This window comes from Thunnus maccoyii, chromosome 21 (genome assembly GCF_910596095.1).
Source record: "Thunnus maccoyii chromosome 21, fThuMac1.1, whole genome shotgun sequence".
Classification (NCBI taxonomy): domain Eukaryota; kingdom Metazoa; phylum Chordata; class Actinopteri; order Scombriformes; family Scombridae; genus Thunnus; species Thunnus maccoyii.
In genome coordinates, this window is record NC_056553.1 from 13,348,568 (window position 1) to 13,925,283 (window position 576,716).

Here is a 576,716-nt window from a genome sequence, read left to right on the forward strand (position 1 = left end):
TAGGATGGTGAAGTCATGACCTGCCCTTCTCTGCCTCTGATTGGCTGACCCTGAGCTTGTTACCCTAATCCTGACCAATCGTATTCCTCATACCTAAACCTAACCAATCCGACCACCGAAGGCAACGAGTACTAGCCAATCAGAGGCAAAGTAGGGTGGGTCATGAGTTGACTGTCCTAGGAAAAAAAAAAAATCGGCGACCCGGATGTAATTTCTTGTGTTTTTCCGTTTCACCACACGTGGGTACCGGATATTTAACAGTACTATCATGGCAGCGTGCAATGTTGAGGCGCTGTTGGCCAAAGCTGAGCAAGATGAGGCAGAAAAGCTAAAAAGTATATCCGTCCAGAAAGAGCTGGACCTGGAGTTTGACATCGGCAACCTGCTAGCTTGTGACAGAAACCGCGTTGAGACCCGGGACTTGAGAGAGCAGAAAGAGGACTTCCTCCGCGCATTGGCCCGCGACAACACGCAGCTGCTGGTCAATGAAATCTGGAAACAGCCCACGGAGAGAGTCGAGGAGGCGATCGTGGTCAAACTACCGGACCCGGCGACCCCGCTGCCCAGAGAGAAACCTCCACCGAAGGCCAAACCTCCCACAAAATGGGAAGAGTTCGCCAAGCTGAAGGGCATACAGAAGAAGAAGAAGACCAACCTGGTTTGGGATGAAACGGCGAAGGAGTGGAGGCGCCGCTGGGGCTACAAGAGGGCCAAAGATGACACCAAAGAGTGGCTGATCGAGGTGCCGGAGACCGCAGACCCGAATGAGGACCAGTTCGCCAAACGCGTCAAAGCCAAGAAGGAGAGAGTGGCCAAGAATGAGTTCAACCGGCTGAAGAACATCGCCAGAGCGCAGAAGATCAAAGTGCCAGGTGTGGGGCTCACCCCCGTAGCCCAGCAGTCTAAAGACGAGCTGGCCAGAGCTGTGAGTGTGGCCCGGAGCTCCACAGCCTCCGCCGGAAAGTTCCAGGACCGCCTGCCCAAAGAAAAACCACCGAGGAACACAGGCAAGAAGAGGAAGTTTCAGCCCCTCATCGGTGACTTTTCCAGTGAGAAGCAGAAGCAGCTGGAGCTTCTGAAAATCATGGACAGCAAGAAGCCCAAGTTGGACATCACCAAGGCTGTCAACAAGCAGATGAGAGAGGAAGACAGGGAGGAGGCCGCGGCCAAATACAAGAAAGGAGGAGCAGGGAAGAGGGGACGCAAAGGCAACATGCCAGGAAAAGGCAAAGGGAAGGGTATGAGAGGGAAAGGAGGGAAAGCAGCAGGAGGAGGAGGAGGTGGTGGTGGGAAGAAGAGAGGCAAACCTGGGAAGCACTGAGACCTGGAGCCTCCTGTGTCCTGCTGCTTCTGTTTGTGCCTTGGCTTCAAAGCACTGAACTGGACTTACATGATGCAATATGAAATGACTGTGTGATAGCTGAGAAGCTGTGACTGTCCACGATTCCTGTCTCTTTTTCAAATGCATCTTTTAAGTGTCACACATTGTGTAAATACTGGCCATTTGACATGTTTAATATGTGTAATATTAATGGAGAACACTTGGATAAAAAGTTTACTAAAGCAAAAATTAAAGGCAGATGATTGTTTCCTTTCTTTTTTTGATTGAATGCACATTTTTTTATAGTCATCACAACTGTGAGGCATCATATTCACTGCTGATATTTTGGTTTGTAACAACAGGGAAAGCATAGATGTAACTAATACCATTAATTAATGATGAGTCTATTACTCTTACAGCATGCAGCTTATGCATCAAGTTTATAAGAGCGTCAAAACATTGTGCTCAATACTGGATTTTAACAATTTTTTTAATAGAATTTTTGCAAGTAGCAGTCATGCTGTCCTCAAAGATTAAAATACAAGTAGAAAAATGTGCACTTGCATACAGAAGCATTTGAAATGGTGTACAGTAAATATGATCATCCAAAATACAGTATGTGAAACTTAAAATATCTTACATTTTGACAGTTAAAAGGATGCAGCAATATAGTGCAGTTGTGGTGAAATGGTCAATATACAGATAAATGCCTGAAAACTGTATGACCAGTGATAAACATAAACTTTAATAATGTAAGTTGGTTGTATTCTCAGGATTGAATGTGCAGTTTTAATGTTTGTGAGCACAGAATTTAAAACTTAGCAAGTCACATTGGCTCTTTGCATCAAGAGTTCTGCATCTAAAAATTGAACAAAAGCAAAAATAATGTAAATGTCCCAGTTGGCTTTTCTGGTAAACAGGCTGGACTGGAGTTCCTAACTGGTTTGCTGCTGTCATTATCAATATGTAATTTTATATTCCTATGTCAATATATGTCATTATTTAGTACATTTTCTGAAAAAGCAGTTGAGAAAATGTTTATGTATAAAGTAAACTGAGACTGTAGCAATCTGTTATTGGCTAATCTGAAATGAAATACCTGACAAATCAAAGTACTTCATCACACTGATGCCAAAATAACAAATCGTTGCCAAAAGTCCTGACTAGCAGTAAATATTGTCATATCAAACTACTTATCAACTCTACTATCAAAGGTCAGACGGCTTCATTGTAACAAACACTTGACACAAACTCAAGTCAGTAAAGCATGTCAACAACAGATTAGATGTATTAGTAACGGAGCAGTGATGGTTGATGTAGCTGATGTCGCCATTATATGACCTGCATCTCTGCTGATGTCCAAACTAAGCCTTGGATGCACAACATACTTTCTTTTTATTGCACATATTTTTTTAATAACTGCCCTAAATTGTCTTAAACAATAAATGCTCAACCGTGGAGCCGCTCGGTGCACATATGTTTTCTTCTAACTAGAAGTAAACAAGAGCTCACTTTTTCTAAGCAGCTTAGCTTTCGGTTATGTAAAAGCTTTTCTTCGGCCCTTGCGTCTAGACTTGGAGACATCACACTGAATTAGGAGCAGTGAGAAGAGTTGCAGATGGATCACAAAGCACATATTTGCACCTTTGGTATATTTGGGAACATTTCAAAAGCTGCCAATAACAAAACAAAAGAAAAAACAGTTTTAATTGATGATGTTTGGGTCTATACAATTTATAGACCCAAGGCAGCACATGTAATTTCATGTGCTGCCTGTTTTAAAAGAAGAGTCTTCCTCTAGATCGAGAGGGGATGCAGCACACTTGTGTTTTGCAGGACTACTGAGGCTAAAGATAATGAGGTTAATGAGTAGTCTCATCCATTTACAAGCGTTTCCTCTTTCAGAGAAACCCACTTCTTGCTCAAGCTAATCCACAGCCCTCTTGACAGGATTTCAAACCTATATCCTGTTGACATTGATTATAATTAATTGGGAAAATAAAATGCACCAATTTCCCATGCAGATTTGTTATTGGTAATAATTCATAAATGCATTTATCAACACCACATAAAGTTCATTGTGTAAATGTTGCTGGTTTGCAGCAAACTTCCAATACTCAGAGTGAGTGAGTGATCTCTCACGTTATTGATGGATGCTTTTTAATCGCTGACACAAGCTCACAGCCAAGCTCCATCACACCGGAGCGGGAGAGCAGAGGTGGGGAGGTGGGGAGGTGGGGAGGTGGGAGGTGGGAGAGGGGGGGTTCAATCACCATCTGTTGAGCAGTCCGCCACCCTGTCCCAAGCCCATTCATCTTTGTCCCTGCTCACCCAGGCCACTGGAAAATGGGACACAGTCAATAACCCTAAATCAATCAAGCAGCTCCTGGTGAGGTAAAATTATGAATTCTCATCCACGTCAGGCGAGCCGTGGCCTCGAAACTTCTCACAGTCATGTGTGACCAGATGGTCAAAGAACAATAGGCACTGGCATGAAGATGAGTTGGTCAAGCATCATCTCTGAGATGGACGCTGCCTTTTATTCCACCGCTGAGCTGAAAAATATTGAAAACAGATCTGTGTCTGGTGATATTTAACCTTGAAAATGAAGAAAATCCAAACTATTAGTCTCATAAACTAACATTTTTCTTGTTCTCAGTCATGTGCTGCTAATGCTTGTGTGTTGCAACTGTGTTGTTGCTTGTGTCCAGCTCCAGTCAGTGCTGCGGTGGATTAGTCAGCTGCATTTATTTAAAGGTAGTGCAGAGAGAGAGAGAGAGAGAGAGAGAGAGAGAGAGCGCATGAGCCTCCGTCAGTGTGCAAGTGTCAGATCTTCAAGATGCAGCGCATCTACATGCACAGCAATGAACACTTTGAAGTCTTCACCACTGTCCTTGCCCCACAAGGTGAGTGGAATCATATCTGCAGTGAAGTGTGGCATAGCATGACATTATTATTGTTAATGAGAGCGAGATGGTGTGTCACTGTACAGAGGATAAATAAATGATGGGCTAGATCTCTCCCTCTAAGGACTCTTCATTTGCTGAAGGATGTTGTTGCAAAAATACTCAAGTGCATGCATTTTTGTAGAGATGCTCTCGTGCATATTTGCAGCTATGAAAAAAATCACAACCTTTTTGCTGATTCATGTCCACTCTCAATGGTTAACAGGGAGGTATCGATACAGAGCAGAAGCTGAAAAGGCAAGTCAAACATTCTTCTTCATTAAAATATCATCAAGTATGCACTGATAGAAAAACTGATCTCTGGCTGCAGGTTTCGCTTCATGTATGCCTTAAGCAGCAGAAATAGAAAACAAAACTCATAATCTCGTATGATCTTAGTCTTACGTACGCTGGACGTTGATTGATATGAGTTTGACATTGATGTTATTATATAAAGTCAATCACTTTCCTCCGTCTCCATTATGTGTTTCATTTCTCTAATTCCTCTGACAAACATGGACCATATTTAGGAGGAACAGATAATGAAGAGTAGACCCAGATTTAGAGTCTCTATTTCACTGCACAGCAGTTAATCTCTGAGTCTTGACACATAATCCTCTCCATTCACAGCGTCAGACCTATAGACTGCAAAGAGTTTTTAACTGCTGCTTTAATCAGTGCAACAAAAGGGAATGTCTCAAAATGCAAATCATTTAGATTTAGCATCATATTTATCAGTGCAGTGAAGTACATATTTCTGGGTACAAATGGCTACAAAGCTCAGGCTGTGACTCTCACTCTATCCATTAGATGGTAGTGGTGCACAGCTACAGACCCCACTGGCCAGATGAACTGGTGCTGTCTCCGGGTGACGTCATCCTGGTGCTGTCCAAACACGAGGAGGAGAGGTGGTTTGGGCGGCTGCAGGACGGCCAGCAGGGCTACTTCCCCGCCTCCTGTGTGATGGAGCTGAGCCAGGTTGGTTGGCTGCCTGTATGCGTTCAGCAATGCAGCATTACAGGATTGTACTGCTGCTGCTGCTTACTGTCTGAGGGCAGACTATGCTTCTATTCTACTTTGTTTCTCCATAACTGTGTAGGTTTTAAAAGCCCTGAAAAACTATTTCTCAATCTGCTCCTTACTACTTTCCTTACTGCTTGCTATGAGCAACAAGATCCTACATAAAAACATTATTTTTGACAAAATCTTAACAGATTTGGTTGTTTCTATCTGTGCTGTTTGGTTGAGGGTTTTTTTTGTAAATCATACCAAAGGATACTTTTTTTACACAAACTCAAACTTTGTGTATTGTTCATTTTGTCATTAATATTTAAAGGGGCACCGATGTTACACATGAAATTCAGGCTGTAAGGACAGTTTTATAATGTCCTCTGTAGCTCTGGAGGAGCTTTCCAAAGTTTGAAAGACAGCATATCAATGTATAGATGATTATTTTGGTTCGGGCTTGAGATTCAAAATACAGGAAACCTGCAGTACAGACTGGAGTCGTGTAGTTTGAAAGAAGTGGACATTTACTAATGAAATTTATTGTTGCATTATAGGAAGTGTAGGATCCAGAGTTTTTGGAATGTAACCCATACTAATGACTAAAAATCTGGATATCTTGACCTCTGCTTCTTCAATTTTGACCCCTCTTTATTTAATTTGCACCATGTGTGTTCTCCATCTTTATGGAAGTAAAATACTAAATCTCTTGAGTGCTCCTGTAAGGTTTTAGAGAAATAATTACAATCTGAAACCTTTTTTAACAGCAGAGCTCTACAACTTCCTTATTAATGTCCACTTTAAATTAAATGAGAATGTTTTTCTGTATAAATAGACTTGATATAATATATAAAGTTCGTTTTTGACAAAGATACTTTATTTGGGGGTTTTTATAGCAAGAAGAGATGATATAGTGTTCAATTCTTGGATCAAACAGTGCAAATACACTTACATTTTCCACTAATGTCTAAGTAAAGAAATAAATGAAAGTAAAATAAAATATAAGGACTTTGAACTGTCTACTGTGTTTTAAGGTGAAAAAAACAAATTAGAGGGAAGGATTAGCCCAGATAAGAGAAGACGGCTGAGGCAGATGCAGGTTATTTCAGGATACCAGTAAGACAGTTTTACCTCAAACACACACGACTCTTTTCATTCTCAGGCGAATCTGCCTCCCAAAGGCCTTCGTAGGAGTGTATCTCTGAGAATCTCTGCCTGGGACAGTGATGTAAGTCTGCGCGGTAAATGTGGAAGGTAAGTGTAAACCTCATATAGCAGCAACAACAACAAACTACCCCCCTCAACAAGTGCATGCATACACATCATGCACACACACACACATACACACACACACACACACACACACATACACACACACACACACACACACAGCAGCTGTTCCACCATCACACATCCCCCCATCCCCAAATCCCATCCCACTGCTCTCCGCCCAGCGCCCCTAAACAGGTGGCCCCTCTCGTCCCTCATCAGTTGACAAAGCACACTGATTACTAACCCCCATACACACACACACACACACACACACACACATACATGCAATCCCCTCTCACTGCATTGCATCTCATTAAGGTCAGAGAGGAGCGGGAGGATGCCAGAAAGACTTTGTAGTTTTTCACCTAAGAGGAAATGAAAACGCATGATAGCACAAGCAAAATTTTACTCTTTTTTATGGTAAATTATCAGCTATAAAATAACTTTTTATCAAAGCAATACATTCATTTTTGCACCATAAGTTGTCTGATATGATACTGTATCTCTCGCAGTTTATTTGACAGTAGGGGGCATTTACATTTGACAGCCTGCCACTGAAATTCACTCACACACACACACACCACACAGAGCCCTCTGTACAGCTCCGTGCCTGTCTTGTCTGCTTGCAGTGGAATTTGGGTCATGAGGAATAAACAGGGCCTTTGTGTTTGTTATTTCCTCTTTGTCCCCCAGTGGACACATTCTGCAGGCGCTCAAGAGGGGGAGCAGAGGAGGAGGTGGAGGTGGAGGTGGAGGAGGAGAGGTGGGACTGGATGGGTGCCAGGGTGATAGCGAGGGCCCCGTCCCGGTGCGGAGGCCCCAGATCCCTTTGCCTCAGCCTGTGGCCTCCCAACCCCAGACGCACAGATCCCCGGGTCTGCTCCACAGGATCTTGTCCAAGTGCCGGAAAAAGAGTGAATGCCAGGGAGCCACCAACGGGGCCTTCGAGGGCGACTAAGAGGCCCTCGTTTTTGTCCTGGGTGGCTGAGTTGAGTTCACTTCTGTAGGTGGGGGGGGGGGGTGAGCGGAGGAACTTCTGAAATATGCAAAACAGGTCTTGAATATCCTGATTTGAGCAGGAACTTGTTGCCATATCAGGTATTCTTGACTTGGCTACATTTCCAGAAGCAAGAGGTTAACAGGTGTGACTGTACACATCCAAATCAGTGATGTCACAAAAGGTGTATCACCCGTACACACATATGGTTGACAACGCTTGCTGTGACATCACGGAAGGGGGCGTGACCAGAAAAGAAACATGCCTGTGAGTTTGAATGTCCAGATGCAGTTTTCTTCTCTGTCGCAGTATGTTAAAACCTAATGCCAGGCCTTTGCTTTGTATAATATATAATTACATTCACTGCAATCATACAGTATGTGTAACTATAAATGCAGCACATAGAAATTAGTGGCAGCCAGTGAAGCAATAAGTGATGCTTCAGTGCTCAAATTTAACCTTTTTCTTCAACTTTGATGCAGTAAGAGAAATGTTATTTCCATTGTCTGTGTGCATTTTGTCCCCTGTGTGTCAGTGTCAGTCTGTTGATATGTATGTATATATTTGGCTATATAATATGCAAGCTATTATTATTTTTATGATTATAAAACCAGCAAACTCTCACTGGCTAACATCTTTTTATTTCAGTGGAAACATGCCTCAACGTATTACCTCATACTTCAGCTCCTGTTCATTTTCCTTTGAACACACTGGGCCTCCCTCCTATTTACCAATGCCGGAGGGGGAAAAAAAAAAAACTCTCTCAAGCGAAAGGAAGTGTGATTGAGGCCTGCTGAAAGCCTCGCCAAAAGACCAGGGATTGTGCCGGTTGCCCCGGAAACGCCAAAGCAGCTCTCAGAAGTTGCATGTCGTCTTCTTCCTCCGCAGTGCCTCCCAGCATGTCCCAGTAGTGGGATCTCTATAGGGTGGGATGTAGATTACCTCCTTCCAGAGGACGCAAACACCAAACCTAATCCTAACCTTGGCCTTGACCTCCGTGGGGGGAAATGCACCCCTTTCCCTCCCCTCCCCTCCCTCTGGTTTGATTTGCTCTGTGGTATAATCCTTTGTAATAAAGGCTGTAGGAGGCAGTCACTCTGGGGCCAGTGTTTGGGAGGCATGTCTCGCGTAGGGAAGGGAGTAAATGTTACAAAGAGAGACAGCGCCACTGGTCCTCTGATTCATGAGGAGAATATTTGAGTGGGCCTTTCCGCTGCTACTGTTGCAGCTTATCTCAAGCTTGTGACTCTCACTTTCATGCAGAGGGAAAGAACATCTTGCACGAAATTTGACCTTTGAGCAATGACACCATATACCCTCACTGAGTATAAAAGGTGTACACTTTCCTTAATGAGATACACAGTATGTTTGTGCATGAATGGGAAGTATGTGAAAGGAGAAATGTCACTGACAGCTATGTAGAGGCGTCCTCTTTCACCTGTTAGTGTAAGAAGTGGTTCAGCACTCACTTATAAGTTCTTGGCAGCGATACATTTGAATTCAGATAAGGTCACAAACTGTGGAGATGCTGTTTTAATTCATACTTAACACCAAATCATGCACTGTAGGCGTCATTTCAAAACTCTGCAAATCCTCAGTCAAATGAGAGCCGGATTTATCTCACACGGCGCTGACACATACAAGTGGAAACAGTGACCTATATAGGGCGGAAAGGCCAGGGTCCAAATTTGACACACACACACACACACACAGACACACACTCAGGGCTGTGGACTCTCCCGCCTAAAGTGTGCTATCCCTGCTGTGTTGTGCTGGGTGTCTTTGGGGGGATGGGGGAGGAGGGGTAACAGGGTGCCTGCCAGATGACTGCTCTGTCAGCCCTATAATGGGTTGCCATCTGCTGTCTAGCATACACAAAGGCAAACAGTGTGTGTGTGTGTGTGTGTGAGAGAGTTTGTGCACTCGCTCATGGGTGTGTGCTCAAGAGGAAGAAGGCAGGGGAGATCTGGTCGGACGCCCGCAGGCTCTGTTTCATGTCTTCGGTGTTCAAGGAAAAAAACACACAACTCACCTAGAGAAACACTCTTGCACTTATGGGCTCACTCAGCGAGCAGAAATAAAGAGGGGAGAAGGCCTGTAATGGAGAAACTGAAGCGGTGCACACGATGGTATGTTAAGTTTTACAAGATATTCAAATAGAAATGATGGAAAATATAATAAATCCCACAATATGAGCTGTGTAATAAGTCTAGTCTGTAGCGGATTTGTGTCTACGTGTCAGTAAGTCACTTTAAGGATTGTTTCCCTTAAATACATGCAGGAACCATAAGGTGGAAGGGCTGCTGCCAATAACCAATTAAGAGGGAAAAAGGTCTCTGACATCTTTCAACTCTTAGTGTGGGTCACGCAAGAACAAAAGACCCTCTTGTACGAGAACGACAGAGAAGAGAGACAGATTGATTAAGTGGACATGGCGTGCATGCAGCGCCTGTGTGTTTATGCGCGCATTGTTTTGTATGCATGTGCGCTGCTGCTCCTTAAGCATAAGGCAAGTCGTCACGTCCTTTGCCTCCCTCATTTGGTGGGCAATTGAGTGAATGGGTCTGTAAAACCAACAGCCCCGAGGACAAAGGAGCCCGGGGGCATTAAGTCATGGGTGAGTGGGCCCCTTTAGGGCCAGCAGCTGACCCTGTGGAGAGGCCTCTTGTTCTGGTGGAGGGGGCTCGTGTCCCTTGGACCCCAGGCCAAGTTGACGGCATCCCAACATATACATACACACATGACAAGGAGATTCCACTTAAAACCACTCAATCAGTGTCAGTCGAACCCCGGGGCCTCCCCAGTTCACCTGCCACATCCACCTGAGGACGATTACGGTTATATGTGAAGGATCTGACTTTCTGTTTTTACCCCCAAAGAAGAAAAAAAAGCTCTCAAGGAATCACTTGTTGGCAAGAGCTCAAGATGTTGCTATGCCTGCTGTGAACATGTCAGAAAAACTAAAGGATCACCAGAAATCTTTATTACGTGGGAAACGCCATGTAACGTATACTAATTTGTAGCAGGGGCAGCTGGCAGAGAAAGAAGGCTCCCATCAATTTCAAAAACATGGAAAAAAAAACATAGACACAGGAAGTTCATGTCATGCAACAAAGGCATTTATTTTTCCAAATTAAGTACACGGTTACAAGACAGTCGGCAGGATTTCTATGGTACCTTGGTTATGATTTCAAATGCTACAAAATACTGTGTGAGTGTTACATCTGTGATTCACCATATAAATTAAAGCAGAGTCCAGCATTATGTGTGTTGCTCATGCATAACTACAGTAGTATGACAGCTGCTTCTATCATGTATATGTACTTAATTCCCTCAAAACCTATGATGTTACATGGCCAAGTGTTGTTAACGTACAAATATATTAACTTGGACTCACAAATGGAATGTACAAACACAAATCAAACCAACAAACATACAACATATAAACACAAATATATACAGATTAGACACATCTCAGCCACCAGATTTTAAAATACAAATATGTTGATGTTAGTTTACTTTCTGTTTTAGAGTTGTGTGCTGTATACTCCTGATCTTTCCACTTGATCTCCCTGACAAGATTCCCTTCTTAGTCTCACTCAAATGCTTAATGCTGGATAATCCAGATTATTACTAATACTGGATCCACTAATGCCAATAATACAAAGAAGACCATTTATAGCTGTAGTGTTGCCTCACCGGTCCGAGATATAGTAGATTACAGAGTGTTTGTGTCAAGATGGTTAAAAAAAAAAAACAAGTGTCATGAGTCAGCCTGTTAACATGGAAGCACAGTGTGGTACATTTCTTCAACATCACACTCAAATTTGTGCGTTTTTACATTACATTTTAAGCATTTTGTTCTTATGTAAGGTGTTAAATGATGAGTGAGCAGGTAGGGGGTTGTGGTTTTGCTCAAGGGGCATTTCAGCAGGGTACAAGCTTGTTGAGTCACAACTTTGGGTCCTGCAGTGATCAAATTTAGACCTTCTTATAATAGGACGGTCTCTGATTGTAAAGGATTAGCTGTGTTTTTGCCCGGAGTTCTCTTTTTTTTTTAAAAAATGTTAGCTGCAAAGGCTTTGATGTAGTGTATTTAAGTACACATTTCTGCAGCAAAGCAGGATAAAAATATTAAAAAATCAAGCAGCATGATCTTAACGTCAGCATTCAATTAAAAGAAAAAAAAACAAACTGAGACATCCATCTAACACACAAACAAAAAAAACAAAATAAAAATAAGGACAAGAGCTACATCATCAGAATGAACAAACACACATTTAAAATTAAATGATGAGTAAAAAAGTGCAATTTGTCTATGATTAGAGGTCGGAGATGGCGTCCTGCTAGCTAATTAGAGAACATCTGAATAAAAAAGGAAAAAAAAAAAAAAAAAAGTCCTAAAAACCTATTTGTTACAAGATCACAGATACAACTACACAATGATTATTTGCTAGATCTTGCCTGGTGAGGGAAAAAAAAAAAAAAGAGAGATTAACATGTTAAATTAGTGGCAGTGCATGTTCTTCTAACTTGGAGTAATGAAACTGAATGAATGGTAGCCCAATCCTGATTTTGAAAGAGAAAAGACAATAAAATTCTTCAATAATTCCTCTTAAAATGTTTTTTTTTTAGAAATAAATAAATTAGTAGACATTAAATAAATAAAAACCTACAGCCTTCATATAAAAAGTAAATCCTTCTCGACCAATATGCTTGTTGTAGAACACTGTTGATATGAAAACTCTGGTCAGTACCAACCGTGAAACGCCTGACCGAAGCAATGGTGACCATTCATTTTTTATCACAGAGAGAGAACTGCTTTAGAGAAAGTGAGGGTTTTTAGGCTGTTTTGTCAGCAAAGTTAAACTTCTTTAAAAAAAAAAAAAACTCATGGTGTCCGATTTATATTAATATCTAGGCTTTAGAGCAGTCAGATAATAAATAAAACAAACAGAAATAAACATTAAGGTACCCTTCTATCTTTTGAGGTTCTTACACATGTACATTGCAATGAAATACATTCAACCGATGTCTCGACGGACACTATGGCCTTGGAAAGGAAACGTTGTGTTGTTACAAAAAAAAAGAAAAGAAAAAAAAAAGATACCATCGCAAGTGCTATCCAGTTTGCCCTTAAAAACACTGCTCCTTTCTCAGCAGCAAAATCAACTCAGTAGTGCAATACTGACAGCTTCCTACTGTATTTCCATCCTCAAAAAACTTCACATCACCATGGATTCTCAGCAATGTAACACCGCTGTCTCAAAAAAAAAAAAACCACGCAGCTGCATTTTTCTCTAATTTGAAAGCGGTGATTAACGCGCATGCGTGTGTCTGTGTGTGTCATGACCCTTTAGTCCATTAAAACCCATTTTAAAAGTACAATACAAATTCTTGTGTGCATGTACGTGTTTGTTTTTTTTATCTGATAACAGCAATGGGGCAGTTTAGCAAAAACGAGCTAGAGGAGATACACAATGTATGTACACAATGCGTTACATCATAAAATGTTTTTCTTGTCATTTAAACAATATATTAACAATATAAAACTCGGAAGCAGCCACTGCTAGTAATAAACACTCTATTTCTACAGCCTATACTGTATGTGCAGGTTGTTTCAACATTACTGACTAGTGCAGGAAAAAAAATCTAGCCTCTTCATATCTGTACAAAACTGCACATGTAGCCAGGTTTTGTGTGTGTTCGTAAGAAAATATAGGCCAAAGAGAGAACGCCTTTAAACAAGAAACTACTTGGGCAGTGACCTAGAAACGTGTTGAAAACAATACGAGCAGCCATGCCTTTTTTTGTGCACGTCCTTGGCAGTGCATTTCTGCTTTGAAAGAAAAGAAAACACTTCGTCTTCACTGGATTGTCTCTTACAAGATTCAGTGGAGGTTTTTTAGTTGTTGGGCAGGTGTAGTGTTGCCTGTGCAGTGAGGGGGACGGCTTTAAAGCACAAGGGCCCTTGAGGTAGAGCCAGATGATGGGTAAGGGTTCAGGTACTGACGGGCCTGTTCTGTCATGATCAGCTGGTCCTCTGTCTTCCCATAAACCACTGCTTCCCACTCACTCACCTGCGGAGAAGCGACCAAAGGTTACCAATGGTAATGCACCCTTTCTTACGCAGTACAACACTGGTCACAACAACACTTATCTACTCACTGTACATTCTCATTTACATATTTTACCCTTTATTATTTAATAAAAGGTAAATGAAAACCATGAGCATACTTCCTAAGGACTAGAAAACATTTTATGCAGGGTTGGTTTGGTTTCAACATACCTGTACAATGGCGTGTTTTGGTGCTTTGTGGGAGGCAGGGAGCTTCTTCACCCTGGGGCTAGTGAAGCGATGGGGATGCACGGGGACTAAAGGGGGCTCCTCTGCCCCAGAAGTCAAAGGGCGGCTACACTCCTCTTGCTCAGGGGTTGGGGTGATCAGAGAGGAGCTCGTCAGTAGACTATCATCTGGCACCTGCAATATGATGTTTAGTGAATGGAGGAGCTTATGATGTCGTAGTAGATTGACAATTTAAGTAATGATGTTGCATGAGTATGCATGCTTTTTCGGCAATGCCAGATACTTCACTATTGATAGCTACTGGGCTGCTCTACCTGCCTATAATCAAGTGCATATCAGTAGTAGTCACTGGGTCAAGATAAGACTTACTGATCCCCTGGGTAAGCTTTCTTATCAAGTGTCCTCGGAGTGACTTACTTGTGCGTTGTTGAGCTGCTCTTGGAAGAGTTGGACACTGAGGCAGTCTTTCCCCCAGGGGTCAAGCACAAGAGACTTGCGCACTTTTCGAGCTGGACCATCCATCTGAAATCAAAGGGCCACGATATGAATAATAGTAAATGCTCTAGTTCCATCAGTACTACCATTTAACTCATTAAAATTCTAAAATTTGTGTATCAGTAAGTATTTGCTTCTTCAGATAACAGAGCAGGTTAGTAAGTTGGTTGTAATGGACGATTTGCATCCTAATGCTACACATACATTATGTTTCCATGCTCTGTAGTCTGGCTGGAAGTCTGTTCTGTTGAAGATGTCTGCTCCAGTCTCCTGCTTCAGAACTTCTCGAATGTCCTCCTCTAGAAATGCCAAAGGCTGCGGCTGAAAAACACAAAGAGACTAGTATCACCACAAGGACAGGTGACTGCGTATACTGTTTGTGAAGAACGTTTATTATAAATACAGATGAATGAAAAGCATACAGTGTGCAGACACTTACCTCCATCTTTAGTGGCCCGTGCATTTTCTCCTGGGCAGCCAAAGCGTTTTTGAAGGGAGTCGGTGTCCTCGGGGTTGGAATCATGACAGTTTTATGGAATTTAGGAGTCCTGGAACTGGAAAATTGAAAAAAAATGTTTTTAATTAATCTTGTCTTAACAATCAGATGGAAAATTTCCTCAATGCATATCATGATTGAGCTCTTCTCTTGGGATCTGTATGTATCTTTATTGCCTTTTTTCCCCTGTTTATTTATATTTATTTACCCATCGTTCTCTTTCTGGTGCTTGGGTGTGGTTTCTTTGTGAAGCGGCGTATTGAGGAGACATCTTTGGGCGCACACAGGAGTCGAGGTGAGGGCTGGGTTATCCAAATTCAGATGCTCTGCCCCTGATATATTGCAGAACTGGGGAAAACAGACAAGTCATGTCAGCCACACGACCAGAGCAACCTCAGTATATCTACTCTGTAATAATGCAATCAGACGAGGGGAGGAGGGCTGTGATGTGTGAAGAAAAGAAAACAGATTTCATTTACTCGTGATGGAGTGAATGGCAGTGACTTTGTGGGCGTTTTCTTGGGCGAATTTGAGACATTTTCCAAAAAGGAGGAGCAGGTCCTGTCGCACAAAGGAGATGGTTCCCCCCTCTCTCTTCTCCTCCTCCTCCCAATAGATGCCTGGGTGGGTTTGGATGAGTTGATGGGCGTCAGGGAGGTGACAGGGCCCATACCAAGCGGATCACAGTTCTTGTCACAGCCTGAGATGGCGGTTGGAGTGTTGACTATGAAGCCCATCGAATTGTCAATCGTCCTCTCTTGCAGGAGAGAGGTGTAGCCTGCCTGGTTGTGCCTGGGTGGTGTCGCTGCCTCTGACAAGTCAAAGCTGGCCACATCGCTCCATGCCACAGGGTCCTGCAGAGCAAAACACATCTGCAGTAGATCTTTAATACATTCAGGACTATTTCAACAAATTCATACTGAGATATTTTAGTTCTCTGTTGTGCTCTTTGTGTTACTTACTGAGTCAATGAGCTCCATGGTCTCTGCAAATTCCGGTATGGTCTGCAGGGTGGAGAGCACAGTGCTCGCCTCTACGGCCAGGAACTTGCTGGGCGAGACAGGAAGTTGTGCTGGAGGTCCCCGGGGGATCTCAGGGCCCCTCCAGGGCCTCCTTTCCGCCTGCTCCTCCAGGCTGCTGCTACTCGTGGTCAACGTGTCATCTGACACACTGTCCGACCAGGCCGAGTACTGCTCCAAGTTCTGAAGGGCAGGAGTGAGAGAATCTGATCAGGCGGTGCAGGAAAATTATTCTAAATTTGTGTGTGTTTTGAATTGATATGTGATACTGCAACAAATCAGCCCAATCTTGACCACTCAATCATTCAATATTACATCACTGACTGTGAAGAATGAGGTATTACATGAATGGAGTGAATGAAATGTGAAAACAGTGCAAGGGAGGGACAGAACAGGAACAGGAGAGACAGAGGAGAGTGCGCTTGTTTCAAAAACAAACTGTTGGCGGAGCATGGGGGTGTGAAGACTGGAGGGGATGACAGAGCGGGTTCATGTTTGGTAATGATGGTAATGGGGGGCGGAGGGGAGGGGGGTAGGGCGGCTACCAAGCACAGCTTCAGGCCAGTCTGAATGAGTAGCGATGGGAAGCTAGTTACTATAGCAACACTACAGCAAATCAGGCTACAGGCACGCATACATGTGCGCCATTCTTGTTTTCACATGGATACACTGCAAAAAGTCCATTGCGCAATGTCTTGAAATCTTCTTTTCCTTAAAGTAAGGAAAAAAATTCACCAAGCAGATGGGATTTGGGAATTTTCTTGAAACAAGTGTCAGTATTTTTTTTTAAATCAAGTGATATTAAGGCCTAAAGAATAACACCTGGTTCGAGAAAATTCATAAGATTCTGACTTTGATTTCATTTCAAGACTCAAAGCTCGGTTAAATAATATTTTTAATATTAAAATGACCCTTTTACAGTGTATGTAAGCTACAAACACACGCAGGCTATGCTGACTAAGATTGCTAACACACATTTGGAGTGTGTTCTTACACATGGACCTCTGCACTGCACTTGTCGTTGGACTTCATTTTCTGCTGACATAAGCAGCAGCTCAAGCTCCTTAATTCTTTGCTCTCTGTCGGGATCATCCAGGCAGGATGGCTGAAATAAACAAACGTCAGGGAGGAGAGGTTGAGAGGAAAGGAGGAAAGGAAGAAGTTAAGAAAAACAGGAGAAAAAGACACAAAAAACAACAGATTTACACATAAAATACTATGGGAGCATTTGAGATTTACCCCCTTATATCTGTTATTGAATGTTAGGTGAAAATAACGGGACATTCAAGTATTTGATTTGAAGTCCAGAGTTAGCGATCACAAAGAAAATCATAGAAAGTCTAGAAAATAAAGATGTGGCAAGTGATTTTCAGTAGCATGCACAGAATCATACAAAGACTCACCGGTATGAAGCCTGAACTATCAGAGAGACTGTCCATCATGTGTCTACTGTGAGGATCATAATTATATCCCCCCATCTGAATCACAGAGAATCACATTTAAGTTCAAATCAATAAAGACAACAAATAGAAGAAATCAAAACAGTATTTAGACCAGAAAGAAAGTAGACCTGGTTGGGTCCCGTCATGGGCAGGGGGCTGCGGTCACAGTGCTGGGGCTCTGTTGGTGTTGGAGGACACTGTCTGTGATGGCGTCTCTTCCCTCCGGTTTGAGAGGAAGTGAAAGTCTTGCAGCCATCTTGTAGGTAGCCCTCGTGCTCCACCTTCCTCCTCATGGTGGAGTTCCAGTGGTTCTTGATGGAGTTGTCAGTCCTGTTGAGAAGAGGATCAGCCATTTTAAGCAAATTGCCTGTTTCAATGCTCAAACTGGAAATAGATACAGTATGTGTGAGATGATATTACCGTCCAGGAAGGAGCTTGGAGATCTCTGCCCAGCGGTTGCCCAGTCGTTTGTGGGCCTCATAGATGATTCGATCCTCTTCCTGAGTCCATGAAGATTTCTTTACTTCTGGGTTAAGGTGGTTGTGCCACCGTTCACGGCACTGCTTCCCAATTCTTCCCTGGAGGTGCTTTGCGATAACCGACCAGCGCTTGGGGCCATACTTGTGAACCAGGTCAATAACCTGCACAAACACCATCAGAAGAAATATATATAAGACATAGTTTTGATTCCTTAATCAGAAAATTATCATTTAAACATTGCTGCATCTTCCTATAATGCTCTCTGTCATCTTTCATTTTATGTACGATGGGGCCCATATTGCATTCTCCAAATTACAAGCTTTATAAAGAGACAAACTGTCTTCCTTCTTTTTCTTATTTATAGCCAACAGCAGCTCTGGTGTTTGGAAAGCTCTCACTGCAGCAGCAGCAGAGCTTGTTTGGCTGTTTCTGTCACAGTTGAAAAATGTTGTGACGTCGTTGTTGGCAACCCAGGCTATTATTGATATTGTAGGTTTGTGTTTCTGATATGATGCCAAGGTTTTGGAGGAATGAGACACCATTCTTAACATTCTTGAAGAATCCTGATCCATGTAAGGGATGCATTATTCATCTTAGAGCTTGGGCTGATATTAGAGCTCTACTGTGTACAAAGAAGGGCTCGGCTCTACACGAGTGACGTGTAAAGTCTGTGTTTTATTAGGGATGATGTAGTGGAGCATTTATTTAGCAAAAAGAAAAAGAAAAAAAAAAGAAGCTAAGGCAAAGAAAGTTTTCGGCGGGAAATAAGCTGGCGCCTGTGCACAGCCCTGTTAGCTTGGTGGTAAAAGACACATTGCATATTGTGGCATTTGTGTTTGTATTCTTGCACTTAGACTAAACTATTCTCGACACTCCTCACGGCCTCCTTCTGTCTCCCCTATCATTTAACTATTTTGTCATCCCTCTTTCTGTCTAGAACAGGACACTCCCGGCTCCTCTTACCTTTTGATCCTCTTCTTTTGTCCAGGGTCCTTTCACCAGCTCTGGGTTGAGTACCTTCTGCCAGCGGTGCTGACACTGGCCATCTGTCCTCCCCTGTGACAGAGCAGCACAAAGCTCAACACCTCATTACACCACACCACTACCTCACAGTTACACCTTCTCCTGACAGCTGTAAATGAATCAGTCCAGTCACTGAATGCATGACTATCACTGTTAAAAACATTGGAACGATGTTAATTTACTGAATGGTGTGTATAGTTATAAACTGTTAAAATGGAAAGAGATGGACCAATGCCATAAAGCACTTAACAAAATTTGTTTTTGTTACACAATGCAGGCACATCACATTATATACTTACTAGAAAATAGTTTGCTATTAATTTCCAGGAGTCAGTTCCATGCTGTTCCACAAGCTTTTTCAGCTTTTCATCCTTAAAACAAATAGAAACAGAGTGAGTAAAGACACTATTCCTTCATCTACATTACCATACTGTCCTATTTAATTGTACAATTGAATAAAATAACAGCAGTGACTCCACTAAAACGTGTGGAAAACGCCGTCTTATTTGCAAAGATAAAAATAAAAATCTCATGCAGCAGAAAGTCCCCATCTCACTCTGCCAAATAACCTGCAAAACCCCCCCTACAGTCCAGACCTCCCTCGTACTTCTGATAAACTTACCTCATCACGGGACCACTTCACTTTGCACAGCACTTTTTTGTCTTTGCTCTTCTCTTTACTCTCTGGATCTGTGGAGTGTAGCTCTTCATCCTCATCATTGCTAAAAGTACACAGGACAAATGTGGAAAAGGAGTAAAAGAAGAGCAGGTTTTATTAATGGAGCCAAAATTTCTTTATAAGGTCAATGACTGTAAGCAGGACGTGATATGTGATATGAGTATGGCATTGCATGGAAGTTGCTAATACTGGCTCCTGTATCAGTATCTTAGTACCTATCAGTACCTAATACATTTTGGATAGTCAAACTTATGCAAATGCATACATGTAAGTCTCTCCACTTGTAAAGGATATCCTGTCATTGCACAAGCTCCCAGGGGAAAGGTGCAAGAGGTTACACAAAGCTCAGCTTTTAGTAGATTTCTTTAAACCAGGTTGACTCATTCCTTGCTGTATTGCAGGCTAAAAGAAGTTTGGACAAAGATGTGGCAACTGAAGACTAATCACCAGTGACCAGTAATTGATAGATTGAATGGAAACAGGTAAGGATCACTGGGGTGGTCTAAATACGAGTATATAATAACACTGTATGAGTACAACTAAACTGTCACTGGCCTTATTTAGAGCCAGAATTTTTGACAAACCTTGTCAGAATAAAAAAAAGTAAGAGAGAAGCAACTTGCATACATGCCAGCATACAACAACACAAAATTCCTCTCCTCTGAGTCTGACACAAGACGTTGGCAGGTAGTTCTGTACTTCTGTGTTCCCATAATACTTGCTGCTGCTGCTGGGCAACACTTTCTTTGTGGTAGTGGAGCAGACTTTAATAAATGGAGTAGAAATTAAGTTAGCCATTACCAAGATCCATTACCATACAGAAGACCTTTACAATCATACACACTGACACAAGGGGAAAACAGTGCTTTCCTCCAGGTCTCGTGTCAGAATGTGGAGTGAAAGGTTTACTTCAGTGTGGAAACTTGAACATGGCACTTGAATTTTGGTGTGGCCTGATTCCCTCACTGGAGCAAAAAGAAGTGTGGAAGTGAGTCTGGACCTATGGCTGAACAGGAAGGAGGGGCATAATGGGGGCCGAAGGAAAGGGGCAATCCCACATCAACAGGCTCTTTCACCTCCAGAGGTGTGTGAGTGTGTGAGTGTGTGTGTGTGTCATTTTTGATGGAGGAGGCGGTGCGCTGGGGTGTGGTCAAGGGAATGGCAGAGCCCTAACGGTCCAGTTGTTCAAAAAGTTTCAAAAAACAGGCAGGCTTATATAACTCCTTCACATTTTATTTAACACATTATTTACCTTAATATAATACAAATATGATATTAAAATGTGTTTCAAAAGTTGTAAAATGAACAACCGGAGTATCAGTAGTATCAAACATTCATCGTCAGAGTTTCCTGCATTTTCATAAACAGTTAAGAGGATATTGCAAGATACAGGATGTGCGCGCCCTGCATCAAATCCTGAGCTGGTCTAATTGCAAAATCCCACCCATCTTTCCCCAGATGTGAACACAAGGAGGCGGTTCATGGTGGTGATAACACATAGCTGAAGTTACATAATTGCCTTGTTTGTGTTTTTAGAGTTTTATATGATCAGAATCATCAGTAAGGCTGCAACCAAAAATTATTTTCATTGTTGATTGTTTTTTTTCAATAAATTGTTTACTTTAGTCTATAAAATGTCAGAAAATAGTGAAAAAATGCCCATCACAATTTCCCACAGCCTAAGGCTGAACCTTCAAAATGCTTGTTTTGTCCGACCAACAGTCTAAAAACCTAAAGGTGTTAAATTTATGATGATAAAAATCAAAGAAAAACATCAAATCCTCATATATGAGCAACTGGAACCAGCAAATGAATGGCATTTTTGCTTGATAAACTACTAAAATGATCAATCAATAGTCAAAATTAGCAATTAAAATTATGTTGGTGAGCCAATCAATTAATCAATAATCGTTTCAGCAATAATTGTCTGTTTTTAACATGAATAATTATGACACATGACAACACTTGAATGCAAATATTCTTAGTTTTATGCAACCAGCTGTTTTTGGATGCCAATGCTCTGCCTGCTTTGGTCACTATAATTAAACAGGAAAATAAATTTAACTTGTCATGTCTAAGCACAAACACACACAACTTTCTGTCTCTTGGGTACTTTTTGAAAAACAAAGAATGACTTTAGGCTATGCAAGTTTCCAATATGAGCAAAACATTTAACACCAATATGAGCAAAACATTTCATTCAAAACATCTCATTTTGTAGCTTTTTATCGGTTTTGTGTCCTCATCCAGACAAACAGAATCTAACTTGTAAAAAGGTTTTATATGCTACAATTAAGCTGACTGACCTGTCACTTTCAAGGATGCTACTGTTACATAACTACTCTTTGACAATGAGCTGCGCGCCTCCCATACATAGCAGTCTAAATTATTCCAACAATATTTAAAAAAAAAAACACGTTAAAAACATACTAGATATAACTCTCATCTTAAAATAATATCCACATTTTACACTATCCAGACTAACGTTACTTTTAAGGCAACTGTGAGAGGTCGGTTATTAACCATCAGTTACTATGTATGCATAAGGCACTCTCCATTAACTAGCAGTCATTAACAATGCAGGTGGAGCTCGTTACAGTGTGTCTGTGCAGGTGCAGGTGCAATGCAAGTTGCATAATGCTGTCAAAAATGAAACTTAAAGCAGCGTGGCTTTTTACGTTTCATTTTCAGGACACCGTAGCAACACCCAGCTTAAATAAAGGTGCACAGAGACACCGGTGAAGGTGACAAACAGATCCTAGCGACCTGGATAATGAAACAACACTGTATTATTGTTGGCACCCACCTGCGTGATTTCACGTTGTCCATGACAGTCGGTAGGATGATTGAACCTTTTCAGCGACGAACCTGTGTTTGGCAGCTCTGTAAAATCCCACATTAATAGATGTTTATCCATAGAAATCGTTGTCATTCGGCTAACGTTAGCCAGCGAGCTAACTTAATGTACAGTTCATAATATTACGCTGTCTCTGTAAAAGCCGCGTTCATGGTCGATAACATCTTTCCAGAGAAACGCGGTGCTCCGTCCTCCTTTAAGACTTTTACAGGACAAAAACACAAGATAAAACGCCGATATTAACCTAAAAAGACGGACATATTACTTTCATTACTCGCAGTCCGAGTGCTTCTATCTCACTCATCTTATTTCCATTTGGCGTTATGATTTTTGTCCATCCCGCCGATTCTCGCGCCCAGCCCTCTGCGCAGGCGGCCTCGCCCCTGATTGGTCAGAAATATGGCTCTTAAAAAAAAAGGAGTCGATACTCGAAACCGATTGGTCAAACAGTTGGAGGAGAGGCTCGCGTGTGATTGGCTAAAAGTGGGATGTGGTTTTGTTTGATTGGGCGACAACGCGAGGAGGCGGGAATTAAGTAAGACGACTGTGCTGTCACCTTTCTGGAGAATGGGTCTTTTCATGAAGGCGGTGGTGGCTCAAAGTGGGGTGCGGGGACTTTCAGGGGCCCTTGATGGAGTTTCAGGGGGCTTCCCAACCACATAATTAATTTCACTGGTGACAAGCGCGATGAAAATATCACTACTAGCCTTCAGTGACTCCACTTTTATCCTCTTACACAGTGCTGAGAGTAATTTTGTGTTCATGTGTAACCAAACGTATTCCTAGAAGCTGACAGCTCTACTTGAATGAATATAGCCCATTTTTATGCAATAGGGCAAGTCTTTATTGGAGTGCAAGACAGCAGTGTTTATGCCACCTATTGCTGTTGTTTCACAATGTAAGGTCAATTAATCGCGAACTCAAAATTGTGGTTTCCTGCAAGGAATTATGATGGTTGTAGGACTTGAGATTCGTTCCACTTTGATGCAGAATATTTGCAGAAAACTCTGATAAACATATAGATGCATAGATAAACATTTCCTTTCACTTTGACAGGCAGCAATTGTATATCCACAGCACACACTGCAGCTACTTTAAACTGTGTTTTGCTGACACCTTGTGGACGTAACTTTTGCATCCTCACTATGCATATAAAGCTATAAATATAGTATTTAACATGAAAATGAGTTGGATCACATTTCTGCAGATTTCACTATGAATTTTAATTGGTCATAATATCATATGTGCTCATCAGTTCCAATCGTGTAGGTCTACTTGGGACATACTCTTGATGGATGGGGTAAGTGGTGCAATGCGTCTGTATGGATTTTGACAGCTACTTACTCGGAAACATTTATTCAAAATGATGACCTTGAAATAGAATGTAATAGTATGAAATAGACGCATTTCACTATGTATGTTGTAAACTGTATCATGATTCTGAGATATTATAATTCACAGTTATGAATTTATGTTGCATAATTAGTGTATCATCATTTTTACACAGTCATATTTATGAGATATCGATTATTTTTCTATTACTCCTTGATCTTTTTCCATTAATCTATTTTTCTGGCGATTATGGGCCAGAAATCTATTGTTCCTCCATATAGAATTAGGATGTGTATGATTTTATGGATACCTAATAGGCATGTCCCTCCTTTCTACCTGTAGGTGACACTGTTTAACTGTTTGACGTCTAACATGTTGTCATTCTTGAGTGTGAGTGTAAGACAGAGTAGATATGTGAAGTTAGCCAGGAAACCACAAGATGACCGGAAATGACTCATTATGCGTCCAAAAATAACAGCATGAAAGCTGTCACTTTGGAAATAATGCATTTTGTGCAAAAATGCATTTAAAGTTTATCTGAAGCTTTTATGAGGCTTCAGCAGTCTGAGTTAGTCATATCAAGTGGATATCTGCCATATTTACAGTGTTTTTAGTATAAAATTCCCTATTTGTGTTTCCTTGTTGTACTACAGTGGAAGTATAGTAACAAAAAGAGAGACTTTGGCGCTAAAAAGACTGTAACATTGAAAGATATGATTTGACTAATTTGGATGGCTGAAGCTTCATATTAGCTTCAGATAAACTTTTAAATACATTTTTTCACAGAAGGAGGACTTACATTTTAAGCACATTATGAAGGGATCTTCTAATGGCCAGTATAAAAAAGAGAAATGATTATGGCAAGAAAAAATTTGGGCCCCTTACTTTTGTTTTAACACAGACTTGAAAAATTGTGAACCTGTCCTTTAATGTGTTTACTTTGAGGTGACAGGATATGCAGGCCACAGAAGATACAGAGAGATGTGGTTTTTAAAAAACAGCCATAAGAACTGTAAGCAAAACTAATTATCAAAGACTTGGTAGCTCTTCAAACATATCAAAACAAATGTAGTATATCAATGTATGTCAGTTTAAGGGGTGAATTTATTGAAGAGTTGTAAAGAAGAACTGAAAATACATAACACACTTTGTACGTTTAAAACATGTCTAAAAATAATTTAATGAATAATCATATTAGCATGGTAGGGACACAGATGTTACATTTTGACATCAAAAAATGTCAGCTATATTGTATTATTTTCTAAAATTGCCTGCAGAAATAGCTTTTTTTGTTTCGTTTTTTTTTCTTTCATTATTCCAAATTGGTTTTTATCATTATTTACAGAACAGAATACATATAGAGTTGTTAATAGGGTCCTAACGCCTATTTCGTGGCCCAGGGCACCTAAACGGGTTAATCCAGTATTAACGATTATTAAGAAGTCCCATTTCCCTGGTTTTATTTAAACCTGTAGTACCGGAACTTCAATGTGTACTCTGCATCGCTTTATCAGTACACCAATTTTTTTTTTCCTAGGACGGCGATATCATGACCCGCCCTCCTCTGCCTCTGATTGGCTAAAACTCGTTGCTTTCTTTGGTTGGATTGGTTGGGTTTAAGCATGAAGAATAAGATTGGTAAAGTTAAGAGAAAGAACATCAGTCTCAGCCAATTAGAGATAGAGTAGGGCGGGTCATGACTTCGCCATACTAGGAAAACAAAATATTGCGTCCCGTGACAAATTTCATTGGAACTTTTTACGGCCAGGAAACACTGATGTTTCCTCCTTCTCGGACCTGACAGACGACTATAGGTAGTCAGAAACTATACCTTCAGCTTGAGGGGCTTTGGGGTTTTTTTTGTCACGACTAAACACGAGATAAATGTTGGGTTAAGTGACAGTTTAAGTGGCGTAAGCGAGCGAAATATCCCCGGCTGGAACTAAGAAAACAGATGAACACCGCATGAAAACACTGTAAGGTACGTGATGTTCATGTCACTAAAACGTTAACTTGTTTTCGTTTTGCTAACGTAGCATTGCCTAGCTGTTGAATAATATCTACTTAACATAGGCACTAGTATCATTTAGGGTAACATAACGTTGTATGTAAGTAATAGTTGAGTTACTGCTATTGCATAACAAGAACTTTTTTCGACTGAAAAAAAAAGACTAACAGAGGCTTAACCGATGCTAAATAGCATAAACAGCTACTTTGCTGTTTAGCATACATGATAGGCTGAGAAATGTACAATTATGAGCTTTTACAGTGCTGTTTATACTTTGTATTACACACGGGAGCCTGTAAGAGCATGTAAAACCTTTCATTTCGTGTGTGTGTCTGTGTATTTGTGTATATTCAGCTCCTCCCTTCTCTGGCTCCTTTTTTTCTCCTCCTCTCCTCGGCTGGAGAAGGTTTGCTTTTTTTCCTGTAATACACGTGATCTGTGCTGAGATTTTTAAAAAGTTGTACCTGTGTTAGTACACATGCAGCCTCAGGTGAGAAGTATTTAAAAGCTTGCCAAATTGCTCAGCCAAATTCAGAGAGGAGTAGGCAAGGCATTTTTAGTGCTCTGTTTCTGTGGAAATGTCATATAATTGTACTTTGCACTGTTTAAATTATGCGTCAGACATCAGAGGCTATCAAAATGAGTCCCCACCTTGCATGTTGATATGCTGTGTGGTGTTGCCAGTGGCATGCAACCCCTTTCTTAGTTGGATGATGTGCTTGTGAATATTTTTCCTCCTGTGATGGGTATTAACAAATTTGCAGTGACAAGAAGGATGCTTTGCATGATAATCCTCCTCATTATCCTTTCTACCGACTATATTTCAACTCTGTTATCTGGAAATCTCCTTACTTTATGTTTGTTATGAGTTGATGAGGTTCACAGCTGGTTCCCTGATGTAACAGGTGGCTTTGAAGAACATGTTTTGTATAACAAGACAAGGTTTCAAGTTATTAAAGATGGTTAGATAGATTTGGTTTACACATAATGTGAGAGCACTACATCTGTGATAACTGTGTTGTGGGGGTTTAAAAACACCATCCGTACATTAGTTCAAATCTCGCATGTAGACCTGATGTGCATGTCTTTCTACATGTCATTTAGTCTGCACGCTTGCTGATTCAGACCTGTTTGTAAAAGGAAGTGGGAGCCACAGTTTGCAGACCATGAGCTGTCTGGACGGTCAGGTTAAGTCAGGAATTTGTCCAGATGCTGAGGTCGATTGCACGTACAGGGGTTGACTGAGTTCAAGCCCCTCACACTTCTCCAGCTGCACTTCCTCAATCAGAATGAGGTCGCCTCTGTTGCATTTTAATGAGACGATATATCTAAACTGGAATAAAGTTTATGTTCTTCAGATGTATCCCACGCTTACAGATATCATTTACATTTGTCCAAACTTTACAGGTGTATTGTCAAACTGTAAACATTTTGAATAAACCCTAAACAGATTTTAAAAAGTGAATTTGTACAAGTACCTGGTCATAATAAAGCTTATAATTGACATTTTTTCTGAAATAGTCTTCTGGTTCATACACTGAATATGATCACAACAGGTCTTTGTGTAGTTTTTCTTCTCTAAACATTTCAGTTTGTGTGGCTCCATGTTGCTGTTTATCAGTGAATGCATGGCTGATTGAGCTTTCACATCGCATTTACCATTTCTAGGGTGACTTCTGCTTTGTTTTCTTGTGAAGTGACACACACACAAACAGACACACACACACACACACACACGCACAGAAAAGAAAATATGGTCAACATCCTCATAGGATATCCACAGGCGAGGATGTGTGTTTGAGCTAAGCAGGAAGAATTCTATTTTTGATCCCCCTGTAGTAGCCCCGGCATATTTGTGCCTGTCAGCACAAGTTAATTCATGTTGTGGCGTGAATGCGGGGCATGCTGCGCTTCAACTGCGGCGAGGGGATGTGCTTATTTAACATGAATCTTGTTCCTTTTCACACTTGTCGTGCCCTCCGAGCCTTTGTTTTCAATCCTTACTATAAACTTGACAAGGTCTGTTAGTGGGTGTGGTGAGCTGCAGCAGCATACCATATGAACGCAGTAGCAGTGTCAGCTGAAAATCGAAGTTTTACCAGACAGTTATAGGTTATTCCCCCCGTGAACAAAAATCTCTCTGGAATGTTAAAAAGCGGGGCCTACCCAGCTACCCAGAGTCAGTTAACCATGAAAACAGGCACAGATGTGAGGCAGCTCAGGGAGGTTGCCTGCAATTTTTGTTTTACCAGCCACGAGTTGCACAAAACACAAAAGAATGTGTGACTGTTTCCCACCAGAGTGGCTGGTAGGTGAGGCAAACTGGGTTGTTGTGGCTCAAATGTATCATCTACATGTATTTGGTGTTGATTTCTCACAATGATAGTGTCTTTAAGATCCGGTTTCAACTAGAGCTCATATTATAAGTGAAAGAAAATTCATTTGCAACTGTTTAGATTTAATCGTTTCTGTATCTTCATGCTTTCTCTGCTTCTAGCTTCTCAAACGTGAAGATCGTTCTTTAAAAATCTGTTTTATATCATTTTAAACTGAATATCTTTGGGTTTTAGACGGTTGATCAGACAAAACAAAACAATTTAAGATGTCACTTTGGAGTCGGAGAAATTGTGATGAGCACTTTTTGACAATTTTTGACACTAGAATCAGAAAAGAGAAATGAAAATAATAAAAATCAAAAACCAAAGTCTAAATAGTTTAAGCATAGGAATAAAAACAAATTGTGAAAGAGGAAAATGATGCATGCTTCTCTTTGCGGTTTGTCTAAATAATAGTGAGATATGGTGAAATTAAAAGAAAGTTTTATGCAGGAACAAAAGAGAAAGAAGGGTTAGTGATGAAGAGGGCATGAAGGTCCCTCTGACTGCACACATGCATTTTAAAGAGGGCCCGTTCTTTTGCTGTCCCCCCACCCCCCCCACCCCCCCCAACGTGAGCAGAATGAGATATCCTGTCAGGATGCGTTCAGGATCAATACGCAGACGGAGAAAGTTAACCAAAAGCAGGTTTTTCTGTGTGTGGTGAGCAAACAAGGGTGAGAGGAGCAACGATTGTGGATAGAAAGACAAAAACTACTGAACAAACGAGGCTGACCTCACCAACATCAGACAATGGACAAAGTCAGATCAGCAAACAAAGAGCTTTGTTGCAAAAAGAAACAGACGTGACATAACTCACAGTGAAGGAAAAGAGATATCCCCCGCTGTGTGTGACCTAGTCTGATTACACAGATTTTAGTGTTGACCCTGCACAAAATAGTTTAACATCAAGCCCTCAGTTTAATCATCAATGAATACAGGAGATGGAGTTCGCCTCCCTCACCATCGGAGAACTAAGATCTTGAACTTGTGTTACTACAGTTGTCAGGGGAAGGAGTCTATTACACCACAGCAGTGAGATTTATTTCCCTCTATAAAATTGTGGGGGAATTACAACTCTGGGGGTCTTATTCTAAACCCATTGTGTAACTCAAGCTTCAAAGACCCATGGAAGGTTATTTAAAAATACCTTTCCACTGACTGAAACAAGCCAGAATGTCACAGTCCCAGCAGGTGTGTAAGAGCGTGGGCTTGTGTGCGTTGACATATTAGAGAGGGTGTGCGCCGACGGACGAGGCTGCGCAGACAGAGACTCTTGATTCTCATGTGAGTGGTAAAGATTACATCATAAGTAGTAAAACAAAAAGTCGATCTAGAGAGTAATTGACTATTATGTGCTGTAGTGAGTTTTTTTTTTTTCATAATCAACAGTCAGATGAGAGGGAGGATGGGATGTTCGCGCTCAGAGGAAGGAGTGAGTTAACTGGCTTCTGAGGGGGAGGGAGCCCACCTGCTGTCATGTTGCAGCTCACTGACCCTCCTGTTGTTGCTTGTGCACTCTTGCTACACAAGAATAAACACAAGAGCTACAGAACCCATGGTCAAGGTTGCAACAGAAATGCCTTTAACAGCAAAAAAACCTCACTAATTGTTGACATTTTTGCCCAAATTTGTTAGTAAGCATTGACAAACAGGTGTAAAAACACATCTGCAAGAGTATTTAGACCAACATGCAACATTAAATTATGTTGAAAGTGATACTAATAAAACAGTAACAACAAATTATAAATAACTTGTACTGCTGTTAAGGACATTTAAAGTAAAGGGGTTTCAGTTGAAGGTAGCGACAAATAACTGTTCAAAAATATATTTTTGACGGGGGAAATAAGTATATATTTTAGAAATATACATATAGCAACAGCACCAGGACTAGTGACATCAGTCCTTGTAGCTCAGACAGACCAAAGAAAAAGGCAGCATTGTTTAATTAAAAATCAAGAGGCAATGTTACTACACCAGGAAATACCTTTCAAAAGATTACCGAACAATCAAATTAATCAATAAAAAAAACATTGATGTAGCTGTAGTTGGGAACAAACATGTATCTTGTTAGGTGTAAACAACATAGTCACTGTGGACAGAAATGTTTTGAGAGCATGACACCAGTTTCACTTCCTGGATAACAGAGCGGTCTGTTCTCTTTTCTCCTCTGTAGCAGTGGCCCAGACTGAGGATGGGCCTGTTGTATACTTGAAGTCTCATCCCTGGAGGATCCATTACTTTATAACCTTGCGCCTTTGAACGCCGACAGCCCCCCAAGATGGACGAGCAATCCAGTCACCCCAGTGTTAGCATACCCTGCCACAACGAGCAGAGGGACAAGAAAAAGCGATACACAGTACGTGCAAAAATTCTGCTTGTTGTTGAATTAGCATTTTTGAGCAGCAATAATTCTTCAAACTGTTTGGTTGTCAAAAACTGAACGCTTAAAAATGTTATGTTGCTGTGAAATGAGCTCAAACGTATGTTAATGCAACACATGTTCTTCCTGCCTCTTTGTAGGTTTACAAAGTGATAGTCAATGTTGGACAGCAGGAATGGTTTGTCTTCAGGCGATACGCAGAGTTCGATAAACTTTACAACACAGTGAGTGATGTCATTTTGATTTTTACAACATATTAACATATTTCTGTTCTGTTCACGAGTCTTTGATGACGTCTTTTTTTAATTTTGCTCTCATATCTTTTAACGCAGTTAAGGAAACAGTTTCCATCAATGAACTTGAAAATTCCTGCCAAAAGGATATTTGGGGATAATTTTGACCCCGGTAAGTGTTCCCACGTGGCTCATGTTAGGTTATGTGATGTAAATATGCTTAAAATATTCTTCACAGCATAATCCAACACATATATTCAGATAAAAGCCCAGTTCCAGATGTTGAATACTGTCAATCCTAATATCCTGGTGGAACGCTGGAACTTTTGATTTACAGCAATGTTTTTCTTGATACATGTTTTTTTTATTTGATAAAATCAAAACCGTATGCATCCATCCGGTAGAGTTCATCAGGCAAAGAAGAGCAGGGCTGCATGAGTTCATCAAGCGACTTGTGTCTCATCCTCAGCTTTGCAACCAGTAAGTGTCGGGCTTCTCACTGTCATTACATTACATTACATCACTGCCTGTATTAAGACGGATGGTTTCAGTTATCTGAATCCACCGTTCTAATAAGATACAATTTGATTCGCCATGGTTTACACTTGACATAAATGAGATTAAAAAGATGGAGAGTTCTGCTTTGTCATGTGTACTGCTGTTGAACTTCTCTTATGTAACTGCTTGGTCCCTCTTTAACTTTACAGTCCAGATGTGAGGGCTTTTCTACTGATGGACAAAATGCAAAACTTTTCAGATGCATCTGAGGATGAAGATGATAAAGTAAGTAACCGATCAACTTATTCCAGTTTTGATTCATTTACTGTTTTTTGTTGTTTTATATGTTGCTAACCCCAAAATAAGACTATGTCTTGTCAGTTGTTGCTTGGGATTGTCAAGAGATAGTACAGGTTAGCCACTGATTGTCTATGTATACTCAAAATAAAAAAAAGATTGTAAACAAACTCCCTTAGGTTGTTCTTGGAGCACAGATAAAGGAGTGAATTCTCGGATCCAAGAACTGTCCTTGGCAGTGACTCAGTGTTGAGTGTGTGTCTCTGTTTTAGCCTTTGGTTACATCTTAGCAGCTACTCTAGATAATATTTCTTCTTCTGTTTAACAGAGTAACTCTACCTCGAGAAACATTAACCTGGGACCCTCTGGAAATCCACAGTATGTTTCATACACTTTTAAGAAAATCTAATGTTATAGCACCAAGTGGGCTGCCTTTCTCTTTGCCTTTAATAGCCATTTCACACTTTGGAGTTGTGTAATGACATACAGTACATTTTTACATTAGTGAAATGAATGTCATAATTTCTGTTTCAGTGCCAAGCCCACAGACTTTGACTTTCTAAAAGTCATAGGAAAAGGGAGTTTTGGGAAGGTATGTGAACAATGCAATACTGGAAGATACATTTGGTTTCTGTTTATCTCAGAGTGATAATTTACAGGAGAACAAACCAAATTTATGGATGTATTTAGATAAAATATTGTCGTTAATGCAGTAGTGTCATCACATGGAAAGCAGTTTCATTCATAACTCAACTTTTTATGTGCTACTTTTGAAATGTTTGTGTGTTGTTTTTCTTTTGGGGTAGCACTGAGTTTTAGTTCTGCTCTGTCGGTCTTTCCATATAAGAAGTGAGAATCAGATTGGGAGTTATACTGGTTTACACTGTTGATGCAATGTTCCACATGCTGTTTCTTCCTTGTGATGCAGGTCTTCCTTGCCAAACGGAAACATGACGCTAAGTATTACGCAGTCAAGGTCCTACAGAAAAAGGTCATTCTCAACAGAAAAGAGGTAACTTTACAGTCGGATGTGATCCATATGTCAGCCATGTTTATTTAATCTATTGTTCTCCTACTAAATTACTCCTCCTTCAAATTAGCAAAAACACATCATGGCAGAACGCAACGTGCTGCTGAAGAATGTGAAACACCCTTTTCTGGTCGGGCTTCATTACTCCTTTCAGACCACAGACAAGTTATACTTCGTCTTGGACTTCATCAATGGAGGAGAAGTGAGTTGTTTCAGCTTTGTGAATAATGCGCTCACACAGAAATGAGTCACAAAGTCAAGAAAAGCTGAGGATGGCAGTAATTCAGGAAATTAGTTTTTAACGACTTTAATGGCATTCCTCAGAGCTGTACTGTCACTAGTCAACACACTTCCACGTGTGAAATTCTTATCAGAGATCACAGTGTTACCAAGAATAAGGAACAGCTTGGAGTGTGACTTCCTCTGTTGACCTCCTTCAAATGTGATCAGCCTTTTTAAAGCCGCCATGTGTGACTGACTGTGTTAGAGTGACTAAGTACAATCTGTGCCCAAGTTAATCTGCCTCTTGCCCTTCTGAACATGATGACTACAAAAACCTGTTGGATATAAATGAAATCAGATCAGTATTTTCATTTTCCAGTCAATGTACTCCAGTATTAAGATAAAAAAAGCATTTTCAGACAAAGGCGTATTGTATTTAATTAAAGATATTAAGGCATTGTGAAAATATTAACAGCTGTGTAAAGCTTTCCAATCATCATGGCTCATTAGGTTTTTTTTAATTCAGCGATATCTTTGTGATATAATGGTTATAATGGCTTTGAAGTGATACAGCATGCTCCTATAATGTCTCTGCCGAGTAATATTAATACATCCCAATAATCGAGTGGAACCTTTTCATTTCAGCTTTTCTTCCATCTTCAAAAAGAGCGGACCTTTCCAGAGCCCAGGGCAAAATTCTATATTGCTGAAATGGCAAGTGCACTGGGATATCTGCACTCGCTCAACATTGTTTACAGGTATGTTGAGGGAGGCCTTTAATTTGTCAATATGATTCAACCAAAGTTCTTGTCAGATGGTCGAACAGCGTTTGAACCCCTTACCCCAACACCTGTCTGATATCGGAATTCAGGGGCCGCGTCTGACAAATTCAGTAACTTTCTGAAACCATTAACCTGAAAAGCATGCCCTCTTGACACAGTGATTGGCCAGACTCTCCTTTTACCCTTTTCACACAAGTTCTCATCATTTTTCATATGTATAAATGCAACACTACAAACACATTTGAGGAAAGATTGTCAGAAAGTGCACAATGTTATTCCCACTTGAACAATCATCATGTCTTGCCCTTCTCTATGATGGCAGGCTGTTTGCCTTTGAATAGGGGTGTTTGGAACAGCTATAAAAACACTTTCCTTCAGACGTGGTCGGGCTCCCCGCCATAGTTTGTTTGGAGCTTACTGACACCTTTAATTGAACACATGCTGTAAAGTAAAATATGTCTTGTCAATTAACCAGATAGCTGAAATCTAGAAAATTTAACCGGTTGCTATAAACTTATACATCTAAACTTGAAGATGAATTTACTTTAACATATTTTATGATATGATATTTAGGATAATAATTGATTTCTAAACTATCTTCATGTTCATTTCTTACAGAGACTTGAAGCCAGAAAATATCCTTCTTGACCATGAAGTAAGCATTCCTGTTTTTCAATCAAACTCACTGCTGTCCAGTTAACATCAGCTTAACAACATTTACAGTAAATACTCTATACCTGGATGGGACTGGAACCAATTTTCACTATGTTTAATATTACATGTACAGAACTACAAAATGTCATCCTTTTCCAGCCATATTTCCACCACCAGTGTCATTTCCAGTCTGGGCTGTACAGAATGCATGTGATTGGATTAGGTCTTACTAATGATTTTCCTGCCTAGCCTTATAGAGAAAGTGAGGGTGCGATGAATGGGACTGACTGAGCTACACTGCAGCCAACATTCCTGGGCAACAATAGAATCCTCAGTCCGGGGGATAATGAGCTGCTTGTGTGGCACATGTTGTCTAAAAACGTCCCTGTGTCCTTTCTTTAAAGGGGCATATCGTTTTGACGGACTTTGGATTGTGCAAGGAAGGCATTTCACAGACAGATACCACCACTACGTTCTGTGGAACACCTGAGGTACGGCAGCATTGAGTTGGAAACTTACTGCTAATTGTGTGCCAGGGTTGAACAATGAAGCCTCACCCTCAGTGTCAAAAAGTAATAATTATTAACAGACTTTTGGTAATTTTGTGTAGTTAATGATTTTGAAAGAATGACTGTACCCTTTTTGGGGCCATTATGCTGTATATCTACTGTAGGTTTATGAGTCACATTTTCCAGAGGCTTTTTTTGAACAAAAATAGTAGTTGATATACATTTAGTTGGTCTATTTTAATGTTGTTTGCTTCTTCTTACCAGTACTTAGCTCCAGAGGTCCTGAGGAAGCAGCCATATGATAACACAGTAGACTGGTGGTGTCTGGGTTCAGTGCTGTATGAAATGCTCTTCGGCCTGGTGAGTTTTTACTTTGAGCCTCATAACCCACATATAGAAATGTGTTTTGGTGGCAAATATTAAAGCACCTCATTGTACTGTCACACCCACTACGTCTTTTTTCATTTCCTAGCCACCATTCTACAGCAGGGACACACATGAGATGTATGACAACATCCTCCATAAGCCGCTGGCGATGCGTCCTGGTGCGTCCAGCACAGCCTGGTCTCTCCTCCAAGGCCTGCTGGAGAAAGATGGCACACACAGACTCGGGTCCAGGAATGACTTTGTGAGTGAACTTATATCATAAAGATACTATACAGCGGACTTCCCAATTTGTGGGCTCCCTCTAGTGGACATGGTGTACTCACCATCACACTGTTGCAGATATCTTATATAAACTTTAAAAATGATAATAAACTTTATTTATAAAGCACCTTTCATACTCAAAATGCAGTTTAAAGTACTTTCTATGAATCCAAAGTTATATTTTTGTTGATATTTATACTTCGTTTTTATTTTCAGAGTGAGATCAAAGCACACAACTTCTTCTCCTCCATCAACTGGGATGACCTTGAACAGAAGAAGATCCCGCCCCCATTTTTGCCTCATGTGGTAAATATTTTGTCTTGCCCATTAATCAGAACTTTAGAGGTGTTTTATAGTGACTTGCTTTTTGACGTCTGCACTCAACACTTGCATACACCATTTTAACAAAGAAAGCATCTGTGGATGCTGGCTCTTTGTCACTCTCTCATAGCTTTAGGGCACTTGAATAAAATGGAGTTGTTATTAATGTTATTAGTAACACCTGTGCTTTTTCTACTCTGACGAGTCAAAATGTATGCTGTGAAAGAGGTCCATTAGTGGCCTCTTAAAGGGGGGATTTATTGCAGGGCTATTGTATTTTTTGCACAGGTGTTTCTAATTAACAGTGGAGGTTGTCTAATTAAGTACCCTCTTTGAACCCACCTCATAAAATGCATTTTTATTGGCTTAACTTCATGTAATGTTTTAGAGTTTTCTATTTTTAGTCTTGCGTTTGTTGATTTTTGGCTAACACCTTTTGTTTTTAATGTTTTAATTGTTTTACATGTACTTGTAGTTTAATTGTTGCATATTGTTGCACCCAGATAAGTGCTATAACTTCCATGATTGTATTTTATGTCATCAAATTAAGTTCCTTTTACTGAAAAACATGCATTGTGTCTAGTATTTGCTAACACATAAAGAATGGTAATAAGACATATGTTAATGTTTCCTTTTCCACCATGTTTTTTACAGAGCTCTTTCTCTGATATCTCAAACTTCGATCCTGAGTTTACGGATGAGATGGTCCCCAACTCCATCTGTTGGTCTCAAGAACATTCCATAGTCAACGCCAGTGTAATGGAGGCCGATGATGCCTTTGTGGGCTTCTCTTACGCCCCGCCATCTGATGACTCTTTCCTATGAAACATTCCCAACGAGGTCTTGAATTGCCTTAACCTTCATAACTTCTTTTGACTAAAGGGAATAAATTTATACCATGGATGAACTTGTTCTACAAAGCCAAAGCAAGCAGCTGACAAGAAACAGCACTTAAAACTGATTGTTTGCCAGAAAAGTCTTTATTTTTTACCAATTTGTATTTATATAAATATATATACATAACAGATGATATTTTAAGAATTATGGACAGCCATTCTCTATTAATGTAATTCCTGGTGGTTTCTAAAGTGAGCCATTATAAAGCCTTAATTTTCTCCCTTAAATGAAATCAAGAAGCAGTTTTCTGAAAAACTTGAACAGTCCACTGGACTTAATATAACACCATTTGACTGTCAGATGGAGGCACGTTTGTCCATGTAATTACTGTAAAAAAAAAACCTTATGTATCATATTAATGGTAACTAAGCTGGAAATAGGGATTACTTGAGATACCGCTGAATAAAGCTGGTTTATAGGTCACATTTGTAAAAAAACAAACAAAAAAAAAAAACTTCAGTTACTTTTCAGTTTGTCTTTGCAGATACTGAGTGAATTGTTTTTTTTTATTGGATTATTTGTTAATTTTTTTTTTTGCTGTTCTCTGCCTTAACACATTTATTCTTAATGTCAAATAATAGAAATCCACAATGCTTTGCTTCGCCTGGCAGTTAATTAGGCCTATACTCCTGCACATTAATAATAAAAAAAAGAAATATAGTCTGTGAGTTTCTGTGTGTTTTGTAGTGAGTGGAAAGTTTCTCTGCTCACTGAAAATCATGAGTTTAACAGGTGTACCTATTATACTTGATTTATGACATCACAGCTAGTTGGGAGCCAATCATGGTCCAGTATGCCACTGACACAAGTGTGTCATGGTGTGATGTAAAAACTTGAAGCCATCTTGTGTTCAACGAAATGAAATAGAAAAATATTTGCAAATTTATAGATTCTGAACTGTTCAAAGAGGGAGGAGTAGATGTCATTTTAGGGATTTTTTATACAGTATACCGTAAAACATGTCTGGAGGGGATCTTTAAGTAAAAGTATCACTACTACAGTGCAAAAATACTCTGTTATAAGTAAACGTTCTGCATTATCAGCAAAATATATAAAGTATCACAAACGAAAGTGCTCATAGATGTACAATGCCCTCTGTCAGTGTTACAGTTTTATACACTGTAATGTTTAATTATTATTGTTGATGCATTAATGTGTATGCTGGCCAAATTGGAGGAAACTATAATTATACATACTCATATTTTATAAGTAACTGGTAGTCGTCAGATACATGTAGTGGAGTAAAAGAACAATATTTTCCTCTGAAGTGTGCTGGAGTAGTATAAAATAACACAACTGGAAAAACTCAAATTTTTTGGTTCTCAAAATTGTACTCAACTACTCAAGCACAGTACTTGTGTAAGATGTATTTACATGTACATCTTTTTAAAAGCATTTTTCAGACTTTAATGCTTTATTGAACAATACATTTACATATAACAAGGCAAGGTGTTAAAAACCTGTGCATGTATCTGAGTAAGAGAAAACAAACAAAAAAGAAATCAAAAAATCATAAAATAAATAAACAATACAATAAAACTATTTAAAATGAGAAAATAAATTTTAAAAAGATATATATCGTAAATAATACAACATAAATAAAACAATAAATAATGTTTTTTAAAAAAGATCAATTAACTGTCCATCACTGGTTGTATGTAAATACGTCACTCACTTGCTCAGAGTGGTCACTATGGCAACGCGGTCGACTAGCGCCAAATCAGTTCGTAGGTTAGCTAAAGATTGTATTGGTTTGTGCTGACTAGATGTGTTGATGTCTTGCTATTAAATGAAAATGGCTGACATCTTGTCGTTAAGAGAATCAGTTCTGGTTTATTTAGACAGAAGTGGTGGCCTTCAGAAACTTGCCGCAGACTGCATACCATTTAACGGTAGGCCTACTGTTAGTTAAATATAAAACTAGCTAACCGAATTTGAGCTGTGTAACGTTAAACTTCAGAGTCACGTTCAATATACCTTAAGCTAAGTTAACTATTAAATGTGCCCCTTCATTTCCAGACCCACAACAAATTGAGGCAGTGTACAGGTTTTGTATCAGCGTGAATCCCTCTGATGTGATAGAGGTGGATCCTGTATTGGGTGACTATGTATTACATGATCCCCTAAGAGCAACATCTTTGTTTCAGTCTGTAAGTGAAGTGACTGTAACATTAGCATTAAGTCTACTGTAACATGAGCTTCATTTGCCCAATTCCTCTTTCAGGTTTGCTTCCTGGCTATAAAGACTCTTTCACTTGTTGAAAAAATACACACAGAGAGTCAGGTATGAATACACTGTCTGGCTGTTTTCTCCTTTTGAACACTGACAACAATATATTTACCATAAACCTATTTGAAAAAGGTAACTGAATGATCAAATCAATCCAGTAACAATGTATTTATCTGGTTGTTTCTTTTGAGGTGAATATAATTTTGAAGTTGACACACCTGCCTCCATTCCCTGAGTACACCTTGGACCTTTGTAGTTTTCCACGTGGACATGGTCCCATGAGACCTGTGGTCATGGAGGGCCTAGTCACTGCCATTACAAGGGTCACAAAATATACTCAGGGGGCCAGGTTCCTCTGCACTAATGATGACTGCCCTTGTTCTACAGGTACTACACATACTACTATGTTTCCAATAAGGTGTACGAGTACTAACTGTAAACACAAACCACAGTGAAGTAGGTTTGTTCAGAAACCATTGTATGTTTCTCATCAATTACCATACAAGTAGCTAATCTTCATGGACTGCAAAAATGTTTCACATCTCCCTAATGCTGGCTCTAGGATTCCACCACATCCGGGTCCATGCACCTGGAGCCACAGAGTCAGCTACTGTGAGAAACGACTTCAGCTGCATGATCTGCAGCTCCCAGCTGAGAGAGGATGTGAAGTTCAGAGTGTTGGGAGGTGAGAATGATGCCTTATGAATGTCAGACGCGTAGGACGTTATGTAAATTGCTTAATGGTTACAAAAGGTTTACAGAAAATGTGCATTTTGCATTGTTATGCTCTGTATGTATACATATGTGTCTTTGTGGAAACAGATAAACAGCTGGTGGAGCTGATCCATGTCAAAGCACTTAATGTTCTCAGTGCCCATCAGCAAAGTGCACTCAGATACCAGTCTGTCACCTTGTTTCTCAGAGGTAGGTCTACACCATAAATTGCTCAAACACAGGACCAATCTATAATTGTTTCCCTGATTACATATTTGATAATTGCAACCATTAGAAGCAACATAAATGCTAGAGTGAACGAAGCTAATAGCCAGTTGAAAGAGGCAAGGACTACTAGCAGCATGTATTACAGCGCATAATCAAAAACAATAACAGCATTACTTCTCATCTACTTTCTCAAACAGGACTTGAATCTATTTGTGTTTCTTGGCATCTTTGAGTATTTATTCTAGCTGCAGAACAAAAGAGTGACTCCTTTCTTATGTAACTTGTAAGCTATACGGCACAAAATAAGTAGATGTCCCTCTGGTGGAGTATAAATAGGTATCCCTTTCATGTTTAAAAGAGTCCCTGGGATATTTTTAGACATTAACACTTTCCAACTGTTATGCATGCTTCACTCTGTATTTAAGTGAGTACATGACTGCTAGAAAATGCAGAGGAATGGCATGGGAGTATGGAGACTGATGGCGACTGTCCTTTAACCAGGGAGCTGGTTCAAGCCAGTGAGCTGAGGTGTCCTTGACCTTGTCCTTCAGTGTTTGCATAGCGTAGAGCAAGTCAGCGCTTTGATTTTTATTAAGTTAAATGGCTCATTTTTCATTTGCAAATCAATATCTTAAAGGTAAAGGTAAAAATGCTGTAAATCTTTAAATAAATATCCTCAACATTTAAAAGGGTATTATTTGTTTGTAAAATCTTATTCTCATACATTATGTTCACTCCCAGTCCTGAATAATGTGGTTGTAATAGCTTATATTTACACTCAGTCAGATGTGTTGAGGTTTGTCATTAATATTCTCCCCCTTTCTAAATGAGACTCACTTTGGAACACAAACTTTGTGGGGGAGAGTTCAAATAAATAAAATTTTGTGTAGCCAGCCGCGCACTGTGCCTCATGGTGGGATATTAAGTGTTTCTGTCCCCTCTCATAACATTGTTCTGCCAGTACCCCTGAGATCTTAGCAAATCTCAGCACCAGGATTAACATATTCTGTTGACCCAGTCCTGTGGAGGAATTCAATACACCGGGTTCCTGTTACTAAACATATATGTTAATAAGTGCAAGGAACACTCATTAGCTGGCTGTGTGATTTGCTCACAGAGAAATCTTTGTTCTGAAGGCCTCACTGTGTTTCTCTTGGCAGTGGTTTGTAGGTGGCATGCGTGTTTCTTCAATAATCACCAGGCAGCGGAGAACAACCCCTTTGAGTGTTATTGCTTTGTTTCCCTTATTTCACACAGATGAGCTGTGTAACTCGATGAGAATTGGTCGTCTCTACAGGGTGTTAGGCATTCCTGCGCATGTGCACCAGTGGCCAAATATTACCTGGAGTGTTGAGGCAAATAGCATCCAACCGTGGGAGCCAGAGTGTAAGGCAATAATTTGTCTTCTAACACTGCTTCAAACTGCTCCCAACCACAAGCATACTGTGTACACTCTCAAAGACCAGAACATTTATATTTTTCATATGCAGCATTGTGCATCATAATTGTGCTGAAACACCTAATATATTCCAAAACTCTACCTACAGATCCACATAAAATCAATGCCAACTTCCAGAAGCTGTTGAAGGTCACATCCGGTTCTCCATGGAGGTTCTCTGCCATTGTAGCTCACTGCTTCGGGTTGGACATAACTCCTCCAGGCCTCTATAGCACTTTAAAACTGTGCTTGTTGCTCAGCTTGGTGCAAACCAGAGCGGACGCAAAAGACACTTTTCACAGCTTGGATCTCCTCGTTGTCACCACTGACACGCTCATATTAGACAGGTAGAGTGATCTGAATCACACAGCTTCACATGGACACACTGGGTACCAGGGGGATTTGATCCTCATTACTCTGAATTGACCAACTTTTTAAAAAATGTATTTGTGTGCCAGACTATTATCGTACAGCTTGAGCTTGGCGTGTCGTGGGGTCAGGCATCAGGCCTCGGGGGAGATGTTTGCATCTCTGTCCCGGGACGAGCATGGAGCAGGCACTGCTAACATCCATGCTGGCTCTGCCCTGCTAGCTACCGGTGGCATTTGCATGTTGGGAGATCTCAGTTGTTACAAAAAGGACAAGCTGGATGCCATTCAGTCAGGTAGAGCACCAGAGAGAATAATACATAAGTTATGGCATTGTGTAGTATGCTGTCAGCTATGCGAATGATTATATTAGACACAATGTTGATGTACTTTCCTCCCCTGAATTTTTATCAGTTCTGGAAAACCGCACAGCGTCTGTGTTCATCCCAGGGAAGAAGTACAGTGAGGACGCTGATCAGCAGCTTTCCTTCCCAGTCCAGTGCAGCTTCTGGGCCCTCACAGACTCCACAGATAGCTCCCGACGGTCTGGGAGGGCAGACTGTGTTGTATTGGGAACAGCAGTGAGTTCAATCACAACATGGTGTTAAATTACTGTTGTAAAGCTCACTTAAAATGTGGTCTGGATGTGCACTAGAAGGTCTGAATTGATTTTTTTTTTTTAAATGAATTACGTTAGAAGAACTTAAGCCAGTGTGGTACATTGACTACAAGAAATGTAATTTCATGTAACTCAAGATGTTGTTTGCAGATAAATCTGGCAAAACAGGAAATTGAGACAATTTGGTGTTCTTGAAGGAAGTGCCCTGCCCAAGCAAATGTACAGTGGGACCCTTGAGAATAATCAATGCTTTGTTTTTAGTTTTTGGAAGGTGGACAATGAACTGTATAAGCAGTAACCAGCACTTTAGATCTCAGGTTAAAAATAAAATGGTCTCACTCATTTTAGAAAGGTGAAAAAAAACAGCACAGTAGACAGTTTTCTGATGCTCAGACTCTTCTTCATGAGCAGGAAATGGGTCCGGTACCATTTCAGTTGGCAGATGCCTTTGGCCTGGTCATTCAGTGTCGGGATAATGTGGGAGAGCAGGCCCTGCTTGCCCAGACTGTCCACACCCTCCAGCAGGCAGTACAGCCTGGAAAACCCCACTACCCATCCTGTGTGGAGCTTTCTACCCAAGACTACCGTGAGGTTAGCAAACATTCTGATTTTAACTGGATTGCATCAGTTTGGTTTTTTTTATAAAACACTGCTTTGATTTTAATATTAATACGTTAACCTTATATTGCACTTGCTGTTCTAAATTCTGTCTTCCAGCTGGTAGCCCACGCACAAAGCTTGCAAGTGGAGCTTAGTCCTGGAGCAGAGAAGATAATCCATGGCTACTACATGGCCAACCGTAGAGTCCGATCACAGAGTCAGGGTGTCAAGATGTCTGTGACTTCTGTCAAACTACTGTAAGCAAAGCAATACTGCAAAAGCTGGATGAATCAGAACAGTTGTAATGTTGTTTCCTATGTCATGACCCTGGACTGTGTATAACAAGATGAGGATGTCTGTGTCCTGTTATGTCATTATCATCCACTAGGTGGAGAACGTTCATCTATGTTGAGCCATATCCTTGGATGACAATTTTTCACCTACTTATGACAAATGTTTACAAATCTTTTTCAGTGTGGTGACATATTTAATGTTGAACTAAAACTATGAAAATAAATCTGTTTTCACTGAGAGTGTAGGACAAAAGTCACATTCTGCTCACTCTCAATTTTACAGATTACTTGTTTTTCAGCAAATTAAAAAAAAACTACTACTACTACTCTGGCAGTCTTCCACTTATAAATGATCCTTTTCATGTTTATTTTTGTCACAGGATTTCTTTGGCTGAGGCCCACTGCAAGTTGTGCCTCAGAACACAAGTACTGGAGGAGGACGCTGTGATCGCTGTGCTCCTTTGTGAAAACTCAGTCACGCTGAAGCACGGTACAATTTTCTTTTTCTTTCTTTTTTTTTTAAAATCAACCCCCCTTCATTTATACCACAAATACAAATACACTACTTCCATTCATAGAATTAAATCATATCCTAGTACAAATGTACTTGTATGCTATTACACTTAATCTACATGTAATCCAATGTATTGCTATTGTCTTACATTATGTCCTCTTTATGAGCAGATCGATATAAAACACCTGAGTCAATACTGTACATACACAGCATTACAGTCAAATATTTCTTTATTGTATGTTTGATCCTTGCCCTGGGTATTAGTTATTTAGGAGCACTATAACACTATAAAGGGTTCTATGTAGGCCAACAGCAGCTCCCTTTTTCAAGGGTTGCCTGCCTCTTCCAACAGGGGCATCTGCTCTCGTTATTCCACCTGACACAGTGTTTCCTTGTGACCTGGGAGATGTGGATGGTTTGCAAAGGAGAGACATGACCCTGGATGATCTCCACCAGAATATCCTACGCTTCATCTACGCCTACGCACCAGGAGCAGACACATACATCACAGAGGAGTAGGGACCTCTATACGATTAAAAAAAAAAAAAAAATACAGGTAAGAAGCAGGATCCTACTGCCCATATACCCCCTTTTGATAATGATCCTATGCCTGATGTTTGTGTCCCTTCATAGTTCTAGACACACTGAATCAATAGACAGGCAAAAACCCTTGAATTTATTGCAAAGTGATAATTTAGGGATGTTGCCAGTATTATCTGACCAATATCTTGTTACTTTTTGGGGGGTAAATAATCTAAAATATATATAAACAGACAAAGATATGCAGGGTAACAGATTTGTTCAAAAAATGAAGTTGAGGTGTTTTCATAGCAAACAAGTTTTATTAATGATGAATGAGACTTTGATCACGCAGATGTGGCAAAGCCTCCAAATCTTGGTCTAACGCCTCGATGAACACTGTAACACAAAACACACATTGGGATCACTCATACACTTGTACAGACTGTAACAGGACAACATGCAGCTAAAGTCAGTGTCTGTATTCCATTTGTAGTAATATAGGTTAACAGCTAAAACATGAACTCCTCGATATAACAGTATAGACGTCATCCAAGTTGACTGGGGTAGGGGCGATACTTACTGGTCAAACGAGGCTTTCCTGAATTCCCGAGCCATGCAGACCAGTGAACTGGCTACTGGTCCAATCCCTGCCAATAAATAAACAGAAATATAATCAGTTTGCATGAAATTTCAGTGATTTGAGATTTTACAAGTCTGACTTTTAGTTCAGTTAGTCACAATCTCAGCAGCCCATTTTGGTCTGATGGGTAAACGGCGAAAATGTGAGCTCATCATTACTATTTCAAATAGGAGATAAATCAGGCCAGATGTAATGCAAAACAGTGAACGTATTGGTTTAGTAGTGGCTTTACTCACCAGAGATAAGAGAATGCAGACACTCATGTCTCTCCATTACTGCTGCTGGTGCTCCTTATCTGCAGAATATGGAAATTTTATTTGTCACTGCAGCTCCATCTGTACTATAACAATGTGGCATGTCAAGATGACAACTGTTGTCTACATGTGAAACCATGTAGTAGTTGGGAAAGTTGCAGCAAGTAATTCAGTAGTCACAGTCTCACCACTTTATTGTCTGATGGGTAAACGGCGAAAAGGTGGACTCATCATTATTACTTATAAAGAAGATAAACCAGGCCACACAGAATTCAAAACAGTGAATACATTAGTTTAGTGCCGGCTTTACTTACCAGAGATGAGACAACGCTGACACTAATGCTTTTCTCCATCACTGCTGTTTATCTGTAGAACATGGGAAATTGATTTGTCACTTTTATCCACTGCAAATCCATCTGTATCATTACATGGCGGCATGGCAAGACGACAATTCAACATGAAACTTTTGTAATGGTAAATAGATGCATAGTCTAGTAGTTGGCAAAACTATAGTTGCAGCTAGTAATTCAGTAGTCACAGTCTCACCACTCTATTGTCTGATGGGTAAACGGCGAAAAGGTGAACTCATCACTATTCTAGCTGCAAGAGTTGCCAGTGCTCAAAGTTTAGAAAATTATCTAAGACTTTGCACATCAGATATATTATTTCTGACCGCTCTGCCACACAGCGAGTTGATGAAATTTAAAGAAATAACCAGATTTGGGGAAATATTTCTTAACCAGGTTGGACTAGTTGGGCAATGACTTTACCAAAATCACTTTTGTCCAGTTTACATCGAGACAACTTTAACAATTATTTTGAGAAGCTCTGTATTATTTTTGGCAGTCTGACCACTCAGTATGTCTGATGGGTAAACTGAAAATATGACAAGTGTACAGCAGCACAAAGAGAGAAAACACTGTAATAAGAAACCAACCTCCTCCAGCACAGGAGACAAAAGATTAAACGTGGTGCATCTCCAGTGACCACAGCAGGACATCTGGGGAATGAAGGAAAAAAAAACCAAGAATAAATAAATCTTTCAAAAAAAAAAATCAAAATGCCATTATCTATACCAAATACTCTCTTATCAAACCAGTACTGCTTGATGTTATGCTGGTAATTCAGTTAGTCACAGTTTCACCATCTTATTGTCTGATGGGTAAACGGCAAAAATGTTAACTCATCACTATTCCAGCAGCAGGACTCCCCTATAGCCTAAAGAACAGCACAACCAAACTCCAGCACTCACCTTAACGTCCATACAGGGAGGACTGCCATGTGACGATCTGTAGTTTACAGTGGTGACCTGACATCTGCAGAAGAAAACAAAAAGACCACTGAGTGACTCGATTCAACATGTATAGTCCTTCCCAGGCTCATTTACTATTTGACTGATCATTAAATTGTTTGATTACTCATATAAACCTTCTAAAAACTTACCTCATCAGGTGTACCAGTCATAGTTAGAATCAGCCATCTTCATCAGCACTTCTAAAAAAAAGACAAAAGCCACATGATTAAATAGGTTAATACGTGTTCAGTCTTAATTCATAATCACCACTTCAGACAGCAATGATTTTTTACCCCCCCCCCCCCCCCTGATCCGTGCAAGTCTGTCACAGCAACTTAATTACTCTCAAGTGTGAACTATTGATTTGTAGCTTGCATGAATAAGATGTACTGAAGGAATAGTCGATATGGAGGGGACACATGACTGATCACCTGAAGGTCAAAGGGTACAATGTAACACAGCTTGGGAGCACGACTAACATCGCAGGTCTGAGGACGGGTTCAACAGCAGGTCACGACCTCTGCCATGACCTTACGTCCTCAGAGGGGGCCGTGAAGCCTTTCCCCAGTGAAATAATGGGGGGGAGAGGGCAGCAGCTCTTCTGCTGACCCCTGGACAAAACCAGCTATGATCAGTGACGTAGAGGGCGTTTTTTTTTTTTTTTTTACTCTTTCAGCTGTCTGAAACGATGATTTATTGCATTACTTCAGGGATAAGACCTATCTACAGAGAGAAACAGAAAGGCTGACCTATCTATGCGTTACATTTCTACATTGAGTTCACGTTACACTTTTTTAAGGTTGTTCTGGTGCTTCATAATTTGCAGGACGTGTTTCAAACTTTAGCACAGACGTGAGAACTTAATAGACAGTAAGACCTGCATTGAAGTCAAACTCAAATTCATCTGCGTGCACGTTGCACCGCCTGCCTTCATAATTGAAGTGTAATTGACATAAGATGCTAAACTGTAAGCAATCAATGCTCATTATACTATACGATTACTGTTTGAATCATGATACACACAAATCAAGTGGCACGCTGCGCTCTTTTCTCCCACGTGGCCGAGATGCTAACGTTAGCTTTAAGCTAACTAGCCATGACTATGTTTAAAGCGCTAACTCTAGCCTACAAACAAGACGACAATATGCAAGTAAAATGATCTCACCATTGCCCACAAAGGTTGTGAAGATTAATCGTGAAGAAGTGTTCATTCTGTTGAGATGTCAAGAGGAGCAGGGAGGCTTGCATTGCTCCTGCTTGTCTCTCTCCAAGACCAAAGGAAGGATATCCGGTCAGACCTGCAGTCACTGTCAGCGCCACAGAGCTGCGCACTGCGGCTCATCCACTGCGCAGCTGGGCAATAATTTAGTTGTCAGCATCAACCTCACTGAATTGCGTTGACGCTCATATTTAAGTTACAGTGATGGTAGGTGAATACATTCACTCGCTTTTCACTACAGAAAAGCACCAGGTTTTTGACGAATTAGTGTGGAAATTCAAGGTTATCTTTCTTTTCTTCAGCTCATTAAAACAGATACAGATTTTTAACCCATGACTTTAAAAAAAAAAAAAAAAAATAACCACCCTCATTTCCATCAAACTGGCAATAATAAACATATACCTGTCCTCTTAAAAATGATGGCATTTGTTCACGTATGCCTCAACATACAGAACATACATCATATAATTACACCAGTTAGACTAACAAAGTTAAGTAAATTTAGACCTAATTATTGTCGAAAAGACATCTTACAACTTTTGCTTCCACTCAAATGTTTCGCCTTTACAATGCCTGATGTTAAGAGGAGAATTGCTTATTAAAATGTACCCCTGTAATCTGTGAAAATAGAGGTAGGTTTTCTTTACTTTCTTTTTTAAACATGTTGACACTATAAACACAGCTGAAACACCATTTTATACACACAATTTTATATTTTAAATATCTAATATTAGGCCTATGTATTAAACCTAATTATTAGGCTATTTCTATTAATATATAAATATATTTCTGTATTTCTGTAAAGCTACATAGCCCCACCGTATTTTGCAGTCAGATGCAGTAATTTTGCTGAAATTAAATGTGGTGACCTGTTAAAATCAAATCCTGTATTTAGCCCATCGAGCGCCACAGCTGTATTTAATTGATTTGATTGAATGCTGCTAATTGTCATAGAAGAGGAGAGACTGTCCGATGACCACGAACAATGATAAAAAGCCAGCAAATACATACCGTCAAGTGGTAAATAAGTAAAGTAACAGTAACTCAGTTTATTTATTATATTACATTTAATTATGTCATAATCTCTACGTTCAATTATTTTTCGTTTTCACTTTTCTTAAACCGATTCTCGATTATTTTTTAAAACTTTATGAGACATGTCTTCTTTCACTGAAGTCATTTATTCACAAACACATTTACAACCATGCATGTAAAAATAAGAAGGAACATGAGATGAGGAGCCACCATTGTTGACTCTCTGACAGACCACTTCACATGACAGATGTTAAGTTATTCACACATGCATTTAGTGCAAATGTTTCAACTGAAAGTGCACACTTCAAGCATGACGGACTCATTACCCCACGGAATTTCTACAAATATCATACCTGGGACATGTATGGAACTGCACAACGCAGGATAAGCCAAAATAACAACAACAGAGAAACATAATGTATGCTTTCTCATACATTAAAATTCACGTAATATATTAATTTACAATGTCCACATGGAGCGGGCTCAGTGGAAGTAAAATCAGTTTAATTTGTTCTACACTCATGCTGCTGCTGCCAGAATAAACAGCAACACTCATGCAAATATGAAACAGTTTCATACAGATGATTTAAGCCTGTTCCTTGGATTTGGACGATGATGGGCCTTGATTCTCTGAATCTGAAGGATGTGTGGTGTTCAGGAACTGTCCCGTAGCTCCGACGTACAGTCTGGATCGCATCGGCCATTTCTGTAAAGACATTTAATCTGTTATTAAATTAATGTAAAAGCCACCATGGGTGCACTATTTCAAATTATGTAACATTTGCTTTAAAATATATAAGTACCCGAACAATGGATATATACAGTAAGAAGTTTCATTCAGTCAATTTATCAAAACAATTTAATAATATAGCCTACTGATACAATAGATCAACAGCTACCAGACCTTTATTATCATTACTATTATTATTAATAATATTAGTATTATTATTATTTACTATTATTATTATTACTGACCTTAACTGGGTGCAGGTAGCCATCACCTTTTAATGAGTGTAACGCATCTGTTTGTTTTGTGCTCTCTCCCTCCTCCGTGCCTTCCTCTTGTAGTGTTCGAGTCAAATGGGCAATGTAGGTGGTGGCCAGTATCAACACGTCGAGTTTGGACAGCTTGGTGTCCGGCGGAACGGACGGCAAAGTCCTTTGTAGCTCCAGGAACGCGGTTCTCAGAGTTTGCACTCGACTCCTCTCCCGCGCTGCGTTAGCTGCCGCCGGGCGTCCTCTGCCGCCGAGCCCGCCGGCCTGAAGCACCCTGGCCCGCTGGAGCTCCCGACGACGACCGTCTGGACTGGGACTGGAACTTGGACTGGATGGAGGACTGTCATCCACCACAGTCCCGGAGCACTGACCGCTGTGCATTCCGAGAGTCTGTCTTCCAACCATCGGGGTGCACTTACAAACCTGAAGAATTACAGATGAATTATCAAAACACCATGTCACTTTTAGTGGTTTATCCGGCCCGTTATATTGCACATTTGATTTGAACTCAAGTTACATTTGACTAACTTATTTTAGACATAACTTATTAATTATTTATTGTAGTCTAGTAGCCCTGTGTTCTCTGTTTAACTTAACTTTTAACTTATATTATAATTCATAAATATTTAAGATATTGTCATTGTTTTTTTATTAATTAAACCATAACTTATGTTCTCTGGTCTGCAGTCACTTATTGAAAATGTCTGTTGACAAATTGCACATTAGACAGACAACACACCCAGTAATAAACAAAACTTTAAAAAGCCAAATTATACACAACTGTCCAATGTTGCTCTAAAGACACATGAATTAGTTCTGATTACACGGTGACATGTGAAAGACATGCAAGTGAAGCCCCTACCAGGCATATTGCCAGTGTACAAACTCATGAGAGCAGTTTCTGGTTGGTGGTCTGATATGGAATTTACCTCTGGTATTTCTCCAAGGCGCTGTCTTGAAAAACGACATGAACGCAATCCAAAGACGGCTTCTATAGGATACAGAATTTGCTCCTCAATGTAGAATTGTCCCACTCCACGTCCAGCTTATCCTTATAAAGTGGCGCGTCTGCAGAAAGGGTGCGCAGCGGTTCCTGTACGCGCATCCAACACTTCACCTGTGTGCGTAAAAGTCTCAGGAGCCCTTAATTTATTGGATACACAAAGCGGTAGACAAGTATTTCACTCCAACGTAATTAATCACTCGCCCCATAACACTCCCTCGCAGTGGAGAAGACTGCTCTTTCCCCTCTCTAACTTGTTTCTGTCTGAGGGCAGTAGAGGCTCGTTTTCAACGCCAGAGGCTGGACTCTCTTTTCCTTCAACTCTGATATGTGGTGGGCCATATCCCATTCTAATTGGCTGCGAATCCGACACTGTATTTTCTTTATAAGCCTATCAAAAAGTGGCAAAAAGGAAAGAAATGTAGTCAAAATTACCTCCAAAATATGCTTTCCATGGTTAGAAATAAAGACTAGTCTATCAAAACGTTATTTGCAGTTGACCATGAAGAGAAACTGACAAGTGTAAGGTGATATGCAAAACATTTGACTAATTGCCAGTGTGTCTTGAATTGCAAGCTCATTGGAACAGCTAATAAATAAAGTCCAGCACTGCAATCAACAGGCAGGCATTGAGGAAATTCTTGTGAGACTCATAAATTAATCACTCTGATTTTCAGGGCTCCAAACGGAGATGTCGGCAAATTAATGAAAGGAATTATTCATAATATGTATATCCTCGGACTGTTCTTAATAAACATTGTTTTTGTAAGGATGGAGTAACAGTATTGCTCCGGGCCACTAATTATAAGGCGAAGCAAAAGGAAGGTTAAGTAAGCTTGTGTCTCTAATTACCCCGCATCTTTCAGGGGTTACACACCCACGTGGCTCCTAAAAACCCATTCAAATATTTAGTAACAATGCTGACAATAAATACATCCGTGTTGTTACTGTATTTGATATAAATAAGGGTTGCATCATTTATCACAGTTGATTGAATAGAAGCATGGGTTATGTTATTAACTTTGGATAATGTAAAGCCTTGTTATGATAAGGCAGATTGATCATTTAGATTATGCCACTCCTATTTGCTAAAATCCATGAAAAAGTACACACGCCCTAGAAAATGTAGGACTGGCAGCAAAGTACAGTTTGAGTTAGACAAATTATTTCTATCCTCAGACCCAAAATTGTAATTAGAAATAAAGCAGCTGTTGAAGCAAGGCAAATAAATGTGAACAAACCTTTCATTCACTGTTTTACTGTTAAATTTTTTAACAACAGCAGACAATTTCCAGACCTTTTAACTAATTTACAGCAGTGTAGATTAAGTGACAGAGAAAGATAAAATCAAAACATTTGAACATAGTTTTTTGACAGTAAAAATGTTAATCTTATAAACCAGACCAACTATTTCATCCACTGCGTCAAGAATATTGCAGTAACTCAGAAGAGACTGCAGCTATGGACATCACACAGTTTTCTGTCCTGTCAAATATAAAAGGATAAAAGATTCACTGCTATTATGATGACCAAGATGCTTAAACAAAGCAGTAGCACCAGTCTTGTGCTGCGGTTAAATTGTGTGTGTGTGAAGAGTAGGTGGAGAGTTTGTCTCAAGCATCCACAGGACTGCAGATGGCTGATGACACAGCCATATGGTTGAGTAGTCTACTCATAGGAATCTTTAATTTTTGTGCCCTATAAGAGAAAGAAGAATGTATGAAAAAGCAAATGTTACTGGATCATGCATCAACTAACAGAGAAATCTTCCCTTAAAATTACTTTGTAGCAATAAATTTAGTAAATATCCTTTTTTAATTTCAACACAGCTAGACAGTACTATGGTAATCTTTTTATTTATCCAAATAAACCCATAACGTCAATCGAAGTGTCGCCAAATAAACATGATTACAAATTAACTGAACTTAAACTTAATAATGTTTGTCACATGGATTTTGAGGGGAGCTATACGACGGAACAGGATGTGGGGTGAGTTCAAACCTATTAGCAGATGTCATCACACATAATTTGTATGTTTCATCAAAGGCATATAAATTCTGCGCGACCGCTGGTTGTATAGTTTTAAAGATAAAACACTGAGGATTGAATTTCTAGAGTTTAATAATTTAGTAAAAAAAAAAATAGAGTCAGTGAAAAACGTGTACTCTCGTGCTTCATCTGAGTGAACTATGATACTGGACCTGAGAGACTGGTGCGGCTGCCATCTCTGCACGTTAGCGTTGCTGTAGATGTGACCAGGATGTGGACCCTGACCCACGTTAAAGTCATCTGGGATATAAACAAAGTCAAAGCAAAACACACAAATTCAAATGTGTACAAACCTTCACAGCATAATGAAGTAAAGAATGATAAATATGTTTACAGGAATAAATATGTGAGGCTTTTAAACAAGTTACCATATAATTCAGTTAACACATTTTTTGTGGTTTCCACATTTTGCTGAAAATTACAATATCTTTTTAGTTTTTTAGTATTGTGGCTATACAGACTATTACATTTCTAATACACTTTAAAAATCCTTACATGTAACTGAAGCAAAGATATGACCAAAAAAAACACGCAAAAACAAACTAAAGTGAATAAATATTAGGAAGATTAAAATTACTGTAAGACATTTATGGGCCAATTTTCTTAAAACATACTTGATTTCATAAATTGTAATTAAGAATAATTGTGATTATGTGGGCAAAGATGTTACAGTAGATTTTTAAAAAGTGCAGAATTTAGTGTCTTACTTGTTAAGGGATGGGGGACCAGCGGTCCAGTCAGCATGTGTTTGTTGTTTTTTTTCTTCTTGGCCTCTTTGGATGCTTTCCAGTTAATAAGAAACTGTCTGGTCAACTCATTAATTTCCCGGCCATCGAGAATCTCTATAAAAATAAATACAGAAATAATACAAACAAAAAATGTAAACAAATAATCACATTCTTCATTAGTATGTTTGTAGAGTGAACAGATTTTAGTGTTTACATTTTATCATAAAGTGGCGCCTTAATGTCAAAGCAATAAAGAGCACAAAATAGGTCGTCAATCAAGGAGAAGGTGAGTAATACTTCACCGAGTCTTTTGCACACGGTTATCAGGCGGTCTCTGTACTTCGTTTTTTTACACGCAGGATTTCCACTCAAATCCATTTGAAGTAGCCGAGGCCAGTGGCTGAACACATACTCCAACTCCTGAAAATGCACAAAAAAAACTTCACCTATCATGTGTTTTTGTTTCTTCCACCAATGACTCAAATGGCAATTCTGCATCACCACAACTATGCTCAGTGACTAAACAAATATGACGCATAGTTATAATATGATTACAGATCAGAGAAACACATCGGGAAAACTTTTAAAGATGTGGTATAAGTGAATGGTAATGTGAAGCACAAGGGCCAATGGAAAGTGCATAAACAACACATCAGTCTATTTTAATAAACAGTGTCGCCGGTGTCATGTAACTACAAGTTTTCTCCTGGGGCAATGTGAGGTTGGCTCCTCCAGCGAGTTGCCTGCAGTTGTATGTTTATCTAAAGGCACATTAATCCAAGCCTGGAAATATGAATACTCTCTGGACACGCTCTGATTGTTCATTGCCTTCCTGTCTCGGCCAAAGCGCTTCCACTTTTCCAGCCCGTGCTGCAATCAGTTCAGAGGGGACCCCTGAGCACCGCGCGCTCCCAAGCTTTGATAAATGATCGTGTCAGGGCCGTCACTCAGAAGGCCCTCACTGAAGAGCAGCCCAGCGCCAAATTGCCCCCCACGCGGGGGCGTGGAGAACAGCAAAGGCTTGCAACTCACTAAGCTTGGCTGACTCTCTCGCCTGGACTAATGATGGGCCAGTTATGAACCTGTATTTGACCAGGGCTTCGATTCCCCTGTCCTCTCTGCCCTGCACACGGCTAACGGCCTCCAAAGATGCTCCCCATTTGTCACCCTGGCTGACTGCCTGTCATAATCTATTTTAAAAATCCATAATGTTTCCTCTGGATTCTGACCAAATGGTGCAGAAGGAGGGATTGATCCTTCGGAGCGCTGTCTTTGAGGAATCAATAGTGGCAGACGGGTTGTATAAATTATAGGAGATATCTGCTAAAAAATGACACGTGTACAGCAATTACCTGCATCAATGTTCTCAAAAGAAAATCACTTGTGTTAAGAAAGTAGCTTTAGCAATATAGTCAATTATAAAGTGCTTTCAATGTGTCACACTGGTGTTCAATGCCAGTAAGAAAGAATGATTAAACCCTTTTCAATTCAGCCAATAAGCTTTTCAGTTAATGTCAGTTCAAGAAGAAAAATGAATGCCGTCCAGAGAGTGGGTCTCAAAAGCAAGCATAATGCCAGTGAGCATAAATCATATCTGTTTCAGATGAATCTCCCATACAGTTAAGTACTGGTGGTTTAAAGTATCAGACACAGGATTCTAAGGCAGAGAGGAAAAATCAGCCTCCCCAGGAAAGAGAGAAACTTGTGCTTGTTTAAAGCTGTCAGCGGGGAAATTCTCCAGGGAATGGCTTGCTGATTTGTTGAATAATTCTGACCCTGTGCGAGTCATGGAGACTGGGAACGTATGGCGGGATTTGCAGGATTTGGTTCTTTAGAACCCTGTTCTCCATATCATTTCACACATCACTGCAGAAAGCTACGGAACAATGTTAATGCTAACCCAATCACCCTAATATGATGGTATGTATGATTTTAATGTGCCGTGTCATGCGTAGTTGCTGTGATGTGGTACTGTTTACTTGGACTGCACAGTGCAAAGCATGCAGTCAGTTTCTACTTGTGTAATTCTGCAGAAAAATGGAAAAAGTCTTGAAAGGTTAGTTTAAAAAAAAAGGCTATATTTACCTCCATATTGTGAAATTTATTGTCAGCAGCAGAAAAATGCTGGATTTCCTTCAGCACTGCCAGGTCCCGGATTTCATCAATGTTGTTGTTGTTGATATTCAAGACACAGAGAGATTCCTGTGCAAAGAATTCATATTCATGAAAAGAGAAGGGTTAATTTTATGGTAAATATAACAGAATATTTGAAATAAATATGTATATATATTATACATATAACACTTAAGGAGAAAACCCAGCACAATTCAACAAAAGATATGATTTGTGTTGACATTACACCTATCGAACAGAAAAAGGCTAAAATCACAGAGTACATTAACACAAATTTACACACACTGAAACAGCTTTATTTGAGTGTTTCCTTATGATGACAGCTTCTTAGCAGAAGCACTTTGCAGTACTGTTGTGAGCCCAAAATAAATCTGCAATGAACTGTATTTTTTATATCTGTTCTCTTGGCCTGCAACATTTCTTCCCTTCGCATGTCTGAACTACTAGGATCGGGTCCAAATCAGACTCTAGATAGTGCTGTTTCTAAATATTCACCTTGGTTTGAAGTTCTATAATGGCACATTTATAAAAAGCTGGAACTCTTTAAATTTGCACAGCAATTTCTTTAATTATCCAAACAAACAAGAAGCTGAGACTTTTGGTGTGTTTATCCATGGCCTGGGCAGTAAACGAAGTAAACAGACCTAACTGATTTGTCAGACCAGAGAGAGCAACAGAGGTCTCTTTGACATCATCAAACCCAGCACAATACTGCTTTTACATGGATCACTGGCCTGTGAGAAATCTGAGAAATCTTTACCTATGGATGTGATAACCTACCAGGTGGATACACCGCACATATCCTTGTGTGGTAAGGAGAGAAAATAAGGCGACCATCTGATCTTTTAATTACTTGGAAAATTTAATTTTAAATGAAGAGAGAGCCCAATAAATTACACAGGGAGTGTGGATCATCATCATCATTTTTCATACTATCTTTGTACTGAACAGAGTAAAAATAGGTCATACAGCGAGAGAACGGAGAGTCCTGGGGTCAAGGAGCAACTTTTCCCCTGGTGCCAGCCTCTGATTCTCCAGATGAAGCTCCTTAAGCTCACTGAGCTGCTCTAAGCCCTCCACCACTGCAATCCTGTTTCCACCAAGATACCTACAGAGCAGAAAAGCAACACACATGTTCATACACACCTAAGACTCTGAATGATTGTCACAGCATAGGACATAAATCAGTTAAACATGTCTACTTACAGCTTGGAGAGCTTCTGAAGGTTAGAGAGATTATCTATTTGTGAGATGTTGTTGTTCTGCATATACAGATGGGTGAGGTTGTAAGCAAAGCCGAGGTTGCAGATATGTGTGATCTGATTGTCATACAGGTAGAGAACAGTGAGGTTTCTACACATGGACAGATCACCCTGAAAACAGAATGACAACGTGAGGCACATGAGAGGAAGAAAAGCACAGAATCAAAAGCGCCAGCGTTAATATTGGCTACTCACAATATCCTCGATATTCTTGCTGAAAAAGTGGAGGTGGGTAAGTGTCTTGAGGTACTCCGGCAAGGAGAGGCCCCTTTTCTTTTTGAAGTGGTTTCTAGATTTAGCGATCAGATCTATGGTCAGGCGTACCATGGTGGCTTGTCACATTCGCTGCTTCAGTGAGGATCCTTTTCAGCTTCAGCCAAGCGTTCAGCCCACAGCAGTGACTGGAGCTGTCTGTCTGTCTGAGGGAGAAAAATAGACACATGTGAGCTGAAATAGATCTTAGCAGGCAAACAAATGTTCCTCTGAATTGCCTATTTACACATTGCCACATTAGTTCTGTATTTGTAACCACAAATGACAGGCAAAGATTAACCCCTACGCAGAACTTTAAACGGGCTAAAATCCAGTTGTCAATTCACAATTAGGGATAATTTATGACCAAAAAAGGAGAGAAAAAAGAAACTACTCTCCAGGAAACTTGCTGAGAGGCCAAAGGTTGGGTGACCACTCAATTTATGTTGTAATTAAGTGTGGTCAATTCCCCAAACAGACTGAGCAGAGGGTCCAGTACTTCATGTTATTTAGCACCCATGGGGCTTGTTTGACTGCTTGACCTAACATTGAAATATGACAATTTGCACTTTGCTTTTACTTCATTTAAAAGTGCTTCATGATACATCCCCTCCTGCTAATCATACAGCAGCCAGTGTTTGTGTATAGAGAGAGAAAATGTGGTGGTGAGGAGAGAAAGACAAAGCTCTTAAATTAATACAGATAGCTAGCGAAAGGCCCAGAAAACTTCCAGTAGGATGTTATGAATTCAACCGGACTGTGTAGCCTAGACAGCTATGGCTAACGTTAACATTCATAGCTAGCTTAAAAGCTACCCTGACACAGCAGTAGCTATTTCGTGTCACTCCTTTATATTTCTGGTGAATTTTAACGTATATAACACATAAAGTAAACTCTCCTACCTTGCGAGGTCTGCAGCGAGTTATATTCGAGGTTACAGAGAAGTTGTGAAGCAAAGGGCGAAGTTTTTTTGGCTGCTTTGTTTGGGGATACCAAACTGTTGCTATGGAAACCAAGGCAGCGGTGAGTCAGTGTGATGGTTCAGATTTTGGCAAAGATGATACGTCTGCATATTATGGCTTTTGTATTATTTGGGTTACAACCAAGCATTCATAATATAATAATACATTAATTTAGAGTTAATTTAATTGCATTTTAATTGTATAGTTGCAAATAAAAACAAAACTAAATATATATAGATATGTTTGACAAAACCACAGGTAGCCACAGTGCAGTTGCACCATTTGCACCTTTCACACAAAACCACAACCATTTTACAACATATAGACAAATTCTGACCTTTTATTCTGTAATGCAAATGCAGTAAGGTATTTAAACAGGAATGGTTCAAACTATTCTGTGCTGAAGTCAAAATATGGGATTTTTACAAATAAAAAACTCAAGGAACTCGATGTACACTAAATTTATGTGTTCATACTCTCTGACTTTCTCTTTTTTTGCAGCCAAGATGACATTTCTCCAATCAAATAGTGTCTATCTGTCCTGGCAACACATGCCAAGTCACAACCACTCGCAGTGACCCCTGCATTGTTAATCTATATGATGTCAAGACCTAGGTTTCCTGTGAGGGAGTGACTTACCTCCACTTATGCAGAAGCACATGGCAGAGAGGAAGTGTGGCACCTCCAGCTCTCTGAGCTGGGTTCAACTCCTTCACACACGGCACCACATTCGCTTGTGGGGTGAATTCCTCTGAGAGGCAAACTAAACATAACATCTACAGACCTTAGTGGGGTCATTAACTCTATAAGGGCCTTAATACTGTAGCTACCCATAGCTATTAATCATGAGCCTTATCAATCTGCTGCTCTCATATCAGCCGGTGTCGAATCACTGAATTGCTCATACCATTAAACCACTTTATTTTGGTGTGGACAGCAAAAGGAGGAGGCATTCCTGTGCAATCTGTGAAAACCTTTTTTTATAGTAATGGGGAACATATTTTGGAATTAGAAAGTTGCTAAATGCTAAAAGAGTAAGGTAAAAATACATGTGTAATGGATTTTTGGCTGCCCACAATTTGACTTGATTAGAATTTACATAAATTTTCTTATTCCACCTTTAGTCATGCATACAAATGTCCATCTGGTGATAATCACAATATTTATATGTCCAATGAGTTCAACATGTTTTACCGATTCTGAAATCACCATGAAAGACCAAACATTAGGTGAAAGCGTTTAAGAAGTGCATTCTTTAAATACTTTCTCAGCACTGTGACAGTCATCCATGTAATACATTTAAATATCTGGCAAAAACATGAGCTATTCACTAGACCATGTGTGCAGAGGACCTATTCAAAAATTGCGAATTCCTAAATTACATTAAACATAATCTAATAAGTTTCTTCTTCCTAAACCGCTATACTGAACACCCTCCATTTTTAAAACATGGCTTAAATAATGGTAAAAGAAAATCATTATAAGATGTGGTGCCAAAGCTCATATATACATGAGAAAAAACAGACACCTCCACTGTCCCACTGGGATTTTCTTCTCAGTGATACATGACATCAAAAATATACATTCAGCCATTACAATACGATAAAAAAAAAAGACATGACACAAACCCAGGCCAATGCGTCTGTCTTTAAAAAAAGGCAGACTTGGTGAGTGCCTGCTTCGATGGAGAGCAGACACTTTGGGTGAATAGACTCCAGTGTGTACGGCTTCTGTTTCTGCGCTGCATCACTGCCACACCACAACTTGACGAGCTGGCCACTCCGCCGGACTGTGTACCACTGAAAGCCAAACTGTGCTGGGAGTGACTCCGCAGAGACATCCCACACATGCCAGCCGATTCCCTTTGAGCCTACGCAGAAGCTTGAGTTTGTTGTTCCATTATGTAATGCTATGACAGGCTGCACTTGAATGACGGACCAGTGTTAGGTTAGGTTGTGTGTTAAATGCAACCATGGTGTGTGTTTAAATGTTGTGCTGCAAGAGAGTTTTTTAGCAACAGCCAGAGCATGAAGTGACACAATGCCACTTGCCTCACGCCTTAAGAATACTGTACTATATCTATAAATGTCCACATTAATACACCAGTGAAACATCAATTTACCAGCTACAAAAAACTTTATGTTGCACAATTTTGATTGGAATAAAATCACATCAGATTGTTTAAAAAGTATAAAATACCCAGATACAGTTTTTGCACTTTTTATGTTTTATTTTTGCATGTTTCCTGACTGGATTTCTTGGCCATTATTAGGACAAAAGAAAGAAATGAATTAAAAAAAGCCCAAAGAGAAAAAAACCAAACAGCTAATACTACCCTTAGAAGTAAAACATAAACCATAAACCAGTAAGTGCTAGACATGCACAAGAAAACATTTCCGGGTGAAATCCAAATCGGCTCGTGGTTCAGGTCTAATTGCCGGATGTGTTGATTTGATTGAAGAGTTTGTCCTTAATGACTTGAGACATCAGACCATGAATTGCTTCTATGGTTGTCTTGCAGCTAAAATAAACCACGGTGAAAAATGGAGATTAGTTCAAATACCCAGAAAAACATGATGTTTCTAAGTCTCTATCTTCAGCCTCTTTTATCGGCTCTTAATCATTCAATGTGTTGCATAAACAAAATAAAACAATGGAAAATGTTCTTCCTTTGTTTTTTATCAAACTACTTGTAAATTTAAATACTACATATCAGTAACATATTTAACAAAAACTTAAAATTTAAACTGGCATTAAAAAAAAAACACACATTTCTATTACTTATACATACCAGTACATAATTCCCAATTAAATAAATAAAAATTTAATTCTGGGATGTGATAATGAAGTTATTAGTTGAAATGTGACAAAAACAACACGTATTACATGAGATTACGAGTTATTAACATTAGAATAAGGATGTATTATTAACAAACAAGTTGAGTAAGCAAACACTGAATATCAACATAGTAACAAAAAATAAGCATTAACCCACTCTCTTGTTAGGATATAATTTAAGCAATGAGGGAGCAGGAGTTAACACTATAGTAATAGTGCCCAAAATAATTAGTTCATATAATAAGTTCATGTTTAAGTATACAACCTCTCTTTTCAAAGTGCAAGGTTTACCTATCTCGTGTTGCTTTGGCCAGTTTGTCCTCAGACTTCCTGTCATGTGTGTCCAACCCAAGCATAAAGCTGCCTCTCCCCAGCTGGGCCTCTGACTGCTCCAGCTTCTCCGACAGGTCAAACACCTGGCCTGTGGTGTAGTCCGAGTTCTGACCATCCAACACACACACACACACACACAAACAAACACAGGCACACAGAAACCAATTCATGCACAATTTCCCAACAAAAGCCAGATAACAGATTTTCCACAAAGAACAAGAATTTTGCAGGATGGCAACAAATCCGTCTAACAAGCTGCGGAGACACTTTGTGCTCTGTGGTGAATGAAAAGAAGTCAGTGAAACGTTTGCTTAAGGTGAGGCCATGTTTTTAGTGGAAAAGGTAATTAAAACACAATGACGTAGGGGCCCCTGACTTGGCGCGACAGTGTAGCAACTGACAAAGCCTGTCACCCATGGAGCAGCTCGTTCCTGACATCTAGTCAATTCATCTTCATCCAGAATGCAAAGAGCTAACTGTTTGGATAAGCCTGATGCCTATTTACACTGTTTAGTCAAGCTCGGGACAGAGTGACTGGATCAACAATGGGAATTCACATGAGGGGCTTTCAATCTTTAGACTGACCCGAAGTGGGAGGGGGGGGGATGATCCATGACAGCATCTGTATCACTGGAGTTGGATGCAATTTTAATACTCATCTCCCTTGTCACAAAGTTCACATTAACCTTATTACTAACATCAATAAACAAAGACTCCTGGCTAATAGGCGGCAATAAATCACAACATCACAAGCTGGTGACCACATGTCTCAATGAGTTATAGTGTAATAATTAACCATAAATCAAAATGTCAAATTAATTAGCAAACATTTTGATTTTTAAAGTTGCATACATACCGTAAGGAGACTTGAAGAACTTAAGGTATTGACCCAATATTTATTCCAAAGGAGTTCCAGGAGCTTTCTATCGAGGGAGGACTTAAAGTAAGTTACCTCCAAGGCGTAATACCTAAAAAAGATAGATCAAAGAAAAACCATGAGGCACAATTATTGTGTCATACAGTAAAGATAAAGAGACTAAAGGTACATATTTAAAAATAGGATTTGTACAATACATATATTTTAGAGGTATTCTTTTAAATATCTCTAATATGGTGAAAAAAATGTGATTTATATGAACACTCACTGTTTACAGTGTACACCGAAGTCTTCAATCTTGTTCAGGGGGATTGTTTGATACTCTGAGGGTCCTTCATCAGGCGGTTTGTAACCCTGAAAATCCAGAGAGGACATGCTGAGAAATAATAATACCAGTAATAGCTTTTCACATTTTCAGAATTTCTGTAATATAACCAGATAATAACTACTTAGTCATGAGATAGGTGTTTACAAAATAGTTCATTTCTAGCCTGTACAGTATAACTATACAGCTGCAAAACCCCAAATTGAAAAAACTACAAACACAAACAAAAAACACACATGCCCAAGCTTCATTAATAGCAAATAATTTTATTACTTTTGAGCTTATAAACAGTATTTGTTTTACCTTTGGGTATGTCCTGAAGGCGCCAAGGTTGACTTTCCCTGCAGAAATAGTCCGAGTGGGGTCGATCTGTAGGAAGCAAGATACAGTAGAACAGGAAAACAAAGTCAGAGGTCACACAAACCTCCGGGGACCACTCAAATCTGGCCACCAGGAGCCTTCTACCATGGCTGTCAGTGTGCTGAAAATCCACACTTAATTATACGACGCCCATGGCATTCAAGCACTGCTAAACTAAATGAAGTGTAAATAGTGTATATGGTTGCAATAGCAAAATATTCATCTGTACTACATGGAAACCCACAACTCATACATCAACAATCTCAGCCCTTCTCAGTTACACCCACATTAACTTGTATTAGAAGGAAAAGATCTTACTTCCCTGAATTTAACATTGCACACTTAGAACTGAACGTTGACTTGAAATAAAAATGGTTACTATTTCCTGTCTTACCACAACGGCCACAAAAGGCTCCTGAAACTGCTGGTTGAGCATCTGAGTGCTGACATCTATGCCCGAGAGCCAGCATCCATAGCCGGGGTGACTGTGGTACCAGCCAATAGCATTCTCCAGCCGTCCAACCTGAGGGATGAGAGATTCGATGTGAGCCGTTATTCGAGGCACAAAGCCGGTACAATTTTAAAACGCTCCGACATACAGAAATACTGCAGATTTAAAAAAAAACAAAAAAAAACAATAAAATGAAAATATTGATTACATTATATCTGTAGGGTATATGTAGAACTGACATTCTTGTTATATTTTTTTAATGAATATGCCACCTAAAACAAATGTCAATTTAGCAAGAGAATAAAGGTATGATGGACTTGTTTGAAGAAACAAAACCCACATCTACCTTAATGCAGCCATGTTCAAAGGCATACAGTGTTAAGCACTATCACTTGAAACATGAATAACAGTATCGGACCATACGGGTGATATAAGGGTGGATGATGCAGATAAAAATCTGGGTATGCGTAATTTCATTTTGCAATATTGATATAAAGGATAGTGATTCAGTACACTTAATGGAAAAGACAGTGAGAAACATTTTAGGGATAAAATAACCAGACATTAATGTTTTTGACAATATTCATCTTTTCATTCAATAAAACTGTAAATACCTCACAGTGCAAGGTGCTTTATCATATTGATGCAAATCCCTTATAAAAAAATCCTATATTACCATACAGTAGTCCCGCTAATTGCTATGTAACATCACCTAAAATGGCCAAATACAATCAGAGATAATAAAGTAACAGCTGCCACAGTATGAGTGGTATGGTAAAATTTCCAATGGATGAAAAATATGTGTTTTTTTAATGGTATTAATTAATGGTCATATTGCCCAATTTTAGGTTGAGAATACCCACTGCACCTACAAACAAGGCTGTATATACTGTACACAACTACCTACTATCTATCTATCTATCTATCTATCTATCTATCTACATATATACAAACACACACACACATATATATATATATATATATATATATATATATACACATATGTATAATGTAACATGTCTTTTAATATTTATCTCAGCACTCCTTGCACTCTTCACGTCTTTGCACTATTTGTATCTAGTTAACAGAAACATTTTCACCTGTATTTAGTCATTCCATGTGTATATTTCTCAAGATTGTTGTGTTGTTATTCTGTGTAAGTACATTGAGAGCCAGGTCACAAAATTAGCGCCAACCACCAGCCAAATGCTGGTAAAATATGCAAGTGGCTAGTAGATTTGCTTCACTCACCAGCCAAAAAACCAATGGTAATCTATTGAGTGGTGTTACATCCTGTTTTATTTTGGTGTTTCCTGTTGATCTAGTAGTAATCTAGTAGTTTGAACATTCATCAGCCATTTGGCCGATGGACAAAAAAGTTAATTTTGCACCCTGTTAAGAGCCCCTAAACCAGAGTCAAATTCATTGTATGCATAAACATACTCGGCCAATAAAAATAATGATGATTCTGAGAGTATCCACTTTCAGTACTGGCGTCTATAAAGTCATATTGGTTCATGTCTGTCCACATGTCCCGAAATAAACAATGACTGCACATTAATTACATAATTACATGTAAAGAACGTGGTGAACTATACATTTACATTATGGAACTGAATAGAGTGTATGCACAGCTTGGTTCATTCTTTCTCAATCATGAAATCCATGAGCTGCCCTTTAATGGAAGTCAGTGACCGACCTGTTTGGCATTTTCAATGTAGGCAGCCATGTATTCATATGCTGCAGCCTGGGCGTTAACTCGGGTCTCTGTGCCTTCCACAGGCAAGGCAAAGCTGTCCATAATGATCATGGTTTCACCGTCCACCTTGCCCAGCATGAGGCCCATCACCTCCAGGTTTCCTCCAGACCTGGCATGCATCACCATCTTCAGCAGTGCCAACGCTGAGATCTTGCAGTACTTGAAGTAGTGGTGGCTATTCATCAAGTAGAGATAACATATTAAATAGTAAACGTATTAAGAATGATGTTATGGGGTGGATAAAGCTGCAAATACACATTAGCAAACAGTTTGCTCTGCTGCTGTTGACAAACAAACCAATGCTAGCTTTGTAGCAAAGCTACCAAGGGTATCCTAACAAGAAACCACAGTGACACAACAACTAACACCAGAAGATAAGCTCATCAATCGCTTAAACACTCAAATTGAAAACCCAAATACCACTTTACTATTTTGAACTTACTCTTTTGTCCATGGCTTCGCAGCGAGGATTTCTTGTTGTTGCTTTTTGTCGTATTTGTAAATTTCATCAATGCTCTGAACTTCCTGCATGCTGTTAGTTAGCTCCCATGTTTTCTGAGCCGTGCTGCTCCCCGCCATGATGAACTATCTAAGCACAAAAACGAGCCGTTAAACCCCCTTTTTCTGATAAGTAAGTGGAAAAATGTTGTATTTCTTCAAGATTTTTGATACCGTAAAGGGGCCACTTGCTCAGGGAGCCATGACAGTGAATGATACCAATATAACAAAATGCAATCGCCGGGGGGGAGGGGGGCTTTGTCTTATTATTACACAAGTAAGATATTGATGTGATTTTATGATACTTTATATTTTTAAACATTGCAACATACTTATATATAACAATATCATTCCACCTGAAGCGATTCTTACCGTATTTATCACTTATATTAAAACATAAACACCCCTCTGACGGATTGCATGGTTTGGTCCTGGGAAGACGTCAACTAACGGACAGGAACGCGCTGACATCTAGCGGCGCTTTTCAGAACAGCAGGTACGTTTGTGAGGGCTTTTGCTCTCAAAGTCTTTGGGACTGTACTTTAGTGAGGGCTGAAGTTTTGGACGAAAGGACAAAACTGCAGCTAATGCTCATTTATGAGGCTAAATTCAAGACTCATAGGGCTACTAGTAAGAGCTAATGCTAGTTGGTATTTCATTACTAGCGTTAACCCGCCAGTAAACTTGTTTTCCACCGCGGTTTGTAATGTTAAATCAGCCAACGTCCTAAAAAAAAGCCAGTATAATCGACTAATATAACAACTTTTAGACACCGGGTGTGACGGGTCTCCTGAATATTGTCCTCAATTTTCCGCACTGTGTTAGTAAACTTAGTTAGCCTCTCCTAGGAGAACCTTTTGTGTCATGGTTGCCCCTAGCAACGGAAAGATGCTTTGCGCCTCGCTGTTAATCTTAACAACAGCATTTCTCAGGTTTTGGTCAGTGAAGAAAAATAATATAAATATTAATTATATGGTGTATTATAATATTGTGTATGGCTTCCATAGCCAGAGTCGTAGCTGAGCATTGAAACAGGGCTAATTCTTTAGCCATATACAGGTTCAGTGATTAACTTCCACTTGGATACGTGCGTCGAGGAACATGAAGAGGAAACACCCAAAGATATATCATCACTGACGTGTGACACATCATTCATGTATGCTAATCGAGGTATGTGAAATATCAACGCTTTGATGATAGTTAACGAGAAAATACACTTCATGTATTCATGTTTTAACATCATGTGTGTTCTCTACAGTCAAGGGCATGTAACATAAACACTGTGGATATGCCTCCAGCATCAGCAGCACAAGGAATAACATTTAATCCAGACAGAGGTATTGTGCAAGTTTTTAACAGTGGAAACATTGCATTCTTTGAGTAGAGTGTTACATCATACAATCCCTGGCTATATGTTGTGTATTTTACAGGTTTGGGCTTAGGTTTGGTGCTGGGAACAGACTATGAGAGGAAGAAGCAGAAGCTTCAGCAGGAGCTTCAGCTGGACTACAAAAATTATGTTGCCAAGGTCTGATTATGTCTCAGAATAGTAAATAATCACCAAAACCTTTTTTGTTTCACTTAGTAGTCTCTCTATCACATTTTACTGACTCTCTGTGCTGTCCTTCTTTTTCATATTCTTCCTCCAGAAAAAGGATCTGAAAACTACTGAAGCTCGTCCACAACCCCAGGGTCTCTCCCTACCTATTGATGAGAGGGTATCAGTTAAAGTGAGTGACTGAGTGACTCTGTGTTCCTGTGTACTTGGATGGGTACATAGGTGAATATGTGCCCCTGAGTGTGACTTGGCAGGAAGCAGATAACTCCTCATGGTCATCAAAGTGGGACTTTTCCTCATGACATGATGTGACATGCTCACAACAACACTGATGGAGTTAATATACTGCAACCTACTGTGCTTTGTGTCTTATGCCAACTGTTTTTGTCTACAAGTGCCGTCAAATTTGTTAGAGGTTACAAGTTATAAAAAGGTATAGTGGCCCAGTGGCCTAATGGATAAGGCATCAGCCTCCGGAGCTGGGGATTGTGGGTTCAAGTCCCACCTGGGTCGATTGAGTCTCACCTGCATTGTACAGAGCTTTCAACTCTTTCCATGGTGACATGCAGTGCAGTCTTTCTTTAACATTAAAATAGATGCAATAACATCTATAGTATGATCAGGCTGTCATGAGTGAAGTAGTCCAGTGATAGTCAACCAGTTAGTCAACTGTTAATTTCAGGGGTGGTGGTTCAATCTCCAGCTCCGTCCACAAGAAAGGGAAGTCCATACTTTGGACAAAAGCGTCTGCCTTTCACATCTTCCTGAATGATTTGATTAGGGTGTAAGAAATCCTACTGCATATAAGCAGTTAGTGTAAACTGTGATATAGGAAAGGTACATTAGGTTGTCTAATTTTCAAATACTACTGAGTGTTGATGCTTTTAAAGATATTTTTCATTTATTAATTAGAAATCAACAGAGAATTAAATGAACAATGATAAGATTCAAACATTGCATAGGATCTGTAGATGTTGCCCAAGATGAGTAAGATGGCTGCTTCATAGACATGAAGTGTGAATTTCTGAATTTCTTTCTCTTACAGGAAAAACTGAGAGAGGAGAGAAAGAAAGAATACAACCTCTTCCTACAGGGACAAGCTCACACCAGACGGTTAAAGAGGGGAACATCTCCTGTCACTTGTAAAGTAAGGACAAGGATAAATAAACTAACAAGTACAGATTATGTGCAATGCAACAGTGCATTTGGTGCAATTGTAAATATTTTTAATGAATAGAATTGCTTTTACCAAGTTGACACAGCTCACTAAACAAAGATTTTCACTTTCAGCCTGGACATGGTCAAGCCTCAGATGCTGTGTGCATTTCTTCTCCAGCTTCTCCTCTGCCTTTGCCCATCCTCAACAGCCACACAAACATACACCATCCTCAAAGGGAGCACGCTGCATCCACAAGAGATGCTGCCACTCTGACTGAGGCAGGGGATAATGGAAAAAATGGAAAAAGCACAGAGACTTGGGGTCCGGGACATCAGGAGCGAAGGCGTTGGCACCTCTATAGGCCAAAGGAGCTCTACAGCTCTGAGGAGGAGCTGAACATAGACAAAGATAAGGAGTTGGATCTCAGACACAGGAGGTGGCAAGACACACACACTCCAAAGCCTGAGTACAAAGAAGAGAGGAGAACGTGGGAACGCAGAACTAAGAGGTGTAGCTTTTTCTGTGTTGTGATTTTGAGCTACTGATGTTTTAATCTATTAGCATTGAGTAAAGGTCAGGTATGGTAATATAGTTCCTCTTCATCTGTCTTGTCTGTTTCTATGGCAGAGCCCCTCAGGACATAAAGGAGATGGAGGCCCCTGGTGTTCATGATCAGAACAACGAGTCAGAGTAAGCGTGACCAGGTTCTATGTACAGTTCTGGGCGATTTGTCTTGCAGCAATGGGATTTGTAAAGCTGCAACAGAATGATTCTAAATAGCAACAGAATTTACATACAACCAATTACATCATCCTGGAAAATCACATACGTTTTCCCAATTGATAAAGTACTCTCATTAAGCAAACTAACACAGCACAAGACAGTTATGGAAATTTTTTTCGATACTCATTTATTGCTCTATAGCACTTCTCTTACATGCAATTGCATTCCATTGTTTGCCCTCAAGCTGAGCTACTGTCAGTAAGCTGTTAACTCCATCCACAACAGTGATGGAGGGTGAGCCTCGGCCCAGCTCCAGGCAAGCAATTACTCACCCCAGTTCTATCAGAGGAGCTGAATTGATTAGAGATTTAGGCTTCACTCCGCATCTGTGACCATAAAGCTCTGCGGACAAACTGTGAGGGAGTGTATGATGTAACATGGTCATTGGGTGGGGCTCAGAGGGGAACTGATTGCTGAGCTGTTACCTTCATATGTTGTTTGTGATTGGCTTACTCTGTGTCTGAGACTGTCTGTGTGTTCAGTAGCCTGCAAATGCCAGACAGGATGACTACAACTACAAGATCTAGACCTGCTACCAGCAAGGATAAAGCCAAGTTTGCAACTGGACTCATGATTGGTGAATACCTTTCTTACTGCATAATGCACATACAGTATTTGGACACATATTAACTTGTGGGATTATTGACAGAAATGGTCACTGGAAAATCCTATTTCAGCATCATAGGGGACAGAATTTGTATGTTTGTGATGCTCTGTTGTCACGCAGGAGCAACAGAAGAGCAGATGGCCTCTCAGTTGAGGAAAGAACAGTACAAGCAGGAGCTGCTGAAACAAATTGCTGAACAGCAGAGAAACAAGAAGAGGTGAGTGTTTACTCACTAAATCAAAATTTTGTACTTTTTAAATTTTTTGCTGTCTGAGCTGGCTACATCCCTGTGAACCAACAAGACATTAAGGTTTGGGTGATCTACTTTCAGGGAGAAGGAACTTGAGCTGAAGGTGGCTGCGACTGGAGCCACAGACCCTGAGAAAAAGGTAAAACAAAATTGCTGTTACTTGATAATATTTTGACGTGATGGCATAACACTGCCCTGAGAAAAACCCTATCTTGAGGTTTTTCCAATATTTGTTGTCTAATTTCCTGATCATCTTTGTATCTCTGTTATGTGATGTATCCTCTCTTTCAGCCTGACCGAATTAAGCAGTTTGGGGCTGTAAATCGTCATTATGACAGCTGGAGACGGGATGTTCCCTACAAGCCTGGAATAGGTGTGGGGGTCATAGGGAAGGACCCAGATCCAACACCTGAGGCTGACAAACCCATAGAGGCCACAGAACAGAGGGTCCCCCCAGGAAAGTCCCGGGTAGCCTTTCCCTCTCCGACCATGGACAACAATACAGCTCTCAATAAGCTGCCTGGGTCCAGATCAGGCGCAGCACAAGGTGGCCCCTTTCTGGACTATTTTAATGAGGACTACCAAAGGGGCTTCTCAGACATGCTAGGAGAGGTGACCATACCAAGGTAGTTCACTATTGCTTTGTGACCCTACACATGAATAACAATTTTACTGTTAATTCATTGTAGTTTCTATGATTTTGTTTTCTCAGAGTGGCTGGTGTTCCTCCTCCTAAACCTCCCGCTGTAGCCAATACCTACAAGACTCCATATGACGAAGCCTATTACTACTACGGAACCAGGAATCCATTAGATCCTAATCATCCCAACAATCAAAGTATAGTATTACAGTGGTTTTTTTTTAGTTTAAATTTTATAGAAATGTTTTTCTTCCTTTGCCTTTTACTATATGTATACTTTGCATTATTTGTAGCCATTTAAAAGCATGCTGAAATTTGTTTTTAACTGGTTTCTATTAATTTTGCTATGGTAAGAAAATCTACTTACAGACTGTCAAAGTTAGACTGTCATTCATTGCTTGGCAATGCAGATGTACAGTTTCATTTCTCTGTAAAATAATTTTCATATCATACAGAAATGAGTGTAAAGCTGTGGCTGCTTAGAGTTAGGGAAATACATCTAAAATACTACATTATGCTTTGGGAAATGGTCAGAAATTTCAAGTAAACACTGGAACGCTACACAGTCATTGGGAGTAATTCACATTACCTTACATAAACTCCCAGACCTCTGTCTGTAGAGAACTATTACCATTTATTATGGAACCATTTTATCACCATATCAATGGCCAAGAGGACTTGGCATGGCAATTCATAAATCTCCTTTTACAACAGAACTGATTTTATTGCTAAGGGGATATACAGTTTATTGGATATGAGTTCAGCAGATCCAGATGGATCTCTCTTCATCCAGCTGGTCCATTTGGTTACATTTATTTTCTTTCCATTTTTAGTTTGCTGCCAATTTTTATGTTGGAAAAAAAGCTGACAGATTATGGCAGCAGATAGCTGATGAAACTGTTAAATCAGCATGTATTAATTGTCTTGTGTCTTTGTTTTGTTCTTCATTAGATGGTTTGCCTGGGGGAGTGCAGCTGTCTGGGAATTTCCACAACCCCTCTCCGAGACCACCTTCTGTCAGACACAGTCGTCGCACAGAGTCAGTGCCCATCGTACCACCTTGATTTCTGCAACAGGCATTTATTTATTCAGATGATGACTTCAGTGTACACAATTTAAACCAATTTCAAGACATGTGCAACAGCTATTCTTTACACTGAAATCAGTTTTAAGATTTTTTTCTCTCTCTTCCAGAAGAGGGCCCTCACTGCAAACTAACTGTGTGTCTGTATGTACCTTCTCATCATCATTTGTCACATTGTATGTCTGCTTCTAGAGCAACTGATCATCATAGAGCATCACCGCTGGTCTTTGGAGAGCTTTCTGCAGACAACTCCAAGCAGAGGAGAGAGAGTGCAATGAACTACCAAGAAGCACTCAAACAACAGGTACACGTTCAGGTCTCTATGACTTCCTGAATTAATGATCAAGTCCATGTGGCAAGTCAATCTCATTTGTAGTTTTTGCAGTTTGTGGCCAAGAAGCAGGCTCACTTTACTTCCAAATGTGTTTTGGACTGTGTATTTTTGTGCCCACCATCGTGGTCTGCTAGTGGGTAGTTGATGGATTTTGTGAGGGTTAAATGAGGCAACAACCCATTGACATGCTAGTGATTGCTGTGACAGACTTCCTCCCAACTGATGCCAGATGAAACTTTAGACAATGACTCATTTTAGGGACAGACCTCAATATTTTGACAGACCAGATCATGTTGGGGTCAGCATTTTCCCCATGGTTAAAGACATGAACTGTGGCAAGACCAGCACTCCACTACTTGCAGCTGTAGTTGAGGACATACAGTAAAAAAACAAAGTCAGTCCCTGCTTCAAGGGTCAGAGATGCATGAACTTTTAACACCCTACCTGCCTTGTGTCTAGATCAAAGAAAGAGAGGAGCGTAAAAGAAGAGAGAAAGAAGAGAAGGAACGATATGATGCCAAGATAAACGCTGAAATGATGGCCTACAACCCCTGGGGGAGGAGTGGGGGAGGTGCTCCAATTAAAGACCAAAGAGGCAACCTTGTTAGTAAGTTGGCTCTCACTCCCTCTTTTAATGAGGTTTGCTAAACCTAAGATACATTTATGATGGATGGATTATGTTTCTCTGTACTGTGTTTCAGGTGATCTGAATCACATGCACAGGATCAATGAGGAGTCATATAGGAACCCAACCAATGATGAACAGATTCTTAATGGACACACTCCTAGAGCTGAAGCCAGGTCACCTCTCTCCCATCGAATATCAGGTAGTGCTCTCTCTGTCTTCATTGGTCCTTTCATCCAGTGTATCTAAGTGTATTATACATTTGTGTGCATATTTTGTGTTCTGCATACATGCCTTTTCTTCATTGATGGATTCCTCTCTGTCTCACTTGTCCTTGCAGGTTTCACTGATCCATCACCTCCGCAGCAGCTACACATGCACGACACTTACAAAGAAGCCCTGAAACAGCAGGTAGGTCCTCGAACACAGCTCACTATCTCATCTATGCAGGTAACTCAACTCTGCCTTGATGCTACATTGATCAAACAGAAGGTGATTTTCTTCAGTGTGTGCATAGTGTCTACAACCACTTTGGTGTTCCTGAGCAGCTTTGAAGAGGTTGTAAATAAATTCTAAATATAAGTTAACATTACACACAGATAGAAGAAAACAGGCGAAAGCAGTCAGAGGAAAGAGAACGAATGAGGATTGAGGAGGAGAAAGAAGAGAAGAGGCTGGCGGAGCAGAGGGCTCACATACAGCGGGAATATGAGGAGGAGCAAAGGAAGCAAAAGAAGATTGGGGTGAGGAGTTCATCGCTTTGATGAAGAGCACTTCATCTTTCCTTGTTCCTTGCAGTCAGGGGCTTCTCCTTACACCAGGCTTCCCTCTGAACCCTAACCTTAACTTGTTTCTTTACTCTCTCTGCAGCATAGGCTGGAGAACCAAGGTTGGATCCATGAATGTAAAACACATCGCCCGATGGAGGAAAAGACACTGAGGGAAGAACAGGAGATCGAAAAGAAGGTACCTAAGAGCAACAAGGACAGAGAGGAGGAACAGGCGCCAGTGGTGAATGAGGTACAGTGAACTCCAAAAGACAGTAGTTCTGTAGATTGCAGTTTTTTCTTTGTTAAGAAAAGATTCTTCTCATGAATTTGCAGAGAGATCCATCTCCTCCCATCCCAACCTTGCAGAAGAAACAGACAGACCTCGTGGCCTCCAGACCTTCTTCTGCTCTGAGCCAACTTTCCTCCAGGACTGTAAGCTACTTAGTAACAGATGCATTTTTTCACATCACAGCTGTTTTGATGTAAATCTAAAATAAACAACAGCCACAATTTCCACAACAGGAGCGCATTGCTTCAGCTCCGCACCTCCGACCAGTCCCTGGAAGAATAAACCAGCTACAAGGTGAGATTTTCTTGACTTATCAGTTCTCCAGGCCCCCCCAAAAAATGAATGTGTCTCTTCTAAATTGCCTCTTAAACATGTCTCTGTCTCTCCCCACTAACTCTGCTTGCTCCAGATGGTACACAGGAAGTGATGAGAGAACTGTCAGCCCTCCGTAGGTACCTGAGAGAAAAGCAGAGACAACTGGAGGTTCAGCTGGGACAGACAGATCAACAGGAGACACACTACACTCCCCCCAACAGGTATTACAGTCAGACACCCATGAGCAGCAGGGGTAATGTGCGTAGACATAGTGTGCTCAGAATAAGTAAGATTTTATCATTTTCTTCCTGGCTATAAAAAGAAAATGAGCCATTTAGAGGAGCTATTAGAGGTGCTGTACCCCTTCAGGTACAATTTCATCTAATACACCCCAGACGCACTGAGTTGAAGACACAATGCTAATTATATCTCATTAAAGGGGCAATTTTGATTTGCTCTTCTTTTTTAAAGCAGGCATTCTTGTGCTCTGAACTAACGAATGTGACTTGAGTCAAATTGGCTATCTTCTAATTTCCATTTTGATTTGTTTCAGAGACTCATTACTGCGGTACTGTAACAGTATGATCCCAAAAGGGAAATTCTCTTTTCATCTGTCTTCACCTTGCGAGATCAGCGGTGTCAGCTGCATTGCAGTATCCAATAGAGTTTCAGTGTCTTGCTGAAGGGCACCTCAGCAGCACTTGTGGCTGCCTCTCCAGCCACCCTGTATATAAAAATATATGTTTGGATTGGGATGTATAACAATCTATTTGTAAAGTCTGTGCTTATATTCAAATGAGTTTATTGCAAATCACTGTAGAACTGCTTTGAACTGGTGCCAGTTTCACAGCTTTCCTTTGGTTACAGTATAAGTTGCTTAGACAGAAAACTCTTTGCTTTAGGCCTTCTAAAAGAATTGAAAAGCATACACACACATCAGGTGTTATGTCATTACTATTTTAAAACAACACACATTTAATTCCTTTTGAAACTTTCCTAACTTATCAAGTGGAAGTGATTGTTGTAGTCATTGTGTACAACTGAAAATCATTTAAGATATGTGTGTTATTAGAGGCAGTTGCTCTGTTCAAAGTGAGGTTTTCCCTCTTTGCTCAGGCCCAGAGGACGACGAGTGGATGCCTCTGAACCGGCGAACAAACAAGATGTCCAGCCAGCAACCAGTAGTCCCTCCTCCAGTGCTGCATGTGTTAACATGCAAAACATCCGGGAGTTCAACAAGCTTAAATACAGGGGTAATGGAAGGAAACGCCACTGATAAATTGGACACAGATTTCATCATGTGAAGCATTTTAAAACTTTTTTTAAACATTTTAACAAGATTGCCTTCAAAAAATTAATTCAAAGTTTAGGTCCCTGCAAGAAAAAGACCACTCTTAGATGGTTTTCTGTGCAATCTATGTGCCTCAAATGTGTCTTGGACTGCAGAATCATGAGCAGTGACTCTCTGCCTGCCAGCACCAGTTCATTTCTTGTATATGACCTGGAGGTAGTGAGCAGTCACATGACTGCAGTAGAGGTCATACGATACTTCCTAACTGCACAAAGACTATTCATACACATTGATTGATTGTTACTTTTTTAGTAGCTTAACAATTTCTTCTCCTGTTACTGTTTTCATTTCTATACAGGAAAGGATAAAATTTAAGTTCAAGTATAGGATTTGTTGACATTACTATATAATACTCAAAGTGAGTTAATGCTTTATCTCATTTCTATCACTCCAATTACTTTGGTGAACTGATCAAACATCTAATGATTACAAATGAATTTATCCTTCTGAAATGAGAGCAGTTCAGCATTGCTTACTTTTCTTCTGTACTGTGAACCAACATCTTTTTACAACTTTGAGGAAGTCATTGAAGAACCCTCTTCAAATTGCCTTGGTCATAGTGTTGATGTAAGGATGAGGGAGCAGGATCACTGCAGTCTTACGCCAGCTGGGCATTGCCAGATGGTTTAGACTTTCCAGAGCCTCATCAGTCCTCTGTCTCCCTCTGGCCACACTGAAACTTTAATCTCATGAGGTCATGGGAGGCGTCCATCAATGACAGTCAGTTTGGCAGTGTAAACAGAGAATGTAATGCAAGCGACCAAGGAAATGGCTTTGGACGGGTTCCCAGACCGAGTTAATGCGGGGGTCTGACAGACATTCAGAGCTGCAGCTTGTAAAACCAGCAAAATAGGAGGAAATGCTAGTTCATGACGAACTGAATGAATCACTTATCAAACCTCCACATATGAATTATGGATTTATGCCAACCTTATGTCTGAAAGCTGCATCAGATCCATTATGCACAGTCAAACCTGATATGGTGTAGTGTGTAAGATGTAGCCAGGCTGTGGAGCTGCTGAGTCACTGCCAAGCTGCTGTTTTGGAGAGTGGAAGAAGAGGGAGGCTGCAGATAAAGTGAGCAAGGCAGCACTTAGACGCTACCCCATCAAATATGTAAAGTGCTGATTTCTCTTTTAATGTCTAGTATTTGTGTTTCCTGGACTTATGTTTCTTATTCTTTAGTAGCCACCTGAATACATCTATAACACACATATATGACAATACCTCAAATAGGGGCTAAGCTCCCTCTTCTCGTCTTTGTGTTTTTCAGATACAGCATCTCGTGAGGAGGTCCGTCACATGTTCCCTGACCCTCCCACTGACGCACAAAGTCTGGATATCCAACAACAGGCTCTTCTTCGAGAACAACAGCGCAAAATCAGGCTTATGAAGAGAGAGGAAGAACATGGTCAGCAAGCAGACACAGATATCTCCTCAAACTGTTGTTCTCTTTAACTCATTGCTCTGTCTTCCTACAGATTATTTGGACCAGCAACTGAGCCACCATCATCCTGTGAGTGGTCATCAGTTATGCGTTTTACATCTAGATAGGTAGATGCTTGGCTTGCTCTTCTTAAGAGGAGGTGTTTTATTGTTTCATGTGTGTGTATTTTCTCAGAGGAACAGACCTGGGCACCGCATCCACAGAGACTCCATTTTGCCATCTGAGACTACCTTTATTGGTAAGCCTGGCTAAATATAGATTTTTGTAAAGAGTGTCCCTGTTCTTTTTTACTACTTCTTCTTTTATGTATGAAGACAGGGCGCACTGATATAAATGACAGGGACAAGCTTCACTTTTCTTTTTCTAAGGCCCCAGACATTTTCCATAAAGGTGAGAGAGCTCGGGAGGTCAGCTACATACACCCTCACAACACCACAATACAACAGTCAGGCTAATTTAGCTCTTTGTCTCTGTGCCAGACTAATTGTGGCACATGCCAACTCACGTCTCTGTGTTGCAGCTGGAGCAAGAGCTGAGTGCAAGGCACCCGTGCCAGCTGCAGGGTGGTGATAGCACAGTGCCAGGCATTGGGAATGGGGGCAGTTGACAAATTGTTTAAAGCTTGATGCAGGAAAGAAGGCTTTTCCAATCCTTTCCTTAATACTCTTTTCCATCTTGCCTCATTTCTCTGAAAAGTTTGGCTGAATGGACCAAGTTCTCTGTTTTCCTATGACATAGTCTGGACTGAATGAACTTTAAGGTCCCTAATTTCTGTCCAAGAGGTTTGTGTGTAATGATGAATGGCTTTTGGACTTTGTCAGATGTTTACAGTGGTGATCCATCCAGAGACCTGGTTCATCAGCAGAGATCCCTTCAGCCCTCACCAGCACACCAGGAGAGGACAGCCCTGCAGAGGAGACACGACTATGATGTATGATGCTGATCAGTAAATAGATCCTTTCGTTTACCTCAGGTCAAAATGATCCACATCACTACAGTACCAGAGCTGTATCCCATGCTGATGCTTTCAGTACTTTATAACACAAGTTTGTTTAGTTTTCTTATTTTACAACATTGACATGACAATCAGAGTCCATACTGACCAGCTGATCCCTTTTTTCATGTTTCATTGATCAGAGGGAGCGTGACATCCAGCCAGCCCAGTCACCGCAGTCAGCGACCAGTCTGAACCTTGAATCTGAAGTCAGGGCTCGCAACCAACAGCCCAGCACGAGACACGACTCTTGCATTGATGACCACAAGGGCAGATCAGGTAAGACGAAACGATTTACATTAGAAATAATCAAATAAATGAAATGCTAATAAAACTAAAGTCTAGAAAGTGTAGGCACAGAGGAGTGTTGGTACACTGAAAGACTTCAGAAGAGGTGGCATTAATATCCTTCTTGGTCTCACCTTCAAGGATAGGTTCACAATTTTTTTTAACAATCAGGTGTCCATGTGAACACTGAAAGAGGTTTTCCTCACTGTAAAAGATCCCCTTCAAATGTGCTTTCAATGTAGGTGATGGGGGACCAAATCCAGTGTGTCCACACAGTCATTTTGTGCAAAAATACTTTAAAAGTTTATCTGATGCTTAACTTGCTTTTTGAGAGATCTCTCCCACATATGCTTCAGAAAAATATGTATATATGCCAATTTTTCAGCATCCTTTAATCTCTGATTTCATAAAGAAGTGTGTGACGGATAAGCTTCTGTGCTCCTCAGAGGGGCTGTCTGGTGATGAAGTGGATGTCTTGTCTCTGCGTTCTGCCCTGGGGAGGCGTGTCTCCGTGGAGACTGTTGCCACAGAAGCCTGGCTGCGTCCCGGCACGTCGGATGCTGTGAAACGCTCTGGCTGTAAAGAGAGGCCAGGCAGCAGGAGGGATGCTCCACCCTGGCTGACACATCGCGTCGCATAGCTTCCATTAGCTGGTCTCCACTGATGGGAAACTGCACTGAGTGAGGCTTTAGTCCGTCACCAATTCCCCTTTCCTTTAGATGCGGGTGGTGGTTTCTCTAAGGATTAACCGAAGTGAGAACAACTAAAAATACTTTCCATTGACTAACATGGTAATTGTGGTTTTGATTAGATTACATAGCTTCAGAGACCACAGTTTGCCAGTAAAAACATCTATTCATGTCTGTCAGCTTGGACAAGAACCAGCTTACACAAGACTCACTTTGGCCAATTTCTCTCTGCAGGAAAAGAGCAGTTTTAAAGCTGCAATACAGAATTGAAGGATTAGATTTAGTCCATAAAAGTAACTGTATTGTAAGGTGCATATTGTACATGATAATGTAGTTATTTTATTAATGCTATAAATATACACTGGAGAGTTTATTTTATAATAAAATGTTATCATTCTAATGGTGTCCTGACTTCTCATTCATGTAGAAAAACAGACAGCTAGCTGCTATGTAATTTAAAATCAGTCATTCAACATTTCAAATCAACCAAGTTCAAAAACTTTATTGACCTAGAACCTGATTAGAATGCCAGATGATGTATCGTACAGAAAGTTGTACATAATCTTTTTTGCAACATAGAAAACTTTACATTGCTGTATCATATACATTTTGTTTTCTACATCCATGAGCAGGAATACATCCCATTCATACTTAAAGCACAGCTAACGTTTTTCATTTTCTCTATACATATTACTTTCCCCCAAACCAAAGAAAAAAAAAACATTAAATATATTATTAACTTTTGATTTTGTACACAAGAGTGAAAACTAAACTCAAAAACATGAAAACAGACTAGTGACTCAAAAGCAGCTAGCATCAGGTTTCTCTCTCATCTTCCAGTTTCATAAGCACAGTTATCATCTGTCTCTGTTAAAAACCTAACATATAAAATGGAATAATTTAACCCTTCACTTTCCGCGGTCTTGTTCAATTACAAATCGTACTCGTATAGGACAATCTGCAGGAGATGTTACAGTCAAATAAATTATCACAAAAGTAAAATCTCCAGTGCATTCAAAAAAGAGATCAAGTGCAGCAAATCCAGAGGAGGAAAAAAAAAATAAACAAAAATAAATGAAATCTAGTGTTATAAGATTATATTACATAGCGGCAGATCTGTACAACTAGTTTCATCCAAGAGGCTATCAATACTAATGTTAGCCATCTGCGGTGCAGACAGAAAGATCATTACTATCAATGTGTGACAAATGTCACATTTCATAGTTAGTGAATATGTCTTTTTGCATGTTGTTGAAATCATTCATTCTTTACTTTTTTAAATATACAGTAAGAAGCACACGTTTTTTTGAAATATATTCCTTCTGAGCAGATCAGAGATACGGGTAACTGTCAGTTTTTTATCAGTAGTTTTATCCAGTGGAGGAATCGCTACACCTTGTACAAGACATGACTGTTTTCATCGTGATATCAAGTACACCATCTAGGCATGTTTCTCTCTCTCTCTCTCTGTGCGTGTGTGTGTGTGTGTGTGTGTGTGTGTGTGTGTGTGTGTGTGTGTGTGTGTGTGTGTGTGTGTGTGGTGACGGGGGTTAAGGGTGCGGGCGGGTGGTAGCAGACAGCTGATTGGTGATCAGCCGTTTAAGTCAAGTGTTCAGCATAAAACCACATGGAGGGCCCTGAGGTGACATAGAGCTGCAGCACAGTCGCACAGATCTGAGGTGGAGGCCACGGTTAGAGCTCTATGTTTCCAGGCTGTTTGTGGTGCAGCATCACTGGGCCTCCTCCCCGGCCTCCTCTCCCACCTCCGTGTCTGTCTCCTGCTCAACACTTGCCGGCTGAGGGTCCGGCTCAGGCTCAGGCAGCTGCGCGATGTGAAACACAAGGCCGATACGCAGGTAAAACTTTCTTAGGACGGCCCGGAGCTCAGGGATCAGGTCGAACTGCATGATCTCACACAGCAGAGGGTAGTATCTGGACGCATGAGCCTTAAACTGGAGGTGAGAGAGTGACACGAAGACAGAGAAACAGAAAAACTGTTCAGCGCCCCACAGAATAAAGTCACACTTAGACAACTAGCAAAGCTCCAGCTCTCAAGACGCTCTTGTTGTACTCTGTAAGACTCAGATGATACATAACATTCAATATTGTGTGAAACTGTAACTGCCCCAGTGAGGTATTTTAAAAGGAGTAAGCCATCAATTCAGTATTGCACTTCCATAACACTGGGGGACTCATAAAAGTCAAAATCGATCCTCCCTTTTAGTTCCTAGCATGGCTCAAGCTCCAAAAACACTTACCCTTTCATCGCTGATCTTTAGCACCTTGGTGAGGAAGAGGAGCAGCAGGTTGGTCCAGGCCTCTCTGTGGCTCTCCGAGGTCAAAGCCAAGAAGTACGCTACAGCCTCACTGCACACACTGCAGCAGACAGAGAAACACAAAAGAAAAGAAACGGTTTAGAAATAGATGTTAACACAGTGGGAGAACAATGAATAGAAAGAAGCTGCTATCTGAATAAATTTCACACAGTCTGGTCAGGATTTTATGAAAGAAAACAATAAAATAACAACCCTTCAGAGCTGTGTTGTTCTGTAACGTATTGTGGTAAGAAAGCATTCGCTTCTCTGTCTTGTTCCTTACATGAACGATTGCCGAGATGAGGATGATTAAGATTGTTTTCGCTCAGTTGCTGCTAATTAAAGCCATTGACTGAGGCTATTATGCAAACAATTAGACATTTCTATTCACAGTTTAAGCTTGAGGAAAAACTGACGCGACCTCTGACCTTTCTTCTCTGACCCTGCGGCACTCTTCTGACATCAACGCCTCTTCCTCTTTCACAGCTCCCTTGCACTCAAAATCTCTGCGACCTAATTGCCTCCCGAATGTGCTTTGCACCCTGCACTATTCAACTGTGTGTGTGTACGTGGCCTCTGGTGAGCAGATAACAGGGTGAGGTGTGTGCGAAAAAGAAGGAAGGAACACAAAATATAGACATGATGACACATAGCAGCGTCTCAATGAATTAGGATTTCAGAGCCGCTCTCACGTGCAGGCACCACCCTTCCTCCTCCTCCTCCTCTTCCTCTTTCTTATCTTCTCTTTTTTAACGAATGCAAGTAAGAGATACAAGCGATGATTCTTAATATCATCGTCAACACGAGAGTGAGGCTGGGAGAGGAAAGAGGTGATGGCTGTTTGCTGAATAAAGATGAAGCGATGACAGCAGCGCTGACTGAACAATGAAACATCACTGTGCTAAATTCCTTTGGATCTATACAGCACACGGCATCCGTTTCAGAGACCTGCAGAGATGTGTGCACGCTGTGCCTTTGCCACGAGTAACTGACTGGAGATAAGTGACATCAAAACAACCCATCCTCCTCTCAGGGCCTACGTCTTTTGATTTCTCCTTCCTCTGAGGTAGCTATTGACGTTTCTGCCCGGAGAAGTGTGATTTCTTTATTGCCACCATGGAGCTTGTGAAGGTGAATTTGTGAGAGACTCGCAGTCAGCTATATCTAAGACAACATTTACATATACTCACACGCAAACACAGACAAGGGGTGGAGCGGTCCGATTGCTATCAGTCCGTATTAATATTTCACAGATGTGTTGGCAAACACATCCCTGATATGGCGCCAATGGATTCTATACAAATGATGGTAAAAGGAGCCTTAAAGATCAGGAGCATTTTAAATAACTAGAAACTTCCCTCGAGACTTCCTGTCTTTTTAAAATAACATTTTTTTTGGAATCATTATTTTTCAGGATGTACAAAAGTACAAATAAGAAAAAAAGAAAGAACTAACTTTGAAAATCAGACCAAAAAATCTCCATATTGGCTTATTCCATCTATGCACCTCATACATTTACTACAGCTGTTTATTTAAGCAGAGTATTTGCAGAAAGATGGCTGTGCATTTTATAATTACACACCAACTATTTCCACTAATTTCCATTGCAACCTACCATCAACAAACGTACCAATTAGTTTCTGAATTCTGTCAAATTGAGGCATACTGTCTATTGCTCCAGCTGTGACGGAACATACTGTATGTTTAGCAGGAGCCTTGTGCTCTGTAGAAAATGATGTGGGATTGTCAAGGAATGCAAACAGCATCATTAGCGGGATGGAAATGAACAGAGCAACAACAGAGACCATTACAAAGATCAGTAGTGCAGCCTGTTTAGGGAGTCAACACTGCTTCGCTTGCCAATGTGATGATCACTGAGAAATGCATCTACAGTCGTTATCTGTGTGCAGCTGGCGGTACAGTTGCCGTGGGACTGAAGGTTAACTGCAATAACGAGTGTCAGGACAATATTAGAAGAGTGTTGCAACTACTTAGTAATCATATTAAACATCAATGAATGTAGCTGAATGAGTGTCATTCTCAGTAGACGCAGTGGTGCTGGATGCATGTTGGGTTTCTTACTTGAGCAGTCGTCTCTGGACCTCCTCCCAGGCGTCCTGGCGGCTCTCATCTGTGTACATACGAAACAGGATACGCAGGCCGCACGCCAGGCTGCTGGTCTCCTGCTTCAACAGGTTGGGCTTCGACTTTCCTTTGAAACCTTCGACACACACACACACACACACACAGAGTCAGACAGCCATTTTAAATCAGTATTTTTCTATCATGATCCATCATTCCCAAACAGCCCCAAGAGGCAACAAAGAACCTCTATAAACAGCTTTGCAGTGCACCTGAGATAAACCGCTTATCACAGTCTACCTCAGTGACAAGAACAAAAGCAACAACATGCAGACGGTGGTTTGTTGCCCTACCTGCTTTCCACAGTAAAGTCCTCTGCTCGTTGTTAGAGTTGAAAGCCTTGGCAAAGCAGTGCGACTCCAGCAGGCAGTCCAGAAGCTTGAAGAGCTGTTCAGAGGTCAGGTAGCGATACATACCCTGGTTCTGAGTCTCCACGGGGACGTCCGCTGCATACAGAGCGTCTCGCTTCAAAAAGACAAAGAGGAGACAGATTATTACAGGCTTAAATCACAAATGACAAAACACTTAAAGAAGAGGAAAGCTTTAAAACCTCTTAAAGGGAAACTTCTGGATTTTTCAATCTGGACTGTATTTTCCCATCATTTTGTGTCTAAGTGAATAATGGGGGCAACAATTTTTGAAATTGGTCCAGTATTGAGCGAGAGCGCTTCAGCTGGCAGCCGCAAAATGGGCTGCAATGTAATCCTTTGGGGCAATAGCGTTCCATTAATGTATGTCCTCTTAAGTGCTTGTTTTTACCACTGAAAGGCCCAGATGGTTATTATAGGTGTCTGACAACATTATGGAAAGGATCCATACAGAGAAAACCTTTTTCTTTTCCTTTCACTTGATCCGGTCTGTTTGTTATTGTGTCTAACCAAGTCTCACTCAAGGAGAAGTTTCACTCTGAAGTCTCGTGAGAGTTGAGTGTAGCTTAGTGTTACCTATAAGATCTTCAAAGTCATGGCTGATTATTTAGCTCATCGTTTAACTGTCTTCCTGCAACAACGCAACTCTGGCAAACACTTTTAATGGATGTACATCGACGGGTTGCTATTGCCCCAAAGGACTGCAGTTTCGTGGCTGCCAGCTGAAGTGCTCTTGTTCAATACTGGACCAATTTCAAAAATTGTTGACGCCATTAGTCACTTAGACACAAAATGATGGGAAAATAGGGTCCAGGTTTAAAAATCCTTAAGTTTCCCTTTAAGAGACTGCTAATCAGTGATCATGATTATCAGTTGACCACAGCTGCTTGTACCTGAGCAGCTGCAAAGTTCTCAGCATCTTCCTTCTTACTGGTGGCAGGAAAAAAGACGATGTTATCAATAGTCTGGATCAGCTCCAGCTGCACGACGCACTTTATCAGCAAAGCCGAGAATAAGCGCTGCTCCTGGACCTCTGTGAAACATACGGGTGCACATTCATCAGTACACACACACACAGCCAGACGAAAAGACATTCAGATCCTCAGTCAGTCTTTGAGTAAAGCAACAGACTTACTTGTTGGGGTCCTGCTCCTGGAGCCATCCTCATACATGCCTGAGCCTGAATTGTACTGACTCTGCCGACGGCTCTCCACGGAAACCCTATCAGCGCTAGTGATGGAATGCTGGTCATCAGAGCGGGACTGGATGTCCACTGACTTCTGGGAAATAGAGTCCTAAGAGAAAAGTGGGCAGAGTTACTGCATGCAAATATATAAACAGTACTTAAAACTACACAAGCATGGAGCAAATGTATCAAAGAAGCAAAAGAAATTGTGGAAAAGAAGCAAAACAAATAATTTCTTTCCCAGCAGGATAAAACAGATTGAACAAATATAGTCAATGACAATATATTAGTTGACAAAAAAAGTTAAGAAAACATTCTGCATCACATGTAAGTAACAAAACAAATACTGTAGTAACTAATGTAGAGGAAAAGTAGAAAAACAGTCTCCTCACCAGCTGTTTGTCTGATAGACTCTGTGTTGTGATGTGTTCTCCTTCTGCTCCTGCTGGTCTCCATGTTAACAGCCTGAAACAAGAAAAGCATCAATTCCATAAATCATTATCACTCTCGTACAGAATGACAAACAACTTCCAGACTAGAAAATTAGAGGAGCAACATAATCCATCAAGCTAAACATTAAGTAATTTGGTTGTAGTCTCAGTTGATTATCCTTCGAATTACAGCTGAATTTAAGAGTCTTATCTAACTTTAAAAAGCATGAGGAGGCATTTTATGTCCTCGTTTTTGCAGCAGCTTACGCGTGCGGGATGGTGGTTTTGAAGATGTCCAGCATGCAGTTACATGTCTTGTCCCAGGTCTCTGGGGAAAACTTCTCTCCGTTCAGGATGACCACATTCTCTAGACAGTTGGTGCCTGAACGGGCAAGCTGCTCATTATCTACAGACACACAGATGAAGAGGAGGAGGAAGAGGAGGAGGAGCAGGAGGAGGAGGGGTTGGGCCAATACAAGGGAGAGACATGGGAAGGGTAAATTTGAAGAAGAAAAAAAAGATGTAGTGAAAAAGGTAAGACATATTGATATATAAAGTCTGCTGAGATTTCTGCCCTTTTATCCATTTTCCAGTAAACAACCAACAAACACTAAAGACGTTTATCGACCATTAGCTTAACTTCAGTCTTTTTACAAAGTGATGGACCATTATTGATGCAGCACATGAAAGCTCAGAGGCAACATCCAAGTTCAGTCAAGTCAGTTTTTACCTCCAAAACCAGCATCAATAACACCATCCCCTCCCTCTGCCGTTACTTACAGACAAGAGGACAATCTGGACTTTAACGCTGAACACTAATTCGAATCTTAAGATTACTTACTTGCTTAAAAGACAAATATGACTGGAGAGAGGAAGCGTTGCCTTACCTTGTTGCACACACCAGTAGAGCTGAGCCAGAATGTCATCCAGCAGGACGTCATTGAGGGACTCAAAGTATTGAGTGAAGACATCGCAGATGGCGTAAAGTGCATGGTTGCAAGTGGTGGTCATCCACTCTGCTTTCTGAGGATGCAACACAAACTCTGTGAGAATTTTTTCAATGTCAATGTGACAACAACAACAACAAAAAAAAAACACAATCTACAATCTTCTTTTTTTTTTTTTAAACAGCAGCAGCTTTTGGATAGACTTCCACCAAAGAGATGGATGATGAAAACAACTATGAGGAGGTACAGGAGGTGAAATAACTGTCGTGTCGTGTACCTCAGTTTGTTGCTCAGGCAGCTTCATGTTATCAAAGATCCTGAAGACAATTCTGAACAGGTCTTGCCACCAGTGCTTCTCAAAGGTGTGCCCATAGGTCTTCATCACTTCAAACATCACTGTCAACCCCCTGGGAAATGCACACACACACACACACATTATCCACACACTGTATTGTCCCTCCATCTGTGCTGTAGCTGACATTTGCTTTTTTGTAGTAAGCCGTTTCTTGCTAACTGTGCAGCAGCAGTACTGTATAATGCACATCCGTTGAAATACCTGGTTCTGACATCCAGTTTACACCTGTTGATGATGCAGGAGAGCTCAAAGAGAATGGGGAACCAACCCCGCACCCACACACGGTCCTCGGGCGCTACATTCATGTCATCACTGGTGTAATCTTTGAAAGCCTGCCAGAGAAATAAGAGCCGTGTTCACCACTGTACCGTTTCTGCCTCAGGAGAGAATTAACCCTCCTACACAAACGCACATTTCCATACATACTGTACGTGCCCTTGATATACTCTACATTTACCCTTCTCTTCTGTCTGCACGTATGAATCAGGAAAACACAAGTGGCATCTTCACATTCAGAAATAAACTGCTCTGCATAAGGCGGGGGACTGATACTGACCTGTGGCCTCTCTGAGACGTATTTGGCGCAGTGTCTGATGAGGCGGATGGCTTCCATGCTGGTGTCTGGGAAGGAGGCATTACAGGCAAACTCCGACAGACACTTAACGGCATCCTGGAAGGAGTCGATGGTGGCCGCAAAGTGCTTTTCAAATACATTCGCTGGGAGATGCACAGAGGGAGATTAGAGCACAATAACACAAGGGTGGGTGGAGGGAGATAAAGATAGATGAAGGGGAGAGATAAAGAGAAAGAGCAAGACTTTAAGATCAAATCAAACATCTGTTGGCCACAGGATGAATCGTGGTCTGGTCTTAAATTATTGTAGAGATCTCTGAACTGACAAACTCCTCCTCTGTATGTAAAAATCTTTCAGGAAAATGTCAAAATGTAATAAAAAATATCCCCGAATCAGATTCAACAACTTCTTAATAACATAAATTAGAAAGGTTGTGATTAATTAAATTAACTTACTGACGATATGGCCCGTGGTCTGAAAGGCCAGCTCTACAATACTCTCGTCCTGGTCAGATGCGGCCAGGTGGAAGACAGAGAAGATGTTCTTCCAGCCTGAGCGGATGTTCGCAGCCTGGGAGTTAACCATCTGAGCTATACAGCGTACCACCATGTCTCTGATGGTTGGAGATCTGGAGAGGAGACAGAGGGGGCAAGAGGAGGAGGAAGAGGAGAGTGAGTTGGAAGAAGGATCAGGATGGACAAGAAGAGCAGATAGATAGGAAGCATACAGTAGGAGTCAATCAATTAAAAAAAAAGGAAATAAACCTCTTAAACTGATATCAATTAGCTTTAAAAGCTCTTGATAACATCTTCAATCCCATTTTCAGGCAGAATCATTATTCCAGCAGTGGCTAGTCTCTTGCAACAATGGGTTTTTACAGCAAGAGCACCCCTAATTGCTCAGGAGTTATGAATGAGTGAAAAGGCTGCCTCAATTTACCAGCAAACGCACACACACAGAGAAGGGCAGCATGAGTGAGTCTAATGGACACACTACGCTGCAGGGTTTACATGGCTGCCTGCCATCTCCTCTCTGTTGAAGCTCTCAGCCTGCTCAATCTGTGGGTGGATTTATACTTATACTGCTACTCCTCTTTCACATCAATGAAAAACGCGCTGCAGTAAAACAGCTTGCCTTTTAACGTGCTGCACACACGATCGCAAAGCCAATATTTACATGAATCAAACTCATTTATGACTGATAGCTGTTCAAAATCCATTCAAGATAGATTCAAACAAGGGAGGGGGAAAAAAGCTTTTAAATTAGTTCACTGAGAGGGTAATGCAAACAGACTGAAATGGGTCAGTCGAAATGTTGGTTTGCCGCTCGTCTCCGAGAGAACAACAATATGCTTAATCGCTGCTATGAGGAGAGGGGAAGGAAAGGGAGGAAGAGACGGAGGGAGAAAGAAAGAGAGAATGAATAACAGAGGAGGCAGGGAGCTGCTACAGAGGTTGCGGGGAGGAGGGGGGAGTGTGACTGTGGGACTCTGATTCAGTGTGTGTCTGCAGCCATGTGAGAAACAGCCCCAGAAATAGTAACCACTCACGGCCACAGTGCAGACCTTGTATTTGCAGCGCCCGGCACTACAGATTTGCATGGGTGTAGTAACATGAGCACTCACTCACAGATAAATGTACTTCTTGTTTTTTTTCCCTTGTTTTTTTTTTACCTGTTCTTTTTCATGATGTGCTCAAACGGCCTCAGAAAGTCTTTCTGGAATCTGAAGTTGGCCAGCTCCCCCTTCTCCAAAAATTTCATGGACAGCTGCCTGAGAGAGTCGACTGCAAAAATTGCCACATCCTCATTGGAATTACAGCCAACCTGCACGGAGATAAAACATATTTCAGTTAACGACACACGCGTAGCTTCCAAAGAAGAACAAACTATTCCTTCAATAAGATGTGTAACTGAAAAACAAGCATCTAGGTGCACTAAAGAAACAGTTCACCCCCCCCAGCAAAAAAAAAATGTTTCTTAAAATCCAAACTGATAAATGACTACTGTGATAAATTGCTTCTACACACAGCAAACCTGGTTTGCAGCTACTCAGTGAGAAGCAGAGCCTCACTGAGAGAGCTGCCTTTCAATACCAAGATGCCTGAAAGCCTTTCTGGCAACAATTTGCGTTTATCAGTGACTGAAATCTACTGTAGAGAAGAAGGTAGCAGAGGAAGAAAACAGCCATTTTCCCTTCCCTTCCCAACATGTGGAAGATCACCCTCACAACAACATTATATTTATATCCATTACTGTTCAGTTCCTATTCCTTGTTTGAATACCAATATTTGATACCTTACAAACATGCCTGTTTCATGGTGTTCACACAGGAAAACTAAGCATCACCCATCCCTAAGGTGACCAGTCCTCTCCCACCTTGTTGAAGTGGTCTCCGATAACTTCCCAGATCCTGGACCACTGCAGCCTGATGCGGCCCATGTTGTAGTAGGAGATCTCGACTATTTTCTGCAGGCTGAACATACGTGGGTGTGTGGGCGAGGCCAGCTCATCCATGGACACAGCACACAGCCAGCGCACGAAATCAACTGACAAATAGATAGAAGATGTTGGCAATGAGCAGAAAAAAAAAGGTGATTTATACGAGCAGAGTGACTCATAACAGTCAAAAATAGCTAGAATGTACCTGTCCTTGGAGCGATAAGAAGAACACAGTATGTAGCTACACTCACCTATTGCATTACCATCCAGTCTGGTAGAACCTGTGAATATCCTAAAGCAAAAAAAAAAAAAAACACATACATGATTGTACAAGAAATTATGACAACAATAATTATATTTTAACATATTATAACATAATAATTTGTTCTTTATAGACCAGTTTGTTGTTCAACCACAAAATCAGGTACCTGTCCACAGCCACCACCACACTCTGAGAGCTGGTCTCTCCGATTGACTCCTGGATGCTGGCGATCTGCTTTCTGTCCACTGTCCCTCCAACTGCAGAGCAAAGCACAGATGTTTCAAACGTCTAACAACAACCTCTACAATCTTATGTGACAGTTAAGGTCTGTAAAACAGGTCTACAGGTCTGTAAAAAAAGAGGCATGGCTGTGACATTAGACGGTTGCTGCTTACCTAGACCCAGATATTCATCGTTGCTCTGCTCCTTGGTGCTTGTAACAAAGCCCTCTTTGCCCCGCACCGTCCCTGAGATGTAGCGTGCCTTCACCCCTGTACCAATTAGCTGAGCCAGCTCCAACTGACTGATGCACTTCATGATCTGAGAAGAGATATAACAGCAGCAATTTAGAGAAACAAAGATAACACTGAGTGTGGAACTGGGAGATATGTGGATTGAAAGAAGGAGCTGTACAATCCTCCAAAACCTAAAAAACAATAACTTTTGACTGCTTAACATTTAGGTGACATATCAATGCTCTTACTGAAAATCATATCGTCACACAATTAATTTTAGTTTGTTTGGCAATTTTGTTGAGCTGCAGTTTAAAACATTTACTGCTTGTTTGGACAGCAACAAGAGCTCAATAGAAGATACTGTGTTGACTGAACTTTTAAATTTGTGTTAAATACAATACTACTTTTTCAGATGTCTCTTAAAAGTAAAAATTAGTTTGTTCATTTTGTTTCACTTTGTGCCTAGCAACAACTCTTGACTGTTCTTAAAAAAGTATTGTGAAGGGACTGAAAATGGAGCAGTTTTAATTGAGAGGACAGGAGCAAACCTCGTGCCAGGAGTTGCCCAGGTAGTTGCCATCAGTGTGGGCCACAGTGATGAGCGTCTTGATGGTGTCTATGTTCTTCTGCTTCATCTCTGCGATGCCAGAGCTGGCTGTAAGCAGGGTGAACCTTGCCAGGGCTTGCACATACGCATCCCTCTCCAACTGTTATGACAAAAAAAAACAGAAAGTGTGTAAAAAATACTGCAAGGTAAAAGAGTAGACACTATTCCTCCGATTCAGACTACATTACCTGTATGGAGAAGATGCACGCTATCCTGATCGCGCAACGGATCCCTTCGAGACACAGTGAGGCCACCTCAGTGTCATCACAGTCCTGAAGACCCACGCTGAAAGCAGCCAGGAAGGGTGTCCACGCCAGCTGAGGAACAGCAGAGGGAAGAGGTGTCCAATTTGTGTTGTGTATGAGAACAATAGTGTGCATGTGTGCATTTATGTGTCTGTTTATGTTACCTTGAACATGGGCCTGACATGCTCCAGATGTGTGGCGCTGGTGAAGGGCGCCTGGACGTGGCTGACGGCCTCCATCAGAGCTTTGGCCGTCTTGGCCATCTGCTCCATCTCCACGTTGTACAGCAGACGCCTCTGCTTCTCACTGGCCACACCTGAGTGAGAATCAACACCAGCCATGGATACACACATACAAATACTGCCTTTTATAGCTACGAAATGGCTCTGGATATAGCACAAACTTTCTTTTGACACGCTTTTAAAGTACAATGAGAAACTGCATCATCACATGCCACGGCAGTGAGACTCACTCTGCTTGCTGGATTTCATGGTTAGTTCTTTTGTCTCCTTCATGGCGATCTTTTTGCCCGCAATCTCATCGTAGATGGCTGAAAGATACTCCTCAGGTAAGTCTTTGCTGTCGTTGATGCCGCGGTTCATCTTGATGTATTGCTCTTTTGTCATTTTATTCTTCACCTTTGCAGAGAGAAACAAGGATATGGGTCAAAACCTGCTCACGCAATCCGTGTGATTTATGTTGCACTGATATCTAAGGGAATGACTGCTGTCAAAACACATTCCCAAAGGCTGCTGCCGCACGGAGGTGAAGGATTTACCTGTGGACTGTGAAGGTCCGTTGTCAACATGATGATTGAGTAGGCAAGGACGTATGCAGTGTCAGCACTGGCAAAGAGAGTTTGCCTAAAAAATACGTATTGAACAGAAGGGAAAGAGAAAAATCGGATTAATGAAAGCAACATATTGTAAACGAGCCACACAGAACAAAATACAGCTGTTTCTACAGTATCTCCTGGCAAGACATCCACCCTCACCCCTGATTGCATTCAAGATATCTCGCTGCAAATTTCTCCATGAGCCGGTCGATCTTCTGGGCCTCTCCGGGGAGCCGGAAGCCCTCCAGGAACATCCTCAGTGCAGAAACAAAGTCTTTGCCTTGGAAGTCCATTTGATCTACGTAGGCGTACATCACCTCTTTATTGAAACGATCATTATCCCCGAGGAATTCTCCAACTTGAGTCTAAAGAGAGCAAAAGATGACCGGTCAGTGTTATTTTAATACTATACATACTGCAATGTACAGAGTCTGAAATCTTGTGCTGCCTCTTTGTATCCAGTTTGATTTGAACTGACAATAATCCTTCCAGCTCGCCACTCTCATTATCACAGCTATTAATTGTTCTTTACCTAACATTTCTCTTGTCATAAGGGGGAGAGGCAGAGAGAGAAAATCCATTAAGTCACCTTAGAGAATCATTTATTTGTCTTACTGCCTTTTCACCACTTACTCCTTTTCACTAGAACCTAATAAGAGCCACTGTTGTAACAGCAGGATCATCCAGTAAGTGAAGATTAGATAAATACATGTTATACTTTCACAGTTATCCACTCTGTTTGCTGCTGCTGTGGTGCCACTGCATCTAAGGGCCCTTGTTCCTAACCAGACGTTATGAACGCTCTTTAATGCTGATTACCGCTGTGCACAGACACTCCCGAGGCTGTCCAGTAAAGGCAGAGTACACTCCTCATTAGCGTTAACGTTTGCGCTTCTTATAGGACTCTGGGTTAGAGTGAGTGGCTGTTTAATGTTGGTGGACAGGCACTCGATTGTTGTGTGGCTTCTATGTGGTTTGGTTAGATGATAGAGAAGAAGAGAGTGCAGAATTCGACTGGGTATTTGTTTATTTGCCAAGCATTTCACTGTTAATTTGGCAGCTGGATTCTCATTTTCTTTTAGAGGACACCCAAACAAACCCAGTAACGGTGCTGCAGTTGAATGAGCCTGTCTACTGTTCACTGGCTGAGAAGTTGAACATAAACAGGGTGACTTTTTTTTTTACCGAATCAAGCCTCTCTTCTTGGTGCAAGAACTGAGCGAGGTCCTCTGGGGTTGTACCCAGCATGCCTTGCTCTTGAAGGTACTGGATTCCTCTCTTTGGTTTCTTGTTGAACCTGTTTAAGAGAGACAGAACATTACTGAAGCCAATACAGTATGACTAGAATAAAATGAATAATTTAAGTGTGCGTAGTGAAACTTACAGGTCAATCCCTTGCTCGATGATCTCCTTTTGCTGTTTGAGGACCTCAAACTGTTCGGGGTTGTCGGTCCCTGACATCTGAGTGCTGTAGCTGCCGATGCCAGAGGAGGCTGTAGAGTCCAAGGAGTTAATGCTCCCGTAGCGGTTTATGGTCTCCGGGGCCTTTGTCTCTGTGCTCTCCTGTTCTGACGGTTTCTCCTGACCTACGGAGCAAAAATCACAAGATAAGATCACTCAGAGGAGATGGTAGAAGAGTTGAAATAAATCAAGTATTTCTATTGTTACTGTAAGCAGCAAAACCCCTGACTCCATCACAAAGGTGAGCATTTTTAATCGAAACTCTGTTGTTGGCAGTAACTCAGCCTCGGGGCTTAAAAAATGAGCCAACTTAAAGCTAGTACTGCAGGAGAGAGACTTCAGTAATTGAAAGGGGAAACTGCAGCACAGAGAACAAAATGACCCTGAGGCCTTCTTAATGATTGTTGTTGGCAGGGAGGGTACGCACACTGGTGTTGCTCACATGCACGCACAATCACAGCCTAACGAACTCTGGCAAACAGACATTTTTTCCACATAGAGCAGGTGCAAGGCCGGGTAGGGGGAGAGGGTATTATAAAAAGGTGGGTTATCTAAAAAGCTCCAGGCAGTAAAAGTAGAAGCAGCCAAGACTTAGAGGCCGAGAGAGGTGGTTTCTTAAGCCTGCAGAGACAAGCTGAGGGATCTGCTGCAGCTGTAACCCTGTGCTACGGCCAGGCGTCTGATTACCCATCGGAAACTCTTTAAAACATTTAGGACAGTGTCACAGTAATGTGAGCTGGCAGTATGCCTTCTATTCTTAAGCTTACAGAGTAGAGAGAAGGTGGAGGAACACACACAGAGGAAGGGGACATTCATTTCATAATATTTCTAGACGATTAACAAACACCATTTTTACATGTTTAGTTCACAACAAGTGTTTCTACCGTTAGTTCAATTCAAACATATTTATGGTTACAATCTATGGGGTGTAAGTGGGTAACTGGAAATGCTTTAAACATCACACAGGTTATCTAATGCAAGACTAGTACAAAATCATGTAAAACTACATCCATGACGCAACAGGCTTAAAAAACGAACGAATCCCACAGCAACAGTCTAGCAAACACTCTGTTCTGTTCTACTGTTACCTGCTCTTGCTTTGAAGTCATCCAAAAAAGGGGAGAAAATGACACGGCAAGTCACAATTAAAATGTGGAGTTGATATGTTGGACTGTAATGATGTAATGCATGAAACTAAGTCAATGTTTTCATAATGCACTTCACATTATAAGAGAGAGAAAACAGTCTGAAATCCTCCACTACCACCAGCAGCAAATTTAAAATTCAAAATTCATATACTGACCTATGAGCTCCCTGCTAGATTACTAATGAGTTGTCAGGTTTTGGCGAGATAACGTTCCTGCGAGTGAACACAACTGCCTCAGCTGGTTAGCCTTGACAGCTTAGCCAGAGGGTTGCCTGTGGATGGTACTACGGGCTTATGGAATATCTTTCCAGCCCCTTCCACAAAGTTTCTGAGCTCTTCCTTTGGCAAACAACAGAAACCCTCTGGTGTGCAGAAGACCCAGGGGCCAGTGTCACACACGGGTGATGCTCTGTATGTCGTAGACGGGTCTTTCATCACTGGCTCTGCCTAAGGAATCGCTCTGTTTTAGACTAAACCTCCTGGATGAGCCTGTCTGTACTGGCCTCTGGGCATTATCTCACTGCCTCCTCCTCTAGCTGGAGATGAGCTGCTCACTTTCCTTCTCGGAGCGGTAGCTTCCCTGATGGATGCCAACTGTCAATCCTACAACTGATTGCAGCTGGATAAATGGATGTGAGCTTCACCACTAACCCCAGTTAACCTCGATGATGAACTGCTGCCAAAACTGGGCTGATCACGGGAAAGACTAGTTATACCTTTGGCAGTCTCATCTATGACACGCTCTTTCCACAATGCGGCTTCAATTCTCCACAGACTGTTGAGAAATAACAACCTAGAATTTTATGAGCAAAACTAACAAAGTGTAAAATTGCAAGCAGACAAACAATTCCAGCAGGTACCATCTGTGTTTAAGCTCTGAACGTAAATTTAAACAGCTTCTGATAAAGACCAGTTGCACAGGAGGATAACATCTTGATGTTATTATGGATTACAGTTAAATGCATCACTATATACAATCAATCAAACCTTCTCCAAGAATGACTAAAGACTTCTCCTTGGACTTTAATTTAGTTTTCAGTCAAAGTAATGGGACTAGTGGTTCAATGGAATTAGATTGTTTTCTGTGGTTAATCTTTTTTATACTGACCTGGACAAAAAGACAAACATGAATTTTGCCACTTTTGTGTCGAAAGACTACATATTTGGTCAGTGTGCAGAATAATGATGAACAGAAAGGTCATTTCCTTGTCTCTTGCATTCAGTGCAGGTATGACAGCTGCCAGATAATCGTGATAAATTACATTTCATTTTCTATTTCTTACCGAGGCTGGTCTGGGAGTTGGGGTTGACATATTGGTCCTTACTCCACTCCACCATACATTTCAGGATGGACACTAGACATTCAAGGCCTTTCTTTCTCAGGGTCAGCTCCTGGAAAGGGTTACAAAAAAAAATGTTATCCCAATGCCACAGAGAAATTGCGTTGTATTGTACCATTGGAATCCAAATTGCAGAAAATAAGAGGAAAAATAATCACTTGTAGGGGTGTTGTGCCGAGCTCGTGGCCGCCGCGACCTTGCGCGATTTTCGAGAGGTCGTTGACCAACCGCTCAAATATATTAGCAGCATTCAAGTCACAATCGTAGTTCACGTAGATGTCCACCACACTCTGGGCATCTGGGAGAGACAGATGAGACACAAAGAGTCCGTCAGTGAAAATTGATGACACAAGTACAGAGTGTGTCTAGAGTGTACAGAGTGTGTCTGATGTGATTACATACATTTGGCTCTAAAAATATGCTATAAAAAACAGTTAAGAAAACAGAAATATGATTGTAAGACACATAGTAAATGGCAAAAGCCCTTTTAAAAACGATTTTAATAAAATCTTGGGTCTAGATGCACCAGAAGCTCTTCTTTTGAGCCTCTATTTGCTGCCTAAGTGTCCATGTACCAATACTATTTGATTACACATAAAGAATCAATGTAAAAAGGGCCAGAAATGAAAACACAGATACACACCTGCACATATTCTAGTGAGGGTTTGTATGACCATCCACTTGTGGTCGTAGGAGCTTGTGGACGTTTCAAGAATGTACAGGAAAATCTCCTTGAAGAACACCTGCAGACAGAGTCCACGTGACAGTGTGAACAACACATCGAGAGCCAAAGACACAACACATGTGCCCACATGACTTTCCTTCAGTGGACACATCAAATAAAGCAGGTGAGGGTCACGCATTTAATATAAACTTTGAACCAGCTCAGACAGAATAAACCGGGGGCAACAGAAAGCAGACGAGAGTACGACTTGATTGCACCAAGGTGGGAGAATTTTACAGCGCTCTGTGAGAATCCACATCTCCCATACATCATCGGTGTTAGCTGCCTGCTGCATTGAGAAATAGTGTCAGACTGTCAATAGCGGGATATGTGATGCAGTTCAACAGGGAAAGACTGACAAACAGAGAGAATTCAGACTCTGAAAAGAACAGAACATCCGTGTGCGTTTTATTTAACCAGGTTAAAGCAGGTGAGGATAAACTTTTAACCTGTGAAGTGATGAGCACATTGGTAGAAAATAATGTTTAAAGGAATCTTTCACTCAACCTCTATTTAGTCATAATTTCCTGTTTCCCAGAAAGACTGTCAGCAGCCAGAGAAGGTGTGATTGTTGCTTTTCATCAAGAAGTGGTGGGTGGATGTATAAACATAGCTGCTGCACTTAGCCAACTAGTTCATCAGGTTTTCCCTGCATATTTGAATCAAAATAGAGTGACACAAAACATGACGTGGAGAGCACTCTGCTGAAGAATGAAGCGCGCTCTCCACGTGATAACCACAAGGTGTCTTTGCAAATCTCTTACCTCAATTTGCATCTTGAGGTGCGTCTTGAAGTGGGAGAGCAGCGTGAGGAAAATGGAGAGAGAGAGTTCGAAGACCTCAGGCACAGATGAGACACCGTTCTTGGACAGGGCCACGCACAGGTACTGCTTGATGGCGTTGATGAACATCTCGTTGGTCTTGAAGATGGGCCCGGCGTTCTGCAGGATGGACAGCAGCAACTGGAGGGACAAGACCTTCGATCGCAGCTCATGGGACCTGAGGGAGGGACGCAAAGTTGAGGAACTGTTTTTTTTTTTCAGGGAAAATTCTTAATTAATTTGAGGAAGTGAGGGTGAAATGATTTCGCTAGCATAAGAAATATCATAGCATGTTGACATCTACCCCCCCAGAATGTGACAGCTGAGAAATTCAGAGGAATATTATGATGAAGTCAGTTTAAATATTTTAATAGGAAAGGAGATGATTATATATTGATGAAATTAACATGCAGTAAGAGAAGGCAGACTGACTGTGTGAATGTATATTAGTGCATAAAGTCCATATTCACATATTTAGCTCTTATCCTGAATATTGTACCCTAACCATTTGAGAATGAAGCTGGCTGCAGGATAAAGATAAATTAATTATTATTAAGATTTTAGACATGGAATAACAAAACACAATAAAACAATAAAATGAAAGAAGATTCACTAAAACTAATTACCAATTATCTTAATAACACCTCAGAGAAACAGCAGTGTGATGCACACTGAGACCACATCTTACTGTATCGCTCCACCAGAGAGTTAAAAATCTTCAACAGCCATCAAAGAGCTGCGAGGCCAACTAAATCAAAGCTCCTCTGCGTGTAGAGCCTCAGCTTGTCTAAATTTTTTTTTTTTCTGCAGCAGCAGGACAGGAAAACTGGAGCTCAAAAAACACACTTTCAGCTACTTAATATGCTGAGATTGGCTGCTTCTCTCCAATGTCTTCCATCTCTGGCGAGCAGACAAAGACGGATTTATTTGGCACAATAAAAAAAAATGTCTCCACTTCTTCAACTGCCAAAAAATATGGACTTTTATTTTTTATTTTTTTGACATAGGATTAGAAAAATCTGACACTTCATCACTCGAGTTCCAGCAATATGATCAGTACGAGATGAGACTTCTGTCAAAGCTGACGTGCTTCTCATAGTTAACTGTGCATAGTGCAAGAAAAACAAAAGGGAAACTGTGACCAAAACCTCACTTCAATTTTAAGGAAAATATTTACTGTGAAACATTTTCAAGTGAAAGGAATTGGTAATATATATATGTAAATTGTTTGCTTAAGTTAAATATGTAGTAAATTTTCATTTCTAAAATAAGAATTGGTCACAGAATGCACAGATGAGTATAAATCCTACGTGTCGTATAAAAGACTACATTACCCATACTGCGGGGGACCAGAAAGGTTGCAGTTGGTTGTGTGTGTTCGAGTAAACTGGTTGACAGTGAGAGACCGACATGTGTTAATTAAGCCCAGTTGTTCTAGTGATAACATGGAAGTCCAGAAAGTATTTTTGAACTACAATAACTTTACTAAACAGAGACTACAAAGAGAGATGTAGCCATGGTGAAGAAGATGAACCCATATTTAACACATATACAACTTTTATACTTGTTTGGATTTGATTGCTATCCACTCTGAATGTAAAAATCCATTCAACAACAGAAGACATTTTCCTATATTTTGTACTATTTTGTACTACAAAGTATAAGCATAACAGGCACATAATAAGCCCTCTTGAGACCAGAGGCCTGTACTACCAAGCAGGATTTGGGGTTAATGAGGTCATTTCAGGTTTAACTCTGGGTTTTCAGGGTTACAGCAGTGGGTCACTTCTTACCAGGGTACATCACCATGGTAACTTATGCTGAACAGCTAACCTGCTCTGGAGCAGGTTAACTTCAGAGGATCGGGTCATAACCTGTCAACACTCCGACCACTGACCAATCAGATCACTGGGAGAAAAACAGTCATCATTCCTACAGGATCCCGACATGGACAAAAGTCCTGAGATTACAATGAAGTGACAAGTAAAAAAGAGGATTTTTTTTTTTTATATGTCAGTGGAAACATTTCATTGTTCGAGGCTTTCTATTTCCAGTCTGGTTTAAAAACAGAGTGGAAAGATTGTTTACGACACTAAACACTGAATGATGATTTTAGCTGCATTTTAATGGTATAAAGTTTATTTTATCCCCGGAGTGAAAGCTGACAGTGTGGATGATTTTACACTCTGATTCCATCACTGCAGCTCAGAATAACATGAAACAACTGTGTGATGATAACTGGAAATAAAAATGCCAGATTGTCTTTTATTAGAAAAATAATCCACAGACTGTTAATTGGCTCCCATGATTATAAATGCAACATTTGGATGGGATAGACCTCATCAGTCATTAACTGCTTTTCCATTCTTTGCTTCTGCAGCAGAAACACTCTATAGTTAAGTCATATATAATAATTCCTTCATGTATTTTAAGCCTTAGCCTACTTTTAATATGTAGAAATAATTTCTACTTTTTCTTGTTTACATTTCACTTCGTTGAATATGACTTGCTGCTGTTCTTAAAAGATAAGTTTTCCGCAGGTACTTGATATCACTGTTTCATCTCATATCATATGAAGTATATGTTTCTGATGATGTAGCTTGTGATTAACAACAATCTTTCAAATGAACGCGCTCATAGCTGGAAAACCCCGAGTTGACTGAGCTGGTTGATAATCAGCTTCGTCGTACTGGTTATCTGGACGGCCAATGTTAGGTTCTTGGTTCATTAGGTCAGCTTATGAAAAAATATCCTGGGTATGTTGAATCTGCTTCATAGTAATGGCCCCAGATATTAACCTTCTGATCCCACATGAAGATACAAAGTAGTTGCTGATAGTTGAGATAATAATAATGCAGCTCTTTGGTCTGTGTGCTGTGTTGTTTGTGTGCGACAGAGAATGAAACATCAAGCAGAACAGCCGCGTTAGAAGGGTAAAAGGTTTCTGTCTGGCACTGACATGGCACATCAGTGCTGAGGTAATTGACATGGCCTTCATCAGACACACACACACACACACACACATACACACGCCTCTTTTGCATCTCCACAAGATTCATTTCAAAAGCTTTTCAACTGAGCTTACCTTTTGCATTTACTGACATAAAAAAAAATTAGATCAATAACAAAGTAAACATGCAAATATCTAAGAAACCAGATGCAGGCAATCCTGTTTCACAAAAGCTGCTGCTATCAGGACTAGCCAATCAGATGCCTCTATTTTATCAAACCAGAGCATGATTAAAAAATCATATGAATCGTGACAAATCAGATGATCTTTTCCCCTCACTGGTGCTATAAAAAAGGTGAAACATTTAAAAGGGGACTATGTGCTTTAAGAAACCAGGAAGTGATTCAGAAAATGCTGAGCGATGCCTCATTGTCTCCTTCATAACCATTTATCAAAACACTGCAGTTATCAGCAGAGCAATCCTCATTTTAAACCATGATTCATATCTATTCTTACACTCAACACACTCACCACACTAACACAGAGTAATCACTAATAGAGGGGACTTTTCACGTTGGCTCGACCAACTGTAGAGCAAATTGCTACCCTCAGAATTCATCAGCCATTTATCAAACCACTAGATTTTCTGAGTTGTTTACTGCTCAGAGAGGCAAGTGCAACACATAAACAAATAACCAATAGAAGCACAAATATTGATGCAATGAGGAACCAAAGCAGGAAAATATCCAAAAGACAAAGGACCAACAACTTATTCTAATACATATTTTAAAACAGTTCATGAATTTTTAGGAGACCAAGCTTTCAAAATCAGCTAAAATCCTAAACAAAACACACACTGCACACTACATGGAATTCATTCTTACTTGGGATCAGGGGGTCCGTCTGACAGTGGCTTCATTGACAGCTTGCAGAGTGAGCGAAAGACAAGGAAGGCATCTTTCTGGAGGATGTGGGAGAATTTAGCACCAGGTGGCTGGCCCGGTGCTGCTCCTGATTCCTACAGTGAAACAAAAGCAAGGAGCACAGCAGTGACAAACTGAATCTTATATCCTCCCACCTACTAATGACATAAACAGTGTGTGAAAAAAGCCTCCAGATCTATAAGATTTATTTAACCTTGAACACAGAGGAGTGCAATCAAACATAATTGCAGGGTTCATATACAGCTGGAAAGAAGGGTGATTATCTAAGACCTTCCAGGGAATACATTCACCTTAATTAAAGAGACCGGCTTTAGGAGTCCTCGCAGTGCAAGTGTTGACAATCTCTTTCATTATTTTCTTTTGATTAAATCAAGTGGTTCATTTCCCTCTGACTCTCAGCCAGCACAGCTATTCAGCAAGGCCAAAATGTTACATCACATACAGGAAATTACATATTTTTGAAGTCAGCTCGCAATCATAACACTAAAATATGAAACAAATAAAAATAAAGGCTAACATTCCAAGTTTAAATGATTTGTTGTGTAATTTCTGTTGTCTCTCAGATTATAATCTGTCTTAATGTTTTAACAAAAATGTAACGCGCTATAAATCTTTTATAATAGGTTTGTCCTTCACCTGAGTGTCATTGGACGAGACAGACAGTCTGTCATCAGGCAGCGAAGGGGTGAAGCTAGCAGAGATAGGAGTGCCGGGGATGCCGTTGGCATGGACGTGCTCACTGTCACTACCCAGGGTGCCCTCGTCCTCCAGGGAGCACTGGGTCCCCTCTGTCACTGCTTCAGCTGGCTCTGACTCCGCCGGCTCGCTCTCGCCACCGGACTCCTTGGTGTCCGAGCAGAGGTTCGCAGGGTCCAGGCAGTGCCCTGTGATGACGATGGAGCAGGGATGAAATGGATTGACGGGGGTGAAACACTTATCTCTAGTCTCAACATGCAGATGCTTAAACAACCTCAAACATGCTGGACCAGAACTGCAGGTTTTATGAGCAGCGAAGCAACATCTAACTGTCAGATCTTTTCAGTTTGACATGTTGTTCTGGTCAAATACAAAAACATAAAATGACAGTCAGTGGCACATTGTACAGAAGCAGCATGTTCAACAGTGTCTAAGGGAACTTTCAGGTTCAGGGAGGATACCAGAGTGCATTTCCGCTCAGTGTTCCTCCCGACCATTAAAGCTCCGTTTGTCAAATTGCTGCTCAAGGGTAAAAGTGTATTTGAAAAAGGAAGCCAAAGCACTATTCTTTTGTGTGTTAATAAACAGCAGCTTTTGTACAACCTTGGCACACAAAGAAAGAGTGCTTTGCCCTTTTTTTGTCAACATCTAAGGGAACTTCAGGGAACTTGACCTGACCTAAAATTTTAGGAACTTAAGCTGTTATTTATTTATCGACAGCCAGATTTACTTTTGCGCCTTCTTCCAGACTAACTTTGTACCAAGAGATTTGCTTCCTATTTATAAAACCAAGCACCAGGCTGGAAGCACAGTTTGCACGTGATCTGAAGTACAGCTTGTATAAAAAGTGCACGTTGCTCGTTTTCCAACATCGTGCAAATAATGGGAGGATCGCAAAATCGTTTTGATCACAAAATTTGTGTGATTCTCCGACTCACAAAAGCTTGTGCAATTTTGCACAGAGACTTTGGTGGGTAAGTGAAAATTCAAATTACCTGTATTCTACAGTACAAAATGTCAACAGCAAACAAAGCGTGGGCAATTTAAGGGTGAGCTGCACTGAACAAAAAGCAGAAAGGTAGTTGTGAACTTGCTATTCACCGAGCTCCTAATAACACAGTAACAGCACAATAACAAATACAGTCATTTGACAGTCACTCTGCAGTGGGTTGCAAAAGCCATTCTTTTGTGCTTGTGCATTTATTTCCTTAGAAACTGGTTTAATGACTCCTACAGCATTAGCATTAAAAACTGTCCTATAAATAAAGATCTTTTTAATTTGAGGACACATATTTTTTTTCTTTGTCTTTGAAAAGATGCTTCACCTCCTGCAACAGTGTTGACCACCTCCTGCAGAATACTCTGGACAATTTCCTGGGCTTTCTCCTCATAGTTTTGGGTTTCCTCCTCCTCTTCCTCATCACCTGTCACTGGATGCTGCTGGGCTGCTGCATCTAAACAAACACACAGTTTGAGGACATACGCTCACAACTAAAAAGGTGCAGAGTGCAATGAACAGATTGTTCTGCTATAGGCAAAGAGCTTTCTGGGACAGAATGTGCAACGTTACGATGTCACTGACAAAATATTTTTCATCCTGCTCTTCATATCCCACAGTTCTCTCAGTGAATGAGCCATTGTAGTGCTGAATGCGGTATCAAATGTTTCGCAACAGTAAACACTCGCTCTCGCTGCTTTCTTTTCTTTAATGAAATTGCAGAAAATGTGGAGTGCGGCTTTTATCGTGCATATTCAGGGTGTAAATCAGGATGTTTCAATCATCAAACAAAGCAGCCTCAAATGTGCATAAAGCTCAGCAGATATGCAAAACAGCTTAAAATGTGTGATTTAAACATTTCTGTGGTTAAATCTTAAGTGTGAGTGGAGCCCGATAAATCTGAAGTCACAGTTTAACAGCATTTGGCACTGAGAAATGTGATGAGAAACGTGATGAGAAATGTGAGAAATGTGATGTTTCTCAGTTTTGAAGGCAAGATAACACCAGGAGATATGACTTAAAATGGCAAACCAATGGGTTCACGATCAGGATTTTTTATTTAAAAGGTGGTATTGTTAAAAACAAAATCATGATGGTACTGGTAGGTTTATTTAAGAGAGCTAGAATACAAAAGGACAACAACCAGGACACAAAAATACAAGAGAATAAGCCGTCTTACTCTGTGCTGCTGCTGTGGCTTGGTCTGCCTCAGTCTGTTCATTCTCTGCCACACAGAAGCCAGAACCGTTTTCTGGATCTGGGCTCTCGTAGACGGACCCCTGCTCTCCCTGCTCCTCCTGCTCCTCCTGCTCCCTCTGCTCCCTCTGCTCCTCCTGCTCCCCAGACACAGACCTGCCGCTGCCCTCCGGCGCCGGTGTCGAGGGGGTCGACGGGGTGGATGGGATGGTGATGCTTGGAGTCGGAGGGGTGACGGGCCCGTTGGCCTCCTGGTTCAGACCCTTGGCCGGCGGGTGGATGTGAGTCTGTAGCTGGGGGGAGTCCGGCTCGGTGTGCTGGGTGACCGGGGAGTGCTGCCGGTGCCGCTCTCTCTCCAGCTGCTTTGCTTCCTGCAACTGCGTTCGGGGAAGGGACACGCACATACAAAACAACACGTACGCAGACAATGCACACAAAGAACGGCAAAAGCATTCATAGAACAGGCGCATGGCACACACACACACATGCACACACAGAAAAAAACAGGTTAAGACTGTATAAACCATCTCATAACAGCAATTACAAGTTTGAACAACCTGTCTACATTCCCTGAAGGCTCACTGAGCCCAAAGCAGAGCCACAAAGCTTCTGGATGTCAAAGCAGCGAGCAAAAGACAGTTTTTAAGATTGTGTCAGCATACATTAAATGTGTGTTCTTATGGAAATGTATATGAATATGCACTCACTGAGAAGTAGGACATGCTTCTGAAACAGCAATGAGACAAACTTTGTGGAATCAATTCATGCTGGCTCGGGTGAACTGGGCCTATTTCAATCCGCTGGTGGCAGAAGGTATTTGTGGTGGAAAATGCTTCATGCAGCCATGTCCTGACTGATGTGTCATGGCTGACATGTGTTACCATTGCTTCTGATATTGAGCGCTAGAAGGTGTTGCAATGCTTTAGCTTGGTAGGTCACGAGCCAAAAGTGGGTCACAAGACATTTGCACACGGTTGTGGCCTAAAAAAATATGTTATGTTAGTGAATATTGTTATTTCAGATATTGCATAGCTTCATGGAGGAGAACTATTCCTACTGCTGATCTCCACCAACCACAGAGGTAAAAACGTACTGATATGCACAGTTACACACTTCACTATCTCATAGCAAACACCGATACAACTTCCAAAAGAGAGCAAACAATTACAAGCAGTGGAAATTCTCTCAGCCAAGCTAAATTAACAACAGCCCATGGTGCATTTTCAATCCAAGTGCATTTGTAGATTTGTTGGAAATAAATGTTGTTTTTTTTAAAAAAAAAACAAAACACAAATTACAGACTTGAGTGATTCAAGGAGAAAAGGGCAACGGTAACTGAAGAGACATGGGTTAAAGATGAAAATATAAACAGCATGACACATTTACAAAACAATGGTGATAGATGGCGAGTCGTCCCCCCCTACAGCAGACATGATTTCACATTAATAACTGTAATTAACAGCATGAATCTGCCAAGCGCAGAGACTGATGGCCAATGTGAATTTGTTTCAGTTAAGTAGTCTGTCTCATCTCCCTTTCTAGCCACGAGTCATAATTATACAATCTGTTTCATGACATTTCTTCGCAGAAAGTCTTTTTTTTTCCCCCTCTCACAAGGCAAACCAAAAATTATATTTCACATCTACTTCTTACACAAACTCCCTTTATTAAACCCATTTTGTCTTGTTTTTAAAAAAAACACACCGCCATCAGAAGGTGTTTGCCTTTAATTAAATGACCCTGATGCTATTGTCACATCCAAATGTAACGTAACTAAATTCAATGACACAGCATTCTGAATGAAACAATTAGTATTGAAAATGAGCAACGGTAACAAGGCCAGACAAACGCACCTCCACTAGAGGGGACAGCCGAGGCAGCGCAAACAAACTAAGCTCATTATTTAAATGCCAGCTCAGTCGGATAGTGAAGGCTGAGTCTGTGTGCGGGTGAGCGAGACAAACCCTGTGTGTGTGTGTGTGTGTGCGCGCGCGAGTGAATGTGTGTGTGTGATCATACCATGCTGAGCTGCAGTCAGGAGGATACATCTACACACGAACACAGAGAGTGGATCTCCCTGTGCAGCAGCACAACACTATACAGGCAGTGACAACACAACAATGGGCCTCTGCCTCAAAGTCTGCCTTGTCTGTCTAACTCTACCCCTGACTGCTTCTTTATATTTCTCCGTCTGTGTCTGACTCAATACCAGTCTCATTGTTCTTAAAGAACTATATTAGGCCTTTGGAGAAACAAAACATAACAAAAAGCTGTCAGGAACTAGACAGGCATAGCTGACCTGCGATATATATAAACCATTTACCACGCCCAGGAGTGAATGTAAATGTAAACTAAAATGCAAACTAAAATGTAAATCGGTGCAGGAGAGCGAGATGATTTGTAGGTAAGTCAACAAAAAAGCCACACGGCAAGCATATGGTGGAAGAAGTACACAGCATACCTGCTCCTGTGTAGTGTAGGAGCAAAGGAAGGAAACTGATGAGTGCATGAATGGATGAGGAGAAGCTTAATGCGCAAACACAGATAACACAGAGAAGAGTTTAAGAGCTCTGATCAGGCAAGTCACGGCAGTCCTGCACGCTTTACCTGGCGGTCACGCTTTCTGGAGGCCAGAGACCAAGATAGCTTGTGATTTGTAAGCTATGTGTCCAAAAGGAAGGGAGGGGAGGCAGGTGAGGAGGGGGGAAAAAGTGTCATTCAAAAAGAAAAAGATGACATTAGAGCAAGCTTTTGTTTTGAAGGCAACACCTAAAATGTCCCTCTGGACACAAAGCAAACAGTACACTTTAATTAAATCAGGAATTGATGGCTTGAGTAAACCATCTCTTAGAAAGCTTTTCCACAGCATATGATATCTTTCATTATATTACAATCCAATTTGACTCAATGCCATATATATATGTATATATATATTACATATTGCTAATTCGTAGCAGCATTTTAAAACTGCCACAGATTTTCGAGTCTCAAAATTGCCCAGTTCGTTTGATCCTAGAAACAGCTTTATACTTCATCTTGCTTTTTTTTGCCATTTTCAAAATTTGATCAGCCAGCGGCTCAAGAGAGGAGTTGCCCTCTCTTTCACTTTTGAGTTTGTGTGTCTAAATATCTCCAAGAGGGTTGGACATACTGCTTGATTCTCCATGCGTGCAAAGATGACGTTGAGCATCTGTGTGAGCGTGGCCTTGGCTGTGGTTTGGTTGATGAGATTCTTGCTAGCCAGGTAGATGTTGTAACACGTGCGGACGGCCTGCAGGACGGTGCCCTCGTGGATTTCTATGTGCTGGGAGGTCACTGCTGTCAACAGAGCCTGGAAGAGGAAAAGAAAGGGAGTGACAGGGGAGGTGTTTCACCAAGAGTAAACCTTAGAGTAAGCTGATTAATACTGTATGTAGAACAGGTCCAATTTATACTGCAACATTTTACACAGTTGAATGATTTTGCATTTTATTACACAATTTTGTCATGACTTATTTTACAATACTTAACATACCTGTTTTATTACATGACAATTTGACAAAGTGGTCCAGTTTTTCCAGCTGGACCATGGGTAAAACTTTTAACATTTAACATCACTACTAGTCAAATATCAGTATGTCTCTAACTTTCCCACATGCACTTCACTCCATCAATGCTTGGGAAATTTTACATGTCAGTGTCAGGTTTTGAAAAAAACGCTGACCTGAACTAGCAGGTCCCTCTGGTACTTCTCCTGCTCAAAACCTGGTAATATTTCCATAACTCTTGAAGTGTGAAGCCTCATTAACAGACACACCATACGCATGAATAATCTAATGAGTTATAGGAGAGATGTAAGCATATTTTTAAAAGGTATGTTTCTTTAAGGATTTTCCCTCATGGTGCAGCACCACAGAAGACCACATAAAAAAGACCATCAGTCAACTGCTTACAGGATAAAAAACCAGCAAAACAGATTTAACTATGATTGAGAGTATGTGAGCAAAATAGGAATAAATGAGAGAAAAAAACTTCATTAACAACTTTGTTTTAGTAACTATAGTGGCTTGAAAACTTTCACTCCATCATTTAGACAGCCTGTGTTAGAACTGAGAGGGCTCCACATCTTCCATCTCACTGCAATTCCCATACAGTGAAACCAAAACCATCAAAAAAACATTATACCTGGAAGAATCAGCATATTTTTATATATGTCTTGTCTCAGGCCAGATCAGAAGGGAAACTTTGGTCAACGACCTTAATAAACGTCACTAATACTAGAAATATAAACACTACAAACATTATAATACTTGGTGAGGAACATGGGCAAGATGGCTACTACGTACCACAATCTCCACTAATTACAGTACAACAATCTCACAGTGACGACCCGCCCTGTAAATGATCCCATTCATAACATAATTATACATTAACTACATTATTATTTTCAAATGACATTGATTCATAAGCTAAAATAACACTAACAACTGTCAAGCAGGAACAACTTTTGCCATACAGTGTTGTCATTTAATATAGTAAGAAATCAATAAAACCGACTAGACTTTTGATATCAAATTGATACGAGAAACGAGTTTAGCCGATAAAAGGATTCAGAGGTCGGTGAAGTATCGGTGAACAAATCAGTGAAACAAACTGTGATGCTGCAGGTGACGAGGACGGCGGCGCACCTTAATAATCTGTAGTTGCACACCCTCATCAGTCTGTGGCCCCTGGAAGCAAGCGCAGATGGTCTCGATGATCCTGTCGATGAGCTTCTTGCCCGGGGCCGTGCTGTCCGGGGCACTGCCCGTCAGGTGGCCGTATGCTATCAGCTTCTACAAGTCAGACACATGCAAACACGCAGATAAACACACGGGGCACACACACACACACATATACAAAACACAACTTGCCTGAGAATATGACCTGCTAGTCTTTATTGTTATGACAATTTCTGCACACATGACCTGACTGAATTTACTTTATTTATACTTTCACTTGTCTCTTCAAATGACTTGATCACCGTTGGCGTAAGCACACACCATACAGCGGACTGCCATATAGAAACACTCATGCAAACATTTCGGGTTCTGCGGTCTGACTTATCCCGCCACTGACCTGTAAACAGTCGAGTGAGGTGATGACGATGCGGGGACATTTGGACTGACATGCCAGCTCAAACGGCAAGAAGTACTTGTCAGCTTCAATGAAGTTGGTCTTTGATTTGATTGGCGGTAAAGTGCTGGAACCCGATTTGCCGTCTCCACTGGGTGGGCTAGGAAGGAACAATACAGAAAAAAAAAAAAAGATAAGAGATTGTGAGATAAACACAGCGATCACCCGGTCCAGTCTGTCAACTGGAGTCACTAGAAAAGAAGCAGAGTTCAAAAAAAAATCAGCCTGACACACTCCCACTCGCCTTGACATCCCGGCATGACTAACAGTGTGTGCTAAGAATGGCATGTTTCACTGTGCAGAACAACCTCTTCTCATCTACAGTTCCAACAGGACATTAAACGTGCTAAACCTAAAAAAAAAAAAAATGCCTTGCCCTGCATCCTGATCCTCAAAGGGAAATGCAGAGTAACAAACTTTATTACACTGAATTTAATATAATGCCTGAGTGCTTCAAATTCTTCACTTAATCTGTGTTATTCGGTCTCATGTGTTCATGCTGACAAAGCATCTCCAGGCCTCCGACTGGCTGCTAAACCCTAAATCAAATGATACATCTATTTTTTCAGATTTTTTAAAGACCAGGGACACAGACATAAAATATGGAGCATTGCTTTCAGCCGCCATGTGTCTAAAGCATCCCCTAGCACAACCACCACACCCAGACTGCACTTGCTGGAATAGGAGAAGAACAGAGAAAGGGAGGGAGGGAGGGATACAGATAGAGAGGGAGGGGTTGCATTGTTTATGTCTTGGCAATGAAAAGGGATGACTTCAGCTCTTTCAGAGGGACGACCTCGCAGAGTGTAGCAGGGCACAATCGTTAAGAGAAATAGAAAAAAACGAGAGGAAGGATGAAGAGTGTCGTAAAGAAAAGTTTAAAAAAAAAGAAGAGAAAATTATATATAAGCAATCTGAAAACAGAAGGAGAAACAAGCACTGAATGACATGAATTTAAGTTAGAGAAGGAACAAGAGTACAGTACATGAAGAGAAATAGAAGAACGACTAAGAGCCTAGCAGGGGGAAGGAAAAAATATTACGAGAGCTATCTGAAATCAAAAGAGGAAACAGGCTTTGAGTAACATGATTTAAAGAGAAATTAAAGAGAGAAGAAGAAATCAGCTACAAATATACACATGAATATAGTGATTCAGGGGAAAAAAAATCTGTTTAACAGCCTTCTAGACATTTTCAAAACCTTTTGGACAACAACATCAAAGTGGGGCTGTGATTCAGCAAAGAGCATCCACTCTGTTGGCTGATCCATAAGGCCTGACCCAGTCTCCCGTCTCTCTCAGCTTTTGTGTTGTGTGTCTGCAGGGAGCTCTTCTCCTCTGGATTATTCCTGGACTCTCTCTCTCTGCTTAATGTCAGCAGGAGTGCTCCATCCCCTTATGATCACACACACCCAACCTCTTTAGACTTAGCCTGCTTATAAACATAACACGGACATTAAATGTGTTTTAGTTGGACAGCGACGTCTGTATCTGCAGCTCCACACTGCTGTGGTGGGGTGCCAGCAGACAAAATTTACATCGCTGATGAGTGAGGTTGATAATAATGGTTTTCTGGTATTTGGTTATGGTAATATAGACATTAGAACTGCAACGATTAGTCGATTAATTGATTAGTCGACCGACAGAATATTAATCACCAACTATTTTGATAAGTGATTCATCATTTTGAGTCATTTTTTAATAAAAAAATACTAAAATTCTCTGCTTCCAGCTTCTTAAATGTGAATATTTTCTGGTTTCTTCATTCTTCTATGATAGTAAACTGAATAGCTTTGGGTTGTGGACGGTTTGTTGGGACAAAACAAGACATTTTAGGTTGCATCTTAAACTTTGGCACTTTTATACACATTTTATAGACCGATCCACTGATGGATTAATTGAGAAAATGACCGACAGATTAATCACTAATGAAAAAAATCGTTAATTGCAGCCCTAATTGACATGCATCCTAAATGTTGAGCTTGACAGTTCATTCTTGAATGACCATATTATACAGTCAAGTTTGCTGAGTTGTCATGGAGATGTAGACATGTAGAAGAAGTACTAAAAAGTGTTAATAATAATGAAACGCTTGAATATCTACGGTTCAAACTTCTTCTGCTGGTGATGACTGCTGAGTGATGCGGTCGAAAGCTACAGAACGATCGAGTAAGTTCACCTTTAGTGGATTTTATCTACATCGACCATCCATACTGCTAAGTTTGTAAAAGATGTCCTTGTTCTATCAGGGCTCGTACATCTGAGCTACAGAATGAATGAGGAACAAGATGCAATTTAAACCGGGCTGCAGGCTCACAAAAACAGTATATCTGTATTCCTGAGTGGGACTGTGAGACTGTTGCATCTATATAACATGAAAAATAGCTGAGAGTGGCAAAGTACCCGAGGTGAATCCAAAATAGCAGCGTTTGAGTGAAAGCTTGCACAAACCTGGTCCTGCTAATATGAAGTGAATGGATGAATGAAATAAGCAGGGAGAAATGATGAGGGGTGAAGGAGAGGGAGGAAGAAGGGAGGGAGGGACAGCGTGTGTCGTAGGGAATAAAAATGTAAAAAAGGAAATAAGAATGAGACGGCAGGAGGAAGAAAGGATTGGAAAGAGGAGAGGAGAGGTGGCACTCATGCTACGTTTCATTCCACAACCCACGTTACTTGGCAGCCTGTGTTCATACACACACACACACACACGTATGCACGCACACACACACACACACAAAAACAAGTTCAGCATTAGGCAGGGGTTCGTGAAGAAAGCCATTAATGAGAAGGCAAGGGGCTGTTGGGAAAAGGCCAGGCAGAGAGACAAAAACAAAAACACTAGAGGCTACACACACGCACACACACACACGCACACACACACACGCACACACACACACACACACACACACACACACACACACACACACACAATGTTCTAATCCCCTTCAGTCTGAACACAGGAGAAAGCAGCAGAGGCTCGCACTTGAGCCTTGAATTTTACACTGCCTGAACATGTGGAAACTCACCCAAACCCCATTAAATGACCCCCAATGCTTTATTCTATTATGTGATTAATCAGATGCTTACCTTAATTTTTCTGATTCCTCTTTGATTTCCTCTGAAAGACAAAAAAAAACAAAGGCAAAAATGTAAAAATTAGTCAAGTATCAGCCTTGGGGAATGCAAATTCTGCAGTCTTTTACTCAGCTAATGACACCGTAGGGAGCAGAGCACAGATCAGGCCTGGCAGCAGAGAGGATACCATTTATTTATGCTTTTTAGACAAAAACAACAACAAAAAAAACTCTCCCACTTTCACAACTTCTTTGGTGTTTATGCACATCAGAGCATATGCTGCTTTTTAGTTGATAGTAATGTATATCTGCAAACATTTTGTATTAAAAATACTCAGCAGAAGAATGTGTGCATGTGTTTTTTTTTTTTTTTTGCATGAATGTCTTCTGTGTCGTCATGGTGACGGTTTTGTTGATGTCCCACCGCCGAGCAGAAAGGAGCCTGGCTAATATATTGCCTCAGCTGCAGCTCAGCCACCAAAACTGTTATCATTATTCACTCTGTGTGCTGTGTCGATGAGCCAGGCCAACATTTGTGTTTATTTCACAGATCTCCAGGCATGAAAGCAGTTGTATGAACTTGCTGGGCGCTGGCACAGAGAAGCAGAAAAAAAAAAAAAAAAATAGAGAGAGACAGACACATAGAGGAGGGGTGGGAGGGTGGGTGGGGGGTGAGAGAAAGAGCGACAGAAATAGAGCTAGAGAGCGCGAGAAGAGGGGCCAACTGGTAGACATTAAAGGCAGCCTTGAATGAGGAAGCTTTTTAAAACACAGTGGCAATCGGCAAAGTCCTCACAGAATTGCACCAGCCTGCGATGGTTGGGAAAAACCCGAGTAATGCAATGACAGCTCAATTATTTCACTGCTGGAAGGTTATGAGTCCTTTCAAAGAAATCCACTTGGCGAGAATATTTAGCACTTAACACTCCGTGGAATTAAATTAGGCCTGGTTTCAACCGTGTTTTACTGTACTACCCACGAGGGAAATAGGAGGAGGGGGGTGGTGCTGTCATGTATAGAAAAAGCAAAGGAAAGTGTCATTTTTGATTCGAAACTGAGTAATGCTAATTTATACGTCCATTATATACATAAAGAAGTCACAGTTGGCCTTTAGGACCGCTCTGAGCTCCCTGCGGATACAGATCTGACATGAAATCCAACCACATATCATGTTGTCATCTTTTCACGCCATTATTCCGAGACAGACTGAATGGGACTGCAGCCCCGTGACTCAGTCTATTTTTGACTGTTTTGTGCAAAAATGTGTGTGTGCGTTTGTATTGTGCTGAGTGGACGGGCAACAAATGAGAAAGAGCTGATAGATCAGGTTCGAAAAAGTGACTGAATCCAATAATTCTTTGATAAATCGATCGGTTAATCTGTAAGATGTGAAAGAAACAAGAGGAAAAGACCCATCACTATTTCCCATTGTATTACAGATACATAAACAACAAAACATATTAAATTTACAACAACAAAACAGAGAAAAGTGAGTCATCCTCTCATTTTAGAGGCTAGAACCACTAAATAGTTGGCATTTTTGCTTGATAAATGGCTTATAAGTAATCACTTAACAACCAAGTAATCCACTAATCATTTTAGCAAAGAACACAAATCAATGAATCGAACACCAGAACTTCATTGCAGCCAGTGTCACAAAGCACTGCAACCTTAAAACATACAGTAAAAGAGCTGTTGCCAAATATATGATACTTCCAGTGTCTGACACAATAGCAGATATTCAAGCATTTCTAGTACATGCAACTGAATTTGAAGCACGTGATGGATAAAGCTAAAGCATGCTTGACCTGAAATACACTTCAGCTGCCACAGTAAGACGGAGGAGGGGGGGGGGGCAGGCGTTCAGTGTGAAGTGAAGGCGACTTCCAGCTCAAGCCGACAGCCTGATGCGGCCAGTGTGTACGAGGAGGCATCAGACGTTAACAGAAACAAACAAGAACAGAGAGAGACGAGAGACAGGAACACACAGATGGAGAGATGTAGAAGCGGATGCTCTGAGATATACCAGGCTCTGCCAATTATCTTGTTATAATGATGACAACTTCTCATATTGGGTTTGACCTTTTGATTTTTAATGTAGGGGCCATTTTAGGAAAGCCTCTCATTATTTTGTGTTTGTTTGATGTGCTTCCCTCTCGAGCATGCCATTAAAATGATCTCATTCCAGATTTTTTTTTTTTTTTATCTACCAACTCTGAGTTGAAATCTGACACTTAAAGCCAGAACTGTATGAATAAGTTTTGGCTTCTAAATGAGAGGCGTTGTGCTTATTAACTGCTGCTTTCTGTACTGACCATACACACATTATACTGTATGAACTGTACAGAACGCACTGTTTGAAGTCCTTTCTATTATCATTAGAGGGCTGCAAAAAATGACTATATTTCATTGACAATTAATCTGTGACTTGTTTTTCATGCCAGAAAAATAAATGAAAAATGTCAGACTTCAAGGTGACGTCTTCCAGTTGCTTCTTTTACTTGACTAACAGTTCAAAACTTAAACAGTATCAAATGATTTGATATAAAACAGAGAAAAGATCCTCAATGAAAAACCCTTAAATTCTGAAAAGTGCTTTTGCTAATGCTTAATAATTTATCAATTATAAAAATGACTGCTGATTAATCTATGTTGATTAACTAATTGTTTCAGCGCTTATCACAGTCATGAACATGATACTCATGAATATTCATCCGTATTATTTAAAGATCTCTGCCTTTGTCATATTCCCTTCAAAGTTTGAGATGCACGACAACCAATCGGCTCCAGAGTTTTCTTCACCAAAGTGAATAATCATTGCAGTCAGATCTTTTATTTCATTTTAGCTGGAGTGCTGCTGCTTGACAAAGCCCGACTTCATAGAGCTGGACCCAGGAGAATACTGTACCAGTGCAATATTACACTGTACTGAATGCTACATTAAAAGAATAAGCTGTATGTCTGTCTCTTTCCCACCCTGCTTAGTGCCATCTGCTCTGTAGTCCACAATATAAAATTTACTGCAAGACTCTGGAGGTCTCCTTTCCAGGATGTGTGAAATTACATACATGCACTGACGCCCCCCAAGCTATACCACTTTTAATATTAGCCTCATGTCAAATGATTTCTGAAGCACGGGGTTATCAGATTTATGCAGATACACAAGTCATACAAGATGACAGGCGGGCACACAAGCAGACAGTTTGATGGGAGGGATGGGGATTGTCATATTGACTGTGTAAGTAACTGTCAGATAATTAGCTTGGTGTGTCAGGAGTGTTGATGAGGAATTGGCACCCCAGGATTTGAACAGTGAAACCATAGCAACGGTGGGTGGTGGTGGTGGTGATGAAAAAGAGCAGATACTGTATGTAAGTACTGGATATGCCTGGTACTGGACAGACGCAAGCCGCAAATGAAAGCTGTGGAATCACAACTGATCTGCCAGCTGATAGTTTTAAAACAAGCATGTACAGAAAGCCAAGTGGGACAAAAACACACGTGTGCATTTAAACATAAAAGCGAATGCCACTTACACATATGTCTGTATCCTGGTTAGTTTAATTGGCTTTGGTTGGTATGAGCTTCTGTATTCCTTCTCTACAGGCCCAGAAATGGCAGCCTTTTGTCACTTATTTACCCGACCACACTCTCCCTCTACCTCAGCTCTGCAGTAGTCATACTAAATACTGACTGCTGACCTTGAAGATGTTGTGTTCTGTGCCCTGGATTGTCCCAGGGCCCTGGGACAAAAGAGGAAACAACAGTAGCAGCAGCTCAGTGGAATGGGTAAAAACCTCCTCTATGCTGCTGTCACGCAAGACGACGGTGATGCAGATGAAACAGAGTGGCTCACACTCATCAATCTAATGAGTTGACATGAAAAAGACCAAGGGCCCATGCAGGAGCTTTTGTGAATCAGCTAAGTGAAAAAAAAAAAATACAGAACTGAAATTTGAGAAATGTCATGTTACAGACTGCCACAAAGGCCAAAATCCACAGCACAAATGCCCATATCCACATGAATAGTACTCTCATATCATATCTTATAAATATATTTTCCTGACACATCTGAATAATCCAGCTAGTAGATGCTGAAATGGCTCGATATTTCACATGAGCTTTCACCTTTAGCATTGCAAATGATACACATTTTTGCTTTGATTGTAATGAGGCACAGTAAAGCCAATCAATAAACCTGTTAAAATGGATTTGTATTGAAAAAAAGTAAAATAATTTCACTTCATTGATGATTTTAAAGTGCTACAACTTTTCAGTTGTAATTCTCAATGCCTCCATCAGCATCACTGCTGGGTTGATGCTTCAGCAGGTCAGAACGAGATTAAAGCTGTACTTACAAGCCCTCAGGATGGTCTGTCTCATAAAAAAAAAAAACACTGAAGCCGAAAGACTCTAAAACTGCCTTTAACCAAACCCCAGAGGGGATATGGCATACATAAGACACCTATTTCACTGACCAGATACATTAGAGGGAGCCATCCTGCCCTCCAGTGAGCTGTAGCCCCGACCAGCTCTCAACACAAAGCCTCTGAGAGCTCCATAATGTATGAGAGCAGCCTGCCGAGCCCTGAATCTCAACACATCTTCCACAGGCAACCATTTTCCTCGTGTTCAAGGTACTTTTTCCTCTTACCCTGACTTTGACCCAGATCCTTACAGCAGATGACAGTAAGGCATTAAATGAACATTAATGTCAGCACACCTAATTCCCCTCTTAGAGATCATATCGCTTTCATCATCATGAGACAAGTGGGTCACATTTATGTATAACTGTATAGGGCTACTGCTGCAGTACTTATATTGAGCAGCAGTGTCCACGAAGGCCAGTGAACCCCTCCAGTCCTGACCAAAGTCAGTCCAGTTACTTAAGTATGAGCCTTTTACTCTTGTTTCAGTTTCTGCAAAATCCCGTATACCCTGAGGTTGTCATCTATTCAAGGGCCCCCTAAAGCTGCCTCTGAGCTGGGGAGAAGGTCAGTCAAAAAGCTGGCTAATCATTTCTCCACTCCATTCTAGAGTGACTGCAGTCTCCAAGCCTAGATAAAGGGAAGAATGGGCAGAGAGAGAGATTTCTGAGAGCTAGCAAGAGTGCAAAGTGGACATGCATGAATGCAGCCAAGCACACAATCTCCAGTCAGGTACTTCCCCACTGTCAAAAGATATTGTGGCACCTACAGCATAAACAGCCTTTGTCCTCCTGATGAGGAAGTACAACACTTCCTGAAATTCAGAAAACACTCATCATGTCAGCTACTGTCTACATAAAATGGCACACAGGCAACGGTTAAAGTTGCAAACCATTACAACATGATCAACCCATGAAACATATCCTCATTAGAACCATATTTATTATTGTATAGTGAAGACAACACTGCGCAAACATCCCTGTACATCACGGCCATAGTGGCAGACTTATTAAAGAAAACATGATAGCCCAGGTCCCTCAGTACAACGTCTGTTATACGACACCTACACAAGAAGGCTGTCTGTGAAAAATACATGAGAAGATGACGACATCAGGGGTCAAGCTTAGCACCTTGGCCCGAAGGCAGCTCACACAAAACAACCAAATTCCATCTCTGTAAGCATTTATGCTGCACTTACATGGAAAGAAGCATGAATATGGATGGTATACATGTGTTTGGAGAGCACCATATGTAGGCAGTGGGTCAATAAGTCCATGTGAGGACAAGAGTGAAATCCTAAGAGAAGGATAGTTGTGATTCTGAGAGAGAGAGACACAACAACCTTACAGCTTCAGGTGACTGCGATGCTGGACTAAACACAGCCCGATCCAGACTGAAAGACGGCGACATAACACTCAGTTGCTGAACTTGACAAGGAGCAGAGACAGGTTTCTGCGGTGCTTTATTTAATACCTGTTTCAAAATGGCTTATCAGTGATCCCTTCAATCACACTTACACTGAGCTACAGCAAAAGCTGATCATGGCTTAGATACCAAACACACGACGGTGTAGTCAGCCTCTTAAGATGCAAATGTGCAGCTGTAATAAATGAGGATGATGATTCAGCAAGAGAAGAATTTGGGATCCCTGAGCAAAAGTTAGAGGCAGATTGTGGTAGGGAATGTCTGGAGGAAAATCAGAGCCTACAGTGAATGAAAAAATTTGCTCCCGTCCTGCATCAACCATAGCTTGTACATAAATATATAAATACTTCTATACAGTCAATGGTATCAACTACTACCAAAATCCCTGGAGCATTGCAGTTTACACCCTATTGCTCTAAATGTGAGTTTGTGTATCTGGACGAAAGTAAACAGTGTTGCTAAAAGATGTGCATGCATATTCATTAAATGCTCACTGAATAAATAAACACTATAGCGAGGCTAAGACTACACTGTACGTGCTAGGGGGGGTGAAGTTACAACACATGATGATGCATTTTAGAAAATACATACAAGCAGCCTGACAATCTGCTTTCACGATGTATCGCATCAAAGTCCGACTGCTTCTCGAGGCAGCGTGACAAAACAACCCGCTCCCTGTCTCTCACTGCTGACGAGAGCTGCTTGCAGGCTAACTTGAGTCTTCCTAGGTGCCACCCTGCCTGAGCAGCGTGACAACGCATTCCTGAGCCAGCAGCAGCATAGCACCCCATTGGGAGTGTCCACCACAGGGACGACAGCCAGCCAGAGCCATTAACACTGCAATCAAGGGTCCGGTCCTCTCCCCATGTGTTACTGTAACATACACCTGTCCAACTTATGTCTTGTGTGTATGTGGCAAGCGACCTGTAGAAAGTGAGGTTTCACATGATCTTTCCTGAGTTGGAAACCGGATGTCAAATGAAGCATTGCAAGCATTCAGTTCTGTGAAACACAGTTACAGTTTTTGGTGGCAGCCTAATTAATGTTCACAACCTGTATCTACAACTTGAAGCTGAGCAGCATAATATATGAAATGTTAATCAAATGTATCACATTCAATTAACAGTGACAGCCTAATGTGCTTCAGGAGCTACTTACTCCAAATACTGAAGGTCCTGATTCAGAACTATTAAGCTGATCAGATTAAAATGCTGATATGATAATTAAACTTTAATTGGTATATTCTTAAACTAATGTGAGGTGATCAGCCAGGTCATTTCTCTGGGAATACACAAACATGGCATGGTTGGCTAGAAATGAAAGGCCTGCCACCTAGGCTATATGTTTTCTATTATGCACAGTCACTTCACTACCACCGTCACTTCTTGAACGTAAAGCTGCCCTGGAGCGTTTGGTAAAGGGTCCAACAGTATTTTTATAACAACTGTGGAGAGAGTAGTGTATCCATGTGAATCAGTTAGGCCACAGAGGTTTGGAGAAGATGTTTTTTTGCTACCAGCATAAACGAATTCAGAAGTTCAATTGCGGTTTCCAACCAATAGCGGCAGCTCATTCGAGGGGCAGTATGCCTGCAAAATGTTGCTGTAATAGAGGCAAAGCGCCCATTATTTTAACCCAAGGGGGGGCTCTGCTTCCTCTGCTCGCTGGCACATGCTGTCAGTGTGGACACTTCATTTGAAATAAGCAGCTGGTATATATCTGTTCATGCAGTCCTGTTTTTCACTTGCCTGCAAAGTCGTGCATAGAGTACAATAAGATCTAGCATGCCTGAAATGCAACAGACATACAATAAACATAGTAATATAGCAGATAAATCTATAGTTATATATCTACAATCAGCCCTTATACTCATCTTGCAGATTGTCTCATGACATTCGTGCATTACTATTCATTTAATGTTACAAAACTTGAGATCCTAAAAAGGAACTCTCTTTCAAAGTACAGGTGTACCACCTCCTGGACTCTTATGAATGGCATCATTATTTAGAGCAGACTGCAACCCGTGTGGGTAGCAGGTAGAGCCTTGCAAAGACAAGCCTGGGAGGCTGCACGCACCTGGGCAAATATTCTTGCTGACTAAAGCTGCTGGATCAACACTAATTCAATAAGTAAGACATTCTGCCAGCAAGATGTTCAAACACCGAATCACAATCAAACATGCACAAATATAGCGCAGTAGGCACACGCACGTTTAACACGCATGCACATACACATGCGCGCACGCCAAAAATTCTCAAGAGAGCTCTAACATTTCATCAATTAAGACACAGCGGAGCCTGCACACGGCTGCTCCACCGGCGGGAGGGAGAGAGATAAACAGACAACTCTCTGGAGACGCTATGCACTACGTCATAAGACCGGCAGCAAGAAAACAGCTCACTGGGAGGGGACAGTGGGTTCAGACGTAGAGCGAGGAGAGAAAAAGGAGAGAGCGATAGAGAGAGAGAGAGAGCAGGGACAAGGACGAGGCTGGCTTCCAAAACAAATCAGCTATATAAACCTGTCTCCTGCCAGCTCTATGGTTTGTGTCCACGTGCCATGTGAGTGCATGTGCTCAAATTACAAGGCTAACAGAGAAGGGTGGTATGCTCTCATTCTAACACTGTAGTGAGACGCTGCTTTATGTGTCCTTTTAGCTTAAAAAAAGGGAAGGGCATAATGAAGGAATAATGGGAAAAAAAAAAAAGACAGGAAGGATTTGAAAGAATCCCAATCACTTCCTGCCCTGCAGGCGGGTCAGAAAAATCTGCAATATGATAACACAGATTCCTTCCTAATACACTTCAGACGATTTCCACACACATACGCACGCAGCAGAGAGGTTAGAGGTCGTTCTTTGACTCAGTTTCATCACCTGAGTGAGGAGCTGGAGACTGAAAAAGGGGCATCCCGCCTTCTGCAGAACCATTTCCATTTCAAAGAGCTTAAAGCCCATCTGCATCTGGCATGGATCCCATAGTTGGCACTAGCCACTCTGTTTGCAGCAATCAGCTCTAATTCAATCCGCTGCCCGCTTGCCTTTAGCTCAGTAAAACAAAGGTGGTCACGGTAACTGTGTGTCTCCACATTCAGAGCGCTGTTGGCACAGGATGTTCAAGCAGGTAAGGAGATAGTTTAGGGAGGCTCCGGACTCCTGTGGACATAAACTGTGGCTTCATGATGGTGCAAGGTAAAGTTTTATCTCCATTCAGAGTTGGAAATTGACCCCATTAAGCGGGCTGTAAGAAAATATTACATCTCTGGTGTATTCATTAATCAAACAACAGCATTTGTAATAAGATCTTGTCCTCAGGCGTAATAATAAAGACCACACTGCGGCTTTTCACTGCTAAGATTGGTTAATCTGAGTGTGTGTGTGTGTGTAGGTGTGTAGGTGTCCAACTCCACGTCCTATCAAACACAGATAAACACGGGGCAGCTGCGACCACCACAAAGAGCCTGAGAAAAATCAGACCCCTGACATTTCTATTGTCCAGTCTGAAAGGAAAGGTTGCATAGCAGTAATTACATTTGGAGTGGAATAAGGAAAACACTGTCAGAGGTTGTCTGGGCTACCTAATCGTGTGTGCGTTCATGTGTGTGCGCATGCCTGTGTTTGCGCACTATGTCTGTGGCTGTGCATGTGTGTATGTGTGTGTGTGTGTGTCTAACCAACCGACCAACCAACCCCCTCACTTGCACTTGCATACGCCTATGGCTTAATCACTAGTCTCACTCCCATGGCTGAATCAAGGCTCTCCTTTTCTAGCCAAAAAGTCACAAAGCACTCTGCCTCCATAAGGCCTTGATTACTCAGCTGTTGGCTTTGTCAGTGAAATATTATTATTATATTATTCATCTTTAATAATTCTGCTACGGATACATGATTTGGCATTTTTCTGCTGTAGGCTATGAATTGCATTTTCTGTCCTCTGAAATGAGGTTATTATCATTGTGCAGGACTGTGCTGCAAAAGCTTGAGATTAATGGAGTCAACAGAAGATAAATATGTGAACTGTGAGCTGCATCCTCAACTCATTCAGCCAAAGTGCCTTCCCTCATCATACCTGCCCTCTTTTAAAGGCCCAGCATGCTCAGCAGCAAGGCGTGATGGAGTAAAAATTTCACCCCAATTCTCCTTAACACATCTATGAAGTTTTCCTTGTGAGATTTCTCCTCACTTTGTGTGTAATATAAACTATGACAGAGCACGTCAGAGCCCTGTATAGCCTTCAAACTATACTAACATTGGTACATTCAACATTTGGGAGGACCTATCGTGCTGTTAAATTTGTATTCCACTCGGAAAGTGAAAGCTAGCAAGCCCTTGCTGTTGTTTCTAGATGACACTTTTCATTCATATTATAAGACCTGCGAAGTTATCGCCAGCACGCTTGTGTCATTAGATTATACATAATAAAGGAGAGGAGTCTCTACCTAATGTAAGTTGTCTCTCTTGCATCAAAACTCAGCAACAGCTAGTTCTGTAACTATAACATGTCACACCACAAAAAGCACAGGTGTTATTGATAACATCAATCATGGCTGCAGGTTTCAGAGCCCTCCAATTGTGCATAGTTGTTCGCTAATTGCTTACCAGGACACTTAAAATGTAACACAGCCGTCGTTAATGCTATTAGTTACACCTGTGTTTTTCCTAATATGACAAGTCAAAGTGTCTGCAGTGAAAAAGCCTATTGAAGTGATGTTATGAACTGTTTTTAAAGCCCACCCTCAGAACTTGCACCAATCAAATAAAAAGTAATGACATTTACATTTCTTCTTATTGGCAACTACAAATTGACTAAGTGAAACACAAGTTATTTTGTAGCTAGAATTTATTTTAAATTTGGTTCGACTTCAGACTCTTAATTTCTTCAGAATAACATCACATTATTATTCACAAGCCTTCCTCCATCTCTTTAAATAATGGTGATGTATTATTTGCAAGGCACCAACTTCCCTCCGATGAATACAGATGATAGATCAATACAAGATAGAAACTACAGATAAATACAAGCACAAGATGAAACAGAAACAGAAACTGTTTGTGGTATAATTAATTTATCGCCTGTCCCAGGACTGGAGGAGGCATCAGTGGAGAGAAATGTATTATGTATGGAGGTATCAGTATTAAATAAATAAAAAAGTGGAGGGAGGAAAAAAGAACATACTCCTCCTTCTAAATTCTAAACCATCTCTTCCGTAAAGATAAAAGGATTATTATGCTTTCAGAGCAAGCACTGGGTCCGCCATGTTGACTAGTCTACTGCTCATTATCTGAATACCAGTCAACCTTTTGGGGTTACAAGCAGCTTAAGCGTCTGCACTTAGTCTGGAAGGGAGAAACCAGACAGAAAGCAGGCACACCCTTTCACCCTCTACTTCAGGGCAACATCACAGCGGGCTCGATCGTGGAACAATTTATGCTCACACACTTACTGCACTATAAACGCACACGACACATACAAAATCCAGGTGAAACCTCTTGCTATATCTTCCAGCCTATTAGTCCATCAACAGAAAATTAATTAACAAAAATTTTAATGATTAATTAATCTTTTAATTATTATGTTTTATCAGCCAAAAGGGTCAATTCAATTCAGCAATCTCGTGCTTTTACCACTACTTTCTCTCATTTTAATAATCAATAGATTCATGAATGTAAATAATTGTTGGCTGCAGTCCAACAAATGACTATGAGGGGAGGCACAGCCACAAAGCATGCCTGCTTCCATAAAAGTAAAGAGTTTTTAGTATATCTAGTCTAGCATGGATGTTTTTTATACTTTGAAGAATTTGAACTGAACTGAACTGCACACACATACAGTATATCTGATTCCAGTTAAAGTCAAACACTGAGTCATCCTTAAAATAACTCATTTACTCATGAATATTTACAGCAACTCTGAAAAATAAAGGTGACATAAAAATGTGGCTGATGGCTTTCCTCATTTACACTTTCTCATGCACAGTAATGCCTGCCAGTTTCACCAGCAGGTCACCATAGAAATCAGAATGAAAGTGCCTGACTTTAACTTCTGGGTTGATACGTTTCTGTCAGCAATATGAAGGATACTGGTAAAAAGGCTGTCAGGTACACAAGTCAGGGAGGCTTTTATTATTCAGTAAGAGTACAAACATCTGAGGTCTGCCTCGTCAGCTCCTGCACTTCATATTTTGGGAAGGCTGAGTGGGGCGATCTCTGGGGAGTCATGGTAAAAACCATAATTAACAAACAGAACCATTTAAAGCCTGGTGTTTATCGTGGGTGAGCATGTGGTGGCTATGGTGCAGTTTATCATGGAGGACCATGTGTTCGCTCCTTAATGATCAGGGGTACAACTGCCCCATTGCCACCCCTGACAGGTCTGCCAGCTCTAGAAGAAAGAAAAGAGAAGGTGGCCCATGCAGGGAGTGGCCGTGGGTTTGGTGCAAAAGAACAGCTCTGAGACTTTTGTTATTGACTTTGTCTGTGTTAACAGCTCATATTCAAGGTTGGCAAAATGTTTTGCAGTTGGTAAGAAACAAATGTGGCAGCATTTGTTGAAACTGACAGCATGGTTTTTGTTTGGTCCAAATTCAATCTTACAGTGAAGCAAAAATCCCACATATGAACAGGAAACATTTCTTAATTGTGAATGCTGAAGTTCCACATAGTTGGCAAAGCGTTATATTAGTAAATGTTTACTTACCATTGACATGGCAGATTATTAATACAGTAAATCTCTAAAATCTGCATCAGTAGTTCAGTGGTTGCTCAACAATCAATTATTCAGAGAGATCTCAGAGAACACTCTGCCTCTATGAAATACAGTATACATAATACAGCATGTTAACAGTAATTAAAAAAGGACAGAAAAACATTAGACTTTGAATGGTTAACAAATTCCCAAATGGATTCAACCAAAAACTTTCAAAGCTCCAGTGTGTCCCCGAGGCTAGCGAGGCTATGATAACAAAATCACAAACTTTTAAGAGCATTTAACAATTGCAACACACATTCTGTCTTAAAGAAGAAAAGGATTTTGTTGATGAAATTAGTGAGGAGATGAGGACCAGTGAATAAAATAAAGAAAACAAACCCCATCTACCAATATGGCATGCCAAGAGTCAGTGGAGCGTGTCAATATAGCTGTTAGCTCCTGCTTTATTGACATGTCTTTTCTCATAACCGCACCATGTTGCAAAACATTCAGATTTAATGAATGTCACCCCTCATACCATCAGGAACACGCCAGAGACAGCGTCAATACCTCCTAGCAAACAAGCGGACGAGCAACAATAACTGGTCAAAACACAACTTTACCCAATTTGCACTGGCTCTCACATACTCATTTATAAAATAAATAAGCCAAGACAAGTCAGCTGTACCTTACCTATCAAGCGTGAACCTGCTCAAATTCCTGATTAAGAAGATTAAGCATCTACCAAACTATGAGACCCCATATTTCCCTCAAGAGTTGGTGGATGAAACACAGCACACTGAATAATGGAGTTTGTCAAGTGGAAATAAAGCTGTATCCAGTGGGATTCCCATGTTGCTCTGTGTCTGCTGAACATGAGTAGCTAAATGTTCACTGACATGTTAACACTTCACTTCTCTAATGTGATTTTTTTGCAACATACTGATAGAGACAAAGTTATAACAGTTATCGTAATAACAATTTTGTCCATACTGCCCACTTCAATGACACACGGTTTTCATAGCCAGCATATGGAAACAAGACCTGTTTCTCTGAAAGCACAGGCAGTACAGAGAGTTGAAACAAAATGAAACTATAACACTTGCCGGGTATCGAACCTCAATACTATTTTGGCACAGGCTAAAATGTATCTGAGGCACCAAGGACTGAAAAACTGTCAAGCACTAAAAGCTGGTATGAAATGACCATGCTGTGACATATCTGGCCACTTTAGCTACAGCTTGCTCATCTTCAAAATGAATTAATGATAAGAAAATAATAGAAAACTAAATGTTTTCTTCAATGTTATCAACGCCAAAAAAAAAAAAAGTTGACTGTAGGTTTCAGACACAGCAGATCTCCGCTTCCAGTTGCTGCCTCCCAACACATGAACATAACATGCACCTGAAGGTAACAAAAGTTGACGGGAGGATTCAAGAATACAGCAGCAAAAGGTTTTCAGGTTGCTGTGGCCTCTTGCGCTGACCCTCAGATCATACACCCTCAGGGCAGAGATAATGAGCAATGTGCTCAGCAGGACTCAACTCCTTAAGTGACTACTAGCCTGGAAACAAGTTCTTACTCCTCTTGGCGTGGCAGCTTGTACAAAGTCCTGTGCTTCAGCTTGTTACATTCACAACAGGACTGTTTTTCCACCAGCAGCAAAGCTACATGAACTTTTCAAGTCAGAGAGGATAGGTTGGGTTTAAAAACAATGACACTATCCACAAAGCCAGCATTATATGAAGCTAGCTATGTGTGACAACAATGAACCAAAGCCTCTAAGAGGTGGTGGGCAGCTACAGCCTGAGGGCCTTTGGTATTTTGAGTTAACTGTCAGTCTTACCCTCTTTCTCTTCCTTGCTATCAGACAGCCCCCTTTCAAAGAAGCCAACTGTCTGATCGAAAGATAATGGGATCCTGCTACCGCTACAATTTAGAGCGTGTGAGAAATTGAGACGGTGCTCTTTTTGGGAATGAGCGCTGAGTGACATTTTGAGACAATCTAAAAGAAAAAAGTCAGATCGGGAGCGAGGAAGGTGGGACTGTGTCTGGGCCAAGCAGCTGAGTCAAAGCCTTTCACCTCATTCCTATACATGAAAAAAACTGCAGAAGAAACAATATATATATGTATATAAACACACACGAACCTGAATCTGCATCCCAAACACGATTTCAAACAATACCTCGTTTTGAATAGTAGCAACCTTTAACAGGGAGATTTTCAATGACAGTGAAAGAGGAGACTGTGGCACAAGCACTCTCTCAGAGATGTCTCAGAGCCCCAAGAGCTAGAGGGGATTATGTAAGTCACTCTGTATTCTGGGTCACCCAGTCGTTTTTGATATGCACTACTACTGTACCACTGCACGCACATTGCTGAGATTTTCATTTCAGTGTATGGCTGAAGCCCTATGAGAAGTTAAAATATGCAAAAACTAATCATTATATTTGATACAATTTAATTTTTGTGCAATACTGTGCTACAGAAGTTAGGGTTTACCTAAGTGTTGCAATTTCCTTTCTGACCTGAACTGTGTGTCTAATTCAGCGCTTTAAAGGGAAAGTACGCCCTAAAATAGATGCAGCATTATCTTGTTGATTTCAATCAGCAGCAGAGAGACAGGCTGTAGTATTGATATCATCTAGAGGAAAAATATAGAGCTGGTTCATAAACAGTAAATAATGAAACAACTACCAGGACGATATATAAGCCGTGGTGGCTTATAGTTATTGTCTGACTCAAAGTTGGAAGGCTTACATTTCAATAAAACCCATAGGGTCAGCGACTAATTCACCAACAATGGACAAAGAGAAAATGTCACATGATGACAACACCAATTCATATCTTTATGCTCTGACTTCTAGCTAAGGGCAAAGTATTGACTTTACCCTCCTAAAGAATCATTTACAAATTCTGCTTGAGGGTGTATATTCCCCTTTAAATCCAAGCTAGAGAAAGCTTTACTCCTTTAATGAAGGCTCACCTCTTGCACTCAGTTTTTTTTTCTTTCTGTTGCTCTACTGACAATAAAGTGGGGGGAAGGAATATATTATTTGTGTGGGTGGGTTGGTTTTAAAAGACATCAGAGCAAGCCCAGACAAACATGATTGGTGTATTTGCAAAACCATGCAGCAGCTGAATGTGCTTATAAAGGCAGCTACTGTCAGGGCAGGTAGGACTCATTGTTTCTCTGGTTGTGTCATATTACCCCCATTGCAGAACAAAACCCAGCTTGTTCTTAGTCACAGTGCGGTTAAAACATGTCTGGTATGTGAAATAACTCTGGATATGACATTGTACAGATAAAATATGAACTCCTCTGATCCTACATGAATATCTCTGTTACCTAAATTGTATATTTATTAATAATAGTCACTCCTGAGGAAAATACACCTGCTAACAAATAGTTTAATAAAGCTACCTCAAGTACTTAAATTAAAACCGGAAGTTAAGCGATGTTGACTTCAAAATAAAAGGGTAGTCAACGTGACAAACACTGGCGTGGTCGTACATTATAGAGGAAAAACATTATATTATTATATAATTATTGGATGTCATACATACTTTATACGTCCATTATTTATATGTTGGTAGCTACACCGAATCACAAATAAAAAGCGTTAATCTGTATCGCTTAGGATTTTTATTTTGTTACCGACCGGAAGCGCATCTCTGTATTATTTCCGGCAGCTGCATTGTTCTAGCATAGAGGTGCTATTGACAGCTGTCACCTTCTGCTTTCACTGTCCTGGATTCACATGTAGTTTTACAACATAATAGTGGAGGGGAGTGTCCAGAGTATCCACTGATTAAACCAGTTAATAAATAAACGATGTAGTAAAAGTCGAATATGTCCTCAACACTCCCCGTGCTGACCGGTGTTCTGGTTTAACCAGCGACCGTGTTGACTGGTGACTTTCAGCCGAATGGCAGCTGTTGAAAACACGAACAGAACATCTACTTGTCCTCCTAAAACCCTGAAATTTAATTTTAATGAATTTTACAGGTATACCAATCTGTGTTTAGTATCTACGTTAACCATTTACGTAAGTTACATTGTGCTCACTTCTCGTAAAATTTCTTATGATGTGGGAAACAAACTGTTAGCATATGGGATTGGGATTTTATACAGTTATCCTCAATCGGAAAGTGGCTCAAATTCAACCAATTAACCTGTATAATAATGTCAAATTCCTCATTAGACGCTAGCTGCTCTGCTAATCTGCTTTTCCCCCACATTAAACGTAACTTCCAGAAATGTGAATGCTTCTTGTTGGCGACACCGTTTAATTTACATAATATAGGACAAAAAGGACTAGACGAATATATAAATACTGTGTTGAACATTCAATTTAAGATAAATTAAGGCTTTTAGGCTTTTTAACAGATGCTGTCACCACGACAACCACGGACGCATTCGGCTGAAAGTCACCAGTTAACACGGTCACTCGTTAAACCGAAACACCGGGCACGTCTCCTGTGTACCAGGAAGAGGCGCAAACATCGCACCTTTATCGGGGTTAAACACACACAATCACACTGTTTAGATACACACAGTTAACACATGACGGGCGTATAACATGTAGCTGTCTGTTATGTCGACATTCAAGGTGGATACAGCCTTTAACAACTTTGTTTTCTGCCCGGTGTTCGGCCTATTCTCACATCGCTAGTTTCGCAGCATCGGTTCGGCGTTGCAAACACCCACCCACCCCTCCTGCACCATTTCCGTGTTTAATACGGACTCACTTCCACAGATCCTGTGCCACGTCAATTAAATACGCAGGGTTTTTGTTGAATTTTAACGCAAGACAATAAAGCTTTAGCAGCATACAGCCTTTAATGAAAGGGAAATACTGTGTTGTCAAACGCTGCGATAATGTTGCAGGATAACCGGTTAATAAGTGAAGGGCTGGCATGACGTGTCTAAATCAATGAGTCCAACACAGCGATAATATAACGTTAAAACAACATAACTTACCTAGTGCCACCTCGCAGGCTTTGCGCAATTGTGAATGGTGAGCCTTTTTCACCTCCTTGTCGGCCAGGATCTTTTCCAAAGCTCGTGTCAGGAACATGTTTTTCGTCTTTTTGCCCTCAAACATGTCGCACCGGAATTTGGGGCGAGGTGTGCCTGGTCCCAAGCGGGGGCTGCAGCCGCCTCGATTGTGGATGTATTCCCTGTACAAATGTCAGCCTCAGAGCCCCCCTAACAGACAAACATAAATAAACACAGAAGGTGGGGTAAATCCCTCAGATTTCCATTAACGACCAGCCTCCTGCGCCATGTTGGAGAGAGGAAACGACGTCACGTACGTTTGAGAGCGGCCGCAGTGAAAAGGGAGAGGGAGATGAGGTGAGTGTAGTCCTTCCAGCTAAGCTTCCTCCATATAGACATTTACAAGACTTAAACTCATGAATATGCATGTTAAAAAAATTAAACAACCAACCATCTCAGCCTCAGTGTGTGCAGGAGATTTCTCTTTTTAATGCATTATAAAAACATGTCACTTTTAAATTTATATGCACCTTATTCTTATGTGTGAGACTTATGTATTTTGTTAACATTTTGAATTTGTGTGTGTATGTTGTGTGTACAGGAACACCTTATTTGACATTTTTTGCCAACTAATTTACAGGTACATTGAAATATAACTTAAAAACAAAACAATGAGCACTTTCACTCTACTTTTCACCAAATATTACTGTAATGTAAAAAAAAATGCTAAACATTCAGTCTCTCATCTTCACCCATATTTAGCCTATTAAAGACTTTTTGTGCTTTAAGGCCCAGTTGAGTGCCTGGAAATTGATTTTTTTTTATTTATTTTTTTTATGCTTACCCTTGGATGTACGCATATTTTTTTACTTTTTAAAATATCATGTCCTATTCCTTTAATTTGCCTTCAACAGGTTTCAACTGTCTCCACCATCTTAGTCACAAATGTGTGAAAACATTTCCTTTAAATTTGTTATGAAACTATGAATTGCTCTGATTTTGTACATGTTTAATATAGCTACACTGTCTTTTATAGACTTAAGTAACATTTAGCAAAGTCCAACAGAAAATGTATCCAGGAAATCTGGCAATTTGACAACACAGATTTGGTAGTTGTGGGTGGTATAGTTCACTTTGACTTTGGACTGTCTTGCGTGTCGGTTCCACCATTTCTGAATCCATAAATAAGAGCAGCAGAGCTGGAGAATAAACAAGAGACTGGCCATGAAGAGAGGAGAATGAAAAGAGGAGGGTATTTGAAAGAGAGATTTTGATTGAAAGTTCTGCTATCATTTGCTAATAAATAAGGTCAGTGACTAAAAGATAATGAAAGCCATCAGACTAAAATCATGTTGACTATCAAACATGCTTATCAGCATGTGCACAAAACATAAATAAGCGATGCAAATGTGACATTTGAGATGTAGAGATGAAATACATGTGGCAAAATGAGCACGTACTGTGTTATATAACAACATTTATTCAAGTAAGATATTACACATTTATTAAAATCTCATATTAAGCACATAAGCTGTCAAAAGTAAACATTTCTGACACTGTCATTGATCCATACCTGAGTAATGACACAGTAAGATACTGAACTGACAGCTCACTCTCTCCCAAATTCAGTCTGAACCAAATGTAAGAGAAAAAAACGTCTAACAATAAAAAAAAATCTCAATTTAATCCAAACCCTAGATTGTCAGGTGATAGCACATTATATACACCAACAGTGTTGCAGTAATAAAGGCATTATACATTAACATTATAATCTAAAATCTAGAATCTAAACTGGCACTTGGTAAGAGTAATCCAAAAAAGCCTACAGTAGTGAAAAAACAGAATAACGAATGAGCACTGTTATATTCATTAAAACAGTTTGTTTAGCAAAATACATTTTTGGAAGACATTCAAATCTTTGACGATTATTTCATCAAAAAGTGCTGCTGTATCATGACAAGTGCTTACATGATCACCATTCACTATAAAAAGCTTATTTGTTTTGTTAGTGGAGAGCAACACAGAATTGGGGTGGGGGGTGGGGGGGGGGCATGATGCTAAAAAGGTCCTGGGCCAGTTTTGAGCTGGTCATTAGATCCACTGATCCACCAGGAGGCTCTCTGACACTGTACATTTGATGTTATTAAATGTAAACAGACTGATCTCTTGTAGAATGTTTTTTGGTACAAGAAACTCACCACTGTCAGTTCATATCTTTTCAGAAAAGGGGGGGGAGGGGAGGCGAACGACCTCAAGAAACAAGAAAAACAAATAAAATGCTTTTCTCGTCCTTTCCAGATCATCACCTGATAATATCTAGGAGGAATATGAGGTGCCGAGATAAGAAGCTGTGAGGGTAAAGCTTTGGGGAGCTACAGTATAGTGCGGTCATATATATGGAAATCTCTCCCTGTCTGTCTCACACTTCTTCAGCAGTCCTGATGCAATGGCCTTCACCGCCCTCATGGTCTCAGTGCAGGTCGGGTTGATCAGGGATTCAGGCAGCAGGAAGCCAAAATATCCTGTATCCCTCAACTCAAATGCAAACGCATACTGGATACCGTTTCTGTAGGCCCAGTCAATAGAACTGCCTGAGCTAACATCTGTGGAAAAAACAAAACAAAACAAGGATAAGAAAAGCTTAGAATAGTATTTGTTATATAAGCATTTTCAACTGTGAGCTAGTACCAATGCCAAAAGTTGCTTGCATTTAGAAACATATAGCAAAATCTGACAATAAGAAGCTTCAGTTTTAGGTAAATCTACATCACAGCACAACAATCATCAATTCAGTTCCTTTTGCTAAAATTGGAAGATACAATGAAGAGAAGGAACGGTACTCACACAGAGTTGTGGAAGCAGGTCCATATCTGTATCTCACTCCATAGGCAGAGTAAAGAGCTGTCACTGCATTATGAGCTGCTGACTCCTGCAGATTAAAGGCACGAGGTCAACTGTACATTTCGTCACAGTAGGATTTAATATCAAGCTGTTCCGGTTGAAAATCTCCAACGTGTGATCATAAAGTAGGCAAAAGAAGCCTTAAATACTTCTCAAATACAATTTATTTAGTGGTTTATTAAGGAATGGGTGTCTTACCACGCAGCTGAAGTTGGGGATGGTTGCATACTTGTAGGAATATGGGTAGAGCAGCATTTGGGCGTATGCATGGATGGATATGTAGGCTTTGACGCGCTTCTTGTGCTTGCGCAGGAACTTGGCGACGGCCTTGACCTCAGGTTCAGACTCGGGGAAGGGGCCACAGTAGGTGTCATCACAGGGATGAAAGGAGGCACCCTCATCTGGGGGGAAGAATCAGGGAAGATCTAATCACATCCAGGATGCACACATTTCATTTTGGTAATATTTTCTAAATATGAAACAGGTTTGGCACTGTGATCTGGATTTATTTTTGTATTCTTGACTCAATCCAGCTACAATGACAATGCAGGCAGTGTAAAGAGACAGAGAGAAATGCTGTGGGGAAAAACTAACACCGACTCAGATTGAAATCGCAACATTTACATTATAATGCCAAGGGTAACAGCAGCCAAAGACGAGTGTAGCGTCCCAAAATGCTTTGCAGACACAATGAACCCACTGGCATGATGTTTGGGGGTCTGATGAGCACACCATCCTTGTCTCTCCCTCCAACAGACTACATTAGCATTTTTTGTGCTTAGAACAATGAATATCAATGTTTGTGTCCTTGAATGATGTAAATGGATGGTGCAAAAATAAACATAAACCTGTTTACAGGACCTGACTGGCTCTGAAAGGATTCACTCAAAGCAGCTCAGAGACACACATCTTCCCAAGTTTTGATTAACATTATTTTTTGAACTTGAAGAAGAAGAAAGGCTTCAAGTGGGATGAGGTGACTCCTCTTTTTTAGGCATTTCAGGAATTTAGTTGAAGCAACATCTGAAATAAGGTAATAAATAATAGATATTGACAGATAATATAACTATTGACTAGTTTCAAGGAAAAATGCAGGTTTAATTAACTGATTTCAGACTGTTTTGCAGTGACTTTAGGCTACATTGATTGATTTGCACAGTCCCATGTCTATAAATAGTAGAAGCAATGTGGTAGTCAATATCATAAATTAATAAGTATGGATTTCATTCAAGTTTAGAGTCATCTTTGGGCTGGCTATGTCATGCTCTATGCAATTGTGAAATTATCCATTACTGAAGTATAAATTGAGGTGTTAGCCTTGTAATCATGCTAAATTTATCATGCCATAATTCCCTGAGGGCTTTTCTATGAGTTTTATCATTCATTTGTATGAATTATCAAGCCCACAGATACTGTATGGTTTCACAAACACCACTGCCAAACATATTACTTCCCTTTCTCTCCTTATTTTATTACCAAATACATAGTGCTGCCCTACAATCATACTGTACATTACTGTGCATACACTGGCAAGGATTTGATGTTGTTTTGAGTGTTTTGGGCTTTTTTCAGGTACCGATTTAGTCTTGGTCCATAAATGTTCCTTTTCTCACATCACATCTCTGCATGTCCACAAAAATCCTCAGTGTATTCTCAGAGCCCCTCCCAGAGTGATGATGAATAAATGACCCCCCCCCCCCCCACCCACCACCGGAGACTAAATGACATCAAGCACAGATTGTTGTCACCACACAAATATTTTATCCACAGCTTACACTCATTAACAGATAGAGAAGACAACATCAGCAAGAAGTGCCTCGCAAAGCTGTGGTGTGTGTGTGTGTGTGTGTGTGTCATTGTAAAACCAGTGTTAAACTCACCACACCATTTCACTTTCCAGTTTCTATTAGCGTCCACTCCTCGGCAGTGGAACTTGTGATTTTTGGACCGAGTTTTCCTCCAGAAACGATCCTACAGTACAAATAAAGACAGTTTCACTGTATGTTCACTGACAGTCAGACTCATAGAACAAATAGTTGCCTCCCACCTCCAAAATAATACATCTGTTACTTATACCACTCCAGTGGGTCTATTACTAACAATATATGCAGAAAATAGTTGAGGGGCATTTTTCACAGGCGTTATTTTCGCTGAAGCATAGATAATTACACATAATGCCAGAAAATCACATTGTTATCTCCCTGCTGTTGAGTTTTTCCAATTACAGAACATATTCTGATACAGATGGACACATTTCCAGTATGATTTCTTGATAATGTTCAAAATCTGTGGGCAGGAGTAATGTGTTACCAATTTTTACTCTGAATATAATTATACCTACATAAAATAGTTTTCTCTTCAGGGCCCTGCACCAGTGTCAGAATACTTCAAAATGTTGGGTTTTTTTTACTCTGAAGAAAAAGTTTGAGGCTGTTTGAAAAGTTGCAACATTCAGTCTGTGATATAAGTGTAGACAGAGCTTCAGTACCGTGGTCCAGCTGAAATGGTATCCGTCCACATTGAAGACAGGCATGATGTAGAAATTGAGCTGGTTGAGCAGTCGTCTCATCACAGAGTCATACTGATATGAGTTGAGGGCCTGTAATTATAATAAAAAGAGGATAATTATACCGCACACTCATCAGTATTTTCATTGTGATCTAATTGCTCAAAACATCTTGATTGTGGCCAGAAAGTACAATTATGGTGTCATTACTACGCTATGGTTTTGTAATTTTGCAAGCATCTTAACCATCACAGTGCTTTAAATGCACAACCACAGTAGGTTAATACTATAGATGAGGATTGTAGAGAGGAGATCTGGGCACTGGGGTAATACTGCTAATAGCTGTGCTTTAATCAGACTCAGGCCAAGGTTAGTGTGCCTTAAGCCTTAAACTAACATGGCACCCTGACCTCCAGTGGCCAATGTCAGTTACTACATTAAAGTGGATTCACATTGTAGGGCACGTATTTCAGCTAAGTGGAGCATATTTGACTATTTTTATGAGCAAAATGCTTTCCCAAGTTTTTTTCTCCCTTATTCATTTTTATGTCAGTCTGCTTCTGGTTTCCTGCTGTTATTTATCTCCCTCCATCATTCACTCACTTCCTACTCCTTCTGTATCCTTCTTTGAAGAATTCCTACTGACCCTTTCAGTCCATGTCTTGGCCTATGGTGAATAAGCCACGTATTATGGTTATGCTTCAGTTATGGGAACGACTTGTCTGATTTAGACATCAAATTGGCCATTTGAATAAATGCCCACAAATAGAGTGGCTGTAGAGCACAACAGAACATTGTTTTGTAAATAGTATAGTCCATAAACCTTAGAAAAGCTTAGTTTTAGTTTGTGCATGTGCTACTTTTTAGTGACGCATGTTGAAACAGTTAATTTCTCCTCAACATCATTTCATTTGGTTACTGGAGTTGGATGGTGAATATAAATTTTAGCATTTGTTTAGATTTCTAAAGATGAACATTTTTTAAAAACAGTCTTTGACATAGTGCACTAAACTGATATTCATAAACTTTCCTTCATTTGTCTTAACTTTCTGGCATTTGTTGTGTTGCAAAGCCTGCTCATCTGGCAACTAAGTAGTACAAAACAAGCCATTAAAGGTTCTTAATTTAATGTCTGGGTCTGGTCTGGTACCGTCCTTACTTCAGAGGGTACTGACTAAGACTCTAAGGGTGTAATGGAACTTGAGTTAATGTCTGGATTATGTTCAACATCTGAACAATAAAGGGTATGCTTTAGTATTTGCATAACTGTGCGTGACAAGTGAACAGATGTTCACATTTTGTCGAAGACCCCAGTGACTGCACATCACAGACTGCATTGCTACAGGCTATCACTTAGAGAGGAACAATACATGTAGTGCAAGCTGTGTTTTAATATTTAAATTTGCATCCTATAAAAACAAGACTACCTCTTTGACAAACCACTGGCAGAAAGCGGGTCCTATCCACTCTCTGGCATGAACCCCACAGTCGATCCACACAGCTTTCTTCTGGGGACGACTTCTCTTTCCTAGCTGACAGGAGACAAGCACTGTCAGTTTTGGAGTAACACAAATATGCTTGTCCATGCACCTGTGTGTGTGTGTGTATGTTGGTTTTGTATGTGTTTGTCTCATGCCTTCTCTCTTACCTGAAGCACATAAAGCGGTCTTCCTTCATACGACTTCCCGATGGAGAACATGTCAACCAGGTCAGGGTGGGTTCTGTTCATCTCAAACATCCACCACTGGATCTTAGGGACAGAAAAAAAATGTAGAAAATTAAATTAAGTGTTCCAGACAATCAAAAGTAGTTTTATTTCAAGGCTTGCCAGAGTGAGAACACATGTACCTGTGAAGTATGCGCATTTGTGTGGGAGTGCGTTTTTCGCTTGCATCATCTGTCTGTGTAGTTGCACAGAAATGCATGAGCGTGTAAACAAGTGTATGTTTTGCAGCGAAGGAGAGGATCAAAGCTCAGCGTAATGAAGACTTGTGGAGGCTCTCAGGATCTGTGTGTGGAATGCATGCAAGCCCTGCTGCTTCATAGGACCTGACAGATTCATGAACCAGGAGCCTGATCGACCTGGAAAAATAAACACTCTAAAGCTGTGAAGTGTGTGAAGTAGGGTGCATTTCTCTGTGTGAGAGAGCACGAGGCTGTGGGAGAGAGACTTGTGGAATGGGGTAATTGGGGAGTTTGAGAGCACCTTAGAGGGGATGTTTGTTTACTTTGTGCATGCATTAGAGAGCGTGTATGTGTTAGAGATAGATGGGTAGATGGTGGGCTTCACATCTACCTCTTCCAGAGAGTGGTAAACCTCGTAGTCATACTGAGACTGTGACCTCCGCTTGCGAGAGGAGCGATATCCCGTCTGCTTTTCAATTTCCTTCTGCAGATTGGAGATGAACACACTGTGGAAGGAAGAAAAGAGAGTTAGACAGGCACATGACGGACATGATAACCAACCACTGTAAGATTCCTGCCAGTATGAGCACAGTCACTGGTTAGCATGTAACTCTAGAGAATATTGTGATACCTTTCAATTTTTCAGTTTTTGCACATAAATAGGTACCACTAAAGGGTTTATAAGTTGGAACTAATGTTTTTATTATTGTTCTTTGAATATTTGAATGGTTTATAGCTCAAAAATAGTAATAATAATAATCCTCCTCTAGCATAACTTGCTCTATCATTTTATAGCTCTTTAATAGTGTTTAATAGTTTATTACAAAGTATACCCTATTGGGTAAGTGAGTAAGTCAATAATAAAGATAACTTCATAATAAGTTATCAGATCTGCATTTGCTATATAAATGTTAATAAATCATCAAGAGTTCTTCCACTACAATAATACATCAAATCTGAGGTTAATTAATTTATTAATGACTTTTCAAATAGTCCAACAAATGTGAGTAATATTAACATCAGAGCTACAACTAATACAAAAAGTAAATTATTAAAAGTAAATTAATATTTGAATGAAGTTGCCCATTTGGGGTGGTAGCGATGGTCCAAATAAATAAATCTGCATCACAAGTTAAAAAGCTAGATAAAAGGGTGAAGCGCTTGTTCATATGAATATCCAACAATATAAATAAAGCACTGATAAATGATTTCATTAATGTTAAAAAAAGCCTTTAGCTAAACCTTACAAACTCCCAACAAATGTGGTCTATCAAATAGTAACCATGTACCTAAAACATCAAAACAGCTGAAGAAATGACTGCAGATTTGGCCTGTGACATGTTTGCTATTACATTTCTGCACATCTTAAATTTCTAATGGGTTCTCAATGGCTTTGTCAGTGCAAAATGTCCTTCTTGATTCATTTTGACATTTGTTTGTGTCTCATTTTACCCACAACAATGACTCTAATTTGATGTGAGGAAATAAAATTTACAGATGTTCCCCTTTAGTATTTTGTAACAGTGGGTAAATAACAATTATAAATAAATTTAGTATATCTGTTGAATGCTGGTATGAAGTGGTGGAATCACTGGTTGTTTTTTTTATTCCTAACACCAATTATGCAACTGCACTCACCCACCCTACTCTTTTCCAAGATCCAAACCACTTTCGTACACCAGCACTCATTCTGTCCAATAGCACAAAGGATACCAGTCAGGCCACTGCTGTCTATCATTAAATTAAATGTTCTGAAAAGAAGCCAAAACAATAATTATCACCATAACTGTCTGTCCCTATGGACCTCTTAGTTCCTATGCCTCTTCACTTCCCACTCCAACCTAAAATAGATGATGTGATCTGTTTTCATAGCAGCTATGTAGGCAGCCAGACTCTCCTTACATACACTCCCTCATGAAGGGCCTTACTGTATGTGTACATTTCTATCCATAACTACTTGAATAACACTGAAAAAGCTGCATTATTTCCCTTTGAGTAAAACGAGATCTGTGGTGCCTCACTGCCACTCACTACCACTACCAAACATTGTCCCCTGCTGTGTAAACCATCTTTGAAAACTCCTCAGTCAATCAACAGCGTCGGAAGAAAAAAAAAACTCATCCTCAGATCTCAAATTCCTCCCTTAGGATAGACATGACAATGGAATTCTTTCAATCTGCGGCTGTGGCTGCTGTGATAAAAACTCCATCATTTCAACGTTAATTTTGTTGAGGGATGGGGTAGAGAGATGAAAGGGCTTGCTTTTTGGAGCAGATTGGGAGAGGGGCTCTGATGTAGTCTGCGTGTGTTTGCATGTGTCCCAGCTTTGAGGAAGTATGAGGTCTTTTGCATGCAAGCTATAGCCGCCTCTGCATGTGTAAATCATATTCTGGCTGGGAAAAGCTGGGTAATTGCAGCGCCCTTTGTATAACAGATGTGACTCATACTGTAGAAACTCTGCTAACAAGATTACCGAATGTGTGAGAGTACGCAAGCAAGCAAGCATATGTACTGTAGTACATTTCTGTATTTTTGGCAGGTGGTCTTTCTGTCCTTACCGATAGTTGATATGTTCCTGCTTTAAGCGCGCATGTAGGCCTTGTGTATCATTGCGTTTCACATGTACATCCACAGTTGCATTGTGACAGATCAGAGAAGCACTGTTGGGCTGCCAAAAGTCCACCTAAAAGGACAGGAAAAAAAATTATACAGCGGCAGTTACAGTAACACAAACACCCAGCAAAAATGAACTGTGGGATGTAGGAGTGGGCAATATGGATAAAACTCAGTGTATGCAACTTTATATTGCAATATCAATATACATATACTATTATATAGATTTTTTTTTTTTTTTGAAAATTCAAATGAGAAACTGTCTATTTTGGGCTTAACCAAGGAATAAAATACCTGACATAAGGAACTTCATCACATACATGTAAAAATCAAAAATTTATTCATAAAACAGTCCTGCTCAGTGATTTGCAATATTGCCCACAATGGTATAATACAAACAGAAATATTTAAGGGATAGCTACCACAGTATATGGTGTGGTAAAATCAATGATGCTTGACAGATTTATATAATCTGACAGGTCTCATATGCTGTTATATCAAACATCTCTTTGTCTGTTTGTTACATTTGTTATACTGATGATCAACTAGATATTATTTTTTTGTTTTCTGGTGTATGATGCTACTTGACTCACAAGGAATGTACAGATCCAACTTTTTCTCTCCTGAAACAGTTTCAGATGCCTAAACTCAGGGCATCAACAAAAACCAGGTATTATATCGATACCATTGGTCTCTTTTCCCATAATTTCAACCCTATATCCCTCACTGCAAGGAGCTCATTGGAATTACAGAAAGAATCTGTAATTTGTTATGTCTGTTTATCTGCCTGTTATGATATGGCTGCTACCCAAACCACTTAAAAATTAAGCATCTAAACTAAAACTAAGGGTTAAAGAGCATATTTTTCAGAAAAATAATTGACACTACCATATTATCTCCTCTGCTGTGTGTTTAAAATAGCCTCAAACATTTGGTGATAATGACCAAATTGCTACGGTAAGACCTGGACAGTTTAACATTCCTCCCGTCTCTACCTGAAAACGATGGACTAAATCAGGGGAATGATGATGACTCTACAGCGTTAATGGGGCAAACACACTGATGGGTCCCATTAACAACCTGCAGCAACTCTCCCCCTGCTTCCCTTCCACTGTTTGACCTCATATTAGCGACAAATATCCTGCCTTTCAGCGCCTGCTATCAGGCCGTGATAGCCGGGGCTGTTAGCTTTAGCTGAACCAACCGGGCCAACCAAATAAACACAGACGCCATGTGGTATCACTGATAAAATATCAGCGAGAGGGAGAGACACTGAGAGAAAGAAAGTATTTTTTAGCAAATAGGAATGCACTGGTTTACAGATGATACACACAGTAGTCAACGTAAAAGAAATACTGTATATCCAGTGTTTCTATTTTGTGCAGATGTGTGTGAAGGTCCCTCAGCTGGCATTCATTTGTAGCATGGGGGCAGAGACATGAAGGCTGGCACACATGCTTGTTAATGTGTCAATTGGTTTAATGGTTTACAGAATGCATACCAGATTAATTTAACTTTGTGTAGAGCTACAAGGTTAGAAGAGCCTCTGCTGGAACGTTTGGTGCCCTCGACTATAAATCGCTCTCTGCTGCTGTTCGTTTATGGCGTTTCCAAATGGTCGAGTGCCCCAGATGTTTCAGCACCGCTCCTCCGTTAACCAAACAAATTCACAACACATACGCCTAAAAAGGCCTTAAATATCTACAATCAGATAACTCAACTCCTCACAAACAATTCTCTCTCAAGTTAAAATTTAATAGCTGTATTTATGAGCCATAAAGATGCATTCTTTGTCTGATTTATAAAGGTTTAATCTTCTGATTGTTTATGTTCTCTTTTTGTGTGTCTGTGTCTGTGCATACAGGATAGCTATAAATTGAATTTGTGTTGTTTTGGTTGATGTAATTCGGGTATGGGCAGGACAAGAAAGAAAAATTTATAGTTCAATAAAAAGAGCTGGTTTTCCTTAGAGCAAATGAGGTGAAGCTGTAGTTGAGTGTTTATATGTCAAGTAATAGAAGACAGGTCGACCAAAATAAAACACAGTTGTTATTTAATATTATAAGAAAAAAAAGTCCATTGTATGTTCTCTGAATCTCAACAGCTTGACATGCTCGACAGCCTGATATTGGCTACTATGAGAACACATAATGCTGTTATAGCAGAGTTAGAGACAGTTTATAAAGTATCTTTATGTCTTTTTTTGTTAACAGAATCATAGTAATAACATTAATCATGTATAAAAGTAAGAAGTAAGGATGAACTGATTAAACTGTAAATCCACCCTATACAGAATTAAACATTTATTCTGAAAACAGTGTGGCTTTTAACGACCTCTCCTAAAGACAAACAACGGTCTGTCTCCCCTCAACAGCAGACAGACAGACTGTAGTCATAATGTCATCTAGAAACGAATGCTGTTGCTCCATACACAGTAAATAACAGAATAATTCCTTTGGACACAGATGTGATGATTTTACTGAGATATGAGCACATCTGACTTGCAGATTTAAGCCCTGGAATATGTCAAACAAAATGTCTATGAGCCTAGAAAGAGACAAATTCTGTTATTGGTTCAGGGATAAATGGAGATTTCATATTACGTCACTTAAGTCTATTATTTAGTCTATTACTATTCTGATAATCAATAAGTCATTTTTCAAGCAAAAAGAACAAACATTGCCTAATTTCAGCCAATTGTGAAGATTTATACTATTCTTCATCTTATGTGACAATAAACTGAATATCTTTGGGTTTTGACTGTTGCCCAGACAAACAAAGCAATCTGATGACATCACACTGGGATTTATGGTGTGGGACATTTTATAGACCAAACTATTAATCGGTTGATTGATAAAATTCCCAGCATATTAATTGATAATGAAAAAAAATTGTGAGTTGAAGCCAAAGTTTAGATAGAACCACTGTGCTATTTCCAAAATGTGGTACAGAGGTAGGAGGGTAAATCTAATGGAAATCTAACTGGAAATGCTAACAGGCAGCGTGGTGTCGTAATAATCATCTTAAGTTATTCAAATATCTCATGTCCCATTTCAGTAACAGGAGCTGCAGTAATAATGGAGTATAAAAGTAATGATTAACTTTTTGTGAAAATCCAACATGTTGAAATATCTTATCTTTACAATACATAGCTTTTGGTAAAGGTGTTTGTTCTACTGGGTGCATTCAGGAGCTGTTGTTTCCTTTCTGGGCTGCCCAGAGTTCACCTGTCCGTCAGATAGTATCATTGCTCATTCTACTGTATGAACCGGAGAATTTTTATGGGAATGACCAATTTACCATCAGGTGCTTGGAACAGGAAAGGTAAAAGCTTTCATGGGTGTAAGTTAAATATTATGTCAGTCAACAAAATAAAAATATTGCAAATTATGATTTGAAAAAAAAAGTGTTAGTTTGTTGATGATGGATCTGATTCTTGTTTTCCGTTCAGTATAAGAAGTTATTATTTATTATTTGACCTCATGTCTTGCCTGAGGATGAAAAGTTTGACTCTGGCACTGGAGGCATTGCAGTGTGGCTAAGTTAGTGAAAACACACAGCTGTCCAAACAGTAGCTGCCACTGCCTCGGTTGGCCTTGGAGCACCGTGTCCGCTGACCTTCCATACGAAAAAATCTCAGGCCAGATCCTGACCAGTACCCTGGCTCTGTCCTCATATCCCTCACCACAAATCAAAAACATTTACCTCTTTTGCCCTCATCCATCCCTTCCCTGCTCAGAGCTGTGCTGGTCTTGGACCACTTTAAGAAAAGCTTGACCTGAACTCACACAGATGCCTTTCAAATACGCACTTGATGAGGCATCTCGCTACACAAATACAACCCAAGCACACCAAACCAAGCTGCTGAAACTAATCATACTGCCCCAGGGCCATAGCCAGAAGTTTAGAAACACTTAGGTCAAAATCTGCTTAGTCACCCCTAACAATTTAAATAGTTTATTTAATTAGTTGCTCAATTATATTTTCTGCGGGCTTTATTTAGAAGACCTTCCAAGGAAAGTATTTTGCACATAAACAACTGCATATAAACTCAACCCAACAAACTAAACTTTAAGTAATATAAGTAACCCAGAGCTTTGTCTCTATTTACTCTATGATTAATACCAGATTACATACAGTATTTCTTTCCAGGAAACGTCCTAGGAAATTATTAGGAAATTACAGCCCCTTAAAATAGAGTGAGAGATCATAATAACAGATAAAATAGACTGTGAGATGCACTTGAAAGCTCCAAGAAAAAGCTAGTAAGTGGGCCATTCAATTATTTTGTCATTCATAAAGCATTTGTTTTATTTGGAAACATAAATGAAGTTTCTAAGTCTTCCTTACGCTGCCATGAATAAAATTTAGGTTGCTAAAAAAAACAAATTCCAAGAAAAAAATACATGGTATATGACCCCAGTTTCCTCTATGATAGATACTGTTCTGTTTTACTACAGTGAAAATGCGAAAATAACACCAACTCTCCCAAACTGACTTAAATTGAATTAAAGGGATATTCATCGGTCTATCTATCCATCTATCCATTCATCCGTCCATCCTTCCATTGCTCCACTGCTTATCTGGGGTCGTGGTGGCATCAGACTGAGTAAGGAAACCCAGACATCCTTCACCCTGACAATGTCCAGCTTCTCCTGGGGGAACCCAAGGCATTCCCAGGCCAGAAGATATATGTAATCCCTTACAGTGTGTTCTGGGTCTGCGCCAGGGTCTCCTACAAGTAGGACGTGCCTGGAACATCTCCAGAGTTAGGCGTCATGGAGGCATCTTAACCAGATGCCCAAACCACCTCAACTGGCTCCTTTCAACACAAAGGAGCAGTGGCTCTACTCCAAGTTCTCTCCGGATCTCTGAGCGCCTCACCCTATCTCTAAGGCTAAGGCCAGACACCCTACAAAGGAAACTCATTTTGGCTGCTTGTATCTGCAATCTCATTCTTTCAGTCACTACCCAAAGCTTGTGACCATAGGTGAGGGTTGGTCACAAATAGAATCAGTGACAACCCTGGCCCAACACCTACTGAGAATGAATCCTACTTCCTGCTGAGAATGCGGACACAGCTCTTACTGTGGTTATATAAGGACCCAATGGTTTGCAGCAACGGCCCAGGTACCCCATACTCCTGCAGCACTCCCCACAAGGTGACCAGAGGGCCACGGTTGTAAGTCCACAAAGCACATATAGACTGGATGTGCAAATTCCCATGACCCCTTAAGTATCCCTGCAAGGTTGAGGAGCTGGTTAACTGTTCCACGGCCAAGACAGAATCCACTTTGTATCTCCTGAATCTGAGGTTCAACAGTCAGCTGGAGCCTCCTTTCTAGCACCCTGGCATAAGCTTTCCCTGGGAGGCTGAGTAGTGTGATCCCTGATAATTGGAGCACACCCTCCCATCCCCCTTTTTAAAATGGGAACCACCACCCGGGTCTGCCAGTCCACAGGCATGTGGGACAGAATGGGAGGGACATGAGGTCACAGTGACCTTCACCTTAGACCTTTGACCACCAAAATCTAATCAGTTCATCCTTGAGTCCAAGTGGACATTTGTGCAAAATTTGAAGAAATTCCCTCCAGGTGTTCCTGAGAACACCTGGACGGAAGGATGAACAAAGGGATGGACGGATGGACGGATGGACAACCTGAAAACATAATGCCTCCTGCTACAGCTGTTGCTGGCACAGAGATATAAAAATCTTTGCTGTGTACTCAGAAACTAGAACAATGTGCAAAGGAAGGTCATCCATGTTCTCAAGGCTAATGGGTAATTACTCCCAAATGAGTTTGGGAAAGAGGAGAAGCCTTCGAGTCCTCCGGGGTTCCACTATTTTCAGTATCTTTGAAACACATGTTCATGTTTGCCAACTTAAGAGATCCAAGCATTCTGCCCAATAATGAGGAAATCCTTTGTATTTCCTCCATTCTTCTCTTAGTGTTTTTCACTGAAATTAATACAGAGCATCTTATCAACAGTGTATCTCAGTCTCTCAGACAGGGAGTATGTCCTGACTGTGACACATGACCACACTCGGCTGCTCGCTGTCTCTCTGTTTTGCCTATCACTGTCACCAGACCATGTCACATCACACAACCCCCTCCCCCCCTTACTGCCAGTGTCACGCTTCACTCGGTCTTTGACTGGTGTTCAAGTGTCAGGTAAAGACTCCTGCGGGACTACAGGGTGATGTGAGCAGAATAAGAACAGATAATACATTTAAATGCAACATTTCAGAAAAATCAAAAGCCCAACATTAAAAAAACAAGTCAGTGCTCAATAGGTTTCATGTCAAATTGTCACTGATTTTGGATGTGTGTAATAGTGTGTGTGTGTGTGTGTGTGTGGGAACTGATAATAAGATAAAATAAGTGCCAACCTTCATTTGTCCCAGAACTTTCTTGAGCACACGAACCTCCTCATCATTACCTGGAGTTATCCTGAAGACTTGATCACTGCAAAAACAACAGAGCTCTTCTAAGTGTCAGGTAACAACTGGGATGAAAGTGCCCCGGAGGGTTTTAGCGGCACTAAGATTCCTTGTAGCAGAGCTTGGATCAATTTTCTCTGCATTTCGTTTCAAAAACATCTGGGTGACGTTTTGTGCTGATTGAAGGTGACACATATAATAGCAGTTCTATAGATGACAGGATCAAACCCCAGTCAAACAATCTGTCTGACGCATCATTAAAGGATTATATTTCATCGTTTCCAGCTCTGCAGGTAGCACCTGGAAAAATTCTTTGGCAGATACAGTAGCTGGCGGCAGCTGTTCCACATTTTCATACTTTAAATACATCAATCAAATGCTGATGTGTACCGTAGATAGATATGAAAAACACCTGTTTATATATCAAACATCTATGGCAAACATTTTAGGAGTCTAATAGCCTATTTCATGATAACCATGACGTATAATCAATTACTATAATGTGTTTGCCAATGCCAAAATCTAATGTTTTTTTTCCATTGTGTAACTCTGTACTTAGATCATGGATAAATATAACACCATGATGTGAAAGGCAACACACAGTGTGAGGTGTTTTGGTTGCTAAACCAGCAGATAGATGATTGATGTTTATTTTTACTTTGTAAAAATTTCATACACCTAAAATAAAGCTGCAGTGTAAAACATCTGTGGTCAGATTTAAAGCATCCTCATAACTCAACCCAGTTTTGTTTATCAAGAATCAAGAAAAAAATGATTTTAGTCAACTGTGGAATTAGCTGATTACTTAGTTATAGAATAGGTTTGTTAGCTTTGTTATAATTCAATATAAAAATCTTTGCAGATAATTGAAAGAAAGACTGGAGGTAGATACTGTTTCTAAATGAATCTGCAAACACCATCTTATATATTATACATATTATATCACAAAACAAAGGCACTCTTTATCCTCATCATGAATTGTACGAACAGTAGTGTTGCTTTCATTCTGCAGATCATAGCTCCTGAAGGTTGACCTTAAAACTAACCTGCTGCCAATAATTCATTCCAGTCTCCTCATTACAGACTCTCTTTATCTGCCCAGTTACTGTCTGTCTGCCTGGTTCTGTCTGTGTCCACTTTCATGTATTTCTTTTCTTCTCTCTCGTTGGGTGTCTTCCTCTCTCACGTTTTTTTTTTTTTTTTTTTTTAAAGCTTTTTACAATGTCACACAGGAAGTTGGGCCCCTCTAAACAAAGGTGGCAGTCGGCCACTCTGAGGTTTGAGGAACAAAAGGGCCAGGATGCCCAGTGTGAGTATCCACCTTGTTTCAGTGACCACAAACATTGCCAAAAAAAAAACCCCAAAACAGCCTGTTTCCATGGCAACGGCAATGATTGAGGACGGACTACAAAATGGGCAGGCTTTTTGGAGGTAAAATTTGTTAACATTTGAAGGGAACGGAAGAACCTGATTAAGTCTCTCCCTTGAATCTAGAAATATTTCAAACTTGAAAAACAAGCTTGCATTATAATATATTCTCTCTGTCAGTTTTTGTTTTTACCAGTGTACACAGCACCATGCTGCACGGTAAAGGGGCTTCACAGAGCTAGTCCAAATTGAACCATTTCTTCATCCTTTAGTGTTTCTCAAAGATGACAGACTGTTTTTGTTACAGTACTGGCCGGGCAGAGACCTTCTGCTTTGCATCTACCAGCTGCAGGGCTTTCTAGGCTAAAGCTATCCTTAAGTTGTCAGTCTGTTGATTCTCTCTGGGATAGAAACAGTTTGTTTTTAAGACAATCTGGCCCTAAAACCAAAAAACTGACTGTTTTAGATACTATAATGCAGTGGTTCCAAACCCTTTTGGCCTGTGACCCCTTAAAATAAAGCAAAGTCTACCTGGGACCCCTCATCACATGTTGTATTGTCTACAAGTTAAGTTACTGATTATTGTTTTGATTCATTGGTTAATCTTTTCGTCCACAAAATGTCAGAAAATAGTGAAAAATATCCATTAAGGTTCCCCACAATCCAAAGTTACATCATCAAATGTCTAGTTTTGTCCAAAACCCTGAAAGATATTCAGTTTATCATCATGTTTGACAAAGAAAAGCAATAAATTATCACAACTGTGGAGTTTAAACCAGCTTATTTTTTTCATTTTTGCCTAAAAAATTACTAAAACGATTATTCAATTTTCAAAATAATTGCTGATTATTATTTTGTCGATCGACTAATCAATTAATTGACTAACCTTGCAGCTCTAGAAAGAGGAGTGATTTTGTTTTAATTGATTAACTTTTAGAGGCTTCAGGAGGTAAAACACAGTAGTCCTCAAGAAATAAAGCAAAAATTAGAAGAAATCTTGACAAAGAAATCACAATTTTATATGTCTAAAACATTTTTTTCTGTATCCTATTCTGCCCGGGTTGGAAACCACTGCTCTAATGTATAGTAGCATCATTGTCCCTCTATTTGATATGACAATGAAAATGGAGACTCTTTTTAGACTAAAGGCTCATTGTGAGGTCCTATATCTTGTCAAATCAGGGTGCTGTGAGGTACGCAATATTTTGGGTAAACCCAAAATATATGTTGTTTGAGACAGACAAGGAGGGGGGTTTCCCGCAGAGGTGGCCCTCCTCTGCCTCCACTGAACTACATCAAAAGCTCTTTTGAAAAACAGACCATAAATACCTTTACATGCCCCACTCATGCATTCTGTATGTTTATCCAAATTGCTATACTGTGTCCAGCTCCAGATGGCCACAGTGGAGGTCTCTATTTATCCAAGAGTGAGCTCCACAAATTTCATAGCCAAGGTGAGGTGGTTTGTCCCACATCCAGCCTCATAAACAGACTGGTATGCAAGAAACTTTGACAAGAAATTACTGTCAGATTCGTTCATGTTTGCAATTATAGAAACTAAGAATGCATTGCCACACAAAGAGAATTTGGAGCTCTTGTTAACTAAGTGGTTTGACAGGGCACTGTGGCTGCCAGAATCCCGTGTCATGTGCCTATCAATGCCAATCTGCCTCTCTGCATCACTTCAGAAGGCTCCGGGCGTATGCCATCAGAAAACAAGGTATCCGTGCAGGTATAGAGTAAACAAACAAACAAAAAAAACATATTATGTCTCAGACGGGGAATCTGCACCAAAACGACGAAGAAGTTGGTGAGCATGGAGCCTTTCTTTGTTCCTTCTTTCCTCTCTCAACACAAGATAAACGTCTCTTGATGTATAGATAGTCTCTGCAGACAACTTCTGATAGCAGCAGTGCGCTTTTCCTGCCGCCTCACTCACCTCTCTCTCTGAACATGAATGAGAGCCCCAGTCTGTCCAGGCTCTCATGAGCCCCAGAAATGAATGGGGGTCTTTACTCACCCTGCGTAGCGGTTGTTGTAGAGATAGGCACCGACGGGACATAGCACGTTACTGCAGATTATCACACAAGCCAGTAAAACTGAGGCGCGAAATGCGCTCCTATGCTCCAGTGCCATCCTTGGCCAGCACATCAAAAAGACGGAGGATACCGAGTGAGCTGCTTTGCAGGATGCACGCAAATGTATCAAAACTCAAAGGACTCGGTCCAGCGCACCATCAACAGATTGGCAAAGTCACTTATTTTGTCGTTGCGGTTTCACGGTTTTGTCTTGTATATTTCTACTCTCTGACACATAAGGTGCAAAAGGTGCGAAAGCCGGTCAACTGGCACAGGAGAAGCATTTGCCACCTCTTTGAAGCTCTGGGGGGAATTGCAGGGTAGCAGCTCTTTTTAAAATGAGGAGGACCTGAGTCACGTGGTCCCGGTGTCGGCGAAGTTGGTAACTGGATCCCCCTCCTGTGCGCTCTGTGCGCGCAGGGGATCATTTATGTGAACTGTGAACACATGTAGACATTTACCAAATCACGGTGAAAAAAAACCCCAGCGACGTCAAACCATGTATTTTAAGTGATGCATGAAGTTCTCTTTGTGGAGACATGAAGTGTATCAAGTGACTCATCTTCATCATTTCAGAACAACAGGCTTATTCTTCCAATGTGCTCAGCTCAGGTCCTTTGAAGAAGACACTCAGCACTTTTCTTGCTTTAATGAAACATCTGAGAGTTTTCAAACCACCCTCAAATGCCCACTTGTCCATCCACTTCAGTTCAGACATTAGTAAAGTAAAGCTGTAATACACATTGGTGATGGATACTGTTGTTGTTCCTTATTATTTTTGTCATAAATTGAAGTTATGATGTACACCGTCCTGTACCCTCCTATCCTATGTGTTTTGGAGGAACCCAAACTTGCAAACTGCAAAATAAATATATATTCTCATATTGAGAAGAAATAATAAATCACTATACCTCTATACCCCAAAGCCAGAGCGATAACGAGCTACCAGCTCTGTCAGTGCCTTGGCCTGGCTCCACTAGGAATCCCTCTGTAGAGCTTTAGGTGGCTCTCTCTGTTTTTCTAGGCTTTTCGTGCTTCTGTTTGATCCATTACTTATCACCCAACACAGTGATTAAATGTCTAAGTCAACTGCCAGCCTTTTCCTTTTGTGATTGCATGGCAGCAGCACATTTTTCGCATGCTTTTCTCCAGTGTCAACAGCATGCCACCTGTTTTACACCCAATTACTGTACAACAGAACCCAAAAACACCCTGCTCCCTCCCCGCCAAACAGATGTAGACATTACAGTAGACAGGACAGGAATGCTTTTTTGACCTCATCCGCTTCAAAACACAAGACATGCAGAGTAGCCAAATAAGGGTCTCTTAATTATACATGTCAGGTAATGATATCTGCAGAACACAGGTGCTCAGATTCAGCATAGTAATAAACAGCTTAATGACCCGAGGATGGGATTAAAGTGGTAGTGAGCTCATCTTCTGTTGCACTGAGTTTTAACTACAAAAAGATTTAAAAGATTAACTGATGGTCCACATTTGAGACTAGACGCTTTTATGACTGTGAGATAAAATCCTCTTTATGCGTTTGATGTATTTTCATACATCATAGTATTGTAGATACTTAATCTACTGTCAGTCATTTTTCACTATTTATTATGTAAAGTATTAAGTAGGAAGATTTACAGTACAAGCTGGTACCCTCTATGGTATTCACTTCACACCAGTCACAGAAACTCTGCAATGTGTGGAGTTTGGAGTTGGAGACACCAGATTGTGTTCACATATATACCTACTCTGAACATACATGTGTATTTTTTTCTTATCTTACTTAACCATAATGTCCTAGAGTCCTCCTCAACAGCTCAAAAAACATACTTAGCAATGTTTTATCACCACAATACTTCATTACTTTTCCTTATTTTGTGAAAATTGCTTATAAACGTTATTTTGGACTGATGACATGTTTCAGAAGTCCACTACAGAAAATGCCTCATTACATATTTGGCATCATCTAAAACATGGTTACATAAAATGTATTTTTATATGCTCTATATCTGTAATCAGGCTTGGACAGTACTTTTTATGCAGCATTACTCCTCCAAAATCCCATATAAGTCTTTTTGGATTTCTGTTACTGGAGTTTTTGGCAAACAAAAGGAATATATATTTGTGCATGCATAGCCCATATAGCATATAAAACATTAGATATGTCCTTTGGTATGCTCTATACTAAAGTTATTTCTGTATGTTATCACCTTCATCAAATGTGCGAGCCCAGTTTGTGGTTACCAATTCAATTTCTCTCTACATAATGGCTTTTAATTCATCCAGAAGAAAAGAAAAAAGGAAAATTGATTTTGCAATTATTTTGCAACACCAGACAATGAGGAAGTAAAACCAATTTCAACAAAAGTTTCCTTTTTACCACACAACTGTAAGCAGCACTTCATCAGCACATAAAAGTTGATTAAGAGAGTGAATACATCTTTGGTTTAAATGTCATAAAAGTCCCCCTCCTCATTGGAGGAGTTTGTCAAAACTTAAATTTAAAGTACCGAGGGTAAAAGAGGGAGTTTACTGACAGAGCTATTTTTCAAAAAAAACACATACACCTAGAAACTGAAGTGTTTTTGAGCACAGCGACAGCTGCACACAGAAGCATATTCATAAAATGCTTGCTTTGCGTTCCATCTATATCATGTTCAGGGATTTGTGGGGAGAGTGAAAACGCTTGCATGTAAAAGGCTGCTACACTGGCTGGCCATTTAAGCGTGACATGTTGGACACAGAGACGTAGGTTGAGGGCTCTGGGAGTCAGTGTGGTGGTCATGGTGTTGTTTTTAACACACAGGAAGGCAGACCTGGGCGTGTGGCACTGCTTTGGGACGTGGTCTGCGGGAAGGTGAAGAACCAAGCATCTCTCTTAGAGCCAGGGCTAATGCTGTACAATCTAAGAATGGGCACAGAGGTCCAGTAAATCACCATTTTCCTCTCCGTCTCAAACTGTGCGGAGGGGTGTGAATGAGCTCTTTGATAAGTGTGCAGTCTGACAGCAGGGCTTGCACTGGTTGTGGTGGTGATGAGGGGGATGGGGAGGAGGGGGGGGTTCTGGTCAAACTGTGGGGCTAACTGCAGCTCTTTGTGATGTTCCAGGGCCTCTGCAGGATCTGAGAGATCCCAGCTGACCCCGAGCAGGACTGTGAGTGCACATCTATGACCTTTCAACCGTGAGGCAAGAAGTGAAAGAAAGAGGTTGGTGGGGGTCAAAGATGGTGCACAGTCTGGGAGGCAGCACAAAATGGGCCATTTGGCAGCCAGAAAAAATGTGTCACTCTCACCATGAATGGAGAATTTAGGGGAAGATTATCTCAGTGAAAAGGACTTACTTCTAATTCATGATCTCCAGCTTGCACATCAACCACTCTGCAATTCCGCAATCATCCATCATTGTGAGACAAATACTTAAATGAAACATGCTTTTCTCAGACATCTGCATCCCACAGGCTTCCATCTGTTTGATTACAAAGCACAAAGACTGGTTTACAGTAACAGAAATCATTTAGAGGCAAAATGCATAACAGGGAACTTCATAGCAGAGCATAGTGGTTAGAGAACAGGAGAGTCATTAATAAGCTCTGGTAAAATTACTCAGCATGCAAAAGTACAGCCTGTTATGAATGTTAAGAATTACCTGGCTTATATTATATGCAAATGGTTTCCTACCTTTTTGGATTGTGATTCCTTTAAATGAAGCTATGTTTACATCTGACCCATGGTCACCAGTTGCATATGTCTGTGTGTTATGAACAGGTCAAACAAAGATAAAGATTGAATTACAGTACAACACTTAAGATAGTGTGTAACTTACACTGACTGCACACTGGAGAGGCCTGTTTAATACTGAAGGTGTAATATGGAGTCTGGATCAATAATATAATTTGAATTTATGGGTTTACTTCAATTCAATTATGATGAGTTCAACTGATTTTCTAGAGAGATATAATGAGATAAAGAGATTATCTTCTGCCCCGTTCTGAAGAAGAAGTTTGGTATTGGTATTGGTTTGGTATTTTGTGATACACTTTTGTTCACTCAAGGCTTTATTTCTGTCTTTCTGTGGCAAATATCTTGGTTTCCTTTCTTAAGTGTTACATGTAGCGGTTGTACAGGCATTTAAAATCTGCCACAAAAAGGTTTTTATTTCATATCAAGACATGGGTAATGTACCGTATTAGACTTTCCTGCATCTGAATGGAGAGAAAAATCTGAACAAAAAGCAATAACTTTTGACAGACTACTACTGCAGATATGTGGAGGAATGTTGGTTTTGGCTGCCATACGCTTAAACCCTGAGAGGCAAACGGGTGGAAATACAGCCTTACATGTCAATATCAGTGTAAATTAACACTGTTATCGCCTCTCATGTTTGAAATTAAGTGCAAATAATCAGGAAAAAAAAACAGGCCATATCAGCCTGACACTCGTTTTCCAATGTGAGGATCAGAACATTTCCTGGCAGCACTCAGCAAGGCACCGGCAGCACGAAACCACAAATAATAGAAGCTAATTCCACAGACTAAAGTCATGGGCAATAAAATCAGCAGCTCTGGAAATTTACCTGCATTGGAATGGTTAATATAAAACCATAATTAAGTTGGTCTACCGCAAATGTTGTCAAGGCTTCTCTGCTTTTTTTTTTTCAGACTTGGACCCACATTTAGTACATCTTCTGTCAGTCTGGGATCCAGGCCTGTTCAGTCTGATGGAAAACCTTTTTTGAGTCATAGTAGGATTAGTATTTTAGTCAAAAACAACAGTGCTCTCTGGTGGCAGCAAAGAAACAGTACATCACATCCCCTCATCATCAGAAAACACCTCCAAATGCATGCAGTGCCAAATATGACCACCAGAGTATAGTACATGTCAAGATTTATTCAAGTTTAAGAACCATGCATGTCCTCGTCTCACCTCACAAAACTGACACTAACCTGTAATTGAGACATAAAACAGCTCCATAAAATAAAGACTCCCTCTGGTGCTGATGAGTTGGAGCAGTTATCGGTTAAATTCATTTTCTCTTTTGGCGTATATACTCCACAGACCACGCTTCAGAATACACAGAGAGAGATACATAAAAATGTAATGGAACAAAGTGCTGCAGAATGGAGTTAATTCAATCCCAGCGTGTTGAGATGGTTATCCTTTAATTGTAATTGTGGGCTGCAAATGGCTCCCTCAAAAGACTTTTAAGCTGGTGAAATTAAAGCTGGTTTAAGTGTTGATTGTGCTTTATTTTTTACCCGGGCGCAAAATGACTCTGACTGTGTCAAATTCAATATACTTAACATTCCTCTCAGATGTCCTTGTTAGAAGGCGGCATGCAGGGGATGTTGCACAAAATTGTCACCTCCCAGTGATGGGAAATTCTGTCCTAATTCAACACAATCTGATTGTTTGCCACTGTTTGCATATTCTTTTAGTTTTTCTACAGTTTTCACAAGAGAAACGGTGCCCAAACTCCAAGCAAGAATTTACTGCAGAATGAGAGGTGGAAGTAGGACTGAAACAAAACAGGATTCATATATTTCCAGCTTGTTAAGATGAGCTGTGGCGCAAGAGCATCTGCTTGCTTAATTTAGAGAAACATCTTGAATCAAACCTAGAAAAAGAAAAAAAAAAAAAACACAGTGAGGCACTCAGACTACAGAAAGGACACATTTGTAACAAGAGTACTTCTGCAAGAAATTTTCTTGTGTCACACCTCCTGGAAACTGCCGGTTACGCTCATTTTGCACAGATATGTGTCATTGCCACAGTGTAGAGGAAAACAAGGTTGAATGTGTTTCAAATGCAACCCTCTCTTATCAAATTATGAAGAGAGGAAGGTCACATGGTCATTGATGCTCCCAGGATGCTGACCCTCTCCTTAGGAGTTTCACACAGACTGCATCATAACTCACACATTTATCCTGCTATCTGTGTCTCACTTTATTTCATAGTGAAGGAGTTTTTGAATCTGCATTCAAGCTCAATCAGTGAGGAAACTAAAGCAAAGGGACATTCTGTTGAAAGTGGTGGACATAATGAGAGGAGAAGAACTTTATGCCTCAAGCAATTCAGATCCATCTGTGTTTTTAATTGTGTTTTTCTTTTACACTTTTATAGATTTTATTATGCTGCCTGCACTTTAGTATCAGAGTAAATGCTGTTCTGTTCTTCTTTGCACAAGTGCACTCAAGAAGGATGAAAAATGATCTTCAGTCTTGAATCTATTAAGCTTTATTTGCATGAATGGGTACCAGCCGCTGTCCCAAAAGCAGGAAAACAACATACATTAAAAATGTTGATAAATCTAATGATAAGTAAGAAGTAATCACAGAACTAAGTCGAATAGAAAATAATATACATTTATTATTCAAATACATTTATGCATATGAATTTACATATAAACAGAGACATATTATGAAAACAGTCACATTTACTCACATATACTATAAATCAGGCTCACAATATTATCATTAGTTAGCTCTTTTTCTCTTGAAAATGATGGCAGGCACAGATGTAACCTGTGTAACCAAATATTTATGCTGTTTTTTTGTATTTTCACCCATAAACCTGCTCTTTAACAGCTCTGTCTTTCTTCTTGTGCCACCAAAAATAACAACAGTCTAAAGAACTGATGGTGCTGTAACGTATGCAAGTAAATTCCTTATTAACTCACACACATTAGTGATAAGCTCATTTGCAACTTAATGATGTAAGCCAAGGTTTTATGACTGGAATTCATTACTTCAGTAAGCAACTCCTGTGCTTTATTACAAGGAAAGATAAAGGGAGACATAATTAATGTAATGCAACATAATTCTCCAGCATGGGTAACTTTTGCAGTGAGAAGGCTTCACCTTAGTCTGAGCAGAAAACCTTGACAGGGTCTCAGTGGGTCTTGAACAAGAGAGAAATACTTTTATTTCCCTTCATTATTTCCCTTCGTCATTTTCAGAGGACTGAAATTGTGTGGAAATATATTACTCTCTTTTGTTTATCTCCAATTTACAATATACTGTTTGTACTTCATAGTTAGTAAACAAATTGTTGCCTAATTTTATACCAAGTAATATTATACCATTATTATTATTCATGCTATATTATGTATTAAGTCTATTTGTAGGATATAAAGTTTTCCTGTCCCAGAAGCAAAGTGATTATTCGTTTGAAATGAAAACATTGAAGTGTCATAAATTAGCATTATTTTGCATATTCAGGAGCATAAATTCACCCAGTGTTGAGAAAAATTCCTGCAAGAGTTTAAAGTGTCAGTTTCGACTGATTTAAAGGTCATTTGTGAGACCATAGGAACTATTAGGTGAAACCCGTGAGTTGGTGGTCTCTCATAACTTGTTGATGCGAGTTTATTTTGGAAACTGCAGGCGGAAGTCACAGCATTAATTGTGCCTGACTTGACACTGGTCCATCTCTGCATTAAAGGCTGCAGGGAGGCAGGATCAGGATCAGGATGAAGATTCTGGGAGTCACATGGACTCAACTTTGTAACTGGTTTCCAGTTGTTGTACAGCCCTCAGTCACGCTCTGTGTGAAGCTGTCTCACATTGTTGAGTAACTTTGTTTGATTTTTTATTTCCTTTTTTTTTAGCTTACTTTTCATGCGTTTTCATTCAACATTTCGCTTTTTTCCTTACTTTTCCCGGACTCTTTTTTTTTCTGCAGGGAACCTTCACTTCTAAGCATGCTGCAAACTTTACACTTTCGCAACTGAACTCCGTTATGTGACGTGAAACTCTCAACCGCAAAAGGAAATAAGATTTGCATTTATTTACACACAATGACTGAGGAGAGCAGAAGTGAGCACAGAGCTGAAAGCGTGAAGGACATGGAGAAACAGCTCCGGTTACGTGTGTGCGTCCTAAATGAACTTCTGAAGACTGAACGGGATTATGTGGGGACGCTAGAGTTTCTCTCGGTGAGTTTCGACAACAATTTTAAAACAGAGACATCTCATATAAGTGCACATATAACTTAAAGGGATGAAGCCCCAAAGCGCACAAACAAACAAAAACAGCCAGCAGCCTGTTTAGTATGCATGGTGCATCAGGCTCCACAGCAAGAACTCGTCCACTGAGTGTTACATGTTAATAACCTGTGTGAACTACTTCCCCTGGTGTGAGCGGGATGATAATCGACTTTTGAGAGTGTTACCTGTAATATTATCCGAGCTCATCCCTTTGATAGGGATATTAACTTTTCAGATTGCAAGTGTGAAATTGGAAAAGCAGTCACAAAGAGGCACAGCTTTAGTTCTCGCAAAGCCAGTGTCATGTTTAATCCTCTTCTCATTCTGCTTATTAGGCTATTAAAGGATCATAGTGGTTTGTCTGGTGAGAACTAATCATAAACACATCATTTTTTCTTACGGAGTAGTGATGTGGTGATTAAGATGCTGTTAAACCAAGTTTTTAATATCCTTACATCATTTAGGAAGTGCTTACTATGATGTACACCTTGAAGTTAAAGTGTATCAGTCCAGGTTGTTGAAGACACCTCTACATTCATTAGACACCTTTAAATTTAAGGAGAGAATAAACTGAAATCTATCAGTGAAACTTCTTCAGTGGCACCCATCTGTCAACTGACTGTGTCTTTGTCACACAGACAGGCTCGTAATTTCTACATCATTACTATTCCATCCGTGTTATTACGCTTCTTCCCACACGGCATAGAAAATGTGAGTGTGAGTTGAGTTTGCTCTCTTTGCCAACTTCTTATCAAACCCAGAAGGGTGGAGTAGTGCCAAGGACAGCACAGGTGGACTGAAAAACGAAAATCACTGGAGCTGGTACTCAGCTGGCAACACATCTCAAAGTGTGACACTCGGTTGCTGTAACGTAGCAACTGTCACTTAATGACATTACATAAAAAAAAACACCTAACCTCAAAGACAAGAAGAAGGAGGGGTAACTCTGTTTAAGCATCAAAGCTGTGAAAATTTGTCATTGTTTAACAGCTGGTAATCAAGTATTTAAACTGCTTTATTTGACCGAGACAGCTGTTGCTGTTGCAAATGTTAAAAGTGAAAATCCTTGCAGTAAACACACCAATGTGATGTGATCGTTTTATCTCGTGTTCCACTGTAAAAAATGTGGATTTGGATGGTTTCCACTGTATTTTCTCAGCAATTTAAGCTCCTGAGCGTGATGGGAACTGTGCAGGGAAGTGAGGTCGAGGGGGCACCGTGTTGTGTGTCATTAAGAGCGCTATTTCCCAGACCACATGTATGAATGTGTACGCCCGACCCCCTCCCACTGCCCAGATGTTTCCAATGGAGGACAGAGGGACTAGGGAGGGGATCGAGCTCTATCTGGCCAGACTGTGCATGGCCTTTCTTAGAAGTGGCATCACTAGAGGAATGGAGGAGGCAAGTACATGAGGGAATGTGTCCTCTGTCCTGGTAGGGGTTTGGGGAATGCACCCCCCCCCTCCCTTTTTATCTCCCCTGTTGTTCTGCAACAGGAATTCATTTCAGAAGTGACTGATCCTTACAAGGCAACTCTGTTCTGGCTGCGAATGCCGTGACAGATGCATCAGATTGAGATCTGACAGTGCATTGTTGGTTTACAGCAGAACAAGCTAGACGCTGATGATGGTGAGAAAGCTAGAAAGTGAGAGAATAAGATGAAGAGTGACTATTATCTACTGTCTTATCATCTGGGAGGTCCTGGGGAGCGTTGTGGAAGATACTCAAGGATGATCAAAGGCAGCCCTACTGGGGAGAAGGGTCATATTGGAGACTTTCATCTGATCACACACAAACACACACATTTTCCTCCCCTGCTTCCTCTACTGCCACAGAAGTTTCTGTCTGCCTAGAGGTCAGAACGGAGGACAACCCGCCCTCTTTCTGCGCGACTCCCTGGTGGGATAATCCAGGGGACTCCGAGAAACAGCAGGGAGAGGCGCAGACGGGATATTGCTAGAGGGGTGAAAGGGAAAAGGGTTGAACGGATCATGCAGTAGATATTGCCAGGAGGGTGAAGGGGTAGGTGGGGAGGAAGGGGGGTTGGAGAGGCTGGGCTTGGTGCCTTCTCTTGTAAACCATATTTCCTGGAGGAGGAATTCCTCCGAGGTTAGGAAATGCTGGGGAACAATGAGGCTCCGGTCAGTAGCCCAAGTTGAACTGTAGAGCAGAGACTGTTGCCGCCAATCCGTGGGACCCAAACACAATACACCTCACACATACTGTACCGTTAAGGTAGTGGAAAACATCACAGAGAAGCAGGATGATTAGAGAAATTTGTCCCAGGACAGTCTGAGCCTATTGTGTCGCAACACCTAGCTTCTCATGAGAAAATATACAGATTACATCTTGAAGGTGTCAGTGTTGGAAAGTCTAAACGTGACTCTCTTTGGTTCATGCCAACTTCAATTTATGGCTTCCACAGTAGTCTCGACTGTGAGAGAGAGGCTCTAGGGAAGCTGTCTGATATATCTCAAGCCTATCTTATATAATGAACAATTATAGCTGGAGATAGTGGGCGGCGGTGGACACTAGTGTTTATCTTGGACAGCTAGGAGCCAATAAAATGACAGTCACTCTTAGAAATGTCTCAATGAGAGGAACAAATCCAGACTTAATGTAAACAGCCCCTCTAATGAGCTCCTCGCATTTCTGCAGTTCTTTATTTTTTTTGCCACAGTGTCAAATGAAATACTTTTCTAAGACTTTGCCATTGTTCTTAGTTGATAGAGGGACATTGAAAGACATTTGCTTGCATGATAAGCACTTAGGAGGGAATGGAAGAAGGGACAATGAAGGAAACCTTTCATGTCTTGATTCTGGAGGGAGATCTGAGCCACAAGTTAACTTAATATATTCCAAAGAGCTTTACAGCGCATTAAGTGGTCCCTCAGCTGCTGCCTTCCTCTCCCCCAACAAAAGCCTGTTGAACTATGAAGCAACCACTGAGTGTAATGTTTAAAACAGTCTTAATCCCTTGAATAAACTGAAATTAAATAAATGTCATTTGAGACATTCCAATGCCATCGGATCCTCATTCCTGTTCTTTTAAGACAACAAAAAAGCCATTGCTCCTCAAGGGTGAAATTACAGAATTACTGTATGTTGTATTTGAGGTTTCACATTTTTGTAGAGCTGCATATGCTTACCCTTGTTATATTTCCTTTATGCAGAGAAGTTGTTGGTCAACAAACATGTCTATGGTCACTTTAAATCTGTGAAAATGGCTGCAGGAAGTTGCAAAATCAAGCCTAATGGAGAAAACAGCCGCTAAGAAGGATCATTTACTGGCTCTTAGGAACCCAGGTGTTTGTGTGTGTGTCTGTGTCTGTGTGTGTATAGAAGTTCTCTCTCTTTTTCTCTCGGGATTTGGGTTTGTTTACATCTTGGCTAAGACTGTCACGTTTGCCAGAGCTGCTTAGGTTTTCTTTTTACATACAACATACAACTAGCTGCAGTTCTGTCCAGAAGGAGGTCAGGTTAGGGGGAGCATGACGAGTGGGAGCCGATGACCCCAAAGGTTGTGACCTCTTGTTCCTATCCCTTTCCTGTCTGTTAATCTGTAGACTTCATGCCAACACCCAGCTCCCTCCTGTCTCCCTATGGAAATAGGAACATAAGATGCTGATGGTCAGTGGCTCCTGATTTGATAAAAGCAAGCACAAACAAAAACGTGTTAACAGATCGTGTGCCAGTATCAGGCTATATATGGAGGCATGTTGTATTCATGTTGAAAAAAAGGGTTTTGCCATGCAGGTTTCTTGATGAAATCAAGATTTTTTGTTATTATTTTGAGATAAGTCCATGCTATGAGAATCTTATTAATATTTTCAGTTTAGATTTGCATGTTAGTCATTCCTGGTGTCTGTATTTGAATAGAATTGTCTGTTGTCTGGATAAATTGTATATTGAGCAAGGAGCTGAGTGACCTACTTGTTCAGATTAGGTATAAAAAGTGGAAAAAATCTATTATATTATTTTGCTTTTGATAAATTATATTAAGTGAAATATTAAAGTAAAAAGCTAATCATGAGCCAGAAAGAACAGTTTGGATTTGTAGGAGGAGATGCCAGGTCAGAGAGGCCAAAGCAAAAGTTGTTTACATTACTGTAATGAGACTGACAGCATGTGATATAACTCCTTGTACAGATTCTTCTAAACTATTTAAATAGCTTTTTTAAGGTGGTCAACATCTGTGCTCACATGATGCTGGTGGTGGGATTGGGTGGTCTAGGGGTTGAGTACTTAATGCTGAGAGCTTGCCAGTGGCCATTTACTGTTGCTTATATTAGTTTGTCTCCATTATGGGCTAGATTTGATGATAAAAGAGTCCACAGAGAGTTGTGTTTTTAAACTGGCTGCTGTTTCTGCCCCGATTACTCTTTTCTTTACTCTTTAATTACTTTGTTTATTTGAGGTTGATGATTGCTGCGTCATTCTGTTCCCATTTCTACACCTGTCTCTTATCCCCTCTCTCCTTTCATACGTCTTGAATCTCTCTTGCTTCCTGTCTTTCTTTTTCGTTTTTCACTGTAGTGTGTCCCAGAGGGAGCGGTGGCTGCATATGTTCCATCCATTATTTTAGATGAGATTAATTCTGCCTTATTTAAAGTATATATAGACACAACTGTCTCTGTACTGTGTATGTGTGTGTTTGTAAGAGAGCAACGCAGAAGAGAGAATTGGAAGCACAGAGAGAGGTGAGATGTTTTTCTCCTTGACTCTTAATTGGATTCGGTCAGTCTCTGTTGCCTGAGAATACAGACAGTTTCTCTCTTGTGTCTGTCCCCAGTGCGAGGCCCCTGAACTGATGAAGTGGCTCACTTGCATTTTAATTTCACACTGCCTCTACACAAGTGGTTTGCATTTCATGCTGTGTTTGCAAGGACAGTACTGTAACTTCTGAATTACTTGTGATTTTTCACAGTCTGCATTTAAGTGTTAATACATTCTCTCTGTGCGTGTCTGTAGATGTTTATTGTGTTCCTTTTAATGTTGTATTTACAGGATCAATAGATGCATTGTGCGATATACTGTATGACTGTGTGTGACAACCTGTTTAGTACTCTATAGTTAAATCTGTAGCCAACCTGAAGATGAATGATAGTGAGGATTAGCTTGGCAACAACAGAGCGTTTTTCCTGCAGAGATTTTGTGGCAACCTTGAGTCCCATATCAATTAAAACACTGAGTGGGATAATGCTTTATCTTCTCATTGTGCAATGCTACTTTGGAGCTGCTGTGTTTTGCATGTCTTTCAATATTTTATTCATTTATCTTTATGAAAAAAAAAAAAGATTTAGCAATTTCCTCAATGTAGCAAATGTGATTACCATTGGGAAATATTCAGTCACATGGACGCCTACATTATGCCAAGTTGAAGAATTACTAGTTGCTAGACTGAATATTGTGATCCTCAGTGAGAGGCGTGACAGTGAAAGTAATTTGATTTAAAAGGTTGTTTGTAAGCTTCCTGTCTGTAGGGCTTGGTATCACACCTCAATCCTTTATGGTATTGACCAAAAATGTGTACTGAAAGCAGAGTTGCAATCTTATTTACTTCTTTGATCAGGTTGTTCCTGATTTAAAACATTTTGACCAATTTTGAATTATTTTGTTTTGGCTAAATTCCTGTAATGCTGATTTTGTTTAACCATTTCACCATCAAGTGAAGTCTGGCTTTGTTTGTTAAAGAAATAGTTCCACTCTCATGTCTTAAAGGAAGCTACAGTCATTAACCAGTTAGCATAGCAGAAAGATAGCGATTTCTTGGCCAGACACAGTGACTTCCTGGAGTCTTGTCAAGACTATAACCCCGTGTCTAGACAGCAAGCGTAGCGTAAACAGCACGTCAGCAGAGCAGCAACGGCAGCTAGTGCTGCTGGAAGCTTTCAGGTTCAATATTAAGCGTAGATCACCTGTGTGTTGGAAGCGCTCAGAGCCCAATACACGACTGTAGTAACGCGCGTAAAATGGAGGAAAATAGACTTGAAGCGTAAATGAATGCTTCAGGTCGCTGTTACGCCTGTAAGATGCGGGTGAGATGCGAAACTGCACAGATTAAAATGAGAGCGTATCTGTTGCGTGTGACATGCGCGTTAAAAACGCGTATGACATGCTTGTTGTCTAGACACGAGGTAAGGCTGCAAGACATATCAGTGGAGTCACTGTCCCCAGCCAAGGAATACCCCGTAATACCACAACTTTTTGTTTTTCACACTTGTATTTATTAAACAAAAATATGATGTTTGTATTTGTGAGCTTTAGAGGTGTGGATTTCATTACCCTTGGACTTAATGCTAAGCTAAGCTAACCGTCTGTTGGATGTAGCTTCATATTTACTGTACGGATATAAGAGTGGTATCTATCTTCTCATCTAACTCTAAGCAAGAACGTAAATAAGCATTGCCAAAATGTGAAAGTACTTCTTTTTTAGAAAAACATGGTCATATATTATAAAAGCAAGGTATTAAAAGAAGTATTCCTTTGGTCTTGGCACCGAGACTCAGAGATGGCACAAATATCAAAAAATTTCAACCAATTCCAGGTCTGCCTGTGTGTGTTGTGTGTCCTCCAATGTCATCATCTAGTCTACAGAATGACTTTATTGATAAGTTTGATTGCAGTTCTTTACACCGTCTTTCTGTCAGTATAAAAAACGTTCAAGTCCTTGTGGCAGGTTCTTGTACCAGAGAGAGTTCCTTAGCTTTTGTCTCAGAGACCATTTTTCAAGCAGGATTTCCTTCCTTCCTGGCCCTCCCCGTCTTTACATTGTGCTGCACGTTTCCTGCTTCAACACACACACACACACACACACACACACACACACACACATACACACACACACACACACACACACACACACACATACACTCATACACTTCCCCCCGCTCTCTCCACTGGGCCAGGGAAAGCAGAGTCGTGCTACAGATGCCCACTTGGCAACATGTAGCTTCATTGCATATAGACAATAGAGCTGCAAGGACCCCTGCACTGAATCCATAGTGTGGATTCAGCTCAGGAGGCAGAGGTGGTGCTGTGTAGCTGCCCAGAGTAGAAGGCAGTCATTGATTTGGCCAGTGCCAGCTGCCCGGTCACATGGTGTCTACGTGTGACAAGTCGAAGAGTGGCAGGGCTCCGGTAGACACTTGTCAGGACGTTCATGCAGTGTGAAGGGGTCATCATCACAAGGGGCCCTGTGTTTAAGCTGGCATGCTCTGCTGCAGGGAACACACACACACACACACACACATACACACACACTCACACATTTGCTCAGATCAGTATGTCTGCAGCGTTGGTTTTGCACTCTTAAACCTGCTTCAGCATTGCTATAATTGAAGACACCGTTGGAAAAAATGACAATATGTTTACAGACAATTTAAATATTGGTATGTTGTTTATAAGGCTATTGCCTGTAAAAAAAAAAAAAATTACCAACAATGTGGCTTGGTATCATAAAATGGTGCAACTGCTTCTACATTTTCAAATCTTATTTGGTTTAATTCACTTGTTTTTGATTTAAGTGTCCTCAGAATATGTCTAAACACATCTGCATGTTCCCTTTGTGGTTTCAACTCACACTTTCCATGTCATTAATGTCTCTGTCCTTCCTGCATTTCTGGGCTCAGAATCCATAAACACCCAGAGCTACCCAGCCAGACATGATGGGAAATTCCACTTCACATTGAATTATTTAATTAAACACTTGAATGGGATTTGCTATAGAAGCTCTGAGACTTAAACAAGAAGTGTCTCTGTCCACCAGACGTTTTAAAATGTTTGTATGTCTGTCTTTCTTGCTTCCTGTTTTTTTTTCAGTCTCTAAAACGATTTGTCCCTCACACTTCAATATAAATGACTGGATCTATTGAGGGATATGAATACAACTACTTTCCACCATTAAATCTGCCTTTCACATACTTTTTAGTCTAAAGTCACGGTATGTGTGCCGTCACTTTGGTTTCACTCATAAAGGGATAACTTAATAATTGAAAAATGACCATGAATATGAGGTCTAGTCTGGCTTTCTAAATCAGACCTTCTCAGAGAAAGCTTGTGGGGTTTTTCTACCATATCATGATAAAACATTGAGATAATATGTGTTGTAGGCAGGATGGTTAAAGACTGGATTTTATAATATAATTTTGAAAATGTTTAAACTGTTGAAAAGATGTTGGGGTTATGAAATGTTCCCCTTGTTGTCGGTATGTAGTGAAAATGTCATTTACTCACCAGGTAATGCAAATATACTGCATTCTTTCCTGTGGTGATGAAGTTAGGCAGCATTGGCATAGTCAACCAGCCGGGCGTCTGTTTCACAGATGCAATTTGCAAGTGATTCTTGCAAGCAGATGGTGAATGTTAACAGTGTCACAGTTTGCAAATGATCGCTACAAATTTATTAGCATTTTGTGAGTCCTACATGTAGGGATGTGAATCTTTGGGAATCTCACAATGAGATTCAATTCCAATTCTTGGTGTCTGGTTCGATTCAGAATCGATCCTTGATTCAAAACCGATTCTTGATTGAATGAATAGAAAAGCAGACACTATTTTCAGTCTCTTGCTCCAGTATACTGTGTGCCAAACCATTCACTTGTGTCGAAATACAATATGAAGCATAACTGGCAATTAAGATAAATGGTATGCAGCCTTTTCAATTTAGAAAGTTAAAGGCATACTATGCAGGATTTGTTGGTTGATAGTTGAACAAGCTATAGAGTGAATGAAGAGAGGGAGCGGCGCTAGCGAGAGCAAAGCAGCGAATTAGATAAATAAAACATTATTTTCTGAAGTACAAATAAACACACCCACACCTCTGCACAACCCTGCTGAAAGTTGCTGCATTGCTGGATGTTGTGTAAATGCAGCAGAAGCGCACGCTCAATCCTGCCTGGTAGCATGTGCGCGCTGATGCTGCACTGCCCTCGTAGTTGAGTATCGCCTTTTTTGTTCCATCAATATCACGTTATTAACTAACAGTCAGAAAAGAAAATTCAGAATTGAGATTCTTATGTAAATCAATTTTTTTCACCCACCCCTACCTACAAGAATTTCTCATTCTCCTGTGTGGGTGTCAAGTGTGTTTTAATTAGTGACATGTGTCAAATCAAAGCTAGAGGAAATGATTTCATGTTACAAATTGCGGCTTGCATGTTGCAAACTTTCCTATGGCTTTGGTGTGATTAAGCAAATTGATTCAAGATTCCTCCTTCCCAGAGAGAATCTGCATGAGTTGGAATAAGTAACATAACTTGTTCAGTATAGAAATAACAAAAAATCACAAAAAGCATGATATGTCCTCTTTAAAGTACATTACTACAGTAAAAACTGAGAAGCAAAAATGAAATTACTGACTTAATAAAGTACTCTAAAAACTGCATATATACAAAAAGTTACAATCAAAGGAGTAATTGTACAATAATCCGTGGTTTTCATCCTTGCTTATTTGGAAGAATAAGTGGACTAAATCATAATTAAGGTCTAGACTGCTCTGATGCAGCCATGTTGGCTCAGTGCCTCGTGCACTGTCCATTCACAGACAGAAAGAAGGCATGATGAGCAGAACCCTGGCAGGAGGGGGTGTTTGGACGGGTGGGCATGTCATCAACAGTTGTGCTTGGGAGAGTTGTGGGGGGAGAAACTGGCAGGGTAGTTGTTCAATTCTCCATTGACAATGTCCGGTTCTCTCATGTGTGAGAGAGGCTGACACTGCAGGTTTCCCTTTTTCTTGCTAGTCCTGCTGAGATGGATGGCGTGAGGTGAGGAGGGAGGCGGGGGACTCCAGCGGACGATTCGGAAGCCTGAAATGCTAATCAAGTGAACAATCTGGGTATGTGACAGTCATGCTTGGGAGGCTGACGATTCTGCTAAGTCATCATGCAGATCGATACAGTGTGCTGGCGTGTGGCTCCGTTGGGAATCGCCAGCTATCAGTGGGTGGTGGTTTGCTTGGCTGCACATGGAGATTGGGGAAGCATGGCGGGAGAGTGATCGAGCTCGGTCTCTAAAGACTAACTCTCATCTACTGGATGCTAGTTTCAGTGTTTAATATCCAGTTTCCCATTTCAAAAGATCTTCTTAATTTGCTGAAGATGCCTGCCATTTTATAGCACTGTGGTGGGTGAAATTGAACAAACCCCCAGCCTGCCTGTCAGGTATTCAGTTAAACGGGCATGACCACAAGCATCATTTTATGCTCATGTGCTCATTTCTCTCCAGTGTCAGCCGTGCAAGTGGCTCACCAGGACATTGGACACAGACATATTCATTAGATAAATTGCTTCTTTCCAGCTGTTTATGAATCGCCTTGGGTGCCAGGGTCAGTGAAAGGACAGAAATAACATCAAAGAGAAGATTTTTTCTTTACAGGCTTATGCTTGACTCCCCTCCTGGAGTATAGGCCTTCAACAACAGACCTAATTTTTCTTTACCCTTGACAGAATTGTTGGTTGCCTCTAACCACATTGCTAGGTTGGTGTAAATTTTTCTTTGTCAAGCTAGATTTTCCCCAAATCAGACATTTCTTACAATAATATGGTTTCAAATGGTATTCCAATTAATCTTTTACCGTCTTGAAAAATGACACTTAATTTACGGTATTTTATTTATTTTTGGGAGTCTTCTGTTGCTCACTCAGATTGCCCGAAATTTAAAATGACAGTGGCAAATGTTCTTAAGACAGATGGATTTTTGTTCACTAGAAGATCATGTAAAATGAATACTCACAACAACAACTCACACGATATTCACCAACTTTTCTTAAGAAGAACTTTCTTCTTAAAACCCCCTTAAAGTTTTCATGAAGATTCTGACATTCACCAATGTTTTCTTATTTGGGATTTGTTCTTACGTAAGAACAGAATATACGCACACTCAGGAGCACGCTTGAGCACATTTGAGTGCTGACACGTTTGTGCACAATAATTGATCATTGCATTTTTTTCAATTCCGCAGTTGTATAATATTATAAGATTTAAATTTCAATCATATTTTTGTCATTTATAATATTTTCTAATATTTATTTTCATTAATTTACAAAGCATTATGGTCTTTTAAAATAAACACCACACTAACCCTTCAATTCACATCAATTATGTTAATTAGGAACCATTCCATCTAATATTCAGTGATTCATCAAGCTATTTATAGGCCCAAAGTAGGTCTATTTCTGCACCCTAGGCTTACTCATACAATGGTATATTTACTGCTGCTGCAAAATGTTGCAGATTGTGCCCTGAGGAGGGAACACATCTTCCAGGATCATGTAAATCTATTTGCAGAGAGAGACGTGTACCTCCTGGGATACTTTAGGTTACCAAGAGCTGTTCTCATGGAGCTTTGCAATAGTTTGGAGCCAACACTGCGGAGCCAGAACAGATGGTCTAACCCTGTACCACCTCACATGCAGGTACTCTCGACCTTGGGCTTTTGAGCTACGCACATACGCATTAAGGCACCCTTTCCAGATCTGTTTCCATATCTCTACCACGAGCAATGCCACTCCATAAATGCACAACTCATCTGCGACTCCCGAACCACCTTCTGAATGTGGTCCCCTGCTTCTAAGGAGGTGCACACAGCTCCTTCATTTTACAAAAGAGTTCTGTGGGTATGCGCCTAGAACAAGGAGCTGCTGGAGATGCATGGCTCATTGGTATGCATCTTTGGGTAAAATTCCAGCAACAGTGGGCTTCTACTCTTGTAATGACTTGTTTCATTAGGAGATCGAGGATATCACCAGGAGGTGTCCTTCAATCAGCAGCACACATGTACTCGCTCCACCATCGAGCGCACCATTGGCATCTTAAAAAGACGCTGGATGTGTTTGGACACAGCAGGTGGCAAGCTGCTTTACGAACCAGAGAAGGCGTGTATAAAGAGAACAGCTGAGAAATTGTGTTTTATTCTTGCAAAAACATGATGCGTCTTGCACAACATCACCATGAAATGTGTACCACTTCCCTCTCAGCCACCATAACAATAAGAGGATGTGCGTCTTCACCCACTTCTGGGACCGGACATCAGACTTGCTGTCCAATTTCAACAGCAATTAGTTGCTTGTTTGTAAATAAAGGCTTTAAAATGTATTTGATTTTTACAATAGCTTACAATTAATCTCAATAAAAAAAATCGCACCACTAAAAAACAAACAGGTTTCAGTGCATATATGTATATATATTTTTAAATTGGCATTAATTTCTTTAAGTGTCTTGGAGATTGTGGCCAGTGTTGAGGCTATCTGAGATTAGATGTGGGGCAGTTGAACGGGACCTGGGTGCATGCATGGAGATACTGCTGCAGGAAGGTACTGGCAGCCAGGTTCAGCCTCAGATCATCTGTAAATAAATTATAAAAATCAAACCACTGTAATGACCTTTTATTTTTGGGGGTTTCAATTAGGCAATGTTCGGTCTATACTGCAAAAGCAAATGTTTAAATTTTGAATACAAACTAAGCACAACACTTTTTAAACACATGGACACGAAGAAGAAGAGAACACTTATTCACAATATATATTCACATAGTATCACCTGCCTTTAGGGTTGACACACTGATGTTTAAATGTGTCACATGTTCCATGGTTTTACAGCCACAGCTTTTAGATCAAATATACCGTCAAATTGTATTAATTCTGAAAAATCAGCTTACCTTCTGATTCTGATATAGGAGATGAAACCACTGACACAGGACCCAGGTCTGTGTCCAAATGCTCAGCTGGCAATATTTGTTTGGCCTCAGATTTGAGATCAAACCGTTTTTTATTTCATCAGTTGTGTGCCCTTCTCCAGATACAGTGTTCACAAAACAAGTAATAGCATCCCATGCATCTTTTTTCTCTGTTATTTTATATCCACTACTTATGCTACTAAATATGACAGCTCGTTTGGTGTTCACTTCCTGCAGCAATACTTCCACTTCAGAACTACTGAGGTTTTTTTTTACATTTGGAGTCCAGCGCTCCACCCTCTTTCAAATGGACTTTCTTGACTTCTTTCAACTTTTCTTTTCAATTTCTGTGTGTGATTTCTGTGAATGCCCATGGCCCTGCAGTCTCATGCCCTTTTATGGGGATTGACGGGGCATTTACCTAATTACAATCACCTGGCATGAGCTTTCAATTTACAAAGACAATGGGATTCATCATTATAAGAACACAGGTGCGAACAATTCTGCAGTTTAAGAACACGTCGTATGTCTGACGTTGACTTTTCTAAGGACCTTTCTCATGAACAAATTTAAGAAAAAACTTAGGAAGATATTGGTGAATGATGCCCTATGTTCTTAGTTGTTAATTAAAACCAGAGACCCTGCATTCAGCTGTGCGGATGAGCCTTAATAGCCACTCCCAAGATGGACATATTAACATTCCCCGCTGTATTTATAGTGTCTGTTTCCTGTATACATTCCTGGTGGAGAGAAATGGGGCAGTTAGGGGAAAACTAGCTAGAGGACTAATTAGATAGGAAGCCCTGGATGACTTCTGGAGGTGTCACCAGGACCTGCTGAAGACAGCAGGGGCCTGGCTTGTGGGAGAGAATCACTACAAAGAAGCTTTTCTCTCTTTTCGGATGTCCCCCAGTGTGCTCAGCATCAGAGACTGACTCTGTTTGTCTCTGGTCAGTACTTCTTGGGGGAAGTTCGGTTTTCGCTTGCCAGGAATTCAGTGTGTATGCATAGGTGTGAGTGTGTGAGGCCTCTGTGCAGGAGATTTAACCCTGTAATGTTGAAATCCGGTTTGAAATCAGTTCCTCTGCTCAGGAAGTATGGTAAAGGCACCATATCCTCCCTATAGGGTTGTTGTGTTAAGAAGGCCAAACAAGACTCTCTTTTTTCCCTTCCCTCCTCTGCATTTTTGTTATTCTGTCTGCATTCTCTCTTTTTATCTCTGCCGTTCTCTCATTTTCTCACAAGTGTGCACAGACAACGAATCCAGAGGTGTTTCGAGAGCTTGCCTTAGGGTGCCGAGCTGCCAACACACCTGTTACTTGCTGTCTTTTAACTGTTATCACAGTCCTTTACAGTACTTTTTACTGTTTTTCTGGGGAACAGATGTATGACAAAGAGACACACACACACACACACACACACGCACGCGCGCGCGCTCAAAAAGACTGTCACGTTAATGAGCATACCTTCACAGTCTAGTGATTCACTCCAGTACGGAAGCTGTTGTTTGTGTCTCCATCTCCGGCTTTGAATAGCCTTTGTCTCGTCTTTTTATTTGTTAACGAGAGAGGACTCTTTCACAGATTGGGATACAATGGATTACCTGTGCATGTGTTGATACGATTTCATCTTTTCTTTTGCAACAACTGTCAATAAATAAAATGAAAGGTAGGAAAAGATGTTGATGTATGTGTTTGTTTGCCAGCTCTCCGGGTCGCGACAACAAAGCAAATCAGTGAATCGTCAGTGGATAAAAGAGGCAGTTTGTCCAATAGACTCTGAGAAAGGCCTATTCATTCTTCCAGAGTGACAGTTTATACTGGTGGCCACTGCCAATGAACTCACACTGGAGCTTTTTCAATAGTGAGCAATAGATTCCCCATTACAGCAAAAGCAGTTGAACTCAGGTAACAGAATAAGTTCATAAAATTTTGCTGACAGATGTATTATTGTATTTAACTTTTTTTTTTTTTTACTCATTTTAATAGAGCAACTCCAGAACTTTTGATTTCATTTCAGTGAGAGCATGGTGTTCTACATTTGAACCAATTGATCCACCGGGACCTAAAATGATTGTTTTGCATGTAATACATCAAACAGACCCCATGTTCCTGCCAATGGTTTTAACTTAAATGCTTAAGCAGATGTTTAAGGCTAGCTTGATTCAAACTAATTTCTGCAGCATGGCAGCAGCTAGAAAGCTTTCTGTTTTTTGTTGTTTTTTTTATCAAACAATTTGTTGCATCCTTTTGTTCTTTTGGATCCATCTAGTGCTCTTTTCTGCTGGGTGGGATTTGTATTCCCATCGCAGCTCAGTCTGCCAGGTGTAAAACATGATGAATGACATACTTTTTTCCTCTCTTGCACTTTCTTCACACTCTCGTCCACTCATTCCACCACTTGTTCTGGCTTGGCAAATACACTGTACACACATTGTATTTTGGAGAGCAGGAATGTCCATTATTGTCCTGTTGTTATATTATTGTTGTTTACTTGTTTGAGGAAGTGAGTAGCCTCTGTTTTTGCCAAACTTGTGGTTGTTCATCTGTTTCATTGACATTCATTCAGACATAAATATATACAAGAGGAGTGGCTATAGCCTTCCGCTGATTGTATCTTTCCAATCTGGCGCATTACATAATGATGTCCATTCACAATGTGTCCTGAACTTAGCTGGCTCAAGAGACACTCTGTCGTCATGGAAACAGCCCTCAAGCCAATCCGTTTGACCCTCTGCCTCTCCTGTCTGTACATGACACTGAAGTCCAGAGGATGTGAGGTGTAATTTCAGCCACCCTCCTCCTGATCTGTCACTCATGTTAGATTGAGACACTTTTCCACTCTGTCCAACCAACTGCTTAGTCATACTGACTCTGTGATGGAAAAGTCTCTGATTTGTCCTGCGGGTTTGCTTTCTGAACCTGATTTCAGTTTTCTGATTTGAATTTTGGTGTGACAGTAAAGGTCAGGTTGTTATCATAATTTCTTCAATCGAACCATTTTCCGTGTCAGGCAGTAGAGCCATGATTTCCCCAACCACGGCTCTGTAGCCCACAGCATGTGAGCTAGTGTTGATTAATGGCAGGTAGGGCCACATGTGGTGATTGGACCAATCTATTCATCACACCCATCTGCTCTGCGGAATAATGAAAACTTTAATGGGGTTTTAATGTGTAGCTTCCCTTCAGCTATCAGAGTGACAATCCAGGTGATTACACCTGGGCCTCAGGGAACAAAATGACTCTGAGAGTTTTTTTTTTCCTTGTTGAATGCTGTTGATACGTGATGAAGGATAGATGTTGTGTATATGTCCAACAAGTAGAAAGTAAAAGAACAATTCCCTTTTAGCAAAAATATGTCAGTGGCTACTCACACGCCAACTTTTCCAACTTTTCCGACTTTTTTTATCCTCTTTGTCTTTTTAGCTGTTATTTTCCGAGCATTGTAGCAATAAGAAAATGTGTTCAAACGTCATTAATCCAGATGCGATTGACTAAATTATACTATTCAAAACCTCAAACTCGCACTGCAAAATCAGTATTTTATGCTCAGTTCAAGCTGTCTGATGATTTCTGGTCACAGAAGGCGTGACATGGATCACCATCATCTCCTGTTGAGCTTAAAAATGCAATAAAGTCTGCTTGTGATTCGGTAGTGACCAGTGCCCAGACACGGTGGATTCCTGCAAGAAAGCACATCCAGTCCTAGGGAACAAAACGTGTCCCGCTGGAATTCAATCGGTTGTTACTGAGTGTGAGGACAAAGACAGCAACTGTGGTGGATTTAGGAAATGTGTTACTTATGAATGGGCTTTAAGCTATTTATCTGAAGTCTGCCTGAGAAAAGTCATGGCTGAGTCTTCATCATTTCAGCTTTCCTTCTGCATTTCTGCATGCCTTTGGTTTGAAATTATTGCAAAAAAAAAAAAAAATCCTCTTAACTGCAATTTGTTTCAAGTTAGCAATTATTAGAATCATAGGCAGCTCTGTCAATACTCCCTTGCTCTCAAAGCTTTAAACCAGAGAGCAGATGCTCTGCTTGGTGATGCAAGCAGGAGACAAATCCTTTGGATGACTCATAAAATGTTATATTTAGATACAGTACAATAAGACTTTTGCAAATGACCTGTACATTTATATACTGCAGGGCTGTCAGGTACTGTACAAACCTGGAAACGGGCTTATATTCACAGTCACCCTGGGTACTGTTATTGCGTCCATAAATTCAGTCAGCTTCCCATTCTGGAGCTGTTCCAGGATCAGCCTCTTAATGACATCAACAAGGCAGTCTTGGCTGTCTCTCTCTTTAGAAGGAGACATGTTCGTTTCCACAACTCAAGTTTAAACTGTGCACAAATTCAAGGAATAACACGATCCGTGTCTCAATTTAATTGTTCTGACTTTTGTGCGTCCTGACTCAGTTTTCTGTGCTTCAAAAACAAACACTCTCTTATCTTTTGGCTGATAACACAATTTATTATCTCCATCCAATCAGATTTCTAGTCCCTGCACTTCATTGCCCTGTGCTTTTTCTTATGTTGTTTACTTCTGATAAGCATCTGCAGTGTGGCTCCCCATAGCTGTAGATATATAGTATAATTAGTGCTTTGCAGATATAGTGATTATTTCCTGTTGAATAGACTCTTCATTATTAAAACCGAAGTGATGGACTCCCTAATGAACACATGTTTGATGTCACACATCAATGATAGGAAGCACGGTTTTGATGCAAATTAGAACTACTCTTGCTCAGCGAAGGTCCTATACTGTAAGCCCTGTCAGGCCTTTGCGAGGGCCTGTTGCAGTCTGCTCCGTGTTTGTACATATTAGACTTGCTAATCAAATGCTAATGCTTGTGAGCGGGGCAGAGTTTGCAAGGCAAGGCAGCTACAGAATGGTAATCAGCGTGGAGTTGGCCCGCAACAAAGAGGCTGATTATTTAAGCTCCCTTTTTTTTTTTTCCAACCACAAGCCCAGATTCAAGCATTCACTTATACAGTTCATTTTGAAGTGTTGCTTGACGTCAGCGAGTTGTGATTAAGATGATTTCAGTTTCATTTTTTCATGTCAACTTGTTTTTCTTAGAAAGTTAACAGAACATTTGGTAATCAGTTCCAAATGGGAGCTTTTCACCACTGATTTAGCCCCATCACCTTCACATTTGTTCACAATTAATCAACTGAAACTTTTCAATAAGCACACAGTAGTCAGAACGGCTCTCTTAGATCTTGGTGTAAAGAAATAATTCTTGGCTCGTGTGCTCATTAAAGTAAGCTGTTTATATGCTTTGTGGTTGTATCATGTTAACTATGCAGGTCAGGCTGCCTGCTGTGCGGCTGCATCAGGCAACAGATGGCATTATGGCCCTCAGTGGGGCAGTAAAGGGATGCCCACGGTTAGGGTCAACTGCAAAGACAGATGTAACTTCTTACTTCACTAACAGCGACTGCACACATCACACTTCCTTTCAGCGTGGAGTTTGATCGTGTTGGTGTGTTTCGGGAGCTGCTGTTGTCGGTTTGTGTCATACTACACCATGAAATGATGTTTTTGTGCTCCTGGAGTGTTTTTTTTTGTGTGTGTGTCAGAATCTTTTGTGCTGTACCAGTGTTATTATGTTGTCTCTCAAGCTGTGTTGGATTTGTGTGAGGACTGATGTGATCAGTGACAAGCCATTTAAGTCATAATTTGAGTTTTGACAGCCCTGCTGCATTCTGGGAACTCTGTCTTCTAAAAGGTTTTATGGCGGTCACAGTCGATTTCAGACTGCTGGCCAAAGTAAAAAATATTTGCCTCACTTTTCTTTCATTTGGTTAATTTATCTTCAGTGTCATGAATCAGGTTTGGCATACTGAAAGCCAAGTACATGTTCCAGTCCTCTACTTAGAGGTCTCTGCTCTGCTTTTATCTTACTTGAGTTACTGTCTTTTTAGCCATTTTGAGGGTAAATTAAGTTAGTTGTGTGATATGGGAAATGAAAACAAATGTCGGGAAGACAAGAACAAGTGTGATTTTGTGATGTTACACCAAGGACGTTTTTTTCCTGTTGCCTAATTTGCTGTCATTCAAATTTGACAGCAATATGAACATGAGGGATGGTGTTGTTAACATCACGCAAGCAAGCAGCAGGTTTGATGAAGATAAAATTCAGCGCAATTGAATATAATTTCTCATGTACTTTATATTTTATGAAAGTTTTGATTTTCGAGCCTTGCTTTGGATTTCATCATAGCTTCCCCGAAGTGAAGTGCATAAAAAACATCAATCATAATCAAAGTGTGATGCTGCCAATTTGTTTTTCCGCAGAGCTTTCTACTGAAGATAGATGTCTGTCTGTCGAGCTGTTTTCCAAACATTGCACATATAAACATAAAGATTCTTGTCTGGTACCTGTTGATGGATGTCCTCTTCTTTAAAAGCTCCCCCTCAGGCAGAGTTCAGAAAATGTCTAATTCCTCCTTAGTCACATTTTAAAAATACATTCGAAGCACACCTTCTTGATTTGCCATTCTCAGAAAGTGCCCTGAAGCATTAAATAGGTTGTTGAGGGCATGTGCGGTGAAGCAGCCTGGGAACCAGCGTCCTTAGGGACTGAAGAAAGTAAGAGCACTTCCCATCCATCTCAATTCACACACACTGTTGGCCTCTCCAGCTCCCATCCCCAGCCACTTAACTTCGCCTTTGAAATACCATGCGCTGCAATTATTATGTTTTTTTTTTTTTTTCATCCAGCGCAAAGATTGTGTTTCGTGTGTATCAGGTCTCCATTGTGATGGTTACCAATTTGCTCTGGCAGCCAAGTGTTGCAGCTGCACACAAAGCCTTCTGTTTGGCCTGTTAAAGGTACAAACCGTCAGACGCCAAAACGTAATTTAATCCTGGGGCTAGTTCGAAAGTGTTAACTGTTGCTTTTCATTTTCTGCCCTCCTTCAGGTGTTCCTACATCGTCTTAACCAGTATGCAGCCACCAAAATCGACAAGAACATCACAGAGGAAACAGTTAAGGTGAGGGTCAATCTGTGAGGTATGTGACCGTATAATTAAGATTCGGGTAAATGTTAAGGGCAATTGACTTTCACTACGACACTCTGCACACAAACCTTATTACCATACAGTAACCTGATACATGACAGGGCCGGAAATTACACTGGAAACTACATAAAGTGAGTCCCTTGTTTAGGGTGCTCTTTCAACTTAAAATAGTCAAGTTCTGAATGGAGAAAGAAGTCGGGGGCGATCCAGGAAGCAGCTGTAAATATAATCTATTTATAAATGATTCCGGCTGGAGGATAATAAAGGATGCTCTCTCACAGTGGGAGTGTCTGTAACTGTCTCAGTGAGCTTGCTTACTCTTGAAGGTAAACACACATTTAGAGGATATTTACTGCATCTCCCGTGTTTTGGAATATGTCTACCCATGCCATGTTTTGTTTGGGAACATGCTGTACGGAGAGGGTTTTAGTAACGGGGGTCATTACGGGGTTGGGCAGCAGCAAGCTATGATGTCACAAAGCAACTGAATGACATCCAGTCCTCCAGAATGGAAATGCGTTGATCAAATATTACCAGATTTTTTCCTGTTTTTAGTAAAACAACCATAAAAGACCCGTCTGGTTTTCATGTCTCTATTTTATTTCACTGGCGTTACGAAGCCCTTTTTCTCCATCAAGAGTCAGTATATTGTTTTGTCCTTTAATATCACCACAAAAGTTGCATAAAAGGGGGCAAAAGTAACCACCACATGAAGGCACAGTTTCCACACCAAAGATCTTAGAAATGTGTTCCTTTTTTAGCTTCTCTGTTAAAATATCTTTAATAATGTTTGAAATTCAAATATCAAAGACTTCTCATTCGAGATGCCCATAACAAAGAAACCTCATTCTGTGCTTTGTGGCATCAGACATTCCCTCGCCAAGCACCACTGGCCACAAAAAGAAGCAGTATATGCCAAAGTATTGATTCAGGCTGGTCGCCGGCAACTGCAGGAACTATGCTGGCGAAGAAAAATGCTTACAAATATGCCAAAAACGAACAGTTACTTAGTTTTATTTGTGACAATCCACTGGCTTTATATCCTTTTTCTCCCTCAGGTTTTATTCTCCAACATTGAGGAGATTCTGGCCGTTCACAAAGACTTCCTGTCGATGGTGGAAGAGCTGCTCCAGCCTGACCCTCATGCTCACCATGAAATCGGTCGCTGCTTCTTGCACTTTGTAAGTAACACGTGCTCCGATACAGCTGCCGTTACTTAGTGCTTCCTCTCTTGCGAGTTGAATGTCATCACCCAACCTTTAATTATCAGGTCACCATCTCGTCCAAGCTCTTTTAGCTCAGTCAAATTGATGCATGCCCACTGGAGCCTGAAATCTGACAAATTTCTCTCCTACTTTACTATCAGAGCTTAAATTCACAGTTATGCCTTACTGTGCAGCTGAAAATGATAAGATACGCCACATGTTGTCAATATATCTCTCTGGATTAACTGTGATGAGAGAGCGCACATGTGTGATGCGCTTGATAGAGCTCTGATATACTGCTTACCCCCACTATATATCACGTTTCTTTGATGCAGAGCCTTGAGGCACGCTGGCATATAATAGGTTTCAAAGTCTAATAAATCTAACCATCCTTCTGTTCGGCTTAAGACGACTTGTCTGCCAGTATGGGCGGCAGGCTGATGTTGATACAGGTGAAAGAGAGACGATCTAGCTGTACAGATGGTATAGTTCGGTTTATGATGAGATGACCTCATTGAGAGAATGGGATATAATTCGGAGTATAACTGAAAACACATGACTTACGACCACAATTCAGTAATGCGTGATCATGTGAGCCCACAGAGATAAGACTTGGACAAAATTTTCTTTTTCTCCCCTCTTTTTCCTTCTCTTATTCTCCAGATTTTTCAAAGTTTCCTTCTCTTCATTGATTTGTTGACGCTCTAAATGTTCCAAGAAAAAATTACACAATCTAACTTTACTACAGAAACACAAATAGGTAAAAACTATGCCAGCTGGACACTGGACCGCTCAAATCCTGTGTGATTCAGGCCTGCAAATTGGCTCATGCTGAGTAAAGACTACACTCCTCCCTTTTGGAATACAGTAAAACCAATCCCTAAATCCAAAAAAATCCTTAATTTAAGAGTACCTAAACTCACTTCTTAGAAAACATGATTCACAAAGAAGAGCATCATGTACACTTAATCATAAAGTTGTGTTTTTGTGAGTGCTAATGCTTGTTGTTATGACAACTCTCCACATCACCAGCTTTGTCCTCTTCGGCAGAGCAGCATGGTTGAGGACCATGCACTATTTTTGTTGCTCTGTAGTGACTTTGTAGTGAGTGATATAGAGGCTGTGTGGTCTGGTCCCTTTGCTGCCTGTCAAAGACAATGGTGTATGAATGTCATCAGAACTGCTTTGGTGGAAAGTCATTGGTCATATTGCTGCACGGCAGATGACAGGATAGGATTGCAGCCCCCCCCTACACACTATATACATTATATATTTCAGGAGAGAGATGAATCCATACCTACTGTGAATCCTATAATTCAGTTGTTTGCTCTGTTGTCTATTTCTGCCTTTTTCTCTTATTTTTCTTTATTTTTTAGTCTGTAAATTTGTCGTCTGTATTGCCTCATCCTGTTTTTTATCCTCATTTTTGCTTTTTCTCTTGTTGGCTTTGTCGCCCTGTTTCTTCTTTCACCTTTTCTCTGAAATGACATTGTTTTATTTTTCTTGCATCTTTCTCACCTTGTCTGTCTCTGGCTATTGCAGAGGAGCCGTTTCCAGATTTATGATGAATACTGTGGAAATCATGAGAAGGCCCAGAGGCTGCTGCTGGAGCTCAATAAGATCCGGAGCGTCCGGACATGTTTATTGGTGAGAAGGGACCGTAAACGTGCACGTAATGTACAATTTGTAACATGCATTCAATTGCTTACATACTTCAAACGGTGCTGAAGGAGGCGCAGTTAAGTCTTAAAAGGTCAGTATTTAAGTCCAAGCCTGAGAAACCAGTTTCAATTTTTGCTGAAAGGGTAAAAGTTTAGGGTCCAAGTGGGGTCATGAGTGATTGAAATTGTGATTTGAGAACTGCTCACACATCAAAGCTGTAACACAAACACACACTCTTAAACATACAAACACACAGTCACCCACACATGGCAGCTGGACAGTGTAAAACCTTGTACTTTATGTTCCAGTGTGTCTGACAGCTGATGTGACTCTGCCCCTTGTGTGGGCGGATTCCCTCTTCCTGTCCCGACACTCTGTGAGACTTTCACTTCCACGGGGAGCATCATGTTGCTAGAACAAAAGATGACTACATCCCCACTGCTGGCTCGCTAAAATGTGTCTGTGTGTGTTTGTGAGTGCATTGTGTGCACTCAGGGAGGTCAAAAATGCTCACTCTTTTTTCCCCCCTCCATTGCCTTTCACACATCTTCACTTAATGCTGTTTACAGTCTTTTGTCCTCTGTTCATACTTTTCACTTTTTGGCTGGACTGCAACAGCGAGGTCAGACCTATAACTGCAACTGACACTGACTGACTGACTGACCGAGTAGTTGAGTGATGAAGTCACACCATCAGTCGGCAGAATACCACCTTAGCTAAGTATCCCAGAATGCATTTCGCACCAACCAACAGCAATGCAATGGCGTAGATTAGTCTGTTGTAATTTTTGCTGTAGGACTGTTAATATGTCACTTTATTAAGTTTTAATATTTTCTCAGGTGAGAAAGTAACCATTTAGATTACAGTTTATCCAAATAACGCCTATTTGAGAAGAGATAGAATTTCCTCATGTTACATGCGTCTAGTGTATTTTTAAAAAACACTTCTGTGTTCATGGTAAATAAAATAAAAGTAACATGACAAATACATGCAAAATTTACACACATGAAACACACTGTATTATTAGCGTTAATGATTAACTTGATGTTTTTACTGGATTTAAAACTATTTTTCGGGTTTTGGGTAAGTGAAATAGTATATAAAACATAAAAAATAGTCTAAATATTAACTCAATCCTTCCTACAACAGCACCATATAGTCTACACCCAAAATCTGGTGCAATGTATTTTAAGTATTTTTATGGTTCTTCTTATGTGTACAGCACCTTGAGTTACAACTACTGCATGAAAAGTGCTATACAAATAAATAAGCTTAAACCTAAAAACAAACATCTTGAAAATGCTGGCAATGTCCATGGTCGATGGTAACCAGGCGACGAACAAATTAAAAGCCCTCTAGTGTTTCATACACGGTCCAGCCATGACCTAGTCTTGTTTCTCCAAGGCTTTGACAGTTTATAACGCTAGTCCTTCTCACCTCTACTCCGTGGCCTCAAAGTGGCACACACTTGTATCACTACACCCCATCACCCCCTCATGTTTTAAGACTTCCATAAAAAACAGAGCGCTTTGAAATCGAGATCTACAGCAGAGTTACCCGCCCAGAAGAACCAGAGTACGGCCGCACACTCACTCGTATAGATTGGCAGGTTCCGTGGTGACACATATGACCTTTACTTTGACTGTAATTGATGGAATGAGAAATGAAACACACTCATGCTATACACACCATCAGAGAAGAGTGACTGCGAAAGCTCTTAAGTCTGATTTACTGTTCATGTGTACCTTTAATCTAGGGAACCTGAAGAGGAAAATATATTAATTGACTTTGAGTTAATGAGATCTTTATAGCCTTGACCTTTATGTGACCTAGCCTTCCACCAGGGCCATATGGATCTCATGTTACCCTCCATCCTGCACTTGGCAATGGGCTAATATAGCTCAGGTCACTGCGGTGACCAGGGTGGGGATATCCGCTAACCTCCACTAAACCTTTGGCCTACTGGCTGCTATAAAACCTGTTTTATTGTTTACACTGTAATATACCACCTCATCTAAATTTTAGGTGAGAGGGAGGTGAGAGTGAATATTAGCAGTTGACCTAGTAACTAGAGCCCAACCGATATATATGGGATCAGTCGATATTGGCCTATCACAGATATATTGGTATCATATTGGTATCGGTGTATAGGTTGTCTGATATGTGCCGATATTTTCTCTATTTTTTTAAAAGTTATATTGGCTGCTATATCGATATTGGAATTTTTTTTACACCCTAATATTAGCATCAGCATCTGCCCCAAAAATCCAGTATCGGTCAGGCTCTGCTAGTAACCTGTAGCCTCACACATACAGGTGACTCTGATCAACTGAAGGCAAAAGTTATGGGAAGTATGGGCAGTTTATGGGAAATCTGAAATCTTTTCTGCTCTCCTTTCTTTTCCTCTCATCTCCTCCAGAACTGCATGTTGCTAGGAGGCAGAAAAAATACAGAGGTCCCACTGGAGGGTTACCTGGTAGCTCCTATTCAGAGGATCTGCAAGTACCCACTGCTGCTCAGAGTGAGTATGGCCTTGTGAATCCTAACCATGCATTATGGAGACACCACACCCTTGTGCCACCTCTCTAGGGCACCTTTTACCCCTCTTTTCATCCACCACCACCTAGTCATTAGTTAGGGCTGTCCCATCTTATACGCATCAACCTTTCCCTCGCTAATGAAACACTGGTTTCGTATTCTGACACGTCTCTGCTTTAGTTCCCCAGCACAACCGCATTGTAGGAATAACACAAGACCTCTCATCACCTCCCCTGCCCAGCTGCACATTCAGACTCTGTGACTGGGCTCATTCATACCTGCACTCTCAGATGTTAGTTTTGAAATTTCCATTTCCCAACGTGAAACGTGAGCGAAACGAAATACAGTTTCAAAGGCTTGTTTGAGTCGGTGATCTGAGCTGTCCCGTCCCATTCATCTTGTTATGATCTATTAATTCACCCAGACGTTCTCTAAACAGCCACCAGGACGGGGCACAGAGATGTAATAATAATAATAAGGGGGTAACCTGATGCTCTGCCATTTGAAGTCTTACAGCTGCCGGGGCCTCCTCCTCTCTGTAAGATGCCAGAGATAGCCATCAGTGGCTGCAGATATATCCTGAACAGTGTAAATCAGACATATAGTAGCTGACACACTGTGTTTAGACTATAGATGCAGAGATTGCTATGGCTTTTGCTAGAGCATGGCATGCAGTAGCAGGGGTTTTAACCACTAAACACAGGAACCACTAGAAGGTGAGGAGTGGACATGAAACATGTTTTCTTTTCATGCTTTTCATGCCATGAAAATTATGATTCAGAGCCACATTTGACACTTGTGTGCATCTGTACTATCATGTAACATGATTTTGTGTGTGTGTGTGTGTGTGTGTGTGTGTGTGTGTGTGTGTGTGTGTGTGAACTCATGTGGTCTTTACATATACAGGAGCTGCTGAAGAGGACCCCAAAAAAGCACAACGACTACGCCTTGGTGCAGGAGTCTCTGCAAGTGATGAAGGCGGTGTGCTCCAGCATCAACGAAGCCAAGAGACAGATGGAAAAGTTGGAGATTCTGGAAGAATGGCAGTCCCATATCGAGGGCTGGGAGGTAGTCCTCAACTTAACTCAGCACAGTGTGTTTAATAATTTGATTTTTATCCAGTAAGTTCAATTTAAATGGCTACAAGGACTGGCGCTACGTAGTCCTATTATGTCAGAGTAGGCTTGCAAGTTTTTTGTCCCCCCAAATCTCAAAGTCATGACTTATTTAAAGCCACTTAGACTTATTCCAGCAATTCAACAAGAATTCGAAGTGGCGTGACTTTTGTAGCCTTTTAAGCTTTCTTGTTCTCCCTGGGAACAATGACTTGTATTCACAATGGCCAAATTCTTTCCGCCTGGATGAGCCTGTAGTTAAATGCTTTAGGGTGACCGATCCAATCATCATCAGTTAGACCGCACTTCTTCGTCAGGAGGTTGCCTTTAGATTAGTTTTCTTCCTGAATACCGGGGGATGCCTTAATAAGGGGTCAGTAGGCCTAGTGGTGGTTGGAAAGAGGAAACGGTGGTGGTAATTGTAAAGCAAGAGGCTAGGATGCTTATGTAATTGACCTAGCTTCATGCAAAGGGGTCTTGAAGGCTTCCTGTACACATGCAGACAAAGAGACGCTGCGAGTGTTGATAGAGGCTCTGACTAAGGTGTAATACAACACATACAAGCTTTCAACAGATGTGAGTAAGACAAGATACTGCAGAGCACAATCAGACTTCCTTGCATGTGAGCAAGATGTTCAAATTTTTCTGGGTGTGCTGTTTTAGGGTCACTGACAACAAAGGAGTGTTGGTATAGTATTAGAAGGGTGTTTAGAAAGGCTTTTAGTAAGTTTTTTTGTTTCACAGTAAAATATACTACAGGAATATGAATAGTGGGGTAACCTTTATGTCAAAATAAACATCTTGAATCAATTAATATAGAAACAGACCAAAAAAATAAAGCTTCTGATGGATTTAGACATATTGTTTAGAATGTATATACAAAATCAGTTTTGCAGTTAAATAGGAGAGGAAAATATACACTACAGATATTAGGTGTCTACATTCACACACATACACGCACAGACAGCTAGAAATCTAATAGAAGTGTGATCAGTATGAGGTTCAGTGTTGGGTGGGGTGACATATCTTGTACTCGACACAGTCCTGGCTGTAGCTACTCTGCGGTTTCCCCTCAGCACATTTATTAATTGTAAACATTAGCTCATTCTGGAGCAGGACTCTCCGAGTGCTGCACGCCAGGCTCTGAAGCTCTAAATGAGATGAAACTAAGACGGAGAAAAACAGGGGGGGAAAAAAAAGTGAGAGAGCTGAGTGATGGTTGCATCTTGCATTTCTGTGTGGGTGTTTGAGGAATGATGGAGGGATGAGGAGTGATTGTGAGAGCTGCTGTTTTTCCGTTCCTGCTCCTCCGCCCGACTGATTGCTTGTTAGCGCTGACCTGCTACACAGCTGGCTGCCCTCAGGGCATCCTGGCAGGTTCACCTCGCGTGGGAGAGACGGGGCGATGGCCCGCCGTGGTCACCATGGTGACGACTGCCAGCACTTGTCAGGGCGGTGATTGCCAGTCGGCTGCAAGTGTCTGTGTTTTGTCACTGCGTACCATAGAAATAAAATATGTTAATTTTAGAGCAGAGGGTAGTAGTTTCCACTTGTGTTTCACTTCACATTCTGTTCTGTTGTTGAGTTTAATTAGTGTTCTTAAAAACTACTTGAGTTGTGGAGTTTGCTTGATTTGGCTCCCTTAGTTAAAGCATTCTCTCCTCTCATCTCCTTAGCTAATTGACAAATACCTCTTCAGAGTTCAATACAAACCTTTTTACTATACTTTTCCCTTAATTAATGGCATATCCCACTTTGTCATTTCTCATTCTTTATCCTTTTCTGCAGCTGTTATGCCTGGCAGTTGTCTGACTATAAAAATAGAGGGTTGAAATTTAGATGAAACAGATGACTGAGGGTTTAAAGTGTTGCTTAAGTTTTAGACTGAATACACCCTCTGCTGTTGGGCTTTGGCTTGGAACAAGATTGATGTGAAGAGAAATGCTGCAGAGAAAAATAAAAACCAAAGAAAGCTGTACCAAAAAGAGGTAAATAGGCTAGGTGCTCTGTTGAAAGCACATGAAACACAAAGGGGAAGTGTTGGTTCTTCCATTTAGGAAATGCAGATCTAAAGCTTGGACCAATGTGGTGTTGCTATTGGCCCCTTCAAGTGACCAAGACAAGCTGGCCTTTCCATGTCTGGTGTGCACACATTCACTGGCTGCAAATTAGTTTAACATCTGGTCATGGGCTGGGGAGTTAAAAGGCCCTGAAAGAGCGGGAGAGTAAAAAAAAAAGTGTGGGGGAAGGAATGAAAGAGATAGAGGAATAGACCGGGGAATCAAGAAGAGGGGAAAAAAGTGAGAGATGATCAGCAGAAGGGAAGGGAGGAAAAGGAGAATAAAAAAGGCGAGGCGAGAAAGAAGGAAAAAGCGGGATAGGTTTTGGCCCGCTGATGTCTCCAACAGGAGGAAATGCTTAGCACATTTTCCGGCTCTGTGCGCATGGGAGTTATTTTTAGCTCTGAAGGGCCGATCAAACGTGGTACATAAATTCCCAGAGCAGGCAAGGTAAGGGAAAAGACAGCACATTTTATCACTTGCAGCAGGAACCCCAACCAGTATGGTGACCAGGCGCGACAATGCAACACACATAGTTTGACTGGACGGGATGTTATTCTATAGAAGCTATTAACAGCCGCGCGTTTTAAAGTCCCAGAGCAATCTGCTCCGAGGAAGCGGGGGGTGTTTTTACAGACCCCTGAGAAAAGGAACAGGAAAGGTTGGGCTTTTTAATCCCTCCTCCTGTTCAGACACTATATGTGAACATTCAATGGTATAGAAACGATTTGTAGAAACTTTTCTAAAGTATAGAAACTTTCTCTTTTAAACAAATTTGTATATGCAGACCAGAAATAAATTCTAAATTCTAAAAAGAAAAAAAAAATCCTAAATGAAACTTTCACATCAACATTATTTGCCTGTTTGAATAACTTCTGTGTCCATCTATATGTCTAAGCATCTGTTTTACTGTCTGTTTAACTTTTGCGTCCACATGTCTGTTTCCAGGGCTCCAATATCACAGATACATGCACTGAGATGCTCATGCAGGGTGTCCTGCTGAAGATTTCCGCTGGAAACATACAAGAGAGGATTTTCTTTCTGTTTGACAAGCTTCTGGTCTATTGCAAGAAGAAAAACAGGTGTCTTGATTTTTGTATTCATTACTCTACAGACAAAATCCACAAAGCAGAAGATGAATTTAAATTCTAATTAGAGTGTGTATTTTTATTTTTTTTTAGGAGAAGGAATAAAAATTCTGTTTATGCAAATTTGTAATTTCCTTCGGTCTCTATACTCCTACAGAGCATTTAGAGCACGGGCTGTATAAATAATTCACAGCACCAGTTCCTTTACTTTTTTAAAGAAAAGGGAGCAGTGCACTGTGGGAAGAATTTTAGTTTTTCATGAGGGAGTAGAAAGAAAGTTCATGCTTTAGAGGAGACATGTGAGAAAATGTTTTTTCACTTCACTTCAAACTGGGATATGTGATTACTCGAGATTAAACGGCATCTCTGGACACATGCTCATTTCCTTTTACTGCTGACTTATCTGTACATTTCTGGTGTATATTACGATCAGTGCAAATTGAGTCAGGAAACTCTTGCTGATTGCCAACTATTGTTGTGCGTCTGCGGGCAGAACACTTGATGAATAGTCTTCTCTGTATAAACTAGTTTCTATTTTGGCGGGTCAGTGCTGCTCACACTGAGCTACTGATGCAGCTGCTAACAATGTTGCTACGTCCATTGTATGTTCTTTTGACAGCTTTTGTTCCCCCACCACCAGCCAGGCAGCTGCCAGCTCTGATTTTCTTTTACCTGCTGTATACAGTGTAGCGTCTGATGGTGGAACATAAAAACAAACCCATTCACTGACTAAAGAAAGAAAAAGGAAGAAAGAAAATAACTTTTATTGACCTCAATTTCAGTAATTTGTCTAAATTGGATACTTTTTCATGACCTAATTTGGTTAGCGCATGTGGATAAACATCAGAGTTGTGTAATTCTGAATGAACTGTGAATGAGACTAATTATTCAGTACGCAATGAAATGATTAAACCTTGTTTGCTTGTTTTTACACTTTATTCAAGGCGTTTAAAAAACAGTAAGACGGCCACCGAGGGTCCTCGCTACCTGTTCAGAGGCAGAATTAACACGGAGGTGATGGAAGTCGAAAATGTGGACGATGGCACGGGTGAGTGATCCTGTAAAAAGATCCAACATTTATTATGGACTAATGTATGTTTACATAGTTAGATTTTCTTTCTCTTTATTTGCTCACTCGCTTTCAGATCTTCATTTTTTATTTCAGCACTTCTGGCAGCAGGAGTTCGAAAATATACCATAATAACCCACACGGGAAAGTTGACAACATACTCCGGGGCCTAAACTGCTGGATAACTGTGTGATTTTACACTTGGATCGACGATAGAAAAATAACGTTTACCTATAAACATTTTTTTTAGACATCTAAAGTTACATATCCTTGAGTCTGTGCTGCTTCTGGTACATGGTGAACTTGAGCGCTTGTGTCTCTTGGCCTCACATAGCCACTGATTATCATTTGTATTTGTAGAAGCCATCATTTCCTTTCCAGCAGACCTAGATGGGCAGTAATATTGGGTGTTTTTGGTGAGAGATGGATGGGTTTGGGTCTGGAGAGGGAGGATAAACACACAAGGCAGGCGGTGGTGCAGTAACTCGTGGGTGTTCTGCACCACAGGCGGGAGATCTCAATCTGAGATCCAGGGCGACAGGAGTATTTTAGCTCAGATTCCTACGTAATGAAAGCGCCGCGACTCTTTCCCAGGCACACACTTGCTGCCCGAAGTTGAAAAAAAAATACACCCTCGAGGCTTACCATATAAAGGACACCGCATTGTAGATGCTTTTAGACATGATTGTAATTGATGATTGTAATGGTTTGCTTTATGTTACACCCTCAGAGGGGAACATCAGAGGTCAGAGCTGGGGAGGCATTTGAAATGTTGCTAAGAGATGGAAATAATGATGGAGATTCAACCAACGGTCAAGAGTTCATTTCCATTCGCTGGAGGTTTTGACATTCTTAACATCTATATATGAGTGTAGGTAGTGAATCACAAGTAGCCATCAGCTCTGAGGGAGTATTCTGAGGACTCAGTTGTAAATAACACTGATGGATGGTTCTTCTTGTGCATCTGTGTCCACTCGTTTATCTCATTAAAGGAGAGGAGCGATAATCAATGAAGCACTCAGTAGAGGGCCGGCACTAGAGCTGGGAAAAATGAGTCTAGACTGAGTGTTTACACTATGATATAGTATATTTTTCTCAATAGCTTTATAATGAATGTTGTTTTTGGAAAGCAGAGCACACACTACTGTATAAAAAAAAGGCCTTAAAGCATAAGAAAACGTTGTCTATTTCTTTTTCTTTCTCGTATGAACCACAGTGTTGCTATCACAACTCTATTCACCCTCATTTTTTCTGAAGCTTGGAGTGCCTCATGTTATTGCTGCGTTTTATGTGGTAACCCCCATTTACTGTCAATCTTACTTCCTAACAACTCTGTTTACAGTGTCATGATCAGTGCCACCACTGATTCATGGCGCTCCCTTTCAAACATGAAAAAGCATGAGTCAATGAGTCAAAAAAGAGGATCGGTGTTGTTCCACCCCTTAGCTAGGAGAGGACTTTATAAAACAAGTGGAGTCAAGATCTTTCCTGTCTGTGCTCTCCTCCTCTGCCTCGCAGCTGACTACCACAGCAGCGGGAACATTGTGAACAACGGCTGGAAGATCCACAACACAGCAAAGAACAAGTGGTTCGTCTGCATGGCCAAGACCCCGGAGGAGAAGCAGGAGTGGCTGGAGGCCATCATGAAGGAGAGGGAGCGGAGGAAAAGTAAGAGGGCACTTCTGTGTATCAGTATCAGGGTGGGGGTCGGTTTGTTTTAATACATTCAGTTAGGGGAAACTCATTTCGCTTTTTCTTTTTTTTTTTTTTTTCTTTTCAACATCTGTCTTGAATTAAATAACTGAGAATATATGCTGTGTTTGTGAAAATCAATAGTTGTTTTTTTTACCCAAATGATTAAAAAGGGAGTACATCCCTGCCCTGATTAGTATGTGGGACCTACATCTAAGAGTGAAAGAAAAAGAGAGTAATGCGGTAATGTATGGGCTTTGGCTAACAGATTTTCACGCTGTCACTCTGGTCAAGCAGAATACATAGTGACGACAGCATATTTTTCAGTTCCTACTTTACCCGTTTTGAGATTGTGTACATGATAAACTCTTCATAATGTCAGTCATTAACCCTGCCTAACACTATTAGTGCAGACACTGAAAGGCACTTCTAATTATCTTGTGAAATTAGGCGACGTTAACCTTCTCCAGTTAGTAATTGATGTCACATCTAGTCAGGGAGCTGACTGCAAAGATTATGAATGCCGTGATATTGACAGGCTTTCTCCTCCTCTGCTTTGTAGGTCTGAGGCTCGGCATGGAGCAGGATACGTGGGTGATGGTGTCAGAGAAGGGAGAGAAGCTCTATCACCTCATGACCAAGGGTAACCTCATTAAGGACCGGAAACGCAAGCTCACCACCTTCCCCAAGTGCTTCCTGGGAAGGTAAGGCTCACACTGCTAATCTGGACATTCGGTTTGTCCGGAGAGGAAGCTGCTGAGTGTTTACTGCTTGTGGTTTCGTCAGTGTGAGCTTTGTAACTGTGAGAGAGTGTGTGAATGTCAAACTGGATGACTGTGCCATGAGCTTTTTAGATAAACCAGTATAAATATCTAATTCTATATATTTCTTCTTTTCTGATTTGTAGGTATTTTTATTTGATACAATTAGGTAGGAAGGCCTTGTACATTGTTAGGTGAATTATAATAGCATCCACAGTATATGATAATATCCTCAGAGCAGATTACACAGAGCATATTTGTAGTACAGATCCGTTTCTCTATTCCTGCTTTGCATTCTTAAATTGGCAAGGATTTCTAAAGACAGCTGGGAAGAAGAAAGTGTCGCCGCTTTTTGTTCAGGGAGACTGTGTGTTATGTATATCTGCAGTCTCAGTCATGGGAAAATCAAATCCAGCCAGATTTGCTCATGAATCTTATTTAAGGATTATTGGTGTTGTGTCTGGGGACGGATCGGCCATTGAATGCCAGTCATAAATCACAGGGAGATATCCCTGTGTGGCTCAGCTGACTGCCTGCTTTCTCCCTCGCCATGTTAGATTACAATAAGCTCTCTGCTGAGGAATCCATGAGGTAACTACTGTAGAGGGCCCATTAAGCCAGAGCAGCTTCTTGTGTGTGGTTGTGGGGGGGTTGAGGGTGGGAGGGGGCAGCTTTGCCAGTGCACTTTCCGCTTTTGATGAGTCGAAACACGCCCATCTGTCCTTCATTTTTTGAAAGGTAAGAATACTTAACGGGTGCTTTGCTAAAAAATCCTGTCCTTGGGCTTCAGTATTTTAAGTATGCATGAGTTTATGCCCCCATTTCAGCATTTTACTTTCATCATATAAGCTGTAGATGTCTTTCTGTCATATCAGTTTTCCAGATTTTCACAAATAAGTAAAAAAAAAAGTTGTGCTGATGTTAGTTTGCCCAGGATTTAATCCCTTACATGGAGACACTTCTTAGATAAAGCTCTGGAGCTCCTGCAATCAAGTTCAGAATCAGATAATCAGGGGGCACAGGCTGTAACTCCACTGATGTATGTGAGTTCCTGTCTCTCCGTTGTATTAACAACCAGAACCCACTGATCCTCAGACCTTACACTGTGATAAAATCTTCTTTTTATTAAGTCTGAAAATCTTGATGGGATACAGCACCTATTGCTCTCCTAAGCTGGGAAAGCACAAAAACCTATGACCTCAATTCTTATGTCCATTCCTCACATTCAACGCTCTTTTGCAAAAACGTGCTTCCTGTATTGTAAATCAATTGCTAGTTGTGAGTGTGAGAAGGTGACAAAGCTGGATCAGGATAGTAAAATCTTCAAACATCTGGCTGTAGCCGACAAGCTTTCTGTGTTTTAAAATGAAAATTGTATGTGACGGCCAGAAGTCTTTTTATAGAGTGACGACAATATGCAATTTAAGAGGGGTTAGAAAAAACATGAAGTATTTTCACAAGAGATTCTTGGTTGGATGTTATTTAAACTGTGCTCCTATCTGGACATTTGAAATCCCATAACAAATTTCCCTTATAAACACCCTGGTACGTTCCAGAATGAAAATGTTTTGACTGGTAATAGTCACGCTGAAAATCACCCGAGCTTAAAGAGTCATTTCAAAATCCCTGTTATTTTTAAAAGCATGGAGAGAGAGAGGAAAAAAAGAAACAACCAAAAAGTCCAATTGGACATAGTTGCGGCCAAGTTACATCGCATGGTGGTTTGGAATGAAGAGTTACTTTCTCCTTTGGTCCACGCAGACAACACCAGATCTCTAGTGGTCTGGAGGAGGAATGGATCTTTCAGCTAAAAAGATTAAAAGGATCAAACGTTGGTCATATGTGGGCACCTGGTTGAGTCTGAAGAGATCATATGGTGAGAAAGTAGCTCAGTGAAGCTCCTTATGGAAACATATACCGCTTGGCTAACACCTGGATGACCACTTGTGGGTAAAAGGACATCTCTAGCCCCTCTGTACTTCCCCTGTCTGAGATGATTTTGGAAATGATTACATGTAGGCGTAATTGGTGAATTGGAACCAGCATGGTATGTCTCTGATGAAAGCCACATTGCCTATGCCTTCAGCTCAGCCCACTCCCTCCATTGTGAAATGAGTTTCCTTTATTCTCTTTCCACGCCTTCTCTTTCTTTTTGATTTGTTTTTTAAGACTGAGGGCTATTTCTGGGTCTCGAACTCCTCCCCTTTAACTGGTACAATTGTATTTGTGGTTTGGTTCCTGCAACAGTGTAATTCATCAAAGGAACTGTGTGTGACAGCCACCTAGCTTGCAGTTATCAGCCCATTTGAAACCGAGGATAAACAAACAAAAGAGACTCATAGTGTTTGTCTTTTCCACATGTGACAGACAAAAGTGTCTGTGCTTTGTTGTGATGGATGTTGATGGAAAGGCTTTTAAGAGCTCAATGAAAAGGTTAGACGTCCTGTAAGAAATGCCCTTTATCTTTGTCAGTCTCTGCACTTTTTCATGACATGACTTGGAATACACCCTTTGCTCTATCAGCATACAAAAATGATACATACTCTTCTTTTGAGCACAGAGCTGGGAGAAATATTTCTGCATCAGTTACTGTATTTTAGGATTTTGGGATTTGATTCTAATGTAGAAACATAAAACAATAGTTCGCCATTTTGGGAAATGGGAGATGTGAGAATGGGATAGGGTTAATGGGACAAGCTAACAGTCTTTATGCTTAGATGAGCTAACCAGCTGCTCGCTGTAGCTTTATATTTAGCGGACAGACATGAGAGTGGTATCAATCTTCTCTTGGCAAGAAGTTGAATAAGCATACATATCAAAAAGTCGAACTGTTGTTTTAAATGTGCTTTTCCTGATCTTAAAGTACCTGAAAACATATTTCCCTATAACATTACATTCTCAAGACTGAATAAGAAACAATCACTGTAGGTATTATTTATTAATCTGCTAATCTGCTTTATCAGGACTGTTTGAGTGTGGTTTGATCAGATTTGACTGACAGTGACATGACAACTTAAGCTAACAATCCCAATAAATGTTCAGTTGTTGCTAAATTCTGATTGGTGCAAGGAAATAAATGACATGAGAAATAACAAAAACTGTTCTTACTTTGGTAAAAAATATTGTATTCACGTAGGACCCCAATGCTCATAGTAAGAAGCTGGTTGGCAAAATAGGTTTTTAGGCAGAAATAAGTTAAATGAAACATGTGAGACCAAGCACCAAATATATCTAAAATATTGTGTTTTTGTCCCCCAGCCACACATGTCGATCTCAATGGCTTGAAACTGTCCATTGCATATGTGACCCTTATATGCTTGAGGCCATGAGAACTACGTAGCCCAAACTTTCAGGGTGTTTTTCCACCCATCGTTAAGGTACAAAGGTTGACAAATTGACATTGTTGTAGACTTGTGTTTCTCTTCTCCTCTCCTCTCCTCTCCTCTCCTCTCCTCTCCTCTCCTCTCCTCTCCTCCCATCCCCTCCTGTGTCAGCAGCTCTTCTGTTAGCAACAATATTCAGGCTCCAAGGGCTTTTGGGGGGGACAGGCTTTAAGATGTCACTGTAGCAATTAGCCGCAGGCTCTATTAAAGCCCACACCCTCACTCACACACCTCCCCCGTCCTCCCCCTTCACGCCCTGCACTTAAATCACACTCTGCCAACCATTTTTAAGGTGATATGACTCTCTCATCCTCCTCTTTCCATCCTGTCTCTTGTTTAGTTTTAATTTTTATTCTCTGAGGGTTTCGACTCTGAAAAAAAGTCTGAATTTGTCGGTGAACAGGACTCAAAGGTCAACCTGAGTGTAAAAGTGTCGATTTAGATCAAGTTCAGGTTGATTTTACCCTTAAAACTGCAGGATTTGTTCTGATGAGATGCGGTTTGACAGTTTGATTGATTCCCTACTGATTGTAAAATTGATCAAAGTTGCTCTGGTTGGTTCCTCCGCTCACTGTGTGTGTGTGTGTCTGTGTGTGTGTGTGTCCATACTGCAGCAGCATTGTCCCTGTGCTGCCTGCTGATCAATGAGACGACCCAACAGACTTATAATAGGAATTCATGTATTCAATTATCAGAGCCCTTTTTTTTCCGCTTGAGCACCTGCACCCTCAAAATGTCTGTACACAGCTCTGTTGAGAGAAAAAGACGTCAAGGATGAGTGGTTAAAGAGTGTACAATGTTCAGCAGGAGGGAGGAGGAGGAAAGACGGGGTGTTTGGTCAGTTGTTTCTCTGAAAACTTTGCTAATTGCTTGCGGCCCTCCTGTTGGCTCCCCGCCGATAACCGTTCGCCTCCATCATGGCCTGGAAGTGAATTCCTAAGAATTCCAATGGTGCTGCTGGCCTTGTTTGTTTGGCTTTTGTGGGGAGACAGGACATCAAGGATGTAATCAGATAGGCTACTGCTGCTCTGCCTGTTCTTCCCGTTCAGTCTCCACTCTCTTTCTTTCTTTTGTCCTCTTACTCTCTCTCTCTCTCTCTCTCTCTTGCTGTCTATCTCTGAATCACTAAATTGTGGAGAATTATCCCATTTAGCTCATTTGGGCCATCAGAAGATTGGCGGTTGGTTTGTTTCCTCTTCCCAGCTGTAAATGATGCAGAGCAAAAGTTATCTTGCGTTTTCCATCAAGAACATCCCAAGATACAATTAGATACTCTCACATTTGATAGCGTTACATCGTATGTCTAAAATAAATAAAGTCTGAAGCAGACAAAACACACGAACCAAAGCCTGTTAGTTGTTTTAACAAGCAGATGTGGCCCCCAACACTAAATAAATAGTTCCTTTTTGCAAAGACAGTGTTTGTTGCCATAGCCACATCAATTTAAAGTAAATGTTGTTCGTTGAAAGCCTTTTTGGAATAATGGCAAAGGCCACTAGTGTAAGCTTTTCCTATTTTAAGATTATCAAGGGGAAACTTTCTCCTCCCTCCACTCATCACACACATTCTCCTCTATGGGGTGATGATGTATCCCATGGGATTTTTGGGTATGTTTGTTGTGTTATCCCTGAGTGAATATGTGTGTTTTTATGCCAGCGTTGTGTTTTGTGTATCCCCAGTGAGTTTGTGTCTTGGCTGATGGAAATCGATGAGACAGGCAATCCAGAGGAAGGGGTTCATCTGGGTCAAGCTCTGCTGGAGAATGGCATCATCCACCATGGTGGGTTCTCATAGTTTTCTCCTCCCCGCTCTCCAGCTCAGACTTGCTTTATCATCCTTTCCTGTTTTGTATCTAAAACAAAATCTACCCCTAATTTAGACTAATTTACTCTGTGCTTCACGGTGTAGAGCATGCAAATGCCTGCCGTTGCCTAACCTAATCTCTAGCCATGTTTAATGAATGTTCCTCATCCTGCAAGTAGTTTCACAATACTTTCTCTTGCTGAAGCCTAGAATGTAGTGTAGATGCAGCTGTCTTACTTATTTCTTAGCAGGTGTCCCATTTAAACACTCCCTTGACACAATGTTTAGGTAAGGGATTATAAATATTAATCTCTTCTAGCCATAATGTTTGTGTAATATTTGCTCAGTGGCTGTTTTGTGGTTTTGGGTAACAAGTGTGTTTAGCGCATGAGGCTTAAGCTGGCTAATGCTTTGCATTCACACTAAATGGCGCGTACCGCTTTGCATGTATATTTTCCTCAAAAGAGTAGGGCCCCAAGCCAAGTTGTATCTTAAATCACTCAGGGGTGCTTTATTGCTTCCTCACAGAGAAATGAGATTGGGCTATAGAGCTGTTCCTGACAGAGAGGAATAACTCCGAACCCCTCCGAGCTCTCACAGTGCAGTTAGAAGTCCCCATGTGAAAAATGATAGAATATCTTTTCATAAAAACCTTTAATGGAACCTGCCTCGCTGCGGCCAAGAATACAGAGCCAACTGTTATTACTGGGAGGAGGGTCCTTTACAAAGTCCCCTCAAGCAAGAGCAGCAGGGAGCTCTGCACTGCGATGTTATCTGTGACCACTCTGTATGAGGTTTGAGTCTTCCTCTTGTCTGGAAAGCTTGTTCCACTATGTGACCCTGCTTGGCTTGAATATGTCTTTAAACCTCTTATGCTTTCCAATTTTAAGCAAGGATGAATAAGGCTCCCTCAGGGTCTGAGACTTTCATTTTGGCACATTGCATCTCAAAAAACCTCCTTATGTTCTGAATTGCATTTTTAGTCACAGACAAACACCAGTTCAAACCTGAGCCTGTACTGTACCGCTTTCGCTACGACGATGGCACCTACCACCCAAGAAGTGACATGCATGATGTCATATCAAAGGTAACTGTGCTACAGCAGAGTCTAATTTAATTAGAATTACATTTTACACACCTATCACTGAAATAACCAAAATTTGTTTGTTTGTCTTGTTTATCTCAGGGTGTTCGGCTCTTCTGCCGCCTTCACAGCCTCTTCACTCCTGTCATCAGGTAGGCAGCCATTTTCTTTTCCAGTCCATTGCAAGCCGTCCAGGTGGGGCTCCAGTAGCATAGCATCTGGCTCTTGCTCCTAAAAATAGCTCTGCCGCAAAGTAACCACAGTGGAGGAGAGAAATATCACAGTGAGCTATGAGCTCATTGTTCTTAAAGAGGAAATGACTTAGAAAAATTTGGCACAGATGGTGATGGAGTGCAGCATGGCCTGTGGGTGATCGTGCTTGGCAGGTTTTATCTGCCCGGTCTCAAAACACAGATGTGGCGAGGAAGATTGAGTCTACGAAATGTCACAAGTAGTTTGGATACATGTGGTTAACACTGTGACCAATATCTCTGTTTGCTTTTGAAAGTTTCATGTTAATTTTTAGCCTCAAAAGATGTTTTTTCACCTGTTTCTTAATTTGATCTAACGGTGAATTCTGGGCATTTTCTTCATCACAGCTACAACTAGCATCATGTCTGTTATAAAGCATTCAATGGAGGCCATTCAGTCACAATACACAGGTCTTAAACATTTTGCTGACTGTGAACCAACAGCATATTGATCCTGTGCTCTGACAGGCCTGACACAGAGCTGGCAAAACATTGATTGCACTTCTTCAACATAAAACATGATGCAAAACAGCCATATTGATATCTGATGATCAGCACTGCGTTTTCAGGCTTTCTGTGGTATTATTCAGGAATAATAATAAGTAAATTCCCGGTTTGCCAATTGTTAACACATGGAAACTGATACATCCAGCATGCTCATGAAATTGTCACTTAATCCCAGATGCAAAACAGGTGATTTTTGCACATGTAAGAAAACATTCCCTTGTCTAACAGAGTTAGAAGTGGAGCAGTCTCATTTTATTGGAGTAATTTGCTGGCATGCTTTGGTTTCTCGTTGTTGTTCTTCTAAATTCCATTTCAACAGTGTTTGAGGTTCAGGCTGCTGATGCGTTTTACCGCAAAGCACCGCATCTAGGTTAGCTGTTTGTGTTGGATTTGAAATGGCCTGAAGAAAAGCTTTAATTTCACACCAATAAAATGGTGCTATAGCTGGAGGGGGAACTGTGATGCTCCGTTTATTCCAGCACTGAAGCTTTTCTGTGTTTGTTTGATCCAACTACTAAAAAGCCTAAAGGGTGATTTTGTGTATGTGTGTGTCAGCGTTCAGCTGGTGTTTGTATTGGGGCCAAACCTCTTAACCTAAAAACTTTTCTCACTGCGTGTCTTCGTACTACAGTCGTGTGTGCCGTTAACCAGCATATCTGTTCAGTGCGTTCTCATTGAGAACTCAGTACAATACATCACAGGGCCTGGGAATGCCAGAGTTTAATTGGAGCAACCAGCCCCTGCCTAATTAGGTGGAATTTCCTGGCAGAGTGAGATAGATGAGGCGAAGTGGGGAACGCGCACTAAGCTGCCCCCGTGCCCCCAGGAAGCTTCTGTGCCCCCCTTATGGCCCTGTTTTCCTCACAAGAAAGCTGGAATCCATCCTGTTTCAGGGGATCTGATTGCGCAGTTTGAAATGTCCATGGGCAAATACTGTGCACACACAGTTACACATTGAAGTATGAATGAGAAAGATCTTTCAATATGCTCACAGTAAGGTTGCAAAACCCTCACAATGCAGCGAAGGTCACTCATAAACTATCCTCATGCATTTCAACTCAACATCTGAGAAATATTGACAAGTTTTCTCTATTTTGCTAGTGAATCCTCCAGAAGGGCATGTGTAGGATTTTCAAAAATAATAACAAACAATATGGTGCACAGCACTTGAGTAATTCATCAGGACTAAAGCAGTTGATTAAAGCTTGAACTTTTAGCATGCTCTGTATAATATATCCCAGAGAATGCTTTGAAAACACAACATTTGCCTACATCATCCATTTACCCCTTGCCAAATGTCAAGGCAAACTTTTCTCTTTGGACAGCAAGTTAAAAACCACCTCTCTGACCTTTCCCTCTGTGAGTCCTCAAACTATTGTTTCCTCATGCCGGACATATGGCTGCCCACTGGACCGCTGTTTACCCCCCATTTTTCACTCTGACAGCCTCACTGTGCACCAGCCGCTGTAGCCCCAATCCCCCTGGCTCTAGTATCCCATTCAGGGGAAAAAGGGTGCCTCTTGCTACTTCTGGTCCATGTGGTTTGTGCATGGCACGTCAGGGCAACGTGCCTTACCGGGTAATACCAACCATCCTCATCACAGACCAAAACGGGCTGTCAAATACAGTTACGCAACAGAATGTTCCATTGTAGAGGAAACAGGGCAGCGTTTGGCCTCTCACGCTTCATTCTGAAGAGCTCCAGACAGCTGAGATTGGACTTTAACTTGGCTCACATGTCATGTTTGACTTGTCTGAACTGTGTGTGTGTGCGAGACTGGCATGTGCATGTGCGGTTGTGTCTGAGTGAGTGTTTGCATGTGGTGGAAGCGGTGGAGTGGTATAAGTCACGGTGGTTCTGGACTTTCCCGGGCCTGCAGCTCGGCCCCTGCTTGTCCCCAGGGAGGCCCCTGTGTTCATGGGAAAGTCACGGCTCCATTTCAGAAGGCATTCTCGCTGTCTGGCAGAGTGCGGCCATGTGGGTAACGCTGAGAACATCAACACCAGACTGACATGGGGCACCCCAGGGCCAAACACTGCTGAGGCCGTTACCAGCCATCCAGTGTGGAATGCTGTTTTGCTGTCACCAACTGTCAGAAACTCACTCAGATTTATGACGCAACTGCCAGTGCTTGAAAAGTGACCACGCCTTGCTGACAGTAGAAATTATTAGTCCTCTTTTAGACACTGTGTTTAAATAGACCAAGCAATTACTACTATACATGTTCACCATGTGGGTTCATTACAGTAACCGTGAATCAAAGAGTTGAATAGTAAAATGGCACAGCTCAAGTTTTAAGGTAGAGTTTTGTTCTCTTAATTCTTCTAATGAAGTTTTCTTCTTTTGCCCCTATCCAGGGATAAGGATTACCATTTGAGGACCTACAAATCAGTGGTGATGGCAAACAAGCTGATAGACTGGCTTATAGCACAGGTAAGCCCTAAAACTGCTTCAACTACAGCAAAGGAAGATCAATATTATCATATATATACTTTCAGGGGATTCTTATCATATCATAGTGTTTGCTTGTACTATCATCATGGTATTGCTAAGTAAATTATTCAAAAGTTGAGAGTTTTAGTTAATATAGTACATAACTTGGAACACAGTTCATTGCACTGAACATCAGTTTGATTTTTCTGAGGGTAGTTTTTCATCCACACTGTGATATATATAGCGATGATGGAAAAATTTTATGGTGATATTAATTTCCGCCATGTCATCCAGGCCTAATCCACAACATGTTGTTCTAAATCACCTGCTGGTGTTCGACCATATTGAAAACACATTTCCCTCCTCCTCCTCCGGAAACTCAGAGATGTTGAAAGAAGGTGCGAGGAAGAGGGAAAGACAGAAAGATGGAAGTGACTGTTGTCATAACAAGCCGGTCACTTCAAATGTGCAACAGAGGAAAGAAACTAAGACAACAAAGCGTTTCTTGCCATGGCTCTCAGCGGAGCCAAAAGGAAATGAAGAAAGAAAAGCGGAATTGATTTGACGGCTAAGCTTTATTGACTTTGACAGGAAGCTTTGAGGTTGACAGATTGATAGTCCTGTCCAGGATGACAACAAAGAAATTAAATGTATATGCCGACCGCCGCAGAATCAATGAAAAACATCACATATTTGTGTGTGCATATGTGTGTGTGTGTGGTCGTCCATATGAATGTGTTTGGCCCGGGACAGCGGAAAAGCTGTCGTTCCTTCAGCAGGACTTCAAGAGCTGTCACACTATGCTGTCTAGACATGATTTTGGCTGTGTTCAAGATGGAGTATAGTGTGGCTCTGCTGGTCTTTGGGCTTTTTTATGTGAGAACAAAGGGGTGGGGAGGGGTTGAGTGTGACATTTTGACTGCTCTCTAAAAACACAATGTCCTTTGCTCTTTGTCTCTTTTTACTTTACTTTTGCTTTTTCTTTCTATTTTCACTCATTTACTCACTCTCTCCATGCTTAATTCTGTCTCTTTTTTTCCTCTGTGTCCACTCTTTCTTTTTCTTCTGGTGCAGGGGGACTGCAGAACGAGAGAGGAAGCGCTGATCTTGGGGGTGGAGTTGTGCGACAATGGCTTCATGCATCACGGTACAGCACTTTTCACTTTTGAGGATTTTAGCAGACCGAAAAAATAACTACTGATCGTGCTGCTCACAAAACCGTGGAATCCTCTCCATCATTGACTAAATGAGAGTTGACTGCTTTGGAGAAACCGCGCAGAGGGCGCCTGGCATTTAGCATCCTGTTTTAGAACACAACCACTCTTGTTCTCTTTCCATTTCTACTTATAATCCCTTTGACATGCTACAGGAATAGAACGTATTTCCAATGCTGAATGCATTGAATCTATGCGTGTGTGTGTGTGTGTGTGTACGTGTGTGTGTGTGTGTGTGTGGTTTGGGTTATTTGTTCATACATACTATCATTAACTTAATGCATACAGTAAGTGAAGTGTATAGTACATGCATGGTTTGCTTTTGCTGTGAGAACTTGGCAGATAACACATGGATGTTTGTCAGTTTAAGTGCAAATGGTCAGTAGCCATGGTTACAGTTTGTTTACGAGGCTGTCGGGCTTGTTTTTAACTCTGTGCTCCCCTCATTGCCAAAGTCCACATCATACACACTACAGTATGAGTCACAGTGTGTCTCCTTGTACCCCCATGATGTAACCACTCCAAACTACCCACAGTTCAAGCCTCACACTACAAATTACCAGCACATATATGGAACATAACAGCCCCAACCATCAAACTTCTTCTCACTTCCACAGCCTACAGGGTAATTTGACCATTCGTGCCAGTGAGTTATTTGGCCTGATGATGTAGCTATTAAAACTATTGGCGCTATATCTGATCTTGAGGGGAATGAAGTGAGGGAATGTTAGAAGGAAACTCTGTTTTTCCCCTCAGGGCTATTTATTATTTGAAAACCGAAGTCTTGGTGAAGGCGTTATGTTGCTGTGGAGACTGGGTTCATTCAAAAGTGATATTTTACTGTGAAAGCGTGGTCTCCCACTCTCTCTCACAATGTGGATTCCTGCAATTGGTGTCCATGTGTTTTAGTGCACAGGCATGAATCATACACTGATGGTCCATGTGGAAGTTTTCAATTAGCCATTAAAAGAGTGAACTAGAACATTTTTATATTTTTTTAAAACAGTTGCCTTGAAGGGAAATACCCCTAGTTTTGCATGTTTTAGCCTATTTGTGACACATTGTGCAAACTGCCTTTTTTCAACCTTTTCAGGCACCTTTCCATTTTATTCATTGTTTTTTTATTCATTATTTATTTCACCAGACATCTGAAACTTTGTTTGAGTTGTATAATTGCTCATAGTAACATACACATTTCATTATAGTGATGAGGTAATGCAGTGCAGACTTGACTGAGCCGTAGTTAAGGAGTTCAACTTTCAATCACACTTGAATTCTATACAGTCTGTTTGCCAGATATATCATTATTCAGCAAGTTTCATTTTCATTTTCATTCCATCATTACTTTGTTGTTACCTCCTTCAGTGTTGGAAAAGAGTGAATTCAAGGACGAGCCCTTGCTGTTTCGTTTCTTTGCTGATGAGGAGATGGAGGGCTCCAACACCAAACACAAACCCATAAAGCACGACCTGAAAATAGTTGAGAACGTCATCTCCAAGTCTCTCCTGGTGAGTGCTTTCTTATTGATTGATTAGCTCTCAGTCTGACTAATATGCTACAACTTTGCTATAATGTACCCACAACTCGGAGCAAACCAAAGGCACACTTAATTATTAGGAAGCACAGAGCTGTGAAAAGAAGTCATAACACTGCAAAAGTCCATTTTATACCTCAGTAAGCATTCTTTTCAAAGGAGTGAGCAAATACCATCATGTGTGCTATCTGTCTATACCAGTTTGTGAGAATGTCTTGGTCTACTGGCTTGGGATTTTGCTGATGGGGGACATGTCTTTTTCCAGATAAGACCCAGTGATGGAGGCTACGGCTTTACCCTGGAAGAGAGGAACAGAGTCCCTATCATCAAATCTGTGGAGAAGGGCTCCCCAGCTGAGGTGAGAACACACACAGATACATGCAAGTCCCCAAATTTAACAATATAATATATAATAATAATATCAGTCCCCTGTTGATCCAGCACCTCTAAAAGTTTTTGGGATGTGTTTGCTCAAGACTCAGTTTGTTTGTGGCAAATATGGCTACCAAGAGTTCTTGGTATCTTGTGTTGCTTCTCATGTGGCAGATCAGGATTATATCAAATTGGATACAGCACTGCTAATGTGATAGCTTCCTCCATTTAGGACTTTCCCGTTCTCTCTGTTACTTAAATGTCAGCACTGTCAAAACCATAGACTTGGGTCCAGATGGTTTACAATTCAATGTCAGCTGCAGAAATTCACATCTCAAAGTTCACCAAAGTTGAACTCTAAGCATTTTGTGGATTTCCTTTGTGTCTGTAAGCAAATCCAGCAACAATTTTATTGTTGTTTTTATTAACTGTGCTGAACTGGGACCCTACTCAGTGGATTGACCTTTTGTGACTATTTATTTACCATCATTCTGCTGAGTCTGGTTTTGTTTTCCAGAAGCTAGTGATGCCTTTATAGCGGATCAGCGGCAGTCAGCGGAAGCCTTTTGTTGTTACGTTATGGTTTGATCATCAGTCATAAAGAATACAAGCCTTTAACTGTTTGCTCCTAAACTAAATCAGGTTTATGGTTAGGGACACTGATGCTAACATTAGAAGCATTTTCGTGCAGAAATAGAGCACATTAAATGGCGCCATAGTTTTGAGGTCTCCTTTGGTGTTTAGCTTTGATCTGCTAGATGAAAATGGCACAAAGAAGTTTCAAGGCAAATGTGATCAATCTGAGCGCGCGACCCATAATTCCCTCCAGCCCTGAAGTAGCACTGTGTGCCTGGAAGGTCTGGATTGCATAGAAACTGGCGTTGTGTGTGTCTGTGTGTGTTTGCTTTCAAATATTCAATCTGGGACAATGAAATCCGCAACAGGATCCAGCTGTATACCCATAGATAAAAGCTGTCCCATGTTGTCTCTCATGAGAGTGTGTACCCTTTGCTTTGTGATATATTGAATTTCTATTGGAGTATTGTTATTTCTATACCAAAAAAGTTTACTTGGGCCTAAAAAATGACATGCATCTCAAATGATCTCAACTCTAATTATAATTTTGTGCCTTTCTTTTCCATTTGATTATATTCTATCGTAAGATGGCTGGTCTGGAGGTGGGGAAGAAGTTGTTTGCCATAAATGGAGACCTAGTGTTCCTCAGGCCTTTCTCTGAAGTAGAGATCCTCCTCAGGCAATGTTTCAACAGCAAGGGACCCCTCAGGGTGCTGGTTAGCACCAAGCCAAGAGAGTAAGTCAGATCTGTATATGCATGTGCGCATGTATAAAGCTACTATTGTAGAGCTACTGTCAAAGTCATGTAGTATCAGCCTGATGCATTGCCCTTTTCCCCTGCTGTGTTTAGGACAGTAAAGATCCCAGATTCAGCTGATGGCTTGGGGTTCCAGATTCGTGGCTTCGGTCCTTCTGTGGTCCATGCCGTTGGAAGAGGTAAGAGGGCACTGCTGCCACCACTTGACCTTTCTGTTATTGTGGCACAGCTGGCAAGCAGCTGGCATGTCAGTCTTTGGGTGTGTGCGTGACTTGGCCACAAAAGGCCCATTTATCCCCCTCATGCTCTCTCTATGTGGCTCAGCTGGTTGGTTAATGGTGCTGCCAAAACTGTGAATTAGCTGTTTATCAGCCACTTTCCACATTACAATGATTTCCATGTACCCATTCACATTTTTCTTGCCCATTTAACTTCTTTGTGTGATGGAGAAGCATTCAGCATATTTTTCTGGTCCACATTTACCCATTTACAGTCCCTCCTTTTCTCCTTTTACCTAACACAGGGTGTTTTGTAGCACTTCTACTGCTACTGCTCAGAGCTGGCACAAGATAGGGTCCAATCAAAAAACAATCCATGGCCTTGTCTGGCTGTTCTCAGGGGAATTGAATCTTGTTTTTTTTCCTTAAGCAATCTGAGCGGGATAGCAGGGTAGAAATATGCTGTGTATATGCATGCGTGTGTGTAAGTGTGTGTTGGCTTGATGGTGTGGTTGCCTGGGAACCTGCTGTGTGTTTAAATAGATGTTCTGATCCCCCGAGACAAAGCTTATGATGTAGGAGGTGTCTAATCCTTTAGATTGTCATAACAGCTGCTGTCCCCTGGTGTCTGAGGTCAACCGGAGCAGGTAATACCAATTAGAGTTATAGAAACAGGAACTGAGAAAGAGGAAGAGTTGAGACAGGGACAGAGAGATGGCTTCATCATTAAATTAATTCTAGGTGCGAATTCACTATATTCTCATTATTTTATATTGGCACTGTTCTTTGTGATAAGCTGTCATTCCTGTGATGCTACACTACTCCTCTTTGAGATCACAGTTTTTTTCTTAATTTTTCTTGATGACTTTTGTAGTACTAACTTTAGCCATGCTAGCCAGAGAGTTGGTCAACCGCTTTGGTTGAAACTGAAATATCTCAGCATCTACGTGATGGATTGCCCTGACATTTTATACAGACATTCATGGTTCCCAGAGGTCTCCTAAAGACTATGGTCATCCCCTTACGTTTCCTGTAGCGTCACCATGAATTTAGGGTTGGTTTTGAGTAAAATGTCTCCATAAGAATCGAATGGATTGTCATGAAATTTGGTACAGACATTCATGTCCCCCTCAGGATGAATTGCACTTGGGTGATCCTTGTATTTTCATCTAGCACCATTCTCAACTCAAAATTTAAACCAATACTTTGGTTTATGACCAAATACCTGCAAAACGAATGGCATCAGCCTCAAGTGTACTTTTTGTTTAGTGCTAATTAGCAATTCCTAATACTAAACTAGTATGCTGAACATGGTAAACATTATAATTGCTAAACATCAGCATATTAGCATTAGCTTAGTCTTGTTCCCCGAAGCAGCATTGATGCTTTAACCATCTTATTTTATTGGAAATAAAAAACTTCACATCCTGTGCACCAGAGGATATTTTTGAAGAGAAACCTACCTGACTTTGGATGTGTAGAACATGCATGCTATTGACTTTGTTGTTCAGTCTGTGATAAGGAAGCAAAAATAGACACACATACAGACACAATATGAAGAGATGCAACACAATAATACACAGTATGTCAGAGGCTTGTATCTTGTAAAGTACTTGTTTGTGTCATTTTGTATTATTGTTTAGTACAGTACTCTTTCTTTTTCTTGTAGATATACCTATTTAAAAGACAGTAAAAGCAGTAGTAATTTCATTCTTACGACACTAGGCTAGAGGAATACAGATTCTGTATATTGCAATGTAAGGTATGCATGGTGTGTGTTGAAGGAGCTATGACAACAGGAGGAATATTTAGTCTGTCATGCACTTCCTTCTGATAGCTGTAAACCTTGAAGCTCTCTTATGGTTTGAATCACGTCCCTCAGTGAGGCCCTCGTCTACCCCAGATAAACAATTTCCCTCCTCTCCACGCTCTCTCTCACACTTCTCCTGAGCTGCCAAAACAGGAAACAAAGTTGTAAATACAACGAAAAAAAATGGAATGTTGTCCAACCCAATTTTGTGTACAGGATGTGGAATATGTGACTTGCAGCTTGCACCTGCATGAGAATATGCAGTAGTTATTGCCCTTGACACCTCTAATTTCTCTTTGCCCGTCTCTCTGTCTCACGCCAGGCACGGTGGCAGCCATTGCTGGTCTCCACCCAGGTCAATGCATCATCAAGGTGAATGGCATCAATGTAAGCAAGGAAAGCCACGCCAGCGTCATTGCTCATGTCACAGCATGCAGGAAGTACAGGCGACCCACACAGGTAAGAAGGGAAAGGCAGCTCTCCAAATGTTTTTTTTGGGGGGGGTTGAGTTTACCCAATATTTGAGGTGATATGCTTTTCCAAGAAAAAAATCATAATACACATCATTCCTACAATACTTGGTAAAACTGAGCAGCGGTATGAAACTGAAAAATGAATAAACAGAAATAGTCCTCTAAGAAAACACAAATTCTTTTCTGTGATTATGTTTGCCTTGGCCTTTTCATGATCCCTTACCGGAGGTCACACTTTCATCTCCCATGACTTCACGGCCAGAGAGTTAAAATAATCTGAGTTGTACTGCCTGATGATTGATCTGTTAGTTATGTAATGGTATTGAAAGTAGTAAAAGTGTGTGAGATTGTAGAAGAGCAAAAAACAGATAAGAGGGGAAACAAAGATTGGTTGACCGTGAGAAGCAACGTAGCATAAAGGCGTCCTAGCTCCAGTTTACCTTCATATCTCTCTTTCTGTTTCTCTCTCTGACTCCCTCTTTTCTTCTCTTGGGTCATTACGCAGAAATAATAGTAGTTTTGGCTCCTCCAGCACTGACCCCTGGCTCACAGTGGTGGGCCTGCTGTGGGAGACTGGCAGACTGCAAAGAGAGGTGGGAAAGGATCTGGGGGTGGCTGGGGCTCAGGGTGGGAGAGAGTGCTGGAGGGAGGTTTGTTGGAGGCAAAGGGGATAGCCCTGCCAGTTTTTTTCTTTTTCTGGGAGAGTGGTTGACAGGAGACAATTATATGAGGAGAGAGCAAGCTCAGTCCACCTGTTGAAGGTGGGAAAGTTGTGTGAAAATAGAGACCCAAGGGTGTGTGTATGGTCCGAGTTAGTCTAGTGTGTCACTATAATTGAGCCCCACTGGGACTTAAGGCTTAATGAAGCACTACAGGTTTCCAACACTACTGGAGATCTGGTTTACATCAAGTATGGACATGGGGGAACCGCCCTCTCTTTCTCTGTCTGTTTTTCTGTGTGTGTGTGTGTGTTTTAGTTGTACACTAGAAGACCACAGACCAGTAGGCAGGCACAGCATGCAACATTGGCAGGAAACCCACTGTGGGCTTGGGTGTGTAGAGGAGAGAGCACACCAGACAGATACACACACACACACACACACACACACACACACACACGCAGGGCTGTGCAGCACGCTAGAGTGGGTTGATGAGATTGGCATGGGTTTGCTTTCGCGGTCTCACCAAGTACCATGTTTCCATATGTTTGTGAAGGCTTTTCACTGTATGCTCTGCCAACCCAACAGTGACACTGTACACCATATCTGGGCAGAATCACGCACGTAGCATCAAACCCAAACCTCAGCTTGTTTACACACACACACACACACACACATACTAGGGTTCTGCGTGTTCAGAGTTATATCTTTTCTAATCTCCTCGTCTTTCTAGCTGCAGAAATGCCACCTGTTAACCATGAGGAGACTGATTTGTGTTGACAGTTGTGTGCATGTGTGACTGTAATGGTTCCAGTCGATTTAATTCTATGAGAATACACACTGACCTTTTACAGTTCAATATAAGTTCAAAATATAAACAGAAAAAAAAGATATCATTTTATTAAGACAAAACATTCAGTTTCAATTGTTTCTTATTAATTAGTACGATTCAAAAACATTAACAATTTATTGTATTCCAATGCAGCAAGATACCATTAAGTGGGTGTACAACAACAGTGAAAGCGCCCAGGAGGACAACCAGAAAACGAACCAGAAACCCACCCCTGAGGAGAATGGAGACGGCTTTGAGTGCAAAGTAGAAGGTGACCACACATGCACACACAGTGTCGATGGAACTACATGAGAATTACTCATTTGGGAAAAGAAATTCAACTCAAGGTGTCTGTGATGTAACACAGGCTGGTTCGCGGGAACATAAACCCTGTTGCCTTCTCCAGTTAACAAGTCAGACACAGCTCCAAACGGCCTCATCTGGAGTGTGTTAGCCTGAGAACAGCCGCCTACTCTGGCTCTTCAAGTGTTAATTCTCCCCTACAATTTATGGATCCCAATGAGAAAGTAAAACAGGAAAGCAATTCCCTTCATAGCAAACAGCTCTGGAGCAGGATTTATTGCTGTATTAAGTCATCGCGTTAGCATTGGCCCGATTAACTTAATGCTCTTGGAATTGCTCATCATTTACGGAGGGAGATGGAAGAAAACCATGAGCAAAGGGTCTTCCTCCAAAATGAACTGCAGATTTGGTGGTCTCAGGCCTCCTACAGTGCCGAGTGTGTGATGATGAAAACACTTCCATTGCAACCATACATTTTGTGGTAAAGATAGGGATTCTTTAGAATGTAACTAGCACATATTTTTGTGATTTGTGAATGTGTGCTGCCATGTTTTCGTGCAAGTTAACAGAGATCGTTTTAACCACTGTCTCTTTGTTCCTCTGTATTTCTACAATCTCAGAGGTAATGGACAAATTCAACACGATAGCCATCATTGACGGCAAGAAAGACCATGTCAGCCTGACAGTAGACAACGTCCACCTGGAGTATGGAGTAGTGTACGAGTACGACAGCACAGCTGGCATCAAGTGCCATGTTATGGAAAAGATGGTCGAACCCAAGGGATTCTTCAGCCTCACTGCCAAGGTATTACATCCATTCAGTTAGATCAGAATTTAAGTGGGAGGAATGTGAACAATACCATCTGGAATTTATATCACAATATATTGCCACAATTCTGGCACAATATATTGTGTATGGATAAGCATTTTAAATACATCACTATGTGACAGCTTCTTTCTAATTCTGGCTTGCTTATTATATGTTTGTCAAGATTAATTCCAGTTTCACCAGTAAAAGATTTTGGATTTCTGAATTGGATTTTAGGGTAATTGGTTGAAGATTTCAGATCAATTATATGGAATTCAGACTACAGAGAAGACAAAAAAAGACAGAAAGGGAGAATTGTGCTGTTGGTGTTCAGCACCTCAGTGCTTCTGTCGCTCACCAGGATATAGAGGAACTGTACAAAATGAAAGATATTTTATTTCTTTATATATTTTTGTTTGGCGATTTGGAGGTTTCAGTCTCAATCTCAGTAGGGTTTATAATCAAGCAGATTCTGATTGATAATTAAGATGGACTTTGTTTCAGCTGATCACACAAATACCACATCGTTTTTTTTATCTTCAGCAGAGACAAGACTCCGCAGCAAACAGCTCTCTTGCTGAGTAGATCGAGGGCCTTGATGCTAGTTTAAACAGCTTTTTTGACAGCTTCATTTTAGTCACGTTAGTTCCCAGCTGTGTTAAGTGCATGCTTTTTACATCCCAGCGGTGATGTTCACAGAATGATCATTATTGATTTAAGATGACAAAGAGGAAAAAGAAGATTCACTCAGACATAGATGCACACATGCTGGTGAGCAGAAGAAAAACATGAATTGTGGCATCTTGCTGCCAAATTCCGTGATGAACAACATCTCTCTTGTTCATGGTAAATTATCAGAGATCACAAGTTGTGCTCATGTCTTAAACTGATCTAGATTTACAACCCTTGTGTTCTAAAGTCTTTAAAAGCATGATTTTAAATGAAACTCAATGACATTTAAAAAAATAAAACTTGCCATTTCCCCTCAGACTGTAAGTTGTTTCCAAATTCTTGCAAAGTGAAAGTTAGTATTATTATAAACATCTGGCCCAGCAGTCCACATTGTCCTCCGAGATCTGTGTGATGTTGAATTTTAATATCGCTAGTCCTGTCAGAGTGCATGCGTTTTCATGTGCTTCCATCTCTTTCTGCTGTTAAAGTTCATCCTCTGCTTTTCTCTCTCCTCCACTGGGCACCTCATTAAGACAGCTCAGAGGTTTATGTTGCTCTTCCTCCTCAGACTTAATCTCTGATCTGGAAAGTCAGAGCCTACATACGTACAGCATATGTATCACAATCTGGGTTTAATCTCCATGGATTCATGAATAGCACATGGAAATTTCTGATATTAACAATTCAACTGCTCATTAAATGCTGTAGAGAAATCAGCCTTCCAGCCAAATCTTATTTTGTTTTCCAAAGAAAAAAAGCTTGGTCATCTATTTACATCCCATTAGTTGCTCCAAAAGGGATTTTAGAGGTATTTGCATATCAGTTAATCATCCCTGTCTTTGTTTGCCCTCTCTCTGACCAGATCCTGGAGGCGCTGGCGCGTAATGATGACACACTGGTGCAGATGTGCAACAGGTTGAATTCCAGCTGTGATGTGATCCCGGAGGAGCTGCAGGTACGCTTCAGTGCCATGTGCGGTGAGAGGGTGGAACACATCAACCGGCGAATTACCAACTACAGGAAGGTAAAAACACTGCACTGCTGCATGCTCTGATGATAAAATGAGACTAATTTTAATAGAGGCCCATTATCAGAACTCTGCTATGTATGATATTTCTCTCCACTGCATATATATATATATTTTTACACAGCAATGGACTCTGTCTTCTGCAATTATCTGTAGACTGACAATAATAGAAACAGGATGCAGCTGGTGAAGAAATACACATATTTTTTGCTGTGGTTTTACACAATGGTTGTGCTCCTAAAAGAAAGAGTGGAAATCAAATTTAACCAATTCAGCATACATGCACTGTGACAGGACTTTTATAGTGATGTCCACTGCACACTGGCTGTGACTGAATAGCATCCCCTTCATAATATACATGGGCAAATAAAGAAAACATACTGAAAGGGCATATATGTATGTATTTGGTGGATGCTTAGTTTTTCATTGTCACGCCAAGAGCGAACCCAGAACAGCAATGTCTGAATGCTGCTGTGCAAAAATAAAATCAGCTCCAATTGATCTGCAAGTGGAAGAAGTATTTAGCCAAGAAGTCTGTCATTGACTTGCAAACTTGTCATTGACTTTGTGAATATGTGTGCAATATGTAGTATTATCTTGCTCTTTGTTTGTAATTAGGTTACAGCTGTTTGTTGATGGAGCCCTGCCTTTTCATCACTTTTCATTCATCTGCAATCATTCATCTGTAAGCGTGTCTATAGGCAAAACATCCCTGTGCGTGCAAGTGTGCGTGAGAGAGGGAAAGGAAAAGATCTGACTCGACATTAGAGTGGGTCTTGGATTAATTACCAGTCACTTATAAATAGCCCTGCACAGCCACAACCAGGACTTTTGTTTTGTAAGATCCATCCTGCATTGAAGCATTCCTTCTCAGACCCCTAGAGAGAAAGGAGGGGGGAGAGCAAGAGGAAGAATGACAGAGGGGAGCAAGCAATGTAGATAGAGGAAGAATAAAGAGGGAGGAATTGACAGAAAGAGAGGGCCAGAAAGACAGAACAGAGAGATTTTAACCTCAGGCCTGGAAATAAGAATTCCCAAACCTCTAGAGACAGACTGGATATGTGGTGAGACTTTTCACTCTCAAGAGGAGGTCAGCTCATGGTCCATCTGGACCATATCAGCTCGCTTGGAGCAGCAGCTCCATGTTCTAGCTATCTGAGATAACTGAGGAGAAATGTTTGGTTTAAGTTCCTTAGTTAACATATACATTATGTTATGCTTATGTTGCTTGACAGTCCAAGTTGCTAAAAACCGATCCTGCTCATAGCATCTGCTATGTAAAATCCAAGACAGGGTGCAGGCGCTGTGAATGGGAGTTCAAGGAAAGTGCAACCAAACGTTGCAGAGAAAAAATGTGTTTGTGATATTCTGTATCAACTCTATTGGATCCAAGCAGTCATTGAGGCTCTCTTTGAATTGTGTTTTACATGGAGATGCTATCTTGTAGCACCTTGAGGAAGTTTGTCTGCACAGTTGGGTTGGGCAGAGCGGAGTATCGATGTACAGAATATTCATATATAGCAATAAGCCACCCCCGGAGGATATTTGCATTCATTTAACAGTGAATACAAGATGCATTTGCCGTTAACTTATCTGAGGAAACCATAGTTTTATTTAAACGTGCAGTGCAGAACCTTTACATATAAATGAATGTCTGTTACATTCAAGCTCTTGTCAAACGAGTTCACACAATGCTGATTATGCCTATCACCGCCAGATGAATCTCTCAGTATTTCACAGTATACAGAGTTTTAAAATTTGGTGTTGGTGGCCACGTTCCCGCACTGGCCAGATGAATGCATAGTGTGCATGCTTCCTCTATGGGCAGAGCTTGCGCACCAGAGACTTCCACCGGCTGAGTGGCTAATTTCCAGTTAGCCCTCTGCCAACTTTAATGGGGATAAAATAACTTAATTGTGTGGCTCTTCTAGACTTTCCAAATGTTATCGGACTGAATGGATCAAATTCTTACAGTGAAATGAGTCATTTCGTGGGGATTGTGTGGCACTCAAAACAATTTATCCACTGTTTTACAACCGCAACAGTAGCAACAGAGTAGGCTACGGTGAAGCCTATGTTGACAGTGTTTTTGTAATTACTCTCCTTGCCGGAAGGGGGAGACAAAAGTCCCACACTGCAGCTTTAAAGGAAGGCTGTTTTCAGGAAGGTGTGTTTGATAGAACTGTGATGAAAATAAAACCACAACAAATTCATACCATGACCATACATTCTTGAGGAAGTTGAAGTTACAAATCAAATCACACGCAGTAAAATAATGCAGGCTTTCATCATATAATCTTATAATATGATGATATGAGCTTCTATGCATCAGTTCAATTCAAATAAAAAACTATTCCAAGCCTTGAGCTGACAAATGGTTATGTGGGGGTCTGGAGTTTGTCACATATGTGAGTAATGATGATGTTGTGTGTCTGTCTTGGATCTTTGATTTGTGTTAAAAACTTGAGCAGCCACATAAAAAAGGAGGCATGTTAGAAGCTCTGCAGTAATGGATGTTTAGGCTTCTTTTCCAGTGCCAGCTGTCATATATGCAAAACAAAACAGTATATTGAGTTGACAGGTATTCTGTTGTGTGTTTCACGTAGGGCCTTTTATTGCTGTGTGTCATAGAAAATTGATTTTGCAGGGACGTATCATCTTTCAGAGCTTTATTCCAGAATCACAAACGTATGCATACGGACTCAGTGCCTGTGTTAGACAAAGAGCCCCAAACACCAGTCAAACAGTTATTCTTATAGTGGTAGCTGAGTCCGTCACAGAAAGTTTCAGAGCACTCCCTCACTCTTGGAAGATTTGACCTTGGCAATTAATTGGTACAACAGTTGCTCCTTTGTTCATTACTTATCAGTGTTTCTTTCCTGGAGGAGTTCTGCCTCTGCATCCATCTGCTGGGAACTGGGAATTGAAGGTCAAATCACAGCTTCACTTGTGATACATTTGTACACTTTCTCACACAAGGGTTATTGTCAAAGCTGCTTCTTCCAGTAAACATCCTTATCTTGTTTTCTTCCCTTCTAAGGTACTGTGGCAATCTTGTTACCCTCTGATGCATCACTTTAGCTTTGGACTTTGGACAGTTAGCAAGTTTTCTGCTCACACTCCCAAAGACTAAAGGCGCTTTTAGACCAAACAGTTCTGGGGACTCCGTGAGAGGAACCACCCAATCGGGGAGGAGCTCCCAAGAACCACATACCTTTAAGGGTTTTTTTTGTGTTTGCACTCACACTGCCAATAGGAATGCTGATGTGACGTATGCTGGCCAGCAGTTGGTATAGAAATGTCACTTCTGCGCGAGATACAACAACAACTAAATGGAGGATGCTGTGATCGGAGAGCTGTTGTTTACTTGGCTAACCTTTTTACATAGGTTTTTAAAAATGGCGGTTGCGGGTGCTGCATTGGCTCATGTGTTCGACCAATCAACGTACACTTATGTCTGGACCAATCAACTTGCGTCACTCAAGGTTCCTCTTGTGCTGGGAGAATGCCTACACTGAAGTAGGAGCTAAAAAACTCCTTCAAAATGGCGTTCTAAGAACTATGATCCTTCCCAGTCCCTGCAGGGTGGACACGATAAGAAGTTTCTTGACTTAATCCAAGAGGTTAGGTGGTGTAGAAATGCAAGAAATTTGTTTTAAATTACAATTTCTTTTGATGAGTGGGGTGGGGGTGGCTCATGGATTTCAATCACTGACTTCACAGATTTCAATCATGTTAACTTGACGGGTACACAATGGTCATTTGTCTAATTTTATGAATTTGTTGGGTGTTACTCAGGATCTGTTGGTCTTAAGTTATATAGCTCGCCTAAGTAGAGAAAGGTTAGTAAAGTTATTGCAGCATTGCAGCCCTAAGCAAGGCCAGAGAGAGGTGGAGTGGGTCAATTTACCACAAACAATGCTCATTTGATTATGAACAAAAATAAGTACTACTAAAATACCCCCCTCAACCCTAATCCCCCCCATGGGAACACTCCAAGCTGAAGTCCAACTTTGGCAGCCCTGCAAATATGTGCAATAAAGATATTCAGACTTGATTATACGTGTAGTATGTATAATTTTCCTCACACTGTGCAGGTGAAGTTAAGCTACATAATACTAAGATTCAGACTTTTAAAGCCTGCCTGCTCTAAAATTGTCATTAAAATTCGAAACTATTCAAACATTTGATAACTATTGATCATAGACCTACCAGCCAGTAGTATCATATGATGGCATTCCCTGCAGTACTATTATAGTGCAAATACTCCCCAGTACAGGTGCAAAATATCTACCCACATTTCTCACAAATTATCTTTTCACTTTACCAACCACATTAAAGCAAACATATTTTATCTCTAAATCATCTGTATCTTTCTTGTTCTTTGTCTCAGTTTGCTCGGGTATTGAAGAACAGGGCATGGCCGACCTTTAAGCAGGCCAAGGGCAAGGTGTCCCCCCTCCACAGCAGCGACTTCTGCCCCACAAACTGTCATATTAATGTGATGGAGGTGTCCTACCCCAAGACCACCACGTCTCTGGGTAGTGCCTTCGGTGTGCAGCTGGACAACAGGAAGAACACACTGGAGAAGGGAGGACGTAGCAGTGCTGAGCAGGGTAAGTTAGCAAAGTGTTCAGCACCTGCACAGTGAAATAATTGTGCATATTCATTTGCATGTGCTTTGAAATTCCAGATGCCGACTGGTGCTCTTTTATGCCTGATATGTTTTGTGTTCCATCAGGTAAACTGAACCCCATGGTTAATGTCCAGCACACCATCACCACTATGGCTGCCCCATCAGGTCATAGCCTGGGCAGGACAGAGGGCCACGGCCTTCGCTTTCTGCTCAGAGAAGAAGACCTTCTCACTCTGGATGCTTACCAGAAGCTTCTCCACAAACTCACCACTGTTGTGAAGGAGATGGAGACACATGGTGCCCATATTCATGAGTGAGTATCTATATGTGCACACACACAGTATATACAACACACCTGCACCTACACAGACGTGTTTTTAGAGGTATAAGTGGTCAAATTCGTAAACATAAACACACTCTCACTTGTTTCTCGCAGTCATTCCCATGTGAGACAGAGTTTGTGTTTCATTAAATGTCCTGAGTTTGAGATTAATTTGTTCTAACATATTTCTCACAAACAAAGGCTGAAACTGATATATTTTTAAATACTTCAAATCACTTTTTGTTTATGATGGAAAGAGAAGAGCTCTCAGCGATTCCATTTGATCAGATTTTCTTTTGAAACCAGATTGCCTAACATAACAAGCTGTAACTTTAGCAGCCTGCATGGTCAAAGTGCTGCATCTGGCACTTGGCGGGCATACATTTTGGTCATTACTCAAGCACCTGTGTGTGTGTGTGTATGTGAGAGATACAGAGGGGAGTGAAAAAAAGAAACATTTCTGATGTTTTTTTTTAGCCACATGTCTAAGGTATGCTCAGGCTTCATTTATGCTCAGGACTTTAATCCTCATATGGTACGTGTGTGTGTGTGTGTGTGTTAGACCAGTGTTTCCTGGCATGCTTGGCGGGTTCATTGTTTGGAGGCACATGAGGCTACGGAAAGGAAATGGGAAACACTGCTCAAGTTCAAGTTCTAGCCCCCTCTCCCGAAAAGGAAATACAATCTCAATGAAGTAGAGGGTGTGTGATTAGACAGGTGCCCTCTGGAAATGCCATTCACTAACAATGGATCATTCATATATGCATGTATAGTATACATACACAAATTTACAGTGTGGTATCTCATTCTTAATTAGATGTCTTAAGATAGAAACTTTTCCAGATTTTCCCTGCAGCAGTTGGTATTTATTGGTGGACAGTTGACAGATTATCAAAGATGTGTGTGTTATGAATTTTTAGATGATGATTTGATTGATTAAGTCATTAGAAGTCTTCTCAGCTAAGGCAGCAACATTCGCGGAATGACATTAAAAGTCTCTAGATGGAGCAGAGCTGTCACTTCACTGTGGTCATAATGAGTCGAGTCCACAGCAGGGCTCTTAATGACTGAGTCTGGACAAATTTTGTCATGCTCCTGTCAGTGCCAATTAGTGTAGTTGCATCCGTGCTCGTTCAAATGGTCCAAGACGCAGCTAGTGAGGGGGATAATGACCAAACATGTGCACACATACACACTTCTTCAGGAGCCTGTTAAGAGTGAGCTATGGGGATAGCTTTGAGTGTTTCAAACAAGTGGAACTAATATATGGGTTCTGTTGCTTCTAGCTGCAGTCTGGATGCATTGCGCTGGCCTCTGTGGGTGTGTTTACACATTAACCTGTTTGCTGGCCAACCTAGGGTCACCACTGCTTTTATTGTTCACCCACACCCAACCTAACTTGCCTAGCTCACATGGTTTTGTCTCTTTGTCCTGTCTCATTTCCTCTATGTCTTGCTGTCTGCACACAGACATCCTTCACTCTCAGGGTCTCTTTCTGTTTCTGCATTGGGTGTGACAATAATGATGTAATAATGAACTGAAGTAGCCATATTTATGAGGGATCCCTTGTGCTTTATGACAAACAACCCCCCCCACCCCCTCGCCTTCTGACCCCGTTCCCAAAGTTAAGAGAGGAAGTCTACGGTACATTCAAAGGAGATTAGAAATATCCTCAAGTAATTTAGGAAAACAAAACAAGTGGACATAGGATGATGTTACATAAGTTTTTGGCCGACCCTCGAGGAATCCATTTTGAGGCAGCAACCTGTGAACTTTTGTCTCGGAGGCCACAGTCGAGGGGTCACAGCTGTGTGAGGACGTGCCCAATGACGTGCTTTATATCGGGACCTCCTCCCTTCCTGGACCTCCAGGACCCCCTCTATCACCACCACCACCACCACCACCTACTTTTCTCCCTAATTTTCATATAGTTTTTTTATTCTGTGCACATCATTAAGCGCTAGAGGGTCCAACAATTTATTTACCTCGGTATGGATTAAAGCATTATGCAAATCATGAAAATGGCCTGATGCAGAGCTTTATAATGCAGATTCACTTAAGCTATAGATGCAATGAAGGCGATTGATGTCCAATGGTTTAACGTGTCGAAGTGGGTTAAAGAGCTTCCTGTGAGAGATTAAGAGATCTTTCGGACTGCGCTGCTATAAGCACTGATGTACTTTGGCCTACTCTTGCTCTCTTGCTTTCTGTTTTTTCCCCTCTGTCTCTATCTGTTGAAGCCTCCTCTCTGATCCAGTCATTGTTATTCTCTCTTGCTCCCTCCGATAGTTTGCGCCCCAAAGGCCCCAAACTGCGCCCACTTCTTTATTAACCAATAGCCAATCACAGAGCCTGGAGGGCTTCTCCATGGCGATGGAATGCCACTCTGCTTTGGAGGGCCATTGTGGTGGCTCCTGGAGTGGACCATAATGAGGGCATCTCTGTGGCCTAGTCAGCTTGTGAATGGATAGAAAGGGGGTCAATGGAGAGAGAGGAATGGGGGGAAAGCAGAGGTGTTTGAAATCATAAAGAGCCATAAAAATCTGAGTTGCATTTGGGTAGCATTAGGGAGACAGGTTGTTTATTTCACACAGGCGCAAGTGGCCTCTAACAGCCACCCTTCTCCACTGCCTCCACTTTGAAATCTCCTTAAGGCTGATGTTATGACACAATGGAAAATGTAAGCGGACACAAATTAAAATAAGGCTGAAATGTAAACAGACATCGCGTGTCAGAATGTGCGTGGGGAGAGATCAAAAAAGTCCAAGCCTAGCATTTATTGGAATATGGCTTTAAATGCCACCATGTGTTGCTGCAACTGTGAAAATATCCCATCCGGCCTCTTCCTGCTCCTCTGATAGCTGTCTGATAGAATACAGCAGTAACATTAAGGGGGGGGGGGAAGCGAGCTGATCTTCGCAGCGGAGTTGCAGCATGTTGACACAGCTGCAGCCTGCTACATGTTTGAACCTATTAATACGATGCAGATCCCTAACCATCTGAAGCTGTTGTGCGGAAGCCAAAGGCAAACAGGTTGGGGTTTTGTTTGACCCACTCAGTCAGCTGTTGGGAGTCCAGACACATGTACGGACATACTGTACATACAGTTCAAAACATTACAGTGCGGGGACACACATAAGCGTTTCCTGTCTGGCATTAGTCTGAACAAAAAAGTTTTTTTTTATCAAGCTGTTTTCAGTGTTACTTTTAGATGAATGTCATTGCTCTTTTTTTAGTAATTCCACCTCTCTGTCTTTCTACCTTTTTACCCTTTCAGCCTTTTATCCTCCATCACCCACCCTCCAGCGTCAGAGACAAGGACCCCTGAGAGCTACATATCTGCAGAGAGTGAAGGGGAAAAGGGGGAGCGGAACGGGAAGAAAGTGTGTTTTAATGTGGCAGGAGATGAGCAGGAGGACTCCGGACATGATACAATCAGCAACAGAGACTCATACAGGTATTACCAGTAGCAGAGACTGTTACATAACAGGTACAGATTTTCAGATAGGTCTTAACATTGAAACATGTTAAAGAGAAAAGTCAACAAGAAAAAAATATTGTATGGGAATAAAAATGGCAGAGTGAGTGAGCTTGAATGAAAAAACAAAAGCAATGTGTTGTCATTGCATGAGACAAATAAGCAAATAAAAACAAATAAAAATAAATCTTTCCCTCTTTCTTCTCAGTGACTGTAATAGCAACAGGAACTCCATTGCCTCCTTCACCAGTATCTGCAGCAGCCACTGCAGCTCCTATGTTCACAGTGATGAGATGGACTCAGGTACACAAATACAACACAGTGGACACAACCATTATTCTCCACTATATAGTAAACTTGTTTTGCAGATTGAAAATAATGTAACTTACGGGTATTAAACAAGAGTGAGTTGGATTTATTGTACATCTCTATGGCCATAATCCATAACCCCAAACAACAGCAAATCTTGCAAAATAGCTTCATAAGTAACAAGTCATGTTTACAGTCTAACTGCATGATTATGCCTTTCTAGAAGGCGAGAACAAAAAAGACTGAAGTTGAATCTGATTAGATGTGACAGGCGTTGGCCACACATCTCAGCTGGATTTGACATTAATGTCTTACACAGCTGGGTATCTTGGCAAATATCCTTTCCTTGTGTCTCTGAGGATGTGACACACTCATATACACACAGCCACACACACACTTTACAACTATTTGTGATGTCAGGTAATCTATTTCTTTTTCTTTATCCTAAAAGCTAATCATATATACAACAGATCAACAGGCAGTAGAGAGACACATACTGAATTTGCAGACAGATCCATGATGGATGTGTTGATGCACTTTGACCACATACAGTCAATATAGTACGTGTGTCTAATAGAGTACATTTTTGGACTAATGTGGACAAGTTGCAACATCACCTCCGCAGGAGATGAGATGCCTTCCAGTGTGTGGCTGTCCCACGATAAGCAGAAGAAACTTCACAGCTTCCTGGAGCATCTATTCAGCCAGGTGGGTCAGTGAAACATCTGCACAGATGTGATTGATGCGACATATTAGTGGAAGGCCTGAGAAATGAGGTGTTGAACTTTCTCAGATTTACAAAGCTACACAATGCTCTCATCTGTGAACATTCCCATGAAAATCCAATTTCTTTTGCAGATAAACATTCTATTAAATCTTATATACATCATTGATCCCCCTAAGAGGCACATTTAACTTTTTGTCATCGCATTCTTGATGCATCTCTTACACACATACAAACTGTATCAGCCCAGTGTAAAAGTGTGATTTTCACACACAAAACAAATATATTTCATGTGCAAATTAAAGGTCAGATGTTAATTTAGACTTTTGTTTATGGACAATGGGGATTGTGTATTTTTCTTACTTTGTTGTCACGTCTCATGTCCAGGAAGGGAAAAATCGTGAGAGCTTTAAGCTGACCCTTGTCCTTTCTGAAACCTCCGGTGCAAAGGTTGACCATATCTGATAACACATATACACTCTGACATACACACACACACACAGGCATACACTATGCAGGAGAAGGTTTATGAGGATGTCTCCATCGGCAGTGGAAAAGCAAAAAAAATGCTTTGCTGTCTCTGCACTTTTGGCCCGCTTCCTGTCATTTGTTTTATTGTAGAACAGTTTCCCCGGCTTTGTTTACATTCTGCATAGCAAATTGTGTTCAATGGGGCTCTGTGGGATTCTGTGTATGAGTGCGCGTGTTAGAGAGTGAGCGAAGCAGGTGTTGGTTATGTTTGGGCAGCAGTTTTGTGCTTCCCTCCGCGCATTTTTCGATCTGGGCTTAGTGGGGAACTGTATCATGTAAGGGCCACAACTTGACCTTTTTGCTTTCTTCAGGTGGACTCAATCACCAGCATGCTGAGAGGAGCAGTGGTGGCTCGGGCATTCGAGCAGACCAAGTGCTTCACACCTGGAAGAGGATTACAAGGTAAAACACCAGGACTGTGTCATGCTCCCGACTATGAAACACAGATTTCTTAGCATCTTTCATGACATCCCATCACACAGTGCATATTGTAGTCAAACCATCTGAGTTATAAATATAAAAGTTAGTCTTTTGGTGTCAAAATTCTTCCTTATTTTTCTGTCAACATATCTCACTTCTCGCTATAGCAGTGTATGTCTTTCCTGTGAGGAGTGTTTATGTTAGTGTGTAGCTCTGCTTCATGGGCCTGCACTGTGAGGCTGGGAGAAGAAAGATAATATTGGAAAGACTCCTGAGCCCAGCCAGAACCAATACAGAACACAGAGAAAAAACAGAGCACAGGCTGAAAATGTCGCAGCCGCCTGCGCACAGGGGCCGCAACTTCCTGTTGTGTAACGTGTGTGTGCACAGATGTAATTGCAGAGACGTTAGGGAAGCATTGTAAGTGGATTCCAGCCCTGAAAAAAATAATTCCCAGCCATTTTCTCCTCTGTTCATCCCTCCGTCCCGTTCTTCCACTTCTTTTCTCCTTCAGCTTTCCCCGTGCCCTTCTCTCTCAAGCACTTTATAGTGTCGAAACAGCACCACTTAGTTGCATACTCATCTCCACTTTACAGTTACTGTAGTGCTACTCAGCAGTCAATGGAAAATATGACCCTGTAGCAGCTTTTGCGCTTCTTAAATTATCTCATCATTTTGTTGTTACTGTGTGCTTATTTGTTACCTAACCTCATCTTGGCCTCGGTGTTTAACCACACAGTCTATTGTTACATTTTATCTCTCACAGGAATGTAGGAAATGTTGCTGGAAGAGGCTAAATTTATCCTTATCATTTCCCTGTACAAATATAAACTAGCTTACGGTGCCCTGTCATGATCTGTGGCATCCTGCACAAATGACTCAGTGCATGTTAAAGATAAGATAAAAGAAAAATTACGTTCAAAAGCAATATTTTTTCTCTTCTTTTTGCAAGTGGTACAAGCATGGATCCCAGACTTTGAGAGAATAAAAACTACATGTTTTGTACCACTGTGGTTTGTATTGTACTGTGTAAGGCTTCAATAAGCGCTGATATGGGAACATTTTTTTATAACCCTGAATGTGACTTTAATGGTGTGTGATGAGCACTAAAAGCGAAAGAGCAGATTACCAAATTATTCTGTATGTTTTGATAAGTAAAGCCTCCAACCCCCTCCGGACCATTTGGCACACAGACTCCCTCTCTCATCTCAGGCTGTCCTCAAGTGAATGCAGATGCTTGAACTGAAAATAGGTCTGCTTGTGTTTTGTGTGTGTGTGTGTGTGTGTGTGTGTGTGTGTGTGTGTGTGTGTGTGTGTGTGTGTGTGTGTGTGTGTTTGTATGCATAAATGCCCTCAGGAGGGATGTGAAGGCCTTCATCAGAGCTGATCCATCTCAACTCCAGTAATGTGTGTGGTTGATAACAGAGCAAATAGGATTATCTAACAAGTGGAGCATTCCTGCATCTGATCTCTCACTCTCTCTGTCGTCCTCACACACACACACACAAACACACACTCCCAACCCCCTTGAAGCCTCGGTTTAACAGCCACCCCTCTATCACAGATCTCTTCTCTTTGTCTCCAAAGTAAACTTTACTACAAGCCTTACTGCCTAGTTGTGAGAGGGATAAAATCAGATTGACAGGCTTTTACACTCATGTTTTGCCATCGCAAGATGACAGATTAGATTGTAGGCGGTCTACAACTGGTGGTCTGTGGTCAACTCTAATAAAATGGGAAGAATATTGCTTGACTCTGGCTCTGTATGACCTATCATTTTCATCATTTCAGTGGGAGAGATAGATAGATACATGGAAAAACAAAGAGAATGTGAGGAGAGACAGATGTAGAGCAAGTGAAATGTGAGGAGAAATAGAGGATGGAAAGAAAAAGATGGATAAAATTGGTTTGAGGGAAAGGAAAAAAGAATAGCAAAGGGGTTTCAAAAGGCAGATTGTAATCATTTTCTGCCATTTGTCGTATTTTTTCAGTGTCCTCCAAACTGAATTATCTTTGTTGACTAAATGTCTGATCCATCTCTTTAATAATTCACTGCTTTTGTAAGGACCCTTGAAGTTTATGATGTCATCTGTGAAGGGAGTTGACTTGACACTAATGGTGAAAGAGAGCTGTAGAAAAGAGGAAAGAAGAAAGAACAGATCAGACTGGGAAAATGTCTCTTACTTTCTTCACTATTTAATGATGCAAGAAGTGAATAAAAGCAGTTTGTAATATAAATGCCTTACATGTGCATTATAGTCGATACACATACAATCATATACCTCCACCAGGTCCTTGCTAATTCTGTGTGTGTGTCTGTCTCTCAGAGTTTCAGCAGGAGATGGAGCCCAAGGTGAACTGCACCAAGAAGTTGCGTCTCCACGTTAAGCAAGATCCCTGGAACCTACCCAGCAGCGTTCAGGCCCTCACACAAACCATCGCTAAATATGTTGAAGGTCAGTGTGTACCTGAGCTACTGAGCTAACATGGTTAACACACTTACAAACACGCACACATTGCTGCTTTTGCAATGTTCAGGCCCTAAAGTTTGCTCACACAGTCACATCCAATATTTATCTTGGAAAGCCGTGCCTGGCTGGGGAGATTTTGTGCATTAAATTGACCAATTCTCCAGTGCCCCTCATCACATTTATTAGACACAATAATAACCTCTGTTACATTTTCGTAGGCACAGGCGCTCCCAGGCCACTAACTGTGCTATTCTCTTTAAACTTTAAACCTAAAACCACCCTGGGATGCATACATTTGAAACACAGAGTCAGAGCTGAAGCCTGAAGAATCTGCACTTTATGAGATTCCCTTGTTTGCCTATTTGTATCGAGATATCTTGTGTATTCCCAGTGGCAGTGTGTTGTTATGTGTTTGTTGGCATACAGATTGAACACAGACATATAGATACATATGTGCACACACACAGGCAACAGGCAAACACACACACACATGCAAGCAGCCCAGAAACACGGCCAGCCACATGACACTCCTGGGAAAGGTGAGTTGGCGGTCATGACTGAGAGAGTACAAATAAGCACAGATAATATTAATGTGCAGCTTGGCCTGTGTACACTGCTTTTTTTTTTTTTTTTTTTTTTACCTCTTACCACGATGGCTTTTTCATGCAGCGCAGCGTCCTGCCAAGATACCCGCGGCTCTGATATGTCTATAAACAAATGCGGATTTATGTTATTATCTTTGCCTGTGGCTGGTTTTTATGATGCTGTGTTTTTTTTGCTTATATGTGAAGATAAACAGCTGTGGACCTGGGATGGAGCAGAAGAGTTATACAGCATCTTAGTATTTATGACTTTAAGGGGCTGAGTTTATAGTATAGGTCATACTATTGTGGACGGTGAAAAAGGCTCTTGGGGAGTTGATATAAGGTTGTTCGCTGTCTCATTGTATTGCTTTTATTTGTATTTTTTCAGAGGTGAAGACACGGCTGCTCTTGGTCTTACTCCAGTATACAGGTTTGTCCTCTTGCAATAATTTGCAGACTTATATTGTAGTTCATTGTGTTAATTGTGGACAAAAAACCCAATAGACTTTAAAGACATAGCATCCTATACTGTTTTAAAATTTAGAAATGATTATAAAACAATGCTTTTACTGCATGTCATAGTTACAGGAACTCAGTATTAAAAATTAAAAAGTATTAAAACACAAAAAACACAAATGTAAAAAGTCACTAACATGGCCAGATATCAATATCGTAAATGCACCCATGAGTACATTTTAGGATGCATAAAAGTGGCATCAGTCTACAGGATATACTAAAAACTTCCACACTAGCACTGCTGCATTAAAATTCAGCACTATAAAACTCAGATGCAAACTCCTTTAGAGAAACTGTGCTGATTAAATTAGGTGTTATGTTTTTACATCCCTCAAGGAACAACAAACTGAAATAAGTAAAAGTGGAAATGAGTGGATTTTTTTTTTTGTGTGAGGCTTTGGTTGGATTGGTTAATAGTGTCAAAGAGTTTGTGGTCATTTCTCATGACACATTAATTTCTGAGGGGTTCATGAACTCATTTTTAACTCAGTGGAATGCTTAACTGTTTCAGGGGGCCTATTTCTCAGGAAATTATGGCAGCCAATTACTTTCCACTTGGGCACACCTGTCATTTGCTCTCAATTTTTTTCTGATACAATATTTAATACCCAGCAGATTAAAAAAAAAAGCAGTCGAGACATTTTATCACCTTACTGAATGCTTAAAATTGCCACAGCACAGTCTGACCTACAACATTTCTGTTTTAATTACCATAAGAAACTTGTGCCACCTATTTCTAACACTCCTTTTCTTTTGACCTTTTGCCTTACCACTTTCCACTAGAAATTTTAATCTTTAGTCACTCAATTTTTTCTTCTTTCATTTCTTTTTGACCGTTCCTCTCACTTCCTTTCACTGTTTGCACTTCACATCTTTTACTGAGTGTCAAGGCTTTCTCTCAGCCTCATGTCCTCTTTGTTTCCCTTCTAGACTCAGAGATCCAATTGCGTCGTGATATGGTCTTCTGTCAATCTCTAGTTGCAGCTGTATGTGCCTTCTCAGAGCACCTACTGGCTGTTCTCAACCAGGTAAATTATACAAATGTATTGTGGGGGGTCTTTAAACTATGGAGCTACAAGAAATAAGCAGTGTTGTCTTGTACATAATAGCAAGACATCAGAATAAAAAATATTTTTGTTCCATTCTGTTTCTCAGCTTTCAGTTAACTTTTTCTGTCCACTTTTCAGTTCCATAATGCAGGCAGGGAGCCTGAACAGGACAGCCAAGACCCCCAGGACCTTCAGGAGGCCCAGGAAGCCAGCCGCCGTTGGCTGGAGCAGATTGCCAGTGCTGGGCTGCTCTTCCATTTCCAGTCCCTCCTCTCTCCCAATCTGGTGAGTACCAGACCAGACCTCAGCTCCTATTGAATCTGCTGTAACAGATGTAAACAGATGTCTGTGTACTCAAACAACTATATGGGTTTGTTGGGAGTTGTGCACAATGTCATATAACTATGCATAGAGTACATAGATCCACATTCACATTCAGAGATTTTTTTAACATACACAAAGTCCAGCATTATATATTTTCCTTTTGCACCATGCAATATGTGTAGCACTCACATTATGAAATAAAACCAGTACAGATATACAGTATATCAAACAACAACATTCAAACAATATGAATCACAGAGTTATAAAAACATGCAGGATATGAATTATGCAACATTCAACATTTTTGTTCCGCTCTGTAAATAAGTCTAAGGGTGAGCTACAGCTTGCAAATAAGAAGGGATCTACCATTTATACGTTTGGACTTTAAATAGGTCATCAATCACTTCCAGGCTGCACAGCAGACACATGCAAAAAAAAAAAAAAAAAAAAAAATCACAAAAATGTGCTGAGTTTAATACACAGTCTGCCCACAGTGACTGTGAAAGGATGTGGTCTGAATCATTGAGGTGTGCCGCTGATTTGCAGAGAAAGGTCCGACAGCCAACCTCCCTCTTGTCTTACTGAAGAAACAGACAGTTTCACCATCTTCTGGATAGTTGCTGTATGTCTGCGGATGTTATGAAAATATCCCAAACAACCAAAAACACACATGATATGTTAAAAATTCATTCAGAAGAGACAAAAATACTGAAATTGGCCTAAATGATTCGAGATTGTGATCCTCAGTTCACATCTGAAAGGGATCAAAACTATCAATCTCAGTTCATATGTGCCGTCATGCTGTTTAAATTGAGAAAACATGAAAACTTTTAATTTAACCTTCAGCTGTTCTGGTTTAATGTCACCGAGACTCTATAATAAACTAAATATCTAAAATTATTCATCTGTACTCACCCAACCCTTGATTCACAACTTTAATATAACCTTTAATGTTTAGTGCTGTATTGTATAGTCATATGAATCATTCATATTTCATATTCCCTGGCTAAAGTGGTCTATTGGCTTATTTGGTGTCAGGCTGATCTATTCTGCTACAGGACCAGTTTAGAGATGAGTTTATCATGAACAGCCACAGTGGATTTACTAAAACTGAGCTAAGTACACACTGTGACCTCATTCACAGCCATATTAAATTATTGCAAAAGACTTTGATTTGAAAAGTGTCAGAGAAACTGTACTCAGGTGTGAACAGCTGAATGTCCTCGATAAAAGCAAATTTTTCCTCAGTGAGTCCTTTCAACGTTTTGTATCAAAAACCAAATGGCAGAAATACAGTTTTTTTTTCATTAAGACAAGATATTTAGATTTGGTTTCTATTTCTGTCTCCTTTCAGTGGGAATTAGAGACTCTGGAAGTGCTTTAACAGTGGATTTTGGATGACCATCTATTTAGACTAGAGCGGTGTGTGGGCTTAGGTCAGGTCCCCAGAAATCATTGACGTTTTTTCTCTCTTCCTCTCGTCATGCTGTTTCTCTTTCCCTTTCTTCTCAAGACATTTCCCTTTCAAGTGTCCCAGCGGAACAAAACAGGGTCTCAGTACCTGCAGGAGATTACAGTGAAATCTCAGCACGCTCCTTTTTAGGGCACCACATGAAAGGCAGCATGAGACGAGCTGGGGATGCTGTTGGTGTGTGTGTGTGTGTGTGCTTGTGTCTGCATGTTTGTGTTTTTGTGTATACTGAAAATGTGTGTGTGTGTGTCGATGGGGTGGGGTGAGCGGGGGTTGTGTTTATGTGACACCCTTTGAGATAATCTTGTCCACACACAGCAGGCGTCACTTGGCAGGGCAGCGGGTACCCCCTCTGTCACATGTCGGGCCATCACAAATGTGTCTTTAGAAAAAGGCTCTAATCCTCTTCCACCACAGCTCTGTTTATCCCTCTGCATGTGGCGGATGGAGAAGAAGAGAGAAAGAGAGGGGAAGGGTGGATGATAGAGGAGCGCAGAGCATCACAATCCAAAATATCCAAGCCACTGTCGCTGTGGCCACTCGCAGATGTGTTTGTTTGCGTGTGATTGGATGCCGGGTGGACGTTTGAAAAGGAAACACGGACACGACACGCACACGGACACACATGGAGAGACATAAACAAACACACACAAGCTAAAGCAAACACAAAAACAGACAAAGACGTACGCATACACACGCTGTCATGTATGTAAACACATGCAGACTCCTCAGATGGGCACACGAGCGTCTTGTCACATTGTTTGCTGAATGCCGAAGTTTTATTTACAGCTCGACTGAGTTATTTTCCAGCTCTATGAGTAGTGTGTGAGTGTGTATATGAGCTTGTGGAAGAGAAATAGCAAAGTACAGTCACTCCAATACTGTACTTAAGTACAATTTTGAGGTAGTTGCACTTTTTACTCCACTACATATATATATATGTATATGTTATAGCTACTTTGCAGATTTAGGTTTTGCATACAAACCATGATCTCCACATAAAGTCTAATGTACTTCATAGCTTAAACTACCAGTATAAGTAGTAACAGTAAAAGTAAATTTAGCTCTACTTTGATCTGCTACAACATTAAAATTCTGAATACATATTAATGCATCAGCAATACTACATATGTATGTAATGATATCACATTCTGAAAGGGGCCACTTTGAATAACGAGTTTTGATACATACATTCTGCTTCTGGATTTTTACTTGCAGGAGTAGTAAATTAATTAAATTGAGTGTCGGGTTATAATTCAATGGTAAACCCAACATAAAGAGTCTTAGCAAGGCCTCCAGAACATCACCTTGGCATAGACTCTCCAAGTGTGTGGAACTCTACAGGAGTGATAAATACTGTACCATTCTTCTGAAAGATATTCCTGCCTTTGCTGCTTTGATGATGGTGATGGAGAGCGCCGTCTAACATCACAAAATCTTCCATTAATGTCCAGTTATGTTAAAATCTGGTGACTGTGAAGGCCATTAGCATATGATTCACATCGTTTTCGTGCTCATCAAATCATTCAGTGACCCTGCTGTTCTGTATGGAAGCATATGCATTCGTTATGTTTCTGCACTCTTTTAGTCATGTTGTCTTTCATTTCTCTCTTGCTTCTTCTGAATACTTCTTCTAACACTGTACTCTTACTGGTATGCTACATCTCTCTCTGCAGACTGATGAGCAGGCCATGTTGGAAGACACTCAAGTGGCCTTGATTGATCTGGAGAAGGTCACTTTCTACTTCCAGCAATTTGAAGGGGAGCCGCTGGTGGCCAGTACGTACACTGCAGAAATTTTTAGTTTACAGATGATAGAGGTTTCTTTTAAGAATCATTATTACAGCTTTATTTGTTTTAGGAGCATTATGTTGAGCTTCGCATCATGAAATATTCTTCTCCTCTCCTCTCCTTTCCTCTGGCAGACATGCCCATTTCATACCAGGTGGAGGGAACTCGCCAGACCCTGAAGGTCTGCTTCTACCTTGAGAGTTTCTACTTCTCTCAGCTGCCCCACAGGCTGAAAAATGGAGGAGGCATCAAAATCTACCCAGTGCTCTTCACACAAGGTATTCTGAGGCTGGTTAGGGAACTTTAAGCCACTTTATACTGTAGATGGTCATAAACACTAACCAATAGATGTATGAAGTGCCTTTACCACTTTATGACTCACTGTTTTGTTTGATCCCTCTCTAGCGCTGGAGAGTATGGAGGGGTACTACTACAGAGACAATGTCTCAGTGGAGGAATACCAGGCCCAGATCAATGCTGCTTCACTGGATAAGGTGAAACAGTACTACAAGAGACTAAGGTATGTTATATGAGACATATACACACAGATATTATTTTGAAACTACATGTCCTGTGTGATTTTGGCAGTTTTTGTAGGATATAAATCAAAAACAACCTCCCGTTCAGTCATGCGTGGCTCTCAAAGCCCAGCAGGGCCTCAAAGGGATTGGCTGAGAGAAACACTGCAGGGATGTTTTCTGATTGGTTGCGAACACACACTGTGGGGCAGCTGTGATTGGATGAGAGTGCCCAGCATGTCACCAGAACTGATGTAGTGCCTCTGCACAGCTGCTGCACTCAGTTACCTCAAACCCCATTGGTTTGCCACACACCCAAGACCCTCTGCGATTGGTCAGACGTGGATAATTTGATGAGGGGGAAATAGATACGAAGAAACAGACACTTCTGGGAGTTGAAAATAAGGGGTTGGCTTTATTTAATCTCCAGAGTGTATGAGGGAGTGTCAGACCTGTACAGGGAGCAGTCTGAATATCAATGTTGCTTCATTTTAGACATTTTCTTGTGATTTCAGAGACTGAAAACCACGTTTAAACTGGTTGTCTATAAAAGGATGTGAGTAATTGTGAATGCGCAGGACACATTAAGAATTCATATTGAGAAAATCTCTGTAGAGACTGTATAATTAAAAAATTCTTTTTTGCCAAATGTCCTATACTGGTGTTAGTGCAGATTTGTTGAAACAAAGCTGAGGGCATGACAGATTTATAGACATACACGCACACCTGATCCTCTTGAAGTCTGCTAATTGGGCACTCTATTATCATAGATCGAAGCAGCTTCCTCGTGTCTGTATGTTTCAGTTTGGAGCCAGCTCAGTTGCCAATGAAATACAGATACTGTAATGTCAAGACTTAAGTATATAAACTGATGCCATCTTGTTTAATAGAAAGAATCAGTCATACTCTAGGAAAGCTGTTTGAAGTCTAGCCAGTGTGTTCCCTCGGTGAATACCTAGGAGGGCGACTGGTCGACACGTCGGCTTTGACTAAACATCTGCTGCTGATTGTGTGGATAATTAAATGCAGAGCAGAGCTCACAACAAAACTTCATCTTGTTATTTAGAGACAATCTGCTCGGGGAGGGGTTGAATGATTTACAGCTCGGGCAGTCATGTGCCACATCAGTGCTGATCCTCCACAACAAAACATTAATTTACTGGGATTATTTTCCACAGACAGCTTTTAATTTGTTTGTAGTGTTTAGCTTGATGAGAGAAAAGAACTTCAAGCATTCATTTCTGTGAGCCTCACATTTCCCAAAGCGCCCAAATTGTGCCGGCTCACTTAATCTCTCTGTTCGGCAGGCCTTTCCAACTGTCCCTCTATCTCTTTGTGTCATGATGGTATTGTCTGCCAGATCTTCTAGCACTCAACAATCTTTTAATAGTAGAATATTGGCATTTTGTGGCATCTCTTTCATTTTATCGAGTCCTTGTTTGCAGACTCCAGTGTAGATAACAGGCTTCATGTTCCATCTCTCAAAATGTCACTGCCGTTCTAATTAAGATACCACAGGGAGGGTTATAGTGTATTATGTGCACACATGTGTTAGGGTGTCTACAGCACCTTTTAACAAGACATCATCTTAACAAATTTATATGCGGTGTAATTGTAAAAACACACACACATATATATATATATATAGCTTTACTGGAGTTCAGCCATGTAATTCAGTGTTTTTGTATGTGTGCACGTGTACTGTACATATCTGCACAGTTTGACCCGTACAGAAAGATATAATTGAATTGACAGCAGAGGCTCCAGCAGTAACACGGAGCAGATGTTCACTGACAGGCAAGCGAGTGAGACTGGTGATTTGGGGAGCATTAGGGGTGCTGGGTAGGCATGTGGATAGACTGTGTGCTTCAGAAAACCAACCAGAGTGAAACAGTTGGAGATTTTGCTCTTCTCAGGTAGACTCAATCCCTCTGTCAGCAAAACCTGTTGTAGCCCAGAATTGTAGATGATTTCAGTCTAAATCTAATCAGCCCTCTCCCACTGTGTGTATAGTAAAGTCCAGTGGGTTTAATCAGTTGGCATTGACTTTACATATGTAAGGAAAGATTCTTGAAAGGAGTAAAAGTTTTTCGCAATCTATGCTGGTGTTGCACATACCAGCAGGAAGTTGCTGGTGTTGCTGAACAGAAACCGTGAGAACTGAATATCTCATACAAGGCAAAGACAGTGCAAAGCATATGGATGATGGTGAGTTATTTAAGGCTGCAACTAACTATTATTTACATCATAAATAATCTTCTTGATTAATTGTTTGTCTATAAATTGTCAGAAATACATATTCAAATTGCTTGTTTTGTCCGACCAACAGTCCAAAACCCCAAAATATTCACTTTACTAACATATATGACAAAGAAAAACAACAATTGTCACATTTGAGAAGCTGGAACCAGCAAAAGTTTGAGATTTTTGCTTGACAAATAACTGAAATGATGAATTGATTATCAAAAAAGTTGCTGATTAATTATTTGTTGATGGATTTATCGATACATTGGCTTATCATTTTAGCTGTAGAGTTCTCCACATCCCTCTAAATACTGTAGCACTTCAATTGAACTTTGCTAGTGAGTCATTCATGTGCACGTGGAATAATATGATGAACACTAGCAAAACTTTAGCAGGCTACTTGCACCAGAAACATGTTTCTTTGCTCCCACCCAGAATATTTCCTTGTATCAATTGTAGTAAAGTAAATATTCCCAGCTGCTTTTCAACAGGCAGTGAATACAGTGTCTGTCTCTCTTTGTAATAGCACCAGTAGTTTTCTTTCGCCGGCTGCCATGTGTCTTTGGGCTGACCACAGACCAGGCTGTGATGTCACTCCTCTCTCCATTGCAGCGTTCCAACCCCAGGCACCTCGTTATCCTTGGAGCCCGGCCACGGCAGTGTTGGGTTAAACCCACACTGTGGGCCGGAGCCAGTAGCTGACTGACAGATAGAAACAACCCAGCACACGCAATATTGAACTGAATGAACTGCGTGGCTGAGATTCTCAAACATTTTCATGTTGACAACCCATTAAACAGACTCCCATTCCACCTAAGACCCCCATGTGCATTTTAGACCCCTGAGATATTGTTCGTTAGGAGTTGCAATTGAATTATCTACCTATCAACATTGCACGTGGAGAAGTAATAGTGATGAGAATGAATACTATAATTTTCTCTTACTGTACAAATACCGTAATTTGGGTGATTTAAATCAATTAAATTAAGGAAGAAGACAGTTGCTCATTATGTTATGGACGATCCTGTCAAGAATAAATATGCTTTTCCGTAAATCCTATTTGTGTGTGCAAGTATTTGTGCATATCATATTAAATTCAAAAGCAAGAAGAAAGCTTGCTTCCCTTGTTTTTGTCTTATGCTCCTCCACCAACGCCTTTGCCAGCGTGCATTGCGGGCATTATCTAATTTCAGAGCAGTCACGAACAGTCAGTGATACCCATGTAAGATTTCCCAGCAGCCTCTCTGTCTCTGGCTTACGCTTTCCGTACCCACAACAACATACAGTATGATCCGAGCAAACCCGTAGCTCCTGATGAAGTCACTCAAGTCCTCCGCAAAACATACGCTCACGGGCCAAATCACAAGCACATGCCTGGTCCCAAAGGAGTCAGCGGCATATAAAGCCAGAACACGCACTCACGTTTTCAAACTTTTATGAACCACCTCAGCTGACATGTACATTTTGGTAGAAGAGTTTTGAAACCCAAACTGACAGTTTCCTTTGTCGTAGCCTTGTTGTTTGCTTAAAATATCCTGCAGGTTTCTCCTCTTGCCAAAGCAGGAACACATTGTTGGGCTTAACAGAGGGGATAAAGTAATTGTCTCTCATTTATTTTTCTGTCACAAATTGTGAGATGAATGTGTACCGTAGATGTATAACATTTTCTCTCCACTTCTTCCTCTCTATAAGTAAGTGGCGGCAAGAAAAAAAGGAGGAAAGAACATGTTCTGAACAGAAAACGTCTTTTCCTTTAGGACACAGTGAGGATGGAAGAGGGGAAATTGAAAGGGGAATATAGATAGCCAGAGCAGGATGGAGAGATGGAAGGGATTTTAGAAGAGGGATAGAGATAATGGGGTGAGGGGGAGAGTGTGCAAGAGTGGGTTGGTTGGAAGAGGGCAGAGTGGAGAGGAGAACCAGAACAGTCTGCGGATGTATTATTCAATGGGAGAGATTATTGCAGGCTTTTGGTTTCATCTCATTTTGCTTTTATTGACAGGAATGTTCAGGAGGGAATTAGCTTTTCCTCTTGCATGCTCACTTGCAATTGATTGGAGGTGCATGGTACATACACATACAGCAGTGTTGAAGAGTAAAAGAGAAAATCCAGCATGTGTCTGCAGGTTGAAACATATGCGTATCATGTCCATATATTGTTGTTGCAGATAAATGTGGAGAGACAGAAAATTTGTACTGTATGCATTTGGCTTTTCTATCTAATTGAAATTTGGCAGTAGTGGGTAAATGTTTAATGTTGCACTGTGTCACAAAGCAGTTTTGAAATTTCCACATCTTATAGTACATGCCTTTGATAAAAAAAAACAGTTGATTTATGTGGATATAAGATCCTACACTGCCTGACATATAATGATGATGTGGTGGCTGAAAGATAAGCTGGGATGTATAGCATTGTTCAACAAATACTATATATCATTGTTACAGGCTCTTGTATCTCATGCTTTGTTAGTTAAACAGTCATCGGTCATCACCACACAGTGCAAGTAATTTGTGCTCATTCTCTTTGCTCTTCTAGCAGCAGCAGCAGCAGGGAATCGGCAATCACACCGCTGCAGCGCAGTTTGTCTTGATTAAGCAAAAATGCTTGATGATTATTGCAGGTCAGAGTGTCGATTTCAACACGGGAGCCAGTTCCCTCAGTCCTTCCTTTATCTCTGTTCCCCTGTAGCTGGAGCAGAGATCAATCCTCTCACTCTTGTTCAGACGTGACCTATTGTTTGGAGTGTAAATACGCTGGTAGAAGTGCCACGTGTACAACAAAAGATGATTAATGCAACTACTTGATCAAGGAATGACCGATGACTCAGGTTAGGCTTTGTTAGTTTTATATACATGGATTAGAACACAGAGTATATCCACTTCTGCTTACATTCCTACGCACAGAAACATGAGCATTAACAAAATCTCTCTTACTGCTGGCTTTGGATTATTTGTGTCATTTGCTCTCCAAGGACACCTCCACAAAATATGCACAAAGGACGAGACTGATAGATAGTGTGACATCACTTCAAGTTGTGCAGCAAGCAGACATGAATCCCACCACTTTGCTGAACATCAAAAAAGCACTACAAATCTCTAACTGTTGCTACATGTAATTGATGGTATTTCTCTTCCTCCCTGGGGCAAGGATACACAGCAGTGATTAATAGAGCAATAGCTACTGCAGAGAGTTCCCACATCTTCCGTTTGACATGCATTAGTGCTGTAAGCTTCTCAAACAATTGCTCTTCAGGATGGAGTAACAATAATGCAACAGTGCAGCAAATTTGCGAAAACTGAGATTTCTCTAATGGCTGCATCTGTAACCTGAGAAGTTTCTCTCATTGATAAAAACAGCTTATTGGCTTGTTGGATGTTTCTTAGCATAATTGATTATGAATATTCTTTTAGCAGCAGAAGGGACGAAATGGCAATTTTGATCATATATTTTTCCGAAACAGAAGTGAGCTTTCTTCTCTCTTTGTTCTAACAGCTGAAGAAGTGATGAAAACGCTAGCGTCTTTGCACCAGCGAAGGGAGTCCCAAATCACTAGAGCACTGAGGAAGGTGGCGGGGCTTCGTTCTGCTCCAGATAGTGTGCACTGAACCCCTGTTTATAAAGCCGAATAAGGCTGAGCATCAGAGACGTGCTTCCATTTATCATTTCTCTTTGATTATGTCATTGAATGGAATGCTTGATGCTTGATATTGTAAAAAAGACCTTGACTCATCTCTTTAGCAGTTTATGAGAGTTTAAAAATATCACCGTTACAAGAAGCCAAGGATACTTTGCATTGAGCAGCGCAAGAGTCATAAATTTGCTCGCCATTTAAAGCCATTCTTGCATTATAATGCGTAACTGCATTTGTGTCCTCAGTGACAATGATTTGATGATAATATGTCTTCAGCCGGCTTTGACACAAAGACCCCATTAATACTAATCGGCTTTTTGGTGTCAAGGACCGGACATTTGTTTCCTGGGCTTGACTGACACTAATGACTTTGAAAGATGGTTATCTTATCAGTGATTTAAATTGCAGCATATATGTGAAATAATGAATTTTCAGTCATTTGTTCCTTAGTTCTGCATTATTAAACCAAAAAACATGCCATTGTCACCTACATAAACTTAGTAAATCAGCATTTCCTTGGTGAGTTTTGAGGCTTTTCCTGCTGGTATATGCGTCCATATCAAGCTACAGTTGACATATAGCTGGTCATAAATATTTGACAGGAAGTGTAAATAGGAAGGAGGCGCAGGATAAGGAAATGACCTCCAGCACACTTACGCACACCGTCTTGTTGGTGTCAATGCAGAAGCATTACTGTGTGGTGTGCAAGGGCTCCTGGAAGCCCTCATTAGCCCCTAGGCAGCTCTGCCAAACACTGCAGGGGTTTGCGGGGGATTTAATAACGGTGAGTGTCATTCATCATGGCAGTGTGAGTGATTTACATAGACCAGCATTCACCTCTGCTAGTTCACACACATTGAATGTCATAAATCCCGGACACTTTACTTATGTCCTTGTGGGTGAACGCGTATGAAACATGATCCACTGAAGACCGCTCAACAGTTATATTTGAAATACTTCTCTCTCAAGGTATTTTGGGGATAATTTTTGTTTCTTTTGTACTTTCTGAATGGAGGATGTCATACTAATGTGCCCATTCCCACGCTGCTGAAAACATCTGTGCCTCAGATCCCTCTTCTTTGATGCTGCAGCTGACTACTAATGCTCCTGAGCTGTAAAGGGCCTCGAGTGTCCTATTGTCATGAAGGAAGCAGAAACAAAGAGAATTAAGTATTCTCATAGGCCCAATGAAATACAACCAGCTACACACAGAGCCGGTCATCTTTGGCCTGCAGCCAAATCCTCCATTAGAGCCTCATGTAAAACATATTGGCTGGGTGTGTGTGTGTGTGTGTGTGTGTGGTCGGAGTAGGTTTGGTTATTGCAGAAAGACTTCACCTATGGTAAAAAATATGAACAGGGGAAATTCTCTTAAGAGAGAAGAAACAGATGGATCGAAAACACACAGTCACTAACATTTTTCTGTTATACGCACTGTGCTGTCAGAGAGATGGTGGGTTGGAGTTTTGATTCCTCTGAAAAACTTGAGAATAAACTAGAGAAGCTGTTATTTTTTTAACTTTTATGTTGAAGAATGCCAGTGGGTAAGACAAGAATTGTAACAAGGTTGTGCAAAAGCCTGCGGGGGCCTTCAATGTCCTCCCATTAACGCAGGGCAGCTACAGTTCAGGCACTATGAGACCATAGGGGCTTAAACCTGAGAGCAACTGTAGATGGGAAAAGAAATAATAGACACCCAGTGGATTTTGACCTTATATATAATGTGTATGTAATGCGTTCTTAGCCACACAGTGATGTGTTTGCACGCTGTGTGTGGGCTTGAAATTTCATTTTTCATTCTTTATAAATGTTTTGAAGGTATTTGGTTTCTAAACCTCTGACAAAAAAAACATCATCAGCTCAGAAGATGTAATGCAGGTTATCTTTAAACCACACATCAATCGCAGTCTGACTGCTATTATTTTGTCATTAGAGACCTCCAGGAGAGTCAGCCGTGTTCCTCAAGCTGTGGTCGATGGTATTTTTAGAACAACCCTTATAGCCAGTGGATGAGATAATCAGTGGGTATTTTGACCTTGGTTCTACTAGAGATGTGTGCAAGAGCAAGACAATGATGTGCTTTTATTTAGTCTAAAACAGATAAACAAATTTGTGCAGATGAAGAAGAGTTGGACGCTTGTACAGCAGATGTCTCCTCTCAGACAGATTTTATCAAAGACCTTTAAGACAAAAGTCTGAGCAGTTGACTGATAAACAAGACAAGGATGAAAGGACTCACAGCTGAGGTAGACAGACAGGCCGTACCTGCTGTAATAGTCTGAATAGGTTCTGTTTCAGAGCACGGTTGTGACTTCCAATAAACTTTTCTTTAGTGTTGTTGTGTTTCACAGCATTTTGTCGCTCCACTGAATCCCTCCTCTCTCTGTTTGTTTGACCTGTTAAGAAAATGATGTTTTGTTTGGAGACTGTTGGGTGTAACTTTCATTTACTGCAGCGGTTTGTTTTTCCACAGAACCCAGGCCTTAAACGCCATACACCCACACACAGACGAGTACGTGTGCACTCACATATACACGTATGCAGATACAATGTGGATGCCAGGTTTTAAGTGTAGGAACTTTAATGAGGAAATCAACTATTTAAAGCTTTAAACAGTCAGTGAAACAAAACACTGGCCTGTTACACCTCACACAGACTATTCAGCAGTTGTGGCAATTATGCTAGTTATACATGCTCTTTATGAGACCAGCTGAGGAGGTGTGCATTCACTGCAGAAGCGCTGTATTATTTCCAGAGTATCGTGAGCATCTTTTGAATGATAAGGCCATCTTGAACCAATTACATGGGCTGTTAGCTCCATCTGAACCCTCAGCAAACTCTGCTCATAGTCATTTAGTTGCGCACGCCACAAGGTTAATTTGCCGGGTAGGGATTAAATACTTGGAATCCTTCGACAAGTGAAGCTATAAAACGGGCAGGTTGCTCATCTGTATCTCACAATAAATGTGTGTTATGTGAATGAGGTGTCACACTTATGTTTAGGGGTAAAGTGAAAAGGCACCATGCTGTTGGAAGTATAAAACATTTGCTTAGATATGAGCCTCCTTAGCCTAAATAAGTGGTAAGTGTAATATGGTGGAATCAAGGCCTTGTGGTATATATATAAATACTTGTGCCCTGAGTGGGTGCTTGTGTCTTTACTACACTGTAACTTTGATGTGAGTGTGTGTTTGTGTGTGCATGTATGTGTGTGCGTGTTCTCGATGACTTTTCATGTCAACGCGGTTGGTTTATAATCACTATAAAGTCTTGAATCGTGGATGTGTTAACTCTGCTCTGATTAATTAAAGGTGTACTATGCAGGATTTTCCTAAAAAAAAAAACAATGTATAGACTCATACAAAACTAACCCCTCTCAATTATCACTTATGACCCACTAGAGGTGTGTGGTGGTGTATTTATCTACAGAGACCTTGCTCTCTGCCTGTATTTTCTTATTATTTTGCTGTGGTCTTGATGCCTCTGGGCGTCAACCTTTGGGCAGTGGGTGTGTAGCCCCCAGCCAATAACTGTGGTTATTGTGGTAACTGAGGTTGGGACTCATAGCATAGTGACCAGGTTACATCGCTGTCTCCGTCTCTCTCCTCTGCTCCGCTCTGCTCTCTGTCTCTGTGTCATGAACATATAAAGAGCTTCAGGTCTGTGTGTCTACTTGACCGAGGGTAGGGCTTAGCCACACACATGCAGAGCAGAGAGGCCACAGTGGACAGGATGAAGCTCTGCATTCACACAAAATCTGGCAATACAGCACCTTGCCGCAGGGTTGTGTGGATGTGTGGGTGTGTTTATTTGTGCTTTAGAAGGTAACCACAGTGAAACAATCAGAAAATAATGTTTTATATATTTGATTCACAGCTCCCTCTGTTCATTCACTCTCTAGCTCGCTCAATCATTGCTGCTCTCTCTGTCTCACTCTCTCTCTCACACACACACACTTGTCAGTAGAGCTGGGGAGGAGGGGCCAACTTTGAATGCTATATGTTTACAAACACCAACCGTCAAATCCTGCATAGTATACCTTTAATTTCATTAATTTCAGGCAGAAATACCAGTCATAATGAATGCCTCCTTGGCCTGATTTTATTCACTTAATAGCAGAATGAATGCAGATGAATGAGCTTTTTGTAAACAGCCTCCCTCCCTCAAAGTCTTCTTACTGCATCTCTTAGAATTGCATCATATGTGTAGTTTTCAGCAGTGTGTGCTATATGGGTGACTGTGTGTTGTGGATTATTATTCCTTCCAGCAAGAAGTAATGGAGTATGTGATTTTATTACAAGGGGTTTAATGTGGTGTAGTGTACCTATTTTTAGCACCCTGCTGGATTACTGAGATTTGATGGAGTCACAGACTGCTGAGTTTGCATCAGTAGCACTCCACCTCAGATGGACTCATTGCGGCATTCATCCTCTTTTGTCTCCATAAAGACACCAGGCCAGTGCTGCCTCTAGTGGAGAAACAGGAAATAGCACAGAATCAGCTGTACTCCATGAATGAATGAGGCAATGGCAGTTGGAGCGATGCCCAGGACAAGAGATGCTTAGTCTGTGCTTCTGCTGAGCTGTGCCTAAGTTACTCTCATGATTGATAGTCAGATGGTTGAGCTCCATAATGAGCAGGTGGCCTACTTTTCCCAGAAAGGCAGCCAGTGCTCCTGATGACCTAATGGTGCAGAGAAGAGAACGTTTTTAAGCAATTGAACCACTAAATAAAAGACAACTCCTGTATGATTGTTAAATGGATGTCTACTGCAGTATCTCACTGCTTAATAGACAGAGTTTTGTCTCACATTACTCCCAGTTTGAACGACTCCATAGGGTGAACTGTTGTTTCTCCCTCAGGGCTTTCTACCTGGATCAGTCCAACATGCCTCCCAGCTCTGCACCCAAAGCTGCCCTCATAGATAAGGTAAGAACAGCCTCACAAAGCTTCATGCTGCATTCATGACATCATGGAAAAAAATGAGGAGTGGGATTAGATCTCATTGTTGCAGCGTGGAAGTGCTTACGCATGTAAAACAAGGCTACAAACCTAACATCAACTGACATCATGTAAGATCAAGCATAAAAGAGCTGCAGCAGATACATGTTTACTTTTAGAAAGTGGCATTGACTGTACTAGTGTGAATATATTAGGGTTGCAACTATGGATTATTTTCGTTATTATTTTCTCAATTAATCGAGAAGTTGTTTGGTCTATAAAATGTCAAAAAATGGTGAGAAATGTCAATCACTGTTTATCACAGCCCAAGATGTAACATAAAATGTCTTGTTTTGTCCACAACTTACAGATATTCAGTTTACTGTCAAGTAAGAGTTTTTAAAAAAAAAAATCACGTTTGAGAAGCTGGAACCAGAGACTTTGGACATTTCTTAAAAAATTACTTTAAAGCGATTAGTCGATTATCAGAATAGTTGGTTGATTAATTTAATAGCTACCAACTAACTGATTAATTGACTTATCATTGCAGCTCTAGAATACATAGTAAAGCTTTGATTTGCAATACATTGGCGCTGCTTATGTCATCTATAGATTAATATGCACTTATCTGTAATTACCACAAGGAAGCTGACATGAACATGTTTTCTCAGTAGGCAGCTACTTTACAGAGGACTACAGCCACCTCATAATCTGCAAAGCTACTCTTTTTATGCAGTGTTTTTTTTTGCATCATTGGATCCTGCACTAACCTCTCTTTCTCTTTTTCTGCCCAGCTGATGCGTCCCCTTAATGCTCTGGAGGAGCTCTACCGTCTGATGGAGAGTTTTATCAGTTGTCGCCGCACTGCTGCCTGCCAGTACACCGCCTGCGGGGCTTCTGGAGTGGGGCTGCTCACTGTGGCCTCTGAGCTCTGCTCGCGTCTGGGAGCCACACACATTGTCATGTGCAACAGTGGCGTTCATCGGTGAGCATGTCCTCCAGTTTTATATGAACCAACTTACAGTTAAATTATATGTCCCTGCTTATTATTTTCTTTCTCGTGACAGATTTTTCTCTTTTACTTCACTCTAGCATTGACGCTCTCCTGACCTTTAGTTCACACCGCACTTTCTCCCTCGCTCTATGCTCCTTCGTTTATCCTTTGTCTACCTCTCAATTTCATGATATCTCCATAGCCCTACACTCCTCACCGTGGGGTTTTTCTATTAATACACATTTCTCTGCATTAATTACCAGCAGGATATTCTAGTTAATAGGGCCCATTGTTTCTCAGACCAGATTAGGGACTTTTAAGTAGGCATAGCACTTTACAGGATGGAGACAGGTCAATTACTCCCATTCTCATTACGGCTGCCTAATTCACCTGCTGCTGAGGGCAACATTCATCAATGCATGAGGACAGAAATATCCTGATCGTTTGTCACCGCTGATCCCTAGTTCCAGCTTCAATCTTTCATCTCTTACTCTGCTTTTTCCCTTCACCTGCCCCCCCCTCCATCTCTCTGATACCTTCTTTCTTTACCCCATGACAGTTTCCATATCTTTTTGTCTCAGTCACATGCACAGGCTCTCACACACGCGCGTTCATGCATTCACTGGATGTGACTGATGGCTTGATAAAGTGCCGTGGATGGAGCCGCCTGGTTGCCTGAGCTCTAATAGAAAGTTCCTGTCTGTGTGACGACTGCTGCTACTTTATTAACCCACAAGCTATGTGTGTGTGTGTCTGTGTGTGTACCATTATACGCACCAGCCACAACTCACCCACACAGGCGGGCTAAGTGTACTGTGACACAGCAGGTGACAGGGCCTGCCGTATTTAGGATTATATGTGAACTGGCTTTCTCCTTAAACACTATTTTACCCTCTGAAAGGGGCAGAATGATAGGCGTATTAGACATTAGATTGAGTTTGAATCGCTTTGGTGCCTGCTGCTATTATCCAAAAATCAATGTCATAAACATTGGCAGTCAAGCTTTTATCTATAACCCCCTTACTATTGACAGAATACAAATTATATATGAATAAACTGATTTCAGTGGTTTCTCTGTATAATTTCACATGTTAAAGTATTTAAAAGAATCAGTGCGTTGCTTGCGTGAACGGTGAGCACACAAACTAAATCTGGAATAATTGAAATCCTATGAAAGCAAGCCAGTAGATTAGTAATGTGGAAATTGCATTATCAGTGTGGCAGCCTTCTCAGGCACTATTGATTGGATTAGTTGGCTTGATGGATGAGTTTTAATAACGGTGAAAGCGTGATATTTTGGGGGCATCAGCAGTTTGTAATATGCTGCGCTCCTCTCCTTTCCTCTTCAGATTTTTTTGTCCATCACCTCCACAAAAATCCATTAGAGAGGCAAAAGGAGAATTCACTGTCTGACAGCAAAACAAAAAGTTAGCACAGAGGGGAGAACGTATCAAAAGCAGAAGGCCTAACCCACATTCCACATAACTTGCTCAACCACTAGGCATTTTTTCTTTGGATTTATTCATTACAGTCAAATATTAAAGACTGCACAAGCAGTTCTTTCTCTGATATAAATGTTTGGCCTCTATATGTTCATCCCATCCTTTTGTTCTTTCTTTCTATCTCAGCATCCTGCGTCTTCTCTGTCATTCTTTCCCTTTCTTTGCACTTGTCTCTCTCTTGTTTCTTCTCATTTATCAGTATGGACTCAGCTCTGGAGGAGTGTAAATGGGATATGGGCTGGAACGACATAAAACAGATGGGTATAAATCACATACTATCTCACCAGCCTTAATGAAAAGGGAAACCATGCAGCCTCACACACAGAGAGATTTTGTGCAGTTCCTTCATCTTGCTCCAACTGAGGAGATATTTAAAGATCCTCTGTGGGTGACTTTTTTTTTTTTCCACCCTCCTTTATCGGTGTGGGAAGCTCAGAATGGGTGCTGAAAATATTCTGGGGTGGCCTGCAAAAGACATCTTTTGCAATTCTAATCTCTACTGGGATATCTTTCCGCACATGCTGGGGATGATTGTTGAGTTCATTACTTTTATCACATCCTATCATAAAGTTATGAAACTGGAACTCAAGGGGATGTTTAAATCTGATTGATTTGAGGTAATTGCTTTTGGCAGTGACACGTCCCTCATTGCACATCCGCTCCTTTTATTTTTTTAAAGTTTTGTTCTGAGTCAGCGTGAATCCCAACCATGAGAGAAGAAGATATTAAATAAACAGCTCAGATTTCTTGCTAGCCCCCCGGCTATGTTGCTCAGTGAAACTGAGCCTGGCAGTGTTGGGACTCTGGACAGTTAAATTTGCAGTGAAAAGGCTGGATCGATATACTAGTACAGCTTGTTATCATAGAAAGGTCACCCAGCAGCCTTGACACCTGACACTGGCTCTCCAAGGATTTATCCACACGCTGCCGTCTGTGTGTGTGTGTGTGTGTGTGTGTGAAGGTGAGAAGAGAGGAAGAGACACTGTATGTCTATGTATGCGCCTGGGAACAAAGTTTGCTGTAACTAATGAATCACAGACTCGCGTCAACACTCATTTTACACACATCACACTGTTATGGCGGTGAGAGTATATCGCCTCTGCCACAAGAGACATGCTGACTTGTCCTTGGACCCTTTTCTCTCAGCTGCAACAGGAAGTATCAATCCTGATGATGAGAAAACCGGAAAGCCTTCCTCAAATGCAGAAAGTCCACGACAAGGTTTAATCCTCTCTTTCTGCTCAGTCTAAAGCAAAGATCAGGGGAGTTGTTATTCTCCTGATACCGCGTGTTTGCTCACCGTGAGTGACATTTCGACGGCAAGTGAAATGATTCATTAGTGAGGAGATGAGCGGAGGTGAAGCAGGAGGAATGTGATGGTAATGACAAGGTGTCAAGTAGAGCAAAACACGCACAGGGAGATTTGATATAGTTGTACTGAATTCTGCCAGAGATTTATCATGTCTGGATGAAGCCCAGAGTTTGAGTTTGGCATGCTTTTGTTTTTTTGTGTTGATGTTTGTTTCAGTCACAGATTAGACTCTCTGTCTGCTGCAAAAACTGCTTTATTACCATGAAAAGATGTTGAGAATGTGAATAAGTGAGTGTTGAGTCATATAAGGTGTTTATTGCCACTATTTAGTATTTTCTGACTGCATGCTGTGATAGTGCAGCATTAGTAAAACAGGAAGATAAATACCGTTAAATACAGTTTTTTTCTCTAAAACTGCATGAACAGGAGCAATGTTCGTGATGTTTGTCCACAAGACATTTCAGCGTCGTCCACTCCCCTAGTGAGGATCTGATAAGTATGCAGACTGAGAGCGTATGTTTGAGCTTGACCTTATGTTTTCCTCTCTGACCAACAGCTGCACCCTGAGTGTGACACTGGAGCAGGCCATCCTGTTGGCACGAAACCACGGCCTGCCCCCTCGCTGCATCATGCAGGCCACCGATGTCATGCGGAAACAGGTATGTGTTTTTTTGTAAATGAACATAATGTGACTATGTATACTTCAGCACACATATCCTGTCTGTGTATCTCTCCTCAGCCTTTTGTTGCTACATTCCCTGCAGTGACATTTTTTCACTTGGAAGGCATGTGTGCTTCCATCCACAGCGCAATTTCTGCATCCAAAATCATTAGATAAACTGTATGCTTCATTGAGTCAAACTGCGCTGCCAAAACAGTATTAGCAATGGATTTAACAGTGCCAATAGAAAAGCTGTTATGCCATTTTAGCTGCCTTGGTCAGGATTGCTCTCAGACACTATTACTTCAGTAAGAATGCAATTTTTAAAGGCAGCCAACAGTAAGTATAACACTTTTCAATATTCGGGAGGGTGAATTAACTTTTTGCTGCTGTCCACAAGCAAAAATCCTAAGCATGCTCCTGTCTACATTACAATTTCTCTCGCCTCTTCCCCTGTTCTACCCCCTATCTGATTTTAATCTTTTCAGATATGCATTCAATGCTACTAGAATATGCTATCTGACCTAATGAGAGGGTAAAGAAAAAGTAAAAGAAACTGACTGGCTGAGAGCTTTTTTGTTTGCCTGCATTTCTATTTGGGTTAGAAGGAAAGAACTCACATTTATCTCTCACTGTGTGCACATTTTCACCCCACAAAAGGCTCCAGCCATGACCAGAGCTTGGCCCATATCTCAGACTCTCATTAGAAGTTCTGTGAGTGGTGGTTATATTGCTGTTTGCAGTGAGAGGAGAGGTTAGTCGAGAGGCTGAGGGAGAAAAGACATTTAATTTCTACACTCATAGAACTGGGCTGCCAGCCAGGAGGGTGCAAGTCTATGTATTGTGTGACCTTCAGTACTACTGTATGTGGCTGGGAAAAAAACTCATCTTGTGGAGGGTGTGGTTTGAGATATTTTTTGTTGAATCAAAGTAAATTTATCTTGTCTTCCTCCTGTTAGAATAGATCTTTTAGATTGTGTCATTTTTCCACGTCTGTCATTAGACATTTGAGTTTCTGTTTCCTTGCGTCATCGTTGACCTAGACACCGCTGAGAAGAGATTGCTCAGTCCAGATAGAGAGCAGAGGGGAGTCTGCTCTGCTGTGTTTGTGTGTCCTTGCTCTCAGACATCAGCTGATGAATCTGATGAATCTGAATATCACACAGGCTTTGGATGACGCCTCTTCTTCTTTGCTGAATAGTCATACTTACTCGCAAAAAGGTTATCAGCACAGCATCCCAGCAGGGCCCATCAATCAAGCCCAGACAACATCATCCAGAATGAGAATACACGAGTGATTTGTGCAAAATGGGTCCAATCACAGCTTGTTTTGCAAACTTTTTCTTAGGAAAGGCCAATGTTTGGATTGTCTAGGAAGAGTGTATATAAATTGCGTAAACTGAGTTAAGTAGACAACTCACAGCGTCACCTTTTTCCCAATTTCAGCCAATGGTGGGGACAAAGTTGTAAGTAATAACTTTTTTTATAAATAGTAAGAAGTATAGATGAACTTGTACTTCCAGAGAAAAGTTGGCAAGACTGATAATGACAGATCAAATGGAATGAACTAGTTTCCTCCCTGGAAATATTTAGTTCACTTGCTCATTGATGTTCCAACCATTAAAGCCTTGGCAGAATATTAACTTTCAGTTTTAGGTGCAGCAACATCATCTATAAAACAATCCGCGGTTTGAGCAAAAATGAGTGAAGTGAAGCAAAAATGAGAAAACAAGAAAAAATGTAAACAATTGTACACAGTACATGCAGCATTTTTAATGCATGAGCGACTGGGTGTTCATTGCGAACAAGCTGTGAAGGACTGCTTGTTAATACTTACCTTTATTTTGCTGCCTCTTGAACAGCTTCATTTTTAATCTATTTTTACTCTGTATATAGTGTGTCTTACTTACTTTTGAGCCAAATTAAAGAGTATAGATTTTCTACAGCTTTGCAATAGACTATAAAGTTTTTATATAAAACAAGTTTCACTTGTTGAAGAAACTGTGTAAAGAGTTTTATTTCTGCTGTTGTGTCTGACTCATCTGATCTTCTATGGGTGCTGTGTCCTTTAGGGACATTAGGGGGCATCTATGTCTGGAAGCATCAGAATGGATGGCTGTGATAGGCATCGAATAATTGCTGATGCTATCGTGCTATCAGGACCTAACTCGGGGCGGACAGTAATATGGCAGACTGCAGAGTTGTAACCGAGAGGTCAGCTAATGCACTTTTGGGCTGTCGCTCCCTCTTCCCTCAAAGAAAAGACGCTCGTGACCTCTTGGGATAATAATTTGAGTGTGTATTTTCGCTTGCGTGCATGTGTCACAGAGGGAGAGGGAGGGTGCACTGCACGAGTGCAGGTGTTATAGGTGTCTTGTTGCTTCCTGCACCCTGCAGTTGTGTATCTGCCGACTCTGCTCACAACCAGCAGACTACAAGAACATAGAGCAGACGTGTTCCTGACTGGGCATAATCAAACTCTGTAACACACACACACACACCCCATTCATCTTCCAAATGCCTTACTACTTACTTTTATTTCCTTACAAAGACTATTCTGCATTTGCTTTTTTGCATACACAGTTAGAAAGAAGACAGGTTCTATAGATAAACAGCACTCAGCAGCTGTGATTTAAATTTCAGAGTCTCAACATGCATCACATGAAGTCTACTTTATGACCTACAATATTTATAGGAGCTGTTTAGCCTAGAATTTATAATGTTTTCCGCACAGGTGACTGCCAGTCATTCATGGCCTGACAAGAAGCAATCTCACATGGAAGAAACTCATGTCATCAAACAAAAACATCACTAGAGATCTAGTCCAGCCAAGATGTTGTCTGATCGTAGCTCATCTGAGGGCCCAGTGGACTTTTAAAAAATGTGGATCTTGTGTTTCTGAATTTATGACCATAAACAAATCTGCTCAACAAGCAAGGCCAAGGGCATACCATCGATCCACAAAGAGTTACACCACTAAAATCAGCAAGGTCTCAAAAGTTTCCAAAGCTTACTGATAGAAAAAAAGTTCAATAATTAATGTTGGCAATGCAGCACATGTAATTCCACATAGTAAAAAGTTTCAATAATATTGCGCAGCAAAGTATTATTTCCAAGCAAAAGCTAAATCACCAGACATTTCAGTGTGTTTTTTTTTTTCTTTTTGCATGCAGAGCTTTGGGCGAAAGCATTTTCAATACTCAGAGGGCAGAAATGTTCTTTGGCTTGCTGTCTAAGCTTTGTTTAAGCTCCTCTCTTTATGGTGTTATTCTTAGCTCCTATTTTTGTCTGTTGCGTTTCAACCTGATTCGTGATGTCATGCATTGTTGATGCCTGTTTGTCTTTTAGGGTGCCAGAGTTCAGAATTCTGCCAAGAATCTGGGAGTGAGGGATCGTACACCGTCATCAGTCCCAAGGTAAAACTGCAGTCACCTCCTGTGTATGTGGGGGAATATCAGCATATCGAATTAAGGGAATATACAGTGTTGGATATTATAACTCAATAGTGATGAACCATGCATATTTTATGTAATTTCAACCATTTTTCAAAGTATAACAGATTTTTATATTGATTTGCTATGTTCCTTGCAGCCATTGGATTCCATTTATTTCACCTTTTTTATCCACTTGCAGAGGGTTAAGACTTGCTAGAGATGTATAATCAATCACCTTTACCCTAAGTTTCCCTGTTTTTGTCAAAGCTATGTTATTCTTCCGTGGTAATGCCGTTGCAAGCAGGGATTGTTCTTCCTTGTTGCTGCTTTCAAGGATTATCTGACTTGAAAGTTTGAGAGTCTGCATTCAAAGCACAACAGTTTTTGAAGCCCAAACCCATGCACATATAGTATTCACATTATTTTTGTTAGTGCAAATGGACAAGAATTGTTGATTGTTGTACTGTTACGTACAGTATATACTGTAGTTTGTGCAGACTCTTGAATCTCGGATGTCAGAGTTTATCTAAATGCACCATCGAGAACCTGAATAGCAACTCTTGCTCTCTGCTATGTGGCAATAGCATAAATTTGACGTAAATAAATAAATAAAGTGATCTAAATATTCACTAAAAGGTATGAAATCGGTCTCAAACATTTTGTCATACTTTTTCAAGTGATCAGCAGGAATGTAAATGGGACAAAACCTGGAAAGCCACCAATATGGCCTTTGTAGTGCAGTATGAATACAGGCTAGTCTAAGTCACCTTTTTCAGTAGTGCATATATTTGTACAGTAGGTCTGTATATGTGCTTTTTTGTGCAGGACTGGGGCCAAATGGTTCCATTAGAGGGGAGCTCCCTGTGCTCAGTACTGTAACTCTGAGAGGAGGACGAGGAGCGCCTGAGCCATTTGGCTGTGACATATAGGCTTTTGTGTGACAGGCAGCCCTTTTGAACCTTTTAGTGAAATTGACAAACACAATTAAGTAGTGGGATGATTAGTGTTGAGACATTGATGTCGGAGAACAAAATTGCTGCACTCTCAGTAGGTTTATGTCATAATTGTTACAGCGTGAGTGACTGCTCCAGTGTGGCTTTCTTACATATGATTGTGAAACATGGTTGATTCTCAACCCTCCTGATCTGTAGACGGACAGGACCGTACATCTGTAGTGTGAGGTTAACATGCAGTCATGAGATGTGAAGTCCGACCAAAAGAGTGGCACAAGTGATTATTTCAACTACAGAGGAAAGCAGTGCTGTAATAGGATGCAAGAAATACAGCTTATATTGGATACGAATAACACAATTGAATAAGATAATAATGTTTCTGTTCATTAAGGCAGCAGAACAGACCATATAATACTTGATTGTGAGATTAGAGTTTTTATGGAAAAAGAAACAGGCCAGTATGCATTCTTATTCTTGTAAAATGTGCAAACAGCTGTAACTATTGTATAATTCATGTGGCATTTAAAAAACTAAGCTTATGACTACTGTACATTTTCGATTTCATATTTATACAAACTGTCTTTACCAAGCTGCTGTGTATACAGATAACTGTAAGAAGGTAAAAACTGTGAAGTAATTTTTCACACTTTGAACATAATTAATGTTGTTTGACTTTGAGGCACAGAGCTGGTCGTGTGCCGCTAAGGATAATTCTTTTTTTCAGTGCTAACAGCTTTCTTCCTGAAAGTACAGCTAAATTCCTGATTACACCTCCTTTGCACCAAGCAAAGTCAAGTCAATTTTATTTACACAGAGCCAAATCATAACAGAAGTTATCTCAGGGCACTTTTCATAAAGAGCAGGTCTAGACCCTACTATTTACAATATTATTTACAAAGACCCAACATTCCCCCATGAGCAAGCAGTTGGCGACGGCGGCAAGGAAATACTCCCTTTTTCAAGGGAAGAAACCTCAAGCAGAACCGGGCTCTGGGTGGGCGGCCATCTGCCTCGACTGGTTGGGTTGAGAGAGAAAGAGAGAGGGGGGAGAGAGACAGAGAGAGAGAGAGAGAGAGAGAGAGACAAAGATTTGTAGCCTAAGGAAGCAAAATGTCTCGACACATCATCTGCAGATCATTGCTTTGAGTTTCTGCGTTTTTTAGTGATTATGGTAGAACATGTTATACTGTTATTTTAATGCCATCTTTCCCGGTGTTTCTCTCTGATCAGGTTGTACAAGCTGTGCCAGCCTCCACCCCCAGATGGTGACCCATAATGCATTGCATCCAGGAGTATGCTGAAGAAGTCCTGAGGAGCTCTGTGTCTCAAGAATCCCCTTTCTGAAGTCTTCCCTCCCTCCACTCATGAAGGATCAACCTAATTAAAGACAGTTATTGGGTCCATAGTAGCTGCCTAAAGTGTAAATAGAATTTTAAAACCGTAAATAGTATTTTTAATACTTTACATTTTTCACTGTTGTACTTTATACATATATATTTTCCATTTTTTTTTATCGTATAATGCATCTGATTAGAAGATATGTCAGAGTGAAGAAACAAAATATGAATAATGAGAGAATGTGGTTAAAACAGCTCAATGAAATGGATTGAATCCCATCAGTTCACTGTCTAACCCTTATTATTGGATGTTATCGTTGTGAAGTGGATGTCTAGCTCACTACTATGCAAACAAACAAGTGGTAATAAACTGCATCAATAAGCTCAAGTAGTGTTTCCTATATACTGTACTGTGTGCCTGCATTTCAATCAATGTAAAAATGAAGGTTGATATTTGCTGCAGATTTACTTCAAAACACTAAAATGCTGTCATGTATACTGTATGTAAAATATATATTAAAATTGATAACAGTGGATGAACACCTCTGTAGTTTTTGCTCATGAAAATGACCTTTTATACTGGTGCACTACTGGCTTCATTCATACTATTGTTAAAATGCATTCCAATACATAATTTTAGTGTTATATCCTTTGCAAAACACTCCTACTACCTGATAACAACCATTCATCTTGCCATCTTAGCCTGCTGTTGTTTAGGAACAGTTTCACTGCTTAATTGGAAAAAAAATAATTCCAATAAAAAAAAGACTTGTTGAACTTTCAGCATGCCTTATAATAGGCTAATTAGCAGGATGCACTGCACCTGCGTTAATTACTGTCAGTGCGCGTTTTTGTTGCGCCATTTGTTGGTATGGAAATTTTTCTGCATGGTCAGATAGATGCATTACAAGACACATAATCGCGTTGAACACAGTGGGCTAGGCAGGGAGCAGTGGATAAATGGGAGTGGCGGTGGCACTGTTAACACAGGCAGCCAGTGAGCGGAAGATTTGTAATCTCTGTCACAGAGCTGCTGTGCCATTGGCTTCTACAGGGAGGCTGCCGCCACAGAGTCAGTGAGGCGACAAGCTGGGGATGGTCCCGGGCTGAGTCTCCACAATGAGCCGGGATCAGAGCCGCCTGCTCCGCACTTGACGCAACCCATCTACAACTTAACGTGGCACCACCGCGACTGACAGTTACTTGGGTGACATTTTGCACATTTTAGTCGCCGAGACGTCGCCAGAAGGACGAATGACACCGGCTCACCTCATGATTTCATCCTGCTAAAAGCTCTTGCGAGACAATACAGTTTCTTCATGGCGTCTCCACAACAGTCCAGAATCCAGTCGTATCTTGAGAAGAATAAAATCGGACCCTTGTTTGAGGTGAGTGCACAAATGCACCCAAGAACTCTGAAGTTCTTGCCTGCCAATTTAAAGGACCATTGCTTTGAACCAGACTGCATTAATCCGCTTTTATTTATAGTTTGTGCTGAATGGTAAGCGCACATCTGCAATGTAAGCACTCACACTCTTTTAAACGAGCATATTGATCTGTATTATTACACACATACATCTCACAGATGTTAAAGCTGTCGGTTGTTAAAATTTGGGGAAAAAGCAACCATTTATTTTTACGCACTTCTGTCTGATCGGGCTACCTCCCTTATAACGTCCCACTGCGCTCCGTTTGAAGCCAAACACATATAAAGGGATATTGGCAGATGTTTCTGCCCTCGCATTTCCAGGCTTAGCCTTTCCATCAGTGATTTGCATTTCAAAAGATGATGATGTACCCTGCCACTGCCTGACTCAACACTATTACAGTTTGTTGAAGTTGGGGCCACTCAGGGAAGCCAGTTGTAATTCATGTTACACAGCAGGGCTGGCTTTACTGTGCGTTCTGCTACAGAGGACACAGCCTAACTAACTACCTGCCTCTATGTCTGTTTGTCAGTCAGGGGATTTATGTGTTCATCCCGGGGTATTTCAATGTGGCATCCAAGCAACCCAGGGGAGAGCATGACTTCATCCTTTTGTTTGCTATTGGATTTCTCACTGAAAGCACAGGTGTGAGGCAAAATCAGAGCAAAGACAGAAAGAGATGAAACATCCAGCTGAACCGGCTGAGACGCAGCAGATCTGTGAATCTGTCATTATGACTTAAATCGAACTGACAACTGAGAAGACATCTGTATTATGACTAAGAGATGCACAGTGGGAACACAGCAGCATAATATGCACTGTGTGTGTGTTTTAAGGCACAGCAACATTCATATGAAACATGATGCATTTTCACAAAGTGCTGACGTTTCGGTTCTGTGCTTCAGCTGGATGTGTAGTAGCAGCACACACACACACACACAAACATGGACTGCATGTTAAGCAGATGTAGGAGCTGTAGTGAGGATGGTTTCAGCACCGTGGACAGAGACTCATGCCCCGCACGCACAACATTAAAACAGTGAAGAAGACAGGAAATCTTATTGTGAGGCCACAGCAGTCAGTGAGGCTCAACTGCATACATAGTCCCCTGTGTGCTCTCAATGTTTGTTTTTCCTCCCTCCATCTTCCTCTTCCACCTGTCTCTCCCCCCCTTCCACTTTCTCCCTCTGTTCTCTGCCTCAGTTCTTCTGCCTCTGTTTCCTCTTTATTTTTGGCTCCGTGCACAATTAAATTGCGTCTCCGTTATGTGACAGTTGAAGACGATTAAAGCTGGTGATGCTTTTGATGCTGATAGAAAGCACCTTTGCTCTAAAGATCAATGAGTTTATATAGTAAAGCTTTCACATGCGGTGTATTGCATCCTGATGTGTGTCCTTAAGAGCAGACTTTTTATTCTGACCAACAAAGATGTGGATTATTGCTGTGTAGTTTGCAGTATTCAGACCGAATTGTGTATGGTGTGCCTGCATTGTACAGTGTAGATATTCATGGTTTTTAGAGGCAGTGAGAGTGAGAGGTGTAGTAAGAGTAGAATACATGTAAACTCTCCTGGGTCTGCCACTCTCCTCATGAGAAAAAGATGTAGCTTTATCTCAATGTTACGCTTGAACAACCTTGGACATTTCATTGTTGTCCTAAAGAAAATCCACTTGTGTGCATTCGGTTGTAAAGGAACAAGCTTTTTATGAGAAGGATCCGAGAGAGAGGCAGGGATCCTCCTTGTATTTTTCCTCTTTTTGATCAGATACAGAGAACTGGAGTAGCTGTAGTAATAATGCAGCTGTTCTGCTGTGCTGCTTAAACCGAAGAGGGAAGTTTGACTGGCATTGAAACATGAGTACAACAGTTACAGGTAAAATATGCCTGTTTAATGACAAGAAAATCCTGAATATAAGAGCATGATGTAGAAATACAAGTATTTTTCTATTACCTGTGTTACAAAGTGTATCACAAAATGAAAACAGCAACAATATGAGAATGTGATATGCTCATATGCTGTTATTTCAAGTACATCTCATAAAGCCCTTTGAGGTAAACTTATAATTTTGGGCTTTATATTTGACCTGATTTGTAACACAGATATTGCCAATATACAAAGGAAACCTATCTGATAACCAATAACTAATTACTGAAAAGAAAAAAACAAACCAAAACCAATAATTCCAAGAACAAGGGAGTGATAGTAATAGCACTACATCTATTACAGTAATACCACACTGAGAGCTTTTACAGTAAATGACATAATATCCACAAAAAGAATAAATGGATCAACTCCCACTGATCAGGTTTCCATGTGAGTAGAACAAGAACGGCCTAAATATAATGTATTTCTTGTGGAGCATTTAGTGTGTATGAAGAAACACTCCCTTACAATATGTAATGTTCAAGTATGTAATATAGTATTTTAAGTTATGAGTCCTTTTGTGGTATGCATATGCTCCTTCCCTGAGCTCTGTCATCTTCACCTAATTAACACACCAGGTTTTCTACTTCACGTCGTGTAAACACCACCTCGATGTAATCAGTTTCTTTACCCCAAACTCTTTTTTTTCCTCCTCCATTTCTCCATTCCCACTCATCTGCAATGGCCTATCACTTTTTCTTCCTCATACCTAACAAACACAGCTGCAGTATTAAACCGTCTGTGTAACAGCGAAGGCGAGCGGGGGTTCATTTACTCACTCTGATGAGACACCGCATATGATTTGCCGGAGAATTGATTTTTTTTTTTTTTTTACCCCTCGCTAATGAAATGGTGGCTTTGCAGAGATAGCAAGCTGAGTCAACAACGACAGAATATTCTCCAAAACGTGAAGCAGCCTTTCATAATGATTGAAGTAATTGCACTCCAGATTATTGTCAGACATGTGCCCATTTTTGTAAATTGATATTCTTTTCAAACACCTAGTCAGTTTCAGTGCAGTGTCTACTACTCATGTTACATATAGTTACGTCTTTAGTTAAAGGCTACATTTTGAGGATCCTGTTTTACTGTATTCTGTATGACATGCATGTGTTTTGTACATGTACTTTTGTACTTACCGTATCATACACAAAGGTTAAGAGTCTTCTTTATCAGCCATTTGATTCGCCTCAGTTGTATAAAAGAATCTGTAGACTTGTTTCATCTTTCCTTTACCGAGGATGATCTGCATCCATCTGCAGGCTGCTGACATGTCGGTAAAAATGTATCAGCCTTTGCCATTATCAGCAGAGAGTAAAACTCCCTCTCATGTTGCTCCCTGCTGTGATCTGTCAAGTCATATCTTAGGCAGTATAGCTGTTCTATTAGAACAATAGACTTATGGATCATATAAGTGTAGCTCGGAGCAAAAAATGTCACTGGATTGGGCTAGAATTGGTTTTACAGTCAGACCTTGAATTGTGAAATTATTCTGTGGAAGAACTGGTGTTCATTATGAAGTCTGACTTTTTATTTAGTGGCTTTAATAACTTGAATAGTAGAAGAGTAGGTCTGCCAATATAACTGTAAGTAACTACGTATTAGTCTCAGTTCAGTTATCACCTGCTGATTTTAATTAAGCACTGACGCATAATATAAAGAATTGGATTGGTTCTTAACCCAACCACATGGAATGCGGTTCCTTAGTCACACTTAATGCATTTCTTCTTTCTCTATTTCACCAATATTCATTGTTATTTGTTGTCCAAAAGCATGGTCACAATTAGTGCTACACAGTGAGAAGCACAGATTTTAAATTGATTAAAGAGAAGAAAAAAAAACATTGGTATTCAGTATCAGCCAGTACCTTGAGTTTAGATGTATCAGTTTAAATGAGTAAGCTGCACTGTTCCTAGTATTGATGCTGCTACTTAGTGAAGTTAAATGACTTTGCGTCTCCCTATAGATTTCTTTGGGGGAACTATATATCCATCCGCGTGGAAAAGGTCCACTCCAGCTCGCTCAGCTGTGTAGGGTTTCTAATCTGCTGTGCTCAGGGTCTCTGTGGTGCAGCCCTGCAGTCCTGTAAAGAGGTCAACCAGTTAGACTTGAACACATACACACTACCTGACCTATTGATCCACTACCTCTTAAGAAGTAATTTATTGGACTTGGTGTGACTGGGTTTGGTCTATTTTCACTCACTGTAGCAGCAGTATGCTGTGCCTTTCTATATCCATGTAATGTAATGGATGTTTTTGGGGGGAAATTGCAGTGATTTCTCACATAACCATTTGACTGGCCATAGTGATTGAATATAAGCCCTTCTGTATGAACAGAATTTCTCTGCTGCTGACCTACATTCACTATAATTCATGTAGCGTTACAGAGAAACTGAAGAAATTGAATGGAACGTGTCACAAATAAAAAGTCTGGCTTTGAAATATTTGTTATTCTTGACCTTTGAGACACATTCACAGAAACACATACAGACAATTTAGCACAAGCAGAGAGGTTCAATTATACATCTTGAAGCATCCATCAGAAATCTTACTACATCCACAACACACACCTGGAAACACTTCTTTCAGACAGCCTCAGTCTGTCATTGGCATGCCTCCCACACTTTGGGTAATAATAACCGGTAATATTACCTCAGTCATGGATTGCTTTGTTATTTCATTTATGTTTATTATTCCACCCCACTCTGCTGCTCAAAGCAAAATCTTTGCAAAATGAGGTCAGCTATTATAGCATAAAAGGTGGCCATTATGATACTGTTACTGTATGCAGTTCAGTGTGAGAGGCAAGGTGCTCTTATCATACTACACAGCTCAGTATATGATAAAAGCAGGCTCATTACCTTACACCAGTGTCATGAACTATCCATGTCCAGTGAGCTAAAACATGATTTTTCCTGTAATGTTTTTGTCCTAATTTGCAATCAGTTTGTATGCTAGTGTATATTTGCATCTAAACACAGAGATGCTCAGTTTAATTTCAATTTTAAAATCCTATTAAAATAACAGCGAAGGCATGCTAGAAGTCAATACAATCCATTAGAGTAAAATGATTTGCAAACTCCCGTGGCTGTTTATCTTTACACCATGTGAATATTGAAATGAGGCGTTTCACTTTTGCTGTCTCAGGGGGCTCAGCGAAGAAATCAACAGAATCAAAATTCAGAGGAGAGAAACAGTTTGTGATTAGTTAAACTCTGGTTTAATGTGCTGCAGGAAACACAGCCACGGTCTTAATCAAGTCAAATATACCGTGTTCTGATTTTTAGTTTGTAGATACACCATTTTGTTGTTGCCGCTCCCTGACTGGCACAGTTAAAGTAATTACTACAAGACAGGCAGCTGAAAAAACAGCCTAAGCCCAGGTTGGTCCTGGGGGAGCACCAGAGGGGGCGGAGGGTGGGGGGGGGGTGAGCAAAGGATATCTGGGAGATCAGAGAGTGAGTGTGCAACGTAAGGTGGGGTCAGCGGGTGTGTACGTATTTGTGAGAGTAAGGGAAACAGAAAGAGAGAGACAGAGAGGACAGTGGCTGATGCGCATGCTAATGAAGTTATCGTGGCCAGTTATAGCCGAAGGATCCTGATGGCTGACTGCTGTGTGTAATTGATAGTTGTGCTAGTGGTGTGGGAGAGCTGATCATCTGATACACCAAACCTTGACAGTTACCCTGTGTTTATTCAGCTGGTGACTAAGGACTGTATGATTGTCCAAAGAGGGATTCATTTGTGTATATACTTTATATATGCATATTAGGGGTCCTGGAAGACAGATTTATGGTTTTTTTTTTTTTCTTTGTGCTCTTCTCACTAGTTTGAAGTGGGTGGGGCTCTGATGTCACATATTCCTGTGCACCAATCAGGATCAAATCAAGATCTGATGAGAGGTGTGGAGCTGTTACCTTTTATGTTGTCAATCAAATGTGATCAAAGCACACCCACACGGTCCTGGAGAAGAAGATTAGCTCTGTGTTTCAGTGTTTCACTTTTAATGAATGAAACCTTTTTCCCACACTTTAACTATTGTGTAATTAGTCACTAATATTTACTCTACAGTATATTTATAGTGAAATGCTCAAGATTTAAAAACAAGTTTTCAGGGGCTGTTAATGTTCCAACATATTAATTCTTAAGAATATATTTTATCTTCTAATATAGTCTTATTTAATCCTGTTGGATGTTTGATTTTTCAGTGCCAAAAAAACAAAACAAACATAATAAGTCAATGCAATAATACTGCAATTTATATGAAATTTAATTGATATTACTGGGGCTTCAACTACTGATTATTTTCATTATCAGTTCACCAAAATATTATTTTTTTAATCAATTAACTACCTTTTTTTTAATCAGAAGCAACTAGAATGTTTCGCTTCTTTGCTAATAAATAAATGGCCAATCATAATGGGTAATCAATTTATTTAAATTGTGGCTTAATTCATTTTCTGTTAACGAAGTGATTGATTAATAAACAAATCAGTTTCTGACTGGTGGAGCCAATACTCTCATACTCCAGTTCTAAATGCCACCAGAAAAATAAGAACAGGTCAAGTCGGAAGAAAACGGACTTCAGGTTATGCTGCGGGAGTGAGTGAGTAGGGCATCTATATCTTGTGTGGGGCAGATAAAAGCACGTCCTCTGATGAGTATTATCTGGTAGTGCCAGCCCGGTCAGGTGACTTTGCCTCTCCCACGGTCTTCTCTTCCGCACGATCTCTTCTGCTCTTGTCTGCCTGCTCATTCAAGGTCTGGATCTCTTCCAGTGGCACATCTCTCTCTCCTTCTCTACTCACCTTCCCCTAAATTGCCTCGCCACATCATTCTCTTTGTTCCAATAATGACCTCCACCTGTATATGAAGCACACTGGACAGACACACAGACTTCACCTTAAATAACCTGTGATATGCATTCCCCTATCACATCGACAAACAGCAGGTAAATCAATGGCAGCCGATGGCCTCTAGTTCAGGCGACAGGGACAGGGAGCCCTCTTGGGAGTCTTGGAAGAGCTGTTGCTGCATTTAAATTTTTATTATACAAGGACAAGTCATAAGGAGAAGATGTCAGGTTTTATAGCTGATCAGAGGCACAGCTTCAGCATCTCTAGTTGGATTGTTTTTAGTTCAGAATATGCTGCAGGATATATGAAAATGTATTGTAACAGCGCATATTTCTTCAATATTCCTGTCCTATCCTCTGCTCTGCACACACATAAAGTATATCTCCTCTGGCCCCATCTCAGTAGATATGTGAATGGATACACCAACTTCTAGGAAAGCAGACTTCACAGAGAGCCAGCTCGTGTGTTGTGGGCTGGTGGCTCAGTGTCTCCTCACATCCCGACATCCGTAGTTCAAACAGTCTACCAGGAGTCTGCAACAACTCAGGTGGAAATTCAGCAAGCAGGTTGACAAGAAAGAAAAGAGCAAAGCTTTGGCAAAGTCGCTTAAATCACAGAGCTTACATGGCGGCATCAATTCAATATCTTTGTTTTTAAATTTTTAAAATTTTAAATTCACCTTTTTTTTTTACTACACTTATGCATTTTTCCATGTTATACATCCTTTAATTCCCACAAGAGAAATGTGTTTTTTGTCTTCTCAGACAGGTGAGTGTTCAGGGCCAGGAATAGAAAAGCATCCCTTGAAGTACTTACAAGGACACTTGAGCAGGGCTGGTGCCCTCTGTGACCGGAGATTGAACTCAGGATTTGTCGTTACTCACCACCTCATTAGTGTTCTCGTCCTCCTTGTCTATCATCCCCCTTCTCTGTGGAACTCGCTCTCTGTCCTTCAATCTACCTTCAGAAATGTCCCTGTTTGCTCTCCTCTCCCCCTTTTACCTTTTCATTGCCTTTCCACATTCAGTTTGGGGGGTTTGTTTAAGTTGCAGGAATGCAGGGAGCGTCAGTGATTGTCATTGTCCCTGTAGGGAGTCCTTGAGAGCTTTTCCAAGGACACGGGTGTCTCTTGGCTGGCTGACAGCTTGTCAATTACTGCCACCAAACCAAACTGCCTGAGCACAGAGATATCTGGCCCGACAACAGATCTGCACAGATATGGACTGCATCTCTCTGTTGCTAACACCACCTGTTGGCCTGCTTGAAGTGCACTGATGCAGAGGCTGAAACTTCCTGCCTCTTATCTCTCTCTCACACACACACACACACATACACACACACACACACAAACATATGCTAGGGATGCTATTCTGCTGATGCAAGTCACTCCAAGCCAAATAGCATTAAAGTCTACTTGTATATAGATATGTTGACCCAAATTTGAGTCTACATCTCACTATGGTTGCTGTTAAAGAAAATATGATTACAAGTCAAACTGCATGAGCTTATCAAACAGGAGGTTCTTTAAAGCCCCTCATTACCATAGAAAGTGAATGTGTCGGATACGATTACCTTGCTATGCTGTATATATGACTTATGTTATGTATGCATATACTCCATGCAGATGTGGAGGTATCTTTTTATGATGTTATTGTAGATGGTGAAGGACACATAGGTACACGGGTGCATTAGCTCGCTCAGCAGCTTGTGTCATACTGGATGCAAAACGCTCGACGAGACGTGCAATCAATATATGCTGGCACACAAGTGTTTTACAGTACAGACGTGGGCAGAATGCAGATGTGCTGCCATTTCCCTAAAAATGGCCAGGATCTTCTTACAGTATCTGTCTTTAGTCATTTGCCACTATTTGCTTCATGCATCTGACTCATGCCTGTGTTACTCTGTCCACAGAGCTACGTGTGCGGTTACCACTGGGAAACACAGTCATGAAAAGCCATAAAAGAATTGCACATCCTTCCATTTACCCCATCCCTGCGAAAAAACTATTAAGACTCGGAAACCCTGGGGTACTTAACAGAGTTCTGCTAGTTTGACTTCCCGTATAATCTACCAAATTACAACCTTCATTTATAGACCTCCTGTTGCTAGGTTAGTTAAATTACCCACAGGAGCTACTAAGCAGTAATTACAACTTTTACATCTTAGCATTGTTAGTGGTTTATAATTATTGGATGCAGGCCACAGAAACCAGTTGCAGTTGTGAGGAGAGATACTTGACTAAACTCGCGCGCCGTATATTCTTTCAAAGAATTCTCTCATATGGCTGTTTCTCAGAAATAACATCATTGTTCTTCTCTGAAGAGCTTGTAGATCACTTTAACTTTATCTCACAGGCAGAGGAGCGTGGCTCCGCACTCCTTAAACCTGCAGACTTCAAAGAAACATTTCAGCACACTCCTTGTTTGTCCATTCACATACTGTTTGCTGTCAGAACTGCTGTAGACAACAAGGCCGGGCAGGAGTGTCCCCCTGACCAATTATCTGATTAGCTTTCCAAGCACACACAGTGCAGCCAAGGCTAGCCAGCTATAATACACACACACAAGCTGTCTCCCTGTAGCTCTCCCCACACCCTGAAACACACACACACACACACAAACACACACAAACACACACACACGCAGATACTTGAGCATGTCCACATAGGCAAACACACACAAGCCACCAATGTGCATGAGGGTACATTATTTTGTCCTGCTGCACATAAGCTTGTGTACTGTACTCACACACACACACACACACACACACACACATTTTATCCATACATTATTGCCAATTCACTGCAGTCCACTTTCTTTGCTTTGGTTGAATCTCTCTGCAGTAGTCATCGTGAAGTCAGCCTGAGCTGTTCTGACTGGCTTAAACTGGTCAAACAGAGTTCATTTTCATACCATACCATGCCGGCACACACACACAGACACACACACACACTCAAACACAGCACAGAACACGCAGGCATATGCACGTTTCTCTTTACACATCTGCGGGACAGTTATTCCCTACAGCTGTAATCAAAGAAGAGTTTAGCTTTAAAACTACTCTATAGGTGCCAAAAGTATTTTTTGGAATCATTACTTTCACATTGCATTCGTATGTCAACCCGAGTCTATTATAAGTCTTTGGGTTAGCATAGCAGATATGGTGTGATTAGTTATGACACGATTGGCGCATTTGATGCTGAATTCCCATCCTGCATTTGACGGATTTTAAATTAGCATGCAGAGAAAGAAGTGGCCTCTACCCTCAGCACCTGTTACTGCGACTCCCTGTGTGCTTTCCCTCTTTTCTTCCTTCCGCGGTACTTTTCCTCTTTTTAGCTGCTTTCCCCCCCATCAGTCCCATTCGTCAGTCTGTCCTCTGAACATTTCAACAAACTCTCCGTTCTTCAGTGTCTCATCAGTTAATTTTCTCTAACTTTTCACATCTTCCATGCACACCCTGTCTCCTTCACTTACTGTACATTATTAACCAGATTGTCATGTAAATGTCAACCCATTTTGATGATCAAAATCTTTATTTGGAATATAGCCTTTAAGAAGTGTTTGTCTCATACAGTGTTTTGGATTCTTGTCAACAGATTTCTTAAAACATCAGGGAAAGGACCATCTTTTTACTTCACAGCACCATATAAAAAATTTACTAATTGCCCAAAGTGTATTTTGCCTTGACTTTTCATCTTTTTTTATTAAAACTTGGTGTAGCAAATCCTTGTAACTACATTGAAGACAACAGGATTATCTAACCCCTATGGTGACTGTTCTCATATCCATCCGTTCTAGCAAACTCAACTACAAAACCACACGTGTAACGCTTATAGGGATTGATTGTTTTTCTCCACTACAGCATGGTGAATACTCCACAGGCCCTACTCTACAGTCCTCTTTGTAGTGCCACTTTCATCTAACCGCTCTCTGCTTTACTCTGCTCCTGTAGGAGTTGATGACCAAATTGATAACTGAGACTCCAGACCATCCAATCCCTTTTCTCATTGATCACCTGCAGACCAAGCAAGACAGCCCTGGCAAGCTGCACAGAGCTCTCTCAGGCTCCGCAGCTCTGTGGGCGCAGAGCTCCCCAGGTCGGTACACACACACGCAAGCACACATAATGTACACACGCATGCACAATGAGGCATGTGTCTTGCTCCTCGTGAGGAAAAAAAAAAAAAAAAAAGGTCGAAAGACAGCCATCAGTCTACGCCACAGAGGCAACAGAGCCTGCAGAGTAAACTTGCCCTGCATTTTTACACTACAGCATTTGCATAATAGGGCGTTCTGAACAGGAATTGTGACTTTTCTCTCCTAACAGAAAGCAAAAATACTCGAAGGGAGTACAGCAACTATGAGAAGCCATGGCAAATTCACCCAAAGAAACCGAAGAAATCCAAGAGCGACCTGGCTGTTTCGAGTATCTCTCCGCCTTCTCCGGAATCCAAGTCCTGTGAGTTTCTTTTTCTGAGCCATCGGCACATCTCAGCAAAGTTTTGGAGCTCCTGAATTATTTTGTGATTACGTCTATTTCACAGAGACACACACAGACACACTCAATCCACTTTAGAATTTCAAGCTGCACAATTTGGATACCTGTTGTATTGCTTGTATCCTAATTACATGCTCCATTGACTTTAATCTCCATTTTTAATTTGATATAATTATATCTAATTAAAGTTAGTCACAGTGTATAGTCCAGCGTCCTCCTTTCAGCTTCCCAGAGCCCTGCAGATGAGTTCATTATAAAGTGCCACTTTTTATACACTTGCTGTACTGCTGCTGCACTGTCGCACACTCTGAAGATGAATTGTTCGCAAAGTTCCTGCATTAATGCAGATGAGGAGATTACTCCGCTGGGAACTTTTTTTAGTTCTGTAATAAATTACTATATCTATGATGTTAGAGTGAATGATAACACTTGAGACAATGAGGCTAGGTCAAATGGGGAGCAAGAAGATAGTCGCAGAGCCAAAGACTATTTCAATAATTTAACATTGTGCTCCGTCACTGCCAGACCAAGGCTATTTTAGGCTGAGGTCGAAGCATTGCTCACAATCAAGAGGACACGGGTGTCGGGATGACTGCATGAAGTTAGTAACAAGGAAACAAGTGAAAGGGAGAACTCAGAATAAAGAAAATGACATTCAGCACATCAAGGTGTTCTTAAGTGAGGAGTGTTAGCAGCATTCCCGCTGCCCCCTCAAAGGAAGAAGTCTTCAAAGCTACATTTAATGTCAAATCACATTAAAAATACATGCATAGGTGTGTTGGTGTGCAGAGCTCATGAAAAATTGAAATCAGAAACTGCTTCTTGTCATTATTGTACATTGCAGGAAGAAAAACACAACAGCTGTCATAAATATACAGAGGTTCCACTAATATACTGATCAAAATAAATCCCACATTGTTGCATGAAGGCTATTCCTTTGTAATGTTCTTTGTGCAGTTTGGCAAAGGGTTAATATGCTTTGGCCTCCCTGCTTCTTGACTGATTCTTTAATGGGCAGCCTCAGTGGGAATTGAATCCTTAACCCTTAATCTAGGCTATTAAGATACAACACAGCCTTTTGCTGCAGCAGCAGCAGCAGAACACACAGAGCTGAGCAGACGGAGGACAGAAAGGCACTCTTTGCCGGAAGTAATGAACGGGTTTTTTTTGTTTTGTTTTGTTTTTTTCTCTAGTCTGTTTTTGGCAGATACATTTGCTCTGTGGTTATGGTTGTTACAATGCCAAGCAGCTTAGTTAGGGTAAACATGGGTAGAGGATGGCAGATTGTAGCAGCAGTGCTGTCAAGTATTCACTATCGAGTTAATTTATTTATGTGTTAGTGCATGTGCGTGTGCAAGGCAAGGTGTGATGCTGTCACATATGTTTCATTTAACATGCATGAAGTTTATTTTCAAATCTTCTTCATCATACTATGGTTGTGTCTGTTTAGACAATGCACAATGTCCAATAGATGAAAAGACAACCAATGCATTTGTTTGGCGTGTCTTCGTAACTCACTGGTTTTTCATGTTAATTCAAATTCAGCTATGTTAGAGCATAAGAACTTATGATCAACTACAAGTAATCCCTTTCCTATAAAAGGATATTGCTCTTTTCTTTTATAAATAATATCTGAATCCAACAGTTTATAAATTAACCATCATACAGAAACCAAGGGACGCTGCTAGAGGACGAAGACGAGATGTCATTACAGTATGTGGGTCATTTCCTGCTCCTGTTTGAGTTATTTTGAATGTTAATCAAAGAGACTGACAGACATTGTCCTCTGGCCTCCAGCCAGTCTGTGCTTCTGGAAGAGACACGTTGACTTTTCTGCCAGTGTTTCCCGTTCCACTCTATCCTGCAGTAATTCACAAGTCCCGTTTGGACAAATGGTGCATCAAGCTGAGCCACTTACAGATCATATCACAGTATTGTTTTTTCAGCTTTTTGGAGTTATTCTTGTTTACAGGGGATTGAAGCAAAGTTTACCAGCGGTGCTTTCTGCAGATCTGACATAAATCGAATGTTTGTGTTCATGTTGGTGATGTCCAGTGCCGCGGTCTGTCGAGTACCCGTCCTGGGACTGGAGGGAGAGCCGGGACTTTGACGAGCTCAACCATATTTTGCAGGAGAGCAAGAAGCTGGGCAAAGCCCTGGAGAGCCTTTCCCGCAGTGAGTGGCTGCAGCACAGCAGAGGGCATGCTTACACCATACTTAATACATCCTAACATAAAGAACTAATGTGTAGGCCTTTCTGTAAATGTCACTGTAAATCCGGGAAGGAAACCGGATCGAGCAGCTAATCTTACAAGCTCGCCACTAAGCTCAGAAGAAGTCTAAGAAGGGATTTTGAATTGTATTCGATGCTTCTCTGTGCTTTAAACCGTTTTCTTCTCTCTGCAGGCATTGCCATCTCTGATGAGCTCGACCAGGTAGATATTAACCAGACTGGAGTCTTTATTAAACTCATAATATACACTGACATTACAATTATGTGGAAATAGAGTTCTGTCACTCATCACTCTGCACCCTCGCTTATACTACATCAAGTTAAAGCCATGTTTCATAACTTTCACTTGGTTGACAGAGCTGCACAGCTCTTTGTTTGATGATGAACTGCTATCTCATGGGAGTGATATGGGAGAGTGATACTTCAGTGAGCGTGTCCCCCATCTCCCTCTCCCTTGCTGCTTACAGTGTGTGCATCTTACACACACACACACACACACACACACACACACATAGCTTTGCCTGAGCTCTGTCTTTGTCCTCGCCTGGCCCCAATCCTCTCTCAACACAATAGTGCACTTGCTGCCCAGGGTGGAGATGCACATAGTGATTTGGAAGTGATGGGTCTGGATGAGATACACAGCATATGTTTTGACAGGGGCTTCACGTTTTGTTCAGTGTAGCAGTACATGTCCAACGTCCTTGGGTCCAAGCCCAGAGATTTTCCTTCTTTTCCGAGGGATGGAACAGGGAATGAATACTAAACCTGCTTAGATCATGCAGAGTCAATAAAATGTGATACTATCCTGGATTTAGTCAAAGACAAGCAGACATGTCTTTGCCTTTTTGTATTGAGCAGGGTTGTAAATGTCTTCTGGCTGGCTTTGGGAGTAGAAGGGGAAGGAGACATCAGGCGGTACTGTGCTGCTTTTTAAATCTCTACCTATATTGTACAGACAGATGTTTCTGTGAAGAACATAGTCTTAGTTATAACTTCATACTGGAGTGTTTTTTCTTAGATTTGAAAGTACACAGAGTTAAGATAAAGTTTATAGCAGCACCTTCACCTGCTTTCTCCTGCTCTTTTTCTTCTAAATCTGCATCTTTGTCTTTCTGTCTGTCCTTTTCTGTTTGTTCCTTTTCCTCTCATTCTTTCTATATTGTATTTTTAGAACTTAGGAGGCTATAACTCAGTGTTGCGCCCTCGGGTGGTGGGGGAGTGGGTTGGTCGCGAGGAAGTGGACGCGGACCCGCTGGCTGCTGAGATGCTGCTTCCTCCTGTCCCTCGGGCCAAAACTGAAGTTTGCTGGAGTGGAGACAGCAGTCCTGCTGGGAGGTTAGAGATTGACATCATATACATGAGTGTATGTGTGCATTTGCATGTGTGAATCATTTAAAAAGTTAAAAAAAAAAAAACATCAAGAAACTTCACAAAGCTATTGTTGGCTCTTTAAAAATGAGGAGACTTCTAGCTGTGGCTCCTGCTGCCTGAGGAATGCCCATCTGAATGGGTTTGATAATCCCATTTCAAAGGCTTGATCAAACATGCTTGTCATGATTCTGCTTCAACCCAATTTTGAATTAAAGCTAACCTCATTTCTGTGCGCTCAAGGCCAAAGGAATTTTGTGCTTGTTATTTTAAAAATGGCCCGTCTTTGACAATATAACTGCGTCATGCGTTGAACTGTTGAACATTTTCTCGCCCTCTCTTTTTTTTCACTTTCTTCAAAACTTTGTGTGTTCGCAAAACTATTGAGAGTCCAAATAGCATGGTACCTCTTTGACTTCCCAGTGAGATGTCACCGTTGGTGTGTGTGTGTGTGTGTGTGTGTGTGTGTGAGAGAGAGCGAGAGAGAGACTTTGCCTGTGAGTGTCACATGCACAGCAGCTTCTGATGTGACTAATTAGAGGAGGATCGGGTATAAAACCATAAATCATGCACAGGCCTGAGATGACATACACACACTGTTAATCTCATTAGGTTACTGTATGGGCGGATTATGTGGAGAAATCACTTAGTTAGGAGCCTGAGCTGGGAGATAGGGATATGTGTGGGCTTGCTGATGAGCTCTGCTCTGCGTGTGTGTGTGTGTGTGTGAGTGTGCGTGTAAGGATGTTTTGTGTTTACCTATGAGGAGTGAAAGAGACTTGTGCAGCTGTGTGTTTGGAATGATGCAGCATCCCAAAATAATCACAGCTTCTTCTCTCATTAACTGGGAGAGTACTTGGCTCATCCGATAGGTCATTTATATTAACTCTGATTGAATTTACTGGGAACTTGCTCCCACTTCAGACTGTGTGGGAATTGAGATCAATTTTAATGTCCTCTGAGCTGTTTTCTGGCCAAGCCACAAAGTCAAAAATAACAAGATCAAGAAAAGCATAACATTTAAAGGTGTGAATAACAAGGTATCTTAACTAGTGAATTTCAGATCTAGTCAGAAGTAGGATTTGGTTACGTTTATAACTTGTCAGAAGAGATCAAAATGACTCTTGAGTTTGCCCCCTGAGCAAACTGGCAAAGACCAGTGCTGCCCTCGCTTGAAATCCCATCTGAGTCTTAATAGGCCAGCTTCTCTGGCGTACATACACATTCAAACCAGTGTCCTCACATTTTTTTCTCACATATCTGACCTTATTTGTCAAACCAGTCCATCTCCCTCCTCTTACTTTGGTTAGTTTACTTGTTTTCATTTTCGATCTTGTGCTCCTGTCCCTCGTTCCACCCAAGCTGTCACAGAGGACCATAAGGAGAACTGACAGGTGGTGGAGGCTCTCTGTATGATTGGCTGCAGAGTCTAGGAGGATAAATGCAAGGAGCACATGGGAAATCGGATGAAACTGTAGAATATTCAGAGAAATGGTTTATTTTGACAGTGGAAGTGGACCTCTGTCAGTGTCATAAATTGTACTTCTCTCTCTTCTCACCTTCCTGTTATATCTCCACATTCTTTCTCTTAACACCAACAGACACAGCCCACTTATTGTACGCACAAACAAGAAAAGATCATGATAAACTAAGTAGGGAAAGCCAGCATTGTTGCCTTATACCTGTTTTTATGTTGTGGTCAAATTTATCGTCTTTAATAAAAGGTTTGTACCACCTGAGGTTGGTCCCAATGGAAAAAAAAACTGCTGACACTCTAGTAGCTGCCAGCAGTCATAGTGAGCCAAAGATATTCATTGGAGATATGAGGCTATATAATATGGTGCAACACATAAAAGTAATAAAACTTACTCAACACAAAATACCCAAACCCTCTTTTTTCACCATTATTACTTCTCTGCATTTAATGTGCAATTTGTTGTCCTCAGTTTATTTACTGTGTGAGACTTTACTTTCCAGTTTGAAATACTTTCTGTGCAATGTTTGGGAAATGTTTAACTTTTCCAAAGCTAGTGTTCAAATAAAGAACGGGGAAAAATTGTGGAAAACGCAGCATGTGCTGAAACACATCAACCACCCTGCCCTGCCCATATTAGAAGATCTCATTTATACAGAATTACCATACAGAGGGTATGAAGAAATATCTGTCATCTTATGACCCTTTCCCATTATCTGTAAATAGAAGTCATTAAACTGAGATTAGCATCAAATTAATACTCTTCCGCCCCTCTAATCCACACCCTCCGCCAGAGGGATATGGAAATAAATGTATTCAATATAAAGGTAACGCATAAGTCAGTCTTCATAATTGTATTTGTATCTTTAACCGTATAGAGATTGGAGATATTATTTGGTCATTTTTCAGCTGTTCTCCATGTTCCAGGCTTATATGAAGATAATGCAATTTCACCTGAAAAAAAAAATGAATAAAGCTTTTGGGAGAAGATATATGAAAGAGAGGCATCTGATTTATTTTTCCACATCCATCCATGTATTGTTCTTAATTAACAAGACAGCCTGAGACATTTTAAGATGTATGGTGCTTTGAGTGCTGCAGTAAGCAATGATGCAAATTCTAACGTATCGATAGGGATGGATTTTGCAGAATAATAGTGTATTTGCATAGCTTCATCCCGTGGCAAACAGCGGCTCATGTTTGTGAACGGCCATGTGTTGTAAATGTTAGTATAAGCATTCATGATAAAATAAATAGTGCAGTATGAAGACAAAGATCAAAGGTAAATGAAATGTTAATAGAACACAATTATTGTAAAATAGCAATATGTATTCATTATTAGATTTTAGTAACATTGATTCAGATTGGTCTAAATGTCATTTATGCTCGTCCTCTCTCTTTGCTTTACTTAAATGATTAAAAGATTAAAACAGTAACTAATCTCTCCTCCTGCTAGTCTTCCATCCCATCTTTGTTTAATACTTTGGATTTGATTATTGGCTTTCTTGCTGACTAAAAACCACATGGGATGCTTTGAACACCTCATATCCCTTTACACATTTTTAAAACATGCACGGTGCAGACTCTCTTTTGAACCCCACATCCTCTAAATGTTGCAGCTATTTGTTTTGTGGTTAGTAATACAACTATTGCTCTGTTGTTTGCTTCGGAGCAATTGTCCTTTCTTATCTTCTCCCTGCTAACCATTAACAGCAAGGTGTACTGTACCTGCATGACACTTGAAATGACCGTATGGTATTTTGTCCCTAACACAACCATGGAATGGCTGCCAGGTGCAACCAGAGGTGAAAAATACTTTCAATGTAGTCACACATCTGCACACTAATGAGGGAAATACAACATTTTGTACTCCCTGTAAAGCCTGAGCCTACTTAGATGCAAGCCGGAAAGATTAGGATGAGAGGATGTAATTACAATAGGAACATATTTATTGTAAAGTGTGCTTTTGTTGAGGTTTTAAGCAGGTTCGTGCACAGATAGACACCTGGTGGTGCTCAAATACCTGCCCTTTTGGCCTCTGAGTAGATAAGTGCCCTTTTTGCAAGACTTTTTTTTCTTTCTTTTTTTTAGAATTTTATATTTTAGTTTTTAAATTTCACCCATGGCATCTGTTCTAAATTAAAAGTGTGCTGTAAAGCCCGACAATTGCATTTGAGTTCTAAAATTCTGCAAGACCGCATGAGTCCTGCCCCTCCCTCTTCAACTTCCCTCATCACATTCACCACAGTTAACGCACGCAAATTGACCACCCTGCAGGGCAGCATGACCCTTGTCTCCCTGACCTGCCTCCATTGGTGACAGCCAGGTAACGATAGTGTTTGCCCTAAGCATCGGCATTGTCACTGTTGTGAAATGAAACCACTATTAAAACATCTTAATACAGCAGCCAGCCTAATTTACAGTAGGCAGCAGCCAACCATTAAGCTTAACAAGCAAGCTAGTCTGGCATAAAATAATGTTGTCAATGAAAATGAATGAACTCCAGTAGGCTAGCTAGTTCCCTTGTCAGGCAACTGAAACAAATAAATATGCATTACATGGTTAATAGTCTATGCAATCATATCTCTCCTCTCCTCTCCTCTCCTCTCCTCTCCTCTCCTCTCCTCTCCTCTCCTCTCCTCTCCTCTCCTCTCCTCTCCTCTCCTCTCCTCCTGTGTCAGCAGCTCTTCTGCTAGCAGCAATATTCAAGCCGCAAGGGTTTTTGGGGGAGACAGACCCCACCCCACCCCCCACTCACACACCTCCTCCTTCCTCTCCCTTCACACCCTGCACTTAAATCACACTCTACCAGCCATCTTCCTCCTCTTTCCATCCCATCTCTATCTGTAGTTTCCTCTCTGGTTCAGTTAAAGCGGGACAACAAGACTGATAGTTTTAATTTTTATTTGCTGAGAAAGAGTCTGAATTTATTGTTGAACAGGACTCAAAGGTCAACCTGAGTGTAAAAGTGTAGATTTAGATCTAGTTCAGATTGATTTTATTCTTTAAAAACTACAGGATTTGTTCTGATGAGACACAGTTTGACAGTTTGATTAATTCCCTACTGATTGTAAAACTGATCAAAGTTGCTCCAGTTGGTTCCTCCACTCATTGTGTTTGTGTGTGTGTGTGTGTGTGTGTGTGTGTGTGTGTGTGTGTGTGTGTGTGTGTGTGTGTTCATACTGCAGAAGCATCGTCGCTGTGCTGCTTCCTGATCAATGAGATGACCTATCAGACATGTAATGTGAATTCATGTATTCACGTGGCCCTGGCTTGAAGCATACTTAATAATAATAATAATAATAATAATAATAATAATAATAATAATAATAATAATAATAATAATAATAATAATAATAATAATGCATTTTATTAATGGTCACCTTTCAAAGCACCCAAGGACATTTTACAAGACACAGCTAAAAACAAGCAGACAAGCAGCGATGTATCAAGACATCATAAAGTCAAACAAAGCAGGGATATATAATAATAAGTTAACACAATAGATAGGTATAAAATCATCATCAGTGCAAAACTCAATGTGGTTGTAACCATTAGAATCAGGATCAGACCGAATATGCCAGTTTGAAAAGGTGTGTTTTGAGATGGGACTCACTATTGATACTTGGATGCTTAATGGAAGTGATGATGAGGTTTCACACTTCATTCATGACTCTTCCTCTGCATTTCTCTTTCAGCCTGAAGATGGAAACAAAGAGCAAGGGGCTTAAGGAGCAGCAGCAGCATCACAAAAAGCTCCTGGCTGCCATGTTGTCCCAGGACTCCTTTGATTCAGTCCACAGCCCTGCCCCCTCTGTTGCAGAGGAAGAGATGGAGGACGAGGACGATGCCATGGAGCTTCTGGGTATGTCACAAGCCTATGTATACACCACCGACCTACATGCACATACAAAATGCAATTGCACAAAAAACCTTTTCATGTTGATTCACTGCAGTGTGCAGTACAACACACAGTTCACACACATTTTTCATTTGACCTCTGTTAAACATAAAATGCCATTGATCATAATACTGAGCTACTTCTGACAGGCAGGTGTACGACGCCTTAATGTGTGTATCAGCAGATGCTCGGTTGCTGTGTGAGACCGACACCTGTTTACTTACCAGCTCACACTCACCAGGAACAGCTTGCTGTCATTACCTTGCCTTAGCCATGAAAGCTGACTAATGTCTCATTCACATGGAGACTAGAAAAAAAAAATCTGAGCTGCAACATTTCATGTTTAATGATGAGTCATTCTGTGTGCAGAGCTCATTAGTGTTTTCAGCATCTTCCCTAAGTTTCCATGATAAAATCTGTTCTGATGAGTAGAATCCCACCTTCTTTTTAATGATTTTGAACTACAAGGACAGTACACTACCTGTATGTCTGATGTACCAAACATTTTATTATTTCCATTTTAATTATTGCACTGACTAGATAACTGATCAACAATATTAATATTTACAGTTAAAATTTAAATTCTATGGTAAAAACAGTTAAAATATCTACAGCATCAAATGACCAGTGTGTAAGATTCAGTGGCATCTAGTGGTGAGGTTGCAGATTGCAACCAACTGAATACCCTCCCCCTCACCCTAAGCGTGTAGGAGAACCTATACAGCGGCTGTGAAAGTCACGAAAAACATGAAAGGCCCTCTCTTGAGCAGTATTTGGTTTGTCCATTCTGGGCTACTGTAGAAACATGGCGGTGCAACATGGCAGCCTCCATGGAAGGTACCCAGCTCCCTGTGTAGATATAAAGGGCTCACTCTAAGGTAACAAAAACACAATTATCCTTATTTCCATGGGATTATACACTAATGAAAACATACCTATGAATAGTATATTCCATTTCTGCCAAGTCCGTTCTGCTAGATGCCACTAAATCTTACACACTGGACCTTTAACGGAGTCAAGTCTGTTTTAAAACAATAGGTAGGTGCCCATATGAACATTGGGGGACAAAATCTAGAGTCTGCGTTTTGTGCAAAACACAGTATATTTAAGTTTATCTGAAGTTAATATGAGGCTTCAGCCATCTGAGTTAGTCAAATAAAGTGGATATCTTCCACAGTTATGGTCTTATTAGTATAAAAATTCCCTCTTTGGGTCTTGATGGACAGTGTTTTCCAGTTCAGCTGCAGTGGAAGGATCATAACAAAAAGAGAGAATTTAGCACTAAAGTGACTATAACTTTGAGAGATAGCCACTTGATTTGACTAATTTGGATGGCTGAAGCCTTATATTAGCTCAAATAAGCTATTAAATACATTTCATAGGACAGCAGACTTGAAAAATTGTGAACCCATCCTTTAATTATAAATAACAAGGTTTTTAGGGTTTTCTTAGTAGACACATCGGTGTAGCACCAACTTTCAGCATTTGAAGTGGCAGAAATTCATCATAGAAGAGGTATGGATAGAAAGTTTCTCAAAGACTAGAGAGCAATGAGGTCATAAGGCATGTTGAGATAAGGCTTCTTAGCTGGAAAAACAAATGGTTGCTCTTACAGTGCTATTATGATTGCAAGTAGTTTCTTTCAACTGCTCTGTGTTCAGATATATTCTCCGGGAGTTGTGGAAAAGCATGCTGGTAAAAGTGGGAAAGCGCTTTTCCTTTAATAGATAGAGGGGATAGCTAAAACAAAAAAAAACATTGTAGCTTACATTCAGTCACACCTAAACTCAACCTGTAGATCCAGCCACTACATACTGTGTAGTGGCTGGATGAGCCAGTTTATGTGCTCTACTAAGGAGTCTTAGTAGTAGCTGTTGAAGGAAACTATGCTTCCTGTTTACATAGTCTGGCCAGATGTTCTCATCCAGTGAGTCGAGGTATTCACTCTGACAACTGAAGAATCACAAAGTAGCTCCTTTGATTTACTTTTGGTGTGTTTGAGTGTGTGTTTGTGTGTTTGTGCGTGTTCACATTCCTTCATGAGCTGACTTGAGATGGATGAGTAGGTGACAAAGTGTAAACAAATCTGATGTGAAGTCTTGTTTTGGCTTTATTCAGTGAAGGGTCTGAGAGCTCGTCACCCAGACTGTGCATACGCAGGATGTAATGCCTCACGCCAAAATGAATTTGTTGCCTGAACTGCTTTGTGTGGTAAAGCACTCCCCTTCTTTTCTGCTGAATAGTAATCCTCATACATGCAGGGGCGATGCTCTTGAGTAAAGTAGCTTATCCATGCACTGTAACATACAGTATGCACCTTTCACAGAGGTACACAGCACAGATTATGGAGTGAAAGCATCACTTATGAACTTTATTGCACCTGTAAAACATTATAAGCCAACAGAATCTGCCTCATTGAAAGCTCCATCTAATAAAGTGAAAAGTCATCTTTTGTATAGTCCATAGTTCAGGTTGTCCTTCACTTCCTTCTAGGTTAGCTAACAAATGTCTGCCATACAGTATTTCTTTGAGGAATAACCCACATCCTGCTCTTTGTACTTCTTTGTGTCTATAAGATGGGCCCCAATTATATTCCTTCAGTGTCTCTCCGGTCCCCTCAGAGGTGCTGCTTTGTGGTGACACACAATCTATCTACGTCTTTGCTCTCTGCTCTACTGTCACAGCACTGAGGCACTTCTGCTTGTTAGCAGGATCTTTTCATCAGGGTCATCCAAAGGGTCACATTTCCTGATTGATGTGTGGCAGGGTGGCCTACAGGTTACGCAGACAGGAACCGCAACAAATGCTTGTTTTTGTTCTCTAAGCAACCAATTTCTTTAACATGTTTAGAGTATAAAATATCAAAATGTTAGATAATGACAAATTGCCAAAACCAAATGTGATGTTTTAAAATTGCTTATTTTAACATTATTCTGTGAACAATGGTGATTGCTTTCTCAGTTGACCAACAATGCATTTCATTTGCTAATTGTTTGAGAACAAACAGACCTTCAAACTTAACAAGTTGTGATATTGTCTCTGCGTCAATGCCACTAAGACAAATTCTGCACACCATTTTTTTTTCCTTTTGCTCAGCTCAACACAGTTGTGACCTGGGACAGCAGTATATAATGGTGATAAATACAGCCATAAAGCAGGATGTTGATGGTCTGTGATGGCCCTCCTTGAGCTAGCTCTGAAACCCAGGCATATTCCTCTGGTGGCTTTTACACTACGGTCCAGGGCAGTAATTCAAAGGAAATAACGTAGTCAGGTCATTCCTGATTCTCTGTCAAGGCCTGGTCATGGTGCTCTCCGCAGGGACCACTGCTACCGTGTTGACTGTCACTCCGAATGGCCCACCCCACTACTGCAGACTTGATTAAAGTGATGCTAACATGCAGCATGTGGCGGCCTGGTGGACCTGGAGAAATGAATGACCCTCAGGAGGATCTCTGAGCCTTATTTAGAAATAGGGTCTTGGCACAAATTTTGTGGCTATGACCAAATGTGTACCAAAGATGACTGATCTATGGCAGAGATCTTGTGATAGCATATTGATCCCTGAAGGAGACATGTATCTTTTTCCTTGCTGCTGTCCACATGAAGGTTAAAACATATGGTCAGCTCCAAGAGTTGGTAGGGATTCAAGGTCTCTCTCAAGGACTCTACAGTGGGATGGGTGCTGTCTGTCAAATTGGTTGTGTGTGTGTGTTGTGTACTGTAGCTATAGTTATCATGAGTAAGATTGTTTTTCAAATTCTAAAAATAGCACAGTGTCAATTTACTGTTCCATTTCGGGGCATTTATATCTCTTAATTCTGGTTTACAAAAGTAAATGTGCATCAACAACATGATCAACTGCTATATAGCGCATTGCTACATGCAAGAAGCTCTTATGGTCTCACGTGCAGTGATGCAGCCACTACACTAACAAAGAGAGGCATCTTATCTGTTTTAGCATTTGCTTAGGATGACCTCTAGTGGTGTGAAAGTGGTGTTACATTTGCTGAGTGTGAAATCTGTTGAGAAGCATTGAGCTTAGTCATAAAAGTACTTGGAAAACAAGTGTTTTTACCTCAGATACACTGGCAGAAAAGTGCAAGCGTGCACTTTGCACACCCACACAAATTACTAACAAATGCACATTGATCCCAGCCACTCTAACCATATGTTCATTCACTTTCATATACTTACACATATATCAAATTTTCAAACATCTCTATCTTCACACACATACAAGCAATCATGTACTGTGAAATACTGATCAAAGACATTCATCCCAGCGGAACATATGTCGCCTCTAGATGCACATCAGTAGTCTCTCCACGTCTTATTGTCAGTTGAGCGTAGCTTTGTTCAGCACACCTGCTAATTGGTTGTGAGCCTCCTTGTTGTGCTGATTGCTGCTGCAAATCCACACTATTCAAATGAGAGCAATTGTATTGGTGAGAAATGAAAACGTCCGACAGCGAGGATGTGATCAGTCATGTTTGCATGTCAAGTCCTCCGGAGGAAAAGAAAAGGAGAGCAGAGGAAGGTTCAGGGCTATAGTGAACACTAAACATGCTGCAAAATATCCACTGGGAGGCAGGAAAGGAGCAGTAGAGTGCGCTACTGGGTTACAACAACACTTTCTGTGAGAGAATAGGATGTGTAATAAAAGCAGTCTTAGAAGATACAAAGAAAGTTAACAACTAATTCCCATTTCCATATTGAGCAGAAGGGATTTCCAAACTGGGCGTCTTTTTGCCAACACCTGGATAAGGAGCTTATGAGCAAATAATAAGAACCTCTTGGAATAGCTTACAGTACTGGTAGCCAAACCAAAGACATGGCTAAAGGTGGGTTTGTTTTGTTCAGATTGTCCCAAAGTGAGAAAATAAAATCAACTTAGAGGTTAAGTCTTATTGATTCTCTAGCTGCTCTCAGGGATGGCACCGTGTTTTCCCAGTTGTTTTCATTAGTTCTGCACTTAATATTTACCACAGTCAAAACCATATTGGAAATGAATATGACTCATATGTTCTTGTAAAACCATGGAAAATGTCGAGATTCTAGCTTTCGCCGGGTAGTAAGACCACAATTTTATACTAATCTGAAATAAGAAACAAGCGGAGTTCAGTGTGTGGGGAGAAACACCCTGTTTTTGGCCTTGCAGTGTTATTTTATGGTAAGTAAATGAAACGAGTTGGCCGATTCCCCACTGTAAAGTTACTGTTCTCGTCATCCTTGGTGGAAGTATTCCATTTCACGGACGTACCCTCTGAGTTCTCGAAATCAGCTTTTGCGAAAATGTGTTTAGAATAAATGTGATTGACATACATTGAAACACATATTCTCTAGGGTTTATTAAGGTGTGATGGCAGTTAAATTATAATATGAGTGCTAAGCTTTCATCTTTTTGTACTCCAGTTTTGTAGTCGACGGGGCTTCCCTATATTTAGACATACTTTCAGACATTACTATCAACTTAGGAACCTTTTGGGAGGGTTGTAGCACACCCCATTTCACATATACATACACACACATTTTTATTGTAGCAGAGGGTAACATCACTCCCTTCCACAAACCCTTTTAGTATGTCTAGTCACTCTTGCATGATTCCTGAAACAGGAGAGGAGGACATTAGAGTAGCACTCTAGTTGATTCACAGTGACAGTGAAGATTTGATGGTTACAGGATGAGGGCATGATAAAGCTATGTCTGATCTTTGATACGTGCAGGATAAAGCAGTGCCTGATGGATGAGTTACAAAGCCTGTGTGTGGCTCTTTTGTTTGAGGATGGTATATCTTCCTTGATCAAGCGATCCATGCAGTATGATACCGCAGTTTTTTTGTTTCTTTTTTAGTAAAAAAGAGTAGGCGTGGGAAAGCAAGACAAGCTTTTTTTTTTTTTGAACAATCTTTCCATTCTTTACCATCCTGAAATTTAAGTGAAATAACTGCTGTGTTAAGAAGTTATCTGCTACATACAGTCTACTGCAGATGTAAACGTAAGATTTCTTGCCATATATTTGTCATTTAAGTATTTTATTATTATTTTATTAAGTATTCAGAGTATTTATTTAAGTAAATGTATAAATAATTGATAGAAATAATTGTGTATCTGCATTCAAATGTACTTTAAGTGCCAAGAGTTACAGAGAGTACACACTATATTATTAGTACAGATGTGTTAATGTAAGCCCTTTTTATGTTGGTTATGGTGGAGCTAATTTTACCTATTTTATATGCTGTTGTGTAATTTTATCTACTGTATATCAATTAATTATATTAAGTTCAAAGTATTATCAGCAAAATTTACTTATAGGAATCAAGTACACATCTTCATTGATACATTATCAGTATGTGTAAGCAGCATTTAAATGTTGCAGCTGGTAAAGCTGGAGCTCATTTTAACTTTTATATAGAGTTGGGTAATTTTATCTATAATGCATCATGCTGTATGAGCTCATCATTGTTTTTTTATTTTTTAAAAGTAATAACTATAGCTGTCAAATAATTTTAGTGCAGTGCAAAGTACAATGTTTGCCTCTAAAATGTAGTTAGGTAGATGGATAAAGTAGCATAAAATGGAAGTACCCAAGTAAAGTACTTCAAAATTGTACTTAAGTTCTGTACTTGAGTAAATGTACTTACGTCACCAGTTTTGATATGATGTAACCTGTTGCATGCATGTGTTTCAATGGACTGATTGCAGTGCCAACATGACTAAGAACTGTCTCTTTGTCCTCTGCCTTGGGCCACCATTCAGATTGCTAGTTTCAGCAGACAAGGCACGCACTTCCTGACGCCAGCAGCAGCGGCAACAACACACACCACAGGATACACATACTCCCATCACCACCATTGCCCCCTTCTTCGTTGCCCAAACATCCAAAGACACAACAGTTGCCCTGGAAACAATGTAAACCAACAACAACACAGCAGTATCATTGTGGTCCACTGAGAAAAAAGGAGGAGGTATATGAGAACATACAGTATATGTCAGGGGTGTTAGTTGGTTCAGCACTAAATCTTTCACTTGAAGTGTAAGCTTAAAAGGGTTGGGATCACCTCTGAAGGTTTCGCCGGCCTGATGGTGAAAAGAATGTCCCCAGTAAAAGTCTAACTGCACCCAATTTGACGCCTGTAAAAGTCTCCACGGTGCAGATGGATACGTTAATCGAGAAGCAAATTGCTGTGGTATTACTGGAAGCAATTACCAATAGGCAAGTAGACTGCTGTGATCATATCATAAATCTAGCAAAAGTTATTACACAGAGCATGGTCTAATACCAGCCAGCGTACGTATCTCCGGTGTGCGTAAGCGCCTTAGATGAACTGAGCAGATTATCTGAATGGAAGGGGGCTTAATGGACATAGTGATGCTGTATTGTGGCTACTGTAGCCAGACAGAAGCACGGACGAAGCTAGATGGTAGATAGACGCACAAAGATGATATCTGTGGATAGCGTTATCTAGAAAAACAGATAAAAGACTTGGGTGAATAGATGCATTGTGTTATCATTGGTTAGTCCGCTAAAGCAATGACTAAGTAGATCTTGTGACCCCCAAACAAGTGCTTGTAAAAAAGTGGAAGTAAAAAAAAAAATAAATAAAAAAAAATCAAGGTAGTTCACTGTTCTCTGGCTGCTGTGTGCTGCAAGATTAAGATTGAACAGACAAATACACAAGCAAGTTATAGACTTGATGTCATAATGATGTAATTGGTGTGTAATCAGGGGTTAGTGTGTGTGAGGGAATGCTAATGTTGAGCTGCATTTGCTCTTACTGTATGAACTGATGTGTGTGCTGCTGTATCTTTGTGTTTATCACAAATAATGAAGAAAACAGTGATTCCCAACAGAGAATTAGACATTTTGAACTAAAGGAGTGAACATATCATCCCATCAGTCATGTTAACTCGCATTTGTTTTTTTAATAGCTGTCAATCCCTAGACTCTTCTTTTATAGGCAAATATCTTCTTGATGGATTACTTCATTCTTTTATCTGTGATTAACATTATGCTTTGAACTGTAGATGGCAGCCTTGATCCTGGCAGACAGCTGTATACATTTACTATGCAGTGCATCTCAAAAAATACTTTCCTGAAGATGAAAATATTATTTAAATACAAGTTAAGCAGCAATTTGAAATTCATTTTAAAATTTCCAAAATACAAGACCACTCAAGTCACTGTATCCAAGCACAACGTCTGGCATCGTAATGCATCAATACATCAAGCTCCGCGGTGTCTACAGTGACGTTCTAATCTCTGCAAAATTTGCGGTTAGAAAGCGAGTTAAAAAGAGGTTTGCATCAAGGTCTACGATAAGACTTTCCACAGGCCTCGGAGCTGTGATGTTACCCTGCTCATGTGCGTCCCCATCTGATTTTGATCAAGATTTTTACTGCTGCACTCAGAGATGTGGAGGCTTGGAGCCTAACAGGCATATTTTTAGGCCAGGAGGGCGGGGAGGGGTGCCATTGAAAGCCGAGACATAATTATGAAATGTAAGTTGGAATATTGTTTTTATTACAAAGCCAAACAAATGCGTCTCTGCCGCGACTCACATCAAAGATGTCTGTGTGACGACTAACCGCCAAGTGGAGGCTTTGTGCTCGAGGCTTAATGAAACACAAATGCTGGTTGTATGTGTGAGGGCAACAAAAGTGTGAGGTCTGCAAGTGTCACTGTAAGTGTTGGGTTGAGTATGTGCTGAACGCCTTTTTATCTATATGTCTGAGTATGCTGCTCACACATGTGGGTCTCTGTATGTGAGTGAATGCAGCTTTTGACTCTACACCATGAGGAGCAGGGGCATCTGTCACTTACAGGCTATTAATTAGAGCCCAGTGTTATGTGGTGAGACGTCGTCACTGCTCATGAAAGAATGGAAATTCAATTATTTCACTTAGATGAGAAGCAGTAACTCACAGCACTTGATGAAATGCCTTGGATTTGCAGGAGATGATCAAGTGTGTGCATGCGTGTCTCCCCTCTCCACGTGTGGGGTAATGCGTTAAGTGATTCCACCCCATACATCTGTCAACGCATCATCCAAGAAGGTGTATATTAAGTTATTTGTGAAGCGACTGTGCTAATTATGACTTCAACTCTGTTTTTAGTCCCATGAAGAGCAGCACAGAGCCAGTCAGACGGTCGCTATCTAAACAACATTAAATTACATGGAAACTTGGAGAGAGCGGCACACAAACACTTTATCTGCATGCTCTGTTCTGCTCCTTTCTGGCTTTGCTGTGAGTGAGTGATTGCGGCACGGAATTCCTCATCGCTCAGGCCTTTTGTTGGGATTGCATCGCTCGAATAGTTTCCGTTTCCCCACCCCCCATTGCAGACCCATTTTTATTTATCTGCCATGTCTCATCGTTAGACAGTGGGAGCACGCATGGCTGCCCTGGTGCCCAGGGAGTGGAAATGTGACGGGCTGACAAACGGGCGAGTGTGGACAGACGTTTGTTGTGTCTAGACAGAGGCCTGGGAGGCTGTCATGGTCTCAGGGTAAACTGGTCTCAGGGGAGACACACTGTAAACTTATCATGGTGGTATTGTGTGGGAGGCATGCTGGGCTCTATTGTGAACCCGGAGAGTATGCACTCATTCATACGTGTTTGACTAAGTAGACATGGAAAAGAAAAAAGACACTAAGAGGCTGTTTACACTTGTTTTTAAAGGAGCAGTGTGTAGGATTTAGCGGCATCTAGCGGTGAGGTTGCAGATTGCAACCAACTGAATACCCATCGCCCTCCCCCTCCCCTTTCAAGCATGTAGGAGAACCTACAGTGGCTGCGATACTTGCGAAAAACATGAAAGGCCCTCTCTAGAGCCAGTGTTTGGTTTGCCCGTTCTGGGCTACTGTAGAACAAAACGATTCTTATTTTGAGGTGATTATATACTAATTAAAACATACTTATGAATATTCCATATCTGCCAACAGATACCCCTAAATTTTACACACTGGTCCTTTAAAATGCATTTCGGTGATCTGAACACAAGTTGACAGCTGAGACACATCGCACCTGTGTCTATCATGTGTCTCTAAGGTGTCCAGCTGACCACTTGTGTTCAGATTTCATTACTGCCTACATCACTTCACACAGTTATTACATCAAGCTGTCACCAGAAAAGTGCCAGATTTGTTTTGCACGGGCTAGCTAAGAAAACAAAAATGTTTCAAGAAGTAATATACATGTACAAACTAGTCCAACTGTTATATTTTCCTGTTACGTCCTTGTCGGGGATGCATCAGGATGCAATAGTGTTTACACTACAAAACATAAATGCATCCCAGACCACTTCGGCAAGTGGTTTAAGTGATTGGATCACAATGCGTCTTGGTGGTCGTTTACGCTCGTATTTGTCCATTTGTGATCTGATCACCAAGGAGGCATTTTAAAACTAAGTGTAAACAAAGTGGAATAGCCTGTACACATATATTAATTATTGAAACATTTTTGTTTTCTTAGTTAGCCCGTGTGAAACAAATCTGGCGTTTGTCTAGCAGCAGACTGACGTAATAACTGTGCATGGGGCCATTTGACCTTCTAGCCGAAGTGACATAGGCAGTAACGAAATTTGAACACAATTGGTCAGCTGGACACCTTGGAGACACAGATATGATAAACACTGGTATGAACGGCTGTCCCCTTGTGTTCACTGATGTGCATTTTAAAACCAAGTGTAAACAGCCTCTTATATTCACCAAACATACTGTTTATTCACTTAATCTTCTATGTAGCTACAGATTTGGGAATTTGGGTTAGGGTGGGCTAAATTTGTTTGAAAAGTCAAAATGGAAAAAAAAGTTATTTTGGGGGGACATTTAATGTCTTTTATTAGATAGCAACAGAAGATAAATGACAGGAAATAATGGAGAGAGAAAGAATCAACAAGTGTCCCCAGCCAGACTCAAATTGAGGATGTTGCAGTTTACGGTCAACATCTTAGCCTCTAAGCCACAGGGGGACTCAAAAAGTGAGTTGTTTTTTTTTTACATGTCTAGGTTACATTGCATTACATTTAACTGACATATAGTCAATTAAATTGTACTGAAACAACCATTGTATATACAGTAACTTAGCCATGTAAAAAATGTTGGTTGGTTGCCAGTTTACCTGCAAACCAATGAATCCATACTCACTAATTAAAATCATACTGAGGGTAAGCTGTTCATACACACATTTACACTTCAAAATGGCTGTTTCTGTTTGTTTGAGACCACAAACTCATTTTCTTGACTAATAGGAAACTATTTCTGTGGTCATATTCAGGCCTCTAGTCATCAGGCCACAGTGTTAGCATATGTTAGGATGGTGGTGTGCGTGTAAAAGCAGTCATTTACAATGCTAACACCCAAACCCCAAACCCTGAAGCACAGATTCATCACTTTAGCACTTCAAAATGTACACAGACCTTCCTCAGATACAGCGTGGTGTCAACACTGAAATATGTCACCTCTCCTTCCCCGGTAGAGTTTGATTGAGCCTTGTGGAGGGCTGACATGACTGAGATTCAGACTGCTGCTGCACAGATGACGGGCTGTGCACTCTTAAAGCCCATGTCTGGCGAGACAAGAGGATTTTGAGCTTCCAAAAAAAAAGCCATTTCAGCCTTTTGAACCCCACATTTATCTAAGCAAAGTTGTCTCTCTTCCTGGCTGTCTGGTTTCAGTCCTACAATTTTATACTCTCACACCTGGGAGATACCCAGGGCCAAAATGCAAGAAAAAAATGCACTGAGCAGCTACATGACAGTTGGGGACTTAAGGATAGTGTTTAGAGGCACTTTTATAGTAGTTGGAACCTTTCTTTTTTCACTCCGTAACAGCACAGCTCTCAGCTCTCCTCTTATCAAGCCAAAATGACCCTCAGCAGGAGCCCACTAGAGAAACTGTTGCAAGTGCGGAACAACTTGCTTTAGCACAAAATGTGACTGCTAAATGTCACAACTTCTGTTGCATTTCATTCAGGCACAGTGTAATCTGTTTTCTGTATAGGATGTACACTCTGGACAAAAGCCTTTGCTTACCCCAATGGCCTTTGAGCTACTGAGAGTATCTTTCTTCTCTTTCAGACACTGAGGTCTTTCTATCCGTCTTTGTGTCATTTTTATCTTGACCAGAAGGAAATAAGTCTAAAAGACAAAGCCGGAGTTGAGGTGACAAGCAGCTGTGTACACTGAGACCATGTTCTCTTTCTGGGTCAGAGCCGGTCGCTGTTATTCTTTTGTTATTTCATGAAAGCTGCAGCCTCACAAGTGAATGTTTCCAAGTGTCAAGTAATGATTTGTATCACAGGCTGTGACCCAAAGCAAATCTGGCATGTCACATTAGTCAATTGCAAAAAAAAGGGAAAATGGTTAGAAAGGGAAGAAGTGGGAATGGACAAAGAGAAAAGAGGAAAAGGTGAAGGCCTAAACTTGAGTAGTTCCCAAGACCAGTAAATTGCCCAAATCGCTGGTGGCTCCTTCTGTCCCCACCCCCTCTAATGCATACCGTGATGAATAGGACATTTAATATTGCCTTGCTTAAGGGTATTACTGGAATCTATCTGTCCCTCTCAAAACATTAACTCATTCTCAGACGGTGTGGATGCAATGTGAGTGACAATGTCAGCGATCAGTTCGTCATACCTTTCAGACTTTATTATAGATAATGAGTTTATTGATTTAGATCCTTTTTATAGGCACTTAGAATGATTGAAAATAAATTTTTCATTTAAAAGACAGGAAGATTTTTTTTAAACATTCTTTTAAATGGCCTCCTTTCAAAGACCACTTTACTCAGATTAGGAATTAATCTATTATATTTTCTATTACACAGAAGTTTTGTTGGCCCTCTACATGGAAACAAACCTGCCTTTTGAAAAGGTATTTTGACATTCACACCCCCAACCTTTAGTAAATTGAAGATAGATATATACACTTATTTATATATTCTTTTTAAATGATTTGCATGTGTTAGATATATTGTGTGTATTTAGATGTCTTTTTTTGTGTGGTGTTACCCTAGTGGATCTATGTTTTCTATCTATGTGCTCTTCTCTGTTAACAACACAGTAAAAAGTATTAAAAATGAAAGAAAAAAGAAAACACTGAATGCAATGCATCAATATTTTGCTTGTACAAATGTGGTTTTATTAAAGAATTGTGAAAAAAAAAAAAATCAAGATTCAATTATGCAAACCAGCTGAACTAAGCAGAGTCATTTGTTAGAGTCATATGTTAATGGATTAGATTGAACCACTGCATTTAGGTGTCTCATCAGAATGATTTCCTCACACCCAAAGGAGACAGAAGGTAGGTGAGATTTTCTGGCTTTGCGCCATGCTGATGGATGGAGGGAGAGCATTCTCATGAGCAAGTGTCATCCAATCTAATCCAGGTGATTAGTCATGCATTCTCTTCTTTCAAGGTGTGAGGCCCATTTTTTCTCCCCCAAACCAGGCTCCAGGTAATGTGATCTTAAAGTGAAAAGTATCAATGTTGGTTTCAAATGTCTAGACACACACATGCAGACAGGCACGTACAGTACTGTATGTACAAGAGCTAACAATGGCAGCGAGAAGCGAGAATATACCGTATATCTTGAAAGAGGACCCCCCCCCCCCCCCCCCCCCCCCCCCCCCACCCCTCCCCGCCCGCCCTTTGTTGGCACAGCTCCTAAATTCTTCTTGTGTGATGGGAAGAATGGGACAAATATTGTTATGGTGACCGGTCAAAATGTTGTGTGTGATTCAACATGTGTTTAAAAAAAGCTTGAACAGCACACTTAAAAACGTAAGAGTCCAGACACCCACTCGCTATTCATTCTCATAACATGGAAAGTACTGCAATATGTTTTATCTCTCGAGGATGCATTCAAAACCAAAATGGTCTGGCTGATTCAGACTCTCCCCTTTGATCTTCGGTTATATTTAACAAACCGTTTCAACTTTCTGCTTCGCAGCAGAAAACATTGACTTCATATTATTCTACTTCAGTGCTGTTCTTTCATAAATCTTGTTATTGCTGTGATTTATGCTTTATTCCTCCCATTATAGTAGTCCTGCGTCTATTAAAGAGACATGCATCGAGCACCGTGTCTCGATGCTGATAATTCAGCACCATGATATGAAAGCTGATGATCCTGTTTAGTCTTGAATGACAGCCAAACTTCAAACTTTCCCATATGGAGAGTATTTTTTCTCAAAGCAGAGCACAGCTGCCTTTTGAGATAAAGCAGATATTTTAAGAGAAGACAGACAAAAATAAAGTTTATTTAAATGAACAGAAGAAAAACAAAGTGGAAATAGAGATGGAAAAAATTTCTTCATGTCATTACCTCTGCACCTGTTAACTTTGTGTTTATGTAAGCATATGTTGACATGTGGCTGGTAGCGTGGCAGAGAAAAACAGAGTAAGAGGTTAGGATGAACAATACTGGCGTGTCTGATACATATGGACTTCCTTAGAGAGTCAGAGGGAAGAGGGTCTCTGTGTGTGTGCTCGGAGGGTTTTTTGCTCTTGAGGACACAGAGAGATCAGACGAAACCCAACTTTACCGCTCATTTTTCCTCGTCGACTTCATTGTTCTTTGTCCCCTCTGCCCTCAGCTCGTTACCCTTCCTGTTTATATGCTACCATGATGCGTTGCTGTCATCAGGTCTTCGACGTTGCACATAACAAAGAGTTGTATGTATTTTTAAAGCTTCTAAATCTGTATGTTTTTTGGGGAGTTTGCAGGGTGTGTGGACAAACACAGCAGGAGGACGGGGCTGAGAGTGTTTATTTACTGTGATGTGCTTGCTTGCTCCTTTGGCTTTAAGGAGACTGTCATCACTGTGCATCATATTGACAAGGAAGAGACCAAAGTATGATTAATGACTGTCCTTTCTCTCCCTTGTTGTCTCTCCCCTATTCTTTGGTTTCCTTCCACACCCTCTTTCTCTCCTTGTGTCTCTTTTGCTTCCTGCTCCCCTCAGAGGACCTGGATGACCTGCGGATGGAGGGTGTGATGGGGCTGGCTCCATCCGGCAGTAAGTTCAGCCAAGGACGCAGCTCCTATCAGCCCGAACCTCAGGCCAAAGTTACACTCAACATCTGCTCTAGGTGTGCCAGGTAAATGTTATCGCCTGCCCGGGCTCCAATCACCTTCTCTGTATGCTTTCCTCCTTTTCACCTTGTGCGAGCCCTAATACACGACCCCCTCTTGTTTCCCAACCTCCACTCTCCCGCCCACTCTCTCTGCATCTGTATCAGAGGTAGCTAATCTCAAGATTCAGCGCAGAGAATAATATCATATCTTAAGTGCATTCCGGTGTTACTTGTTTTCACAAATCAGCCACGGTAGTGATAATCGTCTCCATTATCATCCTTTCTCTCTTTATCACTGTTTTTCTCTTCTGACACATTTCCTGTTCCCCCTGATCCGCAGCATCAGTCCAGCGCTCAGATTTCTGAGTTGGGTGTGATACCACAGGCAGGTGTGGGCAGGACTCTTACTTGATGCCAGTCAAAGATAAGCGGATATCTGTTCGATGAGACGCCAGGCACACATCAGCCTGTATGGCCTCCTCTGTTTGGGGTTTGGAATTTGTTTGTTTCCTTCTCGTCTTTCATTCACGCTGCTTATCAGTTTGGATGCGTGCACTCGCTGTGGGACGTTTTCAGAGGTCCTGCAGGAGGAATGAATGGTATCAATGGATTTTTTTGTTAGTTATAGACTGGATGTTTTTAAGCAGCTAGTTTATACCTTTTGCTTATCGCTGAGTCCCCCGGTTAGATCAGTGGCAAAGCAAAGCCGCATCTGTATCTGGAGTCATTTTTGTCGAGATCCTGAGTTTTTTTTTCATGACTTTAAATATCATACATCTGTTCTGCTTCTCCGTCTTTCTCTCTCTTCTTCTGGTTCAGGCCAAATTCTTGCTTCGTCCTCTTTAATCTGACCACCAACTCCTTCCCGAGTTTTATTGGCGAAAGAGTCGTGGTCGTTCATAGTCATTTTTGGTGAGTGTGAGGGCCATAAACAGATTAGTAAGCTGGAAAAGTGTTGCATGCACGGTATGCCTTTTGTGCTATTTTAGAGACACGGAATTCTGAAATCAGGGGTTATGTGGAAGTTCGTGCATGCACACACAGAGATATTCATGAATTCACACATAAAACATGTGCATGCATGTCCTCGCACGCATGCACACAGAGGGCTCCTGTGAACAGAAGACAGTGAAGGCAGAGGTCACGGAGCAGTTTGGAGAGGGAGAACCCTGACACAGACTTTATACTGTGTGCATTAGCACTCTGCCTTGATGACATTCCCAGAAACACCTTTCAAACGTGGCCCAACATGGGGCCAACCTTTAAACTGACTACTCAGAAGACTTAACAGATGTGACACAGTTAGTGCGCTTGTGTTTCACACCTGCAGACAGCAATACTGTACAGATGTGTGACCTTGTATTAAGGTTTTCTCTGTCTGTCTTTGTAACGTGAAGTTTTTAACTTGGATATTATTTAGTTTAGTGTAATATTAAGGTCGCAACAGATTGAGTGGATATTTTTTTGATATCATATAATTCTCACAAGAGGGTTGCTTGGCCTTGTATGAATCTGTGAACACTGCCCCAACTTGGACAAGCATTCCTCACATACCCGTCACCCCTCAGGCAAACACATTAGAATTCTGCTCCTTTTTTTCTGCATGTGAGCTCTTATGGATCAGTGAGGTCCAGAATTCTGTACATTACACTTTTGTTCAAGCATGTACGCTGTATTCACTCTCTCTAGTTGTCTAAGCGGTCAAATGAGACTAAGCCATTTGGCTGTACTGTGTACCACCCACAGCCAAGGCGTGTCGCTTACTTTCGCACCCGTAGCGTGAAGGCGTTAACTCTGTTCCTCCTCAGCAAGCATTTATTCATTTTCAGCAGCACTTCTGAATCATTTGTGTCCAAAATCCACCTGTAATGTTCCAGGGCGTTCCAAGGAATTTGACTACAATGATACAGTAACAGCAGACTGACAAAAATAATTAAACAGAGAGGATTATATTAAAGAAGATACTGCTTGTGCTCTTTTGGGCAACATAATTGAGTCTAAATGTATTATGATTAAACACTACATGGTAGTATCACTTTTCTTTTTGAACTGGCTGACCCCAAACACAATTTCTTCCCAGCCTTGTTAGACACCTTCCTCAATCACTTTTCCTTCCTCTCTGTCCAGACAATGTCCACACCACCAAACAGTCCAGTCAGCCTGTGTGGCTCCTAACCAGCAGTGGCAGGTCAGGAAACACACTGCTTCCTTTGGCTCTCTACTGGTTGGTTGAAGTGTAAAGTGCCATGTGGCCTGTGTGTTGTGGGCATGTCTCTGTCTCTTGGGCTATAGCTGTGGTCACACTAGCCTTCATCCACCTCCTTCATGCACCCGATCAGTTCTTTTAATGGCTATGTGCTCCTGCCACAAAACCTCCTGTGTGCAAACGCATCCCAGATCTCGGGCATAGTCCGAAGGATTTGGCGGTGCGGTCCAAGGAAACGGATAGATCTCCGCTAACCTCTTTCGGGCTTGTAGTTCTCATTAAATTAATTGCTTTCATATCAGGAATGTACTAAGGGAATGGTAGTCAGGACTTGCGGCTATGAGCAGCTTTTGTTCGGAGAATGGGAAGGCCTCATGATAGTCATCTTGGGTTCTTTTTAATGGTCTTATAAAGACCATTAAAGAGGATAAGAGACAAGGAGAGGGTTGTATAAAGAAGGAAAGAAATAGAATATACTTTTAAAAGCTGTGTTCTGCTTTTAACCTCGTCGTAGAGGTAGAAACCAAGAGGCCCTGCGGCTATGACGGAATGCAGCAGCACCATAAAAGCATATGGATTGCTTTCCTTTGTCTTTGGCTAATGGTCGCACTGATGACATGGAAATAGCACATAGCGAAAGAATTTGGAGCTTAAGTAGTGTGTAATTACGTATAATATGTGGTATGATTTACAGTCGTTAGAAATATACTTTAGAAAAATAATTGCTGTGTTTTTATCCCCTGTGCGAATTAGTTTGTAGAAGCGTATAAATGCAGCGCATAAGCCACGTGTAACATGTTTATTTTACCAAAGAAAATGCTGTTTGTCTGCAACCCACAGTATACTTTCATATCTCAGAGAAACTTAAATCTTTTACTACCTCAAGGAGACAGCCAAATCTCTCAGACCCGCATCCATTTCAGGCCAAACAGATATCTTTGGAAAAAAAAAGCCATAAGGGCTTGGAAGGTATTATGATAAAGAACAGCAACTGAGTGATTTAAGGGAAACATTTTCACGAGGCGGAGAGAAGTTGGTTTTGAAACAAGTGAGTTGTGCACATTTTTTTAGGTTGCACCTTAAGTCTGCAACGACATTAGTTTATTATTTCATGTTGTGAACATACTACGGACTATTCCGAAATTCATTACAATGGGATGAGAAATTCTGATGAAAAGATAGGATGTATGGCCCACAGCTGACCCCCATGTTCCTCCTTTTGTGGTGACGTCCCAGATTTTAGCCTTAGAAGAGATTATAAACTTGCTAAACACTTCCTCTTTGTCTCATCACCTCAGTCTGATACAGACTCGCTTGTCTTTTCGCTGTCTTGCATTCAGTTTTCCAAACGTACATTGCGGTGTTGTGGCTGAAAAAAAATGCTGATTCCAGAGATTACTTAAATGCTTTTCTACCATCAGTGTGTACAGTAGTGTATGTGTTACGTGTTATCTCTAGGTTGCAGGGGGACAGTCTATCAGACAACAGATCTGAAGAAGAGCACAGGCCACACATATCTGAACAAGCTGTACCTGACATCTCATGTAAGTTGCAAAAACAGCACAATTTCAGTTTGTTTTCTTTTTCTACATTTCTGTGGTCTCATCCTCTGCTGTATCCTTCTTTTCTTGTTTATGTGTGTTGCGTGTGTTGTCTGGAGCAGCTCCATTGCCCGGGGTGGACACAGCGGCAGGTCGGTTGCAGGAATGCCAGGCCGTGTCTCAAGTGTCAGGCTCTGTAAGTGTCCTCCCTACATCCATCACCAAACAATTAAGATCACTTTACAGCCATCAATTACCATGTTGCTCTCTCGTCTCGGCCTCTATTGTCTGCGAGTGAGCAAAAACCACCTCAAGCTTCTTGTTTATAGGACAAGACCCGAGCAAAACTGATCCATCTTTACTGTATGTGGGCATTTCAACTTACACAACAGTTAAATAGTGCTGAACAAGTGATACCCCAATTAGAAATCTCCCTATTCACTTTGCTTCCCTCTCAGGGCACTTGCGTGCAATCTGAAAAGAATAAATGAAAAGGATATCTAGTGACATAATGACAATTGAGGCTGATTTAGAAAGTTTATACAAAAGAGCAAAATATTTAAACGTTACAGGAGTGCATTCAGTTTTGTTGAATAGTTGTATTGCGTGATAACCTCACACGCTTTGGGAAAGAAATCCATAGAGGCTCAATGTGGCACACGCCAGACTCAGACATAGGCAGACACTCACATGCTGTTAATAAAGCGGCCAGCTAAGACGCCGGTACCTTTGTATAATTACCCCAAAAAAAGCCAATACCTTTTTTTTTATAATTGCCCAATCTAAGTGTTAGACAAGGCTTTTTACAGCATTTTTAAAGAAAGAAAAGGGTTTGGAGCCAAGGCATTACTCCGTGTGTGAAGCAGATGCAGAGAGGCTCCAGACTAACTGGGAGCAGACTTTAAGAGACTGAAGGCCCGGTTGAATCAAAGCCTGTAGTTGGAAGTCTGACGGACTAGGCCAAATATACTAGCCACCATCCAGAAATTAGACAAATTGTGTAGGATCAAAAAACAAACTACTTCCCTTACTCTTAATTTATCAAGTGTTACAAAATATCTCTCTTCCATATACTCATTCAGTATAATTTAAAATGCTTGACCAGCCAATATTGACATCAGACAGTGTAAAATTACTGACTGACTTATTTCTCAAAGATTTGAGCTCATTAATTCAGCTTTATTTACCTTATAACTTTCACATTCACGGAGCCTCTCATTTGTAGCTGCTTACACTAAGGGAATAAACACTCCATTTCTCCCCTACACCACATCTCCATAGGTTAAGCCCCGTCTGGCACACTTAAGAACAAGGTACTAATGTGTCCCATATGGAAACCGCAAGTGCAAACGTCTCCTGTCACCTACTGTAGCTAATGTGGTTGTTTTGTGTTTAATTGCTTATGTTTGGCTCTCTTTGAAAGGCAAATGCAATTTGTAATAGCCTGTTAGTTTAACTGGTCCTTCAGGGGCTTGTGAGCCACAAACAAGAAACAGTATGGAAAAAATGTAATGTTTTTATGAGCTTATTTGAAAAAAAAGCACAATAGTTAAAGTCATACAGTATGAAAAATACCTCCGATTGTAGTTCCTTTTTATGGAAGTCAAGAACAGCCGTGCTAGCAATTACCGGTATTTTTTTTTTAATGAAGTTATCTCAAGATCACAAGTTAATTATTTTGTTATCTTGAGAAAACGAGCTTTGTTATCTCAAGACAACAAAATAATCAACCCGTTATCACAAGAAAACAACAGGGTCGTTTCCTCCTATTACTTATAATGTTTATCAGAGATCAGGAGTGCCATGCCAGCATGCATAGATGGCGTCTTGACAACTGATTTAAGCTGAAAAGGTCAGATCAAGGAGTACCCATTATTATTAACAGTACCTTCATTAATGACATCTGTGTTGCAGCCAAATGGCAGGTTGATTAACTCCTGGTCATAATATGATGGGATGTTTCATGTAGGAGAAGTACCAAATAATACCTTTCAAGCATTTTAATTTTTTTTAGACTTGATGAGAGAAAGGAAAGTGGGGTGGAGAGAGGGAGCAAGAACAATCATATGACAGATTTGAACCCATGTCCTTAAGGGCCACCTGAAGGCTTCTTGTGCTTGATCTAAATAGTTGAGCTATCTATGTGAGGGAGACATGGAGAGGAGAAGACAGGAATGAACAAATGAGAATGAGCTCCACCTGTGATAAATCTTGTGATAAAATATCTTGTTATCTCAAGAAATCTGCCTTTTGTTTTCTTGAGATAACGAGATAAATTAACTTGTGATCTCGAGATAATGGCATTAAAAAATAATTCCATCTTGCCATTTGCCATTCTTGGCTTCCGTACCTTTTTTAAAATGTACTTATTATTTAAAATATATTCTGCTTCAGTACGGCTCAGTGTCTTTTGCATTGGTAAAAAAATGTTAAATATTGTTTCTTCACCGGTTATTAGTGCTAAAGAAAGGATGTATATAACTTTTTCTAGGTTTTAAAGTTTGATGTTGTATTTTATTATCAGCACATTTCTCATATATGGCCGTTCATGAATGAAGTATGCCTTGTATTGCAGATTGCCCTGGTTTGGGGGCTGCCTCTTTTGGCTGCCTCTGCCAGCTCCTTTAGGTGATAAATGCCCCATAAAGACAAATACTTTCCGAAAGCAAAAGCCAGAGTAAATTCCCCAAGAAATTCTTCTGCAGTTTCCTTTGTAAGTGTTAAGTGATATGTATTAACCAAGTTGTATGGGTGTTACCATCATAAAATCAGCCAGAGGAAACTGTTCATTTGTATGGTAAAAATAGAATGATGCAATGCCATGTGTGTGATACAAGGCAGAGCTGTTGTGATGGTTTATTTTTGTTTCCAGGGGAAATTGGCAGAGTTTCAGCTGATACACTGTATGGCTTTTATATTTGGCACCAGTCTGCTCTCCACACCTCCACAGTGATACATGCATGGTTATCCTCTGAGAGACGCTTTGTGATTTAGAGCAGAGGTAGCTGCAGTGCAGTTTTTTTCCTCCAAAGTTTTGTTTAGGATTTCCAGATTTTCCATATTAGTGGTTTTTGCTAATTTGTCATGTATGTGTGCCCTGATTTTTGTCATAATACAACGAGTGAGGCAGAGAAGAAGGAATGGTGAAAGTGATGATTTGTTTTTGTATTGATCTTTTTGTCAATACACTTTAAGTTCAAGACCATTTTACTGTTTTATTTCAACTCGAAGAAAGTTGTGAGGTTTTACTTTAAGATTATTTTAATTTTGCTAATCTCTAGTCCAGAATAATAACCCCCCCTTCCTTGAGAGTGTTTCAGAGATGCAATTATTGAAGTTGCAGTTGAAATTGACATTGAAATTGACCCATATAAACATTATATACCATTTACAATGACTAGGATAAGCCCATATAACAAGTATTCTTATTTTCAGGTTTAGTAGACAGCACAGGAAACTATTTTGATTTTACTGTATATGTTTATATTGTAAAGAATAATATTAATACACTAATTAATACATTGGAAAAGTCAGAGAATTTTAAACTATTTGAGTGTATACATTCAAAAAAAAATTACAGCAAGCTCCTTTAACTGGCATAAGATTCATATGAGTAAAATGTGTGTGAATACACTTGTTTGCATTAATTCTGTGCATACATTGTCACCATTTCATATCATGCATGCTCAGTCTACATTTGTTCTGACAAGCACTCTCCATACTGAGACCAGATCAGTCAACTGCTACATGTATAGAAACTGCAGAATCATGACTGATTTTTTAAAAATGTATTTAGCAAAATTAACTGCAAAATGTCACACAATCAAAAGCAAATCACCTTTTATGAACCCAAGAAACTACTGTAACCATTTGTGTTATGGCACTTCTTTCTCTTTGCTAAATATAGGATCTAGTTTGAAGATGAAAGGCTGTTGGTGGGCAACAGATTGTTTGTAAATGTGATTGTTGATGCAGAGCTATTCCAATCTAGCTATTGAACATTGATTTTTTGCATACTTTACAATCCAACCACACATGAAAATTTCTTGCAGAACATACTTTATGGCTTGATTACTTTCTAATTGAACTTTATGATTCCCTGAAAACATTCCTCTCATTTCCCATTTGCACTCCTTTTGGCATAACACTAAACTCCTCCGTCAGTTGGCCTTTTGTGACTGAGGGATAGACATCAGTCATATAACGTATTTTTGTCATGTATGAATAAGAGTCTAACTGTGTTATTGTCAGTATCCTGTACGCTTTTGGCTGTGCTAACTCTTGAGAACCCCGTCTACAGTCCATAAAATCCATTAAGTGATTCTGCTGTGAGCCAAAACAAGAAGAACTCATTAAAAGTTGAGTGTTACCTCTCACATCCCATATCCTCCTGTGGCTATGCAAGCTAGGAGGGGCTACAACAGTAAAACCAGTTATTTGGAAAACATACAGCATGCCGTATTTCTTACGGTTAAATTTAGTGGATCGACCCATTTGAGAATTTGACAGGAAATATAAACATTGAAATTTGTAAGTTGTTTCTCAGCCTTACCCTGCATTTCTGCCAGTAAATCAGGTGTTCTGACCCCAGAGTCCATGTTTAATGCTTGTCTGTAGCATGCATCCTTACATTTTAACATGTTTTATACAAGAAAATGACTCAATACGAGTGACCTGTGATCATTTGCTCATAACAGAGACGATCTCTCCCTGCATGTTTGAAAGGCTGATAATCCATGAAATCAGAAAAGTTGGTGTTTGGTTATACTCGATGTTCTCTACCTCATGTGCAGATCAAATCCGTATGTCCTTATGTGAGCTCCCATCTGTCAGGATGTTCTCTTCCTGACTCTTACGTCAACGCTTTTTACACCTTATTAGACGAATACTTGCTGGGCTGTAATAAATAGGTCTTTGCTTCCAATTTTCACATTTCAAGTATTTTTGAGATTAAAATCATGGTAGATTAAACTAAACTCATGAGATACAGTCTGGCTTTGTAAAGTTTAAGTGTCAATCATCCAGAATTCTTAAAAGTGCAGTTACGTTTAAGTTCTCATGATTTTTCCATCTTCTTCATTACTAGAGGAGGCGCTTTAGCATTGGATGAGTCAAACCACCAAAACCCTTTATGTAGTAGAAGCTATTGGTAAGATAGTTGCTGGATCCATAACTCTGACCCTTGAAACAGAAAAAGGTGTTTAGTGAAGCTCTAGCAGCGGCACCATTTGTGTTGTAGAACTACTCTTAATGTAATCTGTGATGCAAAAACTGTCTTGTAGAATAGCACCCATCACCCCCGGGAACAAATAACCCCAAGTTAGGACATATTTCCCAGTTAAAGGCCTAAAATAATCATTTTGAAATGAGAGACGTTGCTCACCTGTATGTGTATGTGTGTGTCTGTGTATTGGTCCATATGCTTTCCTGGTCCAACCACAACAAGAGAGTCCATCAATTGTGATTTGCAAAAGCCAGTAAGGGGCTCAAACCTCCAACCCAGCCCAACCACGTTTGAGGTCTGTGACTGCATGCACACAGCCCGAACAGCTCTTGTTGTGTGCAGGGCAATGTTGGACCAAACCCCAGATTGTGGTGATTATTACCGCTGACCACACACGTATAGCTGCACACATGCAGACTATAAAATATTTAACTCTACACTTCCATCCTCTCTCTTTCTGTCTTGTTTGCTCTCAACGTGGAATCAATTTAGCAAAAAACGAGATCCATGTTTGTTAGTTGGGCAGAAGCATCACCAGAGGGTTTTTCCCTTTTCTCTTTTAGGTCTTTAACTTTTTGTCATACTGGGAGAGAGATTATACAATGTTGGTTTTGCACCACTGACATTAATATACTCGTAAGTAATTGCAAAATCATAGCAAGCCTTTATTTCGGAGATGAAAAGGCATTCCTTCTCATCTCTTTGTCTCTGTAGATTAAAGCCTCCGATCTAAGCGTTCAAAGGGGAAAAAAGTTTTTGGGCTCAGTATTTGGGCTCATGTCATACATTGTTTCTGATAAGGACAATAGTTGCTTTAAACCACAGTGAAGGAAGAAAGCTTTTCATCATTTTCATTGTGTTTCAGTGTGCAATCGAGAAGTCACTTTTTGTTTTTGCCAACTTACTTTGTAGAGCCTTGCTGCTTTGTACATGTTTTTTTTTAACATTATTTTAACATTCAGCACTATTATGACATTGTACATTCAGTCTTCTAGCTGACTCTGTAAATATGTATGACTTCACAGAGACATGATAAAACAACTGTCATATTTTGATTGTAATGCCTGTTTGTTTATTGATGTTATCTGAGGAGGTGAATTGCTTGCAGACTCAGTATATCCTGTTTGTTTGCCTGGTCATGGGACTGTACACTACTACCACCAACCGTAGCCTCCAGTCTCTGGGTTATATGGTCCTGATTACAGTATCGTCTTTCCTGCAGTGGACAGAAGAGCCTTAGGGCAGATGGTGTACTCAGGGTGTTGCTGATAAGAGTATATCTGTGTCATTGGGTCTGTAGTATTGCTTTACTATATAATGACTTACAATGTAATGAAGATTGTGAAATGTGTTTGGGAAACTTAAACTAGAAATCTGTTGGTGGCCTTGTTTGCTAGAACTGAGAGGACCTAGAGCGAGAGGAGGACAAAATGATGTCATGCTGTTGGATTTGGGGGGATACCACCAAAGAGAAAGAAATAAAGTTGGGGAGGGGATTCAGTTGTAATGTTTAACCCGCCTTGCTGCTTTATGAAGGCTGTAATTAAGGATTGGCTTGTGGATTTGTGGTTCTGCTGCCACAGAACGCCTCATGTATCTGACAGGCACAAAGATCAATGCCATAGACCCTGGGAATTATGTTCAGTCATTTATCAGAGGATAGAAACTTCATTTGTTTTTCACTATACCTCTTCTTCGGAAAAAGACTTTTCAGCCCACTCTGAATCCTGAAAATCTTAAAATGAGTAGCCTGTTATTTCCCAGGTTTGTCTTTAAAAACTGCTGGAAGACTGCACTGTGCGCATATCACCAGATCTCCCAGAGCCTTAAAATGTCTTTAGTCTGTGTCAGCACTTTGTCAAGTCAACTCTGTCTCTCATTAAAGGCTTAGCACATCAAATGATGTAAGTGCTGGCATCAGAGGTATCGTAACTTATCTAGTGTAAACCAAACTTACACGAGGTGGAATTATGGCTGACAGATTTTATTTCTCACCTGTGCTTGGAGCTCATGTGCACTTGGTCCATTGGCTTAACAGATCATCTGGCCACTTGTGTCCCATCAAAGGAATAAATAGGAGGATTAGGCATGCTGCCATTACAGGACTTGGCAAAGCCCAGTCTGTCTAACAGGTCTCTTTCCAAATCATGCACTTGGCCAGGTAGCGGTGAGAGCAACATAGACCAAAGCAGCAACTATAAGCGATCAAATCTGCCTTTTTAGAATTCCTTTTTTGGAATATGACTATCTTTATTTTTGTATAATGCCATATAGTTGGCTCGTGTTACAGTAGTTTATGAAACTATCCAAATTGGCTGATTTATTGTTCAATAACTGCCTGTGCAAGGTTTGCTGCTGTCAGGTTCTTTGCCAAGAAGTACTAGTGTGCATTTGAGCTCCTATAGATTTACTGATAGTTATACAAAAATGTCCCGAACCACTACTGACAGCCTCGTGTCCCGCATTCACTAAACAGAGTGCAGTGCACGCTGTACGCTTTCATCTACACTTGCTGTGGTTTCTTGTGTTTTTCTAAAGCCTATAAAATAATAATTGCCTCTTTTTTCCAGGAGATATGGCTCAGATATTTCCAGCAATAGCTGACAATTATATAAAGAGTTAATTGAAGGGTCTTTCTTCTAATGTGACTTTCTCTCTTTTCTGTTCCCCTCGCTAACTAGCGTCAGGCTGTCTGGGAGGCTGATCTGAAGGCTATGAGAGGTGGGAGCTCTGTCGGGCAGACGGGCCTGCTACTGGGTGACTCCCTCTTTTCTAAAGAGCTGGAGAACATGGGCAAACAGCTTGCTGGTAGGCAGTTGTGTGTGTGTGTTGGTGGTCAGAGTCTGTATGGTGTGCATATACATCTGCTGCGCCTTTGTACATATATGAGTTTGTCTGTGTATGACTTTAATGATTAATTGTCTGGGTAAGTCATATCAGTCTACACTGTGCAAACATGCAGACACACACATACACTTTGATCTACAGAGACAAATAGAAAAATGTTACTTATGAGTAGTGGGAGGGGGAGAGTCCAGCCAAAGAATGCACTGCTGGCCAATTTTCTTGGTTAATTAAAAACTGATCTCCTTGCTAAAATGTGTCGGAACTAAATAGAAAAAGCAATTAAAATAATTTCCACATGCCACGAATTCATCTCAACTCCAACTTTGACAGATTCAATCAATAACTCCATCTCCACAGAGTCATTTGGAAGTGATTGAAGCTTGAGTCAGGGCTGGAGACTGGTTTTTGTCAGACAAAATGGAATTTGTGCGGCATTTTTAGAAATCATTCCTAATGCAGTTCAAGGCTCGTCTTTGATATTAGTGACGTCTGGGTGACTCAGGGTCTCCTTTTGTTGTCATGATGATCAAGTATGTATTCGTTTATGAATCAGATGAAAGTGGAGGCCTGAGGGAATGTCACCATTTACCATCATGTGTCACCCACTTGTATACGCATGTCTTCCCACTTTGACAGCATCACTTTGTGTAAAGACCTTGTATTCACATACCAGAGTTATTTAAAGCATATTGGTCCCACTTGGTGAACCTATTACTGTCACCCAACAATGGTCCCAGCTGCCATGGTATTCTCCGCTCATCTGCACATTTGCACTGAATACATTGGTTGCCTTAGTGCCTACAGAATAGACCGGCATGCTGTTGTGTTAACAGCACATTAACTTTTACCCCAGAGGTCCTCAGATGGCATTGATTTCTAGTTGTTTTAAACTGAGTTACTGAATATTCAGGCCGAGGGCTCCCACCAGGCGGTTTAGTGCAGCTGTTCAACAAGCTAATTCAAGCCTTTATTAGCTGCTAATACTTTCCATATTTGGATTCAGAGCCTAACTTTTCATCTTATATTGTTGCCCCAATTATGTGGTTGTGAAATCGCCCTTTGCCTGCCTTTTGTGATAAAATGAATCCACATTTATTAATTACCGCTTATTGAATTACTTTTCGCAGCACTGCTTAATTTGAACGCAGGTATGTCTAAAGTAGAGTTTTACCTAATGCTATCATTCGAACAGTTTTGGAATTGCTGTCAGTATGATACCAAACAAACATTTAATTTGTTTTTAGTTTGGGGAATATGAACGTTTGTTTTCATTTAACAAAATATGTCAAACTGCATAATATAGCAGTGTTATATAAAAAACTTTGTCTGAACAAAATATGGTCCAAAGTGACAACAGTTTTCAGATTTACATTAAGAAATATCTGATTAAAGAAAAAGTAACAGTCCTAAGAATTTGTCATACTTTTCGACTCTTAGTCTGGACATATTTTGGCCAGTACTCAGTTGGCCCCAGCCCCAGTGGGACTGTGCACTTCTGCACATAGCTGTACTTAATTTATCTATCCAAGGACAATTACTTGTATATACATTTGTGTTGTAGTAGGACAGCAGATGTAATTCAGACATGTCATTAGCAGTTTTATTTATTTTCACAGGAAGGACCCAATAAAGTTTGCATGAGTTGTGATGGTTGTATTGCGTGCTGTGGCCCTGTACTTTCCCACCATATGAAACTGCTGCTTGATCAAAGACTTTAATAGATTAGATCTGTTTCCATTTTTTCATGTCTCCTTCGCTCTGTCTTTCTCTGTCTCATCCCCCACCTCGTTCTTTTTCCTTTTCTTATTACTCAAAGATTGGATCAAAACCTATCAAAGGTTTTTACCATATGGATTTTGATTCCGCCTCTTTGATCTCAAGGAGCCGTCATTTTATATCAGTGTCTGTGAAATGGCTTTTAGTATTTCTGTGTTAAACACTGTCAATTGTGCAGATCTTTTGTTAAACTAAAGCTGCTTGTCATAGACTACTCATTAATGGCAGGAAGTCAGGGGAAGCGACTGGTTTACAATAAAATCATGAGTGGAGCAACCATTTACGGAAGGGAAAAGGATTTTCACAACAAAAACATGTGGTGTTTATCATTATACTGGTAAATAACTCAAGATGAAAATATCAACTTTATGGGAACAGATCGCTAATGAACATATCCTGTTTACGATATAATAATAACATCTTGTCGTGATGGACTTTGTGTGGGTGTTTAAAGTATTTAACTGGGAAATAATCATATATGGAGCTTTAGTTTACTCCAGCTTTCCTTTTGTGTATATAGTATTTATTTCACTGTTACAGAAGATTTTTCCCTCAGCACAAGGAAGACTTTGTTGTCCGTTTTTCATGCAGACCATCAACCTAATAACAATGCTTCTTTATTATTACATCCTGCAGTCCTGTCACTGCCACACACTGAACACCCTACAGAGTTAATTATCTTCTAGCTTTTAGTCAGTCAGGCCAAGAAGGGCCAAGCTGTAACCTGCACCTTTAGTTTTCCCTCTTGTTATTTAGAAAGTAACATGTGTACAATATATTAAGGTTAAAGCAACACAGACACGATGTCAGGCAGTACACATATAAGGTTATTGAACACATGGGTGAGGTACTAAGCTGTATGTGCTCTGCGTTGTATCTCACTATAAAGGTCGACCTCCATACAATCAGAGCTGATTAAGCACAGAAACAACAATCTCCTTATGCATGTCAGAGAATTAAATGTATTAGATCCCTGCAGGATGGTGTGCAAAACAGTCTGCAATAGATTTTAAACCAGCTAAGTAATGTCCCAAAGCTGCATTGAGAGTAGTGCTGCAGACGTTTTCAGTTTTGCATATTAAATGAATATTTGTCAGTGAAAAGGAGCATGTGTTTAACATTTTTGCACGGAAAAATGTTGTTTGTATAGTAGAAGGCACTATTTGCTCGAAAACAAGGAAGTCAGGGTTTATGAAATACTTGTCAAGCTTCCTTTTGTTATTTATTTAACGTCACACATATACAGTTTTCCAGAAATACTCGCTTCTGATGAGTCACTCCTGAAATTATCCCTCTCAAATGATAACTTCCAGACTGGTTTGTTGAATCCGTGATTGCCAAGATCTTGAACAAAAGCATAAAAACGTGGAAAAAATGATCCAGATGTTGATCACAGAAGTTGGCCGCGTCACTTCTTTCACAAACAAAAATGTTTTTGAGACTACCAGCGAGGCAAATAAATGTGTTTTTGTCAGGAACACGAGAAAAAAATGACCGGGCTGTGCTTACTGTATATCAACTTGGAACCTTTTCTGACAGAGGGAGCTGGATCCACCACAATTTACAGGGTCTATAAATATTGTCATCATTGCCCAGAAGAAGGATTAAACTAAGCAGTCTCGCCCACTTTAATGCTCAGTAAAGTTTTTGAATCATCAGTCTTGTATGATACTAACCTCATAACAACACCCTGAGAATGTGTAATAAAAAATTAAGTCAGTTACTATTAGTGGAATCATATAACATTCATATTTAAATGTGTGGGAAAAAGGAGTTTAATGAGGAGACCAATTCACTCCTTCAAGCTCTGTAGCTGCTGACTCTTAGGTTTCAAGTATGAAATCTGGATGTTTGCCTGAATTATCTCCTTTTTTTTCCTCCAGAGGTTGAGAAGGACTTGGCCAAGCTGGCAGAAGTAGGGAAAATGACCACTCGGAGCACCAGTAATCCGCACAGTAGTCTGCTCCATACCCCCCTGCGTCACAGAACACTACCCGACACACTTCCTCTGCCCAGCCTGGTGTCCAGGCCCCAGTCTCCAGCTGGCAGCCTCTCTGGCAAGCCTTGTGGTGTGGGCCTCCCCCTGCTCAGCCCGAAGTCCTCCTCCCTGGTCATGGGTCGGACTCAGTCTCCCAGAACCCCCGGTAGGCCCCTAACCCCAAATAGTTTACTGACACGCTCCACCTTTAACACTGGAGCTCAAAAAGAGGTGACCTTCAGGAGGTCGCGGAGCCGCCCTGTGACGCCCACAAGTCAGCCCACACATCCCCGACCACTGCTCACCCCTCCTGGACTCAGCACTACAGACAGCCTTGGAGCCAGCCTACGGGCCTACTTGTCTGAGGTAAGACTCCAAGCTAAAATATATGCTATTGTCATCAAAAACACTTTTTTCTCATGTTAAGCAATAATGCATAGTTGTCGGGCAAAGTTGCATTGTGGCAGGTGACATTTTGGTCACTTTATCAGTACTATACCATAGAAAATAAAAAAAGAGAAACTGAAAATAATGTGTTGAGTGTCAGTGCTGTTTGAGTTAGGGTTAAATGAGAGAACCATGTCTGTCCATTAACACATGAAGCTACAGTCGGGAAACTGTTAGCTTACTTTAGCATAGAGACTGGAAACATGTGGAAATGGCTCTCCTTAAAGGTAAAGTCAGCAATTTTAATTCAATATACTTTTTGTCAAATTCAGCGCATATCTCCTCATGGTCTGCTAGCTGTTTGTTCTGTGTGTGCATTGAAAAAAATCTGGTGTCCATACACAGCACTGGCTTTGTAAATGGGCATGTAAACACTGGCTTGGAGCGACCCTCACAACACTACTCGAGCCAATCAGCAGTAGGGGGGTGTTTGTGCTCGTGGACAGGAGGAAGTCATCAGAGCAGCTGTCTGTGTGAGGACATGACAGTCTCCCGTCTCCAGCACCCGTTGAATGGTGAGGGAGGACTTGCAAAATGGAGAGAGAGGTCATGGACAATTCACACACTGAATCTGAAACAGTCTCATGGAGAAGTCTGTTTCTGTCATGTTTAATCTGAGCAGACAGCTGTTAAAATTACACAAATATCATGTGTTTTGAACTTATTAACCGTATCAATGAGTCAATAAATACAAACATTGTCGATTTCTTCTTGTGGAGCCAACATGCAAACTATTTTGGTTCAGTAAATTTCTGCTGTCAGTCAGCCTGATGAAGGCAATTTGGCCGGCCGCAATCCTCTCAGCTCCTCAGGAGCTGCAGCTGACAGATGGCTGCTTCTGTGGACAGAGACGCTTAACGTAGGTCAAGAGAGAAGTGGGGAAGCCGCAGAGAGGCAGAGCGTGTGGACGGACTGTTGTGCTCACGAGACAATTTTTTTTTCCACCCGTGATAATGTGTGAGAGGAACATAAGTGACTCAACAGCTGACGCATCGCTCTGGATTCCACCATGTTTCTCTTTTGGTTGGTGCCTTGGCAATGCGTGTTCTTGAATTTTGGGGGGCGGAGCTTCTGAAGGAGCACGAAGGGAGGGCGGAATTTGTTTGGGTGTTTAGTTCAAATATCAACAATCTTTCCCCAGAATGACTGACTCTACCTTTAATATATCCATGGGAAACAACTTGCCTCGATCTGTCCAAACTTTTTTTAAAAATCCACCTACTGGCACCTCTCAAGATTATATCTCATTTGTTTAATCAGTACAAAAACTAGCTTGTAAATGTGCTAAAGTGTATGTGCCGGATTATTTCTTGGCTGGGCACAGTGACTTCCTGGAGTGTCCACTGGTTGCCTGGTAAATTTGTGGTGACAACAAGACCACTGTGCCCCGCTGAGATGTAGTCCTGCACATAAACCTGTAAAACCACAAACTGTCATCTTTACACTTTGGTTTTCATACATTTTTGTTTGCCTTCGACACAGCCAAGGTAGCTGTGTCCTCTGGCTTCCAGTCTTTATGCTAAGCTAAGCTAAGTTAAGCTAATTGTCTCCTGGCTGTAGCTTCATATTTAATAGACATATATGAGAGTGCTGTATTATAATTCAACTCTCAGTAAGAAAAGAAAACAAATAAGTGTAGACCAAATAAGCATATTTACCAAAATGTCAAACTATTCCTTTAATGGACACAGTATCTTCCGTGGCCATGGTGTAAAATCAAATTCTACATTATATTTTAGCTATTTATTTTGTAATATATATCTAACAATGAAAAAGATCAGTCACACCCACAGTTTATAAAACATGGGGTAAAATGGTCATAAACTTTGGGTCATGGACTTGAAAATCACTCCAACTTTATTGTAATGTTTTATAATGGTTAGAGTGAACTTGTGTGCTGAGCGTCAAATAGGCTCAATGCCCAAGTAAAATTGGCTGTAGAACATGAGTCTTTACAGAGAGAGATTGAGTGAGAGCACAAGAACACACAATATCACACATGTGCATTCCCTCACAAACACACATGCTTCGTGTGGGGTTTAGTGGAGAGTCATGGAGGTCTGTACAGTAGGATATCATTTCATTGTGGAAAAATGAGTCTGGCATGAAAGGGGACCTTTCAATGGGAATTCTTTCTTATATTCCTTTCATGATCTACTTAACAGCAGCGCTGTTAAATATGAGACCTTTTTTTGAAGGTTTTATTAATGGTGGGCAGGAATTTTGCAGTCCCTCTGTATATTCTCTGACAGTTACGCTAGTTGACACCTAGTGAGATTATCCAAAACACCAGTGCACCCAATCTGCTTTTATTAAGCACCTACTGTAGGCCCCAAAAGAAGCCTGGTCATGGAGTTGGTGAATCCTGAATTTATTTAAATCCTGGATTTAAATGAAATAAAGGATGTAAATTTTGATTTTTTTGTCTCTCTGTACTTGTGTAGCCATTTAAAGAAATGGGGGTCATTATTTTTGCACTGAAATATAAGAAGACGTAAAAGTATTTTGTAGAGATCATAGAGCAATTTATTTGTCCAGGCTTTGCCCTGAGGACTTTCTTAGGTGCACATAAGAAAATAAAAACGGCTTTAGTACCACCATGTCTGATGTGTGTGAGTTGATTGAGGTATATTGTGCAATATCATTTTTCGACTTGTTGCTCCTTTTATTGGGGTCACTCCAACTTTCCATGTAATATGATTAGAGCCTTAAATAGGGTGGAAAGAACACATATGTCTTTGAATGTCAAGACATTTCACTGTAATATCAGTAGATCTATAATCTAAAATTTCTAAAGGAGATCTTTCAGCTGGATTGAATACATTTTAACATTTGTTTTTTGTTCATTCTCTACAGTTCCTTGAATAAGACATGTGCTTTATACAGAGGGATGAACAGATGGAAAACTTAACAGTCTGATTAAAATTAATTTCTCTGTTTTTCATCTCTATTTATCTTCTGTTATCTACACAGAATATGCATGACCCCAATCTTTTCTTCTCTTTGGCATTTCAGGATGAGTTTTACCAGCAATTACAGGCCATTCGACAGCCTTGGCATATTCCTAGTGACACAGACAGTGACATCCTGGAGCCACCTGAACAGGACAAGAGTAAGTGACCTACCTACTCTTCCTTCCTTCTATCTTTTGTTTCTTTTTAAACTTCTACATTCATTATTTATCATCTTCTAATTCAGATTCATTTTTTACTCAATAGAACAAGCTGAATCCACAGTTCCCAAATTTGACAAATTGCTAATGTTTTTACCTTGCCACAGCTTTTTTCTTTGTAGGATGTGTGGTTCATTTCATTACTGTAATGCCACATTACCACAGTGAGTGACTAATGTATTAAAGTGGCAATAGATCTATTAAAAAGTGAAGATTAATGTGCAAGTGTTCCTTGTAAAATTCTGAGATGAAGGATAAAAGCTGACACATGAAAATTTCTGCAATTGGGTGAAATCCTAGAGTGGTTCACAGGGGGGAAAAGGTTTCCATGTAAAATTTCCTTGCCTGGCATCATGCAAGAGATATATCTCTATCGAGATTCAGTCGATAGACAAGAATGGCTCTTCCTTGAATGTTGTAAATCCAGTCATAGTAGTGGTCTGGCTGGGAGACAGACACTACTATATTATATATTACTCAGGCTTTGAACATGACAGAATTAGATCAGACCTCCTTGAATGGCCTGGTCCATAAATCACATGAATGTATGTGGCAGTATGATCTGGCTTGCCAGAATGAAACTAAGAGTAGTTTTCAATTCACAGAGGTCCACTAACAACCTGTAAAATTTATGCTCTCTTAATACTGGTCAACATATGGTGAAACGTCTCTTATCCTATGAGATGTTTGTAAGAATTTATACTACAGCTGGACCAAAGGAAAACTAACCTCTGTAAACATTACATATTTCTGCAGGACAAGTAGTTTTTAGGGCCTGCTGTGTGAATGGAACGTGACTTATAGTATTTCAACCTCATTTCACTAAACCTTTAGGTCAGAACAAACAGAACCCAGAGTTTTTGCTATTTTTAGATCCTCACCAGTAGTGGGCTTAATAAAAGGCTAGAGGGCCATTAAAATAAAAAAGGTTTATCCATTTGGGAGTATGAATATGCTCAGAAGATTACATGGTAAGATGATAATAAATAGGAGATACAGGGTTATGTGTAATGTCAATGTTTTAGTTTAAAGGTGGTATATGTCATGCTCATGGAGTGCCCAAAATGGTGAAGGTTCAGCCTACAATGGCAATCTTCTCATACATACACATAATTCTTTGTAGAGCTAGCCATCAGTTTTTGACGTACCTAAAGAACTGAAGTGCTGGTTAAAAGGAAATTCTGACCTGATCAAATTTCCAAACCAAAATTAATAGGAATCTAGCTTACCGTTGTCAAAATATCTTGCTCTGGACCAGCGTGTTAGATGGACAGGCAGGCTAACTGTGCAATTGGCAGACTAACAGACTGACCAAAATCGCCAAAGTGGGGAAAAAATGCAAACTTTGCAGTTGATTTATGAAGAAGTCCAAAAATTATTTATGCCATGAAGTCAGAAATGTTCTCAAATTAGTGTAGCCTTGTTTTCTCAGTAAACAAAGTATCAGCATCAGCTACTCAAACTGAAAATCAAGTGCATGTGGGATTCAAAAAGACAGTTTTCACTGACGTTACGAAACAAGAATTCCAGTCAAACAAAAGACCAAGCAGGCAAATGGTTGTCACATGGAAATATAACCCTTCTTGACAAGTTCCTCTAGAGGGTCGTTGTTTTGCCAAATGTGTATCTTGCAAAATGAATGGATACATTTTCCTAATAGCCCCTGGGGGCCTGCTCTAAGGCTTGGCAATGGTAATGGCATGTTGAGAAAGGATATGAGCCACACATTGAATTAGAGGTGGCTCAGACAAGGGGAGAGAGAGACTGACAGAGAAAAAGAGACCCAATAGCCACAAAACGTGACAAAGGACTTTCTGGCGTGAGAGAAGGCCCACAGGACTGTGAAATCTGGTTTGTATGTATGTGTGTGTGTATGAAATGTGTGAGTGATTGCATTTGTCAGGGTAAGACATTAAAATTGTTTTCAAAAGCATTTTCCCTCCCTAATTTGATGTACAGTCTTTTACAGGGCAATTTTTCTTTTTTTTAAATTATAATCTGCAAACAGAGGAACAGAGTAACAATCATAGAAATTTTGTAATGCTTAAACATGCTTGCTCAGATGTTTTTTTCTGGTTGAACGACCTTAATTCTTCAGGCACAGAAAGCTCTTGACCAAAAAAAGTATCTAAAGTGGCCCAAGGGGGAACAAGGTTCCAAATTCATGCATGAGTACATTTAAATCATCTCAATACATTTGTGAAGAAAGTAAAAAAAAACAAAAAGTTCCACATATTGTGGTTTGCTTGTGTATTTGAGCCTGTTCATGTACCTGTGCATGCATGTGTGTCCATGAATATGGGGCTCATGTCATTTGCTCAGTGACACCCTCTTCCCAGTTTCACAGCAGATGTCTTAGAACTGATGCCAAGTGTATGGTGAGAGCTAAATGATGGGGGGGTGGGAGGGATCTATAGCTATTTCCTGTTGTTCTATAAACTTCCACAATGAGACAACCACACATACCACAATGGAGATCAAATAAATTTTTCTCACTCCTATCCCCTTTGTCATTTACGGATGTGGCTATCCCACATCTGTAAATGACCTCCAAAAATGTACAGTGGAAGTAAATCAATATGCTACATCACACACCTGTCACCTGGTTTATAGGATTAATTATTTACAGTGTTTGAGGTCACTTTGTATTATTAATCTACACATAAGTGATGTTGGCAGACATGTTGGCTGTCCTGAAAAATGTAAGATTAGCTTCAGTTTCCTTACTGCTAGCTTACTGTATTTAAAAGTCACCACGCAGCCCTACATGACACATTGTCTTTTTTCACAGGTGGTGCACGAGATGCCAATAAGAGATCTGTGTTTTCAGGTGAGAATCTTCAGTTAGTAGCTTCATAGTCTGAAAAAAAAAAGCTCACTGAATGGTGTGCTGTATCATCTGCGTCACCAGAAACTAACCATTTTGCTATTGTAGGCACTTGCCTCAAGTTGAGAGAGCCACAATGTCTGTCAATGACCTCATTTGTAGAGCCACAACATGTTACCCAAATAACTACCAATGGGTGACTTACTGTAGGAGCCTCCACCTTCATTTATGGTCCATTCAATTACCCTCACAGGCTAAATGGAGGGCACAGTGGCTCTGAAATGCGATTGGTGGAGGCTGGCCATGTGTGGAGACTGGATCACTGTTGCCCAGTTCCATTAAGTCACTTGGGTTCTGAGTTTACATGCAGCAGACAGCGTCAACTCTCAGCGTCAACATTTGGGAGAAGGAGAAAGTCTGTCTGGTCTGAGGTTGTCTGCGGTTCTCCTTCTTGTGGCTGTGGAGGTGCCCACAGTTCCCAGTGTCAGTGTGCCAGTCTGGAGAGAGATCTGACAGCAGGCTGCTTCTGCTTGGCTATCAGAGAGGCCAGAGCATTGCCACGGCAACCAAACTCAAAGCTCTCTGCTTAAGTCACCCCAGTCACTTCTGTCCCAGAGCTTATTATGAAATATGGTCGTTGGAACCTCCACTGGGCAGCAACAGGCCTCATTTTCCACCTCATGTTTGTCTATGACATGTTCAAATATTAAATAGCTGTTTTATAGTAATTGCCCCAGTTATTTTTCTTATTAGCGGTTAAATGTGTGTGATTTTTGGTTTCTAGGAGACTGATGTTTTTGTCTTTTATTTTTCACAGGCCTATAGTGACAGAGACCAGAGACACTGATCCAATCAAACTATTATGCAAACCACTGAACATTTTAAATGTGTACAGAGACAATTATTTTTATAATTCATATGAATGAAAAAAAAAAGATTGTATAATTTTTTCACAGATATTTCATAGACATTGTACTGTAACTGTATGATAAAATATGAAAACATTACTTCAGAGTATGGAATATAACATTTATTTTTGTTTGCTCTATAGCATGCTATTGAACTTCCATGTGGAGTCCAGAAACAGATGCATTTTGTTGTTGACAAAATCTTTTTGTAGGAGTCTGCATATTCACATTGTGAGGGCAGCACACATATATTAAGAAGGCGTTTATTGATATGCACTGTTAAAAGATGTAGTGATTTTAGCAAATAAGGAAGTTGTGGAGGGAAAACAAGGAATGCTGTTATATGAATTAAAAATGATTTGGTGCACATGTCCTCCTTCAGTTTTTGACTCATATGTATCTCAACCGTTTATAATTGGAAACTTCTGCATTTCAACTTACAGTACAAACTCTAAAAGAGGAGTTAAATTCAAAGTTGTCTCCTGTCTCATTAAAAACACACTGAAGTCATTATTGAAATGGCTGAAAATTGTCATAACAATGTCTGTTTAATCCCGTCTTCTCCCAGATACACGATCCATCTAACTCTGTGCCTCTCACCCGTACCGTGGTGCTGACTGAGGCATAGAAATCTGTTCTGACCATGACTACATTGCTCCTGTGTGTTTGCCTGGGCACGTGTTGGTTAAACTGTGGTTGTCTGAGTGTTACACAGGCGACGTCAGCTCCAGAGACAGACACACACACGCACACACACCGTGGATACACCCTCCAGCCTGACACAGTCTGATCCATCTATCCGAACCCTACTGACTTTTGTGGTATGGTATACCCAGCCATGCCAGCTTTTGAGTCTGTCTCCTGGGATGTGGTCAACAAACGCAGTCAGATCTCCAGTCTCATTTCACTCGGGGTGATTCCTGTAAAAGGATGTGTGAGAGGGCTAATCACTTAAAACCCCATCCTGTAAAACATGGTATGTGAATTAATGCCCTGCGTATTCAACACATAATCTGCTCATTTGAGAGGGATGTGGTTAGGACATGGCATAATGAAGTCCCAGTGGTGCCTTGAGATAATTTATATCACTATAAACATTGTTTTCCTGTCAGAAAAGGGAAATGTCTTGTATTGCATATTACGATTTTCATATTTCATATTCCATTTTCACTTTTTTGGAGAGCAGTCAGGAGTATGATTGTCTGTGTTGTTGTTCCACAGATCACCAGCATGCTAACTCCGTTTATATTATCAATATTTTCTCTGAGTTCATATGTCTCCTCATTTGTTATGTCAGCAAAATATCCAGGCATGAGGAGTTCTGGAAAGACGCACAACAGTTTGGAAGATGAAGACTTAAGTTACTGCCACAGATGTCACACAAAGACAGCTCTCTGATGCTTTTCCTCCCTCTGTGTATCTGTGAATGTCTCAGTATGTCACAACTTATAAAGATGAAATGCTGGGGCCATTACTGATGCTTTTTTTTCTCCACAACTTGTGCAATATCATATTTCAGACTACAGCCATATGACTCCTTTATGATTATGCCAAATACACTAATGTTCCAATTTTTAATTGTTAGCTGTATATATAGAATTATTTAGTTAAAACCACTGAATATATTTATCAGTCACATATGTTATGTTATTGAGAATCAAAGAGATTAAGTTTCATATCATTATCAGAATCTTCCTGGAGAATGAAACCTCCAATACTTTCTTGGAGTATGTTTACTGCGTGTCTTTATACACCAGGCCCATTCAAAGCAACTGTAAGGGCCACCCAGGAATACAACAGACATCACTGTACTTACTGGGAGATCTGGACCACCATCAATGGTCAGCAGACTGACCCAGGTCTTAATTTACAACTGAACAGACTGGGAATTATCCTGACGTACATGTACAGCACAAATAAATCTATGGTGAAAGAGGTTTATGCTTTGAAGGCATATAAAGTCAGTATCACTTGCTGCTAGAAATTTTCCAATATGGTTAGAATGTGCTATATCTAGAAGACTAACGGTGTGTGTATGTAAGATTGGGTCTGAGTATGTGCACAGAATGTGTGTGCAGGTTTGTAAAACTGGTAAGCTTTTTGGAAAAATTGTACCTGTGATATAAGATAAGAAATAGGTCACAATGTTTTGATCTTGAGTTGGAAAATTCTCTCTCTCACCCAAACTATTCTCTCTTGCTTTTTAAATAATGAGAAGGAACACTAACTATCAACTTTTCCAGAAACAGTTTATGTCTATAAATTTCTCTGACTATAAAATAAGGAGAAAGCAATCTGAATAAATAGCTACTACTGTACTTCAAGCTACACCACCTTTACAATAGTACTATGTATAATTATGAGAGAAGCTCCATTTTAAAACGTTTTCATCAGGACTCTTCTGCAGAACCACCGGGGGAGGTTTGTGTGGCTGCTTTTTATGGTAAGTGTAATTTAAAACATGATCAACAATCTGGATTTTGTTTTCTGTGTTCACTGAAGTGAACTGCCTGTTCTCTTGAAGCTAATCAAATCAGCCTCCACTGTTCCTCAGCTGTAAATTTCTTCAAGTATGTCATCATTATGAAAGTTAAAGGTTTGTTCTGTGCAATTATTTGAAGCCTTAGTAGAAGTTCTGTTCCACTTCAGAAGTTCACTAAAAATGTGTAGTGATAAACATTCATAGTTCATAGTTGCAGTAAAAGCAAAAATAAACATTATAAGTCTGTCCCGTGTCTTTGTTTGTGGAGCTGATCCAGGGTTCACATCTTGTTGACAGCACAGACTCGCTAATGTTCACAGCCAGTATTAAGCTGTTCTGCACCACTGAAACATTGGGTGTACTGTTACCCCAAAACTTCAGCATGTATTTTAATAACCCCATAGCATTTGGAGAGTTGATGACTAATAAGAAACATCAAAAAAAAAAAAAAAAAAAAGAGTTGGCTGGGAATTTTTAACCTGTATGATGCCCCAAATACCCTGTTTTTAGTAATGTGTCTCAACCTTTTTTTAACCAGTATGCTCCAGTTGAAGTTGGGTAACAGTGGGCATTACACTTCAGAGGATCCAGAGTCTTGGGATTGGTTGTTGAATGCTAACAAAATGAGTCTTTAAATCTTGGCATGATACTCTGAGAACAAATGGTTTGAATTGTGACTATACGATTTCTGAATGTGTGGACATGGTTTGTTTTACAGCTGTTCTTTTTACAATGTGGCACAAAAAGTCTTTCTAAGTCCCAGACCCAGGCGTCATATGACCTGCCATTTTGGATCTGACCTCTACACTGAAATGATTCAACCAGAGGAGTGTCATGTCTTTCCAAGCCTTACAAGGGCTGTCAGTTATGATGTATTGTTGATGTATTAAACCTTGAATGCGTGATATAACTCCTCCTCATCCTGCTTGATTCAATGTCGTCCCACTTTGTGTGCTTCACAAACAATCATCATGTTTACAGTGGACTTCTGCATCAACAACTATACTGGAAAATCACAGAAAAACAACCCTGAGGGCACAGGTTGTCTGATAAATCTTGTTGCTGTTTTGAGGAAATGTCCAAATTTTCCAGAGACTGTCCCATCCAGCTGGACTGAATAATATTCCATGTACTCCACAATAAAGAATTTAATAAATATTTTTAACTTAAGTGCAGGATTTCCAATGCAATTGCTACTACGTTTCTTAAACCAGACATAGCAACCAGGAGTAATATAACTTTGCTTATTTTGTACAACTATGAGCCCGTATTAGCTACTGTATGTATGAAAAATGATAGCCTAATATATTTTCAGCTTTGTTGATGCCTCATTCAAGGTCATTCATCATACTCATCATAGTGAATCATCATATTTATCATTTTCTTCTTAACTGGACGCAGTAAAGTCATACTACTTCCCTCCACAGGTCAAACATCTCCCTCAGTTAATTAACCTAAGTAGCCATCACTTCCGGTTACCATCTTCGTTTGTCTGAGCAATTTGGGAAACGGATTTCAAACGTTATTCCGCGAAACACGATTTATTTTTGCTCCAGTTGAACAGAAGACTCTTTCAGGAGCCTGGAAATGCCTTCAAAACAGCGGTAAGTGTTGCGTAACGACCTGCGGAGTATTTCAAAGTTTCAAGTTCAAGAGAGAGGGTATTTTGAAGCTGAACTAAGCTAAGCTAAATTAAACTTAGCTAAGCTATGTTGTGTGGTGTCTCCATTGTTGCCGTCAGTTTGATGAGTCTGCGCTTGTCCTGCTGTATTTGAGCACGAAAAAAAAAATCACTTAAGGAACTTTATGTTATTCCATAGCATTAAACTAACTTACATAGATTTTGTAGTTGCATTACATACACACAAGTTTTTGCTTGTGATAACATGTCATGAAGCTATATCTCTCTAAAATGTATGGTTAATGTCAAATGTAAATCTAATGTCAATGTAAGATTACTTAGCTTTTTCAGCTCTATTTGTGTGACATTTTAAGATTATGTCTTAAATCTTAAGCATACATTTCTAATCCTTTGGCAGAATCCAAGTTTGAACTGTTTAAACCCTCGAGCGGCAGGATGTATATACTCTCATCTCTACTTTAAACATTGTAAACCAGAAGATATCAATCACTGTTGTGTGGATAGTTGAGGCTGTTACAGCAGGTTTGGCTTGACTTGAGAAGTGTTGACGGACATACTGTCTGTATTAAATAAGTGTTATGATGTCTCTAGCTGAATAGCTTTTCTAAAATTTTCTGCTGTTTGCTGTGGCAGTTTATTGGCCTTCCCTTTTACAACTGCAAACAACACAGTAGTGCAGGCATTCATTCAGTTAATGGTTTTTCCATAAAGATCTAAATGTCAGTCTCAGTTTTTATAAGTGACATGAAAATGGCTCATCCCCTTTGGTGTGTTGTGCTTGAAAGAAAACGATCACTACTGGGATTAGCAAATGCTCGTATGATCCTTTGGAACATCATGCATTTAATGTCGCTCCAAAGAGTTGTTCAGCAAATCCAGAAGGATTACATAGTGGATGGATAAACAGAAATCCTGTTGTGATCTCTGGCTGATTGTTAAGCTTTTCTGTCAAATCTCCCTAAGAGTCACAGCAGGAGTCTCTGGAGTACTCTGCACTTAAAGGTTCAATTGTGAGACAGTATCGGTATGTGAGAACGGTAGTCTTAGCTGTCTTGTCTGTATCTCCCTTTCTTTTTCACAGACTAATTTATGGTTCTTCTTTCTGACCATGATGTGGTCAGTGCGCCAGACGTTTGGGGATATTTTCACAGGCCGGGCTGTATGTGTGCTATACACATTGGCAGGCCTTGTGGTGGGTGAGGCTTTAGACCTGGGTCAGATGACTCATCCAAACTCAGTGCCTGTCTCATGGTTCAGGGACTCTTCGTGCTCATATTAGTCTTATTATTCTTTCAAATGTGAGGATCTAATCTTGGTGTCATGGTGCACTGCGTCTTGGAAATGTTTGCTTGAGTTGATATGTTTTATTCACGTCTGGAGTGGATTGAAACTAAAATATTGTGGCGGGGACACAAAAGCACTGCTAACCTGATGATACGTATATTGTCAAAAATCCTACGCCTCCAAACACCCAACTAAAGCCCCCTCAGGATAACATGCAATATCTCCATTGCTGTAGTTACACTTGGTTTTTGTTTCGCCTACAGAACTGATGGTTTCACTATCGTGTTCTTCAAAAGTGCCAACAATCCCTCCGGATCCCTGCACTTTTATGTTTTCATTTATATATATAGTTGTCGTGAATTTATTGAGTCCGCACATGGCTTTTTACTCAAGCTGTGATTTATTACACGTTCTCATGCTGCTTTATTCTAATTGGCTGCCAGAATATTTTTTGTGCTGTCACCCATTCATCAAAGCCCTCTGGCAGAGGCTGCTGGTGTATGGCTGAGCAAGATGGATATGTGGATTCTTTTCACTCAGCTTTATAGATTCACCTTCATTCACTCTGTGTAGCAAATATAATGTTTTGTCACTATGCCAAATATCAATCATAAAACATTACTCATAGCTGATTTTTCTGTACATGAATATCCTAAATTAACAGAAAAAACTTTTGTGATAGATATGATTGCAATCCAGATGCTGCAGTCTGTGTGTTTACTCATCTGTGGGATTTGCCATGACCAATCAAATAAGATCAGAGAACACTAAACCAACATTCAGTTCTCGTAACAGATGCTAATTGGATTCATATTCCAGTAAAAGCATTGTCATGTTACCTCCCGCCGTTGAAGACAAGAGACAAACAATTGTGGGATGTTGGATGAAGAGATTTTAGGGATGAAGTGATAATAAATTGTCAAGTCTAGCCTGCCAGATTACATAAAATGATAGGCGTGTACCATGGCCTTGACTAAAATGAGGATTGATTTTCTTTGCTGAAGCTGAATGAACTTTAAATGTTTGCTAATCACTTTGGACACATTTGCGGCTTGATTATGTCTGGCTTCAGCAAAACCATACTACCACCATAAACCACCACTGTATAAATGTTCTTCTCTTGCACAACATTCAAGAGCCCATTGCCTGAGCAGACACATTCATTTTGAAGTGATATTTAAACTTTAAACACTGTCCGTCTGCGCTCTTTCCTTCCCTTCCATTGTTACTGTAATGGATTCTTAAGTACTTAAACAATCGCAATCACAAGTTCCACAGATAACCTTCTAACACAAAAACTGGGTGAGCTGTAGAAATAATATTGAATCATTTGACTTGGCGATAGAGGCTCTTTTGTAGTGTCCTTGTTATTCCATCAGGGCTCGGAGGGACAGCGTGCAGTTGAAGGGTGGAGTATGACTGAGTGATGATGCTGTTACTGGCCAGTCGGGAGGGGAGGAGCTGCGCGATCAGCTCTGTTCAATAACCTCAAGTGAATATCTGACCACAGGAGACCAAAGAATGTCTGTACTAATGCCAGCAAAAAAGTTTGATGGCTTTCAGCTGCTTCACACCTGCTGCTCCGTCTCTCTCTTCTCTCCTTTCTTCTTTGGTGTATCATGTCCCCTAGTTGGCATGTACTGTATGCAGTAGTGTATGAGTTGCCTTTCGGTGGTTTTCTTTTTGTGCATACCTGTCAACAGCATTAGCTTCAGTCTGTTGATGATGGTTAAGGGCCACTGGCTTGTAGGTCATCGGAGGGAAAATGGCAAAGGACAGTTTAATTGTCGCTGTGTGAGTAACATTGGAAGTGTTTGGTTCTCTTCCTTCCCAATCAAAAAGATGACGCTGTTTCCCCTCATCAAAGACTAATGCTGCCAAAAGTCTGATCTCAATTTCCCAGCATTGCAATGTGAAGTGGAATTATTCAGGGGTCATGATACATTAGCTTCAGCCTGGTTGAACCGAAGCATGATGGATGGACCAGAACATTAACAAGTCACATTTGTTGTTGCGACGGAGTTTGTCATGATTTGCTTAAGATGTTGAGAGTATCAACATACTGAGGATGAATTCCCTGCACTTTTTTACAGCAGAGCTAGGGTGAAATTCCGCCCGTGAGTCATAAGTGTTTTTGTTCTGGCTGTACAAAATGCTTTCCATTTTCCGGGTTTTCAGTTTTATTATTTTGAACAAAGAATTACTGGATGTCTAAACCAGCTGTCTCAGATTGTTTTTTCACTATGTCCACCCTAAGGACAGCATAAAACCTCTTTTTTTTCAGGGCCACTTTCATCTAAAGGTTGTAAATGCAATGTTTATTCAAATTTGAGTACCTCTGAAACCCTCAGCAGGTTGTTTGAACCACGGGATGGAGTTGACTCAAAAGAAAATGTTGTGTCAGAAGGTTACACAGCAGGAAGGCTACCTCACCCACCGGCTTTGGAACAATTTTGCAGCCGCACTGTGTTTCATCTCCTATTAGGTAGGGACCACAAAGATCTAGAGCAGTGGATGAAAAAATGGTGCAATCATGTGAAATTCTGTAACCCACAAGTGTGATCTGTACAATATGTATGGTAGGCGTGCAGGCAGACTTGATGGTAAATGATCTCATTGGTGTCAGCACAAGAGCGAACAAGAAAATAAAATGGATTTATTGGATAAGAGGGGAAGACTTTGGCATCCAAAGCAACGATGTGATTAATGGATAGAAATGTCATCACTAGATATATAAAACGTATATAGCCCGGTGTGGGTCTTTTATAGAGAGCATATACAGTAGTCTTAAAGGCCATCCCACTAGTTGTCATAACAATGACCGATAGGGTTTGCTTACTTTTACAGCCTTTCTTACCTCTTACTTAAGCAAAGCTCCATGCTAGTCCATTAATTTGAGACCTCCTAAGTTTATATTAACAACCTAAAAGAGGCAGTTATCAAATTATTCAGTGCTGGAACTAAATATGAGCCATAAAATGTTTTATTACAAGAAGATTGGTTCAAGATTACAGCCGATGACTTCTGTGTACTGGCTGTTCTGATCTCCTTTCTAATGGGAACCATAACAGGATCAGACTGAATCATCCTTTGTCTCTTGCATCATCTCGGGGCAGAAGCCTGTAAAATCCCCCTTTAAATTGCTTTTGATATTTATGTCACACTCTGGCTCATCTCAAGTGGGAGGCCAGTGAATGAATGAAAAAATCATTGATAACCGAGCAATTTTAGTGTTCCTCCATGATGTCAGTGACAGGTTAGCTCATAGTTGGACTTGAGTTTATGAATACAGCACGCTGACGTTTAAGAGCCTTTTTCAAGTCTACGCCAAACAATGAGGGGTTTGGGGCTGATACTTGTTTCTCTGATAGATTTCCATGAAGCTGAGAGGTATTTGGGTCTTGCTGGTGGTTTTTGGGGAGAAAAGAAAGAAGAGCAACTAGAGAAAAGAGGAGAAGATTAGAATAATTTTTGAATAGGAATGCACCAATCCTATACTGATATCGGATATTGGGTTCGATATTGACTCAAATAGCTGGATAGGGTATCGGTGACATGGGGCTGATCTCGGCTGATCTTTAGTAAATAGCAGCTGTCCTGAGGGAACCGGTGTAGCCTCAACAAGACCGACTATTGTAGGTAATCTTGCTGATAGAAAACCAGTTGTGTGTGGCCTAAAATGTAACGGCAAAACTCTGCCGCTAATTGAATCCAATGCAACATAGAATTTAAAAAAATCGCCTGACTATCTACTTTATAACTGTGGTGGTTATGTCAAAGCAAGCGACTAATAAAAGTTGAGTTTCCGTTTGATTATTTAGCTGTGGCTAGCTCCAGGATTGCTTTCCTCTCTTGGTCGCATCACCGTCACTCTAGCACCGCTGAGCCTCCCGGTAAAAAATATAAGGTCTCAGCATTACTGTAAGTTGCCTTAAAGTTGGATTTGTTCAAGTTTCTGACAGAGAACTTGCTGCCGTCGGTCAACACCACCTCTCGGTAGGTTCACTTGACTCAATCCAGAAAATCTTTTATTGTCTATGTTTTTTGTTTTGCAGTGACACGCGCACACACGCGCTCCGTTCAGTGAGTGTATCCTTATAGCTGTCCTCTTTTCAAAACACTAATGTTTTGTGTGTGTGCACTGCGTGCAGTAACGTTAAATGTAAGCCCATACATATAATATCAATATAGATAATGTCATATATCTGGATTGCAGTCCAAGACCGATGTTGTTGAATCATTGCAGCTAAATATTAGCAACTCGAATCAGCTGTATATTTGGTGGATTCCACACAGTCCATTCCTCTTGTGAACAAATGACTTGAATCACTCACTCATGAATTCATGATTATATCAAATAATTTTAAACAAATATGCTTATTTGTTACATTTTGTTTTACAAAGTTAGGAAAGCACTGCTAGGAAAGCAAAGTCAAGCCTGATGTTGCCTTACACATACTGTAAAAGAATGACCCCAGTCTCTTGCACACAGTGAGGCACAGCTGTGTGAGCTTATTAATTAAACAATTGGATCGGATCCGTACTCAGTATCGGCCGAGACCTAAAGCCCAGGTGTCGGTATCGGGACTGAAAAAGTCAGATCGGTGCATCCCTACTTTTGAAAAATGTAGGCTATCTTGCCAGCAGCTGTGGTCTTTGCCTCTGATCTTACAGGGAGATGCGGGGAGTGAAGAGGAAGTTGAACTGTGCCAGCACTCCACAAGAGGGCACAGATGATGTTGCTTAAGGAGACTAACTCTCTTCCTGGAATGTTTCTGATGACATGCCTAGTTGGTAGAAGCCTTCATGTTGATCTCCGGCCCAGCTCTGGTCATTAATCTCCTGTTGTTGCTATAAATCACATGTCTGGTGTCTGCTGAAAGACTGAAAATCCCTGGTTACACAGTGTACAGTAAGGATAGCTCAGCGTCCACTTAAATACATAACTTTGGCAGTTGACAAGATTAAGTATACACAGGTTGTCTTTCACAATCTGTTTTGATTGTGAAGATTTTAGTGCATCCCCTTAGAATGTTACAGAGTGATGTTGCAATTTATCAAAGACAGATTTGAAGCTGCCGAGATTGTTTAGCATTGACATGCCTGAATCTTTATGTGCCCTACAGCGAAGACCAAAAAGTCTGTAATTTCTTTATTTTTAAAGCTGCCTTAGCTTTGATTAATGATGAAGCACAGTAAATCAACTATCCCTGTCACTTGAATAATCTAATGTTTTTAAGGACTTACAAATTGGAAAAGCTTAATATCTTTATTAACACATTTATGAATACTGTAAATCACTTTGTTTAAAAATACACATGGTAGGAAATTACCAATCATCAAAACCATGACCTGGAGTGTTTATCCTAATACAGTGGAAACCGCTTATAGTGATCACATCTGTCCGCGTCAAATCAATCGCTATAAGCAGATGGTTATTATAACCAAATTTATTTTCTTTGTCTTTATTTCTCATGCAGATTACCATTTAATTGGCATCTGTATATTTATTACATGAACATAAAGTAATGAAACGGATAGCTTCAATATTTACTGAATTTTATTGACTTTGAAAATGCAGTACAGCTGTTTCAGATGCTTGTTGCTTCGCTGGTGCATCTTGCTACAGTTTCACTGCTGCATCTTGTTGGCTTGTTTTTGGCAGTTTGTCATAAGCTTCAAAGAGACGTTTTTCATTGAAGAAAATGACTTTCTTTTTCCTGTCATGATTTCAATGTACACGCAGTACCAGCACCAGCCTCAGCCTCAGGTAACCAACCGGAGGCAGACGGGTTACCGCGAGGCAATAATGGTGCTGCAGCCGCTAAGTACATATCATAGGTGTATCATGGGAGTCAAGTAAAAAAAAACGTAGTTAACGTAGTTTTTAATTTTTTTCCATGTGTTTTCATGTATGAAAAGACCCAAAATGAACACTGTAAGCGGACTATTTGATTATTATAAGCAAATTATTTAGGCTAAACAGTCTTTGTATAGGAATGATTCTGTCCCGAGCTTTTTGATTCATATAAGCGGTTGATCACTGTAACCGTGATCACTATAAGCGGTTTCCACTGTACTTTTACAACTTACTACTTTTCCATTTGGCTTTGTAGGTTGACAGAAAAAAAAAAAACTTGAGGTCAAGTTGCATGGCTTGCTTATTATGGCCCAAGTTTTTTTGATGGTGGTTTAAAACATTTCTAGTGGAACATGTGTCAAGTCAAATTTTCCCTTAAAGTAAATAAAGTATCAACGTGAATGACCACACAGAACTTTTTTTGTTTGGGTGTACCACAGGCTACCAAAGAACCTCTCCAAAATGTGTTTCTCCTCTCTGGTCAGGTTTTCCACTTTTGTCTGTGAAGCAGGACTATGAAGTGATCATAATGGTATCACCTGGTCTTTTAGTGCTAGATGTCAGACGCTGACACAGAAGAGCAGTCGGGGTTTGATTTACAGGAACATGTGGTCTGGGCTGCTGTTTGTCCTTGCAGTTGGTGTGCTATTACAGAGCCTTCGATTCTGTAGATGGCCCCATATGGTGCAAAAGACATCTGAAGTTGTCTCAAAGTGTCTGGAGTTTTGTTTAGAATCAAAAGTAGATGAATGCAGGTGTCAAGTACAAGTGTCTTCCTAACTGATGGCAAAAACAATAGTTGTTCTAAAAAAGTAGCTTTTTAAACAGACCTTTTCTCCTAACCCTTAGTGAGGATCCTTTTGTGCACCACAAAGAGAGAGATCACCAACATCAGATGGTTCAATAGCTTAATAAATAGCTTTGTAAAAGTATTTTAGTAGTTGACATAAAATTTATTAAGTCTTTTTCTGGTGCTCTCTTTTCTTTGGTTTTATTCTTTTTTTAGACCAGTTAGGGTAGTGAGTTAATAACCCTTTTAAATGCTAACAGTAAAGTTAAAATTGTTTGTTTGTACTTTTCTCATCACCTTTCATTTTTTTCTGCAATTTATCAAGACATGCATTTCTCTCAGGAGGTGAAAACTGGGGCTGGGCGATATGGCAAAAATATCACCATTATCACCATTCTGTTTCATGTTGGTTTTTAGACTATTTTGCAAGTTACTGAACGGTACTTAAGATTCAGGATTAAAAAACTTTATTGTCTATCACATAATGATAGAAATTTGTCTTTTGGTTAGCGGCTCACAAACAACATAAAAACATACACCCATGAAAGACTCACATAAAATTACATTAAAACACAAACATTCCCATAAATAAATGAGCAGATGTGCACAGCTGCATTAAAAAGTAGTGACAGTCTATTTGGCCTTGTTTTTAAAATGGATATTGCAGTGGGAAACCAAACTAACAGTACAACCAAACTAATTTCACAGCTGAAAAGCAAATAGTTTATTTTGTGTGGAAGTGTCAGTGTGTCGTTTCGGATAACTAGCAGGATGTGCACTGTTTAAAAAAAGGCACCAACACAGTACACCAGAGCTGTCATCATGCTTATTTGCAGCATGACAGAAGTTAATGCTACTAGTTAGCAGATGAGCCTCTAAGCAGGACATCGAAACTGCTGCTGATTTCATAAACACACTACCAAGCATCAAATCTGTGAGCTAACTGGTGAGCTGACGATGTGACGATGCTCAGACATGTGGGAGGCTAACAGCGAGGCATAAAACAAGCACTACTGCTTGCTGTTTTTGCAGAATTTACTGTTAAAAACAGTTTGAGCTGCTGATGTGAACCGTGCAGATAGTTTGCTCTGCTGTGAGCTTGTTTTTACCTGAAATCCTTTTGGCTTGAGGTCATTTACTTCAGCAGATTGGAGATGTGGTACGAGGCACTAGCCAGGTTGGTGCTGTTACCAGCCTCCTGCTAGCAGACTGCGCTCCGTCACAGAGCTGATATTATACAATGTACACTGCAGCATGATACCAACAACCTCTCTGTAAAGGCAGATTGTGGAGACATTTTAAGCGTTCACAATCTAATATCGTTACCTTGCCCACCCCTAGTGAAAACCCTTCTTTACTTTAAAGATGCAGTACAGCTACAGCGGAAATCTAAATTCTGCCTGTGCATAGTATTAGTTCCTTTTCCCCATAAACCTAATTGATACCTAAGGCATGGCGGTGAAGTGTAAACAGACAGGCAGCTGGAGAGACAGCCATGTGTCTTGGATAGAGCAGCCACCCAGCCCATAATGTAGTGCAGTTTGGATTGTTCACTCCCTCTTCTGTGGCTGTCAGGGGCGAACAGAGGCGAGGAGACGACCACACAAAAGAAATATTTGTCCAATCTGTCCAAGCAAACTCCCCAATTGAGGACTGAACTTTCCCATCGCATTGCTCTGTGTTATGTGACATGTAATTGAAAGAGGAATGACGCTTTGAACTGAGCAGGAGGCAGCCTTTGCATTTAGAAACAGTCATGAAGTGTAATGACCACTGACAAATTATGCACCTGTTACATTCAATTTTGACCAGGTCTGACTTAAACATACGGAAATATATTTACATTTTAAAATAACGGAGGCAACTTTAGACAAAACAATAGCTTGGCAGCGTTTTCAAAGCTCCTTTTGTTTCTTAAATGTTCTTAACAAAACATTTAAAGTTATGAGAGCGATATTGAAGATGAAAAGATACTGAGTTTAGACCACACCTACTTTCATTTATGTTTATCTTGAAATCTTAAATGTTATTTTAATACACCATGTTAAAGAGTTTTGTAAGCCAAGCCTTTATTTCAGTAGAATGATTACCATATGCAAACATCAAATATATCCTCATTGCGCTATAGTTGAAGGCTTGCTATTTAAACACAATGTTTTTCACAGTACCTCGGTCCATAGATCTGTCCATTGCTCAGAAAACGGGGTTTCCTATAGCTTCTCAGACAGCTTTGCTACCAGCGTCACAAAGAGCCAGGAAGTCTCGTTCTGTGTGCAACTACTTAAACGTTTATCTCTCTCAATTCGTGATGGTTGTATCGACAGAACCCTGCTTGTGTGTGTGTGTGTGTGTGTGTGTGTGTGTGTGTGTGTGTGTGTGTGTGTGTGTGTGTGTGTGTGTAGACTCAAATGGTTTGCCAGTGTGAAGTGAAAAGGGTTGCCAGGGTGGTGAAAGCAAGCTGTTTGCTCATGTCCAGACCCGCAGAATGGATGAGGACACAGATGGGATTTCTCTCTGGTGGACTTTTCTTCTGACCTAGCCTCTCTGTGTTTGGAGAGACATGGAAACCTCAGCTGGAATGGACAGGCATCTTATTGAATGAGGGAAGACTTAGGGCTTTCACCCAACAGAGTCTGAATAGGATGCAGGAGACAGGCAGCAAAAGTTGTATGTGTTTGTTTTGGGGGGGGGGGGGTTGCAGAGATGAGGTCAGTATAATGTGAATGGCCCATGCTACCACCAGTTGTTCTCTCTCTTTCGACTCAGGCCCTAAAAACACATCTTAGCTACAAATTAACTTAATGACCAATTGCACATGTCCAGAGCATGTGGTAGATTGATATGAAATGGTGGTCTGTACCATGGTTGTCTCATGCAACTCAGGCGAGTCTAGGCCTTGCCCTCCTAGGCTCCGTAGAGCTGCAGTACCATAAAACTTCAAAGCCCGGACTTAAGAAATCATCTGGGTTTGTTTCTGTCCATGCAGAGTACTTCTGCTTTTCTCTGGAGAACCATGGGGGGATTCACAAAACAGCAGCACATTTTCAGAGGGAAACGAAGTGCATCTCCAAGAATCACATCCAAGAAACACAGTTCTTGGCTTAATGCAGAAGGCAACCACAGTATATCTGAAGTCAATACCAATATACTGTAATAGGAAAGATAGTGCTGAGACACATTTTCCATGACTGGTCTGCTGATCTATCCACCACAAGATCTACATCACCTTTTTGCACTACGATTCTTTAAAAAGAAAAGGCAACATAAGATAAGGCTGAAGATTAGATGTGTATCCAGCAGGATGACTCACATCGCACCCCTCTTATCATCTTTACATTGGCTTCCCATCAAGTTTTGGTTCATTTTAAGGTTTTTGTTTTCACATATAGACCCCTGCACAAAAACTCACGGTTCAGATTGTATCATTTTTTCCGAACAGCAAAAAAAAAAGCAGGAGTGGGATAAATATAACTATGCTTTCCATTTATTCTGTAAAACATTTAAAGCAAGGAACTTTCACCTTTTCGTCTTAAATGAAAACAACAGTCAAGATGTCCAGTGTTTGAATAAAATCTTAAAATATATAAAATATTAAATACTTAATTGTTAAATTAAATTGCAATATGAGGCATGATACCTTCTTCCTTTAAACATGGTAATTAATGAAAAAATAGCCTGCAGCCACGTCATCAACCCTTGATTATAACTTACAAACATGAACACACGTCTTGTCCAAACAAACATTCACCGGGGAAAAGTGCACAGCTAACGTCAGTTAGCAGTCAGATAGCTAATTAGCTGCAGCACATTAAACAGCATGTAAACACGTCTGCAGATGTCACTTCGGACCCGTTAGATGCTGGTTTGGTCGTTGCTCTTCAAAATCCCTGTTAGTGACACACTGTCTGTCCATGACTACAGCTACAGCAGTTACAGCTACAGCAGTTTGTTTACTTTGTCTCCAATAAGACATTAAATTTTGCAATTAATCTGCGGTTCACATGCGTGCTGAACCGTGGGGGGGGGGCGATCCTGACAGCTCATGAATCAACTACGTTCCGTTACACCACTATCAGGCACCTGTGTACATCTCTGACCTGCCCCCAGGTGATCGTGCTTTTGAAGTTGTGGTTCTGACACTGCAGAACGCTCTTCCTGTAGACATACTGTAGTCAAACTGGCCTTTGTCTCGCTATGTGCAGTCTAGTGTTTGTAATTTTGTGTGTTTTTAATGTCTTTCTGTTGCCTATGTTGTTGGTTTTCTTTCTTTACCGCTTTTTATGGTCTTAGTTTTAATAATTTTACTCTTATGAATCACTCATGTCTTATCTTAAGCTGTAGGAAAACTCAGTTTTTTTATTCTCATTTTTTCTTTCAACTAAATATAGGTGTTGCCTTACATCAAGAAACCTCATCAACCTTATACGTAATTTTTAACAGGCAATTCTGTTACGATTTTTTAACATGAAAAAGGAGTAAGTTTCCAAATATGAAGTTTCCTAATTTACTGAAGTAATTCGCTCCATGTTCCCCTTTGTCATACAGTAGGTGTTAGTCAGTTGCTTGTTGTCTGGCCTCATGCCTGGGACCAATTTGCCATCTGAGACCCTGCCAGAAACTAAATGATCCAGACAGCATTGCACCCAGGGTCACGGAAGCACAAAGTTCCCTCTCCCATGATAAGGTGGCATGTCCAGCAGGGGAAATGTGGATTTGATGACGTTTTTTTATTGGCCTTTAAATTATGATGACAATTACTGACTAGTCACAAAAAATGGAGCGTGAGAGAGGACACAAATGCGCAGGAGGCACAGAGCGACAGTGGTGTTACACAGTTGACGCCAGGCCGACTGACACAAAGTCGGGTGTTGATGGGATTTCTCCTTCCACTGCAAAAGCAAATCCTCACTTTGAGGCAGAACTCTTTTTCAGATGTCTTTTCACTTGAAGCCTACTGAAGCCACTAGTTTTACTTTAAAGCATTCAGTCTTATGATGCTGGCTGCCATGGCACTTTGCATTTAAATGAGTAAGTAAAATTTTTCATTGGGTGAGTCGTTGCACCAAGTGAAGGGTGTCTTTGAATCTTGTTCCAAGACTGAGGATAAAATGGAGGGGGGGGGTTGGGGGCAGGGATCCCACGGTGCAGTTGTGACTTGCTGACAGGTGTAGCACGACCAAGGGTTAAAGGTTAAGAAGGTTACCATGGTAATACAGGTCTGGAACTGCTTCTGATAGAACGACCAACCAACCGTGCTCGTGGTATCTCTTCTACAGTATATTGTCTTTGTTATTGTCTCATTTGCATTTGTGTCAAGGAACCTTTTCAATCTCTAGTATTTTTGTCCTATTTATTTATTAGGATATTGTAGATGGACATTGAATGAAATGTATTGAATGATAATCACTGTGGAGCCCTTAACCAGTTCTTTGAGTAAAATAATTCACTGGCACTGGTCTTTGTGTGGAAAAACTGAGTTCAGTTTAAAAGTATTAACATTTTGCAAACACACTCAAGTCGCCAGGGTATCAGTAATAATGCCCCACATATGTTTCGCCTACTGCGGCAAGTCATAACATACCTGATTTCTTTCTTGTTTCAAGATGCTACTTAAAAATCACATTTGACAGCAGAGGTGAGGTGACAGAGGCTAGATGCACTTTAGACCTCGTGGAACAGAACTTTGTTTCAGATGTGCGGAATGGGCCCATCAACATCAGGTTAAACCAACATTGGGAATGGGAGTGAGCCAAGATCATTAGAGGGAGAGAGCGAGCGCTGTTCAGGGTCAGGTTACATGTTGTCGACCCCGGACCTGCTCTGAACCTGTCTGTCAGAGGAGAGGTGAAGGCAGAGAGAGTGAGGAGGAGGAGGAGGAGGATGAGGAAGAAAAGACTGACGAGTGACACATTTTGACACAGGCCCAATGGCGTCCACTCAGCTGGACCCTGCTGCTTACTTTGGCATCTTAAAAGAGCCTAATCGTAACTGATGCCTTTATTAGAGCCATTTCAAGTCACAGTCGTTAGCCAAGTTGTGTGTGTGTGTGTGTGCTTTTCTTTTTGGACAGCCTGATTGAACTATCCTGTGATGTGTTTTTGTCATGGTTTTTGCAGGCAGCGCTTACAGTAGTTTGTCATTTTATTCCTGTGACACAAAACTAATACAGCAATATGGATCAACATTATGTCAGTGATTTGTTCCAGTGCTCTGTATTCAACACTGGGATGTCTGTGGCCTGGATGTGACATCATTTAGGGAGGTGAACCCAGTGCTGGGTCAGGCCCTAATGAGACCCACAGAAGAGTCATTACAGTCACTGGGAGAAAGTTAGACTGTTGAGAGTAGCAAACCGCCGGGTGGAGCAGGCCCCCTCCCCTCTCCGTTCCTCCATTCCTCCTCCAACCAACCCCCCCCCCCCAGTCCTCCTCCTTCACCAGCTGGCTAACAGATGGAAAGACCTGTTGGCCAAGAAAGTGAGGGAGAAAAAGGGAGTGAGGGAAAAGAGGGGGAAAAAAGAAATCATTGACAGAAATATAGAATGATAAGATACACTTTTTAGATCCATTTCTTCCACTCCAAGCTTCCTGATTTCCCTCTTTAATGTTTCTCGTTCTCAGGGGTATTTATGGCAGTGAAAAATTACATGCTCCACTGATTCCTCTCTTTGACAGTGCTCACATAATCCTGAGGGATGTTAGTTTCACGCATCACACTACTAGCCTCCTCAATTCTTGATTGGCCACCGGCGCGTGCCAATAGTCTCCGATGCGTGCAAGGGGAAGGGGCTATGTTGTGTGTGTGTGTGTGCCAGAGAACGAGATGATATGATGATGATGATGACGACCGATCGGGCAAGTGAGTTGCTAGATTTACTAGTGCGACGTGGCATTTTACTTGCCCCGGGCAATTGGGCAAGCCTTATTGTTGAACCATGCGGATGTTTGGATCAGAGCTCGGGGAGCACTTACATATTTTTCTCCCTCATTGTGGACAAGTGTGACAAATGTGCATGTGTGTGTGTGTGTGTGTAGGGGTGACATTTGGATAGGGTTGCCACTTTGGTTATGCAATGTTAGTGTTTGGCGTGTTTGTTTACAAGGCTTGCGAAATGAAGGAAGTCAGATTGTGCAGGGGATGGTGATGAGAATGTCAGAGGATGGTTACGGGCCATAACAACTCGCTCGGTTTGATGTGACGTGTGTGTTTGTGTGTGCACGCGTGCTTGCGTGTTTGCATTTGTGGTCAAGACGCGCTGCAGTGAGTCAGAATGATCTCTGTCCTGCTGTTATTTACCTTCCAGGCCCTTCAGAGAGGAAGCCAGTGGGTGTGGTGGGATCAACAGGGACTTGTCCTCCTAGATTTATACAAACACCACCTCCTCACATTGGCTGAGAGTTTTCTCTGTCCTTGTGTGTGCGTGTGCGTGCGTGTGTGTGTGTGTTAATGAGTACAACATTTTTAAGCTGTATGCACAGGTGGTAGCAATGGAACAGGAAGTCAGGTCCTAGTTTAACTGGTGTCTTTGTTGGTTTTGGTTTGAAGGGATATATTGTACAGTTTATGAAATTTGATAAGTTATGTAAAATGTATGTGTGTATATAACAATCATTTTCTGTTTACTGTGAACAAGCCTTTGATTACAATCAGTGTTTTATATTTGACTTTTGAAAGTGAATACTAATCTGTGAAAATATTTTGAATAAAGCGGATTTATGATTTCTATTGCCGTGGTAGTGGCAAACACACTTTTCTCATTAAATGACAAGTGTGAAACACCTGAAGAAACAGTTTCTCACTAGTGTTGACAAAGCTGTGCTCTGAATCACTGTCTTTTTTTTTTTTTATCTGCACCATTTCAGTAGGAACAATGGTGAATTTTTCTGAAACCTACTGTCGCTGACTGAGAGAGCACATTGTTGGCATGTTTGTTTTGGTTTCCTGTGAAACTGTAGTCTCGTTTTCCATCTGTTCCACAACTATAAATTACAGCTGTTATCATGTCTCCTCTTGTAGATACTGTTTCATGTTCATGAGGGCAAGCTTTTACAATTAGATTCAGTTTATTTTGCTGCACGTAACATGTTTCTTAATTTGACTGATTCAAAGATTACAAAACATTGAATATTTCTCTTTTGTGGGTCTTTCATGTCCAGTTTCATTGCACTCCAAACCACAAAAAGGTCAAGAGTTCTGCTATTGTCTCATGCTCATTCTTCAAGAGGTAATAATACAAAGACTGGTCTAGTTTTATCAGGGTGACGATGCCCCTATAAAACCATTTAACATTTAGATGTTTAATGGTGGCATCTGACCTGATGACTTAACACTCAGGTGATATTATTTCTGTTATTTCCTGTCTTGAGAGTAATAATGTACATTTGTTTTAGTTTTCCATTAGTTTTTCCATGGACACACTTTTAAACATCATTTAACTTGTTTTGAAGGAAAAGCAAGTTACATTCCTTGAATATGCTGACTGAAAATATTAAGTGCAGACTGCTTAAAATTGCCAAAAAGAAAAGACACGAGATACCTTTCATAAGCCATGTTGGCACCTGTTAAACCAAACCTGTTCCTAAAATAGCCAATTTATGCCTGAACCAACAATCATATGAAGTATTTTTGCCTCAGTTATTAATAGCTCATACATCCATATGATAAATTCTAAGAAATCAAATAATTGTTGCAAAAATCCACCTTCAAGTCTTTAGCCACTTCTCCTGGGTTTTTATAGCCTAGGTTTTTCTTTTCTCAGTTATGATGAAAACATACTCTAAATCTGGCAGGCTACACTATGCCGTTATGCTGGCCAGTGCCTTGCAACATCTTTTGTATATCAGCATGCTCTGCTCATCTTTGTTGGATATTTCAGGGAAATCCGGACATGGAAAGGCCTTCCTCCACAGTTCAACTCAGTTTTCTTTCCCACAGCTCTCAAGATGTTTTGGCGGTCACTGCGTCTCAGCAGGAGAATACTGTATACACTATAGTATGGCTGAAGTGGTTTGCTCAGGTTTGGCCGGGACTAGAGGATGATCATTTCCTTCCAACTCTGGTATAGTATCAGGGTGGTGTCTTTTAGATTCAGAAGGTAACATAGTTTGTCATTAAATAGCCTATTTCTCTCTATTTCACTTCACCTGTTTTCACTCTGTTTTGTGAGTGTCTTTAATCCATTACTCTGGTGAATGTTTTGTTTACCACATGGCTGCCAGGGAGTCTTTTTCACAGTCTTTTGATGGACTCTTTCACTTCTGTTGAAATGTGTCTTTAATACTAGTGACCTCACTCAGCAGGTGCTGGGAACAGCGTGGCATTTCCACTTTCTCAGGCATTGTTTCCTTGGCAGTCTGCTAATCAGCTTCAGTCTTTCCAGCTGTAGCCAACTTTAGCCTGTTATACATATTTTGTTCAGTTTCTTTAGTCAATATTTACCTTGACCCTTAGATGATCAGTTACAGTTTCCTTTGTAAATGATGTGTCCTTTAGTAGCCATTTACATTCATTACACTCAGCTACGCCTTTACAACAGTATGAATGACAATGACTGTCATTGCTGCATCTCAAGTCAAAGCTCTTCACTTCCTCTCGCCCACCTTCTTCTCCACCTCCTAACATGTTCTCTGTTGTATCTTCCTTACAACCCATGACTATAAAATGCTAATTTGCCAGTCAGTTGTCTCAGGGTTTTGTTTTTGGCAGCTGAAAGCAGACCTGACCTGGCTGGGACAGTTAATGGTAAGTGAGGGACAGCTGCTCTGCACCTCACTGACTGTGTGAGAAAATGGTCATCACAGGACTCTCCTCAGGGCTTGACTGTTCTCTTCCCTTGGTTTTGTCCTTTTGGGAATGGAGCACTAGGCGATTCAAACTCATGTCCCTGTTACAACACAAACACAGCTTCTGCTGTTGTCTGCTGTGAGTGAATTTGTCCCAAAAGCTAGACGTTACCCGATCATTCTGAAATACTCTGAATATAGGTCTGTGTTTTAAGGGTCAGACATTTCTGCATCTTTCTTTATTGCTGTCTGCTCTAAAGGGCATTCCTGGAAAAAAAGACTTCATTTCATAATGTGAGAAACACGGTTGACTTGAAGTTTTGAATACCTTGTTGAACAGCCAGGAATGTTTTAGTGAGTGTGCTTTTATTCTCTGTAAAGTTTGGTCATAAAGATGGACGGCATCCTGTTGGGCTGATTGACCCACTGATGTGTGGCACCTATGTGCCTTGTGCTAAATGTGTTGTTTGTTTTTTGATAGCTCAGTATGTACTCAAATTGGATTTATGTCCGTCTGAGCAGCGGGTTAGAAGTTACCCCCAAGAGAATGTGCTAAAATAAACTGTTATGCCCCTATGGATCCTTTGGGATTGCCCATAAACCCAAATTCTTCTCACAACTAAAATCCCCTTGTCTCTTGTAATGAAAATGTGAATGGAAAACTGCAGGACATTCATTGGTTGTTTTTGTTAGGTGTCTTTTACACATTGAGTAGAATGTCTGCTCAGATTAAGGTTGTAGTTGTCCATATAAATTATTGGTTTGAGATCATTGCAAAGGTTTCTTGTGTGTGTGTTACACTTTCAACACGTTAGTTCATTCACAACTACAAACTCCAATGCAGTTGGTATGTCTTAAGCCCCATGAAACTTTTTAATTAGTCTAAGCTGGTTCAGGGCTGTAGGTGTGAGTGTGGAAAATACCTTGTGTTCTTAATAACCCACTAAGCAGCCACAAGTTCACACGTTCACATTAAGACATAATAACTGAACCGGCATCATTTGTAAAATCTCAGCATTTGCAGGCTGTGTACATGGTTTAAGAGAGGAAGAGCAGACATCCAGGTGTAAGTGAATGTGTGTGTTAATGGCTGTTGGCTGTGTGACTGCAGATACTCACTAGTCAGAGCGGCCGAGACTTGCTGATAAGATCTGGAGATGCCTCGAGTTATTGGAGTCCCTCTTCGAAGGCTGTCATTTCCTCTTTTAAGTGTCTCAGTTTAAAGACGTAATTGAATAACCTTTATTAGCCTGTTAGTTCTCAGCCTAGACGTCCTGTGCTTCCTTGTACACTCTATTACCTGTCTTAAGTTGTGCTGTTGAAACCGATATGCGGCTCGTGAAGACGGCTGTCAGAATGAGAACAATGGCCTCTAACATACCTTTTTATAGAGAATATGTTTGCTTTGGATCGAAATTGTATTTTAGATTACATGAATGAGTGCAGGCATGTGAACTTATTTATGCTACAACTTTGTAAAAAGAGACAATGCAGGTTTAAACAAAGCGTTACAGACTTCCTTTTCAGAATGTGCCCCCATGTTTACTGGATGTACAAACTGAAAAATTCTGGAAATGTAGCCAGTCTTTGATGCACAGTGTCTGCTCCCCAGAATTTGATGTTATCATCACTCAATAAACTATGCTGAGGGTGAACACTTGGATAAGCACCAGCATATCATCCTGGTTTTCCTCAATGGACAGCCTATTTTAACGTTGAAATAGGTCCAGGATCCGAGTGCTAGTATAACTCATCAGTAGATTTTGTTTTTACAACTACATATAAAGGTTTCTGGTATTTATCTCCTGGACACAGATTCTTCCCAATAGGCATGTTTACCAGTGTTTGATGAATGCAAGGAGTTAGACTGTGCTTTAAATTGTTGTTGTCAGTATACATCTGAGGGGAGTTAAAGGAGGAGTGACTCTTAGTTATATTAGCAGAAAATTGTCTTTTCTTCCTTTTCTGTCTTTTAAAAAAACACACCAGTGCCCCAGAGCCCAAAGAGAAGCTCATGGCAATAATGTCTGAGTTAGAGGGATATATTTTCAGATGTACATTTCCATTGGCTCTTTTAGTAGCAGTTTGTATTCACACTACATCCCCCCCTGACCAAAAGGGTTGCATCAAACCTTTTCATTATCACTTATTCTTCCTTTTAGTCATTTAGTGTGTAAAATGTCAAAAATAAAGACCAATACGCATAAAAAGATTATTGTATTAAAATTTTGAATTGCTTATTCTCTGTCTCTCACCAACAGTCAAAAGTTTTCAATTCACACTTATATAAAAGACAGAAACACACAGATTCTCACATTTGAGAAGCTGTAAATGGGAAATGTTTTGTATTTTTACTTGAAACTGTTGTCCATTGATTTTCTTTTAATAAAGTAATTGATAAGTTAAACTAAGTGTTTCATCATTACTTGCAATATTTTCCTGTGGCTTTATGAAATGTAATGCAACCTTAAGAAATCTCACATTGCTGAGTTTATGAAGCCTAGGGTGACGGGGATTGATTGGTTTTTATCCAAAAGTTGTAATTAAAAGAAAAAAAAAATCCTGTTTCAAAAAAAAGAAAACATTTTAAGTGGTGCTTAGGAAACGCTTTACCCATTCAAGTGGTAGCTCAGGCATCCCAGCTCCTCAGCTATTAAGAATGACCCAGCTAGTGCCATGTGATCAATGTGTTTTCTTTTCCTCTTTCAAGTCCGTGATGGTCCTAAATCGGTCCTGCAGCCTTGGCCTGTCTGGCCCTTCTCCCAGCCACACTAATCAGGGACCCTTGTGTATGCTTGTCTGGCTCTTTCACAGCCAGCCTGGGAGCTCCTCTAATTTATGAGTCATTTCCTAAAGAAAACATGCCGTCTCAGCAAGTCCTGATATAAGGATACCTATGGGTGGGACAGTTTAAGTGAGGTTTGATTACTGAGAGGGTGGAGGGGGTTTGTAGAAGAGATGGAGGAGAGAAGATGGAATGATGTCTGATAGGAGAAAAGAAGGATTTATGAAGCACCTATGACACCAGGGAACATCTGGAATGATGGCAGAGTAAAACGGATTAGAGGAAGGCAGACAGAAGGAGAGCGAAAGCTTAAGTGAGTGATGAAAAAAGGGAAGTGATACACCGAACAACAAAGATGGACATCTAGACGTAGCAGAATGTATGCGACTTTTAGAAAATTTAAATGGGACCAAAATGAAATCCTTAAATGCCTACACAGTTACAAATCTCAACTAGAGATACATTCTTTGCCTTAGTCTGTCTCCCATTTTGGTTTAACTATTGGGTGTTTTGAAATAGTACTCAGATCTGTATTCTTTTTGTTTTTACTCATTCAACTTGTACATATAACAACAAGACTAAGAGTCTAGAGCCATGCTGGTGGTTCTGTGAAGCTGTACTGAGTCACAGGGGTGCTTCAAAATAAATGCTAACACCAGCAGCCTCAAGGCAACATGCTGAAGATGGTGATGTTTAGCAGCTATACTGTTTACCATGGTCATCTTCCTGGTTTAGTGTGTTAGAATGCAGATGTTTGCTAATTACCAGTAAACACAAGTACCTGAGACCGGTGGGAATGTCATTTTGTGGGTATTTGATCATAAATAAAAGTATTGGACAGATTAAAATTTTGATCTAATGAGGGCTCTAGATGAATATGTTAAGAGAACACCCACTTTATTACAGTTCATCAAGGGGAATATGAATGTCTGAATCCAGTTTCATTACAATCCATCCAATAGTTGTGGAGACATTTCATTTAAAACCACAGAGGCCAACCTTATGGTGGTGCTAGAGGAAAGGTCAGGGATCACACAAGTCATTGGGATTCATCACCTGGGAACCATAAATCTTAAATGTTTATATAGTATGTTGTGCCAATCCATCAGGTAGGACTTTGATCTGCTGGTGCTGTTAGATGAAAAGTCAGGGGATCGCCAGAGTCATTCGGATTCATCCTTTGGTGACCATGAATCTCTGCACCACATTGGGACACCACAGTGGTGGTCCAGACACCCTCAGGTGGCTAAAAAAGGTTACTATATTGAGGAAATAGCCCTACAGTAGAAATAATTATAACCCTACATGGAATAGTAAACAACATCGGTGTGGTCACTTTCTACCTATTTGAGCAAAATAGGGTTACTATTAGGAGAAGCTATGAGCTGTTATTACAGCACCTGTGTTTTTAAAACTGTATTAAATGGTCTTAAGGGCTTTCTGTTCAGCAACACTGTTAACATTGCAATGGGATAAGGTAATCCTTCTTTACATTACTATAATATAAGGGCTAATGTTCTTTTTACTGTGATTATATAGCTGTTAAAATACACACGGTCCATAGCTAGAGCTCCATATTTCTAGCATGAAGGAAATCATAACCCCCATTAGTAGTGTTCCATTTTTACAAAACTAGCAAACGTTGCAGTGTAACAGATTGACAAAGGAACCCTGGACAAGTAAGAGACCTCCAACTTTGATGTCGGTATGAAGGCTATTAACTTTACCTCAAAGAGAGCAATGAAAGCTCTTTCTTTCCTCCTTCTGGCAGGGTGTCTCGCTCCTCAAGTCTGTCCCTCTTTCCTATTGTCTGTCCAAATCCATCTCACTCGTGTAAATCTGTGCCTCTTTAGCCAGGCAGCCTTTTACTCACAGCCTTCTTGTATCCCAAGGCTACAAAAATAAATATTTCAAAGTGCAAATGCCAGTGACTGTTCCCTCTTACACAGGAATTATGCATGGGATATTTGAGGCTGAGCCATATTAGCTGTCAGATGGGAAGGGGGGGGACTATATTAACAGGTGTGTTCAATTTCCATCTCTTTTATTTATTTGTCAGATTATCATCTTTTCTTTTGGTGTAGTTGGGTTCAAATAAATACAGGAACTGCCTGCAATGCTCCACTGGGTTGTTCTGAATTTAGCTGATTTATTGGTGGACTCCACAAAATGTTTGCAGTGTTTGTTTGATTTTTGCTAGGCTGGTTTGGTCTCTATATGAAAAGCCTTAAAGTTAAGCCATCAGGCTCTGATGAGCTCCAGTTGCAATAAATTATGGCCAGTTTCACAGAGTCACCTCCTGTTATAATCACTTGATAGTTCAGTTTTGTGAGCCAGTATCATAGAGAGGGTTATCGTTCATTTCTTCTTTCTCTGTCATTCTAATTTTACTCTTCTAGTTATAGTGTATCAGCACAACCTTTTTTCCTAAATCATGGAGAATATGAGTCACTTAATTATAAATCATTTTGTGCAGGATAATGCGTCCATTCTCCTCATGGCTGGCAGTTACTTGATTAACCCAAGTGGTTCTCATTTACTGTGAACTTATTGGCATATCAGCTCAAAGTGTAAATAATGCTGAAAGACCACAACAGCATGGATTGTACCATATAAATAGAGTATCTTGAGTTTAATGTAGCACTTAATTTGCCTAGCTAGGGTTCCCTCAGCTTTGTGTCCACACATTGCTGTTTCACATTTGCCTTTGTTTACTATTTGTGTAGCTCAAGTGACCACTACTTATTCACTTAAGGGACTAATTTACTAAATGAGTCCTGGCATGCAGTTGTTTCAGATGTTTTGGGAAACCTGGAAGAGTATTTGTAAGAGAGTATTGCACAAAATTCATCCCCATCCTCATAGAGGCAAACAGAGCTAAGTTATCACGTCTTCAGTCGTTTATGGACAGACTGTGCTTCTGTTGGTGAGTCCAGATGTTTCTGCAGTGCTTATTAAACAGTGAACATATTGTCATACTGTAGAAGCCGTAAATTCTTAGAGCGGGAAGAAGGCAAAAAATGATCTTTTCAGATGGTGGAGTGGAGTCGTTTTCAGTTTACACCACACTTATAAGAAGTACTCCCATCACACCACTTTGTTCTTTTGCTGCGGTCTTTTTATAAACCTGGAATAACAGGTGTTTTTCATTGATGTTGTTCTTAACACAGTCTTTTAGTTTACCGCCTGTCTCTTACTGTCCTCCTGCTGGGAATCCTGTCTGGGATTTGTGGTTTCCAAATCTCACCTTTTCACACTGAGCTACTGTAATTGCTCTTTTCTATGTGGAAAAACAGATATATCTTTCATAATAGAGAGGAAATGAAAATGTATCAGCTCAAGTGTTTGATTTTTTTTTTGTTTTATGGATTGTACTAGTTATGCAATTTTCTTGCTTAACCAGATTTCCCTTAGTCTACATACCGTGAAGTTCACACAAATGAGAAATTTTATTGTATTAAAAAATGCACGTCAACATTTATTGTAAGATTAACTTCCAAGGAAGCATTGAGTAGTCATCATTCATCACAGCTGGCAGCAGCTGGTAAAAATGCAATGAACAGATCATACTCCACCCCACTTGCCTGCACCTTTTCAGTGATGTCTGTACTTGCAATGTACATTCACTCCCAGGATTACCGTCAAGGCTGGCTCCCATTTTCAAAGGCTTTGTTTGAGAACCACAGCAAAAGTGGTGTTAAAAGTTTGGAAGGCTGCATAAAGACAACACAGTGTACTCTCTCATAAAGCAGCGTGAAGGAGGACAGCCACAAAGGCCTTCAAGGGCATTGCTACAGCAGTCTCAAAAGTCCATTCAGACTTCTACAGAGTGAACTAGTCTGGCTTGGCTTCTCAGATAGGTATTCTAAACAAAATCTCCTGATAACAGATGAAGAAAAGTGTACAAGCCAACAGTTTTCCAGAAATGACAATAAGAGGAACACTTCAATATGTTTAAAAAAGTTGTTTTTTTGCTTTGAGTTTTTACTGGCACAGAGGAGGGTATGATGTTGAAACTCCCTTGAGCAGGAAAGTGGGTCATTGAGTTTATCAAATGGGCACCACCCACTACAGATGTTTTATTGAATGGCACATGACAGCTTCTGAACCTCCCAGTTAACCCAAGAATGACATATACAGTCATATAAAAAGATAGGAGACCCCATGAAAACCTTTGTCTTTTTCAGCATATTTAAACATATGCACATTTGATCTTCATTTTAACATAATTCATTTTAATATAACTAAACAAATAAAACTCAAGAAATGTCTTTTAAAAATGATTTGTAAAATGTAGGCTAATTAATAGAAATTAAAATTTCTTGTGAGGAAAAAGTTAGGACACCCTCACATTTATCTCTAAAAAAATTAGAATCAAGTGTACCACATCGGGTGCAAATGATTAGAACATCGTTGGAGAGGATTTTGGAGGAGCCTGTCTTATTTAAATCTCAACATTTAGTTTGGTTTGCTCTTGATTATTGAAGTGAGTGGTATCACCATGACGAGATCAGAAGAGCTCTCTGAGACCTTCAGAAAGAAGGTTGTAGATGTGTATGAGTCTGGGAAGGGATGTAAAAAGATCTTCAACCAATTAGAAATCAGCCATTGCACTGTCCGGAAAATAATTTACAAGTGGAGAACTTTTAAAACAGCAGCCAACATGGCCAGGTCATGTCCCGTTCTAGCAAGTTCAGCCCAAGAGCAGACCACAAGATCCTTAAAGAAGTCTCCAACAATCCTAAAATGTCATTACTGGACCTACAGGTAGCTCTTGCCACAGTTAATGTCAAAGTACATGCATCTACTAATAGAAGGAGACTGCACAAGTTTGATTTTCATTGGAGGTGTGCAAGGAGGAAACACTTGCTGCCAAAAAAGACTTCTGGAACAATGTGCTTTGGACAGATTAATCCAACGTTGAATTATTTGGGCACAGTAACAGAAGACATGTTTGGCGCAAACCAAAGACAGCATTTGAGCACAAGAACCTCATACCGACTGTGAAGCATGGGGGTGGAAATGTCATAGTTTGAGGCTGCTTTACTGCGGCAGGGCCTAACCAGCTCACCATCGTAGAATCCACTATGAATTCTTTATTGTATCAGAGGGTGCTTGAGGGAAATGTGAGACCATCAGTCCAAAAATTGAAGCTGAAGCGGATGTGGACCATGCAACGTGACAATGACCAAAAACATTCCAGTAAATCCACCAAGGAATGGCTCAAAAGAAACAAATGGAGAGTTCTGGAATGGCCAAGTCAAAGCCCAGATCTTAATCCTATTGAGATGCTGTGGGGTGATTTGAAACGGGCTGTGCATGCAAGAAACCCCTCAAACATCACATAGCTGAAAGAATTCTGCATGGAGGAGTGGGAAAAACTTTTTCCCAGTCGATGTCAGAGACAGGTAGACAGTTATAGGAAATGTCTAATTGAGGTTATTTCAGCCAAAGGGGGCAACACCAGCTATTAGGGCATAGGGTGTCCTAATTTCTTCTTGAGTAGGAATTGGTATCTTTTTTCATTTTTTGTTAAATAAATGATAACAAAGTTAAATTTTCATTGTTTTTGGTTCAATTACATCATCTTTATCTATAGATATTGTTTGAAAGAAGATCAGATATTTGCCGTGTTTCCACTACATGGTACCAGCTCGGCTCTAGTCGCTTTTGGTACCAGGTACTTTTCTTGATTTTGTTTTCCACTGCAGATAGTACCCCCTCAGTGGGGGTACGGTTTGCAGGGATGACCATTGCTGATTGGTCAAACACACACATCACGGCTGCTTCAACTTGTGTACCGTTTCATTCATGAAACAAGGAAATACTCTATTATTGATTTAGGATCAGTTTAGGACGAGGGGAGGACATTTCTCTTTATTTGATAACGTTAAAGGTAAAGTTAGGCTTCCTGACTCATTTTGAAAAAAATGAGAGAAAAAGAGAGAGAGAGTGTGAGCGAGAGAGAGACCACGGCGGTGGTCAAGCGAGGCAAGGGAGCCATGGTAGAGAGAGCAAAGCAGTGAATGAGCCAATCGGTGGTCTGCAGTGTTTTCCTTTAATATCGGCTCAGCTTGCATGGAACCTCAACAGAGGTGATACCAAAAACAGTACCAAGTACTGTCCACAACTTTTGCCCAATGAAAAACCAATGTGGTGAAAAATCGGCTATTGATATGTCCATATTTCTTAAAAAAGAACTAAATATTTCATGGGGTGTCCTACTTTTTTACATGACTGTACATGCACACATACTCTCTAACTTTCTCTTTCTTTCTTTTTACAAAAACTTGAATAGTTATTTGTAATTGCTAAAATGTTAATAGACAATTGTGGTCCTCCAGCACACATAGAACAACATTTGTTGACTTGCCACTTTGCTTTTTCATGCTTTGTGCAAGTTTGAGCAAATTAGACTGTGATTTCTCATATGTAACAGTAGTAAAAGATAAATTCACTATAAGGCACTCATAGTAATAGCTCTGTCACAATTAAACATTGGCTACTTTTTCAAATCGAGTAACAAATTTACTACTAGCTGCTGGATGCAGCTGAAAAGGGTCCCAGAGAGGCATCTAAGAAAAAAAGAGCATTGACTGTATTTTTGGAAAAATCCTCTAAAGGTTGACAGATAATATGTGTGCAAACGTGTAATGGATGAATTGATGATCCCTTGATTTTCTTTCAGCACAGTTACAACTGAAAAGGCAGGGAACCATGAAACAAGCCAATGAACAGGTCAGCTAAACTTTATACTCATGGTGTATACATCTTGTCTAAGACATGAGAAAGAAATCCATACTGTTGGTTTGCAGCTGGTATCCTTCCTTTTCAGCTAGAGACACTGTCTTAATGTGAGTCATTAGTAAAGTGGACCAGTTATTCAACGGCTGGACAACACAGATATCTGTCAGGGGAAATACTTTACATTTTTTTATAAATTTCCAGTTATGCGCAATTAATGCCCAACAACCAGATGGTAATTCGCACAGAGGAATCCCTGACAAGTAGGAAAAAAGCAAGTTTTGTTTTTCTTAACAATACTGGCTTTCTTCATTTCCCTCCATCACTTTCACATAGACACTTAAGAACTTATCAGGGATGGTTTTCTCATTGGTGGGAGGAAGATAAAGCTAGTTTTTTGACATTTAGCCCCCCTCAGCTGAGGCCCATAGGCCCCTTCTTTTCAGCTGCTGGCAGAACAAGGTTGCTACTTGTCCTAGAATCTCAGTGCCATAAATCAATAGACAACCAGGATTTGGAATCCATCTATAAACCAGCAGCAGTTTTGATAGATATCTATAATAGAGATGTCCAGGGTAAACAAGCATTGCCAGCTCTGCCATGTTGAACATTTGCCTGCTATGAACCTAGAGAACACCAAAAAATTTACTTAAAAATGAAAACACTGGGGCATCCTGATGGCCTGCTGGTTAAGATGCATACCACATGGGCACAATGTCCGCGGTTTGATTCTGGCTGCGGACGTTTGTTGCAAGTCATACCCCTCTCTCTACACATGTTTCCTGTCTCTCTGCACTTTCAACTATCAGAAATAAAGGCAACAATGCCTGAAAAAAAAATCTTTAAAAAGAATTTAAATGTTATTTGTTTCTGCACCCACTTTTCGACCCACTGTAGTCACTGGGTGGTCATGCATCGTTTGCTTTAGATGACATGTTCAAAGAAGCAGATGGATGCCAAATTTGTTGTTGATTTATTGCTTTTGACATTTAGCGGTCCTTTGTGAGATAAAATATGCCCTGTATTTATATTTTGGTGTTGTATACTGGTGGTCCGTATTTAACCCCCTACTCAAAGCTGTAACCATGCATCTGCTTTAATTAAAATAATATGGAGGTAGTTTTCCTGGTATTTAATCTTTGGGGCATATGATAAAATGCCCATAACCATTCTTTGAATTTTGTTCTGTCGTTTGATTGGCAGATTTCACATTGGGATGTAGAACATAAATATTTTAACACCTGAGCTTGGTGTGCCAAACCAGCTTTCATATTGAATTTTATCAAAACAAGGATGGAACATCTTACTGCAGAATAAATTCCCCTGTTATTAAATTCCACCCACAACCTCACTTTTGGGGTCTGAGGTTAGTGGTGTTGTTCTGGAATGGCACAGCATGGGTGCAGGACTGACATTCATTGCTTGGCATATTAGTGTGTTGGTGTTCTGTCATGGCACTATGAAGATGGTTTGTCTGGGACCGGCCACATCGTTTACAGCATGTACCACCAAACCTCAAGCAGGAGGGGAGTTTTCATTTTTTTCTTGGTTTGCTGGAAATGAGTGATGTAATTTTTTTTGCAATCCTTACACTGTCTTTGTGTTGATTAAATAATCTTTTGTTTGTATGACAGTTGGGGTTAGTTGGGGTTTTCACTGCCTTGTCCGTTATTTACACCCACTCAATGGCATTTGATTCCTCTGCTGTGACTCAAAACGTATGAAGTCAAATTACTGTAAACGCACTACTTTTTAAGTCTTACAAATGATTTATCGATTAACTCAAGACGACCAAAAATATCACACACATTAAAATTCAACTGCTTTTACACAATGATGTCATACATAAAACACTGTGGGCCTCTGCGTTCTTAATGATGTGGTGGGAACAATATCTTCTACGGCATCAATGCGGTGATATGGAGTCTGATTAATGATCTGGAGGACACACAACTAGCAGATGGTATGCTGATCTCATGTTTTTGGTGAGCTTGTTTGAGTGCAGCAGCCTTGAAGCCTGTGCTTATAGCAACATGTGGAGCAAGGGGCTGTCATTAGAACAAGCTCTTTATAGGGGAGATGGAGACCAATCCCCTCTGACTGCCTGCAGACTAGTCCATGGCTGTTGCTGGTGGGTTCTCTGCCTTATGTGGGCTGCAGATGGGTGGGCAGATACTTGACGAGAGCGCCACTGCCGAGGAACAAGAGACTCAGACAGCAGTGGCGTAAGGGGAAAGTATGATTGTGATTTTTTTAAAAGGAAATATTTTAATGCTTTCAGTGTGGTTATGGCCCATTGTGTCCATTCTGTGTCACTGTTCCTATTCTTTCATATCAGAGGTATTCCCCAACACGCAGACTGTATATTTTCTGTATATGATCTTTTAAAGAAGTAGTTATTAGCTTTGACATTTGCTGTAGGGAAAGAACCTCTTTACTGGAGACATGAAAGCCCTGTTTAAAAATGTGAGTCCTTTCTATAAATTGATCTATCAGTGTGTGTTGTCTGATGGGACACGGCTCCTGAGGATGGTATGGCGAGCCATTATTGTTTTGTCAGATGGAAACCAGAAATTGCTCTGGCCCTCTGACTGGGTGCTGTGTGCAGCACACTGATTAGAACTGCCATCACAGGGACCTAAGGGAGCCTTTCGAGATCACATGGAAATCTTAGAAGGGAGCCGCTGCAGCGGAAGTGAACCACACAACTTCTGAAGAACATCAGTGAGGCAAAGTCAAACTGAGATTGTGTAATGGTTGTCAAATTGGAGGTGAAAGAACTGCATGCAGTGGATAAGTCCTGACGTGGTTCATTAAAGATAAATCAGCCACTGCCTAAATCTTCTACATTACACAAATACAGTTAGACAATGTTTGGTTCTCATTCCCCCATGGCTGTGCAGGGGATAATATCTTGGTAAAATTTCCAGCAGATGCACTCTATTTTTTTGGATCAAAGGGCCAGAAAACAAGCATAACAACATCATGCCTACTGTATTTCACATCTGGACCTGGGGATGTCAGTCATGTGTGGGAACTTGTCATAATTTGGATGAATCAGCCTTCACTCTTCATCAAAGGCATACTATTGTGAATTGCAGATAATGTGGTTAAAGTCAGATTATTTTTCATAAACTGGGATTGTTTTACAAATCTAAGGATTTCGCTCCTGCACTTGTGCTGACCTCTGAATTGTAACATAGATGGATGAGGTACTGTATTCATTGTACTGTTGGGAAATCTATTTCACTGAAAAAATTCCAGTGGTGTAGGTCAGTATCCTGGTGGTATGATGTATGTAATGGGCCTCTTCTAATAGGAAAAGAGTTAGAGCCAAATCCTCTTTTGGATTCAACCCTACCATCAATTTAAAAGTACAACTACTTATTTTTCTGCATCATTTAGTATTTTTGCTTATAGGGGAATATCTCTGCTCCAAGATAACTTGGTTTATTTTAGTGTAGACAGCTGTCCTCAATAGAGATTAAGAGAAAAAGAGGCTTGTATAGACCAGCGCAGAGGACTGGTGAGAACAAACTGAAAGAGAGAATATCAGAATAGTCAGGTGATTTTTTTAAATTTCGATCAACAATCAATATGAACCCTCTTTGGCTTTTCCAAGTCAAATAAACTGACTGTGAGCCAATTTAATCATTTGTCTTCATCACTGGAACCAGACAGATTGATGACACTACAGTCACAGATATGTGATTTATTGGTTTGTGTGGTTGCGTGCCAAAGAAATGGCAGATGTGAATGATCATTTTGAGTGGCGTACCCCTCTAAAAGGCAGTTTAAGCTAATGTATGTGTGTGTGTGTGTGTGTGTGTGTGTGTGTGTGTGTGTACCCCTCTAAAATGCAGTTTAAGCTAATGTGTGTGTGTGTGTGTGTGTGTGTGTCACTGTAAATAAGTAAAAGTGGTGTCCTGGCCAGGCCCTGCTGTTCCTACTCTCCTGGGCTCAGGTTGCAGCTCCCAGATGGTTCCTTAATCTGTAGGTCCCACTCAGGTCAGCTCCAACAGAGCCAGGTAACACGAGCCAAACTCATAACCCCACCATCCTCCTAAATGCATCCATAGAGACCTAGACAGATGACTTTAATGTCTTCACTTCTTCTGAAAACCGAGCCACATGGAGCTCAGCGAGCTATGATCGAGCAGAAGCCTAACTGAAACCTATTATCTACAAGACCTGCTGCTGTGAGCTAAAATCCTTCTCGCTGTGTGCATTTGATGAGCAAGCATCTAACCTGCACCTTTTTGTAAGAGCGCTTGAACATGATAGTGGTCAGATTACCTAAGACGTCACCTCATGTGGTGTTAAAACATCTCATCACTTCCCACTCACTACACACAAACCTTATATCTCTCCTATATGTAGGCGTATATCTGTAGTGTGTAGGCGTTTTACAAAGCGTAGGAGTTGAACCACTTTCCAGAGCTGGACCAAACCGCACCAAAAATGCTGTTTGTCAAAGCCATAGTAAGAAATTACAGCACACTCCTGAGGGTTTGATCCCTGGCCAGATAAGGAACTGCTTGACGAGATTGGGTTACCCCCCTTCCTAGCCTTGGAAGAGAACAACCACAGCAGGTCTTGAACCTCAAGTGTGATAAAATGCCTCCCTGTTGGAGTTCTCCCATCTCCTCCTATGTGTAATGTCTAATCATTTCCATGCTCCGATATCAGTTGACTTGACAGGGTTTGGGTGTGTTATTGCAGCCAAGTTACAGCTGGAAAGCTTTTCCAGGCCAACCTGAAGGGTGTGAATGAGCAGCTGACCCATAATTTCACATTCCAGCTTTAAGTGTTTTGAAATTAGCCCTTGAAATTGAGGGGTTTTGAATCTGTCTTTGCACCTTTGATCTTTTCTATCCTATTGCTTAAATGCTGGACTATGCTCTCCTCTGTCTTTGACTTTTGTCTTTGTTTGAATTTCTTATATTTTATTAGTTTTATCTTATGGGTTTGGTTGTGATATATAGTTTTCTAATTCCTCTGCAAGTTAAATAGAGCATTATGAATGATTCTAGTTGCAGAATAGTTAGCATTTTTGCTATTTTACTGCCATGTATGTAACTTAAAATTAGGCAAAAATAAATGGATCCTTTTCCTTTCTGCCTCCCTCTAGACACCGTAAAACACCTTGAGATAAAATTTTAGTGCATAGGGTAGGCTTTCACCAACACAGAAACTACTCATGCCGGCCACTGGTGTAAGAACAGGGTCTTGTTGTTCAGCAGGTTACATCAACACCCCAACATTTTTAAGACTTGTACAGTCACTTTTTGAGTACCTGCATTCAGTCCTTTGTGTGCTGTCTCAGAAAATGGAAAAAAAACCCTCATAAACGCATTGTGAAAAGTATTGAGGTTGATGTTTATAAGAAGGTGCAGACGTTTGTGCTTGTCAACATGTGTTTTCTTTTTTCCACTGACCCTCAAAGGATTCCAGTGATCTTAATGAAACCAATTTTCATATAAAGACGCCTTTTAGCTTTGGCTCCTTGCATGAAGGCAGTAGCATTTTTGACTCAGCCGCTGTGAGGAGACCTGGCCTTTGAAGTAGCCTCTGGTTATTTTTCTGCTTGACAGATCAGAGCAACTGTGCAGAAATCAAAAGGGAAGTGCCCTGCCGCCCCAGGTAAATGGTAACTCAGGACTGAGCCGGGACATTTTGAAAGCTAATATGGCTACTGCTGAGTTAGGGCCATCTGGACAATTTGCCCTCCATCCAAATTCTTGAAAATGTGACGTTTAATAGAGTGAGATTGTGTGATGCACTTGCGGGTCTTGTGCCAGTCGTACATAATATGACTCATCAGAAAATACTGCAGCACACCTCCGAGAGCGTGAAAGACAGACCCGAGTCTGAGACATGGTTTGTTGCTTGTGAGTTGTTGACCAAGGCTATCAAGGCATGTCTGACCAATCTCCACTCCTATAGCAGGAATGTAGTGTAAGGAAAAAAAGTGTTCTTGAGGCTCTAAGGATCCCACATAGCACCTGGCGGAGTTTCCCCCATGAGAACAGTAGGTATTGAGGGATGAGACACGGTCAATTTAGCTAAGTGAGATGTGCTTCTTCACCAAGGAATATCTACCTCCCTTCTTCTCCAGTTCAATTGTCCCCTTACCAGGGCAACGGGGGGGAGGAGGACAAGGTTTCCACAGCACTTGCATTTCATTTTCCAATGCCCCCTGGAGGTTTCAAAACAAGCTCTGGGGTTAAGAACAAAATCGCTGAAAGCCGTTACACCACAACTGATGCCTAGTCAGGTCTGCTTCTCATTGGAAGGGATCCTGGGTGAGGGAGAGGGCTTACTAGGAAGGCTCAAAGTTGCAAACAATCAATGCCACATTGGTGCTCAACCCCACTAAAATTATAGAAGCCATACATACACACATGAACTGAAATGGGATGTAAATAAAAAGAACTATATTGCCTAAAACTGAAAATAAAATGTTATATTGTCTTTTGTAACTGTGGTATTATGAATTAAGTATTATTAATGATGCTGATCATTTTCTCCGTTGTGTAATCTGCCCCCTTGTGTGGCCCACATGTTACTTCTTCAGGAGATTCTGGTAACCAGTTGACCACAAACTGCATTATCTTTTAATTTGTTTCAGCAGGAGGGTCTGCAACAGTTTCGGCATGCAACCTCAAATCAAGCAAAACTTATTTGTTGAAATATTCAATATAAAAAAATATGAGAGGTAGAAATAAAGTATTCTATATTATTCCAGAGAACAATCTTTTGTCTTTTGTAGATTATCTGTATCTTATTAACTAATGGCAGGTTATTCTCCTCATTGCCAGCTGTGCTTCTACACACATACAAACACACACGCCATTAAACTGCAAATAACACATAAGTAAGCCAGAGTCTGGGTGCATATGTTTGTTGGAAAGAGAGTCAAACAAGCGCTTATTCTTACTCCTGACATGGCTATGGTGTGATAGGAAGGAGAGGCATGTTTTCAGAGTGACTTTATATCATTCTGGCTGCTTTGTATTGTCAAAATAATAATGGGCATTTTTTTTCAATTTTAAACTGTCAATACTGTAAAAGAATTCCCAGTTTGTCCAAATATGAAATATTAATCATGACGTGTGGCCTCACCACACAAACCATTTTTGTTCCTATCCCACGAAAAGTACTGCTGTCATAAGATGCATGAATCAGCTATTGTAATACTCTCTTTATGACTAAAAAAAAATATATGGTTGTTTTTTCTCACTCAAAATCTTCCTTTTTTTCAGTTTGCAGATACGTAAATAAATGTAGTAAATACACTGGTCCTTTTATTAATCACTTCCAGCTTTACATATAAAAAATAAAAAAAATAACTTGCTTGACACACAGAAATGAAAATTAAATGAGTAAATGTGGTTAAAATGTTAATGATAATTTCATAACGGCACGGTTGACAACGCTCTGCACATTTTTCTGTGTGCTATATAGATTGGCATACAGTAGTGTTGTTCTTGTGCAAGGTTGTTTATCTAGACCAGTGGTGGAGATGATTTAGTGTTGTCTTAATACAGCTGCTCGTGGCCCTGCTGGGCCCAGGAAAGCTGGGAGGTCTGGGAGTCGAGGAAAGGAGTCAGAAGAGGATATGGGTAGAGGAGAAGATTTATCTGCAGTCCAAGCTTAACCTTAGCTTCACTTTACCTCCAGACCTCTCAACTCCCAAGGATACAGGCACACAACACACCAACTAGCCAGCCAGATTGATGTGGGAAAAGTAACTTTAGAGTGTTAGAGTTTCTCATTAACTAGTCTCAACCTCTGTAAGTGAAAATGACACTCATGAACAGACAGTCTGGTTTATACACTCACACTGTATGAACCCATAAATGATCATCACTATATTTTTTTATTATACCACTACCCAACAAAATATTTTTTTCAGATTTGGATTTATCAAAGTTCTAGTTTGTTTCTCTTTTTATTGAATCATTTCTTGTAGGCCATTGTGTTGACAGTGACATATTTGTCTGGCTCTGCTTTCAACATGACAAAATTTCAAGATAGCATCCTGCAACAACTTGATTAGGCTATATGTCTTAACCATTCGAATGGAATCTGTTGGGCTTATCAGCAAACACGGTTTACAGATCTGTTATATGCGATAAATTAAGTCTCTTTGATATAGTAAGAACTTTTTTCTTTTTAAGAGAAAGACTGCCTTAGGGTTTGGTTCACACAGCACTGAGGGGCTGATATCTGATAACCTTCTCCTATCCAATGGATGGCCAGAACAAACTTGCCAATAATGATTGGTATGTGTTTTAGACTGAGCCCAGAGCTGATGCTGATGTTGGACAAAAAAAAAACTCCTCCAGATATTCTGTGAACCACGCTTGCAAAGATTACGCTAGCACTGTTTCATAACATCTTCTTATTAAAAAAAGAACTCCTTGATCTTTTTTTCCCATTGATGAGGCCCATTTTAGAGGGGATTATGGGAACATCATGAGGGTTGCTGCTGTATTGTTCTGTTGCTAACATTAGGAGGATGTAGGGCTTTAATACTTCAATATGTTTTGCATTAAGTCTGAGCATGTTTGCCTCCCTCGGGGAGTTGGACATGTTAGCAGATAGCAAATCTTTCTTTAAGCTCAAGTTTTTGCATACCTGTTGGGCCTCATAAGCAGGGATTTTAGATGTGTGTTAGGAGGAGGGGAACAAATTGAGTCTCAGGGTGATGTGTTGTTTTTTATTGAGAGATCCTTTAAAATTGACTCCAACCGTGTTAGAATGCCCAGATGTGGAAGAGAAGTGCAGGAGAAGAAAAAGTTCCCACGGTCATGGAAAATCTGGAAAAGTCATAGAATTTTAAAATCTCATTTTCCAGGCTTGGAAAAGTCTAGAAATGAAGTAAAATCATCAAAAGTTTTGGAAAAGTCATGGAATTTAATTTTGTTGTTTATAATGAAATTAAAGGTTGTGAATGGTTAAGGAAATTATATTACGGGTCCTTGAAAAGTCATGGAAAAGTTTTGAGATTTTGTCTGTGGAAATGTGTGGGGAATAAGGTGAGAAAGAATAAAGCAGTACCAAATAAATTTTTGTTACCTTACATACATGTTCTCTGGTTTTGGCATAGTTGTGTCTGTGGATTTGAGGCTTGGTTTCTTTCCTCCTGCTAATAGTGTACTGGCCACTTATTGGCTCCCTGTACACTATTTCATCTCAGACACACTGCCAGCATGGATAATTGGCCCTCCTACTAATAAACAATGACAGGAGTTGACTCTCCTTTGTGTTTATGTGTGTGTGTATGTGAGTGCGCATGCATGTGCACGTGTTCCTGTGTTTTGTATTATGGTCTGGGCAAACCCATACTTGGCTCTGTTTGAATGTGGTAGGATAAAGGCTCATACATTTTAATATATTGCCCCCATGTCAAGCAAGAAGGAGCAAACACAATGCCATGGGGGAAAAGCTATTTGGTAATGAGAATCAGCTTCAGAAGCACCAGTTTGAAAAAAAAAAAAAAAGGCGACTGCTGCCATGTATTTGACACTTGGGTCATCAGGTTAGACATTCAGCCTCTTTTTCTTTTATTGTGACCTAATAGAACCAGTGACTAGTGGGTTCATGAGTGTCCTTTTTGCTCATTTTCACTTTTTTCCCCCCTAAATTTTCACCTATGCATTATAACAGTTATAAATACAGCTTATTGAAAACCACTTGTTAAATTTAAGTCTTCAATCCTTTAACCAGAAATTATTTAAACTTGACCTCTTGCCCCCACATCAATGCTCTCCACTTAAACAGATTGTGGTTTACCTGACTGCAACATTTGCCTCCTCTCTACTCACTACTGAAGAGGACTCGTTGAGACGAGGGGGATTTAGTGAGAGTCCATGACCAAAGTGTCATACTCTACTAATCCCAGACCTCTCTGACTCCTCAAACCCAGGTCAAAGGTCATCTGCCCTCCTCACCACTCTGACCACATACAATACGGTCAGGGTCAGTTTATCTGATAGGAGTAACGTGGCGTTTAGGTGGAACTGGACGTTTCCTCCAAGTCTTGTCGTGGAACATTAAGTAATGCCGCAAAGCCGCTACATTGTTGAGGGATTATCACTCTGATTGTGGGCCCTTATTTGTTCTATTTATAGCTGTAAATAGTGGCATTTCTGCTCCTTTCCAGATGGCTTTCATGGCTAAGACTTGCATGCCCTTGACAATTGACTCCAAAAGTTTGGCTTGTGCACAACACACTGGCACCACACACACATCTCGACCAAACACTCTGTTTGCCTGCTGTGTGCCTGTGAGTAATTTGGAGTGCAGTGGCCTTGTCAGTCAAAGTCAGAGCAAAAGGGCTCAATTTGAAGTGTTTTGTATTCTGGGATATATTTATATAGTTTTAATTGTGGTAGAAAAGACATTGAAGTGAAAGCCCTTTGACTTCCTGTTGATCTAGAGTTCTGTATTTGTGGTGCCAGCAGCCTAGTTTTCTTTGACTTTGTTTAAAAACTTGAGGTTGTGATTTGTATTTGGCTGATGATGCGAGAGGACCGACTTGCTGTTTGACATGGAACACCATTGTGTAATGCAATCACAGGAGATGCCAAGAGCATGGGGTTCATATGGCAAACGTGATGTTATGTGGAAAGTGCACTGAGCACATTTTATAGGCAATTTCTGTCACACTTTTTGACTCCACATATTTGTGGCTAAAATGAGTTACTGTTTCCCCAAAACGGGATTTACACAGCTTCCCAAAACTGAATGATTTAACCTGATTTATCAATAAGTTCACAGCATGTGGCATCAAACCCTCGCTTGCAATAGGGTTAAACTACCTTGATCTCTTTGGCAGGTAGTGATCCCGCTTTACATATAAAGCCAAACACCTCAGCTGTGTAAAGCCGTCGTCTCTCTAATCCACATTTTCCATGTCATTCCTATAGACTGAAAATTTGCCAGCTACATAGTCCTCCTCCTGGAAAACAGAGAGCTTAACTATTATAACCAATTTCACATAATGCCGCACCCAATGGGAAATCGATCTAAAATGATATAAAGGGCTAAATAGGCTTGTATATTTATGACTGTAATATTAATACAATATGAGAAGTTTTCCTTATTTTTTTACTGATTGCCTTTTTGTTGTTGATAGTGGTCTCTCCACTCATTTTTAGCCTGAATTATCAGATTAGAAAAATACTTGTCTTTGTTGCCTTTTGTAAACTTGTCAGTTTACCTCCCTGATTGTATTAACATACCTGGATAGGAGTAGACAAGCGCAGAAAACTCTTCCACAGCTGAGATGTTTTGCATTCTGAAAGCATATTTATCTAAGCCATAGCCTATAATATTTATGACTGTTTTTTAATTCAGCAAGCGTACAGTTTTGATTTCACGATCAGCTCGAGTAGTGTACAATATGTGGCAAGGGGTCCATAAAGACTTTAACATGTTTTATCCCTCTATTTCTTACGTGTATTTCAGCATGTCTGACACCAAGCTAAACACATTCATGTCTGTATAAAAATGAGACACTATTATTTCAGTTTTTTTCAGGAATTTACCCTGAACCCTTGTGTTGAGTTCAACTGCAGGATGGTTGAGTTCATCAGTCGTATTAGAAATGTTAATTTCTAAATATAGCTACTGCTTTCAACATGTCTGTGGCTTTGCTAGTGAATATCCTATCACATTAAAACAATATGATTGGAAGATTTCATTCCACAGTGCTGTATATCTTTTTGTTTTACTTCCAAAAACACACATCTTGATTTATGGGTATAAGAAGGCGGACATGTACAGTACTGTTATGATACAAATCCCCCCTACCTCCCACCCACTTTATCCTGCTCGGCACCAGCTCGGTCATGAAAGTCTTCAGTCATTCCGTTACGGATGTTCTTTGGATCCTTTGGCCATCTGGACCCGGACGGGAACAGGAAATGAAGAATGAGGAATTAAGAGGGGTTCTTTTTAGGATATGAAAGCTTGAAAAAGAAAAGCTGAGCACTCCTTTTCCCAGTTTAAGCCTGGTCTACACAAATTGAGGCCCTTTTCCTTTTCCTTTTAATACCTTTCTTGCCACTTTTCTTCTTCTTTCCTGACTTTCCTCCAGCACTGGGTGATGTTTTATTCAATGTAATATTATCAAGAACAATGCGGTTCACAGCTCTTATGTGTAAATAAATAACTAGTTAAATTTTAATATTTGCCAGAGCATGAGAGCTTAAATCCTTGAGTACGTACATGTTGATGAAATTTTACAAATTTTTTTGTAAACCCCCCCAAAAAATAACACAAACTAAAACAAAAAACAATATTAATTTTGTCCAAATTGCTCATCTCTATTTTCCCTCTATTTCTTCTTCTTCCTCCGTGATTTAATTTTGCCCTCTTTGTTAATCTTTCTTTCCATCCTTCCTTGCTACAAGGCTTGTCACAATTAAATTTCACTTGTCCCTTAATATTCCATCCAGTATATCTGCCAAACACGCTGCCAATTGGAGCCTTAGATTGCACCAGTTTTGCCCCTAGTGTTTCAGTGAGTGCAGGCAGTGTTATCAGATGGTCCTCAGAACATTTCAAGAGCCCAACAGGCTCACCAACAAAGGAGGGGGGTGGAACATCTCTTTTCATACCCACAGTGGGAACAGGGAGAAGAGAAAAACACAGGTTAGGTTTTGATAGCCTTGCTCTCTATCGATACCTCCTTTTCTGAAATTATGATTTGAAAGTTCAGGCCTTTGTAAACACTGCATCTTTTGTGTATCTTCAAAATGCTAAGGGAACTGTTATTTCTATAAAAGTGCTTTTTTTTCTTTTTTTTTTTTCTTTGACTGAATAATTCACAAGATGATGCCCGTTTTCTTTTTTTGGCCTCGTCATTGTGGCTGAGATTCCATACCCCAAGAGGGAAGATAAGCACTTACTAGGAGGATATTCTGAATTCCTGCACTGATTTTCTCTCCTCTAATGTCCCTCTCTTTTCTGGGGTGTATTCACTGAAACAACTCCATATCCATGTCATCTTGGAGAGAAGGTAAATCCACCGAAAGATTGACGTTCAGATAGATGATATTACAGTATTATGGTCCTCACTTACCTACCTACCTGCAACATCTCGCTCTGACACATACTGTAGCTTATGCCCCCCCCCATCCATATTTTTTCATTCTTATTTCTTTTCATTGTAGTCTTTCTTTGTGATTATGCGGCCGGTTATAGAACAGCACACAGGACAGTGGAGGAGCCCCATCTCCTCTCATGCATATTCAAGCACGTGTGCACACGCAAACTCGCACACTGTGAAAGGCAGCTTGGCTCTTGGTCAAGGGATCTTTGCTAAAGACTGGCCCCGGACAAGAGAGCTGATCGCCAGCCAAGCAGGACAGTTACAAAGTGGAGCACAGGAGGCCCCACCATGTTTGCAGAGATCTAAAGCTTTTTTCTCTAAAGCTTTGTTTGCATTTTGTTCACTGCAGCAGCTGAACAGTACACAGAAAAGCCTTTTCTTACCCTTTCTCTGTCCATACTCTTTTCGCTTTTCACTTTCTCTGACTCGACTGCCTTCTGACAGTTGATTCAATTCCTGTGTACTAAAGGAAATTATGTGCTTAATTGGATTATTGGGAGTTTTCTTCAAATGAGTGCTCACCCACCCACACAGCCCCAGACTCAGAATTCTCCTTTGGGATGGGCTGTCTGATACGTGTTTCCAGACTCCGGAGTCTGCAAGATCAGTGTGACATGAGAACCTGGGAGTTTGTTTCAATTTAATACCATTCAGTCATAGTAATTACAACAAATGTAATGTAATATTCACATCTTAAAAGGTTATATTTACACTATACTCACTTGATTACTGAATAGTTTTCAAAGCAAGGCAGCAGTACCTCCTGAACATTCACACTATTATGAAAAAAAAAATCATTTGGCTCTTTATTCCTCTTCTTTTTTCTCTCTCACTTGCACAGAAATATAGTAAAACAATGTGAAAACTGAAGCTGATATGGGGCATGAAAGCAGGTCTAGCTGTCAGACATCTCTTCTGGCCATCACCTTCAGTGTGCTACTTGGCCCGGGTTTATAGAGACACAATAGTGTCCAAACGCACGCAGGCATCACTGGAATTTGCACCTGTTGGAGACCTGGCTCCTGTGGTCTTCCTCCACTCCTGAGAGCTGACCCTCTGGCTCTTTCTCTGCAATTTGCATTTTTTAATAACCGAGGGGATGACCGGAGAGTGGTGGTATGGAAATGATGAAATAAATCTTTAATGAAGCAAAGTCGGCAAGAGAGAGTTGAAATGGGTAGAGAGCAGAGTGGATGATGAGAGGCCTGAGAGAGACGGAAGGGTGAACAGTGTATAAAAGAGGCTGGATGAGGGAGCTTAGAGAAGGGGAGGGTCCTGCTCTTGTACCTATTCTCATACAAATGATCTCTTACGCTGTGTGGCCCTTCAGTGGGTTATAAACATCCCAGTGGTTGTGCAGTTGTGTAGTGGTGAGCTGTTCATGTTACTGATTTTCTCCTAGAGCGAGGAGGCCAGTCCAGGGCACAGATTAAAAGGCCTCTCTTCCCAACCGCGTGCGAATCACAAATCACATAGAGCCACAGTGCTTCCCCTTGCCCAGGAACCCAGCAAACACCCTGTAAAAAGCCACAGCCACATCCACATGTTTTCGTCTTACTGGGCACAGAAAACATAGTTTTAATTAAACTAGCGTGTGTACCACAGTTTCCATGTGGAAGCCAGTGCTTGCAGTGGATTCCTATAAACTTGCCAATTTAGTTCTTGTGCCTCATTATTAGGAATTTCGCTCGCTGATTGCGCTTAGTTTGGTCGTGGCTGTAATGCGATCGAACGTACAGCGGGACTGATCATTCAGCAGAGCTGTTATGTCGTGATGTATCATCTAGCTACTATATGTCAACATGTAGTGTATGCTCTAACCTGATCTTCCTTGTCCATGCCACGTTGTGCTGACAAATGAAAATTCTGTCCTTATCGTGGCCCAGGGCCAGTTAAGGCCTCTGAGGGGATAATTGAATGGCCTATCTGCCCTACGCAAATCCTAATTCTCCCTCTCAACAGGCCACTGGCGGCATGCTTTATGGGATTATTTTCAACCCGGCATTTCGAACGTTGTAGCATACATAGGCCTTCCTTCCCACGTACAGCTTTCCCCCTTTTCTCCTTGTTCCTGCCTTTCACCTTCTCGCCTGAGAGGATTAGTAAGTCAGGCTTCCGGAAACAGAGCACCACTCGGTGAGGATGAGACTTCCAAAATCTCCTCAGAGACAGGAAGGAGCTGGACACTGGCTCTATGACAACAATTACCGCTTTTTGTCAATGTCTTTTAGGGGTCAACATTTTTAGAAATTAAAGTGTTGGCCTGTTTTTCACAGAGAATTTCAATGTAAACAAACACTTTTGGAGCAGATAGTTTGGCCGCCCAAGAGACTGAGTGGAGTCTGTGGTGTCAGAGGGTATGAAGGGAAATGATTATTTGCTGAATGCGTTATTGTTTGGTGGTGTGGAGACTGTTGATTTGTGGCTACGTAGGAACTCTGCTTGAGGGGTCAATGATATGCTTTACCATTGTCCTTTTTCTTTTATCTCCAATAAATCTTTTTGGAGGCAAAAACACATTCTTTGTCGGGATTAAAATATATCCATGTCTTATTGACAGTTCCAGCAAAAGGGTTCATATTTAGGTGGGGCTTAATCATATTTTATACTGAACCAGATTACCTCCTGTTGTAAGACCAGATATAGAAAGTGAAAATTGATGGGAAATTGCGTGGAATTCAAAGGCCCATAGTGTGGGTCCTATTTTGGTCCAAGTGGAAAAAGAACAGCTGTTACTACTACTGAACTTAGTATTTAAGATTAACCTATTTTTGTGTTACCTCTGCTGCTCCAGTATGAGAGATGTTAAGGTTACTGTCACAGGAAAGACCCTCTTTTACAAGGTGTGATGAAACCAAAAGCCACAAATGAATGGCATTTTTTGATTTAATAACCTCATTACTGCAGCTTATCTTCCTAATCTTCCCAAGCCCCCTGCTGACATATCCTTATTAATGTTTTGGTCACTTGTACTGCTCTTCTCTGACAAAGGCACCAACACGTTTTGTGAATTCAAGACAAAACTGCGAGTGGAATTTAGTTGTTTAAAAAGTCTTAAAGGTCCCTGGGGCTTTGCCTGTGGAACCTGGTCACTACATGACTGCCATTGTCCTACCTGTCAGAATGTCTTTCATCTTCTTACTTGGACCCAGGGAGAGTGATCTATATCTCACTGTTGTATCTGTCTCATATCTTCATGGCTTACAGCACTGGTTCCCAGCCATTTACCCATTTACTGAACCTTAAGGCTATCCCAAATCATTTCCGTCATCCTGTGATTCACCAGATCAGGGGTTTGATAGGATTGCTTTCTCTCGCTATCTGTTCCCAACTTTTGTGGAAGTTCTTGGAAGGTCCTAATCCAGCTTTAAGATGGCTCCCTGGGTGGTCTGTTAGATTTCTACTGGAGTAGTTCTACTTACTGTTGGTGAATTTTATCAATACTCTGAACATAAAACATAGTATTAAGTTCTGAAAAGCAAATTAATTGGTGCTCTGTCATTTCTGTATCCAAGGCAACACAATATTTAAATATTTGTAAGGTTGGCTACTATGGATTTAGAAGATATCCCCCATTTGCCACACAATGTTTAAAGGGTTGATCTGTAAATGCGTCCATGTGTTAAGTGTTTCTGGCAGCGAGTAAGACCCAGGGAATCATTGTCTGTCCAGACAGTTGTTGTTATTTAGAAATCTGGATGCATTTACCTTTTTTCATGCCAAGTGTTATCCAGTATAGGCTACATTCCTCTTGAACTAGATATGTGGAAGTGAGCAAGTATTTGCACCTGTTTATCATTAACAATGATACACCCTGTCATTTGATATTTTGTATGGAAACAAAAGTTATAATTTATTCAGATCAAAAATGATCAGCAGAGGAATTTAGTCAACTCTAGTTTGGAGAAGTCGGGAGAGCAACATGTGTGATAGCGACAAAGGCAGGGTGGCTTATGGAAGCAATTGCCTTCAATAAAGGATACCCACTAGTGCTTTACATTAAAGGAAAGAGATGTACTAACTGCTCTGAACTCAGATATTTTGGGTGATTGTTGGTCAAAGGCCCTAAGATTTGGATTAGTTTGTGACAACACAGTTATATCTTCCACGGCTAAACTAGCTTTCACACTCTTTACGCTGATGGTCGCTGACCAGTTTGACCTTCATATAAACATCTGCTAGATAACACATCTGGAATCTGACTGAAGTCTGTTGGTGGATGTCATTATGAACAGACCTCTAAATCCTATCATCATTACCTAACACTTGATCTCAGGTTGCTGTTAATGAGTTCATTATGTGTTAGTGTATTCCCTTTGTCTGCAGCACTACCTGTTGGCTACTTTACAATTGGGTTTCTAGAATAGCTGTCGTCCTTGATGTTTATTGTAGTAATGACTGGAAACACTTTAAGTTTATAAAGGAGTCTAGTGATATATTGTGTTATTCAGTGTTTGGCGTATTACCTGTAAATTGAGTACTCCACACAAACAAAGCATATTGACATGCACACAAATAACTCTTATCATTGCCAATAATTACAAAACTTCCCCAGAAACCCTAATTTACATTTTTTTTGGTAGTTGAGCTAATGTCTACAACTTGGCAAAAGGAGGTACTGTAGGTAACACTCTCAACTATGCTTGCTCACAGTATATAACACAGTATGTGAATGCTCCATAAAGATGTTAAAATGGAATGTGCAATAATCAGATTATTAGCTAATTGCTTTTTTATTTAATGTGATTCTGTAGGGATTTGGCAAGTCTATTCATGATATTTTTGACAGATGCTGCCGTGCATGTCTGTGTGCATGTGTGGTTTCATTCGTGTTAGGTCACATACGTGTAGCACAAGGGCACATGCATGGCACAGCAGGAGGGTGGCGTGAGGAGCGCTCCCTCCACATGCGTGTGCTGCGTGTTCAGCTGTCACTGAACTACAGAGCCCCCCCCCCCACCCCCTCCTCTGTTCTCCGCTTTCTCCTTCTATGTTTCCTTTACCCTTGCCGCCCCTCTGTCCCTACTGTATTCCTGTCTCCCCTCTGTCCTGCCCTCTACTGCTGTTCAGTTCTCCTCCTAGCCTTGTACATTCATAACCAACTGTGCGTGTCTTTTCCTGCTCTCCTGCTGTACCCCCAGATCTCAGCTGTGCCTCTCCTCTGGCATGTACTTGAGATGACACTGATTCAACCCCCTAGAGTGTAAGGGGTCCTGGGAACCAGCAGGACCAAGGCAAATGTAGTACCTGTGGTACCTAAATATAGAGCAACAGCACCATTGCTTTGCAAACCCAATCACACGTAGCCTGAGCTGTAGAAAACAGTTTTCTGTCTTATCTAATGTGGCTATAAGCTTTTCTCCCAGAATTAGCAGTTTATTAGCTGGTTGTTGATGTGTGTAGTGTCTCCAGTGTCTTACATCCTGACTCAAAGGGATCTTGAGCAGCTGACACATTCAATACTTCGATAGCCACCAGTCATCTGACATAGCAGTAGCCATGTGCTAGGCATTTAAAATGCCGTGTAGCGCATCGCAATGTCACCCCTAGGTTTGCCTTCCTCCACATCACGGCTGTATCCCTCAGCTTCAGCTTTCGTGGTCTAAACTGGCACAGAGGCAAGATCGCAGCTATGACACCCCTATGTATCTCATTCAGCCATAGAGAATGGGGCTAGTGAACCGAGTAGCCCCCCAACACTGGCCTCTGCCTGCACCTGCACGCCCAACTGATGGCTGGAAAGCTGGAAGGAAAAGGGGGGAAGTGAGTTTTGAGTGAGATTTGAGGAGGCTTGGATCCAGTTTAAGAGTAAAGCTTGGGCAAGAGACAAGGGTGTGATATGATAGTGTATAGCGAGCCTTATCAGAGAGGTCTAAAGTAAGAGAAAACTGATCATTTCTGTGTTAGATATCCACCATGTGAGTCTCAGTGAGTTCTTTGTGATTTTAGGATAGGGAGAAAGGGAGCAAATGGGGGGTACCAGAGGCCCCCTGCAGGTCATTCAGTCATTCATAAGATGAGGCCATGTTATAGACCTCCCTCTACCCTTGCTTTTGTTGCTGTTGTGTCCATCAGCGGAAGTGAAAATGGAGACTAAGGGTGGTCATGCAAAATGGATGATGTGTGTTGGCATAAGGTGGATGTCCAGTTTCTACCTCTATCTTTGCTGGATAAGACTGGAGATGTTTTCCTTCACAGAAAGCCAGAGCCTGATAACCTTTTCTGTCTTCACAGATTTATGATGTTTACAGATGTGCTCAGCTCCTGAAAAAACAGCCCCTCTCCCCAGTGGGGCAGCCATCTTTAATCCAGTAAAGAGCACAGGGATTTGGTCGCCCCTGGCCTGCCTGAAGGCCCTTTGGAAACCTCTCGGCCGTGAGAATGGGGGCTGGGGTTGGAGGTGTAGGTTGGGATGTGTGTAGCCATGCAGGAGGGGCTGGGGACAGTCTTTGTGAATTTAGTTAATCTAATTTGAGCTCTTTCCCCCTGAGGCTCTTTCTCTCCCTCACCACTGTTGCCCCTGTTTCAAACATCAGTCCAAGCTGGGGAAAGTTTCACGTGTCCCTGGTGAAAATAGGCTTTGTTTAGTTTAATCCAATATCCTCACGCATAAACCTGAGGGGAATATAAGTGGGAGCACCCACTGAAAAAGTGACAGTATCTTTCAGCAGTGTGTGTGTGTGTGTGTGTGTGTGTGTTTGTGTGTGTGTGGTGCAATTAAATTAAAATGGAAAGCTGATATACATGAGAGTCTGAGCAGTATCACTACATAAACATGTATAATACTTTTGTGTCAGGTATAAATATGTATAGATAATTTTAGGATACCACAAACAGTGTTAAAGATGGCTCGATATGAAAATGTGATTCAATTTTTTTTTTAAAGGTTTCAAATTTACATAAATAGGTTTATATACAGCGGACATGAAATCTAGCATTGATTAGGTGTCAGTTGAGAAGGGATAATCAAAGTCTTCATTAGTAATTGTCTGTAAATCGTTTGAATTTAATGGCATTTATCAAAGGCCAACTTGAAACAGGGTGCCGGGGTGTTGACGCTGCTCACAGAATGCAAATGAGGCACTTAAAACTTTTCTTTGGTGTTTCACACCTCTGATTAACTCATTGTGATGCTGTCGGATATCAAATGGGTATTAACTCATTAGGGTTCGCCTTTGAAGTCGCTCTCGAATATCATCAGGGTCTCGTAATCCTTTTTTAATGGATCAGTGAGTAGGACAGTGGTTCAACAAAAATGATTAATGTGACAGCCTTTCTCACCTAATGTTCCCTGTGTTTTGCATGAATGGGTCGAAAATTGGTTGATTCATTCAGGAAACGTGCCGGTAATGGTGTTAATGTTGAAAGGTTGGTAGTTAACGGTGAATGTTTGCGTTATCAATCTGCTTCCATCTCGCTGTAAACTCGTACCGTTATCTTATCTTTGTTTCCTTTTCTTTCTTTTTTCTATCTTGCTCTTTCCTTAGCTTTGTAATTTTAGTGTCTTCCCCTTTGCCCTCCTTTTTAACTTAAGGCAATAGGTGGTGAAGGGCAGGAATGTAGCCGTGGGACTGTAAGGATTTATCACACTAAGGTGTGAGGGCTGCTGCCTGTGCTTCTGTGCCTGCAGATGTAACAGTTTAGTGCCAACAGCATTCCCACCATGGAGCCAATACAGAATTTTATTGCTTTTTTAGTTTGATTCTTCAGACCACATACTCCGTGGCTGCAGGGAGAGGAATAGGAGGAAGGGGTCAAGGACAGGGGGTTAAGAAGTTAATGTGTGTGTGCATGGATTTTCAGCCTGAGGTTTGTGTGAGTATTGTTAAGTAACATTACCAGCAAGGTGATTAAGCATAAGAATAGTTTATCTCCATCTTCTTCTTCTCTCGTCTCTGCTTTTGCTACTCACACATGCACGTTCTCTCACTCTCTTTCTCCGTCTGTCTCTCTTTCTCTCTCTCTCTCTCTCTCTCTCGCTCTCTCTTTCCCTCTCCTTTAGTCTCCCCTCCCATTCCTTCTCTTTCCACTCCTCTCACTCTCCCTTCCTCCTGCTCTGCCTCTCAGGTTACGATGACTGGGGGTTTTCTTGCTTCCATCTCGTAGAGTGTCTGTGTGTGTTTGACTGCGTGTGTGTGTATGTGTATGTGTGTGTGTGTGTGTGTGTCTCCCTGCGCTGAGCTGTGTCCTTGTCCCTGCCTCCTGGCAGCAAGGAGCCACCCAGCAGCCGGTCTGTGATTGGGCAGGGGAGTGGGGTTCTTGACACAGCGCGGTGCTGACTGCTCCGGGACGTGTTTCAACAGATGGTCGAGGTTAGAGAGTGTCATCACATCGGAGAGAGGATTAGAGGAGAGAGGTTGTCTTCCAGGAGCTGTGTGGTCCCCCTTACTCTTGAACCCAACACCAGGACACAAACCCCTCTATGAGCAAAGGGAGACCCGGTGAAGAAACACAAGGAGAAAAGCAGGAGGAATCCTAGCCTTGCCTCTCACTCGGCCAGCACTCTGCTCTCCTGCCTTCCAGGTACTTTACAACTTTCTCTCTTTTTTTGTCATTTTTCTGCTTTTTTTCCACCCTTTTACCACTGCTTGTGCAACATGTGTTTGTGTGCCTGATAGTTTGTTCAGTTAGAAGGAAATTTCTTATGCAGCTTACAGTCAGGAGTGGGAGTCTGTAAGTAAGGATTTGTAGTGGTGGTGTGCTGTGCTGTTTCTGCAATGAATCTGTGTTGCCTGTACAGCAGCTCTGTGTGTGCAGGACTTCATAGTTTTCCCCCTGAATGACAGGAATTCCCTCCGTCGCAAATTCCTCCCTCTCAAGGGATTAGAAGGCAGCACATTCCATTAATGTCATTTTTTCCCCAATCCATAAGCGCCCATCTGTTAATTTCTACTTTTCTGAATGCAGGATATTTGGAACTGCTGTAGGTCAGAAAAGCTTGCTGTAAATTGAAAAAAGTGTGCTCCATAATTAACTATGTCAGTGGAGGCATCCTATGAGTTATCATATGCATTAGGGTTAAAAAAAACTCTGCCTCAATGTGTCATTTTCTCATTTTATCTTTAAAAACTTTACTGAAGATGAATTCTTTTCTTATTAACTTTGTCAGTTCCTGTAAGAGGACATTAAAACACAATTTTAAACATTCCCTAAACTCAGTGTGGCATTTAACATTCCCTCACTTCAGCCCAGATAAGTTTTTTCATAAATCTAATTCAGAGTGCACTTCTGGCAGATCGTGTCAGAATACGCTAAATGGATGAGCTGCTGAAGAGCGCTTTCCGGACAAACTGTCAGAGCTAAGCAGAGAGGCAGAGACACAGGGAATGCACACCTCACTTCAGCTATTTAACTCAACTCAAGTGAGAAGGGAAACTTGCCAGTGGAGTGGGAATATGATGTATAGTATTTATACGTAGCTCCAGGCACTGTGTGTGTGTGTCTGTGTGTGTATGTGTGTGTGTGTGTGTGTGTGTGTGTGAGAGAAAGGTGTTTGCAAATGGAGATTGTGCAGCTGTGAAAGGCTGTGTGGACAGCAGCCGGGCTGAGTGGAGAGGAGATTGTATGGGTGAAAGCTGCTGTTGTGTGAATTTTGTTTACCCTGGTAAACCAGCCATAGCTACACTTCCTGCTTGTTACTTGAAGTATTTAACACAACCACCAATAGGTTGTGATCACTGCTGCTTTAAGGCTGGGGGCGAAGTCGGTATAAAATTTGGTTGTATGAGCAGATGAATTAGGGAAATGGTTGCAAAAGTTTTAAGAACTCGAAGGGAAAACGGATCTTTTTATTTTAGGAACCGTTATAAGAAGTATTTAGTTTTGACTCATATATTTATTTTTTGGTATTAAGCCGAGCAAATCTAAATGTTGTGGTTGAAAACATTTCACTTCTCATTAAAATGATTTTTTTGTAGCTGAAAGCTTGGATGTAGCAGAATGCATAATTATATTCATTATCTGTTATTTTATGGATCTAGTGAGTAACCATTCTCTGTTCTTTCCTGTGTATTTGTACCAATTTGTTAATCTACCAGTCTATGAAAACAAGAGAATTTATCTTTCTGACCTAGTTTTCTTAAAAGGCAAAATTATGCTGTGCTCACATTCAAAGCCGATTGCTTGTACCAGGCACAAGTTGTGTAAAACACAACATGTTGGTTTACATTTAAGTTCCTTTGCAGTGCCGACATATGTTACTGAATGAGAATGCAGGAGAAAGACGGAGACCCTTAACTTCAAACTTTCAGTATTGACTAGACTGGCAGTGTTTAGATTCAATTTCTGATTATCCTACCCTAGGCGTAGTGAAGCAGCTTTAAGGTGTTTGAAACGCAGCATTGACTGCCAGCTCAGAAGAGAAGGGAGATCCTTTAAACTGTTTAGCTTCACTGTGCTACAAACAAGAGCATGAGCAGCTGCTGCAAATAATTAGGTTCTGGGGGGTAGACGCTTGCCAAGACAAACGTTGTTCCAGTAGCAGCTCTGCCATCATTCGAATCTACTGTGTGTGTGTGCGTATGTGTGTGTGTGCGTGTGTGTGTGTGTGTGGGTATCCTTTAAATGCCAGCTACACTGAATCAGAGAATTCTCAGACATCTTGCGTGACTTCATAAATGCCGACTGCTGAACAAGGTCAAAGGCATTCATGGCAGACTGATTACCGCAAGAAGCAGATAAAACACTAAATCTACATGTCATTGTTCATGCATTAGTTCCAATATGTGTAACAGTGGTCAAAAGTACTGAATTAGAATAAGTGTCATATGTGTGTGAACTCTCTCCAAATCAGCTCCATAATTTCCTCACAGCAGAGTCAGACTGTTATCATGCTGCGTTTTACTTTCTAAACTTAACCCTGCAATGACAGAAGTCATATTTGTGAATTCTGTCATTATATGGTTCCCTTTGGGGCTGCAATGAAATTGTAAGTGTGGCAGATAACTTTCCATTCTCCTGTAAGAATAGGAAGATACATTTGGCCTTTAAAAAGGGAGTTGAGATGGCGTCGAAAAGGAGAAAACCTGGATCTGGAAATGGAAAATCATGCGTTATCCGAACTGCTGTGAGCACCTTCTTGATCAAATTGCATGTAATCAGTCAAACTGTCTGATGATTTAATAAATAACCATACCTCTTTCCCTTGGAAGACTAGTGGAATGCCGGTCCCTCACAGTTTCATCTCTCTGAAAAATACTGAAAAATATGTTTTATAACTATAGTTTGTGTGTGTTCTCATGTGTGCGAGCATGTTAAGAAAAGATTTCCTAAACCACCCTCTCCTCCGGCACTTGTTTATCTCTTCAGCTTAATGATAGTGTTCCTCGTACTCGCCTGATTGCATAGTAGCGCTGGAGTAGATTGCACAGTCCTATCACTGCAAATGACCAGTATTTGAACAGTGAGCATTTGGCATGCTTTTATTTATGTGGGATCTAGAAAGGCTATCTTTAGATGAGTCAGCCACTTTCTCAGTTCCTTTGTTGTCCTTACTGATCAAACCTTGCTATGGAGTTTCAATCCACATACATACTGCCCTTAAATGAGGAATGTCCTTGACTTTTAAGGACATATCTCCAGGGAAATATTCCATGCATATCTGGATGCGCACCGACACACACTGCGTAAATCTATTTCGGGGGCACTCAGGAGCTCACAATAGCACCCCCAAGTGTTTGTTCAGCCTCTCCTTTTGAGCAGTAAAGGTTGGGGCATGCAAACATCACATCCAGCTCATCACTGGAGGGAATGCCTGATCCTCTAACCTTCAATCACACACAAGTTTGTTGCTTTACTTTTTCTGTGCATTTTTCTCCATTGTCTTTGTCTTCATCCTCTGTCCTGATGACTACTTGATAAGAAAAGATGTATTTTGTGATGAGAAGATTTGTGGAGTTCTGAGTAGATGGTTCAGCTATGTAACAGCCAGGAATGACCCCTGACCAGGTCTTTAGTTTTGAGAATGAATAGAGTGGGAGAAAACATGGGTTTGCTTGGTAGTTAAAGCACTACAAGTGCACATTAACGAGTAAAGCTTGAGTGAGAGAGAGGATTTTAATACTTTTTTCGGTGATGTCCGGAGCAGCTTTTGTTCAAATGTCACTGCACATAGATGCAGCACGGGCTTAAGGGGGAGAAAGAGAAAGCTGGGTCAAGAGAGACACAGAGGGGGAAGTGGAGGAGGCCAAGATAAGAGGAAGAGAAAAGGGGGGATGAGTAAAAGGGAGATGTGCACGTGCGATAAAGAGCGTAAGAAAGTTGGAGTTTGAAGTGGACAGAACCATCCGATGATCATCTCGTGATCAGAGGCCGGATCTTTGTTGTCATCCACACGTGCACTTGTTTGAATCATACGAACACAAACATAATCTTCTTGTGACACAGACGCGCATGAAAGAGAAACATAGAAAAACATGTACACACACACACACACGCACACACACATACATACTACCCACAAGCTTACCCCTTCCGTCCTCCACCCCCCAGAGGGCCGCACTGTCCCTGCTTTGTCATCTCTCTTGTCCAATAATCCCCTCCCCAGGGAGAAGCAATCTGTTTTAGATTTGAAAGAGAAAGGGCCCTGCCTGTATCACGTACAATTAAGCAGCCGTCAGAATGCGTCGGCGTAAGTTTGGAGGGAGAAGTGCTGCCACTGGGGGGTTGTCCCTTTCATCCACCGCCTTTCCAGAATGGAGATAATGGGGTGGGAGGGTTGGAGGAATGGGAATGGGTGGAGGGCGGGGGGGGGGGGGGGGGGGGCAGAATGAATGAATACGTTTCCTCACCCCTCCATCCCGCTCCACAGCTCGACTAATAGAAGCCAGCATGCGTTTGTTTCAGCTCTTCTGCTCCCTTTCTTCCCTTCTCCCCTGGAGCGGGCAAACACATTCAGCCTCTGCCAGCACTCCCCTCCTCTGCCCATGTGCGTCGATGTGTGTGTGTGTGTGCACGCACAAGCGCTTATATGTGTGGACTTGGCCATGTGCTGCTAGTAGCCTTTGGTCCTGTTTGCCCTTACTTGAACAGCCCGACTTTGCCATGTGGATGCAGAATAGCTGGATCTTTGAACAGTCGTAGTATTAAAGGTTGAGCAACTTGTTTACACTGACAACGTCCAGCATTGCATGACACACATTATCTTCGCTTCGCTCTTCTTGAATTGCCCACGGCAAGTTCAGCTGAGTTTGGCTGTGTCTTCTGGTGTCTCTTGAACATGTCGGGATGTTGCACTGACTGCATTCCTTCAACTTTGACTCAAATGTAAAGGCATGGAAGAATTTGGAAGGGTAAGCTTCCAGGTTTATGCTTTGTAAGTGAATTAGTCTTTCAGTAGATATGGTATTTTAGATATTATACAATGCACTAAGATCTGGAATTTTTACCAGCCAGGGTAAAGTTAATTAAATTACAAATGATGTTATTGCATGCTTTGGAAAGCCACACACTGAGCCAGAGGCAATGGGAAAGGGAGCTCCCCTGTGTACAAATTACAGGTTACGTGTCTGTCTGTGTTCAAGTCTGACTGATTCTTACTCAGACTGTTTCAGAATGACTTGTAGTGCACACACAGTGTATATGATATCCATGTACACACACATGCATAAATGCCCACAGGCATGGACCGAAGGGCGTGCTGAACAGGCACAGGTGCAATCGGACGAATGCGTTTTTATGAGTGGTATCATGTTGGTGTGTCACAGCCATGGAGAAGTTTGTTTATGGCGTCCCAGGTCACGCAGGCCGGTTCTCATGGTCTATGTTTGTCTACGGTTCCCAGAGAATATGCCTACACATGCTCCACATTTTAGGGGTGTTTAGTTTCATGCACCAGCAGCAGTACTACACTTAACTGGGGTTTGCTGACTGAGCTGCCACCACCTCACCCTGAGGAATCTACTTTTTTTTTTTTTCTTTTTAATGATTGCCAATCGGAAAGGAGTTTACACTCAGAACTTGTCTTAAATGTTGAACGCTGATTCACGTTCACTTTTATGAGCAGGAACTACTTCAGTAGATAACACTGCTTCTGTAATATTGGCTAGTAGTGGTTAGAAGTAGAAATCAGCGGCTACTCTGTCTCACTTTGCAGCAAGTATATCATCTTGACAGAATTATTACAGCTCTAAATCATCCTTTTTAGCTAGTTCTAACTTGCGGCTTACTTAATTTCAGCAACCTTTCAACCTACACAGTTTTTGTATAATATGTTTATTAGTTGAGTTTGATAGATTTTAAGCTGAAATGATGCTTTTTCGAAGATACACGTAAACATCTCTTGTGTTTATTTCAGTTGCACACAGTTGTCTGATTGTTGTCTGTGTGGAATTATTTCATAAATGTGATGTTTCAAGGCTTTCTTTTCCAAGAAACACAGTGGACCCAGAATGTTCTATTTACCTATTTGTTTTCCTTATTTTGCAGCTCAACACATCTCTGTCTGTATTGACATTGACATCAAACTGTATGAGTTAAGAGAATTCTGTTTCTATTCTAAGCATAGACACACACACAGAGAGAAAATGGGACAAACTAAAGCTCAATTTTGCTATATATAAATATTTTTCTACCCTTTTAATAAATCCATTTTATCCAGGAGAATGGTACATCAGTCACTCAGCAGTACATTTAAACTGGTCCTGGACCACAGTCTTCTTTACACATACTGTCAATCAGTAACCAGTGCACAGACAGAGAAGCCCATTTTTTCCTAATGACCTGTCACTAGTCTTGCTTTTCTTCCATGTCATACGAGAAAGAGGATTCAAGTCACACTCCTCAAGTCAGTAGTCGGTGAACGTTACAAGGCTATTGAACTTGGTAAACTGCCGAGTTTTAACAGAAAAAGAAATCCTTCAGACTCCGTGCCTTCGCTCTCCCTCACTCTCTCCCTGTGCCACCATGCTGCTGATTTCATGGAAAAGAAGTCAATCTCTTTATTCTTGACAATTACCTCAGTGGAAACCCATTGAAGCAATTTGCCATAGCTCTCTTTTGTGGTGAAAGGAATAATTTATCTGGGGTATATTTGACACGTCAAAGAGACAAGAAAACCACCCGTGAGTGAGCAATACGTTCTCCTCCCTCTCGCTCTGACTTTCTTTGGAGCTCTCGCAGCCTGATAGAGTGTTTCTGATGGCAGTGTGGGTTTTGACAAGAAAGTGACTGGAGGAATATAAATGTGCTCTATTTTATTCATCTGAGGTTGTCTATCACTAATGGTTTCCATTCATGGCTTAGAATAGTTTTAACAAGAAAGTGCTTGCTTTAGGCTCACATCATATAACTGTGACTTCTGATTCCCTGATTATGATTCTGTGTTTTCATATCACACAATAAATCAGAGGAGTGGTTTCCCTTTCGTTCACCTCCTCCCTTCCCTCTCTCTCTTCCCGCCACCCCCCTAACTCTCTCTGTCACCCTTTTCCACACCACACCCTCTGGAATGGTAAATCTGCTTTTCCACCTGTAAAATTGAGTCTCACTTGGAGAGCAAATCTCCTGGAGGATCAGGGCAAGTTAGTAATGACATTGGGAATCATTTTGATTTGTGTTCATATCATATATAATAAAAGAAAAGAAAAGCAAATTTATGCAATTCAACATTTTAAAAGTGCCCACTGACAGAAAAGTTTAAGGAGGAAACTGCCTTCTCAGTATTTTCTAAATTTCTGAGATCAAGACCATTTGTGAAAATGGCTGATATCAGTCTTATTGACTGATACAAAGCCCCATTTGTCAGTGTTACCACCATGAGGCTTTTGCTTAAATATTCAGTCCATGGTTCAGGATATGACCACTTTGGATACACATTGCCTTTACGACAGGCGCACATGTATGGACACACATACACAAATAAATATAGGCAGCTTTCCCCATTTCTGAAATGACCTTGTGTGTTTTTTAGTCATTTCCCTTTCAGGGTGCTCAAAACCCCCTCATGATTTCCAACAGACCACCTGATGGCCCGCCAGCCATTCCCACTTTGAAGTCTTCCGGACCAGGATTCATTTAATTATACATTAAGATGCATCCATAATATTGATGGGGTGGCCTGGCAGCCTTGGCACTACAAAGGTTCTCTTACCAGTTTGGAGAGAAACATGAGGGGTTTAACTAATAGCCGTGAATGCGCCCACTCCAGGTTCACATTTCACTGAATTGAGGCCATTCTTCTTCATTAAAGTGGACTACGTGTACCCCAAACGCACTGCATACCAGTGGATGAATCATTTTTAGCTAAAACATCTGAACTTTTTTAGATGTAACATGGACGAAAAGAAGACTCTGAATGTTACTGTCAATGTAGAAAGTGGTGAGTCCATAAATATATTGAAACAAAGAGCCAGTGATCTCTCCTCACTGCCTTGAGCCTGGTTTTCTCACTGGAATTTTGTCATAGATCCTACATCAATTTGGGCATTTTGGTCAAACAAATCAGCAGAGTTAAGAGTCTGAAAACACCAAGGTTTGAGTCTTTTCCCAGTGCGTACCCACAGCCAAGTTAGTACATTGGGACAGAGCTCCCCTTCAGAGTGCTCAGTGTGGCTGACGGGCGGGTCTTCATGGGTACAATGTGCTGCCCTTGGCCTGCCGGGCACAGCACCCTGACACAGGCCCTCCTCAGTGTAAAAGGCCCTCGTCAGCCCTGATGGCAGCAGACCAGCCGAATTCCCTCGGATTACAGAAATATTTGGACAAACCTCAATATTAATCTAAGACCTCGCCATAATCATTTTTCCCCTCCGAAATGGAGAGGGAGAAATCAGACTGCACTGAAAAATGTCCCTCATCTGAAGCGAAAATCAAGAGACGTAACATCGTTGTTCTCCGTCTTTATCTCTACCGCATTGTTTCCTAGCTGTTTTGTTTGCAAAGAAACATCTATGATAGCTTTACTATCGCTAAAGTCATATTTCCTGGTTTCCACAATTCTATCATGATAGATGTTTGGGTCCCGTACAGGGTTGTGACTGCATGCCGTTGTTGGTAACTAGTCATCCTGCTTATAGTACAGAACAGCCTACAGAATTCAAACTATGCCATCAGACTTTAATTCCCTTCTCTTTGCCATTGTTCCTCTGTGACTTGGCTGCCTTAGAGATGGACTGGGCTAATAGAGAGGGAGCGAGAGAGAGAATGGACAGGAATAAAAGGGGATTTTAGGTGCTTTGAAATGGCCATTGTCCTTAATGGCAAGTCCCTTTATGAATGACTGATTTACTTTAGTGGGGCATGGCATCTGGTTTGGGTTTTGACTTGCATCTTGTTTTGTGAATGTAAACCCCCTCGCCTCCAACCTTTCCATGTTAACTTGAACAAGTCTACGGCCAGACGCACATTAGTGGGTGGACAAATACTCTGCTTTAAGGGATGCATGGATCCTTGGCCGTCAATCAGTCTGTTTTTAACAGAAGAATTCCCCTTTGTGTCTTTCAGTGCGTCTGCTATTTTTCAGTGACAGCTGATAAATGTACAGACTGCCACTGCTGACTGAACAGAACCTAAGCCAGATGCAGCCTGTTTGCCATTGTTGAAATGAATATGCAGGCCAACCACAACCAGACTTTTACAAGACTTTTGTTACCTCCATTCCTCTGTACTGATCCCCCTACACTCCATTTTTTCTTCCCTCAGAGTTTCCCCTCTTAACCCCTGTGTGTGGGTAGCCTCAGGTTGCTGAGGTTAGGTTAAACAAGCCACCATCAAAGCCATATTACCACTCGGGTCAGAGGAGGGTCAGGGTGCAGCAGGGTGTGTGGTTTGAGGCCCTAACTGGAGGGCACAACTGCCAACCAGCCAAACAGTACTGCCCTGGATGGTTACACAAGCAGCAACTCTATTATGTTCAGCTTTACTCTGTGCACAAAGCACAGCTGTCTGTGTAGCCATACCAAATAACTGAGCAAAGCTGTATGTGCCAAAGAGGGGCAAGTGAAAGAGCTGTTTTTTTGCAAGTAAAGAAGGAGAAGAAAAACCCTTTACTATCTTGAAAGTAAAGATTAGTAGGGTGTTGAGGTGCGCTAAAAGTTCCTTGTGTTGATGGCCATTAATCTGAAAATTGCACATCTTTTATGTATCTGGCAGCTGTGTGTCTGAAAACTCCATAGTGGCCTTTTTGTTTCAGTCCTTTGAACCCCTGGGCATTTTACGTTCCTCCCATCTATCCCCAATATTCCTCCCCCAGCTTAACCATGATGAGTACAGTAAAGGCTCATTTAAAGGGTCATTAGTGCTAATCCTCCAAAACAATGAGGAAGGAGAAACAATGTGCTCCCTAGTCCTCTGACTCTGTCCAGGAATAAAGACCTCTTGTCTGGTCCACAGATGTATAGAAGAAGCCTGTTCTACTTATATCATACTGGATGGCGTAAATAAATAAACTCATTCAAAATGAACGGTTTATGAAAATGACATGAAACATTATTCTCGCAGAGGGTTCTCAAGGGCTTTCTGAAATTGGCAACATGCATTTTACAGAGGAGGAAGAAGCAGTGGCAACAACAGAAGAGAGATTCAGAAGCCAACTATGTAATAACTTTCAGATTTCAACATATTGACTCATATTGTTTATTGTATTTCTTATGTCCGAGTTCCTTCTCATGAATACATCCAGAAATGTTTAGAGTTGGATATAATGGCTACATTTCGTGCTGCTCATCACTAAGTGCGCTTGAATGTCTGGATAACATTTTGTCAAGTGTCCGCACGAAACAAAAGCACTCAAAAATGACACACTGTTCCAATTCAATACACTTACGCAGTTAATCCTACTAAATGATAACCAGCTATGATTAAAGCAGTATTTTAACTGTCTATTCTGGACAGTTTAAGTATTGTTTGAGTTTAAATTGGAGCAAATCTTGTTTTTAATAAACATATGCATAGATTTTTAAGTAGTTAGCCACTAGTCTTGTGGCAAAGTCAGTTGTCTTAGGCATTCTGACAGAAGCAGAGTCCCGTTCATGTTGAACTGTTTTTTTAGTGTTTAACTGTCAGACTCAAAGTACGTGAGGAAGGAATGAATGTCTTAAGGGAATTATAATTATAGTGGTGAGTAAAGTCATTCATTTTTTTTGTAATTTTCCACCATATGAACAGGAAACATGCTAAATGTGCCATAGGTCTGATTGCAACCAGCCAACTGCCATCAGCCCTCCTCCTGCGCTACAAACTAATCTCCACACATCAGCACTTAGCTGGTCATTTCCTGTAGCGACTGTGTGCCCTATGTGTCATATTAACATGAGAAAGTCAAGAGTAGTGAGGATGCTACATCAATAAATAATAGAGGTGTTTCCTTTGATGAGCGGTGACTTTGAGATGGACAGCTGTTAAATGATCCAGGGGCACCTTTGGCAGACAGAGAGCTGCTAGAAATCCTTTCGCTCATAAGCGAACTTCAGATGACCCGGGGAGGAAAGTGGATCAGGTGAAATTAAGTTAGGATGAGAGGTAACCTAAAGGACAAGGGGAGGTGGTGCTCTCGTTTATGGCAGCAGCTGTGTCGTTTTGCCTTAGTAACTTCGGGCCACATCCCATCGGTCGTTATGCGTGGCACTTTATTAGCCCTGCCATCTCGCTCGTTTCAGACAGTGTGGCTATTGATACCGTTTTAGCTAACCGCATCAGCACCACAAGGTTTGTATCAGATTCCACAATGAAGTTTCTTGTCTGTTTTCTCGCTTCTCTAAGTCGCAAGAAGAGGGAACCATCGGCATGTAAAATTAAATTTGTGTTGGGTGCTAACATTTCATTCCAGGTCTTCCACAGCTTGACAGAAATAGAGACCTGAATTTTGTCTAGATTTGGACTGCATCTAGTATTGTTCCTGGGAAGCTTTCACATTTATGTAGGAGGACTTGGACCCTCAAAGCAGGAATATGTGTTTTTGTGGGAGAGAGACTTGTGTGTGAGTGTCTTATGAGTTCCTGCGTGTCACCATATGTTTGTACAGTAGTTTGTGTTGTGTGGGTAATTCACTGTGAGGTTCTGTGCACTCTTCCACCCTGTGCTGGAGGGGTGTTTGTCCAAACGGCGCCAATGTTTGCACAGGGCTGTCACGATGACTGGGCTGGCTGGCTCGGATACTGCTCGTCTGGAACGCAGGACAGACCAAAGTGCTCTTAAAGCTCTATCTGAAGGTCTGCTTATCACAGTTGTCATCTAACTGGAGCACAAGCAGATAAGCAATGAAGAACAAGTCCAAGAGCGTGAATTTTTCTCATATATCTGCCCAAATCTGTGATTGGATGATGTGTTGCTGGGAGATGGTGAAGATGATTTGTAATGGTGTTATCTTATGCAAGGACATGATCTGTTTAACACTTCACTGGGAGTAGGGGTTTTCGTTTGTTGATGCTTTTCCTCTGCTTGTGTTTTTGTGTGCACATGCATATTCTAGTAGGACAATTATATATCAGTATGGACAGTATATACAATGGTCTTGCTTGATACAACATTTGGTAGGCCCTTTAACTTATCCCTTTACTGACTTCTACCATCTACACTATCTGAAGACTTCAGATTAGTGAGAGAAATTCTTATTCATGTGACTGAAGCCATTTTCACCAAATCAACATGGTACATTAATACAGAAAATACTTTGCATTTCACCCTTTAAAAATGTTGATACACTTTTCCAAAGTGGCTTCCATTACGCACCGGACGCCGTAATGATCATTTATTTTAGATTACAGCTTTTATTCTTTGCCAATTGGGACCGGACCTTTTGTGGAAATGAGGGTAAGGGCGGAGCCACCCAGTGGGGTTTGACCAGGCTCAGGTGTCACAGACCTGCTATTTGTTTTCAGGCCATTAACTCAGAATAGGGAGCAGTATGGTGCCACTCAGTGGGATTGCTGTCCATAAGGCAATGATGGAGTACTCATTATTACATCGTCATGGTTCATCTCACACCCACAAGCCTTTCCTTCACATACATGATTGTTCCTGAATTTTACCTGCTAATTTGAATAATTTTGGCATTTATGCCTAGTTGTATTCTCTTCTCGAATAGCACCTGTGCACTTAATCTTGTAAAGACAGTAGATTTATGGATTTATATTTGAAATTCATCTAAACAAGTGTGATCTCTCTATTGGTGACAGCATGAGGATGGAATTGCTTGAATGTGTTACCTTGAGGTTTGTGAGAGATTTGGGTTAACACTAATATAAATTTTACACTGGTCACTAGCATTTAGGCAAAAGATATGGAGACTTTTAATGACCAACCATGACATTGTAAGTGAGCAAGAGGCTGCAAAGTGCTATGATGACTCAGAGGTAATCTGTGATTGGCGACAGTGGCACTGGGGTTAATGTAGCGGAACCCTCTCCCCGCCCTCCGTGCCCCCTAACCCCCTCCCCCCTAGTGTGGACCCATCCTCCCCACCGGCCCTCTGTCACGCTTGACTCACCAGGGGGTGACTTTTGAGTGACAGGTGGAAGGTGGCCTGCAATTGGCCGACACAGGACAGTGGTTGTGGGTGTTTGAGTGCGGACAGCCAATGGCGAGGTCTCAGCACAGTTGAGCTGAACAACAGCTCTCCAGTGGAGATGGAGAGTTTCCGTGTGTGAGTGTGTGTTATCTGAAACAGAAGGAGAGAGGGAAAAACAGAAGAAAAAAGGATATTATGAGAAAAGACCAAACAAAATGAGACTCGCTAGATTCTCTGAGGTGAGATCTGTGCTTCTGGATCTTCACTGCTCTTTTGTTGTTTAAAATGTTTTCATGGGTTGCTATGATCTTGTTGGGTTTTTTTTTTTCTAGTTCAAGTCAGGAGAGTTTATATTCAGGGATTTTCTTTTCAGGAGAGAGTATTGATTTCAGTCAGCATGCAACATATGTTGGAAATGTTAGTTAAATTATCCTTGGTGGACCACCAAAGACTTAAAAGAATTCCTAGAGGGAAGCTGGGCTTTTCATTGTCTGTCTGAGAGTATAATGCAAATCACTATTTTACCACTTTGAAACTGCCTACTCTATTCCGCTTGTTTCCCTCTGTTCCTCATTTTAATGTCTCCATGTGTTTTCTCTCCTTCACAGTCGACCACGGCTGCGAGAGCCACACGGGTGTGAGTGAGTGGCCTGGCTGGACCTCTTCCATCCCTCCCCTCATCTCTCCATTAATTCTCCCATCTACCCAACCCATCTCCTGCCGTCTTGGGCACCATGCTGATGCTGTGGCTGGCCTGGTTGGCCCTGTTGTCTCCGGACTGGGCTCCGGGCAGCATGGCCTTCACCACTACCAGGGCTCAAGGCCTCAGGGGTCGCATCCAGAGAGACCGCAGAAACATCCGGCCCAACATCATCCTCATCATGACTGACGACCAGGATGTGGAGTTGGGTAAGGCTGGCACTCTTCCTGGTCTTCCTGGAATTCTGTGGGCCCTATTTACTTTTCACATTGGCCCTGTTTTTTTTTTCCTCCTATTGTTTCTTACATTAATTTATTTAATTCTTTCTGATTTTCTCTCTTACTGTGTCCCCATGAATTTCTTTGTCTCTCTGGATATTTGCCTGAGGATTTATGTGGTCTTCCTCTACACATTAAATATTAAATAGAGGCCATAAGCAGAAGCAGAATGACCATCTGGACTATTAACTGAGTGAATCATAATTATTTTGTTACACAATTCTGTAAGAAAAGATCAACTAATTTAATGAGCACTGTGTTTATCCATTTGAAAATAATGTAAATATATGTTTTTGTCATTTTGAAAGGGCAACACTTGATATTGTGTGTATCGGCTCAGCCTATTTTTATAATACCAACAATGTGTGTCACAAAATTGACCTCCATTCCTTGTCCTCCAGGTTCTCTACAGGTCATGAATAAAACCCGTAAGATCATGGAAGACGGAGGCACTAGTTTCACCAATGCCTTTGTCACCACACCCATGTGCTGCCCGTCACGTTCCTCCATGTTGACGGGCAAGTACGTCCACAACCACAATACCTACACCAACAATGAGAACTGCTCCTCCCCTTCCTGGCAAGCTCAGCACGAGCCACGCTCATTCGCTGTCTACCTCAACAACACCGGCTACAGAACAGGTTAGTTTCATGCACGCCTACATACACTCATTCAGACCCTTGTGTATATGCAATAATCAGCACTGAAGGCCTGCTGTATGTCCAACAAAGACCTCTTAATGTAGTGCTGGTGTTTTCTCATGATTTTTCATGGGAAAGTAGCACTTCTCAGGTTATGATAGTTCACCTCCAGTGCATGTCATCTCACTTTCAGCCAAGATACTGTCAGTCACTACCAGCCCCAATGTCCTTCTGGTCTCTCTCTATATTCACTTGTGCTAGTCAATGAAGATTTTTACAGCAAGCTAGACTCCACCGCCCTGCCTGGCTGTCTGCTGTGAGAAATGCAAACATGGTGAGCGTGCCAGGTCGCTGTCGTGTCTCATCAGACAGTGTCTATGAGAGTGATGGGCAGGCGTTGGACTGGGCAGCTCAGTGGGGTCCTGTGGGCTGCAGCACGGCCTGCGGTTTTCGAGCTGATGCGTGAGTCTGCAATTAGCCTTCTCCGGGACAGGCTGGCTCCCTGCCCAGCCTATCCGAGAATGCTGTGCAGTGAAGCCAGGGGAAAAAAGAGACAAGCAAAAAATATATGGGTCTCACACATACATGCGCACAGAGAGAAACTCACACAGACACACAAAATTAAGTTTTTCACAGGTACAGGCAAACAAAGAAAACATGCATTGTTCACCTAAGATTATACTCTATACTAAAAGAGGGTTCTCTTCTCTCTTTCTCTTTTGCAGGCTTCTTCGGCAAGTACCTCAATGAGTACAATGGCAGCTATATCCCACCTGGGTGGCGTGAATGGGTTGGATTGATCAAAAATTCCCGCTTCTATAATTACACTGTCTGTCGGAACGGTTACAAGGAGAAACATGGCGCAGAATATGCCAAGGTATGTGCTCCCATAATTTCTAAAAAGGGACCATTAACTCAATCACTCATTTGTTTTCCCTTTATGACCTAATATAAAGACTTCGCCTGACAAATTGCAGGTTCCACTTCACTTATAAATACAGACAGTGAAGCACTTCACTTATCTTAGCGCTGTGATCCAGGCTGGCAGGAATTCTCATTCGAGAATTAAAGGGAATGAGTTGACTTGAGCTGGCGTCTCCTCTTTCTGCAGCATCCCTTTATTATGACACACCTTAACTCAACATTTAGACACTGTAAAATTGAAGCATCTTTATGAGAAGCCAAAGTTGCCCGTGATAAATACCACCCTGCACTTGTTTTTGTCTCCCTCTCTGTCTGTCGACCTGTCTCCTCCTTTTCTTTGTCCCACCATGAATTTCTGCTGAATAATTTTCTGCTAGAGTAACACAGTAAAATGGAAGGGAAGAGTCACTTTGCCACACTCAGACTCCAAAGATGAACACTGTGGTTGCTCTGTCTTTTTGTGGCTCTGGATGGCATCAGTCATCAATCTTCCCTGAATGTTTTTGTTAGAGCTGTCAGTTTGTTTTCGCGGCTCCATGCCAATATCTTCCCAGGTAGCGTAGTCCTGGGGACATGAGGAATCCATGAGGTGTTTTTATAGTTTGGATACATGTCAAGTTTCAAGATGGCCTGCCCAGAAGATGGGCAAACAAATGTTTGGACTGCTATTCCTCTGCCAACTTGGATGGAAGTGTAATGTTACCCACAAGTTGAGGCCTAGGTGTTTACAGGACATGGGCTTGGTCAGCAGATTGTGGTCTATAACCAAATGGACACTCTATTTGCTATTTACTGCCAAAAAACATTAACCTGCTGTTACCACCATGACAACCACAACTCCTCTTTTTAGACTCTCACAGGGTGAGAGGGTCAGGTTATTCCACATAGAGTGCAGCGGGCACACCAAGTCATTGTGATTTGATGAGACACTTGCCCAGTGATTTCATTCAATTAGGTCCCATCTGATTTTCCATCTGTAGGAGGATGAGTTCATTGAGGGAAAGGTCTTTGTCAGAGCCCTTTTGTGTGAAACTTAGTTTGAGGATATGACTCATAGACTTTGTTTCTTCAAATACACAGTCCACAGCAGCAGACAACTATCATAAAAATCCAAAGCAGCCTGGACTGCAAGCCAAAGGTGATATGTTGGTGTCATTAATGCTAACACATATTTCAACTACTCAGAAATTGAGCAGCTTTGAATAAACAGACAACTCCTTGCATACAAATCTTGCAAATTCAAAGCCACAGCATCCTGCTGCAATGACAGCCAAACCATGTAGGTTGTTATAAGACTTAAAATGGGAGAATCACAAATTAGATGAATGAATGTTGTTGTGAAATGAAACCGTGTGAATGAGTTCTCATTACGTGACTTACTACTAATCAGCTCCAAAAGCTTCTGGGAAAAGTGATACTCTTCACCTCCCTGACCTTTTTATAGCTGTTGGCCAGGCATTCTCCATGACACCATCACTTCCTTTTGACCTGCCAGAGCCCTGAGCAGCAGTGGCTCAGACTTTGGAGAGCTGGCAACACTGAAAAAACAAGTATGGCAATGCTTTGCCATGTGCACGCAATCACCAGCCGCCAGGCCATTAAGACTTGCCTGGCTATAAAGCCTATTAATAGGGACAGGATGAATCAGCCAAACCCACTTCTGACATTTCAGGGAAATCACCCTTTACCCTTTCATTCTGAATCTGGCACTCCCTTCCGTATGTTTTATGCCAGGCAACAACAGCGGCATGCCAAAATGCAGGTAGAATGGCTGATCTACGGTTGGAAACTTGGCAAATACTATTGTGATTTTAGTTCAGGGTGCGACCTACGGTATATTTAAAAAAAAAACAGAAACGACACCACGCCTGGAATAAAGATTTTGATAAAATGTAACGCCTGCTGGTTGTTTGATGTGTCAATTTCACATTTCCTGAGCCTAAGTCCTTTACAGGAAGTTAGAGTGAGTTTCATTCGGTTGTCGTCTGCTTGCCCATTCCACTAAAATATGAAAAACAGAGTACTCAACGTCTGGGGGACCCTGTGTTTTTCCCATCTACCGTATTGAACTCATCACTCACTGCAGCTCATTTCCCTAGTAATGCCTGAGGCTTATATCCTTTTGAGAGTATTTTCTCTGATTTGTGTGTTCCATTATCTCCCACAGTGAATCAGTGAGATGGAAAGAAAAGACACGTTAAGGGAAACTGGCTAGAATAAAATGAAGTAGGAGAAAGAGAGTGGATAGCCCAGAGAGGAGTAGAGGCTGGGAGCTGTCATAACAACATACCATTTGAGAGCACCACGCTCCTCTCACCATCAAGTGGTGTCACATTCAATAGTGCAGAGATTCACTGATGAGGCAACAGCCCATATACTGTATACACATACACACACAGACTCAAGCACACACACTCACATTTACACGCACACACACACACAGGCGAGCTGCCAGCTGTTGACTCGACAGATTGGTACTGTGTGTACTCAATGGCCCCAGTTCATATCCCCACTGGCCCCTCTCCATTTATTTGAAAATGACTGGATGAGGGAAAGCAAGAGCAACATGTCACGGTGATTGGTTGTGTTGCTTCAAACGAGTTTTATCAATGCTCATGTTGTTTTGCATTTTCCCCAATCCCACCTACACTTTCAGTCCTTTCTAGATCTGATTTTAGCCTTGTAACGTCTAATTATTTCACCGTGGCTCTTCTTTTTCAGGACTATTTCACAGATCTGATCACCAATGACAGCATCAGCTTTTTCCGCATGTCCAAGAAGGTATACCCTCATCGTCCTGTGATGATGGTCATCAGCCATGCTGCCCCTCATGGCCCAGAAGACTCAGCTCCACAGTATGCCGAGCACTTCCCCAATGCTTCGCAGCACATGTAAGTTACACCCAGGCTGGCATTATCACACACTCTCAAATGCACACACTTGCCAGAGTTCCTACGTAGGATTTACAAGTTAACAGAATATGAAAAATTAACTTCCAGGACCTATATTTAGACATTATACACACAGACATTCAGGCAACTGTTGTCTACTGCTATTGGGCTTTTTTTTAAACATCCAATTTGAGTTTTTACGATTCGGTGTACCTAACATTATTACAGTACACCCGCCCCTCAATCCTCAGTGATGACAGGTTTCTGAGAGGCTGCTAGAGCAGACAACTCAGCAAGCGTGAAATCAAAATGATTTATCATTCAAGAATAGCTGGGGCACATACCAGGGAGAAGATCAGGGATGGCTTTTTTTTTACGGAGCACTGCTCTCATGCTAAGCCCACATTGGCCTCCCACAACTCCCATCGCTGAGTTGAGGCAGCGCTGCAATACTCTGGGTCGTTCCATGGCAACATAACCTGTCATCTCTTGGTGGGCCCTCCAACAGGCTCCCAGGGTGCACTGCTCCACTGTGTGGGGGGAGGAATTGTGTTTTAGAGAAATAGATTTAAGGTTCAAGGGTGCAAGACTGCCAGTTCTTCTCAATATTCTTCTTTCTTCCTCTCCCACTTCCTTCCTCTCACTTTCTATCCCACCTAACATTCTCTTCTGTCTGTTTGCTCTACCTCTCTGTCGCTTTATCTGTATATCTCTGTTTCTGTCTGTGTCTCTATTTATCTTTCCCTCTGTGTCTCCCAGTGTCTTGTCTGTCTCGTTTTCTTGCCCCTTGCCGCTCTCCCCACCCCTCCCTCCCCTCCTGTGTAATTCGCGAAGGACTTCCTGACCCTGTCCATATCAATCAGTAGTTTCTCCCCGTGGCTCCTGGGACGAGAGGAATGCATTGTGTGGTTTGGAACACCCTTTGTGACATTATTAATTTATTTTTAGCTCGAGCCACCGGGTGAAGGGGGTTGAGCTGGGGCCCGGGGGTGACTAAAGGGGTTGCCCCAGTGATCGTGTGTAGGTGCATAGCGTGCGTGATATGCAGTGTTGTTACTGTAGCAGCAAAGGTGGTTGGCATGAGCGGATGTTTGTTTTGGTGTTTGTTGACTATACACTTCCATAACAGATATGGAAAATATTTTTTTCACAGGCAGATGTTTGGTAACAAATTGTTTCTTAGATACCATTTTATTTTTCAGCAGCCGCTTCCTATCTTCACATTAGATGCCATATACAACAAGGGAAGAGACTGCGTGGCAGTGAAGGAGGAGACGCCTCATAAATCAAATGAGCGTCTGTACTTTTGACAGCAACAATAGCAGGGGAGGTTTGATGTTAATGTCATTAACATTCCTCACCAAAGGTGTTTTTACCCTGTCTCTTAGACGTAAGCCAAGCATCTGACTCACTTCAAACACTATAGATGTGATGTGGTTTCTGAATGGCATGTGTCTCTGGAGCAGAGAATGAATGGCGTTATTCTGGTCGTAGCTCAACAAGTCACTTTAAGGAATGTTGGTAATCCTCGTGCGTGATGTGTCTATGTCAAGTTTTGCAAGGTCAGGACAGGAGGCATTCTGGGGTGAACATCAGGCCCTGCTGTAATCCAGGGATAATACCACAAAACACCAACATATATGTGACAGGTGACAGGTGTGACCTCTCCTATGGACTGGCTTCATTCCACTGACCTCTGCATTCCTGGCACCCTGGTGCCCAGGGCCCCATACCTTGGTGGCCCATTGCCCAGAGACAGGTCCCTTTGTGGGGCTTATTAGACCGCCTGGCTAGGTGGGTGAAGAGTTCACCCTGCTCACAAAGCAGGCCTGAGGAGACAAGGGCAAAAGGCAGCTCACTCAATCAGAGCAAAGCAGCTCCCATAACAGGTCTTCATTAAGTATCTAAGTCTTGATACTTTGTCGAGGGGCTGCTTATTCAGGGGTGGAACCTGTTCATGTTAGTTATAGTTTGTTTTAGGAGTAAATCACTTAGAGCAGGATGGAAAATAGACACTGTTTTCTTATTATTCATATACAGTTTCTGCTTTGAACCTTAGAGGCTTTTCAGACACAAAAGTCAACTTCATACAGTAGTCTACTGTATATCTCCCTCCTTTACTTTATTGCTAATAACACGACAGGCAGGTGAACAGCTTCTCAGCTACAACTCCACAAACAAGACTCCTTCTCCTCCCTCTTGCTATTTATCCACTCTTGTTATTCCCCCATTTCAAATGACTATGACTTATTGAGTTTTTGGTCCAGAAGTTGTTGCAAACTTGACTTTGGGGCCTATTATTTTCTTAAGCATGTGCCAACCCTCAAATGACTTGTCTGTGCCAAGAGCGCAGTGGAGCAAGGAGACTCTCGACTCTGTGTGAGGGGAGAGATGGTCGGAGAGAGGTGTGGAAAAACAGCTAAGGTGCTGGCTGCTGAGTATTAAGATATTTCCTTCAACAAACAGAGCAGCTATTGATGCGTGACAAATGCAGTGGACAACTGTGGCACCTGTTACCGGGCAGTAGTTTGTGAAAAATAGCAGACAGCTGTTTTTTGGCGTCTTAAATGGGCTATTTGTAGCTGTTACGTGCCCTGATAACTTGCATGCAGACAGACAAACAAAAAGATTTTCTCACTTGTACACAACTTTATCAGGCACACAGTATAAATGTATGCTCATCAATCCTAACACTAGCATCATAATGGCCTTTCAGGGTGGTGTCAGTATAAAACTCAAAATACAGCCACTGCGTGGCAGTACTGATCACTTGCTGATCTCCTTTCTCCCTCCTGTGTGCCCTAGCACCCCCAGCTACAACTATGCCCCAAATATGGACAAACACTGGATCATGCAGTACACGGGCCCAATGAGACCCATCCACATGGAATTCACCAACTTCCTCCACCGGAAAAGGCTGCAGACACTCATGTCTGTTGATGACTCAGTGCAGAAGGTGAGTTCTTTGTTGAATACTTAATCAATGTCTTAAAGGATTTTTAACACCTGCCCCTTTGTAGCATGTTTGTCTATGATTCTCAGTGATCCAAGTTATGGAATATCATTCAAACAGCTTCTTAAGTTCGAAATGAAGGTAATATTTGGGAAGTCCACTATCTATCATCTCATCATCATTTATTTTACCTCCCAGGTTTATGATATGCTAGAGGAAACTGGAGAGCTGGACAACACGTACATCATCTATACAGCAGACCATGGCTACCACATTGGTCAGTTTGGGTTGGTCAAGGGCAAGTCAATGCCTTATGACTTTGACATCCGTGTGCCATTTTTCCTGAGAGGACCCAACGTGGAGCCAGGAGCAGTGTAAGTCCCAGCAACTGCTAAAATCCTATTATCAAAGTTCCCAAGCTTTAAAAATGACATTGTTTCCACATTTTCCAAATGTACTGTGTCATTATCTTGGACAAAGTGAAACATATGATAATGATTTTGAAAAGGCTCCAGAATGCATTCAACTGTTTGTATCTTGTTCTGTCACTCAGTTTCTGAAATGTGATCTTCACTTGTTCAGGTCACTTGATTGTGTTACGTAATATCCTTTTATGTATTTCAGAAGTTTAAGTAAACTGTATGTGTGTGTACTTCAGAAACCCTCATCTGGTGCTGAACATTGACCTAGCTCCCACGATTCTTCACATTGCTGGGTTGGACACCCCTCCAGACATGGATGGAAAGTCCATCCTTAAGCTGCTGGAACAGGACAGGACTGGCAATAGGTTTGTATGGATCCTTCATGCCATGCTGTAATGGATATTACGGTACAGTAATTGCACAGTGTGCATAATATGTGCAACCATCCTATTTGCCATTTGCCATTTGCCATTATTGAGCAAATTTCCATGGCCAGAATGATTGCTTTTGCTCCAGCTGTGCACAAAGTGGGTTCAAGGCAATTTGGCAGATTTTCCTTGGATGTGGGACTTTGGCTGGGACTCACTGAGGTTCTTCTCATGAAGTTTCCCGTAGATTTGTTTGCTAGTTGAATCCTTTGTTTCTCCAGCAAACCCACTGTACTTGTATTGTCCAGTCTGAATGCAAAGTTGCTGTCCTTTACAGTTTAGTTTGTGGCATTAAAAAACCACAAACAATTGATATACAGTATCTACATTCAAAAATTAAAAAATAGTCACATTGTGAAAACATTTCTAGAGCAGCACAAAGTACTAGGATAATCCATTTAGTGCTCAAAGAGTATTTGAACCCACAAGGTCTTGAACTTGCTGTGATCAACTTCCATAATGATTTCTAGCTGTGTGTCCAAAACACTGTAGCTGATGGTGAGTGCATAGGCCATACGAATTCCATAAACTTTGTGTGATTTGTTTTCCCAGATTCAAACCCAACCGGAAACCCAAAGTCTGGAGGGACACATTCCTGGTGGAGCGAGGGTAAACTGGAGTTCTTTATTCCCTTTCCACACCACAGACACATCCATGTCATTGCAGAACATTGTGTGTCACACAAACCTGACAAAAACATTTCAGTGAACCCGAAATGTGCGAGGCTCAGTGCACGTTCCCTCTTCCAGCAACACAGCTGCTTTTCGCAGTTATTTGTTATCTGACAGACATTTCCTGACCACAGTCAGCTTGGAAGGCAACGATGGTGGAAGAGGTCGAAATATTCTGAGTTGTTTGGTAAAGCTATAAGCGTCTAGCAAATTATGACAGTTCACGCAAGAGGCGCTGACACATGCGTAACCAGGTCATTTGATCATTTGCAAGAAAAACAAACAGAGGCCTTGTCTTCTGAAGGGGCCTTGCATATATTGAGCGTATGATTGGGGCCCTAAACCTGATTTAGCCTGCTGTTCGCGCACTGGCGGAGACAGACGGAAGATACATTTCAGTAACATGGTAGAGCTAGACACACACAAAATAAACAAAGGCTAGCCAGGCTTAGTATGATGTTACCTGAGGAATGGCTGGAAGGCTCACACTCAATCCACTCACAGGACATGTCACCAGCTCCCCCAGAGTGGAATGCAGCAGCCGCACTATAGCCAACACTCAACTGTTTCCCCGAGACTGTTTTCTTTGTAGTGCACGCGATCACATACAGTGCATGCTCTCTCACAAACCCTGTCAGTTCTTTATTTAACCTCTCTGCTGCCGCCAGATATATGTTGCAGAAAATGATACCTTCAATTTGACAGCCTGCTTTTGTTCACTTAACATGTTAAGCTGTGCTAATGCCAGGGGTACACTGACAGAAACCTGACAACCTGATGAGAAATAATCCCACCAAACTTGTCTTCACATGATACAAGTAGCCAAGCAAAAACAGCTGAAATTAAATAAAAAAAAAGAAAGACATGGGGGCATGAGGGAAAAAGAAAGAGGGATAACCCACAAACATTGGTTGAGGCCAGATTGTGCTGGCAGCATGTGTAATGATACTGTATATTACAGTATGTCACGTTCTCCCATACAGCTGCTGTTTTTCCCCACTGTCATTTCTTCACAGTCCCTATTTTTCCCAAATCTCGCTGGCTTGGCCTTCCCATCTCTTTTCCACTAGTTTGCACATTTGCCAGCGACTGCCTCGACATCTGCAGACACATATCCAACTGTATGAAAGAAGAACGAGTAAGCTCCGCTGCCGCTCATGCAGATCAGTCTCCCGCTGGCATATGTTTGTGTGACAGGACTAGCTGGTCCCTGGACTGCTGTGTATCAAATGAAAAGAGTGTGACCTTTGACCTGTTGGGGCTTTAGCTCTTCTAATCCATTCTTCTATTAATCCACACTGTTTATAAAGGCTGTCTGCTTGTGCGCTTGTCTCTAAATGCTGAGATTAGCCTCCACAGACCTTTCACTGAGGCACAGATGAAGCAGCACACACACAGTAGCTAATGTTTTTTGTGCAGTTCTCTTGCTGCTCATGTGATATGCTCTATGATTTAATATCCTCACATGACCTTACAGTACTGTACCGCTGAGCCTATGAAATTCTGACTGACAGCTGGGACTGACTATGTTGTTTGAGAATCAAATCATCTACGTAATGCAGCCATCGGGGAGTGACATCGATAGCAACTGTTAGCTCTTTAATTGCCTTTGGCTAAAGGCTAGAAACTGCAGCCAAGCTAGTGTGTGAACATTGGCCGTTTTCCCCTGGAACAGTGCGCTACACAGGATCGGACAAGACAACAGGCCTACTCTTGAAGGGGACAGGTTGTTCTTTGCTCTGTTGTCACCGTCATTCTGTCTGTGGGTCGTGAGCAGACAGGCTATGACAGAGAGCTATGAATAGAGCAAGGGTTACGTGGGTTGGCATGGCTAGAGACTCAGCCAGGCCTTGTGGTGATGGTGGCGGCAGAGGAGATGGGGCAGGGTAGAGGCAGAGTTGAACGTGATGCCAAGCCGAGGTCAAACAGCTTGGCTTGGAGCTGAGTACTGGTGTGAGGCTGTGTGGAGCTCCATGTCTAGACCTTCTGACACACACAGATGCTACATAACTTATCCTTTCATTGGCTACGACATGAGAAGTTCACAGGACCGGCAATAACAGAACATAAAAAACAAGAGATACTCCTAAAATGAATAAAACCTGCTCACTTTAGTGCAGTCATAGTTTTATAGTATATTGACTACATGAGTAAGTCAGTTTATCGATAATGATTTCCTCTCATTTGTGTGTCATTGTTGTGTTTCAGAAAGATCCTGAGGAAGAAGGATGACTCAGTGAACACACAGCACACCAATAGCCTGCCCAAGTACAAGAAGGTCAAAGAGACTTGCCAGCAGGCTGAATTCCAGACACCCTGTGAACAGCCTGGACAGGTACCACAAACACACCCATGTGCACGCACGTTACTTATTTCTGAACACCTTTGTTAAAAGAAAGAAGTTCCCTTCATATCCGTTAAGGAAGGTTTCTTCAAGTTCTTCTCTAATAACAGTAATGTGTACCACTCTTTAAAGTGACCTCTCTACTCCCTACTACTCTTGAGAGCCACAACTTAAATTGCCATTTACAGTACATCAGTTGGTTCATAATTGGACCCTTTTGCACTGTTTTGTGGTGTATTCATTTGTTGGTACTTCCCTTTCATGTGTTCCCATTAATTTTCTGGCAGACCAACAGCCAAGTGGTACAGTATGTGGCCTAGGAACAGGCAGACCAGAACAATACAAATTGTTACAAGTTTCAGGTAGCGTTAAATGACCTTCAGCATTTCTGAAGGACTGTCTAATGCAACCCAGATCCATTTTATGGGCACATAAATGTGTGTATGTAACAATCAGTTATTAAAGACAGCAATGGAGCAATTGTAGTTGAGCTCAGCAGTATGTGTTGGAATGTGTGAATGAATGTGAGAGTGTGGGTATAGTATGTGTGCACCTGTAAAAGTGCACAACTGTGTATATATATGTACATATACACATATATATAATGTGGTAGAGGATAAGATTTGGTCATAAATGGTCGGTCTGGCATGGTTTAACTTTAACCTTCCAATGAGCAGCCTGTGGAGTGTTTCTTAGAAAATTACGGGGGGAAATGGTACTCACTACTTCTTAAATTTTTTTTCTACTTCCACTTACTGTAGCTCTGTAGGACAAGCTAAGGGGAGAGCATGGATCAATATCTGGGTGTATTTGATCAGCAATGTATTTTTATGCCTTTATACACCAACTCATCTCTGGGTCACAGAAAAATAAACTTTCCTGGAGCATTGTAGTTTAAGGAGTCCTCAACAATGATATTAAACCTCAGTCTTGGACCAGATTTCACTTTGAATGAGAGACATTTCGTTTTGAAAAGCCTTAATAGTTACTGCCTTTTGAGTAAGACCACATCATCTTGGTTCAGACAGACCAGATTTTTCTTTGAGCACAGCCTCTGTTGTGTTTTTGTCACAGAACTGTTGCGGTCCTTTGGATTCGATCATGTGATAACGTTATGGGTTTGTTGTGGGTATACCAGATTTACTCACCAGGGACATGGAGCAACCTCTGTTACTGTATGCTTTCGGGATACATGACAATGTGGGTGACTTGCGGTACTTGGGGTCTTTCACCTACCACTCATGTTTCAGCTCTCATGTTCATCCATGTCTGCTTCTAACTAACCACTCCTCCACTCCTCTTCAGTTTCCCATTCATCTCTGCAGGCCTGAACTGCTGCAGCGTTACTGCTGTGCCTTAAAAGCACTCACAGGAGGGAGGGTGCAGGAGAGGGGTAAAGAAAGACAGAGATTGTTTTCATCCCCTAGTGACAATACATCATTCTCTCCCTCACTTCTTGTCTAATGCTGATATAACAGCTCTGTTGGGCTGTAAGCTCTTCGTCACTATATGAGCCTTCCAAAAGAAACCTGATCTGCCTTATGGCCCTTTGTTTGGACCCTCGTTCCCACACTCACCACTGATCATCTGCACGGCGCTCTGCAGATGTGTCTCTTCCATTTATGCAAGGCCTAACCAGCGGCACTACTCAGCAATTAGCCTTGACTTTCTTTTCCTAGTGGGAATGGATGTTGAGAAAGACACAAAGGATGTAGGAGAGTGCGTGGGCATGTATTTACACAATTATACTGGTGACGCACTTGGCGCAGACATAACCAGTGTGAGAGTGATAGGGGTTTCCACTTTGTTTTCAGACACCAGACAGACCCACTTCTTCTCATGTGGCCATTTTGGTTTATCTTTCCTGCTTCTTTTGGATGCCACTCTTTCCCACAGACTAAGATTTGCCTGATATGTCTGTCAGAAGCATGTGTTTCTCAGGGAGTTTCCAAAAACAGTGGCTCTGTCTTGAAATCTGACATTAAGTTTTTCATATCGTTAAAATCTATAGTACTTATTAGCTATGCCACAAAATCTGTTCGTTATACCATGAGGAAAGTTCTTAAAGGGATCGAGGACACTTGATAGTTGTAATGTCTGGAAATCCAAATTAAATAAGGAGCGGGAAAACTTGAAAGACTTCATGAGGGAAAATTAATTCTCCCTGTTTGTTTCTACTTTGTCGCGTTGGCAGAAATGGCACTGCGTGGAGGAGATCACAGGAAAGTGGAGGATACAGAAGTGTAAAGGTGGCTCAAAAGAGGGCTCCAGGAAGAGGGCCCGCAGCCTGAAGCCCCGCAGCAGTTATGACAACCGAGAGAGGGGCTGTGACTGTGGGGACAGTCTCTACAAAGCCACCAGGACGGAGCGCCGCTCCCACCGACAGTTCTCTGCTTCATCTGGCCAGCGTGAGTACATGTGGATAGTGTAGATTTAACACACTTATAAAGATTATGGTCACTCTGTTCTTTAAAAAAGGCCTAAAAACCTTTCTATTCAGGTAGGCTTTTTCATCTAAACTCTTATTACTATTTTCTTTATGTTATGTATTTTATAAGTGTGGTACAAATTAAATGTTATTATTATTATTAAAAAGCAAGCATATTGCAACAAGTCCTGGAATTTGTTCTGTGGATGTTGCTTTGTCTGTGATGTCGGGTTTGTGGTTTAGAATGGTTTGATGCCCTCTAGTGTTGCTTGGAAAAGGTGTAACTTAGGTATGAATATCTAATAAAGCTCAAAGATGCACTCTGGAATTGGCCCCAGAAACAGTCAGGTTGGACTGAAATAAGTAGTGATTCCCAATCAAATAAGTTAAATTTGCCGCTTGACTAAAGTTTGTTTTCTTAAATCTTTTACAGGTTTTCGTCCACGTTTTGTCCACACGCGACCTACCAGGTCTCTTTCTGTTGAGTTTGAAGGTCAGATATACGACATTGACCTGCAAGCAGACGATCAGTCAGCTGTCCGCCGCCGTGTCATCTCAAAGCGTCACCACAACTCAGAGGACCCAGAGTTCGACTTGGGGTCAGATGACGGATCAGAGGAAATGCTAGCAGATGATACCAACGCTGTAGGATACCCCAACTCTCTAAAAGTTACCCACAAGTAAGTAGGCAGCCTCCTTAATGACTTCACTTCTAACTTGCATTTATATGTCTCTCAAAAAGAGCAGTGTATGACAGGTTATTTTCATCTTTTTCAGGTGTTATATCTTGATGAATGACTCTGTTCATTGTGAAAGAGAAATCTACCAGTCCTCAAGGGCCTGGAAAGACCATAAGAGCTATGTGGACCAAGAGGTGAGTACATAACTCTGGCACTCACACACCACACACACACCCTCTTCAGGTTTCTCATTTTGTCAGAGGTCAGGAATTTGTCAGAATAGCCATGAAAGAAATGTAAGAATTTGTTGCTTATTTCATTCCAGATTGAAGCACTTCAAGACAAAATCAAAAACCTCCGGGAAGTAAGGGGCCATCTGAAGAGGACACGACCAGATGAGTGTGACTGTGGAAAGAGGGGGTCAGTCTTCCTTCTGTTTGACTTCAAAAATACTTTTCCTCCTCGTGTTATTTCCATACAGGATATAAGTTATCTTCAGCTTGTTTTAGGACTCTTTTGGAATCAGTGGATAAATAGTTTTCTGTCTGGTCTCTCTCTCTGTTTTTAGCACCAGCTATTTTAACAAAGGAGACAGAAACAAGGCAGAGAGACTGAAGAACAGGAACGATCAACTCCATCCGTTTAAGTGAGTTTCTCTTCCCATCTATTTATGGATTTTCCCCATTTAGTGTAATCCATTTCCTTATTAATTACTATAATACTAACTATGACTTGCAACTGACCAAGTGTGAAAATATTGTATCTTATGATGCTGTTTGACTGTACGTTGCTGGATATCTGCATGCAAGCTCACCTTCATTTAGATGACTTTGTAGATCCCAGTTGACAGCATGTGTACCATGATGTATTGATGATTTTTGTGACCTTAAAGCACAAATGGGTGTCTAAGAGAAGCATGTCATCTAGAAATTTTTATTGAGTATTTTGTCCTTCAGTGGAGTTTAAATGACAAAGCAGATGTATGGCCAGGGACCTATTTTATGTGTGTGTGTGTGTGTGTGTGTGTGTGTGTGTCTGGAAGTGATTCAGTCGCATGGAAAGATAGAATGACTCAACAGAGAGGAAATCAGTCAATCCCTCAAACACAGTGATCAACTTGCACCAGGAAACATTGGGAACACATTATGCCAATACAAAGCAGCTGGTTTTTTGCAGTGCCTGTTGTGTGTTTAGGCAGAGAGGAAGAAGGGACAGTGGCTAGAATATCATCCCAGAGAAAATTGGACATGGTAAGAGCTTAAACATGAAAGTAAACAGACTGTCGTATCCTGGCATGGTCGATGCCTGCTGGAAGTCCCCGTCCAGATCTTCCCACCGCTGGTTGCTGGCACCAGAATGGGGAAAAGGGCTGATGTCATCTTTGCATCGCGCTGTTTTGTAATTCGCTCACGTTTCTGTGCAACAGGGAGGCTGCGCAGGAAATAGACGGGAAGGCCCAGTTGTACAACGAGATTCGCAGAAGGAAGAAGGAAAGGAAGGAGAAGAAACGGCAGAGGAAGGGAGACGACTGCAGTCTGCCGGGCCTCACTTGCTTCACACATAACAATGACCACTGGCAGACCGCTCCTTTCTGGTCTTGTATGTATATTCACTTAAAGATCCCTGCAGTGCAGTACAATTTAATGTAGGAAGCGCCTTGTGTAGACCATGTAACAATGTGATTACCAGTATGTAGCGACACTGCAGCTCTTTGGCTGCGAATAATGACACTCATCGTCATTCACTCATTCATTTTCACCTATACTTCCTCAATCTCTTTATTCATTTAATCTCATACACATTTATAGTTTTTTGTCTTTTAAGTGTGAAAAGTAATTATTTGTAACGTCTGTTCAGTGATTTGTTCGTAGCGCCAGTTGACAAAAATGACCGACTCTCTGTTATTGTCTAGTGGGTGGATTCTGTGCGTGCACCAGCTCCAACAACAACACCTACTGGTGTCTGAGGACCATCAATGAGACCCACAACACACTCTTCTGCGAGTTTTCCACCGGCTTCCTGGAGTACTTTGACCTCAACAGTGACCCCTACCAGGTGGGTGAACATCTGTCTGCAGTCAGGCTCCTTATATGTGTCTGTCTGCTTTCTTTCTCGAAGAGTTTTCATTGGCGGCTGCATTGTAAAAGTTGCTCGGCCCATAAAAGTTCACGTCTTGTCGGTCATTTAGAACCTTTTTTTATGTGGGAGTGGTGACATGCAGTTTCATCCTCCTCTTTTTTTGTAGATATATACACTTCCAAATATACCATTATGACACTAAAATAAGATTTTCTTGTGCAGCTGACCAACGCGGTGTATGCAGTGGATCGGGACGTACTGAACAGTCTCCACGCACAGCTGATGGAGATGAGAAGCTGTCAAGGGTACAAGCAGTGTAACCCTCGCCCCAAAGGCTTGGATACAGGTAAAAACTCTTGATTTCAGCCCTTTTTATCGTTCCTACCTACTTGTCCTGAAATGTACAATGAGATGGACGGACAAACAGACTGGTACACTGGGTTTAGCTGTAGTTGTTATGCCAACAATGACTGAAACAGATTTTACACACAGAAGAATTAGATTGAAGCTGAAGCTTTGATGAGTTAATGTGAGGGACAGATAATGGATGAATTGGAAATTAAAATTAATACTGTGAGAGGAGTAGTAACAGTCACACTGGTTTGGGTGAAACCTGTAGAATTTCACTCTAGTCTTCTGCTCTGTTCTGAATCTGTTTCAGTCTCAGTGGTGTGTTTGCACATATCTGCATGCTGCATGTGTTTGTGATGAATGCCAACGTTTCAGGTGGAGGTCGAGGAATCATCACTGAGACTCGTGTGTCCTTTGTTTGATGCGTGTTTGATGTTTTCTTCATGATGACACTCACATGCACACACACACACTCTGACCTCTCTTTCTCATCCCAGCACCTTCCACTCTCCTGGAAGATGTTTCCCGTCAGTGTGCACCAGGATTTTTACGCCTCCACGTCTGGTGACACCCGTGGCTGGAGGCGTTATGTTTTCTGGTTGTCCGTACGTCCCGTTCTCGTGAACACGATATCTCAGAAAAGCCTTGAGGGAATTTCTTCAAATTTGGCGCAAACGTCCACTTGGACTCATGGATGAACTGATTAGAATTTGGTGTTTAAAGGTCAAGATCACTGTGACCTCACAAAATGTGTTTTTGGTCATAACTCAAGAATTCATATGCTAATTATGACAAAGTTTCACACAAATGTCTAATAGGATAAAATGATGACATTTTATACCCAAAAGGTCAAAGGTCAACTTCACTGTGTTCTGAAAAAACACATCTCTGGCCATTATTCAACACCGTAACTGTGCTGCTGTGTTGAAGATATATGTGAAGCGTCCACGTTTTAGAATTTGTAGCGTCTTTGTAGCAACATCCATATCTGAAACATCGTCTGCTGTCATGGCAACAACCTTGTGTTCTGTCAGAATCAGCTTTATTGGCCAAGCATGTGAACACATACAAGGAAAATACACTTAATACCTTTTATTAAACTCCTTCAAAGTTTTCACTACAAATTTTATATGAGTCTGGACAGACATGGATGTAAACTGCGACTTGACTGGTTGGCGGAGACGCACAACCGCAAGGCAGTATTTCTAGTTTTCTTTTTTAATCCAGCTTTTTGAAATATTGCATACACAGTCAAAGTAAGGCTGTGTTATAGCTGTGTGTCCTTGCCATCCTCCCCTTCGTGACTCACTGAGTGTTAGAGATATTATTTGGAGGATGCTGTCATCACGGCAATTGAGGCGGTGATTTTATTTGAGCTTGTCATGCATCACCGCTATAATCAGCCGCAATATTTTTTTTTTTTCCCTCCACCACATGGTCCAAGCATCCCCGAGAGCAGACTTAGTAATAGAAGTGGTTAATAAGTAATGTAATGATGATCTAAGCCTGTAAGGCCGAGCTGTGTGGCATGAGCTGGCTGCATTTGTTTATGTCCCGAGGATAAAAATTTCATGTCTGTAATTAACAGCTGGAAAGTGGAGCACTGGAGCGGCCAAGCTGCTCCGAGAAAACTGATTGTGTTGCAGTGCTGGCATGCTGGACTTGTCAAAACCATGCCAGCACTTGTCACGTAGCAGCCTAAAATCTCTTACTTGCACTGGCTGCCCTTGCTTGAGTAAGATGCCAGCTCTGCAGACCAGTCAAATAGCAGTCGCGGTTACATCAAGTGATGTTTTTGTTGGAAAAGTAGATTATTAATCGGTGAAATGGACCTAGCAGTTACTTGCAATCTATTTCTTGAATGTGACTTAACCATCATTATCACCTGACTGGATAACCGTGTGCATTTTGCTTTGAAAGGGGAGACCCCGTTGAACTCTCCACCCCCTCAAACCACTCGATTCTGATCCTCATCTCTCCATTCAGCCCAATCATATGACCTTTAAACCCCCCTCCCCCTCCTTCCCCCCCCCCTCTCCATTCATATCTCCAAAACTCTTTTCTCCTCATACTCATTCCTCCCTTCCTCCTTCTGATCATCCAATAATCGCATTTCTCCATAGGGAGGTAGCAGCTGTGCATGAAGAAATCTTCAGTGTGAATGAATCTATTTATTTTTCCCTCAACATCTCCTTGAATCAAAACATTAACAATCGATTGCTTTTATTTTTCCGATCAGGAGGTAAAGATGGAGGAAGCTATGAGCCACACAGGTATCCACCAATTTTTGTTTCTCTTCAGTGGCTTTTTTTTCTTTAACACCTGCATGGGCCGAACTGCCTCATTCCCACTAATACCCATCCATGGAGTGCCGGCGCTTGAATCTGTGGCTGCATGCTGGGGACATGCTAACAAATCATAACAGATGATTTTTTTTTTTTTTTCTCCATTAAAGCAGCTTCATTTGTTTTCACCTCTGTGCACACAATCTTGTCTTCACTTTTATCTGCTGTGTAACATCAGTCTGCAACTGTTTAAACATAAAATCAGCATATTTTCACACCTTTTGCTTGAGAGCGCAACATTTCTAGCAGTTGTCCATATTGAAACATAAATATTTTTAGCTATTCTTAGGATAGCATGGCTACAGTCATTTAGAGAGGTGCTGAATATGTGCTTCTACCCGAGACCCATCCAAGCATCAAGTGCACGTGAATGACAATGCATGACACTGTATCATCCCCCTTCATGCATCACATTCTACATGAACGCTAAAGGGAATAGCTCGACATTTTGGGAAATCCATTATTCATCATTCCTTGCCGAGAGTTACATGAGAAGATTGATAAGAAGAGATTGGTTGAAAGATCTTCTCATCTAACTCTCGCAATAACGTGAATAAGCACTTATTTTCCCCCCCAAAATGTGGAACTATTCCTTTAACATCACCCTCCATGCCCTGCCAGCCGTATCCACAAATAAACACAGTCATCACATCATGTGCCATTATAACCTGACATTCAGAATACCTCTCATGTTTGCTCACGGCCATTAGCTAGCGGTAGTGTGGACACTTGAGTTGCTGTGACCTCTCTGTCCTCCCACTGACCTCTGCCCTTTTGACCTCTGTTTCTGGCACCTGCTTACCAGGCAACAGCAGCATCGAAAGTGGTCAAAGAGGAGACCAAGCCCCTCCTTCCTGTGAGTCCCCGAGCCTGTGTCAAATCATCCTCACTCTCTAGTTTGCAGTAGTTACAAGAAAGCAGCTGATCTCACAAGGGAAGCCAGGCACAAGTGGCATCGATACATATTTCTTTTCTTGCAGACAGCAAACTGAGCCCAGCTTTGATTTAGCCTTTTTTTTTTTTGCTGCGATTTTCTTTCATTTGCCTCCATTTCTGATAGCATTTTGAATTCTTTTCTCTCTTTTTTTTTCTGGATCACACCATTCCGCAGCAACCTCACTCACTTATTTTTGTCTGTTTTGTTGATCACCTTTTGTTTCCTCTGCTGTTCAGTTGTTTTATTCCAGGTTGCCTGACTTTTGCATTTCAATCCTGTCCAGGCCTATCATTAACTGTGCTATTACACTTTTTGTTGTGCAGCTAGTGTGTTAGTTTGTTATAAAGGATTATTACGTTTTTGTTTTTTTTCAGTCTGTCTTTATGTGAATTTCCAAGGCAGCATGTGTTTGCACTACTCATGGCTTGAGCATAGTGTGGGTGCTGTGTTTATCTAGTTTATCTAATGCTGCTTTGAAGTGTGTGAGTGCATTTATCTGTGTTTGTGTGTGTGTGTCTTTGTGTGTTTGTGTGTGTATTGGGGGGGCCACAAACCCCATGGAGCGGGCTGCTTTAGTGAGAGCCGGATACTGGGCATGACTGCATGCTGTTTGAGTAAACTTGAAAAGATCTCTCCCTCCTTTCGACTCTAGATCCTCACAGTCTTTCTGTTTCTTTCTGTTCGGCAGCACACAGCCAGTATGGGACGGACGACAGGGTTAAGCTTCCTAACTTGACAGACGAGGAGGTGAACTGGCAGGGACTGGAGGATCTTTATAGCATAAACGAAAGCCTTTATGAATGTAGGCCTGACTACAGCCCCAGCCCAGACAACTGGGCCAACTTCCAGAAGGATGTAGATAATATGTTTGCACTGCGACACGTTTTTAACAAATTTAATCAAACCCATAAGCTTGACGACTCCACCCTGCCAGAGCTGGGCTCCGGGGCCGGGGGTGGAGGCCTTGAAGAGGGCAGCGGAGAAGAGTTGGGCTCAACCAGGGACGTCTGGCCAGGCCCGGTAACGGAGGCTCGCCTCACCACCCCCGCCCCCAGCAAAGCGCCATCAGCACCACCCACACCCAGGCCCACACTGGAGAGGAAACTGGAATCTGTTGTCAACGACCTTCCTGAGAGGGTTATAGACAGACCTGGGGCGTCTGCTATGTCAGCATCACCGGTGACGGTACTGTCACCAGGTCCTAGGAGAGACGGGGCTATCTTCCAGAGTGACACGATGTGGGTGCAGCAGCTGGAGGAGATGGATGGAGAGGTCTTTAGCGGGAATGGAATGACAGAGCTTGGGACCCAACATGACAACCTGCTGCGTACTCACAACAGCCTTCAGGCCCAGCTGGAGCCAGGCCACGGAGAGGCTGTTGCCCCTCAGCAGAACCTGGGTCTTGGTCTGGACCCCGAAGAAGAGGAGGACATTTTCCAGGCCCAAGGCTTCCTCCCGTTCTCCACACAGACACTGAGGCCCGAGGTGCAGGCCAGCACCACCGGGAGCCCTCCCACCACACAGACTAGCACCACCCCACAGAGTGTCGGGGTGGTACTGCAGGTGCTGCCTCAGTCAGTGCTGCCCCTCACCTTGGACTACGAGGGCAGCGGCTCACTGCCTCAACCCTCCAATCAGACCCTCTGAGGCAGACGCATGTGCTGGCCAGCCAGCCAATGAGCTGCTAGTCGCCATAGAGACACAGAGACACAGTGATTGGGAGATGAGCTTGCCAAGAGCAATGGCGAGTGATGCCGCCTCAGTCAGTCAGAGTTGTATAATGAGTATTAAAGTTATTGTTTATTTTTTTACAGGTGCCTACATTTATTAGTAAACAGTGTTATGTTTTTTGTTTTTTTTTTCAAATATATATTTAGAAAAAAAAAGCCTTAATGCAGCTAAACTTAAGTGTTGGGATTAAAAATGAATAATTCCATATGGATAACACCATTGATGTTTTTAATATATGTTTTTATGAAAAACAAGTGTGAGTGGTGAAACCATTTCAACATCTGAATGGATAGTTAGCATTAGTCAGCTGTAGGTACGCTCCAGTCCTCAAACAAACCGATCAGTCCCAAACCTGCCCAATCACAGGACACATCATCAGAACAGTACCCACTCACCAGTTAGATCATGGCAAAATTGACCCCAAATGCACTTTTGAGCTTTTTCTACATGACGCTCACACTCCGTGGTTTGTGGATTTTGAAAATTGTGTCCATTGTGAAATCAGATTTTCTGTAATGATTAATGACTACTTTTTAAAGATGAACTGGGTTGTCACTTCTGAAAAAGTTACAGAATCAACATAGATTCCACATGTTTCACAAATAACTCAAAAAAAAAATTATGTATTCTTAGCATTTGTTTTTAGCTCCTTGCCAAACGGCAATAATAGTTTCAGACACTTTAGACAATCATGGGACAGTTTAACAGTCCGTAGTTTATAACTGAGAGCTTGACGTCATCTGAATTATCCAGCTGCAGCCAGCACACCTATCTGACACTTTTCACCAGGCAAGAAAAAATGTCTAGAATTGGTGTTTATTTTTCTAGCAAGGACACTATTTACTTATTAGTTGCACCACTGCACCAGCTCTGACTTTGCAGAGTTGCACGTTCGTCACTATTCACAGCATTTTATTTTAAAAGCTAAGTAAAATTATTCTTACTAATCACAAGCAAATGCTTACACAATCACCAGGGGATAGAAAAATGTTCATTGTGTAACTTTTTTGGGAAACGTCACCAATTAATCCTGTGCTGTATGATGTAGTGCTTTGATAATCCAGAGTATAGTGTTGCACATGGAAATTGAATTCCGAATGTAACTGTATAGTCCCTTAAAACGGGTTATATGACAGCACACTGTTCCACAGCTTTGTCTATGGCAGTATAGCCGGTAAAATATTCTTAAGGCATTGCATATATGTATTCCAAGGCCAGTGAGGGCAAACTGTGCGAACATTTCTGCCAGCAATTAATCTCTGAGTAATCAAGATGTGCATTTTTGGTTCGAAACTGGTTCTGCAACAACCTGATGCTGTCCTTTTCTTTCTTGACGGTGTGTGTAGAAGTGTTAGAACGACTCTGGTTTCAGGAAAACCATGAAGCTGTTACGAAATAAACCCTTTCAGCCTTCCTAGTGATGTTTTGGCCTCAAGTGTTGTCCCGACTACTTTGCAATAACTCAATCAGACAAGTGGGTTTTTCTGTTTTTTAATGACAAATATCAAGTATTCAAGGCATTTGTAAACCAAGTGTTCACAAACATCAATTAGACTTCTGTTCCTGAGGAACACGAAGCAATAAGAGCTCGACTTTCAGAATACAGCTTCTGTCCAGGAAATTCACTTTCAGTTCAAATACCGATGAAAGGAAAAATGTGTTAAAAGCAAATCTACAGTCGACCTGAAGTCATCTGTGTCGATAGTCGTCCAAGCATTTGAACGGTGGGAGACTAAATCGCAGGTGGGAGGTGGACTGGACACTTTTACTGTGTGTCACATGATCCGTGTGGCATTACTAACTGATTCTCTACCCTTCCCTGCAAAGAGTGCACTCGTTTGGTTCACTTTGCATCATTGTTGGAGGGAGAGATTTTGGTGAGATCACAGAAAGCCAAAAATACTTTGTTGTTACATCACTTGCTTTTATATAAGCTATTAACTCACTTTTTTATTTCTGATAAAAATGCAAATATTCTGGAAGCCAGGCAATATTAAATACTGTTTTGCCAAGCAATAGTCATCTAAAGTGAGTTTGCTAGGTTGCATTCAAGTATGGATCTTGGTCCATTTAATATTTTTTTACTCAAACATGTCCAGATATTACAATTTCAAAAGAGAGATTTTTTAAGTGGATGGAAAAAAAAGTGTTTTATTGTTCAATGACTCAGCAAGGATCACATTTGGCTTTCCAGTCACATTAGCAAGGGACCTGATCAACAATCCAACATTGGTATTTCTTATTAGAGAGCGTGATAGATGCAGTGCTCAGAAGGAAGGGGAGAGAATCATTACAGATAGAGAGAAGGGCATTCTGGGTAACTTCAGCATGTCAATCATCTCAATTGTGTACTCCTCTTGACAGGAAAAAAAATACGCAACTCCCTCCCCTCCTCATGAACATATGCCGGACCCTTCCCATGTGAATAATACTGTTCAGGCACCGTGAGACAAATCCACTGTTTGTTTTTTTCTTTTTGTAGCTTTAAATCTTATTTATTCTTTTTAACTACAATGTCAAGGGTTAGTTCATAAATATGCTTCTAGCTATGTGTGAGCTCTATAATATGCTTCATTTGCTTTGTCGATATTTACAGGATGATCACTTATGAATAATTCATTTGAGGTACTAAGTCACAATAATACTAAAATTAGTCACTGCCATTACCACTTGATAATCTTTACCTGGCAGAATACCATGAATCTTGGCCAAAAATGTTAACTTTTGAAATGTTTTCACTGCATCAGAATCTCATTTCCATTGCAAACCTTTAACTAAAATGAAGTCATACTGATCAGAGAATAAAATAATAAACTTTATTAGACTAATTTTATCTTCACCCTCAAAAAAAAGGAAAAAAAAATACTCCTAAAAATTAGATTATTGTGCCACAATCTGACGCACCTGATATATCTAATATCAAACAATGCATTTTTAATACTGAAAAAGTCACATTACTAGCTCTTCCAATTTTCTCATTCCATTTAAAAGTATATCTTAAATAGTTGTAAGCAATAACATGAAGCCAAGGTAAAAAAAAAAAGAAAGAAATCTAGACAAATATATTTAAAACATTCCCGCCATGTACTGAATGTTGTGCGGACCAAACTAACAAACAGGAAATGAGAATTGAAACGTCAAAGACAGCAGGTAATCTTTTGCTCAGGTGTACCTTTGGGAAACTAAATTTGGTGCAGTGATGAAGTTTAATAATTAACCTTTTAACCAAGACTTTCATGGTACAGTACAGTAGGTCTGACAAACAGCAACATTCACTGGCCTTCACACAATCATCTCTCTGTCCACTAGAGGGCCCCAAACACCCAGCAACCGTTTACTCTAGCTGATAAAAAGGGGTTTCATCGCTTACATGCTTTGCTGCGCTACTTCTTTTAAAAGCCTAGACTACTAGATAACTACTATGTACATCTGATGACCATTAGAATGGAGAAGCCATTACAATACAGAACCAAAATGATGCATCCTTCCATCTGTTGTTGATTGCTGCAATGGATTCGATACAAATCATTTTACTCTCAAGAATTTTTTTTTTTTTTTTTAAAAAGGGGTCAGATTTGTTAAGAAAACAGCAATTTTGCCACATTTTAAAAAAAAATCCCCCTCACATTTCCAGTTTCAGGTACGATCACATCTTTAGGACATACAGTAGCTTCAGCACATGGTCAGAGATGAGATACCTTTCTTATTCCTTTCTCCTATTTGCCACTTTGCTAATCGTTAACATTGTGATCATGTCGGGTGACACGTAATGAAATTTAAGACCTGACTTTTCATTCAAGTCATTTAACACTGTACCACTGGTGCTTGTCGGCTTTAAGCTACATGGTTTCCTTGCCGAGGCAAGAATCTTTGACTCAGTGTCAACTGTTCCCAAACATGAAAGCTGAGGGCAACGAAGCTGAGTATTGTCGCTCAACTGAGAGGACAGTGACTGGCTTTTCTGTAGCTAGCATTTACCTGGTAGCCAGCTTTGTATATTGGACTGGCCTAGACAGCCTGAGAGGCACTGTTACAAAAAAGGAAGAAAAATAGAGGTGAGAGGATTGAAAAAAAAAAAAAAAACCCATTCTGTCAATTCAGAAGATGCAAACAACACATGATAACCAGACGTGAGAACAGGTGAATTGGCTCAAATATAAGAGAGAGGGCTGATATGTTAACAGCTCAGACTTTAAGGTAAAATGGTGTTTCTGAATGAGCCGACAACATGGATGTGTGAATTGAGCAGAGGCCGAGAAGAAGAAGAAGATGATGAGAGAGAGGTACAGATGTAGAATACAGAGTGAGCTGTACAGTACTGAGAAGGGAGGAGCTGTACATAGGATCTTGCATAGTACAGGTTTGTCAGTTGTGCTTTAGACGCCGTGTTGATGATGACTCATCTGTCTGTACGGAGATTATAATGCCCTGCCTTTAACAGTAGCACCATGTGATGTCTTAACATCGTCCAAACCTTGAAGTGGAAGTCTGACCTTCCGTGGATGCCGTGTGTGGCTGCAGCTGATGATATGCTCAGAGTAAAAGAACATCTGTCAGTCTCCTGTTATCAGAAACAGCAATGAGCAGCCCTTTAAGTATGGTGGGCGTACATGTGTCTCTGCCTGTCAGTCCTACAGCAGCTTTGGAGCCCCGCCTGGTGTCTGATTGGTGTAAAGCAGACACTGAGTGGTGCAGAGACAGAGACAGGAAGGCACGTGTCACAATGAACCCCGGAGGGAGGCTTTGGGGTGCTCTCAGACATGGGCGGAGCCTCTGTGGTGATGCGGCAACAGGATGGGAGGGGTTATTGCTTTGAGGGTGTTGCCGGGGCAACTGAGGCTGCTGTGACCGCGGTTGAGCAGCAGGGCGGTGGGCGGGTCGGGCCGTGGTGGGATGAACACGGGGCAGGAGCGGGTGCGGGCGTGGCTCTTCTGGCCTCCGGCGTGGCATATGAGCTCGCTGACGGTGCCCAGCGGAGGCAGGTGCTGGCGCCAGCGCTCGGCCCGGTCCTCCTTGTGCTTTATCGAGTACCAGGTGAGGAAGATGAAGATGAAGCCTACGAACTTGAGGCTGGCGGCCAGGCCGAAGTAGACGAAGCGGAACGAGGTGACGTCGTACTCCCAGCATGAGCCGTGCACGCCGCAGTCCTGCTGCCACAGCATGCAGGTGGTGTCGATCACAGCACCGAAGTAGATGGGTGTGGGGATGTAGGCTGGAGAGGGAGAGAGAGAAGATGTGATTAATGCTTAAAAACAAGCTGTGTCCCAATCCCATACTACGTAGCATTTCTCAGCAGGTTTAAGTATACTCAAATAAGTCTGAATGTACTAAAAATGCTTGATTGTTGAATGAACTGACATAACTTGCCTACAAGGAAATGGAAGAGCTGCTCACACTTACAAAACATTTGAAATAAAGTGTGGGTGGTGGTTAAAAAACCTCCAGAAAGATCTGGGAAAACATTTTTTTGTTCTATAGAAAAACACTTTGCTGGATTGACAAACCTCAGAACACATATTGCATCAGTTCCTTGCATAAGAGTTAGTACAAAACAGCTAAGTGCATTGCTTTATTGTATACTATCATATTGATATATAGTACACACTGTATTCAATTAAAGAGACCTGGAGCACTTGAAAACAAATTGAATGTGCTGCAGCACCACCTTTCTACCACTTGGTGGCACAGTTTTGCTTTATGAGGATCATTACCTCCCCTCCTGTTTGTGAGTGGAAGTTGACAAAATATTTGAAACACCTTTCAATATAATTAAATCAAACACAACACCACCATCCTCTGAGGCCTATAAAAAATAAATGACCATAAAGTTGAATCAGCACCTGTCTGACACACTTGTCGACAAAAACCTACACATTGTAAACTTCTTAGTGTAGAATGTATTGCCGAACTCTTGTACATGATTGCATCAGAAGTGCACATAATAAACTGTATGACCACACAAATACATAGTGTACAACCTGCCCTCCACATACACCTTACAATGCTTTATGAGAAGTGATGTGACAACTTTATGTTCGCACAGGCATTCCAAGCAGAACAGAGGCATGTTAGGGCAGTGGTTACTCAGCCTGAGGCTTTTTCTACACATATCTACATGAAAGTTCAGAGGTCGACTACGCTGCTGCATTCCAGCTCTCTCTAAAATTGTAGGGTGTTAGCAAGGACAAGAGAGAAAGCAGAGTGTTAGAAAAGTGGATTACAGACCAGCTGAAAACCTGGACAATGGAAATCAGATGAAGAGACGGGATCGGCTACAGCTGCCACAACTACTAGCACTACTTCAACATCTACTCTCTATGACTGAGTGGACACAATAAATAAGGGGTCATAGTGTTATATCTTGATTCACATGGTCATAAAACATACACTGTGTATTCCTTATACTTCTGTCCACTTACTGCAAAGGGTCAGAACTTACCAAGAGTTCGAAGCAAGACAAATTGCATCCCAAGAGCAAAAGGCCTCTCCTGTTCGTCAACAGACCTGAGAAAAGAGAAAAAACAGCATGTAAATGATGTAAAGTCACTTCGCTGCACAGAGAAACAGGCCACTGATCATCAGCTGTGACAGTATCACCACCAGCCCCTGAAAGCTTTAAGAAGATGATGGGGGAGGGTAAATTTGATTAGCAGAACTGGCTCTTCTTTACCTGAGTGTGACGATGATGGCAGAAGGCTGGGCACAGGCGGTGATGAGAGTGACAATGAAGAGGAAGATGAGGAAAGGGATGAGCGTGTTGCAAGTGCGGTCGCATTTCCCCGACACCGCATAGCCGTTTTCATTCAGGTAAGTTTTGACGATGACCAGCTGCAGCTGGTTGACCTGGCCGCCGGAGGACGGAGTGATGACCTGTCTGCTCTGCACGCAGCCACAGTCGGTGTAGTTCCTGATCTGTAGACAAAAACAATATGTACAATATGAATATTATAACATGCACTCAGATGGGACTGATGAAGATTTGAAGCCAATTCTATTAATAAACTAATGAGTGTAGCTGCATTGAAAAATCTAATGTAAATACACAGAGACAGACTGGGTGGCACCAGCAATGTAACGCAATCAGCCAACTGGACAAAGAATCTAGACGTTTCCTCATGTTGTTATAATTTCCTATCTGACATTGTTGTGCATTGTGACACATCCTGTACTTTGAGAGCAAAAGGAAAGAGAATGTACAGAGCACAAGTCTTTTGTGTATCATGAACTATGTCCAGAGTTTATTCATCTTTTTTTCCCCCCCATTCTACTTGATATACAAATAGCTCCATAGAAATTATTTCTAACAGGAAAACAAAAAGGAACTATCAGTAAACCAAGTACGCAAATGTGTGTGCTTTGACGCTCTGTGTGTGTGTGTGTGTGCACTCACTCCGGTGCTATCATTGCCCACGGTGCTGCATCCAGCCAGGCAGGGGTTGAAATAGGTAATGCCATCAGAGCCGCAAACCGGAGCGTACTCATGGATCCTGCAGCCACAGTTCACGTTGCAACTACCCGTCAGGTTCCTGTGGGTCATCGTCAGGGTCGGACTGCAAAATGGAAACAGAACAAGACTTATCATATCCATTTACTTGACCACACCATGACAACTGAAGTCATTTGTACAGACCACTTATTTCATTCATGTTTCTATTTTGTTGAGGGACTACATGCATCTGTGTACTCTACCTCTCTACCTAAACATTAATCTATTTAGGTTTGTCTCAGTGCAACATCTTTTACCAGTGTGGACCTGCTAGGATAGCAGCGCACCATTTAGCTCCAGAAAAATTGAGAACAAATTTACGGTGCTATGTGTGTCCCTTTAATTAGCTTTAATCTCGCCCTCCATCTGTTTGTGTGATGTGCGATGATGATGGAAGGACAGGCACGATGGTGTGAGGAAGTGACACCTCAGTGGCTAGAGAGGCCGTGTGGGAACAGTCACTCTAAGCCAAACAGGACTTTGGCTCCGTCTAAACCAGGAGCAGTGAAGCGAGTCCTGGGTTTTTTCTGGGAGGCTTCGCTCTGAGCCCAGCGGAACAGCCGGGGACAGGCCCTGACAACACAACAGCCTGGGGTAATCCAGACACATACACACATACAGTTGATACTAATGTGACATATCTTTTTGAAAGTTTGTTATTTTAATGTTTTAATAAAATAAAACCAGCTAAACTGAAAAAAAATCTAAAGTTACCATCTACCTCTTTCAGTAAACTAGTCAACTAGCAATTTTGCACCAGACCAGTGATCCTCATTTTTAGATTAGTTATCATAGGAGAATCACATTTGGGCTTGTCCTGACATAACAGTGTTACATTCCAAACACTGTGTGTGTGGAGTCACAGGCTCACTGCACTGATTGCACATATCCTTTCGCAGAATAAACCCCAACCTTCGCTGAACCCTCCAGATGTTGTGTCACTGCGTGCAGGCTGCACTGCATAAAACCCCAAACAGAGAGCCAAGAGACCAAGTGGCTTAATCTGGTTTAGTACTGCAGACACCGAACAGGGAGAATAATGATGACAAACAAATCTATGAGTTCTGAAGGTTTATCAAGAACAAAAGTCTTACAACCAGGCCAACTTGTAATAATGCTATGCTTTTGCAGATATTTCAGAATATTACATAACTTGCTGTTGGCTCCAAAAACGTTGAGGACCTTTGGTGTTGTCCATGTCATGTCCTTTTTTTTTTTTTTGCATCTCCAGCCTGTCAGCGGGAGGAGAGCTACGTCTAGACTGCTGTGTGAGAACAGACAAGTGACACAAAGGGTGGGCTCGGGCTAAACATTCCTCATGTGGGTGCTACCAGTGACTAGTGACCAGTGCTGTTCATAATGAGGAGCCCCACCAGCTCACACGGTCTTGTTGACCCCTCTATAAACACCGGTTTAAACAAAGACTACGGTTATTAATGGGTCAGCTATGGGACTTTAAAGGGCACGCTGTCTATTTGGCAAATAATCCATTTGATTATCTTGGTTACGTGAAAAGTACATTTCACAGAGGTTCTGCAGTTTCACCTTTGTGTGCTCAGTATTTAGTGGGCATCTGACAACTACGCTGTTATGACGAATCAAATATTTATGACTAATTGCTTGCAGAATTAACTCTTTAATTCAAATTTAAGTTTTTTGTACATGTTTTTTACAATACAGTAGATGTGTATTTTTGTTAGTAATACGTTTACAGGGTCTCAGCATGTCTTTTGCATCATCCAAGGTCACTCTATGCATGCTGTAACTGACTCTATGCATGTGTCTGTATGAGTGTGTTCATAATCATGTGTGCCAACAAGACATCCACTCCATATTTCTGTCCGCGGGGCTGACACATGACTGTTTGTTAACTCCGCAGCCTGGCTGCTGATGTGGTGTCGAGCAGCAGCTTCAGAAATAGAAGTGGCGGAGTGATTCGCCGGAGCCACGAGAGCAGATGCCAGTGTTGCTAATTAATCATTCACACTCCGCCACGACGCCACAACACATGATGATGACTGCAGCGCTGACAACATCTAAGAGCCACACGCTCCTCCCAAGGTGTGTGTATTTCAGATACGACTTCATATCTGGTCAAAAGTGTCTCTCAAAATAAGAAGTTTAGAAATGTAGATTAGAAATCTAGATTCTCCTGCATAATTCTGGAAGATTTGTGTCAAATGGGAAGAAACATCAGTGTGAAGACAGAGTGACTTTCTGCAGCAGGAGGCATGGGGACATATAAAATCTGCAGCCTGATGGTATCAGTGGACTTGTGCTTACCCAGTAGTGTAGGGTATGTTGATGCCTCCTAAATTGATGCTCTCACAGCCCACTATGAAGAGTGTGGAAAAGCACAGCAGAGACACCCCGCTGCAGATCATGGCCAGCTTCGCTGACTCTCTGGCACCAAGTTTCAGCTTCTTGATGATGTAGCCCCCCAACACGATGCCTACCCCGGCGCTGGGTACGATGATCACACCTGTGAGAGAGATCAGAGAAAAGACGAAGAGTGGGTGAAAAGGAAGAAAAAACATCTGAAGTGTTGCAAAGAGCACAGAAATAGAGCAGCTAATTTGTGTCATGAAAAAAATGTTAACACTGAATTAATGACACTAACGCATGACTGACTTCGTGCAATAAACATCTGATGTACAATATTTCAATTGGGGCACATGAACATGAATAACATGAATGTCATGCTTTTATATGAAATATGTATGGTGTCTTGTTGGACACGGCTTCTAGAAAAAGAAATGTCAATCTCAATGTGACTTAAACCAAGAATAAATAACTTCAAAAGGAGAAAAAAGGACCAGAATAGGCTACAATGTATCAATGTGACGAGGCAATGAGTCATTTCATGCTGTGGCACTGCACAGCACGTGCCCTCCATCCACTAGAGCTGGTCTAATTGACAGCATGAAGAAAGGCAAAGCTGGCTGCTGGCAGGATTGACCGGGTGGTTAGTGTCAGCGTGCAGACGTTAAGGCCCAGAGAGGCGGCACATGGCAGGCCTCGAGCCCAGCCACAGGCACTTACGGCCGGGTAACGAGCAAGATCGGGTCAGTCAGTGCGGCCAGAGGGTCGTCAAAGACAGAGGATCAGAAGAGAAGTGATCCAAGCACACAGAAATGTTATGTGGCTTCTCTTTCTATGTGTGTGTGTGTGCGCGCTTGTGTCAAAGCAAGAGAAAGACAGAGAGGGCAAAAGACAGAAAGAGAGAAAGTGTCTCTCTGAGCACACTTAGTGAAAGCTCCGCAACAGACATCTGTAGCATAATATTATCCTGTAAGTGCATGTGTGTGTTCTAAAACCTTATGCTTTCTGCAGGATTAAACATGCACAGAGACAAACCAGATATCATATCACAGTGACATAAGGTGCACAAACACACACACATACTACTCTTCAGTGGTAAATGCTACATGAATGATTTATACATATTTTATCTGGATTAACAGTTGGTACACTCGCATGAGTATGTGAGCGATTTGATAAATGTGTGCATGTATGCATGTCAGTTAATCTATTCTCTAGATCCTACTGGAGATACGCTTTGACTCTTGTCCTTTTTGTTGTCAACAGCTTGTACAGTAGAGTGAGAAGAAAAATACAATGTAGAAATAAGAGGGGAAAAAAAATCTTACGGATGGAAAGTGTGTATTTGAAAGGAACGGTGGCTGGAGATAAAGAAAGCCACTAAAAAAGTCGGAGAAAAAACAGGCAGAGAGCAGCAACAGCAGCATGGGGGAAACTGCAGCTGAGGGAGGCGTGAGTGATAGGTTACGGTGCTATTTCTGTAGAAACATCTAATGAGCATGTAGCGGTGGCAGCTCTTTAACCGGGCAAGATACAGATTCAACAAAGGTGGCAATTTGCAAGATTTACACTGATATTATTTTGACATCATTGGTGCGACACATTGCTGTTTTATAGTGCAGTAATTTTCCTACAGATTGCAGAACAACCAAAGCGATGACCTCTTTTCCTTTACATATACTAATTTAGAGCTATTAGCCATTGTCGCTATTGCTATCTATTGTAGATACCTAATTGTTCTACTAATTGCCAGAAAAGCAACTGGAGATGCTGCCTGAAACATAAAATGCATCACTTCCTGTGCAGCTCAGAACTTTTCCACACAACGCATTCAGCAAATACAACAAAAACCGCACAAAAGCTTTCATGAACTGAACCAACACTACGTCCAGTCAATTAGCAATTAGAGTTGGGTTCTGTTAGCCAGTTCCATTTTGGATCTGGTTTCAACGGAGGAAACAAGATGAAAACATAACACTGACATACTACTCATCTTTTTATCATCAAAATCATCCTTTTTACTAGCAGTAGATTATTTAAAGCTCCTCTCCACTCAAAAATGTGTTTTTCTTATTGTTCCTACAATTGAATGTTTGAGCTTCACTGTGCAGAATGATGTATGTGCAGAGTTTGACACTGGAAGGCTGTTTTCACATTTATCTGCTGAAAGTGGAAAGTTTCCCTGTGAACACTGAAAATCTGATTTTAAGGGGTGGGCCTACGAGCATGACGCAACTAGTTTTATGGCAATTCTTGGTCCAATATTCAACTTACACAAGTGTGATGTGGAAAAGTGAAGCCTCCAGTGCACATATACTGAGAACAGACTTTTCATAGAAGTAACAGACATCTTGTGTCTAGTAGTTCAGCTTCTGAAATCAAATATGTTTGTGGAATTTTTAATGAGGGAGAAGGAAGAGATGCCATTTTGAGGATTTTAACATGATATTTATACTTTTATGTGGAAAAGACATATCAGACACACATTATTGTTCCAAACAAAGTATTTTCATTGTATTAATGCATGTCTGGCTGCATCTGGAAATATAGTCATACAAGGGGTGAGTCTAAACAAAACAAGTCAAGTTGTGGGCTATAAAATCAAACAATGAGCTGAAAGATGCTATAAAGCACAGTAGAGCTGAGGGTAACGGAGTTGTGTGCTAGTTCCCTGTGGGTTTGTCACTATTAGCAACCCCTTCAACAATACACATACAGTAATTTTACCCAATTTTAATATAAAATATTCACTATAGCAGCTTTAATACCTACCTAAAATTCATTCTCAGCTATATTTTGTGTTAAGTACTAATTAGCAAATGTTAGCATGCTAACATGCTAAACTAAAATGGTGAACATTACCTGCTAAACACCAGCATGTTAACGTTCTCACTATGCTAATATGAGCATGCTGACGTAGCATCTTGCTCAAAGCAGTGCCATGTCCATATCTTTCTTTTTTAATTTGCAAAGAGCAACGTACACATGTAGGTCGTAATTTAGCTAAATAGCAAATACTTTGTTTCACCTGCAAAGTTTAATTTTTAGTTCTCTGAAAGTTCTTAAATATTCCCTTACGTTGCTTAAAATTGTTGAAAGCTAAAGCTAAATGGATTAGATACTGGATTCTGATTTGATAAAATAGTATCAAACCCCAACCAAACCAAACCTCAACCGTACTGGCATTACTAGAGGATATAAAAACACTACAAATGATTTATTCACACATACATAAACACGACTCTGGTCTTCCAGTCATTCTTAAAAACAAACAAAAAAAAACAATCACTCGCAATCATCAGGAAAATGTCACAGTTGGTCAGTCCATCTGGCTGCCCGAGGAAGCACCGTACTCCCATCAACAGGAGTGCCCTCTCCTCCTCCTCTTCTCCAACCATCATCACATACCAGCAGCTTGGCATCGTTTGGGTAGCCATGGCAACCACACCACCCGTCTGCCCTTACCCCTTGTATCCTGGCAACAGGCAGATGAGATGAGGCAATGGTATTGTGTAAGTGGGTGTGTCTAGGTGTATGTATGCGTGTCTAGAAACAACCATATGTTAGCCAGAATACTTGGAAGCACACAAAAACACCTTTTTGCTTTCACAGCCATAATTGATTTTTTAATCACTCCTTGCTGCAATAACCCGGATACCAGATTAGTTGTGTATTAACGCCACTGGCTCAGACGTGACTGAAGGATTAGACTGGTTCTTTGCACATATGCAGTGCACAAATTACAGGCAAAGCAGAGGGTAGTGTGTGTGTGTGTGCGCGTTATGTTGAATATGTCTCCTGCAGTCAACAGAGAATTGTGTGTTACATTCAGGGGATGTAATGGAAGCTTATCGGTGAATGAAAGTCAGCATGACTCCATGACTCACATCGCTGCCCTCCGACTGTGAATCCCTGAGTGCACGTGGAGAGGTGAGAACAAATGTGAGAGTGTACTGGTAGAGACTAATGGTGCATGATGATGGATCATTTATCGTCCTTTCCAGGATCAGGACACAAAATAAACACACAGAAATGCCATATAATGTAGAATAAACCAAATTGCACAGCAATCTAATTTTTCTACAGCCATTCTACTGTATTTCAAAACTGATTTATATATTTAAGTTATAAAGTCGATAAAGAACTTACCTCTTGCTATAAATCAAAATAACAAATTCTCCTTTGCAGAAGACAGTTTTGCCTCACTGATCTGATATTTTGGGGAATTTCAGACCTTTTCAGAGATAATTCAATTAATCTATGACATAACTGCTTTACCACTGCATTATTTATAACACTGGCAAGTTAACACTGAATTTCAACAGCTAGGATTTGTTGACAATCGTGATAAAGTGTCATGGCATACAGCTACAGTATAGAAGAGGGAAATCTCTCGCGCCTGATTTAACAAATGAATAACCTGAATTTGGATCTTTTTGGCTGTCCGGCCATAACAATGAAAGAGTGATTTAACAGAAGAAAGACATTATGTACAAAGAGACACTTACCAGTGTATATACTGGCGTTGGAAGCGGGGATACCAAACTGTGACTCAATAAACTTGGGAATGAAGGTGATGAAGGCGGTGACGATGGCACACTCTGCCGTGTAGGACAGGCTGACAAACAGGAAGGTCATGTTGCTGAGGATCCTCAACGCTGCCTTGGGAAGATCTGGGGAGGGACAGGAGAAAAAGGCAGAGCACTTCATTATTGTGGTGCTGTAATTAACACACAATCGGTGTCTTAATTTGGCTTTCACTCACTCCCACACAATCTGAACTGGATGGAATCATCAGACCAATCATTAGTAACTGGAAAGCTGTAATTAAGAGAAGACTGAAAAAGCTGGATCTGTAAATAAACCTTATGTAATAATAACTTAGTAAGTAATAACAGCATTAAGTTAACAACAGCTTTAAATGTTTCTGAAACACACTCGCACATTCACGCATGCACCCAACCGTGTCTCATTACATCTGGTTATGTATTCTTGTTTCACACAAGACTGAAGGAGCAAATAACACTACATAGACACAGAGATGCTCCATGATTCTCACGCAAAAACACTTTCAGGTTATAAATGAACACAATCTAAACATCACTATTGCCTTTTTAATTACCTGTCTGTGCCTGTAGGTGTAGCCTGAGATGAAATGAAACTCATATTAAGCTATGATTACGTGAGCTGTATAATGCAAGCATGTGGATCATGTGGATCTATGCTGCGAGCACAAAACAAGCCAAGCTCTGCAAATCCAGCGTGAATGCCGTCATCCTTGGTTCATCATAACAAGGGCAAATATGCCCTTTCCGTCTGCCTGAGGCCAGTGTCTATACGATTTGGCCGACATGATGCAGAATGCCCTCTCATCTTGTCACTCACAAGTCATGTGGTCAAACTGTAAGTACATTATTGTTACTAGGCAGAATGAAACGCTCTCTTCTAAACTGGCTTGATGAGCAAACCTAACAAAAGTGGAGGGAAGCACTTTTTTTCAACCGATCCCCAAAGATAAACCTCTGATGTCACTTTCTCTCCATCAGAGCACATGCATCGCAGAATCATTTTCTAAACAAGAGCTAATAAAGATTCACTTTCATACTCACAGCCACATCAGCAAGGCAGATGCTTGCTGTCATGGCAACTCTCAGTTGAAAGCATTATCTCTTAAATTATGACACCACCATGCCGTCCATGAAACTCCACAAGATGTCAGCCAATAGCATTGAATGGCCATTTATTTAGTCCGCAATAAGCCAAATCATTAAAAATGCTTAAAAACGGTCCCATGAAATGAAAAATGCCTTTTAAATCCTTAAACACATTCCACTCAACATCAAGTCCTATCCAAACATCCTGTTTAATGTACAAACGCAATGTGAGAAAAAATTTACAAAGCCCACCCCTTGTATAAAAAAACAGTTTGCCTTAAATGTTCTTTCCAGGAACACAAGGTTACAGAAAACCCTATTCCCAGGGTCACAGTAACATATGAGCTCCTCCATCTCAACAAGACTGAGGCGTAAAATTTCCAGAGCAGCGTGTGCCAAAATGCAGACCTCCGCAATTCACAGGGACCTCAGAATCAAGGTGCTGCTTTTCTACAATAAAATGAGGCAGCTCTGGTTACTGTAGATGAAGGATGTCCTGTGGAAGACCCAGGACATGCTGCAGAAACTACATCCCCCAGCTGAGTGGGAGAAAAACTGCTGTTAACTAATGTAAATGTCTGGTTTGTCCTGTTCGCCCTCTTAAATCTATGACACTAAGTATTGGTTTGTCTTTTACACAAATAACAGTGTGAACTCAAAGACAGCAAGAGACAGAAAATCTAATTACGCAGTTGAAAATCCAGAAGGCCAGGAAAGGTCCCTTCAACAAAAGTAATTATTGACAACTTCAACACAAAGCTTCTTAATTCAAATGAATTTGAGCTTCTTTGAATTTGAAAAGTCAGACTTTAAAACATTTGGCTGGGGACGACATATCTAACTGAGCACACAATTGGCATCTCCAGTTTAGTTCCGTGTGTGTCCGGGTGTCTTAAGCCCTTGGCTGAGGGCTAATATTATGACTTTACAGTCATCTGAAAGGCTATCATTAGAGCTTCTTCTGGCTCACGTGCTTCACAGATGTCATGTACTAAAGAAAGAAAAACAGATAGGGCAGGAAATATGTGAAGTAGTTTAATAATGCCTTTTATTAGGGAGGCTATTAAAAAGCTGGCCAGCCGCTAACTGGGTGGCACGTTGCCTTGATTTGGGGATAGCCGTCCCAGCGCTAATTCAACTAATCTTGTTGTAGGTGGGGAAATGTTAGCATCTGTCAGTGTTCTCCCAGATCAAAGGTACGAATAATATAGTGACGCTAATCATTTCATTCCTGGGGTGCTGGGCTGTAATCTTGTCTGGAGGGGGGACAGATGGCGAGGTCCTGTTGACGTCTCCAGCAGCTGCTCTCTCAATCAGACAGACCACTGGCTCGTTATAAGTTGCCGCAGTTGTTTTTTCTTTTCTTCTTAATTTATTTCATGACTTGGTCAAATTGTTTCATCCATGTGCTTTTCCAAAACGTTTCTCTTCGAGGCAGGACAAGTCATAATAGCATAGTCTTTGTAATATGCTCTGTAGATCACACAAGTGGTGTTTCAACTTATGAAGCTGGTCAAGTCTAAGCAGTGGATGTGATATGATTGTTAATTCTACTAGTTCTAAAACAATTAGGAGATGATTGATTTGTTGATTGTCAGAAAATGAATTACCAACTATTTAAATAATCAGTTACTTGTTTATCTTATTTACTTCTGGCTACTGGTGTGAGGATTTGCTAGTTTTCTCGGTTTTATATCTTTGTAAACTGAATATTTTAGGGTTTTGGATTGTTGGTCAGACAAAACAAGACATGAAGAAAAGGTCACCTTGAACTATGGATGCACCAACTCCAACTTTTTCTCTCCCAATATCAATTCTGATACCTCAACTCAGTATCAGCAGATACTAAATACTGATCACATACCAATGTCGTCTTTTCCCCAAATTTCAATCTTTATATCTTACTACATGGAACTCATCCGAACATTTTTATGTAAGGTAACCTGTGGCCAGGAATTGCTGTGGCAAATCTGAGTCAGCGGCACACTATGACAGAATGAATGTAAATCATAGTAGAAACGCTGAATTTTGACATTGACTGACACAGATGGAGAAACTGTATTCAGTGTGGATTGGTCATATCGTGGCTGATACTAATCTGCTTAATAAGGTCAGCATCTGAGTGAAGTGAAGTGAGTTGAGTCAAAAAATATTTGCAAGCAAACTTCTTTTGTCCCACTTAAGAGTAAAATATCAACTGACATTACTGTATCTTACAGGATCTGTATTTTAAATCCTGTCAGGTAAGTCTTTAGTTACTGAAATATGAAATGTGATATATGTGGCGGCAATTGGTCATTTATACTAACTGATATTGCATGGAAAGTCCAAAAAAATGCTAAAAATCGCTTTCAAACCGCAGTTGACCAAGGTCTGGAACATTCCATAATAAGTCTGTCCCTCTCACTCACATTACTGAAATTATTCAGTGTTTGCATTTTTCAGTGTCTGCTGTTGATGTGAAGGGCAAAAAAAAAGCTTGTTGAAAACAGCTTATCTTTCACAGAAAATGCTAAATTTGTGCTATAGACAAAACACACACACCCCAATAAAAGGACACACACAACACTAAAAAACGCTACAGATCTAAACATTGAAGTGCCTGACTGTGCAAAATTGGCCATAGTTTGCACAACAGCCCAAAACATCCTGCTGGGACAAGTAAAACAGCAGAAGAGTGGCTTGAAGATGTTGTACAGCATGCACGATTACAGTATATATATATATATGCATTCCAGTATAAAATGCTGCGCTGGGTTGTATGGATAAATGCAGCCATTTAAATACATGTTTGAATTCATGATGGTTATTTTACATATAATGAAGAGTGCAAGAGCAAGCCTGTATACGGCTGTACGGCTGTTTAGCTCTGCTGCCGAGTCCGTTTACTCCTGTGTGTGGAAACGTGACTGAGTTCCCCTGCGAGCTCATTTAAGAGAGAGAGAGAGAGAGAAATAGAGAGAGAGAACTGCCTGTCTGAGAGAAAAAAGGCAGACAAGAGGAAGCTGGGAAACACTGGAGCAGGATTCAGCTTAACCAGGGGGGTTCTCCGAGGGAAAACCGGGAGATACCTGGTTAATCTGACAGAAAATAATAAATCTTCTAGCATCGCTGCCTATAGATGCATTACAGCTTTATTATGTGTGCATATGTACTGCCACTAAACGCAATTGAAGGATTGCATGACCTTCCCTGCATTGAGAGAATGGTTTCTTCAGGGGGCGGGGGGTGTAAAAAAACATACTGTCCTTAATTTCCTCAGCTGATGGCAACAAAGCAGCCATGTTTACTAGTAATTTATTAGAGTAAATAGAGCCCAGTGCCCAACTAAAACCGCCGATGTTAACAGTTAATCACCTTCTTCATTAAGTGTGTGGACAACCTCCTCTATCACAAATCAATACCATCTTTAAAGGAGACCTCAATGGAGCCTCCATTATTAGATAAAATGACTAATCCTGGCCATCGACTGGATTATGGGCCATTTGTACATCAATAGCTTCCTTTGTGTAAGATACTTGTAACACCGCGGAGCAAAGAGGTGAAAACAGGAGGCTGATATCATCCGCTCCTCACCTTTGATGTCCTTCCCAAAGCCCATGGAGGAGGAGACGTTCTGGCCTTTGCCACCGGACTTTTCCTTCATCACGTCATCGTCGCTGGACACGTCACCGGGCGAGCTGATCTTTTTCTTCTTCTTCTTCTTTTTGTGGCGTGGAGGCAGCTTTTTGGGGAAGGCAAACATGGGGAAGATAACCAGAAGCATGGCTATGGAACACAAGAGAAAGCCGCTCCACCTGAAAGAAGGAAACAATAACTGGTAAAAAACAAGAGCACACAAGCAGCGCACATAAGGAACTGTCACACACACGTGCATATTTACCAGTTGCCAACAAAGCGAGGGTCACTCTGGTCGATGTTGACAACAGTTTTGGGGTCCACGTAGAAGCCGATGAGCACGCCTCCCAGCAGGTAACCAGCTGCAGGTCCCAGGGCTCCCATCACATACATGATGGCTAGAGGAGACACAAACAGAGCCAATAATAAAACTTCCTTCACATCACATACTTTTCAAAACCTTCCTAATGGGAAGTAATAGAAATAATTTGTAAATTTGGATGAGCATGAAGCCAAAATTAACTCTCATTATTAATTGGAAGACAGCACTTTGTTTCAGAAGTTGCTCATTGCTCATTAATGCTCTTAATGACCCGCTGTTCTATGTGACTGTTTAAATCAGACTTGTGGGAGCTGTTCATTACCCCTGATGCATCACCCACCATATTCAGAACACCTGCGCTGAGATCTGTAGGAACTTTCCAGCGGCCCTGAGGTCATTTCTCACAGCTTCTGAAACGTCTGTAGCAACTGACCTGAAAGCTCCAGAGGTCTTGCACTGACCTGAGGGCACGCCTGCAGCTTTCCTACACCAGCAAACCTCAGAGTGAGCTGGGGCGAAACATTAACCCTCGGGGGGGCCTCTCAGACCATCACTGAGGTAAGCCAATCACACTCCATCACTTTGCCGCAGGAAGGGAAAAACTCATTAAAGTTAGATAACCGTAGTTGGACAAGTGGAAAAACCTCCTGCAGACATCCAGCAGAGACACAAGTCAAAGCCATTTAGCAACCGTAATCAGGGGGGCAAACTTTCTATAATTACACCTGGAACATTGCCGCAAGCTGTCTGGTTGCATGTGTGTGTGAATGTGTGTGACTGAAGAGTAGGGATTAGCTCTTTATAAATGTTAGAGCGTGCATGCGCATATGCATTAAAAATATTTTTGTGAATTACAAAACTCTCACCCACAACCAGACTTTGCAGTTTTGTAAGCAAAAACGCTCCTGTTCCTCTATTTCTATCTCTCAAATGTCACTTTCTTGGATGCTGGCAGCATGAACCCCCATCGGCAGTGTGTGTGCACACATGGGAGAGTGTGTTTGTGACAGAGTCTGTGTTTAGTGCAGAGGCAGCAGGTGTGCTCTGTGTCCAGACCAACACTCAGATGTCTAATCTCTCCCCGGAGACTAAAGAGACACCTCCCCTCTGCCAGATTACATAACAAATGCATGCACACACACACACACACAAACACTTCTCTTCCATCAACAAAGTTGTTTTATTGCCAGTGAAAGCTCAAAAGCCAATTCATCTCAGTCTGTTTCACCAAATGTTTAAGCCATCCTGCCAACATTTCCATATAGTCTTCCTACATCCAAAGTGGCTCGCATCTATTACTGCCCTCATACTTTTATCCCAAGCTCTTTGAGTATAGTTTGACATCCCTTTCTTTGTGGATGGATGCCAACACAGTACAAATATGCATGTTTGCTCCTATACCGAGGTTCCAACAATGTACCAAATCCCATATCCTTATCTAGACTTAATTAAATCAGGCTTTCCTTTAACAACACTATTGGGAAAAAGAGAAAGAGAGGAAAATATTGCTTAAAGAACAAAAAGACCTTTTAACAAATCCTCTTATCAGCGTAAAGCAGACACACACACACACACACAGACAGCAGCATGAACACGACATGCATGAAAATGTGCAAGACAACAATGGTCAATTCCAAGGGCTGCGAAGACTGTGTGTAGACATGCAATGATCCCCATACAGTATGTGAGTGTTGCGTGTGAGCCTGAAGGTCTGTGGCAGTTTCATTCCTATAAATCTACCCGAGAAGACATTCAAATCACTTCTCTAAGCACCTAAAGCAGGTGTCCCTCTTTCACTTCTCTCGCCTCTTTCTTCCCCTTTCCCTCGCATATCGTATTTCATTTTTTTAACTCCTTTCACCGTGCCATTTCTCATATCCTGCTGGTTGCAGAGTCAATTCACTGCAGCAGTCAAACCGTTGCACAATGTAACAGGATATTACCACCCGGAGACAATAAACAATTAATTACAGTTGGCGAGGACGGCAAGGTCTTATCTTATTATCTCCATCTTGAAATTGAAAACGTCTCGCAAAAACCTTTGCTGGTGCATCACACTTTTGTGGCACGCAGCAAAATCATTTTCAACCATAAAGCAGCGACCACAGTCCACAATATAAAGGCTGACTATAATACCGACGAGACCGTACTGATTTGCAGATGAAGGTTGAGTCTGAACAGTTGGTACGCATCATTTTATAGATGGCAGGGGTTTCAGATTTGAATCTTGTGTCTTGACTGAACTTCAGACCAGTCAGACTCTTTAAAGCTGTGCAAGCAAATGCGAATCTGGACATCTCGAAGTATGATCCAGTAGTTTTGAGCTAAAAATATCAGGTCTGAATATTCCTAAATGATGCTTAGAGAATGCAGATCCACATAAAGAAAAGCCCCTCAATTAATCATTCCCATTGCCTCACCTTACAGACTGCTGACCCTTCCTATGCCCCAGAAATATAGCTCACCATCATTTAAATGCGATCTGGCTGCAGACAGATACAACGGGTGCACTGAGCCGTTCACTCACCGGGCACAGGTTGAGCACCAAGTATGGTTCTTTGGTTGCCCTCCAATGTCTATCTCCCCTTTCTCGGGCACCCAGGCAGGGACGGCCATATTTTATCCCCCTTGGGTGACTGTGTAAGTGCCTGTCTTGCTGCTCCATCCATCATTTTAACAGTGTTTTGCCCGACTGGAGGATGAAGGGTAGTCATAAACTATGCCCTATCCTGCCCGCTTGGCATCAGGCCGTTCGCTGTAGTTTAGGATCAGTATGTTGGGATGAAGGGATTGGAGGGCTACGGCCGGGCTGAAGGGCGGCTAGGGCAGAGCCATTGGATTGAGGAATATGCTGGCACAGCAGCAGCGCTCCATCACACACAAACACATGCTGCGGTGGCAGACGTCAGTGGAGCGTAGGGGGTGCATGCCAATGAAGAACGCATGGCGCGCCACAGGCTCACTTTACTGAATTACGCAATAGACCTTCACCAGCAGCATGTGAAGGACAATACATTATAGGCTTCATATGGCTTCCTACACATGTGCAGGTAATGGATCATGAGCTCTCCATTGCAGTTATTGGTTTTTCACTCTTATTTTATACAAAGTCAGCATCTGAACCCTCTACATGGTCATTCAGCCTGACTTTCAATATGTTCTGTTAATTTTGTGCTGACTATGTGCTATGCTTTAGACATGCATGAAAAGATACAAATTGAGGATGAAGTCACAGAGCATGCAAGTGAACATATTACAAGCAGAATTCAATTTCAGCAAAGAAAATGTTTATTGCACGGGCTTGTGGAAAACAAATGCACGCACACGTGAACTGAAAAGGTCTCATCAAGATGCATGAATTACAACTCTGTGACTTTAATGTCAACCAAGGTCTGCACGTGACAGGGGGGGTGCAGGGACATCAAGGGTAAGAGTGAAGGCGGAATAAGGTTAGAGGGTTTTATAGTGTATCATTGACCCCAATTTGGTGTTTCAGTTCCTGAGTTTGTGATGGATGAATGCCTCGGTGTCAGGGAGCGGAAGAAGAGATTTACACGTCAATAATCTAGAAGGAGAAAGGCAATATAGTGAGAAACAAGGAGAAATAAAAACTGATAAACTGAGAGAAGAGCAGCAGGGAGGGAAAGTGGAGAAGAAGAAAAACAGAGGTAGGAAAGGAACAATAACATTTGAGAGGGGGAGCGTAAGTGATAGAACATAAGAAATAGAGGGGGAGGAAAGAAGAGGAGCGAGCTGAAGTCTGTGGTGACTGATCCTGCTGTGTAACAGTGAGATAAAGCTTGCTCAGCAACATCTCATATCTAACCTTCAGGGACCAACACTGCTTTGTTGTCTCCACTCTGCCTCCTCCACACTCTGTAAGAGCTCTGCTCCTTCTAACCGCTGTATTCATGATCTGCACTGAGTCATTCACAGCTTGTAGGAATGAATGAGGGTCAAACGGAAAGAGAAGAATGGCAGACGAGAGCAGAAGAGATGTGAATTAGATACATTATTACAAGAAGGTGAACGTCCTGGTGGCCGCTGACACTTTTGTAGTGGTGAAATTATCTTCACTGCAAGACTATTGTCCTGTATCTTCAGCTGGTTCTGCCTATCTGTCTGAAACTAATGATTTTTTTTCATTTCAAAATAATCTGCTGATTACTTTTTTTTGATTGTTTGATCTATAAAATGTCTGAAAATAGTAAAAATGCTCCTCACATTTTCCCAAAGACCAAGCTGATGTCTTTAAATTGATTTTGTCCAATCAACAGTCCAAAACTCAAATATATTCAATTTACAATTATACAAAATAGAAAAAAGCAGCAAATCTGCACATTTGAGAAGCATTTTTGCTTGATAAATGACTTAAACGGTTAATTAATAATCAAAGATTGTTGGTATTAAAATGAAGTGACGTAATCTTTATTGTGAACCAATATTAATAACAGAATGAGATTTTAGACATTGACACTAGATTTTTCACTGTCATGCAGCTTCATTTGCAACATCCAAATTCCATCTCTGAAAGCTGATTTCCTGCAGTAAATGCAAAGAATTCTGGGATAGACGGCACCCGACTGCTCCCACAGTTGCCTTGACTGTGAATGGAATTTAAAGCGTAATAATAAAATGGCGTCTGTGGTGCGCTCCCTCCCCCGCCCTCCCCCTCAACCTCTCCTGACCTTCTGTTCTCTTCACCCCTCACCCCTCATCCCTGAGACGCAGCCAGAGCAGCGGAGAATGAAGGAGGAGAACGCGGAGCAAAACAAACCTGATGAGAAAGCACCTTGCACCAAATGAAGCCGCTCCCCCGGTGGCCAAACTAATTACCACAGATTAATGATTTGATTTAATTACGTAGACAAAATAAAAGGACAGGACTTTCACTGCCTTGTCAGAACACTGTGGGGTTAAAAGGTTGAGGCTACAATTCCCCACAACAGAGGAATGATCAGAGTCACGCTGCCCTTTTATCGCATCTACAACTCAATACAGAATGAACTAAAATTGACAAGAGTCTGTCAATGCGAGCGTCTCATTGCAGTAACTCTCTTTAGTTTTGGATTTTTTTTCTCTGTTGTCACTGTCCTGCAATAAAAAGCTGCAAACGTATGAGTCTGGCTCTGCAATCCCTTTCCACTCTCTGGCTGGTAACTTCGTTTCAATGAATTATGTAGCACTCCACCTGGCTATTAGCCTACAAAGCCCAGTGAGCCTCCAAACAATCCTGAGAATGGATGGCAGGCAGGCGCACAACGACCTTGGATTTGTATTCAATGCTTCAAGCTGGAGCTGTCTAATCTCTAAAAGATGTGATCACGTTATCTTTTCAGCATTACTCAAGAGCCGTGTCATGTTGATCTATGTAGCTTTATGCATCGCACATTTGCTGTTCACTATGACCTAATAATCACTTTTTTACCGCAGCTGTATGACAGACAAAAATCTGAACGAGCTATTCTGCTTTATTCAGTAACTATTGTATTTTATGTCAGCACACACTTCAGAATTCTCATTTGCAGTCCAGCACAACACCTAAAGGTCTTTGGAAAGTGTCGCTGCAGGTGACAACTGTATGATAGATGATCTATGCGGCTGTGGCTGTTTAAAAAAAAAAAAAAAAAAAAAAAAAAGAGAATAAAAGAGAGGGACACCGCTCTATGCATCCCTGTGTTATGGGGATCAATTCAGTCATGTGACCTTCCCCCGATAGACAAGAGGAGGAAAAAGACAATGAAATAGGGGAACGACTGCATTGTCATGGAAAGTTGCTGACATGGCAGTGTCTTCTTACAAGTCCTAACCTTACAGTTTTACCCAGAGGGCATGCACGGGGACTGTGGCCTCTCAAACACAAACATATATAGACACAACACACAGGAGTAAGGGCAGTGGGATAAAGTGCATTAATATGCATGAGTTATCCAGACGATACGCATACACAACCGGATTATAACATTGCATGTTATAAGGCATGTTTTCTCTAAATCCATTTGTTGTGAAGTGCTAGTGTGTTCTTTCTCTTTCATGTTGCATCTTGTTCTGAGTCCCAAAACTGATTTAGTGTTACAGCGACACATTCCTGTAGCACGAGTAAGTGTAGATTCTCATTCATAGCCTTAGGAGAGGAGTTGTCTTTGCATGATTGTATGTGTTCATGTATTAAGCACCAGGTGAAAAATGGGGGGGGGAAAGTGTCTATTTGGGTACGTGTACAAGTGACTTCTATAGAATAAGGACAGTCAGGGAGATGGAAATGAAGAAAGAGGATGTGACGGGGCATGAACAGAGAGAAAAGATGGAAAAGTAAGGTAGAGGTGGTGGAATGAATGAAAATGAAGTGTGATAGGAAAAAAAATGATTAAGTTTCCATCAAGTCAGAGACTAAATGGACATAAAACCAAATCAGATATTCAGACACGGACAGACAAGATAGAATTTTAATCAAGATCTCTTCAGTGCCCCTCCAACCAGCTACTGGCACACAGGCTCACATTAAAGTATATTTAAACAACTACATCAGTGCATATTGGACAGAATTAGACTAACCAACACACTGATGAAAGCCAGATAGAAACTGCGCTGTTATAAACAGGTCAAGAGGCCATTTTCTGCCATGGGTTAAAGCCAGCAGACAGTCTCTCTGTGATAATAACATGCAGATTTAGCTTTGCAGTGACACATCAGTTGGTTTGGTATTACCAAAATGGAGCACAGCCTCACCAGGGCTATAAATATGCCTCTGCACGTGTGTGTGTGTGTGTGTGTGCGCATACATTTTCCAGTAAATTGTGTGAACTTCACCTCAAAAGAACTTTCCTACTGTAGACAAATCTGGTTTCCTGAGCTAAAATTTGTTTTGAAATGGGCTGAAATGACTGCATTAACTCCTGAATAAGATGTCCCTTATTTTGTTGACAGAACCAGTTTGGGTTAACATGGTCTACCTGAATGATGACGAATTCTTTTTAATTCTTACTCTTGAAATAAATTTGGACATAAAGTCTCCAAAGATGTATTACAAATTTAAAGTACCAGACTACTTTGAAGACAGGGAGGCTTCATGTGCATTTCCTGAATTATTTTTACCACATGGTGGATGTTTTGAAAATGACCACAATGACCAAAAAGACAAATCTAATCTATCGATTGCGCATTGATTATATATTTATTTTCATGTTAAGTTCTACACAGTGCTCCTATGCCACAGACAGAATAGTGGGTGGTAAAAGGTTTAGATAAGTATGACATAAAATGGTTCAGATCATGCCTTGTAGTGGAGAGCCAGTAAGGATGTGGTGAATATTTTAATGGATCAAGTACAGTAAAGAACTTTGATCCTGGTGTGCAGTCGGCACTGACTGGTACAGAGCAAGAGCTCAGACTTTATCAGGCAGACAGGACTTCTAAGAACCAAATGATCAAAAACATCAAACACCTTTCTGACTTAATTCAACATTCAAGCCACCCATCATGCTTTTGTACCGCTTTACCTCCCGAGCATTAATGTTATAAGCCCCTTAAGCAAAGACATGACAAGTCACAAGGGGGGCCAAGGACTTGATCAGCATCAGTTTGCCTTTCCCATCTCTCCCGACTCCTAACATCCTCTACCATACAGCAAACTATGACCCAGTGACCTTTACCTTTCATCCAGATGCAGGTCATGAGGTGATGATGTGCCTGATTAATGGTGCCGAGGTGAGAGACACAATGACGGCAGGTCAGGATCCAATATCTACTGTGCATGCTCTGCTGGGGTCGCTCTTTTTGAAAAGTATCATAAATAGTGTCCTCTGTTGTTGGGTTTTATACCAAAGCTCTTCGCTGCAGGACAATAATTCCCAAATCTTTGCCGAAGCGCAGGAATAACCCATAATGTACACTGTAATCAATTTTTCATGCAAGCTGCTATACTTTCCATTCAGGGGTTCCCTAAGCTCACATTGCTAAATCAAATATTTAGAAAATGAAAGAAGAGAGAATGGAGAGGGTTTTCTCTATTCTTAGCCGCTCCCCAGCTGCATGAGGAAAGCTATGGTACAGCAGTCGGCCAGTCAGTGAGTGAGGCATCACGTCTGCAAACCACAAACATACTTTCCTTCATTCACTGATACAGGTCATCACAAAAGTGACATAACTGGCATTTATTAATAAATGGTTCTAACCAGACAGCAGACATGCAGACAGTCAAAGAAAAAGTTGTAGCAGTCATCAATTACCACATTCGTCTATAGCGTGCAAGGCTTTCCAGAGGGACCCAATCTACCCACATCGTTTACGGTACAACTCGTGTGCATCAGTGAGGTCACGGACCCTAACTCTGACATTAAATCACCATTTTCTGCTGATTCTTATGCTGGCCTAAGACTGGACCTGCACTGACAGCAAAAGGCCACAAATCTGCTGCTGCTGATGTCGACCAGAATCCACTTAATGGGCTGAGGGCTGCGGGAGTATGGCTGAATGCAAAGAAACCTAAATGGGCTAAGTTGCAAAATCAACTGGGAACATGGTGATGGAAGGAGAACCCAGCCAGCGATGCATAACAGGTCAGTCCTCAGCTGCCCACTCTTGTATGCTTCATTAAAGCATGTGACTGGGCCTCTAAATCCATCACTGTCAGATGGGCGAACCCTGAGTCTGATAGAAGAAGTCTGAGTTTAGGAGAGCTTTTTGTGTCAAGTGGGAGTTCCTTTACTAGAATTATTGTGATTTACATTGATTGAAACTGTTTTTTTATTGGTAACTTATGTGTATTTATTGTTGTTTTTGTAAAAATTGCAGTTTTTTCCCAATTCACCATTATGCTGCTATCTCAGAGATTGCATGCGTCTGTCACTGACTGATGTGGTTGCAAGCTTAACCAAGGCTATTAACTGTATAACCTGAGGAAGCCTGTGGTGAAATACATTTTTCATAGCTGCACTTGTTATAACATGAATATCATTCATACGAGTGAGCAATGATTCACTTCTGAGTTTTATTTCTTGTCATTTTATAACTGCTTTCATCAGAACCCAGAGAGGTATTTCGTGAAAGCTGTGCACAAAGCAATCTTACTTTGTTGTCGATCATGAGTTTGTTAGAGAGGCGGTGTGAGGGGGTGAGGGAGGATTCTCACCATCTACGCCGGCGTTATATAGCGTTATTTATTAGACAGTTGGAAATCTATTTCACTCTTTTATCCCTCACAGTCTCTCCTTGTGACAAGCCAATCAAAGCAACACATTTCTCTTTAACTGGCTTAGTGATGGAATGTCATTCAAAGGCACAGCCTAAGAGAAATGTGCTAATTCCTTTGTGCCTCCTCCCTTTCACATTACTTCACTCTCTAATACTTCTCAGAAGTCTTGCACACACTGCCGCATCAGTAAAGCCTGTTGGTCTCTTAAATGTCTAATCCCTCATCTTGCGGATTTGTCTAATAATCCATCTTTCTTTGTGACTCTTACTCCCATGTCACTTACATAATTTGAACAAACACACAATTTTTATTTATCCAAGATTAACTCTTTTAACGGAGGACTGAAATGAGGATTTTAGAACATTTTCTGCCAATGAAAGCTCTTCTTGTACACACTGAGGTAAAAAACAAAAAAAAGAGCAAAGTTCAGGTCAGAATGTACCTTGAAAATGTACAGAACATAATGCAGGGCAACAGGCAGGGACAGAGAGTCCACTGTTCAGCTTGTTATTTTTTCCTCACTTTCTGGCCAAACTGTCAAGTCAACAAATTGCTATTCTAGGTTAGGATTAGTCATCAAATTTGTGAGATTAAGGGCACAGTTAAAGTTTATGAAGGCTTTTCTAGGTGAAAAATTACCAAGCTGTGGCTTTACAGCTTAGCCAAACAGTATCAGTCATTACAAAGAGGATAAAAATGGACATTTACGGCCATTACAGTAAATGGTGACAGTTGACTTAACCATATGAAGTTATTAATATCTGATCAAAACTATACAGTATGTCATCCAGCCAATCCGAGGAGATTCTCTCATTACCTCCTTACATTCCCTCTTGCCAAAACACACACACACACACACACATACATATGGACCTGTGGTTATACCCCGGCCCAGATGCCTCATTCATGGCCACTCATCAGCTGCAAGATTATCTGCCACCCTCTCAAAATGCTGGAACATCATCTATGCATAGACAAACACACAGAGTGGCAACAGACTTGGTGTGTTTGGCGCCACGTTTGGGAGCACTCCACTAGTGTGTGTGTGTGTGTGTGTGTGTGTGTGTGTGTGTGTGTGTGTGTCTGTGTGTGTGTGAATACATTAGAGTAGTAAGTATGGGTCTTAGTTTGTAAGCCACAAGCTTGCACCTGCACCTTTTCAGCCTCTCTCATTGACAGACATGGCACAGCAATCTGGTCCATGGTATTAAAGCAGTGCCCCCCTCCCACCCCCCACCTTGCCTTCAGCCAGCCACCAAAAAAATCTGGCTGTTTCATCAGTACATCCCTCCTCCCTCCAATCCCTGCTTGGGCTCCTCCTTAAGAGGAAAGTAAACAAGAAAGAATGCTGATTCCAACTTTCGGAGCTCACTCATTATTAAAGTCTTCTTCATACACAAAACACCATTTCTAATAGCTCACATTAGCTCATGCCTGAGAAAACATAACATCATATCTGAGATTAACCAGAATATCAAAGCATATTCTTAATCACATTTCTTGCTGTTCCTTATGTCTGCATGTACAGATGTTTTCCAAATGTGTGTCCTGTGTAAGCTCCATTTCCTTGGCAACAATGGGAAAATTGGATTTGCTGGTATCTTGAAGGATAAAAAGCTAAAAGAATACATAAATAGCTGAGCTTAAGACAAATGTGATCTTGCGTACTGTGCATGTGAATTCAATTACTGTAGCAGAACATGCAGCATATGGAGTGACTACATCGCACTACCCTGGTAATAAAAAGACTTAGTGCAGAGGTGCCTCCTACACACGGTGACGGGAGTGTATGAATCCAGTCTTGACATTCCTCTGCCAGACTTATTTGAAGTCTTTACACACAGGCACAGATGTTTAAATGCCACTGCATGCTTGCAGTAAAAAAACAAAGTATATATACGGTCTTCAACACAAAACTCCGCCTCCTGCGACTCTTACACCCGCTCCCAACAAGCCCCAAAAACCTCACCCACCCCCAACTGCAGGTGCACACACACTCACATACATGCACACACACACACACATACACACAGTGCAAGCACCCTGCCAGCTTTTAACAGCTGCTCTTCCACCATTCACACCCTGAGATCGTCTACCAACAACTAGGCCCCCCACAATGTAAAACACACAGCGACAGGAACAAAAGCCTGAAAGCATTAGAGCGGTAAGCTTTGGGGAAATTATTATACAGAATCCTACTGTGTACTTTTAATAAACTGTTAGACAGCATTTCCCCCCACCCTAACTTCCCACAATGAACAAATTCAGTCAGCTAACATCTGCGGACGACTCTAGTCAAAACACTGTCTCTCCAATGAGCTATATCACGCTTACATGTTAGCCTATTAGCCTTTATTATATAATGCAAAACCAGCTTAATGCTACATTTAGTGGCGTAACAGAGCCTGGCAGAAGCGCTATGACAGACAAATGAATGCACACAGCAACATTCGCCCCAGTCTGCACGCCTGTCAAGCTACATTTTTGGTCTTTAGTGCATTATTTTCCGGCACGGCTGCATATGTGTCTGCGAGCGTGCGAGCGTGCGAGCGTGCGTGCGTGTTCAGTATCAGTCCCACAGGGTGAGGTCAGAAAACGTTTAGAGGCACGCATCTCCCTCGGAGTGAGCTTTAGTCCCTCCAGGAAGCTCAGCACAGATGGGTCTGCTATGTACAGCCAGCACAGTAGGACAACAGCTGAAGGTCAGAAGGGGACAAATGCCAATTTAGGGAAAAAGAAAATAAAAAATCATGTAAATAGGACATCCAGTGTATGAAAATGCCGATATAAAAGGAACAAAATGAGTTAGAAACGGCAGTTTTTACTCATATTCTAAAAGAAATACTTTGATTTTCTTATTGAATGTTGCCCAAGTGTTCAAAACTATTTGGGTGCCCATGTGGAACACAGCACGATAGCACTATTTTTTTTTTCCAGCAACCACAGCTTCTTTGTGCTACACTTATGTAAATGCCATTAACACTTCTCCCCGAAGCGACCCTCCCTCCCTCCCTCCTTCTCCATCTTTGCAGCACCGGGGTCAAGGAGAACAATAGCCAGTCCACCGCTCTGAGGGCACAACACTAGAATGGAGAATGATTTTTTTTTTTTTTTTTTTTTCCATCTCCGTAGCAAATCAACACTCCTAACAACACCCTAAAGGCTGAAACAACTTAGAGGGCGGTCTGAGCTGAGCAGATAAGATGGAGAAGAGGGAGAGAAGGGAATTCAGCCTGATATGGATGCACAAGCTGTCTCTGTACAGTGTATGTAACTCTTTGATCCAATGAAACTCGATGCAGGTCGGAGATATCAAACCATAAACTGCCGCTGCCTTTATTTATTTATTTATTTTTTTAGAAATCCAATGCTTTATAGCAACAGTACCCTAAGTGCTGATAGCCATCACAGGACATTCTGAAATTCTGGTAACAGATAACATCTGGTAATTATTGACAACAACTCATTTCCTGACTGGACACAACAGGCAAAGGAAGGACATGTTTCTCTTCATAATGCCGACTTGCTTAATCAGAGAAAATACACAGAGAGGCAGCAAGGTTTTGAGTGTTTTCAGCCGACACTGATGAAAAGTCAAAGGCTCTGAGTGAGAACTGTACCGGAGGACATTTAAAGTTTTTTTTTTATTACTGTCAGTCATAAAATACAGAAATAAATGTGACAGCTTCGGGGAGATATTAACCGTATTAAATCTAGCCACCCTGTCAGAAAAAAGATAAAACAAGAAAAAAAACAAAACACAATTTGCAAGTCCAGATGTAACATTAAGATGTGCTAACAATTAGATGTGAATTTGTTTCCTTTGGGAATGAGCCGCTGCAATTTGTCCAAATTGACAGACGCTGCTCAGGTAATCATGTAATGCCCAAGGCGTCCAATAATTAAGATTCACAGCTTTGTGGGTGGGGGGTTGAGGTGTCTGTGGCCCACAGTTCTTTGCAGTTACCATATTACATCCAACCAAACACACAGACCACTCAGCCATTAAATTAATTACACTGAAAATCAGAATCATTTTGCTCTACAAGCCAGTTCATAATGTTCAAAAGCCCCAAACTGTGCGAGAAATAACAATCCCAAATTGTTTCTAGGAGGTGACAATAAAACCACTTCAAAGCTATTTTGGGACGTTATTTAATTTTAACCTAAGCCAACAAGAGCCAGGGATCAAGGAGGATTTGGTGGAACAAAAATGGACCAAAGAGCCAACAAGAACAAAGAAAAAATGTCAGTTTTTTTTCCACCCGCATAGCTGAAAACAAAAGGTTTCTCAGTGTTCCTGCTATCACAAAAAACCTCTTGTGGCATTTCCCCAGGAACCTTCCCACACTGTCAAAACAACCGGATCGTAACGCTGAAAAACGGCCAGCAGTCATCGGCCAATGAGGTTGAGCAATGACTACACTACAGTTGTTGCTGTTAAGACCCCTGCCTCTGGAAACAAATGGACTCCCACACTTGCCTGAACTCTCTCTGCCTTATTCAATCACTCCTTCTCTTCCTAAAGAAACTGATTACGAAGAATATCGTAAAAATTGCAGTTTGGTAGAGACAAAAAAAACAGAGATTTTGAGGCACAGAGTCATCAATGACTCAGGATCAGCCACATAGAGGTCAGCGGTTCACAGGGGGGGTAGTAGTAGAAGTAGTCGGTGCTGGCAGCCCTTCAGTCTGCAGCTAAAAAGGTCGCCTGCTGCTGAGTAACCCTGAGGGCCAGTGTGGGCAACAGGACTGTGCGGAGGAAAAGGGGGCAGCGATATTTAAAACCTCCATGAGAATAAGCCAAAGGGACAGTGATGAAACAGGACAAGCCCTCTTTCTATATGTGTGCCAGCTTCTGATGAGGGCCAAACGTGTACCCTAACCAATCCTGAAATGTGATCTGTCAGCCTGGAGGGGCAAGGGAGCAGCAGGGAGAAGGCAGGACTGCTGGGGGACCAGAGTGTGTTTGCTTCTATGTGTGTGTGTGTGTGTGTGTGTGCACAATCTGCATTTGCTTTGGCTGCAGCTGAGCAGAACAGGACACACAATTTAATGAAATTGACTGAGTGAGCACAGAAAGTGACGTGCCAGGGCCGTGTCTGATAATCCTGAATCGCAGAAAATACAAACACAGAGAGGTTTGACTGTAACCTGACTGTTCATTTCTGCTTTCTCCCCCCCCCCCCCCCCCCTCTTTAATCTGCAGAGGACACACACACGCACACAAAACACACTTCAGGAGAGCGACTGAGAGCAACTGTTCTTTCTAAATTTGTCGGGGGAGTGCAGAGAACACACCCCTTGTGCTTTTTGAGAGCATGTGAGTGCGTGTGTATCGCTGTCCCTGCGGGTGTTTAAGCTCCTCTCTTCCTAAACTGGGCACCACCTCTTTTCCTCCTCCTCTTTGATAAATAAACAGTCCTCTACAGTCTCACTGTGTCAAGCAGAGGCTACATCAGATGCCCATGGTTTTCTCATGAATGTCATTTGTGTTTTCATGAGTAACATTAATTATGCACAAGCACCAATATGTTAGTTTCAGAGTCTTCTGCGCCGCAAACTAGTTAATGCAGAGGCAGCGGGGTTCTTTCGGCCAGGAGGAATCAATTAACCTTATCCTGCATGTTGAGAGGGTGGATATATGCATCTTTGCATGCAGAGAAGCTGCAAAGTCTAGACAAGAAAAGGCTACAGAAGAACAATAGCGCATAAACACAAGGTTGCGATAACAGTGGAAATAATAGGTGTACTTTCGCTGCAAGCTCAGTTTATACACATGCTCTGAAAGCCATGTAATATGGACATGCAGACAGCAATCTAATCGAACCTGACCTCCCCATTCATCCCACGTCAATAACAGCTTCTCTGCATCATTAGCTTGTAAATCACTCGAAAGAAAGACGAGGACATCAGAAGAAAAGAAAGAAAAAAAAAAAAAAAGAACTGCTTCATCTGATCACTGGAGGTCACAGGTCTGTCCAAAGCGTGCAATGGATCAAAAATTCAATGAGGAGAAACTAAATTATTGATCACTTAGGTGTATGGGTCATTGTTTCGCCAAATCAGATGGAGATCGTGACAGATAGAGATTGGAGACGTTCATAAATAACAACAGAACAAGAACAAAAGCTTGACAGTGTTTCATATAAGTCCTTTTTCTTTTTTTTCTCCAGTTTAAAGCTCGTCTAACGCAACGAGCCACCTTCACACAAGACGGATTGGCTTCTCGGAGGAGGGCACAGGCAAACGTTCACCATAGTAACGTCAAGAATGGTATGCTGTAAATCTGTCAGAGCAGAAAGGGAGAAAAGACTAAAGGAAAGAGGTAGAAAATGAGCACACAGCTGCATTTTCAGCACTAAATCCACCAGTTCTTTTCTTTATACTCTCTAACAGGACTACAGTAAAGTCTGAAAATCTTAAGAGGTTTCACCATTTGTTCACAAAGTAGAGTAAAAAAGAGGTTAGGTTCTGATATCGTGCCTGTTACATTACCATAGTGACGTTGGGGCCAGGGCTGGGAAATGGGGTGACGGGTCAGAGGGAATGCCCTACTGTGTATGCATGCGTACACAAAGATAACATCCTGACAAAAAGACACACACACACACACTCTTTCTCGCTCTCCAAGGGCGCTAGAAGTACCCCTCAGTGTAAACCACATTGTCCTACAAAAGCGAGCAACTCCTCCCCTCTGAGCCAGTGCAAATTGAGATGGGGTTTACGTTAATGGGTTCGGAGGAAAACCACCTCAAGGTAGGGTTTAGAGGGAGTTCCCTTCCTCAAGATATGGGTAGCCTATATCTCCACAAATTTAAATTGTGATGGAGTTTTGAAATGAGTTTGAGGATTTCTGGGTAAACAGGGTAAGTCGTATGCCTCTCGTTCCATTTTTTCCTGTTTGCAGAGGAAAGAGGGATGGTTAAATGTGTTTTTTTTTTTTTTAAAAAGTATGTATGTAGGAGTGTGTATTTTCAGAGCTCGTAACAGGTGAACTAATGAATTCTGATATCTGTGGGTGGAATGTACTCAAAATCAAGATAATACATGACAAGCAGCACTGACTGCCTCACCTGTGACTAATTCATGCACCAAATACCACAACATGATAAAAATGCACTCAAAACACCTGGATAATATAACTGAAACTCGGTTACCATGGTTATTTTGACTATCTGAAATGCAAATCAAAGACATTTTCCCCTCACTTATCTGCTCCCTCTGACATGTCAGAACATGTCTGTTTTTCCAAAGAAGGCTTTGCTGGAACAAACAGATTATCCCTCTATGGGTTGTCTGAAAATAGTCATCAAGGTCAACGTGGCGAGCGTCTCGTGCCACAGCTGCTTTTGATGGTTATCTGCGAGAGGAGATATCTCAACTGTGACTACTCATGGCATTATGAGCCATTATGCTTTTTCCTCTGAGGTGCCCTGCCAAGGTGAAGGGGAAAGCAAGTCCGTGTTTGGGGTTGTTTTTTCCCTGGTTTTTTTCTGGCTGGTTCAATAGCTATGCTGCATTGGCTCCCTGTGATGCAGCGATGTGATCAATACTGGGTCTCAGGGGCAGTGGAGCAGGCAGCGAGAGGAGGACTCGACTGTGAATATGCTCCATAGCCTGTGTAATGTTGTGATGAAGGGCTGGTGTCAGCGCTGTGGCTAATGCTGTGCAACCATCTCAGTGGTGTTTTTCATCCAACAGGGTATGCATTCCCCCCTCACACAAATAAACACAAACACAAGAACTGAAATAATATCTCTCAGACCTTGCTACTCTTTTTTTTTTTTTTTTACTTTAATTTAATCTATATTATTCTAAATGTGCTTCTTTCTTTACCTGATGTGCATGTACCCTGTGTCTGTGCAAATGGTAATGAAGTCTCTTGAATCTTGAATGATAATAAGGCTGCAACTTGCGATTATTTTTGTTATCTATTAATAGAATAGTTGCTTTGTCTTTAAAATGTCAGAAAATGCTGAAAAATGTCAATCACTGTTACCCAAAGCCCAAGATGCAACCTAAAATGTCTTGTTTTGTCCTGACTGACACTCCACAACCCAAAGATATTCAGTTTACTATCATAGAGGACTCAAAAAAAAAGGAAACATTAACATTTAAGAAGCTGGAATCAGGGAATTTTGTCACTTTTTCTTTAAAAAATTACTTTTTCTGTCATCATTGCAGCTCTAAATGATCACTCAAAAATATAAATCAATACACTGATGATGAAAATAATCAGTTGCAGCCCCACACAGAGGTCAGTGGGACAATGACCATCTGTGTGCACCAGATTGAGGGGTGCCCCATGTCCCAATAACCCAACTACAGTGCACAGACACATAGGAGGATTACTTCTGCAATCATGAACTCCTCTAGGAGCTATGTAGAATATGTGGTATGTATGTACAGCCGATCATTCGGGGCCAGCAAAGCCCCGACATACCAGATAAATTACAGGATACCTGTATAGAAACGTCCACATGATTTAAGGAGGAATACGGTTCGCAATCTGCTCACACTCAAACGCAGCAGAACCCGTCTTTTCTGGCTGGACATGGGAGTATGTTGTTTTACTGCTGCCAGCCTTTTGTGCACATTCACAAACCTCAGGACACAGTGGTATTATGTGAGTGCGTGCACACACACACACACACACACACAGTACTGGGCCATTAATCATAAGCAACCCAGTTCTGCTTCTCACCCCACACTCCTCTCTCATGTGCTTCTAGCCCAAGGTTGACTTTGCAGTGTCTGTATTTACTTCAGTGCGGTGCAGGGGTTGCATGCCGTGGAGATTAAATCAAAAGGACAGAGGGCTAGAGGGGATGAGTGCATTGTTGAACTCTGCTGGTATACACACATGCTCGCGGTAAACATCAGCAAGACCAAGCTAGTCTGAGGCTGTCTTCTTAATGTATCAAAACGCAAACATCCAATCCATTTATAAAAGGGAATGAAATCAGCTTGGATGATTGACACTAATTGTGTTAGAGACCACTAACTGTGTAACCCCAAGAGCTCTGAATGCTTCCAGTTACACCAGACTTGCATGGTTTGTACTGCGGAGCGAGACAAGTGAAATTGCTCAAGTCTAAAAAAAACAGTTTCTGTTCTGTATTTATTCAAATAAATTCAGCAAGTCTGGATTCGGTGAAATCCCCTAATTGCTTTTTATGTTGTAACATAATTCCATCACTTGTGTAAATATCAGTCATAACCAATAGAAATAAAATGGATTACAGGATGGAACTGATTTATTTTATCTGGCTACAGTGCTTACACACGTCATTAATCTGGCTTCCTGTTCCAGGTTGCCTTACCCAGGTAGAGAGATGCGTTTTCTTTCTTCACATTGTCATCCAGGTAGGTGGGCCCCAGGGTGTAGATTGGCGTAGACCCCATGCCCACGAGTATCTGGGCGCAGATGAACAGAGCCACATACAGATTGTGCTCATTGCCCTCCTGGTCGCGAGGGCACGACGCCACGTCAAGCAGCTCACGCCCGCTGTTGTTGCCGATGAGACAAAGGCCTTCGTGGCCCGCTGATGAGTTCATCTCCTGGATCTGGTAGGGTGGTGAGATGAAGTGGGGCAGGGAAAACAATGCTGCCCCTATAGCAATGACCACACCGCCCACAGCCAGCCAGCGTGGCCTCTGACCTCTGCCCCCAAAGTAGGAGATGAAGACGACCACCAGCAGGCTGCCGATGTCAAAGCAGCTGACCAGCAGGCCTGACTCAGAGCTGCGGAGGCTGTAGCGCTTCTCGATGGTGGTGATGACACTACTCAGGTAGCCCGAAACCATCAGGGACTGAATGAAGGTCAGGTAGCACATGCAGAACAGGAAGCAGCGAGAGTCCCTCAGGATGACCCGCACGTACTTCCTGGCTGGGATGCGGATAAGGCGGGTGAGAGAGAAGCCGAGTTTTTTACCCCCGGAGCCTGCAGCCCTGTGGCCCTCCACAGGTAGAGAGCTGCTGAGCCCCACCATGCTGGAGACAGAGGGGGAGAAGTCTGTCCGGGAGGAGGGAGACTCTGCCTGGCTGGAGTCTGGGGTTTTTGGCTGGAGCTCGCTGCTCTCGTCCACAGCCACGCAGGTGTGAGCGGTGCTGACCAGCCGTGGCTCGGCAGCTTTGCGGTCCTGCTGACAGGGTCCATTCAGGATGGGTAAGCTTTTGGATTTGAAGCAGTTCTCTGTGTCCATGTACTGGTCCTGGAGCTCACGGATCTCCAGAGACTCCGACAGATCACTCCCCGTCTCATCATTGTCCGACGAAGTCATGGCGCAGCTGGGGACGCAGCTTCACTCGGCTCCTGGCTGTGCTGACAAGTCAGTCAGTATCTAGTGCCACATGAGGACACCGTGGAGCTGATGCAGGGCTGGGTGTTGGAGTAAAGACTGCCCTGCCAGAAAGACCGAGGCGGACTTAACCCCTCTAGTTATGAGCATGTTTTATTCCACATCGCTATTAACAGAAGCTCTGCTCTGTCACAAGAAACCTTTATCACAACACAACATCAGGGCCAAATTATCCTAAAAGTAATAGTGGTATCTTGACTGTATACAGAAGATCACCTTTGTTAACTTAACACTTTAGAATATCGTCTATGAAGGGATCTGCTAACAATAAATAGCCTATGAGATTTGAAAAATGTGAAATCAATGACAAAAAGAAAAGGTGTTGTGTTTATGATGTTCCCCTAGGTTAGGATCCCATTCTGATGTTGATTTTATGGCTCTTTGTTAGATGGCAACCTTGCTTCATAGATTTTTTTGTTTCCTTTGTCCCATAGCTGTGCAGCATTCTAGGAAAAAAAGGAGAAAAACAGGAACACATTAACAAATATCGAGAATAAGTGCCACTTCCAAAGTGGATATATTTCTACATACAAAATGTAACCAATTTTACTTCTGGCAAAACTGTATGACCACTATGGGTTATACTGGCTACTTTATGTCGCTAAATTGCTAGACAGGACCAAATATCCCACCAAAAACAATAATTTACACAGACGAATAAACAACCTCATCGGTGTCAAACTGTCGCAGCGGGTAGGTAAAGCAAAAATAACACCCAGCGCTCTTTGTCAAACGAGGAATATATATATATCTAGAGAACAAAAGACCACGCTGTCCACAAACGTCTCAGTCATGACTTTGAAAAGAAATAAAATCCCGATTCAGCACGAGACATTCCCAAAATGAAGCAGTGTTACGTCTCGATTAAAAACGGCGACAAATATGATTTGACATAACTTCTAGGAAAGGCTGGAGGTGCAGGAGGCGGTTGTACTCACACAGGACAGGGGGAGGTAGCCTGTTGTTCTCTATGGAGCGGCCACTCACTGAATGAAATGTGTTTGATGCGGATGGCTGCTGCTGCTGCTGTTGCTGCTGGTGGGTAATGCTGCCTCCAAGGGCGGTGGGAAATGTGAATATCGAGAGTTCGTAGCTCCAAAAAAAGTGGTAAACAAGACTGGGAAAGCGTCTAAACTATACGTTGATATAAAAAACGATAAAATTGTGATATAATTTCCAATTACACAAGAGAATTATGTGATTAAATTCAATAATCAATCACATTACCTTAGAAGCACTCCCTTCTTTGAATATTTTTAAAGTTCTTTTACAAACTGCCCCGAAGGAAACATGTTGCTGTTTTATATAACCTTGATTTGATGTGGGCTGCGTTATGGATAACGATGGTATGGCCTGTATGCCTCTCTTCTTTTATTTTTTTCTCTTGTGTAGCTGTTACGTATTGTATTGTATTATTGTCTTGACCAGGACTCCCTGGAAGAAGAGATCCTGTATCTCAAAGGGACCTTCTTGGCTAAATAAAGAATAAATAAAATTAAAATAAAGGACAAAGAAACATATCGTTCACTATTTTGTCATACAACTACTAGCAGACACACGAAAACAGGACAATTCCTATCTGCAACTGTCAAGTTAAGAGACACAACACAAAATGAGGAGGCGACTTGAACGCAGCAAATCGTGGGGGTGAATTGTTTTTCCACACTTGACACCTTGGGACTTGTAGTTTCCTTCGTGAGTCTTTAACATGAGTTCATATCCCTGACGAAAAATGATGTGAAACAGCGTTGAGTAACAGCGACGCTACGACACACGTGGCAAGCTTGATACGGATGGAAATGTTGCTGTATTCACACTTTCATTCATTAATCTCTTATACACAAACTGCAGGACTTCACGTACCAGCATGCTTGTCGGCCCATATGGTGGCTTGTTTAGTAGGCAACACTACGTCATCTGGACAGCTGGGACCCTTGCTGACCCAGCAGTGATTGACTGGTCACAGCCTCATATAGACAATGGGCCCTGTAGCCTATGTACCAGTCTATCTGACGCAATAAATTGTAATAAATATGTGAAAAAAAAAAGTTGACTGAAGCTTGTTTATTTCATCAAAATTAATGAATAATATTTATATTTGGATGGGACACTTCCCCGTATTGGAGGATTACAATGTATCCATTTTAAAAAACTGACACTTATTTTGTGAAATATTATACAACAACAAATTATTATCACATATGTAAATAATGTTAATTAAATATATGAAAATGTGTCTTTTGAAAAGAACAAAGCATTAAAAACACATATATGGTAAAAAAAAAAAAAAAAAAAGATATTGTATCGTACGAATAAAAGGTATTGATTCTGTGTTTTTAGATTTGAATGGATGTGCCAACACAGAATAAGATGTTCCTTTTTGCAGAAAGAGGTGACTCCCAGCGCCTGTCAAAGGGATGGATGACTTTCCCCAAGGTCATTAATTCATTTCCTGGACTTGGTAGGCTGATCAATCCAGTCTTCCTCTTCTCCTCATTCTGCGCTGTGGTTCTTCCTCGGACCACAAGGAATAAGGTTTGAATGAAGCCTAAATGACAAATCTCTGCTTCACATACCTACACTTGGTATGTGGTAGTAAATATCACATCAAATATAACATCACAAACACTCTTTTTTTTTTTAAAGTGACACACAAGCTTGGCTTACGCAACCCACCAGCTCCTCTGTGTCTGAGAGACAATGACTGTCTCTCAACAGACAATCAGAAGGATCAATGAGAAGTTTTTCATCTCTGTCTCTGGCTGTCAGCATGCTAATCAATACCACAGACCACCATGAACACACAACAGCATAAAGACATGAGAGGAATTGTTGAGCAGATAGAGGCATCGTATAATTCTGGCAGACATATTGTAACACATCTGCAATTTCTTATAGTAAGTGTAAGTAAAACTCTCTTTGTTTTCAGATTTTAGCCATGTTAGTGGCATGGCTCTAGGGAATGGCAATGTCGGTCTCTCTAGGTCTTATTGGTGAGAGACAACATGTTTAGATTAGAGAAAAGTCAAAACGGATTAATTTGTGTAACAGAAATACTTCTTTTATTGTGATCTTCTCATGACTCACTGAAAGATCGAAAGCAACACATAGACAATTGACCAATATTCACTGGGACTGTTTCATTTTTGTACAAACCTTTTCCACCAGAATAATTTGAAAATTATCCCATAAAAAAATCTATACATTGTGGCTTTGACACCATAAAACCAATTGAAAACAGTTCAGATTCTCTAGTACAGATTTCAATCTCGTACTTCAATTTATAGTTTATCAATTGCTGCAGGGAAGGTCTGGTTTTGCACCAGGTCAGGGTGCAGGACCATTAATTGAAAAGCAGAGGTAGGTAGATAGGGATTCAGTGACTGGCTCAAGGACACTATAGCCCTATATAGCCCACTATGTCCTATACTATAACCTGCCACTTATAGAATTTCTTATTAATGTTTTGTGATATATATACTGTCATATTACAGTTAATGTGCATATGTTTGGTGGTTGATATTGAGACAGACATGCAACAAGGGAGGAGAAAGAGGCCCCCAGTCCAAATCACACTGGGGACGATGCTGTTTCATGGTATGCAACACCACATACTCAGATGGTGTTGAAACTATATAACTGGCATGCTGAATATAAAGCATTTTGTACATATTCATGGTGCATAACAGATTTTTCTACCCTCCAAATGCCATTGATTTAGAGAAGATGTGGACATTATACTGTTAGCCCAGAGATGTTTATGTGAGCCCATGACCTTTCCTAAAACAGAGAGAGAGTGTGGAGACTTCACAGATGACAGGAGCAGCCTTTACCAAAGGTTAATGTGTTCATGCCTCCTCAGAAATGGCTTTAACAGCTTACAGTGCAGCTTCAGAAGAACTTGGCTTGAATGCCACTCACCAGCAGAAGAACAAAACATCTGTCTTCAGTGCAGAAAAAAACAAACAGAAAACTTCCCATGTGAACGAGTGAAGCAGTACAATAGAGGCTGAACAAGCATGCCTGCATTTTTAAAAGGGGGTTCACTACAAAGCTTTTCTTTATATCTGAATGTTTCCCACGATCATTGCCAACAATTATTGCTATTGTATATTGCATTTCTCATAAACCAAGCAATAAAATACACAGTCTATTATCAGAGCAACTGGGTGCTTGCATGAAGTATAATTCATCTGCAGTTATTCACCACAGCTGTTTATAGGGGTCAGAAATCAAACCTATTCAAAATATCAATATTGTTTTGCAATATTCAGACCAGTGTTATGCAGAAGTTTATTATGTTTATTGGCAGCACAGACAGTGATAACTGTTTATAGTCAAAGGAGACAACTCCACTGTAAATACTTAGAGAAAACAAAACTCAAGTCTCTCTAGAATATGGTGTTTTGAATGTTACACTGTAAGTTGTTTATGTGTTAATATACAGTATGTGATGAAACAGGGTATTGATTCCAAAACTGAAGACTTGTTCCACAGAGTGGAGAAATACAATACTACCCTCTAGTGCACAATACAATACAATGAAAGCAGGATCTCCACTCTTGCATTTTTAAAGATGACCAATAGATGGTGCTTCGTCCTCAAGATTCTCAGCATGAGACAGAAGTCTGATGTTAGGAAACATCATCAGCAGGTTTGTGAAGTGACTGCTTGAAAATGAGGGAAAAGAAGTTTGATTTACAAACACTATTTTCTCAGATACACAAGGTTGCAAGTTAAATATAATGATTGATATATAATTTGTTATATTTGACTTTTTCATTGATCCCATCTTTTTTTTAAAGGAGCACTCCACCAATTTTATGCATGAAGCTCAATTCATTTGCCATGAGGAGAACTACTGAGTAGTACACTGTATAATGTCTTCTGTGGCTCTGAATTTCAAATCTGTGAAAATAATATCAAGTTATCCCAGATTTAGCGAAGATGCCACTTAGTGTTGCATTATGGAAATTGTTGGATCCAACATTTTAAAATCATACTAGGGACTAAAAGTCAGGATATTTTAGCCTCTGCTGCATCAGTTTTAACGACTCTATTGTTTACATATCTCTAATAAGTCACAGCAGTAACCATATAAAGCAAGTAATCAAGTAAAATCCCCCCCCAACTGCTTTAGTACATCATTTTCTTTCATTCTAATAAAATATAAAAGCCAGACAAGTTAAATTGGAAATGAAACCTGGAATTGTTAGTATTAGTGTACAGACATTTTGTCACCTCAGCATTATATGTTATTTAACACCCAGTGATACTCAGTATGCCTTTGACTTGCTTGTTACAAATACAGTGTGCCAGTCAGTTGATAGTGATGACATCATCATCATCATCATCATCTGCAGCCTGGCCCGACACTTCCCATGGCCTTGGGTCTGTCTCCCCCTGCTCCATCCCACACTCTTCCTGTTAACCATCCCAACTTTATTGACATTACAGGAATCACTAATGAAACTGTCTGCCCGTGGAGCTATTAAAGGAAATCATGCAGACGCACAAACTTACACAGACATGTGTGTTCATAAATTTGCAGTACACTCCCATCCCTCCCCCCCACTTTTGACATCTACACACACAGCAGCCTTTTCCTGTATGTAGCCTTGGATATCATGTCCACCATGTAACATACGGGAAAATGCAATGTTGACAGACACGGAGGTGTGTGCATCTGTAACTGGAAGTCAGGGGTGCTTATAGGAATACAGGGACTCCTGAGGAAATGTGATCGCGGCCTCAAATGAAGGCATAATTGACAAAATTTTATCTTATAGCTTCTCAACTCATTGCTATTTTTGGATCATTTTCTGAAAAGATCTGAAGGAAACAATCCAATTGTTGCTGACTGTTGCGTGGTTTCATCAGCTAATGGCTTTACAACAGCACTCAGAGATATAGGAGGACTCTATGCCTGAACTATAACCCTCTGTGGTACTGCTTTACCACATTCTGCTTACAGGAAAGGCACCCTTTTAAATTAGCCGCACTCTTTGTGCTGCTTTCTAAGGTGAACATTCTTGTGTTGTGGACAGACTCCCTGGTCTGTAGTCAGGACTACTCCCCAAATTAGTTTACCCATTCAGAGAGGCTTGCAACTGGAAACTTTGCAACCCTGAGAGCGACTGATGCATATGAATAAGGCAAGCAGATCAGGACAGAAGGGTGGTGTAGTAATTGTGTTAAAAAGTGCAAGGGCCCCAAAATAAAGACCCCCAGTGTAAGCCTGTGGAGGCCCCCTCACTGTGCAGAGCAATCCCAGCAGATTGGGCTCCATGCTTATGCTAAAGTCCTCACCCCCTTCTCACAACCCATCACATCCAATAGCCTGTTTGGTAGACCAGGTGACCCAGTGAGTGGACTTACACAGGTCTCTCCATGACAAAAGCAGGCTGAATGTCCCTTTCCTAATAAATCATGAGGACATTAACAAAAGTGCCTTGCTAAGAAAAGAGCACAACAGCTCCCTTCCCTGTAGGGATCTTTAACATTTAACACATGGCTTTGATTAGCAAAGATAACCACACAGTGATAGCTGAGAATTCTCCCCTGCTGAGGGTTGCATTGGAAAACATTTGACTAAAAAAATTAAATCCCACCTGATAACAGATTACTGTAATGCTGCTAATTTTCATTGAATAAACCTCATTAGATGCTTGATCAATAAAATACAGCAAAGTGTAAAATGTGTTAAATAGTCAGAGGCAATAACATTTTTAAAAAATGAACCAGCTTCTCCATGAAAACTTATTTATCTAATTTCAGTTTCTACATAAATACATCAGTCAATTACACACATCTGCAATCTTAGTTTGATGTGTTACTGTAATTATACTAAATGTAAATGAATGACTGAAGCATATGTGAGTTAAGTTATTATATTTCACATTAGTCTTATTATTTTCAATTACATTATTTCACTTCTTTGCTATCGATTCTGAACTTTTTCTTTTACTAGAAAACATAATTTCTAATAAGGAATGCATGAAAAACACATATAGCAATGCTTGTCAGTTTTGTTGAGAAAAAAAGTGGATTTTAATGACACAGCATGCAAGGAAATCATTTTAATGTATGGTGTTTAAAAGATAGCACCTGATGGGGGAAGATGGGGTACTAGGCTGATTGCATGAGTTGGAAAAAGCAATTTAACTGCATACTCTGCAACTGAGCATAGGCTCAGAAGAGACCCAGAGTTTACTGTAAACACAGGGCTGTTTCAAGCCCTCCTCAATTCCCCTTAACACATATGGAAATGGTCAATACCTTTAGGGCTTTGTCCCCCTCCAAGAGCATCCACACAGTCCTCACAATGTTAAAGAAGGGACTGCCAAACATTTCATATTCATGGGACACAATTACCTCCATATGAATGGAATAATTGCTCTTTAGGAGGCTTAAGCTTCCAACTCAAGTATGTGTGCGTTTTTCAGGCCCTTGGGCTAAGGTGATCACCATCAGCCACCTAATCAGAGGGTCTGTTCTATCATCTGTTAGAGGGAAGGAAAGTTTGCCTGATGTGTCGGCCTCTGTGCACAAGTCTGTAACTGTAGGTCTAAGTATGCTGTACTGTCTGTATATGTGTGTGTGTGTCTGTCAAGGATTGTTTTATATGTGCATGAAGCAAGTCAGACTGCTTATCTGATGCTTACCAGCTGAAAAGAAATGCTAGTGTAAACTGTCTGCAGTGCTGTTTCTTTTTGTTTTGAAAAGGAAGCATGATTGCTGGAGATAGCAGTGAATGAATTTAATTTCCCTTGCTGGCTATTCATTAACAAACCTCATACATTTAGGACACAGATCTATAAAATTAAAAAGAAACGGGTGAGATAACAGCAGCATTGTCATTCCATCATCTTTTAGAGAAAGAGAAATTCCTTTTGAGATTCCTTTTGACGTTTTATAAGTGGAATCAAATCGATCCCTCTATGTCCTACTACTGAGCCAGAAATTATTTTTTGGACAGTTTGTCATAATGAAAACATGGATGTTACCCCCTGAAAATCATTAAACTGTGGTGTCTGTCACTTCTTTTCCTCTGAACAGGGTGAGTCCTGCTTGGATGAATCTAAAGGGAAATCTCTTTCCTATTGTTGTCATACCACCCTGACACACATCAGCTCCTCTGCTCCTCAGAAGCCAGAGGTACTTGAGCGTGTGCCTTCTTAACCCCTGAGGAGGATCCTTCTGCCCAGCTCATCCCACTAATTACCTCCTAGCTATACTGTAAATGGGCCACTCCTGATAATCAGCCTAAACTGGGAGGAAGGCTGGATAGAAGCTCAGACAGAGGGAGATGGATGGACAGGGGATGAAAGGGACAGGGGTATTTCAGTAGATAGCACCTAATTAAACTGAGGCTGAGGCCAAAAGCCCTGGTTAGACTTGTAAAGTTGTGAGTTTCCTGATGACGTTATCCCAGATCAATCCCCAACTGAGCAGCTGATTTATATCTTAATTGTGTTTCTGCTTGTAGAGTTGGGAATCTCAGTATGCTCTGCCAGTATTACAGCAACCACTTTTGCATTCTGGTTTCAGACTGTTAGCCCCTTCTAAAGAAACATGGTTTAAACTTGCAGAATTGTGCACTAATATTGTAAAATGGAAGCAGGTTAGGGAATTTTAACAGTAGTTGAGAGTGTGTGGCCGTGGGGTTTTCTTTTTTTTCTCATTAATTTTTTATTGCAACACCAGCAAATAATAGACAGAACAACAGGTTGCTGAATACATTTTGATTATTATCCCAACTACCCCTCTCCCCTCCACCAACCATCAGGGTACTAATATGTACACAGACAGAGCATCCATATTTAGTTAGAAGATCATTTAAGTTAGGTATCAAATGTATCCACATTAAAATTGTGTTTGGTGACACATCATTGACTCTTGCTGATGACAGTTCCAGGTAAGAAATGTCCAAAAAGTCTTGAAGCCAGTGAGTACTTGAAATGTCATGAGGAAGTTTCCAACACTGGACTACAATCTTCTTAGCTGAAGTCAGGCCTGCCAGCCAGACTTTACATGTGAGGGAAAGGTGGGACTCATAATTTAGAAGATATACAGCAGGGTTCACTGGTAACTGTACCCCTGTTAGATGTGCAAGGGGACTACTAACCTTTTCCCTAAATCCAAAAACTCCTGGACACTCCTATACACCACGTATAAAAGAGACAACTTTTCCATGGGAGCAGAATGAGCAACATGGGTCAGGTACCAGTCCCATTCAATGTCTAATTCTCAGTATGCTCTATGACAAAATTTCAAATTATATATACTGATGATTTGGGTTTGTCGAAGCACCAGTAACATTACTCAAATCTAAGTCTTGTCCCAATTCAGATATGTCCCTATCCCAAGCTTTCATTCCTCATGTAGGCATATATTTCTGGGAGTTAAATTTATCATAGATACGTGACACTATCTGTTTTGGAGCACTCTGTACCCAACTTAAAATAGGATGGTCTTTTAAATCTGACCCCCAGGGAACCCTGTAGGCTGACCTTACTCTGAAGTAGAAGAAAAGAGAGTGTTTATTAATATTATATTGAGAGAGTAGTTCTTGAAAGTTAAGGATAGTGTTTGTCCCATTAATATCTTGAAGAGTTGTAATATGCACCATACACTTTTAAATTTTTGGAATTTTTCTGCTGCTCTAAATACCTGTAGCATATCAGATAAAATTGGACCATAATTTAAACCACCTTTTTTGGTTGACATATCTACAGTGAGAAAATCTTTTAATCTGATAGCGCTATTAGCTTGTTCCATATTTTTCCAAGATGAAACTGTATCCTCCTGCATCCAATAGCTGAGATTTCTTGCCAGTGATACAGTTTAAAATCTGGATATGCTCACCCCCCTTCTGACTTTGGCCCTGCGGTTTTCTGACTCATAATAAGGAACACATTTGTGCATGCACATTTACATGTGTACTGTGACATTTTAACAAAGCATTAGAAAAGACACAAAGTAAGTACAAACAGGCATTTGCCCCATTGTGGTGTGTTTTTTTTTAGGTGGTATGTGGAAGATTTGTTTTTGATTTCCTGTTTAGTAAACGGATTAAACTTTATTGTTTGAGTATTCTAATTGGATACAGCCAGTGAATTCTAAATAATACAACTCTAATGTGTTTCTGGGATACTTAAAGTCAACAACAAATCGCATGAACAGACCAAAACAAACACTGAATTGATCCTACTAAGTATTGTGTTGTCAAAGCCTGATATTGCTTATTTTTCGGTGCCATAGACCTCCCTGTTGTCTATTAACTATTAAAAACATGTCAATGTGCCTCACTGTTGCACTGGGTGACATGTTCCTTCAGTGCAACGAACGTGGGCACTGTAGCTTATTATGAGTCAATCCCAAATAAACTGTTTTCATGCTGTAAATACTCATAAATGCACCAGATCCACAGCTAACAGTCCCCAACAAACCGTTCACTCCTCTTTGAGTAACATTTGGTAAAAACTACAGTGCCCAGGTGTTTCAGGAAATTATTTAGCAGTTTAATAAATTTAAAGTATGTATTTGTGATTTGTGAAAGTTTGATGTTGTCAGTAGGAAAGAATGGACTTGAGTGTCACAGACATAGTAGGGAAGTTTTAAGTATTGAGGGACAGATTGACATGTTTTTTTCAGTCATTTAATGTGATTAGTTGGTGATAACAAAAATATAAAATACCAGCAGCCCTATCTTTTAATTTTTAAGATAAAAAAATGTACAGTACTTTTTTTTTCTGGAGGTACTGTTATTGCTATAATGATCTATAGTAACAGAAATAGAGGAAATACAAAAGCAGAATCTTCCTCTTTCCCTGTTCTTCACTATTCTTCTGGATCATCCTGATCATCCCCCCCCCCCCCCACATCCACCTCTTACAGTCATCAGATTCTTGAGACACAGCTGCTAATAGATCAATGCCTTCTGCCCTGATCCATACGTCTGTATACACACACACATACACGCACATGCACACACAATGCAGCAGTGTTTGCACTGTAATTACTGCAACACTGTCTTTGTCTGGACAATAATCCGGGGGATCCATTGTTGGTCATACGTGCCTGCTCCTTCATTATTACCAATACTCAGCCTCCTCCTTGTCCCCCAAACCACCCCCAAAACCCCTCCAAAAGGCTGTCTCTCTTTCACCCCTCCTCCACCCCACACACAAGAGAAGTGTGCTGCACCACAAAGGGACTAAAAAGAGGCACAATTGGCCCTGTGACAGTAAGCCCCGGCGTGGGCCAGGAAGCATGCCGCACAAAGGGACAAACTTTTATATGACGCTTTAATGCAAACACTGAAGTGTGCTGCCTCATGCCGCGGTGCTTATAGCCCGGCCACTCTCATCACAGGCCTTTGTGACCAAGAAACCAGCAGTCATTCATTTCATTTATTAGTTACCCATTAATTGGGGAGGCACAGTGTTACCATTGAGGCAATAAGGGAGACGGTGTTACACAGGATGGATGTAAAAAGAAAAAAATCATCAGTAGGCTGAACCTTTAATTGAATCCCATGCTAGTCATTCAGAGATTGCTCTGTCAATGATTATGTGGGAATCAATACAGTGAGGGCAATTGCTATGTGAGATGGGATGAGCAAATTGGTGAGCCACTAGTGTTTTTTTGCCATAAACAGCTTGGAGGAAAACCTTGTCTGTGCACTGATTTTAAGAAGCTAAAGAGCAAAACCACACAAACAATCTTACATTCAGAAACACACACACACACACACACACACACAGCTTATTCAGCCCTTGTTTGTGCTGTTAAGCTGTGTCAAAGCACTTCAACAGGTTTCCACTGCTACTCTGTATTTGCACTGCAGGACCCACATTAATGATCGGCAGGCTTAAATAAACCCTCTGTGGTTGTTCCCTATCGATCAGGTGATCTGGCATCAGATAAGCTAACAGATCTATGAAGGACTCGTGCTGTAATTGAGTTGCTCTGTGGGAGTGTGTGTGTGTGTGTGTGTGCCCATTCAAGCACATGTGTTTACAGGCACATTGTGTATGCCCAAGGTATGTTCCTGAAGGATTATCAGCACCCGTTAGGCACATAGTGTTGCTTTTTTGCATGTGTTTCACACTGTCAACCCAAATGGGAGATGTGTTCCCTGTGCTAATTATGAGTTGTAAAGCAGGTTGTGATTGCGGTTGTTGGTTTGAGTCCCAAAGGGGGATCAGTATTCAGTCTGTCCACTGCGCTGTGTGATTAGAGAGACTGGGGAGAGGAGGAGGGTAAAGTTTGGATTGAGATGCTGGACCAATTAATACTAAGACCAGGACATAAGCAAGAAAATCCCATCATATCTCATTGATTTAGTCATTCAGTTTAGTAGTAGTTATTACTCACTACTAAACTGAATACTTATCCTTTTCGTCCTGTCTAAGACATAAGGCTGAAATTATATGCTGCCACTAAATCCTGTCTCATGCTTTGGCCTGTGCTTTGTCCCATGAGAGACCCATTTCTTCCAGTTCCATCAACACTGTCCTTCGCCAGGTAGTTTTTGGTCTGTCTCCTCCCAGTAGGGGTCCATGTCAAGGCAACTTTAGGTATCCTTTATTGGCCATCTTCAGTACAGGACTGAGCCATTGTAACCTGTGTTTCTTTATCTCAAGGGACATCTTCATGCTGCTTGTCTTCCTATACAGGTCCTAAAAGCACCTCTGGCTTTGTTAAGATGATGTCTTTTTGGGCACTGTTTTCACTGCGTATGAGATTTCCGAGGTATGTAAATCTTAAAACATATTCCAATGCCTCTCCATCGATGGTGGTTGGGGGCACTGTTGGGGCATTGATGCACATCACCTGGGTCTTTTTCTGGTTGATGCGCTGACCAATTTGCTTTGCATAATTGCTTAGCTGGTCAGACTTTTCCTGGAGATGAATATGAGTGAATGACATGACTGCCAGATCGTCAGCAAAGACAAGGTCTTCCAAGTATGTGAACAAGGGCCAATGGATTCCACAGGGACAGTCTGATGTTGTTTGATGCATCACCCAGTCGATGGTGATTAGAAACAGAATTTGGGAAAGAATGCAGTCTTGTCTTACTCCAGACTTCAGAGAATGTGTGTGTTTACCAGACTGACACTGCATTCAAAGTGTTCATAGAATTTCCCAATGATGGTTACAATTTTGGGTGGTATTCTCTATGCCCTTAAGATCTTCTATAGGCTCTCACAATGAACATTGTCGATGTTGAGATACAAGGGGGCATTCCACTCAATGCACTGCTCAATGATGTTCTGGAGAGTAAAAATCTGATCTATGCATCCTTGACTTTTACGAAATTCTGCCTGTTCCTGCCTTAGCTTGACATCTATGGTGCTATCCTAACCTTTTGAGGAGAACTGTATAGAAGACCTTCCTAAGAATGAAAAGAATTATGCCTCGCCAGTTGTCACAATTGCTAAGGTCACACTTCTTAGGAAGCTTGAATATGAGGCCCTTGCTCCAGTCCTTTGGGTTTATGTATTGCTCAGATGTCAAAAATATTAGTAGAAAGTCTGACCATTTGCAATTTCATCCCATTTCCACAATAAAAAGATTTGAAAAGTATTTTACTGAGTTGTATAAAAATCCTTTTGGGACAAATTAACCATAAAAGACATTTGATTCGCCATTCTAAACAACTGTGCTATAATGCATAGTGGGAACACATAACACACACAACAGCCAGCAAAAAAAACAAACCCAAAACATAATAAGAAAGTAGTATAAAGTTGATCCTCCAAAGAATGACTTGAATTTGTTCAGGAAATGTAATCAGTGTAAATCTGACAAAAAAATTTGGGGTTAAAGAAAATATTTTTGACAAAAATTGGGAAAGTGGACTATTTACATGAGTCAAAATGCTTAACAACTATTGTTTAAATATGGATTAACTGGAAATGTAAAATACTTGTAAAAGTACCCCATGACAATCAGTTATTCTGTGTTACGGCCTATTGGTTTTGTACTTTGGTCACATGTTACCTGTTAAAGCTGGCAAACATTAAAATATTCAGAGAAAAAGTATTTTACTGATAAATTAATACTAATTATGAAGTTAATTAAGTTTAGAGCACCAATTTTGAGTAAATCACACTGATAGTAACAACACCAGTATGTATGGATTTCTGATGGGATACTAATTAAGTGAAACAAATAGTAATATTTCCATAAACTGTATTTATATGTGTGTGTGGGGGTATGTGCACGTGTGTTCCCACTTGTGTGCATTTGTGTGTGCATGTGTGGCACTTCCATGCTTCCGTGACCACCTGTGATGCTAATGTTACCTGTCAGCTTGCTCACCACAGCAGCCATACCGGCGACATTCACTGACTAACTAACACACTCACACATGCTTTGCATCCAGCAGGAGATGGGTTACAGGACAATAACAGTCACAATTAATGGACACTCAGTCTGGGAGCTGCTTTCATTAGGTGTGTGTTTTTTTCACAGGAGTTGAAGGGACAGTCTAATGGTCAGGTTTAAAGCTAATAGGGCACAGGGGGATAGGAGCACCTGAGAGAGGGTGCTGCTCGTATGTTAGGGACACACACTAACATTTACACACATGGACTGCTGCAGGGATGACACACAAAAGAGAAATAAAAGGCATTATTGACTGTTATAGAAGCAGAAGACTTTTTCTGTCTTTAAAGGATCGGTTCATAATTTTTCAAGTCTGCCTTGAAACAAGTTAGTGTGCCCAAATGAACACATGTTTTTCTTGCCATAATCACTCCATCTGTTCATACTGGCCATTAGAAGATCCCTTCATAATGCACTTACCATAGAAGTGATGGGGGCCAAAATCCTTAAGCCTCCTTCTGTGCAAAGATATATTTAAAAGTTTATCTGAAGCTAATATGAAGCTTCAGCTGTTCAAATTAGTGAAATCAAGTCAATATCTTTCAACGTTACAGTCTTTTTAGTGCCAAAGTTCCTCTTTTTGTTATTATAACATGGTCTGAGGAAACACAAAGAGGGAATTTGATGCTAAATAGACTGTAATTTTGGCAGATATCCACTTGATGTGACTAACTCAAGACAGCTGAAGCCTCATATAAAGAAGGGGACCTTTTAATAGCCAGTATGAACAGCAGGAATGATTACAACGAAGAAAACCTCGTTTGGTGTTCATGTGGGCACCTGACTATTGTTTGTAGACACACTTGAAAAATTGTGAACCTATCCTTTAAGGGAAAGGAGCAGGGGAACTAGAAAAACGAGTACCTCAGTAGAAAGTAGTTGCAATAAAAACCGTTGAATTATCTGAATCATCCAGAGTAACTGCGACATTTCTTTTGGAAAGGGATGGTGTTATTAGTTTTTTTTAATGTCATTTTTTAATGCTCTGATGATCTGAATGATGGCAGAAATCTCTTAGACAGATACTTGAAAACCTCAGCAGATATAACCAAAGAAGGAAAATATGTCTTTTTGTAATTTGGGTAAATTTTACTGGCTGTCGTGGAGAAAAACAAACAAACAAACAAACAAACAAAAAAAAAAACCCAATGAAAAACCAACATCTGCAATTTTCCAAATTCACTCCCAGTTTAGACTGCACAAGCAAAGAGTGATTTACCCTGCCTCTAACTCAAATATTAAAGGATAGCTTCACATTTTTTCAAGTTTGTCTTAAAACATAACTCACATGATCATATGTACATTAAAACAATTTTAGGTCAGTGTAATCATTCCTCCTGTCCACATTAGGAAGGGATCTCATCATGGCCAGTATGGACAGGAGGAAATATTACAGAGGATAAAAACATGTACATATGGGGGTGTGAATATTCTTTAAAAACAAACTTGAAAAAATGTAAGTCTGTCCTTTAAAACACCCTCCAAAGCGGGATGCCTATCATGAGCGTCTGACCCTGACCTTACAGAGCAGTCCCGGTTTGCATAACTCACACACAGTTGCCTCTGTGGTAACAGCGAGGATCCACGTCTCAGCCTCTAAATCGTGGCCTGTAGCCCCTTCGATTTCCCCACAGCCTTTCTCCTCCTCTGCTCCAGACAGGAGTGATTCCTTTTGTTTGCAGAGGAGCGTCATCATCACTCACAGCTGCTGCTGTAAATCTAGCCAGCCTCAGCCGTCTTCCAAGAAAGCCAAATGAGCTCATCCTTTTGGCCTCACATGGCACCTCTGTTGGAGCTGTGAAATATTGAGGATGATGATGATGACGGTGATTATTGGTGATTTCCTTGGCTGTGTGTGTCATTAAGGGAAGGAGGGGGTGTTGTTCTTTGTCTTGTTTATGTGTGTGTGTCGGTATAGGAGGGCCTGCTCAAGGCGGGATGAATTGTCTGTCCTCGGGTCACTGTTTGGATCACCTGGCTGATTGTATTTCAGCTGCTGATTAACTAAGGCTAGATTAATGTGAGAGCTATATATGGCAAGAAAAAAGAGTCATGAGTCAAACGGCATCGTTTCTTGGCCACGGTCGTTGTGAATCTGCGCTTTATAAATGGAGCACTGAAGTTCTCTATCTCTTTCCGAGGCAAACCCTATAGCCCCCCGCTCTTCCCCTTCTCTCCTCATCTCCATGTTCCCTCTTCCTTTAATTACTGTGTTCATGCTTGACGGGCACTGATGACTTGATTAAGCCTGCCGTGTGCAGTTCCAGTCTCTACCCTGCTGATGAATGAGTCTAAAGCTTATTAACTTACTCATTCTGATCAATAAGGCGCTGGGCCTGAACACCGCAAAGACAGAGGGGAAACTGTGCTGTGCTGTACTGCCCTCCGCGCTGGCAGCGGGGATGAAATCAACACACATGATTAGCGTGTGTAACCAATCCTGCTGCTCTGTGGAGAGAGGAGTACAGGTGGATTGATTTTCTGGATTACTCTCAGTTGCAGAGGCTTTAGAGCTTTTGTCTGCTGCCTTTCATGAGAAAGATAGATGCAATAGCAAAGTTATTCAGTTCGTTTGCTTGAAATTGATCATGAAACTGTTTATATCAAAACATTCAAATCAGAACATGGAGTGAATTTGAATGGAAGGTCAAAATAAGGAGTGATGGTCTCCCGATTAAAGCCAGAGAAATGGTTATGGTTCATTTCTTTTACAGTATTTGTTGAGTTGCAACACATAAAACTACAAAAATATACATTTAGGCTACACACGCAATAAAAAACTGAACTGTCAACTTGTTTTGGAGCTTAAAACCAATCATTCAGTAATGCTCAAACCATTACAGCTTATACCAACCTCTGAGAATACCCCTCAAACATTAGCCAGTCTCCTTCTACTCATTTACACTCAGGAGGCCTTCTCACAGCACCACGGCACGCCAGGAGGCAGCAGATGAAGCAGGTCACATCTAAACCCTATTCCCACGAGGAGGCCTTTCAGCTCCACCGGGTCCTTTAGAAATGAGAGGCTCATCATTGAAGCTAATTTGACCTCCAATGGAAGCAGTCAGCATGCAGAAGCCTATACAGCGGTGAAGAGATATTGTTTGAAGGTGACATCTAAACTGGTAATCCATTGGAATAGGAGATTATGACTGAGAAAAGTACCTGTCTGGATTTAGCCACAGACATCTTTTTTTTTTGCTGCGAAGAAAAGACAATATGCTTTCTTCTCTTCACATTCCGATATTGATTATTTTTTGGTGCTGAGGGTTCAATCTTTTTTGGTGAGAGGTGCCAGTATTGATGTATTGTGGTCAGTGATACAGACAGCAAGCCTGCATACACATGGACTAAAAGGTGTTTGATTCATTTTTCATGTCAGGAAAACAGATGCTTCCTGTTGCAGAGATCATACGATATCTCCCCATACACCTTTATGTCTGAGAACTATCTCCGGTTTTGTCAGGGTCCTTAATGAACAGGACTTTGTAATGTAAGCCTTTAACTGTTAGCAGGCCCAGCTAGGCTAAACAAGCCTTGGTGCAGGAATCAGGATAGCCTGTATTGACCTCTGTTTCCCCTCTGCTGGCTGCTGTGTTTGAAGCATGTGTGAGAGTGTGAGCGGGAAAGTCTTCTGGGAAGAGCCCTTTAAGATGATGTGCACCATTAATGTGACTGCAGGTCGGCTCCATTTCAGAGGCATTGATCTGCTGCTGGAGCTTACAGAGCAGTGTGGCAGCAGAGCTGAGTTGGAGCCTAAGAGGATGGAGAGAAGGACCAGTGGTGGAGCTAAAAATGATGTAATGAGGGATACTAATGCAGATTACTGTGGGCACTAAAGGTTTCAGCTATGTTAAGTGACTTTGTTCTGTTGTTGTTTTAAAGAACAAACAGTTTTGTGTATCCTGGAAAGCAACTTTCATCATAACTTAAGTAGTTTTTTTTGTTGTTATGGAAACACTAAATATATAAATAAGAACATTTAATTGATAAGATTCTTAAAGACAACTGCTTTTGTCATCATCATCATTATCAGTTTCTCAGAACATCCAGATTAATCAGAAATATTAACAGTTTAAATGTTTTACATTTGATTTGAAACATTTGCCCTTTTTTCATAAAACATAACGTGACTTCAACCCCATAGTGCAAAATAGAAAAGTTCCAATAAGGTGGCATAATTGGTGGCATTTATTGATTTGCAGCAATACTTTGTTTTACAGTGATCAGAATTGTATATACACTCATATGTGCCTGATATCGTTGTCTCAGGTGGACTAAACAACTAAAACCCTTATGCGAAAAAGTGTCAACTGAAGATTTCTTTCTTTCAACCTTTATTTATACACCTACACAACCTATAATGTAGGTTGACTGAGCATATAAGTTCTTTTACACCATTGCCTTGGTAACAGCTAAATGGAATTACAGAATCAAAGTAACAAAGACAGACAGACACATTAATAAAACAGAGATTGCATAGTATGCAATGTTGAAATGATCGAGAATATTCTTGAAGTTACAGAACAAAATATCATCTTTGTCAGCATATGTTTGAGAAATCAATTGTTGTATGTTACTGTAATCTGTGTAGCTGCAGAAAAGATTTGATATATTGTAGCCATTCGGTGTCTATTGCCTAAATTTAAAGAATAAGAATATAATTTAAAATAATTACAGGCATGTAAAAAAATCAATTTCACAAAATCCATTTTAAAAAAAGCTGGAGAAGCATTTTATACCCATTGAGTCTAGGCACTCATCAGGCACCATACTGTATATCCCCAATAGAAAATAAATCCTGAAGCAAAGAAAATTCATGCAGAGCTCTGCAGTTTTTCCTCTGATGAATGCACATTATCAGAAATATGGACTGACTCTTACCGTATCCTGAGTGTGAGCTATCTTCTGTGACTTCTATTACCTCAGTCAATAGGTATGTTGTCAATAATGTAGTCTGGGATGAATAGTTTGTACTAAATCTGCACTGTGTCTTTTCTGTTCTATATTGAATATTTAATGCTTTAAAGAAAAATAAAACCCTAAGTATTTTGGGTTTTCCAAACATTCCTGAAATTGCAAATGTCACAGGTTAACTGATAATGCTTTGATAACGACTGACTCCCCAAAAGCAACAATGATTGCTGGAGCTAATTAATTGGTCTGGTGTTACCAGATGATCAATGACCATCAGGAGATTGTCTATGGCTGAGATGAATCTCATGTGTTGGAGATTGTTAAAAAAGCATAAACAGATCAATGGAGCTCGACTTTATAGGCTTGGATATGGCTTACATATCCTTTCTGGTTGGTATTTGAGAGTGTGTGGGGCCGACGGTCCGCCTGGTAACCAGAGCCGTAACACAAGCCCATTTAGCATATGGCATTTTTTACCACGGAGAGGTAAACACAGTGGGGAGGCCAGGAGAATAGTAAAACGCACTGCTCAGGCCAGATCTCCCTGTGGACACACACAGGGTGGACACACACAGAGGACACAATGTCGAGTCCCAATGACAAGCTGAGGTCATTCTGCTCAATACAGGAAGCCTTACTCTGATTTACTTATGTCTTTCTTTAATTTTATTTCTTTATTCTGAGTTTTGACTCAGGCTTGTTAAAAAAAGGTAAATTATGTACCTGAACTCACTTTCTACACACTTTTTTTCCCGGTCCTTTCATCCCACCCTACACCCATCAATTCTCTCACTCTTCAGTGCATTCAAACCTGTCACAACACTAAAGGATGTTGATATCAGCTGTCAAACCTTAAACCCTAATGGGGCTTTTTTAAAGTGACAATCTTAACAGATCAATGCTCCCCTTAGGAGTCAGATTACAGAGACTTTCAATGACCACACGTGAAGGAGAGGAGAAACAAGAAGAGGGAACAACATGAAACTGGAAGCATATGACAAAGTCAGCCTGAACTGCCCCCAAAGACACAGAGCGAAGACATGCATACCGAATAAACTGCATACCTGCTACTTGATTTAGTGGACGGCTGCCCTGAGGTAATCATGCTGAGTGCTGCAGTCATCCTTTGTCCACTCAGGAAACTTACCAGGGCGAGGTTTCTCCAACGAACTGCTGAAAGGGCGTAAAAGACCGGTGGTGGCTGGGTGTTAAGGAGTTAGATGCCGGGAAGCAGCACTAAGGTGATGCTAGGCTAGAGAGAAGCCATAAAGGCCTGTTAGGGTACATTAGGTGGAGGAGAGGGTCATAAGGCTTCATGAATGTTTCAGTAGGACGGGGGGCATTTGTCTTCCAGTTCAACTGTCAAAAAGCCATCATGACTCAGTGTTGGGGGTGGGGGGTGGGGGTTGGGGCAAGACACTTAGACATGGACAGAAAATGCACTGAGGCACAAGCGCATAGCATCATCACACACCTCACTCATGCACATATACTCTTAGCTGTGGTAGTGCACTCAGTGCCCGACTCATTCTTCACAGTTTTCATCTCCATCACTGTCACCTCGCTTGTTGTCAGCTTCAAGTTGAATCATTGCCTCTATTTGTCTCCTGGATGAGCAGGTTTAAGACCTTTAAGCTTTTACACCCGCTCATGTTTGGCACAGTCGCAAAGCATCAGGTGCTTAAACAGTCACTCCAGCCCCGAGCTAGCTGCTGCACATCCATACCCGGAGACCTTTCAGAATCGTCTCCCCTTTGACCCCGCAGACCTTTGGGAGCTGCCTGGGGTCACGGTCAATTGTCCCCTGAACAATAGAAGTGTAGCTGTGATAGCAACACAGACTATATAACCTAGTTAGTAAACTGATTTTTTAAAGGCAGTAATAGACCCTGAATGAGGAGGATGTTGACCCTGACATCAACACAACATCATATCATCAAAATCCTGGAGGTTGCAGGCCTGATCCTGAAGATGTGACTTCATATCAGAGTATTTTAATGTTTCAATGTCTAATTTCAGGGTAAGGTTAAATACTGATTTTGGCCACTGTTTAACACAGGTAAATTTGACAATGCGACCACTGAACTGCCTCATCATTGTTCCATTTAGAGCCAGTCCTGCCAGCTCACAAGAGATGAAAAGAACAATGATGGACTTAAGACAATGAAAATGTGGGGATTAAAATAATGAATGCTGCATTGCTGGCTCTAAGTGACAGAAAGAGTGGAAGTGAGAGCCTGAGAGAGTTTTCAAAGAGCTTCCAGCAGGTGCCACAAATCAGCTTATGGTGGCAGGAGGTGTTCAAGATCTCTTGCAAGACACCACAAGTTACATAGGAAGCAACAACAGCCCATGATTTTAGTTTTGTGCAAATTCAGACCTTCATCATTTCTTGTCTCACACTTAAAATTCCTCCAATTGTGCTTTTGGCTCCCCAAATCAGACTGCAAGTTTAGCTGGAGCAGCAGTATTACAGTGATGAGAGAGGGCGAGGTGCGGCAGAAAGGAGGTGATGAGAGGAGGAGGGAACTAACTAGGTGATAAATCAGTTGTCCTCCCTTGTCTCTGTGCTGTTAGCTTTGTTAAATGTGACTGACAGCTATTGATGAGTATGTCTCTGACCTGCCCCCCTCTGTCCATCACCTCCTGTGTGTGTCTCTTTATTGCATGTTGTTTATGCACATGAACACATCCAAGCATGTGCAGGTTTTTGTGTGTTTTCTGTACTGTGTGCATTTGCACAATCTGCCTGTGCATATGAGTGTGTGCATATGCGTATGATGGATTGGTTTGCAGGGTTATAGTACACTGTGTGGCTCACTCTTGCACTCTCATGATGGTCTGTGGGGGGATCAATCATCAGCTGTCCTGTGCGGCTGGTGACTGAAGTGAGGAAAAGAAGTGAAAAGAGTGCTTATTAGCTAATTCCCTTCGAGAGGGTTGCAATTTTCCATTTCCTCCACCTTCTCTTGCTCTGTCTTTTCTTATCTGTTCATAAAACAGCTACAAACATTTACAAACATACAGTGCATATGGTATGAGATTATCCCTTTCCTCCCCTCCTTGACAGTAACAGAGAAAAGGCAAACAGATTTGACAGGATAGCACAGAGTCGATGTCCACCATACGTGAGTGTCGCCCTCTAAGTGTTCATCTAAATGGACAGCTTAGTAAGGATTAGTTGAACTAACAGAAAACATCTTCAGAGGCAGGGAGGTCACCTCGTCCATGCATGGATGCGCATGTGGCAGGAGTACAGTGTCCATATGTTGTAAATCCTTCCCTCAGGGACAACACATGCAGTCCTCCTTTTACTGCTAGAAAGTACACATTCATAAGCTAAATGCTGCAAACCTTTTATGTTGAGATAACCAATTTCTTCTCTAAACACAAACTTTTGAGGTGAACATGATTTTTTTTTTAACTTTTAAAACCTCCAACCTCTAAAAATGCACCTCCAGTTGCCTGTAGAAAACTGTATGACAAAAGGATTTGAGTTGTCTAAATTTGAACGTTCTCCTGGGAATACTTGCTGAACTTTTTCATAAGCAAGTTTATGCAGGCAAGTCTCTTTCCTATAGCCAGTAGTGTCGTAGCGGCATGTGGTCCAACTGTACTAAAGTATCAGTTTAAGGCCTCCCAAAGCCTTTCAACACCACTACCCCACTGAGAGAAACATTCGCCTGATAATAGGCTCTCGCACAACAGGGGCAGGCAACACCATGAGGCAACTGTTGCTTAGGAATTACATGGTTGGGGTCTATCGGATCACTGCATATACAGTATCTGTGTGTGTTTTTGATGGAAAGACAGCATTAGGCCATAATTTCTGGCAATTTATTCATCTATCTGCACAGAAGTAAAGAAAACAGACTTGAACAGACGGTGAGAGCAAGAAATGTGGGGTGATACAGAAAGAGAAGTGTGTGTGTATGAGAGAGAGAGGGAGGGAGGTAGGGAGTACTGTAACAGTAGCTCCTCTTCTCACTACCCTACTGCTAGATCCATCACCTACAGGAATAACAGTTAGGTACATACAATAGCCTTGCGCATAAAGACACACAAATAGCACACCGAGAACTATTGTAAAGCATGGTGCATGTGGAGAAGAACCCTATAACACTTTTTAACATCCTGAATGACAATGACAGATGTCAACCTACAAGCAGATTTACTCCTTTCAGCACATTGCATTTGAATTGGCCCAAAAGAAGAGCCCTGCAGTCCGTCAGAGGTTAAATAGTTCAAACAGGAGCAAGGAGGTAATGTTTTTTTCCAAGTACAAGGATGATAGATAGAGCTCAGGTATACAGTATATTTTGTGGCAAGTGGTTTGGGGGTTGCTGGGGGTTATGGAAGATGTGTGTGTGTGTGTGTGTGTGTGTGTGTGTGTGTTGGGGGTGGTAGGCCAAAATATGTTACCCCACGGGACCACAGTGGAACCTCACACCAGCCCCCTCAGAGAAGGATAAGGCCATCTGCCCTCCTCATGCATCAATCCCACCTAGAGGACACACACACACACACACACACACACACACACACACACACACACACACACACACACACACACACACACACACACACACACACACACAACACATACACACACAGTGCTCAGCAGCAATATGGAGAGGCTTTGCGGACAGTGTTTGATCTGCCTTTCATCCAGCCAGCAGCATGCAAGCCCCTGAGCCTCTCTATGTGTCTCCTGCTGTACTGTCCGCTGTCCCAGTGGAAATCACCGGCCGATAACAACAGCTCCAACCTGAGGCATGAATGGCAGGACACAAGCTGATCAGCTTCAACTCTTGACTGAGGGAACAGGAGGGGGCACAGTTCAGTGGAGCCATTCACACTTATGACTTGACTCAAATGCTTCTTTTAAAGGCAAGAAGTCACACAGATAAGACGTCATTGTGACAGCAACGAGGTAAAACGAAAATCCAGAAGAAAGGCTGGCATTAAAAATGAAACACAGCTAAACCATGTGAAAAAATCATAACTTAACAGGAACAGAAAAGTCTTCAAAACCAATGGAATAAAGTGTTGTTTGAAAAAATTAAATGATGTCTACTAAAGCTGCAAGAAAACAAGAACACAAGGCAAGTGAAGAGACACATTTAAAAACACAATGAAAGTAAAATCAATTATGATAAATAATATAAGATACAATAAAACATAAAATAATAACACAGAAATGCAGTTTTAGTGCAGAAATAAGTTGCCACAAAATTCAATAAATGAAAGCGCAGTAAAGAAATGAATCTATGAAAGGTGCAGGAGAACAGCAAAGAACAGTGGAAAGAGTTTAAATTAAGATACAGAAGTGACTCAAATTGGAGCACATTCAAGCTCATCAGAAAGGTTCCATGTGTGCAAGTACTACAAGAAGTGGGAAATGTCAAACTGTAATAACCCAGCTCTGCAAATATGGAGAGAAAAGTTATCATCACCACCTTTAAAACCTAATTAAGATTTTAAAACATGCATGGTTGTTAATAAAACTGTTTTCCTAAATTTATGACAAAATTAAAACAAGCTTCTTTGGATGGTTTACAGTGGAAACAACAGGAGGATGAAATGCAAGAAAGCTGAGCCAGAATGCCCTAAAACACACTGATAATATATTTAGTGTCTTTATTTATATAAAGCAAAAAGTAACAAGTTTTACAGTTCTCCTTCATCTTCATCATCGCTGAGTTTTCATGTGGTTTGGGTGGTTGCGTGGAGGGACTGCAGGCAGACTGAGGCACAGATGGACAGAGAGACTGGTGTGGTTATAGTTTATGAGTCCACTCAGCTGAGAGTCTGAGGCCTGTCTGGAACTGGGGCTTGCCTCAATATCAGCCAGACTACAGCACACACACACACACACACACACACACACACACACACACTACACTGACAGCTCTTAGGCAATCAATAGAAGCTAATACATCAGGGCATTTGACCACTCAGCTCCACTAGCTTAGCAGAAGAGAAGAGAAGAGAAGAGAAGAGAAGAGAAGAGAAGAGAAGAGAAGAGAAGAGAAGAGAAGAGAAGAGAAGAGAAGAGAAGAGAAGAGAAGAGAAGAGAAGAGAAGAGAAGAGAAGAGAAGAGAAGAGAACAACAATCTTTTCTTTATATCAATAAATATTATTAATAATCGAAATACTGACCATTGTAATAAAACATCATTCATCATTATGGTCAAGAGTTATGGCCCCTGGCTTCAACCTCAGAGGGAACTGACCTCAGCAAATCTAAGCCATAAAACTCCAGTGCTCCTATCATTAATATCACATTAATATAGAGATTAATCTGATGGATAGCTCTCCAGAGGCCCTGTTAACTTGCCAGGAGGTTAAGTGTGAAATCAATCCGTATAAACAACCTAGATAAAAAATTCTTCCATGCTCAAGCGTCGGGTCCTAAATCAGCCAATCAGAGAGGTGCTAGTAAAACCAGTCTTTTAGCACGGCTCGCTAACAATCTCAGTATTTCAGCTCTGGCAGCTCATTCTCCCTTTTCTCCTTCTGTCTTTTCATTCTTTCTTCCTTTCTTGTCCCATCCTTCTCCTCCACCCCTCTGCTCCTGGAAGACCACAAAGGGGAGTATCCTCTCTTTTCACAGCAGGCCCCTCGTGGAGGCTCGGGGGTTGTATACATGGGAGGGGCAGGTCCAATGAAGGTTGATCTACACTTGTTCAAGCATCCATATTTTGGCTATTTGAAGGGAGAGGGAGGCTGTTAAACATTCAGTGAGGAGGTGACCCCTGACCCTAAAGGCTGCTGTCCATCCGTTATAGGAAATACAGAGGGGTTAAGTGGTGCTGCTGCTCTTCTCCCTGCAAACATCCCAGAAAAGTGAACAGAGAGCAGAGCAGAAATCCCTGTGACACTTTAATTGGCTGAGAAAAAAAGGAAAAAGGCATGTCTACATCATGTGGGCTAAAAAATATATTTTATCCTTAAGACATCCTGTTGCTAATTACATCTTTCTTGTCCTTTTTTGCTTTACTTCTCATCATTTTGTTTTTCTGTCTGTAATCCACACATAAAGCATTCAATATCATATATATTGAGTTGTTGTAGCGCCCACCAAGCGCTGCCATGGCGTTGTTGTGTCTGACTACATGCCCTCACTGTGAAGTATGGTGACCTAGAGGTTAAAGGTGACATAACAGTGCACTGAGACAAAGACCGGACACTGTGTCATCTGTCAGACCTCATGCTGCTGCCACCACCACCATACCAATTGGGGCTTTCCTCAAATTAACCCCAACAAGACACAGACACACAATCTGTTACATCTATCTATCTATCTATCTATCTATCTATCTATCTATCTATCTATCTATCTATCTATCTATCTATCTATCTATCTATCTATCTATCTATCTATCTATCTATCTATCTATCTATCGGATCTAATCTCAGGAGAACACATGTGGGCCAGTTGGTGACAGTGAGAGCAGATGTCAGTCATAGTGAGCTCCTTTGTGTGTGTGTAGCAATAGACCACCTTACTGTTGCACTCTATTGTCATTCATTCGGTCCAGTGGGGTTTGTTCATTTTCACTCAGAGCATACAGCCTCCAATTCATCACTCTTGGCTACACACCAAACAGTAGATGTGTACAAAAGGACACATGGACTGGAGGAAGAGACACACAGGTGAAAACTGTACATGCCCACCACAACACAAACATATATACATGCAGCTATCTGCAAAATGTTAACCCAGAAACCATCCATAGAGCATAATTTGAGTTATTTAACAACTTTGTACTCTTTTTTTAACTGCATTGATGGACACTATAATGTCACTTTTGGATCATAATAGATGGAATTATATTAACTGGTTTATTTAAACTGGTGAGATAAATAAAATCTCAAACTTTTGTTGCCTTTTCCATTTAAAATGATGCCATAGTTGTCACATTTCTAACCAAAAGCATCAGTGTGTCACTCAAACATTTTGTAAATGTTATCAAAAATAAACTCATGCAGCCTATTGTATAGTTTTTGCTTTTACATAATTAATTTTAAACATTTTATTTTAAATGGAAGACCTGCTTAATTCGCACATAAACCACAACCAACAGCCATAGCCTTGTTTTCATGCGCTGACTTTTTATTTGTTATCCATGAAAAAGCTCATAATGAACAAACGAGGACACTTTCGATTTGCTTTTGAGGTCTTACATCACAGTAAAAATATTATCAGACATTATAAATTAAGAGAGAGTATAAGATTTCTTTTTTACACAAATAGACTCAAATCTACAATGAATAAAAATAGCTTTGCTTTTCAAGCGTTAATGATGCAAGAAAACCCAACGTAATAATAATAATAATAATAATAATAATAATAATAATAATAATAATAATAATAATCGCTGCTATTGTTATGTTATCACACTGGGTACACAAAAACATTGCAGAGTGAAAGCTTTAAGCCACAAAACAACACAAAACATATAAATAGATTTAGACACATTTTTGCCTGACAATTTAAATTATCATGTACCTATTTAAATATGCCTGTACAACAAAATCTTTTTTTTTTTTCTTATTTCACCTCATTTTAGGCCCATTTATTTATTTCTCTGTCTTCTCGTGGTATTAGTATCGTCTAAAATCCTCTAAAACATTTCACAGGATCTTTGTCAGGTTTTACTCCATAATTTAGATAATAGACCATTAGTTCCAGGGCCGATATTCTGGGTTTAAAGCTGTTAACCCGGTGTAAGGGAAGTTTTGTCCGGCGTTTTTCTGATTTTTTGGATTGTCCTTCACTGGAAACGCGGAGTCCTCCAATGCTTCATTCTCTGGAGAAGACGGAAGAACTGCGCTGTCCAAGAGTTCCCTTTCTGCAGGGAGAGAAAACAGACCAGTAAATAACCAGTTTTCAAAGTGGGAACAACGAGACATTTCTGTTTGCAACTTACAATATACATACATATTTCCATATTTAAACAGACACAATACAAAACTTTTCCTGCGAAACTGAATATGAAGAAACCAACACCATAATCAATTTTAATGTATAAATCAACAATCAATCAAAAATTATTTATGTATATACTATATGCTATATAAGCAGTCATTTTAGCACATTCTGTAGCCTATATATATATATATATATATATATATATATATATATATATATATATATATATATATATATATATATGCTGAAGAAATAGCTTCTTACTTTTATGACTTTTCATGTGGTATTTCAGGCCCTGTTCCTCTTGAAAGGAAGCTCCGCACAGGTCGCAGTTGAAGGGCTTGTCTCTGGCGTGGGTTCGCCGGACGTGGCTGTCGTGCGCGGCGTGGGAGGCGAAGGCCTTCCCGCAGTGCTTGCACTTGAAGGGCCGCTCTCCGGAGTGCTGGCGGATGTGTGTGCGCAAAATGCTGGAGGCAGTGAAGGCCTGGAGGAGGACAAAAAAAAAAAAAACACTCAGTAAGGATATTTTTTGTGTGTTAAATTCACAATTTTGGCAACAATATTTTGGCAACACTTTGAACAGCATGTGAAGGATTTTAACCGCAGTTTATAAAACAGATAAGCTGGTGATTAGCTAGCTAGCATGCACACCTGTATTTCTATCTCTGTTTAATTAGGCTAAGTAAAATGTTGGCTTTGTAAAATGTCACTTTTAGCAATTGCGTTGTCACCGTTTAATGACAATGTAACAAGTAGGTTATTGCTTAAAATTGTCTATTTTTCGTTTTCTTATTCTCATTTTCACCGTCTTCAACCGTTTATAAAACGGCTGCAAACCGCTTGTCTCGTGGCGTATTACTTAAATTGTCCGGACAAGGAGAAAAGGGGGATTACGTTAACAAAACCCTCTCTGGGTGCATAAAAAGGGGAGGATATCGAGAACAAAGAACAAAAAAAAAACTTCTCCTCATTCCAGGACCGTAAATTAAAAGTATAACCTCGGCAGACAAAAGGGTGGGTGTACATCTGGCGATAATTAGCATGTAAGTGTCTCAGCGGAGCGTGCCCGTCCGCAGAAACAATAATGAGGGGCTCGAGCCAAATGCACCATGAAACGAGGAAGCCCTAAATGGATCCAAAGCTGCTGGTTTAAAAGACGCGTGAAGGAAGAGTGGTGAGGAGGAGGAGGAAGAGCAGGAGGAGGAGGAGCAGAGAAGGCCTGCAGGTCCTGTACTTAAAGAATCAGAAGGGAAACTAAAAAAGATACACTCATTAGAAGATAAAAGCCTCTGACACTTCAATAATTACACGAAAAGTCAGTTGTGCAATAGCGATATAATTCTTCTGCATCTTTTCTGTGTTTTTTTCCAATCTTAAATTCACATTTAACGTGATTTTTTGATGACTTGAAATGTTTTAAATTGACAAAATCATGAGAAGGGTATAGGCTACATACAATTATAATACTATACATTTTTATAGATTAAACCGGCGGGTAGTGCCTCTGATTTCTGTGCTACAGTGGCATTGTTATGCAAAAGAGGAAAAATCTTCTCACCTTATTGCAGTAGACACACTTGTATGGACGTTCTCCGGAGTGCACACGCATGTGTTTGTTAAGGCTGGACGACTGGGAAAAACTCTTTCCACACACCGAGCACTGCAAATCAGACAAAAAATGATTTAAATTTAAATTTGCCATCATTTTTACAAAGATATTCTGAAAGATAAACTAACCTAAATTGATTAACACTATTTAAGTAAGCACGCATACATTTAAGACTGATGTATTTTCTTTAAAATGGTAAAAATATGAGTTGCATGTATAATAATCTTTTTTTCATGAATTTGTGTTTTTTTAAATATCTAATTTGGCTGATATTGTTTCGTTGTGATGCTTAAGGCTATATGCTCACAGTAATTTGTCTTTTTACGAGGCCTAATAAAAAAGTGAAGCATCCTGTTCTGAGTGATGCTGTAGGGAGCTGTTCTTTCAGCACCACGCAAACTTTTACATGCACCCATCGACCCTGTAATGGTCTGCTGATGTAATGGTCTGCAGTGTGGGCAACAGACATGCACACGCACAGTTTCATTACCTTGTGAGGCCTGTGTTTCTCGTGAACGTGTAAGATGTGGATCCTTAATCTGTCTCTCTTCTCGAAGGATCTGTTGCAGAGGTGACAGGGGAACTTCCTGTCGCCCTGGTCCACGCAGCGTGTGTATTTCAAATGTTTGTCTCTGTAGTATTTGTATGCAAACACCTTCCCGCATCTGTCACACTTGAACCCCTCACCGGTGTCTGAGGAAAATACAGGGAAAACATATATTTAGTATGGTGGTAGCAGGAGTTGATTAAAGCAAGAGTTTAATCAACAGAAGGTTAGATTCTGACCTTCAGTGGGAGGAATCACGTCGGTGTCCTCTCTGGGGTCTTTCAGGGTGAGTGGGATGCCGAGGAACTGCATGTAGCAGTCTCCATACCACACAAGCAGCTCCTGGCCTGGCCTGATCTCCTTGCAGGCCTCGTAGAAGATCTGACCCTGGACCTGCACAGCAATCAGGTTCTGTTCCTCTGGGAAACGAGCACACTTTACCAAGGACATCCAGTTCCCTGATCCTCCTCTGCCATCCACGAAATGACTCAACCGGCCGTTCTCAAACACCTGAGGGAGGAACGAGAGTGTGATTATGGGGTGTAGATTAGGGTAAGGAATTATTCCTAGATAGACAGGACCAGGAACAGGACTTTACAATAAAATTCAACACATTACCTCCCACATCAGAGTGTTATCGTCGTATGTTTTAATCTCGCTGGTATTGACCAGTTTTCCTTGGAAAGGTCCGAAGCGCGTCGCTTTAGGAATGCTGCTTTTGTCTGTGAAAACCCCACAATGGGAGACGTTTCCCCAAGTTGCCCGGAGGAGGGTTAACCCTAAAAAACACAGAGTCAAAACAGAGTCAAGCTTCAGTCGTCCCATGATGATATCAAAAACAGAACTAAAGGTAATCTATATGAAAAGAAAGTTGTGTTTTCTTACCTTCTGGAAGTTCAAGAGCTTCTTTGTCCAGTGGGAGGATATGACTGTCAGACACTGAGAAGAAATAAAACACGTAAGAAAATTGCAAAATATTTCATGTGTATTCTACATTTCTTGGGGGAGAGATTATTGAGGTAATATTCATGTGATTTTTGGACGTTCTGGATATTTTTTATTGATGCTTATATGATACAAATAAATCCAAAATAGGTCTCAGTTTAAAGTGTGCAATTATTGTATGAAACTAAATGAGCATCTAAATATCCAATCATCATGAAAGCAGAGTTCTTACCTTGGTTTTCGGGCAGGGCCACTCCTGATATAGCGTGACCCACGCTGCCCTCCTGGTTGCTGGAGTAACCGTACAGCACCATGAACAAATCATCCTCGCTGAAGTTATAAGATGTGCGCGTTTTTTCTGGCGACACGTCTGCGCCCTGGGAGCGAAATAAAGTCTGCTTGGGCGGCGAGGTGGATGAAGAAGATGCACAGGAGGACCTTTCACTGGACGGACTGCTGAAGTCCGAAGACAGCGGACCCGCGGCGTGCTCCGTCACCACGGCAGCCAGCTCCTCAGGTTTGGAGTATAGAGGGTGTCCGGGCAACATCTGGCTCAGGTAGGGGAAGCCGGAGGCGCCCAACATGTGTTCGTGCAGGACCGAGGCTTGGTGGCCGCCCTGGCCGAGGAACGGAGGGGTTCCGCCGTGCAGGCTGAGCTGCAGGGAAGCCTGAGTGTCCGACACCAGACGACCGAGGGATTTGAGAGGGTGGAGGAGGCTGTGCGTCCGCGGGAAGAAGTCCATGTAGTGATGGGGGCCGGGGAGAGGGGCAGGGTAGAAGCCTCGGGCAGGACTGCCCTTCAGCATGCCGGCTTGGTAGCTCTTGTCCTTCAGCACTACAGGGATGCTGGACAGGGACAGCGACATGAGGCTCGGAGGACAAGCAAAGGTTCTAATGGAGTTGGTTGAGTATCCTTCAGAGACAGAAGAGAGGGTGGGAGAGGAAGTGGGGGGTAGTTATAAAAGTTTAATGCAAGAGATCTAAAAAAGGAAACATGACATTAAAAGAGGTTGACCACACCTGAATGAATTATTTTAAATCGAGAAAACCTTTTTTAGTATTTCAACTTGTGTGATCTCACTTTAATAACAGATCAAGTCATTTTAATTGGATAACCATTTCAATACATGGAGCAGCTATCAGAAGTTGATATATAGAATACAATAAACAGAACAATGGATTGTAAACTAATTATTAAGGTTCCAAGAAATGTTATTTATCATTTCATGAATACATTGTTTCTTTTTTTTTTTTTTTTTTAACTTATCATGAGTTAAAAATATCCAACATTTGCATTTTAAATTTAAAAGCCCACCTAAAAAAATGCTGCAGATGAAATAAATATTGGGCAAATATTGAACAAATCTATTCCACGACGACGTCTACGATCCGCAATTACATTAGACAGCCGATTTTGCAATATTTCCAGCTGAGAGGACACACACCAGACACGCAGCGCCTTTTAAATGACTGTCCGGTACATGGTGTGCTTTTTAGGAACCGTTTACCAATCAGCTAGTAGATAGAGATACAAATCAGGGTCATGACACTAATTAAAGAACAGTCGACCAGAGCAGAGGTCAACATTAATGAAGCTTTTTATAGACTTTGCAATTACCGCAATCATTCCAAAAAGGCATCAGCAGGAGAAATTGTTGGAGCAATAGGCTCAAAGGAAATTATCATTCCCAAGAAAAATATAGCAATAATATAGAATTTAACAGTAGGTTAATGAAAAAGAAATAAACATACCCCATCTCAATTCTACAGCCCAGTAATTAAACCAAGAATAATATAGGTATATAATTATAAGAACGACTGAGCCATAATCAACTCGTAGCCAACACAGTTTTCTATGCAATGGGTCACTGCAGTGATTTTTCATCAGCTGGGAAAAGAAGCTTACCTTGTTAAATAAATTCGAGATGTTTCACAGTAAAGTTGTCTCTGTCATGTCCACAAGCGTCAAATACAACAAGTCCAAATTCTGCAGGTATAGGCCTACAAACCCGGCAGGTCTAAACTTCAGTGGACGTGTGCTGCAGGAACCTTTCTCTGCGTGTCTGTGGTCATCTGAGGGCAACTTCACTGTACACAATCAGGTCTGCTGAAGATGCTTCTCAGAAGCTTCTTCCTATTGGTCAGCTCAGCCTCATGCATCTCAATGCTTTTCAGAGGAATACATCTTCTCAGCGACAACCCACCCTGTTAACTTCTCCACACACCAGTCGTGCTTTCTCCGCTACAATGAGGCCGATAGAGAGAGGATCCAAAACATTTCCATATGAAGACCCCTACCCCAACACACACACACACACACACACACACACACACACACACACACACACGATAAGATTTTATCTCAGGGACCCCCAGTGGAGTATAGATATTTGTTATGACTTGGATGTGGTGAATTAGGAAGAGTGGAAACAATGGTTAAAATACAGTAACTGCTCAAAACCTCATTGAGAAAATGAATAAAACTGAAACCAGTACTTATTCATATTTTAGTGTGATCCATACTGAATATTATACATCGTGCATTTAATATAAATGAATGCTTTTTAAACGCTTAACTTAAATTATATTCCCATTTATATACTGTACTGTATTTTATATGCACTGTACCAGATTAAACATACTGTTAATATGAACGAAAATAAGCATAAAAGTATTTTTCACGCTATTTATAGGACGTTATTACTATCTTAAAATGATAAATTCCTCTTTTAAATGATTTACTTAAAAATTCATATTAAGGTATTTCGTATTTTTGCGAACAGGGCAACACGCTGGAATTCACAGATATTAATATGACAAATTCATTAAAACGTTTCCACTGACAACATTATCATTTTCTATCGTTTTGATTATGAAATAAAATATAGAGACATGGAGGCCTTTAAGGAGGCCTCAGTTCAAACCTCATTCTCCTTCATTTCCAAACACATGAAATAAAAGTCACTCAATTAAGTATTGCAATAACAGAATTCTTTATTTACAAGGCAAATAGCATCAGCGAAGCCATATTAGTTCACAACTTGCATAACTGTGGTTTTAACTTCTCTTGTATATCTAATTTTGCATAAAACGCTCACACACACTAGGGGTACAAAGGTTGATGCGGGTGTACAGTGTGATTCCTGTGAACAATGCAGAAAAAAATCTCAGGAGAACACAACAAGCTTTCTTCAGAAAGTCCATATAGTATATTACATATTGCTTCAATATCCCTATGTATCATATTTTCCATACAAACAGTGAGGGGGGGGAATGAAATAATAAAGTCTTCAACCCAACACAGAACAGAGAGCAATGATGAGGGACAGTTCAACTGTGACCAAGTCTCCAGCATCTGAGGAGAGTTGAACAATGCTGCACCCATTCAATATTGTACACAATTCATTATACAAATTTATACAGACAGCGGTGTAATGTACAATAACGAGAACGGACGAAATCTAAGGCATTATGCTAGGGTTTTTAGCATTTCAAGGTTGCATCTTAGCTCTAAGAAATTGGCAGACAATACAAAAGGGCATTTAAAGTTCTTCAAAACCATAAGTTAAAGAGAAAAAATATTTTTGTTTTGTGGGTCCAAAGCCTGGATATTTGTAAGGGGCAAAATCATTTATTTGCACCTGTCCTCATTATAAATGCTAAAAAAATGCATTGCTACCACATGGCTTTTAAGTCTTTTCAAAATCTTGACAATCTTTGGAAATTTGCAAAGGGCTGTGAATAATTCTTTAAAATGGCTCAAAAAGGCTTGCTCTGCACGACTGTATTTTACAATCAAAACAGCATTTATCAAAAAAGTGTGATCTGTTAGTAGGCCTACAGCAAAACAACTGCAGGACATCTGCAATGATGACAACCATTAATGCAGTTTCTTTGTCCCAAAGTTGACTTGCCGCTGCTTCAAATTTATTATTACAGGAACTTAATTTAAAAAAAAAAAAAAAAAGAAGCAACAATGGGCAACTTCCTATGTAAACACTGAGAAGAGCACGGTGCAACTGTACACCATGTTGTCAACATGTTGACAAGGAACACCATCAGTCACATCTTTAGGCCTTAATGACAATACATTCAGAATGATTCTCTTCCTGTTTTATGCTGCAACATCTATATTAGACCCTGTTAAGTGACATCATCATAAATTACTTGTTTATTATGGGCCTCAAAGCATGCTAACCAACAGGTCGTCTCTCACTATGAAAATAAAAACTTGTGGAATTCAGAAATCCAATTGAAAGGTGAGGATTATTTGGCTTGCTCCAAGTCTGTCCTGGGTTAAAATAGTTGATATAAAAAGTTTTGTTTTTTTGAGGAAAATGTACTTTTGAGGTTAGAGAAGATGACTTGCTTTTGTTCTTGTGAAGGTCAAACCAAACCCCTACTGGGGCACAAGAACAGCATGTCATCACTGAACACTTTATAGTTGAACCAACTGCCTGAGGTCATAAAATATGGCTAAGTGTCTGTCAGAGCAGGTCTCGTGAACCGTGCAGTCTTAACTCTGACCTCTGCTATAGAAGAGTGGCTGGAGGCAGAGAGGGCGCGTGTCAACAGGGGGGACCAGAGCCCATGATCACCTACTACTTCCCTCTCCAGTCCTCAGCCAATGCTGCATAATCTAATAGGAACGCTGTGTGTGGATGTAGACTTTCTTGGTACAAACTGCAATAAAAAACTGTGTTTAATACTGCATCCAAACGTGGAGCAAAAATGTGTCCTTTTATTCAGGAAACTGTACAAAAATTACAAAAACAAAAACACAAAAAACCCCCAAGAGATTCTCAAGTAATCGTTATTGCTTGTTTACATCACACCAGAACAGTTTGCACCTAGCAGCTTGTATGAAGCATTTTTCACTCCAGACAACATAGAAAGCACACTTCTGTTATTTTTTTGAGTTATTGTATGGCTGTGTTGAATTTGTCCTGTTGTTTTTTTTTTCTTCTTTTTTTTTGTGATGTTCTATGCTAAAGGCAGAGAAGCAAGCGATAATCTGTACACTGTATACACAGCACACCCCCTTACAACCCTTCCCTACCTCCCACCCTCACCCCTGTCTGCATCGTACCAGAACATCAGAACGTGAAGGCTCCTACTCCACTTCCCAAAAACAAAACAAAAATAGAAAAAAAGAACAAAAGGAAAAAAAAAAAAAACCTGCTCTGTTTCAAGAGACAGTTGTGACCAGACAGGGGGAACAAAAACCCTACGGAATAAAATAAATAGGAAAGAAAATGTCTTACTTATTGGTATGTACAATCTCTGTAATTCCTTTTAAACCATATTCGATTTTGACATCTTCTTCTGAAACTACAGGACCAAAGTATAATCCATTATTCAGGTTAATAGAAGAATCTTCTCAGAAAGAATACAACCATTACTGTTAAAATTATATAAAAAAGTGCCTTTGTCACACTTTTAGAAATATTTTTCTTCTTGCTACTAGGATAAAGAATAATCTACAATAATTAAAATGAATCTATACAGAAAAATAAAACTTAATTTAATACACTATATAAACCTCTTGACTAAATTAGTCTAATCATACAAATCACCATTCCACTCAAACCATTCTTCTGCAGTGTTTTTCAAGATCAGTTTTTTCAACCATATCTTCATTCTACATCTTAATTCTCACAACAAGGAAAAAAACAAACTAAAATAATAATAATAATAATAATAAAATAAAGAACAGCAAAAAGGCAAAACCGGCTAAGTATTTGAGCTCCGTCCATAATTCTGAACATAACTTGGAGTCTTTGCTGCCATTTTGGAACTATGTGGAAATGTCACAAATGTGTGAGAAAAAGGTAGGACAAAAGAAAAATCAGTGTACGTAATTTTTGAGATGAGATTGTAAATGGCCGCTGTCCACTGAGAGGAATACATTCATCAGAACGAGGGATCCCACCCACTGCTGCCCCCTTAAGTCAGTGTCCCCCACCAGGAGGCCTACAGTAAGTCACACTACGGTGAATGCAGCTGGACAGGCAGACAGACTGGCTCATTGCGAGGCTCTCCTCCAGGAGGGTTAGGCATGTTGGACAGAGATCCACGATCCTTCCCCAGCCCTCTTCACACTCCTGTGTCTGTTCGGGGCTGGGCTCCTCCAGGGCTGCCGAAGAGGCCCTGCCAGGACAGACGGCAAACTTGGGCTGGGTAGACGGGGTCAGGGCACGGCCTGGCTGGTTCAAGGGGCTTTCGGTTGGTTACATGTTTGTACAATTTTTAAAGGGCCGACGTGCTCCTTGCACCAGCTGATCACTGAGGTTCAGGTTAAGAACTCCATAAGGGTCAACAGTATTTCTGCAAAGACACAACACATTTTCATGAATACACAACTCAACAGCACAAGTGATTGGTTAACCTGAACTTGTAGAACTTGAACTTGTCTGGAGTAAATCAGCCACTTTTGAAAAAGACTATAAAGAATTAAAAACCATCTTAGAACACACCATCAAACTTAAAACAAGTCAGTAAATCGTGTAAGTCTGCACTAATGGCCAAACGGTAAATAATTGAAATAATCTAAGTGCCAATATATTTCTATAATCCTGGAAGGAGAATAAATCAAGTGACAGATATACTGGTATGTTACAACAGTCTGAAGTGCAGACAATCAAACAGAAGCACCTTGGTTAAATATTTATGGCCCTTTATTGGGCTTAAAAGCATCATGGACAACAACAGTGCATTCCACATACCAAGCTAACAAAACCAGTGAGACAAAGGAACAATTAACATTAACTTAGCCGACATTAAATTAATAATAATGACCAGAATTGGGGTGCAGACATGGAAAAAAAAACTGTCAAGACATCATTCATTGAGTCTTTGATTGATTAATATCTTGCCAATTGTGTGTATAGAGACTGTGTTGGTTTGACAGATGTAATGCTGTGTTCACATGGATTCATGTAAATGGACAACTCCTTCTGCACGGCACGGGAAAAACAAACAAACAAACAAGTCTGACAGAGTGGCAGAACAGCAAAACGAAAAACGCATGGTGATATGTTGCTGTGGTGATGTCATATTGTTTACAAAAGAATAGAATAAAAATATAGTCCTGTTAAATAAAATTATTTTGTGTCTACCATTTTATGTAATTATACTAGTAAGACATCTAGCTATAAAATGCAGTTTTCTCTTAATATTCTAATGCAAACTTAAAATTAAAGTTTAATTCCTTCCAAAACTGCACTTGGTGTATCCCTTGTTTATGTTTGTCTGAAAAAGAGATGATAACAACAACAAAAACAGAAGTGCATATGGGTGCATCCGTCTATTTTTTCTCCTTGTGTGAGGGAGCGACATTAACAGGATGGCAAAAAGTTAAAATATTTTAACTTTTGGTGGCAATGCCATCTACCGTTAACATTGCTGGTATTCTCTGCCGGCCCCATCTAATTTTACCGTCCTGCTCTTGTCCACTAAAATGATATCCAGTTTGCAGTCATCCGTCTGCGTGAATCCATGTGAACACAGCATTAGCTATAAGACGTCACTCTGTCCATGTTAACAGAGCAAGCAAATGAGTCCACAGTCCAGACATGCCAGCCTTTGAACATGATACAGTAATGTCTATATAGTCTAAATGGTCTGGCTCTAAAGTGCCCGCTGCTAATTACATCATTGTCCTCTAAGTTCAAGTCAAGTACTACAACTCTGGCTAGAGGAGTTAAGTAAACTATGGAGTAAATTATTCACTAGCATGGCTGTTCAATATGTGTACCCAAACACTTAAGGTCTTACGATAAGACAAACGTGTACATAAGCAGCCACGAACAAGGAAAGACGAACCTTTTAGTTTTTCTTGGTCCCGTGATTATGGGGACCCATTTTGTTAACCTCTAAGGCTTAAACTCTGAAAGTGTCTGACTCATAAATCTGAAGTCCTACAAGAGGCTAATGTGAAGGGGCTCCCACTGTGACATTACTGGTCCACTTGAAAACCTCTAGTTTGTTTGGAACATGTTTAATGATACACAGCTGTGAAACACTTGAAAACAGCACTAGGCATTTCTCTGAAGCTAAATTTTGGGTAATTCTTGCTCCTTCCAGTACCAAAAGAAGAGTTCATGTGTCTGGGTTGGACTGGTATTTACCTGTTCTTGCCCCATGGAGGGCAGGCCGGGTGAGGGCCCTGAGGCCATGGACGTGACACTCATCTGTCCGGCCATCTGGCCCATGCTGCTCATGCTGCTGGTTGCCATGTTGGTGGCCATGGAGACATTGTTGAGGTTCATGCCATTGCCGTTGTACATGTTGCTGTTATTCTGCTGGGTGAACTGGGGTGATGCCTGTTGCTGTGAGAACATACTGGGGAAAGGGGAGGGAGAAAAGCCAAAAACATTTAATTGAGGAATACAAAGAAGAGTACATGTTCAGATAAGAATCACTTTGAAGGTACACAATTATTATTCATTATTTATAGTTTCAATTTTCCAATATGCACAACATGATCCAAAGCAAAAGGACAGAAGAAAGTACGTTTTCAATTAAGTTTTTGGACCACCAATGCACCTGATGCATTAAGTACCACGATCTTATGATGAACTGGTTACAGCAATTTAAAGCCATGTTACCTGTTCCCTCCCATGTTGCCCTGTGGCCAGCCGTTCATGTCAGGGGAGCCCTGGAAAGCAGCGTTTCCTTGGCCCTGCTGCATCATTGGGGACTGGGTGTGGGCCATGCGAGGAGAAAGCAGGGGGCTCTGTGGTGTGCTGGGACCTCCAAAGCCTCCGTCTGCCTGTTGGCTCATACCTGTGGTGGATGCATCAGAACAGGTCAACCAGACTGAGCCTGCACAAACCTAGACCTATTTACTGAGTAGTAATGTCAGCATTCCATGTAATTTACACAAACATGCCACATAAAGACAAACATTTTAACAGACAACAGCAGAAAATGAGCAACTGAACAAGCGTGATGACTAGTGTGACCCAAAATTGTCCATTCTAGTCTGCATTCAGAATTACTGGCAAGCCATTGATATTATTACATGCATGTAAGCAGTGAACAGGCAAGGAACTAGGAAGCAAGGGAATAAGGAGGTGGCTGAGGAGAGAAGGGAAAGAGAGAGGTAGGATTGAGTGGAGGTAATAGCTCTGTACGAACCCAGGGGCCAGGATCAGATTAAGAAGTGAAGGATAAATCAAACATGTCATTACACAAATCAGTATTATACTAGATTATCAGATTATGCCCGGATTACACACCATGCTGTCAGATTGACAGACACAGCCTTGATTATTGCTCTGCCTGGTCACAATCTTAAGAGTCAGGTGTCAAAAATGTATTAAGCTTTGATTGTTGCGCTCTTGATGCCCTCTGGTGGAGAAAGTGTGTATTGCCAGGACACCATTTTGGGCAATGCAAAAACATGATCAACACATACTGAACTCATACTGTATATTATGCGGTAAAATTGAAGATTAAAGTAGCCAGTATGATTTTAACTATTCAATGGCAGCTGATTAATGCAGTCATCAGTGTATAACAATAAAAATTAGATGATTGCAGTTACTAAAAAGCGTGATGCTGTGCAACTAGAGTCACATCAACACAGACACAATGGCGCGCACACACACACGGGTTGTAGGGTGAAGTGTGTGGTAGGCTGGGGGTGTGGGAGCAGTACCTGAGTTGGGAAACTGAAAGGCACTGTGCTGCATTTGGGGGCTGAGTACTGCCCCGTACTGTCCGCCCATCATGTTTGTGTTTCCCATCATCATCTGTGAGGAGGAGGAGGAGGAGGAGGAGGAGGAGGTGCCATGCAGGTGGAGCTGGGGGTTGGGGGGGAGAGAGGGCAGGCTGGGGGAGAGAGGGGAGGAGAAGGGGCTGGTAGGGGGAGGTGGCGAGGCCAGGCCTGTACTGGTACCGTAGCTGGGCGGGTAGGGGAACTGCTGGGGGTTGGCCTGGGGGATCCGGGGGTTACTCATGCCTCCAGTGGCCATGTTGGGAGGCAGGTTGAGGCCCTGGGCCCTCATGGCCATGCTCCTTTGCTGTTGGACCTGCTGGACCTGCTGCTGCTGCTGCTGCCTCTGTCTCAGGTGATTACTCAGCAACTCCCGCTGACGCTGCGCCAACATCTGAGCATTGATGGTCCCCTGGTAGAAAGAAGAGGAGAGAGGAATGTATTATAGATGTATATCAAGTTTGTTTACTTATGAATCTATAAGTACAAGGAACACTTAAATTCTAGCTTTAAATTTATTGCATCAACAAACTAAAATAGCATCAACAGTCATAACAACATGTGTATGCAGGTTGTTGTGCTGCTGGCAGCGATGACATACCTGGTTTGGAGCACTGGCTCTAAGAGGTAGGTTCACATTTGACACACTACTCATCTGAGTCATCATTGGCTGACGGTTCTGATAGGAAGAGACGGAGTAAGCGGTTAAAACAATCACCATCTTGTGAGTTGTAATGCAATTTCTTTAAAATCCTTAATTCTGGCAAATTATTCTTTAGTATAGAAGTCGAAGTAAAGGATTACACACAAATTGTTATCAATTAAATAAGTATCCTACATGAGATATGTGGATTGGAATAATATTACAGATGAATTAACAGTCCTGATTACATCCGAGATCTATTATTCGACTAAATTCCTTGAGAGACCAGCAGGTGGCAGGTAGACCTAAATGTCCCAGCTTTTTCTCCTGTGCATAGAAGACCTGCCAAAATGTCAACCTCAAGGATAATTACACAACTTCCATCTGCACGTACAATCACACAGCTACTGATCAAACAGTGTGGTTGCGTCAGAAAGAGTGAACAATCAATGGACAGAATCACCTCCAGCAGTGTCATGTCAGTGTAGATGTGTGTGTACCTGCTGTGACTGTAGCCGGTGCTGGAGCTGCAGCCGTAGTGTGTTGGGCTGGTTGGGGACGCTGGCGGGCCTGAGTCCGGGTCTGGCCTGCATCCTCATCATGGGGTAACCCTGCCTTGGGCCCATCTGGCCAGACATGGGATGGAAGCCTGGCTCTTGCATGGGTGCACCAGGGTAGCCCCTTTGGGCCATGTGGGATGGGGGGGGACCAAATTGCTGGGTGTATATGGGGGGCTTCTGCTCCAACATCATGGAGGGGTCCTGGGGGAACTGGTCCTGCTCCAGTGTCTGGGTCTGAAACAAATTGAAAAACAGTGTAAAACCACAAAAGATAATAAAGGAAGTCACTTAAAATCAACACCAATGGATGTGATGACATAGAAAGGATGGCGCTCACCTGTTCTATCAGAGCAGGGATGCCGAGGGCACGATCAATCTCCTCCAAGCCGTCAAAATCTTTTAGTGCGGTGTACAGCTGGGACATCAGGGCCCCTTCATCTACTGCACTGCCTTCACCCGAACTGTGGCCCGTACTACACAGCAAGTCATCTTGGGGTGCTGAGTGCAGTGGCCTGGGCAGAGAGGAGACCAATGTGAAAAATAGCAGATGATGCAGATGAAGGACTAGAAAATAGTTGATTAATTTTCTCAATGAGGAAACTTTGTCCAGTATAAAAATCAGCCGAGATGTGGAGCAATGAAATTACTATGATAATAGAGAGAGAAAAGAGGACAGATATAAAAAGATTGAGAAACTGAAAGGTAGACAAAAGGTCCTTTTACAAGAAAATCATCTTCCTCTTGCCCTGTCCGCACAGATAGTAGATACTCAAGTGTCTTGTGAAAGGATACTGGCATAGTAGCTTAAACCCAGATAGTCTTGAGTGTGGGGTGGTCCTCCTGTTAATTATAACCCATATGCAAGTAAGGGCAGCTTACCTATTCTGGTTTACAAAAGCTGTCTGGTCTATAGGCATCATGCTGTCCGGCCAGGGGGCTGTCTGGTTGGGTGGAGCCTGCTGCTGTGAGAAATGGTGGCCAACCATACTCTCCATGTCAGGTTGGGCTAAATGGGAGAGGTGGACAAAACAACTTAATACAAAAAGGTAGACTGCAGTGCATGGTCACTTCAGCAATTTTCAGTAATATATTGAAAAAAAAACAGGAAAGCATATTCTCTTGAAGCCAGGAACAGGCAGGACACAGGTTCCACGTTAAATCATGAAAATGTCTATGAATGTGTTGAATACTATACTGCAGCTTGCCACTAGATGGCACCCTTTAAAACTCTAAAAGCAGATTACTGTATATGGGTGAGTTGAGGTCTTTTCCTTTGAGCCTCACCATATGTTTAATTTAGATGGACTATTTGTGTGGTAATTTGGAACTTCTTTACTACAGCTTAATCCATGAATGTAAGTGTTTTCATCTGTACTTGTTATATGGAGTCAGGCTAGAGTTAGAGTGGCTTTATTATGTTGGGTCATCTGAAATCTACGGTGTATACACACACTTTGTCTTCTAATTTCTGACTTTGATATTCTAAGTAACCCTCTCACCAGTGGCCATCATTGGGGACTGGAGCAGCTGCCTGGGCCCTGGCTGGCTGTTGGGCCTCATTGGAGCACTGTTGGGACCCATCCTGCCCTGCATGGCACCTTGCGACCCGGGGCCAGATGCTCCCAGAGGAGGGGCAGAAGCTGAGCCCACCCAGCCCTCCTGCTGCTGCATGCTCGGCCGTGGACCACCCGGACCCATGTGTCCTGGAGGAATAAGAAGAAAGTGACAGTGAGAAACACACCGGGATAGACCTCAGTGGATGCCCTCTGTCCCCATGATGCAGTGGTGCAATAGAAGGGGAAAAGCCAATCTATGCTGTGTGTGTGTGTGTGGGCGGGGGGGTTGGGGGTGGGGGTGAGGGGGTGTGGGGGTGTGGGGAAGTGTGGGTGACAATCTATTTCCTGTCACAGGAAGTGAGTCACTGTGCCATGACATGACATGCCACAGACAGAGACACACACACATAGGGGGGGCAGGGGTCGTCAACAGAATTTTGTAAACTGGCAGTAAGTGTTAACACAATCATGCAAAAGTATGTAATATGCTTCCTCCACAGGCTTTGCCATTGTGGATGGAAATTATGTATGATAGTGAACCCAAAATAGAAAAAGACCATTAAACAACCATGATAATAATTTAAATTAATTCAATACTTAATTACAACCTAATGATTTTAGTTTGATGCCTTCTCTAATAGCCACACTACTCAAAGTGCAAAAATTGCTGGGAAAAAAGTTTCCTCTTTCTCAGCTGTTTCCTTAAAGTTTGTCATGAATGTTTGTGTGTACAATCATGTTCTTGATTTTTATATTCATAAGGTTAATGTATGTTTTCCAACAGATGCCTAAGGACAATTTGTGTAGGAAGTCCATTCATTATATAAAAATCTAACTGTGTACAGGACACTGTATGTCTCACTGTGGGCTGGTCATTTTTATTTAATCTACACAACTAGATCAGAGCATACTTCATTGTTTGACCAGGCACCTGAACCATGGTTCATGTCTTTATCTGGGCACACCAAGCAACAAAGGGAGCAGCACACACATTCAGACAATAACCCTGTGAAACTGGCACCACAAAAGCATGGCTGTCACACCCACCTGTGCTGACCATGCTGGCCTGGTTAGCCATCATACTGTGACTTCCCACCATGCCTTGCTGCTGTTGCTGCTGCATAAGTGTGTATGGGCTTGTGGCCCTCATGGGGTATTGTAATGAGGGCTGCTGGGGTGACACATTCATGTCTAGAGACACGCTCCTCACAGGCAGACCCCTGCCTGGCTGGCCTGGTCGGACACTGCTGAAGTCTGGAGATAGATAAATAGATTTTAGCCAAATGCCCAACACTTTAAAAGTCAGTAAAATAAAAGAATTATAGTTCCATAGCTACAAATTTAGAGTAGAAATTGTGTGTAAAAGTGAAAATTCGCACACATTTATTTTGGCGTAATGTGCATGTCAGTTGTGATTACCATCAAACCAAATGACCTCATGATTGAAGAGTGTTTTGAGATCACTGTAAAGACGAATCTCGATTATCTTAAACAAGAGGTAGTTTTAAAATTGTGTAGTCTATTGTTTTGCTGTTAACAGACATCTTTCACTCAGGGAAGTGTAAGTTGGAAACCCTGCTGTGCACTTCTTTTTTCAATTAACTGTGGTACTCACTAGTTGGGCCCATGCCAGGCCCGATACTCCTGTGTTGCTGCTGCGCTGCCAGGGAAGGATTGGTCTCGGACATCTGCAGGATGTCATTGATGATATTCTGTTTGTCCATGGGACTGGGCAACGAAACGGGCCGCGGCTCGCAGAAGAGCTGCGACTGGGCATTCTGCAGGTCATTCAGGATGTCATCCAGCTCTGACGACTGGAGAGCACAGGGACAAAGAGGGAAAAGTGTGAGAACAAGAAACAGATGAACCACTTAAGACTTCCATTTAGAAAACCAATTGCTGCTTCACCTGCAGACACACAAACACAAACACACATGTACCATGTATGCACATTTACTGTGAACGAACCTGGTGTGTAAACACAACAACACTTGCATGAGGAGTCTTTATCTGGGAGATGAGAACAGCAGGCTTGGCCTTGTTTATAATACAGCAGTAACCCCGGGATAAAATGGACCACTTTACATCAAATCTAGGCCACACTTCACTTTGACTTGGCTTATCAGACTCACATACTACTCCTTGCTTTCACACACATTGATGTTTTCGGATGTCATATTAATATGGCATTATTAAGTATATGCTTAAAAGTATATGGCTACCTAAAAAGTAAATGTATGGCTAACTGACACTGTCTTCTGCTGAATAACATGAAAGAGCAGCAGGAGGTGGCAGGAGTGTGGTCAGTGCCAGAGTTTGAACTGCTCTCTGCCCCCCTACTGTAAACAGCTGTACCGAGTCTGCCCAATACAGCGCAAGGCTACAATCATATACAGCTGGGCTTTGGACTATCTGGACAGTTTTTGTTTGGCTTTTCACACAACTATCTTAAACAAAGACAAGGCCATGCTGGGATCTGGTTTCACTTGCGGAACTTAAGATTTGAAAGAACTATGAAAGATGAATCTCTTTAACTGTTTTTTTTTGTTTTGGTTTAAGACACTGGCCCTGTCTCCTGTGTATTTCTCCTCTCTGACATACAGTAGTGGACAAAAAAAGACACATCTTACTAAATAATGGAGTCAAACACAACACCAAACCCACTAAAAACACAACTAAACACGAAATACTTAATAAAGTATCAGAGTCCATGAACACCACCCTGCCAAAATATTATAACTTTAATATAACAAAAATCAGCATTTATTAGAGTGTTACTGCGCTGACTAAATGACAAAACAATGAAGGTTAACATCAACATCATAGTGCCAATGAGAGCCCTAAGGGACTGAAAGTAAATAAGTTGCAATGGCTGTAATTGGCCACCAGAGTGCAGCACACCTGGAATCACTGACAACTGGTCGTGACTTACTGTACAGCAGGAAAACAGCACACCAGCTCTGTATCAATGTTTTACTTCAATGTTGGAGATGATGACATGTATCTGTTAGGTATGTTAATGCTTCTAAAGATAAAAAGGATGCCAACAATGCCTCAGAGAGAGGTTATCTAAGGTACCGGCAATTTGTGTAAACCTTTTGCTCCTCAACCTTTGAAGATCCTGTTTAAAAAACACTAGCCACTGCAGATCACTCTAAGCAGCAGACAAGCATACAGGATATATGGGAGAGCTAGAGAGAGTAGCAGTGAGGAGTGGGGGGGTGGGGTGGGGGGGTGGCGGTGGTGGTGGGAGAGAGAGAGAGAAAAGCCCTAATGAGGTCAGGAATGATGTAATGCTGCTGTACGCTCTCAGTTTGCCCACTTCCTCCTCCTCTCCATTTCTCTCTCCTCCCACTTTCTATTCTCTGGACTTCTCTAGTTGCTTTTACCCTTAATGGGTCCTATTTCTATCAATCCCTGTTACTCTCCTCTTTCAATGCATGTCAGTGCATGTAATGCAATCCACGTCGCTGCATCTCAGGGAAGTGTACTGCATTTGGGTAAAACTGCAAGGGATTGTAAGGCCAAATGACCATTATAAAGTATTATGTCTAAAGCCATGTCTTGTTTGCAGATCATAATTTAATATCCTCATGTCAGAACTGTACTCACACTGGAAGAGCAGCTAAGGACACATATAATGATAAAACAAAACATAACTCATAAAACTCAAGCAATAGGAGCAGTCAGATTTCATGTACTTTCAACTGCAGAAATTCAATTGTTTATAGTGACACAATTAACAACGCATCATCTCATGTTTCATACAAAGGGGACTTGCTCCAGAGACAGTTGCATGCTTAGGAACAGCAGAGGCTGATTTCTCACAGCAGGATGGCAACGAGGCCCTGCCAAATGTGTATAATTTCTGACAATTTGACTTGAATCCATCTTGGACTCAACTTAAACCAATCACATCTGTAAAAGAATGGGGCTGTTGGCTGATACACTTTCAAATCCCACATTCATTTCAAATATATCCATTTCACGTATACACTCTGATGTCGATGTGGAATTTAGGGCAGTAAGACCAACATGTCTTTCTGACCTACCCGTGCCATTTGGCAGGAAAGGGAACTGAGAAACAGGGTGGATAAAGCAGAAGTGCCACTGTCAAGTAAGGCAAAAAAGAAAAGTCCTTTCAGGCCACAATCATTTTGGCCTGTTGTTGGCTAAAAATAAAACAATTTCACAAAAAACACTGCAAAAATCTACTCTCTCTTTGAAACAGCTGAAATGGAAAATTTCGAAGTCACATGGATGATTGCAATATTATTTGCAATACTGATGTACTTCAATATTTGAAGATTCTATGTTGGGAGTGTTACTAGTCAGCACTTTCTGTTTTTGTTCATGGTTTTTATGATGAGATGAATCATATTACATAATTTTATATTACGTGTTAACATTTCTTTGTTCTCTGACTGATATTTAAGAGCTTTGGACTACAAAAAACTGCCATAAAACATGGGAGTTAATCACAGAAAATCAACTTACGTTGCTCATTCTGCTCTGATAAAGGCATCTACTCAATATAGTCAATACATTTCTGCTGAACTGTGGAAACACTCCCCCTCCGATGTCTTTCAGGACACCAAAGGCAAAAAGGCTCATCCGTTTCTGAAAACCTTACACATATACAAAGACCCATGTAACGTCTGATAAAGTAGGTATATTTGCCTGTGAGTGAGCATCCATGAAGATGACTGAGGCCAGCAGAAACCACTAGAGGATCGTTAAAACATCATATCAGCCTGTATCAGGTGTATTAATACAACCATTATTTTGTTTTCTTAACCTACTTGCTCATATTCAGGGTCATAGAGGGGCTATGGCTATTGTGACCTACATCTGTCATAGTTTTTTTAAAAGAAATACTCAATACTGAGATGAGCTGCAGTCATTTCACATGCCAAAGCAATGAACAGCTGACGCTACCACAGTGTGTGTCATGTTCTTTTCTACAACATTCCTGATAATTATTTGCTCACTTGGAGAACATATGTTTCAGGGTCGTAATACAATGAAGAATACAGAAAAACGGAAACACGCAGTGACCTAATTACATGCAGCAAAATATGAATACTGCTGCGGTGCAAGCAGGTTTTTATTAAGCCTCAGCAGACAGTGTGTTTACATGACACAGTGCACACAAACACACACCTATAAAACACACAGATAATCCTGCCTCCCATAGGCCCATGGGACTAGTCTGCTGCACCATACCTATAGTTCCTTCAGCCATCAGCTAAGCAGCTACTACTGAGCTCTGCTCTGATTTCTCATTTAGCTCTGCTCAAGCCATCAATAATTCAGCCCTCAAACAATCATGAGGAGGAGAGCGGCAGAGGCAGAGGGCGATGGCGAGAGAACAGTGGGTGAGGTTAGCTGAAAAGAAGGGATGAGTGGACTTTTTAACTAGTACAGTCAGCTTTCACACATGGCCAAGCAGCCATTCACCAGTAAGGAACAGAAACCCACTCACACGTGTAATGGCTCTAATGAAGTCATAAATTAGTCCTTATCTGACAAAGGAAACCACACTTTGTGAAATCTGTTAAACTGGAATCAACCATCGCAATCACTGCTTGAAGCCACAAGTCCTTTAATCTCTATGTAGATGTAAAAACCCAAAATAATGGCGTTGTTATTATTGACAGAAGGACAGAAATTATTTTCAGTATCATTGGGGTTAGTTCACTGGCCAATTACAGAAAAAAAACCTTTACTAGACATCTCTGTTTCTCTCAATTTCTATTTCACTCTATTGTTTCTTTTATGTTGCTTGTTCTACAAACACACCACTCCCTCTCCCCTCTATCTCCATGGTAGCAGGGAGGACATGCAGGAGCATATGGCTCATCATTTTCACTCAGCCTGCCGAGGCTGGGCTCTCCTGGGGGTATCTACACCTCTCTCATCTCTCCTCCTTTGTTCAGTTCAACAACAGCTCTTATTATCCATCCAATCACCTTTTCCTCTTCTTCACATGTACTCAAGTGGCCGAGCACATACTGTACATATACAGACATTCTGTACCGCTGCCACTCAGTCTGCATGCTAAACACAGTGCAGACAACAAATGTGCCACAAAGAAGGAAGGAGACTATAAGAAAGTGACAAGGATGGTTCTTACACATACCCTCTATGACACTGGTTACACCCATGTTGGTGGGCATTTCGAACGGGTCAATCTGTACCTTATCTGACCTGCTTTTAAGACCCTCCTCCATATAAAACATGCATTTCCACAAAAACGTGACTTTTGTTTATGTTATTGACATTTAAACAGCATGTATGTGACCTAGACTCTCTGACTGGTCTGAGTTAAGGGAGGTAATTAAGGAAATGGAGACAACAAAGCGTGCAAGAGCATTCATGTAATCTTGTGTAATTCTATGTAATTCTGTGGTTTAGCAGTGATGTGTGTGATAGAACTAAAGTCACAGACCTGAGTCTTCAACATGTGTTTAGTAGAGCGTGTCATACACAGGTTTCCTGTATGAAAGGTTATGCCTCTTATGAAACACCGCTTTTCTTTCCTGCATTAGAGAATCAGCAAGTTGGGTTTATAAAAACACTGCCTTTCTGAAAACTCCAATAAGTTTCACCAGCAACACTCTCCTCTGCTCACTCCCTCTTACTCTTTTTCTCCCCTTCTCTCTTTCAGCGCCAGGCATGACCCGAGCTCAGTGCCAAACCTGAGGATTCTGGCCAAATGCAACCAGGATCAAATGGCTGGAGAACCACAGGGGCTCCTTCCAAATGTCACAGTTGTTTGAAGCTGGTGGACAGCTTCCCTCAGCTTGTGCTGCCAACACACAGGCAGTGAAAGGACCAGATGTGTTTATATGTGTGAATGAAAAAAACATGCATGACGTCTTAAGTGTAGATGACAAAACTGTAAATATGAATGTATACGGTGCAAATGCTGTCTGACCTCTACACTGCCTGACCGTTTGTGAGTTTAGCTGTAGCATTGTATATGGACATGGGACTTGGAGGAGCCAACATCTGCTACCTAACCCAGATTAACACTCAGACTGAAAGAGGAGGCAAGTGGAGCAGAACAGGGCAACAACGATTTGGTTTTTGCAATGGGCTACAGAGAAGGAGGTTACAAAATCAGTTTTAGGGCAGCTCTAGTTCTTTCATCATTTCAAAGATGGAACATGCAGTAAACAGGCTAGTTTTCACACTATACTAAAAAGGGAGCAGAACTGTTTTTAAGGTTTAATAGCTGTCTTTAAGGTACACACAACGAAGAGTCAAGCTTTCTTATAAAAACTGACCTGTTCAGCCCGGTCATATCCTGCGTCTTGTTTCTCTGCTTTGACAAGAGGGTGTTTGCCCCCTTCAACCTTCACCTCCCCAGGCTCCAGCTTAGGGACCTTGTCCTTCAGTCCAGTGTCATCCTTATCCAGTAGGTAGCGGAGCAGGGCATTGTCCTTCTTTTTGGGGCTCAAGGGCTCCTGCTTAGGGGCCATTTCTGTCCCAGAAGCTGTACTACCAGCACCCTGGTTTGGGTCTTGACCGAGCTCTTTGCCTGTGGCTTCTGCAGTGAGTTTGGCCAGGTCTACAGGGGACGTACTGTTCTGAAGCAGTTGGTGGAGGATCTTGTGTTTTTCTTTAAGGGATGTGGCATGAGTGTTCCCTCCTGCGTGGCCACCCCGGACCCCTGCCCCAGCCTGGTCCTTGCCTTCACCTCCTCCACCAGGGGACAGGGGTGTCTCCAAAGGCTCTGGCTTGGTGGTGAGCAGTTGCAGTAGCTTGGTGTGGCCCTTGTTGTCATGAAGACGGTTGTGAGCGTCGTGGCCCTCAAGGGCCCCATCCCTCTCCTCCTTGGGCTCAGCTAGGCTGCTTTCTGTCTGGCCCTGTGAGTGCCCCTGACCCACCTCTGTGTGAGGGCCAAATGAGTCTCCTGTACCACCAGTGGCACCACTGCTTCCTCCAAGTTTCGACATTAAATGAGTGTTTACCCCTGACCCTTGTGTGACCCCAGCTGGGGAGCCTATCTTCCGGTCCGGAGAGCCAAGTGTGTGTGCATGAGGGGGCCCATGCCCGTGTCCTACACCGTGGCACTCGCTAAGAGCCTGCAGAGCTGACAGAGAACTGCTAGTGTAGCTGTTACCATGGGTGCTAGTCGTGGTACTACTACCTGCACCACCAGGCCCTCCAGCACATATCCCCACCGGGGAGGGCGAGTGCAGGCCTCCTGCTACACGAGGGCTGCCTGCTCCCCCAGGACTCCCACGGTGCCTGGGGGACAGCATAGAGTTCTGTTGAGGTGGATGGGGTCCACCGGCCGGGCTGGGGCTGGCACGAGATGGGCTGTTCATTCTCCAGTTTGGGCCCTGCTGGGGTGGTTGCATGCCCCCAGTGTGGTTGTGTGGTGGGGGACAGCCATAACGGTAGCTCTGCATGTGGCCCCCCATTGCTGCTGGTTCTCTGGGGCCAGCAGGGCCTGGAGGGGAGAAAGGCGTGCTGTTGCTGCTGATGGTAGTGTCTTGGCCCTGAGGTCCTGATCCTGGCAAACTGCCTGGGGTTGGAGGAGTCATGGAGGGAGTGGATGAGTTCATTGGTTTGGGAGCCATCCCTGTGGCCTGATTGCCAGGACCCATGTCCTGGCCCATTCCACATACTGTCTGCTCCCTAGAGGTGAAACAAAAGAACAGATTTCAACACTTTTCATTACTAAGCATTTTTTTCAGAATTGAAAAATAAAGTGTTCAGCCACTGCAACATCTTTTTATGAATAAATGTAACACTATTTATAAAAAAGGTGATTTTATTGCCAATTTTTTTCTTTTTTTCCCCTTTCAAATATGTTTTATTACATCAATTTTTATGCAATATACAACCAACATAAAATCACTTTTTTTCAAAAATAAATTTTCAGCAAGCACTACAATTTAAATCCTGTTAACCTCTAATATATTGGCAGAAGACTAAGTAATGATTGGGCAAATATAGCCCAAACTATTGGCACAGCTAGATACCAAAAGAGGAAGTTGGGAAAACCTGTTATTTTGTCTTATTTGGGTGGACTAACTTTCATGGTGAACATCCCCTGAGACCCAGGCCACTGGCAAGCACGACTTTCCATATTATCCCATCCAGACAGAATGCATTAAGCCATCAGGTCGTGCTGCAGGGCACCAGCAGGCTAAAACACGTAAGGAAGTTCATGCTGCAGATTTGTGTCTGTCTTTTTGACATAGGTGTAGGTAGTGAGACATACCTCTGTAGAATGTGCAGGGACATGTAGAGCTGGGGTTCATTGGTGGCAGGTGAGCGCACCAGTTTGCTCTTGGTGTGGGCTGACACGATGGTTCCATCAGAGAGGGAGAAACGGTAGATGGGGCTGAACGCTTGGCCATGGCGGAGCACTAAGGACACATATGAACTTACATCAGTACAGGTAGGGGCACACACAGAACGTTTTTTGCTTTGATGATTGATTTGTATGCATGTAATTAAAATCTCACTCTGTTTTCAGTTTCTTTTTGTAACTGCATTAAAACTGCTATTGGATTGAGGGTCTTAAAGCAGCAGGAATCCCTTTCAAGGCTATTGCACACCAATTGAAACATGGTCAAATCATCATTTTATACTCATGCAGTCATCTGACAATATCAGATAGACTAAAAACCAATAACTACATACAATAGTCATTGCAGTTTAGTGACATTACCTTCCTGCTGGTGTCTCTTGGCAAAAGACATCTCTCCGTCGTTTTGTAGGTGAAACCTCTGGATGCAGCGCCTCACCAGATCCTCCCAACCTGGCTTCATGGACGCCCGCAGCAGACTGGTATCCAGGGACGTTATCTTACCTTAACAAAGCAATCACAGGGGAACGGATTAAGGAAGCCTTAGTCAGACACGGAGGTAGGGATTTCTATACAAATGTACAAAATCCACACCAATTGAGTTGATGGGGATTTAATGTATCTCTTCAAGATAAATTCTAGAGCAGATGCTTGCTGACTAGAAGATGCTCTCCGCTTGGCCACTCTGTTGCACAACAACTCTGTGGCTAGATATTGGTTGAAAAAAAGCAATGATATACTCATCACTCATTTGATTCCAACTTGTCAAAAGCTTCGGCTAGACATTTCTGCTGTTAGGATTTTAGAAACTCAACACAACAGGTAGAAGGATTCATTTCATAAGTCACCAGGGCAGCTCAGGCTCAACTATCTTTAGAGCTCAACAAATACAAACATGCTACGTCTGTAAACACACTCACTCATAGCAGTTTAACAGTTGTCCCTCACTGGGTTGCAATCTAAATGGAGGCAGTGATGCATTTAAAGGACTGACAAGCCGACTGCTGTGTGAATGACAGCTGTAGGGACTGAGTAACAACTTGTCATACAGATATTCGTAGCGGGAGCCTTCTGTACCTGCATCCAACAAGCTCTCATGGACACAAGCAGATTACAGAGACAATATTTTTTCTTTAAAAAAGTTTTTCTAAAAATGATGAAGAGAAAATTATAACTTAAATCCTGAATGTGAAAATTATTATATTTATTTTATCCTGAATTGTGCCGACCTAATATACAAGCATATGACTCTACAGCAGGGTGGGTGGGGAACTACAGTAAATTACTATATGTCAGCGGGTAACTATGTGTGCATTTGTGTGTTTATGTCTGTGCGTGCATGCCACACACAAATGGTACAAGCACATCAAAGACCAGGCGAAAGACAGACAACTGTCTGCATGTCTGCGTCAGTGTTCAGACGGGTACTTTACCTCCCAGAGCGCAGACGGAGGTGGGAAGCAGGTTCCACTAATGTGTTCAATCCTAAAGGGCCTTTATCAAGGATATAATAATCTTTAAATACCTAACATGTAGCATGAGGTGATTTATGGGCTGGTGACATGAGTTGGGGCACTATATTACTTTTCAGCAGAGCAGGGATGAGCTTTATTCAAACAGTTGTACATGCGAAACTGCTCTGCCAAACCGGTAGTAGGGGAGTCATAATCTAAAGTGGTCTAAATTACCCTTTAATGGACAGTATTTGTCTGAGAAAATTTTGTTTAGTCTGTGGGAGAAAAAAAATCTAATTTTCTGTAAATTGTCTATGTGATATTAGTTTTAAACTCTGGCCTGTGTGACTGATTAGCGTACCTTGTAGGTCCTGGCGTGTGGTGAAGCTCTCATGTGTCGGAAGCATGGGTCTTTCCTTCATGGGCACCCTGCGAGCCACGCAGATCAGGCACGACTGAAAGTCTAAATGAGAGAGATAAAGAGAGGGAGAAGAAAGCAAACAGAGGAGAGGACAGAGAGAATGCATGGAGGAAAGAAAAGATGAGGTAGAGCATGTAACAAAGAGGACAGGGCAAAGACAGAAGAGATGAAGGGGGATGGGAGAGGGAGAAAAAGGGGAGGATGGGGCGTAAATGATAGAGACAGAGGGAGGGAAAGAAAATGAAATGCATGTTATTCCCAGGCAGCATAATTAATACAGTTATTAATGAGCATGGGGATCAGGGCTCCGCTCCTTTCATGAGGAGGAGCAGCTATCGCTGGCAAGGGAAATGATGAAGTGTGACCTTTGAAGGTGTGTGTGTGTATGAGTGTGAATGCATGCATGTGTATGTGCGCTTGTGTGAGTGTGTCTCCAGCTGGTCTCACCTACAGTGCCATCTCACACTGATGACACCTCCCCCTGGCTCAACATTAAAGATGGCCATCGCTTAATCATGACAGTTGTCTCTAACGCGCACACAGATGACACCGCCAAGTCCAGGTCTGGGGTGACCCCAAAAAGTCTGCCATCTAACTTTCCTGTGCCAGTAATACCCATAATCCCACACATGTTTCTAGCAAAGAAAAGCATGCCAGGGCTAACACACACACACACACACACACACACACACACACACATTCCTCATTTTGACTTGTAAACAGAGACTCTTGGGTGGTCCGGCCCTTAGATCTGTGAATCTCTCTCAATTTTCTCTCTCTGTCTCGCTCTCTCTCATTCCTTCCTTCCTTCCTTCCTTTGTCTCTGGCTGGACACACACACACACACACAAACAGACACACACACACACGCACACACACACAAACACACCTCTGGCCTGAGTCCTAGTTGGTCTATTTGCCAAGGTATGGCTGGCAAGCAGCTGGTGCACAAAGCAAGCCAGAGAGGGGAAAAGACAGGTTGAGACAATACTTGGAGTGAAACATTTGCATTTTCACTTATTGTTTTAATTAACTACTGAGTTATAGTTTGGCAGTGGGAAATTATGGCTGCTTATCAAAATCATTCAGTAAATAGGATTAAGGTAATTAGGATGTATAATATTCCAATTGTTTTGGGACCATTATGGAAGCACAGATAATTTTGGGATTAAGGAAAGTCATTTGTGATGGAAATTTACTCAAACTATTGGATCTTAAGTTCCTGTTCGCAGCCATGAAAGAGCCCGGTGACCTCTCCGTGCCTGAACGCTGAAAGGAAATCAGAAACAACACGCAATTTTCTTCATCTCCCTGTAAAGGCCACAAACACAGCTTCTTTCCTTCTCTGCTTCAATAACTTTAAATACATCGTCAAAGTGTTGATATTCTGTTGGTTGATTGGTTCAGTGATGCAATGCCCCATGATTAAAACAGAGACATACTTTCCTTGGAGTCATAGGCCCACGTTTGTGAGGAATGTACATGAATTATAGATAAGCTTTAATGACAGCAGCCCAGCCTCTCGTCTCCCTTGTGTCACTTAACTTTTCATGGATGTAAGTTGAGTGGCAGCAGTACAGCTCCTGATTGGTGCCTTGTGCCCCTTTTCCCCATACACAGCACGTTGTAAAGCTAAATCTCAGTGATCTATTCATAATAAATCTAAATGTAAATGGCTGCAACTCGGATTAATATTTAACACCATTTTCCATTCTGCAGCAGTCATGTTCTGATGTTTCTAAGACCCAAGCAAGCCTCTCAACTCTGTTTTAAAGTCCAAATAAAAAAAAGTTTCTGAGCTACTGCATGACCAAGCAACTCTGCTGTCTGACGTCTTCTCTTCACTGTTTAAGAGGACTATGAAATTTTACTGCTGCAATCAGCACGCTGTTACATAAAGCAGAGACGCTTACAAATTTGTTGTCGGTCTGCTTTTGAGTTCTCCCCAGTTTCAATATGGCTTTTTAAAGTATACAACAGTGTTGAAAGATAATTTTAAGGCAATTCTCTCTAAAGTAATCTTTCTTCAGGCACAATAGTTTGTCTTTTGTTTGTCATGAGCTGATTTTATAGTTCTACTAATGACTTTTATGACACACTAATTTGAAAATGCTCAGATTTTTATCAAATTCTTAACATTTTTTAATTTACTTAGTCCCATTCAATTCTAAAGTTTTATAATTTAAGAGTATTTACAGCGGCTTAAATGTAACCAAGCATAAATATAACAGGAATTGAGGCAATTCATAAGGCTTTTAACAGTCCTCAACACTGATCCTGTCCAAAGTTTTTTTTTTTTTTTTTTTTTTTTTTTTTACAGGATCACTATGAGCACCATCCTTCACTTCTCCATCCACTTTCTTTTTCCCCACAACATCTCCCCTCCTCCTCTCCTTCCTTACCGTCTCCTTCCTCCTTGATGGACTTGGGCTCCGAAACGGCGAAACACTGCATGGTCTCGTATTTCTGCTGCTGAGGCTCGTGCTCGTGCGGCTCGTCCTGGCTCTCGCTGTGGGGGTTGACCAGCATACGGCAGTTGAATGTGTGACTGTTCCTCCTCGGACCCTCGCTGGACCATGGGACACCGTTCACTATGGGGGGGTGGGGGGGGGAGTAAGAGAGATTTATAATGCGGCCTCTTGTGGATTTTATTTGACAAATTTAACTGCAGCGAAAACTGAACGACAAAAAAGGGGAAATCGGGAGCTGCGACGAGCGAGCCAAGAGAGGCTACCACACTGCAAGTGAAAGACATAATGAGAGCAAGACAGAGAGAATGAAGGCGGAAAAAAGTGTAAAAGGGAGAGAGCAGTTGCTGGGTAGAGATCAGTCATAATGAGCAGTTGGAACCCTGAGCCCTGTGCCATCTATCCACAGCCATGCATCACAGCCAGGCCTCCATATGCATGTCCTCTAAAACATCATTGCCAATCTTTCTTCTTCTCTCCAACACTTACACAGGCGCGAGCGAATGTACACACATGTGCAAGCGGACATGCGCACGCACATACACACGCAAAAAAAACAAACAAACAAACAAAAAAAAAAGAAGGAAGAAAAGAAGACATGTACAGTCACACTCTCAACTCCTTTCACTCTAGCAAACTCCCATCACACTCCATCTGGTTTGTGATCTCATTCAGTGCATTGATAATCTCCCAGTATCTGGGACACAGCCCACTGATCGTTTCCAGGGTACTCCGCTCTGTGCTGCTCTCCCACCCAGATGGCTGGGCACTCAGACCTCAATCCGAAGCACCAGGAGAGAAGAGGAGAGGAAAGGGAGAAGGGACTTAGAAAGAGCTCCTGATGGGGTGCGCTGACATACATTACAACCACCTCTTGCACGGAGGAGATGGAGAGGTTGATGTCGAATAGAGGTGGTTATGAGAGAAGTTAAAGAAGAGGGAGGGGGGAGGAAGGGGTAAATTGGAAGAGAGAAAGAAAATAAATGGCCTGTTTTTTTTTTTTATGAGATGAGCAATGCTACGATAAAGACAATGATTTTCAGGGGGGCTATGAAATGGGAAAGCGGGAAATGAAAATGGGAACTTGGTGAGGGTGTGTGGAGAGAGAACAGAACACACAAAGTGAAGAGAAGGGGAAGGAAGGGCATGAGATGAGAATATAGGAAGGGAGCGATGCTGCTGACGGGAGAGAAGCCGAAAAAGGAAGTTAATTAGCTGAAAAAAGGGACGGAGGAAGAAGAGAAGAGCAAGAAGGAATGTCTGGGCTGAGCATCAGCGAGAGATAAAACGGAGACCCTATAGGTTTTACGCAACCCTGTATGTAAAGCTTACATAACAATTTGTATTGGCCAGCTTTCCCACATCCTGTCTGCAGCAGATGAATGGAAAACATTTTGGCGTTTTAATGAAACTGACACCTCTTTCAAGTAGCCACCTACAACATACCTATCTGAACAGGGAGAGGAAAACAGGTGAGGGAGTAAAGAGACAGAGGTAGCACATATTGTAATGAGACCAGTCAAAACCTAGTACATGGCTGGGCCGTGTATGGGTGTGCAAAATTGTGGCCTATTTGTTACAGGGATAGTCAGCGGTAGTGTCTATAATGTGAATTCCTGGATACTAAATGTTCGTCTGGAGGCTGCGGTGGAAATTATAAATGAGAGGTTTGACAGCATCGGGAGGCTCATCTCCGCCCAGTTACTGCGGTTACAGCGAGCGCACCTACGCTAAACTGATATAACAGCCTGCACGAGTCTCATGTTTTAACTGCAAGACTCAGATTTTAATGCCGTTGTTCATCGTTTGTGATGTGAAACCGTCAGAAGTAATAAAAAGTTGTGTGTCCTGGTATTTGGTTCAGTTGTAAATCCAAATGAAGCGCGGAACGTCTCTCTTGCTGGCTGCTGACAGCGCTGCCAGCTGGAGAGTCGATCACACTGGGTGGTAGAGGAGGAGACGGCGGAGATGCTGGTATGCGTCTGTTTAAACGGGAGTTTAACTGACTTCTCTGCATTTAACACCAGAGCTGAGAGCTCGGAGCAGAAAACACCGTCGCTCTGCATTGCGCTGTTCTCTGTTTCCATCACAGTTATGTATTTAGGTCATTTAGAGACAAGACTGTAGAAGTTTGCAGCCTGTCATGTTGTCACACATATCAGTAAATCTCAGTAAAATACAGACTTCTCTTATCCAATGTGAGTGCACTGCACAAAACAGATCCCTGGGTAATACTAGTCCCATGTGAATAGGGTTATGAGTGGAAACGCTGTAAACCACCCCTGATGATGTAATAGAAAACTGTTTGCACTGATTCATTTTAAAAGAGTGACAGCCAATGGGAAAAGTCTATCACTCGGCCAGCTGACCAATGGTGTAACTTCATCACTCATGGACAACCGCATACATAGGGCTGACACTGCTGTTGCGGTCCAGCCAAAAAACATGAGATGAGGCGAGGGTGTAAACCAGTGCCTGCTCAGTTATGCGCAGAGTGGGAGTGATGCAACACAAAGGACATACATGCAGAGTCGGGCAAAAAAAAAAAAAAAGGAGAGACATGCAACACAAGTGACACAGCGAGACAGAAAGTGACAGGTACGAAAAGCCAGAGAACAAAGTGAAATGCTGGCAGGGAAAATAAGCTCGAGGCTAACCGAGGGATTTGGGCAGCAGGTTCTTGATGAACTCAGCATGATCCCCGACATGCAGCACGCTGTAGACGCTCGTGTTCATCAGCTCCTCCTGGTTGTAATGTAGGTACTGGGTCACATTCTCAGACACGAACACGATGTTGCCCTCCATGTTTACCACAAAGAAGAAGCCATCCAGGGCCTGCAGGGGAGAAAGAAAGAAAAAAAAATGAGTTGAGTACCTAACAGTCAAAATTGACATTTTCACACTGATTGAGAAAAGTCTTTGAAATCTCTAACAGTGGAATGGGAGCATAAGTATGTAAGTAAAGATATGTTTGACTATGTGTGTTTTTCACTTACACTGGCTCCTAACCAGCTACTATGACTAAGCTGAGTGGGTTATTAAAAGTCTAGTCTTACCCTGAAATGGTTGTTTCCCCACAGATTATTGGGTTTGCTGTTGTTCACATCAGACACCATAAGAACCATTTGGTTCATGAACAGAGATTTTCCAGCACTTTGTAAATAGCCAACATGTCAGTTTTGGATCTAGAGAAAGGCTGCAGACTTCTGTGGCATGTGTATACCTTGTCTGTAGCCAAAAGTACTAAATTAGAAAAATGTAGGACAAAAATATTCAATCAGTTGTTAAATAATTCCCTGGTTTCCTTGTTGTTAGTTAATTATCTTATAGGATCATGCTACTTGTGTCTGCTGTGCCTGAGTTGGGGCTACTGAGTATCAGCTAACATGCACATACCGTACTGAAATTTCAGCACAGGTCTTATCAAGTTGTGCACTATGCATTACACAACTACATTGTGTCTAAATAGAGGTGATTAGTACTCTGTGTGCTGGGCACATCCATCACTCCTGCAGATGCTCAACATCAGTTTGGCTGATGGAAAGCAGGATAAAAGCATGTGCCTGCAGAAACTGGAGGATGTGAAGGAGGAGGAACACTTAATTGAAAGAATACAGCCCCAGGTCAGCCATTACATACAAGATGGTGTCAATTAGGCCATCAAATCACCCGCAGCTGTTAAAAGGGAATTCTGGTGGTTGTAAAGCTGTAAAATCTGGTGTCAAGATAAGAGACAAGAGACTGCTGCCAAGGTGTCTGCTCCTAACCTCTGCTGTAAGAATAATTACCTCAACACTACACACACTCCTTTAACCTCAAGTTACAATTGATGTTTTTTTAACAACTTGTATGATCCTATAGGTATCAATACAGTTTTCATCTATAAACTGACTATGAACCTAATACACTGGGATACATTTTGGGGTGTCGCAAGCGCATACATCCCAGGTTACACATGGTCACATTGAGATGGAAGTTCTACCTCGCCTGTATTAACACAGCATGAGCTGAAAATAGACTTAAGGAGATCTCATCTGTCACTGCATGAAGCAGAGCTGTTCCAAAATGCAACATGGTTGTGCAAGTCCACCCTGTGTGAAGAAAGGCCATGTACTGGACAAGTAGGGCAAACAGAAACAGAGCAAACACGCTCTACTGCCAACTCTTGCCTTCTTCCAGACACTCTTACATAATTCTGTTAGCCAATACCTTAATTTACAGAGCACTGATTAAATATACACTGTGAAGATGACTAACGCCATTACACATGAATACACTCTAAACAAATACATCCTTTTCCATTTTGCACCTAGTTTATTGTCTTAAGAGATGACTCTAAAATGTTTAACCTCCCACTGCAATATACAGCAGGTACTAAACTGGCTGTAGTGTCAAGAGTAGACATAGTCGAGCTAGGCGGTCACCTTGGGTGGCACCAACAGGAAGGGAGCCAAAGAGGAGGAAAAAATGTTTTGTAATTAATTTCAAACACCCAAAATATATTTCCAAATCTGTCCTACTCATGCCTATGTGAGCATCACATCCTCTGTGGAATACAATACAAAATAATGTAGGACACTACTGAATGTTACAGAAAACCATCAAAGGAAAGCTTTGAGGCAGGTTATATTTTCTTAATGTAGAGCTTTTCAGCTCACACATAAATCTTAATTGCTGTTTTAATTTTAATACAGGCCTACTGCAGGCTAAGTCAAGCTATGTCAATAGAATTAAAATCAATAATGGATCATAAAACGTGACCAGGACTTTAACAAATGACAAACGTCAGATACAGATCCTCATTTGTTGAGGAGTCAAAGACACTCCTCCAAAGGTAATCAGTAACCTGGATAAAGGATACAAGTAATGAGGCTTCTTATGTTCCATATCACATCCTTAATATGATTATAACCAGGATAAGACTTTTAACAGGGACAGTAGCATGTAAACATACTCATTGACAGTCAAGGCCATGTGTTGTTTATTATATGAAACAGATTAGAGGTTGACTGAAGTTGAATTAAACAAAATTATAATTAAGGGTTGTGCAAACTTTCAGTGTGACATGACTGTCTTCATATAAACATTTCAAACAGATCTCTTGTAGGCTGAGTATGGAACCTTAATTTTGATACCAAATGAAACGCAAGTTTATCTATATAGCACCTTTCAAGACCTGGGGCCATATTCACAGAACATCCTAGAGCTAAAAGTAACTCCTGACTGGCCGAGTTAGGAGAAGCTCCTAAAATAAGGGGTGTGTCTGTCCTAACTTAAGGATTCCTAAAGCTTTGTGAGTAACATCTTAGCAGTAAAAGTAGCTCCTAAGGCTGAGAGAAGTTAGAGGAAGTCCAAAGGATTCCTCACTAGTCACTAAGATGTGCTCCCAATCAGTCAGCTGCTGAAGATAATGAGTCTTGTTGCTTCTGTGTTTTGGAAACAATAACAAAATTATAAAATACATTTAGATGGCAGTCAAGTTGGTAAGGATCCCATAAAACCAGAGACAACGGTTTGCACAACATAATTTGTAGGACTGATTAACAAGTGTACATTAATTAATCAATAGCTAGGCAATAGCTAGATTACAGTAAGTTGACCTCATAAAAACAGATTTGCTCAATCAACTGTAAAACTATCACAAGATCAACATGTAGATGGTGTTTGATGCCAGATGCAAGTCAATAATTTACTTTATTTCAGGTTTGAAATCTTTGACACAGTTTATAAAATGTATAAAATATTGAAATCCATCCATCAATCTAGCCTTCCTTTAATTTTACGTAATTTATTTATATTTTTATTAATGTTTTAAAAGGTTTGTTAAGTCTTATTTTATGAAACGTAATTGATTAATTTTATTTTATGTTACTATATTAAATGCAATTGTATTTTGTTTAATTGAATCATTTGATTTAAGTTGATTAAATGTAATGCGTTTGATTTTATTTAATTCAACTATTGGATTAACATTGATTTTTTTAAATCTAAATTATTCAACTTACTTCAATTTATTTTTTATTTGTTCCTTATGCTCCTGTATATTGGTTGTTTTATTTCATATTCATTTCATTGGCACTGAATGGTCCATCTGTCAACCAACTACTGTGGACAAACTGGTCATAGTGATAAAGTTCATTCATGAAACATGATGTCACCCATAGCAGCAGGGGGAACAAGCATATTGAACAAGTATTATTTTGTTAAAGTCAGGTACGGTATTAGCACGCAAACTGAACATTTCTTAAAAGACACTCAGCCTAGTCTCATGTGTCTGAATGATTCTCTAACGATGTTATTATACTCCACTACAACAACCATACGGAGCAGTCTACCAGGAATGCAAACTATATGCTACAACATGTGACAGAACAAGGCTTGCTCCCAGAAGGTTAAAACAACAGCTCTCTGATGTTTTTTTTTACGGCCCTCTCAGTCCCTGCGCTTGCATGACAGTGGGCAGCCGAGAGCCTTGGAGGAGGGTCACGGGGCGCGTGGGTGCATTTCCTGCCGACAGCCATTCTTCTCAGAGCATCCTCTAATGAGCCTGGGCTGGCGGACGGGGACATGGCTAGAGCACAGCGGGTGTGAATGGCTGATCTCTGTGTTTTGGGGCTGCTGACAGATGGGAAAGCATGCAGGCAGTACTGGGCTATATTTAGCCGCAAGTTAGTATGTCGATTCAGTGACGCTGGACCAGGAGAGCTATAAATATTCCATGACAGGACAGATCTAGAGGCGAATGAAAAGAAGATGGGAGGGAGGGAGAAAAGTGAATTGAACAAGTAAGAGAGAGAAAGGGAGGGAGTGTGAGGACAGGCTCAATGGAGTGATTCATTCAGCAGGCTGTTGCTTTCTTTCCCATTATACGTAAGCACTTCAGTGGCCCTCCGCGGGACAACGAGGCCATTGCTCTGCTTGGTGATTTACAGCCAATCTGGGGCAGATACAAGATGCTGGCAGCTTTTACTCTGCACAGCTACACTTAAACACAACCACTACTGGCCCATTTGTGATTGTTCTCTGTGGATAGCACTCTTCATTATATACCAATCATGATTTAAAGAGTGGAGTATATCCTATACAAGTGTTAGTATGAGTGTTCAGTGTGGGGTGCTTCAGTTTGAGTGTTCAGTGTGTGGTATTTTCTTCTCAACTATGGAACTCTGAATAGGCATCACATTCAAGAGAAGGATCTGCACTCACCTCCAGCATCATTGGTCCCAAGGCATCTTTGTCAATCACACTTTGGCCTGTTGATGAGACATCAGCCTTCTGTACCTCCTCCTCATTTGCTGCTGCAGCTTTCTCTGTTGAAAAGTAAATGGTAGAAGTTTAAAAAGGGGGGAGAAAAACAATCCAAACCTGCACTAATTGCCTATGGTTCACTTCAGCTTCGTGGAAAGACTAGAAAAAACAGGAAAAACAATTTTTGCCCTGAAACTGACCCACACAGGTCACTTGTTGTGTTGACAAGACATTTAACAAGTATCTTTCCAGGTTACAAAGCAAACACATTTTGTCCCTTTTGTCAAAACATGTTGCCATGGCTCAAACCCAAGCACTGAGCAATGAGCAGAGTGAAAGGTTGTTGTAAATGAGTGTGTTGGAGCACGCAGCTGCCACGCTGGTGGCAGCCACTGGATGGATTGCATTGTCATGTGCAAAAAAAAAAAAAGGCTATTATGGAAACACCGACAGTGTGTAAACAACTCATGTTCCAAAAAGAGTAGCAAGTTGTCACTATGTGGTCAAGCAGCAAAGGCAGACCGCAGAACCTTTTACAAAAAACAAACACCACAACAACAACCCCCTCCCCTCCCAAAAAAAACCAAAACAACTGAACATAAACTTTGCCTTCGTTTATTATCTACTTATTAGATTAAGTAAAAGAATAACCTGGACAATTAAGTTTCAATTTCAGGTAAATGAAGACAAAACAACTTCTTGTCATTAAAAAAGTGAAAGATAGTATCAAATTGATTTCTGAAATAAACCTAGAAAATACATTGCTTTACAATTCAATTTTACTGCTGGGAAAAACAACAACTTCCCTACTCTTAGGCAGGGTTAGACTTCTTTTTCATTTCCTTTCCTTTCTAAAATAACTTGGCTGGCAATGTCTCCTTGTGAGCCCATACTCCAATTGGATATCCAAGTACGGATATAAATAATATGACTTGCTTCACAGTGAGGTACTTATAACTGGAAGAGGACAAAACAACATCAACATAATTTGACAGTGACACACTGATGTTTAAAAAGGAAATATAGCGCCATTGAATCCACTGTATAATAAACAGCCACAAATCTTTTAATGCCAAGATTACGTGATTGGTTTACTTAAAAGTGAAAATCTGGAGTATGCTGTGAGCTCTATCCTCTACCTGGTGCTCTGCATTTGTCCATGTGAGTGATTGGGTTAATAACCATGCAGAGCAGCCTTATGTTCAGAGTGTAGGCTGCCCTACTTTTGGAGATGATGATGAGAGGCGGAATATGAGTGGGCTGTTGGGGGGGGACACGTTAAACTGTCACACCACGCCAAGAAGAGGGTTGACCATATGGTGAGAAAATGTTGGTGAAAAGCAAACAAAATCATGTCCTTCCTTTTTTTGGGTGTAGATATTTGAAAGCTGACACAAATGCAGGTCCCCCCCCCCCCTTTCTGTGGGCTTGTGCAACACCACACACACCCACATTCATCTCTTTCAGCATTAATGATGTGTGCATCAGCAGGACCTCTCCAGGCCCAGCGGGGCTCAGTATACCAGCACAGCTGCCTTGGGTACAGACCCATCACTCAGTGTCAGTACGGCCCTCATTGGCTCTCCGTCGGTCTGCAGAACTGTGCCACAGACAGAGGGAGGAACCGACTACTTATGAGGGCTGGGTCTGGTAATTGCTACATAATCCATAACTGGTAAGCCATTTACTCTTCTTTTCTCTTTTGTCTTATGTTTTATATTTTTACATTTGACACATATGTATTCATGTCAATGAGAATAATCAATATACTGAAATATGCTCTAGCTGCAGCTCTGCAGCTATATTTCAGCCTACAGCCAATGAGAGCTTGGCTTAACTGTGTTGGCAAGAAACAAGCAGTTAAGAGTGTAAAGGAAGCTGTAAAACTCTTGGCTATGCCATTATTTTATAGTCACTATAAAGATATCATCACTCAACATATTGTCTATTAAAGGGGATGTATTATACTCATTTCCAGCTCTATATTTTTATTCTGGAACACCACTCATTTATCTTATACTGGCCCTTTTTGCAGCCACTCAGTTCAGCCTCTGTCTTTTAAGAGGCAGTTTTAGCTCCTGTCTCTTTAAGGCCTAACTATCGATGAGCCTAATCTATTCTGATTGGCCATCTCTCCAGAAGCCTGCTGAGGAGCAGCTGTATCAGAGTCGTGTTAAGTTACCATTGATGCAAACCCAACATTTCCTGCTTTACTGCTTCAAATTAAAAGCCTTTAAATGTTCCTCACCAAATCAGCAAAGATTTGATAGTGGCACTAAAAAACAGTTGACACAAGATATGGAGATATTTGGAGCTATTTGAAATAACGCAGGGAGGAATAGAACAAGCAGAAACAGCCACAGTGATAATGTTTGATGAAGAGCTGCAGACGACCAGCACACCTCCGAAGGGTAAACAACTTATTTTACCTTGCTGTGCTGTGCAATGGAAAAACACTCACAGTGCGCCAGCTTGACTCAAGTCATGGCTCGGCATGACTCCCCCCAGAAACAATGGAAAAACGCCATAATGTTAGCAGAGCAGAGAAGTGAACTCGTGCACTGTGCGAGGAGGAGCAGATGACCATATAAAGAAATCTGTCACGAGCTGACATCGGCTTGAGCTTAAAGTGGAAAAACCGCTAGACAATTACCAGGTTGGACCCCCTTTTGCCTTCAGAACTGCCTTAATTCTTCATGGCATAAATTCAACAAGGTGCAGTAAGGTGTTCCTCAAGAGATTTTGGTCCACATTGACATGATAGTATCGTGGAGCTGCAGATTTGTTGGCTGCACATCCATGATGTGAATCTCCTGTTCCACCACATCCCAAAGGTGCTCTAATGGATTGAGATCTGGTGACTGTGGAGGCCATTTGAGCACAGTGAAACCATTGTCATGTTCAAGAAACCAGTTTGAGATGATGTGAGCTTTGTGACATGGTGTGTTACTCTGCTGGAAGTAGCCGTTAGAAAACTGGTACTCTGTGGTCAGAAAGGGATGGACACGGTCAGCAACAATACTGTAGGCTGTGGCATTAAACGATGCTCAATTGGTAATAAGGGGCCCAAAGTCTGCCAAGAAAATATCCCCCACACCATTACACCACCAGCCAGAACCGTTGATACAAGGCAGGATGGATCCATGCTTTCATGTTGTTTACGCCAAATTTTGACCCTACCATCTGAATGTCACCAGGCAATGTTTTTCCAATCTTCTGTTGTCCATTTTCTGTAAACTCTATAGATGGTTGTGAGTAGATCAGCAGTTTCTGAAATATTCAAACCAGTCCATCTGGCACCAACAACTATGCCACAAATCACTTAAATCACCTTTCTTCCCCATTCTGACGCTTGGTTTGAACTTCAGCAGATCGTCTTGACCATGTCTTCATGCCTATATGCATTGAGTTGCTGCTATGTGATTGGCTGGTTAGATATTTGCATTAATGAGTAGTTGAAAAGGTGAACCTAATAAAGTGGCCGGTGGTTGTATGTTTTAAATAGCCATTAGCCTACATTTAAACAGCAATAAAAAACAATCACTATAACAAATGTCTTATTAAAAGTAGTCGGCAGAATGTTTATTTAATGCAGCCATGTGGGCAGCCTGCAGCTGCAAGTCCGCCACCACCTCCACCTGCCACGGTGTCCCTGAGCCTGCCTCTCGCCAGGGCCGGGGAAAAGTTAAACCTCCTACTGATCAATTACATGTTTAACCGTCGAGCACCGGGCTGATCTGTTTCTTTCACTATGCCAATGATGTACTGTAAACTGTAAGACTTTGCTGTTGCTGGAGAGTGTGCCGGTTTTGACTCTCGTGTCATGCTTAGTCACATGACCAAACACTCAGTGAATCTTTTGATGTGTTAACAATAGAGGCAAAAACCAAATGTTTGCATAATATAAGTTTGTATTTAAGTTGTCTTGGCAACATACTATAGGTCACGCAATACTAGGCTATTTAATATGCTATTAATTAATCAATTAATTTATTTGGCAATCGGCATATGCCAGCTAACGTAAACCCTAGACACCAATCAGTCACGTTAGTGTAATTAAATTCATTCCATAATGTCACCATATACTGAGAATATCTTTTACACAGTAATGATGCTGTCAGGGTCTCCCAGGTCTCTTATACCTCTTAAAAAATTGATTGAACTCTACAAACAATCCTACAGAGCCTTGGAACATTAAACTAAACAGATGACAGATTAGGTGCAATGAAAAAAACAAATGGTGGTGGTAAAATTATGTATCATTTAGTATCTACTAAATGAGCTTTCAGTGCCCCCATGGTCCTACAACAAGTGCAACAAGAAAAACAAGCGGCTGTTGAAATTGCTGCCTCTCTGAACTGTGCAAGATGAGGTTCAGTGGCACTATAAAAAGGTGTCTCTAGTTGGCCATTGGGGTCTGGAGAACAAAGATGAAAAGCAAGAACAGTTTAGCCCTTCCCTCTGTGGTTGCCATACAAACACAATTATGCCTTCAGACGCAGGCAGGGGATGTCACTCTAGCCTAGCGTATAAAAAGGAGAATGAGCAAAGGAAGGGTTGGAGGGAGAGTGGGAGGGAGTAAGGAATAAGAGCAAAAAGGGGGAGGGACTGACAGACAGTAGCCACAGTTTGTAATTTTTGCATCACATTGCTCACCATTACATAACACTTGGCTCTATTAGTCACATAAAATAAGATGCCTTCAGTCTGAATCATGTATACCTAAAGTGGCCCACTCTTTGTCTCCCAGATTCAGCTGCTTCTCTTAAGCCAGGCTCATTCAAAACTCAGTTATGTACCTTAGTATTCCCTTTATTATTAAAAGTTACAACTTTATTAGCTATATTTGGATCTGTAAGAAGGAAAAAGACTGGTCTGGTTAAACCAACATGAAAAGTAAAAAGACAGGCCGCTACTAATTGCTAAAACTACCAAAAATAAGCAGCTGGCAAGTATAACCAAGCACGCTGATCCATTTGCCTGATGTTCTGGCTCAGGATGGAAGTGGGAATGCCAACAAAATACTGCATATTATATGATGAAGTGATGGAGGGAGCATTGAATCAAACGTGCTGCCCTTTAATGGCAACATTAATTGTGTGGAGCAGATTTGAAAACATATTTATGTAATCAAATGTGAAGCTTCTGCCACCATAGTGCCACCTGTGGTTATTTTGGCCTTAAAGCCACATCAACATTTGAGGCATATTCACATATTATTCTAGCACCTTATTCACAGTGTTAATAGCTACAAATCAAACCAGTGTTAAATTCATTTGTGGGTATTCACCAAGATTGACTTGGTAGACACTTAGACTGTATATTATACATACTACATTAAGGGAAAGCCTGTGGGTAGGCAGATACTGTGAAGTAAAAACTTTCACTCTTGTACTTCTGAATCTATCACCTTGACTGTTTCTTCAACTAACATAGTGTGTCAAAGAACATTATAGGTTGTCACGTGTACCTTGCTCCTTTATTTGTCTGATCTGTTTCACAGTTTCCTTCAGGATTGCACATTTGTCAGGCTTGACATTGAAGTTGTCAATGTCATTGAAGTTGGCGAAGATCAGCTCAGCGAGTTCTTCGATGTATTTGTTCTCGTGCTCGCGGTTGCGCTTCTCGTTGCTCCGCTTGGGACTACAGAGACAGAGAGAACACTTGGGTGAGAGAATGCAGTGAAGAAGACGGTAACAGCATGAGGGATCAAGACATATGGCAAAGAGATTCAAGTGTGTGTGCGTTTGTAATTCTACTGCAATAGCAGAATAGAGCAAGGACAGAAAAGGAGATCAATCTAGACATGACAGTGCACAACATCTACTATAAATCACTGGTCAATTACCCTCCATATGGCTTGAAATATATTTCTAGGCCTCTTCATTGTGCAAACATGGAGAGCTGCGTCAATAAAGAAAACCTACATTCTTGAGTGCTTGTGTACAGATGAATTATTCAGTTTTCTTGCATTAAAATAATTATGTGCCCTACTCTTTTCGAATTGCTTTCAAGTGTGTACAACTACATCAAGAGGAAATGTCAAAACAATAGTGCTTCAGATGAGTTTTTTGGAAAAAATGTCCTTGTTTGATTGGTTGTGTGTAAAAAATCTTACCTGGGTCCAAGAAGTTCAGCAGAACATTCTTTGCGTTTTCGTGACTCTGCCCTGGCAGGGTCAGACGAGTTTTCACCGACTCCACTCATCCTCAATGCATATCAGCGTCTGGAAAATGAACACAAAGAGGCACAGATTTTCATATGAAACAATGCATGTAATATTTGATGGAAAGACTACTAAATTCAACAGCAAATTTATGTGGAAACTGATTTTACAGTATAGGTATATGAGCATGCCAATATATCTGCATACATATACACACACACACACGCACACACAATCCTGTGATGGGGGCACAGGTTGATCCACTCCAGGAGAAATGAGTGAAAATGGAGCGGAGAAAGAGATTCAATCATTTCTCTCTGATGGTGCAGCTCTCCCCAGAGAGACTGAAATGAGAGCACAGCACTTTGCCCACAGCACCAGACTGCGTGCTCAACCATGTACCAAGATAAACCTACTCGTTACACGATACCAAGGCAATGCCAGCTCACAGTAAAGACAGAGCAGGTTTACAATCACAACATGTGTTAGTGTTTACTGAGCGACTCTGTGTATGCTTTATGCTGTATCTGCTTCTAAGTGTCATTAAACGTCAGAATCAAATCTTGAAGTCTTTGATAAGCAACGCATATATTTAATCTAATATTTAGTAAGATTCGAACTGTATGGAAATCAGCACAGGTAATTCCACTAACAACATAAGCAACTATTTCCCAATGTCAAAAATCTCATCCCTTGCCAAAATTCTCACGCTTATCTAGACAATAACTGTATTCTTAAGCCACAGCAGTCAGGATTTAGGCCACAACATCGTACAATCTCAGCCACTACACATGATATACATTCTCTGGACAAGAAACACCACTGCGCTGCACTATGTGTTGACCTTTCCAAGGCTTTTGATGCCATTGGCCACCACATTATATCAAACAAATGAAACTGTCTTGGTTTGAATAATCACTCTTAGAACTGGTTTCATGTATATTTGCTTGACAGATCACTGGTGATCTGCATTGATGATCTCATATCAACTTCCCTTTTAAAAACCAAGGGGGAACCATTATTATTATTATTATTTACAATCTACATAAACGATCATATTGCTCCAACACAAATCTAGATTATTTTCTTTCTTGATTACAGCTTTCCTTTAATGTTCTTCTGTGCACTATAGGCTATAAGTAGGCTGGTCTTCACTAGCAAGAAGAAGAGAACTGTCGCTTCTGTTTATAAATGTCTCCCATTAATGCTGCCTCAGTATAAAACATCTCTTTTCAAATTTAGAACTACTGTTTATCAGACGAGCTCTCCAACTGCCTGACTCTTGAGTAAATGCGGAGCTTGGGAAGACTGCCGTCCATGATTTGCACCATATAAATGTAATTAACTTGACTGAGGGGTTTTTCTGTTCGTAACACCTCCCACACACACACCGATATCTTTGGTTTCCATTCAATGTAAAAGGAGATGCTATTAGGTTAAGGTATACATTTGAATTGTGTCCTTAATTTAAAAAAAAACAACAACAACGAAAAAACAAATCAAGAATCAGTCATGACAAATTGAGAACCTTTAGAGATTTCGGGTCCTTCATAGCAACATTATTCTGCTCCTCCTCTTACGCTGTGAGTCACAGGCTGAACTTCATGCCACTAAATGAAAGACAATCAATTATTGATCATAGTAATGTCTTATTAATTACCACCATCATGCACCAATTTTTATGTTGGCTAATGGGATTTTATTTCAATATAGGAGGATATCTGCTGCACAGGAGATGTGAACACTTGTCGTCTTCCAAAACAAATGGTAACATCTAAAAAAAAATATGAATGAAATTTTTTTGTTGTTGTTGTGAGATGAATGATCTATCAGCCTATGCTATGAGAGGGTTATGGAGGGAGGAGGAGAAAACAATAAAAGACAATCAGACTAACAAACTGAGACCTGGAGGAGAGAAAAAGAAAGGCTTTCCCCAGCACAGAGTACGAGGTTGAGCCATGCTTTGTTGTGATACACTCTCAGCCACTCTAACCATGGAAACAGCTACAACACACACACACACACACACACACACACACACAACGCTCACTGCTCAGCCATTACATAAGGCAGAACACAGTACAGCACAGCACAATGTTTAGCAGAGTGGAATAGCATAGCTTTAGCAGGAGCAGGCTAAACTAAAAAGAGAGCTAGTGACCATGCAAACTTGAGTCGGGCTCCCTTCTGGCCTGGAGTGACCTACTTTAAGCTAATGGCAGGGTCTGCGCTCAAATGGGTGAAGTCAAAGCAGTGGTGATTAGCCAGAGAGGCAGAGGAGACTCTGAAGGGTAAAACACATTGCCACCCTTCTGTTGACAAGTTACTTGAGCACAATTGTTGGCCTGTACAGGGTATGAACAGATAATGACAAACGTCACCGTGCATGTGTCCTTGTATTATGCTCTTCTGAATGGCATCGGGGTGTCTTTATGCAGTGGCACTGTGCTGTCCACTGAAATTATAACAGTCTCTATAGCAGAGGTTACGTGCTTTTATTAATGACAACAGAAACAGGCCATTAAACGCTCATCGCTAAGTGGCATTCTCAATTCCTATTGGTTGTGCCTGGGCTTCCCAGCACAAGTTACCATGGGGATTCTCGCACTGATTGGTTGTGCTTGTCCTGCCAGGCTGGATATGATTGGGTGCCTTGGTCTCCTTGACATGGCAGTAATGATGGGTCATTGTGCGTTGAGACAAATAAGGGAGACTAGAAGTACTAGGCACGTCTCAATGACAGTAACACAGACAGCCAGACAGTCCGTACAGCAGGCTGGCAGGCCTGCTTCTGTTGCTGGAGGGTAGGATCTTCACATGGGCAGACTAGCGAGGGACTTCTAATCCTAGAGAATGCCCCGGATCCCTGGGCAGCTATAAACAGCTGGACACTGGTGTTAGCACTCGCTGTACGGAGCTGTGTCACTGAGTTAATTATCAACATCGGCCACTAGGGGAGAGTTCCTCTTTCAACAAAGATCAAATCTTTTTGCCAAGGATCTCACAGGCCACAGTAAGTCTGGAGCCAAGTGAATGGTAGTATGTTGCGTAAATGTTTTTGTGTTTGGATCATTATATATTCTCCTCCCTTTCCCTTCCATGTGCTCGATACTGTGTTTATTTTTCCTCTGCTGCAACACAAAATGACATCCTCTGTTATATTCAGTAAGAACAACAATGTGAAGCTGGGTTAGAGCTACAACTAATGATTATTTTCATTATTGATTCATCTGTCATATGCTGACTGTTTTCACAATTAATCATTCTGTTTACCAGATGCCCTTTATAATTACTCAAATCCCATTAGGGCATCTTCAAAACTCTTGTTTTTATCTGTCAACAAGTCCAAAACCCAAAGATATTCATTTAACCATCACATATTACAGAGAAATGCAGCAAATTCTCAAAACAAGAAGCCAGAAACAAAACATGTTTGGCATTTCTGCAAGAAAAATGACTGAAACGATGAGGTGATTACCTAAATAGTTACTGATTTCTTTACTGTCGGTTGACTAATCAGTTAGACGACTATTTGTTTAAACTCTAGTTGAGTTACAGTGAAAAGGCAAAACAGGAATAAGTCTAATAAAACTGCAGCTCTGATGGGACTGAAAATGTTGTCTCACACACACATTTATATGGACTCTCACACACCTGAATGGATTTACAGCACAGTCTGTTACACACTTAACCACATAATCACCACACACACACACACACACACACAGTGTCATCAGAAACAGCAACGCGGTGATGTTCAGGATGATGATAATGAGTTGTCGATAATTACACAGACAATCACGTTTATGGCTCAGAATGCGTGTAAGGCTCTGAGCTTTGTCCTACAACCTACTTTCAGTGTGACACACACACGCATAAATTATTCACCCACACTTCCGTCACTAAACTACTAAAAGAGATAAGCACAACAACAGATGCACCTTATTAAAATGAGCAATTTAAAGGGAAACCAGGAGCAACAACAAATAATATCTGACAACTCAAAGGCTGTGAAAACAACACGTAAGAACAACACAGCTCAACTGTGAGTGCACTGCTGGGTACATCACAGCCCTGAACTTGCATTTTATTCACCGCAAACAACACAGTAATACAAGGGGGACAAAAACTATAAAATGGAAGTTTTTGGGATACAAGAAGCTGAATTATATTTTATTGTTACATCTCAAAACTGAGCTAGCATTAGCTTTAGCTACCGTTCAGACAATGTAATTAGCTCCAGGCTAGGTTAACAGCTGTGTTGCTACCACAGCTGATAAGCCTGTATGTAGATTAATGCCGACATAAGAGACTGAAATCCCTTGGTACATCTGTGTTGTAGATATTAAGCATCGATTAAGAGCAATGTGGGATAAGGAGGAGAGGTTTGGTGGGTCAATGAAGCTGTTACTTCATCATTCAAAGGACTTTCTAGCATATTTCTATTATATTAAGAAACAGTAAAGGGAAAAAGTGGCACCTGTTTCCATCTAAACTTTCCTCTTTGTAAACATAGAAGATGTATTCAATAATAACAGTTCAGCACAGATCTTCAATATTTTTGGAAATATTAAGAAATGGCAATACTGAGACACATTACCAAGTCTTCCTTTGAGGAAAACGTCATTTATAAATGAGTCTCATCCAGAAAAAAAGGGGATGCATTTCACATGTTAAGTATGAAATTATATTTATAGTGGCCAACTGCTTGCTGTTGTTGGCAAAGCACCGGCAGGCTGATGGTCACCGGGAAATACAAACTGAAGAACTGACTGGAAATGATGCTGCAGTCATGTGGTTTGCTGGAGTAGATAGTCTTCCACGCAGTTATTTTGCTACTTTGAAGTTGCAATGAGCTTAGTAGTAAACACCTCCCCCCCCTCTCTCCCTCCCCCCTCTCCCTCTCACCGATACTCATGCACAAAGACAGCACACATAAGTGTATATCTGTGTGCTGACAGGTCAGCCCTGCCAGTGTGAACTCAACACTTCATTACAGGTTTTCATCTTCATCACAGCCTTTCTGTGTGACTGACTCAGAGGGCTAAATGAAGGGTTAGATTATTAAACTACTGCAACAATCACAACACTGTCTCAGCGACAAAGCACTGAGGATTTTACAACATCTGAACACTGATTTATCAGTCTGATACACCGCAAATGATATTTTTTATCTCTGATGTACTACACAATATGCTTAGACGTGAAATATGAAATAACATTTACTTAAATTATGTATAAAAAGATAGTAATGAAGTAACAGGTCATTTAACCAAGCAAGAAAGAAAGAATACACACAGATAAAGACACACAAAAAACTTTGAAAAAAATCAATTGACTTTGAAAGCACTAGGTGTACTTGAGGGAGGTGATCATAGGTATGTGTCATTGCTTATATCTTAGGTGTCACAAGAGCAGACTCTCCAGGACTGAGCTGGAGCCAACCAGTCTGGCGAGGGAGGAATGCAGAGACAACAAGGAGCTGCTGCTGCTGCTGCTGCTGCTGCCGCCCCGAGATCTGGAGACAACATTTCCCGCTGTCAAACTCAGCTGGTACAATCTGTACATGACACGCTGTATTACACCGCAATAAACACCTCAAAAGCTCGACAAATTAAACCTTTAAGTGCACCTGTGAGGTTGCAAAGCTGTCCGAATGACACGGGAGGAAACACAGCGCCAGGCAAATGTCCAACTGTTGGGCTGAGCGGTGATGCCGCACCACGCATGCTTGGATATGGCCCTGTTGACTGTGGGGGGGACTTGAACTCCCTTCAACATGGCAGAATATTGCTATTGTCCATCATAGTAGCACTCCATGGTTTGTTTTGGTCTGAAAATGTGGATGTCCTGTTTGACCATGACTATAAAAGAGATGTAAAAAAATGAAGCTCTTTACAGATTTTGATGGAAAGAGGGATAAAACCGCTTTAGATGATGTAACAGTAAAAACAATGGTTATTATCACTTATACAAATAAATAGGGCTGCTGTTTTTTCTGCGATATATTTTACGACGGAGGGGGGGATAACAGTCAGAACTTGGGAGACACTCAGCAGTTTAGGAGCGGCTGAGACTAGCTGGTCCACCTGAAATGTCAGTCCACCATAAGTGTTTCTCAAAAACCACTGCAGAGCTGTGACAACCGCTTTTCATAATCATGTTTGACTACTACATTATTAGAAGACTGGTTTTCTTTAAAAAAAAAAAAAAAATCAGCTGACATAACTGTACAACTTGAGCAGGGCTGCATACACATCACCAGAAGGGGGCCTTCAAAAACACTGAATCACCCATTCCAGTCATAGTATAATGGAGGGAAAAAAGGGATGCAGAGAAAAAAATCAGTGTCTGATTGCCAAGGGGAGAGGGCATGTGCCAGTGTGCCATTCCTGTAATCATGTGGGTTAGCAGGGCTTTGATTATAGAGACACACCCAGTGTGTCTGGAGCTCAGAGAGTGCTGGGCATGACTGTGCATTAAACTGCATCAAAAGCTGTTGGGGAAGTGTTTGAAGTCTCCTGCACTATAATAATGAGGGCCCTTCCAGAAAGTGCAAAACCACTGTGGGGCACTGAACAATGTCTCGCTAGTTTGTAATCTGTCCTCACATGGCTTCTTGGCACAACAGGCCCCGTGAGAGAAATGGAAGACAAGAGCGCTCCAATAAAGACCGCTTCTTCAGGAGTGCAACACGGACCATTATTTCCCCCCAATTTGAAGAGGAAATTGTGACAGGGGAGGGGCCCACAGGGCTCACGTCTTCTCATTTTACATCTCAATTTTTGCAAGGGTGCGAAGAAGCGCTGAGAGAGCCAAAACACACAGAAAAATCTTGGAACCATGTCAGGTGGTATTAAAGACAAGCGTGTATTTAAAAACAATATCGATTTCAACAGAACGTAAATTGGGTGGGGGTCTGCGGTGAACTTTGGCCCTGCTGACAGCTGCTGTTACCTTGAACCAGATGTTCTGATATTAAGTCTGAATCAAGGGTGAAACATACGGAGATGGAAGGGCCGATGTGATGACGGACTGAAGGGGATTAAGAGCGATATGAAGCTGAAGCCTGGAATCTTGATTTTAATGAGACTTGAGTGGCATGTCACTCCTAACATATAAAAGAATCAAATCAATGACAGAGAGTGAGCCGGGGAGACAATGAGAGATCAGAGTATGGAGTCAGCCAAGGAAGATGTGCAAAACAAAAGGGAACAAAAATAGGTCATGGGCCTTTTTCACAAAGAAGGTGACGTGTGCTCAGTAAACCCTGGGTGTCACTGTTCAGAGACTCAAATCTGCAACTGTAGTTCCATTTACTGCTAAAGCACTGAATTACATTATATAAGTGCATTAAGTCCAGTTCTCTCCTCAAGCTCACTCTTTATCACTCGCCCACTTGTGTGCACTCTCCTGTTTTCAGAGCTGGCTAAAAGGCAAAGTAAAATATAATTCACCCAACTACGAAGGGTCTCATTCTAACTATAAAGGAAGGAGTCTCTGTCTGTCTGTCTGTCCTTCGCTTTTCTCGGCAACTCTTCATCTGATCTACACTTGGTGGGCGTTTTTCTGGGGACCCAAGGAGGTGTGGTGTCCGGTGCGAGCTCATTATAACCAATAAATTAGATATATTATATAGTATTTCTATTTTAACCGGCGCAGCTTTTCTAGCCTTTACGGGGAAAATTAGCAGCCCGGGAAACTCACAGACCAATTGCATGTGTTGTCATCTCACATGTTGCTACTCAGCCAATCAAATCTATGCATTCCAATAAAAGCATTGTGACTGAGTGAGATACACACACACACACACACACACACACACACACACACACACACACAAGGGGAGAGACAAGATGAGAGACTTCAGTCGGACAAATAAGCGAGTCAGAGTAAAGTAATTTCACATGGCGTGCTCTAAAAAAACAGAAGAGTAGACGGCGAAAACAGAGCTTTTTTATCAAGGATGGACAGACTCTTACATATTCATTCTTCCCACGATGTGGTATGTATCATATGTTCCAGGACCATGGTGATTGTGAAGCGCCACTACGAGACAAACCACAAATCTTCTGAGCAAACATACCCACTCAAATCTGAACTGAAGGCACAGAAAATAAATGATCAAACAGCTCAATATGACTGATCCACTTTATTTTATTTTTCAAAAGCTCTTTGTTATGCATTTTACTTTGAAATGCAGCCCTTATTTTACTTGAAATGAGAAAAGAACACATTTACTATAGAGTACTTCTTATTTATAACATCTGTGTATAGTAGAACATTAGTTTCTTTCATGTTGTTAGTGTATATACTCATTCACACCCCGCATCAATACTATTAATTTTTCTATGCATTTAAGTTTCGAACAAGCACGTTTTGAACGGGCGCTGCACTACTATCATCAATACACACATTGATTGACCAAATCCCTACCAGTGCCTGGAACAACCGCTATCACAGGTTTCTTTCAATCTGATTTGCCGAGTAAAGCTTGAAACCCCCCTTTGTCATCTGGGTTACTCAGAAAACAAAGCAAATCTACTTCGGACAAATATGTGTCCAGAAAGTCTGACACAAACACATAAAAGAGACCACCGCTGATTTAGCAGGCGGAGAAGTATGTACCTTTCCTGTTACCAAGTTCCACTTGAGAGCTTGTCCACTCTAGAATCACTGCAAGGTAATGGCTCTAAAGTGCCGGAGTGCAACCAAGAGCCAGGCCCCCCATTTACTGAAAGCTGATCATGCTCATGAATCTTTAACACTGGCAGTCACTTCAGGATGTCGCAGGATGGGAAGGGGAGGGCTTTCTGTATAATAAGCACAGAATGCTGGGCTCTGGCTGTATACGCTGAGGGGAGAAGAGAGCTGGAATGAGGGGAGGAAGAGAGACAAAGAGACAAGGGATGGCAAAATTGATTAACTGGTATAAATAAGCGCCTCTCCACAATAATCTAGTCACTGATTCATCTGTGGCTGAGAGCGCTGCCAAAGGGGAAATTTTGACGCCAATGTGGAAATCAGATTATTGTATAAAAGGTAACTATAGGGACATATTGAGCTCATTTCAATGTATGATGTTAATCAGAGTTAATTTTTAATTGATCAGTTTAGTTTCCTACTGTAACTCACAGCTTTGTGAGCAGGTGAAGTGTGGTGCAGCACAAGCAACCAACCAGCAGTTTCAATTAATGATACAGACAAACCGACAGTGCGTCACTGTTTTGAGCAAATAAATAAATGTATCAATTTGCATTTTCAAGTAGAAGTGCTGCTGTTAGTATAAACATGTATTTAAACATGTATTTTTTCATGGAATTTACTCAACAAATGATCTACAAAATACTGCAGGACACTACAGGAAATTGAATTAACAATTTTTTACAGCAGGCCAACTTTAAAGTACATGTGTACTGCGTCAGCTATATTATGTAGGAAAATATAAATATTGGATTGAGACTGTAAAATGGCACATTCTCTACATTAGATGACTCATTTTGATGGCTGAAAAAAAGTATTTTGCACTCGACCAAAACAAAAAGGTGCATGTATTCTGATATGGTGGGAAAATACTGAGGAACTGCAACTAAACTCCTGACAACAGCTAATACAACTATTATTAAGAAGTTAAGGTCACTCAGAAAACGGTGTTGCAAGAACTGCTGGCAACACAGTAATCCTAGAGGACACATTAAAGTTAGTGCCATTTGAAATGTAACCTGTAAAAAGGAACATAACCTCCCAGTATAAATGGTGGTTTTAAGAGTGAAGATTTTTTTTTTTTTTTTTTTCACACAAATGGATGAATGTTGCAGACCAACAGGACTATTGGATGCAGCCCTCACTTTCACAAAACAGCTGGACGTGAACACTACTGAGCACACTGAAAAAAGTCACGTAGGAACTGTTACAAAAGAAATGGGGAGAATTCCCAAAACTTCCATCTAAGTTATACACATCAGGGAAAGCCTTAAACTAATAACAATACTGAAAACTGAATTCTGACTTGTAAACAAAGTTCTCATTATGTGGCTAATCAAATGATAGCTGAAAAATGCCTGAAGGTTTTCCTATCAAAACCACTATCAAGCCTCTTTCCCTTGTAACTAGAGAAATGATCATCATTAATAAAACGTGTCAAATTTTTTTCCTTTTGTTTAGGAGTTTGCATCACCTATACAACTAGGGGACTATGCATGCTGTGATACAGCTTTGCTTTGTGAACCTATGCAGTTTTCACTGTAGGAGCTTACAGTAATTTTGCTGACATCTATCATTTTGTGTTGCTTACTTTGGTGTTTGGACTAGAGTGTCCATTTGCCACATTGCACAGTGGTGTTGCGAAAAAGGAGAGCTTGCTGTGGCAATGCTTCTCACCTTGGTTTAAGGCCAGAGAGTCCCTCGGGCCATTGCTGCAAGACAGTAATGCTAAGAAACCTTTAAGTCTCATCCACTTCTCCCTGCTCTAAGAAAGTGTAGCAAAATTGGGATGTACAGTGTATAGTGTGAATCAGCACAATTCTCATCACAGTGGTAATTCAGTGCATAGTAACAGCATGCTTCAAGATTGTGGCTGTAATGTACTGTGCTACAATACATGAGGTTAACACATAAGTACTACATACAATTTGCTTTCAAAAACGCTTTTTATTCCTGTAGTTATTTTTCAGTTTTACAGCATAAAAAAATGCTTCCGACACATAATAGACCCTCAACTGAAGACAGGGAGTTTTCACAGCCAGGTCACACTGAGTCATATTTAATGACCGGTCAATTTCAAGAAATATGCAGTTGAAACTTGCTACTTATGAGAAGAAAATAGGTACTTCAGCACAAAATGCTGTATATTTGTATTACAAGTGTATTATAAATTGCAATATCAGTAATAAGACATTTGTTGTTCTAATTGAATGCAAAGTACATGCACCAAATGCCACAGTTTTTCCAACTAGCTCACTTCGGTGACTTTAACAGCCAAAGCTATTCAGGTAACTGTCCATGTGCTTCGAGCCCACAGCAAGTCATTTTATCTAGTGCTTAACTGTTTGCATTGAGTTAGCATGGAGCTGCAAGTTAAGTGTCTACAGGGTCTTTTCATCTCCTAGGGGACCTTAAAGCCTATTACATCGTGGAACACAGTGTGCCTTTTTAATCACGGCACACAATTAATTAGACAGGAGAAAAGTTTCAATTTTAAATCATATTCCCATTTGGATAATTAGAAAATGCAACTGGTAACTCGAAAAAAAAAGGACTCTGCAAGGCTATTTGGCTATCATGAAAAATCAGCTTGTACTAGATGTAGGCTTAATGCAGTGAGAGCCAGCCAGCCCTTCTTGGCCTGGGTGATTTCTCCTAAATACCTGCCAAGTGAGCCAGCTGAGGAATGCACTCACGTGATGTCATGTGCTGACATAACTGGAGAGTAAACCGATTCCCCTTTTGAACCCTGCACAAGTCTATAGCTAGAAACAATGTGGAAAGGTGATATTCAGTATTTTGAGCCAGCTGAACTCTGTGATGAGTCAGGGTTTAAAACAGAAAGTGCTCAGAGGTACAGTCCAACATAAAAAAAGACCAATATTATTATTCTGCATGTGCACATAACTAAACATCAAATATAGTAAAAACATTGCTATAGTTAATCTCATCTTTTTAATTCAATTTCATAACTCAGTATTTCTCAACTCCACCTTCCTCTTTTCCTTTTCCCTTTCCTGCATGGCTCTAAGTTCTCATCCTCTAGAGGAATTTCCTCTGAGCTTTAATGCTGTCACATGCTCAGTTTCAGTTCGGCCCTTGATCTGTGGACTGAGTGACAGAATAAGGCAGAGTGTGAAAACACTCAATTGAACTAGTTTAAAAGTAATAATTTTAAAAATCCCCGAACTGGAACAAAAGTGATGCATCTTTATAGTGAGCTGTATCTTTGATTTTTAAATTTGAGTCAATTAAAGATCCACTTAATAACAGTGATTTCCTTTCAGAAAAATCAATCAGCAGCTACAACAGGCAGAAATTCATCACAGATAAGAAATATTCAAGCAAAACTGAAAGAGAGCATCTGTACATCCAGTTCCAATCACTTTAACCTGCGTCATCTATTCAAATACTTTTTCATGTCACCATGTCAGTATCACTGCTGTCTAATGCTGTACAAAACAATCTATCACATATTCAACAGGGTGGGCCATGCCAATGCTTCCTGTGATATTAGGGGTGGGGACCTGCTAACAAAGTCAGTGGTGTGACTCAAGACAAGTGACAAGTCATACCAGAAGTATGCATGCACATATGCCTGCATGCAAGTTTCCGAACCATGTAGACACAGTGACGCAGTAGACCTCCTGAGGAAAAAGCGGTGTTCTGTTAACTTGAGGAGGTCTCGATCTTTGAAAAGCTATTCTACTTGGCACAGAGGTGTTAAATGACACATGGTGTATCCTAAACAAAAACACACAACGCTGCCAAGTCTGGCGCTGATTTTCAGTAGCAACATTAATGAGTCTGATATTACCCTGAATACTGACATGGTACAAATCAATAAAAATACTGGTATGTTTCCAAAAAAATTAAGCTCCTTTCAAGTTAAGGATAAAAATATGAAAAGGTACAAAGATCACTGAAGCCAGAGAAATATACCCACCACAGCTATACACTGTCATCTTCTCCAAAACCTGACATTGGATCACGGGAGTATCTCATAAGACCCACAGTCCAACCATCTGTTGGTATTTAAAGGGAGGTCAAAGATCACCGGGTTAAAAGTTCAAGCTCCCTTTAAACAGACTGCCGCCAATTAACCCATAACTGCTGATACAGTTTCATTACACGGTGCAAAACCTCACGCTATCCTTAATGATTGTGACAAAATATGATTCCTGTTTAATGAAAGTGAAACAAAACCAGTACTGAATTGAAACTGAACTCGTCAACTGAGGGACTGAATGACTACAACTGATAACACGTCCAAGGTCATACAGTTTTGAATGTGTTATACTCTCGTTGAGACAATCATCATTTCTTTTGACAGAGGCAGTGTGATCTTGGGAGGTGAGCAGAAATGTTGCCTTAAGCCTAACATTGGGAGTAGTTGTAATCCCTCCTTTCTCCCGGAGTTGGCAATGGGCTCCTTGTGAGTGAGGGCTTTGTCACCCAGGCTGGGCTAACAATGCTAATGAGCCGGCTAATCACGTTCGGATAGGACAAAGAGTAGATGGTTCATGTGCTAGAAATTGACCATAATGGTTAGGTCACAGAGGGGCTAAACGCCAATGGAGCCCCAACTGGGTGCCTTCTGAATGGCCCACTAATGGCCTTCAATTCAATAAGAATCAAGGCTGATGTCTACCCTAATGAAAACACCTGGCCTTTTTGCTCTAGACAAGTCACACCAAGGTTTTGTGAAGACCCTCCTCTTAAACAAAACAAAACAAAAAAAATCAATAGGTCTGTCATGTGAGGTGAGATAAATCACACAATCCGATTAGTAAGCCAAACATAAATTTCGTCATGTTAAGCTGAAACAGGGTGACAAAAGTATATGTTCCACCACAAGTGGGGCTTGTGACAGCTTAAAGGTTAAGAAGTATTGTTTTATAAGCACATAGCAGCAGGTTTAAGGCCCCAGACCGGCCATGAGACTTGCTCTAAAAATCAAAAAATTAATGGCCTCTGTAACATGTTAGGGTGCCCCAGAACAAGGCACTTGACACCCATTCAGGTCATTGGAGATGCTCAATAGCAAACATTACAGGAATGTGGTTGTACTAGGTTTCTCTAGGGAGATGTTTAACTGTACAGCTTTAAAGCACAACATAACTGGGGGAAAAAAACAACAACCATGGTCATGAAAACCTTGAAAGATATAAGAGTTAGAAAAGAGCTTTAATAAACCTTCTTTAAAAATGTGAAAAAACACTTTTAACAAATCCAACATTTCGTCTAAAAATGTCAGACGTTAAAATAATAGGCCTATAACGTCTGAAATTTTTCCTGCGCTTGAGGCTTACTTTTAACCACAGAAAAGAAAGGATCATCGCTGCTTCAAGGTTTCATTTTGTGTCACAACAAACGCAACATAGTATTAGTGTGCAAGGGTTATGTACGCAATTGTCAATCAACTAATCGTTTAAAATCGACTGATGTTTGCAGCCATAGATTAAAATAATGACATAGCCAAAAAATATGTAAGGTATCCTTCTACATAAAAATACCCTTCAATTTCTATTATTTACACCTTAATAAACCAAACATGATTTTCCATCCATGCCTATACTCACAACATGGTCATTTCCATATTTAAACACATGTACACAAAAGGTAGAGAAACAAGTCTTTCTGCCTTTTACCAATTTCATTTCCTTCTAAAAACATTGATAAAAAAACTAATTTAACGATTACAAATAAAAGCTGATACCTTTGTAAGGGTACGCAAAAAGTGAACTGGAGCAAACAGCCTGCAAGTTAAATACAATTCAAACACAAACCATTGCCGATCACATAAAAGTCAAAATTTCAATTTGACTATCTTCTTTCACCATTAGTGTAAATGGGGACAGGAGGAAGTGGGGGGCTGCTATAAATTTGAATAATTTTGACTGAAAATCCTGTATTCTTGGTGTCATCAGCAGATCTACAGACATGCTCGTATCAGTCACTATTATTTGTTACACTTTGGCACTATGCCAGCAGATTTCAGTGGGGTCCTCTGATACAGATGCAACCCCGTGCCAGGTGCCCTCAACATCTGTTGCTCAAATAGCAACAGCCAGCTCTTTCAGCTGCGACCTCAGGGACGGCAAACACAAATGTGCAAGTCCCATAATGAGACTGATAAGACATGTTGTAAAAGGTGAGTCATAATGACAAGAGAAAGCAAATGAGTGTGTAACAGAAAACAGCCGTGAAAATGCATGAGTTAAGTGTGTGAGCCTGGGAGAGAGGGTGTAGGCATAAAGAACAATTTGTGTACACAGCTGATTGTATCATGCTTTTGAGATGATTTGGAGCTCATCTTGTGACTGGTCTGCACGTCAACTGCGTATCCATTGTGCCCCGTGTATGTGTGTGTGTGTCCACCATCTTTCATTGCCTGTCACAGTTTGTAAGGAATTAGTTCCCGTGGAGGCCTGAGGCTGGACAGCGGAAGCAGACTCAGGCTCAAGGAGGTGCTATCTTAGCATGGAGGGGAGGGGAAGAAGGGATCAGCTGACACAACTATGTCACTTTATCAGCCAAACACTGAGACAATGTGACAGGGCAATGCTCAGTCTTGCAGCAAACGCACACGCAGTGACAAATCCTCAAAACACTACTAACAAAAGTAGTTCAATTTGAATTTAAATTAGGTAGAAGAAAGTAGATGGGACAGAGAAAGAGATTCACTGTGTTTTTCTGCTCCATTGAACCAGTGTGTGAGCAGGGTAATAATCTGTGGAGCACGTTTAGGGGGATGACTTTAAACCCCAGCATTACCTGATTAAGAGTGCTGCTGCTCTGACAGTGGAACATGTAATTGGACCAGACAGAGCAAAGAGCAAAGTGAAGCAGCCTTCTCTCTCTTTCTCTCTGTCATTCTCTCCATCTACAGTCCCCTGCTGAAACACTCGGCGACAGCCAGGTCAGGTAGACCCTGCAAACTGTGGCTATTTAACCTTTATTTAGCGAGCGAGTCGGTGCCCGAGAGTCTCTAATGGTAGTCGAAATGATGTTTTATGAGGCTTTTATGAGTTTTCTGTTTAATAACTATTTAAGCTGTTAAATAGCTGACAACAAACTGGCACTCTTCCATTTCCACCTAAACCACAATCTGACCACTGATAAAATCCTGCCAGGTCAAACAGGACTCTGGTCTTCATTTCAGATGGAGTGGGTGCATCTACCTGAGTACCATGCTAGCTATGAATCTACCATACAGCCACCAAAACACAAAAAACCTAAGTTATGTCAAACTACATTTGATATGAATCACTGCTGTGCGTAGTAGTATTGTACCGCTGTGTTAAGCGTGACTCATAATGTAAATAAATTCCCAAACAGCAGTTCTTAAATATCTAAGTATTCATTTTTTAGTGATGATAGCAAGTTAACCAATAGGGTGACATCTTCTGAGGGGTCATTTCTATTAAGGGTCAAAGACCTCCATCCCCTCATTGTGTTGCAAAATTAGGATGTTGTCTGTCAAATTCTGCAGCTGGAGCATCAGTATAACATCATGACTCCCCCTCTCCTGTGTAATCTCCTCTCCGATGAGTTCATTTGTTTTGTACTCCGCTGCCAGATGAGATGGGAGGCGGTTTTGTTTTGACGGCCCACATCTTCAGGTGCCAAAACCACAAATCTCTGGAGTACAGGCATGAATGGAAGCACTTGAACATGCAAACAAACACATGCACACTCATGTACTCCATGTGGGACAGATATGGGCAATTTGGCGGTTCTGTTGAGGGAAAATGTAACTAAATTATGTAGAATTGCAACCATTAGGTGATTAATTGATAAGTTCATCGACAGAAAATTAATCAGCAACTATTTTGATAATCGATTAATCACTTTGAGTCATTTTTTTTTTAAAGAATAAATGTCCAAATTCTCTGATTCCGGCTTCTGAAATGTTAATATTTACATAAAATATTTTTGGGTTGTGGACTACTGGTCTGGAAAAAATAAGACGTTTAAGGACGTCACCTCAGGCTTTAGGAATCAGTAACAGACCAAACAACTAATCAATTAATTGAGAAAATAATAGACAGATTAATTGATAATGAAAATATCTATTAGTTGCAGCCCTACTTGCTCATATGAATTACAAACAAAATCATTAAAAATTTCAGGAAATGAAAGGTAAAAATGCAGAAAAAGTCATCTTTCTGTAAACTCTTCAACCTAAGAAAGAGGCATACATTTTCTCTGTTAGCAATGACAACAGGCTTTATGTTAGTTTTACTAACATAGTCATCAGTAATTCACAAAAGCTGGCCTTTTAGTGTGGCAGCCGTGGTGAGGCATGTACATGTGGCATCTAGCATCTCCATTTCTAAAACATATGCAATGAATGCATGGTCATTGCTAATTACATGGGGGGAAGTGTAGAAAAGGAATGCTTTCTTTGCCCACATATACCCCACATCAAAAGAGCGAGACCTGCCTGATTTTATCTTATTACCATCAACAGAACCCATAAAAACCAAACCCAAACCCTACAAGCGAGCAGTGCTTGTGTAGCAAAAGCCTGACATTGCTTTTGTCTCCACGCTATTATTGTAACTTCACTGTTATCTGAAATCAAAAACATGTAAAAGAGCCATACTGTTGCATCTGGGTGACACATTCCTTCATTGTGATGAACACAGTACGTGCAGTTTATTCTCAGGTGGTTAACTTTGCAAAATAAAGTGAACACTGAACCTTCATGTTTGCACAATGTGAGTATTTTTATAATAAAATCTGTTAAAATAAAACCTGTTTTCTGTACAGAGGGATCTGAAAACCCTGACGTGACACTAGTGAAGTATTTTGCCTGCATGCCCTGTCCTTTACCTTTAACCTGGTATGTACGGCGTGTTATGTGGGTACATTTTGATGACTGTATAATGTGAGAATGTTCTGACCAGAATTTATTTTGAGATGGAAATAAGTTGAAGCTGGTCAGATAACTTACACGAACCGTTTGCTGCCACTCAAATTCTCCCAGTCATGCCAGAACTGTGACCACCAAATAACTCATCTGGCATCAATCTATGTAATCACCATCTCTTTTCCACACTCACTTTCAGAAAACTTTTCAATATTATAGTCATTTATCATATAAAATTCTAATCATTTGCTGATGACATCTTCTCAAATGAAGGGAAAAATTGTTCCTCTCTGTCCTATGAGTACTTTTTGTCAGGCAATAATTGTTCCTTTCTGGCTTATAAGTACTTTTTGTACTATTTGTCAGGCAAAGGAATTTTTTTCTGATATCATGCTTTGTCATTTTTTAAAATTACATGGACTTAATAACGAGAAAACCTATTTTTAAATTATTTGTTAATTTTAAAAAACTGTTATACTGATAGAGATACTGCTACATGTCCATCAGGTAACCTCATGAAGAGCTGATTTACATGCATGCCATGTTCACCTTAGTCGTTCCATTCACCATTTATGGTTCATATGCAATGAATGCATAGTCAATGGTAATTACATGGAGGGATGTGTAGAAAATAAATGCTTTCTTGCCCCTCTACCCCACATCAAAAGGGCAAGACCTGCCTTATTTTATCTAATTACCATCAATGGGTCCCATAAAAACCAAACCCAAACAATGTGGGAGTTAATGAGGCATGATACGAGGCTTGTGCACCTGTGGAAGATTTTATAGTCTCTGTGATTAAAAAAAGGTTAGTGCTTAATTTAGAAATAATATTAACCTATAGCTGAACTATGCAGGGTGGACGGAAAACACAGGTCAGCTAAGGAGATTCCCCACACTGCTGAAAACAGTAAAGATAGAGCAAGCAAAACCATATTATAGGTCACTGAAGGAACACTGCTGAATCAGCAGAGAGAGCGGGAGAGCGGGAGAAGAGAGAGAGAGAGAAAGAGAAATCATGCTGGTCAGAGTTTGACCCTCACAATGTGTACAGAAACGAAAAGCCTGAAACCGAATCCCCACATTCCTCTGGCTTTATGACAAGAGAGTGAGAAATGCTGCTGCTCTGCACATGTCATTCCATACTGCCTTTGCCCAGTCTGTGATGGTAGTGTACAAGTGCTGTTTACCTCGATTAGAGAAGAAGATTGTATACTAGGCTTTCTCAGGACTGATTCACACTGCATATTTCTGGACCACCCACCCAACTCAACTCTGGCAGGCAGCTTGCTCAATCCAAGTTTTCTCTCCCTCCCTCGGTGCCAAGGATTCCACCCTGGGCAGTGGGAAAGGTGCCAACCACATGCTAGGACCCAATGCCACAAACACATTGTGGCAGAGGGGGAAAGCAATTCATCCACTGACAGAAATTAAGATTTAAAAAGCACACACCCTAACCTTTATCTACAACTGCATCATGTCATGCAACAATTTAGAGAATGCCGTCTTGTATCCTATCTACCATGTCATTTGGGGGTGGGGGTGGTTTCTATACAGCACTTTATTGCCTCCGTGTTTAAATAACCGCTATTCAAAGAGTTTATCATCATCAACGTTATCTTTTCTTGTGTTATTGGATCAGTGACAACTGTAGAAAGAGCTGCGGAAGCCCAGCTCCTCTAAAATGAAAATGAGCTACTTACATGTTCAAAATAGTAACAGCTATTAGATCTAACATCCTGTGCAGTTACATAGTATCAGCCTTTATAATACATGGGATAACAGCTGCAGAAGCATTGTCACAGAGTCATGTGACCTCTGTTGTCTCCTCTGTTCAAGCCAAACTGCCTGAGGGCACCTTCTAAGCAATGAGCAGTAGACACCACAATATCATTTAGCTCAGGAGATCAATATGCACTTTGCTGTGGCTGACCTACATAAGTGGAGGAGCGTGGACTGTCGAAATCATTGGATTGCCTGTGAGTCTCAAGATCCTTGGAGCCCTGGCGACGACTCCACAGGAGCAGAGCATGAGTCAACCTTTGGTGTGATGTTACCGATCTTAGTTTTAAAAAGATTACCAATTCAAATAATACTCAAATTAACTAACCATATCATTCTAGTGCAACAGTTAACTGATTGCCGCAGGGAATTACCCCCACCCAGTCCAAGGACACCGCATTTGTTTGACAATGTAGAGCTTGAATGTTCTTGAATCTTCCGTTTGAGAGACTTACTCTTACTTGCCTATTCTACCACATCACAGATTCAACCTCGACCTAAAAGCAAAATTGGGGCTCAATATCAATCACAAAACAATTGTAATGTCACGAGAATCCCTCCTGTTGGTTCAAAATCAGTAATTTAGTTTATATATATACACTATTTTCATTGTTAAAGGGGATATATGATGCACATTTCCACATCTATATTTATATTCTTGGGCTCTAATGATATACATTTGCATGATTCACAGTTAAAAAAAAAACTGGCCCTTTATGCAGCCTCAGTTCAGCCTCTGTCTGAAACAGGCTGTTATAGCTCCTGTCTCTTTAAGGCCCCTTCCCGATGAGCCTACTCTGTTTCGATTGGTTAGCTTCTGGAAGCTGCCCCTCAGCAGACTCCCGGTGCCTCAAGAGACTACATAAAGAAACAGTAGTATTCAGACGTCACTTCTTTTTCTCGTTCTTCACTTGAAATGGAAACTTCTCAAATACATTTCTACATGTTCAAGCCTGAATCCAATCTGAAATATGAGTGTGAGTGAGAGTGGACGACAGAAACAACCCGTGGAACAACCTTAGTGGACGGAACGGACGGCCGTTTGTGGGCATGTGTAAAACAATTTGATGTCATCACAAAGAGGAAGTAAAGGTAACTTTGCAAATGAAGCGTTCACGGCAGGCTGAAGCCCTGGCTTTTGACTTCCAGGGAGTTACATATGTTCACCTCAAGTTTTGAACCTTTGACTATGTTTAACATAGACATCCGACATCATAACAGTATATAAATAACAAAAAATCATAAAAAGTGTGATATGTCCCCTTTAAATTTTCTTCAACTCTGATAATGCAGACTGAGTTCAACGAAAAAACGATCCCTTTCAGACAGCTGATAACAAGACAGGACCCACTCTCAGCACAGATTGATGGGATGGCTGATTTGAGGTCAGTTAAAACAACAATGAAAACATGCCTCGAAGCGGAGATGGAGTAAATACTCCTGCTCCTCCTCTTCCATGTCAAAGCCCTCTCCGCTTTCCATCAACCACCTCTCCTCTGCCGCCGTCCGTCCCCCCCCCCCCCCCCCCTCCTCCCTCTACTGTAAAAACCTGGCCATTACCCCACTGCTCATCCCTCACGCCCACCCAGGACCTGTCACACTGCTGTTTCCATGACAACACAAACGCAGAGACAGCAGGGTGAGATGCCCAGCGAGACAAGGCAAACAGATACCAGGGGGAGGGGTGCATCATGTCAAGAATACACTGTGGACCTTATATAGCATGTGATGGACAGATAACACAATGAAGTCTGATCTGCTACAGCTAAACTTGGTGTGTGAGTGGAAGCCACATGGTTTCTTGTGATTGTTTTATATTATTGTGCAAGGAAAGTCTATGTTCCAGTTGGGCCTGAATCACTGAATGTAATTTATTACATTTGAAAAAAAAAGAACGAGGACAATTCTAATAATTCCAAGTTCAACAAATTGTATTTAACTGGTCTGGTCAAAGTAGCTTCTGCCAAGTGCAAAGCAATAACTCCTTGAATGGAATGTGCAGATTTGAGCAAGGACAATAACACTTTGCAACATCCTTATGATACCCCTGATTCCTGCCAGCCTTTCGACACTGGATGTTGTCATGACACTGCTTTTAGAAAAGTAGCCCCGGAGAACACATTAAAGAGCCTGTGCGAGACAGGGTATGGCGTTGTTCAGGAGCTGACCACACTAAACAGAAGAGACAAGGATGTCATTTTCCAGCCTGGTTCAAATGAGTCAACTTAACGTAGTTAACAAAGAGAAGTGTGTGGAAACAAGAGCAGTAGTGTAGTTCACTAGCAAAATTGGACACATTTGAAAAACGTATTTGTCATAATTTAAACAAAAGTGTCATTTCTTTTAGGTGTCACACATGAATAATATTTCGCTTCAGGATGATATGGTAACATTTTCTCTTATGGCGCTTCTTAACAAGATTTGAGTTGTAAATTAGTGTTTTGTTAACAATAATCAGAAGTGAATGGGCTAAAGGTTAGTTAGCTATGTGTTTGTTGTGAGTAAAAGTGATTATGACTTGAACGTGGCTTTGGTTAGAAGCCTGAATTGTTGTGAAAATAAGTTTTATGCCCAAATAGCAACAGGCTGAAATTATTACTTCAGGAATTCACCACCATCATATCTGTGTGTCATGCAATGAATTCACTTGGGATAAGCAAACACTAAAATGCCCTTAAAAAACAAAAACACCCCTCAAAATTAGAGATGCTGGTTTACATTGTTATTATTAATCGAGCTTTACCACTCAGCCAGTAAGTATTTAACATCACAGGTGGACCAGGACTAAAATACAGAACCCAGCGCAAACAGGGTTCAAGACAATCACACAAATCCATTTATGTTTGGTTTCTTCTTAGTGTATTTATTTTATGTTTTTTTTTGTTTATGTTGTAGAGTATTGAACAGCACAACAGCTGCACCAGTTTTTTTTCATAGAGTAATCTAGCATTATTATTTATACTTAAAATTCAGATAAAATCTCCGCTGATTCTTGACAACAGTGTCTTAACACACACACACACACACACACACACACACACACACACACAATACGCTGTGTTATTTATGCTGACTTATTTTTGGCATCAATACAAAAATGGTTTTTAATTTTAGGGCTGCAACTAATGCTTATTTTCATTCTTGATTCATCTTCTGATTATTTTTTCAACTAATCAATTTGGTCTATAAAAATGTGAAAATACTCATCACAATTTCCTAGAGCCCGAGGTGATGTCATCAAATGTCTTATTCTGTCCGACCAAAAGTCCTAAACTCATAGATATTCAATTCACTATAATGTAAGCCTGACATGACCAATCAATTATTAAAACAGTTGCCTATTAAATTTCTGTGGATTGACTCATTGATTAAACGACTAATCGTTGCAGCTCTATTTAATTTGAAGTTATAGCAAGGCAGCAGTATAAAAAACTCATTACTAGATCATATTAGTCCAGTTAAGTGACAGAACACAGCAAAGAATCTGGCGGTGTACGCAACAGAACAAGGGTCAAATGATTACAATATCACTCAGGTGACGCAACAAAGCAACCTATCACAGGGCAAAGGCCAATGATTAGAAGATGAGAGCTTTGTCTCCCATGCGCACTGGAAAATACTCCTTTGTTTTATGGAATTATGAACACAGATGGTAGGCAACCAAAAAAAGACTTAAGAGTGATATAGAAAGATGGAGTAAATGACAGGGCTGAGTGGAGCCCAGAGTGAGAAAAGACAGCTAGCGAGCAAGTCAGCAAGAGATAAACGAGAGAGAGAGGTTGTTTCTGAATCATGTGACGAGCTAGGCATTACTCTGTCACACACCTGTTGCTATAGCTGTAGTTTACTAAGTGTGCAGAGCACTACCTCTAAGTAACACCCATTACACGGGTGGTGCCAAGTCAGTGTGAGAAAACCTCCGCTCAGTTATCCTTGTACAAACATCCACATAGCTGCATACACGCTCGCATGAATTCCTGAACTGTCACGATCCCACTGCAGTCATTTTTTTTGTTGAGTCAAAATGATTTTTTTATTATACCTGCCACAGATAATAGTCCTGTTATAAAATTCTTATCACAGACTAGTATGATTCAACCTTTAAACAAAACAAACAAAAGCTTGGAAATCCAAAAATACTACACTACAGGAATGCATGCTACTGCACAGGACTGCATTCTTTGTAACCAGGGGAGGGCTGTCACAGGCGTCATTTGCATGCTCCATGTCCTCATCTAACACAGTCTCAAAATTGAAATGAGGTCAGATTAGAAGGAAATTTTGCTTCTTGTCTTTCCCTGTCTCCCAAGGACAAACCGTCTGATGAGCCACTATCCTCAGAAAGAGATACTTCCAGAGAGTGGGTTTGTTTCACTGCAAATTAAAAAGGTCAATAACTTAAGGCACTATGCTTTGGAGAGAAAATGCTGTCTCAGGCTGGCAGGAGGGGTATTTCCCAAGTGGTTAACAGACAACACATTGCATGCAGGTGAAAGGATAAACATCTCTTTAAACTCATCAATCCCTGGCCTTTTCACTGTGATGGTAATGAGGGATATAAACCACATGTCACCATAGCTTTTTTTTTAAACTTCTGGAGGGTTTACTTTAGCGGTGGATCCAGCTGAAATCCATCACATCACATCCTTGCGGATCACAGCAAAGGCAGCTGGACAACATGTCATGTTAAATCTCATATCAGTGATGTGACACGAGTACTGTGCACCATCAGGTGGGCAGAGTGATACAACAGAAACTGCTCAACTGGTTCCACAGGATGCGTTCCCCCAGCATTACTGAGAGGAGCGTTGACAATCATTGAAATGGCACAAGCTGTCTGCCTGTATAGTGCTGAATCAGTCAAGCAGGAGAGCCCTTAGAAGGAGTGCACTGCACTCACAACACAGGCATAACAATGAGACACACAAGTCAAACCTCTGAACAACAATCCCCCCATGCTGCATTAGTGTCTCACATTTTCAGAGAGCATCTTAAGCATTCAATTCAAAGTCTCTATTTACATCTCTACATGTGAGTCCCTACTGATTAAGCTGCTACCTCATTGTTTTAAATATACCTCTAAGTTTCCTTCCTCCTTAGGAAAACAATACAACGACAAGGTGTAAGCATTCTGCGGACCTCTGGACTACAGAGCCACAATCTGGGTTTCTAGTGTGTAGTTAGCAACTTTCTGAACACTTTTCCAAATGTCTGAAGCTAAGTGATGGAGTAATGACAATGGTTGTGGCTTGGCTGCTAACTAGCCTATTAGTAGAGCCTCACGTCAATGCATAATAACGCCAAGAGAAACATTAGTTCAGCAAAAAAAAGAGAGAGAGCGAATGGACCCTGCATCCTGAACAAATGCAGAAAATTTGTCAACTTACCTAACGCGGCGAGTGGCACAGAGGCATGGTTATTAACACAACAAACAAGGTCAACAGTCCGCTCAAACACATGGTGGTGAGAACTGTCCTGACTCACTCATATATTCTGACAACGACGTTCAACCAGCCAGACTAGCCTGCAGCTAAACAGTTAGCATGCTAACTACGCTCCTGCTACACTGGCGAACTTCGTCCGGTGTTGTGTGCACGGTCACTCGCTCGCTCAGCACAAAAAAATGACATATGAAAGTATTGTGCACGCATATAGTTCACTTTAAATCAAATGTATATGCGGCCGTAACACCAATACGTGAAGACGGCTGACAAACGTTGCAAGAACTCGCTTGCAAGCTCGCTGTCTGAGCCGTCTAATTGAGTTTGCTGCAGAAAAACACTATTGACACAGGCAGCGAGCTTAGCCAAGAAGCTAACGCTTGCTAACAAGCTAACGCCGAAGCGAGAGCCTGTGCCAGACAGACACACAGCCGAGATTGAAGACCTCGCACTGGATCGTGGATTTCACAACGAAAACACCTCGTCCCGTCTCAACAAGAGGCACCGACACGCGTGGCTACTTACGATTTAATACTTTGGGCTGTGTCCTCGCTGTTAAATTCCGTTTATGAGAAGCAGCTCTGACCTTCGCGGTAGTGGAACAACATTTCTGCTGGCTAACTGTGCCGCCATGTTACTCCTGCTCCTGCAAACCAATGCTGAGTGTTTATCTGGCTGGTAGCTGCTATCCTCCCCCACACCAGACCACATCACGGGGCTCCAGCAGTATTACCGCCGGGGTCCGTACCTGTCAGAATGACACGGGTGCTTGACATTTGATTTGAACGGCAGCCTATTTGTTGACATTTAATCTGACAACCAATAATGTTGAGCCTACTTTAAAAAAACACCATTGTGTCACGGATGTTAGTATCTTTAAATGTGTGTTGTGTTTTAAAGGTGGGCAAACCATGACCCCTCCATCCCCAACACAGGTTTCTCAATTTAGCAAAACAAACAATTACAATAGTCTCTATCTACACCAGCTGAGATACTGCAGATATATGTGAGGTCATAAAGATTTATGTCAGCCTATAAAATGATGGTACAAGCTCTGCCGCACATAAAAAGGCTGGTAAAAGGAATGGAGTTGGGGTTTCCCTTAATCGCATCACTAAAAGTTCAATTTCAGTCTAGCCTATTTAATTTTAAGATACTATGAAATTGCTATGACATTTAAGCAGCATTAACATCAGCTGGTCTGTGAATAAGAAAAATGTGCCACAGCAAGCAAGATTTTTACAAGAACCACGTAATTTCGGTCACAATTTTTAAGTAATGAGTAAAGCTTATTAAAACACTTATACCGAGAAAACATTACAAGCTTTACAAAAGTAATAAGTAAGAGTGTCCTACTTATTCAGCAACCTTGGTTTTTACTGTCTAGTCAACTATCCACGGCTCAAACAAGCCAAGCAGGCGTTTTCTCTCAATTACAACTTGTGCGACACCGCCACCAAGTGGTGGCTAGCCGAAACACCAACGGGGTGGTTTCTACATGCTTTCATGAGCCACAGTAAATTGAGGACTGGAGAGAAAGAAATCTCCATGTAGACACATTCAACCACACACACACGCCCATTTGTTTAGTTTTTTCTCGCATTTTCTAACATTTGGCAGGGACTTTATTGTCTTTGTTTACCTAGGGGCAGGACTTTTCCAGGACAGAGCTCTGCACAGTATAAAACAAATTTTTGCTCACAATTATGGTGAATGGTTCATGTTCCAATCCAGGTGCTAACTTCCAGTCAGAGCTGTAGTAGCTACCAATGACAACAGTGAGGTCTTGTCCTGGAATTTCTTAAGCTGATTTACTTATGTTTTTGTGAAATGTGGGTTTTAGCAGAGCATTAACCACAGAGGATCTTTTATAAGCTGACTTCAGCTTTTTATGACTCAGTATGTTGAAATGTGACAATTTTGGGCCCACAAAAACAAATAAATAAACAAATAACTACAAGATTTCAACATATAAACCATAATGTAGGGATATAACATTTGCAGAATAATGAAATAATTAACTGAATTAATAAAATATGACAAATCCAAGTGATTTAAAACATATTACAGACCTTGTTTTTGACATCTGGTCAAACATTTATGAGTCATCAGGAGAGTGTTGGGGCTTGTGACAAAAATCCCGCCTATGGCTCTGCCTCTAGTGCACTATAGTGAAATTGAACTCCTCTCCATTTTGGTGATTTCTAGCAATCTCTGCAACCTAGTTTGGGAACAACTGCACTGACATGGCAAATAATTACCAGGCCATGTTTATAGTCCTTTACTGGCAGCCTGTTTCTCCAAACAAAATATAAAATGTGTAAAGCACAAACTTCAACTATTACAGCTGAAGAATAATTCTGACAGTTATTTTTTTTCAATAAAACATTTTATTCCTTTGCGGTATTGATAAACCGTCAGGACAAGTTGGGAAAACCACATATACCACTGATATACAGCACAGCTGGAGGCAACCATGACTCACCACTGTGTACCTAAAATTAGTTATTGGATTTACTCTTTAGAATAAGCCAGTGTTACCTTAGTGATTGATTCTTACAATACAGTTAACTGCACTCCATAGCTTTGTGAAATTCATTTTATGGCATGTAAATAAAAGGCATATATTAACAGTCAATCAGGTTCATTTGGCACAGTCAGTGGTGGGTTGGGGGGGGAGACAGCCAAACAAAAATAGTGTTCTCATTCCCAGTCCATGCTTTTACAACAAATCATTCTTGTTTTAAGGTAAGCAATAGTATGATAAGCCAAACAAATACTGCATACACCATTCCCCTTAACCAGCAAACGTCAAGACAGTGATTCAAACTCACAGAAGGGATGTTTTGCCTGATTTCATCCTTTACATAAGTTACTCAAAACTAAAACATGAGGGATGTTCATTTATTAAGAGTATTTCAAACAGGATTGCAATAAATTCAGCATAATTTCATGGCAAGAATACCAGTAATTAGTCTCTGACAGGTTATTAAGTCTTTGCTGGCAGTTTTACATTGTTGGTTTTGCACAATACTGAACTGTGGATCTAATTACCATATTACATGGAGCTGCTATGTCTATTGTTTTCATCCATGTCTGGTTATTAAAAAAATACTTCCACATTCTATCTTGCTTGTCTGTTGGCCAGTGACATGGTCATTTTTTTTTTTTTTTTTTGCTATGTGGGTTTGAACAGTCTGTGTTGTGCACCCAGTCATATCCTAAAGATGGAGATTATAACAAGACTGTACGCAACTGTCATTCATGTAAAAATGAAGAGATATTCATAAACTCCATACGTTAAGGAAAATCCATCAGGAGAAGGACAGGAGCTAATGGCAAGAGGAGCTGAAGTGGCGATCATAAATACATGTGAAAAAAAAAATACCAAAGGGAAATAAAATACAAGATGGAATATACAGTATTTAGGAAAAAAAGCATGAAATGACCTGACTTGGGAGGAACATTAAACAATGACGTCATCATTCCTGAAATTTCAAAATTACACACCCTGTACAAAACAATCCGTATCAATAGGCACTTCTTAAATAAGGTCTTTTTTTTTATATAGTTTATTTCAGAATTTGTTTTCTTTTCATTCAAAATGGCACAGCAGAGCAATGATTCTTAAATCAAGGCATGCTGGACGTCTGGCGACAAGCGAAGCTTAAATGCATTCTTGAAGTCCAGCTGGGAGGTCAGTCCTGTGGGAGCTGATAAATGCATATCATGGTCATGGAGCTGGAGGATCTCTTGGTCGGATACAGCCGCAGAGGCAAAGGGAAAGATGGTTCTTTGAGGGGGTGGGGGGTGGGGCTGATAGGTAGGGCTGAAGGGAATGTATTTATGATGACTTCTCTTTTCTTGCTCTTGGTGAATCAGCTCCGTGGGAGTTCACTCCATTTACTCCATTGGCTAAAAAAAACAAACAAAGGACACATCCAAATTAACTCCATTGAAATATTTAGTGCTGTAAAGCAGAATTAGCAAGGGAAATTACACATTTAATAGGAAATTTCATGAGAAGACTGTACTGTAAGCATTGTATTCAAACAAACGTGTCCTTCTTTGTTTATTATCGACTGCTGTAAGACTTTGTGGTTTCCTCCTTTTCACTTCCTATTTTGTCTTTTTCACTTCAGCTTGAGTGTTTTGTTAATGTATTCATTTATATTTATTGCTCAGGAAACTGCTTAGCAAAAAAATTCTTCATAGTACTGCATGCACGCACTCCATCCTTTGGGTTTCTTCCCTCACCTTTATCTTTCTTTGATTTGCTCTTGGAAGGAACTTGTTTCTTTTTCAAGGTCTGAGCTTGGGCGTGCTCTCTCCACCGGCGCAGCTGAAAGTTGATAAATTTCCACATCATGAAGGCCTGAGTGAGGCAGATAGCGGCCAGGACAGTTATCCTAGTAGAGAGAGGGAACAGTCAGTAACTCAAAAAGGTAAATAAAGATGTGTGTGTGTGTGTGTTACACAGCGACAGTGCTAAAATTAGATGTTATTTTTGACCCCTTGTACGTCCAACCAGGTAATATTCAAACAGTCTATAATGAAGCTGTAGGGTAGAGAGAGACATAGTGATTGATAGTTTAGTAAGAACAACAGAGGGAGAATTCACTCACTTGACTTTGCATCTACTTGGCACAAGATATATTGTGGCTGCATTCTAATTTATTAAAGCCACTCTCTTCATCTTTCACAATAGACTTCTTCCTTTATGATTATTGAACCTCAGCACTACAATGTGAGCATTGAAAGTCTGCTCTGGTATTCTGAGCGGCCAACCTGATGTTGACAGTAGATTTTATGATGACTTTCATTTAAACTCCGCTGCATATCTTGAAAGTAACGGCACATATACTTGACCCCATGGGAGATAAAATACCACAGCAAATAAAAAAAGGACAAAACTGACTGAATTGTGCATCACAATTAGCTACTTTAATAATGTTAGGAATTGATTTTAGAGTGGATTTTTGTGGCATGGTTATTTTAGGATCAAGTGGTTCATTTTTTTCCTTTTCAGACACACTTACCTAACAAAAAGAACATTAAAGTTTCCTGCAGCCAAATCAAAACCTTGATTCTCAGCTGTGGCGAGGCCAAAGCCCACGGTGAGGACAGACAAGGACAGGGTAAGCAGCCGTCCAAGGACAAACAAGATGGCCCATAAGGTGAAACTAGAAGACAAGAGGATGACCATGAGCCTGCATTCAAGACTTCTGCTCTCAAGCAGCTCAACATCAGTCTGTTGTTTGCTGATCATCACAGGTACATTTTTCACATACTTATTTTTACATACATACAAATGACCGGCACACAGTAAGATATTTCAAAACAGAGAAAATGAGAACTCACCCCATTTGTCTGTTCTCGTTGCTGAAATAGACCAGGCGGGAAACATGGAAGAGAAGCTCGACAAAGTAGTGCAACACTAGCAAGACCAGACCCAGACGGTTCAGACTGAAAGACACAAGGAGATTCCACTTTATTACAATTGACAGGAACAATACAGGTGGACACCACTGTAGAGCCTTCTGCTTCTGTTTAGATTGCAAACAACACACATTCATACATCCAATTTAAGGCTTTCTAAATGAGCAGTTCTTACTTCAGAATGTAGGCACCTGCAATGTGGACCAGGTACAGGAAGATGTACACAAGCTGGCGTGGAATATCCTCCTAAACAGTAAACAAAGAGGAGGGGAGGCCAAAAATGGTGAAAATATTTACAACAGTGTGGCTCCGCGTGTAGAAAAGAATATGATTTTTTTGAAATAATGCATCATAATCAAGGAAGTCAAACAGGAAACTCAGGATCCAAACAGAAGCTACAGTACATCATTGTGCTGCAAAATGATGGGACAACCACATAAACACACACACGTACCTTCTTTGTCTTTTGGAAGTACAGTTCTGGGAGAGCGTGTAACCAGTAGCCCAGCTGACAAATGTAGTAGAATTTCATCTGGAATCTGGATGAAATGTTTTTTTTTTTAGTTCAAAAGGCACACTTGTTATAAAAAAAAAAAACACAGACAAATTAAGGGAGAACTAACATAACTCTAAAACAGACATGCACTTACGGCATCAGTGTATGGGGATAACCTTCCCACAGGGAGACTGGATTGGACAGAAAATTTTCCTAGGAACAATGAAGCATTTCAATTACAATCATGGACATTTTTGAGCTTATAACACAGGTAAAATAAAGAGCAATGCCTGCTTAGCTACTGTACGTACAGAGAGCAGGATGCTTGTGCCCCAGCCGAAAGAGAATAAGTAGAAGGCGCTGAGCTGGCCCGACTCGTTGAACTTGCTGTGCTTGGTTTTGGAGAAGTGCTTCTTCCTGTTGATTTTCTGCACAGAAGAACAACAATAAAAAACAATGCACAGCTGTCCGTAGTGATTCGAGTCTGTGTACTCATGCGTGTGTGTGTCTGTCTCAGTTTCACTTACATCCAGCACATACTCCTGGATAATGGCGTGCATGATGATGGCCACCAGCATGTAGAAGAAGATAGTAGCCAAGTCTTTGATACCATGGTGGAAGTGGTTCACGGCTGTTTCCTCTGGGCCTTCTGTAAGACAAAGTCATCACAGCGACCACAATTAAAAAGCATAATTCTACTTTTACCGGTCATTGTGTTGCATTTGTTACATGCATTGTGTTCATGCAGGTTTTAAAGGGGTTTTTAGGGAGGTTTTCCTTATTTGAATCAAGTATCTAAGGACAGGGGAAGTCTCCTGAGGCAAATTTGTAATTTGTGATATTGGGCTATAAAAAGAATTGACTTGACAAGTGTTTGGATTGGGAAGTCTCTACTGTGGCATATGAGACCACAGTGAAAATGCTAGAGTCACTGACTGTGTCACAACTGTAACCGTCACACACAGAGCCTCCTCTGTCTTCCTAAAGTTACATATTATCTATGCAGCCTCCAACTCACTATCTGTGAAACGCTGTGAGTAATTGTGATTATTTGTATCACAGAGATAGATGATAAACAGTAGTTTAAGAAAACCTGAGCGAGACTCCAGCGCTCATGGTTTATGCAACCACATGAAGAAATCAATGGGTTGTAAAAGTCAGCACCACTAAAGAAAAACACAGTGGAATTATTGAATTTGTTTCAGCTCGGTCACTGTAGAGAGATTTAGGTGCTGCATGTTATTTGTCTTATTAGGTACAATCTGTAAATAAGTTACAGAGATAGCTTAAATGGTAAGGTCTCCCAGATAAGAACTGTATCACCATCTGGCAGCCTGCAAACGTCCGGCCTGCACGACACATAAGCTCTGAGGTCGAACGTTGCTTCAGCAGTATCTGAAGTCGGCAAAGAAATTGTTAACCTTGAAATAAGCAGGACTTGATTTGAAAGGCCTATATTACACCTTAGCCCAAATTCGCCTGGCACAACCTTGCCACAAGAGAACTTTATAAATCAGGCAGACTAAATTTAGCTCCAAAGGGGAAAAAAAAGGAGCTCTCAAATGGGTTTGTGTAAGGCCACGCAAGTAGCGCTCTAGAATCCAAATGAGACGCTTCCAGCAAGACAACTCTTAAGAAAATGCTGCATTATCTATTAAAACCAGACCATGCGCTATTCACACATTATCTGAAAACATCTGCTCTCACCACATGTCTTTTATTCTTATTCTGTAATCCTTAACTCACCGTTTGTGGAGATGGTGACGTTGTACTGGACAGTTATGAATAACACCGCAAACTTTGAGGTGACCTGTGTAAAAAAGATGAGAAGAAAAACATGCAATCTTTAAAACACCACCCTTAAATTTATGTGAACCAGGGTTTAACCAAACTCAAATATTTTTTTTTTGCATTTTTTTTTTTTTTTTTTTTTTACACTAAGAGCAAGCTTGCAAAACTTGGAGTATTGCATTTATGCATCAAAAAACTCCTGCTGGACCCAAATCAAAGTGACTGCAATTGTGATTTATAAGTGAATATTGGAGCTAATACAAAACATTAAAGCCAGTGAATCTTTAATTTCAGAAATACATTATATATATATAAGTTGATATAACACAAAGATTAAGAAAGTGCAAATACAATTCAAATATATGAGATTTTTTAAAAGTGATAAAACACTACCAATCTATAAATGAGGGATTGTAGGAATAGACTGATTGAACAGAATTATCTTTGTGGATCACAAAATAGACAGTTTCATTATTTAAGGGTAATATTGGGGTGTGATTTTTAATTAAAAATGATCCCACCAAGTGAACGAATTGGATCAGCAGCACTTAGAGCTGCATCAAGAAAGCCCTATAATGAAGTGGTTCTAAAACTTTTTCATGTCAAGGACCCTTAAACTGACACAAATTAGACCACAGACCCCAATTTGATAAGATTTTGTCCCAGGGTCCCCTTTTTAAGAGCAAAACATCTAAAAGCAAAAAGATTTTTGTTAAAAGCAAAAAGATTTTTGCGTCTAAAAGCAAAAAGATTTGCTTTTATTACAGAAAGTGTATGAAACCTATGATCAAAATAGTCATACATTCTGTCATTATGTTACTTATGGATGGAATTAAAGTGAAAATAAATTATTCCCCTTTTTGCTGGGGACCCCCTGGAAGTTCCCGGCCCCCACTTTGAGAACCGCTGCTATAAATGTTACAATGGGAAGTTATATCTTCCTCCTTCACAACAAAACAACTACTTCGGCGACAAATTCATATTAAATACATGAAAAGAGGTGTTCACTAGCAGTGAAATTGTAACTCTAAAGCGACATTTTGGAAAAAAAAATGGTGCTGCCGTCGTGGTACATACACACGTAGCAACAGCTGTTGCCAAAAATCATTTTTACTTTGGAAAACAAAAAGAGGAAGTAGTTTTCATTCTGTCCGACCTGACACTAATGGCGCTGCTTTTTCAGTGAGGATGAAACATGTTTGGAATTAAACAGAATTTGGAGTGAAAGTAAACCCGCATGGAGCTGGGAGTGAGGGGATGCTGGCTGTCAGCCTGCAGCATCCACTTCCATTTAAAACGTTGTTTTCGCTCCTGGCGACAACTTGCAGTTTTTTGGTGCAGGCAGACCTGTGTGATGACAACCCTCTCAGTCGTTGTATGATTGCCACGTAACACATCTCTACGCATAAACTAACGAAGTCGGCAGTGGTTGCACAATAAATCACAGAGAGCGATACATTGTTGCAAATCTACAATAAACATGTAATGACGCCATGCTGCACATTAAGTAACTTTGTTTTGATGATTAAGCCGCGGGCCTGTAGACGATTTGAAATAATTTCAACCGGGGAAGCAGCCAGATGGAAAGCGGAGACTATAGTTCCCACATCACGTTATTTAATATTAAAGCATATTTCAGCTGGTTGAAAAGCTTCATGCCACACTGCCAGTATCCGCAGATCATCTGGTGGATATAAAACAAAAGCGTTGAGGCCATCGTGCACAGAGAAACTTTCGATCACGGGAGGAAGTAGTGTGTAGAATAGATCAGACAGCCATGTCAGTTTCCCGATGGACAGATGGGGAGTATTCGGCATCCCCGTACACCGCTGGTTCCAGGCAAGCAGAGCAGCCCCGCACGATCCGCAATCAGAACCCCCCCATTCAACATGTGGACGCGACTTACCTCAAACATCAGCCCGAGCAGGAACACCATAGCAACACAGGAAACAATATCTGCATGGTTCTGGATGACAAACTCATGGCTCATCACCGGCGGGTTCTTGTTCGTCTTTTTTCGGATCCCCATGTCGACACGATTCGGTCCAACTTTTGCTTGGCGCAGCCGGAATGCAGTCGGTTTCTTTTAGATAGTATTTATCCCTCTTGAACGAGAAGACTCAAAGCTCCCTCCTGCTTCCTACGAGCACAGGGCCAGGCAGCAATTGAATGGCGTGTCACTCTTCTGCTAGTGGGAGGGTCCACGAAGAGAATGCCGCTGCGCCTGACCAACGAAGCTCTTTTACGCACAGGAGAGAAACAGCCAGGGCTCTCTGTCGCTGCCTAGAGGTTTGGAGTATAAGGAATATCGATCACAGTCCATTATCTATATTTTTGCGATTATTTCTGATGTACTCAGACATTCAGACCCATTAGAATTCCGGTTTTGGAGTCACAAGTCCAAGCTACAGTTATCCTGTGCAAGTTGCGTGGGAAAGTTTGTTCTCATTTGAACCCTGCCCTCAACCTCAGAGGCCCTGAAAGTCCCAGTTTCACTGAGCGACAGTTAGTCTGTGGTTAATTGAGATTACACTAAGGCACAATATAAACTGCAATAAGGACCATAATTATATAATTATGACCAATTATGCCCTGCCTTTTATGTTATACAAACTGTATATATAGGGTTATTTTTTTTCAGCTTACATGATGCACATTTTTAAAGGATACCTTTGGTTTCTGTTTCTGTTTACATTCAGTGTTACGCATCAAAACGCACGTATCGTCCAGGGCTAGCAAATGGGTAACCGCACTTCATTTCTCGTAAATACCTGCAAACCCGAAACATGAAAAAGTAGAGTATTAAAAACCATAGAGCAACAGTACCACAGGAAGAAAAGAGTCATAAACTGACTCAGTGATGTCAATTACACAGAAATTTCTGGCTAAAGTTTCCCACCATTCCGTGTCAGTAGCTACCATATAAGCTACTGGTCATACCAGACCAAGTGAGGTTGGAGCAGTAAAACCTGTGAGATTGTTGAATTGGAAAAGGGTGTGTGTATGTGTGTGTGTGTGTGTGTGTGTGTGTGTGTGTGTGTGTGTGTGTGTGTGTTTTGTTTTTTTGCTTATTAATTTAACTTTCCATTTTTAAGAATAAATGTGTTAGACTGTGTTATTTCTTCTTTCAAACTGTACATAGTTTGCTTTAAATTTGAATACCAATGCCATTATATACAACCATTTATTTATTTGAGTATTTCAAGTTTACATTGTCGTTTGAAAATGATGTACATAACAGGCATCATGATTTCAGTTGAAGCTTCTCATGCTTCTCGTGCAAACTTTTAGTTCACAGGAAACCACTGTGTGACATCATCCTTCTCACTATTTGTGTTCACAGCAAACCCACACCCGTCTTTGTACACACAGTTTAACCTGTAAGATGAAACAACATGTCTGGGGATACACAGACAGTTCATCACTATCTGATGTTTAAGCCATCCAAAAGAAAATGTATGTACAGTCTAAACGAAGGAGGAAGAAATCAGGGATTGTAAAAGTTAATCTGTCACTTGAGCACTCTCACACAAGCACACACACACACGCACACACACACCTACTGTGCACGCACATGGCCACACAACCTATTACGTAACAACACTCTGTCCAACTTCTCTATTAGTTCAGAGTTTTATCACTAAGGTGGAGCTTGTCACGAGTTTCAATGAAAGAGAAAGAGCACTGCCGCCTCTGCGACTGTAAGCAGCCGTCTACCATGGGCAAAATATATTAGTAAGTTCATTTAATGTTTTTATTTGTTGTTTAGGTGTAGCTGTCATTTTTGTAGAATGACAGGCACTGATATTTACTGATAATTTGGGATATATTTGGGTTACAGCTGAGCTAAGAACCATTTGTCAAGAAACTCTTTATTTGATAATACAATAAATGAACACAACTAATGCTTTACAGTATTTTAATGCAGTGAAGACGATATGAATGTAATTATTTGTTTAGCTATGTTGAGTTTGCCTTAAATTTTATTTTTTTCTTTGGGAAACAGGACATACTAGTTTAAAAAATCACCAATTTGGCATCTTAAAAATTATATTGAAACCACATGATATAAATAGACTTTATATGGAGTTATTCTGTGATTCAGTTAATAAGTTTTAAAATGCAGTTTTCCAGGAGCTGAGCAGAGAAGATTATTATTTCATGATCCCTATTGTTAAGGTCATTCGTTATTTTTCTAGTACATGTTTTATTGAACTTCAGATAAAGTGTTTATGACAGAGATCGAAGGGCATACGAATATGACAGCAGGTGCCGCATTTCAAAATGTCCCTTATCTTAAGCAAAGATTTGTTTTACATTGTAATAAAAATGGTTGTGCATGTAAAATACCGTATATATGCATGATGTTATCCACGATCCTCATGGTTCTTTATCACTTTGTGTTGTTTTTTGCAGATTGACTGAAATGGCATCTGAACTGCTGAGGTCCAAAAGGAAACTGTCCAGAGCAGCTTTGATCCATGAACCTCAACGAACCTCGAAACTTTTGGTTGAACGTTTCAACTGATAACAAAATGCCTCATGCAGACAATCGATACACAAAACTGCGATGGTTATTAACCATTACTGGACTTTTCTTCTACGTTGTGGACATTTGGATGGACGTTTGGCTGGCTTTCAAATATTTTCAAGGGAAATATTATGTCTGGGCTGGACTGACTCTAGGATTTGTCCTGGTGGGGCTGCTGGTGACGCAGATCTTCAGTTATGCCTGGTACAGGGATGACATGAATGATGTTCTGATAAACTCTGAAAGAAATGCAATATCAGGCATTTCCAAAGGTGAACTTGCTGTCATCCATCTGTTTGGCGTGGGCATCTTCACCAGGTATGATGCTGTTGATGATAATGATAAGAGGGCAGCAGCTTTGACTATAAGAAGACACTTGTTGTCATATGTGCATGGGTTTGGTGCAAAATGACATCACCTCATACAGCCTAAGGAATGTCGGCATGTTGTGACTCTATGTGCAGTATGCTAATCATGCACACTGGCAGGTATCATGGAATGTGCAAACTGGAATAACCACATTTAAGCTGCAGTGTTTTGTGTGCTGCATTTCTCTGACGTTAGGAAAAGGCCTTGTAAATGCATCATCATCTGAGCAGCAGCTAATAATTAAGTAACAAATACATGGCATGGTGGCAACAACCTGTCTGAATGTGTTTTCTTTGTGTTTTGCCTGGTGTTAGGTATTATTACCTGCTGAAAAAGGGCTTCAATGTGGTTTGGAAGTCAACAAATTCCGATACAGTGGAAGAAAGGAAGGATGTGCACCATAATCTGTTTTGCCACGCCACTGATCTGAGCATGCTCAAACTGTTTGAGGCTTTCCTGGAGAGTGTTCCTCAACTCCTCCTACAGGTTTACATAGCGTTGGCCCATGATGAGAGCTCAGTCCTGCGATGTAAGTATGTGCATGTGTGTGTGGAGGCAGAAAGTATCATATTTTCTGCATATATATGAATTTAAATCATTTATTTCTCCTGACTGCTATCTTTCAGATTTGTCTATGGCCTTCTCCTTCTTTAACATTGCCTGGGCCCTGGTGGACTACCGCCGCTGCCTGCGCAGATCCCTCCCCCATATCAGGGAGATGCCTTCTGGCCTTCCCACAGTTATCTACCTCCTCTACAAACTCTGTACCATCACCAGCCACATCTTGAGCTACAGCCTCCTCCTCATGCTGAGCAGCTACAGCATGATAGCCCTCACCATCCTCTGGCTGCTGGGGACAGCCTGGACACACTTGCTTAAAACCAAATTCTGCACATCCAGAAGTCTTGAGCTTCTCTACCGGGCAGTCATAGGCTTCATCCTCATGTTCACGTTTTTCAATGTCAAAGGGCAGGACACCAAAGTGGCCATGATTGTCTATTACTTTTTCTACTTTCTTATAAACATTACAGCTCCGACACTGTACATTTTGTTGAAGCCAGAGTTGAAGACAACCACTTTCTTCCTGACAGTCAGCAGTATAATCTTTGGGGGTTCAGTGCTGGGGCTGGTAAGTCTTGTGTTGTATTACCTCTTCCTGCACCCCAGAGGGAAGTGGCATGAGGCAGATGAGGTGGACGGCGTGGGAAAGGAAGCAGAGATCACAGGGAGGATGAGAAATTTCTTACAGCCTTGATTTTTAAGCTTGGTTATATATGACTGACATATTTATTCTCATATATTTATATCTATGTAATGTATGGTACCAGTCAAAAGTTTGGGTACACTTTCTCATTCAAGTGAATGGGAAGGTGTGATGACTGGTGGTGTAATTTATTTGCTAATCCGAATTTACAGTCTACATTGTCTCCTGACATTGCTGGAAAATATTACATGACGCTGAGACCAATGGATTATATATTGTAGTCAAGTAATAAAAAGTATATTATGGTCTGAATAATTTGGTTTCTCTCATTTTTGTGTTAGGTATGCACATTTAGATATAATTTTGTGAAAAATTGTTATTTTCTATTCTTTCACTATGTGCAAGTTGGTTGGTTATTACTTCTTTTGGTCAAAAGATAGCCAGCTCAGTCAAGTACAGCTGCATTTTAGTGGTGTCACCTGGTACTTTTTATGGGCATAGACTGTAAACATGTAACACACATATTAAACACAGGGTGGCGTTATTGTCTAGGTTGACTTTTCTCTAATGCTTTCAAGATTGGTCAAGGATCAGTGAGGTCCTTCACTGCTGTGCGCCCACATTAACAAAACATATAGTCATATTATGAGTCAGAAAACATGCAACAAAATTTTAGTGCCAAGACAAGCCTTTTCTAATCATTCTCAGGTCTTCTCTCAAAATATTTCCAGCACCCAAGTTGATATAATCTCACAATATTTAAAATCTTATAGTTTTATTGTTGATCTTTGAATTCTATCAAAATTAAAACACATGGCACAACTCTTCTCCAGTACACCATGCTTCTGTCACCAAACACTTTCAGTTATCTCACCCTTCATCAGGGTGGCAACCTCCTTGATAGAGAAGAGTTTTTTTTACATATTTAATTTCTATGGACTCGCATCAAAGCTCACACTGGTCTGCACCTCGTTGTGTGTGCATTTTCAAAGTAGAAAATCTTTAATTTCTAAATTGCAACTGTGTGATTTCTGATTCCTCACTTAAGCTATTCACTTCCCTTCCAAGTTTGGGTGCATGTTAATTGATTTTGACTCCTGGCATTTTTGTTCTTCTTCTGCCTTCATACTTGATTGATCCCCGCAGATTGATCAAAGTAGGGTCATGTACAGCTTGACAAGACTTGAAAAGGATTCACACTCTTGCTCAGTGACAAAAACAGGAGGAAAGCTCACAGTGCATGCTTTAAAGCGACTCCTACTGTTTCTTGTGGTTGTCCCACCACCTCCATCATCTCAGTGACTTTAAATAAAACTATAAATATCAGCTATTACTTTGATCCCTCTCATCGTAATCCTTAGCAACTCAACATTACTAGTAACTAAACACGCCCCTCTCCTTAGAAATCATACACAACACAATGAGCTAACTAAAAAATAACAAACCAGTACTAATTTTGTTTTGACTACCAGCAAAATGTTGTGTGAGTCAAGCCGGAGAGCTGAGGACGCCATTTCTTCCTGGCCGGGGCAAGTGGGGGGTGGATGGCCGTGTTCGACTGGTCCAGTGTGAGCTCACCTGGGAGGAACGCTGACAAACCGCAGGGTCCAGAGAGCAATGATGCTTGTTGGCTCTCAAATAAGCACATGCAAGGCCTTTCTTCCTCCCTCTAAAATTCAACCCGTCTCAGAGTTTTTTGACTTGTTTATGCCAAGGGGCCACTTTAACTTTCGTGCTCCGTCAGAGGCACTCCATAAAATGACAAATTTAAGTGAGGAACTTGTGTTGGAGAGGAAATGAGACACTGCCAGGTAGTTACCACACAGAATCCAGTTTTACCTTGGAGTTGCAGTGGACAGCCAGTAACTCTAACTCTTATCTCTTGAATGTCTTTTCGTGCTGTATATTTCGAGAAAATGAAGGTTAACATAGAGTTAATAGACTTCAAGTGTGCACAGTAAGGAAATGGATAAAATAAAATGTTTCTGATTAATGACAGCTTACCTTTGGGACCAAGACGATATTGCACCTGTTCTGACAACTTTCTCTGTAACTCTTCATCAGGGAGAAAACAAAATGACTTCATCCTTTGCATTTCAGATGATGGATGCTCCCCTCTCTTCCCTCTACTGTATATTTCCTTGGGTTCAGTGGACTAATGCAATGTAAACCTGCCAAAGGGACTTTTATTTGGAGAAGATGCATGTGTCCTGGACTGGAGTCCTCAACTCTCTCCCTCTTCTTTCTCCCTTTGCTTTTGTTGAACTGCACATACTTTTGGCTGTGACTCACCCTGATAGCACTGCCAGGGACCAGTCACAACCCATTGGAATGGAACGTGTTGAGTAAAGCATTACCTCCTTCTCGCTATGAGAAAACAAGTACAGAAAACTCTGGCGCTGACACCCTCGCGGTAATTTCCACTTCTGGCACTGAGAGCGTAATACCCGGTAATCTCTCACTCTGATCTCACCATAATGCACCTCCAGAAGGATTGGAGAGCGTGGTGAGAATCTGAGAAACTAATAGCAACTCAAAGATTGTCATGTGTGACAGCACTAAAGGTCTTCATTTTTGTTCAACCAAGGACAGAAAATCTTGTGCTAAACGTTGACCACCGAGTAAATCTTATCACACACACACAAGAGGACAAACGTGCAAACACAAAGACTTATAAACACACACTGCTGTCACTGTCAGCAGCTCACTTTTGTCTGATTGAATGCTGCTCAGCGTCTACATAAACAACCATGACCACTGACCTCTTCGTAAACCATCACTTGCTTTTCACCACATCTTATCTTTTTGTTTTCCATCACCACATCCTGCAACAGCCGGTCAGGAGGGGGGCATTCCTGGCGTACGCCATCCCCACAATTTGTATAGACACAATAAACCCAGAGAGGCAGGCTGTTTTTCATTAGGGCTTCAAAGTCCATATAAACCATGATTAATGAAGCCCTGAAATGCTGTATGTCTTTAATTATTATGACTATACTGGTGCACCAGTGCCTCAGATGCATTAGCAATGTTGGCGATCTGTACACGTCTGCCTGGCTCACTTTGACATGGCAGCTTCGCCTCATTCTTGGAGAATTCCCCGAATGTGGGGGAGGGTGGGAGGGAGTGATAGAAGCCCCCTTTTTGCAATGGCACAGAAGTTTCTTTAATCACTGTACATGCACACTAACAAATTAGTTTGGGCAGTGACAGATTGGAGAGCAGGCTGAGGATAATTACATGCAGTGGGCTGGAGTGTGTGATCAGAGCGTGGCATTGCGTTACTCATTGGGTTCTGTAAATAAAGTCCTCATGCAATGAATGAGTATATTGTAAAATGCATTATGCTGGGTACAATAGCCCTACCATTGTTACTATTTGGATTTCTGCTCCAGAGTAGCTGCTGGTATAATATGACAAGAGCTGAAACGGGGAAGTCAATCTAGGCTTAAGCAGAAAATACTGTAGATGAGGTCAGTTGTTACCATAAATCTGACATTAGGCACCAATTAACTGCAGTAACTATTCATATACTTTAGAGCATTAGCTGTAGAATATTTCATTATTCTCCAGGGTTTTAAGGTGACCCATCTTTGGATTTTTCCCTTCATTTAGATATGTCAAAAACTATTAATTGAATGTAGGTATTTCTAAAAATTTAGTTTGTTTGAAAGGTTTTATTTGGAGATCATTTAGAGACCCATGTTTCAACAGTCCAGTATTAGAGTGTCAAACTGCTTTTGCCATTCAATAGATACCTTTTAAGAAAACATCACAAAGATTATTACTCTTATCTTGAGTTATAGTGCGTACAAATATGCATCATCCATCAAATTTGGTTCAGAATTTTGTAATGGCGATTTGTTACAATAGATAGATACTCAAATAACAAGAGGAGTCTACAGACACGCTAGTTGCGAGGCTCTACTGAGCTAAATTATAACATCAGCATGCCAACATTTGATAATTTGTACTAAAATCACAAAATACAACTGAGGGTGATGGGAATATCATGAGTTTTTCCGGTTTTTGGTCACAAACCAAAATACTGGATGAATCAAAAATATTACCTGATGATATTAAGTGATCACCTAAGCTATTGCAACTGAACATCTACACCAAATTTCATGGCAATCCATCCAATCCCTAAACATTTCACTCAAAACCACAAATGTCAAAAACAATGGTAGTGCTAGAGGAAAAGCGAGGGGATCATCAAAGTCAATCAGATACATCCTCTGGGAACCATTAATGTATGTGCAAAATTTTGTGAGATATTTAACTGGATAAATGGAAATGTTGACCTGCTGGTCATGCTAGATGACACCCTCAACAGGTATTGACTGGACCAAACAGTGCAGCAAAGATGTACAATAAGTACACAGGCTTTGTGATGTGAAAAGGTTATTTAATTTTTACTACCCTTACTTCTTACTGTGAACACTGATACATGAGAACTGCCTGAAACAACCACAGTGCTACACTGTACTGTTGTCCTCAGAGCAGCTCCACCGGGGCAGTTGGTGTTTATTGCGATTTAGAAACTTGTTGAGGAAGGAAAGAGTGGTAGTTAATCACATCCTGCAACCTGACTTTCCCAGCCAGTCTAAGGATTCAGCTTGGGACTTAAAGAGAAAAAAGGTTATTGTAAGAGAAAGAATTATTTCATTAAACTAAATATTTATGGCTGAACTATAAACCATAAAATATAGATATAAAGCAAATGGTAAAAAGAATATTCTGAGCAAGTTTATCACTAACGTGCCATCTTAACATCATCATCATCATTAAACTCAGATTAGAACCATTTTACAAGGATTTCTAAGCATGGTAGGAGTAACGAAACAAAGTGTGCCCTCTACTCTGCATCTTGTCCAGGCAGTGGGACGCAGAAACAAAGAGGAAAGAGGAAGCTCATTTGTATAATCCTCGTTTAGTGCAGGCGGTTTATGTTTCACAGTCATGGACAATCAGTGAGCACTAACATAATAGTGCTACCCATCCTAGCCCTCACACAGTTGCGCTCTCTCTCTCTCTCTCTCTCTCTCTCTTTTCTCCCTTTCACACACACACTTACACATACACACACACACACAGACATATACACAGATAGAAAACAGAAGCCATGTTTGTGTTGGGCACGCTCCCACAGCACACAGGATGATGGATTATAGAGTGTTCCTGTTTATTTATGCAGTGCTGGGTAGAGGAATATGGGCAAAGACCTCATGCATACAGCATGGCAAATACAATCAGCCGTAAAATAGGATTGCATATTATGAATGAGCAATGGGTTCACACATACATGCACACACAAAACAGTACTGGGCTGCAATCAAACACACACACACACACATACACACACCTCTTTTTGCAGGGGAAGCTTGTCTTGATTAACCTGGCCGGGGGAACCCGACATGTTTTTCCTTTTACGTCATGCCCCGTTCCCTGAGTGGCTCAGTGGAAGCCATCAATTCTAGTTTGTCTGCAGTTTGTCTGTTTGAATCTTTTGCTAATCTGTATTATTCATTGATGGCCTGTTGGCCTTGTACAGGAAGTGCTGAGTGAAGACTGTCAGAGTGTTTTTCACTCAGACATAATACATCATGTTTTATTTTTCTTCTACAAAAAAAAAGTCGCCTCACACAGTTGGACCACTTTCCTCTGCCCTTTCTCAGAATGAAAATTTCTGGCATTATAGAGTTGTACAAGGAAAATATGTTTGATTTTGCCAAAAAATTCCCTTCCAAACACTTTTTCTGATAAGAGCTGAAGGAGAGGATTATCAGCATGATCCATGAAAACAGTGAGGAGGTGCACAAAGCATCTGTGACTGTGTGACTATGAGGGACAAATGTTTTTCTCTCATACAGCTACTCTCTGAGCCGCGTACAATACAGCTTATCACCCCCTTGGCAATTTTCAGTTTCACCCAGTATCAGAAGGCCCATAGATCTTGAGTGGAGGAAAAGATGCCATGCCTGATTATAACAAGAGGTCAGGTCTTTGATGCTGGTACGGTGAAATTTGTTATACGTTAAGCCAGTGCTAATGTGATTATGGACATTGATCCATTAAATCTACTGTAAAAATGCAGCCTGCACTAGTTTTGAACTCGATACTGAGGAGAAATGTGAGAGGTACTGTGAAACATTAAAGACGCTTTGATGTAATATTTAACCCATCTGCACCGAACAGGGGGAAATGTCCATAAAACGCACTTTGGGGCAGAGTAAGAGGGACAGGCCGGTGTGAGAAATGGGATGTGTGATTTTCTCTCTGGTCTCTTGCAGTGCCGTTGCAGTGTGGGCATGAAAAGGGGCAACTGCCTGTCACGATTACCCTGGAGGACGTTTTATCAGGGCAATAAAATCAAGCTCTGTGTGGCTTGAATACACTGTGTCACCCTACTCCTTTTTTTGTCATGGGCTACAAGTTTGCTTCTGCAAGGACCTCTTCTGTTGCATGTCTACATCTGATTCTGCTTGAAGACATAATAATCTTTTAATTGCTGTGAGTTCATTACTCCATATCTCTAAACTAACACTAGCTCACCATGTCTTTAGCAGACCATGAGGAAATACCATGACTTAATTCAATTGTGGGCTAACAATAATTCCCAAGCAGATATCCCACTTTTTTTTTTCAAAGTGTGGCTTTCTCACTTTTTAATTGTTATTAGTTCAGCGCATTGGATCTGATAATTCAAAGTATGAGACAACCACCAACATACTGTGTGATGTAGTCTTTAGTTTTATCTGATTTCACAAACTTGCCATGAACAACAGCCAGTGCTGTGTAACTGATATATTGTTGCAGTAACCATGCCGGTAACACTTTACACTTTACAGCCCTGAGCCCACAAATTATAGTGTAATTATTTAGTATTTGCATGTATCTAGTATCAATAAAATCCTGTGTGGTACTTATAGCAAGACAAATTTAGTACAGGTGAAGAAAACAAGAGGTTAGGGAATAAAAGGTGACAGTGATGTTTATGATGTGAAAGTGCCTTTTTATACTGATTGTGAAAGGACATTCTTGGAGCACTGTGCATACCATTTATAATTTAACATATACCAGGTGATTAGAAAAGTGCTTATGTGTAATTTCTCTTAAGGTCATCCCTAAATGCTAATTTTTTACATCCTTATTCCCTTTGTACTTCTTCCCTTGTACCAACTGGGAGGTAGCTGGTGAGTATTTCATTGGTGCCCTGTATATGTACAAAACATTTATGCTTTAATTTACAGTTATTTTAATTATTGCCAGTGATTAAACTTTTAATGATTGTGCATCACCCAATCAGGGTTCAAATGATTTTATTATTGAGAACAACCGCATCATATTGTAACATAACATCTATTAACAACTTTTGAACAGGCAACTGAGTCACAATAACAGTAAACAATGTTGTACTTATTCAGAAGTGTAGAAGCCTTCCTCCATCTTAGAGGACAGAAATATATGTGTCAGTTGAAAGCTGATGTCTGTCCATGTTCATTTGGGTGTCAAGCAGCTGTCATTGTGGCGTCTCCTTGGGACGTCCACAGTGCACGGCCTCTCACTCGGGCCCATAATGCAACAAAGGTGTGGTGACTAAGTAATCTCCTTAAACCGGCTCCCTGGCAAAGCCACGGGTTCACTCCTGGGCCCCAGAGTCTCTACCAGAGGAAACTACAACCCCCTCAGATTCCAACTCAGATAAAGCGTGCTGATGACATCACCGTCTCCCCCATTTTTAAAAAAAAACATCCCAGTGGTCCTCCCTTATTAGCATGTGCAGTGTAGCAGGCAGCGGGAATAAAATGTGTTCTCCCTCTCACACTGACTGAACTATTTGGGCTGAAACCACAAAGGCCCAGGCAGCAGCCAAGCTAAATAACAGTCAGGGGGAAGATGGTCATAGCATCACAATTAGAAGCAGTTTATTTTGTATTCTGCCCACGCCAGAGGGATTGCAGACTGCAATTTGTGCCAAAGATGTTTGAGAGTTTATGTGGCTGGAGAAATCTGTGGAAAGTTTATGAAGGATTGAGATATAAGAGTGAGGTTTGAGGGTCAGAGGTGAGGCTGGGTGAAAGTTGACTAGTGAGGTGGAAATGATACAAGTGCTGTTTTATGGAGAACATCTAGCAGAGCTGGAAAAAATGTAAGAAACGTTGTGTTAAATTCAAGGAACATGCAAAAGAAAGAGAGAAAGCAAGAATGAATGACGTGCCCTGTTCTTAAAAAGGCAATGGGGAACTCAAACAAACACTTCCCCTGTGTCCCAATATTAACATTCTTTGATAGGAGCTCTAACTTTGACTTATGATTATTATTGATCATTTTATGAACCGCGTGAAGCAAAAGTATAGTTTATGCCACCCAAGGGTGTTGTCCAGGCGGGGCAAAACCATATATACCCTGAGTTCAGGCAGGCAAGCACATCTGGGATTTCCCCCCAACAAACACACACACATACATACACATTCTCAGCATCATTATGTAGCTCTGTTGGATTGTTGGCTTGTGAATTGCTTATAGACTTTGCTGCTTTCTTGACCCAAAGACTGTTGGTTAAAGTAAAGCTCTTTTTCCTTTTTTCCCACCAAGAACAGACACTTCTTTTAAGAATCATTAAGACAAGGTGAAATAGTTGGTTATTATGTCAGGCACATGCAAGTGTCCAGCCCACATGGACTTACGAGACATGAAAATACAGTTGCAGTGGTGAAACTTTGTCAAATACTGAAGAGAACTGAACTTACTTACATTACATTGCAAATGAAGAATTTGTCTTCTGTACTAAGCTTTACAAATAAAATCAGCCACACAAAAGGTTCCTTAAACACAACTCAATTATTTTTATAATCATTCATCCTGAAAAATTCATCAGAAATTAAGGACATTTTACTAAATAGTGTAGCCTTTAAATCATAGCAAATAGCAAATAGTCTTTTCTATTGAGGAAGACCAGTAAACCTGCCTGTTTCTATGGCTACCTGAACGTAACTGCAAACACGGAGATCTTTGACTTCTGGATGAATTCTGCTTCACGTAAGGCTTGGAAAATAACAGAGAGTTAATCATAAAAAATAAGGATTTCACATCACTTATCCAGGAGCGTCCATGCAAAATGTTCCAATTAAAAATCTCTCCAGTGACCTGCTGTTCAGGAACATTAACGAGTCTGTTCCAATCATCTCACATTTATGTCTGACATTTGGTGGTTCCTAACTCATATTCCCACTAATGGCCAAAACTGGTGTGAGTTTATGAACTCTCAAATAGCTCTGTAATGTATGGTGTTACAAATATAAATAAATAATAGATTGAGCCCTTTACTGTGACTGATTGAGCGTTGTGTGCCATGTTTTTCTTGTTGGTTCAGGGACAGTTCAGAATCCAAATTTCCGAAAGGTTTTGTCACACTTTTCCATTGAACCTCGTTATGGAAAAAATGAATTATCCCGTAGGCAACATGTCTGCACCTTAACGAGTTTATGCGAAGTATGCAAAAACTGCAAAAACCCAATTATCCATGGAAATTATATTTATTATATTTCAATTATACTCCAAATGGCCACAGTGTTAGACCTACATATAAAGCAAGGTAGGCAAAATAATGGGTTTAAAAACCTCTCTGCATGGCCTTTCACATATAATGATCATTATACAGGAAGTTTCACTGTGCTACTATTTTGTGCACTGCAGTTATTGCAATGCAGAAAATACTAGCAATTATATTACAAGGTGTTCCCTTGTGTCCATTCTGATACTGTCAATACAGCGTAGGAAAACTCCATTGTGTAAAAGAGAAAAGAACAGATGTGCTGGAAAATGCAAGATGAGCGCATAGTCTAATGTCTCCAATGTAAAATTTGGAGTCAGTCATGTATGAATACATAAATCTCTGAATCTGAGATGACGTGTGTCTCATTGTGAAGTCTGGTAAAGGACTGCAGTTATTTGTATGCCTCTACCCAGTAGATGGCGGTATATGTACATGGAAGTGCTGTCAATCCGTGAGGGTATTTCGGCTCCGGCCTGCCAGGGCTTCCAGTCACTGGATGCCCCTGTCTCAGCAGAGGCCACCGGTCAGAGAGACACCTGATCCGGCCTCATTACTCTCATCACCACTCCGCACTAATTACCCGAGCGGCCAACGCTCCAGTTGCTCTAAAACAAACTGTGCTTTGCCTAATTAGCTACGTTTTTAATGAATACCTTTTAGTGGCTGCACTGCTTTAAGACAGTAAGCTTCTAACTCGTGTTCCTTTAATGGACAAATAATTGACTTGTACTGTTTTTAAAATCACTTATTTTTGGTTTACAGCAATGACTGGGAGACACAAAAACGAGCAGAAAATAAAGTTTAAAAATTTAAACTAAAAACCAGGCAGACACAATTGAAATCAACACTTGTCAAAAGTGAAAATGCAGAATATTTTAAATAATTTAATCTTTAATTGACAGATGTGTTAAATTAAAGGTTTTTTTGTCGTTATTATATACATTATATATATATTATTATATATGCCGTTAGTAAAATAAAATCTATGAAGTAAAATGGTAGAAAAAAAACAAACAAAAAGAAAACAAAAACACATTTAGATCTCGTTGTAAAAATTAACAAACTAATTTATAATGTATGGAGTAAATTACAACAAAATCTATTTAATTTTCGTAGGCTACTTAGTTTATTTATTCATTTCATTATTTCATTCTAACTCAGTTTTTATGAGAGCAATTATTTTTCGTTAATGCGATGCATTATTAATATGATATACAGCTAGGTAACATATGTGACATGTTATTCAAGATATACTGTCGAGCATTTAGCTTATAGTCAATTCATTTTTTAAAGACATTATTATTATTATTATTTAAACATTACATTGTCGAAATGTCGAAGTGGCTGAATAATTTACCACAATATGAAATATCGATTGACTGTACATACAAGCAGCGATGGCGTGCGCAGGTCCTCAGTGCGCAGCCAATATGGGCTACAGTAAATGTCTCACTCAGAACAGCGAGGGATCAATAATCTCAGCGGTTTGGGACAGTGGAGTCACATGACAGCAGATTCCATGAGAGAGGCAGCAGGACAGGGCCAACCTTGACACTAAAAGGATTATTGAGTTTCAAGACAGCGAGAAGTTCAGGTTTCATACCTAAAATGAAGTGGCCACAATTAATGAAACCGGAACATTACAGTGTTGCTTGTTGGAAGTCTACAAATAAATGCTGGGTTATATAGATTTGAGATTTGAAAAAATAAAATGTCTGCATTGTGAGGAGTCTAACTTATCATTTCCACTTTCTTTTAAATGGTTAAAAAAAATTGTCTAGAAATCAACATTTAAATCCCCCCAAAACTGCAGAAATGAAAATCTCCACACAGCTTAAAACAAATGCAAAACCATCAACCGCCCAAAACTGCTTTTCACTTTTGATTCAGGTCTGACACTAATACCGTGCCCTCCCTTCAATAATGTTCCCACCTGTCCTGGAAAGTGATAAAGCTCTTCATCTCACTCACATGCTTTGCCAGGAAGTGACGGCCTAGTGCTCCTACTTAATGATTTCCACAGGATAGGCTGCGCATGACAGACGCCAAAGAATTAGCCCTCATCACACCACACACACACACACACATATACACACACACACACACACACACACACACACCGACCAATACTATCTATCAGAGGGATACTATACTTGGTCCAGAGCGTCTAAGTCTTGCCTGTGTTTATATAAGCTTGATTTTCACAACTGGAAAGTAATAGCCATCTGCCCAAGCAGGTTGGAGGGGTATCATATGTGAGCAGGTAACCGACAGCTATTAAAATCACACACACTAGGTCCTGAGTCTCTCTCTCTCTCTCGCACACATACACACAAACACACACACACATGCACACACACACCGCAAGTTGCTGCAAGAGAAGGGGGGAAAGAGAGGAAGAGATGAAATATAGTGCAGGCGCCGGTCTGTCAGAAACTCTAATACTGGCAGGACATACCAGGCAGAGGAACATGGCATTGATGATGGTGATGATTTATAGGTGTAATATTTGATAAACCTACAGTACAAGAGGGTTGTTTCTGCTATGTAAAGGCGAAAGTGTGGTTGAAAATATTCAGGAAAAGTGAAATATTTCTTTTTATAGAAATGTATCACATTACTGAGGCAGTTTTTTTTTTTTTTTGAGATTGGAGTAAGACAGACAGACAGACAGACAGATGCTCATGCAGATGGACAGAGCCAGCCAGCCTGGCCAACATAAATCCAGAGCATGCTTATGAGCAGGCTGACGGCAGAGAGACAGGTGAATGGAGTCAGTCCAGGTCTAGGTTAGCCGCATTCCCAGGCCTCATCTCTCCAGGTAGTGCCGTACCTCGGCCCTGCTCAAAGGGCGTGTGCGACCCCGTGATGACATATGACCTCTTCAATGGCCCTCCCGAGCCGCATCTGTCATTTCCCACAATCCGGCTCCCATTTTCATCTCAGGGTAAGCTCGAAATTACAGGAAAGAACAGTGGAAGCTTCCTCCTGCCACCAAACTATAGTACAATCTGAGTCAAGTCAGCACAGTGGATTTATAGTAGGAACAGCTACTCCAGATTGTGATTGTGCACCATGTGAATTTTTTGCAGCACAAAAAGTGCTTTACATTAAAGCTTTGTTGGTTTTAGAGTATTTATATACATTTTTTTTGCAATTTATTCCAAAATTAAACCTCACACATTTTGGCTTACTTTTCTTTATTCAGCATGGTAAATTGTGAATTTATGGAAAAATGTGTATTTCTGAGAGGAAAAGGTAAAATTCCCAAATGGATTAGTAATTGAAAAAAAAAGATAGCTGCGCATTTTAACATCTCAGTTATTCAGAGGACACAGGGTGTGCTCATTTATTCCCCCGGCTATCTGTAATGGTCTAATTACCCTCTAAAAGCTTCTCCATTGGCGTCTGTGTAATGAGGCCCCTGTAGACTACAGGTTGACATAAGACTGCCTTCAGCTCACCCCCGCTGTACCTTATCCCCCTCCCCCCCCAAACACACACACACACACACACACTCTTGCTCCACCTCCACCATCCGGCCTCAAGGGCCTATAGTGGGCCGACCAGCAGCGGTCCATCTGCACAGGACAGGGGGGAGCGCAGACGGAAGCCATTGAGGTGGAACATACAGGAGAGGGCCTGACAAGATAAAGATATCAGGAGCAGACAAGGGCAAAGGAACATATTGATGGAGAGGGCCTCTCTCGGGGCACGCTGACACCAGATACCTGCTATTTAAAACAGTGGTTTCGCTTGCTCATGGATTTGTCCATGCTGCAGTGCCATAACCTAACTGGGAGGGCCACGAACTCTCTCTTTCTCTATCTCTCTTCCCCTACATCCCCCCCTCTCTCTTCATATCTTCACCCTCTATAGGCCCTAACCCTCTTTTACACAGTGTCAAGCAGACAAACACACTCACCCCTATAACTGTAATGCTGCTGACATAAAGCTCCATCTTTTGCCCCTAATGAAATCTGAATATGTGTTATGGAGTTCCAAACTGGATCATATTAAAACGATCCTCCCCTTTTCCCCCAGACTCTTCCTCATGGCTCGATTCAGAGTTAACCATTAGTGTTGCTCTAGTCTTTCAGTGCGACAGGGGCCCCCAGCTCATGCTGTCTGGCCGAGGGCCAATGCCCCTTTGAGGACGGATGCTGGGATCCAGTCTACCCATTGGCCATGCATTGTGTGTGCGGAGCCAAGTGACAGTGAGTCTTGGGCAACAGCTGAAAGACGCTGGCAGTATGAGCCTATATGGGGGGAGGGTTCAGTCTCGCTTTGAGCTCTGCCTAAATCTCACAAAAGTGGAAACAGTATAAGAGAAAAATGTCGTCGTTGTCTGTAGAAGAAATACAAAAGTTTTGAGTTCTGATAGCCGGGCTCCATTTTGAATCTTTTTGGTTCCAGGTGGGTAAAATACTGTACTTGGATTCATTAAGGTTGAAGTTTAACAAATCTTTTGCCAAATCTTTTACTGGACTTTTACTTAAAATATATTTAAAGTGAATTATTTATATACATATTTAAATATATTGTTTTTATTAGTAAACAGTCACGTATAAAACATTTCCTGTAGGCAGTCATTTGGCAAAATTTGATATTACCACAAGCGTTAAAAAGTTTTGAACCACCCAGAAAATGTTGTTTTGATAGAAATAGATACTTTTATGCACCAAGGGGGTATTAAATTAATTTAAATATATAGCCAAGACATCATTTATGTTCCAAAAGCTATTGCTGCTGGAAATGAATCAACTATTCACATAAAACTGCAAAGCTTGTTATGGAAGCCATTATTTTACTGTCCTAATCATAAACTCTTTTAGCTTTAGTATGTTTAAATGACCAGATCAAATCAGTTTACTAACTTCTATGGATGATTCTAAACTTTTGAAACTTTTGAACTTAACTAACTTAACTAAATTTATTAAAGCAGGGATTTGATAAGTATATTTGATTATGGAAGGAGGAACATTTAAATACATTTCTTCAGTGACTTTTTGCATTACATACACCTATTTTATTGTTTCATCCACCAAGCAGACATCCCTCCCTCTCTCCCCACTCCATCCCTCTACAGTACACTGGCCTTTCCTTTCCTTGCCCCCCCTCCCCACTCCCCAGTGAGTGGCCCCTCCCATGTCCCAAAGCCCATTATAGCCCCTCAGTCCCTTTTTCCCCGCCACCAGCCCTCTCCGCTCCTGCCCCCTCCTGTCACATACCCCTACCCCTGCCTTGTCACACCCCTGCACTGATGGATGGTCGGGGTCACTGGTTCAGCTGTGGAGTTCAAGCCTGCGGGCTCCACCAACTCCCCACCCCCACCCTCCACCCCACACCCCATCCCTCTGCCTGCCAACCCCCCACCCCCCCCCCTTCCCCACCTTTTACTACTCCTGCTCTCTCCTCCCTCTCGGATGAAAACAATGTCAGAAACCCAAAGCAGGGCGCTCAGCTGAGAAAACTCATAACTCTCCCCTCAGCGCCCACCTTCCCCAACACCCACTGTTAACACTTTCATTCCTCGCTGGGCCCTCAAATAGACCTGGCTTCCTGGGGCCACATAAATCACAGGGAGGGTCAGGCTGGGCGTGGAGTCAGGCCTCACCTCATGTCGAATGGGCAGAGGCAGGTCACTCACTGTCATTGCACCCTGAGTTATCTCTTTATAATGACGCCTTTGGCTGTCTGTGAATGTGTGTGAGCTTGTGTACGTGTGTCTGCGAATATGTGAATACCTGGTCTTTTTTAAATAAGAGCTCCTCAGCTTTAACTTGAGTTAAATCAACAGAATTGTTTTAGCTTCATTTGGTTGAGGAGTCACATTAGCTCACTATACTGTGGTGCTGTTTACTGTCTGATTGCTTGCTCTCACATCTGTGGAGCCCAGGCCACATTAGCTCCTGATCACCCCTGTCCTAACAGCTCCATAGTGGGGGGAATCTGGAGAGTCTCAGATCCTAGACCTGAATCCATACTGACACACACTCTGCTCTTATGCTAATCACAATGTTTAGGAACATTGAACCGACAAGGGGGTCGGAACAGAGTTTGGGTGGGAGGCCGGCGAATTCCAGTAGTTTTGAAACGTGGCAATTATCAGCATTAGCCTGCTCCCCCGACCCAACCCGCCAAAGTGAGCGGAAATGGCAGCAATCAGGCCCGATTTCCCTCAGAGATGCTGGACGAGCTGGACACACACATCCTAGAGACACGGGCCCTCAGTCAGAGAGGCAGAGCGGCAACAGAGCCCTGCGAGCCCCTGACAGATGGGAGCTGAGTGGGGCAAGTCCCGGGGCTGACAGCAATGTTGCCAAAATTGCTCTTGGATTGACTAACAATTAAGATATCAAAAGAGATCACGGCAGCTCACTGACAGCTGCTTCAATTGTTTGCACCTGCTCCTCTGGTGTTCTGCACATGTCTGGCATGGATTAGGCCGACTTGTGCTGGCCACATTTCACCTTTCCACAAGTGATTTACTCCAGAATCATCCTCCTGCCTCACTAGCTTGTTGAACACACCCCGTAGCTGCTCTCCCATTAGGAAGAATGGGGAAAAGAGGGAGGGTGGGAAGCATAATGGCATCATTATGATTGCCATTAAACAACATTATTATGTATCTCTCATCTCTTCTTTTACTACTGTTGCAGTGTAGTAGTCTGTACATGCAGTTGCTGCACAAACAAAAATTTGACGTACAATCTCTTTCCCTCATTACCACAATCTGTTGACAGTTGGCTGTTGTGTACACATACAGTCTACCTCAAATGTAATATGTGTGTGGGGTTGGTTTGCGAAATCCCAGGGGTGTTTTTTTACTTTGCATGAGTGGCTTTTCAGCACACTTGCAGAAGATCTTGATAAGCCTGTGAAAACTGAACTCTGGGTTTGAAGCCCTGGTGTGATAAAGAAAGCCTTTGTGTGGTGCACTGCTGCCTGCTCATACTCTATCCCTCTGGGTTAGGGATAGATGGATGGACAGATGGATGGACCGATGGGTAGATGGACACAGGTAAAACAATGTAAAACCGGTCCAGCTCGCCAGACCTGTTCTCTTGTCTCTTGCAAGAGAACAGTTTGGCACACATATGTTAGGGTGGAGTCAGCTCAGGTGCTGGTGTGATTGGAAGGATAAATATACAGTAAGCTGTACTGTCTCTTTCCTCCAGGAGTTTTATCAAAAACAAGTGTGCTAGAGTACAAATGGCTTCTGTTGTTGTTTGTGTGGACAGCTGGTGAGCATCCCTGTCTTTTGTCTTCAGACATCTGTGTGCGGAGAGAAAAAGCTGAAGGATGAAGAGCGAGGAGCATGTGGAAGAAAGGGCACTGTCCAGAGAACACACACACACACACACACACACACACACACACACACACACACACACACACACACACACGGATGCATGAGCACACACACGGATGCATGAGCACACAGCTGTGTGTCTATATTTGTGTGTGTGTGTGCATGGCTGATGATAATACATGAAGTTCAAACAGGGCTACTCTCTCCTATTATCTTTCCATCAGCTTTAGGCTCCATTTAAACTGCCCTCCCCTCAATGCACAATAACACCAGTATTGTCCTATCTGTGTGCTGTCATTGTCCAGGCCCATAAGGCACGGTTGCCCTTTTTTTACCCGATGGAAAGCTTCCTCTTTGTGTGCGCATGTGTGTGTACCAACAGTCCTGTGTATGGTATTTTAGACAAGCCAATTTCCAAAGTATGTCCCAAAAAAAAAAAAAAAAAACCAAGAACAGGAAGGAAGGATGTAGAGGTGGCAGCCAGTACACTCCCACCCCCCTACCACCACCTCACACAACCGCACACACACACACAGACACACACCACCCCTCCACTCCTGCTCTTGTCTGGCAGGGGGAGACGAGGCCCGTTGTACCCAGTGCCAACCTCTCTGGAGCCAGGCCAGTCCCGCTGGACCCTCTGGATCGTATTCTGGTGTGGGCCGTTGTGGCTGGTTGGTCCCACTGTGTAACTCTAGCTTGGTCTCTGACACAGTACAGGTATGTCCCCTGTGGCCCAGATTACCAGGGGACTGTGTAAACAGCCCTGCTAATCTGAGGAAGTATCCTGTTGGCATATTAGTGAAGCCTGCCTCAGCAACAGGTTTGGTATTTCATTTGGAAAGCCATTGTGGGCATCATAAGACTGACAGTTGAGTTCAATATATATTATAAAATTCCACTTAAGAAATGACAAACCTTATACCGCTTTGGTTCCTTTACAAATGTTTCACTTGAAAAAAAAACTCACTTTTAAAATCCAAGATGTGCTTTTTATTGGACAAATGTTGTTTTCATGTGTGAATGTATTACATTGCTAATTCCATTCCATATGTGAATGATCTCTTTGTATATGTACTTAATTAAAATTGCCTTTTACAATAGCAAGAAGGGAATGTGCTTTGAATACACTTTTTCACTGAATGAAAATAAAATTAAAAAAACTGTGAAATATGGATATCATAAATGGAAAATAATATGAATAATTTATTATACCTACCGTTTGGGATATTAAATTTGTGGAAAGGTACAGACAACCCTTCAAATGACCTTGGCAAAATTTCTGTATTACTTACCTTACCTTTTGTCATGGAGAATTCAGGTCCCTGTGTCTTTAAGTCACTTTAATCTGCTAACAGCTTGGGCTGGGGCCATTCGGTCATTTCTTTGGCCCTCTTTCCATTGTCCTATATGTCATCTCCAGGCAGACACTGTTTAGATATTAATGGCTGCATGATGAGATGGCCTCCTTACAAGGCTGCCCTTACTGGATAATTGATCATGTAGTGAATGACATGATGTGGTTCAGGTTTAGGTCTAGCTGCTCCACCACGGAGGCATGATCAACTTTTTCTTTACTGCACACCTTTTATTTGACTTTGTCTCCTCAGGTGGACACATGATGATCTTTAAGACATCAGGTTCAACTTAAAAGATCTGATAAAAGTTTAGTAGGAATCACATTGTTCACATGCTTGAACAGATGAGAAAAGAACCATCTAGCTGTAAATGGAGAAGAAAATAAAAGCCACTGGAAAATTCTGAGAGACATAACACACATTTAAATAATAATTCTTACTGTGGAATACAGACAAGTTTATACCTGCAGTACACAATATATTTATTTCATGGTTAAACAATATATTACACAAACACTGACAACGTCATTGCCACAGACCCTTGACCCTTTCTACGTGAGCCAGTCCCCGTCTTGGTGACATGATGCAGTTGGGGCACACGGAGGACAGTCCACCTCGGTTGACAGTTGCAAACCAATCATTGCTGGTTGACATAAAACACGTCACTACTGGTGTGCCAGCACAGGAAAGTCGCCACAGACATCAGATTTAAAAACTGGTAATACTGCGAAAATACAGAAAGATTTACCTGGCTGTAATAGGCTTAATGGGGCTATATATAACAAATGTGAAGCAATTTACATGTATTAATCATTTTTTATTGCCAATGAGCAAACGGCTTGTAACGTAACTTAAAAGATGAGACCTTACCTGACTTTCTCGGTTGCCTGCCTGTGGACCGATTTCTATGCTATCTGAAGGACCCAGGCTGATTTTTCCGCAAAAATCCTAAGGAGTTTTTGCGTGCTCCCAAGTGCCTTGCCTCCTACCTGCTAAGTAACATCAACAAACGACTGGCACCCACCACAACAAAAATGGTGCAATCCGACTAGAAACACCCTGCAGATATTAGCTCTCCAGCTCTGCTACCCACCAGGTTGGCTGGGGGCTAGCCACCTTACCATATCAGCTATCAACGTTTCTGGCTATAGTACTTTTGTTTTTTGGGGGGTTGAGATGGCTAGCTGCCTCCATCAACCACCACATATTTCACAATAAAACTGCAGCGCGTTGCCACAGTGCGTCGCTCATCAGCCACAGGCAGCATGGCAGCATGTGGTAAGGAACATCTAAATTGCGAATGACTTTAGTGCTAACAGTTAAGAGCCTTGAAGTTTTCGATAATATCCAGACGGGTAATGTCAGTAAATCTGAGCAAAATACAGACTTTGCTTATCCCATGTGAATGAGCTGCATGAAACACAGAGACGTGGGAGGAGTAATTTCTAAATCACATGAGGTCCCCAGGTAATATTAGTCCTGTGCGAATATATGGCTTTAATCAGCATTGTGTGAACTGGTTTGGCAAGGGCTTGAATGTAACGGACGTTCATTTATATGTTAAAGGCCCGCGCTCCAGCTTTAAATATCTCTGAGTGGTTTATTTGATGACTTTTCTCTTGCAGTAACTAATCCCAGGGCCAAATGAGAGAAGTAATGAGCATTCTTTTCTGACATGAGTGTGTTTATAGGAGCGCAACTCTAGCATGTAAAGAGAGACGCATGGAAGCACTTCTCTTCCTTGGAATAAAGTAATTAAGGATCTCTCTATCCCATTTTTTTCTCCCCATCCGAGCTGAAGAACGGAACTTTCTTTATGTCAATCGATCATCGCTGCAACTTGACATCCTGACCCGGACATTTAATTTATTGATCTTCATTTTATTCGGATGTAAGGACCCTTTGCTCTTTTAAATTAATCCAGGTTAATTTGGCCAGGCCCCCTTATCCCACCCAGCATGAATGGGCCCTCTGTTGGGCAGAGCTGGCCTTGGCCACCCAGTTTTATGGGAATCTGCAGTGAATTAGAAAATCTGTCAATGCGAGAGGAGCTGCGCAGCGCAGATATGCCGTGTCACTCCACCTGTAAAAGAACTGCTCTTTGTCCATTATCTCCCAGGCTTACCTGAGGAGAGTTAACCTTGAGGTCAATAACATCTCCATGGTGTTTCATGACTGGCTGGGTCTGGGCTGGGGGTCTGAGGAGAGCCATTGTTAACAAGGGGGCTGCAGACCCACACTTCCTCCCTCTTTGGCTCTCCCCATCAAATACCTCTGGGAAACAGATCTGTAAAGAGCAGTGACGGGAGCCATAAAGATGTGATCACTTTCACAGGAAAGAGCAGCCACTGTACTAGTTTGTCTTCATTGTGGTTAATATTAACGGTTCATTTCTTTAAATTAAGTTACAGCATCAGGGTATAGTCCCACAGGATGTCATTTCTTGGCACCCTGGAGAACTTTTACCTGGCAACCTTTTAAATTCAGCCTCATAATTACACATAATATACAACTCTGCACTAATACTCTAGCCATGGAGCACTCTGTACCCCTGAAACCAGGGATGTGGAACTTTTGGCTGCACGCTCTCTTCCTCTTATTTCCCCCTCTCATGTGATTCATGCTCTTCTCTAGCATGGTCTTTGTAGTTAAGCATGGTATTCAAATCTAAGCATCCCAGATTGGACTATAATTTGCCTGTGCATATCTATTGCTCTGTCTCTAATCATCCATATGGTAGAAATAATTGTAAAGTTGTAGGAAACTTTTAGACACTATGCCAGGGAAATAAAAACTATTTTGTCACAGCAGTGCAACATTATTTCCATCAATCCAACCCTTGCTGTGAGTAAAAGGAAAGATTAGCATAATCACATTAATTAAAACTTCATATAATGTATATTAATGGGTCAATCTTAACAGTATAAACAGATCTAGGATTCAGGAGTATTGACTGCAGCATTCATTAGATTATTTCCATTTTTGCGTTTGACCTTATACAAATTGATGTATAATCACAAGTCAGTTGAGGGTGTCTGTTTTTAAATGCTCCTCTGTTTAGATGAAGCCATTTGAATAGGATTTGACCTGCATGTAAATGGTGGGTTGGGAGAAGTTTACACTGAGAGCAGGCAGGCAGGTGCAGAGCGCAGCAAAGTCCAGGTGTGCTGCCGCTGACAATGACACAGATCCACTCTGTGTTGCTTTTTGTCTTCAACCTAGAAACCAGAGCAATATATAATTTACTCAACTAGAAAATGATTTGGTTAAATTAAGTATCATTTACTTTTCCTTGTTGCAGTGATATTTTCATCTTTTCAGGCTGTGCGACTCTCTATAAGAGCACACGAGGAACAAGGATTTGGCTAATTTGAGTGGATATTTTCAAGTCAGTCAAGCATTTGTCAACAAAGGCCAACAAAGCGAGACAGACAGCTCTGCGCTATGCAAGCTGACAGTAAATTCAACAGTGCTGGGCTGATTACTGCTTGCTGTCCAACATGGATTTATTTTACCAAACAAAAGCAGAGACTAATGTATTGAGGTGCTCATGGGAAACATGTCTTTTTATGTTTTATGTTAAATACAACCATGCATGCCATGGCTCGGCAGCGCTAAGGCTATGCTAATCAGTTATTGATCCATGTTGTAGAATAGAGCCCTCTTTCCCTCTGCTCCTTTTCTTGGAAAACTATGTTGTCATTGCATTCACTAACAGCCCCAAGGGGGTAGTGTGGAGGCAAGGGAACATGTTGGGCCAGGCACATCACCTGTTCCTCAAACCAAAATAGGACACAACTTGAGATTCAATTTTAGCAGCCAGTGAGGCTAACCAACGGCAGCGACAGGGGTGTAACGGCTGGTGATGAGTGATGATCACAGGCCTTCACTCACAATCAGCGGTCCCCAGTGGCCTCATTTCACTATACCTGCCACTTACTGTGTCCTGCCATCAACCACGGCCACTAATAATAACCCTGGATATTTGGATTTGTTTTCCATTCAGATCTTATTTGAAATGATCTACACGGCAAAGGGGATTATACTGTTATTTGTTTGAGAGAGGTAGTTTTTGTTTTATACCTTTTTAGTATTTGAGGTTCTTAAGAAGTTTGAACTGTGTGTGCTTCTAACTAGCAACAATGGAAATTAAACCATAGCTGAGAGGACAAACAAGCTAATTCAATCAAATCCTAAAGCTCATATTTCTGCAGAATCTGTATTTGGGTAACATAATCAAAAGATTAAAACTCAAATAATCAAACTGGGCAGTAATCAAAATCACAAATCTTCCTCAAAGGAAGATTAAGTCATGGCCTATTCATGATCGTCATAGAGACAGATCCTATCCGTTGATTTCAGCAGCTGCATCTGACTTTTTTCTGTGTTCAATTTGAGTCTCATCTCGCTGCCATATTAAAACACAATAAACCACAAAACAAATATTTGTTTTTGTTTTTTCCCTGGAAGTAGAGGGCTTTGAAATCCAAACCGGCCGCCTCGTAGCTCAAACTGGTGCTGTGAAATCTAAAGTGACAAAGCATTTTTCTCTCTCCCTCCAGGGGCCTTGCCTAGACTTTTTTAACCTGCTAAGAACTGCAGATGTTTCACTTTTTCATCATTTGGAAAATGTATACCTGCCTTTTTTCTGCTATTGTATATTTAATCCTTTGTGAAGGCTTGTGGTTATTTGCGGTTGTAATTAGGCTGTTTCCATTAAGGAATATTACTGCTAAATGGATCCATTACTCTAGACCCTACTTCGTCATAGGAAAATGCCCGAGCACTACAGTGATTGGACAGAGGCCCAGCCTGGACCTGAAAACAGAAAAGACTCACACCTGAGAGAGACAGAGGCAAAACTGGAGTTCCCTGTGGTAATCGAAATCCATTTTATCCTGCTTATCTGGGTCTGAGTCAAGGCTGCTACATGTTAAGCAAAGTAACTGTGCACCCTTTTTCATAGCCATGTTCTCCACCTCTTCCTGGGGATCCAGAGATATTCCCAGACCAGTTAAGATATACATCGTCCAAGTTAGATGTGCCTGGCATCCTGAAGACGCTTGAATTAGCTTTCTTCAATGAAAAGGAGCAGGAGTGTCCAGTTTGGTGACATCTCTGCTTTTTCACCGATTATTTATTTTTGCTCACTTCATTTGGCCAGTGTGAAGCATTTGGGAAAGGGGTCAACATCTCTATGTCTCCATCTATGCTGGATAATGGTGGATTACCCATTTGGGTTGGAAGTGAGTCACCACCCAAAGTGAAAGGTCTTGTGTACGAGTGAGGGTAAGATGGAGGTTGAGATCAACATAGATATTGCAGAAATGCAGCTGTTGTACCTGACTGCCATGGTGAAGAGGAAGCTCAGCCTGAAGGTGAAGCTCTCAATTTAATAGTCACTTTATTCCAACCTTCACCTTTGGTCATGAACCCTGAATAGTGGCCAAAAGAATTAAATCACAGATACAACAATCTGTTTCTGTCTACAAAAGCTTTAAAAAAATGCTGCTTTGTGAGGCTTTGGTTGTAAATCCATAAATCTTTTTAAGGAACAATTACCCACGAAAAACACATCTATCACCAGGAAAAAGAGGGCAACCTTTGGCATGTACAATACAATGTACAATAAGTGGGGCCTTATATAAGACACACATTGTCTGCTTAAGGTGTGTGTTGAAAACTTTGACTCCCTGTCAAGATCACACCAGCATTGACAGACTCATATAGCCTGCAGGCTTTTTTGTCACTGATATAGCTGCGTTGTCCCCTGAATGGGTGACATTGACACTTGGATGTCACCTGGACTTTGTTTCTTAGCGTGCCTCAGCCTCTCCACCCACACCCCTCGGGGTGATTCCCAGACTCAGCTTCTCACCCCTCCCTTTTGTATTGAGAGGGCAAACAAAGCATCCCAAAGCTTCCAGGCTATTTTTATACCTCCAAGCTTTGCTGTTCTTCCTCCTCCCTCTTCTTCTGAAATCTACAAAATGACAGGGCCGATCAATTGCAAAAAATATTTTGGGAACTTTGGAATAAATGCATGTGGCCCACAGGGCTGTTCCACAAAAGACTGAAGGCCTTATTGTTGTTTTGTACCATTATGGTGGCAGCCCATAGCGTGACAGCACTGTGACAACAGCCCCTTTCAGCTTTAACGCTGAGTGACGTACTGTTGATAATCATGAACAGATTTAGATCCCCCATGTTGCCTGTATTAGGGAGTGCTGCAGTTGGCATATGCCATATGGAAAAAAACACTGTTATTATGACTATCATACAGTGTTTGTTTTAGTTGATGGGAAGCACCCTCCTCAAAAATGAAGTATTACTGTCCATTTTAATCAGAATGAGCTTGTTTTTATAACTCTGGTAGGAGCGGTTTTGGAAGGTCTTTTACAGTATGTTCAGTTCAAATCAGTTTCCTAAAGAAACATACAACAAAACCAAGAATCCTCTGGCTTATGGACTGTGTTTGACTAAGGACCTCAAGTCATTAGAAAATAATGGACTTCCCTAAATTCTCCGGTGAATATAATCAATGCTACAGAAAAACGTGCCAGTCCACAGTTTACTGGTTATGTGTCAGTGTATGAATTTGGCGCTCGTTCTCTCTGACATTCTGCCCTGTCAGTGGAGCGTGTCCATGGATCTTTTTCTTCATTGTTATTAAGTGCCCCGTATCCTTTCCCTGGTCTTAACCGTGATGACAATGCTTTCCAAATCCCAATCACTTGGAATCCTGTAAACAGACCATCGCTTTCATGTGAGGACAAACTACACAGTGAATACCCTCTAACAGCGCATATCAATTGCTATTAAGACCAGGGGGAAAAAGAGCAGAAAAAAGAAAAAAAAACAGGGGGGTCCGATTATCCCTGAGTCTCTAACCGGCCAAATAAATAGTACCATGTGAGTGATTTGGCCCAGATGGACATACAAGTCCAGGGGAGTTAGCGTTGTCCAAAAACCATCAGAGTTTAGGAGGAAAGTCAGGGTACCTGCCTTACCTCAGCATCCCCTCATCATTAAGGGCTTAGTGTCCCAAATGTATTTTACAGTCACTGCTCTGGAATACACACAAGCATGGAGACTGGGCGCTGCTGTAGGCTTCAAAGCTCAATTAAAAACACTTGTGGAGTTAGTGGTGCACTTTTGAATGAAGGGAACTTTTGAATGAGGGACAGTGACTGTGGAGTATTTCATCATTGCTGAAAAACTATGCTAATGCTATTTAAAAGCTTAGTTCACACAAAATAGTGGTATCTAGCCAAGGATTAACGTGTAATGGAGTATTTCTACACTGTGGTATTGCTCCTTTTACTTAAGGATCTGGATACTTTTTTCACCACTGAAAAAATTCAAAACAGCAGCATCTCTTTACAGACTTTGCTGTCAACAGTTTTCATCGGAATGATTTCTTCAATAGAAAGTATATGCACTGAAAACTGTTGACAGCAAAGTCTGTGTATTATCCAGAATAACAGTGATACAGATTATGTAAAGAGATATTGGTGTTTTTTTTCCCAATTTGTCAATACTGGGAGCACCACAAACACAATTCCAGATGCATGATTTAAAACCTGGACAAATGAAACTTTCTGCATGCCTAGATACCACTAAAAGGAGTTTTTTTTTCACATATATCATGTTAAAAAAAATAGACAGGGCATTCAACAGTGATTGTCCTGTCAAATACAGATACTGGCAATCTTCCCATAAGGGCAACGTCTGCCTCTGCTGTCAGTCTCATTTGTGTGTGTAAATAAGCCGGAGCCACGACCACACTGGGCTCTGGCGCAAGCATCAGCAATGAAAATCAGCCACAGTGTGTCAACAGCCTCAAAGCAATTTAAATCAACTTGCTCATCCTTGCTTCATTTAGGATTTGCTTTGCCGTGGTGACAATGCCGACTAGCTGACTTGACGGCTGTCTGTCAGCCCCTCTCTCTCTCTCTCTCGGATTGATGATTCTGTAGCTTATTTTTCTCCTCATTTTGCTTTTGGAGCGATGGTAAAAAGCAGCTAACATTTGTCTACCTGTCAGTTGCGATGACCTGCTGACACGAGTTTTTGTAACTTAATATCGCAGAGAAAACGTAGCCACCAGCCTTCTGTCACACTGTATCGGGGAGCATAGTGAAGCCAAGTGAGTCCAGAGAAACTGTGCCCTGCTTCCTAGTCATGGGCCTGTATGTCTAAATGCAGCAGCACATGGAAATGGTTGCAGTGGAGCTGACCCCGAGGTGCCCAGTCAGTCCTGTTTGTGAGAGATGGAGCCTGTCTTTTATCAGTCCCCATTAGAGGGGACAGGGGTCTACTGTGTGTATGTGTGTGTGTGTGTGTGTGTGTGTCTGTGTGTATGCGTGTGTCTTGCTTGAGCAGCCACATTAATCTCCATGAGTGAGCGCTAGCAGGTGTTAACCTATGTCACTCCTAATCGCCATGGCAACAGAGTCGTGGCACCTGGAGGTGTCTGTGAGGCTGTGTCATGTTTTGATCATCACCCCCTACCCCAAGACACGCACACACAAACACTTACACACACAACATGAGGATTCAAATGAGTGTGTATGAACATTTGTGTCTGTGACTGTATATTATTGCTGATTAAAGGAATAGTTCCACTTTTTTTTAAAGGAAATATTCACTTACTTGCAGATTGTGAGATGAGAAGATGGATACCACTCTCATCTGACAGTGGTAACAATCTTCTCACCTTTACTCAAAAATATGAAACTATCCCCTTAACATTTGATGATGATATTTTCATAATTCAGTGTTTTCAGATTATTTCAATAGTATTAATTAAGTAAAATAACAAAATAAAAGGTCATAAATAAAACACATTTCTGAATGAGTCAGGCTTCTCCTGAAATAATAAGCAACTAAATGCAAAGACAGCATCATTTTCTCCAAGGACAGCATCACTTCATCCCCTGTAGGCCCTTAAGCACAAGATGAGTCTATCTTTTGGGATCAACTTCAAAATATCTTCCTTATAGTGTAATCATTTCAGCTGAGGTCAAGTACTGATGGTTTTCGGGAGAGCTCTCTTAATGCACCCTTAAGTCCTCTGGCTCTTTGGCTACGCTCGTCTGGCAGACAGAAGTAAGCGATGGCTTGTGGAGGAAATGCTTGAGTAGGACTTTGGGCTGGAATGCGGTGCAGTACGCTCCCAAAAGGCCACACTGCAGAGGCCCCAGTGTGGCTGCCACACGCCGTGATTGCCAGGGGTCACCACCGAGCCCGGACCCTTCAGCTCCAGACTCTCTACGTGTGATTTGGGGGTTAACGTGTCAGAATATTTCTCCCCTCGATGGCTAACACCCCCACATTATTCCTCCACCCCTCATCCTCAGGGACTGCAAGAAGTTAAAGGATGTGTGGAGGCGAGAAGTGTCAGATAAGCACATTCAGATCAGAGATAGAGAAAGAAAAATTAGAAAAGAGAGTGTGTCATAGAGAACAGCGATCTTGCCGAGGGAGGCGTGTTTCAGCAGCGTTGTTTACCTTTTGAAGGAGGTGATGGTGGAGCAAAACGCAGCGAGCTAATGCTGGGTGGCAGCTCTCTGAGGCCGGGCCCCCTGGGCTTTCTGTTGGCTGGCCCAGCTGTCATCTTTCTAATGATTTCTTTATTTTGCAGGAAGAGCTTGTCGCCAAGGGAAACGCGCCACTTCCGGCATGGGGAAACCCGACGCTGGACCAGGCCCAACGCTTGGACCCTCTACGTCTGCAGCCACATCACAAGGGACCAACACACCCTTTCATCCTGCCTGTGTTTCTTTGCTTTCTTTCTCCCTCTATCCACACAGTCATCAGTATCACCCTTTCTTTTAGAGCTCCCATTTGTCCTCAGGGGGTTTAACTTTACTTCTCAGTAGTAATAGTTTTCTTTTGACTTCCAAATGATTATTTAGCATTCCATTTTGTAACACATAACAGTGTTGCTGATACTTTGATAAGATCTAATTACTCTGTAAGTGTTTTTTCTCCATTTAAGGATATGGTCTGGGTAATACACAAAAATCTACTACTGTGAGAAACACAATTTTCCAATGTGGGTGATGTCAGTCTTCTTCCTAAATTCCCTACATTATTTTTTTGAAAGTCAACACGATAAGACTGATTACTGAACCATTTTTTTTGTCTTCTAAATGTAAAAGTTGAAAAGGAATATTTATATCCTGACAACCCTTCGACAAAATCAAACTTATTATCAACCATGACTGAAGTTTTCCTTTCTTTTCCTTGTAA

At 41.1% G+C, this 576,716-nt stretch overlaps 18 protein-coding genes, 3 long non-coding RNA genes and 1 other non-coding gene across 46 annotated transcripts in view; 10 read left to right on the forward strand and 12 right to left on the reverse strand.

Moving 5' to 3' along the window:
• Positions 1–215: 215 nt before the first annotated feature.
• rrs1 (ribosome biogenesis regulator 1 homolog) lies at positions 216–1,591 on the forward strand. Its single transcript, XM_042399398.1, has one exon. It carries the CDS (start codon positions 269–271, stop codon positions 1,319–1,321), a length of 1,053 nt encoding a protein of 350 aa, XP_042255332.1. The 5' UTR covers positions 216–268; the 3' UTR covers positions 1,322–1,591.
• A 9,046-nt stretch (positions 1,592–10,637) lies between these two features.
• On the reverse strand, positions 10,638–23,275 carry mybl1 (v-myb avian myeloblastosis viral oncogene homolog-like 1). Of its 3 annotated transcripts, none has more exons than XM_042399987.1 (16): positions 22,288–23,275; positions 19,425–19,524; positions 19,102–19,173; positions 18,743–18,835; positions 17,720–17,940; positions 17,428–17,629; positions 17,261–17,335; positions 16,852–16,962; positions 15,801–16,040; positions 15,318–15,710; positions 15,047–15,186; positions 14,782–14,896; positions 14,547–14,663; positions 14,265–14,369; positions 13,830–14,021; positions 10,638–13,620 (listed from the first exon to the last, which is right to left on the reverse strand). In XM_042399987.1, the coding sequence occupies exons 1-16, from the start codon at positions 22,308–22,310 to the stop codon at positions 13,495–13,497; spliced, it is 2,325 nt and encodes a 774-aa protein (XP_042255921.1). In that variant the 5' UTR covers positions 22,311–23,275; the 3' UTR covers positions 10,638–13,494. The 3 variants fall into 3 exon arrangements, with proteins under 3 accessions (XP_042255921.1, XP_042255922.1, XP_042255923.1); XM_042399988.1 differs by having other exon boundaries at positions 15,318–15,692; positions 22,288–23,274; XM_042399989.1 differs by lacking the exon at positions 16,852–16,962 and having other exon boundaries at positions 22,288–23,274.
• Positions 23,276–25,370: 2,095 nt separating this feature from the next.
• On the forward strand, positions 25,371–37,187 carry sgk3 (serum/glucocorticoid regulated kinase family member 3). 2 transcript variants are annotated; one of them, XM_042399919.1, is made up of 17 exons: positions 25,371–25,651; positions 30,230–30,412; positions 30,577–30,660; positions 30,769–30,841; positions 31,074–31,149; positions 31,377–31,452; positions 31,793–31,842; positions 31,999–32,056; positions 32,393–32,476; positions 32,565–32,696; positions 33,362–33,474; positions 34,117–34,153; positions 34,557–34,643; positions 34,926–35,021; positions 35,134–35,289; positions 35,526–35,615; positions 36,285–37,187. In XM_042399919.1, exons 2-17 carry the CDS (start codon positions 30,335–30,337, stop codon positions 36,453–36,455), a joined length of 1,461 nt encoding a protein of 486 aa, XP_042255853.1. In that variant the 5' UTR covers positions 25,371–25,651; positions 30,230–30,334; the 3' UTR covers positions 36,456–37,187. The 2 variants fall into 2 exon arrangements, with proteins under 2 accessions (XP_042255853.1, XP_042255854.1); XM_042399920.1 differs by having other exon boundaries at positions 25,371–25,646.
• Positions 37,188–38,233: 1,046 nt separating this feature from the next.
• On the forward strand, positions 38,234–49,629 carry mcmdc2 (minichromosome maintenance domain containing 2). Of its 2 annotated transcripts, XM_042399334.1 has the most exons (15): positions 38,234–38,419; positions 38,547–38,677; positions 38,752–38,811; positions 38,949–39,144; positions 39,320–39,442; positions 39,580–39,681; positions 40,957–41,085; positions 41,247–41,484; positions 41,596–41,801; positions 41,920–42,086; positions 42,536–42,715; positions 42,842–42,981; positions 43,398–43,507; positions 43,884–44,087; positions 49,564–49,629. In XM_042399334.1, the coding sequence occupies exons 1-14, from the start codon at positions 38,317–38,319 to the stop codon at positions 44,048–44,050; spliced, it is 2,052 nt and encodes a 683-aa protein (XP_042255268.1). In that variant the 5' UTR covers positions 38,234–38,316; the 3' UTR covers positions 44,051–44,087; positions 49,564–49,629. The 2 variants fall into 2 exon arrangements, with proteins under 2 accessions (XP_042255268.1, XP_042255269.1); XM_042399335.1 differs by lacking the exon at positions 38,234–38,419 and having other exon boundaries at positions 38,547–38,627.
• LOC121888066 lies at positions 44,352–48,375 on the reverse strand. Of its 2 annotated transcripts, none has more exons than XR_006093123.1 (9): positions 48,280–48,375; positions 47,407–47,594; positions 46,391–46,441; positions 46,200–46,263; positions 45,885–45,947; positions 45,262–45,313; positions 44,930–44,988; positions 44,634–44,700; positions 44,352–44,449 (listed from the first exon to the last, which is right to left on the reverse strand). It is a non-coding gene; the product is annotated as an uncharacterized LOC121888066 (long non-coding RNA). The 2 variants fall into 2 exon arrangements; XR_006093124.1 differs by having other exon boundaries at positions 47,407–47,586; positions 48,280–48,294.
• LOC121888065 (transcription factor 24-like) lies at positions 48,490–51,633 on the reverse strand. Its single transcript, XM_042399337.1, has 2 exons — positions 49,471–51,633; positions 48,490–49,201 (listed from the first exon to the last, which is right to left on the reverse strand). Exons 1-2 carry the CDS (start codon positions 49,894–49,896, stop codon positions 49,082–49,084), a joined length of 546 nt encoding a protein of 181 aa, XP_042255271.1. The 5' UTR covers positions 49,897–51,633; the 3' UTR covers positions 48,490–49,081.
• A 103-nt stretch (positions 51,634–51,736) lies between these two features.
• ppp1r42 (protein phosphatase 1, regulatory subunit 42) lies at positions 51,737–57,950 on the reverse strand. The gene is made up of 9 exons (XM_042399336.1): positions 57,821–57,950; positions 56,862–57,085; positions 56,611–56,777; positions 56,374–56,512; positions 55,357–55,473; positions 53,574–53,691; positions 53,251–53,385; positions 52,696–52,783; positions 51,737–52,192 (listed from the first exon to the last, which is right to left on the reverse strand). Exons 2-9 carry the CDS (start codon positions 56,991–56,993, stop codon positions 52,108–52,110), a joined length of 981 nt encoding a protein of 326 aa, XP_042255270.1. The 5' UTR covers positions 56,994–57,085; positions 57,821–57,950; the 3' UTR covers positions 51,737–52,107.
• A 2,134-nt stretch (positions 57,951–60,084) lies between these two features.
• cops5 (COP9 signalosome subunit 5) lies at positions 60,085–65,568 on the reverse strand. Its single transcript, XM_042398723.1, has 9 exons — positions 65,496–65,568; positions 65,266–65,412; positions 64,764–64,998; positions 63,008–63,136; positions 62,557–62,622; positions 62,197–62,282; positions 61,908–62,019; positions 61,010–61,158; positions 60,085–60,401 (listed from the first exon to the last, which is right to left on the reverse strand). Exons 2-9 carry the CDS (start codon positions 65,400–65,402, stop codon positions 60,311–60,313), a joined length of 1,005 nt encoding a protein of 334 aa, XP_042254657.1. The 5' UTR covers positions 65,403–65,412; positions 65,496–65,568; the 3' UTR covers positions 60,085–60,310.
• Positions 65,569–65,705: 137 nt separating this feature from the next.
• On the forward strand, positions 65,706–78,904 carry LOC121887761 (centrosome and spindle pole-associated protein 1). 4 transcript variants are annotated; one of them, XM_042398720.1, is made up of 30 exons: positions 65,706–65,817; positions 66,371–66,491; positions 66,580–66,658; positions 66,752–66,849; positions 66,971–67,051; positions 67,925–68,026; positions 68,170–68,546; positions 68,666–68,728; positions 69,304–69,398; positions 69,549–69,645; positions 69,760–69,817; positions 69,970–70,304; positions 70,391–70,515; positions 71,270–71,357; positions 71,595–71,706; positions 72,196–72,343; positions 72,438–72,563; positions 72,702–72,772; positions 72,961–73,104; positions 73,232–73,381; positions 73,465–73,563; positions 73,654–73,714; positions 73,830–73,956; positions 74,852–74,988; positions 76,360–76,497; positions 76,568–76,602; positions 76,708–76,771; positions 77,355–77,464; positions 77,671–77,806; positions 78,262–78,904. In XM_042398720.1, the coding sequence occupies exons 2-30, from the start codon at positions 66,480–66,482 to the stop codon at positions 78,453–78,455; spliced, it is 3,462 nt and encodes a 1,153-aa protein (XP_042254654.1). In that variant the 5' UTR covers positions 65,706–65,817; positions 66,371–66,479; the 3' UTR covers positions 78,456–78,904. The 4 variants fall into 4 exon arrangements, with proteins under 4 accessions (XP_042254654.1, XP_042254653.1, XP_042254656.1 ...); XM_042398719.1 differs by lacking the exon at positions 65,706–65,817 and adding an exon at positions 65,827–66,259; XM_042398722.1 differs by lacking the exon at positions 65,706–65,817 and adding an exon at positions 65,827–66,259 and having other exon boundaries at positions 69,307–69,398.
• On the forward strand, positions 67,320–67,392 carry trnar-ccg. The gene has a single exon. It is a non-coding gene; the product is annotated as a tRNA-Arg (tRNA).
• A 75-nt stretch (positions 78,905–78,979) lies between the features above and the next one.
• Positions 78,980–130,112, reverse strand: arfgef1 (ADP-ribosylation factor guanine nucleotide-exchange factor 1 (brefeldin A-inhibited)). Of its 2 annotated transcripts, XM_042398717.1 has the most exons (40): positions 130,027–130,112; positions 129,692–129,919; positions 112,182–112,212; positions 109,040–109,196; positions 108,610–108,756; positions 107,094–107,273; positions 103,926–104,319; positions 103,074–103,202; positions 101,689–101,936; positions 100,993–101,126; positions 97,102–97,336; positions 96,257–96,356; positions 95,772–95,911; positions 95,557–95,665; positions 93,050–93,251; positions 92,851–92,962; positions 91,825–92,030; positions 91,609–91,693; positions 91,303–91,468; positions 90,995–91,146; positions 90,774–90,902; positions 90,527–90,685; positions 89,919–90,063; positions 89,690–89,780; positions 89,513–89,553; positions 89,199–89,368; positions 88,495–88,646; positions 87,278–87,450; positions 86,805–86,965; positions 86,450–86,580; positions 86,171–86,300; positions 85,834–85,969; positions 85,214–85,352; positions 84,908–84,980; positions 84,465–84,624; positions 84,223–84,362; positions 83,255–83,426; positions 82,902–83,040; positions 80,763–80,880; positions 78,980–80,456 (listed from the first exon to the last, which is right to left on the reverse strand). In XM_042398717.1, exons 2-40 carry the CDS (start codon positions 129,813–129,815, stop codon positions 80,235–80,237), a joined length of 5,832 nt encoding a protein of 1,943 aa, XP_042254651.1. In that variant the 5' UTR covers positions 129,816–129,919; positions 130,027–130,112; the 3' UTR covers positions 78,980–80,234. The 2 variants fall into 2 exon arrangements, with proteins under 2 accessions (XP_042254651.1, XP_042254650.1); XM_042398716.1 differs by lacking the exon at positions 130,027–130,112 and having other exon boundaries at positions 129,692–130,020.
• Positions 130,113–131,506: 1,394 nt separating this feature from the next.
• cpa6 (carboxypeptidase A6) lies at positions 131,507–154,191 on the reverse strand. 3 transcript variants are annotated; one of them, XM_042399611.1, is made up of 12 exons: positions 154,103–154,191; positions 152,871–152,995; positions 146,027–146,102; positions 139,580–139,704; positions 137,413–137,527; positions 136,765–136,866; positions 136,544–136,648; positions 135,099–135,209; positions 134,491–134,581; positions 132,809–133,011; positions 132,554–132,638; positions 131,507–132,312 (listed from the first exon to the last, which is right to left on the reverse strand). In XM_042399611.1, the coding sequence occupies exons 3-12, from the start codon at positions 146,030–146,032 to the stop codon at positions 132,098–132,100; spliced, it is 1,158 nt and encodes a 385-aa protein (XP_042255545.1). In that variant the 5' UTR covers positions 146,033–146,102; positions 152,871–152,995; positions 154,103–154,191; the 3' UTR covers positions 131,507–132,097. The 3 variants fall into 3 exon arrangements, with proteins under 3 accessions (XP_042255545.1, XP_042255544.1, XP_042255546.1); XM_042399610.1 differs by lacking the exons at positions 152,871–152,995; positions 154,103–154,191 and adding an exon at positions 149,466–149,912; XM_042399612.1 differs by lacking the exons at positions 152,871–152,995; positions 154,103–154,191 and adding an exon at positions 147,124–147,221.
• Positions 154,192–156,992: 2,801 nt separating this feature from the next.
• prex2 (phosphatidylinositol-3,4,5-trisphosphate-dependent Rac exchange factor 2) lies at positions 156,993–251,811 on the forward strand. The gene is made up of 42 exons (XM_042399134.1): positions 156,993–157,093; positions 157,210–157,462; positions 177,118–177,189; positions 178,275–178,397; positions 179,964–180,068; positions 182,503–182,604; positions 183,528–183,689; positions 186,745–186,878; positions 187,829–187,932; positions 189,472–189,621; positions 190,208–190,349; positions 195,469–195,569; positions 196,576–196,679; positions 196,779–196,828; positions 199,793–199,868; positions 200,943–201,015; positions 202,448–202,590; positions 202,882–202,974; positions 204,152–204,300; positions 204,415–204,500; positions 206,672–206,808; positions 208,467–208,584; positions 209,237–209,421; positions 210,959–211,120; positions 215,517–215,739; positions 215,865–216,072; positions 219,359–219,538; positions 219,768–219,862; positions 220,494–220,576; positions 221,435–221,525; positions 223,871–223,999; positions 224,987–225,028; positions 226,045–226,142; positions 226,302–226,448; positions 229,635–229,737; positions 229,884–230,027; positions 230,155–230,269; positions 241,006–241,072; positions 241,879–242,069; positions 245,449–245,551; positions 248,902–248,969; positions 251,171–251,811. Exons 2-42 carry the CDS (start codon positions 157,325–157,327, stop codon positions 251,214–251,216), a joined length of 4,842 nt encoding a protein of 1,613 aa, XP_042255068.1. The 5' UTR covers positions 156,993–157,093; positions 157,210–157,324; the 3' UTR covers positions 251,217–251,811.
• LOC121887951 lies at positions 169,673–170,624 on the reverse strand. Its single transcript, XR_006093092.1, has 2 exons — positions 170,168–170,624; positions 169,673–169,854 (listed from the first exon to the last, which is right to left on the reverse strand). It is a non-coding gene; the product is annotated as an uncharacterized LOC121887951 (long non-coding RNA).
• Positions 251,812–252,306: 495 nt separating the features above from the next.
• Positions 252,307–311,331, forward strand: c21h8orf34 (chromosome 21 C8orf34 homolog). Of its 5 annotated transcripts, none has more exons than XM_042398676.1 (15): positions 252,307–252,665; positions 263,444–263,588; positions 263,819–263,950; positions 266,045–266,164; positions 266,396–266,424; positions 267,394–267,557; positions 272,763–272,929; positions 287,935–288,070; positions 291,711–291,796; positions 291,916–291,989; positions 299,699–299,825; positions 303,524–303,984; positions 307,081–307,177; positions 310,029–310,067; positions 310,882–311,331. In XM_042398676.1, exons 1-15 carry the CDS (start codon positions 252,597–252,599, stop codon positions 310,887–310,889), a joined length of 1,854 nt encoding a protein of 617 aa, XP_042254610.1. In that variant the 5' UTR covers positions 252,307–252,596; the 3' UTR covers positions 310,890–311,331. The 5 variants fall into 5 exon arrangements, with proteins under 5 accessions (XP_042254610.1, XP_042254611.1, XP_042254607.1 ...); XM_042398677.1 differs by lacking the exon at positions 310,882–311,331 and adding an exon at positions 310,318–310,872; XM_042398673.1 differs by lacking the exons at positions 310,029–310,067; positions 310,882–311,331 and adding an exon at positions 307,284–308,204.
• Positions 311,332–314,915: 3,584 nt separating this feature from the next.
• Positions 314,916–401,129, forward strand: sulf1 (sulfatase 1). Of its 7 annotated transcripts, none has more exons than XM_042398763.1 (21): positions 314,916–315,058; positions 342,286–342,335; positions 363,771–363,990; positions 377,518–377,818; positions 378,289–378,528; positions 379,254–379,405; positions 382,174–382,343; positions 385,149–385,299; positions 385,495–385,670; positions 385,955–386,083; positions 386,699–386,755; positions 389,026–389,152; positions 391,356–391,569; positions 392,023–392,269; positions 392,367–392,463; positions 392,595–392,689; positions 392,838–392,915; positions 393,696–393,868; positions 394,182–394,324; positions 394,571–394,694; positions 398,670–401,129. In XM_042398763.1, exons 4-21 carry the CDS (start codon positions 377,644–377,646, stop codon positions 399,626–399,628), a joined length of 3,507 nt encoding a protein of 1,168 aa, XP_042254697.1. In that variant the 5' UTR covers positions 314,916–315,058; positions 342,286–342,335; positions 363,771–363,990; positions 377,518–377,643; the 3' UTR covers positions 399,629–401,129. The 7 variants fall into 7 exon arrangements, with proteins under 7 accessions (XP_042254697.1, XP_042254698.1, XP_042254702.1 ...); XM_042398764.1 differs by having other exon boundaries at positions 342,291–342,335; XM_042398768.1 differs by lacking the exon at positions 342,286–342,335 and adding an exon at positions 396,939–396,972 and having other exon boundaries at positions 398,670–398,791.
• A 2,144-nt stretch (positions 401,130–403,273) lies between these two features.
• On the reverse strand, positions 403,274–439,852 carry LOC121887789 (solute carrier organic anion transporter family member 5A1). Its single transcript, XM_042398769.1, has 10 exons — positions 439,611–439,852; positions 437,634–439,118; positions 419,058–419,190; positions 418,751–418,971; positions 414,029–414,193; positions 409,482–409,680; positions 407,103–407,262; positions 406,383–406,624; positions 406,152–406,216; positions 403,274–404,924 (listed from the first exon to the last, which is right to left on the reverse strand). The coding sequence occupies exons 2-10, from the start codon at positions 438,592–438,594 to the stop codon at positions 404,467–404,469; spliced, it is 2,604 nt and encodes an 867-aa protein (XP_042254703.1). The 5' UTR covers positions 438,595–439,118; positions 439,611–439,852; the 3' UTR covers positions 403,274–404,466.
• A 26,251-nt stretch (positions 439,853–466,103) lies between these two features.
• Positions 466,104–470,891, reverse strand: prdm14 (PR domain containing 14). The gene is made up of 8 exons (XM_042399719.1): positions 470,258–470,891; positions 469,966–470,019; positions 469,699–469,859; positions 469,320–469,590; positions 469,024–469,226; positions 468,483–468,584; positions 467,189–467,408; positions 466,104–466,844 (listed from the first exon to the last, which is right to left on the reverse strand). The coding sequence occupies exons 1-8, from the start codon at positions 470,889–470,891 to the stop codon at positions 466,675–466,677; spliced, it is 1,815 nt and encodes a 604-aa protein (XP_042255653.1). The 3' UTR covers positions 466,104–466,674.
• A 2,108-nt stretch (positions 470,892–472,999) lies between these two features.
• Positions 473,000–535,785, reverse strand: ncoa2 (nuclear receptor coactivator 2). 4 transcript variants are annotated; one of them, XM_042399125.1, is made up of 21 exons: positions 535,754–535,785; positions 509,546–509,653; positions 508,898–509,070; positions 503,386–503,489; positions 498,837–499,014; positions 496,114–496,302; positions 493,652–493,753; positions 492,200–492,340; positions 491,747–491,894; positions 489,798–491,157; positions 484,121–484,319; positions 483,553–483,759; positions 482,449–482,652; positions 481,829–481,955; positions 481,287–481,461; positions 480,890–481,183; positions 480,348–480,425; positions 479,690–480,158; positions 478,635–478,812; positions 478,155–478,368; positions 473,000–476,352 (listed from the first exon to the last, which is right to left on the reverse strand). In XM_042399125.1, exons 2-21 carry the CDS (start codon positions 509,632–509,634, stop codon positions 476,341–476,343), a joined length of 4,641 nt encoding a protein of 1,546 aa, XP_042255059.1. In that variant the 5' UTR covers positions 509,635–509,653; positions 535,754–535,785; the 3' UTR covers positions 473,000–476,340. The 4 variants fall into 4 exon arrangements, with proteins under 4 accessions (XP_042255059.1, XP_042255057.1, XP_042255060.1 ...); XM_042399123.1 differs by lacking the exon at positions 535,754–535,785 and adding an exon at positions 534,923–535,171; XM_042399126.1 differs by lacking the exon at positions 535,754–535,785 and adding an exon at positions 534,923–535,170 and having other exon boundaries at positions 479,930–480,158.
• Positions 535,786–537,287: 1,502 nt separating this feature from the next.
• On the reverse strand, positions 537,288–544,307 carry tram1 (translocation associated membrane protein 1). The gene is made up of 11 exons (XM_042399951.1): positions 544,030–544,307; positions 542,079–542,142; positions 540,860–540,981; positions 540,644–540,760; positions 540,487–540,545; positions 540,291–540,375; positions 540,012–540,082; positions 539,759–539,863; positions 539,437–539,580; positions 538,655–538,806; positions 537,288–538,312 (listed from the first exon to the last, which is right to left on the reverse strand). The coding sequence occupies exons 1-11, from the start codon at positions 544,150–544,152 to the stop codon at positions 538,242–538,244; spliced, it is 1,113 nt and encodes a 370-aa protein (XP_042255885.1). The 5' UTR covers positions 544,153–544,307; the 3' UTR covers positions 537,288–538,241.
• A 39-nt stretch (positions 544,308–544,346) lies between these two features.
• On the forward strand, positions 544,347–548,542 carry xkr9 (XK, Kell blood group complex subunit-related family, member 9). Its single transcript, XM_042399950.1, has 5 exons — positions 544,347–544,412; positions 545,749–545,858; positions 546,540–546,972; positions 547,338–547,552; positions 547,650–548,542. Exons 3-5 carry the CDS (start codon positions 546,605–546,607, stop codon positions 548,276–548,278), a joined length of 1,212 nt encoding a protein of 403 aa, XP_042255884.1. The 5' UTR covers positions 544,347–544,412; positions 545,749–545,858; positions 546,540–546,604; the 3' UTR covers positions 548,279–548,542.
• An 18,988-nt stretch (positions 548,543–567,530) lies between these two features.
• LOC121888474 overlaps positions 567,531–576,716 on the forward strand; it is a 9,251-nt gene continuing 65 nt past the window's right edge. The window contains exons 1-2 of the long non-coding RNA XR_006093246.1: positions 567,531–567,737; positions 576,106–576,716. The exon at positions 576,106–576,716 is cut by the window's right edge and continues 65 nt beyond it. This is a non-coding gene — a long non-coding RNA (uncharacterized LOC121888474). The remainder of the gene's footprint in view (positions 567,738–576,105) is intronic.

Coding starts and splice junctions, on each gene's coding strand:
- rrs1 (XM_042399398.1), top strand. CDS start 269: ATGGCAGCGTGCAATGTTGAGGCGCTGTTGGCCAAAGCTGAGCAAGAT.
- mybl1 (XM_042399987.1), bottom strand. CDS start 22,310: ATGGACAACGTGAAATCACGCAG. Junction 15,711..15,800: donor CCATGGAGCTCATTGACTCA/GTAAGTAACACA, acceptor GATCTACTGCAG/ATGTGTTTTGCTCTGCAGGA. Junction 13,621..13,829: donor CAAAACACGCCATTGTACAG/GTATGTTGAAAC, acceptor GCTTCTCCGCAG/GTGAGTGAGTGGGAAGCAGT.
- sgk3 (XM_042399919.1), top strand. CDS start 30,335: ATGGACGAGCAATCCAGTCACCCCAGTGTTAGCATACCCTGCCACAAC. Junction 32,057..32,392: donor GAAAAGGGAGTTTTGGGAAG/GTATGTGAACAA, acceptor CTTGTGATGCAG/GTCTTCCTTGCCAAACGGAA. Junction 35,616..36,284: donor CCCCATTTTTGCCTCATGTG/GTAAATATTTTG, acceptor TGTTTTTTACAG/AGCTCTTTCTCTGATATCTC.
- mcmdc2 (XM_042399334.1), top strand. CDS start 38,317: ATGAAAATGGCTGACATCTTGTCGTTAAGAGAATCAGTTCTGGTTTAT. Junction 39,145..39,319: donor TGACTGCCCTTGTTCTACAG/GTACTACACATA, acceptor TGCTGGCTCTAG/GATTCCACCACATCCGGGTC. Junction 41,802..41,919: donor GCTGGATGCCATTCAGTCAG/GTAGAGCACCAG, acceptor AATTTTTATCAG/TTCTGGAAAACCGCACAGCG.
- LOC121888065 (XM_042399337.1), bottom strand. CDS start 49,896: ATGGTTGGAAGACAGACTCTCGGAATGCACAGCGGTCAGTGCTCCGGG. Junction 49,202..49,470: donor GCTACCTGCACCCAGTTAAG/GTCAGTAATAAT, acceptor ATGTCTTTACAG/AAATGGCCGATGCGATCCAG.
- ppp1r42 (XM_042399336.1), bottom strand. CDS start 56,993: ATGGTACGCCTGACCATAGATCTGATCGCTAAATCTAGAAACCACTTC. Junction 53,692..55,356: donor ATAAATTTCACAATATGGAG/GTAAATATAGCC, acceptor GTGCATTTTCAG/GAGTTGGAGTATGTGTTCAG. Junction 52,784..53,250: donor GGTCCCCCATCCCTTAACAA/GTAAGACACTAA, acceptor TTTATATCCCAG/ATGACTTTAACGTGGGTCAG.
- cops5 (XM_042398723.1), bottom strand. CDS start 65,402: ATGGCGGGGAGCAGCACGGCTCAGAAAACATGGGAGCTAACTAACAGC. Junction 63,137..64,763: donor ACATTGAAAATGCCAAACAG/GTCGGTCACTGA, acceptor CTCATCCCTCAG/GTTGGACGGCTGGAGAATGC. Junction 62,020..62,196: donor TTCGGTGTACACTGTAAACA/GTGAGTGTTCAT, acceptor TATCTTTTTTAG/GTATTACGCCTTGGAGGTAA.
- LOC121887761 (XM_042398720.1), top strand. Junction 68,027..68,169: donor CATCTCCTGTCACTTGTAAA/GTAAGGACAAGG, acceptor TTTCACTTTCAG/CCTGGACATGGTCAAGCCTC. Junction 71,707..72,195: donor AAGAAGCACTCAAACAACAG/GTACACGTTCAG, acceptor CCTTGTGTCTAG/ATCAAAGAAAGAGAGGAGCG.
- arfgef1 (XM_042398717.1), bottom strand. CDS start 129,815: ATGTTTGAGGGCAAAAAGACGAAAAACATGTTCCTGACACGAGCTTTG. Junction 90,903..90,994: donor ATGTCAGGCCCATGTTCAAG/GTAACATAAACA, acceptor GCTGTTCCTCAG/CTGGCGTGGACACCCTTCCT. Junction 89,781..89,918: donor CGATGAATATCTGGGTCTAG/GTAAGCAGCAAC, acceptor TTTGCTCTGCAG/TTGGAGGGACAGTGGACAGA.
- cpa6 (XM_042399610.1), bottom strand. CDS start 149,596: ATGTGCTGGCCAAGGATGGCACTGGAGCATAGGAGCGCATTTCGCGCC. Junction 137,528..139,579: donor CAGGAACATATCAACTATCG/GTAAGGACAGAA, acceptor TTCCTTCCACAG/TGTGTTCATCTCCAATCTGC. Junction 133,012..134,490: donor CTGGAAAGTGAAATGGTGTG/GTGAGTTTAACA, acceptor TCTTCCCCCCAG/ATGAGGGTGCCTCCTTTCAT.
- prex2 (XM_042399134.1), top strand. CDS start 157,325: ATGACTGAGGAGAGCAGAAGTGAGCACAGAGCTGAAAGCGTGAAGGAC. Junction 208,585..209,236: donor CTTTGAGTGCAAAGTAGAAG/GTGACCACACAT, acceptor CTACAATCTCAG/AGGTAATGGACAAATTCAAC. Junction 248,970..251,170: donor ACACCGTCATCAGTCCCAAG/GTAAAACTGCAG, acceptor CTCTCTGATCAG/GTTGTACAAGCTGTGCCAGC.
- c21h8orf34 (XM_042398673.1), top strand. CDS start 252,597: ATGGCGTCTCCACAACAGTCCAGAATCCAGTCGTATCTTGAGAAGAAT. Junction 266,425..267,393: donor TCTCTGATGAGCTCGACCAG/GTAGATATTAAC, acceptor TTGTATTTTTAG/AACTTAGGAGGCTATAACTC. Junction 291,990..299,698: donor TGTCTCAAGTGTCAGGCTCT/GTAAGTGTCCTC, acceptor CTCGCTAACTAG/CGTCAGGCTGTCTGGGAGGC.
- sulf1 (XM_042398763.1), top strand. CDS start 377,644: ATGCTGATGCTGTGGCTGGCCTGGTTGGCCCTGTTGTCTCCGGACTGG. Junction 382,344..385,148: donor CCCAATGCTTCGCAGCACAT/GTAAGTTACACC, acceptor TGTGTGCCCTAG/CACCCCCAGCTACAACTATG. Junction 391,570..392,022: donor CTCTGCTTCATCTGGCCAGC/GTGAGTACATGT, acceptor AATCTTTTACAG/GTTTTCGTCCACGTTTTGTC.
- LOC121887789 (XM_042398769.1), bottom strand. CDS start 438,594: ATGACTTCGTCGGACAATGATGAGACGGGGAGTGATCTGTCGGAGTCT. Junction 409,681..414,028: donor CAACGCCAGTATATACACTG/GTAAGTGTCTCT, acceptor TCTCTCTCACAG/GTGTGATCATCGTACCCAGC. Junction 407,263..409,481: donor AACATACCCTACACTACTGG/GTAAGCACAAGT, acceptor TCCATTTTGCAG/TCCGACCCTGACGATGACCC.
- prdm14 (XM_042399719.1), bottom strand. CDS start 470,891: ATGTCGCTGTCCCTGTCCAGCATCCCTGTAGTGCTGAAGGACAAGAGC. Junction 469,860..469,965: donor AGCTCTTGAACTTCCAGAAG/GTAAGAAAACAC, acceptor TGTGTTTTTTAG/GGTTAACCCTCCTCCGGGCA. Junction 467,409..468,482: donor AGTGTGTCTACTGCAATAAG/GTGAGAAGATTT, acceptor GTCCTCCTCCAG/GCCTTCACTGCCTCCAGCAT.
- ncoa2 (XM_042399125.1), bottom strand. CDS start 509,634: ATGAGTGGAGTCGGTGAAAACTCGTCTGACCCTGCCAGGGCAGAGTCA. Junction 481,184..481,286: donor TCCCTGCTCTGATAGAACAG/GTGAGCGCCATC, acceptor AATTTGTTTCAG/ACCCAGACACTGGAGCAGGA. Junction 480,426..480,889: donor ACCGGCTACAGTCACAGCAG/GTACACACACAT, acceptor TCTTCCTATCAG/AACCGTCAGCCAATGATGAC.
- tram1 (XM_042399951.1), bottom strand. CDS start 544,152: ATGGGGATCCGAAAAAAGACGAACAAGAACCCGCCGGTGATGAGCCAT. Junction 538,807..539,436: donor TTTAATGTTCTTTTTGTTAG/GTAAGTGTGTCT, acceptor TCTCTCTACTAG/GATAACTGTCCTGGCCGCTA. Junction 538,313..538,654: donor CAAATCAAAGAAAGATAAAG/GTGAGGGAAGAA, acceptor TGTTTTTTTTAG/CCAATGGAGTAAATGGAGTG.
- xkr9 (XM_042399950.1), top strand. CDS start 546,605: ATGAACCTCAACGAACCTCGAAACTTTTGGTTGAACGTTTCAACTGAT. Junction 546,973..547,337: donor GGCGTGGGCATCTTCACCAG/GTATGATGCTGT, acceptor GCCTGGTGTTAG/GTATTATTACCTGCTGAAAA. Junction 547,553..547,649: donor TGAGAGCTCAGTCCTGCGAT/GTAAGTATGTGC, acceptor GCTATCTTTCAG/ATTTGTCTATGGCCTTCTCC.